General features: G+C 40.6%; 24 protein-coding genes and 1 long non-coding RNA gene across 55 annotated transcripts; 10 read left to right on the top strand and 15 right to left on the bottom strand.

The window, feature by feature from the left end:
- The first annotated feature begins 1805 nt into the window (after positions 1-1805).
- On the top strand, positions 1806-5680 carry LOC143900262 (uncharacterized). Its single transcript, XM_077411398.1, has 8 exons — positions 1806-1894; positions 2627-2804; positions 2905-3101; positions 3369-3561; positions 3704-3865; positions 4129-4294; positions 4966-5114; positions 5461-5680. Exons 2-8 carry the CDS (start codon positions 2692-2694, stop codon positions 5669-5671), a joined length of 1191 nt encoding a protein of 396 aa, XP_077267524.1. The 5' UTR covers positions 1806-1894; positions 2627-2691; the 3' UTR covers positions 5672-5680.
- A 1-nt stretch (position 5681) lies between these two features.
- Positions 5682-9802, bottom strand: LOC143900256 (sodium channel protein Nach). Its single transcript, XM_077411385.1, has 11 exons — positions 9311-9802; positions 9035-9222; positions 8531-8681; positions 8286-8431; positions 7921-7996; positions 7301-7564; positions 7065-7170; positions 6775-6831; positions 6553-6670; positions 6332-6438; positions 5682-6219 (listed from the first exon to the last, which is right to left on the bottom strand). The coding sequence occupies exons 2-11, from the start codon at positions 9184-9186 to the stop codon at positions 5894-5896; spliced, it is 1503 nt and encodes a 500-aa protein (XP_077267511.1). The 5' UTR covers positions 9187-9222; positions 9311-9802; the 3' UTR covers positions 5682-5893.
- Positions 9803-10415: 613 nt separating this feature from the next.
- On the bottom strand, positions 10416-95462 carry Hnrnp-k (Heterogeneous nuclear ribonucleoprotein K). Of its 7 annotated transcripts, XM_077410456.1 has the most exons (14): positions 94389-94510; positions 73119-73436; positions 71609-71658; positions 64662-64711; positions 53703-53818; positions 50482-50538; positions 46776-46819; positions 42025-42097; positions 41740-41850; positions 16853-16981; positions 16039-16549; positions 15647-15801; positions 15305-15474; positions 10416-13815 (listed from the first exon to the last, which is right to left on the bottom strand). In XM_077410456.1, the coding sequence occupies exons 5-14, from the start codon at positions 53811-53813 to the stop codon at positions 13788-13790; spliced, it is 1389 nt and encodes a 462-aa protein (XP_077266582.1). In that variant the 5' UTR covers positions 53814-53818; positions 64662-64711; positions 71609-71658; positions 73119-73436; positions 94389-94510; the 3' UTR covers positions 10416-13787. The 7 variants fall into 7 exon arrangements, with proteins under 7 accessions (XP_077266582.1, XP_077266591.1, XP_077266573.1 ...); XM_077410465.1 differs by lacking the exons at positions 73119-73436; positions 94389-94510 and adding an exon at positions 94973-95462; XM_077410447.1 differs by lacking the exon at positions 73119-73436 and having other exon boundaries at positions 94389-94526.
- LOC143900087 (cytochrome b5) lies at positions 20044-23207 on the top strand. 2 transcript variants are annotated; one of them, XM_077411052.1, is made up of 3 exons: positions 20044-20188; positions 21718-21998; positions 22821-23207. In XM_077411052.1, exons 1-3 carry the CDS (start codon positions 20094-20096, stop codon positions 22955-22957), a joined length of 513 nt encoding a protein of 170 aa, XP_077267178.1. In that variant the 5' UTR covers positions 20044-20093; the 3' UTR covers positions 22958-23207. The 2 variants fall into 2 exon arrangements, with proteins under 2 accessions (XP_077267178.1, XP_077267187.1); XM_077411061.1 differs by lacking the exon at positions 20044-20188 and adding an exon at positions 20595-20772.
- Positions 23346-25105, top strand: LOC143900159 (uncharacterized). The gene is made up of 2 exons (XR_013257720.1): positions 23346-24265; positions 24971-25105. It is a non-coding gene; the product is annotated as an uncharacterized LOC143900159 (long non-coding RNA).
- On the top strand, positions 25188-28214 carry LOC143900117 (cytochrome b5). Its single transcript, XM_077411109.1, has 2 exons — positions 25188-25388; positions 26670-28214. Exon 2 carries the CDS (start codon positions 26711-26713, stop codon positions 27152-27154), a length of 444 nt encoding a protein of 147 aa, XP_077267235.1. The 5' UTR covers positions 25188-25388; positions 26670-26710; the 3' UTR covers positions 27155-28214.
- Positions 87610-97142, top strand: LOC143899831 (uncharacterized). Of its 5 annotated transcripts, none has more exons than XM_077410513.1 (3): positions 87610-87902; positions 95945-96369; positions 96452-97142. In XM_077410513.1, exons 1-3 carry the CDS (start codon positions 87755-87757, stop codon positions 96581-96583), a joined length of 705 nt encoding a protein of 234 aa, XP_077266639.1. In that variant the 5' UTR covers positions 87610-87754; the 3' UTR covers positions 96584-97142. The 5 variants fall into 5 exon arrangements, with proteins under 5 accessions (XP_077266639.1, XP_077266673.1, XP_077266654.1 ...); XM_077410547.1 differs by lacking the exon at positions 87610-87902 and adding an exon at positions 92252-92362; XM_077410528.1 differs by lacking the exon at positions 87610-87902 and adding an exon at positions 92369-92712.
- A 285-nt stretch (positions 97143-97427) lies between these two features.
- On the bottom strand, positions 97428-101410 carry LOC143900066 (uncharacterized). Of its 2 annotated transcripts, none has more exons than XM_077411019.1 (3): positions 101166-101410; positions 98314-98520; positions 97428-98235 (listed from the first exon to the last, which is right to left on the bottom strand). In XM_077411019.1, exons 1-3 carry the CDS (start codon positions 101258-101260, stop codon positions 97968-97970), a joined length of 570 nt encoding a protein of 189 aa, XP_077267145.1. In that variant the 5' UTR covers positions 101261-101410; the 3' UTR covers positions 97428-97967. The 2 variants fall into 2 exon arrangements, with proteins under 2 accessions (XP_077267145.1, XP_077267154.1); XM_077411028.1 differs by lacking the exon at positions 101166-101410 and adding an exon at positions 99423-99535.
- LOC143899849 (uncharacterized) lies at positions 98740-109300 on the top strand. 3 transcript variants are annotated; one of them, XM_077410567.1, is made up of 6 exons: positions 98740-98867; positions 99708-100045; positions 107654-107927; positions 108173-108316; positions 108490-108738; positions 108841-109300. In XM_077410567.1, the coding sequence occupies exons 2-6, from the start codon at positions 99728-99730 to the stop codon at positions 108924-108926; spliced, it is 1071 nt and encodes a 356-aa protein (XP_077266693.1). In that variant the 5' UTR covers positions 98740-98867; positions 99708-99727; the 3' UTR covers positions 108927-109300. The 3 variants fall into 3 exon arrangements, with proteins under 3 accessions (XP_077266693.1, XP_077266685.1, XP_077266702.1); XM_077410559.1 differs by lacking the exon at positions 98740-98867 and adding an exon at positions 99143-99286; XM_077410576.1 differs by lacking the exons at positions 98740-98867; positions 99708-100045 and adding an exon at positions 107284-107539 and having other exon boundaries at positions 108841-109291.
- A 22-nt stretch (positions 109301-109322) lies between these two features.
- LOC143899658 (phospholipid-transporting ATPase ABCA3) lies at positions 109323-118432 on the bottom strand. 2 transcript variants are annotated; one of them, XM_077410088.1, is made up of 26 exons: positions 117948-118432; positions 117059-117214; positions 116569-116945; positions 116177-116472; positions 115843-116001; positions 115523-115763; positions 115284-115451; positions 114972-115159; positions 114729-114890; positions 114506-114614; positions 114271-114425; positions 114019-114180; positions 113869-113940; positions 113643-113781; positions 113320-113557; positions 113084-113243; positions 112788-113001; positions 112170-112691; positions 111958-112083; positions 111613-111831; positions 111253-111525; positions 110832-111130; positions 110614-110761; positions 110296-110506; positions 109971-110184; positions 109323-109871 (listed from the first exon to the last, which is right to left on the bottom strand). In XM_077410088.1, the coding sequence occupies exons 3-26, from the start codon at positions 116882-116884 to the stop codon at positions 109668-109670; spliced, it is 4995 nt and encodes a 1664-aa protein (XP_077266214.1). In that variant the 5' UTR covers positions 116885-116945; positions 117059-117214; positions 117948-118432; the 3' UTR covers positions 109323-109667. The 2 variants fall into 2 exon arrangements, with proteins under 2 accessions (XP_077266214.1, XP_077266223.1); XM_077410097.1 differs by having other exon boundaries at positions 117071-117214; positions 117948-118431.
- Positions 118433-120914: 2482 nt separating this feature from the next.
- Mrpl14 (mitochondrial ribosomal protein L14) lies at positions 120915-123716 on the bottom strand. 2 transcript variants are annotated; one of them, XM_077410995.1, is made up of 3 exons: positions 123591-123716; positions 121321-121544; positions 120915-121224 (listed from the first exon to the last, which is right to left on the bottom strand). In XM_077410995.1, exons 1-3 carry the CDS (start codon positions 123683-123685, stop codon positions 120971-120973), a joined length of 573 nt encoding a protein of 190 aa, XP_077267121.1. In that variant the 5' UTR covers positions 123686-123716; the 3' UTR covers positions 120915-120970. The 2 variants fall into 2 exon arrangements, with proteins under 2 accessions (XP_077267121.1, XP_077267131.1); XM_077411005.1 differs by lacking the exon at positions 123591-123716 and adding an exon at positions 121686-121824.
- Positions 121887-123168, top strand: Mrps28 (mitochondrial ribosomal protein S28). Its single transcript, XM_077410942.1, has 3 exons — positions 121887-122207; positions 122295-122416; positions 122657-123168. Exons 1-3 carry the CDS (start codon positions 121887-121889, stop codon positions 122847-122849), a joined length of 636 nt encoding a protein of 211 aa, XP_077267068.1. The 3' UTR covers positions 122850-123168.
- Position 123717: 1 nt separating the features above from the next.
- Positions 123718-136598, top strand: LOC143899982 (lipopolysaccharide-induced tumor necrosis factor-alpha factor homolog). 5 transcript variants are annotated; one of them, XR_013257657.1, is made up of 8 exons: positions 123728-123857; positions 124946-125025; positions 127039-127213; positions 127703-127970; positions 128265-128495; positions 133987-134860; positions 135593-135802; positions 136366-136598. XR_013257657.1 is itself a non-coding variant. In XM_077410860.1 (4 exons), exons 1-4 carry the CDS (start codon positions 123946-123948, stop codon positions 128365-128367), a joined length of 690 nt encoding a protein of 229 aa, XP_077266986.1. In that variant the 5' UTR covers positions 123864-123945; the 3' UTR covers positions 128368-132645. The 5 variants fall into 5 exon arrangements, 1 of the variants encoding a protein (XP_077266986.1); XR_013257658.1 differs by lacking the exon at positions 123728-123857 and adding an exon at positions 123994-124089; XR_013257653.1 differs by lacking the exon at positions 124946-125025 and having other exon boundaries at positions 123718-123857.
- On the bottom strand, positions 132718-136555 carry Nachralpha2 (nicotinic acetylcholine receptor alpha2). Of its 2 annotated transcripts, none has more exons than XM_077410423.1 (7): positions 136376-136555; positions 136191-136235; positions 135980-136089; positions 135610-135790; positions 134407-135097; positions 134005-134213; positions 132718-133713 (listed from the first exon to the last, which is right to left on the bottom strand). In XM_077410423.1, the coding sequence occupies exons 1-7, from the start codon at positions 136553-136555 to the stop codon at positions 133501-133503; spliced, it is 1629 nt and encodes a 542-aa protein (XP_077266549.1). In that variant the 3' UTR covers positions 132718-133500. The 2 variants fall into 2 exon arrangements, with proteins under 2 accessions (XP_077266549.1, XP_077266559.1); XM_077410433.1 differs by lacking the exon at positions 132718-133713 and adding an exon at positions 134281-134308 and having other exon boundaries at positions 134082-134213.
- Positions 136599-143058: 6460 nt separating the features above from the next.
- On the top strand, positions 143059-273244 carry Nachralpha1 (nicotinic acetylcholine receptor alpha1). Its single transcript, XM_077410393.1, has 9 exons — positions 143059-144045; positions 145135-145246; positions 145533-145583; positions 200335-200610; positions 240971-241015; positions 250930-251039; positions 258954-259134; positions 264240-265283; positions 270580-273244. Exons 4-9 carry the CDS (start codon positions 200353-200355, stop codon positions 270781-270783), a joined length of 1842 nt encoding a protein of 613 aa, XP_077266519.1. The 5' UTR covers positions 143059-144045; positions 145135-145246; positions 145533-145583; positions 200335-200352; the 3' UTR covers positions 270784-273244.
- A 39559-nt stretch (positions 273245-312803) lies between these two features.
- Positions 312804-326048, bottom strand: LOC143899952 (uncharacterized). 3 transcript variants are annotated; one of them, XM_077410803.1, is made up of 5 exons: positions 325776-325955; positions 321013-321157; positions 319932-320269; positions 316003-316113; positions 312804-314405 (listed from the first exon to the last, which is right to left on the bottom strand). In XM_077410803.1, exons 2-5 carry the CDS (start codon positions 321148-321150, stop codon positions 314156-314158), a joined length of 837 nt encoding a protein of 278 aa, XP_077266929.1. In that variant the 5' UTR covers positions 321151-321157; positions 325776-325955; the 3' UTR covers positions 312804-314155. The 3 variants fall into 3 exon arrangements, with proteins under 3 accessions (XP_077266929.1, XP_077266938.1, XP_077266920.1); XM_077410812.1 differs by lacking the exon at positions 321013-321157 and having other exon boundaries at positions 325776-326048; XM_077410794.1 differs by lacking the exon at positions 325776-325955 and having other exon boundaries at positions 321013-325178.
- Positions 326049-327038: 990 nt separating this feature from the next.
- Positions 327039-329297, bottom strand: LOC143900033 (uncharacterized). The gene is made up of 4 exons (XM_077410954.1): positions 328737-329297; positions 328025-328215; positions 327504-327614; positions 327039-327340 (listed from the first exon to the last, which is right to left on the bottom strand). Exons 1-4 carry the CDS (start codon positions 328911-328913, stop codon positions 327205-327207), a joined length of 615 nt encoding a protein of 204 aa, XP_077267080.1. The 5' UTR covers positions 328914-329297; the 3' UTR covers positions 327039-327204.
- Positions 329298-330433: 1136 nt separating this feature from the next.
- LOC143900139 (uncharacterized) lies at positions 330434-336218 on the bottom strand. Its single transcript, XM_077411141.1, has 3 exons — positions 335963-336218; positions 332954-333070; positions 330434-332788 (listed from the first exon to the last, which is right to left on the bottom strand). The coding sequence occupies exons 1-3, from the start codon at positions 336100-336102 to the stop codon at positions 332680-332682; spliced, it is 366 nt and encodes a 121-aa protein (XP_077267267.1). The 5' UTR covers positions 336103-336218; the 3' UTR covers positions 330434-332679.
- A 165-nt stretch (positions 336219-336383) lies between these two features.
- On the bottom strand, positions 336384-346738 carry LOC143900051 (uncharacterized). Of its 2 annotated transcripts, none has more exons than XM_077410980.1 (4): positions 346471-346738; positions 340800-340972; positions 340176-340292; positions 336384-339951 (listed from the first exon to the last, which is right to left on the bottom strand). In XM_077410980.1, exons 1-4 carry the CDS (start codon positions 346528-346530, stop codon positions 339822-339824), a joined length of 480 nt encoding a protein of 159 aa, XP_077267106.1. In that variant the 5' UTR covers positions 346531-346738; the 3' UTR covers positions 336384-339821. The 2 variants fall into 2 exon arrangements, with proteins under 2 accessions (XP_077267106.1, XP_077267097.1); XM_077410971.1 differs by lacking the exon at positions 346471-346738 and adding an exon at positions 341426-342383.
- A 132-nt stretch (positions 346739-346870) lies between these two features.
- Positions 346871-354896, bottom strand: LOC143900096 (uncharacterized). Of its 2 annotated transcripts, none has more exons than XM_077411076.1 (4): positions 353725-354896; positions 347885-348042; positions 347177-347284; positions 346871-347116 (listed from the first exon to the last, which is right to left on the bottom strand). In XM_077411076.1, the coding sequence occupies exons 1-4, from the start codon at positions 353836-353838 to the stop codon at positions 347008-347010; spliced, it is 489 nt and encodes a 162-aa protein (XP_077267202.1). In that variant the 5' UTR covers positions 353839-354896; the 3' UTR covers positions 346871-347007. The 2 variants fall into 2 exon arrangements, with proteins under 2 accessions (XP_077267202.1, XP_077267211.1); XM_077411085.1 differs by lacking the exon at positions 353725-354896 and adding an exon at positions 350992-351221.
- Positions 354897-356196: 1300 nt separating this feature from the next.
- LOC143901317 (uncharacterized) lies at positions 356197-364492 on the bottom strand. 3 transcript variants are annotated; one of them, XM_077413525.1, is made up of 5 exons: positions 364159-364492; positions 362247-362393; positions 356978-357183; positions 356663-356770; positions 356197-356574 (listed from the first exon to the last, which is right to left on the bottom strand). In XM_077413525.1, exons 2-5 carry the CDS (start codon positions 362376-362378, stop codon positions 356433-356435), a joined length of 588 nt encoding a protein of 195 aa, XP_077269651.1. In that variant the 5' UTR covers positions 362379-362393; positions 364159-364492; the 3' UTR covers positions 356197-356432. The 3 variants fall into 3 exon arrangements, with proteins under 3 accessions (XP_077269651.1, XP_077269636.1, XP_077269645.1); XM_077413510.1 differs by having other exon boundaries at positions 362247-363156; XM_077413519.1 differs by lacking the exon at positions 364159-364492 and having other exon boundaries at positions 362247-364143.
- Positions 364493-367209: 2717 nt separating this feature from the next.
- On the bottom strand, positions 367210-380176 carry LOC143899974 (uncharacterized). Of its 2 annotated transcripts, none has more exons than XM_077410846.1 (4): positions 380048-380176; positions 371405-371595; positions 369778-369894; positions 367210-368035 (listed from the first exon to the last, which is right to left on the bottom strand). In XM_077410846.1, the coding sequence occupies exons 2-4, from the start codon at positions 371575-371577 to the stop codon at positions 367870-367872; spliced, it is 456 nt and encodes a 151-aa protein (XP_077266972.1). In that variant the 5' UTR covers positions 371578-371595; positions 380048-380176; the 3' UTR covers positions 367210-367869. The 2 variants fall into 2 exon arrangements, with proteins under 2 accessions (XP_077266972.1, XP_077266964.1); XM_077410838.1 differs by lacking the exon at positions 380048-380176 and adding an exon at positions 372395-376879.
- On the bottom strand, positions 376972-384204 carry LOC143899937 (uncharacterized). Of its 2 annotated transcripts, none has more exons than XM_077410763.1 (3): positions 383523-384204; positions 381024-381319; positions 376972-380258 (listed from the first exon to the last, which is right to left on the bottom strand). In XM_077410763.1, exons 1-3 carry the CDS (start codon positions 383970-383972, stop codon positions 380102-380104), a joined length of 903 nt encoding a protein of 300 aa, XP_077266889.1. In that variant the 5' UTR covers positions 383973-384204; the 3' UTR covers positions 376972-380101. The 2 variants fall into 2 exon arrangements, with proteins under 2 accessions (XP_077266889.1, XP_077266896.1); XM_077410770.1 differs by lacking the exon at positions 376972-380258 and adding an exon at positions 380764-380894.
- Positions 384205-384372: 168 nt separating this feature from the next.
- Positions 384373-393286, bottom strand: LOC143900021 (uncharacterized). The gene is made up of 4 exons (XM_077410928.1): positions 393126-393286; positions 392262-392448; positions 389811-389973; positions 384373-389408 (listed from the first exon to the last, which is right to left on the bottom strand). Exons 1-4 carry the CDS (start codon positions 393282-393284, stop codon positions 389258-389260), a joined length of 660 nt encoding a protein of 219 aa, XP_077267054.1. The 5' UTR covers positions 393285-393286; the 3' UTR covers positions 384373-389257.
- An 11269-nt stretch (positions 393287-404555) lies between these two features.
- Positions 404556-409814, top strand: LOC143900347 (uncharacterized). Of its 2 annotated transcripts, XM_077411578.1 has the most exons (5): positions 404864-404980; positions 405313-405448; positions 405719-405906; positions 406729-406836; positions 409375-409814. In XM_077411578.1, the coding sequence occupies exons 1-5, from the start codon at positions 404952-404954 to the stop codon at positions 409508-409510; spliced, it is 597 nt and encodes a 198-aa protein (XP_077267704.1). In that variant the 5' UTR covers positions 404864-404951; the 3' UTR covers positions 409511-409814. The 2 variants fall into 2 exon arrangements, with proteins under 2 accessions (XP_077267713.1, XP_077267704.1); XM_077411587.1 differs by lacking the exon at positions 405313-405448 and having other exon boundaries at positions 404556-404980.
- The last annotated feature ends 10276 nt before the right edge of the window (positions 409815-420090 follow it).

A 420090-nucleotide genomic window follows, 5' to 3' on the forward strand; every position in this document is an offset into this window, starting at 1 on the left:
ATTATTGCGTGTCATGTCTTGACATTTCGAAATTTTAGATTCCCGAGCCGTTTATCAACCGTGCGCTGCTTTGAGAGAGGCGACACCGTGAATTCCAACAATTCCGTCTGAAGTAACTCCAGCATCCGCTTATCCACTAACCGAATCTCTCTCGTGTGCTCTCGGATACCTACAAACGTTCTCCAACTTCCTCCTCTTTACATACTTTTTCGTTAAAAAGCGCAATAAAATCTTCTCTTCCAAAATCACCAATTCTTTTCTCGGAGGACATACGCTCATCTTTAATGAAAAGAATTTACTTACACATAATGACACCACCATGTCAAGTATATCATTTTGAAATAAATTCTAATAGATAAACAACGGTTGTTTATATCCTTGAACTATTGCGTCGTTGTTCTAGTAGAACGCACTTGTAGCGAGAATCTATACGTCTCCCACAGGGAGGCGATCAGCGATTTGTACGCGAAATGATCTTGTTTGTGCGCCGAAGAAAAACCGATTGATTCGTAATTGTTCCCTTGGTAAATGCGAGCCGATCGCGAATCGAGCGAATCGCACGGATCATTTGTTTCGCGAAACGAACCGATAATAAACGAATGTCATGCATCAAAGGAATATAACAAATTTAGCATTGTGTGCGCAAAAATACTTTGCGGCCTATTGCATTGCGCGTGAGAGGTATCCAACGTCACAAACTCGTTATAGATAAGTCCGTTATTTGTTTGATGACGCGTTGTTCAATGTTGTCGTTTCAAAAGGGCAGTAATGCAAATGAAAATTAATAACGTTATTTGCTGCCGCGGGCATAGCGATGGCGGATAAATTTTAGAGTCTGTTATATCCCAAATCTAACAGGTCGTCGTGCCTCGGCACGACGTTAAAATATTCGCAAAGCGTCATGAAGAACGAGTTCTAAATTTTTGACATCATTAATTTAATGTCGCAAGGGTGACCGAAAAGTGGTCGCGACCGTACGATCGATAACGCTATCGCGGTTTCCATGGATACATCAGTCACAAAACCGAACTGTCCGTCGTCCGATGCTTCTCTTCTCGTAATAACATATATATTTCGCCATCATCTCGCCAGTAATCGTAACGATAACGTCTTAATTGCGGAGATAAAAATGGCCCCAGCTCGTCGCTAAGGGCCCAAACCGAGCGAGCGAGTGCGAACGAACGTGAACAAACAGTTCGCTTTCAACGAGTGGCGAACTTATCCGTCGAAGCAAAAGTTATTCGTTCGCGTTTACTCGCGGTCTGCAGCTCGAGATAGACGCGCAATTTGAGATTCGTTGGGGAAATGTCCGTCCCGCGCGCAAGATATCAGCGAATGCTCAATCGATCGCAGCGGCCTGGCACAGCGATGCCGTATCATTCCACGTACGCACTATTTGCGTACCCATTATCGGGGTATTATCGGGAACAAGCCCCACCAGAATACGGGAAAACTCGTATCGCCGCGGAATTTCGATGATATTATATTTCAGTATAACGACCGCGTCGCGAATCCTTAAAGGATTCCCCGACGGATTTAGTCGAATCGCGCGCGATTAAAATTGAATTTTGGCTCGCCTGAAGACGAATCAGATCCGTCTGTTTACCGGTGCGATAGTTTTCCGTCGAAAAATTCATTATTGTTTGCCAGCTTCGTAAACGGGATTCCATCGCGGACGTTGACGCGGTCACTTAATGGAAGCTAACAATTTGCACGTCAAAGGCGTCTCTCGTTTGTCGTAACTCGCGAGAGTTATCGTTACTGTCGGGCGGCGAGATCGTCTGACATCAAGGCTGCGTTTTCGAGCCAATTTAGAGGTAGACCCGAATAGGTCAAACAGTGCAATCTCTCGATAAAGCCGAGCTGCACTATTCGCTGATTACTGGCGTTTAAGGTACAATCTGCATTAAGTAGCATACGGACAAGCGTCTCATAACCCGGGTTTCGAACAAATAAAAATGCCGTGTTTATAATTGACGTCGCGTAAAATATCAAATGGCAGGGATAAAGTAGTTTGCGAAACATTTAAAACACCTTTCGTGCGTTTAGAGGATACGTGACCTTTTATTCACGTTTTTCCCTGCAGTCACGTTTTTCCGCGGGGAACGAGCGTCGATAACACTTTGAGATGGAAATTGCATTTGCGGTGCGAATACCTCTCTCTCTCTCTCTCTCTCTCTCTCTCTCTCTCTCTCTCTCTCTCTCTCTCTCTCTCTCTCTCTCGTTGGAATTCGTTTAAAGAGTCCCATTTTCGGCAGCCACGCGATTCGTTCGCGTAAATTGGCGATTTAACGCGTTGCAATTGTTAACCGTGAATTTCTCCGCCAAGCGATTCGTGTATTTTATATCAGTTCCGAGCTTGCAAATTACTTTCAAAAATCACTCTCAGTAATCACTTCTGAGAAAAGTGCAGAGCAAAAGCACTGAGAAAGTACTTCGCGCTTTGCACCGACGGAAATATTAATCGGTAACTTTCGTCGAAATTTCTAATGACGGTGACTCTGAGCTGCCCTTCATAAATTCCCTTCATCGTGCTCCGATGTTCGTTAAGCTTCGATTCAACTATGACAACTTGTGAATGACTTGAAAAAATCTAGCCTAACGGTAATGCCACGCTTTTCGCCAGCTTGCAGAACTGAAGCGATATTCTCAAGAATAGAGTAGAGATCGCTCCCCCCCTCTAAAGAGGAAATGGGTCGAGATCTCTCGTCGCAAGTGCACCAACACGAAATGTATAGTGCGATGAGATCCGGCGTGTACTCGAATATCACCGAACTGTACAATATGATCGTGATGTGCAAACGGTGAGTGGCCCATGGTGAAAGTTATAAGCCCGCGACTGCTGTAAGCCCGCGATGTAAAGCGCTCTCAGAATATTCGAGACTGACGACGATTTAATTCCAGAACGAGATCCTCGAGATACCCCGACCGATACAATCACGGGCTGTGGACGATCGAGCCGAGTATGTGGAGCATTATCGGATATACCGTGGTCATTCCCGTAGTTTCCGCACTCGGAATAATCGGCAACTCCCTGATCCTCGCGGTCCACTTGAAATCGAAGACATACTTGAAATCGTCGACGTATACATATTTACTAGGTCGGTGGAGAGGCCGGAATCGGCTATGAATTAACATGCGGAATTCACCTGCATCTGCCGAAGATGATTTATTATTGTTATGCGCTCGCAGAGAGAATCCCGCGTAATCGCTCTTGATGACAATTATGCGAACCGAACTGGTCGCCAGCGAGGATTTACAGATAATCCGAATTGTCCAATACGCTTGAGAGCTTAAGATATATTCTAAGTAATATTAATTGTGCTAACATTAATTGCATCAAAAGTTCACGCATTATTTTTACCCAGTGCTCGCGAGTTCGGATCTGATTACCTGTGTCCTGCTCGTCTTCTCCAGTCTGGCCAGAGGCATTTTTCGTTGCTACAGAGGATGGCTGGAATTCGACGCGTTCGTTCACTTCCCGATCGGTTCAATTACCTCGAACATCACAGTCTGGGCCGCGCTAGGCGTGAGCATCGATAGACTGATAATAGTCTGTAGGTAAAGACACAGAAATTATAGATCACTCTGTTGGAGCCGCAGATAAAGACTTATAGAGATTTGAGCTGTATGCGATTTATCGACGAAAGAAGACGATATTCTTGACGGGCCGAAACAATTTAACGAAATCCGATTCCTACAGCATGTCGCGATGTAAAAAACCGAGATTCTGCAGGCAGTCGGTAGCACGCAGGCTGATGACCTTCGCCACCTGCTTCGCCATTTTGATCAATATACCATACTGCTTCATGTACACGTACAACGAGCGTGGCGATCTGGTGACGACCAACTTCTTTCACTCGCGGTAAGAAACGATGAGAATAAAGTAATAATAATAATCGCGAAAAGCAGGTGTGTCCGCTAGTGCCTGTACCCAATTTCTTAATTCCCACATTCAATTTATTCCTAAAATATTCTCAGCCACCCCTAACTCTCCGCGGAGTCTCGCATTAATATTCCCTCCCCCGTATTTCCCGAACAACGCTATTTCCGTTATTCTTCTCACAAATTCAATTTTTCCCGAAAGCCTGGACCAAACTCCAAATAACGTCGGGATGGTCTTTGCAGGGCGTACAATCTTCAGAATTGGCTTCAATTCATAATATTCGGCCTGATACCGGCCGCATTTCTGCTCATCGCGAACGCTATTATGTTGTACTCCGTGAGAAGGGCCCTCAAGCAGCGAGAGATGCTGCTGAAGCGCAGAAACATACGCGAAGGGAATCGCCTGCGGGTAACTATGTCAGTGTGATACCACGTTACGTGGCCAGTCCTGAAAAAGGCGAAACGTGCGAACCGCGTTCCGTACGTAGTTCCGACCTAAAAACACGCCTTCGGACAGGTCGGACAGCACATCCTCTCGATCGTGGACTATAGAACTCGTAATCAGTTCTGAACTCGCGCTACGCCACTTCAGAGGATTCTATCCTGCTCCTGAACCTTGAATGAGCGGGCTGTTGTACTCCAACACTTTAGAACGTCTCGGTACGCGATTTGCATGAAACTCATCCGAGAACCGAGTGGTATCCGGAAACAGAGTCTCGCGCGAGTCATTGTTGTCCCGCGTAATTGGAAAAGTTTTCCTCGAAAATCGATGATAACATCGCTGTCTTTGCGAGCGCAATTATTAAAACTTTGTCGTCGCTTGCTGCGTAGACAACCGCGCTTCTATTACCGCCTCGAATAGCGTATCCGAATGACTTTGATTCACTTATCGCGGTAGTGGATAGCTCGCGTTTTTCCTCCTCGAATTTTCCACCCCTGTTAATTATTATAATTGGAATTTTTATGTTTTCCTTCATTAATTAGAGTTAGCCCAGCGCTACGTGAAATATTTCCAAGCAATACGCGTAAAAAATGTCTCTCGCTTTGCCTCATTTTACCGCTTGATTTGCCATCTGTCAGGATCAAGCCCGGCTGACGATCATGCTGGTCGGCATCGTATTTCTGTTCCTCGTGGGCGAGCTGCCAACTCATTTGGCGTCGCGTCGCAGCGCCGTGTCTCTGCTTTACGGCGGTGATCCCTCCAAAGTTCACGAGGATTTCATGGAAAGGTGAGTGGTGAATGCGCTATGCAGGCGAGGTGACAATTGCGTTTCCGCGTGGAAAAAAAAACGCTTTTCTCGTGAAAAACATCGCTGTTAAAAGAGATACGTGGTTAGAAATATAATTTTTGTCATTAAAAGTAAAAAAAGAAAAATATGCGACATTCGAGCTTTCTACTTTTGAAGGCATTTTAAATGTAAATCGAGATTACGGCGGAATTATAGAAGATAGTGAGTTTCTTTCAAACGGAAGCCACTTCATATAATTAAATTCAATGCAAATTGGAATATATGTCAAGCCGTGCATTCTTACATTTTTCCAATAATTTATTCACTCCATTGTGTATTTTCGCAGCTTCCGTATGTGGGCGACTCTTCTCAACGCACTAGCGAGTTCGACGAATTTCATTCTCTATTGTATGCTGAGTCCGTGCTTTTTTGTACATTTGAAACGACTATTACTTCCGGAGCACATTTTGAAGAGAAAATACGCCAAGAGAGGACCGATCGCTTACTTTCACCAACAACCCGGAGGGAAAGCGAGATGTGAAATATTTGTATTATAGCATTATCCGTATTAAAGACACGATACAATAATCACGCAAAGTTACGAAAGTCAGTTATTCTTTACAGTAATAAATAATCGTAAACAGTTATTTTTTAATAATAAGTAATCGTAAACATTATTCACGAACGCGCATGTCTTTCATTTTTTAATTATTAGAAAGTCTTTCAGCAATCTTTATAGCTTCATCATAAATATCGACTCGATTAAAGTAGACCGTGCTTTAAAATTTAACGTGTTTAACGTGATACACATTGGCGAGATTCATCGTTTTACGATGGTGAAGAGGCGGTTGATACCATGTGACAAGAACAGGCTTGTCATCCGATTTCTGACGATCTCGCGGTTTCAGCTGCTGAACTTTCTCTCTAAAGTCTCTAACGGGGATCGACAGAAACACCTCCGACGCTGGCGGCAATTTTGTACGCGATTGTTCCAGGATTTTGCGGGGTTGTCTTCTACAGAGCTGTCTGGCCAGAAGATAAACCAGCTCTATTACACTCATCACGGAACCACCGAGGCAGAGACCGAAGATACCGCCAAAGGATGCTGAAACAATTCGCGCGACTTCGTTAGTTTAGAAGCTGATATCAAATTAAATCGCGATCGAGTTCGAATATAAGCAAATTCTCTCTCGCCGGTTAATCAGCGTCGAACCCACCGAGTAATGAATCCCAGCTAATGATGCTCTCCTTGCGGTACTCGACGTACGATATATCGCCGAAAAATACATATACGAAGGACACATTGTTTATATCGAAGCCGTGTCTGCAAAAGTATAATGAGACGCACTTATTGCGCGTTCGTGAAAATAATATATGAGCAGTCGTACGTCACGAGGAAAAAGCTAACATTTTTTTCAATAAAGACGAGTAGACTCACGTTAGATCAGAGTCGAATCCCACGTCTTCCATTTTAATATCTTCCGGATTGATCTGATACATCATATCGGTGCACTGAGGCAGGCAATTCTTCCTACAAGTTCTCATCTTCGGGTGACCTGGTATTAATTCTGAATTTTAGAAAATCGCACTGTGTACATACAACCAGATAAGCGATATATCTGATAAAGTATGATTAATATGTATAAAATCGTTTTCTTACTTCGGATCCTCAAAAGGCAATTTATGTCAGACAAGTAACATGTCCTTTTCCCCTTATCTGTCGGCACATTGAAGATCATAGCGTTATGTATCTCATATTTAATTGTATTTTACTTTATTGTAGTATTATTATATCATATTAATTGCATCACCAATTATAGTATTAATGCATTTCCAAAATATCCCTCAGATGTAAAGTTATAAAATTAAAATTGAAGAATACAGCACCTGTGTATGTTACGGTTCAAAGGTTTGTTTAACTAAATAATTTATAATCTTGTGCACACTCACGCGCCTCCGGGTAATAAAACGGCAAGCAGCCGCACAGATGATGTATTTGGTCGGCTTTACACTCCGATAGGCACGATTGATAACTGTAGCGAACCTCGCCCGATTTCTGCAGGTGTATTCATTACGATTACGTGAAATATGGAATTTCGCGAAAGAAATCGCGCGAGCGTTTGCAAATGTTCTCCCGCTAAAACAACGCCGAAACCAAAGCCGCACAGGGCGGCACGTAGTTTTACCTCGTTGTCGAAGTAGCACATACGTTTCTCTAGGGGGATGTTCCGCAAACTTTCCATGCTTCTAATGGACGTGCCGGTAACGGATACCGCCAGGACGTGACCGGGTGGCACGGACGCGACGTGTGCACCGATATCAGGAAAATCGATCGGGTCGTGTATCATTACGGAGGCCCCTACGTAAGGGCGCGAAGTAGCCTTGTACATATTGGGCTCGATGTTCAGGGCGACCGCGAGTCCCACGTCGCGGCCGCTCCCGGGCGCGTTCTGCATGCAAAGAGAATTAAGATTCACCCGTGTGCCCAATCCCAGAACACAGTCGAAATTAACCCTTCGTAGTCACACTTCTCTAGAATTCTAGTCATACTAAGTCATATTGACCCAGTCTCGATTTTGAATGGTTGCCATTTTAATGGTATCGGTCCGATCGGATTCAAATAATTCTGGAACATACCTTGAACATTCTAGAATATAAAACAACTGCGGTTTTGTGAGAAATCAAATTGCAACATGTTGAAAAAAAATCGTGAACGAATACATGATTGTCTCTACCTAATGAGCGCGGGTCAAATTGACCCAGTGTGACTACGAAGGGTTAAGGCAAGAACATCGGACGTTATTACCAGAATTTTGCGCACACCCGGCAGATCGTCAGAGGTGACGTGGAAGTCGGTGGAATTGGAGCGCGTGTCGTTGGACCTGGCAGGATATTTACGAAAGCGTAAAATAACGCGTCTAATTGTCGAACGAGAGCCCTGCATCGGGTTAGTGCCGAAGATTCGTCGTTTTTTTTTTTCTATTATGCTTTGTATGAAATAAAGTTCAAATAAGTAGAGAGTTTTCTGAAGATAGAAACTAGAAACGAAGAACTGTTCTTCTGGATGAAACTGAGATAAAACGATGATCGTGTTGAAACTTGTCTGCAACTTTATCAAGCATGACGAACCTTTTGCACCAACTTGGCATAATATATATCCGTGGGAATTACGTTTGTTTGACATTTAGGTCGTAGTGAGAATTGAAAGCGCAACAGAAACCCTCCTTGGACTTGACCGTTTTGAAGATCTTGTCGCAATCGTGAATCTTACCGATCCAGGCACATCTCAAAAGCAACGCGCTGCAAGGCTGCATCAACTGCGAGCAACATGATCAATTAAGGGTTCTCGAATTGTTTTTCGTCGTCTGAATAAAATTTCCCGTCGAAACACAGATTAATCATTAATCATTTTTTACCTTCTCCATGAGCGCTTCGACCGTCAAATCGAAATTATCGAGGAGCTGTCTCGCGGTCACGTTGTCCATCGAAATTTTATCGGGTCGTATCAGCTTCGTTAGAGATGAAAAAAATTTGTCGCTGTCCTCTGCGGTGAATCCGTTCGAGTATCTATCGAATCGCGCAGAATCGGGACGTAATATCGGGCATGGAGATTCAACTTCGCCGACCCGAAATTAATCAAACTGATTTTCGCACATAGATCGACACTGATTAGACGGGTGCGGAAAATTTGTCGTATTTTATCAAATATGATTGAAAGCAAAACTTTTAGCAAAAAGTAGATGAAATAAAATTTCCGTGTTTCAATATACTTTCCTTTCATTTAGACGGAAATTTTTAATTACCTTTTTTCCCCCAAGAAATTTAGATTTTCCAATTTTATTTAGCACAAGATTTCATAGAAACCCAACAAACCCTTCGCACCCCAACTCAACGTATTAATAGACTTATTAATGCCTTACAAATACTCGGCAATATCGTTGGCGTGTGGACGGTAAACCTTATTATTGTTGCATATAGTGACGGCCGGAAAAGACACGTCCCATATCGAATTCGACGTGTAAATGGTCGTCACTATGGGATTGTTCGAATAATTTGCCCACAAGCGCAGCATCAGTATAACGCAGAACACGATTGACGATTTGCAAATCTGTCGAATATAAAAAATAAATTGCATTTCCTGGATAGATATTACTGACCTCGTTTCTTGGGCTCTTGTGAATCACGGAGATCCTCACCACGAACCAAAAAACATTTTCGATTATCGACGATCCGTTTAAAGTTATGTAGCGAAAACCGTGCAGACTTGTATTCTCGTAAAAGACGTGAAACCACCTCAGGTATTTTTTCACCCCGTACGCCAGGCATTTGCGATATCCTAACACGATATAGGCAGGATATTGACTTGTTTACACGCAGAAGAGATAAATAATTACCATATCGGTACTGACAGATATTAATAAGCATGGAAATTAATAAATTTAAATAATTAATGTCTCACTATGTTTTAAATTGTCGAATTTGGATGTCTTCATGTTTCCCGAAGCTACCGCGTTAATGCCTTATGAAAAACAAACTGGCACATGCCAGAGGGACCGAATGACTTAGATATATTGTCGGACGCGTACTGTAATTTCTTCGACCGGCGGCTACTCTTCATTTCCGGCTCGATGGCTGCGTGTCATTCAATTTTCTACCAATATACCTAAGTAAATTCGATGGAATAGCATTAAGGTCCCAGTAATAGCTCATACCTGAATGTCCACTCTATTTTGATTGTCCACTCGCGAAAGTCGCAAATTATTTACTCGAGTATCGCTAGGCGCTCTATAATTTAGGATTCGTTACATTCGACTAGTTTTCTTTTCTGGTAAGTAATTGGAAAACAATTACCCTCTATATAAAAGTGCGACAAGTGTGTGACGAGAACTCGCTCTATAATCAAGAGTCTAAACATACCTATACAAGTCCAAAGCATTTTATACATTTATCGTGATTCCAATAAGAAATCGACTAATTTTCTGCTAAGTAATTGGACCATGTACGGCTATCACTCTTTTTGAAAACGTGTCATGTTTAATGACTTAATGAGTTTCGAACATTTAAATATCTAGATACCTATACAAGTTCCACGCGCAAACCATTTTATCATACCTTTTAATTTCAACTTTAATTATAATAAGTTCTTTTTATTTGCAAAAAACTTTAAAACTTAAGTTTTTTTTCGAAGAATTATTAATTATTCACACTGATTAAATCGTAATATCGCAAGAAGTAGCGGCAGATTTAATCCGCCCGATTTGACGGCTGACTTGACGGGATAAAAATGTCCAACGCGGCGGCTTCTCCTTTGTACTAACTTTTATTTGACAAATAAAAAGTATTCGTTACAAATAATTGTAAACTGTTTACCTTATACAGTACACGTAATCGTGATACGTACGAGTGTATAGCGCTCTCTCTCTCTCTCTCTCTTCCACTTTTGTGATCATGCATCTCTTTCAATCCTCTCGTAATACCAAAAGTCCAGTTGTAACAAACCGGTTTATATATATCTGGCGTCGATATTTTCCCCATGCACACACGCACTCGGACAAGCACACGCGTCTATACACGCATCCTCACGCACTGTCACTCATTCGCGCGTGCTCATGTGCCTCGTCGTAGTGAAATGGGTTACAGTTAACAAGTGTATGTACGTGTGTGTGTGTGTGTGTGTTTGTGTGTTAGACGAAAAATGCATAACACGCGGACGAAGCTGCGCGCGGTATAGTTTTGATTCATTTGCGGTCTCATTCGCACGCCTGTTCAAACGAGAGAAACCGCGATCCCTTTTGCGCCTTTGCCACGCGGACCTCGGCGGGCCGAGACGATTCCCGCGGAACTGTTCCAAACTGTTCACATAGATCGGCAGTCGTGACATTTCCTCCGACGTTGAAATAATATTACTCGATCTCTAGCTTCAAGAAATAATCGAAAAAATTAATATACAAAACACGTATCTGGCGTAACGTGAGCGTCACGCGAGGACATTTTTTCTCGGCGCTGTGTTACTCTCTCGAATTTGAACAATGATATACGATGGTAACAGAACCGAAAAACAATTTACAAAAGGAAAAGAAGAAAAAAAGAATTAGGGGAATCTCGTCACAGACAATCGCGCTCGTTCCTCTGTGAACAGTCGGCCGGAATCTTGTTGCGAGAATAACGGGAGATCGCTAACTCTCTGTAAAGTCCATCGCACACGCAAATTTACATACGGATCGTGATTTCACTTGACATTTCATGCCGAGCGTATCATTGCTCGAGCCCTTTGTGTACATATGCAAATCCGCGCGCGGCGACACCGAAAGTGTAACAGACTGCGAATGCGTCACCTATACTGCCTACTGGTCGGTACGCTGTATAATGGACACCGGTCCATGGTCAAGATGCTTAAAAATGCCCTTTGTAGGCACCCTGATAGGGGTGACGTCTACTGACCAGACTAAATGTACTTTCCAGGGGGCTGGAGGAGAGAGAGAAAGAGGAAAGGATATTACGAGTTAACTCGGGGCTGACCATCGGTACGCGGGACAAGTGGAAACGGCGATTAGAATATATTATTACATTGACCATACTTCTTCCTTTGTGTTTTTTCATATCCGTCAAAAAGGTTGTACTCTGGCTTTAATGTAGCCCGGCATACATCATGACAATATTCAACCCTCCAACGGGTTCAAAAGCGACATTACTTAGCCATGTCCGGGCGTACTCGCTCGAGTATTAAATCCGACTGTCCGGGGCGGAGCTTTCGCGATTACGATCGCTCGAATGACTTTTGATGGCTAAATAATGCTTTCTTTCAGTACAATCGTTTTTAATTGCACTTGGAAAATCATCAACACGGCCGCTATTTGTCAAAAAGATACATCCGTTCGAGCAGTCATGTTTCAAGGTGGTGGCTATATAGTAGAGGTACATATTTACAGAGATCATGTTGTATGCCGAATCCGGCCGTTATCTTTATAATATTCGCGATCGCACCCCTTCGTATCGGGATTTCAGCGTAAGGATTTTGCACATCGACGAGGGTGATTGTAACGGACAATCTGCTGAAATATATATATAGAAGTGGCAACAGCGTCACAGTTTTAAGACCAATCTACGTTGATTCACACGAATTCGCACGTTTCTCGCAAGATCCTGTACAATATAATATAAAAAAATAACTGCACGGCGAATGGAAAAAAAAAGAACTGGAAAATATGTTTCATTCACACTCGTCAAAGAACACATGGAACAGTAATGGTTCACCAAAATATTACATCACTACTATGACGGATTTCGTAGCAGATTTCAGTTTCGTCTTTATCATTTCTAAACCCAATCGCGTTCGGTAACGGTTCGCTCTTCGCCGATGGTGCCCCCTTAAACTTATGTCTCTTCATTAAGCCTAAATATTTCTATCCATTATAGCGCTAAGAATGCTTACGCGTCTGCTAGGGGATAAAGGGTGTGATTAATACAGATTTAGGGTAGGATATAGTAACGCAAAAGTACTCTTATCAATAATTATATAGTAATAATAATTAATGATAACTACAATAATAATGCAACAGCAGAAACGCATATATATGCGGCAATTAAGGAAGGGAAAGAGTCATTAGTGGGTCTTATGTACAGTTTGTTTTTGCGAATACACTTTGTCAGTTCTTTTCCTGCGTTTACCTAGTAAAATCTATCTTTCTCTCTCTCTCGCTCGACCTCTCCGTTCCTTCGACACTGTTGCCCTCGCATTCATTCTATGCGCATTTATTCTTATTTCCATAGTATTAGAATTTGTAAAGAATTCATCAAAAAGCTGGAAAAAAACGCAATGGGAAAAGTGTGCGTTGTCAAGTCTCGATGTTCAAGAGAGTCACGTCTAACGGTTTCAAATTGGCTGTCTCGCGCCAGCGTCTCGATTGTTCGTTGGTACAATCTGTATAATTCGAAATTAAAATACATTGATTTTTCGTCGGGCGAAAGAGAAAAGAATAACCAAAAAAAAAAGAAAAAAAAAGAAAAAGAAGAAGATACACGATGGTTGCCTGCGAAATAGCGCGCACTTGACGGTACAAAAAAAATGGATCATTCTTTGGATTTCCATTAAAATATGTTTTCTTGGGAATGCTAACATCGGGGAACATGGTGCGGTTGCTCGCCAGTTTGAAACCCCCCCCCCCTGTCACATCGACAGTATGTGTGTCTCGCCGACACGATACAAATAAGAGAATTCTATACTAAAGAAAGGCCGACATCGAAAACGTTAACGGTACTCGATTTGTGAATCGATTTACTCTGCAGGCTGCAATGGGCGACTACCATCCTTGAAAAGGATTGCCACGTCAAAGGTCACGTTAGCATCGACCACAAGCGTTTATCTTCCTGGGAGAGGGTAATTCGCGGGTAGTGTGTATATATATATATATATATATATATATATATATATATATATATAAGTGTGTGTGTGTTTATGTAGTGTAATTTATATGGATTATCTCCCTATGCGCAACACTTTGCCGGAAGTATCCCAGTTTCTTGCGCGCGTTTCTGCAGGTGCATGTCAAATGTACTTGTTTCAGGTTCCACTTTCAGCATTTGTATGTGTTTGCCCAAGAAATATTTCTAAAAAAAAAGTTATAAAAGCGCATCTTTGGCTCCCCTCTTCCCCAAATGCATCCCTCACCACGCTTAGTAATGATCTGCATTCTCGTGTACGCTGGAACAGAAAGATTAACGGAGTTTTCGTTCAGTCGAAGGCCAATAACAATTAGAATTGAGGAAAACAGCCAAGAAAGATGAAAGTTAAGACAATAATGACATGAATGAAGTTAAAACAATAATAGCATATTTTCTTACATTTTAATTTCTCTCCTAACGAGAATTTTTCTCCTTTCGTTAAACTATTTTGTAAAAATGATTTATAGGGAACAAAACGCAGAATGACAAGAATCCAAGCATCTCATGTTACGTAAATAAGATTAAATAATCGTCGATATAAAAAGCCTTAATTTATATGGTACTTGAACGACACTATAAACATATTTGGAATAAATCGCAATGACAATAGCGCACAAAGCCTTAATTGTATTAGTATGCATCAAAAATGAAATCGGGTTACAAGGAGTTATCAGGAATCCAAGATGGCTCGAATATGAATAAATGCTACAACCGTTATCTGGCTGCAATTACTTGATGATTACAATCACATTGTTGAAGAAAGTGTTACTGTTTATTAGCGCGAAATTACGGCGCGTCGATGAGCAAACGGAGCGCAGCGGGAATGGTGTTAGTTCCGAAAGCAGGTCTCTCAGGCAGAGGCGAAGTTCTTGAACGCCTTTGTAGGATGATTAGTGATTCCTTGTTACATCGAAAGTAGAACAACAAAATCACTAGTCTTCCATACAACGGGGCTCCATTCCTCACGCTGGGCTAAAGATTCCTTCAGCGCGTCGTCCTCCTTCCATCCATATCTCTCTTTCCGACTCCTTCACCTTTGCGAATATTATAGTTCGCCTCGATCGTTTGGTTAGTCGGATTGTGTTAGTTCCTAGAGATGTGATGAGCTCTTATCCGATGCGATGGCAGCCGGTTATAAAGTGGATGAAGTACGAGAAATTATTATCGCGCATGACAACGACGAAGGAGCGTACTCCAATGTATGATTAGACACAGCAGCATATAAAATCGAAGAGTCTGAATATGTGTGTCTCATATATCAATCATAGAACAATAACGCATTATAAACCGGTTTTATCTTGCATTCACAAACATGTTTATAAAGTTAATTATACCTTTTGAGATTTAAGGTAGAATTAGAGATATATATGGATTATCTAATTCTTTTCCTTCTTCGATTTTATTCTAACAATTATTTTTTTCATATCGTCAAGATATTTATGCAAAGCTTCGCAAAATCATAAAGTGGCGGCACATGATATGATAATAATATGAATATTACAATGTCATAAAAGCATTATATCGCACAATTTTTATCGCGTTGTTACGAGATGTATATATTTAAACATCAAGGCTTCGTGATATATTCTTCTATCTTTATTTAATGACGCTTTTAACAATAAATATGCTCGATTCCAAGTTTTGTCTATATAATATAAAGGCAGTATTTACAGTGTTAACATGAAATAAAAAGCAGGTTCTTACGTTAATGTTAAGTACATGATAGGAATATCTGTCATAGCAATTACCTCTGCTGCAGCAGGTACTGGGCCATTTGTATCTGACTGGGAATCCCAGTGATGGTGATGATGCGATCGTTACTACCGGGCAGTGGCTCGTCTATAGTTATTCCAGCACCACTGTCGGATCTGATTTTTCTGATTCTCGCACCACCTTTACCAATTATAGCTCCGGCCAACTGCAAACAAAGATAAGATTTCAACATCTAAACTAAGATCAAATATACTTCAATCAAACAAAGCGACATCATTAAACATAACGGATATTTATCCATAACAAATTAATGCAACAAATATTTAAGTTTTCACCAAGTATAAAACAAACACGTAGTAAGCTCATAGTCAACTTACATCTTTAGGAATGGTGACTTGTGTACTGGTCTTGTTTCCACTCATGTTGCCCTGGTTGCCTTGGTTGTTTCCACCCATGGGTGGGCCACCCATTCCCGTGTTACCGCCGCCACCTAAGCCATTGGGCGCGGATCCTTGCATTCCCCATCCATCACCTGTGACAAAAGAAACATTAACGACTCGTATTTCACGGATATAAACACAAACTCCGAATATTTCGACGACGTACAAAGATTTAACGGAATAATGCTTGTATTTCATCCTAATTTTCATCACAGAACTTTAATATCTCTACCGCGAGGCTCAAGGATGTTCAGGTTTTCCGATTGAAAGACTAGATCGAGATGTCCCTTTGATCATCGCTTAAGTGGATCATCAAGATTCCTTCTTACCGTTGTAATTTCCGCCGCCGTAGGGTGGCGGACCGCCTCGGTTTCCGCTGCCGCCGTATCCGCCGCTGCCACGACCGCCGTCGTAGCCGCCTCCACCACCCCCACCACCACCACCGCCGCCGCCGCCGCCGCTGCCGCTCACGCGCGAGTTACCGCCGTATCCGCGATCTGGTGGTCCGCCGGACATTCCGCCGCCGCCGCCACCGCCTCCACCACTGCCACTGCCGCCGCGTGGGCCGCCTCGTGGTGGCGGAAAACCACGGTTCATGTCACCAGGACCGCCGCCGCGGTTGTCGCGTCTCGGCGGCATTCCGCCGCCGCCGCCACCACCACCACCACCACCACCACCCCCGGCACCGCCGCCGCCACCGCCACGGCCACCACCGGGTCCGCCGAATCCACCGACCTTGCCTTGACCACCATCGGCGCTACCATAACCGCCGTAATCGTCGGCGTAAAAGTCATCGAAGTTATGCGGGTCATAAGGATTGTTCACACCCTTCAGCGGTGACTGAAAAATAGAAACTTGACGTTACACTTCTCTTCCTCGAAGATTAATCTCCTATGTTACATATGTAGAACGAGCTTATTTAATCCATTCAAAAAAAAAAAGAAACTATTGATGTATCGTTATCCACAAAAAAAAAACGGCAGTAATATATTCAAACGCTGGACTTGAACGCCACAGAAGAATACGAAACAAATCAACTTTTTTGTCCAACAAAGGATCGACATTTGCCCGCACGTGCGAAATGTAACGGCGTATAAGCTATTAAAGATTTATGAGAGTCATGATCTCGTGGTATATACTCACAGTCTTAATGGTGGCGATCAGTTCGCGTATGCATTCGATGCACGTCGTGGGTTTCCCGCAGATGCTGATGAGACGATCCGTGCTGCGGGGGCAGGTGTTCGAATAGATCTTGATCCTGGCTCCGGTTTTCTGAAACGCAAAAGATATTCAGGCGTGTTAGACGACAGTTACACGGGCTCAGGGATCGGGATAGAGTTCAGGAAACTTTCCGCGTACGGATTTGCATTGAAAAAAGGACACGTGCGCAACGACGATCTACCGTTACCGGCGACAAGTTGATGACGTCGGCTAAAATAACAATTCTCTTCAACATTTCTCAACTCGGAATGCGTGGTTCCGCAAATAAAAATTTGCCATGTCTTCAGAAATTTTTAGATCAAAATTAGTTTCACATTTCAGTCTTGTATTACTTCGACCTTCGACCGATAAATCGCTGACGTAACAAAGCGAGTAACTCTACTCTTCGTGTGTTCTCGACGGTTCTTTTTAATTACTCCGACAATCGGGCATGAGTCACGAGCAGGGTGTGATACTCCGTCCGCTTTCTCGACAACTCTCACCCAACCCCCTGGTTAACGACTTAACGATGCTCGAACGTTTTCGTACCCGCTCCACTAATCTGCGCTCCGCTCCGCTCTTTGCCGCGAGGTTTCTAAGTAATACCCCGAGACGACAATGTTCAGATCGCGTGCTGATAGTCGTTTAACAGTCCACCCTTTACTTTCCGAGATCGCGATCACGCCACGTCGAGACGGCTAAGAGCAGAGGTACAACCATTCGGTGGCACTTAAATTTTTCTTAAGCTAATTCGAGCTAAACCCTGTCGTTCGCGTCGTAAACTAATCAGCCCGTAAGCTTTCGATGATAAATGGACAGAGAGGTTTACGGCCGTAGGTGAAATTTTATATTATACGAGTAATTTTGCGCATTTGTGCACGGGGGAAATGAGCGGGGTCTACGATGAACTGACAGACAGTGATGCATATAGGGTGGATACGTGCGCGGAAGATAGCTTTGATGGCGAGTAACGCAAAAATGAAAAATTGCCGATAACATCGACAGCCGTATGCTCAAACGCGATATATTCAAAACAGATAACAATCTATTCCGCTCAGGTACATATACACCGCGTGCCGCGTCCGGCAACCGTGGGCATTGTACGGAGAAATCGCGCCGTTTAATTACGCAGATCAAAGCAACCCAGTCTCGCCAAACCCCGCCAGCCCCGTACAGGTCCATTCAAACGCTTCCGACGCAGACACAGTCCGGCGATATTGAGGCTCGCGTACGTCTGTTCCCTGACACAGCGTTAAATCCAAAGTGATAGAATCGAGAGAGTACATGCGAAGACAGAAGAAGAAAGAGAGAACGCAAATGCAATTTATATACTTCTAAAGTTTAATCGACTCAGTTTTACGGCGCAAGAAATAACGCGATATTTTTTTAAGGGAGAGAATGAAGGCAAGATAGAGCTGCATTCTGTTCAAACAACGGATGATGTTCGATCGAACATCACAGACAGCGAATAAATGGCGAACAGGCAATATCGTTCGCAGATATAATTGGTCGATGGAATTCATAAATGGGCCGAAAAATAAAAGTGTCTCGTTGTATGGACCAGCTATCTGGTTCGAATGCGATTTGGAAGAAAAACCGATGGAACGTCGTCGCAGATCGATATTTACATGACTCGTGCCGAGGTGAGGGAAGCCAAATGTGATTTTAATCGAATTGATTAATTTTGCTGATACGATCACAAATCAGACCGGATTAATTTCGGCGCGATAGAAACGAGAGAACGAGCGCGGATTCTTTACACGCGACACAACAGTTTTAGATTGACAAGGATTGTTCTTGCAGTCAGCATTACCTCTCTGACGTTTGAATCATTTCGCATCCGGAGTTTGCGAGCGTAACGCTATCAAGCTTTCATTTATATTGGCTGCATGTATATCTTCCGGAATTTTTCAAAAAGGAAACAAACGCGTTGCGCTTCATTTATTCATTCCGCATTGTCAAAGTAAGATTTATCGGGAATGGGATCTGGGCTAATGACTTTGATAATTAATCGAAGAAGCTCGGTGGGAGAGGGGGAAATAAAAGATAAAGATGAAAGCTTCTCGCTGTAGTGCTTCTTGACTCGCGTTTCTTGCGGGGAAGCGAGACGCTGCGGGGGAGAGGGGGATCCTCGAAAGAAACTCGCCGCCCGCCAGCCTTTCCGCTGGACTTTCCTCTGACATTCGATATCGGTAAACTTGAAAAGAACAACGTGGATCGATCGTCCTTTGTAGGAACCAACCTACCATAAATAGGCAGCGTAAAATAGCAGGAGTACACTCGCGAGAGATTGTACTCCTGCGAGATTTCGCGAGGAAGCGAGATTATTTCGGTCGAAACATCGAGCAATATTACAATGCCTTGCACCGCACGAAGCTGTCTGCCATGACCTGCAGGGACCTTGATCCGTCCTGCCGCATGCCGCGCCGTAGCTATATGAATTTTCAATTTTCCAACAAGTTTCCGAAACTTCTCGCGATCGCGGAGACTTCCGTCCTTTCCCTTCGAGTGAAAATTTTCTTGAGCATTCAAGAGATGACAGAGATAATTAGATGTCCTCCGAAGTTTCAAGGCCGCGAACTTGAACCAATTATGTCATCTCATGTGCGCGCAGCTCGAAAAAATGTATGCACAGGAACGCTGATAATTCTCCGAGATTAATAACTTTTGTTTATACCGCGCTTCTCATCGCGACTGTATTATCTCCACGAGACGCAATTAAACGTAAAGAGATTTGTACTAGAAGATTAAGGTGGCCGTAAAGTGCTTATGGTAATTCAGCGCAAACATCTATAGGGGACTTCAAAGTCCTCGAGCTGGGAGGATAACCATACGAGAGGCGGTTTCGCGAGAATGAACCGCATTGCGCCACCGAATTCGCGTTTGCTTAACAGTCCTCCGTTGCAACGGCATCTCCGTAGCACAAGTTTACAAACTTCCACGGTAATACCGTCGGCGGCGTCATGCATCTAATCTAAACGTGAATATTCGCACTATTCAATTCGAGGCGACGAAGTTCCGTTCCGCGACAAGTTCCGCGCCGACGATTGCTCTTACGTAAACCGTCTAACGAATATCGCAACGATTACAATTGCATAAATGCTAAACAAAGGTGTTATCGGCTGAGACGAATCGTGATATTTGTCTATCACTAGAGCACTCAAGGATAGAAGTTTCAAATGTCATGTATTTTCGCTTCAGTTATGCCGATGGCATTGGTCGAGCACGACCCACGCTTTCTATATTCCCTCTGACTTCGACTTTTATTTCTCGATCAAGGCAAGTAATTTTCATCAGTAAACCGATTATTTTAGAGAAAAAGAACGTACTGAAATTAAAAATTCGTGCTTGTGTATCGTAATTGTGTATGAGGGCCAATTAAAAATAAAAAATTCGCGAGAATGTGACTACAATGAAAATAATTAATGTCCAAGATAATCCTTATAAAACGAGAAAAAACGGTCGCGGACAGCTTAGTGGCTCGAAAGAATTACGTTTTCGCAAATAACAAACTTTTTACTAACAAGCATAAGTTAAAAAAAAAAGAACTTTTAGATTATAATAACGTTTCTGCCTACAATACCTACAATGGCGTGACTCTATTCTGCAACTCATCGCTAGCCCAGTAGAGGTATCAGTCGTTGCATTTTCATGAGATCGTAGTTCACGGAGACGCGAAATTCATACGCATTGTGCGCCATTGGTGAGGAAAGATAGTCATCCGCTTTGCTACCTCGATTCTATTGCGATTTAGCAATTGCAGTGCGCCGTGACTTCAAAGTGACACTACGGAAAAACGTGTAAATCGCACCCGTTATAAAATCGCAAATCACCTCTCAGGATATCGAGTTTTTTCGAATCAGGTGAGAAGCTACGACACAAAAAATCCTTGACATGTGTAAATGTTATAAAAACTCGTCGCGGACGAATAAACGAAGTTACATCTTGCGTTTTCCAAATCGCCATTGCTATATCATCAAAGTAATAGATCTCTCGCTTTCCGGATTGCTCCGGCGAATATCCCTTCGCTGCCCTGGCGTACATTTCGATCAGTAGATTAAAATTTCTCCATGTCAAAAACTGGCAAATGAATGTAGTGCCAATCGATAATCGGAAATTTCGCATCGCGCGATTCTCGGTGCTGTATACGCGGACTTAAATAAGTAATAGTGATTGATTAAACATTAACAACGCACGAATACGCTATACAGATTTCACGTCGGTAGAAATTAGACGAAGATATGTGTGTGTGTGTGAGAGAGAGAGACTATAAAATAAATAAGATATGACCGCGCTCGATACCGCTCGTGCGCGCGCGGCGTTTTGTCGGAAATGCCGGGAGAAAAATACGGGAGAAAGAGAGAATTCACCGCGCCGGAAACCGTATCGCGACGTGAAATGCGACAGGTACGAGAGACCCGCTTTCGCCGTCGACATCCGCGAGGAGAAAGAAAGGCAAGCAGCCGGAGCAGTGGCTCTAAATATGCGCGAGATACTCAGAACGCGACAAAGCACGTCGTCGTCGTCATCGTCGCTGTCGTCGGTCGGTGTCGGTTCGTTTACACAGCTTATTTTCCCTTTCAAAGTGTTCCCGTGCACGATCGATCTGCCATCGAGATCGAGTCAAAATAGACCGGCGCGTGTGTGCGTGTCGTCCGAAGGTGACACGAAGGCAAACCTTTTAAGGATCTTCGCAAAGCGATCTAGCACGCTGTAACATACGCAGAGAGTCACAAATCGTTGCTCGTACGAGGCGTCTCGAAGATTTTGCCTTCGTGCATCTTCATAGAGAATCGTTTCTTCTTCAGTGGCATCATGATGGACATCTACACGGCCGACGAAGTTGCCCGTCATAATAATGCCAATGATCTGTGGATCGTGATACACGGCGCGGTCTACGATGTCACAGCGTTCCACAAGGAACATCCCGGCGGTGAAGAAGTGTTGCTGCAATTAGCGGGGCAAGATGCGACAGAGTGTTTCGATAGCATCGGCCACAGTTACGAGGCGATTAACCTTCGCGAGACTCTCAAAATCGGAGAGCTGGTGGACGATATAAGCTCCGCTGAATCAAAGACGACGACTACAGGTTTGACAATTTGTTTCTTTCCTCGATCGCTTTTCGCGCTTGAATCGCATTGTCCGGATTTAATATAGTTCGAATCCATAGCTTACGAGTTTAACGCCGTGTTGCAGACAAAGTATATCGAGCTTCTATTTGCAATGTTTAGGTCACCGATAAATGTAGACTCATGTACAGGATGCTTCAAAAAAATATTGACACTTATATGGAAGTAACTTTTTAGAGAAACAGAACTAATAACAACACAAGATATAGCGATAAATGTATTTTGTCTTCAAAGAATCTCCATTTGTTTACCCATCATTGCAATGTGCAAAATCTGCGACAAAGAATTATAAATGTGATTGCAACACTACCCAAAGAAATGTGCCTCGGGGCTCTGGAGACTACAAATCGTTGCTGTAGAAGATTCCAAGAACAAGAATATGTTGCACACATGGTGAATAAGTAAAGACTGTGTGAAGATAAAATACATTTGTTACTCTAATATCTTGTGTTATCTTATCAGTTCTGTTTATCTAAAAAACATTACTATACAAGTTTTAGCTTTTTTTTAACATCCTGTATAATCTGTATATCTTTCACGTGTCTCCTTAATTCTCCTTAATTTCTACGTCTTAATGAGCACTTTTTTTAAACCTAGCACGTTACGTCAACGACCATGAATAATGTACAAGAAACGTTACTAACACATTTATTACAATCATTCTATTGTTGTCTTAATAGAGAATCATTTACATATAAATGTACATATAACCGCAAATCATTTTTTTGTCTTGATGTCATTAAATTTTTTAGAAATTAAACTTTTTTCTTCTTTATCAATAGAGGTAAAAGAACCAGTGGAGGACGATTGGCAGTATCAAGAACCGAAGGCAGAAATGCAGTCCCGGAATATGACGTTCATATGTGGCGCTATCGCAATTTATGCTATAATAATGTTTTACTGGTTCAGTAAACTGTAGACAGAACAAGGCAATTCACGTGCGCGATGTATTAATTTTAGCATAATGCTAAAATTTGCAAAATACAATGTTATACACGATTCAAAGCTACTGGTTTGTTTGTCGCTTTTATTTGTTAAATATCTTAAATAATTTATTACCTTCGACGATGTAAAACTGTTCTCGCGTAAATGTTTTATTGGATATACTTATATTTAATTGAAAATTTGTTATTTATTATTTAGAGAAATAAAAATATAAATTAAATGGATATTTTTTTTTACTTTATCTCTTTTGACTTGATCTCAAGAATCTCTCTAATGAAATAAAGGAACTTGTACCCTACCTATAGCTCTATCTACATGTATAGTTAAGCTTAGGAATTTATCGCTTATTGTACTTATCATAATTTTGTGTGTTGTAAAATGCAACTTTTAATGAGGCACCCGTTAAAGTAAAAAAACATTCAAAAGAGATAACTCAGAAACATATATAGCTTAGTAACTCTTCTCGTTGTAATATTTAATTTTGGTGTGCGTTTTATATTCGTTCGATATATTTAAACTTTATTCCACCAAAAATGTACGTCGAAAGAAAGTATCAGCAGGTTCGTCTGAAGTGTCTCGCAAATAGATCGTGCGTCATTCATGAGCATCATGAATATAATTTGCACGAAGTCGTCACTCCGTTGATTGATTGAAATTATGAAAGCAAGAAGCGAGGAAATGTTTTTATATAAATATAAATGTATTATCGGATATGTTGCGTCATTCGTTATCGATTCAAATATTTGCTATTATGGAAAATTGCGGAAGAAAGAAATATCTAATTGCACGCGCGCGATACATGTACATGTATATATTATTATGTATTCAGAATGTATATATTCAGGTATTACTCCAGAATTCGCGCACACGAAATACACAGTGCGACCTCGGCGCCAAAAGAAGCAACTTTTCCTCTGCCAAAATTGCACCAAAATAGTAATTTTTAAATAATTTTTATGATAATTAATAGTTATAATATTATGGAATCTTTAGAAAATGCATGTTAAAGAGCTTATTCGTTAGATTTTAATTTTATCTAAAAACTGTATTATAGATAAATGCGCATAAAAAATACAGACACGCACATATATATGCATGTGTGTTTTTCCTTTGTTTTTAGATGTATACTACGTGCAATATACGACCTCACAAAAATGCTATCGACCAGCTCGACTATCATGCTTATCTTCCTGCGATTTGCACGGCGTCACCATGACTAGACGCTTTTGCATATGAATCGAACATCATGCCCGCACAGTACGTGAGTTCACAAACAGGAATGGTACGTAGCAATCTTATACAAAAACATCTGAAAAATCACTATTATTTTTCGTTTGCGTGTCTTTGGACTACGATGGAATTTATAGAAGGTCTCGCGCAATTTGAATTTAATCATCATTATGGCAAGGAAAACTCAGAGGTGAAAAATGCAATTATGTATAATACATATTGCGCGTGATATGTTTATAAATTAATGTGCTGACTGTATAACTAGGTTCAACGAGATACGAGATTATTTTTATTCGTGGTTTTTATTTATCTAACAAAATGCCACCGAGAAAATTTTTCCGATAAATGGAAAATATTTGTCAGAATTCCTCGCGATTCGAGAGCTATGCGCGATAAAGTAAGACCGTTACATTTGAATGAAAAGTATGTCTATTGATGTTTCCATTCTGTATACTGCATGTTACAACTACCTAAACTGATAAGTTGGCTGAGTTGTCTTATCAGTTTCAGCGATCTTCTCTATCCTACAAAAGTCTCAGAGGTATAGATTCGCACTACGCGAAGTCGCGATTGACTGATTGGCCGCGATCTCGTACGTACATTTTGAAGCTGCTCTTACAAACAAGAACGCCCTGAGCGATCAACCATCATCCGCGACTGCAATTCTAAAATCACGAGTTTCATAGGGAATTTCACGATTAGGCTGTATACTGTTCTTTTTCATGAAAAAGAACAGTATATTATTATAAATTCGCAGGTTCTTACACAAGTTAGCCATTCGAATGTCCAGCCATCCAACCATCTAGAGCTCTGGACATTGGCTGTGATATGCGTCAGCGTTATGTTTTGCAGTAGAAGCAGATTGGCAACGTCGCGGCTGGCCTGCAGATAACATGAGAAGAGCCGGAGCGGTGGGGTCCGTATGACGAGAGAAACCAAGAGGGGGATCATAAAGCTGTACAAACGACAGACGGATTCCGTAGTGTGCGGCGGATTCACGCAAGTGCGACTGCGAGAAGAGGTTCACGCGCGACGTCTCGTCGACGGAGATCATCGAGGTTCACACCTACGTCAAATTTTGTGCCGCTGACTCGTGTTTTTCTCCAGATCCGTCTCCTCCCTTCAGGGAAGTCGTGACGTATCCGTAACACACCCTTCGAGGGTACGAAGAGGAGGTACGTGGCGCGACAACAAACGTCTGGTCTTCGTTTGCCGTAAACTCCTTCGGACGAGCTTTTCTCCGCAGACTCGACGAGGTCTGAACGTCTGAACGAGCCATCCCGTTTCGAGGGAAACCTGAGAAAGGGCCCTATCGATCCGACGCACTTCTCGAACTCGTATCTCGCTCGTTTCGACGGCGATCTTGCCGACTGTTCTCGCGAATGGACGTCTCGAATCGGTATCTCATCGCGAAGCTCGCGAGTGTACTCGTCCAACTGCCCGTGATCGGACAAGGTTTGATTATTGTAAAGGTCGAGAGAGTCCGCGATCCTTTCAGGCATATATTGACTTCTCAATGGTAAACGTAACGAAGAGCGAGAGGTATAGCTGCCGCATCAGGGGGCGAATTTCTCAAGTGGAGCTTTCACCCGAGGAAATATCCTTCGGTCGGCGCGCGCGCGCGCGCGCGCGGAGAACGTTTTCCCCGAGCGCCTTTCCACGCACCGCACTCGGGAAATTACGCGAAGTACCGTTATGTAAATTTCGAGGAACCTATTAACTAATGGTCTCCAATCCTACGGCGTGGCGTTCGGCTCCGCTGTTTATCGAAATAACTGCATAGCGATAGTGCCACGACGTGACCCCTTCGAGCGGATGATTATGGACAGCGAAAATATATGCACATCAGATATATAATTTATTGCGTCATTAATATTACGAGGCGGTTACGTGACAAATGTTTGCTACATCCGGTACATATGAAGTAATTTGTCAAGTCATTTCAAAGTCATTTCAAGACGCGTCACATTATCACTCGAGTATATAACAGATTATACATCGAACAACAACAATGTTACAGTGTGTACTCGAAAATAACTGTGATAGCCCTGTGGTAACCAACTGAACGCTCGTTACGCAATCATTCCACTGACCTCGACATGATATCAAGCAGCTCCGTTGCTCGTTAAACGCCATGAAACGCGTGCACGACATTGCATTAATATGACATATGACGTCATACTTTTAAATTCCTTTCTAACGTCATTCTCGAAACTTATTGACGTCAAATCACGATTAGCCTTTGTTTTTTTTAGGATTAAACGTTATCGATCGTGATTACGATCGTGGCTCTAGCCTTATCGAGAAAATAAAGAAGATAGAGTAGGAACAGGTTTTATGACGGTTATACGAAATGCATTCTCATATTACGCGAAACGAAAAGAAACCATTACATATATAATATTGAAGCCCCGATAAAAACAACTCTAACAAACTCTTATTTCTTTTTCCTTTAGATCGACTATACGAAGAAGAAATAGCGAAAGATCAACGAAACATGGCGGAAAAGAGAGTATTCACGCGGAGCGAGATTAAAAAAAACAACGATAAGGGTAAAGTTCTTATCGTCTTGCACGACAAAGTATACAACGTCCACACCTTTCTCAATGAGCATCCAGGTGGCGAAGAGATTCTGTTGGATCACAAAGGCCAGGACGGTTCCGAGGACTTCGACGATGTCGGGCATTCGAAAGACGCGATGGAGCTGATGAAGAAGTATCAGGTCGGCACGATCGACGATTCGGAAAGAGCGAACAAACCGCCGAGGAAGGGCTGGGTGGCGGGATACAACACGAACGAGCAAAAGGACATTCGAGGACCCGGCATGCCATTTTACCTACTCATGAGTGGAATAGTGCTCGCAGCGAGCTTCTTATTTTTCGCGTTAAAAAAAGTATTAACCGATCCGCTGGATGACAGCCAGAACGCTGTGGATGCGTAATATAGAACGGTGTTAAAACATAAGAATAATGTCGTATTAGTTTCTAATGCCTCTATGGTATCCAAAGCGTAGCTCGATAATTAACTTCTTAAAAAAAAAAAAAAAAAAAAAAAAAAAAAAAAAAAAAAGTCTTACTTTGTATATATATCTGTTAAACGTTGTTACATAAATAGTTAATGTCCGACTGAAGTTAATGTCATCAATGTCTAAGCATTATTAATTCCATTGGAATATGCAATACTTTTTTATACGGAAAATAAATGTAAAATTAAAGTTAATTGCTAAGATTGTATGAAGAAATGTCAGCTTTTAAATCAGCTATTTTTAATGAAATTATATAGAGCATTTTTCCAATAGATTAACTTTAATCGTTAACATTTTGACTGCCACGTCACCCATATCTGGATGACGCGTAAAATCACCTATTTGTGACAGGTTTTATTTATCTGTGATTAAGAATAATAAACGATATAAATTATATTAAGACATTAAAAAGAACAAAATATTAAAATAATATACTCGATTTATTAAGCTCGAAATCGACTTGGCAGTCAAAATGGCAATCAAGCAATATTACATAAATCACCAAGCAAAACAAGTTTGTTATATCCGACGTCTTATCTTATATCTATGATGCTATTCTCTCATAAGTTGCAAATTGCATAATCCAAAGCAGCCTGTGTTATAACGTACGCGAATCAGACAAAAAGAATATACCCCTACAATATTTTGAAAATTTCTTAAGAATCAAATATGTTAATGTATATATGTATTTTATTTTATCTTGCATAAAACCATTACCAATAATTTCAAAATTGTTTGAGAAATCATTAATTACTTCAATTAACAATATTAATTTTTATTCAAATATCATATAATGTAAAATTTGAAAAATTACTAAATAAAGAGTCGAAACAGGTTACAGCTGCAGTGCATTCAAAGCTAAAAAAATATTTAAATGTTAGATTACTCTTATCAATTCAACGAATTGTTTTCGTTAACAATATCTATAATTAACTATCTATATATATTTATAAATTCAATATATTTCTAAAAATTTCTTATTGTTAAATTTTGATCCAGTTTCAATGCTATCGCTTTTATAATCTTTGGAATTTATCGCTCTTAATTCTTCTTAGATAATACTTCTTAGATAAGAATGTAAATATGTTCATAATCTTATCTAATGTAAGATATCTACTTCTACTTGCTAACGATAAACTTGTTGTTAATTTCCGTGCGACATAAAAACGGGATGTTTTTTAATACTTGCAAAAACTTTCGACTATAATCAGCGGAATAAATTGTAGTGTTCCACTTTCTATTCCTACGAATTGTTGTAAAACAATTACGTAACAACCGCTAAAGAGATCGCGAATTTTCACAATCCGAGTAAGCGTTTCTCATTCCGTAAAAAGATGCGAATGAATGAATCGTGGATGTTTGGGGACAACTAATTGCGAAAGTTAAGCATTTTAATAGAGGAAACCAAGTACCAGCTGTGTGGTTAACTGGAGTGTAAGAATTTAACGACACGCGAACGTGACATGTGAAATCGAGAAAAAGGGAGAGAACGTGAAAGACTCGACAGAACCCATTCACGACTAAATAATACCTACATATGTTACTCGCACACATTTTATCTAACAAAGCAATATAAACAATAATAATACCTTTATGCATTGCCTATATAGATATACATTTTATCGAGCAAGAAACATTTTTTAAGCAACACGAACGCGTGAGCTATCATTTAAATAAGAGCTTTTATTGTACTCATAATTGGTTTGATCCGCTTGTTAAGTGCTCCACGTAATTGTCATACGTCCATCGACGCTAATTATAACCCAGGGCGGACGTAACACGCCCGCGGCCGTCCACGTGTCGGCATTTACACGCCGGCCATCCGGGAGTTCGTCGCTTTTCCGAAACAAGTGGTGGAAAGTCGTATTGTCGCGCCACGTCCGACTACCCCCGTCGACTTCGCGCATGCATGCGCGCGTGTTGAAACTCGCGAGAGGGGTCACGGGGAAGTACCGCGATGACATATGTGGAAAACCACATATCCTTCCTGTCAACCGTCGGCCATCTGCTTTACATACCGACTTCCGGCGCCGGTGGAAACTTTGAAATACACCCAACCCTCCCGGCTTCTCTGGGTCGCGGAGTTCTTCAACTCTCATAATTCTCTCTCTCTCATAACGCCGTGCTTTTCGTCTCATTCTCTCTCTTTTCTTTTCACTTTCCTCTCTCTCTCTTGGCGCATCCTTTGATGCTGCGCAAAGAGATGACACTCTCGGCATGATAACAGTTTCGCACGTTGGAAACGCTAGAGCATATCGTTTGTGAATAAATAATACCGCCTATGTGACATTTTTCTGCAAATGCAATTTTTTACTTCGGTTGTTTCATCATTCTATAGAATTTGGGCTGTTTTTTGGCCACTATTATTCACAGATGAATTTCAATGTTCATTGAAGAAGTTACATTTTGGCACAGTTCTTTGTTTCTCCTGGAACTTTACTAATTGTTACATAGATGGTATTGTTTATTCATTAACGATATAAAAACCACGACGATGATATTATCTTGTTTTACTCTGGATGCTCTAGATATGATAGGAAAATGACAATACAAAAAATGGCCACCGGTGACGGTAATTAAATAAATTAAGCGAATTAAAACATCTCAAGCAAGATTATATTGATCTGGGGATAAAATATCTCGTACCCTTCGATATCAAATAATTGCGGATTATACAACGTTCGTCGTGTAATTCTAACTCATCCAATTTGAGACGCTCCTCATCTTCCCTGCGGCGGTAAAGAATCGTTTACATTTAGATGCCAAGGCAGAAACGTGATTTTTTTCTTATTTCTATTTGTCGATTTCTCAATGGCGCTCGGCGCCGCTCTCTTTGCGAGGAAACGGAAACTCGATACGGTCCCTTTGAAGAGTCATGATTCCGTCCCTCTCCTTTTCCACTCGGCGAGCTTTAAAAACATCGATGCGTGCCTCGGTGTGAGGCAAGTGTAAGTTTTTCAAAGCACCTAATGCGCGCCGCTCTAAGAAAACCGTCGCGATAATGCGATCCGATTGAATTTCACGTTTCGGAAGTATCTTTTGCTTATTCTGCTTTCGATTTCGCGTTGGCTCGCGAGCCATTAAGTCGCGCCGCGCAGAGATTGGCAAAAAGCTGACAGCCAATCAAATGCCATTACGATGATTTAAATGCTTTAATGCTGAGTAGGAAAGGCGTAAAAACACGCCACGAAGTCGTTTTCTTCCACGAGCGGAAAGAAACGGGAAGAAAAGCGAGGTGCGCAAAGAGAGAAAACGAATCCACGGTGAAACGAGGGGTATTCTCAAATGGACGTAACGAGTTCTCGGCAGTTTCCCGGTTACTTCTTGTGCTACCGTCCACCCCTCGCACTTACTTTTTTCCTCCCGCGACCCCGTTCGTTCCGGTCTCTCGAAAAGGAGCAATTTTTCCAATTCCTCTCAGATAAGGCGCTTTAACAGAGAGAGAGAGAGAGAGAGAGAGAGAGAGAGAGAGAGAGAGAGAGAGAGAGAGCGCCGTAACAAGATGCTATTTTCCTCGTTGGTGACGGAGAAAATAAACTGGAGAACATCAGCGGTAACAGGTGCATACGCAAAAGGGTAACAGACAGTAGAGGGAGAGACAAAGTACTCGGGCGCGCACGGAATTGTAAGGCGGCGGCACGGAGGATATAATAAATATCCTGGTAAATGTGCGCGCGGCCGTCCCGCCGCGTTCTCGAGGACGACGATATTTCACGCGTCGCGAGATGAGCGCGCGGCACGCATGCGGATTTATGCGGCAAATTGTTTTTCACTCTTCTTGTTGGCGAACACGCTCCGGCTTCGGCTCGGCACGGTCCGAACACGCGTGCGTGTGTGTAACCGCGCCGATAGGAAGGAAGATGAATACGATAAAAACTTAATTGCCCGAAGGATAGATAGGTCTATCTGGCTTTCCTCCGCGCGATGCATGCTTGCAATACCGTGTGATTAATGAAGGGGGAGAAGAAAGAACTGGCCGATACCGGTCGCTCGCACTCGCGCCCTCGAAAAATTCTCGAATAACGATTCGATCGATTCGCGGTTCTGCCCAGTTTTTCGCGCGCACTTTTCTCACGATGTATAATCGCGATGCAACCGAACCGGCTTACATGAAACAGGTTGCGAGCGAAAATGCAGCCAAGTTGTGAGAACCGTGTTTGCGAAACGTCGGCGAGCGCAGCGGCGGGATGGAAAATAGCACGATCGAACGGGTGCCTCTCTCGGTTGCCCCGAGGTAACATTCGAACGAAACCCGGAAATAGCATGGTTTAGTTCCCGCTATAAAATCTCCATTTTGTGCAATACTATTCTCCGATAAATGAATGAATGGGACTCGGAGAGGAACTGTCGCTTGCAATGTCGTTTTGTCTTCGACGCTTTAGCAAGATGGATGCTCGCCCCTGTCGAAAAAAGCTGTGAATCGATCGAGAAATTCCTGGGAAGAGCGCGATATTCTAGGTGTTCCGAACCGACGATTACGGAATTGTTCGCGATGGTACATGCATCGCGAAACGACGTGCAGAAAACATCACGCGGCTTGATCTCGGGGGTGCGTCAACGCTCGAGGTGATGCGGATGAAACATCGATCCGCGTGAGATTATGGTACAGCCGTTAGAGTAACGGAGTGCCTAAAGTTTTCAGAACGTGGGCAAGTAGAGAGGAGTGGAGAGGATGGCGCGAGGTCGAATAATGGGCGCCGCAGCCATCGGCTGTGTACGCAGCTTTTCGAGAGTGTTTTAACGAACTCCAGACGGCGTCGTCGCCGGCGAGGTATGCGGAGGGAAAGAAATGCTGAAGGGCATTTTTTATTCTCTGAAGATCGGCGAACCGACGAGAGCTATTCGTTGAGAGGATCGATCGATCGTCGACGAGTGATCGAAATATTAGTATGTTCTTCAATTAAAAATATTTTAATATTTGAAAACCATCCGCATATACGAGTGCTCAAATCTCGAGAAAAAATTTCCTTCAGGGTTTATTAATTTTTCAGACGAAATTAAGAATATTCTTGAGATGCAAATAAATTCGATTATTATTTGGGTTTTTGGCCTGTTTTCTTTATTTTCGTAATTTTAAAAATTATATTTAAAAAAATACTGCAAGAAAGTGGAGGTTTCATAAAATATTTATTTTAAGGAATAAAAAGTTAAAAGAATTTGCATAAACATAAAGAAAGTGTCAATACTTTAGAAAGATTCTTAAGAAAAATTGTGTAGAAAGATTCTTTAGAAAAATTCGAGATTTATCTAAAGATCTAAAAATCTCAACTTACAGAATTTGTATATTCGGTATTCGTGAACTGAAAAACAAAATTCCCGAAGGGACAATTTTAACAAAAATTCAACTTTTTCTAGGAAAAATGTCATAAAATATATATTGAATCGAAACTTTAAATTGCCTCATTTACGTCAAGTTATGTTATAAGTAAACTAAAAATTCATCGATTTTCAGTATCCTCGCTGTATTTACGGTTCCCGCATGTTTCGCAGCGGGTCCACTTCTCACTCACGATGATGATCAAAGACGACGGTCACGTGGCGAAGCCCGCGTTTCGTCTCGGAGAAGCCCAGTTCCTCTCAGTGGACAGTCTAATATCGCTAAAAGCTTTTTAATAAACAGTCTTAGAGTCTCGCGACGAGTGCGCACACACCGACATATGTATCGAGGTATGCGTTGCGCACGTATACACACGGCACGAATCGCCTCTATACAAGATTCCCGTGGGAGATGGTTGAGGTACGCTCTGGTCGGAGAGACTCTGAGAGAAGGGGAATAAAGTGGCACACAGAACCGAGGAGGTATATCGCGAAAATTCGCCTTTCCCGTACACGCGGCGGACGCGACGTATGAAAATGTAGTGAAAGGGCTGAGAGACGAAAGGGACATCCGCAGGGAGTGACGACGTACGATGCGGAGAGGGGAGCTGTTTATTTTACAGAGTGGAGAGGCTAAGACGTACGATATTGTCCCCGGCAAAGTGGCCGAGTTCTATTTTCGAGATACTCGTTCCTTTCCCCTCTATCCCTTTGCCAGTGCCTTTCTTTCTCTTCCCTTTTGCCCTTCGCCGTCCGTTTTCCGCGAACGGCATAAATTTCCACCCGAGAAGTACGGCGCAATGACACGCGAGTTCTCGTTCGCTATTTTTTTTCCCTACCACCGCCCTTTCTCGTAAAGTCAAGCACGAGAGCCTTATCACTTATCACTAGAAATGGGATTGTAATTACGTCGCATTTATCAAAAGAGTGATAAACTGCACAACGGCATTAACTCGTTAATTAAAAGGAAAGAGCTGAGGATGATACTTTGAAAGTGAAATTTGCATTTAATGTAAAAAACAATTTTCGCGCAACGTAACGAGAGAAAATTCAGAGCAATCATTATGTAAAAAATTCTCAAATGTGTTCTAAGTGCGAGCGTCGATGTAGATCGATGTGATGGAAAAAATCGCTGCTATGGGAATTTTCGGAGAACGGAATTCATCTCTCGACGGGACGCGATTTAAAATTAAAATATGACATGTTGGAAGAGAGAATGAGAAAGTTCACTGAAATTCGCTCCTCTCGACAGACGTGGAAGGTGTACATAATAAAAGCTTCCGGATCAATTTTCTCCCGTTCTCACGTGCAAGCCTAAAAAGATTCCGACCTTTCCTTCAGTCTCTTCTCCGCTCCACAGTGGAAACGAAAAATTACATAAAAGTCGCTAATAAAACTTTCATCAATAGCATGATCTAAATATTTATCAATAATTTATTATCGCTAAATATTTTTCTTCGATAATTATAAACATTACTCATGTCGGAAAAAACTATTTCGTCGCCCTCAGGGAAAGAGAAATAAAATATTTCAGTCCGGAAATTTTCGCGGGAAGTTTTTACCTTCGAAACGTAATAAACTAAAAATTTCTGGTACACAGAAGTCGGTGCACGTGCACGTCGGTGGATATTGTCGGTGAAACTTGGTGTCAACGAAATAGCGTCCGCGAAAATATCGTCAGCAAAACCTTCGCCGTTGATTGCAATGTAAACCGGAAAACATACGAAAGAGATTCGACAAATCTACGCGGTTCCTAGGGACGCCGGCGTTGATGAAATGTGATTTTCGTCGAATATCGCGCGTGAGGTAATCCACCGGCGTCAAATTTTATCATCGCCCATTTCCTATTACGATAAATTGTCGTTGTATCGCAGTTTAAATTCAAGTAGGTCACTTTGAAATTTTTCCGAAACGACGTTAGCATAAATTTGAAATATTTTAATATAGTATACCTCATCTTCCATGCAATTTATATAATAAATTGAAATCAATAATTTAAATGAAAAAAAAACCGTGTTAGGGCCCAAATTTAAATAAATTTGAATTCACATGTATTTCCGTGTGAAATTAAACTTCGGAATTAAAAGTGAATCGAACTCCATTTCAGGTTTGATAGATATCGTGAGAGTTGATAATACCGCATTTCACTTTATGGGCCTAAATGATAAGATCAGAATAAAATTGCCGTTAAAGGAACAGTTTCTCTCGTTTTCCTAATGCTTTATCTAGCGAGAGAGATAATCTGGAGTTATCTACTTGTCCCAGTTTCATTTGTACGTTCGTACATACGCGTTCGCGGTACACCGACCACGCGTGGCAACTGGCAACAGAGATAACACATCAAAACGATGAAGTGAGCGGACATCTCCAATACGGAGACAATGGAAATTTTTCAATCAATTCGCATAATCGATCGTACATAAAGAATCCTCTATCATGCGTCCGATCTAAATTCCGCAACGATGCTCTCTGCCGACCCGCGTTACGGAAAGCACGGAAGCGAAAACGCGTGTCTGGAAAACGAGCAGCGTCTGCACACAGACGTAGCTAAGGCAAATACAGACCTCTTCTCTTATCCTCGATTCTTTCATTTTTCTACGGTTTCCCCGCTACGCTTTATTTCCACGTTCCATCGCTTCTCTCTCGCTGTTTTAATAAACAGTTTATAAATCTCAGCGCAAACTCCACTTTTTGAGCCCGCGTTTACTCGCGTAGCCTATTCCCGACGCGGGCAAACAGATGAACGCGCTCCTTTCCTGTATCTACGCGCCCGCGTATCTACTTACTTCCGCCTCCAGTTAATATTTGAAAGTTTTGTTTAGTAGTTCTCGATAGCGCGCGCGCCTTTGTTTCAAGTTATAATAATGGCGAAAAGTTTTGCAATAAATCCTCTTAAATTCTTCATTAACGAAAAGCTAAAGTTTCAAAAATTTCTGTGTTAATGCAAAGAAACGAACGTACTTCTCTAACGAACGCACCGTGATACGATAAAAAGAATCCTCTAAAAAGAAGCTCGATATTTCGTAAGGATTAAGCAAACGAATACTATCACCGGCGCGCGAAATTAATCAATATCGTTCAACTGACGTACCCGTGATCGACGAAAACCCCACAAGAACTCCGCAAAATCCTCTGAATCGTGTGCACTGAGAGAGCAGCATGTCTTGTTACACGAGTTAGCCGAACCGTGGAGCGTGGAGAACCTCGCGAACGTGCGAACGAACGACTACTGAAAAGGCGGGTATAGGGTTCGCGGATCCGTCATGCGCTCCTGGGCTCGATTTCGGTCGCTGTCGCGACTGCACCCGGATCTCATTCAACCACAAAGGGGCCTCACCGCTACGCCCGCTTCCGCCGCGCGATGCTTCGCCTGTTAAGTCGCCCTTGGGACCACCCGGTACTTCGATCAGATTGCAAATCGCCGGAATATTTGAATATATAGAGCTCTCAGCGTATATATTGGTTTCAATAAACCTATAGTTGAAAATTATTGCATACACTGCAGTATCAATTATCGGCTCTTCTCTGAATCAACTTTCACAAATCGTTCTGTTTTTCCACTAAAATTTACGCGTGTTCAATTTTTACTCGCGTCTATCTATGCCTGAAATAATCTCGCGGAAAAAAATGGTATTTCTGTTGCGCGCATTGATGAGAACGAGATATCTTCGGATCCGCAGAAAAACGCGAGCAATACCTTCGTCGAAGAAGAGGGGGAAAGGGAAGGTTAAGGTAGCCCGAAGACTCGTCTTGCCGCGCTGAGCGTCACCGGCGAAGCTCAGGGACTTAGCGCTACACCTGGCGTGGCAGCTGCTCGGAACCGTCCGTTACCTGGTTCGGCAGCACCTGTTCAGGGATTGCGTGCGAGGCCTCAGCGCCAGAAAGGCCCATAGCAACACATGTTGCCCGCGAGTGCTCCCTAGCGCGGCAAACGAATGATTGAAAGAATAGAAGAGAGCTCCCTCGCTAGAACGCCTTGCGCCATTCCTCTCGCAACTTCCACCGTGAAAGACACGGTCGGATTTTTACGATCAGAAAGGTGAACGTTGTCAAATAAGCTAGCTCAAATAGACACGACGTCGGAAGAGTGAATTTCGAAAGAGAGGCACGGCGGATCCTTTTTACGAGCGACACTCGCTGCGACGACCGACGCTCGGTACATCGAAAATCACCGGTAAAGTTTGCGTTGACGCGAACCGTGCGTACGCGGCAAATATTTTGATACTTTAATTAATCGTACAGTTTAATCGAGAGGGAGTCAAATATTTCGCGGAGTTAAACGGGCGGTTCTTGCCGCGACCATCAAACACCGCGGGTTGTTTGAGCTCGTTTCCCAATCACACACAAATTTGTATAGAAATACACGCGATTTATTTCGGCCGTATATATCTGCCTACGCATCTGTGATAAATGACGTTTATCTAATTGCGATTAAAATTGTTCACGATAAAATCTATCAAATAGATACGTGCAGCCTTCATTGAAAATATCTATATATATATAAATCAATTAATTTTAATTTAATGTGTGGATGCACCCTTTTTCAATGCTGACGTAAGAAACAATCTGTTATGTGATAAAAAAAGATCGTAAACATTGGATACGCGAGGAACGCAACCCAAACGTAATTTTCCGTGGTGCAACGCACATATTTCGTTCTCTCTTCTCCTCTCTGGTTCTACCTCGTCCCGTACCCCAACGCGCGCCGTAGACAAAACGGCGTCGGTGGATAATAAAAGCATCGCGTGTGCATAATTATCTGGTGTACCTTCCTGGAATTAATTTCGAGCTTCGCCGGAAGAAAACTTTTTTTGCTTGCCCCTGTCCGTTAACTCGGTACGTTGCCCTTTCTCTCGTTCGCCCGTTAAACGCACGAAACTTGCGAAGCAGCTTTGACTACCTCAACGAGACGACGAGACGACGAGTGGAAGGCACTGGAAGGAAAGCATTGTCACACGAAAAAGCACTAACGTCGCGAAAGAATGCGCCGAGAAGAGTGCCGCCTGAGCTAGTTTCACTCTTTTTACGATCCGACTGCCGTGATGAAGTTTATCAATAAAAAGTTGAAGTCTTTAAAAAAAGGAGTCTTTAAAGGAAATATTGCACCGTAAAGAGGCACGCGAAAGAGACGAGATGGTCCACGTTCGTATTCGCGACCTGTTGCGACCGATTTTCCTCGACGCGATAGACGAGCTTTACATTAGTATGGTGGTTCTTGTGGAATTAATGGGCGGTCGGGGCGGTTACGTTACGCGACCGGAATGACGAAGATCGAAGATCGGCTGCGACGCGAGGCCACGCAATTGCCACATCGTACGTGCATGTAGATCGTGCATGCGGTTGTAGATACGCGAGCGGCGGATATACGTCGCTGCGTGATAGAACGCGCTTCCCTGATGACACGCACACGTGTGGTTAACACGCGACGAGCTGCATTGTGAGCGCGCCTAATGATTAGCTACTGCAAGTGGACATATGGCTTCCTCCGTGTATACGTTAATACGCCCGCGTATTCCGAACTACGCCGTCTTCCTCCCCCGAGGGGGAAAGAAGAGCACGTCGCGCATGAAACATCGGTTCTATGGCAAACATATTAATCTCGCGTTACGCAACGTCCAGACCCGGTTGTCGATCCCTGGGCTCCGGCGCGGCGGGACATCGAGGCGTACCTCTCGAACCGACCAGCATTTTTGTCGATTGATTGGACGGAACGCTCGCGTTGGCACACGAAAATGACGAATTTCGCTCGGCGTATCATCGAGCGTAGCCGCGAAACCTTTGCAAAATTAAACGGACACCCCGAGATATGAATTTTGACTCAATTGACAGATCGCCGGTTTATTCGCCGATCCTCCATTTTTTACACGGCGACGATGTGCGATCCTGTATATCGGCAAAATTTATGAGAGAAATGACACTTTCTAATATTTTGTGAGTTTCGTTCTCGCGATTACAACGATCTTGAATAAAAATCATTGAAGACTGTGCGAAATCGATTCGACGATTTGCTCATCCATTGACCTTACGCCATGCCGATATCGCGGACTCTTTTGAAGATTCAAAGTGTACGATCGTGGTCGTATTATACTCACCAGATGCAAGCGCATCGCGTCTCGTGTCACCACCATACCTCGTGTCATGCATATTTTCTCTCCGCCGCGCCGCATCTCGGTTATTCTTTTCACGTCCTTCGGACGCCGTTATTAAGGAGTATCCGAATATATCAGTCAATCTATTTGCATGGACCTCGTATATCAAAATCCGTTTCGATGACGCGGGAGAGAAGTGTCGCGGAGCGTAGATATTCAGCGAATTTTTCGATGTAAATGCACAGCGACGTCGATCAAACCAAGGAAGTTAAGCGTTATCGTCGTCGTCATCGCCGCGCAAATATTGGCCGAGTTGTCTGACATTGTCAACCGAAATCGCGTCACTGCTCTGCAATTAACTAGCTCTGTTATCGAGCGGCTGAGAAACTCGAGGGGTTAATTAGAGGTGATGAACCCGCAACCGCGGTCCCGCGCGCCCGCACGCACGCACGCACGTGCCTCAAAACAGTCGATAAATTTCGATCGCACACAATTCTCATCGTCCCAGGCATTATCCGCGCGTTAATAGTTCGTCGCACACGTCGCGTCATGCGCTTTGTTGTATCGGCCGCGTAATAATTCGTGCGGTAAACAGAACGCTCGGTCAGCTTTTCGCGCGACAAATTTGCAGAAAATTGCGGGCCTATTCAAGCCGCGCGCGCGCACGCACGCACGCGCGCGTTTTGACAATCGGCACCATTTCGCTCGCACCTATGTACAAGTTACGGGAAAGAACCTTCCTCTTTTCGTCGTTATTCGGAAAGAGCAAAGAAAATAGAATTCCGGAGAACTGCGCGCGTCGTACTCGCGCGGAATAATAAACAATCCTAATCCCGTTCAATCCTTATTATCTCCTCGACGACGACAAAGCCGACGATCGGAGAGCCGCGCGCGTTTTCTGGCAGCGAGACGGAATCCTCGATGACACAATAAAAAAAAAAGAAGAGCTCGCCGGAATCCCGTTCAAAATCAATAAAGTTATCTTATCCCTTACCAACCCCCGCGGAATCGAAATAAAACGACTCGGCGATGTCGCCGAGTGGCGGTGCCGTGTCTTCCGTCCCCCGTTCGAGGGGGGAGTAAAGGTAGAGAGGCCCCTCTGGTCTGACTCCGCGGCGGCTCCTTTTATTATCCACGTCGCACCGAGGCACAGAGAGCAATTTTTGTGTTTCTCGTCTCGTGAATCGCGTCAAATTATTCAGGTATGAATTTTGATTGTCCGCCAAACAAAACCGTCCGAATTTATCTCATTTGTTGTGCGAAGCTTTTTGCTCCGACACCGTTTAAAAAGTTTAAAGCTCGCTGTGTGCACGCTACATAATGTAAAATAAACATTTTTCCTGATTGATTAAAAAGCTCGCTAGTTTACCTTTACCTTTTACAACATCGTGAAATTCGATTGTTTCAACTCCCCTTCCCTCTCAAGCAATACGTTTAAAATGTATTATTTGACGCAGCAGTTAACGAAACTCTAATAGGCTAATTATCTCGGCTGCTCTTCACCGGGGAGGATGTTAAGGCTGACGAAATTACGAATAAGTTTTCAGCAAATTGTTAAACAACATTATTGCGCGTGTTACGCGAATACACAGGCGCTGTATGTGGAATTTGGTAAATTCGCTCACAGCCGGGTAATGATGGCAATAGCGCAAAAATACGGGGTAAATACAAACTCTTGTGGATAATACGAGCTGATTAATTAACCGTGGCATGCGCCGCTGGAAAAACACAGCCAGTTAAAAACCGTAGAGAGAAGTAACGCTTATTATAAAAGGTTGTTACTTATTGTGTTTAATTTTATTTCACATGTGATTGCTATTTTACGTATATGATTATCGTTTCAATTAGTTTCATGATGCTAATATAATTGAAATATCAAAAAAAAATAATTGCGGTATTAAGGATTGCAACAATTCGATTAGCAAAATAACACGATGTTTGCAAAATGATCGCTGCCGTCACCTTCCGAGTTTATCATTGACTTTTCAAATTCGTTAGTGATAAATTTGTCGGACCGGGAAAAAAAACGTGGAACAAATCGTTCTTCGAAGAGAAACAGAAAGAGAAATATGACGGAGGAGGAAAGTGACGGCACTCCAACTTGAACACTCACTGATTCGAAGCGAGACAAAAGCTCGGTCGGTCGGCTATACATTCAGTTTTGTTTCTCGTAAACGCGAAAACGTAACGAGCCACTTGACCACGTTGCATATTTCAAAACGGGCCAACTAGTCAGCCAGCCAGACCGAGCCCTTCGTTGGAAAACCCGGACGAGTATGGAGCTCGTTATGTAAAATCCAGGCCACAATGTCGGGGAGAGATCGCTAATTAATGGGGACTTAATTGTCGTTCTATCTTGCTACGTCGCTTTGTTGCCATTCTCAGAACGGAGAGAAACAAAACGATCTTTTCTCGCTGATACAAATCCTTAAATACCAATAACTCGCGTATCCTAGGCAGCGCGCAAATCTATACGGTGTCCGAAGTATCCGACCGCGAAATTTTACGATGTACAACGTCTCTCATGAAAGTTCCCTTGCACCCATAATTAAACTGGAAGAGTTTGAATACATTATAAACAAGCTCGCTCTTCAAAGTTTCGATCTCTCTGTCTTTCACTTCGTTAATAAGTTAATACGCACGCTTTAAAGTCCATAAACCGATCGCAGTGTTTGCGTTCACAGAGGCAAAACTTCGCGATCGCCCGATGAATTGTTAATAAAATAAAAGCTCCGTGAGAGAGCTCCGTGAGAGCCTCCCCGACGAAAGGATGGGGCTGGATTTACTTCCAAGCTGTTGGCGCCGCTACTTTGATGTTGTATCAATTGATAAATTAAATATCCGATACTCGGTACACTGGCGTGTAGTTTGAAAACATAAAGGGATTGGAGCGACAAGGAAACATTTTTTGCCCTTGCTCAGTTTTTGGTACTCGCGTCGTTTTGCATTTCCAATTTACGTGGCCGTTTCTCATGCAAAATCGCACACACGTGGCAACATGCCGCGAAATAGCTGTTCGCCAAGGAAAACGCAGAAAACGCGTTATGTCATCTTTAATCACGAGTCATGAATAAATATTGGAAAAGATTGACTCACCTCGCGGAGCTCCTTGATCTTCAGACCGCCTTTGCCGATGATGCATCCCGCTTGACTCTGATGCACCAGCATGCGCACGTCGATCTCGTCGCTGCCATGGCGAGAGCCGTTCTGAAATCGTGTCGATAATAAATAATGGAAATTTGAGATACGCCGCTTCTACGGTCTAGGGCATGGAATCGGTCGTCGCGATCTCAGACGAGCGGGATTAAGAGGAGCGCGAAAGCGCGTACAAACGATTCGAGAAAGAGGCGCGAGGATGAGGATTAGGAGTTTAGCACTTACCTCTTCCAGATTAGGTACGACCTCGTTCAACACTTGCAGAACAGTGGGCAGGTCCGAACTGATGGTGAGCACCCTAGAATCAGAAAGATCTCCAGAATTATGCTGACCTTACGTACCGGTGCGTGATTTCGCGTACGTGCTATATCGACCATACAGCCCCGTGCGAATGACGTATGCGTGCGTACGAGACGCGCTCGCGTGTGATTACATCAACCAGCGATGCCACCCCCTTCCCGTTCCCCTTTTCCCCGTGCGTATTTCAACGTCACCCGTTAGAGCGCTTCGAAACGGAGCCGAAGTGAGGCGTCGATGAAATTCCAACACGCCCCCGATGGAGTAGAAAGTAATTAAATGCGCACACGGGTCGATCCGAGCTGGATGTATAGTGCATATCGCATTTAGTCTCAACGACGTTACGAATGTTCGTTGTATATCCCGAACATCTGTACCTCGATGTTGGACTCGAGCCTGATATGAGTTACAAAAGTCGACACCGACACCCAATGATACAAAATGTCGCGCGCGATCGCGATGACAACGCATTGTGCATTAAAAGGCGATAATACAAATTTAACGGCAACCGTGTGTCGCGTTCGATATTTGTCGCCGTGCAAGATCAATTTTCAATGCGGACGCGCGATCGCTGAGTTAACACCATTCTTTGTCAACTGCAACGTACAGTGGATTTTCCGCGGATTAACGAATCTCTGTCGAAGCCGTAAATCTTTAACCACGTGATAAATCCGGGGCGTCTCGCAACGTTTCGCAAAAATTACGAGCGTTACTAAGGCAGCGTTGAGGGATTTAGATTTATTACGTTACACAGTAAATCCGAGTGCGCGACGTGTATTCCAGCAGTTCCGCCACATAGCGGAGTCAACAACCGCAGCTTGCGAGAATCGCGTAGGATCGCGTGCAATCGCGGCCACGACGATCGACCGTAAGCTCGGACTAGATTCAGCCTCGCGGTATTTTCCCGACCTACATCTGTTCAGCCGCAATCGTACCGCGCGATCGGAACGATCGCGTTTTACGTCCGTCCCCCACCGGGACGAATTACGCGTCGCGGAAAACACCCCCGGTAATACGCACGCGGTTCAATTCCGCCGATAGTAATCAATATCGATCCGCTTCCTTTCCGGGTGGAACGGGAGAACAGCGAGATATATATGATAGAAACGGGAAAAACCCGAACATCGTATCGTCTCCATTCTCTTAACGTCATCCCCGTATAAAGCGTGTAATTTGTTTTCAGCGACCCGAGAGTCCCGAAGTGTGCCGCTGCTCTCCCGCTAAATAGGTAATTCGTTTCTTTCGAGTTACGATAATTGGCAGATTCAGAATTGATTGACGGTTTACTTGTTTTTCTCCCCTTCTCTATTGGTATTTAATACGTTCAGAGTTTTGAAAAGGGAGACGATGGTATTCGGGGGTATCCCTTTCCCTACGGTCTTAAGAAGCGCACCGAGAGTTCCCGCTATCATCTCCCACGATCGAGAACATTGCAAACACGAAACTTTTTGGAACGACGGCACGAATCCACCCCCCCCCCCCTAATACGAGAGAATACACGAAAAGGTCGGTCTCTCCCTTCGTCTTTTCACCCTTTCCCCTTCCTTCTCGTCGTCCACTTCCGTTCTACTTCCCCGCTATAACGAGCTGAAGCCACGTATCTTCCATTCGACTAGATATACATATCGAATTCCGAACGCGCTTTTCTACCGGTCCCGCGAGAAAAGCATCCAGTTGGCGATGTAATCCGCGGTTATTTTTGCGCTCTTTTCGAAAAAATAATCTCTCCGCGCAGCGCGATTGCGGGAATATTGCGACTTTGACTAGCTTAGTTTCCGCAATCCTGTATATTTAAACATGCAAATGTTTGTTACGTGTTAATTTGTTATTGATTCGCTATATATGCGCTCCTATATATATATAGGAATCTCCTAGTCGGCGACGTTCTCGATTGACGAAAGCTGCCATCGCCCGTTACGAGTTTTCCTATAGTTTTAACCCAGTTTAAGGACAAAACAAGACGGTTAAACTGATCAACATCGGTCGGTGAAGAACAGTAATCCCGGGTAAGTCAAGATTGAGATACGTACTTCACGCAAGTTGATCGATGCGGATCACGCCGTGATCCAACGTTACAGAGCTTGATACTTTTTAGACAAGCTCTGTAACGATGGATCACGGCGTTATGGCACGGATTGCACGGATGGCACGTTACAGCTACGGGGTTGGCTGGTCGAAAGTCATCCCTTCGAGAATCGCAGGGGACGTGCGTATATATACTGAGATTCGCGGACGGCGAGGTTTAGATTATAGCGTTTGACGCTGCTCCACAACAAGGATGGATAGAGAAAAAGAATACTATCGGCAGTTAAAGATCTCCATGGTGCATAAAACGTTGAAGAGCGTTCGAACGATTCTAAGGTTTGATGGCTGAATGTTTTATGAGGGCCGCGGTTCCGAGAAAAGCGTAGAGCAAACATATCTGCAAAGACTTTTACGCGTATATCGCCTTGTCGAGAGCAATCTAGTAACAATGTCAATTGCACAGAGAATGAAAATCTTCGCGAACAAAATGATATCGTTTAAAAGGAGCTTTTAAACGAATCGTTAATATAATATCGAGACTTCTGAAACTTTCTCAAAGATTTATTTCCATCTGCATTGTACGGAGAATAGATCGCGGCGATCATAATCGTGCAGATTGTTCGGTGAAATCGTTCTCGACTTTGCAGTACTTTATTACGTACCGGCGAAATTCCCGGCCGTATCGGTACAACCGCGAATGAAAATCGCGTTAAGGGAGCATTCTCGAGGAGCTTCACCGTCGGCGCAAAAAAAATTTATTGCCGTCCCAGGACGAAGATAAATTTTCCGTTAATACCTGCGCTCGTGCGCGGACGACATAATTTCTTAGAAGAAAACGACACCGAGTGTGCGGATCGAGGCGTGACATATATCTAACGTAATCAAGTAATCATCAATCGACCGCAATGAAGTAGATGTGATCGAGTATAATAACCGGTCTAAAATTATCATTAAAGTATCTCTTCTCTGGACGGGATTCGCACATAAACGCGCGCGGCACTGATCCACAGTGCGAAATATCGGTAATGACTTTCGACTTGGCAAGTTAATTAATCACGTCGGAGTACTTGTAGCGGGACAACCACTTATCGGGGCGGAATATCTAAAGAGTGAAGGTATTTTGTCGCGTTGAAAGAGTGTTGGTTTGTGAACTGCGCGAATATATAGAATGACGCTCGTGATTTCGTCATTACGACTGTCCAAAATTTAACTCTCGCTTTAAGTCTTCGATCTCGGTTAAAATAAGAGACGTTTCACGATAATTCTCTTTCGAGAGCATTACTTGACGTTACAATTGACTTTTCAACGCGATAACAACACCTTAAGTCGTAACCTTTAACACTGAGCCGGCCTTACGGCCGCGTGCGTCACGTACCACATTTTAGCTTCCGTGTGTTAGCCACATATTACAGACACCGTTTAGAACATATCCCGACATCGTACGTGTGTGTATAAACGTGTGTGGGTGTCGAGTGATATCGCACACGTTTTGTTGCGTGGCGCTTACGCAGGAGAAACCAACAAATAACAAATTAAACGAGATAGAGAGGGTGTGAAAGAGAAAAAGAAATGAGTAAAAGTCCGTATGTGCGCTTAGAAGATCAGAAAAATCCTCGGAGCACGCTGGTCATACGTAAAGTACACAAATCCGTAGCGCGCGCGCGTGTTGCACGCTTATCTAAAAATTAAGAAAAACAGAATCTGTGAAATGTATTCTTCTACGTGTCCTCGCGTCACATATTTCTGTAAAATTTGCAATGGTGAATTTAATGGTAAAATAATTTTTCTTTTTCCCCATTGCGAGATTAAACCAGATTGAATTAAATCGGTCTGATTCATAAACGGTCTCGCGAGAGGCGCGACAGATTCATCAGGAACGATTCGCGCAACCGCGTGCCAACAACAAGCGCGACACGTGCTGCATCGGCTTTCGCTTGTAAGACCACCGATTTCTCACCCAAAGCTGAAGCCGCGCAAAAAACTGTTGAAGATGCTTAAGTCTAATAAGATATCGACTTGTCGCGGTATATCGATACCATTCGCGATCCTTAAAAAAAAAACAATAATTAAAAAAAAAAGATTTTACGACATTAAAATTGAAAACGACTACTGTATAGTAAAACGTATTTTCTGAAATGTCTCTTTCAATACATCTCATGCGACGATACAGTCAAGAGGACACGCATAAGAGAGACGTGTTCATGAGAAACGAGGGGAAAAAAAAAAAAAAAATAAAACACGAAAGTAGTAGACGATGTAAGTGTAGAATAAATGGTCGCCGTGTTAACACATAATATGCCGATAAAATAAAAAAATGGTATCACGGAAAAACAGACAGATTATAACAGAAATAGACAGGTGGACGGACAGACAGAAAGACAGATTTCTAGACAGATAAACAGATAATTAGATAGATAGGCAGAAGAAGAAAGAGAAGAGTAGTAGTAATAGTAGTAGTAGTAGTAGTAGTAGTAGTAGTAGTAGTAGTAATAGTAGTAGCACGAAAATAGATTACGAAAGGTGAAAATAGTAGTGGTGTATATAGAGTATACAGAAAAAAGATTCGCTGCTCTCGCCGCAGGCGTCTTAATAGGTACCTCGTAATTAGAGACAAAGAAAAATAAGAACATTAAGTAGTTGGTGTTGGTCATTACCGTTCGGGTCCGGGGCAATCGGGTACAATGATTGAGGCTTTGTACTGTCGATTGGGCCGTGATGGTTGGTGGTTGGTTCATTGGTGGTTGGTTGGTGGTTGTTGTCGATTGTTGGTAGGGTCGTGGTGGTCCATTTGCCGATCGAGTCGGGGTCCGTCGTTCCGGGCAGGGCAACGGCAGGGCAACGGCAGGGCAACGCCAGGGGGGCAACGCCGGGGTTGGGGCGGGGCCAGGGCACAAACCATCAACCAAGTTAGACATCACGTCTGACGGCTGGATTAATTCGCGACTTAACCTCCTAACCCGATTTTTCCACCCACGCTCCGCTCTCTACGTCTCCACAAAACACTCCCCCCCCCCTATTTTGTCCCACCTACCTAATCCCTCCCTCTCACCCTCCCTTGCGTCATCGGATCGGCTGCGAGAGGGGGGGCGAGAAAAATATTGGCATGGAAAAATGAGGTCGAACAACGAGAATCGCGTGAGAACGGACACCTCGCATTCTTATATAAGAATAGCGCGTTTCTTTTTTACATTCGATATAAGCCATGAGCCTACGGAATATCCGATTTAAACTTTAAGTACGATGAGAAAGTCCGCTGGGATTCTTTCACGTAAATCGTAATACGATTGGCGAAAACTCGCGAAGTTACAGACGAGATACCGCGGCTTCTCTCTTCAAGGAAGTGCTTAATCAACAAGACGTACTTGTATCATCTCGGCAAAGACCGCGCGGCCGGTATCGTCGTCCTCTCCTTCTCTCTTCCTCGCCATTGAAGTCATTAGGAATTCTGAAGGCGTACTCGAATAATTTTCCCGACGCGGCACTTAATTGACGTCGCTCTACAGCGGTCCGAAGAATATTTCAATTTCAATTGCTAACAAAGTGCGCTAAACGCCGTTAATCAAGCAAGTTTTTAATTTTTGAACGAAGAGGTCCATTAACTATCCCGTGTAACTCGCGGGTGAGCCCGGCACGTAACTGATATAACCGTACGGAAAGTTTTATCGACGCAAGCCTGAAACTTCCGCGACGAAGCGTGGACGTCGCGATAGACACTGCGATAGTTCCGCGAGTTCGCCGCGAATGGAAATAACTTTGCCGTTCCGTTCGCCGGATGTGCAGACAGAAAAATTGCCACGAACGCAATAAGTTACGTTTACCGAATATCCGCTCAAGAAATTTGTAACCATTATAATCTTTTGATACACGCGGCAATTCATCCGTCCAACATGTTGCACGAGTAAAGTTATTTCCTGGCGCGCGATTCTCCAATATTTTTCTACACGCGACCGAGATAGCCCTTTAACGTCAACCTTTCTGTCGCCCATGGAAGTTTGCGTAGCGTCCGCGCTCGAACGTTGAAATTCCGCAAAGCGGCGGGGGATTTCGCGCAAGGAGGGTCCCGTAGAAAGTTGCCGGGAAGGCAGCGCGAACTAAAAGTGAATCGCTAAGAGATCCTCTCCAGTGATTCCCTCGGATACAGCACTCTTCGGAAATAACGACCAGAGAGCATTGTGCCATTTACCAGGCAAAGTGAACTTGAGACTAGAGCTTCCGATATCTCCGTCGTATTAAACGATCCTTTCAAGCTATCAGACTAATTGAATATCCGTTATTATATCCGATAATCGTACCGCTCCATTTGCTCCGTCCGGTGTAGCTTGCACTGATTAAAAACAAGAGTTGACTAATAATACGAATGATGAATACGAGTTCATTATAATCAAGATCTATAAATTTAAAGGTATCTCGCGCGTTTAATGACAGAATTTCCTCGAATCGTTTCACGATAATTTCGTCTAATTGTAAGACAGCTCCTCGTGAATTACCGCTTCCCAAAGTGCTGTATCCAATTTTCGGAATCTCGCTATTCTAACAGTACTGTGACTTCGTGCTCTCTCTCTCTCTCTCTCTCTCTCTCTCTCTCTCTCTCTCTCATTTACGCCAGAAGAATTACGAAAATCGCGGCGTGGCTCATCGAGAGAAGAACGCATTCGTGTGCCAGTGCACCCGAACGAAAGACGTGCGTGTGCACGGATATTAAAATCCGTGGCGGAGATCTCCGAATGATTTGCCACGGCATTACAATCGCACGATTAAAGCGCGACATTCACGCGATTAACGCGATACCGTGTGTCCCTCCCCCAAGAGTGCACTTCAACATCGCAGCTCGATACGACGGCTGAAATTGCGCTGAAACCCCCACCGTAACTCGAAGAGATGGTTAATGCGAGTAATGTAATGGTGTAAATGTAAAACCGCGCGATTTATTAGCAGCTACGAGTTACACGAAGGATACGGTTACGGCGCTCCCCTTCAGCTATTTCACAGCGGAGCTTGTTTTATTCAATATAACGTCGCGGATCGTCAATGTTACGCTTATGATGAATTGAAATGACGTATACGGCAAAATTGGCAGACATCTTTCCGAAAAATCTTTCCCATTTCACAACAAAATTCAATAGTTTTACAAATATCTACTAGTATCTGCCGATTTTGCAACAATGGAATTGCGATAATTCATCGTCATCGTTATTTCATCAGAGACTACTATAAGCTAATTGGCTGTGAATTGATTGTGAGTCACAATTGTGTTAACACTGACAAAATCACTCTAATTCACAAAATGCTGAGATGTACTGCACGTTCATATACTCATTTGGTTCAAGCAAAACAACGAATTTACCGGCCGCTGGTTAAAGTATGACTGAAAGATTTTCAATGCGTAGTTCAACGTTACATTACGTTGACGCGACGTTAACGTAAAAATAGCGTGATGGATTTGACCATCGAGCGCGCGGCGAAGACGAGGACGAGAGGATTCGTCCACGTCGACATAGCCGTCGACATTTCGGTAAAAAGGACGAGTTCTTTCGCCATCGATCACATTGCGAGCGTGCACAAAATTTCGCGTGTCACTCTTAGAATATGGCGCGAGAATAAAATCGAAGCTAGCTACGGCCGAGGCTTCCTCGCAACCAAGTAATAAATGTCTCATGAAACATTGATATGAGCGTACGGCGCGAGATACACGAGAAACGAAGAAAGCGCCCCCGCCTTTCAAGGAACCAAGTGCATAATGAAGCTCGTACGGATACGGGGTGTCTTTGGAAAACGAGACGAGCGCCTGGCGAAACAAATTCTCGCGACAAAGCCTTTTGTGCGCGCGGCTCCCATGCCTCGCTCTCTACACAAATTACATGAATCTTCGCGTATCAACCCTTTACCGCGTGCCGTAATTACATAAACCATAATTATATTAGTTTCAAACGAAGTTAAAAGGCTCCAGGGAGCTAAAGGGTTAATTACGTTACGGGCACTCGCGTCATCGGTCCATAGACAGCGCGCAAGAAAATTAAAATGCAAGTCTTTGATTAATATCGGCTAGCCGCCGGAAAAACCGACAAATGAAACAAAAATGACTCTCAATCGACTGAAAATCCGGCACATAATTAGAACTAAACATAAACGTATAGTCAGAAGATCGTAAAAACATATCGTTTCGTAATGTATAATAAAAATGTTTCGCTACACGTTTCGGAAATTATTTTTACGATCTTCTGCTCGATTGTTTGTACGATCCATGTCTTCCACTATCTCTTTTATTAGCTTGCTCGCAGCAAAAAATTTCGCGAGTAGATAGACAAAGACAGGGATGAAACTACAGCGAAATTATGGACGAATCGAAGCGCAAAAGCTTACCTGACTCCTGAGTTTCGTGATGTTCTGGCCACCCTTGCCGATTATCGAACCGGCAACCTGTAACACAAACATAATAAAGTTTATTTTAAATAAATAACTATTATTAGGCTAAATAAATAACTCATCTCTTAACGGATCGTCTTGAAGATAGTTTCGAAGAGAAATAACGGATCAAAAGAGATTTAGAGATGACAGTATAAGTGATAAAAATAAGAAAGTTGCTATTTTACGAATGCGAATAAATTATTTGTTTCTCGATCGCATTAACTGCTATGCTTTTTAAATTTTACAGATGATCGGCGGAATTGGAGTTTTTCGATTCGCGCGGAGCAAGACTGTGCGCTCGGCGTGCTATTTAGGCTAACACGGACGCTGATAATTGGCGCGGAAATTTCTAAACACATGTAATACAAATATTTGGTACATCTAAACGTCCGAGATTACCGGATAGATTATAAGGCAGGTATATATTTGGATGGTCTTCTCAGTCTTTGCAACGTTAATCAAACAGGTATCTCTCGCCGGAGGCGTAACCCCCCGGCAATAGCAAATATTTAATAAAAAATCTGGGAGTGAGATAATCCATCTCGGAGCATGAAAGAGGCTGAAACACGGAAATTCCGTTCTTTCGAGTCCCGGGATCGTGCATCAACATTTCGCTTTCTCCAGGCCCGTCCGATGCCCGCGATAGAACAAAAACCTCACGTCCACTTCTAGTTAGACTCTTAATTTCGCCGCAGCGCGGCCCAGACTTCCGGCACGTGTCTGATGCCGCGCGAGGGCACGAACGCCCGTTTCTCGCGAAATGCAAGATAATCGCAACTCGGTATGCGGTCCTACGAATTTTTGCGGATTAGTTACGCCCCGCACGTTTTATCACGGCCAGCGCGCTATATTGAACGACAGATCCGCCGCGTTTCGTCAGTTAATTAAAATGAGCTCTCTAGCACAATTAACACTTTCTCCTCCGCGAGAAGGCGCGCCAAGGACGCGCATCGATGTGCGCGGCATATTATGACATAGGGACGTAGGAATGCAGTCATTTTCATCCGAGCAACGGCGTTCATTCTTCGCTCGGGAAAGTACAAATTCGCGAACGGAAGGAAAGATCGATGGACCCTCGAATCCGAAACATCTTATTCATACATATCCAACAAATTCCTCCAAAAACGTCACGAATTTCGCGACTTCTCGCGAAGGCCGCGGTATACCTATCGGTAATGCTGTACCCGGTGCGGTCGTCCCTGACACAACACCGCGTACCAATGACAGCGCACGATGATATCGTCGATTACGTAGCGAGAGATTCGACCGCGATCAAGCGCGACGAACGCTCGTTCGTGCTCGGCCGGCTGGATCGCAGTAAAGGCGCCCTCGCGACGCCGATTAAATCGCACGCATCAGGGCACACCACCTCAGCATAGCACACACATCGCTCTTGTTGTCCATTACGAAATTAACAGGCGCGATTGCCGTTCCAGGGCCGTTCGCGCGATAATGTTGCGTGCCGCGGAAGGTCGAGTCTCTCGAAAGTCGGGTAACACCCTGACGAACGAGCGTCGAATTCGCGAATTTTCCTCCGCTCTCATTCATCAGAGATGACCAGCGATAATTAAAGGCGAAACACAGGCGAGCTGTAACTTCCTCTCGGGCACGCGCGCCGGATATCATTTCACGCGACGTTAGGTTTTTTCGGGCACTCGCGTGCCGGCGAACGATGACGGTGCGCTTATCTGCGTTCCCTCGTGACAATCGGTCATTCAATCAAGCTTATTAGCGTGCGCGAGGCGTAAACGGTTTACGGGATTATGCTAAGGACAACATCGAGTCGGAATTATTTCGATAATTGGATGGTCTCGTGTCGCGAAGCGGAACTCGCGAAATTTGATAGTTGCTGCGAATCAAGCCCAAAAAATATCGATGTGTCATATCGAAGGAAATCACGGAAGAAACATAAAGTAGAAAAAAAATATCGTTTCTCATTGATCGGCTTGCGGCATTATGTTGCGAGATAGAATCATCGGCATCCTCCTTCGAAAATACGTCGAACAAAGGAAGAAACGCGCGTAAGAAAACGAGCGCTTTACTGATCCCTTCGATATTCTCAATGCTACAATCAATCACTATCGAGCGAAAGGAGGTACAGATAGACCTCGATTCACGATATTACTTCTCTCCCGATGCCCTCGAAAGCAGGCGGCGGCGGCCGGTATCTTCGATTGTACGCATAAGACATACGTATACAGTCAAAGACTGCAGCCGCCACAGAGGAAATGGTGGCGCAAGAAAATATCCGCCCAGTCGAGAAACATCCGGTCTGACGATATATCGGCGATAGAGACGGAGAACCTACGGCACTAAAAGCGACCGAGAGAAGGCACCCCCCGGATGCCCCCGGGCTGCACAGACACGAAGGCATTTTCATCGGTCAAAACTCCCGACGGTCTCGACGTTTACAGATTCGCGGGGATTTCCCGCGGGGAAAAGAAAGCAGCCGAGAGAAACCGATAACGGTCCGCCGAGCGTGGCGACAATGACCGGAAGAGCCCCGCGATGAAAACGAACGTGTCGGAAGGTGGTACCGTGTTGCTGCGCTGTATGGGAGCCGTTTTACCGCACTCCCATTCGCGCACGAATACAACGGCGAAAAGAGTCAAACCGGGCACGCGTGACTTAGAAAAATACAGTGACCCAGTGGCGAAGCACGTGGGAAGTGCGTCCGACCTGTTCACATTGTGCATTGGAACGCCACGCTATACGCGCGCCGTCGAAAAGACGGAGGAGGCGTTGCCAACCGTCGACATTTCCGATCGTCGACGGCTCGGGGAACGGTATACAAACGCTTCCATGTCACACGAGAGACGTGAACGTTAGCCAAAAGTTAGGGGGAAACAATGTCGTCTGCAAAAACAAGCGGTAGAACTCCTGATTTCGACATAGTTCTGTGGCTTTAAGTTTAAAGCCCATGCACTTAAGATAATTTACATAATTCTCGTTAGAATTCAGGACGCGGAAACTTTATAATTTTGTGCGCTGTGTAATACGAAAAACATTTGAAGAATTAGAACACACGCCTACGTAAAATGTATATTAAAGCACATACGTGTCAAAATAGAATTACAAATAAAATTCTACCCTAAAATCTGACGCGAATTATAGCAAATATAGGGTTTTGGATGATAGTTTCGCGATATCGCGATGTATCGATCAACGACACTCACCTTACTCGGGATGAGAAGACGTAGCTCATCGTCACCCTGTCGATAGCGCTTGTGCGGGCTCGTCGGGCCCCCGGAACCTGTCATAGCGCCAGCCTCGGCTTCTCTCTTCATTATTCCTGAAACAGACAGATGAAGGATCCTTCTTCAGAAGATATTCGTCTCCTCCGTCGCATCGCATCGCGAAGCTCGTCTCACGAACGTAAATAATGAATATAGGTTTACGCGGTCGTAATCGGACTCGCGGCTTTTATTACAATTTCGTACAACGTCATCCGGCGTGGGCGCAAAGCACTACGCGCGCTCGCGCACGCTTGCCGAAATTATGGCGCATAAATTCGCGATGGATTAACATACGCCACCGGTCGCGTGGCTTCCTCGACGGAAATGCTGGATAAATGCAATAAAAGACGTCGAATGTACGCGCGTCGCCTCGGTTAGAATGGCTTTCCCACGCTGTTAGAGTCATTAAGGCGAACGAGGCGATTTAACGGACGATGAATTACGATACCGCGCGCACACCAACAGTTCATCCAGTTCCATAATGCCTGCTAACGTATACGGATTTATGTGTACAATGTCTACAATGCGTCTCGTGAAAACGAGTCGATGCCTCAAGAAGTGACATTTTCATTAACATAAGCATTAATAATCACAAATGATGTAGAATAGTATTAACAACAGCTTCAAGTCTGCGCGTCCGACTTAGTGAAAGGAAAATGCACAGCTGATGGTTTAAACGAAGCAAACGGCAGGTGCCACGGTTAATCATCGATAAACGACGTCGGAAATATCTCTGGAATGATAAACTCGGCGGGATTAGAATTTAATTATTTTCACTTTCCATTGCCAACGGGAGACTGCTCTAAAGCAAAAGCGACGATTAATTCTCCCCGTCAGCTACGGTAACTCTTTCCTACATCGGTATCCCTGTGCAGAATGCGCACTACCGAAGATTTATTGCACAATTAGAGATTTAGCTTTTCCGAATGGCCGCGGGCATGAATATCAGAATCCGACGTTAACCCCTCGATTTCTTTCCCGAGATACGATTAAATTGCTAATACATCAATTTTCGTTCGTTAACACGATTAAACTCGCCTAACATCTATATAATGTCTATCCGACGCAATCAATTAAGAGACCACGGAACCCCTTAAAAGCTCAAAAGCCGCCTATTCTTTCTACAATATAAATCCAACAAAATTTGTTTTCGTCATCTAAGTTGAAATACATAATCAGGCAAACGCAGATACCCCCTCGATATCAGAATTGTACATTATTTGCGTACCTATAGCAAATGAGAATCAAATTTTGCCAAAATCAATAAAGATTATGTATATTTAAATTGACACGATAATCGCTGTTTATCTGCTCACCAGTCCAGAATGTTTAATGTAACACAATTGAACCGCGAATAATTAATTGTATAATCAGTCTGTTTGATTGAAGAACAGTGAGGCTAACCACACAATGGTGTGTTCACCGTTCTCTGATGGTAATAACACACGCAACGTATCCTCGTGACACCGCGACTGTAAGCTTCGTTAATTAAACTCACACGCGGCCCGTGTCTCCGATATATCCGATGTCTGAGTCGTTCGCCCCGAAATTTCATCGCGCGAGATCGCGAGACTCTATCGTCGTCCCTCGAGGATAGAAAACGAAACGTAAATGTAACGCGCCGAGGCTGATGCCGACTACCATTTGTCGGCTGTGCCGCGCGTTTAGCATAGAAATCGCGGCTACATGCGCGGCATACGGAAACATACCTGCATGGCAATGAGAACATCGTAATATAAGATATAGGCAGTTACAGGGGGGGATGCAGAAACCAGCGCGTGGCATATTTCTAACGAGGCGGCGCGCTACGTGCGAGTGCGTGTGTCTCAATATCACCGCGTCGTGTTGTAATGCAGCGTGTCTTTTTCGACAAACAACATAACTTCTATGCAAATGGAAACGGTCGTGTTTTTCGTCTGACTTCTTTAAGTCACGTAATTTTGCAAAGCTAATTTTACGCCACGTTCCCTAAACGTAAAATCATTTAATTTCGCTCGCCTTAGATCCTCGAAAGTGCGCAGATACGCTCCGCGTACGGAGTCCAGCTGTTTAACAGTTTCCCGAGCAATTCCCGAATTAACTTTTTCCTTTCGATTCTGCACGCTTCCGTGGAGCGTGGCGCAACGTTAACCGCAGTTTTAAATCCGTGACGCGGCAGTAAAGCGCACTCTTTGTACTTGGCGAGGTATGCAAACCAAATATGCAAACGAAACGCGCGGACTAAACTGGGTCGTACCCGTCGTACTCGAGACCGAGGCTGATTATGAACGCACGCGACCACAATGACGAAAGAGCTAAACTAATTTGGCTTTAATCGTCCTCAGGTCGGACGATCGCGATAACGATATCAATCGCGCACTTAGTAGTCTAACGTTGTGACGGATAATACCCGGTGGGATAATTGATCGAGCCGTGGGTGCAATAATTTTATTTTATTTAATAATTTCAAAACGCCGGATATATATCCAGATATAAGATAACGTGGAAACTTTCTCCCCGAGCAGCGTAATTTCCGTGCTTGTTTACAAGAGCAACGAACGGAATTATTTTTATATAGCCGCGTCAAAGCGAACATCCGCGCTTCGGACAATCCGATCGGATTCGATTCGCGGGACCGCGAGGAACGCTATACGAGGGATACGAATGGCAATTATTTTCTTGTCGCGGGAGGGTCGCGACGTGACACTGCGAGGGAAGATCGAGGATATGGCCTGGGGTTAATAACAATGTCGGCGGGACGCAAATGGAAATTAAAGCAACGCGGCGGCATCTAGATGCCCCGTGTGTTGCATACACACGCGATGAAAAAGCGGGACGGCGGAATCGATACCGGTACACCCAGTAGATACCGACACGCGACGTTAATAATTTGCCGCAACGATTCCGCAAAAGGGCGTTTTTCTGATTCGCGGCCGACTTATCCCTCATTCTTTCCCGTTACAACGTGTCGAGAATAACTTGAACGGAACGTTGTCGTCTGAGCATCGCGCACAGCGTGACATTGTTTTCCAAAGTGTGAAACATTTCATGTTCCCGAGATCACGTATGCAAATTTTTAAATATTTCTAGAAATTAATTAAAAAATATGACATCATATATTTAAGAATTTTTTAATATTTAATAAAATGACTGATTTACCATAAAGGTGCCCATTTACGGAATTAATTTTTTTTTTTAGCTTGAGTTTACGGTGCACTCATCGATCCACGACGGGTGCGTGACCGGCGCTTCTCGTGACGCAGGCCGAAAAGGTCTCCTCGCCGCACTTCCCCGAAGACTAAAAGGGTTTCACCCGAGCGAGCCTCAGCGTGGTCGACTGGTCGCGCGAGAGAAATCGAATGACAAAATGATATGGGGTGCACGTGGCGGTCGATCGTGTATACGCGTGCATGTGTTGTCCCGGTTGTACCGCAAAAAGAAATGTAAGGAGAAAGAGAGAGAGAGAAAAAAGGAAGAATGACGGAGACGGACGGATGGCGAGGCATGTGAGAGAGGGTGGAAAAAAAGGGCGCCGCGGAGTCTACGGTGGCAGTGGCGTGAGGCGCCTGGAAGTCCATTCTTGGCAGGAGTGCACCGACTAACTAGTTCATAACCAGTCCGCACGCTAGTCCATAAGTGATATATTGGCACGTGAGACAAGAAGAAACGACGAGACCGAAGGCGGTTTGACCGGCGATCGCGGGAAGAGGGCAATTAACCCTTCGATGCGCGCAATGCTCCATTTCGATAATACGGTCATTACGCGAGGTTGAATCCTTTTCAGACGCGCTTCTCGTTTCTCGACGACCCGATAATCGGACCGGCAGCCTGCCGCGATTTACGGTGAGTTTACAGCCTCGTTCTCGGGCCCCCTTCGACACGAATAATCCCTTTCGTACCTTCATGTTCGACACGGTTGATAAATAGATACGTACCAGATGAGCAATTTGTTGCTTAAATTAAATAATCATTTCGCGGCGCATTATATAGGGAACAAACTTTTGATATTACGATAGAAGCTTTTTCAAGCGTTAAATGCACATCATCTGTTAGTCGAGTGCTCTCGAAACTTCAATTTGGAGTTACTATCCAACCTATCGACAAAGTCTGGCACGGACGCGGCGCGCGGCGCTATACTATATGCTCTTCAACTGCGTATCACGAACCACGGCCAATTAAAACAAGTAGATACCATAGTATATAACCTGATTAACCAAAGTACCGTTAAAGTTTCGCGGCGAAGCATACCGGGCGAAATGTAATCAGTTCGACGTTACAACACGCTCGCGCCCGTATTTCTGCTCGCTATTCATGTTCAAATTTGTGTGAGCGAGTGATTCGTCCCTCAGAAATATCAGGAGATGGGAAAGCGCAAGAAGGAAAGGGAGGGAACGGAGAGAAAAGGACGTTTGACGAACCGAGGAAGTGTATCGACAGCAATATCGTCGAGAGTTAAGCGACCGACCAAACTATTTCAATTTTCCCAGAAAGTTCGACGAAAGAGGAGCGCAAGTAGCAGTCGCTCGTATCCGTGACATGGACCGCTTTCGCCGGAGAGCGGATAATGGTGTTTCATAGTTATATACTGTCCAAGTAATTATTTCGTCGCCGCGCAGACGGCGAATAATTGCGGCGACACGGCGCGACGCGGCAATCCCGACGTCGCGAAAATTGCGCCAGGCGCTCGGGTCGCGCCGCGGAAGTATCGGATACCGATACCTTCAATATTTGAGAAGTACGCGCCGCGATACTTCTCCGCCCCCGTTCCGAAAGTCGCGATAAAGGATTTTGACACCTAGAGGTTCTTTTGAAAAAAAAATATCGATTTGGAAAAAAAAAGTAAGTACACTAACTCGCGCGTTTCTCGTCCGCGGTTAAGACTCCGAGAATGCGGAGGATCGAGATGTGACAAAGAGCGCGCGGAGGATTGAGGGAAGCTGGTACGCGACGGTTTACAAACGACGAGTCGTTGGCTGCCCTTCGCGGACGAGAAAAAGCGCCGTAAAAGAGAAAAAGGGACGAGGAGGGATATTCCGAAGCGAAAAGAAACCTCGATGCCCCCCTTGGTACGCTCGTCGTCGCACAAAGCTGAGAGCGGACGAGGGGGGGGGGTCCATAAACCGGACAGCGGAGCCCCATAAATCCAAGTCCATCGCCGTTACAACGAAAGAAGCTTGTTTACCGTTTTTGCGTCGAATCTCTCATCTGGCTTCTCCTTTCACTCCGCGCGCGCGCATTTCCCGCCATCGCACGGCTCTCTTCCTGTTTCCTATCTCGACCCCCCCCCCCAACGTCTCCGATTCCCACCGGGACATCTCGTAATTTCGTAAACTATCCCGGTCGCATTATACCCGCGCGATCGATTTATCCTTGATATATCTAGCAGTCAAGGGCCGATAATATTCTAAATGCGATACATTCTCTCATAACGAAGACCTCGCGCACAGGGTATTTCTTGTCGTAGACGAGCGCTTGGAGCAACGCCAACATTGTATCCCGTTAGATAAAAAAAAATATCTTGTAACAATAATTTTTCGACGCAACGATCATATGAAATAAATCGTTCTAAATTCTTTCTAAATAAGTTGTTTCCTCGAAATCAGCGAGGAATGTTGGAAATGACGCAAAAACCTTGATCTATTTGCAAAGGCAATCTGCGTTTCAATAAATGGCGAGTTCGGATGGGCCGAGACGGAAGTTGCGCGGCTCAGAAATTGCCAGGTTGGCGCGGAGATGAAAAAAGAAACAGGGGATCCGGTCAGTGCCATAAACGCGACGACGAACGTATCGACGCTGGTATAAGGAGTGCGATGTGCGTAAAAAGCGATATATACCAGCGCTATTCGCGGTTCGAAGTACCGTAAACCTTGGTCGTCGGAACGAGAGGCACGTTTCCTGTTTTTCCTGCAGTGTTCTTGCGGCTTTCGCTTCGCGGGCGATGGCTCCTCGTATAGACTGACATAGACGATATCTTCTGAACTTTTCGTTTCGCGGTGCCCCGTGCCGCGCGCGCCCGTTTTCTCACCGCAAACTAAAATATTTTCCGTCGGCCATGTTCTAATTCCCTCGCTCCAGGCTCCAGCGCCGTAGTCGTAGAACAATAATTTTTTTACGAGTGTCTTCTATCCGAGGAAAAAAATAACCGCGCTACCTGCGTATAAACAGTCGCGCCATATACAAATGAACAAAAACCTCTATTGTATTTTTACATACAACTTTAATGCGCGGCGAAAATATAACAGTGGCAAAACACCGAGAAAGCGAGAAACGTTAAATGAATCGCGTACGTTGTATCGATTAAAACTCGCGGCATGTAAAACGGAAATGTTCAACATCATTCTATCAAGCGTTTCGAGGTATCCGTTTCCCTCTGAATATATCTCGATCTATCCTCTTTTTACAATTATCACTGTTCCGCAAAATGTTTTGTGGTATATATTATGTATATGCCACGAAAAATATTGCCACCACCATTGATCTCGTCGATCTTTCAATTAACCCTTATTATACACATATTTTCGAAGTAAAGTTTAATTAAATAAAAGTGATAAATCCTACGACTACTTTTCGTAAATCCACGAAAGACAAAAAAAGGTCGCTAATGAGTAAAGGGCACGAATGAGGCATATGATGCGTCGGTTGAACGGCACTATTAAGCGGAAAATAAAATCGACCGTTCACGCGCGACGAGTTACAGCCGCATGGAAATCAGCATGAATATGGATGAGCGTTGCATATGTGCACATACTTCGGCTCGCGCGATTGCGGCCGAGCATAATGTTCGACTTGGGCAGAGCAAAATGGGGTCCAGGGGGGAGAGAGACGAAGGAAGAGAGGGTCGTCGGCGAGACTGGCAGGTGAGCCGCGAGATTATTGGCCGAGACCAAGCAGAGTTGGCTTAGAAATTCGACGTTTGACGTCAGTCGGTATATGAGAGACACGTCTGCTCGCATCGCGCACCATTCGCTCCTCGGGGACCCCGAAATAGAATGATTAACGCCGCCGAACGCATGTAAAATTCGATACCCGGTATGCGAGACGTCCCCGTTTTGCTTGGGGAACGCTTACGGTACACACGAGTTGGCCGAGACGCGCCTCTACGCGAGCTGCCTACGAAACGCTCCATTCCCACTGAAAAAAATATGCCTAAAGAAATATGCAAAGTACGGGCAGACAAGACGATTGGAAAGCCGGAAGCCTGGACGGATACGTGATGGTTGCGTAGTAACAACGTATCCAAATAGAGAGTTCTCCGCACGCAGCCGCGCGATCTTGCGCGAAAAAGTAGCGGCGCTAACACGGCGAGTATATGATGCGGGAAAGATATACACGATCTTTTCGCAATAGTGTATCTTTCGGCCTCGGAATTCTCGGTATCTGTCCGAAATATCTGATGGTACGAAGGTTTGGAATATACTCAAAACTATAGAAACCACAATTTGCAGCGCCGATAGACCTGCAGCGGCGGAACTTCAGCAGCGTCGTTATTCGGACATCAAAGAACAGACTGACAAATTAGATGACGAGCGATGGTTGTAACACGAATTATTATTCGCGCACACAGTTGTACTCTGTACAAGATTTCGCGCTAATTTGTACGTCGTACAAAGACGTTTCACCGACGATGACCTATTTACAGCGTTTAGGTATAGTCACCTTAATAGGATTGTCCCTTTTGTATACTTGACATAAATCGAATTAAGCTTTGTGCCGGCCAATACTGGCAAAGCAGCTCAAACCGACCGTGTAATGTAATATCAACACGACTTAAAGATAGAATAATTTAAGAAGAATGATTAAATATTCATTTATTATATTCTCATATATCATATATTATTTAAATGTTACTTATTAATGTACTTTATTTTATTATTTAAAAACATTATTACATAATTCATATTTTAATTAAATATTAATATTACATTAAATTAAATATTACGCGTATTCGGTGGATGCCCAGCTTGTTTCAACAAAAATTAATAAAATGCCAAATATATATCAATATAAACATTTGTAACGAGAACATATCGTTTCTGCGACATACAATTTAAAAATTATTTTTTTTTTTTCAATGCAAATATAAATCATCCTCGATAATATTAAACAATATTCGTTAAAAAATAGAATAAACTTGATATTTCAGATCTTTATTAAAATAATTAGCAAAATTTCCTTTCGTATTTACCTTTCGGAAGACGAAACAGGAATCGATCGCCGCCGCACACACCGCGTTTCTGCGGCTGGCGATCCAATTATTTCCATAAGGCGAGCATCTAACGAGCTTCCACGTTCCACGTGCATTCTCGTCCGTTCATCCATCCATCCATCCATCCCGTCCATCCATCTATCCATCCATCCATCCATCCATCCATTCACCTACCACCCATCCATCCGTCCGTCTGTCCGTCCGTTCATTCGTCCAGTCGGCCAAGCTTAAAATTAGACTCTATGAAACGAACAAGCCGGAAGCGAATAAGACCGAACGAGCTAGTATACCAAATTTATTTAGCACGAGTGTGAATTCCGTCTCGTGTCCGCAAATTCACTCAATCGACCGCGATTCAGCCAAAACGCTCTTTCTTCTGGCGGCTATTTGCAAAACTGCCGCGACAATTTCGCTGGAATGTAGCGAAACACGCCCAACATAGATTTGGACAAACGTTTGGCCTCCGGGTTGAGTCTCGCGTGAACGTGGACACGCGAACGAAGAGAGTGCCGGCACTCTCTCGGAGTCGGCGGAAAAGTCCGGACGTTTATTCCGACAGCCAAAGTTGCGCGCGTTGGTCAGAAAGTAATTATTTGCCCGCACGATATTGTTCAACGTTACGGAATTGCACGCGCACGCGTTCTCTTTCTACCCCCGCTACACTTCGTTACGGGCATTTTGTTAGCCCGTTCTTGATTAATATTACGTGATATTATGCTGCGTTTTCGGACGGGAACGAATTTTACGATGATGTCTGGCGTTAATTACGCCGGAGGCGTTGTTTGCAGGAATTTCCGCGTAACGGTCGTAAATTTGTGAACGGGAGTGGCGAATTTACCGTACAGAATGTTTCGCAAGTTCTACGCGAAACTTGCCATGTCTCCATGATTTATCGGTTCTTAATTCTCAGGTAGAAATTATTTCCATACGACGCAATCTAGCCGTGTGAAAACTATCTGTCGAAATACCGTTATCGTTCGGTAAATGTTAATAATTTAGCGCGACTGCATTTTTTTCGAAAAGCGCTTCGTCAGAAAGAAAAAAAAATTTGCTAGAGACAAAGTGAGATGATGATTAAAGAATTAGCCGACGACCTCCAACACATTCCTCGTTACGATAACGTAAACGGGGAGTGCCATGAAAGAAAAACGTTAGCTCGCCGCGCCTGTGAAAACGTGCCAAAGCCGACATCAACCTAGTTGCAAGAGCAATAATTAGTCGAAATGCAATCCTTAAAGCCAGAGCAGCCATTTAGGCCGCGGTCGTCGACGCGTAACAATAGAAAAAGAGGGCAGAAAGCTCGTAAAATTATCAATCGCTAACGCGAGACGAGACGCGTCACGTTTCACCAATCTTAATGTTATAGCGGAGCCGGTTGATGACATCGAAATGCGCTAAACGCGCTAAATATACCTCATTTTTTATGATATAACCACATATCTTGTCGGCGCACTTGGATTTCAAAATAACAGCGCACGATCGAGTTGCGGAAACACCGCGAAACCACCGAGTGTGCCATTGTTCACGTTTGCTGATTCCACCGTAAGGACTGATTCATTCGGCTCCGCGTCAACCATCCCATTTTGTAGCATTAGATTAACCCTTTGCGGTCTACCTGACTCGGTACAGCGGTTTATGACAAACGTGTATACAGGGAACGCCTATATAAAAGGGGCTGCACCGCGAACGGAGTATATTCGAGACGGTCTCGCGTATCGGGGGCGAATATCGCGATCACGACGAAATAACATTGCCGCGAGACAAAATGTACGACGATGCGTGATTTTTAATCTCCGCGGGGCCATTTATTTTCGCCACTTCGCGTTCCAACCGGAACATCGCGGCGGAGTGTAATGGGAATGCGGTGCGAGATGAAAAGCGAGGCGAGTAACGATATTACTGCAGGTGGGAGGGACGCGATCGAAGGATAAAAACGAAACGCGTGATCGGCCAGGATTTCGACTCCGTCTACCCTTTATTATTCATCGGAAAAAAAACGAGGAAAATAGGAAACGGGAAACGAGAGAGGAAAATGCGAGTAAATTCGTAAGTAGATACGAGCGACTGAGAGCTATTTTAATAATAATCTCAATAAAATGTTATTAAAAATTATTTTTTGAAAATCGAAGTTGCATGTACCTTTTTCCAAACGAGGTAAATATGTACACCCTACTTATTAAATTTAATTCAATTGCCGAGAATTGAAACGGGGATGTCTCCAACATGGGAATGCCCGAAGGTCAGGGAGATTTGAGAATCACTGATGGCTGCCTGCAGCAGGGTCGGGTAAACCGTGCGCGAAGGATGAAGGAAGGCGCAATAACAATATCGCGTCCTGCCCTTGCCGCGTGCAACCTGGGGGTAACGTCCTGTTACACCAGTCTGACCACTTCGCGCGTCCCTCTTCCCCAACCCTTCTCCGTCTCCGTGTGCGCACGGACCGTTTTGCTTTGCACCGGCTTTGCTTTCGCCTTCGCCTCTCGCGGCCAGCAGGCGAAAACGTCGCGACCCGCTTTTCGCTAATCGCAATCCCATTCAGCGCGCGACTCGTTTCGACCGCACACGCAGCGGCGTAATAAGGACGTTCTTGAGAGGGCCTCTTTTGCACGAGTCATCCGCGCCGCGAGGAAATAATATATGTAACGAATAGCGATCCCCGTGAAACGCAACTTTGACCAGATAAAAATTATTCAAAATGGATAATCGTTACTCACCGATAATGATGTCCGCTCTTGCAGTCTGCGCGGTGAATCAGCACTAAGACCTGCACAATCAAGACAGTGGTGGTTTTAGTTTTCGCTTAATATGTGCGTACGCGTGTTCCTATTATTATTATAATTAACGTCTCGCAGGCTAACATCACGTATCTCTTAGACCAATCTTAATGCTATTGTGCGCGCGAGGGAATGCGATAATTAGGATACCAGCGTCGCCTTGCGCGTCTCGCGTTTCAGATGGCTTCTTGCGAATTTCACAATGCTAATACATATTAATCTGAGTTAGATGCCGATAAAAAAGTAAGTAAGTAATTAAATAAATATCCACTTAAATAACGAGTTAGCACGTATCTATAGAGATTTTGTCGATTGTAAACGCCTGCGTCATTTACATGCAGATACGCTCCTGTTATAAACAAGCTGATGCAGATTAAACGTTACGAGTCTATTACGTTTGCATTAATTAATAACAAAACATCGCTTCGGCAGAATGAAATTGTGTTTCGAGACGCGACCGGTTCGCGCATTTTTACACAGCTAGCCGGCGCGGAAAAACGCGCTTATGCGTCCCACGTCCGTGCGCATCGCGCGGTCATAAAACTGCACCACGACCGAGTATCGCTATTACGTGCGCGGAATTAATTGCAACTATTCGTCCAACTATTTATCGCCGTTCAGAGACGGGGCCGACTCTAATAAGTGGCCCATAAACGCGGCGTTTCTAAAAGAAATTGCTAAAGGCTTGAGAGATAAATCGTCGCGATTGACCAACGCGCATCTCTCTGGAATCTACGCGAGGTCACTGCAGGCTGACCCGCATACCACCGTGGAGGGGTCCTTGTTAGATCCTCGATTGCTCAAGCCTCGCAGTTACAAGCAGTGACGACGAAAATAACGACAGAAACGTGCGAGAGTTTACTCAACAAGCGAATTTCGCGAAGGGTGTCAAAATCTGACGAAGTAACGTATAGTCTATACAAGATCGTAAGTCCATAAATCGATAGCCATTTAAATTAATGTCACTTGAAACAAAACGACCGAACTGCGGCGTTAAAACGATCAACGGCGATGCCCTTGTACCGAGTTCCCAAGGACTGATCGGCGCGAAACCTTGAGCACTTTTGCTAGATCACTGTCACCAGGTGTATGCCGCGGAGCAAACTTCACTCGTCGACTGCACGCTCACGAATCACGATCGGGGCACTCAAGGCTGAAAATTCCACAGACGCCCCCTCCCTCTTGCCCCCGGGATAGGTCAGGGACAATGAACGTGCCAAACGCAGCAGCGGCAGCAGCTGCACCCAAAGTTCATTCAACTTTCCCACGCGAGAACGATCTTTTACACCAATAAGCGTCGTCGTTGAAAACACGGACGCTTGACGACGTCCTTCCGTTTCCGGTTCTCGTTTTCGGACCTTCGGCGTTCGGCCGGAAGATTCGATCGACACGAACGAACCTGGTAAGAGCGGCTGGAACATCAACGTCCGGGATTCCAAATATCCCTCCTGACTCTCGCTGAAGGATTCGCCGCGAGGAAGAATTTTGCGGCCAAGAAGTTTCACGCGAGCGTAAAATCTCGCGTGCGGACGCGATTGCGCCAGAACTAATACTAGGCCGAGAACACGAGTAAACTTCGCCAAGTGTGGCCGAGACTCGTTCCTCTCCGACGAGGCTCGTCCACCTTTTCCTCGTCGCGAGGAGCCGCGAGTACTGGTGGGGCGAATCGCTCGCGGAGGGAGACCGTAACCAAAGAGAAGAGAAAAGAGGAGCGGCGTGTGCTACGCGCGAGCGATGTATGCGCGGCGCGGTGCAGCGCGGCATCGAGCTGCAATGTGCGCGCGAGTTATGCGGATGCATCGCGATGCGTCATGAGGGACGAAGGTGGAGGATGCGGAGAGCAACGGAGAAGAACGGAAAGAAAAGGAGAGTCAATGAACGACTCTCTGAGATCGCCGCGCGATGAGAATTTCATGGTTGCGGAGAAGGCCCCCCTCTGCTCCGCTCTGCTCCGCTCCGCTCCGGAGGTCACGCGTGATAAAACTCAGGGTTTTTAGGCCAGAGATTTCCCGATAAGAAAACGTATGAGTATCGCGTTCCTAGAAGGCGGTTGCACAAACCGGGGACCAGTTGTTTATACCGAAGGCGCGATTACGTCGTTTACGTGAGCGGCAAACGCTGACTAACCGCGACACTCGACACCGACAAGATTATGCGCCTCGACGAATTCATCGACGGAGAATGCGACGCTTGGCAGAGACGAGAGATACACAACGAGAACGCCGCACGATTATTGGACAAAACGTTTTTGTAGAAGAAATTAGCAAACTGATAACAATAAAATATTATTCCGAGATTCCCATTAATTAGCTTAATGAGAAATTCGGAACTATTGTCTATTGTTATTAGGTAACAATGGAAGAACTTGTATTATTTTTAAACAAGAAAACTTGAGTTGGCGAATCGTGACGCTGAAATGATAATGTTCTACCTACCTAGATTTTTGTAGATCTATGTAACCGATCAAATTTCGACCACTTCGATCAGCTTAAAATTGTGCACACAAAATCTTGACTTAAGATGTAATCCTGATTCTTTTTCTGACTTAGATGTCTCCAAAATTTGAAACTGAACGATTTAAATGTGTACGGGGTGAAACCTCGTGAAATCGCGACCGATGTAGCCGTAACGAAGAGCACACTCGCGACTCGACTTGCTACTCTTGCTAGACTAGATACGGGGGTGTCGGATGGCGCACGTTTCGACGTATGTACCTGCGGCTGGCCGAAGGTCCTTCTCTCGCGTTCTAGCCACTCTCGAGGAGAACCTGTCCTCATCCGCCGCTACGACGGCGAGAATATCGACGACGGCAACGAGGACGACGGATAGACGTAATGGAGATACGGGATTTCGAGACGCGGACCGAGCGCGAAGAGTATCGTCGCGCGGCGCGGCGTGGCGCGAAGTCGCGGCGCGTAACGGGTTAGCCTGATGCACAGCATGACATGACATGCGTGTCGCTCACGGTACGGCGCGTATGACGTGGCGTGCGTGCGGAAGTATATCGATCAGCTGACGGTCGGGCGGATACTGGGCCGCTTCGCGGAATTCACCATATTGTTGCGTCGGCACGCATGCGCTGAGCCCTCGTCCCTTCGTTCTGTCACTCTCGTTCTCTCTCTCTCCCTCTTTTCTCTTTTTCTCTTTTCTTCCCTTACTTTCTTCTCCCTCGCCGTCATACCTCCGCGACACCCATTCCCTGTCTACCCCGCGGTACGTACAGGGTGATTCAGCAGGAACTCGCGATGTAGTTCCGAAACATGTTCCGGGGAGGTGAGAGGGAAGTCGAAATAGAGAGAGAGAGAGAGAGAGAGAGAGAGAGAGAGAGAGAGAGAGAGAGAGAGAGAGAGAGAGAGAGAGAGAGAGAGAGAGAGAGAGAGAGAGAGTATATGATGGGCTTGCGCGCGCCTGTTTATCGATAAGGAAAACGCGATTTTAGCCCCGCGGATAACTAGAAGGGAATACGATCCGGAATAAACAAATTCTTCATAAGAGGATTTTCACCTCTTAAGAAACTCGCTTTTATAAAACAAAATTGCCTCGCATTTCCTATCTCGTGACAAGTTATGGTACAGTATCCACGATTTTCGCTACACATTCGGCTATCCTCTTTATCTACTCTTCCCGTTCGCTCCCTCCATTTCCCAGGCGGGTATCCCGGAACTTTTTCACCTCCATACGTCGCTCCTTCAATATGCTAATAGCTCAATCCTACTTCGCCATGTCTAAATTAGATTACCGTATTACATATAAATTTGTTTCTTTCTCTCTCTCCCTCTCATTTCCGCCGTCCTTCCATTCCCGATTTTACAACGCGTTTTCCCATACGTTCCCATCGCGTACACCCGCTCGTGCGATCGCGTCCGACGTCCAAACGACTTTCTCCGATTTCTACATTTCCGCGTTTCCCATTTTCTCATCGACCCCGGTAATACCCGCAACTCTAGGAGACCCTTGCGCCTAGCCATTTGAGATATATATATATACACTATGTATGTATTTTATCATCACGCGAATCAAGCACAGTCGAATATATGTATATATATGAAATAGACAACAGATCGCTACAATTACTTCCCTACTAATCGCAACTGCTATCCAACGATGATTATACGCGAAAATACGAGGAAAGGTCTATAATGTGTCTCGGGTATCGATCCATTCTCTGGAAGATATATCGCTCGTCATCAAGGTTGCGGCGACCTAACCAAAAAGCTCGCTTAACGATGTGTGGACTGATTAATATTCGACAAATACGCGCGACAATCCGCGACGTCCGCCATCGATCCCCTTCTTTCCGCGTTCAAATTACGTCCGTCCGTTCCATTAGCGCACGCTCTGCCGAGACATTAATGAACCGTCACGAACGCGAAGGAATTACTTTTTGGAGCGACGATAATACAATGTGTCGAGAGATAAGCGGGACGGTAAAAAGTCGGAACACAATGTTAAGGTAGTCGTCTCGTCAGGGCATGTATTTAGATAAAGTTTTCGATTTCGGATTTTATATCAAATTATATGATCAGCTTTGCAGTCGATTTTTTCTGTGGCTTCTTATCGACTATTTGCTCTAGAAAATCGATCTCGAAAATTACAAATTTTGCATTACTTCATACAGACGGCCAGAAAAAGAAAGGCTCTATCACGGTTTCAATCACATATTTTCGCATTTTTCGATTAGATGAAGTGAGAAAAAACATTGCTTTTTGTACATTACATTTCGAAGAATCCGATGCAACCATAAAATATATAGTTTACCGGAAATTTCGCTGCAAATTTTTTAGTTTATTTTAGTGAAAATGCGGTAATCGAGCAGACATTTTTTGGTCGAGGTGAGCTAATCACTGTAGTTGCAGGTTATGGGGCTCGTCTTTCTTAGCCGACGTGGATAGTGATTTACACCCCTGTCATGCGTTTTGAAACCCTTTCTCGGTACGTGTCAAAATTCAATCGAAAAGTATTTTTCTCACTTGTAACCTTTCTCGACGACTCGCATGATCAGCTGATCAAAACGGAGTCAAATGAAAAAAATCACATAATTTGGAAAAAGTAACATACTTTGTCACGTATGAAATTTTACACCATACGTCATAAAATTATTTTTCCCTTAGCAAAAATTGCCTGAAATATATTTCTGAACGTAAAAACCTACAAACAGTCGCATGACTAGCACGTAGCGAGACGCCTACCTTAAATAGCGAAAAAACGCTGTGGCGTCTAATCAAGTTTTTTTCCCCTAAGAAAAGATCGATCCCAACGTAGCGCGCGCGCGCGCGTGCATTTGCGGAATAAAAATTGGCGTTGCAATTACGCGTACGTTGTCGAGAATAAGATCAAGTTCACGCTCGATAGAGACGCCAGGGAAGCCGATGGGGGTTCGAGCACATTAAATAATTACTGGTATCACGGTATCAGTGGCAGCGCGTAATTGTCGGTTATCGCAACATGGCAATAGCACGCGGTTAAATAATGATCGGCCATTATTGTAGCGATTCGAGAAAGACGAGACGTTTCCGTCCACCGTGACCGCGGGATGATGGAAGAAAGACGGCGAAATAAAGTATAGCGGGGAAAGAAAAAGAGAAAGGATATAGAACGAGAGTGAGAGGGTACGCGATGTACTGCGATTTCACGGCTGAGACACGCGCAAGGATCCGCAGTCACGCTTCGTGATTCTCCCTATCTCTTTCCTCTTTTCGATCCAGGGGAAAAGAAGCGGAAAGCTTTATTTCACTCTCGTGTCGAAACTGGTTATCCACGTCAGATGTTACAGCAACTTACGTTAATCCCGCATCGCAATGTAACGGTTTACGTTAATTGAATTCTCCAGAAAAGGCATAAGGAAAACTTGAGAATTAAGTGTTTGAGAAAACCGCGTCTCGAAGCCATATTTACCTCACGTATAATTACATTGTCTCATAAGATATAACTCGCTACGGACAGTTGCTACGAATGAACAACATTTGCATTTTTCACACGTTGCGCGACAAAAAATTCATTATTGGCTATTATATAGTCGTAACAGCAAGTATCAGGACTGTTACATCTGGTTAAGCAACAGTATTAATAGGAAGTCATACGATCACGCGAAAATACACAAATACACAATTTTTAATGATATCTTATTCTGGTTTCATTAGCCGTTCAGGTGATATAATTAAAAGCGTTATGCGGTACCTTTCACCGTGGTTAGAGAATCGTCGCGCGTTTCCGACACTTGATTATCATCAAGTAATCTCCCGAGGCTCGCGCGGGATATAAATAGCGAATCTAATTGAATGAAAACGGCACGGAGGTTAACTCTGGCAAGGCAATCGCGAGAGCTTCTTCGTTTGGCTCATTCGAATGCGATGCGGGTACGAAGGCCGAATAACGGATATCGTATCCTTACGCGATCAGCTAAGGAAGCATATTTTGAATGCGCGAATTTCGCACGGCGACGGTGGAAAAGCGGAGAAACCGGGGAGAGGATTGTAAGGACGTATTCTAACGCCGACCCGGTCTTTCCCGGAATACGAAGAAAGAACAATGACGATGGCGATCTTATCGAGAATCCCCGCACACGCGAGTATAGAGAGTGCGAAGCTGGTTCGTAATTAACAATTAAAAAAAGTATCCCAGCAACATGGTTTTATTAGAGCAACTTGTGCAACACTGACTCGCTACCCTTGAAATTTATACGCGGTGTCTGTCGTTCGCCGCGGGAATTTATCGATCCGTTTGAACGTAATTTATACATAACGGCGAATAATATCAGGGTGAGAAATTAATCGTTGTCAATCGCGGCGACACGTTAGACTCGATATCGCGTGGCACTAACTTCATCGGATTCTCTCAAGTTTGCGAATCGAGTAATTCTCGGAGTAAAAACGAATTTATCAACTCACCTTGACGCGGAGGTAAATTACTCTGCGATCAACGCCAGCTTTCCACCCGTCTGAAACACAAAACACGACAAAGTTACGACCGGTTCGCCACAATTAACGACGCGAGTCCGACAAGATGAGACTGTCAGCCAAACTGTCGTTTTTGGAAGAGACACGCGCCCGTGTTGCGGAACTTTCTAAGCGAAAATTGCGACACACTCCGCGTACACTCGCGGTACACAAACATGCCGAGACGAGCGTTTATTTTCGCTCCAATAACGCGCTAGATGTTATTGACTCGAACGTATTTTCCTCGTAAAGGCGCTTAACAGCTTTACACGTAAAATGTTATTTACATAGGTTCTAAGAATTGAAAAACACGTCTTAATTATGCAAAAAGAATCGCGAATTCGTGGCACGAGAATACAGAAATATACAATACCGTGAAGAATACAATGTCAAATTTGAATTCAATGCGTCACTTAATCGCGAGAGAGAGATAAAAACTTATGGAAATCCTGATGCGTCGTGTGATTTTTTTTCTCCGAGACAGACGAAGCCACCTCGGCGCCGAAACAACGGCATGTATATACAGACGAGAGTAGCTACAATGGCGTGCGATAATGAAATAACTTAATTTCGCTCGAGCAAACACATAGATCAACGGAGAGGGGTCGACAGTGACAGTGGTGACTGTTGGTGGTGGTGGTGGTGGTGGTAGTAGTGGTAGTAGTGGTGGTAGTGGTAGTAATGGTGGCGGTGGCGGCTGAAAGCGAGCGAATCCGATGCAAAATACGCGTTCGACCGACGAAAAGTGTGTTGAGACTCAAAGTACACTGTAATCCACTTTGTTAGTTTGCGATCTGCTGCTCTAGGACGTATCCTTTTCAATCGGGCCGCGAGCAAGCCGAGTCAATCGGCTTGAGTACTCTCGAGGAACATTGAAAATTGAACGGAAAAAAGGTCAATCGCCTTCTGAATAAATCAACGCTTTTAAAGTATATAAAAATATGTATTCGCGAAATTCTATTTTGATTCGGCTAGAGCTAGAAAAAGATTGGTTGTTCTAGATTCATAAAATGCAGTTATCCTTAAAACTCTCTATATAGTATCGAGTGACAGTAGTCGATTAAGAAATAAAATATTTCAACAAAAATTTTAACCAAAAATAATACGACATACTATATGAGATCGACGTAGTTCTTGTGCAAGAAGAAACCAAAGATTTGAGAGATTCGACTTTATCTTTACATCGTCCTAAAAAATTATGTAAAATGAAAGATTGAAAATCTAAAGTAACCAAAGATATGATTTTAAAGCTAGTCCCGTCTTACATTCAGCTAACAATGTGATGCATAAAAAAATTTGTCGAAGAAAAAGCGACGGAATACCGCCGGTTTTGTCAGATCGAGAGACTATACAGTTCGCGAAGTAGGGATACAATGTGAAACATCAAGTGCGTCCATAGTGGCGTGCAGTGGCAGTGTTGGATGACGACCGACCGTAAAGCTGATTGTAAAAAGAATCTTACACAGAAGAGAGGCTCGGTACCGACAACCGAGAGATAGACACAAAATCCGAATCGTTATCCGAGGGTCGCGTCACACACGGAGAAGAGCGAGGTGATCGACGACGACGACGGCGACGACGGCGACCAAGTTCGACGACGACGACGAAGAAGAACGACGGACAATTCGCGCCGCAGCAGGCCGATGTTCTCCACTTGATGTGTCCACGTCCATTTGTGGGTCCCGACGGCCTCGAACTGGTCTCTTATCCCTGGTATCGCCCAATCAAAAAACCGGCAGCGTACCGCTAGACGATTGGTCGGACACGGCCACCGTGAAGACTGCAATTGGTCAACCGGCCCGAGTCACCCATGGTTACCGTTTGCATCAACAATATCTACGGTCGATATTACGCGGCTTGCTATACCCGGCCCCATGTATGTTCTCCTCCACGTTCAGCGGTCCCGCACACAAGTCGCGATTAACACCTACGTAACCCCCAGGAGGGGGCGGGATTCTCGAGGGCAACCTCTTTTCTTCTACCACCGATCTCCCCTGTCGCACCACGAGCGACCCCTACCCTTCGCGACCAGCCGCCGAAGGGCTTCGAGAAAGTCGAGGGCAACCGCCACCGTCGGCCAAGAATTGCGAAAACCCAGCACCACGACGTGGCACCCCAACATCTCGCGACGATTATTTTCCAAGCTAGCTCGCAATCTCCTTATCGCGGTGGAAACCCATCTCGGGTATCGCGACGTGCAGCCTGCGCGATAGAGGAATGTATTTACGTAAGGATAATCTTGGCAATTAAGTCGGAGCGACAGGCTAAGACTCGAAGGATCTACCAGTGCCGCTGAATCCTATTTTCATAAAAAGAATCCTCCGCTTAGAGCGTTCGTTGTACCGTAGACTCGCGCTTTGTATCAAAGCTTGTATCAAAGACTCGCATTTAGGATGCATCCTTTGTACGCGAGCGGATGTCGATTTTATCCGGCCTCTACGAATAATACTTCTAACAAGCTATGAGGAAACGATAGTTATTTATGATCCTTGAAAGATATTTTTAACTCAAGTAGTGATTTAAAAAATACATTATTTTAATCAAAATAAAGTCATGATTGCTTGATAATAAAAAATCGGTACAACAATAGCGAGTGTACGCATACATAAAATAAAAAGTTAGACACATTCCATGAAACGTGGACATTTTCGCTATCGCTACCAGTTTCCGTTCCGTGCCATTTTGCACATATATACGTATAATCTCAGTTCCGAAGTGTCGCGGAAAACGGGCTTCGTCTTCGAAGTCTAATTGCCACTTTAGCGATTGTTGGGTTAATGGTATTAGCTTCGGCTCTGGCTACGTCCCAGAACTCACTGTCAGCGCTTCGAACAACGTTCTGTCTTATTTTGAATTAAGCCGTGCGATGGAGATACAACGAGCGCTGTTAACGTTAATTGCTAATTTCGCTACGTACGGCCACAAGCGCGAGTATAAATACCCAATTGCATTTTCTCATAAAACGAGCGAAACACCATTCGGTGTTGCATACGTTTCCATCCCGCATATCAAGTAGATTTGGCAGGCAATGATATTAGCGTAACTACGCTAATTGTATCGTAAGTTGTATCATCTTCGCGATATTGCTGATCATTTGTGCCTCGGAGAGAAGCTTGTAAACTGAATGAATTTTATACCAGAAAAAAGTCTTACTCTACAAATAAATCAAGTTTAATAATAAGCCTTGTGCTTTATATCGGTACAATGATTCTTTGTGTAAAAGCACGAGATGATACGGCGCGCGGCGTCTGAAGATCTTATTACTGATCCAAGGATTGAAGGCAGGACGGAGCAGACGCTGCTATAGACGTCGCTTTACCATCTTTTCAGATCGTCGAACATTTGTCACGCGAATCGTCGACGTGCCTCTTCGCGTCATCGAAATCCACCCTGAAGACTCGGAGGAAGCAGTTATCGAGCACGACCCGCAGTATTATTCGCGACTTTGGAGAGGAACCAGAATGCTCGTGGCGTGGGCGCGGGCGGGGAGGGGCAAACCAGGCATGTCCCCGTTCGACGTTCGATTATCCGCGTTATCGATCCCTCGGTCCTTCTCGTACACTCAATTCCTGTACGACGACATGAACGCGGATGTGAGAGACATCCGACGCGGCGGTTTTCCCGCAAACGCGATGCGATATGTCACAGTCCGCCCGTCAAAAAACCTCATAAATTAAAAAAAAATTCACTCCGAAATAACTGAACGCGAAAGTCAGTATTATATTTTTACAAGAGTTTGTTAATAAATATTATTTGACAAAAAAAATATTTTTAATAAAAGTCATCACGTGATACTGTATATCATTTTAACCTGTCAAAATTCTCAGGCTGTGCAATGTTTAATCGGAATTCAAATTCAACTGATAAGCACAGCAAATATTGCGGCAGAAAGATGACGAATCATGAGATAATTAAATATTCGTTTCTAACAATCGATACCGAAATGCGAAAGCGGCACACGATCCAGTGGAAGAAAGGCGACGTGTGATAAATAATTCAGAAATTAGATAATATCGTGCACGTTGCTCGTTCCGCGGAAACTGGTTCGATTGGTTCGCCTTGTTTTTTAAGAGGAAACCGTATTACTCGACACGCCAACCTTGTTGTCCTGCACAATGCGAACGAGTTCGCCAATGTCGTTTGTCAATTAAGCCCACACGATCGCGTATCTTGCCCAACCTAATAAAATATGACAAATGTCTGCCCGTCCGAAACGAAGCTGCTTCGAATTTCTTGTCCTAAAATAATATCAATTTCCAGACGTTCTATTTTTGTATCGGACTCTCGAGCATCCGAACTCGATTCAAACTAAGCTCGAGTAAAATTTGAGCGTTACGTAAAAACAAACCTAAACGATACACACATTTATTTTTTATCAGGATATATCATAAATATTATTAACGTTTATCTAATATAGAAATGTGATGATCCATTAAAGTTTAATCAACCTTTCCTCTAGAAATAAGCCCCATGTGTACCGATGTTAACGATGACACTTATCGAGTTAGCGGCGCGACGCCCGATCGGATTATAAAAACAAAATTAAGGCATCACGCGAATCACGGTATTACAGGCACTAAGGCGAGATTCACTTTGACGATGACGAACGACCGACTGTGAAAACGTTTCTAAACGCGGCACGGCAAACTCGGCAAATTACGCGATGCATTATTTTCTGCATGGAGTCGGCCGGCGATAAATCCTTCGTGGAGCCTAAGGATTTTCATGTTTCTTATTTGCGAGTGCAACGCATCTTTCTGCGAAGCTATCAGTGAAATCACTTTACGCACCACCCTCGGAGAAAGCGTAATTGCGAAAGTTGGAACTGGCGATAAAATTGTCGGAGCTTGTTAAAATTTTGCAGCGCAATCGTAGGAAAGTTGACAATTGTAAACGGGTTCAAGAAATACAAAGTATATTGGTATAAATGTGTGAATTGTAGTTACGTGTTGCGCGCTTATAAAGGCTTCCACTCATTAAAAAGTGCATTTTTATTTATACATGCTACATTATCATTCTCGTTTTTTTTTCTTGAACTTTTTATTTAAAAAAAAAAGAGAAATTCATCTTTATATATATTTATTAGGAGGTGGATGCTGCGCGGTAAACGATCCTGAGAAGAAGTCGCGGAAGTGAATTGCGAAGAGAACGAAGAGACAACAATGTGGGATCAGTGGAGGCAGCGCGCGAAGTGAGGGTGATGACCGGAAAGGGTGAATGAACGGAAATCACGAGCGACTTCGTAGGGAAAGGGAGAGTATACGTGAGAGAGCGGCAAGAAGACGCGAAGGAAGAAAGCCAGAAAGCGCGGAAAGAGAATTTATCGTTATCCACAGGAGAAAACGATGATGCAACTCGGTCTTTTTCCTGCGAAAAAGCACGTGGCAGACCTCGTGACTGTGCCATGACAAAAAAGGAAGGAGCACGCGCGACGGACTCAGTTATCGCGATGAAGAACATAAACGAAACCGGCGACGACGAACCTGGTGAAATTGATATCACAACTGCGATCAAGTTTCTCGAGACTGAAAAAGAATCGCTCGCTTGTCGATGCGTTAATTTCTTAAAATTCCTGATTAACGTCTCCAGATTAATGGTTACGCGACGATCGACGTTTGTTCTCCGCGTCTGACGTCTGAGGGAAGAATCGGATATATACATCAGGCCGAAAATGGGACTATCGAGTAAACAGCGTCGTAATAAACGAGTGGAATGTCCAGAGAGCGCCGGAGCGAGCGAAGAAGGATAGCCGCCTATCGCCGGTCTCGTTCCCTTTCATTTAACTCGCAGTCCTTCGACACCGCGGTCCCAGGATGCCTCCGGGTCGTGAGAAAGATTCCTCGGATCGTTTTCATCCAGGTACGAAGAAGGCGAGTACATTGCAACCGCGAGGACTGTTTCTTTCCATCTCTCTCCTCCTCTCCCTCTCCGCCCCACTCTCGTGCCCTCGTATCGGCGACGATTTTTTCTAGCTTTCGAAACCGGCTCCGGCGCGAGGACAATGGTCTTCACCATCGTGCGACCGGGCGATCCACGCGAAAACGCTCCCATCGTTCACGATCAAATGGCGGTAACCGCGCGGTTTCTTCGTTCCTTGCGGATCATTTCGCGCGAGCTACTTTCGCGAGGAGTCCTCCTCGGGCGGAGGCGCGTTTTTACCGCGAAACCTCCATTCTCGAGGAATTTATTGCCACCGGTTCGCCAACAGTTTCTCTTTCTTCGTAAACAGATACGACGGGTTGTCGTAATTAACCCTTTCAACCTTGAGTCATATCTCAATACACCGGTATACACGTTGGAGCCGCGAAAATAATTCTATTACAAGTTTACATCAAAAGTGCTCGGGCGAGTTATATTCACTACGTTTGCGGTCTCCGGGAACGCGCGCTTGCGAAAGTGTGCATAAAGTAAATCGTATATCGTGTATCGCGTAATATGCGACTGAGAAGTGAGTGACTTATCCAGCGAATCCGACGCATTCAAATTCGTTATTCGTTAAAAAGTGTAGCTTGGAAGTTACGGTAGGATTTAGAGGCCGAGATCTTCTAGTCGGTCCCGCCCAATATTTCTGGCACGCGCTCGTCATTGAATCGTGCCAATTCTCGGGTTTATTTTCGTGCCGATACGATATAAATACGTACGAGATACGATCGATATACACGATTTCGAGAAAGAAGAAAACGTCATGTTTATAAAAGAGTAGACAAGATTCAACGCAATTTTTATTTTCAAATACGATGTAATTATAATGTTCGTGTTTCCTACTTGATCAACAGCTTGGCGAGCCATTTACCGTCACCGATTTATCGCTTTATTATATTGCAGAAACGTGACCCGGAAGTTAGAAATCGATGCCTGCGAATTTTCTGTAATGTTGTTTACGTTTCGTCAGCATCGTTATAGCCCCCGAGAAGCAGCTTTCCGATAAATATAAAATTTACTTATCAGTATTGACTTTTGCGACACTATCAACGCTACTTTTTTGTCATGATTCAGTGGTGTTCAAATATTACTCTTGCATTACACGAAAACGTCAGAGGTATTGTAAAAACAGTGATAACCAACAAAAATATAATTCCTTTCAAGATGAATGAAATTTGCATCGCCTCTCCTTTGATTGGAACGATATATAACCGTGAGAACTTGGCGTTCCGCTCAATGTACCGCGGAAAATGCGGGAGGCTCGGCTTCGGGCTTTCCTCGTGGCGAGTTTCTCCAACTTCGGGGAAGGAAAGTGTGAAAATGCCTGTCCCCCTCCCTCCAAGATCTCCCCCGTTCCCCCGTGCGGCAGCGTCGGCGTGCCGCGGCATTGACGAACTTGGAAGTTCCGCGGCGGAAATCTCGCCCGCGCGCGCGCGCGCGCGGACGGAACTTTTCTATTAACTCTTCTCTCGCGAAATATAAGAGGAAATTCTCTCAGGATACTTCACGGCGGGGACAATTAGCGTCGTCGCGGGGAGAGAGGAGGGGAGAGAGAGGGAGAGGTGGCGTAAAAGATACTGTCTCTGTGCTTTCCACATTATCCCGGCGACCGTTATTAGTTGCGGTTGTACCGAGCGAAAAAAAGCTGTGGCTAATTCTCGACTCGTCATCCAAATAATAATAACAATAATAATAAAAAATAGTAATAATAAAGAGAAATGAAAGATTCCGATGTCGAATTACTAGATTCTTACGCAATCGAAGCCGCAGTCGCGAGTAATTGTTTTTCTTTCTTTTTTTTTCTTTTTAGTTACGGTAGATTCTTCGAGATAGATAAGGTTACCCGTGGGATAGGCGACGCTTACTCGGCAATCGCGTTCAAATTCAACGGGGGGATTTCCTCGTACGTATATGAAGATTTAAAGCGTCTGCGCCTGATATCACGAAACAAAACACAACTACCGCTGTAATAATAAGGTATATGCACATGTATAAAATACGGAAAGCAAGCAGATGACGGTTTCCGAACGCCCGCTTACTACCCGAGGCGAATATTACTTTTCACTCGGGTGGATTCGATATTACAGGTATAAAACAATCGAGAGAGTCTGCGAAAGCGGCGCATAGCCCCCTCGCTGCGAGTCCGCGGCCTCGGCGGTTGTTAGATCGAGGGTAGAGAATAGTAGAGAGAGCGGTTATGGTAGTAGAGACCGTTCGTGGTATCAATATTTTAAGGGTGCACGTTCGTTCCTCCATCGATCGCAGCTTTTCTGCATAATTAATCGCCACTCCACCCCCGGCACGTCGACTCTCACCGTGCCCGTCGAAAGCGCCCGCACACGTGCACGCGGACACACGTACACGCCACCACCGCCACGACCATTACCGCCACCCTCTTGCCTTCTTTCTCTCCCTCGGCCGCGCGTATCAGGCCGAACAACGAATCTCGGGGATCGAATCCGCACCACGACGGCAAGTTAAGTGGATTTCGATCGAATCCGCGGCACCGAAAGGTACCAACGGAACGGAGGAACGGAGGACGGTGAGAAAGAATTTCAAATGTTTATTCCTCTGCAAAGGTCCCGCGGGAAAGCGCCAGTAGGTAAGAGAGAGGCTTCGAGAGGAATGAAGATATTTCTCCGTCTCGTTTGCCGGAACACTCGGTTGCTGTTTCGTTACAAATGCATGACTTATCGCTTCGGAAAAGCAGATAGCCCGTCCCAGTTTCCGTCGCAATCTCTCACCTCGAAAAGCGAGAGGCGGCTTATTCTCCACCTAAATTGCCTCGGCGGGTATAATAAAGGTCAGTCCTTTCGGCTGACGGTGCCGATACTTTACGGAAATCTGCCGTATAAATCTAAATTCGCGCAAATAAGATCGTCGTCCACGGCGATGTATCGTCGACTTAAATCACGAGCCATAATCTGCCGGGGCTAATCTTTCGCAAAGAGAATTGAGATGTGGCGTACGTTTTCATTATGCAATTATTTAAAAATTATAACCAAATATCACGAAACTTTACCTTAACCTTAACATAGATCTCTGTTAAAGGAAACTTGGTAAAATATGTAACTAATTTTGTACTTAATCCAGAGCAGCTTCTAAGAAAAGAATGTAAGTTGAGGTACTTTTCCCTAAGTCGAATTTAAGGACTTTTCCGTTAACTTCCGCGATAAAATCTGCCTCTTTTTCTGTGCCAATATGAAACATTAAAGAAGCAAATATTTGACTAATGTAAGCCAACGTGAAAAGAGAGATGTTATAAGATCAACGTGTGGAAATTCATGCTGGGTGGTAAACGCGAGCGAAACGGAAGAAGCTAGCCCAAGTTCAATATTTAAATCCGGATTATCCACAAAGGATAAATTCTGAAGACCCGGAGTATGAGCGATCGTATCCCATCCCGTCATAATCATTAAGCCGGATTTTGAGCCCTAACTAAATCGAGCTTGCTTCCTTCCTTCCTTTCCTCATACCAAAGAGGCGAGGTGCTTTGTGGAACAGTAATAGACTCGTGAGAGCTTCGCCATTTTACAAAAATACCTACGGATCTCATTATCTCAAAATCTCGTTATTTTTAAAGAAAGTTATTTCCAACGAAACGAGCATGATGATCTCAGCTGCATACGATTATCATTTATAGTTTAAACTAATTATGTTTATTTAACCTCGCAGTGCAAAAAAATTAAATACGCGTATTTCCTAAATTCAATTTTGCTCCCTTTAAAAAATTCAAAGAAGATGCATAATCGTATTAATTTCTAGCGAAGTAAATAAAACGGACAATAAAACGCGCGTTCTTGAAACGTGAACTTTTCCACGTCGCAAACGTCGTAAAAAAAGTATCCCCAAGCTATGGACTATATGTGTCCGTGCATGCAACAGTGGAAACTATAATTACGCGAGAAAGAGAAAAAAAACGGCCGATCGAGAGGGCTTCGCGAGGGAGGTAGGCGCGAGAAACGCACGATAAGAAGGAGACAGCACCGAAGGCAGAGGCCTAGCTGGATAGAGAGAACGACTAGAAGGGGGAGGCGATTGTAAGAGGAGGAATACGGGGAGAGGAGAAAACGTTTAGAGGGAACACAAGTATTGGAAAGAGCGAAACCGGCAAGAATGGCAAACTACTGTGGGACCATGCATCTGTCCTAGCACATTTGATATTCCTCCTCTTTTCACCCTCCCACAGTCCTATCCGAGCTCTCCCTCGCCCCCTTCCCCTCCTCCTCCTCCTCCTCCTCCTCCTCCACCGCTCTCTTGCATCCATATCCGCGGCTTTAAGTTCGTGTCACGCAGCACAAAATCCTCCTCGCCGAGTCGAGCGCACCACGAGGCGCAAAAAAATCTGCGAGGGGGAAAAATATTAGAGACGACAGATAATCACTTTGAATCATCCTAAGTGTCTCTCCTTTTACGGCGAAACAGTAAATTTCGCTTTACGTTTTTCGTATTTATCAATTAGAATATTTCTCATCGCTCGTCATGGAAACATATAGCGGGTGTAAATGTTCAACGAAGCGCGACACAACAGATGCGTGAAATTATGTAATTGTCGTATATACGCGAGAAAATAATACCGTAGGATAAGGGCAGACAATTATACGTTATTGCGTGTATGCCGGTCACGATTTAGAGACACGGCTCGCCGCCTCGTGTGTCGTTCACTTTATTTCTTTATTTTAAAAGAAATTAATGCGTCTCTCTCGTCCGAGCGAAATGCGCAACGTTTAATGCGGGATTACTGCGTCCTGCGTCGTTGGGTCGTTTTAGCGCGTGGCTCATCCGCTACCTATTGCAACGCCGCCGCGAGTCTTACCGTCAAAGTAATTTACTTACTGCCAAAGGACGTGGCTCGCGAGCGACACACTCGACCCGAGAAAGGATTCAAGCCGCTTGAAAATTTATGAGAGAATATTTTCAGGTAATCGTGAGTACGGCCACCGCTGCGCTGTCGCGTCGGCGCCGACGTCGGTGTAGACGGCGTAGAAAAAAAAAAAAAGATCCGCTAAAAAGTCGATCTACTCGACGGAAACGCGTTTCCCACGCCGCGACACGGACACGGTTGCAAATCACGTGATCTCGCTGTTGCACATAATAAATTAAACGCGCAGGTAGAGGACGACGCGTTACGTGTAGGAAGGATACAATGTAATTTAGAGAGAGGAGTGTTACGTCAAGCGCAGCGGGCGTATACGACGATCGATCGACGGGGGCAATGAAAAACGCCCGATTTCGACGAATGTAAATTATTAACCGTCTTGTTTCCAGAGTATTCCCGCGATCGGAGGGAGCTTTTGTTTCAAATGGAACTCCTAATTACTAGCCGCCGCGCGCCGCACTGTAGTTTCGTCTCGCAAACGCAAGGTTCACGTAGGCGGCCGATGTAATGTAATTAGCTGGACGCATCGAGCTGGACGCATCGCGTGGGAGCGGCGAAGGCGAGCTTAGTGGGACGATGTACTCATGATGTACTCATTAGATCGTAAATGAATTTAAGCTTTTTCGGTTCAACCGTAAAATTCAAAACGTTACCACTGTTTACGCATCCCCGACCCATTTCAGCCAATAATGCGGCAAAGCCGGTAATAAAAATCAGATTTTTCCATATATATTACAGCATTTCTATATCTTTGGTAGTTTTTCTCAGCTAGAAATTAGTTCAGCATACGCCACTGCTGTTGTAAAAAATTTTAACAAGGACGTGCGATTATTAGTGTGTTAATGAGCGTCGCAATTAGAGACGATATAAGTGGAGGATGGCCTGAAACCGTATGACTCGCCCAACTTAAAACTGCTTCTATATGTATAAAACTGCTCGCCGATGCGCGACGCAAGCGCGAGATATGCGCGCGGGATATGCCCGTGCGTTGATGTCACCCGAATCGGAAGTATTTCGAAGAAAATAATATATAATATACAAAATAATATTTTACTAATCGTTTAATTTAATATCTTATCAATCGTGTATATAGTGTCGAATTATTCCATTTTTCAAGGTTCTACAAAGAGAGACGAGCACACTGAGAGAAAGATAATTTTTCTTTCTACAGATTTAAAAATAGTTTTCCTCATCCTTTACAATGCGCTAACTTGCATGGAAGTGAGTACGCAAGGAAATTTTAAATTCTATTTGTCCGTCGCGGAACTGACTATTGGATGTAACATTGAACGTTGCGGATCCCCGGCACATGACCGTGACGATGCTTCCCCATACGTTGCTGGCAGCGAGTCGCACACGTCACCCTTAATAATTCACGAACGGCTCTATCTTCCACCGCGAACTATTCCCGCTCGAGCCCCTTCGAGAAGGGGAATACTTACTCGTCAAAGGCTCGTGAAAGTCTTAGCGAAGCACGCAATAAGAAAAACGAAAACGAGCGGACCCAATGGAAGATCGCGCGTAAACGGTGGACCGCAATGCGGAACCGACGCGCGCGATTTCGTCCCTCGACCCTCGGCGCTATCTTCGTCCTGAGATCTCGCTGCTGCTAAACCGCGAATATTACACTGCGATTAAATTAAATCGAATTTTTTTATTTTATCGCTCAATAAACCAAAAGCGATTTATGATCCGCGGCCTCACGTAGATATCTAAAATATATACGAATACCTATATAGTTATAAAAACAGAAATTATGGCAAATAATCGAGGATTATCTGTGCTTTTGTACATAAATCAGGAACATTAAAAAATATAATTTCCCGCATCATAAGAGTGGACATAAGAATGGATATTGCAAAAATTAGTAAAGTATTAGATTAACCCCGTAAAAATAATTTTTCGTAGCATTTTGAGTATTTTTTTAATAAATAATAATCTTCTGGGCCTTCCCATCCAGGAAGAAAAAAAGGACTAGAGGCCCTTTACAGATGTGCAAAGCTGTGCGTTTTCAGTTCGAACTTCATTTCATAAGAGGGAGTGCACGGAGCGTCAAAAAGTCGCTTTGCATATATGCAAAGCTGCGCACTTAAGGGTTGAAATATATGCATGGGACACATCTTTTTCTCTCGCAGATTCGTAGACTCGGATCGATAACAAGGAAAGGAGAAAAACGAGAAAAAACGAGAAGAAGAAAAGAGAGACGATGGGAAAGGAAGAATCATTGCAAGAAATCAGAATACTTTTCTCTTCTGATATCCTACCGGACTATTCAAGTGCGATCAAGCTACGAAAAGAGGGGCTGGGGAATTTAACCCTTCGCCGAGTGCGGATCCATTCCCAGCGAAGAATTCCACTTCGATTCGCTCCTCCCGTAATTCGATTCATTTTTAATTCAGGACTAATCGCCCTCTCGGGACTTTACAATTTAATTTACAGACATCGTAGATAAGGAGTTTCTCAACTTGAGTTACATAATTCTTTACGATTCGTGCTTGTCCGTCAATATATAATCTCTCGTCTCGTATAACTAAAGCCCGTCTAACTTTTCGCCTTTCTCTATCCGAAGTAAGAAGTACAATGAATACAGCGTGATCATTTTGTTCTCACGAGTGCGCCGCGGTTGTTGAATCCCGTTCGTTGTTAAATTCATGCGCACGGAGCGTATACACGACTATCGGCCGAATCGTGAACATTACAAAGAACATTACAGAGAGAACATGGTAATCGAAACGCTATATTTAAAGACGTGTAAAGTTGGCAAAAGAGCAAACAGCGCTAAAATAACTGGAGGATACGAAGCGTCCTCATATATGCGCGGGTGTATACTCTCGCAATCTCATTCTCATCGATTAACTTTGGCATTTCGATAGAAATTGTGGAACCGCGCTATCGAGTACACTCTAGCGCCCGTTATATATATTCCCATACCGGTTGTATATATATACTCACTCTGCAGTTATGTAATTCTATGTGACATGACAATAAGATAGTACCGTCTGGCTATGTTAACGCTTCGTTAACGTTTGAAGTTTAAACTTCGTGAATGAAAAACATTATTGAGTTAAAATATTGTTCAACTAGAAAATAATGCATAATTATTAATAATAATTATTATTGATAATAATTATTTACAATATCTGTCGCAACTTTATTTTAACAAAGTGTCACGAAAGAAGCGCCAGTTTCACTATATAACTTCTTATCTGTGCTTGTCCCGCGCTGCGAGATAAAATAATTTACATTCAAGAGAGATAACCTTTGAAATAAAAAGTGTTTAATGAACGCCGTTTAGAGGGAAAGTTTTTTTTCCAGAATATTACGACACGATGGTGCTACTCCATGGTGCTATTCCACTAATACTAGCGATCCAGCTTATCTAAAAGCAGAGACAAATCCTGATCAGATATAGCTACGGGAGTTGACCATTTAATTACTCCTTTGGAGCAACATAACACGCGATCACGCGAACTACATTTAGGAAACAAGCTCTGATTATCGTCGAAACGAAACTATACGTAAGTCGGTATTCATGAAGAAATTAAGAAAGAAAAAGACGCGCACGTGTGTTCGGGAATTTATACAAAATTTCGCGGCGCATCGATGAAGATATGAACGGCGCTCGAGCGTCTTGTACAATCCTAAGAATTTGGACCACTTTGGACACGCCTATCGCGGCATTGCTTTTGGTTTCCGTGCCAAGATCGCACGCGGAACAATGAGAGTCGTACTCCGAGAAATCCTCTGGCACCGCTTGCTGCCGCAGCTGCCACGCTAACTTGTGAATCGAATACTATCCATTGATATTAAATCAGTGAAGGTATCACAGCCGCGTTATATTATCAGCTTTTGGCTGGCGTTCTAACGCAAATTAGAGAAATGTGCCCTACGATTCTATTATTAAATTTATAAAGAAAGTATCATGCTAATGTACGTTTGTCGCGCTGCGAAGAAATATTATTCTCGTTTATCGGTATACAGCTGCGTCAAAAGATATTGCGGCGGATCGTCGCTCTCCTTTCCTTCGGTTCGCATCGCGTGCATTAAGACGGACGTGAACGAAAATCCGGTGCAAGAAGAGGTGAAAGCAAAAGTTTCATACGTGCAAAAAGCGAGAGGAGGATGCGTTTCCAAAACGGGACACCCAGTGCCAAGTTCAAGGTCGTGTAACACGTCAGATCAGGCTTTCGCATCGGACGCATTTGCATCGTGATCACAAGCCCGTGAGACACTGAACGCCCACGTGTGGAATTCGAGGCACAAAAAGCCGAAAAATATTCCCGAGAGCTTCAGATTTCTCGATAAATCAATTCCACGTAAAACAAGAGTAACTTTTACTTTTCTTGATTAATATAGTTATTAGATTAACTCTTTTAACGATTCATCTTTTTAATAACCGTTGTGCAATTAAAACTGTACAATTAAAAATTACAGCCGTGTCACGCTCGCTTAATTGTCATCTCGATTACGTTTAAATCACTTTGATTAATTAATAATGCGTAAAAGCAATTATAGCCGAGAATATATTTGCACGAATTATCCAAGGCCAAACATTTCCATTCATCAGCCTCAAACACAACGTGGTCAGATGTTCGCCAGTACCGGAAGCGTTTAATTAAAGTGTATCGGAATGACAATAGAAGCGAGAAATTCTCTCCTGACAACCTGCGAAGAAACATGCTTCCAATACTACAGCACGCGTACTAAACGTTATCGATCCGGGATTCAACTTCATTGGCATTAAACAATTAATAGGAAAAAAAATAATTATATTTGACTAAAGTGACACGTACTTCTGACGAGACATATAAAACTGCTTCCGTAGACCGACGTCACGTTTGAAGTGGCAAATTGGCCTATCAATTCAAATTAAGCCTAAAAGACACTCGTCGACTTTTTACGATCGCACCACCCATTAACCGCGATTTGCACGTGGATCGTCTGACAGGCAGTTCCCAGAAGATACCTTGAGCAACAACACCTGGCATACAGGCGATTCGACCCGCGTAGTATGCCCGCCGTGAACTCGTTACGTAAACCGACGACGCGAGTTGCGGGGCTCGACGTTCGGTTACAAGAGAGACGAGAGAGAGAGAAAGAGAGCGCGCGCGCTTAGGCGTTGATGCTCGATCTTCCTCGAGATTCCCGAGTCTCGAGTTCTCTTACCTGCCCGAATGGTTAACTGCTTACGTAATCGGTGAGCGCTTTAAAACGATATACATCTCGCATGCCGGTTTCTCACAAACGTGCCCGCGCGTTTTTACGACGATGGGAAATGGAGAAATAACGGGGCGATAATGAGGCAAATAAGGATAATGAATAATATTTACGCACTCGCGGTAGCGGTAACGGACCCGATTGCCAATTACGTTAGCTGTGAATCGATACCAATTTCTTCGCGGTGCACCAAGCGCACCTTGGACGTTGCAGTTATTACGTCGGATCGTAAGTAAATCTCTTTTGCCGGCGAGGCGACGATCAGATTTAATAGCGCGCTCCCACATGGGCGTATTAATCCGGACAGACGGACGGACACACGCGCGAATCGTACACGCCGCGCCGCTTTCAAATCCCCTCAGCTAATCCCTATACGTGACGGCGATTTTTGTTTCAAAGCAACACGGCAATCACGGTACGCTATCAATATTATCTATACGCTCTCGTATTACCCACGCTTGTAAAACATCTGCCAATACATCAAACTAATCCTTTTCAATTCGCACTTGACTCATACCTCGCTTGTACATACTTACGTCATGATTAATGAGATACAAAATCAGTAGCTTATTTAACAACGGCTTTGTTAAACATTTATGAGAGGCCCCGCGAAGACTTTCGCGTCGACAGATAAAAACTCGTAAAAATGTGAGCAGGTATGAACGACTGCGACGTGCATTGGCATATAGATTGAGGACGCCGACTGCCGTACGGCGTTTGAAAACATTGCGATTGAAAGTGGAAACGCGACGCAATTAAAACGGCGTGGCGTGGTGCTCCCTACGTCGATAAAAATTCCATTCGACGTCGCAACTAGCGAGAGGCAAGAATTAACAGGGCGAATAATATCGTAACCTCGCGAATTCCATAAGAGCGGCGGCAGGCGGCAACGCGAGGAAGAAGGAAAAAAAGCGACGAAGAACTTACGCACACGCGTGGCGCGTGTGTCACGCTCGGTGTGCGTATGCGTGTATGTTTCATGATTCGCCGCGCTCGCGAGGAGGACCTAGATAGATCAACACCGGCGGCAACGGCGGCACAACCGCTGCATTCCATCCGTCGTAAAAGTGCATGCGGAGCCCCAAGGACTACGAGTCGGCGGGACGACTGCTAAGTAGAAGGAGGAGAAGGCAGAGGAACGTGAGAAGAGGCGAAATTCAAAAAGGGAAACTCCGCAGTATAGAGGGACGCAACGAGGAATGTCGGCGTTGTCGCAATCCTCTTGGACAATCCCTCTCGAGACGTATTCCACCCTCCCGCGTGTCGTCGCGGAACTAATTACGAACATCGTCGCGTCGCGGAATTAGTTTATTAAAAAAAAATCTCTATTGAAACGTAAATGTCGCGAATTATTGCTGCGCGAGTATTTTCGATAATAAATTTTCGAGTGACTTTGGATGACAGTTCTGACAGTAAAGACAAAGCGATCACCGTTAATTAATGCGCGTCATTATTATGTGAATTATTTGAACCACTCTGACTTTCAATGACTCGTACATGAATAGCTAAATAGGGAGGTAATATCGCTCGGCCGCGCCGCGCGCTGACGCAAAATAGTGCGCAGCGAATAGATGTGCAATCACGATCCGTGCTATTAATGGATTCTTGCCTGTCATTGTAAATAGATGCACGCTGATTAATATTCTTACAAGTGGAATTGTAAATAGGATAGAAATGAACGTAAAGTAATGCTTCACAGATGTTGCGCAATCTCTGCGGAGATCTGACGAGGCATTTGCTTATTTATCAGGAGAGACTCTCTCTCGAAAAGCGAAGATGTCGAATAAATAAATAAATAAAAATAATAATAAAAAAGAGATGAGACAAAGAGGAAACGGAATAGCGAAATGTATAAAGCGAGTAATTTGAACAGCTGTCGAGGTAACACCTTATCGGGTTGACTACATAGTCTATTCTATTTTAGCTCCGTGTCATTCGCACAAAGCGATTTCACTTTACCTTAGCCGCTCGTTTTCCTCGGAACAGATGATTAACTGGAACGCGACGAAAGTGTGCGAATCGATGACACGTACCTATCGTTTTACCACCGCGGTCTGCGAAGAGCGCATTCGCAAATTGTCACCGTGTGAAAAATTCAATTAAAAGCCGGTTATTTATGACTTTGCGGACACGAGCGAGTGAAAAAATAAAATATAATCTGTCGTAGGCTTGGCTTTACCACATTTATCGCCACTTTAATTTCCCGCAATTGCCTCAGTAATACCTCGGATATCGTAAATAAGAATCGGAGGGAGAGACGTATTATACTGAATACGCTACAGTTATTCGGAATAACAAGTCCCGCGACGCATCGAAACTAAATCAATTAGCGAGTAAATAATTCTCTCATTTTAAGAAAAATAGAGACAGAGAGAAATGAAAATCGAACGTAATCAACTAAGGAGAGGAGAGGGGGAGTTGAGAATTACATGGTTAATTTATCGCTCGACGAAACACAGTTCGCTAGTTACGGAAACAAAACATCTCGTTCCGCTCGTGAGAGAGAGAGAGAGAGAGAGAGAGAGAGAGAGAGAGAGAGAGATCTACGCGAGCGGGAAGTTCTATTTTGCCGATATCTAATTAAGAGTTTCGCCATCCATCGCGCGCGAGATAACAGAACTTCTCGTCGTTTCATTGGAGTCGCGGAGTCTTTCGCAGCGAATAAAATAAACCATTAATTTCCGCCTTTTTTTCGCGAAAAGCTAAAATATCCGCGAGAGACGTTTCTTCCCTCGTCTCTTCTCTTAATCCGCCGGCGCGCGCGGTGCGGAGCGGCGGTCCCGCGCGTTTGTGTACGGTATACATCCGCTAAATAAATAATCCGACCGTAATGCAGGATACACCTTCCCAGCCTTTTAATTCAATTTAATATCCATTGAACCGTCGAGATACTGGAGGACCCGAAATACCGCAGCGCCTAAAGGCTTCAGCCGACACGAGTGCTCCATTGCAAATTGCGATTGCAAATAATACGAATACATCCATTATCCTGCCTCTCCTTTCCTCCCAACTCTTTCCTCCTCCTCCTGCTCCCATATTGTATCGATTACATCGCGCGTGGGAAATAATCGACGCCGGCCGCGAATGACGTCGTCCTACGACGATCCGTTTAACATAAAAACACAAGCTTGCTAGGCTAGATTGTAAAATTACGCGCAACTGGGTCAATTCGCCGCCGTACACGTGTTATTACGCGCGCGCGCGCGCGCGCGATGTCAGTGTTACGCCGACTGCTACGCGCTGAAAGTGCCGGACCTGTTTTAAGTGATAAAAGTGTAATCAAGGTTGACCGGCGGCGGCGGCAGCGGCGGCGGCGGTCGATCCCTTTGCATAAATCGTGAGACCAACCCGCGCGTTGGAGACTGCGAAATAATCAAGGCTAACTGTAACTCGCGCCGCGCGTTTTCTCAAGACCTAGAATCGGCGTACCTACGTGTTTCAAGTAACAACACTCGACTTTACGCTCCAGCCGTTAATTTTTTTTTGTTTTGCTCATTTTAAGGTTAGGTTAGGTTAGGAGCGTTAGCGCCTTCAACCCTGCCTTTGGGTTATGTAGCGAATTACCCAGCCGTTAGTCAAGGCTAATCGCGGTTAACTCGGTTTCCCCCGTCTCCGTTTACGTTACAGATAGAGTTAAGCAAAAATAACATCTCTATATGCCCGTTACTCCGAACGTTCTTAAAACGAGCGTTCGTGCACGTACGAATGTTTCCAATAGCGGCGATATAATCCGACGAACCGCGGTATCGATACACGTCGGTGTATCTCGTTACTCCCTCGCGAGATACCCTCTCGCGCGGCACGAAAGCTCTAACGTAGAAAAAATTTGACGTTAGCTTTGTACCGCGCGCACCTGCCATCCAGGTCTATAAACACTTCCTTCTCCCGCCGCGAGGGAAAACAAATTCAACCTGCAAAACGGGTAATAAAAAGAAACCTTGAACCATAACGATTTACAAAGAAGCACCGACCGTCGACGTCCTCTCCCTTCTCCCTCCCGTGCGCGGCGCCGCAGCCGCCGACGCCGCCGATGCCGCCGTCGTTGTTTTCCACCCGGCACTTAGTGGAAACAACAAAGTGCGTGTCCCAGGCACGCGCGCTCGCGTGCCGGACGGGCGTGTGAGAACGGCGTGTCGTGCGTGTGAATCCGCACGGCAGCGCGCGTGTGCCGGCCGTGGCGACGTTAATGTTTGCAATCACAAGTTGGAAAGTTTTGTGATGGCAACCGCTCCGCCGCGCCGGCCAGTTACCCTGGTAACGCTTTGTTGTGCCATTGTGTCGAGCGGCGGAAGGAGGGAGGGCGGGAGGGACGACCGGGAGAAATCCACCCCCCCCGTTCGGGCGAACCATCGCCCACCCGCCTGCCCGCTTGCCCAAACCGTCCTCCAGCCACCGGCCTCGCCGTCGAGAAATTGGATGAAAACGGCAGAGCTACACCCCGAACCCTTATCCCCTCGATTGCCACTCGGGGACCACCTAACTCGGCTTGACCTAGCCCAAACTATCCGTCTCTTCACCTCACCCCTTTTCCCGTCCTCCCTCTCCCCCTGCCTACAAGCAAGAGACTCGTGTCTCTCGGACCTGCTCCCGTCCCGTTGTACTCCGCGATCCTTCATTTTATCCAGTCGTGGAATTTTAAATGGAATAGTTGAAAAAAAAAGGTCGGCGAGACATATCGTCAAACTGATGTAAGTTATCTACGAATTTTGACAAGTCCGAATTAATTGAAAAATTAGTCAGTTTCGAAAGATTCGTCTAATTATCCGTCTTCGATAACTCGAGGAATTTCGTACGATCGTCCAGGCATCGATCGCTGAATTTTCACGCGTAATAATTTGCATTCGACACGAGGTCGAGCGAACGAGCGAGCAAGCCACGACTCGATCGGAGTCTATAGTCCAGCGGTCGTTCATATTAATGTGGCATAATTATCGTGAACATAACTGATATCTTGAAATAGTTGATAACGGAATTCGGGTTACATCGCCGAGAATGCACGTCGTTCGCCGGTTCGCCATATGCGGCGATTGCATGCGAGGTAAAAATGTCTTCCAGATCGAGCTATTAATAGAATTGTTGCCCAGAGAATTTTCAGCCGTCGACGCGTGTCCTGATATCAACCGGCGTACAATACATACGTACAAGTATAAAGCGGGGTTTTAAGCGTTATTCGAAACTTTGTAAAATTTTCAGGCACAAAATGCCACGACCTTTCGCGATTTTCAATGGCTCGTTTGAAAATTATCGTACAAAATCAACAAAACTCTTTTGACCAAAAATTAATGGTACTTTTCGTCGGATTTAAAACCTGTCTATCGATTCTACGAAATCGTTTACCCGGTTATGGACGTCAAGCTCGTACTTAAAAATGTGTGCGTTTGATACAAATTTATCGATAGAACGTCCTGTCCGAGCGTGCCGGGAATAGCGTCACGCTTCCAAGCGAGAGGAAACCTCTAGGAAACCGAACAGAATTGGCACCGAATCGCCGAGACTAATGATTCGTTACGCCTGTTCGCGCGCGCGCATATCGTATATGGTGACATCATTAGCGAGAGACAAACGCTCGTCTCCTCGACGGAGACAAATCACGCGTGGATTTGTCGAAAGGAAATATCTCTCCATCTAATCATTTTGTCAGAATAAGTATACGTCTGCGTCGCATCACGCGATCCCCCAATTCTACTTCATCTCGCGAGATTATCTGAGCATTGTCACAATATAAAAAAAAAATTCGCGATTCTCCAACGCGGGGATCCCGAGGAAATATATTTCTCCACGGTTCTCCACTTGGTCTCCATGTATTCTTCCGTGCGTAGTTAGTCGTGCACGTCATTCGGACTTTCGGAGCGCTTATCGCCGCGAGATAACGGCCGCCGCAGATATCGAGCTCTCGTTGCGAATAAACAATACGTTACGCCACGAATTATTAGGTACAGCGTGCCCCTGCCACCTCGCCATGTAAACGATGCGGGAAAGCAAGTTCGAAGGTTCAACCGAACACGGAGCATTCATCTTCGTGGGGCGAGAATCGGTTGCTATATTCGGCCGCGGAATAATCGACCGATCATTTTATTTATTTATTCGCGGTTCTTCAGCGCGCGACGCGACGGCGGAGCTTCCCCGACGCCGCCGCCGCGCTTCATCGGAGTAAGTATTACCGTATCTTCGACGGCGAGACCGTCGGCCCGAGAAAAACGTTGAAACATGATGAAACATGCCGAGATATCGACTCGGAGCTTCCACGGTCGCGTGCGACCGCTCACGCGGCGTGGCGCGCCGCGTCGCGTCGCGCTGCCGCGGCGTATAACCTCCAAAAGCGATCACGTACCGCTTCTCGGCGGCGCACAAACGCGCTCGGAATATTACGCGTTAAAGAGAAAGAAGGAGAGAAGCTTGAGGACGTCGCGGATCGTCGGTGACTCGCGATCGGTCGCGAGCGCGAGCGCGCGCGCGACGGAGAGACAGACCGATCCGACACGTTTCGACCGCCGACGGCGGGCCGGGCGGGCGGCGGAAATTACGGGATTAACCCCCACGGGAAACGAAAAAAAGACAAGTCGGCGGCGTATCCCTCCGCAGCGACGCGCCTCCGTGACGCGTGACGTTTCTCGGGCTCTACAGCGTGCGCGACTCTCTCCGCATCTCCGAGCCGGCGGCGACGGCAGCGGATCGGCGCGGGTACGACGCGACGGAAGGCCATTATCAACTTACTTGACACTTGCGTAGGCCGCGGCCAGGGAAGTCCGACGTGTGGGACGCACCGGGACGATTTCTCACGCACGAACGCGAAACGAAACTTCGATGGGCAATCACGTCGCAATGGCGAATCGCGGGTGCGTTGTGATCACCGTGATCCGTGATCGTACGGTGCCGCCATCTCGCGACGCCGAGCGCGCGACGCCGGGCCATTGGCCGAGCGCGGCCAATCGCGACGCAGCGCTGGTTTTACGCGGGAAACGCTGCGGCGCGATCGACGCCATGTTACCTAGCCGCGTTTGAATCTTGCCCGGCGCCGTTATCGCGGTAATTATCGGTCGGTTCGCGTTATCTAGATTCAACGAGCTTAATGATTATACAGGAAAAGAAATAAGGAAATGGATGCGGAAAGCGCGATTGATACCACTATTCGACGAGATGAAATTAAGAATGTCGTAATGAATATATATCATAAATTATTGGCAATATCAGAAATTATTTGACGAAACGACGAATTGTCGGGAAGATGAGACCGGCGAATTAATAGATAATAGATAATCCGGTTAATTGATCAAACGATAATGCGTTTGCACATATACCTGGCAATAATCGCGCGCTCGTTTCTCCGCTTTCCCCGCGCCGCCGTGGGAAATGTGAACATGGAGGACGATTCCAATGGACTCGTCCGGGCTCACTGAGGCAGCTCCGGCGACTCCGAAACCGGCGATATCGTATCGATCGTACGCGGTGTCCGACGAATTACGAATGTCCGACAATAATACGCTTCACGACACTCGCGATTTCGCGACTTCGCGCGCGAGATTTACTCCCGAACAAACGCTAGAAATACGCGGAGCGACGCGGACTCGATTCGACTCCGCGATCCGCCGCGACGCGTTCTGTGAGGATTCAAGTTCGTGAATGCAACGTCGAGACTGTCGAGACGCGCGGCAAACTTCAAGTTGATAACTGCCCGTTCTACGCGTTCGGAATTACGTATCGTATCGGAATAACTTTTGCGTAATTTATGGAATATAGTAGAATATGTAGAATTGTTACACGTGCAATTATTTATAATGTAGGTACTATTTATCGGAGTAATTTCTGACGTCGGAGCACCGGAACGCGGAACGCGCGGTAGATGCACCTCCCCGTTACCGTCCCGTTGGCTTAATGCTTTCGACTTCGGCCGCGATATTTCCAAGAGGGCGTTAGCGCACGGCGAAATTTGTACGAATCACGCCAAGCTTTCGCAAAACCAACCGTTCCGACATTACGAACGCCATATTGTCGGGTACCTTTGCTTTGAATCCTTCGAGCAATTAACGCCGAGATGGACGCCGATGAATTCAATCGGAATTTCGAAGGGTGTGTCGATGGTAATCGTCTTATCAGTAGTCTTTTTCGCAAATAAAACGCTTCGGTGCTATAAACTTTGGCAAAACCTAATCAGCTTCATTGCTTTATTCATTTCGCTGTTTTTTCAGTTATTCTTATTTTCCAATTTTTAATTTATTTTGTCGCGCTTGATAAAAAAAACACGAATAAAAATTGAAATCTGATTTACGTAGCGTTTGGCGAGATCGGAGCAATGGACATCGACAGTGTCGATTTCAATAGCGAGCTTCGTCAGATCGAGAGAGAGATCAATCGTTACAAGCCGACGTTGCAAAGCTACCGCGACGAGTGCGAGAACATAGAGACGGAAATTTGCGACGTGAGACAACTGCAGCGGAAAGCGCAGTTCGTGATGGACAACGTGCGCTGGGAGGAGGAGAATATTCACGAGCGTTTTAAAGACATAAATCTGAACTACGATGCGTGCGCAGAGAGATCGGGTGGTCACGAAGATCCGAACGAGACGATTAGCGCGGGGATAAGCGAGCTGACGACGCAGAAGAGGGAATTGTTGAAAGAGCTGGGGCGATTGAAAAGACAAGCGAATGACAACGGAAAAAAGCTCACCCGCGTAAGGGCCATGATCGCGGAACAGGAAGTAAACAATTTCAACCCTCGCCCCCCCCCCCCCGATTAATCGCGAAAGCACACTTATAATTGTTACACGATTTGTTTTGTAGGAAAAGAACGCGACGCAGATTCGAGAATTGAAGGAGATATCTGAAAGCGGTTTATTCATTTCGCCAGATGTAAGGAAACGGATAAACGCCATTCTTACGCAAATAAATGAAATCGACAGTGCTATTAATTAATGATACGACGAAATAGTTTTTCGTATAAGTATAAAATATTTGTACGGTATGTACCTACACAAACATTTACGATATTATATAAATGTGTCTAAATAAATTTGGCACATATAAATGTATGTAGAACATAAAAAATGTTAAAATAATTGAATATATTAAAATGTTATAAAATACATAATATTATATATAAAATTATAAAATAAATTAACAATATATTAAAAATTTTAAAAGATATTTTTATAACATCAAATTGACGTCGTTCTTTCTCTTTTGCTGATAAATCCGCAAGACACGTATGCCACGCTTCTTTATTTTTTATAATCTTTATTTTGCAGAAAATAATATTAAACTGCGTCAGCCATGATTTTGCATGTATCGTGACGTACTATCGAGTGCGTTAACTGTCAAAAAAAATTTTATAGAAATAACTTTAAAATCCTCGTTTTTTGGCACACGTTAAGATTTTTAGAAACGTTAATAAAAACACCATAAAAAAATAAGATAGAATATTAAAAAATTAAAATACGTTGTAATCAATTAAATTTTAAAGTTTCAATAAACAGCAAAGAAAGAAAAAAGAAGAGAAAGATGTAGAATAAAATTAAAATAAGCAAGTTTATCGATGCTTTTAAAATTTACAGCTTTTAAATATCTTCATAGTTTTCATATCCAATGGACTGAAAGACCGGAGAAAATATTTACATATTGTAAATTTATGTATTATGCCTGTGTGAAATAAAAATAAATCAGTATCCGCAAATCGGGAAATAAAATAGGAACGTATATACCGAACATAAAAGAGAAAAAATAAAAAAATTAAGAGATGTAAATATAAGAAAGCAGGAAATATTTTATAACATATTCTAATTTATTTAATGTCAAACTTTTAATTATTGATTGTATTTATTGTTATAATATGCCAATTAATTTTTCTATATTTCGTAGCCTATCCATTCATATTTGTCGATAATTTCTACTATTTCACTTTTTACTTGAAACAAAATAAAATGTATGTACGTTAAATGAATATATCTTCACGCGGAACGGAAGAATCACTGATATAAATTATTTCAAAATTAATTTATTAAAAACTGCACATATATAAAATTAAATTTTCCTTTATTTTCACCCTCTTCTCTTTTTAGCTAAAATTGAATTGAAGCTTGAATTGAAATTGGGCGCTTACAAATTGGCGCGAGACACTGCAGTGTCTCTCGATATGTATATACTTATAATATACGTATACTTTTCACGAATCTATTATTTTTAACAGAAATACGTTATAATCTATATATATATATATATATATATATATATATACACACACACACACACACACACACACACACTATATATATACATCGTGCTTCCGAGATCAATCTCGGAGCTATTCGTTTTCGATCGTTTTGAGACAAGTCGTTAGCTGCTCGCGCGTGTTTTCTAATCGTTGCAGGATGATTGGCGCGGAATTCAGAATTCTCGTCACGTTATCGTTCGTGGTACGTATCCTCGATCTACTTTCCGCGATTGTTCTCATTAGGATTTTATTTTCCCTTTCCATCTCGCTCACTCGTTCCTCCAATTCCTCTGTCGCCTCCTTGATCTTGTGCGCGTCCAGTGATCTCAGATGCCTGGTTACATCCCCTGGTGGACGCCTGCAATCATACGACGACTCTCAAATAAAAGATTACGCTCAAGCACAATCGTGAAACGATCGTAACAAATCTACCGACCATGCGTGTTCGTTAGCGGATGTCGTACTTTCCTCGGACAGTTTGGCTATTTTGCTCAAGGTTTCCCGCAGGCTGCCTTCCTTCAATATATCTTTCAGATCATCGTTCATGCTGTTGTACAGTTCCTTCATCATGGCTTTGTGCAACTTCTGGGCGGTTTTGGGATTCGACTTGAGAATCGTGAGTATCTCGAGAAATTCATTCTCGCTGGAACGAAAAATACGACGAAACGTTATTTAAGTTATTAAGCGCAAAACGAATGAATACTGCGTCACCGCGCTAAATCAGTAGCTCGTAAACGCGCAATATAGCCGTCACGGCTTGAAATAAACGCGGCCTCCTTATCTGAGATTAACGACATCCGGAAATATAATACAACGCACCGCTGCGTGGCAATTTGAATTATTCGCTGTATCTCGTTTCGCAGAAAGGCGCCTTATCGACCTGGGCGATATACGGCGTAGCTCTTACACGTACGAAGTAAAAAAAGAAGACGCACGTGTCCCTTGTTCCGCCGGCAGCTTTTCAACGCACGATCGGATGCGCGTTCCCCCGTACGTGATGCATAGTTATAGCGTTTTTCATTGGCAGAACTGATGCGCACTCAGTGCACATTAAGGCCGTTGTACACTGATTTAATCTCTAATATTTAAAGTAAAATGCAAATATTTTGACTGATAAAATACCTAGTACATATTTTACCAAATAGTGCAATAAAGAATATTGAGGATTTCATGATTTAACCCGTTTATTAAACATACGCGTTACGTTGATTTGTGTACAACGGCTTTAATGTGCACCGAGTGCGCACCAGTTCTGCCAAAGAAAAACGCTATTAGTACGTGACGACTATCGCCGGGGGATCGAATTCTTTGTCCCGACGCCAGACGAAGAGCGGCACCTTCGATCACAGAGGACGGGAACCCGGACGATTTTAACAGACTTCTCGCTGCGTTACAATAAGCATACAATAGTACGATCCAGTCTCCTTACTCAGTTTCCGACGTTTTAAAAATACGCCGGGGCTTGTTACGTTTACTTCGACATTCGCGTAACATTCGCATATAATCGTACATCATATACCCACGGCCGTGCTGCGTTAAATTTACCTCGAGATCCTCATACAACGATTCTCGTTGTCAGCGGCAGCTCGGCAACGTTGTTTCTCGCATACTCAATCAGGCCGGGACTGGTGCAATTTGAAATCAATGCTACATATTTGCATTAGTCCAGGCCTAAACTGAGCACGCTAAGCCGCTTCCGATGGTCCAGGAGAGATTCATTCGCTTATCCCCTCGCATTTCCGAATCGCGTACGCGCACAGAATCAAATTAACGGTAAATATGAAATTGAATTTCCTACAACAAAAGAAATCATCTCCTACAATTTTGCAGCGTTTAACGTTGAGACTGTTATGACCGATACGATTTGCTCGAGAGAATCAACTGTCTCCGCTGCGGAGTGCGTGCGTGCGCGCACGATCCCGGCGACACGCAGCGCACGAATGACCATCGCCCCCGCGCCGCCGGTCACCGTGGCAGGAGGCCTTTGTTTCCCCGAGCGCTTCGTGGAATTCCTCGAAGGTCAACTGGTGCGCGTGGTGCCATGGAGATCCGCGCGAAGGAGGCCTTCCTGGAAGCCGAGTAGGTGCCGGGAGGGATCCCCGATTCAGCAGATCGCTATATACGAGGGCTCCGTACGACGACGATCGCGGCACGGATTCGACGCGAGCGTAAGTACGACGGCCACGTGAGCCTCGTGAACGGTCACGGCGAGTCGGGAATTAACATGCGAACCGCGGAGGCCAATGACATCGAGTAACACCGAGTGGCGTTTAGGTCATTGACGATGCCGATCCCTTCCACACTTTTCATCTTGATGTCCCGTTCAATAAAAATCACGAATCGGCTCCTCGCAAAAAAAAAATAAAAAAATAAACTCTGATAGGCTATACGTAGAAAACAGTTATCTTGCAAGATGATCTTTCGCAATAATTTTTCTAAAACACAACTTCGGATTTTAGATATTACAGATATGAATGATCTTACTGATCTTTGCATCTCTCGATACGGTTTCAGCTATACAGGGTATTCCTGAAAGAACGTAAAATATAAAAGTACTCCACATTCATATATGTTGTGCGTACACATCGATTGAAAGATCACGCATAGAGAATTTATTATGAAATAGGCTCGAGAGACACAATAGCCTTTCTTTAATGGATTTAATCTATTATTCCGTTTACATTAAAATTATTAAAGAAATCATTTTTTTTTTTTATTAACGTGGTAGCATTTCCGCAAAAAAATAAAAGAGTGTTGGGTACAATCGAAAATCCTGAAGTCCGTAAACGAGACGTTTGGATCGCGGAGATCGGAGCAGATCTTCTCGACCACGTGACGCACTTGACACACTTTTGTGATAGCGGTTAGCGGTACCGTTATTGCGTGAGCGTATATGAATCGTGATTTTTGCGCACAGCCAGACGCTGAAGCTAGAAAAACGTAGAAACGAGATCTTTCCTCGGCCAAGTTTAAGAAAAAGAAAAACCATATATAACAATAAATCAAAAGACGAGGGGGACCGTCGTGGAGCAACGTTTTTGCAACATTTTTTTTTTTAGAGAAGCAAAAAAACCGTCTGGCCGGCCGCCAAAAGTAACGATGACGTGGGTTCGCTTCGATTCGGCTCGTCGACTTCTAGTCGGGCAGAAAGCAGAAAAAACGCGCGTGTCGCGACGAACGAAAGAGGTTAAGTTGAACGCGCGAAGTTGCGCGCGAAACCGAAAGGAAACACACGCGCCGTCACGCGCGCGCGTCCGCGCCTCTCGGGCTCGGGCCAACGTCACTCACCTCACGGACTCGGCTATGTTCTTCAGGTTGTTGGAGACGGCGATTCGAAACAGCCGTGCGTTGTTCGGGCAGTCCGCTTCCTCGTCCTCCGCCATTTCCCTGATTTCCCGGCAATCCCTTTTGTTCGCGCGGGAGACGGCGAGCCACGGCGAGTCAACGACGCCTCATAATAACGGTTCCCGCCTTCCCGCGAACTATCGTCACGCTACGCTATCGTTGATCGTTGTGCTTCTGGCGTCTTGACAAGACTTGAACCTTGAACCATTCGAGGAGCACGTCATCGGAGTTCCACGTGCGGCGTGCAGATGGCACTTGAAACGCGACGCCGCGCCGTGGCAACTGGCAACTTCGTGTCGCTGCGCGCGTGTCGCCAACTTCACGGAGCTGCTAATAAATCGAAAAAAATGCTTGAACGATGTTTTTCTTTATTTTATATCGATTCGCACAAGGCTACGTTCCAATAATCAGCACCAAAAAGCTAGCACTAAAATGTATCGTGCACATGACGTATGCTATACAGATTTTCAACGCTAAACAATGATGATTATATATATCAACCTATATACTGTACGTTTACGCGAGCGTAACTTCTGTAGTATAACTTACGATATATTACTCGTTTACGCGGAGTAAATTATCGTAAGTTACTACAGAATCCCGTTTACGCGAAGGAATTATCGTAAGTTACTACAGAAGTAACGCTCGCGTAAAAAAACGTAGTAATAATAATAAATGTATAATCTGCTTTTTATGCTTTCTTTGAAAATTCAAGATGTCGAAGCTTAATCACTTTTTGGATCGTCAGATATCTTTATATCTTTATCTGTTTCCGATTGCTGCGAGAAAATCGGCGTACATTGTAACGCAAAACAATTAGATTGGCTCACAACTGTAATATGATTATATATTATTACCGTCTTCTCACTTGTATCGCGTTTTCTACTTGATGCCAATTTTCCGGATTATCTGGGCGACCGCGGAACCGGTTTGCGATGAATAAAGTCTTCATAACTTCATAGCGAGCTGTTTGCTAATGATTATGGCGAAAGTTATATGTATTGATGGAGATATCGAAAGTACGGCGCGAATAGTTAATTAGTCCTCATCACGATTACGGCATGTTGCACGTCAATACGATATAATTGCTATGTGGCTAAAAGGCGCGTTCGGCCGATCGATCTCAGTTCCACGCTCAAGGAATTCCGACAAGCTCTGTGTTTGTACGCTTAAAAATGCGATTGTTAATCAGCGGCGTTTGTCTTTGTGGGGCGAAAGGCATTTTTAACTCTACCATTATTCTTCTTTTCTAAGAGAGACGAAACGTATTCGATATCTGCAGTCAAGACTCGGACACGCGGCGTCGCACTTTGAAGCAAATTTATTCGTTCACGTTCGATCTAGCCATTTCCAACGCCCCGCAAATAGATTCAGCCCACCAAAAAAAGTTTCAAAGTTATAAAAGAATTTAAAAATAAAGATACTTTGTTTTTATATAATAAAAAAAAAACTTATCCGACCCCCTCGGTCATTATAAAAATTTTAATATGGTTCTTTTGACGAGAAGAAGGTTGGAATATCCCTTAATCTAGATCAGTACATGATGGAAGAACACCAGAGGGGCCCGATTCTCTAACGACAAACGTATGCGTAAACTCTGAACAGAGAAGCTGCAAGCTTATTAGCTAAAAACTATGCGATAGCCAATCAATTTGCAGCCTTTCTGTTAGAGCAAAGTTTGCGCATACGTTTCTCGTTAGAGAATCGGGTCCCGCGCAAATTTCTTTCCTGGGTATTCAATCCTACATAAGTAATCGTTATTATATGCACAATGTGTTACACTTGGTATTCTTTAACTCATTCTTCCATCATAGATCAGTAGATCTGTTCTGTAACTCTTGACGGTGTCGTTATATTATCGTTGCACAGAGGTATACCTAATGGTAAAAAAGCTGCGCAATGACGATAATATAACCGTCAAAAGTTACAGAATAGATCTATCGACTTGAGACTCTTTTGAGAGGTGTGCGCGTTTATGTTCGACACATTAAGAGGGGGCCGGCCCGCCACCGCGACGGCCGCACCCTTCGGGGTGCACGCGTCTATATATGCGCCTGATGCTCTCCAAAGGTCAAAGATGACGGCGAGGAGGCGCGCACCGCCTCCATAAAGTGGAGAGCAATGTTGCGACATGCCTTATTGTGTATTAGGCAATCGGCTCTTTACCCGGCGGCCTGAACTATATTTTCTTTTTGCTCGGCTAACTTGGCGCTCGCGGGAAGGCTCCGGCTACCGAGAGCCAAAGCGCCCATTCACTCGCTTCGCCAACGAGAGAGGAGCAACAGAGAGAGAGAGAGAGAGAGAGAGAGAGAGAGAGAGAGAGAGAGAGAGAGAGATCGCGACAGGTACTCTCTTTCTCTCGCTTAAAGGGGATTACATCGCGAAGCGAACAATAAATGATGCTTTCTTTCTCTCGCTCCGCTGCGATCGATAGGCGACGCAACTATCCTCGCGATCACGGATCGAAATTCCGTGACACATTTTCAAATTCCGATGCCGACGCACGACGCGCGATTGCGTAAGCGTGCGTTGCAGAAGCGCATGGCGGGACCGCGTTTCTGCGATTCCGTTGAACGCGACAAATAGTTCCCTCAAACGGCTCGTGTAGCTCGACACAGATACTAATAGGATAGATACAATTGAGAAATCTGTAGATGACGAGATGACATATCCGTCGGATAAGGTGGCCGCGAATTTTCGAGATCCTTATAAGAATTTCCGGTTCTAAATAAAATATTCGAAACAATAATCGAACGTATTATACGATTGAAGAATTCAAACACCCGATTACTACCGATAGATCGGAGATATCCCGCACATCGATCATCGCGCAAGCGGCATTCATCATGTACCGCGGAGAGTACATATCGAGAAAGATGATCGTGGGAAGATGCTAGCTGCAATGGCAATAAAATAACACCGGTTTATTTTACCGCGGAAGAAGCAGGGTTGCAAAAATGAAGTAACGACAAAATAACGACACGCGGGGACAGTATTCGTTTAATGACGGCGGAAGGCGTCGTTATAACGAAAGTTTAATGGAAATTAATCGGCAGATATATGAGGGCATCCTAATTACGCGTCTCGCGAAAACGGCACGTCGCGTCACGAGACGCCGAGTCGCGGTGACGTAACGGTGTCTTGTTTTCCATTAATTCGCGATCGAACCGAGCACAAATTGATAGGTATGTATAAATTAGCGTTTCGTAGCGAGGAAATCAACTCTTGTCATAAGCATCTATCCTAAATAGCGAGCAATCGTGACGCGAATGAAAAATCTGCACGCTTTCGTGGTTGGCAATCGGCACTCGCAGCGCATGAATTAAGTTGCTAACAATAAGTTAAACTCTTATTAAATTTGTAAACACGCGAGACGTACGTAATTAGTACGTATATTATTGAAATTAGTGGAACAATTATATTAAATGGACAAACGGATGGTAAAGCAAATACTGCCTTTTCCTTCAAATTCATACCTTCTTATTTGCACGGCAAACGTAATTAGCGAGCGGAATGAGCTCGCGCCCCTAATTTGCCGTAACCCTAATCTAAACTCATCGGCATCGCGCGCCGGTCAGAACGTCAGGAACGCAGTGTGGAGCGCAAATACTACGGCGACTTTTTAACCCCGCGCGAAGCGTAGAAACCCGCTCTTCGATCCCTTCTTCCTTTTTTCGCCAATGCGAAGTTGCGTCAATATCGCAATAGAAAATCGCCGGAGTGTTTTTTCTCTCCTCATCGACCTCCGGCGACGTGGGCCCCCATTCTTTCGAGATGGTATACGGATCGCGCGCGCGAGGTCGTGAGGAAGAGAGCGGAGGTAGAGCACGCGCTCCCGGTTCTGCACGATCTCTCTCAGATTTATATCGCTCTCCGATACTTACTTCCGCGATACGCTGTCGAAATCCGAGTTCGCACCGCCGTTGTTGGATTACGGCTGGCTCGCGCGATAATTGGACGTACCGCGGGTACAAGGTATTGCGTTCGCCGTAAATGCGATATTTGAAAGGCAAAAGTATCGGATAGCTTCTCGAACAAAACGTGACACGTTTTTTCTTCCCGCATTGCAGAAAAAAAAATCTGCATCGCCAACCGGAGGCTATACATGTGAAGAGGACGAGGCTTCTCTTCTGCGGTCGATAAGATCTGGAGGATGCTGAAATCTTTGGGCTTAATCGCGAGAACCGCGTCCGTTCAATCCTTCCGATTATTTCTCGTCGCCACGTCGACGAACGGTTGCATGGAATTCGACACACAGCTTTGAGATTCGCGGAGTAGTTCCGAGAGAAAGAAAGATTTCTCGCGAAGATAAATCTTTGACGATACACGAGCAATAATACAGATAAATGCATGTATTCCCCGTCAACGGAATAAGATCTACTCAAAGAATATCGATAACATATACGAGAGATCCCCCTTGAAGAGTAGAACGCGATATCTCGACACGGTGTAGGTATTAATTCTATTCTGTTATCAAGCGCTGCTTGTGGTTCACGATCGTGCACGATTTTTTTTTGCTCGACCCTGCATCCGACTTGCGGAATGTATCTGTTTAAACCCGGGAATTGGAGCGCACGAAATCATCGCGTTTCCTCCTTTATTTCCACTTTGTGCACCGCGCTGAGAGCCTCACGTAACGTATGATTTCAGCGTATATTTCGCAATATGGATTCGAAGTTAGGTCCGCTCTATCTCCCTGGGAATCTAGACGAGCGCGTGCGCTATCTTTCTCTCCATTGCGAGACGAGCGGGATGCCTATTGGGATATATGCGATCATCGCTTCGTCTACGGCGAAGCGTGAGTACGGTGACCCAAGGTGGATCGTTAACCGCCGGCGAGTTACGTGCGCATGCCGATCGGCAATACCTTGACGACTTCAAATGCGCGCTTCGGTTTACGCGCGCAGTTCCATTTTATGGAACTGTTTACGGCACCGAGCCACGTTGGAATCGCGCGCAATTATATGGATGCGTAATATTCTCGCGCGATCGCGGTTGCGAGCCTCGAACTCGATGGTCCCGCGCGGATTAGTCTCTTTTACAACTCGTCTTACGTAATCGTCGAATCTTCGGCTAACCGGATCTGATTCTCAGCCGTATAATTATTCGATATATGATGGCCTAAATAAAAACGCGTGCGAGTTCTTGACGAGGATAATAGCTCTCATTAATAACTCTTGCTGCAACCAGCGAGAAAGATAAACTTTACGTCACACGTGGGCACGTTTAGAGTCGCGTTCCGCGCAGAAGATCATCCCTGGGTTGTCCAGGCACCCATTTCCCGACCTAGCTCACACGTGAAGACGCGTACACGTACGCGCACGTATCGGCCGATGCGCTCCGGAGATGCTCTCAACGCATGATTGCGCAACGAGCTCGTTCGATTGCGGAGCGCGCATTGCTCTCGGTAAGCCGCGGCGGCGTCGCCGCGCCGGCGACGGCGACAATAATATGACGACGTCGCGACCCCGCGGGTATAATTCCCGCGCGTTGAAAGAGCCGATATAATTACAAGGGAGAAATGCGCGGCGACTGATGCATGCCGGCCGCGTCATCGACTCGGCTGCTTTTCCACGCTTTCTCACCGCTTGCCTCCTCGTCCTCAAGACGTGCACCGAGAATGAACCAAATAGAATCTTTCGTTTAACTTGAGAAACTTGGGAAGATTCTGACGGGGTCAGATTGCAAAGTCTATTTCATGTCAAATATTGAATTGTTTCAGTGTTGGATAATCAATAATCTTATAACGAAATGTATTTTAAGCGGCCAATAATTGTATCGTTTATTAACTTGCTTTTCTTTCGACCCTATCGCTTCGCTTTCATGCCGATCCCATTGATCGACCTTCAGATCCATTCGGAGATGCCTGCCGATCTGTATCAATCTGGTGTTGCGCAACTATACCCCTAGCTCGACGAGGTTTATCTCGACAGAACCTCCTCCGCCATCGCCGCCCCCTCCGATGGCTCTCCCACCGTGCGCGTCTTCATCCGGCAGCTCTAAGATCTCTTCTTCTCTTTTCCTCTCTACTCGGCACCTCTCGTCAAAGAGAATTCGTTGGCAAATCTTCGAGGAACGCATCACCGGGTTATCTCCAGCCGCGATGCCATCCGCGGTTGCTCACTGGCGGGTGGGAGGAAGACGATCCTTGCGCGGGATCGGTATATAAGTATGCTGGATCCGATCTGGATACGTGCAGATCAATTATCGTCATCGGTTTGGCGACGTATATACGACGATATACGATTTGAGTGACAAAGTAACATCGCTCGGATTTGATCGACGAGCATATACACACAACCAGCGAGATGAGATCGGTACGAGTCGCGCGCAGAATATAGATTTCTCTATACTTCCGGTCGCCGAAGTCTGGGATGAATCTCGCATCTCCTGGATTGCAGAGTTTTACATAATTCGAATTGTTTCAACAGCTCGCCATTAATATTGCGCTGCTGGCCATCATTGGTACGTGCTATGCCGCAAGATTGGACACTTCTTATCTTCCGCCGAGTAGTGCCGGAAGTGCGGGTGGGGCAGAATTAATTCATCCTCCATCTCCAGGACATGGTGGAGGTGAACCCGTTAAATATAGTGGCCCGGTCAGTCCAGGTGGTCCTGGTGGTCCAAGTGGTTTTGGTGCTCCTAGTGGCCACGGTGGATCAGGCGGTTTTGGTCAGTTCGGAGGTGGTGGTAGTGCTTATAGTGGTAAGTTTGTACGAAATTATAATTACTGAACAAGAGAAGAGAGTAGTTACTTTGTCTCATATGTTATTCCATGTGTCTCTTTAAAACTCAAATTTTTATTACGATTATTATACGACTGAAATATTCAAAAGTTAACTATCTTTTTTTTAGAAATATTGCATCAACTTTCCTCGAAAACTAGTAAATTTTTTTTAAGTGTAGTTTAGCTATGTGCATGACTTTTCACATTTTATTTCGTACTTTAGGCGGCGGACTGGGTGGTGGGCATGGCGGTCAAGAGAAGATACCCATTCTTTCTTATAGTAACGAGAACGCCGGTGACGGAAACTATCAATACAGCTATGAAGCCGGAAATGGAATTTCTGTGCAAGAAACGGGTCATAAGCAAGGCAGGAGATTGCACATTTTTATTTCTTAATCAAATTATTAATTATTCGATTACTAGACTGGGTGTATTATAAACAATGTTCGCTTTTGATATTATGGAAGTATCGCGTCACAACGTAATGCGTTTGGTAGCAGTAAGGACATTGCAAAACGTGAGTGCGTCTCGGTATTGCAGGGGAATCCGAATCGGTGAGCGGATCCTTTTCTTATACTGGGCCCGACGGTACGCAATACTCGATCACGTATACGGCGGACGAGTATGGCTTTCATCCTCAAGGCGCTCACTTACCGACACCGCCTCCGATTCCGCCGGAAATTCAACGAGGTGTTGAATTGGCACTTGCTGCCGAAGCTAGGGGAGAGAATCAGGATGGTGGCGGTGGAGGATATTCACACGGAGGAGGGAGTGGATATCCTAGCGGAGGTGTGTTACAGAATCCCGAATCAAACGAACGTTTATAATCGTGCATATTAATGTCTTATGCATGATCTACTATACTTATCAAAAATTATCCTATTATCTTAGGAGGTGGCTATAGTGGCCATGGAGGCAGCGCGTATCAAGGACCGAGTTCATACCAAACAAGTTCAAGCGGTGGCTATCGATATTAGGCAGCGGATTGGCGAAGATCATCTACGTGCATACCACACGCAGGCATGCATACCATTTTCCGTTTATCCGTCTTGTGTATATAACGATATATCATTCATGCAATTTTCTTATTTATATAAAGTGACTTTTATTTATGAAAAATGCCGATTCTCTAATTTTTTTCTTTTTTTAAAGTCGGTTCTATATGCCAGCAATTTTAACGTTTATAAATGCCTTTTACGTTATTATATTACTTTAAGAAATATATGCCCGTCAAATATACACGTGATATGACATCTGTATAATTGAGAACTTAACTGCGATATGTGTTGCGCATTATTGTTTATGCGCTTAATATATATTATATATTAATTTTGAGACATATGTTGTATCTTTGAATAAAATTAAATGGTGTATCAATGTGTGACATAATATATTGTGAATCATTTTACATGTATATATACATTAAATATTATTTTTACATAAAAATACAATATTTACGCATAAAAAAATACGTATTATTATAATAAAACATTTTTGTTGCAACAATTTAAAAGCAGATTGTAATAAGGATACGATTGACATTAAGTTAAATATAATGCGTATTAATATGTGTATTAATAACTTTATCAAGCGAGATTATGATATAATTAATTAAAGCTTACAACATTTACAACTTGTAATATAAATTAACGTTAATTCGATTTCCATCCATTTAGCATATTTAAGTATATTTCTGCATCCAATAAGATGCATTCAATTTATACTATATCTTGTTGACTAGTTGGAGACTCAGACTCAATCATTTCAGCTCCTCTTGCAAACTGAATAAAGAGTTGCTCCAAAGTTGCAGATAGAACAGCATAATCCTCAATACAGCTGTAGCTTTGCTTTAGACTCTTCACTGTATCATACATTTCCACCCATTTTGTATTACAATCAGTTACGTGATAGGCAAGAAAACCCTGTAAAAATATGAATAGAAATTAATAGTAAGATAAAAGAATAAAAAATAAAGCAATTAATAATCGTTGCAAATCTTCTAAGCAAAATACAATCATTACCAAATTTTCATCCCTAATATCACACGTTAGAGTAGACTCAATAATATTCTTAATATTGTTAACATCCTCGTCCGTTCGGTTTGGATTTAATTTTATGTGAATATCATAACCCGCTCCAAATCGTTGCTTCAATTCTTGACTTGCGCCAATGCAGACTAATTCACCCTTCACCATGATGACTAGTCGATTACAAAGTGCTTCACACTCTTCCATGCTGTTGGACAACGTAGTTTTAATATTCCATTCAATAAAATGAATTATATTAAATAAAATCTTAATGCAGATATTTTTTATTTCAGATAAGTACTTGTACTCTAAAAAATACCTGTGAGACGTGAGTATAATGGCTTGTCCTGATGCCTGACACGATTGCAAAGTATTCCAAAGCGATCTTCTAGCTGCAGGATCGACACCAGTTGTGGGCTCGTCCAAGAGAACAAGAGTGGGATTGCCGATGAGGGCCATCGCGATGTTCAAGCGTCTCTTATTACCACCGCTGTAAGTACCGCTTGGCTGTTTCATGCAGGCAGTTAAATCTGTAACATGTTCATCGTTCATATATTCATATTCACCACATGCACCATTTTTTTTACATATGTACTTTTTTTCTTAAATTCTGCATTCATTATCGCACTTTACTTACTCAGTCTATTAATCCATTTATTAACTTCCAACTCTACGTTGGACTTTGGTATACCGCGAAGACAAGCGAACAGTCGTAAATGATCAAAAGCGTTCAAAGAGGGTATTAAAGCATCAGTTTGTGGACAATATCCCATCTCAGAAAGATACTACAAGAAAAAACTCTATATCGTAAACAATATACTGCTAAACAAATTAAAACGCTATGTAAGTTATTACCTTTGTCCTGTCTGAATGGATTTCCGCTTGCTTTAAGTACATTATGCCACTATTAGACGCTTCTTCTCCAGTTAGCATCCTGAAAGTTGTACTCTTTCCAGCGCCATTTACGCCGAGCAATCCGAAACATTCCCGTGGTTTCACTCGAAAACTGATTTCTTTCACGGCCATTAACTTCCCATAGTATTTGCTTAATTCATACACTAAGAAGAGACTGTTACTTTCACTTATTGGACGTTGTAATTCAATATTAGTTGTCTCTGTAATATCTGATTTTAATTGTTCTTTCATAGTATCACCTGTACATAAAGTCATATACAATTATGCACTATTATATTTTATATAAGTTCGTAAATTCAATTATTTATGCATGTTTAATTTTTATATATATCATTTCTTGGGATACTAAAAATTGTTTTACCTTGGCTGTTAATTTTATTAATTTCTATCGCTACTGCGAGTTTCTCTATCTTTACTTGATCATCCATTATGTCTTGTCCCTTTCTTAATTTTGTACCGACCATCTTTTTGAATAATTTTGAAAATAATTTTTCTTCCAATGCGATTAACAGCGCAAAATACAAAATTGGTGTCATAGCTAGATATAGTATACTTTCTTCAAAATTCATATCATCTGTAAAGTTTTTGAAGTAAGGAAGTTGATTTTTGCACACTCCGTCTGCACAATCCATACCTGAAAAGAATTATTTCATGAAGTAAATTATAAATTCTATCGTAACAACTTAAAATTACATTTGATATAAATATTGCATAATCTTACCGCAACAAGGATCGCGTATCGCAAGACAAACTACATCGCGAAGTCTATTTGGTAGACGACGACACCTTGCATTTTGTACTGCTATGGTGAAAAAAGATACTTGACCATGGAACAAACTTACGTAAGGAATTAGACGGAAAAGTCTCTTTTGTAGAATGTGTAGCCAATTAAGCCAATCAAAACTATGTATTACTCCGTGTAGAATATACTGTATTACAACTGAAATAATTTTTCAGGTTTATTCTTCTTTATAATAATTGGCATTTTTAAAGAAAGCATTGAATTTATTTTATTTAATATATTCATTAACACTTTTAATATCTTCACGAAATATTATAAGCTTACCAAAACCGAAAGGTGCGAGAGCCAAAATGGTTATTACAGTACCCCTTGATTTATTCATAAAACTAAATAGATATACAAAAAGTAACACGTTAATACCAAACAACTCCAGAATCAATATCGTGCACACTGTAAAAGAAAAAAATATGTATATAAGTGATTAAAATATAATATTAATTAATAGATATTAAATATAATTTAAAATAAAGACTTACGTATTTCTGTTCCATAATATAGACGAAGACCAAGAATAATATCCATGATGTAGAATGCTAAAGTAACTAGCAATACAATTATCGTAAATATCAGAAAATCAAAAGCAAACATTGTACCCCAGTATGATACCGATGTCACACCGGTCATACGTTGAAGTTGTTTAACTTTCGTCGTTGTTTCTTCGAAAGGATGCACTGCGAAAAGTGCCACAATAATAAAGAAGAACGAACAGAATATCGAGACACGCGAGAACGCGTCTATTTCCGGCACTTCTATTTTGGTCGATAATAGTGTATTCGGTAATTGTTGCCTAGATGCAACAATCGAATATTCATCGCCAGCGAAAGCTTTGATAAACGAATTACTCAAGAGATTCACTGTTAACGGCACGCTGTGAAGTGCTAAGCCGGAATAAAAACCGTTAGCCCATGTTGTGTTAGTTTCAGTGGCATTAAATTCGGCGGATACGATAAGATTATTCCGATATTCCACAATATTCTCCATAGAAGAATTCAGAAGAGCTAAAAGAAATAATGGAGATAAAGAAAATATCGTTCAGACAAATTTATTACTGTGCTTAATATGAAATGACATAATAATAACATAATCGCACTTACCGCTTGCCACACTTATATCCGGAGTTACACGCTCTGCTTCGCCGAACTTCTGAACAACATCTCTATATTTTGAACTTATAAGTTCCATGTTCGACGAGTATAAAGCTTTGGGATTTCTGTACATATCAAGCTTCAATGGAACAATATCTGTGGAATCGCTTGGTAGATTGTAAGTTAAGGCCATTATAACCACCGAGAAGATAGGAAGAATTAGCTGAAAATGTTAAAGACATGTTAATAGAAGAAAATCTCAATTTTCAAAGTTTAATTAGTAAAGCAATTAAGGAGAAATTTACATATTGCAGAAGAGTGGTTGGATTCTTTCTCGTATATGTGAATTTCTTGCAAAGCAATGCCCATATTGATTGCATGCATAGCTCGCTGCCTGTAACTTTCGGTAATGGTGATGTAAATAATTCATTGAGGTGTTTCCCATTATCTTCTTTGTTCACAATCCTAGAACAAATAGTAAAGTAGTAAGAAAATAGTAATAAAATAATAATACAAAACACATTTTTTAATAAATACACACTTCAAAAATACTTGTTCCAAAGTAATCAATGACACGCTTATCCCAGTAACTCCTAATTTCTTCTTTTCATTTTCTACTTTGTCCAGTGATTGTGGTAAAGAATCAGTATATGGCACATTTAAAACAATTTTTTCACTATCAACACTAAGCTCTTGCGTTCTTGAATCAAATTTACATATGACTTTTTCAGGAATGCACCAAGACTTTGTCGACAGTGTAACTTCTATATGCCCATGACCTAAAGCAGGAAAATTATAATTTACAAAACAATGATCTAAATTATATATTTTGTTTAAATATCAGTAAACGCAATAATAACATACCATACTGTTTCTTCAGAAACATTCCAGTGCCATAACTTCTAAGACGACCTGCATGCATTATCGCAATTCTATCACCAAGTATATCAGCCTCTTCCATATTATGCGTACTAATTAATATTGTTTTCTCTCCTCTAAGTTTCTGTAAAAAATTATTAATATGTATATAAAATATGCGACACACCGTTAAATATATAAATATAAAAAAAATTAAATTAAATTTGCTTACCAATATAATATCCCATGTATCTCTTCTGGTTTCGGGATCCATTCCCGACGTTGGCTCATCCAAAATTATCATCTAAATATAAATTTATTTTGAGATCAATATAATATTCGTATAATACATCATTCATTATATCTCTATTTCAAAACTTACGCTAGCATCGCCAATAAGTGCCATTCCGAGACATAGTCTTCTTTGTTGACCACCAGAAAGTTTGCTAGGTAGAAAATCTTTCTTTTCGGAAAGCTTCAACTTAGAAAGCAAAATATTAACATCCTCCTTGACTTCGTTTCTAGTTTTATTTTTAGCTTTTAGCTGTTGACATAACATAAAAATTACATACGGACAACTAATATATTATTGATACAATTGCTTTTATTCTACAAAAATTATTATTATCCTCACCAAGCCAAAGAATTCTATTTGTTCAAATACATTCAAATCTGGGAAAACCATATTTTCTTGAGGACATAGACCTAAATCATTTCTAATACTGCTCAAGTGCTTTTTTAAATTTTTATCGTTTATGAAGACTTTCCCTTCCGTTTCACTTGTCACACCTATCGAACACAAATACAATGAGTATTTCCCACAAAATAACATTTTCGTTAAAAACCATCTCATGACATAAATGTAATACCTGTTAATATAGACATAAGCGTAGTTTTGCCTGCTCCATTGTGTCCAAGTAGAGCAGTAATTTGTCCTTTGTAAAAGTCCACAGATACTCCTCTTAACGCATGGACTTTCTGGAATGTAATAATGTAACGGTATTAAAATATAGCAAAAATATTCATAATCATCTATTTATGTAAACTTATTTATTTAAAATAGTCGTCTTTTATATGTACGTTTAAACTTACAGACTTTCGTAACCAACTTGTTGTGTACGATTTTTTAACATCACGTATTTGTATTCCGGGTGTAAGCGCATTACCTAATACTGGCTCGAAGTCTTCGTTAGCCTTATCATAATCAAATTCACCAGCTTCTTCATCAAGAGCTATTTTATTTTTCTTAATACACTAAAATACAAAACCATAAAAAACATTATGTCTCATATATGCGTGTATTTTTCGTTCATACTATTTCATATTTTTTCTTACCTTCAAAAAATATAATGGATTCTGTCGGACTCCATATTTACCGGGAAGTACAGCATTTATATATATTGCAAGTGTAAAATGTATCGCAGCACCCAAAATTGAAAAGAGAAATATAAAACCTGGACTTCCTAAGATACCATATTCTATTCTTCCAGATATAAAAAAATTACTCCACTGAATACCAATCACTAAAAGAAAAAAAATGGTTAGCGAGACAACACACGCATACATAATCCTCTCTTTCAAATTTCTCTAATGAGTTACTAATATATATAACTAATTAACATAAATAAGTTGACAATTACTGCTTACATTTGCTTTCATGAGCATTTGTTTCGTCAAAAAGTATATTAAGCATAATATTTGGAAATATTATGCCAAAATATGGTGTAACTCCGAAAACTTCTTCTCTTGTCATGTGTATATAAAGTGAATTTACTGCCGTGTAAATAATAGCTATTGCAGTTGTGACAAGTCGCGCTATAAAGAGATATAAAGAATATAATTAAGAATATTATTTAAATATTTATTTTACAAAATAAAACATTTACGTTTTGAAAAATATGCCGCAATATGCATGCCAAATGTTATAAGATGAGTGACTATTGTGGTAAATAAGATCCAAAATATAAACCCATTTCCATATTGCAAATAGGCCTCGACATTTGCAGAAAAAGTATTTTTAAATAATATGATTGTTGGCACTACATAAATAGTGCTGAATAATATCCCTGTAATTAACCAGCTAAATAAATTATAAGCCGGTTTGACTCCATTCATTGCCATTAAGACCTGAAAACAACAAAATGGATAAATATTTTTCAGTGATTAAGAATGTACGAAAAGTAGAAAAAAATAATACTGTACTAACATTTACGCCAATAAACTTCTCTTTTGTTGCATAGCTGGCTTCTATGCAAAGCGGAATCACAAATACCAGAACTACGAACTGTGAAATTCCTTTACGTAACATCACATCAGCCTCATCTATTTTAACATAGGGTGGATAAGGCATTCTTTGTATTGACATCTGAAAAATACATGTATCAAAAGTGATAAAAAATAATCCCGTATTACAGTGATATGTTATCCAGTTATCTGTCTCGACATACAACGTATATGTATATTTTTTCATAAACAGGGCTTCATGATAAATTATTGATTATTAAAATATACTCATATATTTTTTAAAAAATTCATAATACCTTTACGTTAGAATCTGGTGCTGCTTGCTTTACGAGTACTTCATCTAAACATATTTGAACTTGCGTAAATGGAATCATATCAAAATATACCGTAGGTGACGAACTTATATGTTCACCATGTGACACGCTTTGGTACAAATCATTTGGAATCTTCCACGAATGTCTTATTTTATATTTTATGGCGGGTTCGTTATATTGTTCAAAAACAACTGCCACCACAGAAATTATTGGATTTTGTGCCTGAGAACGTGTATAATCGTTTATCATTTCAGTCTCATTAACAAAACCCTTAATACCTATAAAATAAAGAGAATATAATTAACGTTAATGTTATTTAAACTGTTAAAAGACACTACTTACATTCCTCAATCGCAATTTCAAGTAATACTTACTTTTAGGCAGCAGTACAAGACAATATCTGACAGACTCCATGATCTTCTCCGTATATGGATTTTTGGGTACATAATACACTTCATGTAAATCATTATCAAGTTTCCTCATCAACTCGTCTTGCGTATTTATAGGATAGTATGTGCTCTGGTTCACCACAACTGGAGGTTGAACACTGAAATCTCGCAAAGCTTGAAGTAACGCGAATAATACAATGGGTACTAAAGCTTGTAGGAATATCGCCGTACGCCAGTGCCTTTTGCGCACTATCAAATTCTTGTACATCAACAAGCCAAAAATTTTCCATCCACTAGCCATTTTGATTTTAACTTGGTGGAAAATATTTTCGACAAATTATCAGCGAGTCGTGTTGAAATATCTACAAATATCGTAGACTATAAATACTGTGTACACCACTTTGCCATTGAAAATATACAAAGCCTTCCGAATAAATTATTAGAATTGATGCAAGAAGTGTCGACTTCAACTTACAGCATAACTCACAAATAAGCTGTACAGCCTTGGTCATCAAAATTATGGGAATATCTCTATAATTCGCATATTTTGCGATACCATACAAAAAAGGTACCACGTAGCGTTTCTTTCTTATGTATAGAGTCCCACCTCTGTTGTCACGGCAAATTTTACCTAAACAAACATGATTTATTACTTATAACGGTGAGTCAAGCTAAAGTATATAGCATGATATAATATTCAAAAGAGAGAGGTCACGATTATATATATATATTTACAACTTTAATAATTATCATTAATTTGACCTTATATTACATTTAATTTCATTAATTATCAGTGTATAATACTACAAAGATTACTCTCAATCAAAGATAGATAGCAGTTCTTAAATTAACAGATAAGATAATAGATACAGTTTGATGACACATTGAATACTGGGAATTGTGTAAGAAACTACATACATATAATTATGCGAGAAGTTTCTAGTCTATGTAGAGTTCTCGAAGAATTTATTTATGACAAGAACAAAGCCTATACCTTAACCTTGATTGTCTATAGGTTTTATAAAATTTCAAATTTACATGATATTTCCGTGGTTACTTGGACTTTGAAATTTGAACGGAAATATGTGCCTGGGATTTATTTACAAACTTGCTTGCGTATATAGCCTATATAGACCTTTGAAGAAGATCTTTGCCAAGCGCACGACGCCAAACAAGACGTAAGACAGCGGATTTGCAATTTTACTTTACATAGCGCAATAGACTGACGCTTGTCTGTTTAATTACCACATTCTTATCGCTCGGAACGCGAATGTAAAAAAAAATCTAGACGGTGCTATTATACGCGCGATAAGGATGTATATGTACAACAATGTACAATAATTGTATGCAAAGAATGTACTTACGGAAAGCTGTCACATTTCACGAATGATAATTTCCGGGAGCACAGACAGTAACAGCGAGGTTGTTATCTGCTTTATCAAAGCGTCATCTTATCAAAGGTGATAACAACGTCGAATTTTTACGTATTATTATATATACAACACTTAATTATAACGCGTCGCGGTATACACATAGCGTCCCTCGAACGTGACAGCACTCGAGGAATTGCGGGAAACTCGACAACTCGGCGTCGTACGTCGCCGAGTCGTCGCGTGCGTCAGTGCTGTCAAGTCAAAATTCGATAACGTGCAGAATATAGAGGGGAAACTGCAATGTATCTACGTTAACGCGTCATGCGTTCGGTATTTTACGTATGCTGCGTGATACTGTGGTGATACGTGTTGTACCCGCGTCAGTGATGTCCAACAAGAAACGAATTTGTGGATTGAAGTCTTTTTTTAGGGCTATCAAAATCCGCAATTAGTACAATGACAATCGATGCAATATTGCTCAATTTATATAATTAAAACTTATAATTACTAATCTTGGGATTTATTATTATCATCCTGTTGTTATTTCGCGTAAACATATGTACATACATATACATATGTTTTAGAGCCTGATAATATTCAATTATATATTTTAATTAGAAACTGTAATTTTATTATCATCCGGGTTGATTATCGATCCGTTTGATTATCCATCGAGTAATATATAACTGTGTAAAAAAATCTTGTTTCGTGGCAATAATATTATTATTGCATTATTGCAGTATAAATATGCGCATTTTTATTTAGAATATAATATGCAATAATAAATCATAAATTTAATTCGGCGTTAATTATTATAAGATGTATGTTACTGATTGAAAAATTTCCATATCCATAAATCATATTGATATTGATATTATTGATTTTTTTTTTAGTTATATCTCTGGGCTTCGTAGCTGGACCTCATTGTTAGTCGTAATTTATCCAATTGAAGAGGTCTTTAATAATATATTTTGATGTCAAAAATAGAATTGATATGACAGCTTAGGAAGTGCGAGAAGTAGGACGTCGAAATTTTATGATCAAGTTGAAAATCACTGCCTGGAATTTTCTGTTAAGTATTTCGAACGGGGACCAATAACGATACCAATGGCAATCTACGACACTTAGCGTTACCTAAAAATTGCTTTCCCTTATCGCACACAGTTTTTTAAAGCGATAGCTTTAAATACAAATAACATTAGTCATACTTAAAAGGGCATGCAACGGATGACTATATACATACGTTAATTACTGCGCAGAACAGTTTATTTGGATCGAAGTCTTACGTCAACTTAAATGATCTAAGCATCTTTCCAATATAATATTGATATGATAATTCTATGATAATTTTTCTTTGTAATTCTAAACCTTAATTGTTTTATGATCTGATGAAGAAGCATTATCTCATTTAGCACTAGTTACAAGTTGATAATCAAGCACTCGGTCGATTACTTTTTGATGTCGTATCTATTTTCGGACAGTTTTTGAACGTTTCTAATTTTTTAAATTTATTACAATGTTCCCCATTTATTGTAACTAATGTTAAAAAAATTAAGACATAGCTTGAATTTTGTAAAAAAAGGTGGTCAACGTTACCGGTTCAGTATACGTGTAATAAACTTCAAGCGTAAGCCACTCCCCTGACTCTATAATTATCTGTTAATGTAATTAGATTAGACTGTATATTATATACACTATAAGTATATATACTATTTATATTCTTAGAGTAGGTTATTAGAGTATTTATATTATTAAAGTAAGTTATTAGAGAAAGATCCTACCAAACACTAACTAATAAGTAACAGTAACGTATTATGATATTACAATTTCCTTCTCAACCATGTATAATTTTTAAATGCGTGCATGCGTCATCTCTGACACCGCATATGACATGTCGTGCCATGGGAAATTATAATACTGATGTCATCCTGTTAATTTTGTCGGGATGTTATGGATGAATATTTGCCCGATATCCTTGCAACATTTAAACTCCCGAAAGAGTCATATACATATATTTTACAACTTAGTTCTGGCAGACTAGAGATACTCATCTAGTTTATCGATTATTTATTTAGCGATATATTTCGAAGATTTATAGACACAATGTGCCGTCGAACTCTTCGAAAGTTTTATATGTATTTGCACTTTAGTCTATTGAATTTGACTTATATAAATGATGATAGTCAATTCAAATTCTTAACGTGCATATGATTGATTTAATATTGTATGTATGACTGTGTATGTGAGTGAGCGATATGGAGCGTATGAGTGACTGAGAAAGTGAGAGGGTGTATGAGTGAGCGAAGGAGTGTACGACATGACTGATTGTGAGTGAGAAAATGAGTGAAATGAATCATGTACGTACTAATGAAATTAGAAATGGGATGGTAAAGATGCTTCCCTGACCATCAGTATCAGACCACCGAAGTACTAATCAATGCCCTATTCTTATATATAAGAATCATATCGAAAACAACTGCTATCGAGAACTAGAGAGGCACATTTGCTACTATAAATTTCATTTTTTTCGAGATGGGGCTTATAATAGTAAAAAGCGCAACTAAATAATAAATTCTAATTAACATTGAAAAATTAAGTTGTGCAATTATTTGCAAAATTTTTGACAAAAAAATATAAATCCTAATATAAATATAACTTTTATAATTAACTTAAATAATCGCTGAAATACAACATGACAGGCACCGAGCGGTCAATAACTGTACTAAAATGCGTGACACTTGGACTCTGTACATCGCGCACACACAAAATCTCAAAGAACACATATATACATATGTAAAATTGGGGCTCGAGAATTGTAATATTATTATTTAACATTAATTATATAATGAAATTGTAAAAATTTAGATACGTAAGGGCGATACGTTGCGCTTCTGTGTTACAAGTTAATATATATTATGATTTGTAGAAGGAATTTTACACTCAATTACAATGTTAACATTTGGCTAAAACATGGATATATTTGATGCATTTCTATATTACAATAGTAAGTAAGACTATACGAATCTGGATGCAATTGCTATTAGCTTAGTGTAATCTGCGCCTTTGGTGTGGGTCTCCTCCTTCATTTTCGTTCGGAGTATATGTGGAATGGGTACCTGTATTCTTGTACCTAGAGGTGTCCCATTGTCGTCTATGAGCACCAGGTTGTTGCTGTCAAACTTGGGAACTTTCGGCGCCTGTTTCTGCTTCAATCCAACCAGTATGCCCTTTTTCTTTTCGCCTCTAATCGCGACTAAAATTCTGTCTCCTGAATAATTTGTACAGCAACGTTTCAAACGAATTTATAAAATGGATCTATAAAAAGGGAAATATTTTCCACATAATCATTAATTTTTTGTCTCACCAATAAAACCAATCCCGTGTTTATTGTAGACGTGTATGCATCGCGGTGGTTTACCCTCCATCATAGCTAGCTTTCCTATCTCGCTGTTGTCCACCACTCTCAATCGGGTTAATTTAATTATGTGGTTCACAGGGGTTGATGTAGAAATGTTCCTGGTTATAATATTTAACACTGCTGAAGGCGACAACATTATCGCGCTTCGGTCTTTCTTTAGAATATATAATCTGGAACATCAAACAACATAGAATTCAAATTATTCAACATTGCAACGTAACCTTTCTCATTATTGGAAAGGAGATTAACAACGTTGCAAATAATAATTTAAACGAATCATTTTTTCTCCAGATATTTTTAATAGCATTTACCGTTGAGCAAAAATTCTCCCCAATTCTAATTCAATCCTAAATTAATTGAAGTTAATTCTTCGATCACGACGACTCCTCCGAAATAGCAGCAGAAGCGCATGTTTTTACATAACCTCGATCTCGATAATGTCGCTATAACCTAAAAGTCACCGACGGTGACGAGCGAGCGGGACGACACTAAACGGGAATTTTGTTGTCATCATGAACAAGATACACCGTCTCGAGAAAGCGTTGATGCATTTGCGATCTCTCGTTGTCCCGAGAGTGAATTCCTCGTCCACGAGATGTTTCAGCACGAATAAAGATTCGGAAGGACAAGGTAACGATTCGCATCCGTCCGTGGAGCCCGGCGCCGAGAAGGAGGCTGTAACACGGACGAAAGAGGACGCAGAAGCATCGACGTCCGAGGTGAAGCTGAGCGGCTTTGCGCAAAGTTACGAAAAGTTCTCGCACATTGACGATAAAAAGCCAGAAACGCCGCAGACGTTCGCTTCCTTGATTCGCAACTCCAAGCTGGTCGACGTAAATATCTATCTATCTCACAGTGCGTACAGCTATCGGGGCCATTTGTCGACTACTCTTTGTTAAATACACGATTTTACTTTCCAGCTGGGGGACCCCGAAGGGAAGGTTGTAACTGGTGAGATATTTCACGTGGTCGGCAATGACTTGTACATCGATTTCGGATGGAAGTTTCACTGCGTTTGTCAGAAACCTATCAAGAATGGACAGTACGTGTGCCCCTAAATCCGTTCCTTTTCAAACTACAGGCCCGTTTATTTTAGCTGAACTTCTTGCACGGTTCATCTTTCCTCTTTTTCTTTTCGCGTCGAAGAGAAAAAGAGAAAAGACGAACCGTGCGAGAAGTTCAGCCAAAATAAACAAGCCTAACATCTTGTTCGATGATATTTATTGTATTTCAAAGGCTAATGCTCTATCTTTAATATTATTCATTTTGTTCCTCATTTTAGATACTATGTGAGAGGATCAAAGGTTCGGTTAAGAGTAAAAGACTTGGAGCTTTCCTCCAAGTTCTTAGGCGCCGCTACGGATATAACTCTTCTCGAAGCCGATTGCACTTTGATCGGCTTAATATCGTCACCGTTGCAAACAACGGAACAAAAAGCAAGGACGACCAGAAGGCCGAGAATACGGGACCTTTAACAATGTTAATTTTCCCAGACAGCACACAATATCCTATGGATGTCCATATTACATATGTCCAGAATGCCTATGGACGTTGTATGAATATTTATAGGATATTGGTGCTATCGGGGTTGTAATATCTATGTTAAATAAACTGTAGGTACGATATGTACGCATATATATTATATACAATATGCATATCGCATATGCATATAAATGATCAACATCTCCTTCAAAACCACGCGAAACAATGTAAGTTGTACGTCATCATCGTTCGCAATCCGAATTCCTAATTTCTCGAGAACGGGATTGTTGCTCTAAAAACAAGCCACATAACTCGTATCCAGAGATACATATGCATATCCTGCTATATTTTTTGTTATACTTTCTGTCAAGTTAATTAAGGCAGTTATACCGAATAACAAAAAATAATATATATCTTCTTCTCATATAAGACTTACATAAAATTAATATATATTATATGTTAAAGCAATATATATATATAATTTATACTATTATCATGTACGTACATATGTATTATTTTTATTGATTTCGCATGAAAGACTTTTTGCATTTTCGACAAATTCAAACGTGGCGGGCATCAATACTATTAGTCGGTATTATCAGTTGCGATTGGTAAACGCGTGCCCCCACGTGACGTTACCGAAGCGTGGCAAGCTTTAAAGTCTCGCGAGTGCTCGCGAGAGGTCAGTCTCGCTCGATCGTCGTCTCGATACTCTCGATACTCGATATACCTACTCCCTGCGGATTTTCCTTCCCGTACTCCGCCGCAGGCCGCAGTCCGGCGCGTTTTCCTTTCGCTCTCGTTCTCTCCGCCTGCACGCGAGGGACATACGCGCGAGTGGCTCAAGTGACAGTGACAGTTTTCCGTGACGTGTGACGTGCGACTTGTGCCCCGACGCCGTTTTTTTAACGGCACGACCGAGAGCCGAGGGACCGATAACCTAATTCGCCCGACGATTACGTGGACGGTTGCTTAATTCGCCCGTAGGACGTGGGACGTGGGTGAGTACCGTGGCGGCTGCGAGCGCGACGAAGCGTCTCCTCCCGTCTTCATTCCCCTTTTTTGCGCGTCGCTCACCTTGTCCGCGCGATGCTCAAATCATCTTCGATCGGGACACGCGCGAAGTTAATTGGAGTTAATCGCGTGCGTCAATCGTGTCGGGGAGACGGGACGGGGAATCCTATTTCGCACGGGGCTTTGACGGACTCGCGACGTATTGTCTGCGCCGAGCGTGTATGTAAATTATTTACGAACGATCTATCTGTATGCTCGTAATCGAGATTTTATCCGACACAGCGAGTCACAAAGGTTACTTAATTCCTGTCCGCGATCATAAAATTTAATTTTATTGCGTACAATTTGTTACATAAACATGTGTTTTTTGTCGTTGTCAGCGATTTGGTTGAATTTTATGAGAAGGAGAATTTGAAATTCGAAAAAGCTTGTTATTTGAAATTCAGATGACGCACGTTAAAAAGTCTGATGACTGGTAATGGGCCAGATAACCGTTAATAAATTATAAGTTAAACTTATCATTTAATTTTGTTTTTTTTTCTTCATAAAATTCTACAAAGCCATTGATATGCGTGTACTTTTTACTGTCACAAAATTTCCTTTTAAATAATTTTTTGCAAAAATTTTGCGATAGGTACATTATATATTTAGGGTATATTTTATAGATACCTATATAATATTCCATATGTAACATAGATGATAACATAAATTTATATTTATCAATTATAAATAATATTTATAATTATTTATAAAAATGTATCATTTTTATTTGTCTATATATATAAACAAATGTAGAATAGATTAGCATATACTTTTATTAAATTTTCTTCTACAATAATAATTTAAGAAATGTATGTAAAATACTCAAAATGTAATACAGATATCTCATAATTTTCACGAAGAATTATTTAAAGGAAAATTTTATATTGAAAGAATATAGCGTTAAAAATTTTGTAGAATTTTCTGATTATCTTATTTCAACTTTAGAACAAGCAATTTGAGAGTATTCACTTTTATTATATCCGTATTGCACATACTTAGTTTATTGTTTCTTTCTTATCCGATCGGAAACAAGCGTGCGCGATCGTGGATGCTCCGGGAAAATCACGACGCGGAAACATTTCAGCGAAAGGGAATCTATCTGCAACGGGTTCCGTAAGTATATAATAAGCTCGTGTTTCGCCTCGTTGTATTCGCTATCAATTAAAAACGCATTACGATTTTATGGAGGCTCCTTTTAAAATCTGACTCACAATCGGTGTTCGTTAATGAAGTACGTAGTTTTCCATTTCCTAGCGGAAGCATTAAATTACGCGGAAACGGCGGAGATATTGAAACAATAATCCATTTTTCGCTTGGCAACGATATGATGTTTGAGAAAGAGAAATTATCTTTTTGTAAATGGTTTTCCGTTAAAATAATATACGCAGAAATATGGGAGCCTGCATTTAAATTTTTTGATGGATATTATTTAATTTAATAATACGTATTGTATATTATACATTATATGAAATTATCGATTTTAATTACTAAAATATCTACTTTGCTCGATAGTTCAATTTCTTCTAAAGTCGAAAAAAATTTACGGATGAAACGGTGGGAAGTCTCTCTCTGGAGATACTCTTTATGTAGCTTATTGTCGATTGCTTATCGCATCACGTTAATGCAGATTATGTTTCAGGCGCAGCAGCATAAATGAATTCGCGCTTGTCAAACGGATCGGCTTTAGAACTAAGATAATCGTAATCTCTCTGTCCAAGGTATTACGAGGCACGAGCGCGTGCACTCGGGATCCTAGGCTTTCTACGTACGGCTCCGCTGGCAAATATATATCGTGCCTCTGTTACTTAACATCCGTCCAACTTTCTATTCGCGCGCCAGCGCATAAATGTGTGCTCGTTCGTTATTTACATTTAAATATTATATTGCGAGTCTCGTTACGTGCCGCGATGATCTTTTTATCTTGACACCCTGCAATTTTCCATGTTTCCCAGACCTTTTATTCGTTTTGCGTTACGTAGACAGAGTCTCTTGACGTAATACCACTGAATCCTGAAATCAAAGCATATATTAAGTCTTCTGTATTTATATCTGCAGATAATTGTGTGTCGCACTTTCTTCTTGTAAAAAAATGCGGAACCTCCTGTTTCCTGAACATCTTAATTGTCAGTAATTATTATCTTTGAGCAAAGAAATTTTTTAAAGCGCAATTTTTATTTCATGTTAAATAACGAGACTCGCTGACGTTTAGATTTTATGTTTAGAAATGAAATAATAAAACCGTTATTTTCTCAATATTTGAAGATATTTAATCCATCGCGAGTATTGCGCTAAAAGATTTGACTTTGATAATAAAGCTAATAATAAAGATAATAATAACGTAGTTGCAGTAGTTATGAGCCTTAATTTATGCGATGGATTGACCTTGTTATATTGTTGTGTTACTTGCATAAACGTGTGTATATAAAGTCGATGAAATACCGCGAAATATGCATTTCCTTATGTATGGTATAAATCTTCCGAGAAACTCGTTTAAACGCATCAACGTTAACATGTCAAGTTATACATATATGCGTGGAAAAAAAGTATTATGATCATATGCGCTACTGAAGAAATTATGGGCGACCACGATACTTGACAATTCCATTCGGTTTTTTGCGGATGAAGTCATACTAAATTTGCGCAGCTTCGTGGCATGCTTGCGTGGCATTTTATTGCAAACATAAAGACGTTTAGCAAGAGACAAAGTATGCTATTTAATATTATCCTCGCGTATCTTTTCGCGACGCATGTAGAAACTAAAGAAAGAATGGATTGGTTCGATTTCTCCATTTATTACAATTGTACGAAAACGAATCGTGAAATTATAAAACTGTTTATTCAATATCTAGCTACACCGTGTGTGTGTGTGTTAATTTTTATATCGCGTAAAATTTCAATTGCGCGATGATACATGTTTACCTGGTAATAAATGGAAAGACAGATTGCTATTTATATTTATATAAATTTCATAAATTACAACGGCAAAGAGAACCAAATTATAAACTGATGAAAAATTTCAAATTACTTTTAATTTTATGAAGAAAAATAATTTATATAGCTTTGGTATTTTAATGTATATTAGCATTTTGATGTAATATGTTAATTGAAATTTTGTCACTTTTTTAGGAAAAAATGGAGAAGAACGTGGGTTTTGCTGCGGCCCAACCTTCGGCTCCTCTACCGTTGGCTCCGCCGTCTTATGAGGAAGCCATAGCTAACGCAGGAGGAGCATCTACGCACCCTCCAGTTGTCCCCACACCGTATCCCCTGGGAAGTGCGCCAGTGCAAATGCCCATGCCATGTAATGTCTTGACGCACAAAGCGGATTTGATAAAGCTTTTCGATAATGTAAAATTAAATTGAAACGTAAAACTCACACATTCCAAAACTTGTACATACACGGAAAAAAATGATGTATTAATAAGCATGATTTTTTGTATCAATAGCATCAGTGATTGATGCAACGTCAATTTTAATGAACAAAAAACATCAGATAATTGTTTTAATAATTTAAATATTTGGTCCAATTGAATTAACTATTTATGCTTGTGGCAGCTCGTGACGTTGACGTTTAATTGAAGCAACTTTATTTTTTTTCGTGTAGTAAAATAAGAAAATGTCTCTTATCTGCAAAGAGAATCAGTTGCTCGTACATATTTTTTACTTATTTCTTTTATATATAAGTTGCTGATTTCAATTCTTTTTTTCCAACGATAAAAGAAAAGCAATATGTGTGTGTGTGTGTATATATATAGGATAGAGTAAATCTTATATATAAGTCTTATTTTAGACCATCAGCCACCAAATCAAACGACGATACCTACGCCGTCAGTTTATCCCGGTTCGAGCCACTCAACGTCGCAACCGCGTTTCAATCCCGAGTTAAATTCCGTGCCGCAGACGGAAGTACGGGTCATGCAACACCATACAGTGTATGCCATAGGACCGAATGCAGTGAAAATGACCTGTCCGACGTGTCGCGCCGATATTAAAACTACCACGATATCGGATCATCAGCCGAGTGCTCACATTTGCTGCATCGTACTCTGCTTACTTGGGTGAGTGATAAAACTTGTTTTGCACACACTTGGAATTCGCGGATATTATATCGGTCATATCCCCAATGAAGTTTTTTATTCCTGCGATTATGTGTATGTATTCATTTTTCTTTTTATTTGTTTAGAAATATATATAGATTGCAGGGTAATATATATATACTTTGCAAGGTAACGTTATTTGTTATGTAAATCGAATATGATATAAGAGATAACTTTAGTTGTCGCCAATTTTCTTATAATAGCTTTGATTTTCTTATAAATAGCTTAGATAGATTTCGGATTCTTTTATTTCAGATGCTGCCTCTGCTCATGCCTGCCATATTGCATGAACGCTTTCATGAGCGTTCATCACTTCTGTCCAAACTGCAAAAATTACATCGGCACGTGGAAAGGTTGATTTTACAATTGCGCACTCGTAGGTTTCAACCCTCCCGCGTATCGAGACGCTCTACAATTCTATTAAGACCTCGATATTCTTCGTTTATTACACATTAAAGACTACAGAAAAGAAGGATTATCGAAAACGTAAGTTACAAATTATATGCTTGAATCTTCAAACTTAAAAAGGTCATTGCGTTACAATACGCAAATGATTTATCAATCAAGTCCTGGTTGATCTAATGTGTCGTATGAATTATAGATATAGACGAGTGAACATTGATATCACAAATATCATAGACTTTTATATAATATAATGTACTAGATTGTTGGTGTACGTGAGATACTTATGCAATTGTAAAGCAAGAAGTGATACAAAGTGTGATTATAAGGAAATAGTTATAGATGTACTTCGCAAAAGACAGATATTCTGATTTATATGCGAAAAAATTAGTATTTTTTTTTTATTTAAAAAAGTTTTTGTGAACAAATTTGTGAAAAAGAAATTTTGATTAATTTTTTTGCATATACATGTGATCACTTTTTGCTTTTCTAAAATATGATGAAATCCTCATTATCTTTTCGTTTAATCTTTTTTTCATAAGAGGACTTTACAGAATATTTAGTAAATAATTTTTTAGTTATATATAAAATTAATATTTTCCAATATTTAAATATTAAATTTGTGTAGTTTTTTGTCGAAATTATTTACATTTTTTATTTTGAATATCATCATTAACGGTCTAGTATATTATATAGAAGTCTTATTGCAATTCTTAGAATTTTAATGTAAAACAAAAATTATATATATGCGATTTTGTCGCTGGAAAGTTGGACACGAGAATTCTTTTGGACACTTTCACTGCTTTGCGTTAAATACAGAAATATTCAAATCGATTTTCTTTATGTCTCGAGAATATTTTTTAAGTAGCCATTTTACGTAGTAGTAATTTTACATACACTTCATACATACAAGTGAGTTCAATTATATTACTTCTTATGATGTTCATGATTATAAACGAAGTGGAGAACAGGAAATAACGTGAAAGCTGCATTGTCTCGTGTCCAGGGTAATACTCTCGTGTTGTTTTATTTTTGTATTGCCAACTTTGCGAAGAATAGTATTTACGAAGAGTATATATAATCTTATTTTCTCTTTGTGAAACTTGATATGCGGGTGCACAAGCATGTATATCTAAGCGTGCCTCCGCGGATTTAACTGAATAGATATTATATAAGCGTATCATAAAGAAGAGCGTATATTTTTGCGTACAATGAAAGAGGATTTGCAAACATCTAGCGTAATAAGAATGTATAAGTTAATTTCAATTTTATTAAGAAATTATTTATATTTAAGCATACAATATCATCGAGATAAAACTGATAAGCACTAGGGCAGCAGAAGAGAGATTTCACGAAAGGAAGTTCCGTGTCTTGCGGCATTATAATCCGTTGTATTCCGTTCTCTCTTTACTCCAAGTTAGATTGAGAAGTATAGTCTTGGATAATCTAATATTTCTCGGTGCCGGACCGAACTTTCTCTGGCTTATGTTATTTAAGTTTTAGTAACTATTCCATCATGTTGTATCAAAAGATCCACGAGTTCTCAAACTTTTCCATTCTTACGTTCTCTTATGATACTTCGGAAATCCTAGCAGTCTTCCATGCTTTACTGAAAAACCATCCTTCAACCTTTACTACCTGCCTTTAAAAGGATTAATGTATGATTCGGATTTCTCATATTGATTATTGACAGACTTTTTCATACTTCCTTAAAAACTTTTTTATGTTCTTCCATCTATATATACTCTCTCGTTAACAAAAAGCATCTTCTTGTTTGAGATAGCTTATAAAATCAACGAGCAAAAACGAAATGTATTCCTCTCTCTTATCTTTCTTTTTCTCTATTTGCTTCATTTATCGATTATAGTTACATTTAAGAATAGTTATCGGTTCTACGAAATCGCAAGTTATATATGTTTTAATAGTTATTTTTTACATACTCTAACTGTAAGGATAATATATTCTTGATAATTTTTTCTGTCTGAAGACATTATGAAGATATAATAAGTCTATGATTTTGTTATTTAAAATTTGGTTTTAATAATAATATGTTTATATTTATATTAAGACTGCAGATAGATTTGTGCTGGAAACAAATTTATAATGTCTTATTAAAGTCTTATTAAAACGTCAGGGACTGTGAAGAAAGCATTTGTCGATTACAAATTTCGTATTTCGACATCCATGATAAGTCGGATAAGTAAAACAGATTGACCTATGCATTATTCTTATTTTACGCATGACATAATTCTGTTCACATATCAATCCAGATAGCCGAATAAACAACATTCCAGAACGAGCAAGTTTGATGAGGAGCTCAAAAAATATATAGCGGTATTTCTCATTCGCTTGAATTTCTCATTTTATATATTTTTCGTTTTTTATTTCTCTAAAGTTTTATAGCTATAGAAAGAGAAATTTGTTTTTCAAGTAGTATTAAATTAGTATTACAGTCTAGTATTATATTAAGATAATATTCTTCCTAAACAATGAGAGTTTTTTTTATCACATACATGCTAATATATTTTTTAAAAATTATTTTTGAGCGATAACATTTCACAAATATTATAAAATGAGCAATGCTTTGTTAATTGAGGAACACTGCTTTGTGTGTGTAGAAATTCACGAACTAAAAAATAGATGTATAACTTAAATAGCACTTTTTATATCATTTCTCCGTTGTCTTCATAATAATAATTGTTGATAAGTTTATACTTAGTTAATTATCAATTAACAACCAATGACAGCAGCTATTAATTAAACTACAGGCGATTAACCTTACATTTGGATACACCACTATTTAGCCGACCATTTTTTGAAGTTTAAGATTTATTCACCAAATAATGTTTCATTTTCATTTCACGCAGTTCAGAGAAACAGGATCCTATAATTTTACATAAATTATGTATCATATAATAGCGTTGGGAAAAGATTTTATACAATGCAATTTTTTACATAGCATTATATTTTTCCTTCTATTTTTAGGATGTATTTTAATCTTACTAAATTATTTGTGTGGTTTTAAATGATAGCTCACGTACATTTTATTATTTTTTGCGATGACGCTGCATTTGTTAAAAATATATTTTCTATGGTGCCAGAGGATGTGAGAGCAGTAAAATACAGTATAAATACATTAAAAGTAAGGTAATTATTAACCATTATTCTTGATATCCTTGGTTATTCAGTGTTTTATAATTTTTTACATTTGAAAAAACTTTTTATTTTGAAGAAATGTAGTACTGGAAAATAACTTAAAACTTGCAACAAATGTTTGGCAACGTAAAAAGTGAAAAAATTTGAAACTTTGTAGAGAAAAGTAAGTTAGATAGAATAATAATAACAACAAAGCATTTTTTTTTTTTTTTTTTTTGAGGAAGTAATTGACATGTTCTTAAATCCTTTTACTGTAGATCTTGACTTGCATAATCAAGATTTTCATCCTTCTCCTCTCTTTCTATAAATTCTGTTTTTGTTTTTACATTTATTATATCAATTAATATTTTTACATTTTTAATTTTGCGTAGAACAACACAGGGAGCCTTGCTATTTCAAATGTACCCATTTTCTAATTTCTTTGTATACAATTATGATCTTCCTTAACTAGCTCTTGTTCCTGTAACTTCTCTTTAATTCATTTGTTGATGAACTTTATTATAATATTCCTATAAAGTTCCAAATTTTGAAATTTTTTTTATTGCTGAACATTTCTTGCAGTTGTAGTGCACTTCTAATATAAATCTAGAAGTTAAACGTTCTTACAAGTCAATATGTTCTGGTTATTTAATTATATATAATTAAACAAATAATTTAAATAGAAAATTAAATAATTAGAACTAGGAGCGTTTAATTTTCAAAGATTTATATTGAACTTTTGTTAAATTATTAGAACACCAATTAAATCATGATTTTTGTCAATTTGTTGTTTTAATTAAATAATGATTTTTATTAATTTAATAATTTTGACTTTTCATGTGTTCTTTAGTATTAATTAGCGTGTAACAAACTTCTGCGTTTGTTATCGCCTGAAATCTTTCACTGTTCTGATAATTCCTTCACTTACCTCATAAACGAGTATATCATTTTATATTCAAGCACTAAGGTACTAAACTAGTCTGCGTAGAAATGTATTTTGTCCTATATACTTTCCGTTTGTTTCACACGTATTTACGTAAATATTGTATCATACAACTTTTGTATAATATATGAAATAATAAAATATATATTCAGTTAAGCGCGTTCGTATTTCCCTAATTGAGGTAGGTATGTCGCATGCGCGTAATGTAATGTAAGAAAGAGAATTAACTTTTGATTTTTTAATTTTTATTTTTGCTTTTTTAATACGTACATCAGTATATCGAACAAACTCGAGTATATATATGTTCTCGTAATGAAAAAAGTTCTGTTAATAATTTATCGAAAAACTAAGCTACGTATATGAATTGATTGCTCTTCGGGAAGATATTAATTGGAGCATGAAACTTGTCCTATATATAGTTAGATTTTGGTGTGCGGATAAGATACCACCGTTATATAATCGTCTGTGTAACCAACGTTACCAAAAGTTTTATAAATGATACCTATCGCGAGTCGTCTTCTGCTGTAACATTGCGAACATCAATAGACGTTATCAAAGAACGAGTCGCGCACTATTTGCGCGTATAATAGTAGATACAAATACAATTTGTTTCGGGAATATAATCGTGTTGTAATCGTCGCTCACCAGGCAAGCCAGCGAATTGTCTGTTTCAGAATTAAATCACGTTTATATCATTAGGCCAGTTCCTAGAACCGAATAGACTAGCATGGTATAACTATTATATTTCATATATATATTTCATATATATATATGCCTTAAAATCGAGATTCGTAATTTATCTAGATAATAATTTGAATGTTTGAGTACGAATCGTAATGTATATAATGAACGATCGCGAGCTGCATTTCGCGTTTGGAGAATGTTTCTTCGGTTCCACGGCACGGCCATGACCTATCACAACTTTGCTGTATTCGGAAAGACAGTTCGCCGCTTCCTTTCGCACGTTGATAATACGTTAGAAACACATCGCGCGTGTCTTAATGAATACGCCTACAATACGATAGTCTTCAGCAGCTCCTGGCCCTGCGGCAGGAATTGCTGTTGAGCAACAGAAGAATATTCCATATCGATCGGCTTCGTGTTGTCGTAGAGCGCCGGTGCTTCGCATAGAATCATGAAGGTTCCGGCTATCGAAGCTATCGTGAACATCCACAGGAAGAGGCGATCGAGGACCATCGCGACGAAACCCCAATCTTGATCCTCCTGCAATGACATAATGGAGAACATAGTGATCAATATATAGGACGATATATTCGAACGAGTACACGGGAATATGTATCTATTGCAGAGAGCATGAATGATTTTGAACGAATTTTTCCTCTATTAAAATTGATTCTTTTAGTTTTTCATATACACCTCGATTTTATCCGTAATATTTTCGTATTTTTAAAAGTAACAGAATGTATACTTTCTTTCAGATGTTTGCATTATAATTATACTCTTTAGTTCTACTTTTTTGTTTATTTGTGTTACCAGATTTCTGAAAGTGCTTACCGCATTGAATTCGTCCTGGCGTTGTATGTGGTGCTGGATGAACATGACATTGTGCAAAGCCTTTTCCAGCTCGAAGGGATATTTCTTCCTTGGCGTTACATCGCTCAATGACTCGTCAAGACCGGACATGACCGCTGGAAGTCCATTGTATGCTAAACTGCCGACTAGGAATCGATTATGGGCAGTTGTCGTATGTAAACCGTTGCAACCTGAAATAGCGATAACTATATATAATCATTTCTTTACAATATACAATGTAGGAAAGTATATAAACACCTTATTGCGTCTGGTTGGTATTTTTCTTCTAATATGCGAGTAATTTTGATTAATACATTAAAAGGTATAAAATGCACAATATATGTAAAACAAAGGATCTATTACAGCAATTTGAAAAGATCGTACCATCGATTCGTTGATGACGGGCAGAATCCGGCGAAGATATTATCGATGATTGCGCCGCAGCTGCGATAGCAGCATTGAACTTGCTTTTCTTTCCCGATTTTCCTCTTCCGTGTATCTTGTGCGCGGCAAGATCGTTGAGAAGATCGTCGGGCACCCTCATCAGAAGCAGTTTCGGCAATTTTCTGATGAAGATCCTTCTTACCCAAGGTGGCATCTTATGGGTGCTCGGTTTGCGGTAGTGCACGTTGAGAATAACGATCGTTATCACGACCGAAAATCCGACTAGGATCATCGTGAAGAGTAGATACTTGCCGAGTAATGGTAGCGCCAGCGACGTGGATGGTATAATCTCGGATATCAGTAGGAAGAACATGGTCTGGGATAGCAAGATATTGATGCAGAGCGCGATCTTCTCTCCGGAATCGGCCGGCAAGTAGAAGGCCAGGACCGATAGGTAAGAGATGCTGACGCACGGCACTATAAGATTCACCGTGTAGAACAGTGTTTTCCGACGCAAAGTTATGTTGAAGAAAATATCGGGATACGGCTCGAGGCAACACGGGTAGTACTTTTTGTGACGTTCCGCCGGAACACCCAATATATCCCATTCCACACTTGGGTAATATTCTCGCAGGTCGATACCTACTTCGACCTTGTCGCCCACGTTTTGATTAATATGCTTTAAGTCGATCTGAGGAAGATATTTTTAAATGAGTGACGCACTAGAGATTCATTTTTTACATGAATAGAAAAAAATTTACGAAGGACTGTCGACCTTAAAGTTAAAATAATGTAGAGTTAATAAAAGGCACTGAGAGTACAACGTGGTTATTGGTGCGTGAGTTATCGGAAAAACAATATTTAATTATTATTGACAATACATACAATTATAAATTCAAACGTGTAATTTTAACTACGCTTTGAGCTATCTTCATTAATCTTTTTATTGATAAGCTTTGTCTTCTAAAATGTTATACATAATTAATGATTGTCGTGTACATGCGTGCACAACGATATTGTTTGTATAATTGTATGTACGTACGTAATCCGTGCGAATCTATGAGTGTATATGATTACAAACTCTCTGTGCAGCTTTTAACTTTCATAATTTCCTTTCTATACATGGTAAAATTAATCAAGGGTCTGATTAACAATTTTGTAATTACCTTGTATTTGTTGTGTCAAGATATTGGATTTACTTACTTGGAACCCATCGTACGTCCACGAGCCGAATTTCATGAAACAGGTCTGCTGATCGAAGGGAAAGTATCTAACGTCTATTTCGCAGGAAGATTTAAAAATTGCCGGAGGAGTCCAAAGCACCCTCCCAGTGTAATGCAGAATGGCCTTAGTCATTGTTGTCACGCCATATTCTCCATCTGCACTGAAAATAAAGGTTCGTTGTTTCGAATTAATGCGTTTATAAATTTTTAATGTGGATATAATTCACAATATTCGCATGAAGAATCAATAAAGCTAGGAATGCAATTTGCAGTACATCACGCTTATATTTTTTTGATCGCGATAATCGTAAAAGAGATAAAGAGATACTAGAGCACGCAGCATCACGTACTTGTTATAAAGTACAATGTCGGGCAGCCATATATGCTCACTGGGCACGTAGAGCTCAGTGACACCTCCGTATTCTAAGGGATCCCACTGGAATTTATGGTCCTGCCATTCCTGAAATTATTAATTCAGCTTCGGTCATGTTGGTCTTTTGACTCGCAACCTCGACACCAATCAAAAGTCACTGGAATTTTCTCATATAACTTAACACTTACGTGCTCTAACCAGACGTTTGTCGTTAGGATTTGATCCTTTAAATTCTGTAAATGACGAACAGGTTTTATTAAAGGTGTACAGAGAGCCCCGTATCAGTTGTACATGTAATTTATGTATATGTTGCATATAAACTTATTAATACAATTTTCGATAACGGCAAAATTATATTTATAGCGCTACGTACGAGATCTATCAACTGTGAGAGACGGAGCCCTAGTTTCACAATAACAGTATCAGTATTGTTGGATACTGGTCGAATCAGCCGATTATAATTTGAGAGCAGATCATCGTAAAGTCTCTTAGCGTCTGGATTGCTGTAGCAGATCCCCACCGAGAGGATCAGGATGATTAAAGAGAACATCATTTTGCCTTGCGATCAAACGTGCGATTAAATAAGGCTCATCAAATGCATCCTGCAAAAAAATATTAAGAAACCGACTTGCGATTATCCGATTTATTTCGTAGATTTATCTGAGATAAATCTTGAAATATCTGAGAACGTTATTATCTAAAAAATGAACAAATTTAATATTTTGAAAATTATATATATAAGGTACATAAATATTCATTATAATAGTGCAAATTTTTTTTCTATTTGTCTGTTGTACATTTTTCTATCTTAAATTGACATAAAATAATTTGTTAGCCAGAGAGAAAATAAGCAAAATATTAAATAAGAATTTTTAAATTCGGGATTGCTCTACACTTTTGATTTTTTTTTTAATTTAACTTATGTCGTTAATACTTTTCTCGACTGTCTCAGCTGAAGCTACGATTTAATTTAATTAGTATTTAAAATGCTATGTCGATGGCTTAAGTGAGCTTTGCGAGTTGTTAGTTGTAGACTTATGAACCTGTTGCATTAAGCACAGCCGTCTGTCCGTATTAATTTTTACGAAAAATATTTTAGTGTATCAAACCTTGAGATATTAATAGCAAAATGAAGTTTGCGAGCTTATCGATAACAGACTTGTAATAATTTCGTGCTCCAGAGTGTTTCGAGCAGCACAATTTTTTCTTGCTAGAATCATTATACATAACACACATTCATATAACTCACAGATCGTGTTAACATTTGTTGCGTTGCACAAAAAATTTTAGATATTATATAAATACATTCGTTAACGTAAAAGCTTAAAAGGTACATTATCTCTACAAAGTGATATTTCAACAAATAATTAGCATAATACTGTTATTTTTCACTTTAACATAAATTTGAATGATCCTTTCCAGGCGCAATTGTCGCTCTTACACTATAATTATCCACAGAAACTATTATTTTAAAACGAAAACTATTCCGAAAACTGCTTACTGCGTCTATATTTTGTCAATGCTTATCGATTTTGTTCACCGAACACCTATTTATAAGTGTCGAAGTATCGTCGGAGATATGTATATGTGTATCGAGCGTAATCTAAATGATCGTGGCATACTTGCGCTTCGGCCTCCCCCGTTTACTCGTTCTCTAAATACGGTGCTTTTATCCCGTGCCCTTCTTGTGTATCATAATCTACCGTAAATCCGGGATTACGTTCGATCTCCGGCGCGCGCTTATCAAACGGCGATACCCCGGGCGGACTCCGGTCCGGCTCTCTTTATTCGCGCGGATCGTTCCGCTCGCGAAACGCCGGAAGAACGTCGAGCAGAAATGACATTATGTACAGCCGCTGGACCACTGGGATGCTGGTACGTGCATCTGAAATTCGCAGGATCAATACACCATTGCGCATGTACCAGCGTGGTCTGTTCTGCCTCTGCGCGCTGCGAGATCATCTTTGTCGCGCAAACTCGTCGATTTCTACTGCGTCGCCTCGCAGTGGAAAAAGACGGACGCGTCGACCGGGCCTCGGCGTACTTTCCTGGGCGTACTACGCCCTTTCCCGGCGAATGCCATAGCTCTCTCTCATATTTACATTACTTTCATGTTTTATGTCTATTATTTAACAAGAGCTATAGCCGGAACGAACATTTAATTCAGAAAATGCTTCACGAGAAAACGAGAGAATTATCTTTCGTCATTTTACTAATTCGATTTTTATGCAGAAGAAGGAGTTTATTTCCGCGGTAATTCTACTTGGTAATTTGACTACCTCGTTACTTTCGTGTCAGTTTCGTTTTTTTTTTAAGTTGTACATATATGTATGAAAGCTCGATGATAAACCGGTTTATTTTCTCGAGAATTGCATTTAGCGCAAATTCACTCTGGAGTGTCAGGGTCAGTGGTAACTAGTAGTTTCCTCTCCTGCGTGCCTGTGTGTGCGTGTACATTGTATACATTTACATTTCACTTCGCGATCTTTCTTATTTGTGAACATTAACATTGTTTTAAATTGTCTGTGATGTTCAAATACGACTTCACTTCTACTTTCTCGTTATGTAATTTCGTGAAATTTTTACTTTGCTTATAAAGTAAGCACTTTTAGGCGTAAATTTCTTAAGTAAATGGGAAGGAAGATGAAATCTTTCGTCACGCTCTACCCACAATTTGCAAAATACTTGGTTGTATTCTATAAGACCCGGTTTCACCAACGTGATTTAATCTAATCGGTCGATTAAACTCACTCTTCAGCTCTTTCCAACTGTTTCCCTAGAAAGAGACGAAGAGTGAGTTTAATCGACCGATTAGATTAAATCACGTTGGTGAAACCGGGCCATAGTGAATTAATTATTATAATCTATCAATTATTACGATCGTATTTTAATAACTGAACATACACCGATAATAAAGCATGTTACTGGCTTATGTTTCGTACGAACTTTACATAATTAAATCATTGTGTCGAGTGCTCCCGCGCAGCTAGACATTTAGCATTCTTCTTTATGGCGAGGGGCGCGAGACAATGTACATTACAGCACTTTATTCTTATGCGTAGGCCATTCTCCTGCGCTATCTCCCGCATCCACCTCGCGCTATTCTGCTTCCCGAGCTCTATGATAAACGTGACTGTTTTTCCGCATTTCCCTCCTCTCTCGCCCCTCGCTCTCCGTCGGTGAACCACCAGCGAGAAAACTGCAACCGCCGCTCTCAAGAGTACAATGTCTTAGGGTCGGATAGGGTCGCGTGTCTCGTATACGTGTTTCATACTTGCACGGACGGCTATATACGGATGTGGGTCGCATCGAATGATCTCGCAGGATATCTTGCGTGCGTGCACATGTAGCATGAGGAATTCGTATTCGTATTCGTATTCCGCATCCTTATTTACTTGACACATCGTTCTCTCTCGCTTCGCGCAATTGTTCTCGCTCAACAACTCGTTACGTTGCGCCCGCGACACGTCTTCTGATCACGTGCAAGTCTTTTGATTTAAATATTTGGCCAACGTCACCAAACTCGACCAAACGACCACTGTAACCCAAAAGCTCGTTGCCTCGAGGGAGCGTCCAAAATTGCGCCATTTACTCCGTTTACTCCTTAATTGCGACAAAGTTAGTTGAGCGTGTTTGAAGTTTCCGACGACACACGACAGCGATCGGTTTTGTTCTTCCGCGCGTGTGTAACGGAAGACAGTTATCCGATGTTCGGCAACTACTCTTGGTAAAGTGAGCCTGCAAGGACCCGTAGGTCCCTCGCCCTTTTCCCCTTGTACCATGCCATGATGCCACGAATTATTAATCAGACTACCCGTTTCGTAGAATCTGGCGTCAGGCAGACGCGGTCTTCCTTAATCACGGCGAAAGTTGTACCGGCGCGTGTTTGAAATTTCCGACATCCAAACACCGTGGCACGAAGATAGGGTAGACTCGCGTGAGAAAACGCAAGAGAGAGAGAGATACGGTCGCGATACGAGGAAACGGAGAGAGAGTCGGCGTGCAATCTGGACATAATCGCAGGCTGGCAGAGACGGTTACGTCGAGGATGGTTGGTCTTCGGGACGTGGCGGTAATTAATGTGGCTTCACGTATCGGACGATCTCCCATCCTTCGGCGTGCGCGACTCGCTTTCGCCTGTTTCACCTCCCTCCGTGCCGCCGCGCGGAGAGAAAACTTTCAGGCGACTGCGAGATAAACCGAAACCCCATTATAGTTCGCTGTTAGATTCTGCCCCGTTGTGGCCTCGAACAGTCAGTGGTAGTAGCACGAGATCTCCGCTCTATCTCCGTTCCAACGACTGTTCGTATCCGTCGTTCGCCGACCTCCTCTTCGGGGGTCCACCTTTAACCCCAAGATAATGGGGCTGGAGCGGTGTTGGAGTTTAAATGAGTGTGTTTGCTTACTCTCTCTGTAAATTATGGCGATCCCTTTCAGAACCCATTGCTATATATACGTGTACGAGCGGCATTCAGAAGGTGCGACGTCGTCACGTATCACGCTTGGCTGATTATTGTGCAGCATCCGTTAAAATAGCGTCTTCATGCCCCTTCTTCTGTACGATGTGCAATATGTGTCACGCGCCTATATTTTTATTCATTTCTTTGCGCAGCCGATTAGCTCTCTTTCTGTTCGATGTTGAATTTACGACCAACGGGGAGTATAATTATCCGCCCCTTGTGCTAATATCTAGTTAATAACGAGGAAAAGAGCACATATTGTTAATTTTTATGGTCGTACGGTATCGTTAAAATATTGTTTTAACACGAGATTCTCGTTTAAGTAACCAATGAGACAACTTCAGATTTCAAATGTAATAGATTCGACTTTAATCGAGATATATTTTATACGCGAATGCGATCGAGTTTAAGAAATATATCTTTGCCCGAAGTATTTCCGAGATCCGCGTATGAAACTGTCGTAAGATCGGAATGGAGTACACGAGAAGAAACGTAAACTCTTTTACGTTTTTTATTGTGAGCAGTCACACAGTTTCGCGGTAGTAGAATCGACCATTTAGCCGCCGCCATCGCCGTAAAAAACAGGCCAGCAGCAATAGCTATGTACTTCCCAAGACGCTTGTGCGGCATCGAGTTACACTTTTGCAACTTTATTATGCATACTTCGGTTACGACGGCGACACATCGTGCAGACATCAGCGAGTATTACGTCGTAATAACCGGAATTGAAACTGCCGGACCCGCCTCGTGCCGTTCAATGCTGAATGGGGGCAACTACCGACGGTTGAAGTAGTTACTTCTGCTTAATGTCGGCACCCTTACAAAGTTAGCAATTTAGCATCTTGCTTTCAGAATTGCGATATAACTGATAGAATTATTCTTTGAACAAGAACATCTGCAGGCTCTTTCACAAAGAGTTCCAGAATTACCGATCTATTTCGAAAAGAGTTCTGGCGAGTAAATGCAAAGAAAATTGAGTTTGAAAAAATAACACGTTTAGCTTTACGTTCTTAAAATTGCTAAAGATCTTTTTGTTTCAATCAAGATTGATAAGTCATATAATATTTTTTGTGTGATGAACTCTTAGGATACTATTTAGAATTATCCTTAATAATATATTCTTAATATAATTAAGAAAAGTGCGGATTATATACCAAAGGAAAAATTGTTATTTTATAGCGAGAGCACCGCGTCCAAATCATATTTTTCTCGTGCATCTTCGTTTTTTAATTATATCTTTCCATCTTTGTGTTAGCACTCTCCTATCTTTTCTTTGACGTATATATATTTTTTAAATCCATTATGAGACCGTATAGTATACAGACTGCTTTGCTCTTACCGCATTAGGTATGTATCTAAGAAGCGGGATAATGCAAACTTGCAAACTTTTTTGAAAAAAGAAGTTTGCAGAGGTTCGGGATATATGTGTGTGATGGATGATTCATAGTAAAATTTACTTTCAAAATTCATTAGATAGATATGGAGATGACCTCAATTCGATTAAAACTTGTAACGTAGCATATAAGATGGATCTCTTCCTCCAAGTAACATTTATTTTATAAACTACTATAAATTGTTTATAGCAGAGATTATTAGCAATTTTCTATTTAAAAATCCCTCAAATTGATATTAACAAGTGATTACCAATGGCAAACTTATTATACGCATATTATTTTAATTTTTTTATAAGTAAAAATTTAAATTAATTTACTATTCTTAAAAAAATGAGTTTGATAGAAAATTGAAATAAAAAAAATTTATTTGTTTTACGATAAAAATTGAAATAATATAAATTGTTGTTATTCTATTTTTCTAAATCCTTTTCTTTCAGATTTTTAGACTCTGAGAAAAATCAAACTAGGTTTTATTAAATGAAGAAAAGAAATTAATTGCTTCACTGTTCGCTGGCATTTCTCTTTTTTGTACATGCAACATATCTTGTTTCGTTATTGTCATTTGCGCGAGCGTCGAACAGCATGAGTGAATTTATATTATTATTTTTCGAAACGACTATTACCTACAGTTATTACGCGGTACATTACGCGGTAATTTTCCGATTAATTGATCCGCGCGACTAAGGATCGTTAATTGATCGAATCGACAGCTATGCGTTTCTCGAAACAATTTTTCGACTTAATTGTTTAAAGGAATTGAAGTGATATAAGGAATAGGAGAGATGAAAGTGGAGAGATGAATAGCAAATAAAAATTATTACTTTGTACTTTTGAGCAGTCGCAATCATTTTGTAATAGGCGCCAATTTGACTCGCGTCGTGTCGCGCGCGGCGTCAGTGACGTCACTGTGAAATCGGTGCGGCCGGCGGCGTCACTCTCGAATCTTTCGTCGCCGCGAACGGAGCGTCACAGAGGACGGATCTATTTGTCGCGGCTGGTATAATCGGTAGGCGCAATCCTTATCATACTCAATCGTGTCTCGGTATTTGGCACTCGCGCGACGTAGATTTGAAGCTCGAGATGCATTGCTTGAAATATTTCGCGAGATATGCTTTCGATTGAGATCTATCGCGAGGCGCGAGGCGCTCGCGGAGGCGCATCAAGATGAGGCGCATCGCGGCGTCACTCTCGAATCTTTCGTCGCCGCGAACGGAGCGTCACAGAGGACGGATCTATTTGTCGCGGCTGGTATAATCGGTAGGCGCAATATAAGCTTCATCGCTCAATCGTGTCTCGGTATTTGGCACACGCGCGACGTAGATTCGACGTCGCCCGGTACGTCGCTGACTTTTTAAAACGAGTATTTCGCGAGATGCGTTTGATCGAAATCCGTCGCGCGGCATCATGCGGTTAATATGGCGGCGTCACTCTCGATTCTCTCGTCGTCGCGAGCGGAACGTTGCTGATCGATATATACAGGACGCATCTCTATTCGTCACGGCATATTTAATCGGTGAGCGCAATCGTTACGAGTCTCATACTCAATAGTCAATCGTGTCTTAGTATTTGACACTGGCGCGACGTAAACGTCGTTTAAAATATTTCGCGAGATGAGTTTGACCGAAATCTGTCGCGAGTCGCGAGTTCGAGAGAGAGCGACGATCATTATTTCCGGGTATCGCGTTCCGCGAACGTTTATTCTCAACTTTAACCCGTACGCTCCATCCATCTGCTTTGTAACGCGCGATTCTAATCGCAATCGCCGTGAAACAGCGAGCGAACGCTACTTTATTGTCATGCGAAATGTGAAAAGTGCACGAAACTGCACTTGGGAGCAACAGGTGCAGCATCTCCGCGACGGTAGGTTGCTCCCGGGGCGCGTAAGGTTGACCGTGCGATTCACGCGAATTCTTCTTCGCGATTTTCAGATACATTTGTCGCGGGACATCGCGAGTGTTGGGCGGATCGTAATCTCGCGAGATTGTACGCATTTCCTGCATCGATTTTTCGTCGAGTCGCGCGAATGATTGACGTCGGGAGTACCGCGTGTATACAGTTAATCATGCAATATCGTATAATAGTTAATTTTGTGTTCTAGCGAGTGTTAGGAGAGCGCCATGAATGAGCGGCCGCGGAGGGAGGAGGAGGAGGCCCAGGGAGGCGTCGAACGACGGCGAAGCAACCATGAGGTGAGCAATTTGTTATTTATTTTATTATTTGCTGGATTTTTAAACGGTTTTCCCCGCGAGAACCACACGATTGCAATGAAGTTCTGTCACATGTAAATGTGCAATAAATGATGAAATTGAACAACGATATATCAATTATAATGAACTCTATTTTATAGCTTGCTTTATTTTATGCAGCCTTGTGTGCGCGCACAATAAATCGATGCCATGGATAATAATTATTCCCGGAATTAAATTACTGCACACCAGAAAAATAATTATTCTACAGCCAAGAAAAACACTTACTTATTTTATTTTCTTTCGTTTAAGTAAGTTTTCTTACGACAAAGAATATTTTTTTACTAATAGTTTTCAAATATTTTGACACAAGTCTTTGAAAACTAGAATATTGTTTTGAATAAATGTAATGCTTATGATAACTTTATGGTAGATTTGCGGATTAAGTAAACGGTAAGCTTGTATACATCCGCAAATCTATAAGTATTACGTATATTCAAAACAATATTCTTGACTTGTGTCAAGATATTTGAAAATCATTAGTAAGAAAATATTCTTTGTTGTAAGAAAACTTACTTAAACAAAATAAAATAAAATAAGTAGAGTGCTTTTTTCTTGGCTGTAGAATGATTATTTTTCTGTGTACTCTGTCCTGGTCTATCTATATTTCAAAAGGCAACAAATTTATATGATATATTGTACATATATCTGTGTGAAATAAAAATATCTGTAAATCAATATCTGTAAAATAAAAGTAGGAAATAATTATTAATATTGCATATTAATAATTTTTTAAAATAGACTTTGGGATTTGTATGTTTGGTTTAATAGGGTTTATATTTCATAAACTGGTAAAACAATATGCAGAGATTTTTTAACATGCATATATACTACACATAAGAAAGAATATATAAGAAAAATTAAGAAATATAAGAAATATAAGAAATAATAATATAAGAAAGCAGGAGATATTTTATAACATATTTCAATTGATTTATTTATAATTTTAAATAAATATTTAATTAAATGCTGAATAAAAAGATCGATGCTCTTAACAATTATTTAATCGAATTGTGTATTTATATGCTTCAGAAGATAACGACGCAGAAAGTGTCGCATCGAGGGAGCTGACAACCCGAGAGGAGAGCCTGAGAGAAGGAGGAGGCCTGGGAAAGGCATCGGGCACCAGCGGAACAACTTTGCGGTAAATATTATTTTTTATTTTGTGTAAAAGTAATTTATTTTCCTCTTTATTCTTAAGTCGTTTTATTTTACAATAATTTAGAAATAATATATTAGAAAAGAAAAAGTAATTTAAAATTTTATAAAAATTTATCCTTATAAAGAACTTTTTTGGAAAATGTATAGATAATTATTTGAATAGATATTTAATTGAATAACAAGTTCGATGTGCGTAAGAATTATATTTTGAAACATTTGATTTTTTGAACACTGTTTTAATATATGAATTTTATGTTTGTATATTTCAGAACAACGTAGCTACGTGGCAGATACAACTCCGCTGCTGCGCATCGGGATCGGTGAGTGATGAATTTATTTTTTATTGAGGTAACGGATGTATGTGTCAGTTTATTAAATATATATATATATATATATATATATATATATATTTATATATATGCTATTATTTTAAATAAAGCGTTAACTAATGGGCCTATATCTTTAATCGTCACGATATTATTAATCTTATTTAGTTACTTCTTGGCAATTTCTCGAGAGCTTTTTCGTAGATCGTCTTATGTATAGAAATGATTTCACGATAAACAGTCGGTGTTCGCTTTTTATTCGCAACCAAGAGACTGGTTGGCCTGCCTGTTCCTCTCTTCGCGCATTCCCAAAGGTGTCGTCCCGGTCCGTCTGTCACCGACATCATTCGCCCTAGTTCTGATCTTTCAGCGACGTTAAAGCATGACATTCACTCTCAAGAGATCGTAGCTCGGGGTAACATCATTATAGACGGCGGGATGGGCCCGTAGGCACCCGTCGGGGGTGATGTCTAATTAAGAAAATGCGGTAACGGGATACACGAGTGACGTCTTCTTAAATGCCTCCAGATGAAACAGTTATTGGAGTTTAGACTCCCGTGGGATAATAGGCGCGTGGCATGTCTGTGCTAGTCGAGGACTTGATAATTAGGTGTTACCGAATTCCGTGTATATTTCCTTGCAGCTGGCTTTTACGACAGAAACGTTTTATCCAACGTCTCTGAGAGAAAATATCGAGAAAATATCTGTTTTCCATTTTTTTTGAGCACATAAGATGTCATGTAACAACATTTTTACGTGGTTATTACTTTTGACACATTTACAATTTTTTTATGTCAAATTTTTACAATCTCTAATATTGTATAAATTACAAACTGACATTTTCTTTCTTTACGATTGATAGTTTATTGCCACATTTTTTTTAATTTGATCGAGAGTTTAGCGTAATAAAATCCTGCGAAATGAGACAAGTCTCAAAAGTGATGCAATCTGTAAGAAAGGCGAATCTCATTTCGCAGCCGTATCTTGAACCAATTCTTCCTTTCCGTCAAAGTCATGCGAAATATTGAAGCGATATATCTTCTTTATATAAGATTTCGTAAGATATAAACGAGAATCGTAAAAATTTGAGTATACGTAAGTGAAGATAGAAAATTGATTTGATGGCCACGCCGGCCGGTGGTGCAGCGATTAGCGGACGGAAAATATGGTAACAAAATATAAGGTAGATGCGAAATACACATACACAATACACACGCACATAGCATAGATATTGGAACATTTTATATTGGAGAATTCCTCGAGGTAGAGAGTCGGGTGGCATACCAGAGATAATTGCATTTTTCGTCGTAGCGTTTAATTGTACAGGATACCTTGTTGACTTTTATTTTTGTCATTAGCGCGATGCTGGAATAGAATTATTAAGATACGGAAGTTAAAGAGCTGCTATCTTCGTGCGCGAAACTTTCACGATAACGTTACGACATTGAATTGTCTGATGTGGTCGGTGATTTATTTTCAACGGGGGGCTCTCTATGAGGAGGCAGCCCTATTCAATGAAGCTGGGTGACGAAACTCGATAATGCTTATGGTACCATGATCCTGTGTCGCTATACTGAAACCGCGATAGCTATTATAGCGAACGTATATTCCGTAACGTCGATACGTGTTTATTTAAGTGCCACGTGCATTTTGAATTACGATCAGTCAGTAAATCCACATATCTCGAATGAAGATTTTATTTATTTTTGCGAGATTACAAACTTGTGATTGAATCTTTGAAGAGGACAGTTTTATTCATTGATTTAACAGATCGGTTAAATCGATGAATTGAAAATCTAAGAGTTATCTTATTTTTATATATTATTTCTAAAATACGTTTGAAAGTAAATTGCTTTTAAATAGGATTGTTTTTTGTATATCTGCGCGTTTTAATATAACATTGACTTTGATGCCGCGAGATATCGATATGCTCTTTTTCCCGTGTCGCTGGAGATGACTCATATATTTTTTTATTAGAATAATTGAGTGTGTGAGCGAATCTATCGAGAATACCCATACTTCGGCCTATTTATCTTTCAAATTGAGAATACCTTAGGGAAATACGGTCTAGTGTTCGGCACGCGCCGGGTTATTCCCAGATCGTTTCCACTTTCGCGCTCTCGCGTGCAAAAGTGCAGTATTATTTTATGCGCGGAAACGTCAATAATTTTGTTCAAATCGTTGGAAAATAGTAGTGTGCTATGATGTAAATTATAAAAAAGAGGGATAAAAAAAAGTTGGTTGGCACCGACAATTTAATTTAATTGCCACGCTTATTATAAAGCGTGCTTACTACGTTATAAAATGAGCAGGGAGAGTTTATCGTGCCGTTATAAAATCTCGGTGCGGCGACGGATGCAAATTAAAAATTTTCTACAAACGCGCGATAAATTCGTGTAGTATGATTTAACGTTCGGACTTTATAGACACGAATAAATTCGCGGGCAGCAAAGTGCATTTTCGCGTACGTCGCAACCGCATTTCGTGTGCAATGCACCATGTCACACGGCGCAATGCACCGCTCTATAAAAGTAACGTGTCCAATAAGACTTAATAAAAGAGGATTTCTCCAAATGCGATCGAAAAGCGGAAGGAGTTAACGGCGACGAGGCAGCCTTTTGTCCGCCGCGACGAGCGACTAAATCCTCGGACTAAACTACGGATGGTTTTTGCCCTTTTGCGAAACGCGTACGGAATCGTTTTCCCGGTATAACACAGTCGAACAACTTGGTGTTGGATTGCGGGCGCGATTTTACAGTCGGCCACCGTCTCATTGGCACATGAATTATTGATATCGCTGGTCTGTGTAAGTAATGTCTCATCCGAACGTGTCTCTCTCTAACTCTCTCTCTCTCTCTCTCTCTCTCTCTCTCTCTCTCTCTCTCTCTCTCTCTCTCTCTCTCGCACGGGGCGCGAAAACCCATTGGTGCCGCCGACTGTTTCGAATTCTATCGAATTTTCGCGAGTAAGCCCCGATCAGATAGCGCGGCGGGGAAAAGCGAGACGTGTATCCATGTGTCGTCCAAAGGCATCGCACAATCGGCCGGGCCCTCGAGGAATTCTGCTGCCGGTGCCGCGAAACAAGAACTTCACGCATACCGTTTACTTTGGGGAATTCGTGTGGATACCAGCTACCGGAAATACCTCACACATACCCTATCAGACCGGAACCGCGGCGTGGCTGCAGGCCGTTACATATCTGAGGTCGTCTTCCACAGTTCGCTGTAACCGACGTTTTCGTTAATTCGTAACATTCTGCCCCCGATTAACGTCGCGCCGACAGCCAACGCTTATCCTCGAGCGAGCTTTCATTAAATCGACATACTCAATTTATCATAAATCGTCAGTAGTGCAGGTTTAATTTATTGGTGACATCTGATTTTTTATTGTCATTTTTATGACTCTCTAATAAATTAGACCTTTGGCAAAAATCGTGTATCTTTCGCGTTATAACAAGATATACGGATACGCATATATTTAGTTAGATAAAAGGACTGATACATTTGATAACGCGGAGAGAATATCGAGCAGAAAGCGGAAAACGCTTTCAGATCTTCTTTACGGATATCCACTTTTAAATTCACTTCTTTTTTTTTATTTTAGCCATTGACAGATCCTTCTACTCATTTCTAAATCGTTAACGTGTTTTATTCTTAGCAATTATGAGAATTTTCTCCACACGGTCCTCATTAAGCTTAATAATTTTAAAATGATCAGTTATATTAATAGTCTTCCAAGTTGCTTGTATACGAAAGAAAGTGCTAAACTGAAAGAAAGAAGGAATAGGGTATTTTCATTGCGTATTCGACTCTCAATGCGGTTAAAAGCGCGGTGGCTCGCTCATTCCATTTTTACATCTATATATATAATCTGATATTCATATTGCATAAATAAATCTCAGAATGAAGCAGCCGCATTTAGCGTTCGGAATACGGTCAAGAATTGGCGCGAACGCACACGCTCAATACGTCCGTATCGAATGCTCGGTGATTCTAATATAGGATGTCGCCAGTGAGAATACAAAATAAGCTTTCGAAAAATGCGCGATCGAATATTGTATTAAACGACTCCACGAAACAACTTTAACGAATGCTTGTAAATAATTTTGGATTAGGTGATGCTTAATGATACGAGCGCGACGTAATGTGTACACAAAAGTACACGACGAACCAGGAGAAACATAGAGAGCTCCAAGTTATGTTCGATACATCCGGAGATGTCGGATGAGGCGTTTTCTATCGTACGACTCCAGCAAGGGGGCAGGCGGGGGAGCGGGACCAAGACAGATTGACAGAGAGAGAACGGACGAAACGTATACACTCGAGTGGTTGTGGCAAAAGGGGTGAGATTGGGGAGCGTCTTCATTTTTTTTCTTTCGCGTCATCCCCTGCGCCTCGTCTCTCCATTTCTGCATTCCCTTCAGCACCCTCTGACGAGTCGACCTCGCACCACCAGTGTCAGTATCGACTAGGATACCTCGTGGAGAGAACAACGATGGGGAGGCCGGGGGGGGGGGACGCGGGGTTGCTGAACACACAGACTGGAAAAGGAGAAAGGAAGGCGAGAGAGAGAGAGAGAGAGAGAGAGAGAGAGAGAGAGAGAGAGAGAGAGAGAGAGAGAGAGAGAGAGAGAGAGAGAGAGAGAGAGAGAGAGAGAGAGAGAGAGAGAGAGATAGAGATGCTGAGGAATAGAAAGACAGGAATACGGGGCGGCTCGCCGATTCTCGGCAAACCTCGTGTTCAGTGCCGTACGCGAATCGGCCTTTTCTACTGAGAGAGCCGTATACCGCGTGAACGGCCAACTTTTTGGCGCATAATCGTCTCATTAATCATCCGCCTGAATTCCCGTCACTTTGACGAGTTACTGTTAACAATGGGTGCCGCGATGAGAAGCGTATATCTGAAAATTTCGCGTTTCCAATCTAAAGGGGGATGGGGTGGATTAATATGTAGCGTATGCGCTCGTGCCTCGGCTGCGAACGGCTTTATTTCGTAACACTGCGAAATGATTGAGCGAACTGTCAACCTTTTCACCTCGCAATGCGTATTTCGAAGATTCCTGATGTATTTAAAAGGATTCAAGCTATTTTACGTCCCGCTTTGGAACGCGAGCGCGACGGAAAGCCGCGGTAATCAAGTAATGGAACTCAGCCTTTGCGCGAACGTAATGTACGAGGAGAATTGCACCCCCGTCGAATTGTTGCAGCTATTTCAGGACATAAAGTGTTTGACGGCAATGTCTATGATATTTGTATCAAAGGGCGAAAAATATAATTAGTGAATATTCCTGAAACATTCCCCGTAAACGTTTATTTAATCAATAAAAATGATATTTTTAAAGTTAATGTGCATCGAATACGGACGATACCAATATTAATTGAAAGTGTTTACATTATAGATGGTTTGATAAATAGGAATCGAATATTAATTGTTACCTAATACATATGATTTTATAAATTATGGAAATTTCCTTTTACAACAAATATTACAAATATTTACAGAGAATTTTTTTCAAACAGAACATGTTAAGGGAGAATTTACTTTTGGTAGCTAAAATAGCTATGACGAAGATTTCTCAGCTAAACCATTTCTATTAAAATTAAGGTCGCGTTGAGTTCACGGGAAATCGCGGAAGTGCTCGACGCCACATTCGTTAATGTATCAAACAAATTTTAATCACTCTGAGCAGGTTAATCAGAAGCGGGCGCGAGGATATCGCGCGAGCGTCAATCACGCAAGGGGGTCGCGAGTGGGATGTGCGATGATATGTGACCTCGCGTCAGCAACAATGTTGCGTTTATTCGAGCTACCCGGGGGACGGAGACGTCCTCGAACGGGCACGAAAGCGCATATACGTTCCTGTCGGCGCGTCGTCGCCTCGAGGTTTCCACATGGTCTCGCGTTATATGTTATATCGAGGGCGAATCGTACGGGCTCGGTGCTCTCGAGCGTTCCCGTAGCCGGTCTTGTCGGTGCTGCCACATGGCCGCGCGTCGTCGTGTTTTGCGGGCTTGGCGAGCCTTCAGGGGCGGCACCTGCGTGGTAGGGTGCTCGCTTGGCTCACCCTCGGCAGTAGGGTGTCAGGACTGTCAGGACGAGTCGGAAAGAGGGGTGGTGGCTCGGCTAGGTTCGGCCGGCTTCGCAAGTCATCGCCGACGTCTCGCGTCGGGGCTTCCACATGGGTTGGTATTGGCTCCCGGGGCGCAGGGTAGCTTGTGTGGCGGCGCCCTAACTATGGAGAGAGACTCCAGCCGTGGAGCGGAGTACGAGGCGACGTAGGGTAGGAGAGACGGAGGGAAAGAGAGAGCGAGAAGTGAGATTGACAGAACGCGGAGGAGGAAGCGAGATGGTATTCGACGGGCGGATGGGAGCGCGAGGAAGAGAAAGAGCGTCTGCGGGCGAGAGGGAGAGAGAAAAGGGAAGAGAGTGAGAGAGAGAGAGAGAGAGAAAGAGAGAAAGAGGCACGGCTCTCGCCACAACACCCCCCGAAACGGGCAGAGCGTCAGTGCTAAGGTGGGTTGCTCGGTCGGAACATTGCCAGAGAGAGAGACACGTCCTGGGAGTGCCTGCCTGCTGCACCGACACGACTTCCTGATGCAGGACTCGCAGCGGTGCAAGGATCGAGTGAACACGCGCACCGAAAGATAGAGTGACCGAAGTGACATAATACGCACCGTACGCACGCACGCACTTGCTCACGCACGTATATACACAAGCACCCCCCGTTACGGCGCTCTCGTAATCGTGCGTGAGCACGCATGCACGTAGGTGCGTGAAACCACGGTATCAAAGGAGGGAGAGACCGGAGCAGTCGAAGGAGAGTTCAGCAGCTTGGATCCGCCGCGCCGGATGTCGAGATTGTCGAGAGTGAAATAGGCGGCAGCGGATCGCGACTCGCGAGTGGAAAATAGTAGAGCGCCGTATGTCGGGCCAGGCAACAATCGCGGGTGGCGCGGTGTAAGCTGGAGCGTGGTGGCGGTGCGGTGGTTCCGTGTGTCGTGCCGCGAGCGAAAGCTCGAAACAACGGCCGGAATGATGAAAGAAGAGGTCGAGCGGTATCCGACGTTCATCGGAATGCTACGTATCGCCGGATTACTGGCGTTTCGTCTGGTCGGGTAGATGTCTCGGATACGCGAGCCGACCGGAAGAAAGAACGAGGATAGAGTAGGTAGATAGAGGAGAGAGAAGAAACAGAGGGAGAAAGAGCGAGGAAGAGAGGGAGAGGAGATTGGAGGTGAAAGGGGAGAGAGGTGAAAGGTGTGTCAGAGGAGACGAAAGTCAGTAGGAGGTCAGCGGTCAGCGTGGCTTCAGGGTGGCGGTGGCCGGTGGTGATATGGTGGTGGTGGTCAGGTGGTAGTGGTGTAGTGGTGGGTGCTCTCTAGGTGAATGATCGTCGTCGGCCTCGTGGAAGAGGCGGCCGCCGCTTATGCGGGCTGCCGCGCGTGCCGCATTGTCGCTCGCAAATAACTGGAACTCGCTGTCGAGGGCGGCGAGAACGAGAAGAATTATCGTGAGATCGGGGCGGTGGTGCTGGCGGCAAAAGGGAGTAGTTGTCGCCGCACGCGATATCGGTGCGTTGATAGCGGCGGCGGCGGCGGCGGTGGTGGTGGTTGTTGTCGGTTCGCAGTGTTCGCACTGTCGGGTGGAACTTCCGATCATCGGCGCAGCACCGGGAGGCCGTAGCGATCCGCAGTCGTCGACCTGGCGGCTGGCAGGGGCCGCTGGATTTCGTGGGGTATGGCGAGCTGGCCCGCGTCACGGAATTCTCGTTCCACGAGCATGACGAAGGTACGACCGAGGAGGTCGCGCGCGAGCCCGATTACCGCGAGCACGATTACGACGACCGTGGTGCCGATAATCGCTGTCAGGACGACCGCGACGACTGCGAGGATCAACACGAGAATCGCGCCGCTGCCGAGGAATCCCACGATGATGACGACGACGACGATGACGACGATGACGACGATGATAAGGAAGATAACGTTCGCGATGAGCAAGATGCCGCTGCTGATGACGACAAAGTCGATGATCCTCGCCGCCACGCTGACGACGATGTTGAAGATGGCAGTTGTGCTCGCCCCGATTGTCGCTGCCCTCGGAAGTTCCTCGTTCCTCGGGCCGTCGAAGACCTGGTAGCGGAGGCAACGGTCGCGCGTCTCCTCAATCGTTAGAAGCAGTGCTGCTGTTGTGCCGTCCGGATCTCTTTCTCTCGGGGCTATCTATATCCGTCGGTGGTGCGTCTGGTGGGTGCTGGTGTGGTGGTGCGCCGTCTACCGATCCCTCGTGTTACGGGTTATTACTGCCGGCCGGCCGGCCGTTCGCCTACGCGTACCCGCAGTGCGGTCGACCGCCGGGTAACTACCGAAGGCCATTATCCGGCTGACGGGGCGCGCGTCGACGACCAGTTGTCGTTACGACACGTCGCGGACGACGACGTACGCGACGGCGACGGCGACTGTGACGGGGACGAGGACGAGGACGGGGACGAGGACGAGGACGGGGACGAGGACGAGGACGAGGACGACGACGACGACTACGACGACAGCAACAACGACGACGACGACGTGCACGACGACGTCGGGGATATGTGCGGGTGCGCTACGTCCACGCGGCGAGGACTGGGGACTGCTGCGGGTAAATCGGCACGGCGCGCCAAGTCCTCGTGTTCGGTACATAGGACGCCCGGGATACGGTAGCTCGTCCTTCAGCGTTGCTCCTCATCGACGCCCGCGGGCAATGTGCCCACCCGCCGGGATAGCAACGTGAGTATGTTTTTCAGTATCCATCGTCCAGTGCCCACTCCCTTCATAGTGACTTGGAAATGGCCGTTTATCGCGATTGCCTCTTCAAAACGCATACGCCTGGCTCGACGCTGACCGTAATCACTTAATCTATTTCAACCTCGATATATTTTTGCGGTATTTATTACTGGCCGATATTCCGCGCTAATTAAGCTCGGAATGTTAATCGAAATCAACTTTGAAAGTTGAATTCTATACACCGAAATCACGCTATTCAAATATAATAACTTTTTTCATATTTTAGTAGGTTGGACGTGTAAAAAAATTGGGTTGTTCGGAATATTAATTGATACTTCGACAGTCCTTGTGATTGTTTACACCAGACTGTTATAAAAACGTTTTATTGCTGTGAAACGATGTCAGTAATAACAGAAATCGCGGTTTAATCGCAGAACTATGACAGCTTTTTTAGTTACTCAATAGTCGTGCGGAAACGTCGAAAACAATTTTTTAAAAACAGTTCTATGAAATTGCCAGTTTTATTTAAGACAATTTTTAAATATGTAAGTATATGCATAAATGTACAGTTTCGTATATCACGTATTTTGTTTTGGAAAATATCTTTTTTAGGTAGATAAAGGTATGCAATTAGGGATATTTATGAGCGTATTGCAAGAAAAAGAAAACACTTCTATTTTTGTGTGATATTACTTATAAATTTTTTATTAAAAGTCTATATATTGCAACAATATAGAGATTAAAAAAATCATAGATTCGGTTAATAAACTTGATAAATTTACATAGTAAACTTTTTAAGTCTTATCGTATCTTACGTCGAACAGAGATTTCTTCTGAGAATTTTTTAGAAAAATTGGCTTCAAGATATTTTTATTGGTATCGTTAATAACGGTTATTAATTGCACTTAATTTTTGTAGCGTGACATTTGAGAAACCTTTATAGATTTTCGTGCTTTACGGAAGTGGATGAAACTCCAGGCAGATGATTCTCAGAAATGTATAGTTTTTGACGTTTTTTAATACTACCTTTTATAGAACTTTCCAAATCTTTTCGTATTATTTGTTCCGTAGGATTGCTTTTACATGTAAATATTTCGATCGATACTGTTTTCTCTCGCCCATATTTTCACTCTGCTATACATAAGATTCAGGTACGATAAACATTGTGAAAAAGCTTCGCTGTCAGGTTATAACTTGATCATCAATTTAACGCTCGTCTGATTTCAATTGGAACACGCCAGACGAGGCCCCGTGTGTTTCACTTACGAATGACTCCGAGCAATTGGCGTGAGAAAAAATGAACGATCGATCGATCGAGCTCAACCCCTCTAGTTAAATACACGTCGAGGCTATTTTTCCGCGACGCCCGTGTCCTTACTCGAGGCGAAGGATAAATTGCCTCTTTCCCCGAACTTTTCTTCAGGAAAAGCCACCCGAAAGCTCCTACGGAGTCGTGCGAAAACGTCGGAGTGCTTTCAAGGGGCGGAGAGAGGGCCTGGGCGTAGTCCTTCTGCCACGCTTGTCTGACTTCTCTTTCCCTCTTCTACTTGCGCTGCGCCCGCTCGGTTCTCACACGTTCGCGGTGATTTAAGATTTTTCCAAAACAGATCAATCGTCCACAGCTGCTCCTTTAAAACAAATTTCATTCTTCGTTCTTACATTAATATCTCACTTCTATTTATATGCGAAGTTTTATCGAACAAAAAGGATCTAATAACGATTCTAATAGCAGATTATTCAATGAAACCGATTGGATTGTGTGAATTGATTGAAATTGACTTTCTTAAGTAGAAATTTTATGTTTTTAATGCAAAATAATTACGTTATATTTTGTTCATGATTATCATGATTATATTTTTTGGTGCAGTTCAACGAGAAATATTACATTAGTGTGTAACAGTGTAACCGTATGAGACAATAATGATATTATTGGATGTTTAATCAAGTTGATTAAAACCTATTGCCACGCATTGTATGAAAACTTGCTACATTTTAAATACGTTTACACCAAATAATTCGAAGCTTAATTTCAGTATTATTTTAACAAAAGCGTTAGTCATCTATATAACGTACATATACATAAATATTTTCATAACTTTCAATAAATTTTGCACCTACTGAAAAAAATTCCTGATATTTTTTTTAAGTCAAAGATTGGTAATGAAAATCATAAATTTCAAAGTTTATTAAAACATCCGAAATGCCACTTAACATTTTTACACATGACTGAACTCAAATTAAGATTTGTTTGAATTTGAGTTGAATTTGCCTTTAATCGATGTGGCCAAAGAGTCCCAAAAATACAAAAAAAAAAAAAAAATCTGAGCGGGCGGTTTGTCATTTCTGAAAACAGTATTACGCAGTGAATATACATGATGCCTGTTATCCATCTATTACTGACAGTGAACATCCAATGTTTTTGTCTGCGTAGACGATGATGCGTAGTCGTACGGTAGAACGCTTCATAAATCTTTATTTGATTATCCGCATTTATTGAATCGCTTTTCTATCAACGTTGCACGTTGATGACACAGTAAATATTAAATTTTTTCTTCATCCTGTCGGTGTTAATAATATAATAGCAAGAAATAAAAATGCGTGAGTTATGGCATACTAAATGTTGAATGTTTTAAAAGTGAAATTATATTTTCACGCGCGCGTTAGAGTCGCTGTCTTTATTTTTGCAGTATCACTCAAAACGTGTAATAGTGATGCTTCTGAAGCGTTACTGTCATTTTTTGACATTGACGTATGCGTTCGAAGCGTGTAATAAAGCTATGAGTTTCGGTAGTCGACACGAAATAATAAAATTGTACTATTTGTATCTATATTCACTTTCTTCCCGCGTGATAGAAGGATGGCTTGCATCAAAAGATGACATAGAAATAACGTACAATTTTCAGTTTCTAGCATCATACTTCTTCTTTTCTGACATGTGTCATGCCATGCGGGACATCACTTATTTAGATTGTAAACACGAAATGTTTGCAGAGTACTGAAGAGTACAAAACGTGATGATAGCGTTATTTTTATCGCGAAAGTAACGAAAAATTGATGGACATAGAAGTCAAACTCATAAATTCTGCAATGCATTATTTTCCAATATTAAATTATAAATGCTATCTTATTCGTTATTTTACATATTATTGTTTCCATAAAAGCATATAAAGTTACGTCTATATTATCTCTATATCAATTGTGAACTTTCAAAGAGTTCACTTACGTTTGTGCGCGTGGAAACTTTTTCCAGCTTTTACCACTAACACCTCAGAAAGTAGAAAATTGGAGTTTTGCTTTATATAAACCATCAGTTTTGATAAAACGTCTCAAAAGTTAAACGTTAAATTCATTATTGACATCTTTCCGACTACTCTTGTCGACATACAAAAAGAATATTGTAGTGCGGTCGTATGATCGAGCTTTTAGGTCGACGATACACCTTTGCATGTTATTCACGGGTTCGATTTAGGGCAAGATTTAAAGTGCACTCTGTCATCGTCCCTACGTGCGCAATAAATCCGGTTGCATTTGTGTCACGAATTCTCTCCTCTCTCCCTGTTTTTCTTGTTCCATCTCTCGCTCCGGTTTTTGGATTTTATAGTCACTCCTCGCTGCGTACCGAGGCCAAAACCGTCAACGCGAAATATTGTCGGTGGTGCGCGCCCTACGTTGGTGCGCGCGACGCTTTTTTTTCACCTGATAATTTTGAAGAACGACCCTTGGCCAACAAAGGCTGCGATAACTTGTACAAATGACGGCGAAAAATCGTTGGTTTCTCGTCGGCGCTTCCGTGTCGGAACCACCGACGACAGCATCAGGACTAGGGCTTTTTTTCAATTTTCGACGAGTATCGTGGGAATGAGTGCGGGATAGAAGTTTTCATCGACGGCTCGACACTTCCGGATGAAGCGCGACACTTCCGGCGTGTTGAACGAACTCAGGTTTCTATGGAAATGCGAGCGATCGAAACCTGCTGACGCGTCGGCATTTCCGGAAGTGTCGTCATTCGACATCATTTTATGACGATGAATTCATTGATTAAAGTTTGTCCCGGTGATATATATAAATAATGCAATTTGATTTTTGGCAAATATTATATATATATATATATATATATATATATATATACACATATATATATTATCTCAAAATAATTTTATTTCCATCAAAAGTTATTGTATTGTCAAAAATCAAATTACATTACTGACGTGTTACTGATATGTGCGTTTATATATACCTATAATACTTATTAGATAAATTTATTCTGATTATTTTTTGACAAATTCAATATATCAATATTGAAAAGTGAAAGTTTATCGTAAGTAATGAGTTTGTGAGACATTTCTCTAGGAAAAAATTGACTCGAGATTAATCAAAGTGGTGATGACATGGACATATCTTGTATTGATAGCTGTTGCAAGAATTGCGTCGTTAGGTGCGGGAGAACTGTCATCGTCAGTCAATCGTCTCGCCTACGTTTGACGACGTATGATTTAGCGGTCGGAACTATATTGATATTATTCAAATTTATGATCGTATCTGGCAAGCGCTTGCGTTACCGAATAAAATTTACATTCGTATTAATGTCCGGCTTTGTCGTGCTGTATTCAGTTTGCAGCTCGTTGCACTGGCTTGCTTCTACTGAACAGGAAACGGGAGAGAGAGAAGAAGAGAGAGAGAGAGAGGAGGGAGAGAGCGAGAGAGAAAGTAGAGCTGAGAGAGAAAGAAAGCCTCTCTCTCTCTCTCTCTCTCTCTCTCTCTCTCTCTCTCTCTCTCTCTCTCTCTCTCTCTCTCTCTCTCTCTCTCTCTCTCTCCATGCGATTCTTTCAAAGACCCTCGCGAATATTTTCTTTGTTTATTGATTGATTGCTGCATATAGATGCGGCTACGATCGAATAAATTGGTGGCCGATAGGCATAGTCGATTGAACGCCGCTAAACGCGGAAACCGTTTGTAACATTAATATTGTTTGAACGCGCGAAAGCGCGAGCTGATATCGGATATGCAAACTGCCGGAACATTCGAAACGGCATATTTATTTCATAACCGCGTAATTCTTTTCAGTGGCTTCGTGAGAGTTAGGCAACTAAACATCGATACTAATTGTTGACTAATATTTGACGTTATCAAATATTTCGGATCTTTGATCGCGACACGCGCGATTTAGTGAATTTGGAAATCATTCCAACGAATGCGACTAAATAAATAAGAGAAATAAAACTAAAACCTTTTATAACTTTATATAAACCAATTATACTGCTTTACCATTTCACATTTTTTCGTTGATATGCAGGCAACCGTACGGTGTTAGATGATATTTTACAACTCAGGAAAAACACAAATGAAGGGAAAAAATGCATCTGTCCGACAAAAAATCTGTTTTATATTCTTCCCTTGCTATTACTTTACATGAACGATCTCGATTTTCTGCCCTATAAACGGTTAAAGAGTGAGCTTGAAATAAAGTCGTAGTAATGAAATTACTTGAATTATTTGAAGAAGTTTTCGGTAGTAATATACTAAAGAACAAAACTATTTGCAATTGCGCAAAAATGAGTCATGTACAGAAATCCCTAAATATTTTCCTTTCGAGAGGTAATAATGGTAATGACGGTAATGAAAGGATTAATTTTGCTTAATAATTCTCTTTTATCAAATACTGTATGCGCTTAATTCTTATTAATTATCATCCTATATATTGCAAATGGAACGGTCGACTTTCGCGATATAAACGCGAGTTATCAGCGAGATCGATGCATAATAACGGGAAAAAATACGTGATCGTAAACTAATCACGTGTGAAGTTCCATTATCGTGCCGATGCATTTCAAGGAGGGAGCGACCCAAGAAGAGAAAGGGATACTCTAATAGGGATACTCTAAGGGATACTCTAATAGGGATACTCCTCTGCAGGTTTCATTTCTACGTTTTAACACCCAATTGCGACCGGAGGGTAGGTTATTTCGTCGATCAGGAACCATCGTTAAATTATATGGGGCATTTAATCAGATTACTGGGTACCAAAACCGCGATATAAAAATTCAGAAATGTAGGAAACTGGATACCGCAGGGCGAGGAGGATCGATTTTCGGCCGCGGTATGTCCGAGAGCGATCCGCTCGCTCGATCGTGGAGAATGTCTAATGTTCCTGGTGTGGCGGAGGTGGTCCAATTTTAGAAATTTGTGGATATGCGTATCGAAAAATGTCGGCGCCGCCGGTTCGCCATAATGTCATAAAGCGAAACGTATTTTGTTATTAATGCCGAGGTTTCGTCGAATCAGTTAAAGAGCTACCGTATCGCCGCGTAATTTCGCGTAAACGCCCGCTGGCGTCGTATAATGTCAGTTATTGCGATTCTTATATCCGTCATAAGCTTTTACACCGGGTCACGTTATGAAATTAGTTCTCTACGAGCTGGAGTACCCCCGTACGCGTATTCTTGATTATCCTCGGAAAACTTGATCCGGTGAATTTTCTGCATAAAGCGGTGAATAGAAAGGAATAATATGCGTATGATAATATACGTAATAATGCGTGCTGAGATAGTGCGAGTGTAATTGTTGGCAATTGTGGATAACAAGTTCTATTTTAACTTGATGCATGTGGTAAGTGGAAAGTTGCGAAATGATGGATTTTCTCTGCATTCTCTCGTGGAAAAAAATTCCATTCTAAACTATCTGCTGACAATAAACGATATAGAGAAAAATTATATGCACAATTATATTTAGAAATAACTCATTGAAAGGATTTTTATACCTCGTTATTATTTATAACATTGTTATCAGTTTTCCGAGACATGATCTCTGATAAAGAAAAAAAGGAAGATAGAGATACGCAACACAATAAGTACCTATATAAATAAAATATATATATACTTATGTGTCTTTGTATATCTTTTTTTGCCAGCAGAGAAAAATCACGATTACGGTGTACATCGAATCTAGAATAATAAAGTAAACGTTCACGGATCAATCGGAAAGCGTACAGCCGAGACATTAATTCTTCAAAGGAAGCAGGCTGGCTGCTGATAGCTTTTTTTACTCCGCGGGCAATGCTGGTAGTTGCGGACAATGTTTGAAGCGACCGAGTTGGCCGTTCACTGTGAAGTAGTGGTGTTACGCTCCATAGTCGAGTGAACCGCACCCACCGTATTGCTCTATTTTCTTACGCGTACATAATCGAGTCACACAGCCCCGTCCAGTATTTAAATACACTAAATTTATCTAACGATGATGCAATAAGAGAGATTACAAAAATCAGATAAAAAAATATATTTTTGCGAAGAATATAATAATGTAGCATCGAATGGGTAATATAGTATACATAAAAATGCGAGAAGAGCAATCAGTTGAATTTTAAATTTGTTTTTTTTTGTATGTTTTTCCTGCATTTCATGCAATAACGTCAACGTTTGTTTTAAGTAAATATTTTATTAATTATATTTGATCGTATTGTTTGGTGTTTGATGTTTTTTGTTTTATCTTCTGTGCGTGATTATCTTGGTTGTCACAAAAAATATCCGATTTTTAAATGTGAGAGAGGTATAAAATATTGCGGTAAACATACATAAAATTGGGCGTATCATGATTCTTCCAAGCTAAATGAATGAAAATGGACATAATGCGTATAGATTTTAGTAAGCGTGGCAAAATTAACGAACTGATGCAATTAGTGGTTTCTGCGTCGATTGCATGCGCGCGTACGCATGCAGAAAATACATACATTATACTGACCGTGTTTTTCGTTTCGAGAGTTGATGCACTTTGACCCAGTGATGCACTACGAGAATGTAGGTTAAACTGATTTCAAAGCAACATGCGTATTTTCTAAATTATCCTTTTAAAGCATCGAATGACTTATGCGGTAACAGTCCCAATTAGTAGAAGAAACATGCATTTTTCCAACATTTTCCTGCTTTATACTTATACTTATTACTTATACTTTTTTTTGTTATAATAATCTACTTAAATATTCTATTTGTATTTATTAAGATTAGGGACATATAAACATTTTTCCAATGAATTATTTCTGAACAAGAGGACATAGGATGTTCCAGTTTCACCGCATTAATTTTTGATGGTTTAGATTCTTTGATCGGTTTTAAGTAATATTTTCGATAGCGGAAATATCGAGGGAACTTATTATTTATCGCATATACATTAAGTCTATATATTCTTAGTTTTTGAGATAGATTCGTTTTTTATGGACCAACGAATTAATTCTCGTAATCGTATTACTTACATTTATAATTAAATTATTTTATTCCCTTTCGAAATAGCTAGAGTTACATAAAACGCATCAATGTTGAAAATAAATGGAAAGTGGGAAGCTTCTTTTGAACGGAGAAAAGCGTTACGTTCCCTAAATCGGAGAGACATGTATAGAAAAAGTAAATATTGCACCTTGATGTGCCATTTTCGCTTTACCATTTTGGCAGCGGCACAATCGCACCTCAAGCGATTCACAATATTCACGAGCGATCAATCTGCGTAAGCTATATACGAGTTCAGACATCAATCACGCGTGAAATCTGAACGCGTACCGATTTGGAGCCGGGCACCCGTCAGACAATCGTAGAAAATCTCTCCATGTTAAGAGAAGAAAAAAAAAACGTCGTATCCGAGTCATCTAGAATTCACGATTTTAGGTCGATCGATCCCGTGCTGTTTCCGGATACCGCGCGATCGGATTAACGGGTATATCGTCTCTCTCAAACCGTATCGGTTTCCTCCGATCGATGTCGGGCGTTCATCTATCCATCACCATAGCTCCGTTTGAGGCCGGTCAGTTAATGAAATCTATAACATGCCGGCGCACAATCGAGATGTTAATTTCGGTCCGTCGCGATGGCGATGACGGTATGCGCCGGATGCATTTTTCATGCGGAGTTGAGCCCGGAGTCGAATGCAAACGGTCCAGTGCCATTTCGGTGTGAAGTGTTGCAGACAGCGGAACCGTGACGAACGCGCGCACGGCTTTATTTTTCTCCCTTTCACGAGCGCGCCGGCGTGGCGAGCGATAAAGCACTTTGTGATGCAAATGTTTCGAAATAATAATTCCGCTTTGCGCATCACAGGCGTACTCTCTGCGAGCCATCTATCGAATGAATCGCCTAGTTGTGGATAAAGTTGACCGAGTTTGTTCCGAAGGAGAGGAAAAAAAACCGTCGCATTTTGTCAAAAATTAATGAAATATGACGTATCGGAGTTGCTCATTATTAATAGCTCGCATCATTGTATATGTAGAATCATTTACGTCGAATTGTGCATTTTTTTATTATATGACTGAAAGGTTTCTTGATTTGTGACTTGAAGGAAATTTATTCGCGAGTTCTTGCAATCGATTTTGTCGCATCTCGAAATTGCAAATGTTGATAATTAAAATATCATTTATTACTTAATTTATTACCTAAATGTAGAGAACTGAGGGAAAGCGTTATGTATTTGAATAAAAATAAAGTAAAACTTTTTTACGAGAAAAACAAGGAAATATACCGGATAAATGTGATTTACAATTCTGTTCAAATCTCATCTCGTCACAGTAGTCGAGGTTCGAGGCAAAGAGATCTTATAATCCCAACACGGTTTATATGATAAATAGATTCCTACATTGGATTATATGCTACGTGAACTAAATTTGGCTTACGTATTTACGTGCATAATACAGCTCGGGCGCAAGGTAAGATCTAGATGTTGCCGTTCGTACGGCACTCCATTATTACACCGCGGTACTCCCCCCTCTACAAGGATATTCACGTAGAATTATTGTCCCGATAACAAAGCGCGCGCCAGACATCGCAGTGCGGGCGATTCTCAAAGATGCGGGATCGTACACGGATAAGGGCAAGACAGAACCTAATTACTCGTATAGACTGCTCGGTCTGCAAGTCTCGCGAAGTTTCATTCAGTCGTTTGTTGGATTCAGTTTGCCGTTCGGCTTCAATGGCGCGGTCGCATCTCTAAACCTTCGTATGTTTCGCTCTTTACAGTTCAATAATATTCTGAGGAATCGATTAAACGATTTCAGACGTTATACCCTCAGGCTGCAATTGACATCCGGGCGCGACTAAACATTGAATGCGGGAGGCAGGTCCTCGTACGATCAGTTGAGCAGATTTACTGCGTATCCCTATAATCGGCTCTCTATTACTCCGAATGTATGTTTTGATGAACTCAGAGTTAATATCCTTTAATGAAGATATTGTTAGATGCGAGAATTATATAGTTATTTTACTTTGAACACACAGTACAAGATTTTGATAAATGAATTCTAAATTTTAATAAAAATTACTTGTTTTTTTGTTAAAATTAAGAATTCATTTTTTAAAAGACAGGAAGATACAAAGTGCCTTTTTAGCCTTGAAGTTTATTAGATAAGCTTTAAAATTGAAAGCATTTTGCCAATAAATTTAACTTTCCTAATTGTCTATTAATGAATACTTTTTAAAGTTTTAATAACTTAAGTTTTTAAGGTAACGATATTTTATCGTTTGAAATGGCATTTTGTTCTTGATCTTTCGCGTTTCTTATAAATACGATTAATCAAAGAAGCAATCTGAGAACCGTCACTCTCAATCGGCGCATCTTGCACTTATCGGATAATTCTCAAGCGCGGACATCAAGGAAAAAGAATGTAGGCGTATCTAGATAAACGGACGTTTGATATTGAAAGAAAGATTACATTCTCGGAACGGTACGGGAAGGATTTGGCGAAGGAGTGGCGAAAGGAAGGCGATCAAAGAATACGGAAAAAGGGAATTAAGCAACGGGATGACTGCAAATCTTGAGCACAGCGGTGACCAGAAAAAGATACTTTAAACGAGATAAAAACTGACATTGGATTTTAGTTAGATAGATCGATTTGTTCTTGTGTGCAGAATACTATTATTGTGCGATTATAAAAATACCGTATATCAAAGGTAGTAGAAATACGATTTCAGAAAATATCAGTTAGATGAAATGGCGATGATTGCGAAAACGATTATAGTGATGGAATATTTACGTGAACGAGTCTCTCGCTATTGAGATCAGCGGTACTTTTCTCGTCGCTGTATATTTGGCCAAATTGAAATTGACGCCAGCGATTTTTCTTTTTGTTGGCGCGTTCATACAGAGATAGACGTTTTAAGTATTGGGAACAACGTGTAACACATATAGAAAAAGCACAGATTTAGTATAGTAAAAAATCGGTAAAGTACGGAAATCACAACAAATTGATGCGTCAGCATATAATTATCAATCCATATCTCTATATATCTTATTTATATCCAATTTACTTATTATTTAAATAATTAACATTGCAGAATATAAAAACAATTAATATTGAATAATTTTGGCGAATTAATTATACACGTATGATAAATAATTAATTATATTACGAGTATTACGAGTACATTTGACGTGTACTCTTTGAGTATCAAATTCATTTGACGTGTAAATTTTCGGATTTAATTTGATAGATAATTAAAACAATCGCTAATTAATTACAACAAACTTGACAATCGATTATTATTTGAATTAATCTTCTGCAATTGTACAATTATAAAGATTATTGTAATTGCTATTAAATAGGTTTACGAAAACAAATCAAACATGTTCACTAACGATTATTAAATCCTGAACATAATTAATCACGTTTTGAATCAGAGACTGAAGTTATCGTCCAATCAAAGTAGCGACGATAATTATATTTTCATCAGTGCATTTCCAAGTGTTATTGTTTTCCGTGCTGTTTACCGACTTTGTTGACGTTACCAATGAAGTTATCAGAGAAACTTCCAGTTTGAAACTTTCAAGCAAATCATTTCTTGTCAGTGTAACAAAATCAATAGCCAGTTCCTTCGTATATAATGCGTCAGAGCGTCAGTGTTTGTGAGGCTCGGATCGTTCGCTGGTCGTTGATCGCAATACGCGAAAGACAGTGGAAAGTTCAATACGGGCACTTTTGCATGAGCTCGTCAAAGTTTCGAGAAGTGCACACCGCGTGTAATAACGCTCCTATGCAGGTCAAGTCAAACTTCTATCGAAGCTATAGTTATTCAAATACGATACACATCGAGGGTTTGTCGAAAAGCAGTCTTAAGATCAATTGTCTGCCTATATATAGTGCCTATGTCTTGGATGTTGATAGAATTATATCGCAAACATGTCTATATAACCGTTATTTTCTTCAATTTTTTAAATTAAACATATATACAGTCGCATCTGATTTTCTACAAATTTGAACTTAAATTCTAGGGACGTATACGTGAAGAGTGTGTGCATGTACGTATATTTTTATTTACGTGATGACACATTGAGAAATCCATTTGTTGAATCAACTAAATCCTTGGTTGGATATGAACAAACAAATTCTTTAGTTAATATAACAAAAAATTTGACTCACATAACAAAAACAAAAAAATTTTGTTAGAATTGTTGTAAAGAATTTGCTCGTATCCAACTAAAGATTTAGTTGACTCCGAGGTTGACTCAACACAAAATGGGTTTCTCAGTGCATATTTTACTCAACTTAACATTGTAATATGATATAATATAACGATGTAGAAAGTACTATTAATTTGTTAAGGGTTAAATGAGATCGTGAAAAGCAAAGTTTCTCCACGAGCGCGAGTTCAGAAAGTTTGGAGCTATCTCGTTAATGGCGGAAGCGTAATAGTGATACGAGAAATTACGTCAATTTCGAGTCCGTATTTAATCACGGCGCACCGCCGGCTCCGTCCCTCACCCATCTCTCTCCCTCTTCCTCTCTCTTTCTTTCTTGCACATCGGATCGTGTGTGATACCGGATTTTTGCGAGCGTTACCAATATGAACGAGCGCCGTCGCGAACTTCGGTCGTGAATGGGGCAAAAACACTTCGTCAAATTAAAAAATATGGCAAGGGTCCAATGTCCCGCGCGCTGGCACGAAACTACATTCGTGATTTCTTCCCTTCTATTCGCCGAAGTTCAGCCATGCGGCACCGTTTGGCTGAATTATTCCCGAGGAAAATCCTGGCCATTTTCACGCGCACGTTATTCTCGCGAGCGAAATGGCACGCTAAGCGTCTTGAATCACGACTCGCTGTCTATCCCTCTCCATTTCATCGCTCCTCGTTTTTTTATGCCGACTCCTGGAAGCCCAATCTTTTAGGTTTTCATTAACATATCGCTGAGAGCGCCCGCGAATGTGACAGAGGCAGAAAGAAGCGATGCGTTTGAAAGAATTATATACGGATTTTAAATTTGGAAGTGTAAATTTAGTAATGTAATTTGTAGCATACGTGTCTCCCTGTTTTTTTATTATCTTTAGGTAGGTAGGGCATTCTCTAGTTTAAGCGTGCGTGTATTTTAAATTCTTAAGGCGTGTAATTTTCACTTTACATACTTCGTTTCTCTAGTTAACCGTCCGTTGTACAAAGTTTTAATTGTACACTCGCCGTGGTATTAACTTGAAAAAAATTGTATGAATTCCTAGTTACGCAATCACGTAACTACGAATATGCAGTTAATTATACCAGAATGGCTGGAAAATTTATCAAGTTGTCAAGATTAAAGAGGATTTTTCGTTGTGCAGCTTGCGGGAGAAAAAAATTTTTGTGATTATTCTCGACACTGAAATATGTTTCATATATGGAATCATAACGAAACATCGAAGAAATATGAGTATGGAAAAGTCGTTATGTATATGACCGTGCGTATATACGCTGCGGCTAGTGTCAGGTTGCTGAAGTTTCCCTTTCACAAAGCATCGAAAGACCAGCGCAGCGAGTTAAAATAAAATATGTCTGCGCGACTTTCCTTGCCTTTCCATTCCTACGTAGGACGTGCATTTTTAATGGCTGGCGCGCATTTTATTTCGAGTGTTTCGCACGTTAGAGAAAAGCCGAGCCGGCGACGACGTATTTTTCTCTTTGGTTGTACGCGTAGGACTTTTGCAACGTATACCTTCGCACGCGGTGTGAAGTTTACTAACGTACCGCTCGGTTTTATTTCCTGGATTACTTTTCGGTGTTCCCGGAAATCCCGTTGGTGGAAAAACTGCAGTAAATTCGTGATGTTTTACTTCTGCGGTTTGAATACAGCCTTGCGGGAGTGTGTAGCGCTGACCATATTGTCTATCACGTAATCCTACACGAGCGTTTTAACGAGGTCGGAAACTGTGGGAATAAGATGCTGAACGATAAAGTTGAAATTTTTTCGTGCAATATTTGTAATATAACTACCATTGAAGTTAAATTGCCGTAAAACGTATCTATATATAAAACGTAATTACGCGCTAATTCTAACATAAAAAAGTTTTTCCCGAAACGCTCTTATATAGTTAAGAAAGTTAAATGAGCCGATCGTAATATTATAAGAATAAATTGATTCTTATATATATATAGCTTAAAGCGTTCGTCTTGAAAACAAACTTCTTGTGCAGGCGCTTTTACGAAAATGTATACGTTCTTTCGGTTAGTTCCATGAAAAAAAGAAAGAGATAAAGAAACAGAGAGAGGGGGAGAGAGAGGGAGAGAGAGGGCGAGACAGAGAGAAAGAACTAAAAAAGATTAAGAGTTACATTCCCACGGCAATAAGAACCAAATTAAACGACAGACTTCGGGGAATTAAGCCAAGAAAGTAGTGTATCAGAACGGACGTCCCGGGAATTAGCTTGTTTCACGGAATGGATGTATCTTTGCCGGAGGGTGACGTCGGAGGGGATCCGAAAAAAGGAGAGTCGCACAGTCGCAGATTTATCAATGGAACCAAGTCCCGTCACAGGGGTGCCGTAAATACGCGGCGTCCCTGTCATTCGGCCGAAGTTCCCGGTAGGCCTGCGAGACCCAACGGGATCGTTCATAATTTACATCCGATTTAAACAAAGTTCTTGAACTAGCGCGATTTGCTTAATACAATCGTGTCCCCCTTTTCGTACCGAGTTTTCCGACGCTGATTCCCTTTCACATTCCCTCTATTCTTTCCCGTGCTTCCCCCACCAGATGCACATTTACAAAGCTAATTCCGGACGCGTCCCGACGGAAAACTTTTTAATTCCATCAGTCATCTTTCACGAGCGCGCCGCGGGTCACCGGCGACCGCGTGTCCGACGCTTTATGGCATTTCTTATGTACCTCGGATATGACAAAACACGGTCATAGTAGAGAGTCCAGCGCGCCCCAGATCGAGGAAAATTAAGGACGATGACAACTCGCAGCCGTTATTAGCTCGTTTGGACTAACAATAAGTTGTGATCTCGAGGATAATCGGGACGAAGGGACTTTGATCGAGAGTTTTTCAAGGCTTTGCGATAAAGTCTTTTTTTTTTTGCTCAAGTAAAAATCCCTTTTACGCGACTTCATCCTTTTCTCTGAACAATTTTAATTTCCGGGCATGCATGCACGCTCATATCACGTCCAACCCCCTGCAAGGAATATTAACGGTTCACCGGCAAGGAGCGGAATATTTGTAAAACTATGCGTAGCCCTGGGGTATCTTCGCGGCGACATGCCAGCATGAGGGTGGAAGTATGAGGAGCTCGCGCAGGGAAAATACTCTGGGGAAGAACATTCGAGGTGAGCTAAAAGCGCTTTAAACTATACGTATATATATTCGTCGAGTCGATGGCACGAGGTTGTTGCCGACGACGGCGACGTCTCGCGATTCTCCGCAGCGCGTCACGTGATAATTGAATGTCGCGATTATTTTCGAATAATCGGCTGCTTCCCTCGGCTCTCGCTTACCTGCTGGGAATACTTATTCACAATTGCCATGCATTTAAAAAGGTCTCAGATGAGAAACTGTCGATATTGTTTGTGAAAGTCTTTTAACAACGCGACATATTGATTATTAGGAAACCAGAGACGGGAGCGCAGCCTCGAGCGGTTCTCACTTAGGAGCTTTTGAAATCTGATTAACATTTGATTAGATTAGACGACAACCTCGTGCAATTACGAATTATGCATAACGTCTAAAATGCGCTCACACGTACATCTCAAATTCTCGAAATGCCTTCGGTACCACAATGTTCTATTCGAATATTGTATAAATTTACGTATGCTTTCGTTTTTTTTCACCTGTGTGAAAAGTATTCTTAATTAAATCACACAAGTAAACTTGCACTGACAAAGAAAATTTGTTAATTCCAAAAATTAGTCCGATACGTTCAACTAAACGTTTTAGTTAGTTAACTAAATATTAGTTGAATTAATTAATTCTTGATTAAAGAAACTAAATAAATTGTTGGAACAACTAATGTGTTTAGTTAAACGTATCGGACTAAATATTTTTTTGGACTAACAATTTTTTTTTCTCAGTGCGTGATAATTTGCCTAAAACCTAAAAATTTCCGTAAGCTAACACATATAAAATTATCGTTTATAGTTTATACATATAAAACAAATATAAAATTAACGTTTATATGTGTGAATAATCCTTTTATATGTGTGAATCCCTTACGACGTCGTTACTCTGCCAAGCCATTAATTCGATAACGTGAATTAGATTATCAACGCAAGCCATGTGCGAACTAACTGTCGATTTACTTTCTACTGTAATGGAACTCGGCTACTACTTGGCGGTTACGAAAGTTAGAGATCGAGGAGGAAAGTACGACGAGGCAGCTAGCTTCTGGGTGCAAGTAAATTTGGTCGTATGAGGATGTGCCATGGATGGCGGGCGACCCTGTCACTTCCATGAGAGTTTCTATGGAGCCCAGCGCCCACTGGGACCATCCATAATTTAGCACCGATGGGAAGTTCCGTGCTCTTCTCGTATACTCGTTCGACGCAGTAGCTTCCCTCTTTAAACCCCTTGACATGCTTCTCCAGTCGATCCGAAGCACGAGATGTTCACCGAGTGTCCTAGTAGACTTTGTTGAAAACAACAAAACGATTGCCGGGAAAAAATATTATTTACGAAATAAATATTTTCTCTGTGTTCCAGTTTCAGATATAAATTTATTAATCGACAGTAACTAATCTTCGATCGTTCTTTAACTTCTTCCTTTGCCAAGAATAAGTTGAAATAATTTGTGTGAATCATCTAATTGATCAGCTACCAGCCAAACAAACATTCCTGTGATTATGTAGATAAATATATATTTCCGTTAAATATTATATGTACATTTTGAATAAATTATTATATTAAACAATGATATTGATTACATTAAATTGTTATGTTTTCTTTATCATTCATTTATATCCACACGCGAAATGTCTCATATAATACTGTATCTTTTTGAACGTATATTTATGTTATTATTTAATATACTTTTGTGTGTAAACGTAGCATTTACCTTTTTTCTACTATAATCGCAAAATGATTCGATAAATTCGAGGACTTCGAAAGCATTTGCTTTCTTCAGTCGTTCGTCCATTTCCAACCACGGGTTGATCATATTTGCACGACAATCGGTTCGTCTCTTATATATTCCGAACCAACTCGAAGGGTTTTGCGAATCTTTCTCGTGCGCAATCTAAGTTGCAATTACGATCTCTTTGCCGATTCAGCCTTTCAACGCGTCCCTTTTGTCCTCGTGAAGATTCGCCCTGTTTCTGCTAAGGCTGGTTAAATTAATCCCGCAAACCCCCTTTCGGCACGGAATTAAGCATGCCTGATGTTTAAGTAATCCGACTCGTGTGAAACTTAGAATGAATATTCATATCCAATTTTCCCAAATGTCGAAGTAGCCCCAAACACCGAAGAAGCAATATGCATCGCTTTCGAGAGAGTCGAAAGTGGAACAACAACTTCGATCGTGCTCGACTATGGCGGGAGGGATGACGATTAAACATTAACATTCAATCCAGACAAACAGGACACACTCTAATCACGCCGACAGTCAAGTACGTATATTTAAAACATGGAATGGCCGTAAAAAGAAAGGCGGTCTGTGTGTCTAGCGACGAAAGTCCGTGACTTTTGCCGCCATTGAATAATCGAGGTTTCGCGTCCGCAGACAAAGGCGTTCACGGCTTTAATCGCCGTCAGAATCAATAGCCGCGCCTTCGGATAGAAAGGATCCATCCATTATACACCAACACGAAGACATTTACGAGACTGCGGGCCGGGATAGGTGGATCTTTCTTGCGCGCGATCCGACTTCTAATTACTAGCTTCTTGTCGTCCGAGTTACGTGGCTCCTATCGAGGCTTGTCCTTTCGTCCTTCTGGCAAAGGCTCACCTCGCTCCTGTCCCTTAACCCGGTCATTCTCTTTTTCCAGTCTTGCTTTCCGACCGGCATCTCAAGTTCCGGTTGACATTTGAGATTAACCCAGTTGTTCATTTGCCTCCTCCCCTCCTCTCATTTTTCTCCCCTCCGAAATGCGTTTTTCATCCTGGCCGAAGCAAATGAGGGGATTGTCCGCGTTTGCGAACGCGGACGATTTATTTTCCTAACGAGAGCGTCGTATCGCGTTATTGTGCCATTTTGCGTCCCGACGATTTTGTCGGGCGCATCTTACCGTCGACGACAGCACCAAGTATAGCGGATTATGATCGTTTGAATATCGAATGCTCAATATCGATGCTTGTTCTGTTTCTCTGGATTGAAAATATTTAATCGTTGACGCGCTGCGACTGTTATACGCGCGATATCGTACACGGAAATATTTGTCGCAGTTGATTTCACTAAACAAATGGATAATATGGGATGCGGATTTGAAAGAAGAGATTTACATTTCAGAATCTAAAACAGAAAACTATTAAAATGAAAAAATTCTTTGGAAAATATTGATAATAAATTTCTATTTATTTATATAGGTATTATATACATATATGTATGTACGCATACATATTACAGTGACTGTAATAAGTAACAAACGAAATATATTCAGCTACAATATATCATGGACAAAGATACTTTTAAAAATATTTTTTCAAAGCTACTTATTTTCGAAATTATTTCGAGTATTTTGACTAAACGAAATATTAATGAATGCAGTGAATCAATTTCTGTAAGTACGCTTTTATTTTTTACTTCCTCTTTGCATAGTCATCAATATAACGATTAAATAAACCTGCAGCGTTGACGAGAATAGTTACCGACGAAATAACTTTGGACTTTAAAAATAACCATTCGCTTGTTTTATGTCAGAATCGATCTCTGCGCAATGGGGTACTTCGTTCTTTAAGTTTTTCTGTTTCTCTCTTACAGTTTTAAAGAAGATTTTGTGCTAAGTTAGTACATTCCTGCAAAACAATTTAATAGATGTAGAATCCAAAATAATTATATCGCAATATCAAACGCGAAGGTGTACTTAAGGCTCGCCTTAAAATGATAATACGAAAAAGAGTAATACAATTAAAATTATAATGGTGCGACAAGCGTTATCTATTGGAAAATTCGTAATGTAAATGTCCGTTGGCCATTTGTTGAAAATTACAAACTTTATGAGCTAATCAATATGCGAATTTTTTATTTTACTAAACACTATTTTAATATTTCTCATTATCGCGTACGCGATAACTACAGCGTTCGCTCTATATAGCTTCTCGCATATTCCAATATCGATATAATCTACTATTTTGCGATAATAACATTGTTGTACATATCCTATCGCGAAGAAATAATTGAGAGTGCAGTGACGTACGATCGTTTCAGTCGATCAACTTCAATATTTACGCCGTGATGTGCCTATATCCGTTGCTAGAGAGAAACTCATGGATATAACAAAAAGATTTAACGTCTGTACCGCGCATAATTTATGAACGTGGACATAATCATGTCGACGTTATTGTAATCCGCGTTTCGTATCCACATTCATATCCGTGGATCACGAAAGATTTGTTTGATGTCAGAAACGGATGAGGGCTGTTCTAGCAAGAAAAACGTATTTATGGTGCATCTGGAATATTATCCCTGTAATGTATGTCTCCCCGCAAATTTATGCTATTTAATAACTGTATATATATGTGTGCATATATATGTATGTGTACAAAATATAAATGTGCAAATATTAATCTTATTTATTAGGTAATATAAGTTTGCGGGAACATGCATTACAGATGTTAAAACATTTTTCATAATTTTTTATGAAAATATATAAAATATATTTGTGGGTGTCAATATCTTTATGTTCTTAATCAGCCACATTTATAAAATGTACTTATTCGGGAAATTTAATTCTATTTTCCGATACTTGGCAAATAGTAAAGGACAACGTAAAATCGTCAATGGAATTATAATTTCTCGGACAACGGAGTTACCTGTCGTTATGGTCGTGGACTTAATGGAAGCTGTCTACATTGTCCGTTTGTAATGCGCGTGCTCTTTGTCTGTAAAGTTCAATTACGAGAGTTAATGATTTCGATGTCGTTAAAAGAAAAGAAAAAAGTTTTAAACGAAGAAAAAGTAAGAAGTAATGAGTTTTCGCGGGTATAGAATCTCCTAGTTTAGTGAAAATCTGTTTTGAAGAAAGGTAGACTAAAGAAGTAGATTGAATACAGAATTGAAAATGAAAGAAGAACTTGGAAAGGTGCGACAAAAGGAAATGGAAACGTAGTATAGACTAATCGTGTATTATTCTTTGCAACGCTAAAAACATAAAGTAAAACAAGATAAAGTATTGTTGCATTGAACATACCCCTTAAAAGCTTCCTGTGAAATAAATAAATTGCAAACTTCCACTGCCAAAAGAAGACTTCGATTATTGCCACTTTTTTATCCTAGCCATATGTACATATATGTATAATAGTTATCGCCAATTAGATATAACTTGTGTTAAATTATATACAAACCAATTTCTATGAATATAAAGAGTATTCTCTTTGGAATTTTCTGTAAGAGAATTTAAGGAACTATTTATCTGTAAGAGACATAACCATTGAGAAATGCAGAAAAGCTTGGACGATAAAAAAATGGGGATGAGGAAATTAAGGTTCTGGAACGCTACTCTTCAAGGCTCATAGATGGGGCAGGAAATGAGGGGCTCTCGCTGTGAGCGAAGATTTGAAGGAAAAATCCTTTGGAGAGGAATTTCAAGATATGGATTATGCACCAGAACCTTGGTTTATATTCTGTATGATGAATGATCATGGATGCTATATCCTGCGAACGTTATAATCTATGTATATGACTGCATTTTGCGCGCAGATTACGAAACATTCCGCACTTAATATTGAGCACATTTTTTAATGTTATAGATATATAATACTAATTTTCTGGATAATTTTTTCACTTTTCTGTTTATAGAGTGTCTTTTTGGAAACCTGATGTTTCTGACAAAATTGACAAATAGTGCTTAATTTTGTGCGTAATTAGTAAATTTTATTTTTTATATTTCAATTTTTCAGTACAACGGAGAATTCTCGTTAAAAATATCGTTAATGTATAACATTGAAAATGCTACTTCATTCTTTTATGTTCTTCGAAATAGTCGTTCACGTGCAAATTTCTCCGATAATCCGATGTTACCTTTGTCCACGTAGGTATATCAGGCCACAAAGCAGAGGCTGTTAATCTCGTCTAGGATGCTTGTGTAGGAACGACCTATTAGCCGAGTGATCTGATTTCTCCCTAATAGACTACTTATCTTGACTAACGCCAACCTGAAGGGTTTAATCCAACACAGTTGCGTTATCTGAATATCAAATCGTTTTATTTCTTCTCTTCTCTCTAACGATTAAAGTAATATAAATGATAGGAGAATGTAAAATGGAATTTGGAGAGTGTTTTGTGGAAAGGATTATAAATTATTAGAGTGCGTACAATGAGTTTAAGTAAATAAAAGAAAGGCTTTAATAACAAGTAACTGATGCGCTCTTTACAATTAATAAATTCAATTAGAGATTAATAAGTTCTATAATTTGATGTTGGATTTGAGAAACATCAGTCAAAGCATATTGAAACAGAATAATTAGATATTTTTATCTGCGCGATGTAATGTAATTATTTCTCTGGTTTATATCTCACTTCCGAAGGGCTTTTTGTGTTACATTTATAATAAACGCGCGATACATACCGCGATACATATATACATATGTGCGAACAAATTATGTATTATTTAGGAATGATATTGCGTTTTATGCGTACAACGCGATAAATAGATTATGGTAGGTCGCATTGAGGGATGGCGGGATGGCGAAACCAGCTGGTCGTGTTGCGTTACACAAATCCCTGTTCGATGCGATACCAATCCTACCGGATTTGTCGCCAAATTTCTGTAGGATTTTCATGCTGAAACAGCCGTCTACGTTTGCGCCCGGCAAAGTTTACGAAACCATTTTCCAGCGGACAATTTTGGTTCATCTCATATGTGTATAGAGTGATGTTGAGTGCAGCGTCCCATCGTCCCATCGTCCCATTTCCGTACTCCCGCAATTCGTATACTATCTTCTATATATAGTCTTTACCTACATATATATATGTATATAAAATTGCTTGTAATCGATTTTACAGCAAAAACATAATGTTGAGATAAAAAATCTACTAAAATAACATATTCTATAAAATACAGTTATCAATATAATATAAAAATATATATATAATGTAGAAGGAATCGTCGGAGGAACAATCTGAAATTGCCGTCTCATAAAATATGAAACAGACTCATAAAAATTAATAAAAAAGTATCTGAGTTCTAACCATTCTCTCCCACATGATTTATTCATTTATTACAATTTTTAAAGAGCAAAAATTATAAAAAATAATTTCATGTCTTAAAAAGAGATTCTTCTGAAAGAAAAATTGAAAATTGACGAGATATTTTTCTCTTTTTTCTCGATAGCTTTTCCTATAATTTTGGAATTTACACGATTTGAAATTTAACACCCCAATTTCTAGCTTGCATGCTCATGCAGTCTTCGTTTAATGCCCAACACGCACGTAACGCACAATAACGGTTCATAATACCGCCGTTGAAACGTGCCTAATCTGCAATATTCGTGCTTGTTTGCTACGTATTCGTCGCGTTTCGCCCTCAATGCGTGTCAGTGGGTCAGTGACATCGGCTCGTAATTGCATTTTGCATGCAACTCTTTTACAACAGAGCAGTTTAAAGGCCGGGTTTTGCGCCGTGCTCGCGCTCACGGCGGATGAGAAGAGAGGCACGCGGAAGGGTGAGAAAGGTAGATGGAACTTTATACATGACCGGGCTACGGCCTGGACAATGGCCTGGAATCCCCGCGATAAGGGTAGACAGGCCCCACAAAGCTGTTCTCAGCAGCTCCAGGACGTTTTCCCATCAGTATTCCCTTTTTCGCAAACGTTAGCAAGGATGGTAAAAGGTGACGCAGGGAGAGATATCCGTATAGAAAGGCACGAACAGAATAACGGACTTCTGAATTTTCTGGGTTAGATCGTGTGATTTTATCAATGGTTCGCCCAACCACCGTGAACGACTGTCGGCAGGTGTAACAATATTTGATGCAGACGAAGAAAATTGTACGAAAGCAATACAAAATGTATTAAAATGTATTATTTAGTTAGAGCTCGTTAGTAATTCATACATAATTTAGTGTTCATGTAGTTTAGCGTCTTATGTCTGTTGATTTATAATTAATACGAGTTGACGATCCTTATTATAAGATATATCTCCTATACGTATTTATATAACGTGTTATTATCATAACAGTCGCTATTCAAATAGACTTTTGACTCAGAGTTCAACAGACTGCTACCATTGATATGTCGTAGGAATTTTATTGATTATCGCCAACTCTACGAGGCTAGCGTTTTGTATGTCACGGTAATGTACAAAGTGGCGCCAGAATTCCATTTTCCCCAACGATGCCGACAATGGCTGGAATATCCTTTACGGTTCTTTTCCATTTTGTAGTAGAAGCGTGAGCAAGGTTTACTAAGCGAGGGCTGTGCGTGCGAAATTTTGGGTCACGGACGTAGGGCGATGTTTTGACGTCGGCCGTATATTATTACGCATTATTCAGTAATGCTCATTCTTATAGCCATTCTTATAGCCATTTGCAATTCGAAAATCCTTCGCATCTCTATGCTAATTTGTACGACTTATGTAACAATTTATAGATACGTTGTACAAATTATAACTTGCAGCTTTGTCGGACAACACATGAAACAATCAGCCTTAATACATGCGAATCGATTGCTGTTTCCGATTGCAGTATCTTGACGAAGGAGCGCGTACATCCCGTGAAAATGGCTCTATACGTGACACTTTCATCGGAGACTCGACTTTTCGTCCCAATTCCGCGTTAATCGATTTCCAGTTCCCTGGAGATATGTACGCGCACGCACACTTGTTTTACGCAGCTGGGCTCGATACGCAGACGCACCCACCGCCACCCTCGTTTCCCACGCTTGCTTTTTTTTTTTATTCGAGATCTCTACCCCGCGGAGATCTCCTCGAATCAATCGTGCTGTGCCACAACTGCGGCTCACGATCGAATTCTGCGTGTTTTTTTGGCTGAAGTGTTTTTTTTTGGCTGAAGAACAAAGAGAGAATCGCCGATGATAAACCGCAACGGCAACGCTTTTTTCGTGCGAAATGACGCCTGCATGTATTTTAGCCTTTTCATCTTATAGCGTTTAAATTTTAGAAATGCATCAGTATCAATTAATCCGTTTAAAATTGTAGTGTCCACATATTTTATGTGCTATTTTCAACATTAGGTAATATACGTATGCTGAAAAAAATACATTTTTTAGTGTCAATTACTAATATTATTAACAATAAAAATAAGGATATTTTAGTACAATTTATCTGATAGGATAATATATTTGCAATTTTTTATATAATATAATTTTTTATTATTAACATCTAACGAACAAATTGGAATAATAATTGACAAATTTTACGATCCCATTGGCGTTTCTTTGTGATTTTCAACGATACTGCTCTTACTAAGAAATAAAAAATTTGCATATGTAATATATTTGAATAAACCGTATAATTATATTCTGTGAAAAAGACTTGACACATCTCTACACTTCCGCTTTTCATATTGAATATGGTTTATTCTAAATTATTTATAAAAAAGTAAGGCAATAAATTCTCTGTGATATAAAACTGTTAAGAAACTTAGCAGCCCAGCTTTTTTCCTGGCTCGCGGCGCACGCACTTAAATCGTTACTTTGTACGCTTTGTCGTACGACTATTATGTTAGAAGCGATTTTCCGCAATCCGCATCTAGCGGGACTAGCGAATTTGCTACAAAGGAGACGGAATGTGCTTCAGATCTTTCAAGAATGGGCCCTATAAGGCTTTGGAGCTTGCAAAACCACATAATACGCAAGCATATCTACATTCAGTATGAGAAGCGGAAGCGACGTGCGTTGACGGGATGTTTCGAAAGTGCTCGGGCGTATAGAATGTAATTGTGCGGTTTATCAAAACATATTCCAAAATATCTATATCTATATATTCGGGGTGAATTCCTTCTATCGCTTAGTAAGAATATCATTGAGGATTGGCGATCATTGAGAATAAGTGAATCCTGCGAGATTGTGAATAAGTGAACGCGGCACTAAAATTCGTCATTTCAGGTGTATGTACGTTGCTGCGGTGCATCGCACGTTATACATTTAACCATGAAATTGGAACCATAACAATATTTCGTAAAGCTCTCATGTTTTTTAAACTCCGAATTTTTGTGTATCGTTCAATTCATGCGCATAAATTGATTTTGTAGCCTGAGGTTAGTGAGGAGGCAGCTTATATTTTCAATACAAATCTGTAGCGATGAAATATGTATGGTGAAAGTATAATTATTGGCAATTCAGTCAAGAATATATAATTGCCCAAGCGCGTTATTTTGCATTGTGCATGCTCTCAGATTTTCTTTCATTTATCACGGAAGAAAGTATTAAACATTAAAATATTATTAGTGACTATATTTTCTCAGAGAAGAAAACCGGAAGGGAAGTAGTTCAGGAGTCGCGGGATGTTATGTTAATGTAACGCGTTCCATTGGCGGTCTGATATATACATGCGAGGAATGCATGTACGTCGCCTTGCTAATCAAACTCAATGTCTAAAGCTTAACGCCAATATTGATGTTCGAGATTACTCCGATTCCGGTTGCCCTTTCCCTCACTATTCGCTACAAATTGTGTATTCCAATCCGTTTCTGTGTATCGCCAACATTGCAGACCAATCAATCATTCACAATATATTTTTAAGGCATAATTGTAGAAGATTTACAATAAGTTTACTTTTTAAAGGTACACTTTATTCAAATCTGGCAGAAAATTTTTTGGAAGAACATAGGGGCATTTATTGTACATATATTATCGTCAATACGGACTAAAAATTCAAGTCATACCATAAATAGATAATAAAAATTTTAATAAGTTATTTTATTTAACTTTCAGATTAGAATCAATTTCTAATGTCGCCAGTTAAATCTTCCTGTAGAAATATCCTCGTGAAAAATTTGTGTACAGAAAATTGTAAAGATTTATTGATGAATCAATATCTTTTTTCTATTTAGTAAAATTTCTGCTCAAAATTTTCTTTTAATGAAAAATATAAATAAATTTTATTAACAGTGGTATCTGAGCTTTAGAATTATTTAAATTTATCGAATAGAGTTTAGATAAAAAATTCGAGATTTGGTGCATTTGTTAAATTTGCATTTAATTAGAATAATTAGATACAGAAATTGTTTGTGGGAATTACGTAATTCCGCAGCCGTCAGTGCGCTTCAACATTAGTGCATACAGTACTATTGTAACATTACTATTGTATCTTTATTGTACCTTTGATAATAGATACGATGTAACAACGGCACTACACATATTTGATATAACTTTTTGAGCATATTGCTAATCTGGAATTTCGACATCGATAATTATGATTTAACATCACGCAAACTGTAATAAGAAAATACATTAATTGCTGTAAAAACCGAGGTGTAAAAACAAGTATACGTTATCTGAATATTATTATATATTTTGCATCACATATTTAATCAGTTAAATAATTTAAAAAGTATTATATATATGAAATTTGTATTGTGACACGCGATACAAATTAATAAGGTGATACTTTAAGTAACACCATTTGTTCGTTAATAAATTGTTGTAACTCTTGATCTTATTGAGACGTCAACGCACGAAAAAGATGTCTAGACAGTCGTATTAAAAATAGTATAATATATTTAATGTTTATTATGAAATTTTATATCAAAACATATTGAGTACAAAGGAGAATATTTTAGTATTTTAAGAGCGAATATATTAATGTGCATTTTGGAAAATTTATTCTTGGAGTGAAAATGTTATATAAAACAACAAATATTTGTCAGTACGTGGTATTTCAATCTTTCGGAGGCAACATCGAAAGACGCGAACTCGTTTATTCATATAGAGAGAGCTGCAGATCAAATTAAAATAAAATATTAAGGTGCATGATACTTATAGCAATGTGCTGCATTTATATTTGCGCTGCTTGTGCAGTCACGGCTTGTCAGATGGAGCGGCGCTCTTAAGCAAATAAGGACACGAAATTGAAACCCCGAGCATCATTATTGAGTCTCGAAACAACTCGGTAACATGATGTGTCAACTGCGGGGCTGTTCAATGCTGCCGTTAATTGTAACCAAAGTTTGTAGTCCGAAAACGGCTCTTGCACTCTGGCGCAAATACATGTGCGGTATCTGCGCCGTATGCGGAACTGTGCTCGTAAGTAGTAGTAGTACCACTCTCAGTAACGACAAAACAAATTAGATAAGCGAATTAACATGTTATTCGACGATATACAAGCAAACGTGTTACTTAGAAAATTCTACTTTTTTGAATTTTTTAATTATTTTCAGCCTCGACAATTCGTTACTATTTGCGGAAATAACGTTCAGTCTGTAAAATCGAGGGATAAGTAGATACGAATTGTGCGCTTTTAGAATTTTTGAAGTTTTAAGAAAACGCTATAATAAATATGAGATTTAAGCGTGTTCTCCCGTGTCGTTTGAAGCGTACATTGTACTTCCGACGTTATGCTAATGAGGATCATCAGCGAGTCGCAACATTGTCATGCATAAACACGATTTTGACGTTGGCGGTCGCCGTGAAAATTTCTCTTCTCTTTGCACCCTCCCTTCGCACCCTTCCTTACACATTCTCGTTAGGTGTGTCAATACACGAATCGGATGGCCACAGTGGCATGCTGCTTTACGAGAGTCGACTCACTCGACAGTCGACAACTTGCAACTTGCAACTCATACTTTTTCGCCATCCATTTATTTTTCCCTTTTCTTTCTTCATTCCTCTTTCTCTTTCTCCGACTGTCGCTCGCTTCCGCCTCCTCTCATTTTCTCTTTTCTCCCCCGCCGAGTTCTTCCTTTTAGCGCGTTTCTACAGTTTTCCCGCCCGACGTTCAGTTCCGTGCGCCTCTTATTCTCCTATGCCGCATAGCGCTGCTTTGCATAATTTCTATCGCTGCAGGTAGACTGGAGGTACATATACCCTCACCGCATGCTTGTAGGTTCCTCATATACATAGTAGATGTATGCGTGCTTACACGTGGGCACATTAATGTGAAGCGTGAGAGGAAAGTGAGTCAGGGGGATGGGACGAAGGAGCGAGAGGCGAGGCAAGAGTACAGTGTCGATTTTTACTTCGTTACATCGTTACATGCGATACGTACACATACGCGAGATACGTACTCTTGTTGTAGACACTACGCCTTCTATCGTAAAATTTATAGATTGATAAAAGTGGAACACCTCGACGATAAGTCCGCCGCGATTCAAGAGAGGACGTGAGAGAGTAAAAAGAATCCAACGCCGTTTTAACACGGCTGATATACATAAAGTTTCTGCATCGCGGGTGGTCCTCATTTAAATTTTATTGATATACTATATATGTGTAAGTATATATGTAGAACGAGTTTCGCCCTTCGCGGTGTGTGTTGGAAATTCGCGAAGTTGGAGGTTCTTCTTGACAGTCCAGGCACGACATCCGGTTCGTTTTGCCCGATGGAGGGGATTTTCAAGTTCCAAATGAATCCACTATCTCGGCGTTGAGCTGGAAATACGTCTTCCTGGCCCCCGAAAGACGATTTTCCTCGGGAACACATCAGTCCTCGGTGTTCGAGCTCTAAATAATGTCGGAACGTGAGTAACCTATCTGAAAACGGTGGCTTTATGCCGGCCATCCTCCGTTTTCGCTTCGTCCTTCACGTCTCATTCTTCTCATCCTACTTTCGCTTACGTTTTCTTTCCGTCTTCTTTCCTGCCGTTTACCTTCGATCCTCTTTACTCGATCTACTTGGAGCCCGCAACCCTACAAATTGCCGACAATCCCATATCTGTCGGAACCTCCACTCCCGCACGATATTGGCTTTCGCTCTCGAGCTGTCATACCACCGCGCACCGCTAATTCCCCGCGTATATACAGACGAGGCTATGTGTGTAAAATTTCGATGCTACGTGATATAAATCAAAAGAACGGGATTTCAGTGGCGGCGCGATGATTTACGAGATGACAGAAGTTATATCGCTTCTTCGAGGCGAAGGAGTATTGTTGCGCTTTTCGATGACCTAATTCGTTAAAAAGGAATTTTCAATCCATGACTTTTGTGCTGCTGAAGAGAATGCGATAGAATGTATCGTTCTGTCTTCAACAAAAAGCGTGATTTAAAATAATATATCGTTTAAAATGTTATAAATTGTGTGAATTAATTATCAATTTTTCAAGACTTATCGGACTTTCAGAGATTTAAGCTGTATTTGCAAACTTCGCTGAAAATTTGCGGAAATAATTCAAATGCAGATAAAATAAAAAAGATAGCATAGATAGCTGAAAATAGCATAGATTTAGCTTTAAATTTTATTATATTTTTGACGGGTTTTTGTTGAAATTTTTTAAACAAAATTAGAGAAATTTATTTTTGTTTCCTCAAAAATCTGCATTCGTACAAGATTTGTAATGTTTTTTGGAAATAACTTCACGGAGATTGAAACAAATTTTTATCGCTAATTGGAGCGTATAAATATATGTTAGTCACCGAACAATTCGGCGCGTTATTGCATATTTCTATTACGTGATTCGTTACATACGCGGGTTCGAAAACGAGGCGTTTCGGGAAAATATTGCAGTCGGCTTGTTGCCAATAAATTACGATGACTATATCAGCCGGCGAATCGTCACTAATGACGAGCGAGCCGTGATAATTCCAGGATATTACGCCGGACAGTCGATAACGAGCGATATTTCAATACGCCCACCGTTTCACTTATTGCCGCTTCGAATGATCATCGGTGCTTACCTGTACGTCGCTAATGCTATTACGAATGCGTTTTACAAATTCCACGCGCGTTGCGTGTGCACGCGTTTGCAACGGGCGCAATGTTAGGATGATTTTCTGGCACCGCGCGCCCGGTTGTAATCCGGACATTAAGGGGATCCTAAAGCCGTCTGTAATACCGGCTTTTTTTCTTAGCACTAATCTTTTACGTGGCTTTATAGAAATGCAAAATTCTTGTCTAGAATTTAAGTACGCATCAAAATCTAGGTCATGGTGGTCGACGTTATATCGAAAACGAGAAAAAATTAATATTTTTGTTAATTTTTGGTATACGTGACGACAATATTTGCTTTGTACAAAAATTCCACAATAAATATCCACAAAATTAGACCGGCATGACCTAGGGACAACATTTAAGAACAATATCGTGCAATTAGATCTAAGATTGAAAAAAAGCCTAGAAAAAAAGATTAGTTTAAATAAACTTTTATATGTGCAAAAGCACATTCAGGTTGACATTGCGTGTAGCGAGAGATGGCGCAGCACGCGAAACAAGGACAGATGCCTCTCGTTAGACAAGGACATATATAGATATATGACATAGAAAACAGGATTAGAAATGTTGACATTACCGACGTCGAGGAAGTTCAGCCTTCACTTTAGGATCCCCTTAATTGGGTAGACTGAATCAAAATCCTGTTTGATCAATTAGAGAGATCATACAGGCGATTTATTAGTCGGTTAATTTCGTGTTTGCGAATGGATTGTTGCGCCTCAAATTCTTAACTGCCCTGTAATCGATGGGCACATATACACTGTGGCCGATGTACGCTGATGTTGAAATATATTTGTTGTAATCAGTCAAGCAAACACGATATTGTCACGATAATGTAATAATATAACACTGAATCATTTAATATATAATATATATATATATATATATATATATAAACTAATATGTAATTTTGCTATAGTTAACAATTGACGATAAATTGCAGTTAATTTCATATAAATTATAAATCATTAACCTGATGAAAAAGACGTATACGCATTGTATGAAATGATTTGAATTTTCACTTAATGTTAATTGGTATGTTTCTATAGTTGAAACCGAAAGGCAGTAATTATCGGTTTTAGCGTATTTATTTTATATATGGAACACAGATTCTGATGGTTATACAGGTTTAAACGAGTTCAATTGAAGCTCTTAAATAGGATTATTTGAAAATCATATAGTATAATCCAGTAAACTTTGAGTTGCAATAAAAAATCGCTATAATTTTTGTACGTTTTTAAATGCCGTTTAAAAAATATGTGCTACTTATTTATTTAATTATTTTGACATTATGTTTTTTATGCTTCTGAAGCATTCTCTCTCTCTCTCTCTCTCTCTCACTCTCTCTCTCTCACTCTCTCTCCCTCTTTTTTCCCTCTTTCACTCTAACGATAATTTCTACACTTTTATTATTTTGATTTATAGGTGCAATTTTCGCGTATAATCTGTGTGTTACGTGCACGCATGCCATATTATCTGTCTCTCGTTAGGCGTTTTTAACGCGTCGTAAAAGAAACGCCTGATGGATATTAGGTTATTTACGCGTTCGCTTCTTCACGGTAAATTAAACAAGCCTCTTATCCCGAATTGTTTGTTGTTAAATACGCGTGTCTGTCTGCACCGCCTGCAACGGCGGAAGCCAGAGCGGTAGCTCCATCCTACCGTGACCGAGTCACCCCCGGCACGAAGAGGTGAATAATTTTAACCAAGTGCACTCGAGCTGCGGCAGCTTGTCAGTTCGCGCGGCCGTATTCCGCGATACGCCCAACGTCTATGCTCGACGATCAAATGGGTTAATGTTTTGAGAGCTGCGAGTATCTCTGAAAAAGCTACTTAAGTCGGCCGAGAAATTTTACACAGAGGCGGAATTAGTAGCTGCCACAGAATTTGATAGAGACACGATGCGAGGTCGTGAATTAACAAAATAAGCTTGTTACGTTTATAAAGAAAATATGTTTCAATGTAGCAGTAAAAACAAGCGTGGAAGAGACTAATTTAGAAAATACATGAAGTCAATCGATGCCTCACAAAATTTCGTTTAGAAAAAAAAAATTTATTCGTCGTACCTTAAAAATTTATATAGTTGGAGTCAGAGAAGAAAGTGGACGATATTTGGAACGCTTTTTATACACCTGCTACATGTATTCATATATAGTCGCGTAACACCGTTATCACGCTTTGATAGAAAAAAAGTATCTGCAAGGAGTTTCCATATAAACTCGTTGTCGGAGGGTATTTCCTGGCGATTAAACTTCGTTGGAATGCAACGGTTGACTGAATCGCATTGGAAAAAAAACAAAAAAAAACGAGAGGGATGACGAAGTAGGAGAGCGAGGGACGGATCGGGACGGAAACTGGTCGGATTACACGTGGCCGGCGAGGATTTATCGATGAGTTTAGCTCAGATTAAGGCTCGCCCGCAAGTGGGAGCGAGCAAGTAAAAAATTCTCCAGCCGGCGCGTATCGATCGACGATGAATCGGGAGACCGATCAGGCGTGTCATATACGAACGACGTCGCTGTTAATTGTTGCCTGTCGATGTGCGACGGCCGCAGTCAACTGCCGTAAGATTTATTCTCGCGCGTTCCCCCTCGGCACGTAGGTATCGCCGACGGCGAAGCGAAACCCGGTTTTGAGAGCGGTCCAGCCGTCTGAGCCTGGGTTACCCAGGATGTTCCGCTAGGATTAGCTCGCTCTCTCGACGTTTCCATTTCTATCCTCGAATTCCTCGCATGAAGTATTTCGTGTGTTCATCTCTTTACGTATTATTTATAATAAAGTTAAGGAGCTTGCGCTGCAGGCTCCCTTTTGTAAGTTATTCTATAGATTTTGTTTCTTCATTATTGAGTTTAATTCAAATTCTTCATAAAGGAAAAAAGGCAGATTGCGTGTGTGTGTGTGAATCGAAGTTACACTGACTAGATTTCTTATTGCAGTCATTGTTTATTGACAATAATAAGGCGAAAATTTACACGACAGTTTTGAAGTCATGTATTTGTTAGTGATACGTATATGTAAACCCTTGCCTTGAGAATAAATTTTTGTTTATAGAATAAAGTTTTTACAAATAGCGATTATATATATATCCTATTTTAATTAAATCGGCGATGACTGAAGTTTTCACCTAGTATGCCATTTAATATCAACTCAATAACGTCGAGTGCCGATTTATATGCATAGAGAAATTGATGCCATCAAACGGGATGTTTGCAGACGATAAGCATTAAAAGACTTTCATCGTTGCCTCAGAGATAGCGATTTTAATAAACTTTGTTACGCTTGGGGGAACGTGAGGTCGTTGCTTTCAAAATGCGCTTCCAAAGAGCTTGACGCTCAAGTTTGTGGTCAAAGCTTTGCCCTTTTTGTTATTCGTGAATCTGTCCACATGAAACAATATGCATATAAAACGGCAATAAACATTTGAATATCTGCAATAAAAAAGCGCAATGGAATTATCGCGTAACATCTTGTGGAAATGGTTTAACGAAAATTTTATAGAGCCAAAGCTGCTGGTATATTTTATTCTATATTTTTATCATTTTTATCTATACAGATACACAGATCCATACATTCTCGCACATAAGCGATGTTAATATTTTACAAATTATCTCTTATTGCTAGTTTCATAAATCCTTAATTCTATTTAAATGTAAAATACACGACAAATAAATTATTTAAAATATAACAAATATAATTCCCTTAAATATTAAAAATAATTTAGAAAACATGTTTTATTAGTTACAATACCCTCTATTAATGATGATACGAGATTTTTTCAAAATGAAATTTTTGAGTTAAATCACGAATTACTTTCAGAATTAATTTTGCGCAATGAAAGTTGAATTATATGCTCTATGCTTATCTTCGTCGTGGAATAAATTGCATGGCACTCCGTTAACGGCGCGAATTTTGCTTATATACGGCATCACGAAAGGATAGCGCTCGAAAGGCCGAGTTTTTTTAATGGAACTTCTCCGATCACGGCTGCTTGTTCAACGGCGCCTCTCAGACACAACCACTAATTTGCTGGATGAAAAACTCGCGTGTTATTAAGCTGCGTCGCTTAATTGGGTTAACGAGGCGATGGACTCGCCGCAATGAAATGACATCCCGCGTTATTCCAAGAGTTGGCTCGTCGGGAAATTCATTAGGGAAATCCTCAGACTTTCTTTGCACTGTAAAAGTTTAGAGAACTTGTATGGACGGATATAAATGAGAAACGACATTCATAAATAATGAATACATTTTTGATACAAGATAATATCAAAAATACGTTGTTTTAATTTCTTGAGCATCTCTTTTTATTGTTCTTCTTATTAAAAAGTCTTTTCTAATATTTTTTTAAACAAAATAATGTTTCGTTAAATAAGTTATTTGTAAATGCATAAAAGTAATCTTTTTTTTATCGAAGCTATTTTTTTATTACCAGTAACAATCCACTATTTAAATTTTGCAATAATCTACTAAATTTAAAAGCTTTGTTCGTCCGATATAGATCGCTTTTTATTATAACAGCGATTACTGCAATTATTGATAAATGGATAAATAATGAAGTACAATTTTTTCACAATCTTTATCAATATTATAGCGTTTTTTTAAAACTCGTTACTCTTTGTCCATACCGCCGTTTACAACAAATAGCTGACATGGTAAAGATGTTGAAATTTATACATTTATTTTCACGCTTACATGTACGCGTCGGGATGAGTTGCTGAAATACCTTTTGCCGGATATACGCTGTGCATCACACTGCACTTGCAAAGTCGATATTTCAGGGTTGAAACCTAAACACGGTTAAAGGACGGTTTGCCACTTCGGCGCTTTACCGCAGAAGCAGTTCGAAATGCTCCAAATTTACGATTTCCGTTGCCTCGAATCGTTCGGTTCGAAGTTCGGAGACAATAAATCAACATCGCATTGTATATAGCACTTTGAATATGATGTCGGCACTTTGGGTACGTGAAAGCAAAATAATTTTCGTGAAGAGCATTCTTCTTACATTAGCAAAAGGTGTAGGGTGAAACATAATTTTTTTGAATTATTTTAATTATATTTAATTTTCCCAAGTAGAGATAAAATATGCAAAACTAATATTTCATATTTTATTCCATAATTAATAACGAAGTTACATCTTTACATATCTAACGGACACAGGTTTCATGTAAACTTTTATTTTCGGTGATCAATGGAAAATAATGATATTCTTATTATATATACATTTTTCATTTCTCTATCAAAAACGTATCTCTTAGCGACTTACTGCACGAGCCCGCAGTTGAATTTGGTGAGCTGTCGATTCTTTCTTGATTCGCTTGCATGATAATGCAGTTCCTTGAACAATCAAGCGTATTCATATCTGACGGGATCGAAAACGGAAACGGGCCGAATTTGCGTGATGTATGCATGTGGATACACGAAAAAGGGTGGAAAAAGATGGGGCAGATAGATCGTCGCATTCGCAGAAAAGACATTGCGACAGTTTCGCAGCAATTCATATCAGATTGACGTTCTGGAAACGGCTTTCTTATTGTAGTGCCATATCGTCTCTATACAGAACGTCGTCTTGAATTAGCTTATCCATATGGATCGCGATTGTCGTTTCGTATCGGCGCGGGTCTCATAGATCACCAGGATTGCTTCCCCATTGTGTTTTTCGTATGGACCGCGCGAATTCTCCCATTTTGCATCTCAATGCTTCACCCTTTCCGTTCACCCTTTCAGTCATTCTGCCAACCACCGACACACCCACCCCGAGTCATTCCTTATTGAATTACCCTTATACATCCGACGAGCAGGCATCCCCCTTTCGCGCGATATCTGCGTCTAGTGCTCTTGACGGTTTTAACTTGGCGCTATTTACCGGGATTCTTATTAGACTATAGTACTATAAAGAGACTGTATCGTATTATATCACTATCGTTCTATAAATACAAAGAGATAGCATTTCTTTGTAAGCTGCAGAGGCGCCGCGCGCCGTGTAGAGAATATTACGTCTGCATTAATGTTGTCTGTTCGAAATCTTAATAGGAACTGAAAGGTTTATATTCACTGCCGTGAACAACGAATAACGGTGTAGTATGAGATCTCGGCTGGAAGAAAATTTGATTAAATTTGCAGTCAGTTATCCTAGTTCTTAGAGGATAATGAAATTTTAATGTAACAGGAATGACCTGGGCGTTTCCGGGATTTTCGGCACTCTCCTTTTGAAATTTAATTTTAGGTCCAGTATACTTCGAAAGAATTTTAATTCGAGAATTAGTTACAAAGTGTTCAACATTGAGTGTTGAAATGGGGACAGCCAAATTTTTGTACGGTAGAAATTGCTGTCAAATTTACAAAATAATCGGAGCATGCAACAATATCAAATTAGTAATACGAAACATTGAATGAAATATCGTGTGTCCAACGATGACAGGTGTGTGCGTATATATGAGTTTTCAGCTCGGAAAATATCAGCAATACTCGGCTGTATAATACGGAAGACGGCACGGAAAAATCTTTTCCTTTTTCCCTGGCTGTTGTAGACGTGCGACGAGCCACTCCCGCGTCGTTATTTGCGCGAAACTGTCCGCGTTTAGTAACAGTCGCGCCATTTGAATAATTACGAGCCATAAAGCGCAGTATTTGTCACTTCGTACGCTAAATTGCAACGGCAATCGTTGTCGTGCAGATGAGAGAGCCGAATTTCGCAACGAGCGGAGAAAAATCATGGACGACATATATATAACACAGCGGTCTTCTCTGTCGTTTCCTCCCTCCCTCTCTCTCTCTTTCTCGCTTCCTCTGTTTCTCTTTCTCGCTTTTTCTCTTTTCCTCTCTCTCTCTCTCTCTCTCTCTCTCTCTCTCTCTCTCTCGTTCTCTTTTAACTTTGATTAACGGTGCGCGAGTATGATCGCGGACGCACTGTTTCCAAATGGCAAGGAACGAATTTACATCGCGGGGCAATCCATTTTCGACAGCTCGCCCGAGAACGTATGGCTGTGAGCATTTGCAACATACGACGTAATATCGAAGCAGCGACCGATTGATTTTTCGATATCCGCGCACATAAACGCAAAGATACAGACACAGACGTGCGCCGTGACCGTATGCGAGTCCTTTAGGGGAGTCAGCACTCTACGCGCCAACAGAGGCGTTTTAATCGAAAATTTATCGCCTGTAGGAATCTAGTAATAATTCATTATCTTCTCTCGTACGGACTGTTATATATCTTCGTAATTGAATACATTACACTCCGTTAGATTTAATCCCATTCCCGTCGACGGCGGTTTACGATACCGCGCGCGCAATATTTTTACCAAAATTAACTGAACGTTCGGAGTGACACGTGCGATAGTTTCCCGACATCGGGAATGTATAACGTCGCCGTCGTCTGAAGATGTCTCTCTGTAGATAAGTTATAGCTATCGTTATAACTTCGCCGACTGTCGCGCGATATTCCGTCGGCTGCGATTTACGAGTGACGAGCACATCATCGATCCCGAACGCCTGAAGCGCGACTGAAGCGTTCAAAGTGTATGTGCAGTCCGCCGCCGGCGGAATCGCGGTGCAATTCATTTTCCGCCGATTTATCCGGAAAACCGTCGAAAGACTCGCGAGGTCGAGGCGCGAGGGGGTGGCACGGGACAATTGATTTCTTTCCTATCGCGCCGGTGTCAAAGCCCCCCCGCGCGTTGCCGCGCGCGCGTCAAGAGTTACACGATCCATAACCCGCGCAGCACGGTCAGAAACGAGCTGGAGGTGGGGCGCCGTAAATTCCGGGAGAGCGCTTTAAATTAAGCCACGTCTCGTCGGGTAAAAAGAGGTATACGATGTTATAAAATCGGCAAAAAACCGGGCAGCACCGGGCGCTGATTTTATTGTCAGTCCAGCCGTCCCATCAATCATGGCTCTTACGCGTCGCTCTTTCTTCCCGTTCACGTTTCTACAGATGTATCCGTGTTGTTCGCCGTGGCAATAAGTTTATTGCTGCTGTAAGGCATAATTCTGTGCAATGTAGAAATTCTCATTTGTCTTTTTCATCGTTACTAAATGCGTGAGAATAATACTATCCCCGTGTTCCTTTTTTACTGGCAGTACTGAAAATATATAGTTTGCGTCACGTAACTATAGATTTTCAGTACTGGCAGTGAATAAAGGAACACAGCCTGTATCAACGTAGGCCTGAAAATATTTTTTTAAGAAGATGCTATGGTTTTGAATAATAAGAGAAATTTCTTAATTTATATTTCTACATGATTTAAAAAAGTTTGCTGTTATTTTATGTCAATTCAGTAAATATTTATAATGCAAACTGATATTATAGATGTGCTATTTGATTTATTATCTGGCTTTATATATCAAGCAGCGTGTACATATCCGCTCTGAAATTCTATAGTATTTCTGGATATTGAAACTTCGCAAATTCCTTTTTTGATCCGCATCAAATAGTGTAACTCTATGGAATATCGAAAATCATGTATTGCATATAAAAAACACGAAAATGAAGTTATATAATGGATTGGAAATCCATCCTCTGTTTAAAATGAAAAATATTTCTAATTTATAAACATTTAACAACAGTGTATTGAATTGTTATTGTTTATATTTTTATTTATAATAGAATTTTAACAGTTCTTTCCTCTTTCATGCGTGTGTGATATATCTAAAATATTAATATTAAGCTTCCCCTAGAGTTCGAATAAATGTATTATTTATAAATAATCTGCCTCGACACATTTTGGCTAACAATAAGTATCATCGATTTCATATATATATACACATATATTGGAAATTTTATATTATCTTAATTGAAACCACGATTTTCTCAAAATCACGATCATATGCTCTCGTTCGCTCTTCATACCACGTGGGCCTCTAGCCAATCGTCTGCCTCTCATTCTCATTGATTCACCCAATAGGAAAGGAAATAGACAGCCGGTCCAGCTGATACTGTTCCGCTCCGGGTGCATAATAGTCTAGTTAGTAGGTGCAGGGTACCAGATTCGATTAGCCTCGTTACAGTTGCGCGAGCTGCGTGGCAGCTTTAAACGATAAAATCGATACGTTTGAGTTGCGCTACATTACGTTTTTCCTGTTTGCATGGCGGATGTGCAACATGGAAAATAATCAATATATTTATGAAATAATCACCTTGTTACCCAATTTGTTTTAAACCGCATAGAGTATTACTATTATCGCATTAGGCTTTCTTTATGTCATAGATTGATTATTGCTGTTTTAAATAGACCTTGTTGATAACGAATAGTATTATACATATCTGTAAAAACGCGTTCTATGAATTCTGATATCGCCGATTTTACAATATTCGTGGCACGCGACTGTAAAGGATACTTTTTACTTTTATTTTTCGTTGCAGTTTTGAACTATATTTATAAAATTGAAATAATTCAGGTTGATGATTATATTTAGGTATATGGGTAAAATTAATTTTGCTAAGAAAGATTCCCGCCGATCGAATTTCCAAAAGCACATCTTCAATGTTGATAAAATGTACCACGATGCCAATTTCGTGAAGCGCGATAAATTATTACGTCGGCATGCGCGACTGGCAATACGTCATCACGCTGCCAGATAGTTTAACGTCTCGTGTAATGGACGATAATATATTTTTCTCTGCATCGATGCGTGTCGCCCGTTTATATCGCCTGTCGTTAAGCGCTATGCAGACATCGTTTTCCGTTCGGCAAACTTTTATGAATCGCTCGCAGGCCGTTAATCGTTACAACTCGCTCGCATGTAAAAGTCGAAGTTACTAGTTGACGCGAACGCCGGGAAAAACGACGCCTCCGATCGAGGAAGACGTTCATGGATCGCGCAAAAACTTTCGACGCGCTTGCCTGGCCTCCTTCTCCCACGCGCCGATTTGTATCCTTCGAGTGGATAATGGCTCGCCATTCGTTTCTGATTGTACATACACAGACTCTGCACTTAGCGTTATCGCCTGTAGCAGTTGAATTTTATTTGCCGCTTTAGAACAAGTTTTTTCTGCTTACACTCGCGCTCATCGTGCGGAACTTTAACTTTGTCATGCTATTGGCAGCTAAATGACGTGTTTTTAAAATCCAAATTGACGCAAATGCGCTTGGCACAAATGTGATAATTCACTAGCGATTATCGTGTCATGTTTTCTTCTCTATTTCGTAGGCTACTTGGTTAAAACGCTTTGTCATTTTTAAAATATTTTCGATGTTTTGCATACTAATTTATATACAGAGTAGTTCGTACAAGATGTATATTACATTAAAATAAATTTTTTAGGAAAACTTTTTAATCTATGAGGATTTGGAAAATTCTCTCGAAGTAGTGTTTTCACATTCGCATCCAATTTTGTTGCGAATAATTTCTCATAAAATATAGCGTAATGCTTAGCATGGACTATTCTGTATATGTAACTTAATCCGATATTATAGAATATACATATATAGCATGCTTTACAAAACACTGTTTATTTCAGAAAAAAATTAAAACTCTTATTAGAATGTCGACTGTACTTGCCTCTCTGGATATATGCTTTATTACTTTTTTTATTTAGTAAAACATACGTACGAACTTATTTTTATACAAGTTTGTTAAAATAGAATTATTTCATTAAGGTCTTAATCATCTTTATCGTCATTCTTGGATTATATCGGAATAAATAGATTTTACCGAACAGAAAACGTTTCGCCCATCCTGGACGTCGGTTATACATTGAACTAAGATCGTGATAATTGTTTTCCGACATCACATCGGACGAGGGAAAAGATGGTTAAAGCTGCTTGATCCGCCGGATTGATGGATGCGGCGGTAACGGCTCATTATTGGTTCCATTATATATCCGCTTTCTCAAGCCACTGTCCGATCACTGTCGGACAAGCTGTTCGATCGACCTGTCCTTTTATCGTATAACGAAACTGACCGTCGGTTACGGTATACCGCGCTATCGCCGATCAGAGCCATATACTGTCGTGCCGTACACGTAGTGTAGTATCAAGGCAGTATCACGGGGCCTACGGTCAAATGTTAATGAAGGCAGACCCCCAGTGGTATCAACTATCACGTAAGTGGCCGCTCGAGAATAACCTGAATAATTAAAGTTGTGTCTCTCGATACATTAACGCGTATTAAATAGAACATGAAGATATTGGCGATATATAGTTGGGAAAAAATATCGAGAAAGGCGCTTTTGATATTTTTTTTAATAAAGAAAATGAAGCTGCTAAGAGACTATACATACACTTCTTGCGAAGGATTGAACATGACACAATGATCAATCATATTCCGTTCCTCCTACATTTTAGTTAACTTTAATATTAAAATTACAATTATCTTACCTACTTCAATTTTTAACTTTATGATTTTTGTCATTTTTGCCTTTTTAGTACATATATCACACAACTAATAGAAACAGGAGAAACAAATGTAAAATTTAAATAATGAATACAAAAAGAAGAGAAATAAAATTGGCTTATTGGTACAGTCGCCTATTTCTCTCGAAAGTTTCGGTAAAATACAGTTTAGAACGTGTTTGAGAACTCTCTTTGTCGCCTTACTTTAAGAAGAGGAGCATCAGAGCGCGAGAAGTTGCCCTAATACGATGAAGTAGTTCGAGGCATACGGTTATGCTGATAATAGCGAGGTAGGCGAGGTAGGTCAGCAAAGAAGCGATAAAAACTTCCTCGAGAGGTTCTCTCCTCCCCTTTCCCGTGATACAACAATGCTCAAGCCTCCTTTATAGATGGTTACGCTCCTCGCCACGAGTAGTAAATGACTTGGTCTGCCAGCCGTGTTACGTCTTACGATGGACAGGCGACTCGCTCGGAAAATAAGTTGACATCGTTGGGGTATTAGAGAGAATTGACGCATTTAAGTACTGCAGTCCGATCACACTGCTTCCGTCTGTTTTAAACACTTTAAATATGGATGGTATACATGAAATAATGTCGGGTCGTTGCCAGACCAAGTTTTTCTTTCCGCGCTACGCGAATTCGAGCGAGCGCAGCTTGTATTGACCTTTCCGTTGCAGAACAATCGCATGCGGTTTATCGCGCTCTCGCAATTAACTGGCGCTTCGGATTTAATGCGTTCGACAGCCTGGCGAGAAATTGGTTTGTTCGGCCATGACGTTTGTATCGGCAAAATTGAATTCAGCACTGGCGCATTGTATTAATTTAACTAATTGTAAGCTGCATTGAGGAATTTCCTTAAAATACTTGATATACACCTACCTACATATAAGTTAAGGGGTTAGTCTACTCGAGAGAGCCAAAAACAGGCGAATTTTCAAGAATTAATTTTAGACGAAGTATCGGTGATAAATGAATGTTTTTTTTTTATTTTCTTTGTTAAAGTTTCGAGAACATGTCCAAATTTTTATGCGTTGAAAAATTTTAAAATGGCGATGAGGCACTCCTTCGCGCGCAACTATGTTTTTTAGAGGTGGTCAAACGGTGTACATGGTTTCTGGAATGTGGATGGTCTGAAACCAAAAAAAAAAAATATAGTCATAAACTATATTGTATTGTCTACGGAATGACGAAGCGTTTTTTCTCTCCTTGTTTTTGGCGTCAAGAAAAAAATTCCTGAATTTTTTGCTGCATTTTTGGACTCAAATTACGTGTTATTATTATTAATAATTATTGAACAAAATATTATAATGATAAAATCGTTCGTCATTCCGTAACTACTATTCCATAGAATATGTGTACCAAATTTGAAGTCGATTCATCGATTAGAACTCGAGATATCGTGTACACCGTTTTGAAAAACATAGTTTTGAGAAAAACGCGTTTAAAGTTTCGGTACTAGTTTTTTGAGTGAAAAATTGCATTTTAAGCGTCTTACCGTTAATCAGCCATTCCTGCGTCATACTGTAAACCTTCCACCTCGTAAAAATTCTCTTCGAGAGCCGATTGTGCTATTCTTCTATTAATTCTTTCTTGTTTGGAGGTCTCGAACGACCGCTTGTCAGCAATTGCAATTCGCAGCTCATCCGCTTTATCGCACATTTCGACGGCATTTGGCCCAATTTGTAAGTTCAGGACGTCCATCATTTGTAGAATACTCTCGTACCCGTGATTAAAAATGCTTGCTGCAAAATACGATGCCACTTCCACGGTTTTCGCGCCACTAAACACTCGTTTCAGAGCAAAATGATGCAATACTGGCGTGCTGTCTGTTGAAAATACTTCTGACTGACTATAAAGTATTTTTAACGACATCTGTTGGTGTCGTTAGTTTATTAGAGAAATTCAAAATTGAATGGTAAATCGTTATGTTGTACCCGCCGAACAGATAACGATTTGCAGCAGATAGGCGTTTCGGAGCACTCCGGAGCGCTTGGGTAGGAGCTCGAAATTTCAATGAAAACGAGTTCTGGCAGGTATAAGACCTTTTGTCCCTCATTCTAGAGGGTTCAAAGGATTTTTTAAGCCAATAAAAAAAAAATCGATTTTTTGACCATTCTCGAGTAGACTAACCCCTTAATAATAATTCAAGGAACGTATAATATATAGAATTTTCAAAGTTTCTCGAAGGCACATCCATAAGAGTTTCGTAGCAGCATAAAATTATTATGAATAATGATTGGTTATATTTTTTCAAACATAATACGTTATTCGAGAACACGTAATTGCTTTTAATACTAAATGCACATAGCTGATATCTGATAAATACAAGGATTGTTTATTAAATGTTTATTTAGATAATTCATCATCCGACACGCATTTCACAGAATGACATTAATTTAAAGCTATAATGCACAGTTGTGCATTATACACGAGGATATCTAAAATCAATCGTAAGTTAAAAATAGCACACTTAAGAATAGAAATGGATAACTAAATAAGTTTGGTGCAGAGACTAGTCGATAACCGGGATATGTCAGATCGATAAGCATAAATGTTACAAATACACAACAGGAATGTGAATGCATGAACAAATAACCCAGAAGCGGATGCGTTACATTTTTATTTTGCGGTATTTCATCTCCGTTCCCTTAGCAACTTGTCATTTCTCTGTCAATAACCCGGTTTACGATCAAACTTACGTTATATGGCGATCAATCAGAATTTGCAGGTACTCGCGAATTATCCGTATCCTAATTTCGTAATGGCATGATATCGAACGTGGATTAACGGCAAAGTCGTTTTAATTCTTGTTCCAATTAAGATTTACGCGCGCTCGTAAAAGAGCTTTTCTCAGAATTTCTTTTGTTTCTTTTCGCCGATACCATCTTTTTTATATCGGAAAAAGTTTGTCGTGAAATTCATTGCGTATATAATCATATATCAATTGCCCGCCAGCGATGTCACCTAATTATAATTTATTGCATACGTGTTTTTTTTCTCTAGACAATTCGTTTTCCAAATTTTATTTCTTTAGGCTACTGCGATCGTAAGCTTCACGACATGCCTGTCAAATTGCGAAACTCACATTCTAAGCGAAATTTATGTTTCTCCATGAAAATGCCCTCCTGAATTTGCCGTCCCTCGAGATATTTTATACGAAAATGGCCATTTCTCAAATTATCGCGGTGAAAGTTTTTGTTGAAGAAATTTTTCATTTGTTTATAAATCGTTCTCGTAAATTTTTTGGTTCTCTTTCGACTCCAAAATACAATAAGTTTCGTTTTAAACGAAAAAACAAAATTAAACTATTATTTCTTATTTTTGTTTACCCATATATATAATGTTTAATTTAGTAGCAGCGCTCGCTTTTTCTTTAAAAAACAAAGCTTGTTTTATTTTATATAAGTAATCCACATTAGAACAGAATAAATCACTTTTACTTCGCCAGTCAAATAATAAACAACAATGGAAATATTAATTGACTCTACTCTGGTCATTATAATCGCCAAGACAATACGGCCACGATTTGGTTCGATTATCGTCATGTAATCTTTGATACTTTATATAAGCATCTCATTAAATAATTAAATTTATTGCGAATATACACCTTTGACTAAAGTTTTGGTGTTTCCATCTTATATTATGTCTATATTAAAAAAAAATAATTTGCTACGCTAACCAAAATTGTGTTTCAAGTCTGACGATTTGTCGGCGCGCAGTTACTATGGTTGGAATAATATTGTTTAGTTTAATACAGGTTATTGCGATAAATATTACCACATGCCTCAGTGGTCGAATTGGTACGACACCCATCACGGAATGAGGGAGATTCCAGGTTCGAACCTTGGTTGGGGTAGTATTTTTCGCAATAAATTTAATTATTTAAATGAGATACTTATATACGTATCAAAGATTACATGACGATAATCGAACCAAATCGTGGTCGTATTGTCTTGGCGATTATAATGGCCAGTAGAGTCGATTAATATTTCCATTAATCCACATTAGCTTTGCTATAATAAAAAAATCTCTTATAATAATGGATATTGTTTGATATAGTAATTATATATTTGCGTTTCGCGAATATTTACACAAATTTTAATTAAACTTTTACTTAATAGCATTTTTGACCGTGAAGCGTTTATTTCTGTCTCGCTTGATACGAGAACGTTTCTCATTAGCACTGTATTTCCTAATTATCGTTGACTTTATTTCTACTTTGTGTGCGTAACGAGCTGCCGCTAAGTCATCGCGTTTCATCACGGTCAGAATGTTCTTTAATGTCGCAATATAAAACAGCCGCAGGGTAATAGATGCATGCTGGCGCGCGCGGAGATGGATTCTGGCGTGCACGCCAAAAATACAGGGGAGAGAGAAAAAGAGGAATATAGAGTAACGGAGAAAGAGCGAGAGGAGAGATATCAACGAACCCTGTACCGAGGCATGCATTACAAAGGGACGCGTAATTTATTGTTAAAGGGGTGGACAAGGCGTACGATGCTTAGGGATGCTTGGACGAACGACGGTGGGAAAGGCTGGTGGCGATGGTGGTCCAGGTTGGGCGGATTGTTGGCGATGGCGGCAGCCATATCCTGTCTCGTTGCCCCGTTTCCGGGCGCCTCGGCCAATCCGGAAGCGAAGCGTCTCTACGATGACCTGCTGTCGAACTACAACCGCCTCATCCGCCCTGTTGGCAACAACAGCGATCGCCTCACTGTCAAAATGGGACTACGCCTCTCCCAGCTCATCGACGTCGTGAGTAGACCCCACTTAACCCATTATCCCACCGCATGAATAGCGTTTATACTCTATATAGAGGGCTTGCGTCCCCGGGACGCACGCCAGATATGTGGAGCAAGAGTACTTGGTTGTGAAATAGTCCAACGTGTTTCATCGATTGGAGCCAGAGGAAACGATATCGGGGTTGTATTGTTTCGTTAACGAAGTCGGTACGGCAAAGCAAACCAGGTATCACTGGTATAGTGATGGATTTTAAACACGAATCGAAGCCGCATTTCATCCCCGTTCTTTCTCTTCGTTTCTTCGCGTCACGTGAAATTATAAAATACCGGATTATATTTTAAATTGTTACGTATACACTCATATTGCTATGGAAAATATTTCCTCTCACAAACACTGTTCTTTCGAGAGATATAACAATTTAAAGCAAAACCTCTTTATGCACTTAATGTTTAAAATTTAGTAACGTACAATTCTCTATGTGAGGTTTTAGTAAAGTATGTTTGCATCAATTTTCTAACCGCTCAATTTATACGATTTTTTGCACTATACTGCGCCACACTATTTTCACAATATTGACGTGTGTGGATGATGCAAATGCGAAACAATGTTATGCTCGAGGCTCACTTTCAACTGCTCTTCGGAACATTCTACATTTGTAATCAAATTAGAAATTCTAGTTATCAAGTTACACTGTTAATTAAATTGATTAAATTGTTTACTTTATTTTAATGAGATTTATAACATACATTAGGAAATGAAATATTTCACAATTATTTATTTGTTTTTAGTATCTATATATTTCTCTCTTTTCTTAATTATATGTTTTATGATAAAGACAATTTATTGCGTTACAAAACAAAACGCAATTTGTTAATAATGTAAAGCTATTTATATGATCAAGCGCAGTATAAAATCAATTTATTAAATGTAGGACATAAACAAGATAAATTAGTTAAAGACATAATAAAGATCGTTTCTGCTCAAATAGATTTTTATTTAATAAAAATTGCAAATAATATACAACACAGTTTTCACAGTTCTATATTCACATTTTCGCTCACTCGTGAGGTACGTCTATTCGGCTATCTGGAAAGACTTGTTTGCAACGTATGTGTACGTGCGTGTCTATATGTGCGTGAATATGGATTCCGTACTGGATGACCGATAACGGTCGTCCGCGTACTTGCGGTGATAAGTTGGATTCCGGGAGTTCCTCTGCCGGAAACGGAACTAATTTACAAGCGAAGGGATCTATGGCACTCGAGCTATTAATTGCCATAATCTGATCGTCAGTAATCAATCGCGTCTCGACGAGGAACACTCGAAACTAAACATACATATGCACGCACACGCATACGCGGAGGGGGGGATGCACTTCTCGGTCGATCGATGTGTTAGAATTACGTTGATTGTCCCCGTTCCCCGCATTGTCTCCCCCGGTTATTACATTCGAGTTACATGCCCGCGACTCGATCTGAATTTCGGCAGTATAATTGCCTCGATCATGGATCTCTATCGATTAATATGCGCGCTACAGTCTAACCATAATTAATTTGTTATCGGCCGTTATCGGCGTGCCTGCGTCGCCCAGTGTCGCACGTTATCGACGTAGGATTCACGCTACAGATTCAACGCAATTTTGCTACTGATGCAGCTTGAACCAAAAAGCAATAATAAGTGTTTAGTTTTAAGGGATCCTAAAAATCTGATGTTACCACCACTTACAATTAATAACTTGAATTAATTTCTGCCATTTCTTTTTAATCACTTAACAGCCACGCTTGATATGAATATTTATAAGAAATTAATATAATATTAATATTTTATTTTTTACATTATCATCATAGTTGCTATTTTAAGATAACAAACTTCATGATCATTAAACAAAAATCCAAAATAGAGCTGATATCTTTTTGGAAAAATGTTTTGGAACATTTTTTTTGGTAAAACGTACGTGAGTGTCAAGTGATTAATTTATTTATTTTCATGCCAATAGAGAATATATCGTTCTTACTATTACATTCTATCGTTTAAACATCGAGTAAAACTTGACATTCTCAAATGCTTTAATACTAGTCGGTAATTATGAACGAGAGCTTGTGTGCAATTTCGCTTTTCGAAATCTCGTTATACGAATGCAATAATTGCCGAACACGAAATCGACCGTTCGGTTTATAACAGCAGTTGCCCGTCTACAATGCGTTTATGATTGACTCTAAACTATCGCGCTTGGTTGTGGCGCATGTAACTTTTCACCGACTGAAAATCCCATTGCGGGGGCCAGTAAATAATAATTACTGCGGTAGTACGTGCAACAAACTCGTTCGTCGTACATACACACGTTCAGAGAATTTACGAAACAATCGCTCTGGTTGATCGGATTTCACCAGCGAAGATAACGGGAAAGGTAACAAACGTGAACTTTGGGGATTGCATTATCTAAAGCAAGTAGTCGCAATACTGGATGCGCGAGATTCGATCGATACTTAAATGTCGGATATCACATCGTTTTCTGTCTCACGTGACGACACTTGGCCAATGCGACGGCCAACGCCCGCGGCTCGGCAAAAGCTGCGAAATTCGATCAATAGTCGGAGGCTAACTGGCCGATTGTTTCTTCACATAAGTGCTGGCTGTACCAGTTTACCGCGAGTGAGAGAAACAGGAGAGGACGCGGTGTGAAGAGGGGAAGTGAAAGCATTCATTTAATTGTCAGAGTCACACTTCGGTGCTCTGAAGGTCTCGATTAACAATAGGTACTTTGCATTGGCAAGTTTAGACGTACACTTGATACCGCAGCCAGTATTTCCTTACGATTGTTATCGAAATCGCATTAGCCGTCGCACAGACGAGAATGTGCTTCGTCACAATGTAAAGTGAAAAATAATATAGGTACAATAAATCGTTTCAACTCCAACGAAGAGATAGAAAAAGAAAAAGCAAGTAAAGATGAAATTTCTTTATTTATTGATACAAAAACAGTTTCTTTATATCGTTGCTTTGTGTGTCTATTGACTTGACAATCTCGTCTCAGAATTTATTTACACACGTGTTCATTATGATATTTTTGTCGGGAAAAAATTCATCTCAAGTTAACCGAAAGAAGACGTCGTACAAACGCGATGTACGAAAGCTCGAATAGTTGACGCGTCGTGTGGGTTAGGAGTGTGGACCAAGTTTGCGCAGACGGACGACGGGCGCGAATACGTTAATCGATGGTCAGAAGTAACGAGAGATCGGTCGCAGCGAAATGGCATCCCCGCGGGCTCATAAGAGGACCAATTCCCTGCGCGCCGTGGTGTTCGACCATTATTTACACGGCCTCCTTTTCAAGGTAATCACCTCCTCGGAATCGCAGTTGTTCTTCAGCATCACTCCTCTCCTCCTCCCCTTTTGACTCGAAATAGCCTCGCGATTCGGTTCTACGGGGATTTACGAGCGGCGGCAACAGCAGGCACTGAGATCGACTTTTACTTCCGCGGCTACGGCTCGAGACCATACGGGTCCCATACTTCCCTCCCTCCCCCCTCTTCTTTTCCTTTATTGCGAGAGGATTTCCTTGTTGTGTGGAACGTGAGGAATCGCGAGGGCGCTAACTCGAGAGCTTTGCTTTTACTCGGCAAACTTCGGTAAATTACGCTTCGATCGTTTCGCATTATGTGGCTGCAAGTAACCGCTGTTATTAAATCAATACCTCATACGAAAAACGGCAACTTCTTGGTTCCGAAGTATAAAAAGACAGATGTATCTTATATCAGTTCGTATATAAACTTTTTCTTTCTTTTCTCTTTCTTTCCGTTTCTTCTCACATAGCACTTCTTTTTAATTTCTTTCGTCCTTTTTTTCTTATCTTTTTTTTTTTAAGTTACAATGCATACATAATTTGCTTTCATTGTGCCATATCAAATTCTCGACACGTGCACTTCATAAGCTTAACATTATTGGGACATTTTCTATAATGGCGAGCCCATTATAGATTCCATAATTGTCAACTGCGATTGTTTCGGTCGCGATCACGAAATGCATCATGTCAACATCGCCAAATTCTAGCACAAAATAGCAAAATTTCCGCTCAATTGTCATTGGTCATGCGGTCGATTGCATCGATCTACCAATTTTGATCGTCGAGCAGACATTCGAGCAGCATACTGCGACAGGTGTACAATCGGAGTGGACACGGATGATTGCGTGTGGGCGAGGGTGCGAGTGTGACACGAGGGCGAGACGGTACTTTCAGTCGACGGCGTCGGTCGATGATAAGGGTTCATTTGCGGTACCGCAAACTCATGGGCTCTTAACAGCCCTCCCGGCTATCGGCTTTTCATTTCTTCCAATTAAACGCTCCGAACGTTTCAACGGAAATCGAAGTGCACGTTCGTCGTTTTGAAATTCTACGCGCGTGCTGCCTCCTTCGAACCCAGCATCTGGGCGAACGTAGGATTTAGGATGATGGGTGGCCGATTACGGATTACTACTCCCCTCGGAAGGTATGCTTATCTTCGCTGCGTGGAGCCTGTGATTTTTCTTGCAGAGAATATGTTGTCCCAGATATTGCTTTTATGATTTTTACGCAAGAAGTTTTGAGCTTTAATACTACGCTAATATACATTTTATTGTAAAATATTCGTGCGAAATCAGTGCACATCGAAGTGCACATATCAATATAAACTATTTAATAATTTCAGGTAATTATGAGATGTGATACATTTATTAAAATTCTTTTTGCGTAAACACCAATATATTATTCAGTTCATCGTTCCGTGAAGATTCACATTTTGAGAATATATATTTTTACACAATCCGTTATTAGTTTTAAACGCGTTAAATTATATATATCATCATGAGAAGTGTGAAAATATTTTATATCTTCTATAGAAATAGCAAACATATCAATCGGATAAAATAAGCGCAAAATAATTTTGGGATTACTTTATCGCGATTTTTTTATGGGATATTTGTATCGATGAGAATCAAATATGAGAATTATAAATGAATACTTTATGAATTTGTTCTTTAATAATATGATTACGTAAAAACTGTTTTTGATTAGTAGGGCGACAATGAAATTATAAAAGTGCATACTAGGATAAATAAGAATTAATAACTAAGTGTTTGCGATCAGATATGATTAAAACATATTTCTCTCTCTCTCTCTCTCTCTCTCTCTCTCTCTCTCTCTCTCTCTCTCTCTCTAACTATTATATATTTATTTCGTCATGTAGTAACATTCTATTATTTCAATATCAGATGCGATGTTAATAAATAAGATACAAAATTGAATATTTTTTGGTCGGCATACTTTTAAACGCTAATTAATTACGGATTGCGAGAACACGATGAGGTACTATATTGACAACCGTAAATAAAATCCAATTTACGTATATAATCGCAAAACGGTTATTGCCGACTGATTAAAAGGTGTAACATTTGTTCAGCCAAATGCAATTTCGTGTAACACGCGGCGAAAATTTGTGCAGCATATCACGTTGGGAATTGTTATCTTCAGCGCGATACGGATGCAGATAATTAAAATATTCTTTATCGCGTTCATATATAAAGTGAATGTTTTTTGTGAATAGCCGTTGATTAACGAATTAGCCTGAAGAGAGGAAAACGAGGTGCGATACTCTCCTCTTTCGTGCTCGCGCTCCTGTTTCACGAGTGTGTCAATTAAGGCGACTCACTTTACCTAATCAGAGATTACAAATTCGCTTTCCTCGGGTTTCTCTTTTCTGCCGAGCACGGCGAAATAAATCTCGTCATCTTGAGAGAAGAAGATCCGCGATGGAGTTGGTCCTTTAAGGTTGTGTTACACAGATCGCGTTGCCTCGTCGTTACCAACAACCGCACGATAACGAAGACACGTTTTTGCTCGTTAAGACCAAGACGTTGCGAAAGAGAAACCTTTTTTTTTTTTTATTAATGATACGATATTTTATCCTCTCGTAGGAGGCTTTGCCTTCACGATGGCGTCTAAGAACGCTGAATCGGCATGTTACTGAACTCTGTATGGATAACGTGACATTTATTAATTATTACAACTAAACTGAGCTATAATACATTGTTGTAACGAGGATTTTTAGCCCGATAATAAATGAGGCTATATTTTACTTTAATAGCTTTGTGGGAAGTACGTTCAAGTAAATTTTTCGTTGTAATTATTTTCTTGTTTATTCTCAGTAGAGAAAGATGGTCAAAAGGTTATATGAAGAAATCAGAAAATGATAAACCTGTGTTTATCCATATTTTAAAAAATGTTTGTTTAAATTTTTAGTAGCTGAGATAATTAACTTAATTTCTAAGATTCTAAAGACGCTCAAGTAAATGAATTATATCTGAACATTTCTAATATATATTAAATTTTATATTATTATTTTTTATTTTTCTTTCTTACTTTAAATAGATGAGATCTATTTAGTTTCTGTTTATAGACATTTTTTTGTATATTATATATTGAATACTATATAACTTTCTCTCCCAGAGAGAAGGGGAGAGAGGGGTAGAGAAAGCAGATTGTGGTTGTGCTTTGAGCGAGATTGAACCGGTCCATTTACATGTCCAGATAAATCCGCTTTTCGGTGTACCAAATGTTCGAAGTCGATACATTTTCGATTACCGTGTCGTGCCGTGCCTGCCCCGCGTCTATGAAATTGATGACTTCGGTGGGGTAGGATCATTGATTCCGACGAGTAATCGTTTTCGTCCTTGTTTCCGGCCACTGCCGGAGTAATTAAGTCTCCTATGGTTTTCGCAGGCCATCGGTTCGATTTCCAATTGCTGTGACTACCACCAGAGAAACTTGCCACTGCTTTCGGCGAAAAATGGTTCGTCTCTCACCGCAAGTGAGAGGCGAGCCTCGTTTCCCGCAGTTACCCGAGACAATGAAAATTGGTTAGTCCATTTTCTAGGACATTTCAGCGCGCCTTTCCTATCGGTTCATTTAATTGCACGCGAATAACAAGCTGCTGGCTAATCATATTTCGAGATCATTAAAGTGCGCGTTAAAAGTTTTGTCTTTTTTAGCTTTTGTTCTAATCATCTAATTAAATTAATTATTAAATTATTAAATTACAGTTATTATCTGTATCTGATATGTGAATATTGTGTTGTTTAATGGTATATAAGATATTTAAAAATTATTTATATTTATATACCAATATTTAAAAAATAAGTCCGTAAAAATTATATACATTACTTTTTACTAAATATACATATATATTGTATCATTGTAACGCACTTACAATTGTTTAAAAATTATTTGAAAAATAAGGAAGATATCGTTTTAATTATAAATAAATTTTTTGAAACGAACATTTTAATTTTGCGTAGTTTTGTGTCATGGAAATATCTCTCAGTAGGATAGAGAACATCGCTTATATTTACTATAATAATCCATGCAAATGCAAATACGCATGGTAAATAATAACGCATTTTGGACAATACAATATACAATCACGTACGATCGTTGAGCTCAGCAAGTAATCATTTTCTCCTTCATTACCGGCTGCCTGCGGCAATTAAATTTCCCTTAATTTCTACAGACCACTGATCTCCTCGTAATTCTAATAATTAAGCTCTCCATTCCTGCGATTTCCAGTCGGTCGGACGTTCAATAATGCGTTTCAATGGACGACGTGACTAATCTGACAAGCACTGCCCCTGAATTCGCCTATTATTTTTATCATATCTATTTTATTGCCGCAGGGATTCATTCGTGACAATCTATAGAGAGATATTTCGTTAAAATACGGAATATCTCGGAGTTTTAACGAAAGATACTGCATATATTATACCTATACATATATGGCAGTTCTGAGCTATTTAATATGCAAATATTTCAAATATCGCACATTATGTTACACTTCTATATTTCTGTTATACTTCTTTCAAGTTTTAGGAATCGTTAATTATACGTGACGCAATCGTAATGCCTAAACTCATGCTTTTTGCAGTATGCAATCGAGAACATTATGAATAATAGCTTCTAAATGGCATCCTGCACATCTTTGTATCGGAAACTGATGACATTGCTGATTGATGATTATGATAACGCTAGGTTTAATACTACTGTTAATTAAGTTCTCCCTATAATGACATGTACATTCCGTTGCGTTAATAATACTGGCAGCTCGGCTTTAAACTTCCGGGAATCCGGTTTGTTCGTCGAACGCATTTAATCGAAATAACTGAAGTCCGCGCGATACCGGAGCGGGATCTACGAAGATGATTGAATTGTAAGGGGATCATATCGCATTTGATTCACGGATTTCAAGGAAAACGAACACCCTTGTCATTATATGTTTCCTTGATTAATCCTGGGAGCAATTCTATCTGTTTGTATTCTGCATTCTCGGACTGAAACTTGATTAATATACCGATTAAATAACATTGATGGATTACAAATGAATAGGAATAATGTCAGACAGAAGGTTATTACGTGTTAATTAAGGAGATTAATATCGTGATCTACGGCACACGATATCGAAGGCAGATGTTAAAAACTGGTGTCTCGATAGATGAACTTCTTATGTACGCCCCGATATCCTATTTTCTAATAATGAAATTAGGAACGTTCTTAGGCTTTGCCGCGACGTCTTACGTCACTAGTTTAACAGGAAATCCACTTTACTTCTTGTCACGTCATATATTACATTAAGATTTACGCCTCGACTGTAGCTGGTACTCGCAAGAATCGTAATTGCGTCGCTCGTTAATAGAATCTCACTCTGAAAGCTTGGCTTGTTCGAAATAGATAAAAAATGTCCTTCGAAAAAAGATAAGAAATGATTTCTGAACCCTGAACCGTTCATTTAAAATGTGAATTATATCTCTGTAATTCTTCTCGATAAAATAGGCTTAAGTTTTGCAAAATACCAGCTGCATTTTGTTACTAGGACTAGAAATAATAGCTTTCAGCATCTTGTTGTGTTTGATAAAATGTTGGTTTTTTTCATTATTAATCTCATATCTTCTCCACGAACTGTGGTACACATGTAGTGCGATGTAACGTTGATTTGAGGATTGATTAATATCTGCTTTTACGACGGTATCATTCGTGCAGTGTACATACGTCCCACGAACAAAGCCGAGGAGCGACGGTTTATCGGTAACGCCGGTATACACGAGATCAAACCGTTTATTACAACGTCGCGGGTGGCGGATGCGACGCGGGATTTACGTTTAAGGACCGAAGCGAATTTGCGTGGAACGAGGCGCCACTAAGCAGCACGTAAATCGGGCGGTGCGCTCTCGCGAATGCAAACGACCGCCCGTGCTAACGATCGCATAGTGCCGCGCGAGAACGGTCGCTAAAATTGAAAACCGTCTTGTCGGTCACGTAACGCGAGATCGTCTACCCCCGTAATAATTCCAGCGGTCATGTTGCCGCTGCCGGCTGCTGCTGCTGGAATGAGATTTAAGCGCGCCGCGTGCGTATGTTCACTTAAAATCAGTCCCGAAGAGCTCGCGGCGGATGCGCGAGCGTCAATTTGATCGTCGAACTTTGCCGCCCGTTAAAGCCACGGGGAACCTAATTACCCCAGGTGTCCCGTAACAAGCGAGTAGAGAGGATTACCGCTGAATCTCTCATCGCCTATCGTCCGCGCCGCCAACAGCGCGTTACGGACTGATATGGTTGCAAGCTGCAAGTCGCGCCGAATCGCCGTCACGCCGTGATATATCGGAGAGCTGTCATTGATAATCATCGCGGCGCTTTGCGACTATATGTTACCTATAGTTTAAACCGGTCTGGAACGTGTCGTGTTCGGGTGGAATTAGAGATTGATATGTTTCTCGAGTAATATATATACACAATATATCTGCTATGGTTAAACCAATTGTCAGATGAGATTGATATTTGAGAAAAATTAGTCTCATTCTTATATGTCTATTAATAAAGTAGCAAAGTCTTATGGACGGTTCTATTAATTGTATTACTGCGTAGACAAATGCAAGATTTTATAAATCTCTACATCTTCTACGTGATTACATAATATTGATTTGTCCTCGTATTAATTTATAGATATTTTTTAATCACCTATTTATATTTATTTATTAGATTGGTTTGTTGGAGAGTTTTATTTTTGGCACCTTAATTTTCTATATTTAAAATATATTGCAATATATATATATATATATATATATATATATATATATTATATATATATTATAACATAAATTTGCCGTACCTTGGTCATTTCGCGGACCTGTGGTACAATTCCGGACAAGAAAAGTGGCACGTGGGTAGAATATTAGTAGGAAATTTTTATTCGTCTCACGCATAGAGCGGCGAAATATGCGGATGCGTTAAATATAAATGAAGCGCGATATGAAGATTGGTTAACCCGCGGCGCGCAGGGGTCTTCAATGCTTGTGCGGCCTCGACAAAATCACGCAGCCCGCCTTTAGCACTCTGTAATAATCTCCCCGGATTTATACGAGTCGTTCCATTCGAGAGAATCGTGTCAGTTTATACTCTGGAACTCTGTCGCGCCGCTGGGGGGGATTATGATTTTATATGCAGCCGAAACGCGCAATTTACTTTTGCGTTTTTCGCACGTTCGCGATTTTGTTCGATGAAAGCGGCATAAAACCTGATCGAGTTGATTATTGATACGCAAGTTGTCTCATGATGGATTTGTGACGCGTCGACACACGCGATCGCGTTCTATAACTATACTACGGTATGAAGAACGCGAAACAATTTTTCGCTCGGCGTGGAATGTGAAATATCGCGTTCGGCGGGTCGGGGACCCATGATTTTCTCGTTCCCTGCGCCCCGACAAGAGTTTCGACGTGGCACGGAAAAATTACAGTCGCTTTCTTCCGTGCCAGCTACCACAAAGATGATGGTTACAACGAGGTCGATGGAGAGAAAAGCTAGGGCGGTCGGGAGTGGCTTTTTCCTTGAAGGTAGAGTAAAGGTAATAACATCGCGTTACGATGCATTAGCTTTCGAGCGGATTAATACGCAATTTTCCTCGGTGCAGCTCTATCAGATATAACTTTTCGCATCTGTGAGGGCGTTCCGTGGACCTATCAATTTCCTGCTGTTGCTCGCCATAGGCGATATAATCCGGAGAGAGAAAATAGTTATAGTATACACCAGTATCTCGCATAAACACGTCGACTGTATAATTTAAAACGATATTATGGACAAAAGTGTAAAGGAGAAAATGAAAATCCGTTCAGATGAATAACCCGATTTGTTCATCGAAATCAGAAATCAGAACGTTACCTCTCGTGACATTTCCCTTCTTCTATCTCTCCCTCTCTAATATTTTAAGAGACCCGGTTCATTTTACCTGCAGCGTCCTATATTCCCCTAGTAAAAGGCATGTTGTAGCTTCGCTGTAACGCGCAGCTGCCAGAAAGCCAGAAAGAGGAAAACCGGAGAGGCGCATTAAGACCAGCGCAGCGTATCTCAACAATGACATTTCAGACATCCATCAAGCTTCAGCACTCTATATCTGTGCCCAACACTCGGGATACTGACTTTTGGCGTAAAAAAATGGCGGAGGGAGCCAACGGCGCGTACCTTGATGTTAAATAGACGAAACGTTAGTTCTGGCGAGCCGGGTTATAATCTCGTTACTCTCGGGATAGGATTATTTGTCGTTGTCTAATAGGAATTGAGTTTATGTCAAGTCGCGTACGGACAACGATCGTTTAAACGCAATTCCGGGAAGAAATAATTACTTCCTGCTGCAATAAATATTTATGATGAGGCTTATCGAGTAATGTATAATAATAATTTATCTATTATGAGGTTATCAATTAAATTAACTTGAGAAGTGGCGGATACTGCCTCCTATAACTTTAAATTTAGACAACTTCTAAATTCTCATTTGCGATTAAATTAAAATCATACAATACTTCCAATTTTGAATAAGTATATTTTTAGTCGATTTTAAATAACTTGAATATAAATATTATATAATTATCTTGATGATCAAAATAGACTGTTTTATAGTAATTTTTAATTTATTTAATTATTTAAGCAAAATATATAAAAGAAGTAAAATATTTTTATAAAAATATTTCAAGTTTTGATGCTGTATTTCTTCAAAAATAAGGATATACAAATATAATAAATATAATAAAGTTTGTTAAGTACTTATAATTAGTACTTATAATTCGAAAATAGTAAATTAATTATCTAGAGAGAGAAATGTCGTCACAAATATAAAATCACCACAAATAACTTCGGCAAGGAGAACTTTGCAATAAGAAGCAATTTTGTGAGCGCGGAACGTAGCTGTATACATTGCTTTTGCGTTACCATTAGTATTCTATGGTTAAAAGAGATAAGATTATATTTTCTGATAGCCCATCCCTAGCCTGTTCGCCGACCGTCGCAGCTCATCGCGGAATCCTCTCACCTTTTTCACCGTACTTAACCGTATTCCTTTCCACGTTATAGTAAAACCACAGCCTCCTCCTCGCTCCGCGATTCTCGTCGCCGTCTTCGCTCCCTCGCCCATTTTTCCCCAACTTTTTTCTAACTCCTTTTCCATCTCATAATTCTCATTCTCGTATGGCCGAACAAAGGGGAACGTCCGTTCCCTCGCTCCTTGCAAACGTCGAGACAACGCCGTCTGCCCATTGTCGACTTTCTTTCGCACTGACTAACTTCCGTTTTCTCCGTGCAATTTCCATCGTTATTCCGTCTTCGCCCGTGCCGCGCCGCTCCGAGTAAATCCGTCCGGCGCATTAGCGGAGTGGCGAATGCAGACGTCACGGGAGGAAATTAAAAAGACATTGTGCTCTCCGGCGAATTCCCTGGCGGTCCCGTTGGATCGAAGATCCTTATATCCGCGAGTAATCCGGAGATCAGCGCGCGAGCTATCACTACTTTCTTGCCTATTATATCATTTAGACACGCCGTGTTCTTGTCTTCTTCCAATTTTAATGACACCCGGATCCCTTCTTAGGTTCAATTCGGCCCATGATACTATGCAATTCAAGCTTCAATCTTCGGATGTTGCAACACTAATTAGGATTTAAGAATTCAAACTCGGATGTGTGTGTGTGTGTGTGTGTGTGTGTGTAGAGACTGTCACTGTGTGTAATTATCCGCGGTGTTGAACTTAGGTTCGTAGGTTTGTTAAGCCTAAAAGATTGCGTGGATCAATCTTCCCTGTGGGGGGGCCGTGTTCTTGTCGCGGACGCGGTGAATAAGAATGCCGCGCGCGATGTAAGAGCACGCATCCATTATAAAGACTGCGTATATATATATAGGCTACTCCATTCCTGTTGCATTATCTGAGAAGCGGAGAGATGCAAGCTTAAAAGCTCCTTTTTTTTTTTTTTTTCAAGAAAAGCTTGCAAAAATTTACAATGATGGATAACTCACGGAGCATAAAATTTACTTAAAAAATTTATTAAACAGATGTGGATGAAGTTAATTAAATAGAGACTTGTACGTAATACATAGCGTAGATCCTTTCTTTAAACGAAACACTTATTCGATTAAAATATATAATATTAAAGAAATGATGAAAAATATAATGTATATACGAAATTATAATAATTCTCTATTATTTAGCAATTTTTTTTCCTCTCTTAGTTCTGATTTAACGAAAGTTGCTTTATTAACAGGAATTCTTTAATATTCGATTTTAATTATTACACAGATTGTTTAAATTTTATTTTACTAAGTGTTCAAATCTTTTTTAACGAAAATTTATATGATTGCTTAACTATAATTCTAATTAAAAAGAATTAATAAGTCTAACAGAAAATATAAATTTGAAGACTAAAGTTTAGCTTTGTGTTTAGAAAATTTGAGATTAGAAAATACAAATTACATAATTTGTTATTATTTATCTCTTTCAAATTTTGATATTTTGAGAGAAATAAAATTGAGTGATTTGAATAAATTAAAGAGAAAAATAATTGTACATTGTTACATCTCGATCTACTACAATCGCAAGGGAAACTCTTTGATTTCTTACAATTGTATATAATTTTATTTTATTTAATTCATTATATAAAATCAAGGCACAAAGTAATAATAATGAATTAATTTATACGAATACTTTTTTGAGGCAAGGCAAGTTTTATTTTTTCTATAGATATACACATACACATATCAAATCTTAATACGCGCGCGATGATAATCCTTTATCGAGATTATTAAATAGAAGAAATAGGATGTTTGATGTGTGAATATATTTCACAAACGGTTAAACGTTATTTCGGCTCGATAAAAAGTCAGTTGGCCTTGGAATTCGTGACGTATAGGTATATAGGCATCCTGCTGCGTATCGAAGGTCGCCGCGCTACGTTATTCGTACGGCGACGCTCGCGCAGGCAGGTAGTGCCGCGAGTCGCTCCGCGTACTGTCCGTGTTATCCATCGAGATGTGCTTATTCCATATACCCAATTAGCAATTCTAAACCTGCATAATTAATTACTTTTCATAATTAACGATTCGTAGATGTACCGAGGCGAGAACCATTTATCGAAATAATTTTTCGCGCTACTTGTACGAAGTAAAAATTAAAACGATGGAGAATATGAATGATGAATTAATCGTTTTATTGGGACAACTATTTTTCTTTCTCTCTCGTTTTTTCTCTTTAGATTGAGAGTACCAAATCGGTTAAATAATGGAAAATGGAAAGCCGCGCTGTATCCCTCGTTTATTCAATAATATTTCGCTAGTGATTAATGTGCGCACGATCGTAATTAATCGCGTTCTCGCGAGTGCTGTGACGAGTAAGTGCAACGAATCCTGGCAGCTTGAGAGGAGAAGGAGGCCTGGGAGGCATCGGGCGACGGCGGAGCAACCACAGGGTAAGTAATTTATTATCTACATATTATTTCTTACTCGCAGAATCAATCGTTTGTTCCGAATTGTTTGGATCATTTACTTGAATGATTTAAATATTTCGGAAATTTTCTAAAAAAGTTTGTATTTAGAAAGAAAAAGAGGAACGAGTTTATTCGGAGGCTAATGTAATTATTTTATTAAACATCTATTCGAGAAGCGCGCGAATAAATAATTCGACGCGCGCAATAATTCTTTTTTTTTTAAGTATCAGTTATTTTAAATGCTCCTATAAAAATTTTTTATTTGTATTTTGCAGATCGTCGTAGTTACAACTCCGCTGTTGCGCTTCGTATTGGTGAGTGTGAGAAGCGAATGTTATTTTTTACTTTAATCTGATGTAATGAATCTAAATATTAGAGAGACAGATATATTTTATAAATCCATCCTTGAAATGGATGAGATAGATTAGTATCAGGAATATTTAACCCCGGAATATATATGTGAAATATATATAACTGTTTGTTGTTTTATTGTGCATACGGAGTATACATACACGTGAAAGCTCATAAAATAAAGCTTGTCATTATTAATGTATCATTGACCGGTTTGATCAATTATTAGCGCAGGTGTCTTATTATGAAACAGAATAATAATTACGTAGGGTACAAGTCGTTTGAAGTTTATGAGAAATTTTAATTTGCAGACGTAATTAAGTAAAAAAATAACCGAAAATTTTAAAACGTGCTTGCCAAATAGTGATTAGAAATAATTTTTAAAAAGGAGGAAATTATTATAAATCCTTATTGTAAAATCTCATTGCTCCTTAAATTTTTATTATCCTATATAAACATGGTTTTTATGAACAAGATGCAATGAGAACACCATGATGACATGATGATACATTAATTATAGTATTCAGTATATTAATTTTCCTTAAATCTTAATGAAATAAGAAATAAAATAAAATAACGAATAAAATGCTGACATTTTGAGATTAAATTTCCTCGTAATGTTTGTAATCTCTCATAGTCGAACAAGATATTTAAATATCTTTATGTAAAATAAAAATAGACAATATCCACAAGACACGGTAGAGAAAATTCGTCTATATTAGGCGTGTTTTTTCATTTTCTTTGCTTTCCTTTTCCCAAATATATTCTAAATAGAATTTAAGGTCTATATATGTTTAGCCTTCATATATACTTCTAAAGTTAAATTTTAAAAGTTATTGTCAACATTTATGTGCAAGAAGCGTAAATAAATAAAGGATAGAAAATATTTTACAACCACACTTTTCTGACTGATTGTTTAAAATTCTCCTTAATTGTTTACCAATCTTGCAGCATTAATTTATCCTTTTTTTCAATTATCAAATACGTGTTATTATCAAATTGTTGGCGAATATATTTGAGGTTCGTGCGAAGCTTTTAACTATTAAATCATTATGTACGCGGTTTAATAGAGTCGCCGCGAATTTCTAAATGCATGGTCGCTAATACGTTCTCTAATGGTAAACGCACAGCGCATAATTCCACCGAAAATCGTGTCACGGTGCAATCAGCGAACCGCGAGTGTAAACGTCATATTTGCACGAACGCAAAAATTCCGTTTCAGTCCTTGACATTTGCATAACCGAGTTTCCTGAATTGCCACACGTGTCCGAACTATGAGATCGTCGAGCTGTCTGTGCCAGCGTCGCGGTACACGGACACATATTTCCGTACCGCGATTATAATTGAATGCAGCGAATCGAGATTCTTACGCGTGTGTCGCGCTACTCTTTTACGTATAAAACGCAACGGCAACTGTTTGTGCTGCAAACTAATCGAAGTCACTTCCAAATTCCCGAATGAAACACGCATCCGTCTTTAAATTTAATTTTTGAAAGAATTTGATGTCATTGATATCACGATAAAGTTAATGAAATTATCTCAAAATATGACATGATGGATTTTGAACCGTGGTATTTCCTCTTTTTTCGTAAAAGGACGTTTATTAATGAAATTGTAGCCAGCCAAAGCAAAGAGAAAAGATCGTAAAAACAATATCATTCGGTAAGTGCAACGTAAGTTTGATGCGTATATACAACTTGTTATTTCAATGTGATTAGTTCTTGTTTATGAGATATATGCTCGAATCGTCGTTGGGGACGGCGTTTTTTCGTAAAATTTGATCACGCGTCGTCGCCTTTTCGCGAGAAGAGCGAAACGTATGTATTATTCGACGAGTCACCGTTTAATTAAATTAGAATAGATTGGTTCAAGTTAAATTAGAATTTCGGCTCCATCAAATTTCAGTTGCCGAACTTCGCGGTTACCCGGGTGGCCGGTGGCAGTTTTCTCAAAGACAGCAAACGAAGGGCGGGCGCCGCGTGTTCGACGGGTAACAGGAACGCGAAACGGTGGGAAAAGCTAACGCACGCTATCCTACATGGCCGCAGTGTTGCCGCATCGCGTGGGCGAAGGAGCAGGGGACGGATTAATTTGCTAATGAATTTTAAAAGAAGCCCGCGACGTACTTTGTCTCGGTCCTTCGTCATAATAATTTGATTTAGTTGCGCTCGGCTGTGCAAAGATCTTTTTGTTTACTCACCGATATTAACCATCCTGCGGAGAGGTAACGGAAAAAGCTGAACACTCGGAAAACACGGTGGCGATATGGCTCGTGCACTCATTACACGCTCGGGGTTACTGACTCGGGGCGATCGACTGGAATTATTTGTTCCACCTATCGCGGGAGTCGCTCACAGACATGAACGTGCATTTGCAAGTGAATGTCCTCTTTTTGGTGCAACTAGCCACGCAATTTATTATAATGAGATAGGGCGTATATGTTAATATATATGTTAATCTCTCTCGATATTATTCTGTATATAAGGATTGCTAAAGTCGAATAAAAATTTTTACGTGCAAAATTCCCGAGATTACTCGACAGGAATTTCCGATTAATTAATTTTTTCTCGATGTAATCTTGTGCATGTTGATTTGTTTTAATGTAAAAATTTTACTCATCTTTGGTTTTCATGAAAAAATTTTAAACTGCATATTCCATCTCTTTGTTCGAGCTTACAAGCATATTTTCATCAAGTCTCTCTTTGTGAAAAGCTTTGAAACTAATAGTTTACTTTCGATCGAGATTGCAAAAATGCAAATTTTCCAAAAGACTAATACGTCATATGAGTCGCTTAGATCGACCTTTGTCTCTGGCAGAATTTTTCTGCCGAATTTTTGCTGCAAAAAATATTCGAATAACAAAAAAAAGCCGTGGCCTATCGATCATTCACTTTTTTGACGTTATCGGCACAGCTGTCGCGTTACATGTGATACATGCATAAACATGCCTTTATAATGATTACGTTGCGCGATTTCTCTTAAATAAATCCTTCAATGCAATCGACTAGGCATTTATATATGTATAATTGGATATAGAATAAATGTAACAAATAATTAATCTCCATTTATCAGCAAATAATTGCTGCATTTTTTCTCCTACCGTTGTGCTGATAAAGTACAAAAAAATTTTGTTAAATGATTAAAAAAAAATAACGATACCAGTGTTATAAACTTAATGTAGCGGTTAATATTTTATGATAGTTAAATAAGTGAGGGATTTTTGCACATTTTTCTCCATAACTCGAGAAAACAAATAACAATTTGCTCTCTGCGTCGGTTTATCTGTCTCTCACGCCATGTAACTAGTCTCTTTAGACGCCGACGTCACCACCGACGCCAACGCATCCAATAGACAGTCCGTTGAGCGGAGAGGCGTCGAGCTGCGTTCGTTTTCGCTGCGAATTTACGCGGATATTTACAGAGATGAAGCGATCTGGAACTTTATGCTCTGCTAAAGTCAAATACATATTTCGCTCATGCGAAGGGATTTCGTCATATGCAATACGGATTTAAAGCATGCGCTGCCGGGCCGTGCACGTTTTAATATTGTCGTTTTAATACTTTCGAAGCTCTTCGGCCATCCCCGATTGCTTGAAGTCTCGATTCAGCATCGAGAATTTAAATAAAATATAGCTGTTTTCTTTTTTGAGAGAGAGAGAGAGAGAGAGAGAGAGAGGGGGGAAAAGTATTGAATAAACTAAAAGTTTATTGTTTTTTACCATTTTTGTTCTTACAAAGTAACAAAGAAAACAAAAATTTAAACATCAATTGTGTAACAAAATGGAGATGGAATTTAACAAAAAATCTATAATACACGCGTAATTAATATCAAACTTTGTGTGTTTGTGTGTGTGTGTCATTTTATCTTCTCTTGGAAATAATACTGTTTTATTTACGACGTAACTTCACATTTTCGCTAAGAGAAAACCGACTCCAAAAAGAATCTATGAAGAGAACCGTAAAAGAACATCCGGTGGTTCTCTAAGGCATCGTCTATAGATTGCGAAGGAGCGAAAAGCTAGGTACGGAAAATGTTATTTTCGTTTCGTGGAAGTACATCGATGTACCTAGGAGCATCGTCCTGACGATCCGGCGCAGCATCATCGAATCGCATTCGTTTTGCTACGAACGAGCTTCCGTTACCATCACACATACACGCCCGCGTTGTTTTTACGAGTAATAGTAACAGGCGTGACGTTATCATCTGCATTACACGGGGTTAGCTCGTTCCGCGAAAGCAACAATCGCGACAGCTGAATACTTCTGATTACCCACCGCTCGTTGATCATGTCGACGGCACGTGTTACTCTACTTCACGTTCGTATATCAATCCGCGGCGCAAGATGATGATGCACGTGACGCGCGAGGATGAGGATTATACGATGTATCTTGCTTGCACGTTCGTGGAAAACTTGAATATGCATCCATTTACAATTAAAACAGTAGTTGAGTGATCGAAATGTTATATTTCGCGATTTTATTTTATAAAAAGAATTTTGTTTTTATTTATGTGCTAAAGAAAGCACTGTACTTATTTATTAAGATATTATATTACAAAGTGAAAAAGATGCTTTTAGTATTTTCACAGTAGATTTAATTCGACTTCGCTGTATTACGAAGCAAAAATTAATGAAATAATTAAATCCATTGAGTTATTTAATAATCCTTATTATTTATTTCGGTACAAAAGCAATTGTTAACAATAGATCTACAGTATAATAACGCATCAAGCTTCTTGCAGTTTTTATCAAGGTTAACTTGCCAGACTACTCGGCAAGATCACTTCATATTTCTAATAAGGAGAAGAGTACATTTAAGAAGCAGTACGTAGGGGAAGCAGGCAGGAAGTTTTGATTCTATTACACTTTTGCCAGCAGGGTACTTTTTCCATCGCACGACTTATCATATCATAAAACCTTAAAAATTAAAATCTTAATAAAAAAAAAACGGCTAGATGTTTTGCCGACGACATTAAACGTTAATTTTACTAAACTTGTTTGTAGAGGAATAAACTTGAGCAAAGCATGTTATTTAAATGTCACTTAATTTGTGTATTATTTTTAACAGTAGTAAATTAACTAATTTACAATGAGAGATGTAACAGTATTGTGTGACTAATGTACACGTTAATTGTAAAGTTAGAATTTAGAGGCAACAATTTCTATATTCTTCAATATTAATGTAAGATGACTCAATATTAAAAATCTAGATTTAGTTATCAAAATATTTAAATATTAAACGCTAGAAGAAAAATTTAATAGTAAATGACATTAGATCGAATTGTTAAAAGAAAGTTTTATCGAAACAGAATTCATGAAGTTGATGTTGCAAAAATAAAATATATATTAATATACAATAATAATTACAATTTAATTACAATGTATACGCTGTCTGTACGGTTTAATAGATACGTTCATATAGAAATATCAAAAAAGATATTTTTTCTTCAGCTATATTCTGACTGCTGTGCGAACGTGAACTCAAACCACTAAACCGCGACATTGTGGTTTTCGTCATTAAGCCCATTATTGCTCTCGTCGCGCCATTTGACGAATTACTAATCGATGAGTGAGATACTTCTAACTAGTGGTGACGCTTGATTGCCACGCCACGAGCATAATCCACCATTTCATCTTGTCACTTTCCCCGTTAATTTTCCCTCGTGTCTTTATTGGCGTTGGCCGAGAACATTCTTTCGTGCGTCATCGTAGCATATGGAAATCATAGTAGGTTTATCGTTATTCCGCTCGATTTCACGCGGTAAACAACCGCGCTCGCAATATTTGGCGCCGACTGTAATTAGAAACTGAGTTATTTAATTATTTCAGATGATCGGCGTACCCTTAACCATTCAAAACAAAGTGAAATATTATTGGAGAAAATGATTCTATGGTATAGTTGTTTGAAAGTATATACGAGGATATATACGAGGTTTTTTCGAAATTCTGCAGCGAGACTGCAACGAGAAATAAAAGCGTAATTCAATTAAAGAAGCACGATGACAATCGAAATTTTGATTTTTATTGCTTTACATACCGTCGAAGACATATGCATTTATGTATGCACATGCGTACATATGCGCGCAATGTAAATTTATATCAAAAAATTCTCGTAAAAGGTTTTTCTGTCTTTTTTTTTTTCAAATCACAACGTATACCTACGTGCGGAATTTCGTATCAACGTTTGTGATGACATCGGCTTTGATTGAATTCTAGGCAAGTAAAGTTTCATCTCGCGAGATTAACGCTCGATCAGAGAGAAGATGTAATCCGGAAAGTAACGGGGTGTACTGTACAGTTTCAACGTGCTAGAGATTTGTGCTTAATTTAAATAGACGAATAGATTCCAACTGGCCAATACATTGCTCGTAAGAAGATTAAAAAAGTCTCCGATTGAATGCATTGTTGTGTTGATCGGAGATTTGTTTTTAACATTCTCGCTTTGTATGGATTTAACGATTTTACGAACGCTCGAAGATTCCAGCGACTGTAAAGATTTTTATTTCACCAAATGGTTGTTAAAATGCGCGAAACACACGAAACGTTTTAACAAACTTGAATTGCGAGCTGAATACTTAAGAACCGTATAAAATTCAACTATTGATCTATTCAGCTATTATAGTTTTAATTTTGTAAATGGAAGTTCAATGGAAAAGTGAAAGAATGCAACGTTAACGTACAAATTAAATTATAACGATTTAAACTTCGATTTAAAAAAAATCTTTATTATACAAAATAGATATCTAGAGGTAAATAGATATATAAAATAGATCAAGAGTAATAACATTTACTTGATCGTTACAAAAAATTATAAAATATATAATCATGCAAGCTCTCTGTCTAATAATTTATACATTTAATAATATCTTTACATGCAAAAAATTTTATTTACTTCATGAATATCAATTTAAATTAAATTTTAATCTAAAATTTTAATCACGCAAAATCTGACAGCAATAGCGTTTATTAGTAACAAGAAATATTATTTATCTAAAAACAAAAGATTTTTTTTAACACAAATTCTTCGCGCGTAAATTACATAATACGTGGGTCGTTCGGGAAGTTTTAGAATTAAAAACCCGTTTTAGAATTAAAAAATAACCAATAAAGATTTTTGAATAAAATCCCTGAACACTTATCGTACACATATGACAAGTTTTTGGATTCCCACATTATACACCTCCCGACATGACAGTTTTAATTGGGAAGTTTTGAACTATCCACTCTATACGGCTTGGCCTCCAGTGACTTTCAATTTTTTATGAAACTGAAGGATTTGTTGAGGGGACAACGTTGCAAGTGAGGAAGAGCTGAAGAAAGCAGTCACTATACGTTTCTGGGGAGACTGGCGGAAGTATGACGACGGAATCCAAAAGCTCTTGTCATGGTAAGTGACTGAATGTCCAGGGTGACTGCGTGGAAAAACGGCCTAAGATATGTAGGTACGATGTAAAATAAAAAGTTTTATTAAAAAATCTGTATTGGTTATTTTGCAATTCTAAAACAGGTATTACTTTTTGAACAACCCTCGTAATTCTCTCTCAGCCTATTTTTTCAATATTATCGGCCTTCAAAAACGGGGCACCGTTTCTTTGATCGAACAGTTCCAATATCGCCATATGGGATATGGTAGAGATCTTTGCAGAACGAAGGATACGTCAACTAGAATAACAGACATTGTTGTTAACGAAGCAATATACCGGAATCGATCGTCGAAGTCGATCACCTGTCCATTCGTGGAGTAGACCGTTCTCGTTGTTTTTGGTTAAATGCGCGATACCGATGGAACCGATCCGCCGATTTATTTGTGCTCGCGGACAGATGGAAACGATATCGGAAATTCCAAATAAAAGTAGGTTCTGATCGGATTGCCGATTGAATAGCGGCGACCGACGGAAGTGGTTTTCCGATATTTAAATATCAGTCGGTCAGAATTTGTACGAATTTGGGGGGAGATGAGGTTTCGGCATGAGCTTCGCCTGTGTGATCGCGTCATTGTTCCCGGCAAAAAGGAGTCGGGCTCGAGTGCCGGGTATATTTCTGATCTCAAAACTGTCTATGTCGTTTTACCCATTTTCATTTCTTTGCATTTACATCAGATACGGCAATATCCTTGATTCCTTCACGCCGAGTTTTATACAAACTTAGACTACACTTCTTGTTATATTTTATTTATTGATTGTTATCTTTTTAAGAATAACTTAGGGAGGAAAGGATGAAAATATAATTTTCAACAAACGTTTAGACACGATCTCAATATCTTGTTAATTGAGAAATTAATATTAAATATTATTATGACGTTATCGTGCTCGATTTTATCACTTATTACGTGATTAATATATCAACAATGTATGATATTACCTATATATATATATATATATATATAAAAAGCAATGTTTATTTATTATCTAATTATACTTTATTTATTGTCTATTTATTATCTGATTATATGCATGACATAGAAAAAAATGGGAAGCGCTCTATTCTGATAAATTAGTGTTCATGCTTTTGTCGATAATATAATGTGTTGCCAATTATCTTTCTGAAATTGTTCTCAGTTCTTTTGTAAAGAGACCAGCGAAGTCTCTTGCAAAAAGTTAAAAGTGCTTGTTGTAAGGCCGCAGGTAAAAGATGCGGGAAAGGATTCTCGTCGAAACCTATTGGAACTTCATCTTCGTGCTTAAGAGGCAGACAACTCAGGATTTATGAGTTTGTAGAACACTTAGGAAACTTAGTCTTGTTAAATGGATTACGGATCTAAGCGTGGAGAGAGAGATAGAGGTAGAGAAATAGAGAGAGAGAGAGTGAGAGGGGAAGAAGGGGCATAAAGCAGGCTTATCTATAATCTGACAAACTTATATATCTTCTTAGTGTCGATAGGTACGAATGAATTTATAGTTATCTTCCGATATTAATATAATACGTAATTGGATCTAATCATATTGGGTATTATATTAGCATCGGAAATTATTATCCAGCTTCGCCAAGATCAGATCGATGTGACATATATGAGCATTGCCTTAATATTTCCAATCGATTCTTTTTTTTGAAAACACTCCATACTTTTTTAAATACTCTGAATCGAGAAATGTGATATATCATTAACACGTTCTTGAATATCACCGTCAGACATAATCACATTCTATATTAATTGTTATTTCGCTTATACGCTTGCATATGCAAATAATTGAAATACAAAAGAATGGTACGATGGTTATACAAGCTCCAATCTTATCTCTGAACAACTTAAATCAAATAAATTTGGCCAATTTTGTAATATATGCGCTCTATTTTTTCATGATACTTCGGGATTCGTCGGTCGCGAAAATATGTATCGCCCATGCTGCTCGAGGCGTGCCTCGACTAGCTGAGGATATTGCTCGCTCTTATTTACAGAGGGACAACTATATAGCCTCACGTATCCGAGTTTCGGGAACTTAGAAACTCCATCTTAATGCTAAACGGCTTACAACTTGCGCCGGATAGAAGGCATAAAGATAACTACGCCCACGTAGGAAACTATCCGTTTAGCAATAACATATATTGTCAGAGATGCAATTTTCGAAAGTGCGTAGCGCAGCAAGCGAAGTTACGCCCCCAACTTTCGAATAATTATAATTCGCAAAGAAATAAGTTATGTATAACGTGCCTCCGCCGTTCCGTGCGGAAGCTTCGTGTGTACGCAACATACTTTCGCGGGTATCAAGACTAGAAGTGAAATGTTTCTAACATTTTATAGATGTAACTTGACGTGCCGTAATACGAGAAATAAGTCTCAATCCTTTCGACACATTACTGTTTTTATGCATGTGCGCCGAGAGTTTAAGAAAAAAAAAAAAAAACATTTCTTTTCTTGTTTTGCTTATATCGATCGCTCTCGCTGAAAGCCGTCTACGACGGCGAAGTTTTGAGAGCGTTGAAACTTCGTCGTAATGTTAAATGGTTTACGGAGCCGGACGAAGGTAAAACGCATCGGAGTTAAGCGCGCTATTGCCGACTATCTGCTTAGTGTGAGGGATTTTTTTCAGTAAGTAAAAACATATTCACCGTGAAGCAGTAAAAAGGCACAAATGCTGCTTTACTTAAGCCGGGCGCTCCCCGATGTTTAACTCTTTTAAAAATGTTTTCTTATAATCTCCGCGCGCGTATAGCGTCGGTGTTTGCACAAGGATTTGCGTTACAATGAGTATTATAGAAACGGCGGAACAAACAATAAGAATAACGGATTTAACGAGGATTAATTTGCGACGACAGTGACGAGCGAGGTCGGGATATTTTTAGTCAACGCGATCAAAATAATGTATTTTAAGATTTCCACCCCGAATATTTTTAAATATTTTAAAAATCCACTCAAATTAATGCAATTATGTGCGGCACAAGGCGATTTGCAAGTGTTTAACGTAATAGCATTTATTTTACATTTTATTTATTGATTAATAATAGGGGTTCGATACTTCTCTTTCTAAAGATATTCTTTGATTTCCCGCTTCCTTTCTTTTTCCTTCTAGCATTATGTATATCCGTGTATTTGAATTATTTATGAGTAAAATTGGACGCACACGGTACATGTGTAGAAAAATAAACTGTCAAAACGTTTCAGCATGAAGTGAATGGAGATATAACAATAATGAAAGTATTAAACCGCACGGATAAACGCAGGAAACACGACAAAATATTTGAAATTCAAAGCAAGTTGACCGCGTATGTATGTACACGCGGAGGTACCGCGATGTGCGGTATGAAAATTAAAATAGGATATGCGGCAAATGCTGCGTACTGACAATGCGAAGCACGATCGGCGCAAACCGCTACGATTTTATAGGACGCTAGTAGAGACGGTGCCCCGCCGGTGACAACTTGCAAATTGCTTTTCTTGAGCTGATACACGCGGTTCTTTTTCATCTTCGGTCGACATCACTTTGACGCCGTTGAATTTTCAACCGCGCGATTGGGACGAGGACGAAGGACGGGAAGCTTCTTCTTCCTCGCTTCCTCAAAGGCACCGGGATATCGTTCGCGTCTTGGCGTCTTGCCGCGCTTCGCACAAGTTTGTCCGCAAGTCAAACTGTCAGGATCGATTGAAACTTCGCCGCGAGCGTCGCCAGACAATTCTCAAGGATGGGAATTGACGGTAGTACGTCGCCGTGATCCCGAATATGACGGGACAGTCACCCTCGGTGAAGAGAGTATCACGGAGAGAGTCTCACTCGCGCGCGATTGCCGCGTAATGTGGAAGTTGTAGAGAACACGAAGAAGTCGGACTTCGTCGAACGTGGGTATCGGTTTATCCGACTCTTTTCCGCGATCCCGAGAACTTGTCGACGCGGATCAGCGCGTTAAATCATAATTCTTCCCACCGTAATAACGAGCAGGGAGTTCGCAAATTACCTATATGTATTAAGTCTTGACAGAATATCTGACTTAAGATTCAATCTGATAAACGTTAATTCTAGGCAAAGAAAGACAAAAATTAATCATGAGAGTTTCGCGTACTATTTTTTTATTTTAATCCGTGATTCGATCCGTATATATACAAAATTTATGTGTACCACAATAAAGCTATTTGCTTGCTTCCTGAGACGACAGTGCTCATCGAGCTCTTGATGGCAGACAAACTTTTGTAGAAGTTCGATAGAGTTAGCGAAGTAGTGCATGTTGGGTTCGAGCGTACTAAACTGTTGTATGCTGTTGCTAATATTCAGATTCTATTTAACCGCTATGCTTCATTTAAACGTTTATATCAATAATACGTATCTTACTTGCCACACAAGTATCAAGCTTTAGAGCCAACTAAAGCTCTAACCAACATCCTTTGAATCAACGCTAAGCTGAGATGGTTAGAAAGGAAATTGGCAATAAGTAACGTTCCTTCTCAAACAGAGATTTGAGAATTTCATTACTTAAAAATTTATTAATATTTTTTCTTTTCTTTCTTTTTTCATGCAAAGAAATAATATATAAAGTAAAAATAATTTTATTAGAAACTTACAAAGAAATTATGATTTAATAATATGTTATTTATATGTCGACCGCAATATAATATTCAATTTGTGCACAGATAAAAAGAAAAACTTTTTTCAATAATTTCATATTTTACATATATATTATTATTAGATTTTAATTACGCTTATTGATAAAAAAAAGTTTTATGGCACATATATAATTTTCAACTTTTCTATATTCCAGAAAATTAACTGAAAATTTTATGCAACGCGAAGCAACATTTTGTTCGATATGTATCGGGATTAAAAATTATATTGGGACCGATAATGTGAAACCGCGGCTGCTGAAGCGTGTAATTAACGACTTCACCGGAAAATTATAAAAAATTTTTCTGGTTACATAAAACAAACGTTTCCCGGGTCGAAATAAGAAATTAGCCTTTGTCATAATTTATTATTAAACTCTTGCGATTAATAACATCTGAGAATGTTTTTAATGAAATTTTCTAAGAGTTACAAGGTTTTTATATAACTTTTCTTTAACATTGTACATATAACATGTAATGTATATACTGTAATATAAATATAATAAATTTACCTCTTAATTGAATTTACCTTTAATTTTGAAAAATCTCTTTAAAAAAAGTGAAGAGAGTATAAACAGTTAGAATTTTTTACTTATATATATATATATATATATATATATATATATATATATACTCATAAGAATATAAATAAATAAGAAAAATTGTGAGTGAGCGTGAAAATAAATAAGAAGAAGAAATTGAAAAAGATGCCATGCACTTACATTTTTCCATAGTAAATATATTTTTCGTAATTATTGCATAAATATTTTGTTTATATTTTATTTATCCATTATTGCGTTATATGATAGTACAAATTAAACAATGATAACTAGACTGAACAAATTACTTCAAAATGAGCCTTCTGACAGAAGAGCCTTCTGTTATCAGAAACTTTAGTTTAACCCGTTAGTCAGAATCTGTTTGTGATAGAGAAAACATGGAGCATAGGACTACAGTGGAGTACGGAAATGAATAATAAAAGGGAGATGAGAAAATAGCTGTGTAAGGTGCAATGACAGCGAGGACATCAAAGGACTTAGTCACTCGGGGGTCGCCGAACGCAATTAAAACTTTTCTACTTCCACCGGTTAATTTGTTTTTGTTATTGTCGTGACGGTTTGGCACTTTTTTTTATTATGAAACGCCGCTCATTTGATTCGCTTTTTCGACTCCTGTTAGAAGCTTAGTAACTGTTACTACTTTAACTATTGAATATTCCGTCAAAAATAAACTAAACCCCAAAAAAATGATCTTCTGTCGACTTCGCATTTGCATAGAATTGTAAGTCGGCAGAATATTCGAAAGTGTTCAGACGATACATAAAATTAAAAATGCAAAGGTTTAATCTGAAATTTAAAACAAAGTAATAAAGTATATAAAAGGATTGAAAGTATATTATGGTATTTATAGTCAGATCTTATTTTTAAAGACTGTCTTCAGTAATGTCTTAAGGTGCTAATATGTATACGGCTCTGTGATAACATCTTAAGATCATACTTAAGATGGTTTTAAATATAAGATCCGATTATAAATACCGGTCTATAACTTATAATAGTATACATTTTTTATTGTAACATATTCTATAATCTCTCTCTCTCTCTCTCTCTTTCTTTCTCTTCTCTCTCTCTCTCTCTCTCTCTCTCTCTCTCTCTCTCTCTCTCTCTCTCTCTCTCTCTCTCTCTCTCTCTCTCTCTCTCTCTCTATCACATTTCATAGAGTGTTTTTTATTCATTATACGACACAGCTGGTTACTTTCGGCGACGGCTGGTCTTTCGAAGTCCTGAATATTCGAGAAGGGATGAGGCGGGGTGTTTAGGAACGATAAAGCGAGAATTGTCGAAGAACAGAAAGTTCGGACGCCAGATGGTCGTCTTTTCTTTAGCATTTTCTTTAAGGTTCGTGAACGGGTTCTTGTCAAAAGACGTTCAAAAATCGCTTAGTCTACGGTAGATAAGCGGTCGATAAAGGATGACCTGAACTGACATAACGGCGTAACATCCGTTCCTATTCACTGTCGTTCGACTTCTTTCTGTAGTATCAGTTGATGAAAGGTTATTCGGCAGTCCGGCTCTTTAGGCACCTTTTTACGTTCCGTCGCGAGAGATATAACCGAAGTCTTGGGTTACTGTCCGGAATGTTCAGATCACCGGAGAATATCAGGATATTTTTATCTTGATTATTTTTTATCCATACATCTTTCCCTCTCTCTCTCTCTCTCTCTCTCTCTCTCTCTCTCTCTCTCTTGTTCACAGGGCTTCTTTTGATATAATAATTTCTATATAAACTATCAATTCCGCGTAAAAACCAAAAAACGATTTTAATAAAATATATCGGTGATGTGCAAACTGCTCGAAATTCGAAAGGACGCATTTTAGTATGTAATACACTGCGCGGAGCATAAAAGAATTATAAATGCCATATTCTGTTCTGACATATACGAGGAATTCTAATAACACGTACACCAGCCGATGCCGGAAATGGAGGCGCGCATGTTTGCCTGCATGTGTTTCCCGGTATAACGGCAGCGACATTCTTTTTCCTTTGTCCCGCTGCGCTTTTCCTTTACGATTCGTATCACGATTTCGTTTCTGAACGTCGACGTTCTCCCTATAAGTTAAAAGGAATTCTTATGGCTCCTCTTCGGTGAACGCGAAGAAGAACGTGAATGCACGCGCGACAGACTTTTCTTCTTACGTTCCGACAAGCCGTGCTCGATTTGTCAAAGGATGGTTCCGTCGTTCTTGACATAAATAAATCCGCACTGCCTTCACGTTTTTACAATCTTATCATGTTCACGGAACTCATTAAGCGGACGGTTTAAACGAGTTGAGAGTATTCACGTTAGCTACAGCCTGGCCAGTTTTCTAGATCTCATTTGCAGGTAGTCGCGTCCAATCTTTATTCGGAACGGCTGAAAGTTGAAAAGAAAACCTCTTTCCCCTTTTAGACAGTAGAGGACTTAACGTTGCTTAATTATTCCGACGATTTCTTTACCCGCTTGACACGAGGAAAGATCTTACATAGAGGATGTCAGCTCTAATGTTAGAGTATCTATAAACTATAGGTTACTAAAAATTAATATATTTCACATCAAAATTTGAAAAAATTTATTTCAAGAAAATATTTATTTTACAGGGAAAAATAGTTTACAGAGAAAAAACAAGTTTAAGTAGTATACTTTTGAATAGTATATCCACAACTAACGTATTCTGTGCGCTTAAACTAACAAATCTAATTCGTATTAGATAATGAAGCAACACCAGAGAGAACTTCCACTCGCAGTTTTAATGCTCAAGACGTTGAGAATCATTTAGTATGTATGAGTTAGTTACCGTATACTCTTCAGTAATTCAAGCGTCTCGAAAGTTTGTGGGATGTATGGTCTATCTCCGTACAGTACGTATCGATTACGTAACTGAATCTCAGCTAAGGATGCGTGAATCTATATAAAGATGCTTAATGATCTCGAATATCTTTACCGATACGAAGCATCGCGTTTCGTTTGTTTATTCTACATTAATTACAATTTTTTCTATCCACTTCTGTAAAAAGAATTCGTGTAAGTAATCCGTATTATTAAAATAACTTTGTCTCTTTATTTCTTTTTTTCCTTATTGGTAGTCTGTTTAACCGGAATTGTTCTTTGTTGCGACTTTAAAATGACGATCATTATCGTTAGCGTTATATTACGATGAATAATTTTAATGTTGCGTTTCTTCATGCACTTTCTTCGTTATTTCATCTCTCTGTTTGCTTTCATGTCTCTGCGATTTCCTTTTTCTCCAGTTAAGCGCACATTTGCTTTCGAAGGTTTATTAGTTTTTTAACCTACTTTTGAACAATGTACGCGTACGGAACGGCTTGAAGTCCCTCAACGATGTTTCTCATAACTTTCATAAACAAAGCTACGACGCATCGCCTGCGTACGACTGTGCGCGAATTTCCCTTTTTAACGATCACGGTAACGTTAATATGCGTTACGATTCTTTTTAATAAATATTATAAAATAAAGCATTTGCCGTTTATATAATGATTTAATTTGAATAAGTGGAAGTTCATGGAGATCATATTGTTATTTAATTAGAAATATATCCGCTACATATCTGCAAACACTTCAAAGCCTGCAGATCCTCCGTTTTTATCGACCCAATTTATTACAATTTCAATAGAATTTCAGCGAAATTTTAATTTAAGATTTAATAACACAAAGCTTTAATGCTGAAAAAATTGCGGAAAAAATAATGATCTTCTTTAACAATTTCTTAAAGAAAAATTTCCAACCTTGTCAGTCTTATTCAATCTGTTCTTTAAATTGAATCCATTATTCCAAAACACTCTTTATAATGCCATCGCGCGATATAAAAATAAAATCAGCCTAAATATCTTTTTACTTGCGGTAGCTCGTACGCTTAACACATTTCTATCATTGAAGATAGGTGGTGGAGATAGAAATTTCCTGGAGTCTTAAAGGTTGAAACCAAATAAGACTAAAAGACGCGAATAATGGTATTCTCCCTAAGTTCGTTTTCCAATTCCGCCAACCTCCTGCGTCCCAGAACAATTCCTTTGTTCTTTTGTTGAATTTCTCCGAGGTATCGTTAAAGCTACACTCCGGAAGCGTCGTCAAGTGAAAAACACACGGACAGAAACACGTATGTATATATACCTACAGACACGGACATTCTACATTCTGTACGAAATAAGAGTTAATATGTATATGTTATAGGAGTAAAAAGAGAGTGAAATAATACATTGGAACGTAACGAAATTAACGTTGGAGAAAAACACATTGGAGTAAAACACAGCAAGTATAAATAGTAATGGCAAAATTTGATGTACAGAAGAGAATGATGATGATAAGACGGTAAAAAATGCCGAGTGAAAGGAAAATAGATATAAATTCGCCTTCAGCTCGTTCACATTGACAGGAACGCAATTTTGAAAGAGAGTACGAAACTGATAGCCTTATTTATACCTCGGTTCTGTAACCAAACAACAAACAACAAGAAAGTGACGCGCGAGTCGACGAGATCGGAAATAGAAATAGGAGATACGAGAATGCGAGTCGAAGGGGAAGAAGGCTAGGTGGGTGCGCGCCAAATAAAGAGTTACAGATAAAAAAAAAGGGATGCTCCGTCGCTGTAACATATCCCTCCTTTCCTCCGTCTCCTCAGGGAGCTCGATTCAACCACTCTGTTTCGTCCCGACATCCAATTTCCATACCATTAAAGGTAGTCCGCCCACACGCGGAACGTATCTTCGGCGCGCGGCGTATCTTCTCGACCGCCGTCGTGTGAGGGGCGATTGTGCAGATACGACGGACATCAAAGGGACCCGGGTGATATTCTCCGGATAACGACGTCGGCGTACGGCCATTTTCAGCGTGACTGCGCTTTTACAGGCGCGGTGATGAACTCGGTTATGAAGTGGACGTTACGGTCTTAATAACACAGTCAAGCCGCGTTGCTTAAATTGTAGATGTGCGAGCGGATCGTGATGATTAATAAGCTATATAACGAAGCATTTCGCGTTTGATGCAATGCAATGATGGGATGAAAGAATACTCGCGTGTTGATATTTTTGATATTTCGAGCACGCTTTGGATTTTGCATACCCAATGAATTTTTTATTATTGTACTTGTTTCTAGCGATTCATGTACATTATGCACTAATTTACACGTTTAGCTTGCAAAATTAATGAAATTAATCAATAGGTGAAAATATCAAAAGAATCAAATGCTATATAATATAATAATACATCCTCCCCCCCAAAAGATTATAATTTATACTTAAAATTAGTATTTTTAGTAGATTTTCACTGGTCAATCATTTTTTATAAATTAACAATGATAAAAAATGAATTTGCGATAGAATTTACTGGAGAAGGGAAAAATTGAGTCCGTGGGCTATAAAAGCGCCAAGCACTTCCACCAATGCATCAAAGCAATGTCCTAAGAAAAAGAAATAGAAAAAGAAATAGATCGGCCGTGCACGTTTCTTGAAGATATACGAGAAGCGATACAACGTGCCCGCGCCATGTTGGCTTGATGATACGTTGGAACGATACATCATCATCGTCGCGGGGCAAATGGCGGGCGTAAAACTGTTTTCGCCGCAGTATTGCTATTAAAGTATTATTAAAGAGGTGCGTAGCGCGCGCGATAAATGCGAGTACAATGACGCCGGTATAGAGTTGATAAACGATGTTAATAATCGGGCGAACGACGCAAAACGTAAAACCGGATTACCGCGACGAAAGCGAATTCTCTTTGTGACATGCGAAGCGTGAAATATATGAATTGGCGTGTTCATGTGTAACGGTTACTGCCAGTCATCGTGTGGCGATTGCCAATAAAGAAACGAGTTATATCGGCACAGCCGTTGGTTCCTTTTTTCGTTACGATGACTAGTGTCCGAGAATTAACAACCGATGCCGAAGCGATTCGTGCTATGCACGACAAAGCAAACAGCGCACGTGGTACTACTGTATTTGATTCAGTATATATCTTTGTATCTTTGATATCTTTGTACGTTTAAAACCAATCTCTGCTCAGCTATTTTGCCTGAGAGTAACCAAAATCAATATTACTTCGGGAATTATTGCCGCTGGGTTGTACGGATCGCCGTTTTCCTCGCGCAATAAACAGGAAGAACTTCGCAATCAGCAGTGACTGCTCCTGCTCTTGGAAATTCGATAAATCCACGAAGATCCTTCTTTGAACCACAATTTATCCTTTATACCCTTCTCCTAAATTAGTTGGAAAGGCTCTGCAATGCGTCGTGGATTCTGCACCGCTTATCTCGATTTGCCCTTCTTTCTGGCTGCTCTGCTCGCGAGCCAATGAACGCGGTCTTTTTGGTAGAACCCAGCAGGACTGAAGGGTCTAGATGTTATCTTCGGAAAATGCCGGCGCTAAATTTCGACCAGTCATTTCCATGTGACGGGACGAGTAGTGTTTATCGCGTATCCGCATCTCTAATCAGTGGATTAACAAAAATTTATTTAACATTTCAACATTTCGGGCGTAATCGTGCTTTAATCTACTCAAAAGGAAAAATTGCGCTGACTTACTGTAAATAATAATGCATCACCACTTGATAAATACCGAGGAAATCATTTTGCTTTAATTTAGCAAAGTTCATAAATTTAGTAAAGTTATATTTGTGATAAACTGTCTGCAATTGGCTATATTTTTAACTTTATTCATTTAATACATACCAGATGTGTGTTTATATTATTTAAGATCAAAAAGATCGTAAAGAACAAACATTTGCATCTCAAAAGTATTTTAGAGATTTATTCTGCATTCCGAAATAGTTCCCTTCAAACGGCGCATACCGAAGTTATAAAAGAAATATACAGTAATAAGCAAAGTAAAAAGTAAATTTATTATTAAAGTTTATTAATTTATTAAAGTTAAGCACAGAAGGATATGTTGTAGCTTTGGAACACACATTATATATAATTTTCTTTCTTTCCTTAATTTATAACAAGGTGTAGTCCGTCGTCCTAAAAAGCGATACGAATTACTTTCTTCGCAATATCACGAAAGTCGCGTGAAAGTCTTATTGATGCGAATTTTTCAAAGAAATGTTAAACTATATATTCGGTTGCCACACGCAGCGGGAGAAGCGGAAGCTAGAAAGCATAGAATTAGAGAGCGTTCATGGCTCGCGCAGTGAAATCTTTATAAAATATTAAACTCAGAAAAATATTAAATTCCAGATTGGTTTCGCCGTGCTTCGTAAAGTTTCTTCGTGCGTCATTCCGCGATAGTGCTCGCACGTTTTTTTTTTTTCCCACATCTACCCGTCCTTCTGCTTCCTCTTTTTCTCTCTTTCGATTTCCATCTTTCTTCTTCGAGATAGAAACTCTACTAGACCGGAAACGAGATATAAGTGAGCGCCTATAACATTGTCTTTCTAATAGTTCGCGCGTGGAACCGTAAAGAAGAGCATTCCTCCGTCGATGACCTCGTAAATTCTCGTCACGTAGAAGCGATCTTGAGGGATAACGATGTTAAGTGCTGCCAAAGCTTCACGCTATCAATTGCGAAAGTTGCGCGGTTTTCTCTGCGGTTCACTCGATTACGTGAAAAGACATTAGAGTGGTAGAAATGGTGCGAAGGAAATATGTGTGGCTTATACAGGCTCGATAAAAAAGTATCTATTTTTTCTTATATCTCGTTCTTGAGTTTTTCAGATCATCTGGAGTCGATCTATGAACGGAATCCAATGAAACTCTATTATTTATTACACATTAAATTTAGTATAAAACATTTTATTATATTTATATAAAATTGAAACTCGTAACTCGATTAAAGTAATGCCTTAGATCAAGAATTATTGAAATTATAACGTTATTACTTTTTTTTTACCTATACATATACATATAACTCGCAAAACTAAATAGATAACGCTGATACTTTATGTACAAAAAGCTACCTTTCTTCACGATTCTATAACGTTCTACTATAGTCGTCGTGCGCGTTGATAAAAGCCATATTATCCTCATCGAAGAGCGAATTCTATAAAGGAAGCAGGAAAGCGACATTGTTCGAAAGTACTCTCCTCAAAACTTGGTAATGGAAAGATTTCTGTATTTTTACTATTTTTGTTCGATGCCTCAATATGATTCCGTTTCTTGCTTCATCAAAGCAAACAAGTTCCGCGTTTTCCCTTCACTTTTCTTCGCCCCTATAGATTTTTTCGCGATTAAATCGGCGAGAACACGCGGCATGGTTACGTTCTTACTTCCTATGTGTAACTTCCTTCGATATTTCTTGCGCGCTTGGATTCCGCATGGCAGTCCCGGCGACGTCCGTTTCCAAGCTATTCGCGCCAAGTTTCAAGTTTCATTTCGAAAAGTTCTTGCTGACGCATACGTTCGGATTTACTCATGTAAGGGTGCGAGCTGCAATCGAAAGTTAAGGGTTGGCAAAGTTTCGGGGCAGTTCGGCCATAGAATTCGCAGTAACACGTACTTTATGTTGGCTATAGAATTAACGCGATGAATTTCAAGTTTGAAGGAAACGCTTATGCAATTTAATTCGCGTAAAATGGACGCTGATTTCCATTTGCATTATCACGCATCTGAATTGGAATTGCAAGTCTGAAAGTTTAATCGTCTTTTTTTATCGCCGTGTAAAATTCTAAAATCTGCATAAAACGAACTCCCGAAAACGCTTTTACTGGCATTTTGTTTTGCTTACTTCGAATATTATTTGTTCATTAAACAAACACAATATTTGACCTGTTAAATAAATATTAACGTATTAATTATTAAATGTTAGTAAAGATTATAATATCCGTAAATAATGCGTAAATTGCAAAGCGTAAATAAATATGTAGTATAGTACAACAAATAACGAGATCTCACATTGGTATTAATCGAAAGCGACTTGTTCAAAATAAAATGCTGAACGCGACATGGTTTTATTTTTTATTCGCGCATTTGCATGAAAAACAACGCAGCATATAATGAAGTTTACATGAAAGGATAAACATTTAATGAAAATATTTTACACTACAGGGTTGAGAGAGAAATATATACGTTTATTTGAGCGTTATAACAATAGACGATTCGATGATATAAATTTTTTAGTATTAGCTGTGGTTGCGTCTGCGATGGAATTACATAATTTATTCGTGTTGCCGGCGATAAACTATATATGTACGCTCATAAAAGTTCTTATTGGTATGCGCATAATTCTCATTTAAATTCGAACATTGAAGTAACAATACCTTACCGATAGCTATAAAAGGTTGAGCACCAAGTTTTCCTTGGTTTTGCATGGTTATTTTTATATCGTTCTTTTTATGTATTATGTGGTTTTTCATGTATTCTGATTATTCGCTGAACAATATGACATGTTGAATTACATTAAGCTGAATTCCGTTGAGCATTGTGCACCATCCTTAGATGCGAACGAAGACTAATTTAATCAGTCATTAGCATTTTTTCTAGTTAGTTGTTTTGAATTTTGCTCATTTAGATTCACTTTTATCGCACCTTTAAATCAAATCTGCAATTACCTAACGATATCACTCTTATATTACGAAATTTATTTACCGCATGCACTGATTAACGCGGTAGCTGACGAGTAATACTCGCGTTAGCATTTGATTGCAAAGTTTTTGATACGTTTGTATATTTAATAACGTTTACTCGCATTGTCGTAATGCTGAAAAATTACGATCGACGTTGAGTCGCTCGATGAACTTTCAATATTTAATCGCTCGTCGCATCGATTAAACTGGGAATAATACAGGCTTTTTAACTTTTCTGAGACAAGATGCTAATCTATTGTTCCTGGAGTTATCGATTTTTATGTCACTTGTAATAGGTTCCGGATAAATAGCACTTTTTTTCCGCCGACGCAGTAAAAATCGGCTTCTCGATTACTTCCGAATCTCGTAAAGTAACTTCTACGATATTGTAAAACGCGACGTTAACGTCGCCGTTTTGAGAGAGTAAAGCGTGACATCGTGATGTTTCACGGCGATAAATGGATTATTGCACCTCGCACTGAAGCGTGTACAAAAGGAGAGAAACTCCATGAAGATTTAAAGAAAAAATATTGCATTTTATACATGTCAGCGCCACGCTATTAAATTTTTATGTTTGCTTGAGAATATCATAGAGTGATGAAAAAATCTACACAGAATATTTCCAAGAATTAACTCATTATTTTCTGGTAAAAATAAATAAATAGTAATCTAAATATATACATAATGAAATTTAATTTGATAATTGTCTAATATACAGAAGCGATTTGTTTTAGTAACAATTACTTAAAAATTTAGTTATCAAAATGTCTAAAATAAAAAAATCAACACACATGCACACATACAGTTCTGATTTCTCAAGAATAATAACGTGTCTCATAAGTCCTGCTATTTTGCTCGCGACGTTTGATTAACGATTTCGTAATTGTTATTTACTCCTGCTGTATACAGTCGGATCGCAGTGCATCATCTAAGATATAATTGCGTATGCGCTAAGCTGCCGCATTATAATTACAATTGTGTATGCAGGGTACCGGCAATAGCAACGATACGTAACATCCGATTTGGTAACCATAATTACCGCTGCGGTTACGGTATTCACTTGTCACGGTATTCCGCGCTTTCGGGGATGCAGCTCCCGTATCTGGCATGCGGACATTAATATGGTTGAGTACGAAATCGTAACCATGCGCACGTTCACGAACCCCTGGTTATTATCACTTAGCTATCATGCGTCCGTAGAAGCGCGGCGGGCGATCGTTGATGCCGATATATTTGATTACACAACTATAACTACCGTTATGCTTAGCGTGCCGTTCTCGTGTGAGTTTGCACGCGGTGCGATAATTGCTAATGATACGCTTGTGTGGCAAACTTTAAACACCGTCACGTAAAACACCAGGGCGTAGAGAGAACGGCGATAACTGTCGTCGCGATTAATCTTGAAGCTAGCCGCTGCGCTGCGCTGAAAATAATACCCGCCGTTTTATTTAATTTAATGTTACCAATTATTTCGGCTCCGTTGCTTCCGCAACGTTCGCAACTTTTGCAGAATTTATTTATGTTCGTTTCAGATAACAATATAAGCGTCGTACAGTTATGTTTTCGTCGACTTACATCGCGAGACTAATTATTTCACGTTACCAAAATCCGAACTGAGTTTAACGCAAAATAAATATTGTAATAATTTATAATTTTTAGTTCATTGCAATTTGTTTTCGTGTTAAAGATAAAACTGCCAAAAGTTTAGAAATAGGTTTTATCTCTAGTTAATTTTTCATTTTTTCGTGAATGTTAAGTGAATGTAATACAATTTATATTCCAAAAACGTATACATCAAGATATTCAGTTAAAAAATTGTAACAAATAATTATATATTTGTGAATTTTTTTTGCTGCAGGAGGATAGATTTTTCGGAAATTTCGGATTTTTCTGTCATCAAGATGTATGTTGTTCGATTAAATGGACTGCATGCGTAGAATGCTTTTTGTATACATGTGTAAATTTTCACATGTTGATGAAAACGCACAAAAAATGTTTGGAATATCTGTTTTCTTTTGTAAAATGTCGAAAGCCAGAAATTTTCCGTCGTTTAGACTACGATAAACCAAATCCGCCGCAGGCAGTAACTATAGCTCTAACTAATTCTCTTTCGTTTCTCTCTCGTGTACCATCGAGATCTGCATACATCCGACGTGAGACTCCGCGATGATTATTGACGATGACGCGACTGATTGTGCCGCTATAACCGTTATCGCGTAGCACATTAACGTACGTTAGCACACCGCCACGGTGCTCTCGTAGCCCGTTTGCCTATATAGCTTGACACTCACTACTACCCGTGGATCGCCATGATGCCTTACCTGCTGTCAGCATTATCGCGTTCCATTACTACTCAGCGCTGGTCGCGGACTACGACTTGCCAGTACTACTGATACCGAGGCACGAGGCTCATTGCGGAATTGTAACTGCTTTGTAAAGCCCGGTCTACATAGACTGCAGTTCGCAAAACGCAAGACACACGCACAGTCTACACATGTCAATCTAACTTCTATACACAGGCGTTTTGCGAACTGCGGCCTATGTAGACCGGGCTTAATGTTTGTTGACGTTCCTATTGGCGGAATCGGGGAAATCTATTGACCCGCAGCGCACAGAGGAGCCGACAGATAACTATTATTGTCTCACATAGCTTAAAGGGAACCGCTGCAAGACGTTCTTATTGTCGCCGAACGCAATCCTCTCATATATGTGTGTGTGTGTGTGTGTGTGTGTGTGTGTGTGTGTGTGTGTGTGTGTGTGTGTGTGTGTGTGTGTGTGTGTGTGCGCGCGCTATGAATCTTTCTAGTTTCAACAATAAAGATTACATACAAAGATTGCAAATTATGAGAATACGTTTCGTAAAAAAATAGGTTCCCTTAAAAAAAAAAATAAGTAAGATAGACGTGTATTCGAAAATATTGTTTTTACATAGAAAACGAATGTACTCGACAGTAGAACGATTTATTGGGATTTTTGAGCGATAAGAGCTTTCCCTTCTATCTTTTTCTAGTATCATTCCAGTGTCTCGAAAAACCAATAAATCTATCTCTGAGTAACCAGAAACAGGCGAAGTATAGGATAACGCCTTCTAAACCCGATGCTCATCCATTTCTGTTTTCTTTTTCAGAACCTGAAGAACCAGATCATGACGACAAACGTTTGGGTGGAACAAGTAAGTAAAATAATGTTTTTTTCTATTACAAATTTATGTGTATTAAACGTGAATTAGACATATGTATAAAGCATACAAGCGTATTTTCCAGCATAATTTTATTATTACAACTATTGATAAACAAGGAGTTAAAGTAACATTAAGATAAAAAGAACTTAAAAATAGACTAAATTGAAAATTAAAAAGGAATTGTACACAATGTAGTTTTAGGCAAGATTAACATACATGTGAAATACATGTGAAACGTAATTGCTAAAAATTAAAAATATATTTTTTAATTTAAAAAAGTGCATTTGAAGATGTGGAAATTTTAATTATCTTCCATGTCTTTCCAGTCTTTTCTTTTCATTATATTATAAGTTTTGTATATATAAGAATGTTTTTTTTAAAACCTTAAAGATTCTATAGAATGAAAAATAATTACTTTAATAATTTTAAATACAGAGAAAAAACATTTCTGTTTTTGTTGTAAAGCACATAAAGACAAATGCATTTTTTCAAGATTGAATCTAGTGTGATATTTTAAGATCAAAATTTCATAGAATGTAGATGCCATCGATTTTGTTGTTAACTTGATTTGCTCTTAATTTGTAATTAAATTCCACTCATGCATGACGAGTGAGGCGATATCGGAGGATAAGCTGCTTAAAGATTACAAATGCCGACCGTCGAAATTCGGTTTCCATTTTCGTGAGTGCTATTGCTTTGATTGTCAGGATCTACCCTTTTCGACGTAAGACGGTGGTGGTTTGGAATTTCAAAGCAGGCGAATTTCATTCGCGCTTGTCGACGACGAAATTCGAATCGGCGGATAGCAGTTGGCCTTTATTGGTGTAATACCCTCCTGTGTCTTCGCACGGAGAGAACAGCTCTTCGTGACACGACTATTCCTCGTCTGTCTTGCGAATTTATTGGTCGTAACCATTTTTGCTCTTCGCCTTTTAAAGATTGCATTCTTTCTTCTTTGCGCCATCATTCTTTGTCACTAATGATCAAAAGCGTGCTTGAAAGTCGCTACTTTGATAACTAATTTTGACGGATTTTAATGAAATTGATCTTTTTATCCGGTTCTATGTAATTAGGATGCTATTCCTTTAGCTATCGTGAAAATTTTAGGCTTTTAAATTCGTACCTGCAATCTCTGAAGGATATACGTACAGAAATTCATTTTTTTTAAATATTTGCGGGGCTTTCTCGAGAAATTCGACTTTTAAAATAAAGTATGGATATATTTATTTAAGTAGAAACTTGTAAAATGTTCTCGATGTTTATTTATTATTTTTATTTCATGTTAAAAAGAATAAGATATATTTAGCGAATGTATAAAATTGGTAGATGAGTAGTATCTCTGGCTCAGATACTTAATCAGTCGCAAACGCATGGAACGGGATTGAATTTAATGTGATATTTTAAGATTAAAATTTCGTAAAACTTCCACAATTAAAGTAATTTGTTGTTAAATTGATTTGGCGGTGCGTTAAAACATGGCTCGTTGAAAGAATCTTTCTAAGTTAGTTCGGGACACGCTGGGACGTCGAAAAGCTTGTGCATCGCCTTACAGAATCTGCAAGCGACCGACGGCGCGGTGTCGGCGGGATGCATTTTAATTGCAAAGCAGCCCGGGTATACGCGCACGTACTTGCGGATGCAACCCTCGTCTTGCAACGTGGAAAATTTGGAATTCTCGAAGAGTCGTCGGCCGTCGCTGGCGACGATCCAAAAAACTTTGGTATCGCGGTAGAATGGATTTCCTCGGAATGTAGATATATAGGTATACTCTTGGAATCGGAATGTATAGGTATCTATTGGTTGACTTTGGCGTAACTTTTTAAAGGTGTTCTAAATTTCTGTACGTGCGAGGCAGAGGAAAATCTGCAACATCAGTTTCGATATACATACCTACTGTCGCGTAATCAGTAAAAAATATAAAACAAATTCGATTGCATTTGAAAATTAATGTGTTTAGGGGAGTACATATGTTATAATTGCATTTTTTTTATGATTGATACACAATCTACGTTTATTAAATTTTTAATTTTTACATTGTATTAATTTCTTTGTTGTATTCGAGACAGTCGCAGGAAATTCTTTCGTGGCTAATTACCTTCAACGACATTTCTTTGCGGAAAATTTCCGTCGAGCAACGCTCCGGAGTATCCTTAGCCGTAGAGAATAAGCCTTCGGTAACGAAATCGGAGACACGAAAGTTTGGTCGGAAAAGCCGAAAAGTTGACCTTGGGCAAAGAAGTCTCGACTTTTTTTATACAGCGTAACCGCGCGCTTCCCGTTTGTTCGGAACTTTTTTGGTCGTCTTTCAGGTCTTTCTTTCAGCCGGTTCGTTACGACCGTTTGTCAGTGTCGATAAAACGAGATCGGCGTCTTTCCTTTTTTTTTCTGACGTCGACCCGCAGGATAGCGGATGAGTGAGCCGGAGAACGTGGAGGAGGGTCAGAGGCGAGTTCCCCTTCGGCGTCACGTCAGTCCCGTTGAAGTGGCGCCCCTTTATCGGAGTTTCGGAATTGCTTGCGATTACTATTAGTCAGAGAGAAACGAACCGAGAGAGAAGAGAGACCAACTGGCAGCTTCAACAACGGTCCTATGATGGTTTCAGAAGTTCCGCGATACTCGGGAAGTAAACAGTCATACGTTTTTCTTGACAGAAAGATGGTCAAAGCTGCCGGCAGGGAAAGTTTAATCGAATCGTGATGCGTCGGCAGTCGTGTCTTGTTTGTAAAACAGGGTGGATATTATCTTCGTGCAGACAAGACAAATTGTGCCCGATGAAAACAATGTACTATATAGGCGTGGAAACCTTACGGCGCGAAAGCGGGATACAAGAGAGAGTTATAGATGAAATATTTTCTCGCAAGCTGGCTATAATTAGGGAAAAAAGACGCGAGGGAGTATTTATTAGCAGCGATTGTACAAAGCTCGCGTGTGCAATCGGCGTGATCGATTTCGGATTTACCGAGTTCGAGTGTCTCGCAAACGTACGCTGCGGGTGGTTGCCGCTATAATTGATATTGTTATAGAATAATTACAACGAACCGGCACGATTTAATATACGCGCGGCTGGCGTATCGCCGCTATCGACGTATCGGTTGGATTTCATCGTCGATGGGAAATCGTAATCGACTGCAATGTGCCACGCGGAATGGCACAGAGCTCAATTACGGTACATGCGCGAATTATCGGCATCTATCGAAAAATTATTTAATTGGGTTATCGCTGTATTATTACTGTCGCATCGTTCGTGCCTGCTCGGCTACGAGAGACAAGAAAAGCTGAAAAAGAAAGAGAGAGGTAGGAAAATTGAATTCCACTTTCGTGAACTCTCGTTATTATCAGTAGATGGATTGAAAATCAAGAGACGGTTGCTCCGCTCGTCCCTATTGTCACACGTCACGAGAAATCAGTCCGAGTTCGCGACACTGGCCGGAAAGCGCCGGAGAAATCGTTTCTCTCTTCGGCGATATTTATACTGTAAATATGGCGGAGTCGAGAGGAAAGTTTCCGTATTCGTTCTTAGCTTTTGTAACAGCAGCATAATATAAATAGGAGTAGGATTCTCGCTCTTCTCGTCCCTTTTGCTCATTAACCGATGCGCCGGCCCAACGCTCGTGCCGTATCACTTAATTCCTCGATAGCATAAAGAAGGGCGCCGCCTATTACAAAGTCTGAATACAGATTTAACATCGTGGATTTACATAGCGAGCAGTAAGCTTTCTCTTTTTGTCATTATGTAACGTTATTATATCGTAACATTATTGTATCGTTTATGCGCAAGTTTATCTCGTTTGTTCGCGAGTCTCTCTATCGCAACGTTATTATCCAATAACGCTTTTGTTCAAACCGATGTTATACAGTCTAATAATCGATTATGAAATGGATATTCCGTTGATTGTAACGAGACTGACGTCATAAAGATGTGAAGCCGATTACTTTCAAATAATTCATGAAACATTCGGATTTTATTAGGAAACCTGACGAAAATATGTTTTAGTCTAGAAAAGTTTGAAAACGCATTCTCTTCCACGTGTGTCCAACAATAAACTTTATTTCGAAAAACGCGAGCTAATATTTTACAAAACCCACTCGGCGCCGTCGTCGCCGTGTCGTAACGAATGTATTTTACAACCCGCAAAAATGCGAACATCAAAAGCGATGTTTGTTCCGATTGAGTCGATGTGCTTAAATCGCGTATTGTGTTGCTTTCCCTCGGTATTTTCTGCGGAATGGCTGATCCGGGGATTACGGGGGTACGCGCGACCTAGAATAGGGCAAGATGTTTGCATCGGGCATATTTATTCTACCATTCTGCCATTGTTGCTCGAAGCTGGCGAGTTTTACGGGGCTTCCGAATGTCCGACACGGGCGATTGTCAGCTCTTACTAGAGAAGAAGCCGACAGCTCCAGTCTTGCCAAGTTTTCTCACCTACTTCGGTAACAACGGATTTCTTTCTATCCTCCGCTTGTTTTCCACCTCCCGCGAAATGTTCTGACACGAGCTCCTAAAAGATTCGTATCTGACCTGTCGCGAAAGAAAAAACGGGTATCCGACTGACTGAAAACAACGGCTATCCGAACGGTTCGTTTGCGATGCATTTATATTCTAAAGATGTTTTATCGCTATTTTGTTACGAATTCTCTTTACATAATAACGGATGAAAAATATTTGTTTTCCGCTTGTCAACTTTTTTCTTTGTGGTTTCACCTTTCCAAAATTCTGGATTTAATTTTATAGGTGAAGACACGCAATTTCGATGTCCATATTTATATTCACACCCATATTTAACATTTTATTAGTATCGTTTTATATAAATAGGAGAAATGTACAAGAGAATGTATCGTGCGGGTTGTACGTGCGCAGGTTTTCGAAACGCCAGTAGAGAAAGATATATGTTTTCCATATCAAAAGCAAGCGGGTTTTGTATTTCAATGTTACTATAGTGGCTAGCTTCGCAATTCTGTTATCAATAGCAACATTCTGCTGGTACCTCGAAAAATATAGCTGTTAAAATGGCAAGGTAAAATTCGTGCGCGTTATACAGGCGGACGCTCGCCCTCTCTCTCGCGTGCGTTTTCCGTGTGTTTTTCGCTGTGTGAGATTTTTTCGCAAGAGCGAACGTGACGCTGCGTTTACGTGGCAGCTAGCTAAATCTGAACGTATGACAGCGTCGACGGAACAACCGCGCTTCAAACTAAACGGTGCGGCCCGCGATAATCGATGGTGAGCACCGCCGTTGCGCCGCGGCCCGTTTTATTCCGGGGCCCGGGCGTCGTCTTATCGTACCTTCGGGAAGAAAGATGCGATCTCTTATCTCCCTCGTGAGCTCTCGCGACTGTCAATCGCGATTACACGCGTGCATGGCTTCGACGGCGACGGGGACACGAATAAGCCGAGCGTGCCGAGTCCTCTCTGCCTTTTGTGGCTGCGAATTTCCTCTTTACTCCGAAACCTCTTTCTCTCTCTTTCTCTCGATGCGAGATACAAATTCTTTGGGCTTCACGACAGGAGGCGCACGGCGCGAGAAATACGGAGATTCTCAACGGTTCTTGAGTTTCAAAGGTTACGTTGGATAGTCGTCGATTTTGCCTCTCCCTTAACTCTCTCGCCCAGCGCTGATTCCTCCCATCTCTCTGCGACGATACGTTTTCTGATACTGTGCAAACCGATTTACGATGCACTTCGGTCTCGTCTCTTCGTCCTCTTTAACAAAGAGATATAGTTAAGGAAGGGAACAGTAAGTAACTTAGAAAAAAGATAATGGTACGAAACGGGGTTCAATTTACAATTTGTCCTGCAGAATAAAATAATATACATATATCTGCCAGCTCCGCCTGTGTTTCACGATAGCTAGAAGTATTGCTGACTAAAGTCTAAAGTTTAATGTATCTATTTTTAAAAGATTTCTTAAGACGTATATATATTTTCTACAAAGGCAATTTTTACATGAAAGCTATAAAATATATAAGCGTCTTCCATCCTTGTTTCTTATATCACGTAACAAATCACGATATTAAATTTATTTGTTGTAAATTATCGAATAAGTACAATGTAAAATTGAAGCTACGTATTGAAAGAGTTAGGATAAGCAGCGAAGGAGAACAAATAGTTCGAGGATATTTACGATACAAGAAAAGATTGAAGCGAACGTACTTTTCCCAGACGACCGGTATCACGAAGGCACTTTACGCCGTAAGAAAGAAAATATCGCCACTAAATTGCCAGCATTTTTTCTCCCGGCTAGGTCGTGATCGCGCGGTGTACGATTTTACGACATCGTAGAATCGATCCTCCATCCTCGGTAAATCGTGTCTCTCGCGCAGCGCCTAGCGCCGTCGTGCGAGTAGAAAAATTCGAATGCAAATGACATGTGGGGTAATTTACGGCCGTATTGAAAAATATTGAACCTTTATGATCGCGCTCCACTTGTGAGAAGAGTGCCGCGTTATTATCAATTAATTTCTTCTTCATCTTCCTTCTTCTTCCTTGGATCTCGTTCTGTGCTTTGATAGTAAGGGAAGACCTTGGCGTTTTTTTGAGCTACACATTTTCTTTTTTTACAATGGACAGATCGCTAACCTTCTAACCATTCTTTCTCAAACGGCTTAGAATCATTTATAACAAAATAATCGTAGCATATATATATATATATATTCTATATTAATTTGCTAATATATATATATAGTGTTATTTAATTATTGAGAAAGAGAAACACACACTGGTAATAATGTCTGATGTATATATGTATATCTATATAGTAAGTATAATAAGTTTTTCTTCCCAAAGGGAAGAAACTTTTCTAGTAAAAGAAATAAATTCGTATAACCGTGCAATTTAATTGTTCGGTTAGAGAAATAGGAAGACGAAAAGAAACGCGCGCATTTTTTTTTTATTGTGAAACTTCCTTTTGTTACTAAATCAATGCTGTATTTCAATATTCTATCTTACGAGGCACTTGTACGGTGTGCTTCTGCAATAGTGCCGGATTAATTAGCGAAATTACCTGCTCGGTTAATTTTAGTTTCAACCTTTGCAAAGCGTAGGGCTCTCGCGAAACTTCACTAGTAGGATTTAGTGCCATCAAAGTTTTAGTTCTTCCACGGTTTTCCCACTTTGATTGCAATCCGCCCAAAATATAGAGAGTGCGCTCTAATACGCTCTGCAAAGTTGTCTCGGGGCGTTTTCCTTTTGCCAGGCTTCCGAGCCGCCGTATAATCGTTTTAGCAGAAAGATAATTTTCTGTGGTAGATGTGTGACGGTTTATCATCTCGTTTCCCAAGGGCGAAGAGAAACGTAGGGAAATTGCTAAAGTGCATGCTACATAATTGCATGCATCTGTTCATATTACATAACGCTTTCTCATGTCAATAATTATCCCAGCGGAGCATTACGAAAAGTGCCTAATTATATTCTCTCGCGCTTTACCTCGTACACGGTGCAAATTGTAAATTTCAATAAATTAATTTGTTCCTCGCACCGGAAGAAGTTTTTTTGCAGTTTTGTTTGAAATAGTTTGCTCGTAAAAGCCGTTTGTTCACCCAACCGACATGAAAGAGAGGGCAAGAAAAAGGACAGAAAACTGTAAAAGAGCAAGTAATTAAAATCCTTCGAGTGCTCCGCTCGTTGCGCGCCACGGTAACTGATTTCGATCCGGGTCCGTTGGATCGTGCGGGGAATTTTAGGCGCTCCGCGCGGCGCGGCACGGCGATGCCAGAGATACGTACCTACCGAACTCGGCTAATTGCGAGCGGAATAATTAATGTCTGCAAGAGCAACGAAACTCGACGCGCCGCACCAGCACAAACGTACGTCGCAGGTGTGCTTGCAGCGGCTGTTTTCAGTCACGCGTTGCTGCGTGATATAATTCCGCGTGGGATGACGAGATCAAAAGTTACGCCCTATATAGTATTTAACTAATATAGTCTTTAACTGCGCTAACTAATTCTTGACGGTACGAATGTAAGTCTAACACACCGTCACAAGTTCGATTCGCATTGTTCGCGATAAGTCGGTTTCTAAATTGACGTTGGAAATTATTTTAAACGCATGCAAAAGACATGCACGACGACCGTCTGTCACTTGTTTTACATTTTAAAGCACCAATTGCAGACAAATAAATCTTATTTCAGTCTTATTTTAAAATTAAAATGTTCTTTATAGACGTGCATTATTTTCAACGAATCGTGTTATTTAAAACGAGTAAGATGCGGGCGGGCAAAAAATAAAATACCAAGCGTTATTGCGTTACCCACGCAATGGGCGCAACGGGAGAACTTTCAAAATTATGCAGCCAGTCATTTTTATAATGACGAAACTATTTGTAAAAAGCGTTTATTTTCGCCGCAACGAGATCGACTATATTCCATTTCATAAAGTCTCTCTCTTCATTTTGCACCGGTGAAATCTCCACGCACGCCACAGCCATTTAATGATGCGAATAAAGTCTCGGGAATAAATGAATTAACAGGTCGTAAAGAATAAAAATGATTACATATCACGCATTTAAAATGCAATTTCTTTCTACATGCGTTGGCCATTGTTTTGTATTTTATATTAAAAGGAGAAATAAAAGGGAAAGAAATTGCATGTTAAATATGAAAGGGAGAAATGGTTTTTTTTTTTGAAGAAAAAAAAAACTTCATAGTCTTTTATCTCGCAACAATAATCTTTCCGCTGTTCTGTGTAGTGTCGAGAAATCGGATTTGAATAAATGAATATTCAAATGGCTCTACGATTACTTAGGATCGTTCGGGCTATTCGTAAAACCAAATTGCAGTCATACGAATATTCCGTTCCCAGAGACGTATGCGGTATGCAGAGCTGTTTGAATACGATTATTCTGTTATTGATAACGCTAATCCGCGATATATTTGAACGGCGTTCGGCCGAATGAATTAGCGAAATTTGTAAGCTGTAACTCGATCATACGAGGCCTCAGCCGCCGGGCGTCGCCCGAGTATTGATCCGACGTAAGAAAACATCGCGGCGTCCCGTAAGTTTATGCTTCGCTACCGACTCAGGCATCCGTCTCGCGCGGGAAAATATTGGCGCATCTTGGAATCAGGCGCGACGAGCTCACGCGACGTTATACGTAAATATCCATCTTACAGCTTGCCGGTGATGCCTCGTCGATCGCCTCGTTATCGCAGATCAATAATTTCGTTTCCGATACAAACGCGTCAACGTGTGAAAAAGCTAGGTCGATCTCAAAGCGACTCGATTCTAGACGCATCCCTCGAGTCCTTCCCTTTCCTTCTACGAAAGGTGTAACGACGAAAGATATTATTGTTCTGAGAACGATTCCTCTTTTGCCGTTATGTATTTGAACGACGCTAACTTGTCTCGAGAAGCGCGAAATCTCGTAGATAATCCATCTCCGAAGATAAGAGAGATGGACAGCGGACAGGGAGAAAAACCGAGAGTCTCATAATTACTTTGCCCCTTAATCGTTTTATTTCACTTAAACGCGTAAACCGGGAAAGTGGATCTTAGAAATAGGATATCGCGTCTTCCTGTTCGGATATCGGTAGCGATGGTCGAAACTTCCGTGAGGTAATTATGAGGGTCGCGCGAAGATGCCTAACGGTCGCAAAAGGGTCCCGAGTCGAATGGTGATATATATCGAGGGCAGTTAAGACGCTTATAGGCTATCTCTTGCGCGAATTGAAGATTCAATTACAAATAATGCATTTTGTGCTTCTTTTATTTACATAGCCTAATTTTAATTTATACTTCGGACAACAAATTCTTTGTCAGAAATATTATTTTCTAAAAGAAGGTTTTTTTTCTTTATTGATTTGATGCATATCATTTTTCTTGATTCAGGCAAATACTGCTCGGTAATCGATTAAAACTTTCATTCTCGTTAAATCGATAACGCGTTCACAATTGTTCTTTCTGCTTTCAGGAATGGAACGATTACAAGCTGAAGTGGAATCCGGACGACTATGGCGGTGTCGACACTCTTCATGTACCATCGGAACACATATGGTTACCCGACATTGTTCTTTACAACAAGTGAGTTAACATGTCATTATACACAGATGAGCGATATTGCCCTTAAGTTATCGATACGTGCTTCTTTCGCGTCTCTTAACCGTATACGGTATTACTCGCCAACATCGATCTCGCAAGCGTATGGTTTCTGTACTTTCGGATTATATTATATTTGTTCGTCGCCGCAAAATGGGCTATACTCCATAGGATTTTAGCGCGTATTCCCGTAAAGCCTCGTCCGAGATATTTCTCTGGCGTTCTAACGCCGGGCATTTTGGAAAATCCACGCCGCGAAAACGAGCGGGCGCGGCTGCAGTAACTAGTCCGACTAGCCTCTGCGACATCGAGAAATAGGACGTTCTCTCTAGCGCGGCAAGGACACTTTTACGAGGAGTAGGTTTCAGGACGCCCTTCCTCCTCCTTGGGGAGGCAGACTCGTTTGTTCGACGGCGACGGACACCGCATTCTCACCGCATTTCACGGTCGAATGATCCCTCTGCACGTAACGCCGAAGCAATCGCGCGGAAAAGAGTTACGTCTCGAATATACAACCTCGAAGAAGTCGATAGTATTAACGATGTCCATTTCGTTGGATAATGGTAGATGAAAGTGGATGGGAGCGATTAAGAGAGGCAATCGGATAAACGGTGTGCCGACGTTATCTGATTAGCCGTCGGCAGACGTGGTATAAAGCGAAAGATTACGCGATACGTTTCAACGTTTCGCGCACATGATACGCCGACGTATCCACGATCGCGCGGATTTCATTCTCCACGAGTCTTCGCCGCGCGCGTATAATATCCAGACGCGATAACTCGATGCATAATATGCGGTTAGCTAAACCACAATTTGCGTAAGTCCGCGTAAATTACGGAACCATCATTAATCCAGAACAGGTCGAAATTAATTACCCGCGCCTGCTGACGCGACCTTTCGTCTCGTGCAGCAACTATATCGCGCGCAAAATGTTGCATCGCTACTGGTGTCAATTTTTTCGAGATTTGTAAAAAGCGTTATGCTGCACTTAGCGGATATTATAAAATTGTTTAAAAAAAACTATCAGCTTGGTGCAAAAGGTTGACTTTATTCATTTAAAAAAATTTTTTTTCGATCATTTTTTCGAAGAACATTCGATTTGAAACTTTTAATAATCAATAGAAAAATGACAAATGTTTCGCCCTGATTTACGTTCACATTCTTGTTAAGAAAGCATTTCAATTTGCGACCGCAAGAATTCGAGGATACTGAATTTTATTGAAAAATCTACCACACAAGCGCTCTTTCGGAGATAAAACGTCTTCCCATTTTGAAAGGGTTTATGACACTCTCCTGATCCCGGGTAGGAGATCCACTTCTGGCGTCTGCTCCACGGACAATCGGGTCTCGCAGGGCGGAGACAGGCAATCTCGTTTAAGGCGTTGAGGTGGTGTATCAAATAAACCGAACTTAACCCGCCCTATTAAGCTCCACTCAAGCGCACGACGTTCAATCCGCCATTCTCATTTCCATCAGAGCTTTGAAGCCTTCCCTGCGTCCCCATGAATCGCGCGCTCCCTTGCCTTGACGACGAGATCCCCTCTTTCGTTTCCTTTCTAGGGAATACGGCGCTGATACATTATGTAAAACTCAGCCTGAAGTGCCAGAGCGTCGCAACCCTCTCTGCACTCTGCGCCGCGCCGATCCGATATATCTTCCTTTACTTCTTGTTGGCTGAAGCGCATTCTGGAGTAAGCTATTACCGCGGTATAGTAACACAATGGAAGATATCAAATGGATTAAACAATAAATTCGCGCGAAATTCCACTGTACGCTAATCATTACTGATGATGGACATAATTGTCCCGCTCGGGAAAGACATTTTGTTAATTTAGTGGAACCCCAGCTTTGTCGACTGTATTTTATTGCATTTACAAAATTATTATGTTAAACGGACTGATATATATATTGTTAGCTTAACAAGATTACTTTATTGGGATTAATTTGTTAAATCAGCAAAATAATTTGTAAACTATATAAACATCTTTATTTATGCTTCGTTACAATATAAATGATGCGCAATTATCGCGCACACATACTGTTAATTAAGAAATTATTTGGTCACATGATACTTTATTTCTTAGTATTCTTTTCAAACACTGAATATTCTGATACTAATGATTTACAACAAATGGATAAAAAGATATATAACTGTGATGATTCAATAAAATCATTCACAGCAACATTATTTCGATGATATATCAAAACACATTTAAAAAGATGATTTTAATGACTTAATTTTATTGATTTTTTATTGAAAATTTGAGGTTAAATTAACGAAATGCTTTCTTATACAGGTTAACTAAAAATTACATTGTTTCTTTCACTCATTAATTACTAGATTTTTTAAATAAAATGTTATATTTTCTTTCTCTCTCTTTCTATGTAATTTAATCATATGGTGTCATCGATTTTTGTTCTTTAATGAACTAAGCAACATTTAAAAATCCAAAGCAGTATTAGACAAACGTGAAGATTCGAACAATTATTTTTTTAATGAACACTGCGTAGAATTGGTTATTATTAACGAGAACGAAACTGCCGCGGCGCGGCGCGCCGCCGACATCGTGATTTCAACAAAATTACCCAAGTCTCGGTGCAATCAGCGAAGTGAATATGCGTTTATATGTACGCAAAGGGTCAGTAGAATGGCGGTCAAAGGGTTGCTTAGGCACAACGACCCGACGGCGCAACGTACGACCGTGTCGCAAAATGCAGAGTTAAAATATGCAGGAAACGTACGTGAGGGCGAATCTCGTTACTCCATTATTACCAGATTACTGCACCTGCAGCTCATCTCAGACCACACCGCGGTAATCCATTCCAGTTGCTTTTGCGAGAAAGAAAATGTGTGAGAGAGAGAGGGGGAAGAGAGAGAGAGAGAGAGAGAGAGAGAGAGCGGGGATGGCCCGGTAACAAAGTATCGTTCGCTCCAAGTAATCACACGTACGTGTTGCGTCGCAATTGCGTCGATACGCGACCGTTTTCTCGAATACGACGTGAGTTTGATATAAAGGGGGATGAACTCGATGAAGGAACAACAGGGAGTAAAGGAAAACTCCGTAGCGGTAAGCTCTATACTCGCAGCGCGCGTCCAAACTCACTTTTGCTATATTTATGGGATAACTTAGTCTCTCTCGGTTTCTCTCCCTCTCTCCCTTTGTCTCTCTGTTTCTCTGTCTCTCTCTCCGAGCTATTCAACTCGCATTTCGCAAGTATCAAGCCCTGCTCGCGTCCAACTCGCTCGATGCTTTCCCGAGAGCGCTCTCATGTGCGCCGTAACGCGTAATCAATTGCGGGATCAGTCTGTCCTGGTCATGGGCGCTACATCGTAAGCATCAAGATCTACGATAATAGGGAGCTTCCCCCCCCCCCCGGAACGATTGCCGATAGACGGGCGAGAGAAGTGTAAGTAATATCGTTCATAAAGGTTGCCACAGTGCGGAATGCGGTTGTGCAACGATTCAGCCCGGGAGTATATATCGAGTCTTACACCCTCGTTGAGGTGGGACAAACTACCGGGTAAGAGGATACCGATGGTCCGGACAGCGGTCCGCTTGTTTCTCCGAGCAAGAGACGCGGAAAAGATTATCGTAGACTCCAGCCGTACTAGCCAGCGATCCGCAATGTCGACCGATGCCGTTGTCACGGTTCGACACGAGAATTTCCGGTCCCAGCTTCGGGAAAACGGTTTCTACGGAACGGCGGAGTACAGCGCAAATGACGCGTCATATTTTTCCGGCACGACAGACCGATCCCTGGGCGAAGGGCGGCATTCTGACGCGGTTATAAATAAGCGTACTCGAAATAGGTCAACATTTGCGCCGTCGTTTACAATCGTTGCGCGCGATTCAACTCTTTGTATAGCGGTAGATTGAGCAAATGTCAAATTTGTCAATACGTATTGTGTATTCCAAGAAAATTGTGAGATCGTCTAGGAAATTATGGACTCTGCGCTCAGCAACATTTGTTACGTTATTCTTGGACACAAAACTATGTTATAGAAATCTCGTACTCAATTAGTAAATACAAGCATAAAAAGATTAGTATATGATGTGTAATATATGTAGACATCAATTAACTGATCTAGTCTACTAGTTAGAGTGTCCACTGTCCAATAATTATAAATAAAATATATAAAGTCGAAGAATTACTTTTTCAACTGTAATTGCAATAAAGTATAAAGTAAGAAATAAAATAAATATAATTAGTTAAATTAATGTCGTAGTTGTGTTACTGACCGTAACAAATTTTGCTCTGGCCAGTGATAGGACGACGTCATCTTTCATTATGTCGCTGCGCGGGATAGAAAAGTTTTTTTTTAAGAACTCGTCCGGCCTCTTCGGAAGGGACGATCGGATTGAGGAACGGGGAGGAAAAGACGTTATCATTAAGATTGCGGCAAGACGATGCCGCGGCCCTCGAAGTCGTCGAGTCGGAGTCGACGGTGGTTTTACTACTTGCACAGAGTTCTGAGATTTACATGACGTGCCCGCGCAAGAAGCGCGCCATAAAGCACGTTTGGAGCACAAAAAAAAGCGTGATTAATTGAGTCTTCGAACTTTCTTGACGTAACTCGTGGAACGCGCCCGTCGTTTCTTACGGTGCTTGCAGCGTCCACTTTGTCTTTAACCGGCGAAGCGCAAAAATTATGGCTCGGCCTGTGGAACACCGTAATTTCTCTCTTTCTTTCTCTCTTTCTCTTTCTCTTTTTTAAATCTCTTTTTAGACATCACATCTCGGTTTTATATGAGTCATAATTGTAAAACTTTACAACGCAAAAATGATAAAAATATATTTCATAATTTGCTTTCATATAATTCTTCAAAAAATCTAACGGAAAGAACATTATGTATTTAACGTGTCGTATTAGCGCGTTTATTTTATTGCCGCGTGAAATTTCCGCGAGATATTTTCTTAAGGTGCTACGGGATAATCGTGATTTCAGAGACGATTTTGAGTCGTTTTGTTATTAAGTGAACGGTTATCTTTCACCTACTGGCAGCAGGATAGTATACGGTAGCATTCGAGATTACGTAACGTTCCCATAACAACGCGAACGTTCCTCTCGCCGAGAAATCCCGCTCGCTCTGAGAACAAAGCTTAAGCATCGTCCGACTACGTGCCGCGATTAAAATGTCACTTTTGAGCTAGCCGTCGTTGTTCTGCATTATTAACCACGCGCGAGTCGCTTTTATCACTGTTTCGTTCTAATGCGTGTCGAGAACACTTTCGGCTGATATTTATCACGGCTAATTTACCGACGATGTTCTACGCGCGGATTAATCTTCGGTGCTTCCTGGTCCACTTATCAGAATTATAACGGTTGCTTTCACTATTCACGAAGATAATCGTTTGATCGGCCGTAATTAGAGGCTGCAGTTAACGCGGTTAACAGAGGCGTTGTGCGATACATTCTCGGAGAACAGCCGCGAAATACTGTTTTCTATGTCTTTTATATTGCAGTCTAACATCTTTTAAAGCTGCGAGAAATTGAATGTAGAAGCGCGAAGAATTGTTGTCGTAATGACAGAGAAATACGATGCGTGATTTAAAAATGTATAGTGGCGTTACTTTTTGTTAGAAAAGATTTTCTGATTTTCTAGCTTAATTGTCACGTATACAAATGTGGATGGAACGTAGACACACAATGTAATCTACCGAAAAATTATGTCAATGCATCTGATACGATCGTTTTGAAGTAGAAAGTTGATCTTATATTCCACAATTTTCTCTGCAACCTGCATACTGCACGTGCATTGTAGACTAAAGCCGTATAACAGTTACGGCGAGTCGCCCTTATTTTTAGCTCCGCGCGCCTCTCTATACAGAGTTTGATAACAGAAATATAATTATCGGATAACCACAAAGTGCAGGAGACCTATATTAAAGCTCAGAAGCTTGTATAATAGGATTTGCAGACGCGCGAACTTTATCCAATATGCAGCTTTTGTTGCAAACAAATGCTCGCTTTTCACGAACGACGTTGACGTAAAAGTCTTATATATTTTGTTTAAATTGTTATTTCCTCTAAAATGTTCGTTAGTTTCCTCGAAATTTCAATTCTTTTAATACGCTGAATTTTCATTTATTAAGAAAGATTCTTAGGATCTTCATTTTGTTTTGAGATTTGTAAAAATTATACTTTTAATTTCTCCAGATAAATTATATAATGAAAAGCAATATTCTGTCTCGTCAGTTTAGATTTTCGGACGCTAATACTTTCTTAGTTTCATTAGATAAAAGAATATCCAGTTCTTATCTCTGATATTTATACAGCGTGTATATACACCACGATGTTACGTATACACTGCAATACCTAAAATTATGAATTATTTCCCCGATCGACAATCTATATATGTCAAAGAGTCCTCCCCGTTCCGACTCGGTGGAGGTCAGTCGCGGAGATAATGTCGTCACATGCGCACGGCGCGACGAGACGTCGGATGAAAAATTCACGAATTGGCGCGGAACCGGCGCGGCGCGGCGCGGCGCGAAGTGGATCGACACCGGACACACATGGCACAGCAGAATTCAGCAATAACCGGCGTGCCGAACTAATAAGAATGCCACGGCCGGCCCAGACCGAAAATAGTGCAACAAGTGCGGTCGCAGTAGCGACAGCTGCGACGGTGCGGCCGTGTCGTATCACTTCGGCGAGTAAGTGTATTTCTCTCGCGAGCACTGTTTCTTCAGTCTCGCGCCAATAACATAAACGCCCTGACGTCTACCTGTATCGTTTATTTGACGGATTTTCATATCTCGCTCGCCGTAAGTTCACCGTGATATTCCGTGTTGATTCCGCTCGAAATTTTTCAGCTCGCACACTGACAGCGCGGAACAGCCAGATGATTCAATTTTGGTTTAGATTTAGTGTGAAGATTATTCCTGTGTTTCCTACGGAATTTTTAGGAGCATCGACGAATTGAAATAACATGGAATTGTTAATTAAGGATCTTGAAGATCAAGAAATAAGGAAGTTATTCTTATCTAGCTTCCTAAGAGTTTAAAAAAGTAAATTTTTTTATTATATCAGTATTAAATTAAATAAAGAGCAATTTCATTGTCGGTCGCATAGATATAGGTCAGGAAGGAAGTTTGGTTTTTATTCTTTTATTAAGTTAGAGAGTTATTTCTTCTCTTTTAAAAAATTAAAAAAAGTATTGTTATATTAATTGTTGTTCGATGATTAATTAAAAAATATGATAGTGATACGTCCTGAGAAGCTTTCTAAATATTTATACGAAATTTTATAAAATAAAGAGAAAAAGAGAGAAAAGAGAGGAGAAAAAAGGATCAACTTAATTTCTAGAAGAATTTATAGCAGAAAAATGGTTGCGGCGATAGATGGTACAGCTGTTTCGCGTTCAATGTACGCATCGAAGCGTACATAGCTTTGTCAAATTTTCACACAATAACATTTGAAGCGTCGCTTCGCTTTATTCGGACTTTCGGAGTATCGATTGTGACGTTGTAGATTCGTTGCAGCGCTTCTTCTCCGTCATGAAAATGCAAGTCTCGCGAAATACGGGAAAATTTAGAAAACGATTTTATCTAGAGCGGAATTACACCATTGAGCATAAGTTTAACTCTCCGTTACGGAACGATATTAATATGAAATATTTTTTGTCGAACAGGCATTTATTTCGCAGATAATCGCGCGAAGAGGTTAAAATGTGAAGCTATAACATGTGCCTCGTTTATATATGAATGCACTATATCGCGCCATACAAATATGTACGACATGCGTGATGTTATAAATCGGCAAATATCAAAATTGTATTTAACAATGGGAGAACACGTTATTCAAGGCTCGAATGTTTTGGCGATATTTTATCTTTCAGACTGTTGTTTAATGGACAAAATATATTTACGAGAATTATGGATTTTGTTTTTCAGTGCCGATGGTAATTACGAGGTGACCATCATGACTAAAGCGATTTTGCATCACACCGGGAAAGTCGTGTGGAAACCACCGGCGATCTATAAATCATTTTGCGAGATCGACGTGGAATACTTCCCCTTCGACGAGCAGACTTGTTTTATGAAATTTGGTTCGTGGACTTACGATGGTTATACGGTAAGTATTACGATTGGAATTAATTAATTAGTATGACACTGTGAATTTTTATTTTATGTATAGAGATCATAAATTTATGCCTCTGTCAAATATTCGTATTAAAATTTTATTCCCTAAGTTATACCACGAGTATAAATATAGATATAATTATATATAGGGTAGTTTAAGTAGAATATTTTATGATAATTTATCTTGAGTTCAAATATAAATGAATGTCATATACATATTTTTCTCAAAAGTAAAAGAGATGCTTTTTTCACGGTATTTTCCAATTATAAAAATTCACCTGTTATGAAATATATTCTACAGCTTTTGGATATACAAAGCAGAAGTAATTTAAATAATGTTATGTACACGTTCATCGTTTGCATTAAATTACACTCATATTCACATGTTATGCATGGAAAGGCAGATTTTATAATTTTTATTAGTAAATCATAAATGTTATATATAAAGTTTTATACGCGTTTATAAAATTATATATGCATTCCAAAAGTATTACTATTAACGTATTACTATAATTTGTTATTAGGTATATATTGTATAACAAATTTTTTTTCATAATGTTGAAGAACTGAAGGGATTTTTAACTAAAACAATTAAATTGTCGATAAATTTAACGCAAGTATATATCTAAATAGTATTTATAAGAAATGTTTAAGGCCGACTTCTTCAGCATTGGCCCGTAAATTAGCTCACCTTATCTCTCTGTTTACGTTCTAGTCTTATTACGCTCTAGAGAGAAACAGAAAAGCTGTAATCTCTCGGATAACTTTATCCGACAGCTAATTAGAAGTAGAAAAATCGCGCATTAGTGCGGCAAATTGAATACTTAAAAACTGCAACGCTTCGTATCCCTCAAACCACTAATTGCACATTATCTTAATTGTGCAATTCCGCCAAATCATCTTTATCTGACCATAAAATAATACTATTAGTTCATCCTATAAGAAAAACGAATATTTTTTCTTTATATTTCACAAATAAATTAAAATAAATTAAATAAACTATAGAATACATTTTAATCATAATTATATATTTATTTTTATTTTGTTCTTTTTCTCCAGCTTTCAATTAATTTTCCCTCCTTATATTACTGCAGTATAGTACGTAGGAAAATTATTCTTTATAACTCTATAAAGTATCTAAAAATTACCGCATTACTTAAGTGATCGTATTTCCGATTTGTGCAATAAGAGCCGCATTTTTTGCAACGGTATTCTTTTCCACGAGTTCTAATTTTAACAGAAACTAAGTATATGTGTGGTGTGTAAGAGAGAAAGAGAGAGAGAGAGAGAGAGAGAGAGAGAGAGAGAGAGAGAGAGAGAGAGAGAGAGAGAGCAGTTGAAGCGTCGATAAAACGTCACAATTCGGTGATTACAACTCGCGGCGCCTGTTTGTCTCGTTCCCCCCCATCGTGTTTTTCTTCGCGCTCGGTCCGACAGGCGGGAGACTCCACTCGCGCCTGACGGATATATCCGTCACTGACAAATCCGCCTGTCTGCGAGAGTTTTACCGCTGTACAGCGGCACAGACGTGGATATAAATCCCACGTCTGTGCGAGGATAAGCCATTTCGACAGAGAAGCTCGTCCGCTAGCCACTTCGAAAACACACCAGTGCCGGCCAGTGATCAACCCTACATCCACCTGCGCGGCGGATAGCTTCCGTGTTTCCGCGCTTCGGTTTCAATTTCCTCTTATCGGCATGTCTTGCGTGCGTATCGGGCGTATTTTCCACCGCGAAAAAGATGTCGGGGTTATCAAGGAATAGAACGGTTGAAATTTAAGAGGCCACGATTTACGTCAGACAGCGAAAAGTAGTCGATACCGTTTGATCGATATTCCCGTCAATTTTGCGCGTCGATTTAAATGGTTACATATCACTCACGGTGCCAATAAATCAACATAATAATTCGTCGCTAATATTGCTTTCATTATGAAGCGATATAAATCGCAGTATTACATTCAACGCTACGTTAAAATATGATATAAAAATCCAATTTTAAATTCTTTAGAGATAAATATTTCAATAGAAAATATAACACGGCAGCTTTTTAAAAGAAAACTTATTAATTTCTTTTTATTCAAGAATTATTATACAATTTTTAGAAAAATAATGACGATAATGGCTTGTGTAATCGGTTCATAACTTTATTCTACTCTATAAAACTGGAATGTTTAACGACGTTGGAAAAAGTTGAAATAGGTCGTTACACATTGATTTCTTCTGTAACTGAAATTAAAAAGAGAAAACCTTGATTCCCTTTCGAAGGAGGATTGGAATTGAAAAATCAGGAAACGAATCCGATTAAAGCAGCGCGATGAGAAAATGCGCGCGAAAGGCGCAGTGAGCGAACAACGATTGCTCATGGAACTATCGACTATCGACAGATCTCGAAAGTGGTCCAGGGAGGATCATCCAGCGAAACTCCAATGGCGGTCGCGATTTGGCTCCCCAAACCTTATTCGGATTTCGCAGGACTTTGAGATAACCAAAACCTCTATCTCGTGCGGCCATTAGAGGTATCCAATTTCTTCCGTTCCTTTCGCTCTCTTCCTTTCCACGTTTATGCTTTTTCTGTCTTTTTTTTTTTTTAATAATCGCGTATCTTGAGAATCGACTGTGCCGAGGGATGAAATGGATTTGGTTGACGACACTGCATAGCGGATCAAGAAAATCTCCCGTAACACATAGGTACACAAGAGTGTTTTATAGTCGGCTAGTTATAGGATTTCTGTAATTGAAACTGAATCAAGTTTCTTTCAACAACTTTTGGATATTTTGTAACATCAGACTACAAATTTTCATTAAATATGTGATGAGCAACCAAAACGCAGGTTAAAATCTTGTTAGAATAAGATTCACTTGGAATCAAATGAAAAACAAAATTTGCATCGTCGAAATTCAATTCAAAGTTCTTAATTTATTTTGAGATGCTCGATATCCCACAAGCTTATAATAATTTTACTAGAAAATTGTTAGTGTCTTGAGTTAGTACGATAAGCGGCTGAAATAAATTCTCCGATTTAACTTCTAGCATTTGTACATGAGAGAAAATGCGCGATGTTCCAACATCCTGTATTGCTTTAGAGTGCGAGTGGATATATGTCCACGGCACACCCTTGAAAGTCAACCGCGAGATGTTATTTATCGCTAGGGTCTGTGTCAGAAATGTCTTTGTGCAAAAGTCGTGGAGTCCATAAATCCCAAGGCGCAGCAGTTAAGCCACAATGACTCTTTCGAGCTATTGTCTTCTTCAGATTCGAACGACGCGAAATCATTTATATATGTTTTTTTTCTTTTCTTAGTCATCTCTCGTATATAAAACATTTGAAACAATGCAGATGCAAATTGTTGATATTATATCTCAGAAAACATTCTTGTCTTCGCTTTTTCTTCGTCAGAAAATTAATATACAGTATTTATTCAATAATCGAATATTACTTGCCATTTTACATGACAACTCAATTTCAATTCGTGAAAGTTGGCACGTTAATCTAGATTCTAGGAGATTGTTAATTAACGGAGCATGTACATTAACGCGTTTACATATGTAGAACCATGTTACGCACATGCTGCTGCTATATCGCTTGTCCGTCCAACTCCTTCCAAGACGCCGATTATCCGGAGCACCGAATAGACAGCGCGCGCTAAGATAACAATCTTTAGGTACTCGGAGCGCTTGTGTTGGCTGATTTATCTCTCGTCGGTGTATTTCGATTATGCACCGCATCGAACTGCCGAGTAGTTGAGGATTAGGATGCCAAATGCGATGAAGTGGAATAACAATTTGGATTTAGCTAATGCAGTTTTGGATTAGGCCTCCGAGATCGTTTCAATGACGCGTGGTTTGAAAGCCGGGGATTCATTCGGAAGATTAGTTGGATTGTTGGATTACAAATCTTGATTGCAATGCTATCGCAAGGAAGATGCATCGGATTACGATCGTATACTTTAGAATTTAGATTAATATAAATGTATATTGATGCTTACTACACAAATGTTTCTGTCGATGATAATGACATATATCTAATAAAACGAGAAGAGATGAGGAAAAGAATGAATAAGAGACGAATCATTTAATTTAATGATCTTTTAGTTCAAATTGTTTTTGTAATCTTTATCAGAAAATTAATAAAAAATTATGTTGCTCTTTGTCATCATCGTTACTTTTTTCTTGCAATTTCAGACTATTAAAGTTCTTGTTTTGAACGTATATTATATTATATAAAACTGAAATAAAATTAACAGTCAACTGCTTTTTGTGTGTCTCTCATATAATAATAATTATTTTAATTATAAAACGAATTTTTATAATTTGTTTTATAACTTTTTACGTACACTATGACATTTGAAAAGTTTTAAATGTTAGAAGAAAGCAAGGAATATTTCTGAAGGAATATTAATAATAATCAAGCTAAAACTTTAAAATTCAGTTCTTTATTGTAGTATAATACATAAATATACATTTTATTTTATAATTTCAACTTTTATTATCTGATGTAATTAACAGTTGCAGTGATAAAAAATATTTTTCGGCTGATGTACAATATGCAAATTTCGTAGAACTCACATTTTATGCAGTGCTAAATATCTAGGCTGTACTAAATATTTGCTAATGTAAAGTATAAATTTATTTTAATAATATACGCATGAATTTTGCGGTAATGTGTTTTAAGATAAAATACTCATACGTAGTACGTATTTGCGTGCAAAGTATACATTTTATCATGCCAACATTAAATGAAGTTTGAAAGCTACGAAATCTCGATGTTAAAATATTACACGGAAAACATTTCGAAAATGTAAACAGCAAAACATTTCACGTTGCAGTTCACACATGGCGAAACATTCCGCACCGCGAAATTATTTCAGGAATAATTATTTGAAAAACTATAATTATTATTAACCAACGCTAAAAAGAATTCATTGCGATTCTGCTACAGAGAGTGGAATTTATGATCGCATTTACTTTACTTTACCGAGACCGCAAACAATATCCCTTTATGCATTTAGTTTTTAATATCGATATATGTGTGTATACACACGATATTTCAGATATTTGATATTAAATTCACATACGCGATCGTCTCGTGTTCGCAGGTCGACCTGCAGCATCTTCTGCAGACCGAGGACTCGAATCAAATCGACGTCGGGATCGACCTGACCGACTATTACATCTCCGTCGAGTGGGACATCCTAAAAGTGCCTGCCGTGAGAAACGAGGCGTTCTACATATGCTGCGAGGAGCCCTATCCCGACATCGTGTTCAACATCACTCTGCGCCGCAAGACCCTCTTCTACACGGTGAATCTGATAATACCGTGCGTGGGCATATCCTTCCTGTCGGTGCTGGTATTCTACCTGCCGAGCGACAGCGGCGAGAAGGTCTCCCTGTCGATCTCGATACTCCTCTCGTTGACGGTGTTCTTCCTGCTGCTGGCCGAGATAATACCGCCCACGTCGCTGACGGTGCCGCTCCTGGGCAAGTACCTGCTGTTCACGATGGTGATGGTGACCTTGTCCGTGGTCGTCACGATAGCCATACTGAACGTGAACTTCCGCTCGCCCGTCACCCACCGTATGGGCAAGTGGACGCGGATACTGTTCATCCAGGTGCTGCCGCGTTTCCTCTGGATCCAACGGCCGAAGAAGGACGACTACGAGGACGAGGATCAGGACAGGGACGGCGCCGGGATCGGCACGGGTGGCCTCGACGACGACGGCATCGACGACGACGAGGACGACGAGGACGATGTCGAGGCGGCGAACGGCAAGCCGCCCGAGCCGAGCATCCTCACCGATGTGTTCCATGTTCCAGAGACTGATAAGTACGACACGTACTACGGCAAGAGGTTCAGCGGAGAGTACGAGGTACCGCCGCACGGTCTACCACCGCCGGCGACGAGGTACAACCTCGGCGCCGTCGGCACCGTCGGCACCGTCGCACCCTGCTTTGAGGAGCCCTTACCCTCGCTGCCACTGCCCGGGGCGGACGACGACCTCTTTGGGCCAGCTAGCCCTGGATACGCTCACGAGGACGTCAGCCCCACCTTCGAGAAGCCGTTGGTACGCGAGATCGAGAAAACCATCGACGACGCCCGTTTCATCGCCCAGCACGCCAAGAACAAGGACAGGTTCGAAGGCGTAAGTATGACATTTACATATCTCTAATGTTCGCCAGTTTACTCGTGAGCTCGGGATAATGTTATCTGCACGGATATAATGTTATCGTTGAGATGATACCGAAGAAAGAAATGCGTGTAAAATGGATAATGCCGTAATCAGTTCTATTATGTTTGCGCGCACTCGTTCGTCGCAGCTATATTGCCTATATTGGATTATAACGTCAAAAGGCGAAAAATTATGCGAACTTTTATATCCGCATTATGCGAATAATCTTTCTTTTTCAAATATGATGGACCGTTAAAACGCGCCAAAAATTTTCTTTGGATTCATCTCCACTAATAAATGGTGCAATTAAATCTATATAGACGCATGTCCTATATTTTTTTCTAAGTTGAATTTTGTAAAAAAAATTGGAAAGAATGGCTGTTAATTTACGTATCAAAAAAGTAATCTTCGGCATATTTCAAATATCTATTCTATCGAATATGCGATAGAACTAGTTCATTTTGACATGTATAGCTGCAAAAATAATTCACGCATGATTTCTCGCTATTGACGGTATCATTGCAGATATGACTGATAATGATTAGCCAAAAACCTTAATTGTATATTTGACTCGCGCTTTGTGTCGCTTTAGTAATCGCGGATCGATTATGAGATTAAGAGATCAGCGGGGATACAGTACGGGAATACGCGCGATGGATCACTTTTACCTCAAACGCATTTCGGGATACCGCGATTTCCGAATTATCACCAGAGGGATTGGGACCGGCGCGTTTGACACAGTCGGATTTACACATAAACGCATGCGGCGCTGCTTTTATCGCCTGCTCGTGCGCAAACGCGCCCGGTGTTTAGAACGATCAACACTTTGACAGCGGGCAGTGGAGATAATAGCACTCGCGTGGGAATAACATTTCGATCTTAATAGAATATATAATAGAACCTATTAGCCTCATAGCTTGTTATGTCATGCGTTTTACCTTCTCTAAGATAACTCGAGTAATTCCGCATCGGAGCAAATATTTAAAATCGGGGATGATCTTTAAATCATAATTCGCAAGAAGCATTTCCGAATTTTCGATCGCGTTGTTCCCCTTTCGTGTAATTTTGTACCTTCAAAAACAAATTGCTTGCAAGAAACCACCTCGCCTAAGCAGTCATCAATTCGTATGAAATTTCATAGATGATGTATAGGCTGTCTCAAAAGAGACATGAATAACGATACACTCCATTCGTGCCCTATCGCCCTTTAAAGGTGTGACGTCTGACCTTAAAACCAAACGCCCACTTTTTCATGTAACTTTTAAGCTGCATGAAACAAAGAGAAACGTTTGTGAAAGTTTATGATGGCCAGCAAACTTGCTTAGACGGCAACGTAACGGGATTTTAAATATAACGTATAGCTGACAAATTTTTAATCACAGCTGATGTTATTGTGCAGACTTTCTTTGTATTGCAAGATAGTTTTATAACGTTGTTTTATTTATAGACAATATATGCTTCTTTAACTTTTCGCCGACGTGCTACAATTTCCTCGTCGGAGGACATGTCTTTCAAGTATTCAAAATTATGTCTAAAAAAAAAAAAAAAAAAAAAAAAAACAATAGATTGCGAGGCGCGAAAGAAATAAAGTTATTCGATATAATTTTTTAGCAAATCTTAATTGCAACCAATTCGTAAAACCATCGGAAATAGCGATTTGCAAAACGTTAGGTATATATACGCAACTTTATTTCGCATAGTACGAGCGAGTGATTTGTGTGTCACAGAGCTTAATGCTATTGTGGAAGAGGATTACTGCACGTTTTATTGCGCTAGCTGCATTCCGGTACGATGGCGACGGCGGTTTCCGATCGTAACACGTACGTCGGTCACCACCGCGATGTGCGGATGACAATAACGTCACGTGTATCATACGCAACTGCCTTTGTGCATCTGCACGCAATGAAATGTCATTGCGATGAATATATGATACATATCCCGGTATCAGCGAGCCCGCGTGACGCCGTAAGAGGATTATTGACTCTCATTATACAAGATGGAATGCGAATTAGTTGACAGAGATTTGCATTTGTCTATTTATCGCGCCGGAAGTGACGCTAGATTAAACTATATTAAGCTTCTGATTCGGTACAGTCCGATTAGAGCGTAGAATTTGGCGAGATTTCCCGGCGAGCTCTCGACGGATAAATTCATTGAGATCCAAGTTGAGAGCAACTAAAAGTTTTAAATGCGCTCCGATCATTTTTACGAGCGAAACTATCGAATTACTTGCGGCGTGTTTAACGTGGCCGAGTTTGCATATTATCCAAATTTGCATATGCGGTATTTGTCTCAAATTCGATTTGATTTCTGACTTTTTGCAACTAAAAGTTTTTAAATGCGCTTCTAAAGAAAATTGCAAAATGATTTTTGTAGTGATGATATTTATTAACGTCGCACATCGTAGTTTATGTGTGACTAAATTACCCTATACGTATATGATTTGTACAACTTGACCCAGATTCTCGTATTTTAGGTGGAATCGCGAATCGGTTTCTTGCGGTATTTCGGATTTTATAGCGCCGAGCGTATCGCGACCCGACTCAAATGCGTGTACTCCAGAGATTTTGAAATCTCCTTCGTAAAATCGAAGAAGCGTTAACTCCGCCGGGTTTCGACGATATACATATACATAATCCGTAGCAGCAACAGCCGTGAAATAACGGCGCTGGAGATATTGAAGAAGGCTGAGGTTAAACAAAATGGAGAGATCCCCCTTTTTCGGCTGTGCCTTTTCACACTTTATTTCGCTCGCATTCACTATACAATTCCTCCGAGCATGCAATAAAAATGAGATATCCTTACATTTATATTGACCATTGCGTAGCTCGCTTTGTGAAACAAAACGCATTTGAATTGTTTGGAATGAAAGCCTCGACGGAATATACGGCTCGCGATTTACAGAGTGTCTCGGAATGGTTGAAAAGTGGTCTTGTAACATTTTTCTCGAGAAGTTTGTTATCAATAGGTATATTTTCTCTTGATGGAAATGTCGAACAGCGTTATCATTCTTTCACTTTTGTATGAACAGCTGCAATATCTTTATAACAGTTTTGAATTAAAAATTAATTTCAAATTTTCAACAAGAGAAATATTTACTTTTCTTCGTAGAGTTTTTTTGAATTCCAGAAGAAGCGTCTCTCTCTCTCTCTCTCTCTCACTTTTAATCAGAGAATCATCAAACATTCAATATTCCCTGTAATAAAAACTGAACTTTACGAGAAATGATTCTGTGTCCAGTTTCCGTAAGTTTCGGGGCACCCCATTCGTGTCGTTTAGCTAAATTGGAAGTTCGGGGTTCCGGATATGGCTTGATTTCCGGATACGTAGTTTGCCAAGATAGATCTTCGGATATCCTGGTACCGCGGTAAGCCAAGCTCAATGAAGCTTCACTTAAAATCATTCTCGATATCGCGCGTGTAACTTATACGAGTAAAAGTATACCGCTGGAGAACGCATTGCGGCAGAGTACCGCTCATTGCCAAATGTACCCGTTTTGCGGCAAATATACGTTTACGAGCGTATACGTATAGTATAATGGAACTAGAAAATGTCATTTTGCAATTTAAGATTCGATGCGGGAGAAATTTAGTTGAACCTAACTCGCCAAAATCTGCGTTCTATAGGAAAATTCATTTTTCACGTTATTTGATTTTATCTCACGTCCGCTTTACAAAAGTTTCAATATAAAACTTTTCATAAAATGCAAACGTGCTTTTGGGCGTATCACGTTTCTTTATATTATTTCAGAATAATACTCGTATTATTCCAAAAAATATTTCTCTTACACCTATGCAGTTATATGTTGCAAAAGAGCTGTGTTATTTTAAGTGCAGTCTATATAGAATAATGCGCGTGAGTGCCTATAGCAAATGCATATGCCTTGTATGTTAGCATATACTAACATATATATACACATATACGTCCCTAAGGATATATATGCTTAGGAACGCATATAATATATATATAGAGCATGCAAATGTATTTACGTAGAGTAATATACATATACGTAGAGTGTGATGCATATATATACGTTATACGTGGAGTATGATGCAGCAGCCAATAATCCCGTTGTTGTAGCCAAGTTTTGGCTCGATTTGATAGAATCACATAATGCCGTTCCTTGCTGCTGCGTGAAATCGAATATGATCACAAAAGAGAACACGATCAGCTTTTATACGGATAAAATAGAAAACGGGATGGTCGATATTTTAAACATTCCTAAACAATCTGGTCTTGCAAAAAAAACAATAATTGAACGTTAAATATTAATATAAAAAGATTGGTGTTATTTTTTATCAAATATTATTTTTATTTGTACCAATTAAACTCTTTTAGCTAATACATATATTTCCACACAACTTGTTGTGTATATATAATTAAAGATTTTTCCGCGTTAACTTTTTATCGCCCTTAATTATATTCCGACGTCGCCTTGAAGCCGTTTTCTCACGGCGCGCTAGTCGATTATTCAGCATCGGCGGTTAAGCGGATGCCGAGACCCTATATACGAAGCGAGTTCACGCGCTAAAAGTGCTCTCAAGACGAGCGATGTTTCCCCGTCAGGTTTCGCGACGGGCAGAAAGGGAAAGAAATACGAGGGGAGGAAATGGTGATAGAAGTGGGTAGCGAGTTCTATATAACGGCACGGTGCATTGTCCTCGTGGAAGTATCATAAAAGTATTGGGTAACTGTTTTATCGTCTCCGGCACCTCTCTTGTCGCAGTGGGAAGCTAAGGAAGTCAATACATCCCCTTAGCGCGCGGGATCGATCGTCTCTCTTTCCCGCGTTCTCGCGGATCCGCCGCGCGCGAGAGGGTGTTTCAGCGGATCACGTGAGACAGAAACGCATCTTTATAGCGTCGTATACAAACGCGCCGTAAGTCGGGTAACAGATATGCCCGAGTTGTTGATACTAAACATGCGCGAGGGACTCCCGCGATCCAGAAGATTTCCTTGTTTTTATATGAGATCTCTACTTTTGCACGCGCATTTCTTTCGATGCGTGCCATAAAAGAATCTAAACCATTGAAATTATTGGCGGAAAGTCCATGACTTGATTCTCGCGTTAATTTTTAAAGTCAAGGAGGTATATCGTGTGGCGAAAGGTGGAATAGTCTACAGTTAAAAAATATCAGTTTTAAGGGCATTTAAATGGCATAAAAAAGATACATGTGTTGTGTTTTTTTATTACGATATAACGTGTTGGCTACGTCGGGAGTTGACGTAATTAATTGCGACGCACGTTTCCTTCTATGATTGTTCCCAGGTGGAGGAGGACTGGAAATACGTCGCGATGGTGCTCGATCGTATCTTCCTTTGGATCTTCACGATTACCTGCGTGGTCGGCACGGCGTTTATTATCTTCCAGGCGCCAAGCTTGTACGACACCACAAAGCCGATCGACATCAAGTACAGCAAGATCGCCAAGAAGAAGATGATGCTGTTGGGCATGGGCCCCGAGGAGGACTAGTCGACGATCCCGCGCGGCCCGGTGCCGCGTCCACAATGGCGGTCGAACTATCGTTGGTATCGTCGACGGCGTCATCCACGTCGTCGTCGTCGCCGTCGTTGCCATTGTCATCGCCGTCGTTGTCGCCGTCACCGTCGCTGTCGCTGTTGCCGTCGCCGTCGTCGCCGTCGCTGTTGCTGCCGCTGCCGCCGCCGCCGTCGCCGTCGCCGTCGTCGCCGCCGTCGTCGTCGTCACTGTCGTTGCCGTTATCGTCGTCGCTGTCGTTGCCGTTCCCCGCGGCCGCCCATCATCGAAACTGCCGATTTTCGCGTCGACGTGGAAGAGGAACTCTCTCTCGATTGCCGGTGCCAGAGACACGCGGTCCCGGACGACTCCAAGGATGGACATGCAAGTGAGGGGGATGCGATGGGACAAGCGGGTCACGAACGAGTGACCCATCCGGGGGTAAATCCGCGGAAGCGGGATTACCGTTTCCCCTTCTCGAAGAGGGCGGATCGGTTGAACATTAGTCCGACTACCCCTTTGGGATGAAGATAAGGGCGTGCGACTGCATGGTACACGAGAGTAGTAGAGCGAGCTTTCGCGACAGAACGAGATAGCGAGAACGCGCGCATCTGTACGCGTGTGTCTGTATGTGTGAGACAGAAACAGAGCGCGAAAGAGAACGAGAGGGAGAGATTGGGAGAGAGAAAGAGAATGACAGGAGCGAGCGAGGTAGAACGAGAGGTTGAGCGAGAGAGAGAGAGAGAGAGAGAGAGAGAGAGAGAGAGAGAGAGAGAGAGAGAGAGAGAGAGAGAGAGAGAGAGAGAGGTGAAAAAGTGCCAAATACGCGAAAAACACGCGCACCGTATTTTTGTAAATCTGGTTTCATACGTAAGGCTAGAGTCGTGCGGCGAGACGTCGAACTGCCCGAACTGCCGATTTTATATAAGAAGACGTTTACAGCGCGAGGAGGATGCGTTACACACCGAGGTAACACACACGCATTCACACTATACATTATACGTATACATTGCACACGTTTGGCATAATACATATTACTTACATACATGTACCCACCACCAACGTCGACCCCCGTACGCGGTATATTTATATATTTACACGTGTTTTGGGGAAGATCCGCGCGTCCATTTTTTCGGAATACCGCGGGTGGCATGGCGCGGAAAGACTTTTTTCGCGCGCGTATTCGTGTTGACACGGCGAAGGGGAATCCCTTTAAGGGAATCTGAACAAGTCTCCACATCTCTTCTCATCTCAGATTTCTGCTACCAGATTTTTTATCTACATTTCAACCTAGTCTGTTCCCAAAATTATGCAATATTACCGTTAAATTTTCGTCTGACAAAAATAGTCAGAAATTTATGAAATCTGTCGATCTATCGACCGATTCCTCGTTGAATCATCGGCGTTTTTCTCTCGGCGGTAACGATCGGCACTCGATACGGATACCGATGTGCCGTTACCGACGCGAGAATGATCCGACATTCGAGTAATTTACACGAGCGGCCAATTATCGAAGCAAATTATCCAGTTGATCGATTATTCCGACGTATCGAGTGGCCCGGACAGCATTCAAGCGCCTGACGAGAGCGGCATGACTACCCGGAATAATTGATCGGCAAAATAATTTGCGCGTAGCGTCCACTCGCCGGCTTGTCCCATAATTAATGTCATTGATTAATGGCGATCTCTGGACAGATCGCGTCCTAGGCGCTCACCTTTGCCGTGTCACGCGCGCTATCCAAAAATTCGTGAATAAGGAGCTGGAAGAGGGGGTGATAGAGGGCGGAAGAGAATCGCGCGAGGAACAAGCATAAATATCGAGCAACAACCTTGCGAACAACTGCCAACTTTAGACGCGGTCGCTATCTAATCTACTTAGTCGTCTTGTAAGGGAAACGACAGCGAGATAAATAGCGTCGGTATACGTGGGATAAAGGGCAGTCGATAACGTGACGGATGAATAGAACGGATAATGACGATAGGAGTATGCTGAGCATGCCAGAAAGTGGTTTCATACACGAGCCAGCTCGCCCACGTGCTGAAAGATTTCGTCGCCTTCTTCCGATTTTTTTTTATTCTCGTCCGAGATAAATTTTATTTTATACATCATTGACGATCATCAATACTTAAGCATCTATAAGACAAATTTTATAATTATAAGTGATCTCATCGAAAGTTGACTACATGACAATGATTCACGATTGATCGAATAAATAATCATGTCGCAGATAATTAATTGTGATAGTTCTCGCAACGCGCGGAACAAAGATTAGCGACGTCGATTTGTGGATACGATATCGATATTTGTTTCGGAAGAAGATTCTCCTGCTAACGAAGGTATTTCCCAATAATAGTTATTGTTTCAACACGAGCAATTCACGATTATTAATTTGCAACGTTAAAATCGACGAAGCGCGATGAACACAATTAATTATTAATCGCAATGTTGAAAAAGCGACGGATTCTTAAAAAAGAAAAAGATGCGAATTAAACGTACGTTCCTGCGTGCAATGCCGTTTATTAATTATCCCCGTGCGTTCATCGTCATAAAACGGAGAGAGTTCCATTCTACTCGTATTTTATAAAGCACGGGCGGGTTGAAGCTGGCTCGTCCGGAGCCACGAACTTCAGTCGTGGGTGGATCGTAATTCACCATTAATCTCTTCTTTGGCTTCCTCTCCTCGATCGCGGTTGCATCATCGATCGCGGCGCTGCGTGTAATTTCTTCTTTTGGCCGCGTGTACACCCGCAGATCAATACAGACCACGTATATTCGCGAAAAGACGAGAGGAAGGAAAAGAGAAAGAGGAACACATCCAGAGATGAGGGACGCAGGAAGGCTTTTGACGTGTACGTGTATGTGTGCGTGCGTGCGTGAGTATGTGTGTGTGCGTGCGCGTGCTTGTGTTTTTGTGTGTGTATGCGCTCACATCGTCGCGATCGGTCGACGTAATCTCGTCAAGAGCGTTCCGACGTCTCTCACGGCGGAAAGAAGCGGGGTGGCGAGCGGGAGGGGGAGAGGAAGAGAGTGTTAACAGGAGCCGAAATGACGCGGCGGGAAACGCGAAATAGGAGGAGGATACACCTACCCCACCACGGGCGGGGGATAAGAACGCGAGCAGAAGTTAAAGATGACACGGTTTCAGATAATTTTCCCGCCGGAGACGAGAGGGAAAAAAAGCGAAGAGGCTCCGGGGGCGGGGTGGGGGGGGGAGAAAAGCGGTGATGGAAGGGACGAGAGGACGGGGAAGAAGAGACATAGGACGTAATTAGAGCCGCTGGAGATTAAACACACACGAGCGACCGCGCACACACGTACACGGGCACACACGCACACACGCCCACGCACGCGCTTGACACAAAAACTCCGTACTCCCCGTAGGTACACGAAAGGACGCACTCTCTATCTATACATGTGTACACGCAATATACATACATACAATACATACATGCATCCACATATACGTGCGTACACACACGTACGTACACATTGTTTATACGCCGACGAGAAGCAGACGAGAGGGAGGCGAGGGCCAAAGGGGGGGCTGCAGGGTGCTCTCGCGTGGCCTTCGCCGGCGATATAATAATCAATTTATTTGCTCACGTAAAAGGTAACGGTATAATATATTTCATATATGTGCATAATAGGTGTATAAAGAGATTAACTAACACTAATTGATTAATTGTATACAATCCGCGAGAAAGAGAGAGGGAAAAAGGGCGCGAAAGAGAAAGAATATATGGGGGACATTTCACTCGCCGGACCGCGCGTGTTGTTGACGACGCTTGTGTCAGGTGGAACATGAGGTTTGGTGTTGCTGTCGCGTATATAGATCGCCAGATAGCAGATCAAGATACACGTGTCCTGATGCGGAAACGCGAGAGGTGAGAGGGGGAGAGGAGGAAGTTAGGCAAATCGATCGAAGGAGCCGGATTAGCGCGCTGGGACTCTCCCGTGACAGCGAGAGGACAGCTCGCGAGGACGAGGGACAAAGTGACGAGAGGGGCAGGGGGAGGGGAAGCGAAGTTCGACGAAACGAAGGTGGCACGATAAGGGGATGAGGGACCGAGGAGGTGCGCGGAAGCTCCGATAATCATCGCGTCAGTTCTCACCGATCGCTGAGGGGATTGACTTCGTCCAACGTGAAAGCGGCAGCCAGACTATCTTGGCAATTAATTAACGGAGCAGCAGCGTGGGATGAGGGCAACGGAGGGACGAGGGCAGCCGTCGACAGGGTGGACGAAACACGCAGCACCGAGTTGCCGCGCGCGGAGAGAAGAAAAGAACGGAAGGAGTGATCGGTGAGGTGAGAGGAGAAGAGAGTGGCGCGATGAACAATGGCGGGTGAGTCGACAAAGCGGCCGTGAAATCGCTGATGTCCGGCATTCTCGCGATCGGTTAACCGCGAGGGGGATAAGTAACGTGTTATCGATAACGTGTCGTTGGCGGGGAGATCGGGACGAATCGCGTAACGACCGATTTTCGTTGACGACGGTTTGTTTAACTTATCTGACTAACGACCCTAGAAACTAATTTTCGAACAAAGCGAACGTAATTGATCGTTCAATCTATTCTCGTCTAATTCGTGTATTTCGATGTGCAAGCATTAGATTGATTGATTGAGATTAATTATGGAATATACGTAATTTCTAAAGTCTTTTCTGTTCGTAATAAGTGTAAAAAAAAGAATCGGTTCCGCTTTTTTGTAAGGAATATTAAAGGGGTAATCCCCCCCATCGCGCGCAACGTAAGAATTAAAATTACTTTGTGGATTTACCGTCCTACTTTCCCATTATTTTTGACGTCAGCGATAAAATAATTCTTATCAGAATGTTCTCTCCTTTCCGTGGACGGTAAAAAATTATGTTACGACACAGATCGTTATTTGTACCACCTCTAGTATGTACAACCAATGTTTCGACTCTCAGGACCAGACAAACGTTTGTCATCTCCTCCCCGCGATTTCATTTCATCCGAATATGATATCGGTGGTTCGCGCGATTGCCATCAAATCGGCGGATTTATCTTGGCAGCCGGGTATTTTAGGGCCGCGCTGATTTGTTATGAACGCACGAACGCGTTCGCGCGATCGAAATGAATCGGGGAAAGGGAAAAGCGTTACGGGTGCCCTGCCTCCGCGTTGCACGTTACGTCAAAACGCGGCGTTTGTCACACGCGAGCGACGCAAAGCTCATTTTCGTGGCGGCCTGTGTTATCGAAAATTGGTCGAAGCTAGAAAGGACAGGGAAATGGCGACGCGGGGAGAAAGGGGAAGAGAGGCAAACGCAAAACGATCCGATTCCCCGTCTGCGGCCGTAGTTAATCGATCGATACTGCGTGGCTGGAACACGAGCCGATAAAGCGCGCGCCAACGACCGTTACGATAATAAATAAATATTGATTATCACGCGATATATATATATATATATATATATATATATATATATATATTGTCACGACTTTTTGCACTCCCGGACCGCCGTCACAATATATATATATATATATATATATTAGGGGGAGGCAGGATGAGATGCCTCGCTTCTCATCCTTTACGGCTCGCATCCCGCCGTCATTCTTTCAAGCGATAACCGTAGCCAACGGTATAATTGCGATGCACTCGTAATGAATTTCCTGACGAAAAAAAAGAAGAAACGGAGGATGATGGCGACAATGGTAGCGACGACGACGAGGTATATATTGTTAGTTATAGAGCGCGGTTAGACACAGGCCGCTCGTAATCGGTGATAATTGACCACAACGCGCACGACGATGAGCGACGTGTACATAGAAGCGAGAAGAAGAGCGTGGCGTTGCTGGACCTGGAAATCCGCGATTGCGAGCCGCGCGCTGAATCGAATCCCGCGAAAATCCGCAGATCGATCGCGTCGCCTCGACTTTAGCGCGATAGGCAAGCAGAGCTCGATTATTATTATCGTAGATTTTTGTTGTAAAAAGAGAAGCTGGAGTCTTGGCGCAGTTGTAAGCGCGTAGGTAATTGTAAGTATATTATCGAAAGGTGTATGACGAACGCCAAGCACTTTCACGTTAAGCTCTCCTGAATGGTCAGGGAGTTTGGATTGTTGTAAAGTTATATAAAAGTTGTGTAACTGAAGTCTATCGGAATCGAACGAACTTGGAATTGAGTTGATATTTACACACAGCTGAATTGTTAATGTTGTATTAAATTACTCGATCGTTGTACATTGTTGCACAATTCGCGGCAATGTTGTATCCGGCGATGTCAAAGGAGCGAATTCAAATAGCGACGATGAGCGGTTATTTGAAACGCAATCTTGCGCAATTATCGCACAGAGGCATTTTCTTCGTTACGTTATTTTATCGGATCCTATATAGATCGCGCTACGGGAATCGTGTACAGTTACATAAAGGCTATATATAACTCGATCGTGTAAATCGTGGAATCGTATTATTAAAACGCTATCGATCGCGCGCATTCGTCATCGTCAAAAAAACGCGTAGACGACGTGTCGGAAGAGTGAAGCGCCTTTTTCGTTTTTTCCACAAAATCACTTCACCCCGTAAACGCTGCCAGAAAGCCCCAATCACGCGTCTTCCTGTAATCGAATTATTAACTCTCGCTCTACTCCCGCGTTAAGAAAAATAGGTAACGAAAGATTCCACGTGCGGAAATGAGACAAACGTTCCCGGAGTTTCTCGATAATTCCGACGATTGTCGAGATTTGACGGAAAGCTCTACCTGGTAACTCAAGCGTCGCTTCAAATGAGCGACTTTCTCCAGCATTTTTGACGATTATCGCTTTCTCATTTCATTATTGTCATGTCTTTATGTTATTATTTCGCATGAACTTTAACGTAGAGCCTTAATTTGAAGCGTTCTCTGATAGCAGTATGCAGCTTCGGAAAAATTGCAAAAAAGGACTGCGACATTTAAATTTTAGCAAAATTGAATGTGCCTCGTTGTGTATTGTAAGCACGAAAGTGTGTTACAATCAACAGATATTTCTACACGCCAATCATCACAATTGTATCGCAAGACAATATATTGCCGACCAAGGCCATTATCTATCAGGTTGGGGAACGAATTGGGTCGCGAGATAATTGCGATTGCTCCTCGAAATCAGCGATTTTCCGTTTTTATTTGTCGTTTGCCGCTACCTCTGTCATTTTACACGTTTCGCGCGTCCAGGATAGTTTCATTACACTCACGCCCTAGCGGGAACGTAGCTCGCCGATATAATTGGATTTTTCAGTCACCTCAGCCTTTGGCAGAAACGTGATTCATTAGTAGTGCAAACGGCGTTGGAAAATTAGGACGGGCGTGCAAGGTAAACGAACGGACGAACGAACGAACGAGCGAACGAGCGAACGAACGGACGGACGAAGGACGTGAGCACGTGGCTTAGATAAGTAAGTTCTGATTTCGTGCTCCGCGACCGACCGAAATTTCAGAGATTACGTTTTGCGCGGATTTTCTCTTCCGCGTTATTTTCTCTTGCTTGATTTATTCTCGCTGTTTCGCTCGTGTAATGGGACGAGAGCTCACGGACAGGTCTCTCGATTAATAAAATTATTTTAATATATAATCCAACTTTATTGCGAGGAAAGAGTTACGGATAAAATGTAATGATGGAACCCGTCGGTAATTTTGTAATTTAACGCGATCGATACGGTTTTCCATAGTCGATTGTTTATCGAATGTGGTGCCGCGTTAAATTATAGCAGATTAGGACTTCGAATAATGTCGATAATGAAGGTGTAAATATCATTCTGTACGCGAATTTCTGATTCAAAAATTAGACTATAGCAGGTCTATTTCTTACTGTAGTTTTATTAGTTATTGATTAATCGCTTAGTTAAAGTTATTTTTATTTCTATTTATTTCTGTCTTTGGTCATATATACATTTCGTTCTGTTGTTTGCGAAATCGTCGCAAGTGCATCGGCCCGGATCTTTACAAATGTGATGCAGTTTGGACATGCTCCAAAGTCTCTGCTGTGTTCTTGCATCCCTAGATTTACACATAGAACGTGGAGTCATCTCGTCCGCAGGATCAATGAAGAATACGGGGGCATGTATGAGTATAATACGGTAGCGCTCGTAGTTGTCTTTGATCGTTTAGGAAATTGCATCGCAAATTTCATTTTCGCAATGCCTGGAGAGTATTACGTATGTGTACAGAGTTTGCCGCACATGCTGTCTGGGTTATGTAATATACAAGCGGATGAAGAAGATATAGGTCACAGCTTCGCGAAATTTTATTTGCCTCTTGATTTTTCATCTCTCGTTATATTTCGCGATATCGACTGCTTTGAATCGCATTGGAATACGAATCGAAAAAAAGTCATTTGTTTGACGGTCAGTTGACAGTCAAATTAGAAATTAGGTAATTACTAATTAATAGTCGAATTATAAACGATACAAGCTTGAGAGCTTTCTCGAAGTTGTAGGGGGAACGTAAGTAAATAACAAGATCTTATTCTTCGCTTACTTCGAAGTAAAACTTCAAACTCGATTATACCGGAATATTTAATTATTGAAAATTAAGGGACTGTGAAAATGGCGCCCAATTAAATTTTCGCCGAGGGCGATTACGCCGAGGAATCTGGTAGCCAAGGCAACGGGGGCGCGACACTTGAAGTATCAAGTACACCAGGCGGCTCAGATTCGCCGTTCACCATTTAACGTTGGAACGCAAACAAGTAAATGATCACGGTAACGTAAACGGGGAGGCGGTCGAAGGCGAAATTTCTTTCGATAAAAAACATCCAGAGGGACGAGGCCAAAAGGGGAATCTATCAGTCCGAAAAAAATGAATAGTAACGGATAGTAATTTTGTACCAATCTGTAACTCTGTACACGTGCTGGCGCGGTATGGTAGCTCGATATTATTTAACAGACGGATCATGTGCAGCGTTAAATTGCGCTGTGATCATCAACGCGTGCATTCAGAGGAGACAACGGTTGAATAGCAATTGAATCGCTATCGAATCTGATTCGTCGTATGTAGGGGTACATGTCAATAACATTCAATTGCCGTGCGATCGTTCTCGCCGTTGAATGCATCCATCATTGAGCTTTAATATCGGCGCGCTTAACGAACTTACAAACGCGGTATAATATCTTATATTCATCCCTTCGCACTCGGAGTGAACGGAGGGAGAGACGACGAGAGGATACAGAAATAAAAGGCGCGTTCGCGCATCGCGCAAAAAACCCGTCTTGCTACCCTTGAAACTCTTATTTTCTCGCAGCCCACACGCAATCCGCGAACAGTCGGATTGCATTATTATAGCATTATTGTATCACGTGAAAATATTAGAGATTGTATAAACTCGTGTATATATACGTGCGCGCAAGGAAGTAGGTCGTTAAGTAGAATAATAAATCATAAGGAATATATATACTTCGCGCGTAAGTAATTTTAAGTAGACTTCTTTGGATTGTGGCCCACACGCATGTAGAGGAGACATTTACTGTCGACACGTGCGTGCGGTTATTTTTAATCATCGATTCGCCAATCTGGTTTTTGAAAACGTTTGAAGCGGTAATCGGCGCAATAAAAGCTCATTTTTTTGTTATTGGTATTATATAGCCAACGGAACGTTTTTTAAAGCAAAATTCAGCGAGTTAAACATTTTGCGGGATTAAACGGCCGGGCATAATTCTAATAATTACTATAGAATCATTATCGATGGTGAAAATGCGAAACAATTAGCCCGAATGGACATTCGGCGCTAGCAAAATTGCAATAATCTTTCGTCAGTAATAACCACAGAAATTTGGTATACTAATATTTGCTGCAATAACAATTTGCGCGTGCTATGCAAAATGTTGCAATTAATTCTAAATATATCGTGACATTGCAGACTTAATGTACTGTGTGTGACGTGGTCGAACCTGATTTCGAAAGCTAATCGATTTTAATGAAATACTCTCTCGGAAAATTATTTTTTAATATTTCTCTCTTTTGCATTCACAAGGAAAAGAAACAAGGAAATAAAATTTGCTTTGAAGTTATAATATGTGCGACGATACGTCCTCATATTATAAATAATTTCAGCTTATATTTAGTTCAATATATATATGACTTTTTGATTATTCAATTGAATTTTCGCACACACAATTAGCGATAAATCTAATCGGTCGTGTAGCTATAGTCGAATTATCTTACAAGTCAAAGATGTCTTAACAAAGAGAAAGATGTGTTATTGAGAAGTCGTCACGTAAAGAAAATGTGGGCCACAGTCACAAAACGCTCAATGAAACAAACATTTATTATCAGAAGCTCAAAGAGTTCCGCGAAGCATTCTTGTCTGGCCGATCTCGGGGTGATCTGAAAAGTGTGGAATGGAGAAAAGAGTTGTCATAATGAAGATTGGCGTTTTGCCTTCGCTCAGCGAACATTATTTATCACTAATACTTTACGGCGCGGCGTATTGGAAACTTCCGTGATATTTTCCGTGGGAAAAGGGTGTGCGGGAAGAAAATTGAGGGAAAAAGAAGAAACGGAACACATCGAAAAGCTCGAGCTGTTTATAGACATAAGTGGACGAGAAGAATAGAAAAAATTGCGACTTTATTTATGTATGTAAAAATTTTTTATTTTCGCCGCTACAATATTTTTGCTTCATTTTGCATCATTAAATGACGCGTTTGCTCATAACTTCGTCGCGTTCGGTAAATCGATAGTACAGCTTATTTAATTGTCTACCATTAAGCAGAGCACGTTGTAATCAGAAATACTTTCGATTCGATTAAAGGTTTCCTTAAAGTAACAAACTCCTTTTCTTCGATATTTTCTTTCGTGACATAACTTATTAATTAAATGATAAAACTTATTAAATTAGTTAAAAGAAGAGAATGACGGCAATTCTCTTTGACTACTTTGACATTTTATTACAGTGATAGCTCTTTCTTATTTATATACGTCACTATCAAATTTATACAATACAATTAAAGAGAAGAATTAATCGACGAACCACCTAAACTTTTTTGTCGCTCGAAAATCTACGAAAATTTCCGTACACATATTCAGTCATTTCTTTTTCTTCCCGATCCACCACTTTCATATGCTGATACAGTTTTTTAAGAGAAGTAGTCGCTCTAATCATATTGTACATTCAAACGTCGGTATTCAATTTGATGGAGTCGCGTTTACGATTCTCTCTTATACGAACGAATAGTCGTATAATAGATTGTTTATGAGCTTAGGAAAAAGATTGATAGAATCTAGAACCATAAAATGAAAATAAGAAATAAGACATCCACATAACACGCTTATATGGATATAGCCGAGCTTTTCATGGCACTCGCTGAGAAATCCGAACTTCTTTTCGGAATTCGTAAATTTGTTTCATGATACGCGAACGAATCCGCGTTATGCTCACATAAGTCTGGCTCCTCTTCCGACACGAGATTGTATCGCGACTGGTTAAATATAATAAAGCGAACAAAATGTTACTGATGTCGACAGTACGTGCCAACGCAGTAATTACATCGTCTAAGTTTTTGTCACGTGAATGTTTTGTAGAGCTATAACTTGCGCGGTATTTTCGCACGAGGGAGGAATGCGGCGTTGAAAAAAAAAAAGAGAAATTTCGCTCTAGGATGTAAGAAACAATTCCAATTAACGAATGAAGATTAATATTTGTATATATAAATACCATCATATGAAATGTTTCCGTTTTAAGGATTCGCACGTATGTTTCATAATCAAAGGTCTCCCTTCATATTTTTCTTAGTAGTTTTATTCGAATAGAAACTAATCTTTTATATCTAATATGTAAAGTGTAACGATTGCTACGTTATCCTTAGAGACGCCGTAAACATTTCCATTTATTGAAACAGTCGTATGCGAAGAGCGAAGAGCGAAGGGGTTTATTTGCGATAATCGTGTAGCGATGAGAAGCGGTCGCAACGAGTTATTCCTCGCTCGTTCCTCGAAAAGGCGTCTTCGAATTAAGATGAAGCATCTTTGAGCGTCGTCCTTTCGCGCAATCTTTCGCGACGAGTGACCGCAAACGTAAGCTCTCTCTCTCTCGAGAACGTAGATCGTTAACGAGGCGAGGCGTCGATCAAGGCGGACACTTAGCAGAGAATTACTATCGTATGTCTTCCTGTAAGTACCCTTCGACTTTATGAGACTCTTTGTGCGCGCCCGCGCCAATTACCCGGAGAACTATCGAAGAATCGTATCCTTCGCGGCGGCGAAGGTGTGCGGTGGGGAAAACGCCGGGGAAGCGTCAACGATGAGAGGTCGACAAAAGTGATTCCTTCTTCCATCGCTTCGTCGCGAGAGAAGCCTTTTTGCATAATTCCCGTTTGTACTCTTCGCCCTTCCTCGAGTGACTCTCGCAATTGCGTTCGATCGCGACACCGAGCGCAATGCACCGCTGGATATTTTAAGAATAATGACCAACAGTGCCGACAGACCGTCGCGCCCGCGCCGCGCCGCCGTGATTCAGATCTGGTCGGTGAAACGTTGCGAGTTACGTATCGATAGGAACATGTGATAAAAGTGGACTGGGGTTACTTTCCTCGAAGTCATCGATGCGAATCGCCGCGACCGTAATTCGGAAGACCACGATCCGGAATTATTCCGAAAATTAATTGGCAAGAAACGAGAAAGAAGAATGATACATCTATCTAATTTGATTTGTTGTTCGTTTCTTGTTGCTTGAATGAAGATCTGTGATTAAGGTAAACCGCGCGCGCGCGCGCGCAGTGCATGACTGCTCAACATGACCGTTTGGATGATGAGAAAGCTCCATTAAACGCGAGCGCGCAATAGTTTTGATGTTGGTTTTAGCTTGAAAGACATATTTACTTAACGGTTGATTTACTTATGCTTCCACGGAACTTCGAATGGAGCTGTAACTCCGCGCTGCAAGTAAATAAATTACCTATACCTAACCCCGCATAGAGAGGGACGAAACATAATATTCCGTTGAAGTAAAGGCTTCTTAAAGCAGTCACAACAATTTAAGACAATTAACTCTTTTCTCGGAGAAAATAACGAGGCCAAAGAGCACAACGGGAACTAGATTTGCTTTAATTCAAGAACTTCCATCCGGGATTAAATTTAAGCAGTCCGGATATAATCAGCTTGAAGAGGAGAGGAACAAACGCAGGTCCTGAGCAGGAAGTGGATTCTTCGTCCACTCGGGCTCATCCCTCTCCACCGTTCGTCGAAACGTTCGCTCGAGAAGCGAGACGCGGAAAGGAAGCGCAGCGAAAATCGCGAAGCAAGCGTCGTTTCTTCTTCCGCATCGCCGCGCGCGACGTTTCTCCGCCGAGATCACATTCGAGATACGGAGATATAAACGCGCGCGATAATCCACGCGCCGCTCTGTTTCAGCGCCAAGATGGTAACCGCTCTAGAGCTAATCGAAGCAAACTCGACCAAAACGCACAGACTGCCGAAATAGGGAATAAACGAACCTTTTTTTCTTTTGTACCGCCGATCGGGGCGCGCGAGTCGCGAGGAGAGCCGAGAACCTGTAATCCGACGCCAACAATTACAGAGAGTATTTCGACCAAGACACCAACTGCCTATATTTCGAGGATACCATCCTTCCGCGACAGAGCTTCGAAGGTCGGAGAACGGCGGTATAGAAGATATCGCTCACGACGCCGTCTCGATCCTCTCCTTCGAGCCCCTTTACGCGCTTCCTCAGGAGCGGGAGACGGTCGAGGGGACGCTCAAGTGGACGCAAAAATGTTTCCTCGCGCGAAACGACACGCTTTGTCGCGCGCTGTTTATCCTCGTCGATACACGAATATTTTCCCCTCGAATTTCCTCGGCGAGCGTTTCGTCGGTCGTCAAAGGCGGGGAGCTTTCGTCAAATATGTTATCGCGACATCGCCCGTGACTGCTCGACGACGTCATTCAGCGATCAGAAAGATTTCCGGCGTGAGCAAGACGGTAGAACTCGACGTGTCGAAGTCGCTGTGGATCGTTTAACGCGTCAAAAATCACTGCCGCGGGCATACAGTTTCCTCGAACTGGGGGAACGTATACGTGCAGACCGTGCGTCGATGTGCATCGCGTGTGTAAATAAATAAACGTACGCCGCACGGGAATCCCGGCGTGAAAACGGATGCGACTCGCAGCCAAGCAGCGTCCGGTTGCGGTGCCGGAGCGCGAAAATCATGAGAACCGCGAGCGAAAAGCCCAACCGGCGAAATAAGACAAAGGGACTTTCTTCGATCCTCTCTCATTTTTTCGTACCGCGCGAAAAATACGTCGGCCTGACGATGTGCTTCCTTTTTTCTTTTCCACCTGCGCTTTCGCCGCCGCGAGACACAAGGGCTTGTCAATGGCGTCGCTATTATTGTCGGTATAACCCGCTGTCTTTGTAATATGTACTGTCGTTGTTACGCGCTGTTTATACTGTTATCCATTGTCGTCGCGTCGCCGGCTTTTCGACGCGTTCCGACGGCGGAGCTTCGGGCTTGTCCAAAGGGCGGACGTGAATCGCGCCCGGTCCTCTCGTTGCCAACATTTCGCGACTCGCTGATTTCGGTCGCACGTCGCACGCAAACGTCACTTGAGACTTGCAATATTCATGCGTGACTATCAACCGGGTACGATTCGCCGAACGCGTGGACGCTTTTCAGAACGGTGCGGTGGCACGATTTAACCGTGGTCAATCTGCGGTCGCGGACATGTATGGCGCGCCCGACGAATTCCAGTCGTTATACTATACTGTAAACCGCGAGACCGTACGTGCGTTCAACTGCACGCACGCGTGTACGTCGTGTGTCTCTCGCGCTTCCGTTCCGATTAATTGCTGACATTTCATTTAACGTATAATGTATCGTAACGATTTAACGAGGCCGCCAGAGCCGTAAGTGGACAGCAAGAAATTTCCGCGCGCGTCGTTTTTAGCAGCGCGAATTAAAGACTGCGTGAAAATGACCGAAATTCCGATAACTCGGATATATCTCTCCGACCGAGAACCGGGTTGAGTACAATTCGCTGTACGTGGATATATCTTTAAATGTGATTATTTAAGCAACGACAGGGCCGAGCGCGTGCAACGTTCTTTTGTGCGTTCGAAAAAGTATATACGTATTCGTACGTGCGCGATTAATCGGAATTTCGTCGGCATTGTTGGAATGTTGTGGATCACGAGAGCGATCAATGGCGGATCGATGGAATTCGGTAGGATGCTGCGCGCGTGTGTTGGAGCGCAATTAGGAATAGGGATTAACGTAATCGAGATAGACGACGAAGGGGGCGAGGGGCCGCCCACCTCGCAGTCGCCGAGTGGACATTTCCGGGGACTCGATGGGAGATCTCTCCAAGTCCCTTCGAGCGATCGAACGGATTTAATCGAAATCTTTGCTCAACGTTGTGTATGTGAAATTTAAACGCTAAAACGAAGTTATTCTACAGTCGAAAGATTGAGCTGCAAAACGCGGCCGTGGACGTCGACGGGGGATGAACGTTTCATCACACCGACCCGGAGTGTGCATGAGAGCCGAGAGGGACATTGTTATCATTTTATCGGGCCGACACATGCCGACCCGTTTGTAAATTACACGCGACATATTGTACGTACCATCGGACGCGACGAGGCCGTGAAGTCCGAGAGGTGGATGGGAATATTAGACAATTAAAACGTAAAGATAGCGGTATCGCGACGCATTAATAATTGTAATAAATGAACTATATATATATATATATATATATATCTTATATATATATATATATATATATATATATATATATATATATATATATATATATATCTTATATATATATATATATATATATATATATATATATATATATAAGAGTAAAACACGAAAATACCGTAACGTTAAGAATAATAAACGCATAGTAATAATAGAGTGATAAATAGCGAATAATAATAACAATAATAAAAATAACGCGGTTATTATAATAAAAAGTAACGATGAAATTGAGCAACAATATTAATAATAATTCTTACCCCTAGAGTGCTAATTAAACTTGAAGATAAGAAAAATATTACGACACACTGTTAATAATTATCGTAAATGACTATTAGTAAAGGAAGAGGAACTCATATAAAACTGATAGTATTGTTAAGACAATCAGACTTTTATTGCTCCGGCCACCAAGCAGGGCCATCCATGATTATTTGTCGCCGAGTGTTCGGCCGGCGGCGAACGATGAAGAGAACACGGAAAATATATCGTCCCCTCCCCCTTTTTTTCTACACGTCCTCGATGTCGAAAGAAATGCGGAAGCAGGAGCGCGAACGGACGAAAGTCAGGCTAACGAGAGAAATGAGAGCAAGCGGAAGAGGACGAGAGACAGGCCGGACCTTCGACGCGGCCTCCTCCCCTGCACTCACCCAAGCGCCATTCATTTCTCGTTCGCGGCGGAATTCGGAAGTGAGAACGCAAGAAGGATCGTACGGAGGAAGAGGGAGGGAAACTGGAAACGGAACGCGGCGGAGCAGACGAGGAGGACGAGGACGCGGCACGCGAGACGGAAGTACGCGAGTGTGCGTCGAGTGTGCCGCGGGACACCATTTTTGTACGCCTCACACATTTTCTACGATTAAACGAAACGCGAAAAAAAGAAGAAAAAGACTATATATAAAAGAAAAAAGCGGAGGGAGATTTATAAGGAAGCGCGCCGCGCCGACCGAGGCTGTTCATCGCCGTCGTGGATTTTCACGGCGATTCTCCGCGCGCGGCGGCGCGCCGGTGATTTTTTTCTTTCTCGCGCCCGCGGGATTCCCCGAGGGTGATTGGCGACACGCCGCCGTTCTCGGTTCTTCGCGGCCCGTTCCCATCAGCCGTTCCGTTCGAGCGGGCGTTTGCGGGCAGGCCGAAAGGACGCGGGAATGTGCCCGTGCGTATTTTGCATCGCACGCACACACACGCGTACACACCCCGTACAGGCACACACACACACGCACATGTGTACACAGCCGGGTATCGGGCTGCAGTCGGGCGCTTTACCTCCGAATCGCCGATTACGCGTATCGCGTTAAGGAATTATAGCTCTCGAATTATTAACGGCTTTAACGGGTGGAACTTTAAGGAAAGAGCGAATCAGAACATCGTTTAATTGATTTCGACTTGGACTTTATTTGAGAAGTGAAGGTAAGATCTGAGGAATAACGTAACGCTTAACGAGGCAAATTGAGGACGCTGTCGACGTTAAACGAAATGGAATCTTCGCTAATGGAAGACCGAGTCCGGATGTTTGTAACTGAGGGAAAGCGTGTGATTTCCGATACACCCCCCATATGTGTACACACACGCATACACGCGAGGATCGATACGAGCCTGTAGAAGGTCATACCGCACACCGAGCACTCGACGACACAAGTTTTAGATATATGATAGAGTCGATATTTTTCAGCGGGAATAGCTGGCGAAAATCGAGAATGCTTCCAACGAGAGATAGAGATGGCGAACGTCAAACGTTTCCTAATGGATCCCGCCGTTCCCCAAAATAGATATATGTCGCCATCTCTACGTGTATCCATACGCGATGGAACGGAAGTAGGCGATTTTACCGGAGCGACGGTCATTCGCGAATTATCGAGCCATTCTTGTTCGGTCACGTCACGTCGTTTCTCGTTCGCGTATGGGGAGTAGATTTCACGACCGTCGGAAATCGGCGTGATGGACCGAAGGGATTTTTTTTCGACTCGCCGATCGTCGATCTTTCGGCATTTTTACGACACAAACGCGCATAGATATTCCGATTCACTCTGTACGTACGCGATTCATATATACACAATATATATATATATATACATTTATATATATATATATATATATATATATATATATATATATATATATATATATGCCGCGAGAAAGGAAGAGAAATCCTCCCTCGTCGCGTAGCGCTTTTCGCTTGGACGGAGGGCTTCTGAAACCAAAAGTAAGCGGAGGGGAAAGAACGGCGCGCTTTTTTTCAAGTAGAATAGGCCGGTCTCGATCGATGGACCGACGCCGAGGTTCCGTGCACCGTCGCGTAATTTCGTCCGCGAATCTCGCAAGCGGGAGCGAAAGCGCGGTTTCTCAGCGGCTAGCGATGATCCCGGACTAACGCCTGCTTACGGACGCAACGAATCGTCGCGTCGTTGCGCGTCGGTAATCGTCACGGGAGAGATACATCGGTAATTAGGAATCACGGAGTCACGTTCGAGGTACGAGATCACGAGTGTCAAGAAAGTTTTCTTCAGTTCTAGATACGAAAATTCCTTCCAGTCCATTTCCTTTTTCGCGTCCCGAAACATCCACGTGGTTTTAGGTGTAAAGATGCCGTCACTTCTCTCGGACGCACGAAGAAGTTTAATTCTATTAATGCACATATCTTGCCTCACACTAGCTGTAACATATAGTTATTACGATCTCGCATCTTCGTTTACGCGACGCCAACGCACAGACACGTTACCGTAATATATAACGTAAGTGGAAGGAGCGTCTCACTTTTTTTACACTTAGAGATAATTTAGGGTATACGAGAAAGTTGACGGTGAATAATACGCAAACTTCTTTTGAGAGTGAGCGGGGCTCGATAACCCGCTATCCCGTTGGTGTATCTCGCGTGCGAGGGTGTTGGTGCGCCATCGCTAGAAGGAGGCCGCAGTTTTAAACTCCCCCTTCGGGCCCTTCCGATCGAAACTCCGAAACGCGCTCCCGTTCTCCTTTCCTCTCTGCGTTCCGCGTTCCTTCATCCGTTTCTCGATTCTTTCTTTTTTTTCTTTTCCTTCTTTGGCGATCTCGACGAGCGAATCGCGCGCTTCTTACGCGCCGCGCTCGGCGGGAGGCACGACTGGGCACGACTACGACGTTTGCGTTAATTAGGTAACGAGATAACGAGCGTCTAAAGGAAATTAAGGATAAAATGCAGATAAAGAACGCATGTTATATACGTATATAGCCCGTACACACACGCGCGCGAGCGTGCAACGCGCGTATGCTCGCACATAGGTATATACCCTACTACTACACACACACACACATACACACAGACACGCGGCCACACACACGAGTAACGTGTAATACATACGAGGAATGAGGAAGAAAAAAAAGTAACATACGAGCGTTTTGTTATATCCGTAATATGTAGGCGAACGTGTGTTAATAAGAGAGTAAACGTATCGAATCTACAGTTACATGTTTACGATAAAATTACGGGTAATTAAGAAATTCTAGATTTTTTCTAACTAATCGAATCGTACGGCGGACTCGTGCCAATCCTCTAGATTTACGACCTAAAACGAGATATACAAATGGAGATGAAGCTGTTATCCTATACATATTAAGTCGGCTTGAAATATATTTCATTACGTGTATTTATCGAACGAGTGTTGCGTTCTACGTGCGTGCGTGAGTGAGTGCCCGCGCGTGAAAGAGCCCGTGAGAGAGAGAGAGAGAGGGGGGAGAGGGGGGAGGGAGAGAGAGAGAGAGGGAGGGGGAGAGAGAGAGTGAGTGAGTGATTCGTACGCGTGTGCATGCGGTGCGTGAGGAATACATGGCGGGTTTGTGTGTGCGTGTGCATGTTTGCGTATGCGTACGACAAAATAAGCGGGCGAACGAAGAAGGTACGAGACGCCGAAGCGGAGAGATGTGCAAAGAAAATAATTTCATATAGGTAAGAGATATGCGCGCCGTGGGAAAAACACGCGACAGTGGCAAGAGCAGCGAAAGGAATCGTCAGGCGACCAATTAACGGCGCCTCTCATTTGCCTCATTTATTTCGCAGCTCGCGTCGGTCAGCCGCGTGTTTGATTAACGACGAAATTCATTTTGTTGGCATAGATACGAAATTTTAATCTTGTTCGTAGGACAATAAGTGCTTTCGCAATTTAAACGAGCGAGCATATATGATGACGGTGTAACCGAGTGATTACGAATTGCGAGGATATTACGTACGTTCTACGTGTACCATTATTTACATCCCATCTTTTTGAAGTTGCTATATATTCAGTGATAAAAATCATCTTGGAAATATGTCGAATGAATATTCAGAAAAATTGTGGATTATTTGTATCATACAAATCATAGGTTGTGCCATTTGCGATTTTGAAATACCGTGAGGCATTATTGCTTTGTTAATAGCTGCAAACAGCTTTTTCGCTGCTTATACGCTATTATATTTCATTCGATATTTTTGCGCTATCGATATGCGCGCAACATTAATGATTTTTATGTATTATTTCGCAGTCACGGAAAATTGGCAATCAAAATCCATAGTGGGAACATTCGTGTTTTATTCATGAGATCATTGAAAATGTATGTGATCATGTGTAACAAGAATGGTAATTCTACATGTGCGTTAAATTTAGGAAATTTGCAATTGTGATAAATCGGCATTTAAACGACGAAATACCGACGGTAAAGAGCGTCCCAACTTTTAAATCAGTTATTTTGATGCGTCATTAAGCGTGATAAACGGAAATGCAAAAGCAGACGCGAAATTTATTAAATTTGTTTTTGCTGAAAATTGATTACATGTAATTTTTTAAAAATTATAGATAATATAGGTACATGGATATTTTTTCTTGCTTTTAATATCAGATGTATATTATAATAATAATAATAATAATAATAATAATTGAAAAATTGATTGAATCTGATAAGATTTTTAAGTTTAATATTTTTGTTAATTTGTTTTCTTCATTCAGTGATAATGCATTTTATATACATCCAAAAAATATAATAATTTATATAATTACATCTCTTCAATTTTTTGTCGCATTTTTTTTATTACGCTTAAAAGTCGCTTCGATGATAATACACTTATCAAAATAAATGTGGCGATCATAGTCTTGATCCTTTTCATCTATCATTCACTCATCTATTATTCAGTTGATCGATTCTGCACAAGTACACAAATTACATCGCCATTTTTAATAAATGCGATCAACTCGATAAGGCGATTAACGAAAGTACACAGTAATATTTTTAGGGACATACAATTTGTAATAAAAACTTTAATGTTCGAGGAACAGCGTGAAAGAAAGTGGAAGATGCTGTTTTCTCGGCATTATTCCGCGGAATTTAAGAGACTGGGTCGCCGTATATCATCGTCGCGCCTGCGTCATTAAAGGGTTTATCTCTTTTTCTTTTTGCCATTTTCGATTTCATGACTACATCGAGCTCACGCCATCCGAGTCGCGTGCCGTCACATCACTGCTACTGTCTCATTGTCGGTATAGTGTTTATATTATCGCTGTATAGAGAGACGAAGAGAGAGAATGAGAATGAGGAAATGAAGGCGTTTAATTAATCGACGCCGCGCGCCGTAACGAAAAAAGTGAGATAATTATTGCTATACATATGTATATACGGTGTGAAGCGGAGGAAAGAGTTGCCAGGAGGGGACACGAAGGGGTTTTAAAGGGGGGAGATAGAGAATATTTCTCGCCATTACTGGTCATTGCGGATCGTTATTATACGATTACGACGATTATTATTATTGTAATCGCTATTATCCTATTATTGTAACTATTATTATTATTGTCATTGAATATTATTAGCGAGGATTATTATCGTTCTGGCGAGTCGCGGTTCCGAGTGTACGAGTGTGGTGGAAACCAATCGGTGGAGGCGTAGAAAGGGGTTGGGTGAGGGCGAGCGATAAGAGGAATGTACGCGGGACGAACAGCGATCGTGAGATTGTGAGGATAGGTAAGGCGCGCGTGAAGAAGGAGGCGCGAAAATTTTTTGGGGAGGAGGGAAAATTTGTTTTAAATAAACAACGAATCACCGAGATTTCTACATTTTTGACATGCCGATCTCTCTGTCTATCTGTTTGTCTATCAGTCTGTTCGTCTGTCTGTCCGTCGTCTGTCTGTCTGTCTGTCTGTCTGTCTGTCTGTCTGTCTATCTGTCTGTCTGTTCCTTGTGCGTCTGTTGTTCTGACGTGTCTCAGAAACGAGTGCTACCTGCCCAACGTGCGTCTATTATGTTACTTGTTACTTGATCATTGCACCTGGCGCGACATCCGGGTGCGCGCGGGTGTACTTTTCTTTTACGGACGAGTTCCATCGAAGACTCGCCGGCGAACGTTCGCAAATCGCATCGACGAGTCTCGCAATTAAGCCCTCTCTCTTTCTCTCTCTCTCTCTCTCTCTCTTTCTCTCTCTTCCGCCAAATCGCGGGACGGTCGTCGTTGCGATCGTTGCGAATGGCTCGGTATTTGAATATCGGTGTCGGATTTCGTGATTTGTACATATTTATTGGCACACCGCCGGTTAATCAGATCGAGGCTCCACGGTTTCTTATTCTTTCGATATTCGAGTACTCGAATTTGGCTCATTCGCGAATGTCGCGTCAGTTGCAATTTCGGTCCGGCGAGTCGGGATATCTCGGTTGGCTCAATAAATATATAAATAGTCTCATTCGAGATTGTCCAAATATCTCGATCACTTCAATCTCAATTTTGGGTTTTAGAAAATTGTTTCATAATTCGGTGATACCTTGCGGTACCAATGTTAACCTTGCGGATCTTCGTTTTTCAGTGAGCTACAAATTTATTAGAACAATTTGTGGCGTTAGATATCGGAACGTTAATGTCCGGCAGCATCCAGATATCGCGGAACGTTAGTCGCCACCGTTCAAGAAACGACGCGGAATTTTTCCCTTTGAATCTGCCATGTGTTATCGATACGTCGTTATTCACACGTCGAAATACCCGAATTAACCATCATCCGGATATCCCGAATTAATTCGAGTATTTCGACGAATCCAGCCAGCGTGTAATTCGAGCCCCCGCGAGCCTGATGCGCTGTCGATACCGTACGATAGACTGTATAGTAACTCTTTTATGACTTCTTTTATACATCCGATTTAGCGGTAGCGACGCCAAGTCGACGTGCCGGATGTGGCGTAATGTGCCGGCAGTGAGGTCGCACGATCGCGAGGTGCGCGACGTTATTCCTCGCCCGTCGCCTTTGCCGAACTGCATTTGCGAGAACAATGGAGATGCGGAATGCGGCTGACACTTGCATCTCAGCAAGACACGTGCAAGTAAGCGATGAGATCTTGCGGTAAGAAGACTGTTTTATAAATAGATATGCGGAATATATTTCATAAATCTGAGAACATACATATTGTTTTATTTAAAGAGGGTATTATTGTTTTATCTAGAAAAGGGAGAGATTCTCAGAAAAATTAAGAGAATCGTCATTATACTAATCATTAATTATAATTTTTGATATATTAGACTCCATCGCGCAATATTTTCAAATGTTAAAATTAACAGTTATCGATTGTTAATAATTCGATAATTATTTCAATTACAAAACTGATATGGATTTTTAATAACTTTATGATAGTTACACGAAATTTTTATTAATGAAGAATATTAAAATATAACAATTATACGTTATTTGTATATACATATAATTATGACCATACGTCATATAAATTAGAGGAAACGTGAAATGTTACAATTTCTTATTTCTTATTCAACAAGGGTTCTAATCTCTAACATAAATTCAACAATGCCTACTTTGAATTGACACGACAGTAAATGCAGTTCGCTCGGTAAATTCGGCAACGCGGAACGCCTCAGACGCGACAAGCGAATAAGAATTTCCAGCTCGTCGCATTCATCGAGAATAACGGACTGACGGGTTTGCTCGGGAATTTAAGCGCCAGAGTACACGGTGGTGCACGCGCGGTATTGTAATTCTCGTCGACAACGACGACGACGCTCGCTTCCGACGCGGCGATCGCTGCTGCCTGGGGAAGTCGGCGCTGGCACATCGCGACGACGATCGTGTCGCGATTTATCCCGCGATTTGCGATTCCACGCGCGCCGCCCATATAACGCGTCGTCCGGCGAAACGACGGGGCTCGCCGGGGCTTAAACGGCAACGAACACATACACACACGTATACAGGTACACACACGCACATGCAGCATGCACGTAGCGTACAGCTACACACCCGCACGTTCGTTCCTTCGTTGCGTTTCCGTCGCGTTTCTTCCGTCGCTTCGTCACAAAACGCACACGCGGTCTCGCACAACGCATATCTCGCTTCGAGGGGCAAAAAATGGCACTTAAATCCGTCTATAATTTCTCACGTAATTCCGCTCCCGACTAAAGATCGAAAAGGCGAGAAGGGTACGATAGAAGAGGCAGAGAGTTAGAAGAAAGGGACTGGAAAGACGTGAGCGAGTGAGAGTTGATAGAATGTGCGAAAGGGAAGAATGATATGAGAGAGAGAGAGAGAGAGAGAGAGAGAGAGAGAGAGAGAGAGAGAGAGAAAGCGGAAGCAGAGACGCTATATATGTGTAAAATATTAATTACCTAATAACAAGGAGCCATTACTCTAACGGAAAGGAGAGAAGAAGAGAAACACTCACATGCATTATGTAATGGATAAACTAAACTAATCTATTTGTAAGCTAACGTCTACACACTACACAACTATCCACGTATGTAAAACGATTGAAATAACGAACGGTTAAAATTATTGTTTAAAAAATAATAAACGTATTGAAAAAAAAAAAAAAGAGAAAAGAGTCGCCGATGTCAGTTGTCGCTCTCGCCTTGTACGTGTTCCGTTTCCCCCCCTTCTCGTTGAGAACCGCGCCACCGAAAATCTGTGTGTACATGTACATATGTATATCCATCAAACGAGACCCGGGACCTGCCTAGTCATCGGCGTCTTTCTTCCTCCGGACGGGAAGTCCCCTTCGCGACAACTTTTATTGGTAAGGCACTTTATGAGAGGGGAAACCCCCTATCGCGCAACGTAAATGGAGAAATCCGATGAATGATGGATGAATTTGGAGCAAGTCAGATTAGCCCTCGGTGAACAAGTGAATTATCCTACGCGGCAGGATAGAAAACTTCTCCCCGTAAGCTTCTTTTCTTGACGCGAAGCTGCGTAATTTCGTCCGGTGCGTCGATCGGCGCTCCAACGACGACGTGCTCTTCCGGCTTTTGTCGTCGACTTGAAAACTTCCAGATAAGAAAAGACCGCGGTCCTCCCCTTAACTTCTTAATTGCACGCCACGTAATATCACCCGTCGGCTTCACTATCTAACGTAAATTGTTTCCTTTTTCCTGCAATTTTTTCTGAAGTTTCTTTTCGACGTTTGTACGCGCTCTTGTCTTTACGTTATTTCCCCCCCCCCCGTAAACGATACACATGCGTCTACCCGCATCCTCTTTTTTCCCTTTTTGAACAGCATAGATTATGCCCTTTCTCATCAAATTATGAAAATAACCGCGCGCTCTCGTCGCTTTGCCGGTTTCCAGCTTAAAGCTGAAACTCGAGGACGAGGGAAGAAAAAGAAGACGGATACTTGCAGACGCGCGGAGACGGAGGAAAGTATAAATTCACATCAGTATCTTGAGAATTAATTGCGACGTGAGCGTATTATAAAGAACCATTAAATTAAATGCTCTCCCTCGAAAAATAGAGAATTAGTCTCGCGGATTATAAATTCTGGTTAATTAGATTCAAGTCGCCCGCGCCGGAAGTTCTCTCATTGAGATGGAGCGGCATTCATGCTATACTATTTAAGACCATGGGATGGAAGCGCAACTTTATATTGATCAACGTACCGAAATGAGAAAGCAGTTACCTAACGGGAAACTTTGTAACAATGCGCCTTAAAGAGAAATTAAAGTTTCAAGATTCATCCACGTCGAAGACATTGGACATTAGCCATATATACAAAAACGTTTTATTATTAAAATATTAATGTTATCTGTTTTAATTATAATTACGCATTATAATAAACTAAACGCGCAGATCAGATATATAAATATACGTCATATACATTACGATTCAAAATTTCCTTCATTTAATTACCATAAAGAATGGTCAAGCGATATAAATTGAATTTTATTAATTAATTTATTTTGCGGAATCTGAAATTTTCAGCTGCACATGATATTACATTTGTTATTATTTATATAATGTTCGATAAATGAATGTAGATAGATGTAGATAGATTCAATAAAGCACGCTAATTTAAATTAAAAAAAACCGTATTGTAATCGATATTGCATTGAATTTTATTAACTACGAAAATTGAACTATAAAAATTCGAGTTTTGAATAAGAGTTGTCAAAAATATTTTAACCAATATTTGTTAGTCTAGAAAATTAGGAGTTCTAATATTCTAAATATTATTTCACATATGAAACGAAAAGGCTTGAAATAGCGTATATATATCAATGCTCAAAGCGATAGCGTTATAAACTTATCATTTCCCACAAGATGTTTTATACAACTTTCTAAAATAGACGATTCTGTGTTGTGTGGCAGCGGTACATGGAGCTTTAGAAAGCGGAAACTCTCTGGTCGCCGGTATTCAGCGGAAGTTTCGTCATGTAGACATTAATATCCTCTCACACGCGGCGTGCTTTCCGCAGAGTATATACGGTGGCGCGACGAGTGGGACCAGCTACAAATGTCACGGGGATTCTTGCCGTGTAAAGCAGCCTCTGTCCCAAGATTTATTCCGCCGCATGTCTGCTTAACATGTACAGGTCAACTTTCGTCGCGCGATCGAACATATTGCTGTCTACTGTTGCAAAACCGGACATGGAGAAATTCTGAATCACGCGAACGTTTCACATGCTCGAGATGAAACACGGTGTAATTTCGACCGCACAAAATTACCTTTTTTAAAAAAAGGTAAAAAAAGGCGCCAAGTACACGTATAGTAGTGTATATGTTGTTACCTAAAAAAAAATGAAAGTGGTAGTATTATACCTCGAAAAAACTTAAGTAACAAGTGGTAGACTTTTATATCTCGAAAAATCTCGAAAAAATCTAAGCAGTAGTATCTTTATTTCCGAAAAATTATAACTCAAGTGATACACGTCACAAAATTAAGTTTCCTTATCAAAAAGAAGAGTCGCGCTTCAAGTGATCTATTACAATTACAAAAAAGAAATGATATCTCTTTAAATTAGAGCGCCAATTACAGAGAGAACATGTATATTGCCTCAAAAAATAATTGTTGCACTACTTTGAAAAATCTTTACATTGTGTCAATTAGAAAAGAATGTATGATAACAATTTTATAAGATTAAAAAATTTTATTTAAATTTAACAAAGGAATACAAGATATTTAAATACAAAGTTTACATGTGTATTTTTTAATGGTCACAAAAATTTACAGAGGTAACAGTACAAAATACAAATATTTTATTAAAATATTTAATCCAACGAGGGAATACAAATTGTATTTAAATATAAAATTTATATATGTATTTTTCAATAGAATAAAATATTTAATCACAAAGAATTACAAAGGTAACAGTACAAAATAAAAATATTTTATTAAAATACATAAATTTTTCTTGTAAAAAAACTTGGCGCTGTTAGACCTCGAAATTTTAAATAAATAAGGACAACAGTAAATAAAAATAATTCAGAGAAAAATGCGATGGGAGTAATATTAAATGATTATCAGCGTGGATGTGGGAGTGAATGATATGGGTGTGCGTGACGACGCGGACGGCGGATAATGCGGCTTATAATTAAGTATAGAATAAATTTATTTATTTATTTAAAATTTCGAGGTCTAACAGCGCCAAGTTTTTTTACAAGAAAAATTTATGTATTTTAATAAAATATTTTTATTTTGTACTGTTACCTTTGTAATTCTTTGTGATTAAATATTTTATTCTATTGAAAATACATATATAAATTTTATATTTAAATACAATTTGTATTCCCTCGTTGGATTAAATATTTTAATAAAATATTTGTATTTTGTACTGTTACCTCTGTAAATTTTTGTGACCATTAAAAAATACACATGTAAACTTTGTATTTAAATATCTTGTATTCCCTTGTTAAATTTAAATAAAATTTTTTAATCTTATAAAATTGTTATCATACATTCTTTTCTAATTGACACAATGTAAAGATTTTTCAAAGTAGTGCAACAATTATTTTTTGAGGCAATATACATGTTCTCTCTGTAATTGGCGCTCTAATTTAAAGAGATATCATTTCTTTTTTGTAATTGTAATAGATCACTTGAAGCGCGACTCTTCTTTTGATAAGGAAACTTAATTTTGTGACGTGTATCACTTGAGTTATAATTTTTCGGAAATAAAGATACTACTGCTTAGATTTTTTCGAGATTTTTCGAGATATAAAAGTCTACCACTTGTTACTTAAGTTTTTTCGAGGTATAATACTACCACTTTCATTTTTTTTTAGGTAACAACATATACACTACTTTACGTGTATTTGGCGCCTTTTTTTACCTTTTTTAAAAAAGGTAATTTTGTGCGGATATCACGCTTTTTTTGTAGTATATTACGCATTTTATAAACAGTATGTACAGGATAAAGCTATTTGGAGGTATAATACTACCACTTTGTTTTTTTTGAGGTAACAACATAACAGGGTAACAACATAATACATATACACTAATATGCGTGTACTTGGCGCTCTTTTTTACCCTTTTTTTTAAAAAGGTAATTTTGTACGGATATCACGCCATTTTATAGTGTTACGCATCTTAATCTTATAAACAATATATCTTATAATCTTATAAACAGTATATAATACAAGGTATGAAGCTAAAATTGTTACGGACTATTATTTCTAAAGAAAACAACAATTTAATATTTTGCTTAGTTTTTTTTAAATAATAATCTGTAACCCTTTTAGTTGTACACCTTGTATATATTTTTCAATTTCAATATAAAATATAATCGCAATAAAGCATGATTAATGTTAATAAGTCGTTAACTGTAAAATTCTTTATTTATTTTTATTTGCGTGTCTTACTGAATGTTGTTCGCAACTGTATATGTATGTACCGATATCTTCAGGTATCGATATTTTTGATAATTATTTTTACGTCAGACATAATTTTAATTCATCCAATTTTCATTATATCTAGACATAATTTTTGTCCAATTTTTGTTATGTCTAGACATAATTTTAATTTAGCAATTTTTATTATGTCATGACAATTCTAATTCTGCCGCTAGGGAAATTTTAAGTCGATTCTTATGAATCAAGCTTGAATTCAATGTCTAGGTGTCCCAGGTTGCCAATGACGAGGTCCACATAGTGCGCCCTATAGTTTTCGGTGTACAGGTGTATTAATACCTTGAATTTGATGGCCACGTGTTCCAAGTTGCCGATGACGAGGTCCACAAGGTGCGCTTCGTAGTTTTTAGTGTCTACATGTATTAATATCTCGAATTCGATATCTACGTGTCCTACATTGGGTGCGTTCAGCCGATACTCCGCTAGCCTAGCAATCATAAGCAGACGCTCGTTTTCGTTCGTTTCCTCTCTTTTGACCTAATGGATTAAAAGGAGAGGAAACGAGCGAAAACGAGCGACTGCTCACAATTGCTAGGCTAGCGGAGTATCGGCTAAACGCACCCATTCAGATTTAAAGTTATTAATACACCTAAACACCAAAAACTATAAAGCGCATTATGTGGACCTTGTCATCGGCAACCTGGAACACGTAGACATCGAATTTGAGGTATTATTACACCTAGACACCAAAAACTACCGAGCGCGCTATCTGGACCTCGTCATCAGCAACCTGGGACACCTAAACATCGAATTCAAGGTATTAATACACGTAGACACCGAAAACTACGGAGCTCACTATCTAGACATCGTCATCGGCAACCTGAAACACTTAGACATCGCATTCAACGTATTATTACACCTGGACACCGAAAACTACGAAGCGCACTATGTGGACCTCGTCATCGGCAACCTGAGACACGTAGACATTGAATTCAACGTATTCTTACACCTGGACACCGAAAACTATGAAGCGCACTATGTGGATTTCGTCATCGGCAACCTGAGACACGTAGACATCGCATTCAACGTATTATTACACCTGGACACCGAAAACTACGAAGCGCACTATGTGGACCTCGTCATCGGCAACCTGGGACACCTAGACATCGAATTCAACGTACGATTACACCTGGACACCGAAAACTACCGAGCGCGCTATCTGGACCTCGTCATCAGCAACCTGGGACACCTAAACATCGAATTCAAGGTATTAATACACGTAGACACCGAAAACTACGGAGCTCACTATCTAGACATCGTCATCGGCAACCTGGAACACTTAGACATCGCATTCATCGTATTATTACACCTGGACACCGAAAACTACGAAGCGCACTATGTGGACCTCGTCATCGGCAACCTGAGACACGTAGACATTGAATTCAACGTATTCTTACACCTGGACACCGAAAACTATGAAGCGCACTATGTGGACTTCGTCATCGGCAACCTGGAACACTTAGACATCGCATTCAACGTATTATTACACCTGGACACCGAAAACTACGAAGCGCACTATCTGGATCCCGTCATCAGCAACCTGGGACACGTGGACATCGAATTCAACGTACGATTACACCTGGACACCGAAAACTATGAAGCGCACTATCTGGGTCCCGTCATCGGCAACCTGGGACACGTGGACATCGAATTCAAGGTATTAATACACGTAGACACCGAAAACTACGGAGCGCACTATGTGGACCTTGTCATCGGCAACCTGGGACACCTAGACATCGAATTCAACGTACGATTACACCTGGACACCGAAAACTACGGAGCGCACTATAAGGACCTCGTCATCGGCAACCTGGGACACGTGGACATCGAATTCAACGTGTTATTACACCTGGACACCGAAAACTATGAAGCGCACTATCTGGACCTCGTCATCGGCAATCTGGGATACCTAGACATCGAATTCAAGCTTAATTCATAAGAATCGACTTAAAAATTCCCTAGCGGCATTTTCTGCCAAGCGTAGAGAATCTTCTTTTCCGTTAACTCAATATATATTATTTATATATATACCTAATTTACCTAAATAGAAATCTTCCTTCTGACCGATAAGTCTATCGACCTAATTTCGAAATACGCGCGCGATATCGAAACTGGCGATACCTGCGCCGCCAGCGTCGAAAAAGTGAAAGTAACGTTTCTGATTATGACGTCATCATATCAGACGTCGGCGTTAGAAGTAGTATACGTATCTTAAAAATAAATTTTCACATTTAGACTTTGCGTCGCAATATCTCCGCTCGTAGGGCACGTAGCGGAATATTATGAGAGAAACCCCCCCCTAATTGGACCCCAAGCTATCGATCAAGCCTACTTAGAACTTGATCCGTTCACTCGTTATCGAGATCTCAACATCTCGGGTACTCGCAACCCGTCGCGTCGCGTAAAAGAGTCACGGTCGGTCTCGCTCCGCGTGTACTTGGCGCGAGACACTACCGTGTCTCTTGATGTGGTTTTAGGTGGACACAAAGATACATTATTCATATTTGCTGATTTCCCTCTGCGGTGTATGCATGGTAACACGCTTAACAGACAGTTACACAGTTTACTCCAATTAGTTTGGAGATTTACTAAAAGAAGAAAATGTCCACAAATTTTATTTCAGATTGAATTGATTAATCCTGTCGATATGATTTATACTCCAGTTTCTATCAGATTTTCATTGCGAATGATAGTTGTCTTTAAACGAATCGTGTTGGTTCCAATGGCAAGTTTGAAGCATTGGCAGGCATAGTTAGAAGAAGATAAAATCATATAGGCAAGCCCGAAAAACCGACGTGAATTTATTTCGAGGAAAATTGCTTGTTGCCAATAAATATATTCGAAGCAAAAAGATGGTACGTCTGTTTGCTTGTTTAGTGCAAATAATCGATTTCTACCATCATGAAACGTTTATTTTGCGTTTTGAAATATTTTATATCGTTTAATTTTTATAGCATTTTCTCTTATTTATAGAAGCAAATATTTTGATCAAAAAATACGCAAGTGGTCAGATATTTCCACTCATATTTTGCAAAGTATTTATTTCAATAAATAATAAGAGTATACGATATTGCTTCCTCATAGAGGAAGCTTTGTGATGGTGAAAAAATTTTTTTTCGAGATTTTGATGGAAATAGGTTTAGAATGTTCTAAAATGTCGAAAAATCGTATTAGTAAAAAATGTCCGGAAGTATGTATGTATGTGTGTGTGTGTGTGTGTGTGTACGGATTTTTTGTACACGCATCTACTTCTACAATTTTTTAGATACCGGGTTGAAATTTGGCACACAAATAGAGTATCATAGAAAGTATGTCCTCCTCAAATTTTATTGAAATCGGTCTACCGGTATAGATTTTATGCAGATTTTCCTTTTTTTGAAAAATGTGTTTTACGCTGCCGCTTTCTCAATATTTGAGATAGCGATTTATTTTTAATTTTATTATATTTTCCAGTCTTTTCTACCCCTATTTCATATATAATTGGTTAAAATTTGATTGATCAGATCTCGTATTACACACATTTGAAATTTCGAAGAATTCGTACATACATAGAAGCTTTATAAAACTTGATCTGATCAATCAAATTTTAACCAATTATATATGAAATAGGGGTAGAAAAGACTGGAAAATATAATAAAATTAAAAATAAATCGCTATCTCAAATATTGAGAAAGCGGCAGCGTAAAACACATTTTTCAAAAAATTTGCTAACAAAGCTTCCTCTATGAGGAAGCCAAAACAAATAAATACCGATAATTATACCTCGAATAAAATAAAAACTTGCACACTTAGGAACTATGAGGAAGCAATGTGCAAGTTTCTACTTGCACAATTAAAAACTACGAGGAAACAATGTGCAAGTTTCTACTTGTTTTTTATTTATATGACTCAATATACCGATATAATAATTGCTGTTTGAGTGCGGCGAAAGGCAAAAAAAAATTAATACAAGAGCTCTGAAGTTACCGGCGTTTTAATGAGTTCATAAAAGCGATTACGCGATAGCTGCCAGTTATCTGCTTGATAGCGTCTAACTTTCTTCGGAAATGGCGAACAGATAAAAATTGCAATTTGTTTTTGCATCACGCTAATGAATTACGGCGGTTAGGGAATCGCTTTCGAGCGACGCGATTCGAATCGGCCCATCCTGTCAGCAATCGTATACCTACACGCACGTCGTCGTCTCGATCGGGACGCGGAGGGTACTCTAAAGTTGAGGTAGAGCAAAAACGTTCTGGAGAACGGTATACTCTTTTCTCCTTTTCTCAAGTACCATTCTAACGTAGCTCTGCTCGAGGACCTTTGTCGTGCATCTCAAGGACCTCGACTATCCGCCGCATTGTGTGTAGCGAATTTTCCATTCTCATCGTGAAAGATGCGATTTAAGATTATCGAAAAGACTGGTGCCTTTGCCAGAATCGTGCCAGATAGTCCCGTACGATAAATTGACGTTCTTCGGAGCGACAATACGTTACCGTGAAACAGAGGAAGGGAGAGAGAGAGAAGGGAGAAAAATAATTAAAGATATAAAATATTTGACGAGAGATTTTTATTTTGATCATCATGTCTGAGATACGGTGAGGTTTATTGAATTTTTTCAAATGCATATGACAACTCGAAGAGGGCAAATAACCGCTTTTCTTCGTAGGATCCGCGAGCGATGGGGCGTCTTATTTTCTTTACATTATGGACATTCTTCTCATCGTTCTATATTTAGACCCATACCCGCTTTCGAGTAAGAAAGATAAATAAATACAAAATTGTGTTTTGCAAGCATGACAATAATATTCTGGAGCAACATCAAAATGAGCAAATTTAAAATTGAGATAAGTTCAATCTATCTCTTCAAAGTATCGCAAAAACAAAATGTTAATATAGATTCGTTTTAAATATACATACTTAAATTTGTCATCACATTGAATCGCGCACTTAAAAAAAAGCTTTCAAATTTACTTATTTTCTATGTAACAATAATCATCAGAAATAAACAATTTTTTATAAAAATTTGTTTTTATATATCAAATATAATTCAAATATTTTAACAACAAAATTAAACCGGAAACAATCAAAAGAAGCAGGTTTAAAAGTAAAATAAAAATATTTAAGGCAGCCCAGGTATATCATTTTGAATGCCATCGTATCAAACAAATAAGAAATAATATCTTGTACAATAATGTGTCTGCTTTCCCTCTAGTTTTGCTGTTGTATACGCACACCGACATTTATTGCTCCGCGATTTCTCATTAGGGACGATTCCAATCTACGAAGACAAAAGAAAAATTGAAGTCGTTGGTTTTCTTTCCCGCCGTTAGTGTCTATCCCTCTGTCGCGAGAGTTGACGACGCAATATCCTTCCACGTAGCATTCCTCTTCGCCGGCTCGTTCTTTCTTTCTCCTTTTGGATAGATTGGCTCCCGGCACGTATTCGAATTTTCTATGCCGAGTCACCCGAGACTTCTCTCTTACAGGAATCTACCTTCCCCGTTTTTTCTATTTCATTGTAAACGGGACGAAAGTATTTCAGAGTGCCGGGTGTCTCTTCGGTGAAAACATCGTGTTTACGTGATACGGATGTTTGAGCATTTAAAAGATTCGACGTCGATACTAAACGACGTCGAACTCATCGAATACGGCCGCGACGTTAATTTCTTGTTGCGTGAGCGATTTACTTCTTTTAACGTTTTAGCGTACCTATAGCAGGTTTCACAGCCATGTAAAACTCGTCGATCTTACGTAAAAGAGCCGCGGAATAATACCATCGTAAAATACATTGCCGACAAACCCGTGGAACTCCCACATTCTCATTCTTGAGCGATGTACGTATATAGTGAGCAAAAAAATATCAAACTACGAAATGGGTAAACTTTAGATAGACAGAAGTTTAGCGTCTCGTTGTGGAGAGCCAGCGCTGTTTTTAAAATTCGCCGTGGGGTTATGCGGCTGATATTAAAACGCTCTGAGCAAATAAATGAAAAGAATACAATTACTTTTCGTAATTTGCTTCCAGCATTTCGGGATGGGAGGAGAGAGAGAGAGCTCTCTCTAGAGAGAGAGAGAGAGAATTGCTCACAATATTGTTTTATATTGTGAATAGCCATATTTCGTCGAGTAACGGATTGCTGCTTGTAGACGCGTTCTTTTTAAACGTTTTCTCGAGTAGCGTTTCCTAAAGCAGAACTGAATCATCTGAAGAGGCTGTGCATTTAAGACAATTAGAGAAACCTATTATTCCTCTCAGTATATTTTGTGTAAAATCATTTTTTTTTAGCTCAGCTTCTTTTAACAGTCTCAAGTATAGATTTTAATATGCCGCGTTGCTATAATTTCTTTTTCCCTAAGTTCTTTAATTAACATATTTCTTCCTCTCTCCCTCTCTCTCTCTCTCTCTCTCTCTCTCTCTCATTGAAGATGGAGCGTTAAAGTTTTATCTTCTTATGTCTTGCTGGCACAGCGTTAAGGAGAGCGAAAGATGAGCTTCGTTTCTTTAATAATTTTGTCCGTACATCCGCACAAGAGTTAACGAAGCGAACATAAAACTTCGTCTGCCTACGAGGAAAATGAGTTTTCTATGGAATTCCAGTTGACAAAGGGAGCCGCATGGAGCGTATCTGCCGTAAAATTCGCGAAGTAGAAAGTCGAAGATATAAATGTTCATCCTGTTCTTCTTCCTCCGCCAAGTTTATCAGAAAATGACCTCGACACGCGCGCTATGCCGGCTCTGCTGTATGGCAGACTCGTTTCGTATGCACTCCTGGTATTATACAAGACAGATCTAAAATCTTTTCGCTATTTCGTCGGTGCTGTGCAGACACTGAAGTATTAAGACTCTTCTTGCTGGTAATGTATTAGCTTCAACGCGCAGTTCGTATTTCGCACATTAACGTGAAAAAGTCCTCAGCCACGGATTAAATTCTATAAATAATTCATAACGTCATGTCACGAGGTAAACATAAGACGGGATAAATTAAAAAGGAAAAGAAGGGTATGGAAATTAAAAAATATCAAGTTTATTATTGATAACTTTAATGAAAAGAGAAGTCAATTAAATACATTTCGGTATTTTTCTAGCGACTCATCGACGTCAAACAATCCTGATAAATATTCTCATTTTTATTATCACGCGTAATATATATCTATAAATAATTCGTAACAAAGGGATGTTCCGGAGGAAAATCTCAGAGCCGCGGATAGCCGCGCGCCGCAGAGAGAAAGGGAGCAAGCTTCCCGCGGCTCCATTATTGTTATCGCTCCGAAGGCAAGGATGAGCGTGCGTCGGCGGTCTCGAGCCCGAGATATTCATCTGCAATTCTCCTCGCGATACCGTCCTGAAATTAATCTCTGCCTTCATTCCGCCGCCGCGATCGCACTTTTATTACGGAGCGGAGCCCGAGCGGCGTAATTACCGAAAATACCGGCGAAAATACCGGCGCGCAGAGGGCGAGTTTCGGTTTTCACGGGTAATCCCATCTTCCCTTTTCCTCCCCTGGCGCTCGTTTCGCCTCTTTGACTCCAGACGCTTTCCGCCGGATACGTTTCCAGTCGAGGATGTAATAATGCAAACCCAACGACACGGTGTGGTCTCACGTCCCTGATGTGCGTCTGATACCGCGACGGGCCGTAGGGGGATCTAGAATGCGCCTCGTGTTCCTGTGATCTTAGGGCAAGGCGCGGCTTAACATGCCAGCGAAACGTCCGTCGTGTTAATGGATCGAGTTCGCGTTTCTCTGTTGTGTGTACCCGACGAAGTGGAAACCGATGGTGGACGCGAGGTGTAATTTCATTATTAATTTCATTGCTCGCGCGGGATATTGCGACGTGACGACATGTCCCGGGGCCTTTTCAGAGTCTGGCTTCGACCTTCCTTCATCCCCCAGCTTTAGTCATCAGATCTAAATCAATTAAATCAATCAAATTTTGTCCGCATGTACTCCGCCGCAACGATGAATAATCAAATGACGAATGCTCGCGCGATTTGCTTAGCGAGCACGTGTTTTTCAAACACGATAAATGATTTCACTGATGGCTTTTCATGTATAGATAGAAGTACCCCACTCATAATTGCGCCTGCATAATTATTGAGTTTCAAATTTTGAAATTATTGTCGTGTACGGAAGGTTTATAAAATCGGTTTAATCATTCGAATAATCTCGTAAACGCGAGCGGCTCTATCAAAAGTTAATTGCGTATCTCATTGCGTCGCTACATTGATGAATGATAAAATGTTTATTGCGTATTGTACGTTTGTGTATTCTTCGTCTGTATGCGTACGTCAATCAAGTTTATCGTATGAATTCTTGTTACATTATAACAGAATGTTTTCAAAAGTCTTTATTAAAACAAATTATCCGTTCACGATGTGTCGATTGATATACGAGGAAGTAACAGGAGTCTTGTGATACCGAGACTTTTCAAGCGACGACGACGACGACAACGAGGGCACCGGGATGGTGCCACCTGGCAGGAAACTCGTCGTGTTTCAGGGCACGGTGTCACTTACGCCGCCGGCAGCCGAAACTGTCAAAGGCCACAGCTCACGGCCGGCAGGGCGCGTCTCGCGAAATTAAGTTAATCGGAAAGAATCAATTTCTTCGGGAAGTATTTACTGCATGCGGCAGTGCTACCGGGGACGATGCCTTCCGAATCAATACTTTACTCGTCGCGGCGAACCCTCGGTGCAACGCTGCAGCGCGGGTGCGTGCCATGCCGCCTGCACGCCGTGCGAACTTATCGGGCTCGCGCTGCCTCCCCGAATTTCGTTGAACCCGTTCGCAACGTCGCCTAATTTGTAATTAACAGCGGCCCCACCGTTGCGCTTATTATTGACAGGTTTCGCCGCGTGCGTCGACAGTCTTCGCGAGCGACCTCGGTGCGCCCGCGTTTAATGCTCGAGAGAAATTTATTAACAGAACAGAAGGATAAAAAAAACATTAGAGAAAACTTTTGCAGCGTACTTGACAATAAAATTCCTATTTAACTACGGGACGTGAAATCGAGCGATCGAAAACTGGCGGGGGGCTTCACCCCCAAGTTCGTTATTTGTGTATTAACGTCGCGAACGGGAGCGATATTTTTTACGTCAACGCGGCGGAACTCCTCCTGGTTGGCCCTCCATAGAATGTTGCTTCGAGAAGCCGTTAAAAAAGTTTCCGCCATAATTAGCTCTTTCGACGGGTATATAGCTCGGGCTGGAAAAGTTCGACCGCATAAAAGTCGTTGCGTCGAGTTAAGCCGCACGCGGATGGACGGCAAGCCATCGGGATCCTTCATTGAGACCGCGCCCATAATACGCGGCGATATACGATCGTGGTCGATAATAAACGCGGCGCTCTCCCTTTGTAGCGAGCTGATAGCATTCTCATGCTTCAAGGACGTTCTCTCGTCCTTATACTAGAGAAAATCGATTTTCTTAGGATTTTTTTGAAACTGTGAATATACGTTAATTTAGATATGGTTTATGCGTGGTATATAAATTTCAGTACCTCTTCCGGTATAAAAAATAAAGATACTGAGCCTCAAAGTTTTAAAAAAACATTTAAAATTGGCATTTTTTCCTTATAGAACTCGACGAGAGGAGCAACTTTGGTTCTCTTGGCCAACCTCGTATTTCTTACCGTTTGGCCTGAAAAACCTTTTCATTAGTAAAAGTTGAAACTGTGAGGCTCAATATCTTGATTTTTTATACCGGAAGAGATACTGAAATTTATACCACGCATAAAGCACACCTAAATTAACGTATATTCACAGTTTCAAAAAAATCCTAAGAAAATCGATTTTCTCTAGTATAAGAACGAGAGAACGTCCTTAACAATAAGTGAAGAGAATAACGTGTCGTATCACTATTAGATGCTGACGATCAAAGACTTAATTGTATATCTCATATCGCAAATTTTTCAGAGCTCATTTTTTAAAACATTGAATATAGCTTCAATCGTCGCTATGCATCTTTCTAGGCTACAATTTCTTAAAGTTAATCAGCATAATTGATGAATTTGCGTAAACTGCGTGAATTGCTTATCTAAAAATGGCATAGATGTTATTACATCTTATTACCCGCCAATATTTTTCAAATAATATTCCTGCTTTAATTTTGATACAAAGTCAACGAAGAATATCACACTATTTACATTAAAAACAATTTTTCTGAAGAATGTCACGTTTGTTTCAATCACCTGCATGGATTGAATTAGGTACACGTCATATTAATAACAGTTCTCCATAACTCTACAAATTGCATTCTCGACGCACGATGATATTTACCACAAAAATGGCGTTATTAGACAGCCACACCTATGATAATTAAATATCGTCCCTCGCAGCGTTATTTTATAACAAAGGATATACATATTCGGCGGGCGTCTCGCGTGGGAGCGACGGCGAATGCGTCCCGAGTCCCACGGGGGCGGGTGTCGCGACGCGCCGTGAATCCGACATCGCCCGCGTCGCATCGACCGCGAAAACGGCGGCCTTCGACTGCCACCCGTTCGACGACGCCACGCGAAAACGATCGCCGCCGTGCCCGGCGGCCCGCGGAGGTGTCACTTTACATATCGCTCGGCTGCGGGAATTGCGGCTAACCGTACGGCTACGGAGAATCGGCGGCGGTGCCGTCGAGGAAGGAGAACTGTTGTAAGCCGGCCTTACACACCACGCCCGCGAACTGGGGCGGTGCCACCGCCGTGGAATCGATATCCGTTCGCTCTTATACTGGATTTTATTTGCCGGTGACCAAAAAGAAGAGGAAGGGGGCAGAGGGAGACGCCGCGATCAAAAATGAGCTCGCCGTGTGCGCGGCGGGCAGGAAGTAAAGCCGTTGCTCCGCCGTCGAATAAAATGCCGAATTGCCTATAATTGATACGCTCCGTTTCACGGGCGGTTACACCGCGCAGCTCGAATTACTCATAAATTCGAATTCGCGGTAAAGCGAAATTTTTAGAACATTCGGCAAAGTACAAGTACAAACGATAAGTGTTACATATATTTAATTTTTTTTCTATAATTAAATATTTCTATAATTAAATAAATTTCAGTCACTAATGTATCTTACAGTCTGCCGCGTATATATTAATTTTAATAAGTTCGCTATGAAAGATAGAGCGGCCGCAGCCGAAAATGTAAAAAATTGGATTTTCCATTTTAATTGCCATTAAATGGCAACATTAATGTTCCGTCAGTGCAATTATGCCGATGTAATTTTCTTGAATCTAATTTTTACCATCGCGCAGGTGCGAGACATTAAAGCCTCCTAAGGCTTTGCTGAAGTTAAAAAAAAAAAAAATGTGCGCGGCGTTTAAAATTATATCTCGGCTCTCGTTCTATCCGCACGAAATTTGACCACTACGTTAAGCGTGTATACGAACTCGTTTGTAGGGGCTGTTGCGCTAGCGCGTCCGTATTCTACTGTGCAGCGAGCCGCGCTATAAGTACATATTACAACGTAAATTACTGAATTATGGGAGGTGGGTGGGTAAAAAACTCGCGCGCTTTCGAGATTCGCCGCGCCTCGTTTAATCCGATTTAGAAACGCGTCCTGAATCACATATGGCGGTTAATTCACGTGCTTTGGTACACGCTGTAGTTAATTGCGACTTTACGAGGCGCCGCTTTTACAGTACGCGATATCCGTCTATTATGGATGTATGCACGTCGAAGTCCCTTTTATCCGTTCCAGCGTCCAGAAGAAGGTAGGGTTACACGTGTGACGAGGCTGCGCACCAAGATAGGTGCATCGCACCCGCCGTGTAATGATAAAAAGCCGCACCTTGTAACGAAGCAAAAAGGGCGTCCCTTGCCGGCAAAACAAACACGACGTCGGCAATAAAACGCAAAGCAACCTTTACGGTATAAATAGGGCGAGAGAGCATCTAAGGGCTTCTTCTCTCCGCCGTTCGGCTGAGTGACAACTCGTAAATATCTCACAATTTTATTCGCATTTTATTCGGCATCTTATTATCTCAAAGTCGTTCTGAATTAATAAAAGACATTTTTTTTTACAACGTTTTATCCAGTTTTGTCGCAAATAAATTCAATGGTGTCTGCGAGCGTTAAATTATATCGAGACTATTAACAGCGTTAACGTCAGAAAGTCCTACGCAGGTTTCATTATATGGCATTAATACGAAGTAAATAAGATAAAGAATAATTGCGGAACCACCGAGTAAATTTCTTTTTGGAATCTTTCGCGTGTGTCCACTACCTCGTTGCGAGCAAAAGAAACCCAGTAGCAGATATTACTTAATAGTTAATAGCGAGGAATTAAGGGACCTAGCATTATTAAAGAGCTCTGCTTTCGCCTCGCAATCAATATATCGGATTTCTTTCATCGCCAGTAATATCAACGACATCGGCGCCGCGAGAGTGTCATTATATTCCCGCGGAGACGTCCCAGCCGGACACTGACGTCATCGAATAAATCCAAAATCAATTTCTCTCGGCGAGGGCCTATCGCAGAATGTCTCTCCAGTGGCCCACACGACGAAAGTCTCGTCGTTCTTATATATCATTACCCGGCGTTGCCCGAGGGTTCCTTGTGAAGGGCCGATGTAATTTTTCATTCTTTATCCACGCTACACGGTATCAGACGGAAAACAACAAGCAAAAATGAGAAAGAACGATGAACAACGGAAACGGGAGATTATGGAAACCAGACTGATTGGACGAAAAAATTTATAAAACGTATAGCGCTTCATTACCATCATAATGCACAAATAAAATTCAAGTACTTGTGGCTCTCCAAATAAAATCTTCTTCGAATCCTAAAACTCCGTCGAGAAAATTACGACTGCTTAATCAATAGAGTTATACGCGAAGTAATTTTTGTAATCTGACGATACACGCAGGTATATAGCAGGTTTCAAAATTGTCTTTTTTTTTACGAAGATATAAAGTATTTATGACACGTGCAAATACAACATAAGTGCTATCTCAAAAGGTACTTTCCTCCTCTCTAAGTTTCCATCACTCACCCCCTGCTACTTCTACCGCTTCTTGATGCACCGACCATCCCGTTTCGTGTCATATCTCACCCAATCCATATCGGTCGTGCACGATTAAACCCCTATCGCATCTTCTTGTATGCTTTATAACAACATACTTGAAAAATGGTTAGCCTCTAAATGGGAATTATAAATAGAACAAATAAATAAATAAATATATATATATATATATATATATATATATATATATATATAAGTGAAGTTAATGCAAAACGATGCAAACGATATAATAGCTTTCCGAGTAGTTTATTGTCTCGCAATATATCAATCTAAAAATGTGTTTTAATCAAGTTTTAAAAACGTTGTTAAAATAGATTGCGTAAATTTGCGATTTTAGTTATATTCGTTACGTTTCAAAAACGTGATTTATATATATTATTTTGTTATAAACCGATTAAAAATTATCGAACACGCGATAATTTGTATTTCATGTAAAATATTAATTATGCTCTAAATGTGGCTTTATTCACATCGGAATTGGATCTGCGCATATGTTGGAATTCCGTGATTTATACGAGTTATGGATTCGCAGTATGAGCCCCGCATTATACAGCAATCGACACTTGTAATGTCCATAATTTATGAGCAAACATTAATATAATTAAAAAGATACTACATACACTGTTCATCACATACAAATAATCAGGATTACTGTCTCATTAAGCGCTCAAATTCGAAATACATATATCTTTGCCTCATAAATTTCTTCTTGATTTCTTCGTTTATCAGTTCTTGCATTTTTTGATAAATATGAAACTCTAATTTTAAACCGACGTTGCGTAATAATGCCGCGAGATGTATATAAAGGAGTGTCTCCATATTCTAAAAATATCATGTACAATATTGGCGAGGTACTTACAGAAACGGAACAGAATACATCCCTTTGAATTCCGAACAGTCCTTATAAGCCAGTCTTTCTTCAATCTCCTCTTATCGGTTACCGATATATATATTTTCTCGTTTCTTGTTCCGCGTCGTGCAATTCGATACAATTCTATCCAATTAGTTAAATCGTATTATCATGCACGATAACGATGTAACGAGAAATATTGTTGTAGCTTGTTATGGAGTATATATCAACCATATCCACCTCGTCGGCGCCATGTGAAATGTTTCTCCGATGTTCAGCGTCCCACTTTCCACTTCCAACTCTGTTATTCGCGTCATTCTGTTTAATGATGTACTCGTAAATCGCGTATTAGTTGTCCGTAATTCGCGCTTATGCTTTTACACGCGATAATAATAATAGCGATAAAGAACGAATAGCAACGTTAATTTTCAGGGCGTTGATGTTAATATTATAACGTGAGATATACAGTTATATTGGGAATTTTCCTTCTAGTACTTTATGTCTTCGCTGCTTCGTACAACATTCGGGAGCACTCGTGGAAACGGGAGCAACGATGAAAACAATTGACAATGCAGAAAGAGATTCTTTTATTTGTGTATTTTAAATTACAAAATCTGCCAAACTTGCATCCTTCTAATATCCGTGATCGTTTGTTTCAGTCGAGGTCGAGTCGTCGGCACCGCGTAAGCGGCGTCCTGCATGTTCGTGCAGCGTTGAAATCAGGCTGCCGTTTGCATGCACCGCGTTACCTCATGTACCTCGGCCAATCCACGACAGGCCCGTCCTCCGTGCCAAAAGTTCCGGCGTGGTCCGCGGCATCCCCGGGACGGTCGGACGGGGGTGCGTTATATTTCCCAAGAGCCAAGTCGATGAGGGAGAAACTGCACCCTGGAAACATGGCCGCGCAGTCCTTGCCCTCGCGGCCGGCTTTATGAGCCTGGGTGTACGTGCGATGCTCCTGCGGCTCAAAGGAGAACACTCTCTTCAGGGGTAATCTACAACGACAGGAGCAAAACGAGTTACCTCTTAGATTGTAAGTCGTGCGTTCACTTTGCCTATATGGCAACGATCGAATTATATATCGAAGGGTCGTAGAAAACTGACGAGGAGAGAAGGCGGACCGGGGGGGCACCCTCTTGAGCTTTCCTGTATCATTCGTCGAGTATCATATCACGTTTGAAATGTTCTTCTAGAGTAATAAAGCGCGATGATCTCTCAAGAGAGAATCCTCCAAAATTCTTGAAAATCGTGCGTTGTTGCTCAAGATAATGAGTATAATAGGCTGCTCGTAATAGTCAATTGTAGGATAATCGAGAAGGTGCCCTCCCGGGATAGAAAGAATCTTTTAAATCCTATGAATCATGTTTCTAATCCATCATCTCGTTTGCCTTGACTAAATTATTTTATTCTTTTATGAAGAAGAGAGACATATTAGTTATCTATAATTTAATTTAGAAGAAATAGAATATTATATGGATATACAAATAAATTGATGCATATTATTCTATAAGGCAAGTATATATTTTACATTAATGCGGAAACGGTCACCTGAGTTGATTTTTACATGCCAATTAACAGTTATTGTTATTAATTACATCTTGCACATTTTTTATTGTTCTATAATTTAATGGTATTTGAGAATAGTATATATATAGATACGTATATAAATTTAATATTAAAATATATTTAATAAAAATATATCTTAAAGACAAAAGAAACACATTTAAATTACTGTAACGTGAGCTTTATTTTTTTCGACACTGGGGTGTAGAAAATTACCCTAGGGGTGTCTCGATTAATAAAATCGAATAAAAATTATAGAAAATTTAATGAAAATAATTGGATTCAGTCTTGTAACACATTATTAAGAAAAAAGTTAAAGTGTACAAAATCCGGTTTATCGTAAATACATTTTTCATCAAAAGCCTTTACCTTATAATATCATACAAGATTTTATGTAGGGCGTTTCAAACAGATGGGTCAAGTGTTCGATGGATCGAATTATACAATCGAAAATGTCGAGATACTCTTGATAGCTTTTGCGCTTGTGCAAACGATTGAAACTGAAGAGTTTTTCAGGGACCAGAGGACAAATAGCTAACGAAACTACAAAACTATATTGGCCAGTTAATGTCGAGTAGATAATTGAATTCTTATTTTCGGACTAATAACGAAGATATCAAAGCGTGAAAAATTTCTACCATTTCAATTTTTATTTTTAGCATTTCATTTCTACTATTTTTGGTAAAGAAAGATTTTACGTTTATCAAAAAGTTATTAGAATATAAACCACCTTGCGCGCGCGTTTAATTCACCTTAAGGAAAGCTATTTTTCCAGCGTTATTTATTTTGTATTATTATAAATCTTGCATCTTCTTAGTATCAGTTAACTGCATCTTCCACCGCATTTGTTCCTTTCGCTCTTCTCTTCTTTCTCTCTTGGATCACATTATTTTAAAGTTACGTGGCACTTAATATTCATGAATTCTTAAAGTGAAATGTAGAGGAAAAAATTTGAAAAATAAAATACTAATCTACGACCCTTCGAAGCGTACATTTGCCAAACCCATTCATCTCGTTTAAGAAACTTACGAGAACGATATTCTCATCATTTCTTCTATTAAGGTGTTACCCTTTGGCATTAACCGTTGAGATGCTTCGCAAAGCGCGCGTAGAACACACGTCCTGCCGTCAAAGCCCATCCTAAAAGAATAAGAGAAACTTTTGTATAACATACACTCAATACAGTTATGTCGTAATAAACGCTTGCGAGATGTTGTTAAAGATTGATATGTATTCATGAATACTAGTACGAATATAGCTCTTTCCTTAAAAAGGCTTATAAATTGAAATTGGTATATAACAGTAATTGAACAAACATAATTTTAATGATAATTATGACAATTTTATTTTTATTTGTAAAAAATTTTAAACGTTTTAAAAATCCACTTTGTCTTTCATTAAATTCAACCTCGACTTGTTCTTTTCATCATATCTGCGGACTGTCGGATTGCAATAGTAATTTTTCTGTCTATCACTGCTCTACCGGGACAATCTTTGAAGAATCGTTCAATAATGTAATCGTTTTGGTCTAAAAATTAATAAGCTTCTCTTTTGACTAATTACGGACTAAATTTCTGTTATATTTAAATACGTTTTACTTTTACAAAGTAATAGTCCTCTTGTGATATACAGATTTTACTTTTTCTTCAACAAACTAAATCATAACAATCTAAACTTGCACCTTACAGAGAATGGAAAGATGAATTTGTATTTGCGGACGGAAAAAACAAGTCATTTATTACACGAAATTGACGAATATATCTCACAATCTGCAGTCTGAGTAATTGTCTGCTATTTATTTTGTGGGAGGATCTTAACGGACTGAATCTCTCAAAGAGTCAAGACAGAATTAATACTGCTAGCCTAATGTAGACAATCCGATGTCATTTTATCCGTTTCATTCTTTTACGTTGTGCAAATACCATTAACTTTTTATCTCATTCCTATATGCATTACTATTAATCTACGAGTTCTTCAAATGTAACAGTCCAATTTTCTTTGACAGTATAATAAGACGTTCAAATATACATTCATGTATCTATTATTCTTACAAAACCTGTTATTGAAATAAAAAATATTTTCTATATTATAAAATTCAATCCATTAAGATTTATATTAATAATTTCTATATCGACATTCGACTTTTTGCCGTAGCAATCAATTAAAATTTCGTCGTTGAACATTCTTTTACAAGAAAAGTAAAACGCTCAACATTGGATTTTGCGCTACGAATCACATTTTTGCGGAAGATTTCGTCGCAGACTATCGCCAATGTTATTACGAAGTATTTCCGAGTTAAATATCTTCAACGGTCAAGTAAAAACGCTCGGCTGCTATTGCCGCGGCCTTATTCGACCAGGAACGAAACGCCGCCGACGAAAATAATCGGACCACCCTGGCAGAGGATATAAATCTGGTTATGGCCGCGGAAGAGAGAGAAACTATTTTCCCGTGGTCGTTGGCCCGAGAAACGGATAAATGGTCCGCCAGACCCGTTCAGAAACAACTCCCTTCCCCTCCCCCCGCCAACGCTATCAGGCCGTCGTGCCGTTCCGCGGCCGTGGAAGCGCCACCCTCTGATTCATGCAACCCTTAAGCCGTACCAACGGCACTACCCACGCCGACCAATCCCTTATAAACCACCGGCGACGTTTTCCCCCTTTCTCCTACACGTACACGCTCGTGTGCATGTGTAGCGAAAACCATCCTTGCATAACCCAAGCGGTCGCCATAAGACGCCGGGCGTAGGTAAACCACCACTTTAGCATCTTCTCGGCGAAGGGGTGAATGATTTCATACGGATATTAGCCGCGATACTCTGACGCTCGCCTCGTTATCCCGGGCGGGATGGAGTAAACGGCGCTGCTAAATGTCGTTCGATAAACGTCCTTAAAAGCCTCGTGCGGGATGCAATAAACGCACTCGCTGAATTATGCGCGACTCGACAAATGGCCTCTTTTTGTCGTCTCACAGCAGTCAGTTACAGTCAACAAATGTATTTGCTTCGTAAGCGTTATAAATAACGTAAATTTTATCTTTTCATTAATGTACCGCGATGTTCTTTAAATGCAAGATCGTTTTTGCCTGCTTGTTAGAGAAGGCCGATGAATTGCGATAAGAAAAATGTCTTGAGTCATATTTTCGCTGAGAAAAAATTGACTCTGATAGATTACAACAAAACTTCGTGTACGATTTTAAAAAAGTATTCGATTGGAAAAACTGAGGCATAACATGTAAATGTATATATAAATGTAAAATCTGAATTCCGCAGATAAATACATATAAATTCATTAATAAAAATACAAATTGGCATTTTTATTACAAAAATTTCGGTTACGAAAGGATATGATCAAATATCATCAGATTATCAAAGATCTTGGCAGACATTCTTGATTTTTTTCTGGCAATATATATGCTCTGAATTTATTCGAAATCATTTGGTGTTAATAGACTATAATAAAGTATGCCAACATCAATGTTACATTCCGTCAATTGAGATTAAATATTATCACGTCACATGAACTCTCACGCGATTCATCATAAATAATAGCGTTAATAAAATTATAACTGAATTGTTTTCGATTTATAACTTTATATTTTTTATTTTACTCATTGACATTCATTAATTGAATTCCTTTTTTATCAAAAATTCGAAAATTAAGTTACATAGTTTCTCCATTAAACGCGACACAAAATTTGCAAGATAGGATGATCAGTATTTCCCAATAAAGAACAATTTAAATCTGCGTCAAATAATTAAAATTAATTATTAAATTCTCTGCGCAATTAATTTGTATTTGTATTTGATGTTACGTAACCAACTATTTGCATAGACTTTTTATTAAACGCTTAACGCGATGAAAAAGATTGCCAGGAGAAGAAAGGCCTTGAAATTATCCAATATCTCTCTCATTGGCATTGAAGGCGATCAATATTAGCGTGCCGGTAAAACGCCGGTTCGAGTCTTCGTCGAATAATTAAAATTAATTGGCAAAATCCTTCGCGTAATTGCTACCGCCATACGTCTGTCCGATAATACAATATGACTTGACAAATTGTAAGCGTGACGTGATAATAGCGCGTCTCTATACCTTCGACCGACATGCGGTACGAAGAGCTCAGTCTCGCCATCATTATCGCGATGTATCGGCTTTTCCTCCGTTAATGCGGTCGATACGTCGGTACGCCGCGATAGATGACACGGAAGGAAAGCGAGGTGCTTCGACGGGTCCCCATAAAGAGACAAGACGGCCGCGTTCGATCGCTCTGGGAGCCGCTAAAACCGCCGTTCCATTTTATTACCGCGAGCGTGTCTCTCGTCTGCAGCGTGTCGTGAAAATTCGTCGCTCCCCTCAAGACGTCGAAATCCAGGTTAATATATTCGCTCAATTTGAATAGATGACGGTGAGCAACGTTGATCCCGAGAAATTGTTGTCTTAACGTGGACTCGCGATGTTATTAATCGTTATCTGGTGCGGAACTAATCGGACCGCAGCAATTCAGTCAACATCGATCATCGTATCATCGTGTTATTGTCATAATTTGTTTAATGCCCAATCATTCGCGTTATTATACATTATCGATCTGCACTGAGTGCTCTGCGAGTATTCAATCTTCAAACGCGAGTCTATGGAAAGCTTCATGAAATTCAAACTATAAAGTATATAAAGAAAAAAAAATATAAAAAAATAAAGAATTATTTCTTAAAACAAATTTTCATTTGTAAGAAATCAATATAATCCTTCATTGCTGAAGAATAAATATATCTGTGTTCGATCAATATTCTTATGATGATATTTTCCTAAGTATACGTCATAGTTTAGTCCTTTCACGAAGCAGACTCGGAAATATGATTGCTTTAAATAATAAAAAAAAATTCTCACATGACTTTAATAATCTCTCGAATTGTTATCATTTACTTATTACGAGTTCCGCAAAGTTGATCGGGAAATACATACGCGTTCATGATGACTTCCAGTTTGTTGTAAAGCTCCCTCCGATGTCTCCTTTGCAAGTAATAGTACTCCGACTTGTGATATTTTTTTTTGCCGGGTATGAAATGTTGCCTGACGTTGTTATTCCATTTTGAATTCAGGAAGCCGTACTTATTAGCAATCGCAGTGGAACCGTAACGATCGTTCTTATTGCTCGTTTTAAATTTATCGTTCCTCAGCTCTAAGAAGGGCTCCAGGGCGGGCTTGCTCTCGTTGGGCAGATCGTAGGAGATGCCCCAGTTAAGGCCCTCGGTGAAGATGTCGTCCGGGGTCAGAGTGTGCACGGTTAAGCAGAGAGCGACCTGAGAACAATCCACAAGTTTAACGTTAGATTTACAGTCTATCGTTTCCTCGTTTACGTATCTTCACTATAATTGTTACGTAATTATTAATATAGAATCTACAGCTCTTTTGATGAATCTCTAGCTTTTAGGAGTAAGATTAATAACGTGTATCTATATATATAGTTTTCTACAACCAAAACATTTTATAAGAAAGAAGTTGAGTTATGTATATACGAGATTAGCAGGAATTATTGCATTTGCAATTGTAAATGAAAGTCTTATTGCATAGAAAATTAGAAGACAATCATCTTTGGTTCTTGAAAAATTTACAAATTTTCATTAGTTGTCAATTTAAAATTATCATAAGTATCTGTTGACGACGAAAATTATTTCAATCACGTACATCTAAAGAATATGATAGTATATGACATGTAGATAATAATATAAAATGTAATAATTCCATGTAACCTCGAAATTACCTACTGGTAAGTGCATTCAATCGGTATATAAGTAATTAATTATCGAGTTAATTACCGCAAGCACCAGCTTGCGAGCGATACCTTCTTACAAATAAATGTTAAATTAATTAATGCACTCGTTACACATTTGCATTTAAATTAATATTTACCGCATTCTAAAAATTTGTTCTTTAAGCTAACATGAACATAAATGATTTCTGGCGTTATGAATAATAATACCGTTTAAGTGGAAATTACAGAGATTATTTGCGATAATGGATCGGTATTGTGCGATACTTATACGGAAAATGTGGAGCCCTCGGGAAAAACGACGTAACGTCGTTTCCTCGAAAGATTCGTTTGGTATTTATCGTTCGCTTCGTACTCGGACAATACCAGGCAGAGAACTAAAAATGTCAGGTACTTGGCGCTGTAATCCATTGCTATTCTGTAAAAAGTATGTCATATTGATCAGCAACTGAAATATTTAAGAAGTTATTTTTCGCAACATATCCTATACATTCAGTATCCTATCCTAATATATCCCGTATATTCTACATCGTATATCTCCTATACGTATATTCTAATTGTAAGATGTGTGTTAATATTGTTAAATTGATTGTCAATTTAATAATTATGTGACTTTACTATTCTAGCTTTAATTTAAGATATAAAATACATATATAAAATGTATAAAAAATTACATATTATCTAGACTACGTAATATGTCTTGTTTTTTTTTGTTAAAAGAGGAAATTTTTCTGCGTTAACTGCTCTTACATAAGTTGACGCGGTTGAAGCTTAGCCGTCACTTTTTTAAATGATATCTCGTTAATCCAGATTTGAGAATCCCGCGGAAAGCGAACCGCTAATTTCGTCGCGTCAAGGAGACGCCCTGAAGCGAAAAGAAAATTATTCCCATTGTCCCTCCGTAAGGCGCAAGACGGAAAAAGAAAGCGCGAGAGACGGAGGGGGAGGGAGGTAGATATGCGCGGGGGAGGTGGGTGGCGCGGGGGAGGGAAGGGGGCAAAACTTCTAGCGCGAACTTGTAAAGGAATTACCCAACTTTCCCGAGAGCAAATCTCGGTATAATCCGTTGAGAAATTGTTCGACGACTTTCCTGAAATAAAAGCAGCCCATGAGCGACGCCGGTAATGCCCGCGCCTTTTTGCCCGCGATCGCTATAGGAGCGAACTGCCGCGCCGTAAACCACCGGGGGTTCGTGATTCGGGCTCTGGTGACTCCAGGCCGGGCGTTAGCGATCGGCGGGAGGATTAGACCGGAAGTTGGAATTGTACGAGGAAATAATCTTGAGATAAATAATCCGGTCGGCTACGCTCCAATGGCTGGATTTATCGCGAGCTCGCAGGTGCCGGCTCGGAACTTTAATTCGGTGTTTCGCGTCGCCTAAATCCGGAATTAAACATCAGATCCACTATGCCCGTTATGCGCAAAATCGTTTCCCCAGTTAACGCGTCCACGTGAGATTTATATCGAGATACAAGTAACAAAAAATTGCAAGAGAGCGTTCGTTTTAGAAAAATTATTATATTATATTATATTAATTCTCTTTGGAAACATTTTTTTTAATCCTACTGAATTTTATACCTTTTTATTTACATTTCTGATGACTTTTGATCAAGACTCTTCCACATCGCGATTATAAATTAAAATTAAAGCAACGCATTTTTTTCTTCGAAAATAAATGTTACGAATTGTAAGTAATAAATATGTTTTAAAAGCATCAGAGAACTTAAAAAATCTAAGCTATAAAGGGTTGAGGAGCAGCTTATACGGCCCCGAAAAAGCGCGCGTTTTATCGTGGATGCAAAATTAATTTTTCGTTCCGCGGTAGCGATCGCCATTCTTCCTCAACGTTAACCCGAAAAACTTCTGGAATTGCTGGCATTAGTTTCTTTCCTGGCAGAGGAGTACGTGTGCGCGGCGCGAGAGCGTTGCATGTACACCGTGCGGGGAAGGAGAATTGTACATTCTCACGTGATTATACATCGATCACCGTCCTTGCGTTTTCCGGCCACGAATCCCGTGGATCTTGCGAGAGATTGGCCCCGCTCTCTTCCTCCGAGAGAATTTTGCTCGTCCGCATCGCGACAGGGAGGGTAGGATATTGTCGCATTCCTCTCCGTGACCTCTCTCATCTTGTCGAAGCCTCGGAGCTTTCGAGACTAGATCGAGGAATCAAACGTGACGAAGATGAAGATAGGGATGCTTTTTATGATGGCTGCACGTTTCAGCGCGCAATCTTCCTTTGCGCGATTTAGAAAACGGCGCGCCACGATATCTCGCCGCGGATGATTCTCAGCTTCGTGGCTTTAAAGTTACGTATATATATACATCGCGTTAATTTATTATCCCGTTGTACCTTCGCAATGTACGTCGTTTGCTTTGTCAGCGAATATTACTTGCTCTCCGCGCTAGATATTCCCGCCAATGAAGATCTTATTACCTCGGCGCAGATATATATATAATCACGCCAAAACGCTGCTCGCTCAAACAAATTGCAGACCACTTTTAGCAGCCAATTAATTGCAACAACGCGCGCGGGATTATTAATGTACCACGGTCGCCCGTGTAGCGTAGGATGCTGCAAAATTTGTTATGCCGGAGAATCGACGCGTGGAGAAAATGTTTATGTATACGATACATCCGAGACGTAAGTTCGTTAATATCAGCTCATCGATAACTTGCTGGTAATATGACGTGTACGACGTTGAATGTTATTTTCTTGGACATATATATAATCGCGCGGGGTCTAATAACGCGAGATACGCCATTAACGATTTTTTTTTTATAAATAAAAGCGGAATGATTGACATTTCGCGAGAATAAGATTGCCGGTTTGCCGTCCACATAATTTAGCGGGCGAGCTATCGAAGGATACCAAGGACGCGGTCTCTTTCTACGGATTGAGATCCCGTCGACTTTCCGCCAATACAATAATACATCGCCGGATACCCTGCATCCGATGAAAGCCAATAATCGATCGGTCAGTATCCGCCGCAGTATCGTCAGATCTCGTCAACCCCGTTCACCATACCCCGTGAAACAAGTCTGATTAGACGTAGCGGCCGTTCGATCGCATTCGAGCTTGGAATCCGATAAAATCTATTCGGATCAACGAGAAACGTCGTCCGCAAGTGTGCCCCCCCATCCTTGATCTCGTTTCGGATTTACTACAGACAATACGCGAAATGAAACATATTAGGACAGCGTCGTACAAGTTAAATTCTAACCCGGTGTGTGCTTTCTTCTTAAACAATCACGTTGCATCGCCCGACCGAAAATGAGATTCAACGTTACGCCCGAGGTATGCGCGGCAATCAAATTCGAAACGCGCGCATTCGCAAAAAAACGACGGTCTCGTATTTCAGAAAATCGTCACAGAAAATTGCAATTACCATATGTCGCATAATGTATTAAGAGGCTCGATGCAATATTTGCCGGAGAGAGATAATTATACGTTGCACCGGAATCTACATGTATAGAGCGATTAAATTGAAACATAATCCTCGCGCTTATAATTTGCAGCGTATGGAGATCAAGCATTATTATCTTCTATAGATATTTAATGAGTGGATAATCACTTTGAATAAATCCCAGGCTTATTTCGGCCGGTACGCCAGGAAACATTCGAAGATATACATGTATACATGGATATATGTATGGCTGGATATCTCCCTGTGCCGTTATTAATTTAATCACACCGGCGTGTGTGGTCGAACATCAAGAATGACGAGGTTCACGGAGTTCTGCGGCGGATATCGTTGACGTAATCTTCCCCGCGGCAGGAAATTGTCCAAGAAAATCGTTCGATCGTGGTCGCGGGGGCACGTCCGACGAGGGTTGACCGAGTATTGTCGTGGTAACGGCGAGGCAAATAGAACTTCCTGCGTAGGACGGGAGAGAGACCGATCCTTCGCGGTAAAAGTATCCCGTAATTCACTTCGGTAAGCTCTTTAGGAAGTAGGAAATTAGCTCACCGTGAAAAAATGACAGGCGCGGGCGGGGGAATGATCGATCGATGACGGTCGAAGGCCCCATAGAACACAGTACTTCTTATGATCGATTATGTCCTTTTCGATGCACATGCAATTTTTCGCTATTGGGATAACAGCTGACGAGATTTTAAAGGCGACGTTAACGCCAGCGTTGCTCTTAAGTACGTCGATCCGCCAGCCAATATTGCCGGAACGTAAACTCGCAGTTCGCTGTCGCGAATAGAGAGTATTACTAGATATTAATCAGTTAACCGTTCCCGTGCTGGCTGAATTAAGTTTCTCGAAAGAATACTCGAGTGAGAAATTATATAACGGAATGTGCATTAACATGAAAATTACATAAAAGCAAGAAGTTGTATCGTTTGATCTTCCGCGTGACAAGATCATGAGTAATCGGCTTGGGGCTGCCTCGTGTTATCGACGTATCTGACAAACTTTCTTTTTCATCGTCATTCATTCTCTGTCTCTTCCTCCGTTCCCTCGTGCGACTTCATCGAATATCGAAAACGTCACTCCTTTTGTTACACTTGACGTACTTCATTTGCAAATTCATCGAAGCAAAACGATACCAACTCGCTTTTATCGAAACGATTCGATAAAATGATAAATGGATAGATTTAAAATAATAAGTAACAATGTGTTAAATTGTTCTAATTAATTTAAATCGTTATACAATTAATAATAGTTACAATTACAGGTTACCATATTTACGGAATATATCTTCTTTACGTTTTCGCGATATATAATACACGCGCTTCTACGGACACCGACCGCGATTTGGAAAGCACTGCGCGCAAAAATAATCCCTCGTGTGTTAGATATCATGTATGTAGAATTTACGAAACTCCCGCAAGCCCCATTCGAACATACGCGAATTCGACAGACACACGTTCCGCAGCCAATTATTCCGGCCAATATCCGGAATCCCCGCGTCTGCGAAACGCAAACGAAAATGGAATGGAAACGAGTTGTTATTTATTTCGAGCCGGCCGCCCGCGCCGGCCGGGCGGGCGGGTGGTCGAATTAAGCGGATATCCTCGGGCTCACCTGCTCACTTATTTCGATCTCCAGCGGTGCTCGTCTACGAGAGTTATCCGGTGAATGATCTCCCGGTACGGTCCAGCCCGGACCCGGAACGACCGTTATTATTGCAGTTAGGCGAGCGCGGAGCATTGTCGAATTCATTAACGTCCAACCGCGCACGGACTTCTCGTTCCTCCGGCTTTATTTAGCGAACGATTAACGGCTCGAGAGCCGAACATGTTTGCTGGGCGCGAGCGTAAAATATTGCCACCACTATTAGTGCGATTAACGTTTCCGGCTGTATTGTCTGTGTGTGTGAGTGTGTGAGTGTGCCCGAGTACCTTTGCCCGTATATATACATACACATGCACTTTCGTATCTTGTAGTTGCGCTTAGAATCTGAGAGCGTTTATCATCGCTGCGGCAAGATTTTTCCTAATTGCTATTCTTTCGTTTTTATTGATTTCCCGGCACCAATTATGCGGTATATCGTGGGCATATTTCCGGAACTTCGCGTTTTCGAGAAAGGGAAGTTTTGTTGAATTATAAACTGTGAAAACGGAGATTATTTATAGTTCCAAGTATATCTTTCTTAAGCAATAATAAAGCGATTATCTAAAATGACATTAAACCGAAAATGGCAAATTTCGCTATTCGTGGCGATTTGTAATCGAATTAAAAAACTTATCTTGTTTAATAAAATTTTAAACAGAGTTAGATTAACGCACGCCGCTAGATGTATTTCACATATATTTTTGACTTGTCAGTTTTGCCATAGGAACATACGGAATTATCAGACTAACTAAATTAGTGAGCACTGAAATAGAAACTTATTTATTTACGACGGAAGGAAATTTATATTCGCCGCAACTGCCAGTGACAACACATATTCGAAATAATAAGGCCAACAACAAAAGCATATCGGGAAGATAATTTCAAATATGAAACCAATTCCATTTTACATGCATTAGTGAACTAATAATAATAAAGCGTTGTTCAGTTAATTATACTAGTGTAATGCTAAATGTACTTCATGTGTGATATAATTTGAAATTTTCAATTAAAATGCTCGCTTGGCCGAAATTGCGGCTTGTTGTATCGCAAAAGAGAAATACATACCAGAAAATTTGCATATTTTCGGAATTAGTGTATATAAATAATTGTTTAATTTGATAATATCTTCGAGAGTTATCAAATAAAAATTACACAGAAATGTACGTGGATTGAATTATTCATTTTTTTTTATAGATCCACTTTATTTCATTGTATTTTGTCAACAACTTTGAATGCGTATATTTTAGATGTTTATTCGCGCAATAATATCGGGAATATCACAGATTTTTTGCCTATAACAAAAACTGCGCTAATTAAATATAAATTCTTCTAATGGACGTTACGCTATACAGTTTGTACAGAGTTTTGTTATCAATCTGACTTTTTAATCGGCTATCTCTCACGTCCTCTCTGTATATAAATTGTACAACAAAAATTTCAATAGCGAAAATGGACAAGGATAAACAAGCTCACAGTCACTTTTCGCTCGATACGCGACGTCATAGCAGTCGTAATTATCAGCATCCTCGAAATTCCTAAAACATACAATATTTCTAATTTTAAAAGTTACAATTTTAACAATGTGAACATATTGTAATAAACTTAAAGTTAAAGTTAAAGTTAAAGTCGTTTGACAGATGCTAATATCAAAATTCATAAATGTCGATTTATTTTAAGACACGTTGAGAATATATTTACCTTAAAATAATTCGTATGGCATCCTCAATAATTGAAAATCCTGGAGGACTTAGTACCGTTTCCGCTTCACAAATTGTACGCAGAATGCATAATCGTCCGGGCAAGTTTTGACTGAAACAGATAACAACCAATGTTAATTAATTAATTTCAAATTTATCCAAAACATGAGCAAAATTTCTGGAATGCCTGTAGGTATACATTTATCAAAAACCGTGCCCGCAATATTTAATGCGCGTTCAATAAAATTTAATTATAAAATCAATATTTTATATTTTAATACTTATTAAATAAATTGTAGCAGACCTTTCTTATCTACTCTTTATCTTGAACATCGCATATATGGGTTTGCTTTAATTTCAAATTTACAAAATAATTTGACAATAATAAATATTGTTCTTGCACAATTCATCGGACACTTAAAATTATACTTCAATCTTGTGCTTGACCGCTTTCAGGAATTTCCAAAAGCAATTTATATAAAACATATAGTTTAAATAAAACAAAAATAATTTTCTTTTTACCTATTCAACGCTAATTCCAAATTGGCATAGAGCTCGCGTCTATGTCGCCGTTTTAGTTTAGATGGTCTTCCGTTCAAGGCTTTCCTCAAATCTTCCTGGCTAGGTATAGGCCATATCGTATCGAATTCCAAATCCAAGTTCCAGGTTTTAGGCTCATTAAGCTGAATAGCTTTTAGAAGGCTCAGGGTCATCTAAACAGGCAATTCGTATGCATCTCTCTCCATACAGAATATGAATAATAAAATTATTTTTCAAAGATTCGACAAAAGCAATTTAATCGAATTTAAATAAAAAATAATTATCTAGGGAAATATTTCCGAAGTGATAGAAACTCCTTTTTTTAAAGTACATTAATAATTACAAAATAGTTACGCAACGAGATACACCCTATATTTCCTTATACTTGCTAATAAGCAATTTCGATAAATAAAGTACAATCGCCAACGGAAAACAAAAGAAACGCGCATTTCACATTTTATACGGTGCACGAATAAATGCGATTTTAATAGAACGTGTTCGCTTTCAGGGTGATTTCTCGTAAAAGCGCAGATTATGGCGGTAAAATGAGAAGCTCCACCCATCTAACTGATTTAACCGATCTCGACCTCCGCAAGGCAAGCGATGACACCCTCATAAAAGTCCAGCGTAACAAAAGATAACCCTCCCCCGCTCCGTGCCGCCCGTTGCGAACACCCGCGGCCGTCCGACTCACCACGAAGGCGCTTCCCTTTGGAAAAGTGAGCTCCCGTCTACGTCTGTGCGGAGTCTCTTCTGACCTTTGGCCAGCGGCACTTAAGTTGGTGTCATTACGGTGACATACCGTCTCCCCTAGGAGCAACAACGGGTCCAGGATCACGGCGAGAATCAGGACGGGCCACGGGGCTCTCATTTCTCGGAATTATCCGGGTGAAAATCGCGATTTCCCCTCCGCGCGCCGCGCGGCCTCGGGCCAGCCCTCCCGGGAGGTCACGGGACGGAGAGCATTTGCAGAAAACCCGGGAACATCCTTCGCGGTTACGTCGAAATATTGCACTCACATTGCGCGCACACGCCATACGGAAGCGACTCGCCACGGGACGGCGACGCGACGGCGATCCTGTGTTTGCGCCGCGAATTGTCACGTTTGCTTCGACGAGAGACGATCTAATTCATCAACCGGATGGATATTTGAGTGACAACTTAACACCGCTATGGCGGTTATCTGCGCTTGACTTTTTAACCGCGACCTGATGGTCATTGACCGAAGTTAATACAATTTTTCAAAACGTTTGTAAAAGAATCCTATCTGATATAAAATTTTTAATAATACACGTAGCTATATAGATAACAGCATGAAGTAAAAGAGTGTGCTATTCGACATATCATCCCTGAAGATGTAGTTTAACTTAATCGTAATTTTATTACATAATATTTCGTCACTGTGTGCTTAAAATGAAAATTCTACCGTGACGTACCCAGAGGTATGCAAAATATTCCCTCTGGACAGACATGTAAAATGCCACACATTAATTGTAGATTTCGTCTCTGCAATCGAAACATTTCTTCATCGATAACTTTTACGTAAACTCCGCACATGTGCGAGAATTGACCGCAAACGGGACGCGATATCTATTTCGCGAACGTAAAATTGTTCCTAATGCTTAAGTCACGTATATATACATCGTAAACGCGAGTTAAATTTTTCGTAATTTTCCAGTCCGGTACGCAAACTCGTGCAGAGGACTGCTCTCGCGGTCATGATAAAAGGTATGCGTCCCTATCTCATACGTGAACTACATATACGTTTTGCTCTGGCATATTTTATGTCGCGGTAAGATATCTTTCCGGTGGCAACGCGCAGAATAAATTTCAGTCCTTGTCAAGTTTTAATATCCCGCTCTCTCTGTGTGTGTGTGTGTGTGTGTATGTACGAAGCATCTGTAAAATATATTTCAATATAAAAGAGAATATTCTAAAACTTAGGCAATTAATGCAGATGTTAAAAAAAGTGAACTGAGAAATAGGTAATGGAGTGTTTCAATGAGCGTCAAGGCGACGTAATTTGCGATTGCCTGTCTCGTTATAATCTCGCAAATTTCTTCATAAATAAAATTATTTAACGACCAAATCGATACTGATTTCCAAGCGTTTTCGCATTCATCGCGCTCGACGCAGACAGAGTGTGTGTGTGTGTGTGTGTGTGTGTGTGTGTGTGTGTGTGTGTGTGTGTGTGTGTGTGTGTGTGTGTGAGAGAGAGAGAGAGAAAGAGAGAGAAAGGGAGAGAGTGCTCATTAATTCTCCGGGTTTCTCGTAGGCCATTAAAATCTGACAAGCTCCCCCATTGCGGAGTCCCCCGGCTTTTCCATGCTAATCTTGAAAAATCTCACGGAAAAGCGCGGCCGTTCTTTATGAAAGGTTCATCGGCTCTCCGTTTCCCTCCCTCCCCGCCGCTTAACCTTACCGCAGCCACTGCCGGCAGTGCCGGCGCGCTAGCGAGAGAGAGAGCCTTTAAATTTCGTAAATCTCGCGAAATGTATTCAGGAATGGGCTGCCCGAGCTGCCTGTTTCATCCAATTTCAAGGATCCGAGTGCTCTCTGACCATCTTCGCGGCTTCAATCTGCGAGGTAATTTCATTTTGGGCTTTCGGGTCTCCTCGATCTCCTCCGCTCCTGTTCCTTCTTTTTTTCCTTTCTCTTTTTCTTCTTCGTCCAAGCACGACGCGCTGCCGGTTCCACTGCTCCGCGGCGACTCTGCGCAGCCTTACGAGAGACTGCGTGATTTATCTGGCACTTAAAATCGAGCGATCTTCCCCGGGACTGCTGGTTAATCGCCACCGCTACGTAACGCGGAGAGAAACGCCATCGTAATAAGCGTGCTAATGGATTTATGGAGTCTCGCGACGGACTTTTGTGGTCCTCGATGTCCTACCGGGACAAATGTCTGGAGCATCTCTTGTACTCGCGTTCCGCGACGCGTCTATCCTCTCAATAACGGTTTATTTCCTCGAGTACGCAACATAACGTCCGCACCGAGGTCCATTTCGCGCGAACATCCCGCGTCGTCATTAAGGAAATCAGTAGACGCGCGGGCTCGTCTGTTTAGCAGCTCGCAATAATAGGTCGCGTATCCGCGAAATATAATACACGGCACGTTTCGCACAGCCGCCCGCGCGCGCGGTGGGTGTGCGCTTCCGGAGTGCCGAGACATCCGTGATGCCGCCCGCGCGCGCGCCGTGCGCGACGCGACATTACGGATTGCATTACGCCGTGTTTGCACGCGCAGCGAGCAAGGGGTAAGCTATCGTATATAATACAATTCCCCCTTCTGAAGCCTCCTGCCTGCCGGAATGCTGGGACATGACGTCGCGTTGTATCACTGCGGTCGAGTCTATCCGAAACTTCGCGCGCGTCGATTACTGGCTTTCCGCAAGATTACACGAATCTATAATATATATACACACACGTATTGGCGGAACATTAGTTTCTCGCTGGGGAAACATCAGCTTCAAATTACTCAAGGAAATCTGAAATTAACACTCATTGTCTCGAAGACATTTTGATGATATCAACTCCTATTGCATCGAACGGTTCGTCATAAAATTCTGAATTCAATATCTATTCCCGATTATATATATAATTGAAAAACAAGATCTCCTTATTTATTACAACTGCAAAAACCAACAGGGGTTGTGTAAAAGTAATTTACAATTGCATTAATATCACTTAAAACTATTTGTTAAAAAGCGAATAACTTGCAACACAAAGTATACTGCAATTTGCACTTTAAAGACCCTCTCTCTCTCTCTCTCTCTCTCTCTCTCTCTCTCTCTCTCTCTCTCTACTCTCTGCTGAAAGTTCTGTTGTAATCCGAGCAATTTGGTAGTTACGAGGAAATTCCAAGAACGACGTCGACTGCATAATTCGAATTGCTGACGTCATTGTTGTCGACATTGTTGTCGATCTCATCACGTAGCGACGATTACAATTATTCGCTTTTACACCACAATATTTTACCTCCTTTTACCTCTCGACTAAAAAGACCGCGCGGCAGTTATTCGGAACGCTCTCAGTCCCAAAAGGAACATGCTTCTCTCTTTCTGCACAGCTTGCAATGCAAGTACAAGCTGTGCAGAAAGCGAGAGGTATGTCCATATAGATTATAATTTACATCAAATAAAATTCACGGCGGACGTTTTTAAAATGCATTTTAAAATATTACATCATCACGTAATTTTATACAAATTCGTTATTGCATTATGCGTTAAATTTATCTCTTCGCCATTTCGTCATTTTTCGATACAACATTATCGATAATTTCTCAGATAATTAAATAAAATTACGCCTTTAACTTCAAAAATCTTAATTAAGCATTCAATATCGTTATATTTGAATAACTTAGAGCTTGGAATTGCAAACTACCGCTAGTATTTTGCTACAGTTATGATCAGTTTCGCAAATCTCTTTACGCTAAGACAAAACAGTATACTTCAAACATATCTATTGCTATTTGCTTATATAAATCTTAGTCTAAATTTCATTGCTATTTGTAGTTGTGTAATTCATGTGTAATTCAAGCGCTCTAATAATTTAGAAGGGCCGGGAAAGGGAGAGAAAGTGCTTCGTGATGGCTGCTCGTTTCACATCTGCGTAAGATGATTACGCTTGATTGCGGCAATTCAGAAGACACCTGGACACTTGGCGCGCACCTCGTCGCAATTCTCACCGAAGTGGTACGTTCGCTCGTACTCGGTCATCGGATCGATGTCGTACCATCCTCCAGGCAGACTGCAAACATTAATGCGTCGCTTTAACTAACATCCGCCAAATTGACGTTCAAGATTTTAACAATTTAACCAGTCTTCAGTGCACATTACAACGAAGTGAAAAAATTTAGAAAATACGGCAGAGATCTATATATAATCTAACTTAATTGATTAATTCACGACTCACCTGAATATAGAGTGTAGGATCTCCTCGAGGAAGCTTCCCTTCCCGACATCCTCGCGCTTACGTCTGGCAGCCTTGCAGATCGCCTTGAGCACGCAGGCCTTACCGTCTTCTCCCTGGCTTCACGGTGGACAGAAGATGAGATACGACGAGAGAGGACGAAGGATTCGGGAGCAGCGAGGATCGTTGCTCGTTTATCATTATATCATCCTTGTTATCATTGTCGAGCTCGCCAAGAGTCGGCGGTCCATTCATTAAGTCCGCGATAATACCGGAGGGTAAAGAGGGGGGGGGAAGGGACGCGCGTTGATATTACCGAGCACGAAACCGAGCTCCACTGCAAACCCGGGGGTGGTTTACAATGAGCCCTCCCCTCGTTTCTCGCCCGCACACCACACATCTGCTAAACAACCAAGCCCCGTAGTCCTTCCCCCTTCGGTCCGTGCTCTCTCTCTCTCTCTCTCTCTCTCTCTTTCACCCCGAGCAAATACCGGCAATTAGCCTATAGCTCCGCACAATTTGTATTAAAGCAACCGACCGCTTCTGCCATCCCCGGATTAACCCCACGACTCGACTCTTAACTGAAACTTTACTGATGTGTACGCGCGCCTGCAGTCGGCGACAGAAAGCGTTTCGATCGAGGGTTGCCGCACCGTAATGAACGTGGGATACGTGTCTATCCGACGATCCGCGGAAATTAAGCAAAAGCGTGGGATGTGATTTATACCGAGAAGAGAGAATTTCCCTGACGCGGTGAACATGATCGACGAACCGGAAGTGCTGTTTTATTTTGCCCCAAATTTGACGAGACAAATCCTTTGGAATGATATCTGAATTGCTGAAGTTCGTCGAGACGGGATCTCGCTGCGAGCTTTCGCGGGCTGGACCATGACAATTGATGAAACTTGACGATTGACGCGAGATCTAGGATTTATTGTATTTAACAAATTTTGACAGAGTTCTAACAGGAAGCTGTCGTGATAGACGGTGGATTAATAGCGGTCTCTTCTTACAGCTTCCGTATCTTCTGCACAATGTACCGTTTTGTCAAGTAATCTTCTGAATAACGATCCCCTTTACTCCCGCGGATTGCTCGGCGAGGACATATCTTAAGACGCTCGGCGGGCGACGGGCGCACGGAACCGCTAAACCGCGCAATCCCAACGATGAGTTTTGCTATTCGCGAAGCGAGACGTATAGCGTGACGCAAAATAAAGCGTCGCAATGACACGTACGCGGCATCCTCCGAATAATGCAATTTCTCTTTCGATCGCGACTCATATCTCCCCGTTGGTATGCCTATAGGTACGTGTTTCGGCGGCGCCGCGAGAGATTCTACCTCTATTTCCTCTCTCGAATCGCAGAAACGATTCGGAACGTTTCGGCCGATTTCGAACGAACTTCAATGTTTATACACGCACCCGTATATCATAGTATTATAGTCACGATTGCCGTGACAACTGAATTTATTTGTACGCGGCGAAGCGCGATATCGGTACAACGTTTTGCAACGACAGACATGTCGAAAATCCGATTAAGTCAGAAATTACATCAAAATACACGTTATCAATTTCAATGGAACTGTCAGCCGGTTCAATCGCGGCGCGAATATAATTGCTCCTATAACAATTGCCGCGCGAGACCCCGCCGGAGTGGAGCAAATTGTTTCCACTAAGCGTTCGATAAATCGAGTGCGAGCCGACGATGGTTCTTCCGCGATCACCTGTCCCTTGATTCCGACCGATCGATCATTTAATTTGCAACTTCGCTTCGTCGTCGTTGCACAAGAACGATTCAATTAACTTTTTTTACGCGTCTCGAGAATAATCCTGTATTAAAAGGAGCAGCGAGCGAAGTGAATCTCGTCGGCCTCTTTTCATTATCGCACAAAGTATAGCCACGCTTGAAACAGCGCGAAGAGTTGCGATCATTGCGAGAGGCTTCTTTTATTCCGCGGCGCCCACTTAATGTGCTCGTAAGCGCTCGACAACTGCAGTGTCCGCTGTGTGAAAGGCGGGAAACGTTGCTGCAGGAGCGGCCGAGCGCGAGCGCGGTTTTACGGCATTACTGCGTCGTCGGTCGTACCTGAATCATCGCGTCGTTTCCCCTCAGCAAGACCATTTTCCGGCCACGAGCGACGAAAGCGCGCCGCTTAATCCGCGCTCGCCGCTCGAATGACCGTTTAAAAGCGTTTTCCTGCCACTTCATCCTTCATCGGCCGTGAAATACATTTCTTCCGCGTGTTTCGTCCCGCGAGTTATATGGATTTACCAGGTGCAACCTCGGGTGCAACGTGCAATCTGGTTTATTACAGTCACGCACGCGGAGCTTTGCGAGAGTAGATTCTTAGGTTCTCCCGCGCGAGAGACGGTCGGTGTCGATTACACGTCAGCGCGGTTGCCGGGTGACGGCCCGTTTTAAACTTCCGGCACGCTATGATTTTTCCTCCGGATCGATCGCCTCTAAACGAAGAGACGTCTCGCTTTGGGAAACAGAAGCGTTTTCCGCGACGCAGATGAGAAGGCAGCTTTCCAATAATGGTGTTCGCGCGTCTATTTTTCTTCGTGAACCGGGAGTAGCGGCGAACTTGCCCGACAAGCTCGCTGAAACAAAAATCTCGTCGATAAGTCTCACCCTTCGCCCGCGTTCAATAGAATTACCATTTTTCCATCAGAACATCCCACTTGGTGGAGGAGGACAAATCTGATCAGTATAGAGAAGAATGAAATAGACTCAGGACGCGAAATAAAGTGATGAAATATTCGATTTTCTTGCCGAACGGCGAAAAGTATGTCGTAATCGTTGCAATAGCGATTCATATTTTTCCTCATCGCGCGCGCGGAAGAATAAGTTTTCATTTCCCGCGTTATTGGAATAATTCGCGTGAATTCTTTTTTTTTTGTATACAGACCGCGCGATCGTCGGTAATTCATACGGAATGAGAGAAGTGGAGAAACGCGGTCCTCCCTGCCCCCCCCCCCCAGTCTTTGTGTCCACCTTTCTCTTACTCACGTTCTCAGCATTAGCTCCACTTTGCGGTACAGCTCTCTTCTGCTCCGACGATGATAAACCTCGGCTGGCTTCCCGTACAGCACGGTATTTCTATAGGGTAGTTCCCACGCCAGCCCGGCGGTAACACCAATAGTAAACATTCCTTGGGGCTTCGAAAGCGTGCTGATGGTTAGACAGTATACAAGCTGCGTAATAATAATGAAATAATGGAAAAGTGGAAGAAAGTTAATGTCAAATTAAATTTCGTTAAATCACAAATAAGGATTAGTTGCTTTCAACTGTCAAGAGAGAGAAAGAGAGAGAGAGAGAGAGAGAGAGAGAGAGAGAGGAGGGAAAAGAGATTATTAATTACTGATTAATTAACTCTTGTACAGTATATTAATTAATTTGCTCAAATAACAAATTATTTTAATGTTATGCAGAGCGTGCGTGTTTTAATTCGATACGTTTCACATATTAATTTGAAACTAATTATATATATATTACGGATCAATATTCCTCCCTTTCATGAAGTTTGTGATTCTTCTATGTTATTACTCTGCTTATTAGAGTCTTTTTAAACGTTACGCATAAAGGGAGTTCCGTTTCATTTAGCATATAAAACTTCTCCCCCGAGCTAAACCGTATCGAGAGTTTATGTTGCGCTATAATATACAACTTTTCGCTACGAAACTTCCACAAGCTCATATCGACCTGTCTGGCGCATTTCGCGCAAAAACATGAGAGAGGACGAAGATTTCATTTTAATAACAACTCCCCCCCCCCCCGGATTTGAAAGCGAGCGTAACAGGTGCGTTTACACTCCCCCTATACAATTTCCAAGTTTATACATTACAAATTCGCAAAACGAAAACTCGACACGAAGAGGATATAGTAATCGCGAACGGCGAGCGAAAGCGTTTTCCTTATCGAGATACGCGCGATATCGTGTAAAATAAAAGTTTATCTTACTTGAACGTTGCTGCCTTGCGGGAACACCAGGTAATTAAATCCAACGTCTTCCAGATCTCTCCCGGATCTCTCCCGGAGCGAGTCGTTCGTGAACGTCGCCGATGTTGCCGATCCGGCGAAGCGACGCGCGAAAACGCCGAGCAGAATAAAGTGGCGGAGATGATTAATCAACATCGCGCGGGTACGAAAATTTCGTGCTCCATCGAACGGAGCTAAAGCGTTAATCCTAATGACAGAATGGGGCTTGAGTGCGTGCGACTGTTGCTTGTTCTCGCAAACAAACGCTAACGAACTGTATCCGTCTGTGTCGAAAAGCAACGGTATTCCATTAGTGTTCTAATGACGAGTAAATGGAGAATAATTTAACTCTGTTCTTCGTCTCTCTCCGGGGAAGGTAGGAAAGTTTAAGAAAACTTTGGGTATTTTGCATAAAAACGTTGTCACGTAGATTAATTTACGCGACTGAATAATAAAATTAAGAATATTTGCAAAAGTGCATTTTGTAAGTACTTCGCGCGAACATTGTGCATCTAACATTAACTATTACGTTTGTTCGCAGCTTTATCAACTATTTTCTTTCTTCTTTTTATTAAATTTCTTTAAATCTTTGCACGACTATATTTATTTGATATACTTAAATCCACAATTGCCTAAATATTATTATCTAATAATATTTCACTATAATTCAATAATGTGTAATCAGTAGTATCAAGCAACAAGAATAATTATTAAATTAACATTTTAATTGGTTATCGATTACTAACGTAAATGATAAGCTGATTAAGCATTAACCTGATTCGAATTACTCTCAACAGAGCAACAATACATATTTTCGAAACACGATGCGACATTTTAATTTATTGCAGAGGACCGGCAACACACCGGAAGAGTCGTCTTCGCAATTTACTCGCTTAACAAATATCCAACATTCCGCAGATAACAATGTACACAATTATTAACTATTTTCCTAGGTTTTTAAATTTCGCGGCGCACGTTTTCGCAATAATTTAATTATCTTTCGGATAAATTTCCGGCTAAAATAACTATAAACACTAAACCGAGCGCGCGCGGCATATTATCGAATCAGATGCATACCAGCAATCTAATTTAGGCCGAATGTATTACCTGTATCGCGAAATTATATCGAGTGCGATGTGCAACAAAAGCGAAATACGCGCGCGAATGTAATCTAAATGCGGTAATAACAGTGTGGCTGAGGAGGTAAAAATTTCACGCTAAAATTACCTGATTAACAATTTCCATGATGATGAAAATTATTACTTTTACGCGCGATACTTTGACGCGTTACACAACCGGGCGAGTCATATGCATTGTCTCAGGATTTTCCGGTTGTTAGTTACGAGTACTACGTCAAGTGGCCGCTGGGCCACCTTGTTAAACATCGTTAATAAACAAGCTTACAGTTGCGCGGCAGAATTTCATCAAGTAAATACAATTATGTGCTTACATTTGCGACTAGTTTGCCGCGCTCGCACGTGACAAATACCGACGAACGGAACGCGAGGACCGAGTGCTCGCATGAGAAATGCAAAATGTTCGCCGAACGCATATCGATTAGACGTTCGTTACAATACGAAGATATATTTGGCATATTTTATTTCCATTGAAAAAGAGAGAGAAAAAAACGAGCGAGAGAATCAACCGTCGGACGCTCCGTCCGGAGCACTCTCCAGAAATGAACCATAAATCGACGAGAGCCCGGGCGACGGTTTTATTAATGCAAAACGTAGTGAAATTATTCGAAACCGCGCCGAAATGAATTACACGTTGCGGAAGTAATGTAATGACCAATATAGAATATTCATGGGTCGAAAGCCTCGCGCGAAACTTTCTGAATTTAATCCCGGAATCGTCGTTGATGTTAAATAATCGTTTATTGTCGCGGCCCTTCAACGTGCATGGCGGCTGGCAAAAAATGCTGTATTGTTATTAAAAACCGCGTAAATACTTGCGACATATACTTGCATACTTGATTAATGCGAATGTAAAAATTCGTGAAAACGTAGAACGTGGCATGTTAAATCGATACTCGCATCTATCGAAGTCTTCTCGAAAGTCTCGACGTGCTTTGTTGGCTCTTTTCCGCGATGCTGATTGATTCTGTTGCTGCGCTAACTTCGTGAGAGGCTGTCATAGCATATTTTGTGACAGTTGTGTGTAATATTAAAGCTAAATAGCGCGCGCGAATCGCGCGTCTGTGATGTCTAGTGTTAAAAAAAGCGAACGGCTTATCGATCATATATTTCATATTGGCTTTATACGTATGTTATATTATGTTTTTATATTATGTATATTTATATTATATATATTATAATTTTGTAATTATCTGAGCTATTATAAAACAATTTTGTACGTATGCAATAAAGTTATTATTAATAAAGATTTTTTTTGCCTAACTGGCTACCTTTGTCTTAATTACAAAACGTCACGACGAGTGTCACTTATTGTCGTGTGTTACTAACACAACGGCAAATATATACGTGACAGGTAGATAAAATAAAACTAAAATTGACATATATTTAATTAATACGTTAAGCTAAAGATATTTTACAAATAATTTTTTTTTAACAATAGACGTAAACTCAAATCTTTTATACGAATATAACGTTGCACGAACGTTGCACGAACTTATCTCTCTGCACGCAGCTAAGTCTCTTCTCATTCAATAAAGAACAACGACCGTTTTATCAGTCGTCAGTCTGACACGTCGCGGAATGAGAGCGCGAAGCCACCGAAACGTCAGGCAGAAAAATCGCCGCGGAACGGGCCGGCTGCCAGAAAAACTTCGCCGCGGCGGCTTCGCGGCAAGTTTCCCATCAGATTTGCGTTTCCGCAGTTCGTAGAACAGCGCGATGAAAGGTCTGTCGCAGCTTCTGCCGCAGCAGCTTCAAAAGTCCACGTCGTAAATGGAGTGCCGACACGTGGGATACAACCGTTCGCAGTTTCCGCCCGCCTCGTACGCGCGATCGTAAGCGCGGTCCCCGGATCGCTCGAATCTGGCACCGTCCCTTGGCAATCTGCGAACAGAGTCGTTCATCGCCGAGTGACGATCCCCTCTGAATTCTGTTCCATACATTCCCGCAATTTCGTTCTCCGCGCGATTAACTTAAACTCGCGTTTCATTTCTTAATTAAAGTGTAACGGCTGGTTGAAATTAAAATTCGAGAGGAGCTTCGCTGTTCTCGGAAACAACGAATTCGATGCTTTTGCTTTTGAAGGAAATCGGAGTCTCTTCACTTACGTGAAAATTGCGTGGAGGAGCTCTTGGACGAAGGATCCCGTGCCTATTCGGGAAGGATCTCGCTGGCCTGCCTCGCAGAGTGCCCTCATCACGCAGGATCTGCCGTCGAAGCCGGCGCTGCCGATGAAGTTTAATTTAAAAGCATAAACTTTGACGACGGCTCGGCTTACGCGCGAGAAAACACAATTATACGCTCGTGACAATCCCGTTCCGCGATCGCCGTTAAAGGTAATTACGTTCTTATAACGCGTAACAGCCGCGAGTCGCGTAAAGCGTCGAGAATGCAGATATTATCCGAGCCGCGTGTCGCGATTTATATTCGCCATAAAATTAACAATAAGTCGTTTTTCTAACCGGTAAACTTACCGCATCGATATTCGCGTCGTTTCGATGAATAAATTTCCACAATTGATCTATATTTCCACAATGGTTCGTTGCAGACAACGCGCGTAATAATTCGCATTTACATTTTTTTATCTGGCCGAAAGGGGGGAGGAAGAAATAAATTTTTTTCATGTTCCAAACTGTTTCAGACATATTCAGCCGCGATGTACTTCTCGTCAACCCGAATACACGCTGAAAGATCGGTTGAAAAATGCGGAATAAACGGCACGACGCACTCACGATTGCAAGAAAGCCTCCATTTTCGGATATACGACGCTCCGGCTTCTACGGTGAAGCAAATTCGATATCTTTGAGTCGACCTTACTCGGAAGTTCCCAGGCTAAGGCAGCTGTCAGTCCCAGCACCAAATCACCGTCTCGGCCGTACGCTCCGATAGTCAGACAATACACTAACTGGAAAATACACGAAACATCCGCGTGCAAATTCAGTTTTCCGCGTAAATTTCGCAGACCTGCAAAGGCGGGCACGAGCGGGCGGCGCTTTACTTTTCTACTTTATCCGTGTACCGAAATCTGGGGGAGGCGATAAAATTTCGAAGATATACAAAACGTTTGCCAAGTACATGGCCGAATTTACGTGACGACTGTTTGATTTTTTTACACAGTGCTCTAATGCAATCTTGCTTGAAATGGTCTAAAGAACTCCTGCATTATGTGGAGAAACGTTCTTAAATATTAGTTCAAATTTACGGGAATTGTTTAATGTCAATATACAACGTATATGTATTGTGGGACTTATACGTTAGAAACATTTTATAAATGAGAATTATTGGAACAATCCTCGAATTACTGAAAAGAAATCGATCTAAACGTGTCCTTTTTTAAGCATTACTTAAACATATTTACCTGAAAATTACTACCGTGCGGAAAAATCAAGTACCTCTTAGGCCGCGACAAGATTCTCGGCGTGACATCGACTCCCGTTGCGTTCTCATGAACGATCGTCGAGCCGGCGAAGAAAATCAACCAATTCAAGCATCCGACAAGAAAAGAAAGCCGGTGATCTGACATAACTTTCACACCTTTCACACGGCAAAGCGGTAACGTTTTCTCGGATCATATGTGATCATCTACGGAAAGCGGAGTATCGAAGTCACAAAGGAACGAAAATTCCGAAACCTGAGACGATTTTCCGTCAACGAGAAAACACAAAGCTTTACGTGATATAAAGTTCCGTTGCAAACTTACGAAAACTGATGTCGCGGGTGAACCGAGCTCTTTTACCGCGCGTTAATTAATAACAAAAATCACACGTGATTAAAATTAATGAGATTTGATATATAGGACGTTTCGTCGTCGATCGACGTCAGCGGTTTATCACAGATAGCCGTCGTTATACTAGCGATCGCGATCAGCGGACGACAAGTGCGAAGATTTTGACAGGCGATTCCCGTTAACGGTAACGGTGAACATCGCGTGCTCTTCCGCGATTTAACGGACTCGCGTCCGCATCCCGATGATTCCTTGGCCAAACGGAGCAGTCGTCTATTTGTACGGCGTGTTATTCACTCTTGCGCCGTTTAAACACAGCTTCGCGAGAACCGGGAACAGAGACGTTACCGTTCCCGGTTATTACCGCCACGGCGGAGCGCGCGGTTTCCGCGGTACATTTTTTCCCCGTTTACAGCACGCGCCTTAATGGCAGGGCAAACGAGCGTAAACACGGCATCGCTGCCGGAAAGAAAGCGAGGCATTTGTACCCAAGTACCCTTGAATCGGAGCATTGAACCGAAATGTACGCAACATAATGAGGAGCGATAATTATAAATGTAATTTGCGCACGAGTAACTGTAAAAAAAAAATTATGAAGATTATTCTAAATAAGTACATAAGTCTCTTATGTACCCTAAGGAAGACCTTACAAACGGATTAACAATCCTGATATCATTTTAATCTGACAGAGGACGAAGCTCAACCACTACAAGATTAATCTAATGGCAAAGCGTGATATAGAATGATTAATTTTAATGCGGGAAGTCTCAGACTATCCGATAGCGCGATCAATATTCCGTCCTTTTAAAGCACTCGTATTGATTGTAATCGATATCGGAGAAACATTAAAGCAATATATACGCCTGTATTTTTAATTTAATTGCCTCAAAATCATTACAGTTGAATTTAGTAGTAAATTTTCTGATTATACTGATAGAATAATTCAAATACAAATATGAAACAATTTTAACAAAATTCTTAGAACTATTAGCTCAAGTTTATAGCCACTTAGCGGCCCAAACTCTGAATCGGAGTTACGAAATATTCAGGCATTTATTTACAGTAATATATAGAAAAATATTTAATAAAAATTACGTTTATATATATTGTGTAAAGCACTCGAAAATTGCTATCGAGAAATATCCCAAAAACGTATAATTTCAATTTATATAAATTTAATTTTGAATTGCTAAAATAATTACTGTTGAAGTTAATAATAGTTTCCTGGCAGTCGCAGACATCAATTTGATCCTGAATGTGAGACTCTCAATACAATACATTTTTAACTATTATAATATAAATTAAATCAAATTCAATTTATATACAAATCAAATTACTATAAAGTTAGATTCGCGTATGTTTCTACTCTTCCTTTGAAACCTCTCATCTCTATCACTTTTATACGAAAGAGGAAATTAATTCTTAGGATGTAAATTAAATTAACGTAGGTAATAAATTGTGGCACAAAAAGAATGAGATTGTAATTACGTGAAAAATTAACACCGCTTTTACGTCATATCTATTTAGCGAATGAGTTTCACTTTCCAATCGTACTCACTTTGTAAGCAATTACAAAAATTGCAAAGTATGTTGCATCTCGATTCTTGAGGCATGTTTACCAGTCGGCAGTATTGCTCGACTGTTTCATGTGTATGTACACCGTTGAGAACTTTTATCCCGAGGTGAAATGCAGAGCACCGTGCAAATCCCCGCGCGCGGATACAACTCTGCAAATTGTGTCCGCAATTAAGAAAGTACGGAAGGAAAGTCAATAATTAGTCTACGCTCTTAAAGTTCCCCAAGATTCCTCGATTCTTCCTTAAATACTTCATTAATTAAGGACTCGAATATTTAATCGGCTGATAGAAGAACGATACATTGTGAGACTTCCCGCAAAAGAAAGCTTTGAAATGATCGGATTATTGTTAGAATCAGAAATTATAATTTATCTCATTAAATTTCTTGTACATTTTACGCACATTTATTAAACCGTATAATTAAAGAAAAAAACAATAAAAATTCTCTGAGATATATTTTTATGTTTGAAAGAAACTTTGTCCCTCAACGTTTATAATTGAAACAGTGCCTATATTTATCTGTCTTCAATAAATTCATTATTTAGTTGTACATTAAAAATTTTACGTTATAAAATACATACATAATAAATTTAAAAAATGATGCTTTGAAATGTTGAAAATATATTCTGAAAAATTTTAATTAATTCCGTCTTAATTAAAAATGTATCTCTTATTGTCCTTGTACAATTTATCAATGGAGCATACAAACAGGGATTCGTGATGCAAAATGTCGCGTCGGGATAAACAGGCGAGACGAGCAGCAGAGGAATTATCATTTAATTCCGCTTGAGATTTTCCGGTCTATTTCGTTGTCAATTTCACCCTCTATGCCCTTTGTCATTTCCGAAGCGAGCTGCCGGAGTTCATCAGCAAGCCTCCCTCGCGTATATTCGTCGCGGCCGAATTTTTTTGTGCTCCGACCTCCGTCGTCGCGCACATATAATACCAAAACCGAGCTAACCGTGCCCCCTCTGTTTTTTCTTCGCCGACCCCTGTGTGGGTGTCCCCGTTGCGACGGAGGTGCGCGGCGTCGGTTCGTTAATTGCATACGGGAGTTGCGCGCGCGGCTCGGCCGGTTCTTCAACAAGAAAACCGTATAGAGCATTCTAAATTAATGCTTTTCGTTAACGCGCGGCCCACCGGGATCGGGATCCGCCAGACGCAATTATATCGCGTTTCCCGCTGGAATGTGCGACGATCCCGGCGACGGCTGCCCGAAGAGAACGCGAGGGAGAAGGAGGGGCGTGTGGGGGATGCTCGATGCGCATCATTGTCTCGCGCGTGCCAGTCCGCGATTATCGCTCGTCGGAACTCGGAACAATCGCAGATTGATTTTACACGAGGTCGTCGAATCCCGCCGGGCTGCCGAGCGCGAACGAGACCGGCCCGCGAGGGGAATAGACGTGAAAACGCACTTGATACGTATACATAATGGAAGCCACCGCGATTGTGGCACGCAAACTGCCGCGGAGAGGCGCGAAGGGGAAGAAATTCCTTTATCGCCTCCCCCTTATCGATCCCCAAAACACGTTGTGTCGATGATACTCTCAACGGAGTATTTTATCGCCGCACGCGACCGTCTCGTCCCGTAATGTCAACATTATCTGTGGCAATCTTTTTCAATTTTTTCCCCTCTCTTTTTTCCCATTTGAAGGAATCAGCCGTTTTCGAAAACCCTTTCGAGATACCTTCGCAGCTCTAACAATTTTCCACGCAGTTACTGTTGCGGGAAAAAAAAAGAATTTGGATGGGTCCTCCTATTGGGAAAGTTACTATAATTCTCCCGATATTTCGTTACACGTGAATAAATAGAAACATAATATATGACACGCCCAGGGGAGTTATACGTTACATCTGCCATGTGTTAAGCAATTGATTGATTTATAATAAAAGTTTCGGCGTTCCATTGCACTTCTCGATATCTCTTTATTACCTGTACCGTTCGATTATCCTCGTTATAACGTTCGCTCAAAAATAATTATCGGGGAAAAAAATTAAGCGAGGAATTCCTCGCGATATAAAAAGCAGCCCGGTACGCGAAATTAACAATTCATATTCTCGATCGTTAAAATTTGCGCCGGTAGATTCACCTTTGACGTCCTTGTTTCAATGTATACCACGAGAGACGAAACTCGAAATAATTACATCGCGAATTCATTAACGTGCTAATAAAGCGGTCTTATTGCAAGGCCGTATTCGCTTAATTGTAATGAAATAGACTGTGTCACGGGACCTATCGTGGGGCAACAATGCACCGCAATTAAAAAAATGCATTTACAGGAGAAGTCTCCTTGTTACCACACAATTTCATAAAAGCAATGCAACAAAGAAACGTACTTTAAACGAAACATTTGTCACGTAATTATATGGGACATAAAAATAAAGCAATTTTCGGAGTCAAATATGTACATCAGTTACATTAAGTCGAGATACTAATTAAAAATTAAGTCGTAATTAATAATAAAATCGTATGTAATAAAATATAGACGGTAGAAATAGACTTGAATAATATTAATTTCAAATTCGAGAAAATTTCAAACCTGATTTCTCTTTAAATAATTTTCATCGTGTTAGGTTTATAGCGCCGGAGAATTAGATACTGCGAGTTTGGCTCATTAGCGTAATTGTATAACAACGGTGATTGTATAGCGTGACTCTTGAATAATATGTGTTTGCGCTGGCAAATGGCGGACGCAAAGTGGGGCATTTTTTTAATTGTCAGATAGTCGCGCGATAGTTCGAATTAATGCTTTTCGCTGGAACCGGACGAGCGCGGCCCGCGAGTAGCATTGCAATTATAATCGTCCTGTCGCAGGATATGACAAGCGGAGACGAACGATACGAGAGAAAGCGAGAGAGAAAAGAAATAATGCGCGAAACGAGAACATTTTTTTTTTGCGGCAGCTATTACGAAGACAAATTAATAACGCCGGAGACCGTTCAGACCGTATATAACGCCCGGTAGAAATATCCTTTCGCTCATTTTTTGTATACACGCTTCGTCCCCTTCCGAGCCTTCTCCTTTCTGGTCTTTTAGCCAAATGTATAATATTTTTACTATACATTTAGTCGGCTGACGTGCCACCATATTTTACTACTTACCGCGTGTCTGGTTTCCCAGAATAATTCGAGTGCGGTTTTGCTGCATGACAAATGTTTCATTAACCGCTGTCATTTCTCATAATACCGTCCAGTGATAACTATACAGGAACAATCGGGCGTGGGAGTGAGGTAGGTCCTCGAACGTTCTTGCAACACCCGTACTTCTTCCAATATGAAAAATGGAATCTGCTACAAAGACCGCCCGTTGACATGACATTTCTCATGTCACGTTGAATATAGCTGTATTTTTACTTCATTTGTTTTCAATAAACACATTTATTTACAACATTGTCACTGGCAACATTTCATCATTTGTAATAAGCTAATCATCTCGCCGCATGTCGAAAAGAAATCAGCACAATTCGGTCTTCTTTATTAATGAATGATACAAGTAAAAATATACTTTGTAAGGATTATTATTTTTATTAATGTGCAATAATTTTAGCAATGTTATACCGCGTTTGATGCATAATTTGTCTCAAGTAATCAAATAATTACTCGGTGACTTACTCTCTAATTGTAAGATACTTCAGTGTGCTAGCTCTCTGTAAAACTATTAAATCCGACTAACTGCAGAGGGCAATTTGTGGTATGATATTCACAGAACAGCGGATCTTCGTGCCAAGTGCGATTATTAATATACGACCTGAAAGCAAGAGTAATTAACATACTGATATGTAAGTCATATTAATATTTCGGTACTCACTCTGCAAGTAGCTTTAATATTTTCCCTATAACGCCGTCCTTCCGCTTCACGTATTGTAACCCCTGACAGATGTTCTTCAGCAAGCAGGAACGGCCATCGAAGCCATGACTGAAATAATAAAATGATACGTCTAATTAAAATCAATAAATTGTAATCAATATATGATACTGAAATAAATGTTACTTCTATATTTCTCAATAATATCAAAAATAATAATAATGAACGGATTAATGAGAAGCCTAATAATCGTCATAAAATCGTTCAACGAAATAATGAAGAAATATTATCGGAAATTATTGCGGAGTTGCATTTATTCCATCAGCGCCCTTAATTATTCTAATCGTAATTATTGCTTGGAAATTGCGCGAAGCATCTGCATGCGTAAGTCGATCTCGATATAAAACGTTGGAAAAGGATGTTGTCCACGAAACTGCGGCCAAAAACTGTGCCATGGAAATGGTCGTACCGACGACGGCATTGCGTCGTTGGCTATTCGATCTTCGCGATGGCGGAAGTCCTCGGTCAGCCAGCCAGAAATCCACCCTCCAACTCTGCTCGACCAATTCTAAACCGTCCCTCGCTATATCTTCTCGCTTCCCGACATGCTGCCGCCGTCTTACCCGTTTCCACGCGATCGTTGCTGCCGTTTCTGCATTATGCAGAGCAACTGTTGCAGTATTTATTTATTACCTTTTTTTTTTTTATTACCTTTCGTACACGAGTTCGGCGCATTTGTGGATGTCTGGAACGGACCGGACGTTTCGAGGCCCACCGGTAGTCGGTAATTCCCATGCCGCCTTAAAACCCGCTGCGTGCGCGAAGATTGTCGTGTAAGGCAGAGTGTTTATCTTGTAGTTTAGCCGATACTGAAAAAGATCGTTTATTTACCCTAGAATTAATTTATAGTTTCAAACAAACACGAGCCGAATAAACAAATCTAAGTGCTTGCGTGGAATTCTCATCATGAACATTAAAAGACGCAAAATGTACCCTGAATATATATATTCAGACATTTTAGTACAGCTTGATGCAAATTTAACAATTTGCATATTCAAATAAATCAAGAGATAAAAAAGATGACTTATATATCATATAGCTATTCAAATGTTCAGAGTTCTTAGTTCTAGTCGCGATATAGATTTCGTGAGCGAAATAATTTTACGTGGATTCTGCATTCCGCGTGTGCAAGGAGAACCTTCCCATCAGAACCTGCGAGAACAGGGATCGAGGTGGGAGGAATGTGAAATCGCGTGGAATTTTACCTGTAACTTTCTCACGGAATCCGAAATCATAAGTTCGTATCAAAGGATCTCTCGCGAGCGCGTATGAAATCGCCGTAATCTTCATAAAGGAACTTCGTGAATTTTCGATCAAGCCGTTCAATTTCCCGGCGGTGGCGGCGGTTATGTAGAACGGGAATCGCCCGGGCGATTTTCGTCTTATCCGAATTACTGTTGCGAATTGCAACTATCTGCGTGAAAACGGGAGGGTTCGCGAACGTTACCGGTGACTCGCTCGCGTCGCGTAAAAGCGAATTATTTTCCACCCTCCGTCGCGGGACCATCCTTCTGTGATCAAATCTTTATGTTCGGCCATAAATAACGAGACACTTATCGTAAAACTGCGTCTCCGCGCTGTGATTTTCCCCCGAGTTATTCCCTCATTACTCGCGCGAGCAATACCACGAGAAGTCCGCGCCACTCGCGTCGATCTTTGATCTTTCGTAAACAAATTCTCGGATAGCAATTTGTACGCATTCGTAAAACGTTAAATAAAGATATATAAAAAATCGTCAGAGACTTAATAAGTTTTCTCATATAACGTAACATGACGTTTCTTCCGCCTTGTTCCTATTCTCTTATTCTAATATATGATTGAATATTTATAGAATTGGCACTTTATACATGTCATAATTACACAAACAATTAAATTTAGATAGATTTGAAAAACATAAATGACAAAATTAATCTTATGCAATTATCTGGCTGGATTGTCTAACAATAATGCTCGATTATTCATCGGTATACGTCTATCCCGCGTCTAAATCGCGGCGCTTGATTTCCGGCGTTTTCCTCTTATCTTTGCAAGAAACCGCCGCGAATATAGAATGGCGAGGCAGAACCGTGTCGGTTCCGCGGTGCCTATTAACCGTGCGAATCGCCGTACAGGGTATTGCTCACGGTGTAAATGCGACAGAAGGATGGTGTCGTCTGGATCTGGCAAGCCGTTTGTCAGTGTCCCGCCACCTTACCGCGTTGTAGCCATCCCCGTTTCTTAGCGGCCGAAAATACGATAAGGCAATCGGATTTATGCGCAGCTCGCCAGACAGAGACCGCCAAGACGAAGTCTGTATATATGTGCACTGGATCGTTGCATGGTGCATAATTTTCCGACTGCGTTCAAAACGCGTGCAAAACGCTTGCGGGGAGGCAGATAAGAAGCTCGTACAGAACGTAATTTTGCGTATTCTTCTGTTCGCCGGCATGCACAAAATTTTTAATTAAAAGATTAAACGTTGATGCATAAAAATTGTAATATAAATCTGAACTCAATTATATCAAATCAGTAAGTGTTCATTGATGTATTTATTATGATGAACATATGGACGAATAAAATTTTTTCTTTTAGATAAATATTTTATATAGATACTAATTATATACTAATTTTAGATAAATTTAAGCTAATTACAGCTAATAAATTTAAGCTTTTAATTTTCCTACAACATATATATATATATATATATATATATGTAGGTCCAGAGGTATGTTCCGGGACTGTTTACGTTTTTTGAAATGTACAGTCCTGGAATATAACGCATATATATGTAATCAGATTCAAAAAACTGTCCCGAAAATTGCCGTAGGACATCAATTTTTTCCAGGACAGTCCTGGAAACTGCCAAATGTCCCGGAATATCCCGATATCAAAAATAAAAGTCCCGGAACATACTTCCGGACCTACATATATATATATATATATAGTACATGATTATTTCATAACAACATTAAAGCGTTTTTAAAGATAATGAGGTATGAGTAATGTTACGCAAACACCGATTAAAATATAATCTGTTATGTATGTTTCTATAATGTGATGTATAGTATGTAGAAGGAATATAACGAGACAACGTTGATTCATGCATATTGATTCTAAGCTCTGTTCCCGTCCTGTACGTCGGATAATGTACATGGTAAACACGGCGTGTATCATCGATACTGGCGGTGTACCTCGTAATAAGTGCGCTAGATTACAAGTTGTATAATTCTTCTGTCAGAGAGGATAGCTCGCGAACGCTATAAAGTCTCAGAGATACATCCTGCTTCTTTCTTCGAGAAAAAGATCGAGTGAACAATGCGAGGGCATAATATGTGTCTATTTTTTTTAGAAATAAATATGTTTGAAATAGCATTAAGTCAGCAAATTAACATAAATGTAAGCGCGGCGCGCTTTTAACAGTAAATCGATACAATCTTAAAAAGATTAACAATAATCTGTAATATTTGTAATTTGCAATTTTTAATTGTTTAATCAACTATGTTAATAATATGTAATAATATGTGAGCAAATTGCACGTGTCTCAATCTTGTTTCCCGCAGGTTGAAAAATACACCATTTATTGGCAATTATTGATTCCGATATAATTGTGTAATTTATCCAATCTGCATAAACATAAATATCGGGTATAAAATTCAAATTAATTTATATTCGAAATTAGCCTCAAATTAAATAAATATCGAGTAAATATCAATTTAAATTCGGAACGAACCGTTTGATTAATTTCGTGAAAAAGCGTTATGGCGTATCCTTCAATTTACCTTAACGATAATGCCGAGCATAAAGTTGCCGGCTTGTCAGATCCAGCTGCTTCGTAATAATGCCGTTTTCCCTCCGAATAACCAACAACCATGACGCATCGGTCCTAACGCGACACACTCCGAGTACACCAAAAATTGATGCGACTCCGTGTGTTAAGGCATTTGTCGCACCTGGTGTATGTACTTACGTCGCGAAGAGAGCGTATAGCTTCATCCCGTATTAATGCCTCGCGCTACATCGTGTTTCAAAATATGCCCCCTTCCCCCCCCCCCCAACCGCGACTTCGTGCCTTTTAAAGCGAAAATACGGGCAGCTCATCCGATCGGTTTACATTACAGCCGGTCTCGTGTAGGTATGGCGCATAAATTCACCCTCGCGCGTTACAGCGCGGCGCGCCGCGGAGGCTGCATAAACAGTATGCCGTCTGTGCACCGGCACGGGGGATGATACGGGGGGATATGGTTATACAACATTGATTCTTACGGCTTTTTACGATCCACCCGGAACGGCGCGGAACCATTTGCCCATTCGCCATTGACGCGCATCCCTTTAATACGTCGAAATTGCGAGCGATGCATTTTTTTTCACGAATGTATGGATTTCCATCTATTTTACATATCCCATATTCCCTTCAGCCTGAGATAGGATTAATGCGTATTTTCGTTAATATCTGCTGGACACACACTCGTGCACACATATATCACAATTCATTACATTCCACACATCGTAATAACCGATCTTGATAAAATGTATTCGCGAAATACTGCCTGTCTATTTCCAAAAACGCGATTGTAATAATTTGAAATTATACGATTTGATCGAAAATTATGTTACGACTGATTTGTAAGATATATAACCTACGGTCACAGAACCGAGTTCTCATAACTCGCAATTGTAGATTTCTTGTTATTTCTTGTGTGTATACGTTGTACACCGTACGCCTCGAGAACGTTTTTTCTCTCTTTTCCGTATTAGCAAGAAATAAATTCCGTGCCCATCTCAACTTTCAATACGAAGTATTCATTTGGGAATACGCAGCAGAGAGCACGTCGATGCGAGAAATTTCGAAAACTGCTGCTTATATCCACGGCTGTCAAAAACAAACCTACATTACGTGGTTCAACGTGCAACTTTAGTCTCAGAGGCGTCATATGTAGCACGGTCACCCAGCTTCGGGAAAAGATAAGATATATATCCGCGTTACGCGTTCGACGAAGCGCTGGACGCGAAATCGTATAAATTACGGTAGGGTGTTTTCATAACATGCCCCGTATCCGCGCGCGCAGCTGTTTCGCGCGAGAGGGAGAGAGGTCGGAAAAAAAAGCACGGCAGCCTTTTTCAGCATTTTGAATATTGGAGTATCACGAGAGGCGACCGGTTCGCGGCGAGAGAACGATTCCGAAATCGGCGGAAAAACCGAAACCAGCCGGAGACAATTACTGATGAACGCGCGCGACGGAATTCGCGTAAAATAAAAAAGAAAAAAATTCCGCGAATTTCTCACGAACGATGCATTCTCGCGTAATGAGAATGTAATTAATCGTGAATGGTATATGTATGTGTGTTTGTCGCCCAGATTTTCGTCGCGCGCATCAAGGGCGCAAAATATTCCCGATGGCATTCTTCGCAATGAAATTTAACGATCGCCAGCGATATTCGCGCGATATACGTATTTTATCACGGGAGTGATATTTTTTGACAGAAACGCGCGCGTGCGCGCGCGTTCCAATCAAACGCGTAGAAACGTCCGTTCTACGCACGGTAGAATTTCAATTTAGCTCATAGAAGGTCAAAGCAAAACAATCATTTGCGGAATGCTCTGTGAGAATATTGCGATCTTGGCCCATCTATGGCTGACATGTGTTTATGTGTGTGTGCGTTTGCGTGCATATGCGTGCGTGTGTATTTAGCCTTTAATCCTTTAGCTGCTGCTGTGATGTAGTCGGAGCATTTACATGATATTAAGTCGGTTAATTACAGTTGAACAGCCGCGACATATAAACGTTAGAACGGCCGCGTTATTTTATGGAGGCATCAGCTGTCTCGATATTTACCGCGTTTTACTTTTTAACTCGACTCTTCCTCAAGACCAGATAACGTCCATCACAACTTTGACGGACGCGCGATGATCGCGTTCTGCTCATAATTTTTGTGCTACAGTTTGCCCTGAAATCGCTGTAACGTGGAAAATTGCTAAATCGATCGTGTGCCTGCCGTCAAAATTTGATGAATCGTCAATTTAACGTTTGCTAACTTTTTTTCATGCCGAGCGTTTTACGATGCAAACTGGTTTCAGGCAGTTTGCGTTGCTGTAACATCAATGCTGCAGCGCCTCTTCACGATTGTCTGTGTGTTTTAGCGGATCTCGTTAAATTTTTCACAGAATCATTCAATTATCTTATAGCTGTTGTTTACAAAATCCATATCTTACAGTCTTTATGCGATATTTATTTCAAAGATGAATAAATTACTCATTTGATTTCCGCGTAAAAGTTCCACAGAAAATAATTGAAATCTGTTTATTTTCCTATAATTATTCCGCAATAAAGTCAAAGTCAAATAAAGATATAAAATCGAATGATACTTTTAGTTTTAATTAACAAGCAAAAAATCGCAGTACAAAGGTGAGAATAATTAACGGTCGACTTTTCGTTCAAAATAATAAAGAGTGACATCTTCTTCAAAATCTTGCGTGCTGAACGCACGTAAAAGGAGTATTACGTGACACTTACGAAAAAGGTGCTGCCTTTGCGGAAGGCCAGGGCCCTGACTGCTCTTCCGGAGTGCGTGGGTCTCGCTGTGGCGAGGAGGATGAGGTAGACACTGCACCAAAACCGCGGACGCATAATCGGCGGTGTCGAGACGAGGGATGCGGGATCAGGGCCAAGGGATACTTAGGAGAACAAAGTTATTGTGAAATCCGTTCCGAGTTTTGCAGAGAGAGACGGAGAGAGAGGGGAGAGAGAGAGGGAGAGAGAGAGAGAGAGAGAGAATCTTCGACGTGACACGCTTTACGCCAGAATCCGCCGACGCTTAGCTCGAACAACCACTACGATCGCTCGTGCAACCTCTCCGCCCGGGGGCTTTCCCCCTCCTATCGTTTCCGACCTCCGCTCTCGCTCTCGTCTCGGCTCTCGTTTCGTTGCCAATTATGAGGAGCGTGGTTAGCGTTAATTCCATGAGATACACTGGCCGCTTAATTCCGAACGAGCGTAACTGCGAAAATTATTCCCGTCCCGAAGTACCGACGTGTACTTACCTTCGCCACGCTTTTATACGCGCCCCGATAAAGCACCGATCAATTACCGGTCCACGAATCCAGTATTTAACTGGTCGTCGCGGAATGTTTGGTCTTTGAGCGAAAAATTATCCGAGACTCGCTTAGCTCGTTATTTTCATGCCTTTCCTGAAATTCTTTTAACAGTATATGGTTAAAAGGGAAGCACGACCAATTTTTCCTGCAAGACCGTGATTTTTACTGTGTCAAAAACTTCGCTAAATGTGTCTATATGTAGAGACAGCTTGCGTTTAATTAGGAGAGAGAAAAAGAATATTGTTCAAAGTAGCCTTGAGAGATGAACGTATGATTACTTCTGTGATCATACCGGAAAACCAGAGACAGAGAAAAGAAAAATAAAGGTGACCAAAAATTATTGTCTTCCTTTAAAAGGAAGTATATAATTTTTCTCTCTAAAAGATAAAATTTTCTTTACTGCTTGTAGCTTTGAGTCCAAGAAATTATTAAAAATGGTTATTTTTATTTCTTATTGCTTAAAGTAATTGCATCGGAAACTTAAGGACCACAAACAATCGACTCAATACATTCGTTTCTACAGATCCGGTGAAAACGGCACTTTCTCTCTCACTTGAATCGGTTTTGACTATCCTTCTTCTACCGTTTCGTACCAATTAGTATAGAAACGCGGTTAACATTAAATCAGAGAGATACGATGATTGTACTTAATTTAACTCAAACGTAACTGCACGCGACAATTCTCTGCCCGGGTTTTTCGACTACGAATCCTTTTTCTCTTTTATAAGCCTCATAATAAATAATTACGTGAGAAGTAGCCGAAAATATATTCTACATTTTATCTTTATAAAAGAATCGCATTGAAAGTACTTAATTTATTGTCGATGTGTTAATGGAGGAATATTAAAAAGTTTTGCAATACGAATTAATAATAGTCATAAATAAATTTTAAAAAATGATGACAAAAAAACTCTTTCTTTAAAAAAATAATAACAAATTTAAATTATTTCAATCGTAAAAATAAATCAGCTGTAATCTGTAAGAAAGATAAATACTGGACTGACAAAATTAAAATCAGTGTATCAAATTTTAGTTTTACTAATAGTTTATCTTGACTTGTCGTGAATTGGAAAAGACTAAAATTTAACGTTATTTTTGTTTACAAAATGAATAGTCAACGTTACTGCCTCAGTAATGTCCGCTACATTAAAGATTTACCAAGATTGGTATCTTTCATTCTTCTTTCGCTTTGAGCGATCCTGAGATGGCACAAAAGTGCCGAAAGATGCCTGGAGGCGCCCCGGGGCCCGGGGCACACCTTACGTTCTTCTGTTTTTATTTTTTTTGTTTTTTTTTTGTTTTTTGTTTTTTGTTCTTTGGTTTTTTTTGGCAAGATATGGCAGTTACTTTTCCTCCGAATCTTGATAAATTTTCTTACGGCGATAAAACTCACCGTCATAGAGCATAGATTATTCCCTGGGCAGTATCAGAATATCCAGAAATTTACTCTGTGCCTAGTCCTTATATGTTGACGCTACTGAACATGATCGTTATCGAGAAATTAAAGAGCTCTTACTTTTAAATTGATTTAGATGTACGGAATTATTGAATCTCAATAATGATGTTTTAATAATAATTTCTTAATATTGACTACTACACATCAATCTAAAGTCAAATACTCTTTTAATATTTATAATTTTCAAGCTAAATGTCGCTTTAATATATAACCTTACAACCACCTAGCGACTGAAAAGACAAATTATCGATAGGTGCGGAGATTTCCACATATATCTCTGTGTGATTAGCTGAAAGATATTTTATACGACTCGTGCACATGTGTATTCATAATTCTTGTTCACATACAAAAACATTGAATACCGCTTTTAAAATCAGCTATTTAATTAAAGCAGTTGTTGAAAATAATACGTATATTTCGATCCTAGAGAAATTATCCGTCAATATATTTTACTTTCAATATATATAATACAAATCACGTTAAATACATATCACTGTCGAGAAACACCAAAACAGAAAGTATATCCTACTTTTATTTTTTTCTGCTTACGTTTAAACTCAATGATAAATTCTTAGTATTAAGTTATATACTGCTTTGTCTAAATTGTTTCATAAAAATTCATAAAAATTTCTTCCAGATTAGTTGATTCGTGAAGATAACTTTGCGCTTTATTATATTATTTTTGAAATGTAATCTAAAATTCCTTGACCAGGAAGACACGATCTGTAGATCCCCGAGCAATCCTGATAGTCTCGTCCAAATTCTAGTGCTTGTAAATACTCGGAGTCTAATGATGTGTCGCTTTTTCGAGGCCTAAAATGAATAAACATCATATCTCTCTATTTTGAAAAGCGTAGCACTACTTAAATTCGTACGAGAATTAAAATTTAAATAGTCTTACGTGAGCAAAAGGTGCAACAATTCCCCTACAAGTCCCTCGTCCTCTAAAGGCATCGTTGCCGTTTCGCATATGCTCTTCTTCATGCATTCTCTTCCATCTATTCCCCTTCTATGAATTACGATTATTGAAAGAAAAAACAATTATACATGTATAATCGCAGCAGTTGTTTAATTACAGTTGAATAAACAAATAAAATATTATTAATTATCTGCCGCTCTTGTTTAAGCATATCTCAGGACGCGTATATCCGCAAATAACGTGGTAAATTTCGCTCGAGATATCGCATATATCTCACATGGAAAGATGACGCTTTACCTCTCGAATTCCTCCTCCAAGAGACGGTAGACGGTCATTCTTTCGTTCCAGCTAACGCTTTCACGTCGTCGTCGCGAAGACGACGATGCGAAGAACTCCGTGAAGAGTGTCGCGTTCTGCGGCAAGAGGTATTGGAACTGTAAGTTCTGCCCGTAAACTAAAATCCTGCCTGAGAGCTGTACGGGCACGGCAAATCCCACGATGAGCTTATCACAGATACAACGAGCAGATGAATTTCAACGAATGTATCCGCGTGCTTACATCACAAGAATATTAGTTCAGCTATTTTTACACAAGTATCCTCATTATGTATTTAGATATCTGAGTGCGCTTCGGATAGACCGGAAGTTACGATGTAAATAAGACACATTTTCTTGGTAAAAGAATCACGAATGTGCGAAAACAAAAATTATAATAAAATTGAAGGAGCGATACGAGTTGCAGCGAGTGACAACTTTCCTCGAAAATTTCTCACGAAATAGCGCTGCGCGAGATTCCAACCAAAGTAACATCGAAACGGATCAGACGCGTTTGCATATTTCTCGAAAAACTCGAAGGATCTTACGATCGTGGTTTAAATCACAGTGCTATCTCCGTTTCTCCTTCTCCCCTCCCTCTTTTCTCTCTTTTTCGCGCAGAAAACATCTCCTTTTCTTTATCCTCAAAAATAAAGGATATTTATCTCTTTCTCAAGATAAAAGCGTCACTTTCTCTCGGTCGGAGCTAGAATAAAAGGTATACTGGGCGCGAGCGAATATATCGCGATGAGGGGCAGTTTACTCGCTCATCCGGAAAAGTATAGACCGAAGATACGGGGAACGAAAAACGTACGGGAATTAATTTCGTGATTTTCTCGAGTCAGCACACGACGGGGAATTGAGAGGGCGAGAGAAACCGGGCGCTTTCCGCCGCAACTCGGAGGACGCGGATGCTGAGTAGCGTCGTCGCTGATGCCATCTCGCGATTATAGACGCGTAAAAATTCATATGCTAATACCCGGTATGTGTAGGCCGTAAAAAATGAGATTGGTGGGTATAGACGAGTAGGTCTCGCGAATTCATTTTAGAGATTGCGCGCGGTGTCGTAAATCACCCGCGAAATGAAAGAAAAAAACCTATGTCTGGTCTAGCTTGGCACGACGCAAACAAAGATACGGCACGAGGCGAGGAGGAGGGGGCACCAACAACGATAATATCGGCGTCTGTTGAATGTGAAGATGTGCAACCGATGGTCCGATCGCAGCGCGCGCGATCGAGAAGAGATTGATGAGCGGCCCCGAGAAAAGAAAAATGCGAGAGAGGAGGCAAGAACGCTGCCACTATCCCCCGTATCGAAAAACAGATAGGTATAAGGGATAGACAATGAAAAGCGTGCGCGAAACTTTGTGCAGTAAGACGCATCAACGTGGAATATTGAGAGAAGGCTCCTGTTGTGTGTTTTACGTTGCATCGCACGTTTCCTCGACTACGGTGGTTTAATTGCAGCTTTGTCCATGGACGAGATGTCTCTATCCTTACGCTATTTTCGCAACCTGCAGATGACGGAGGAGCCACTTACAACTCTCTGGCAACCCGCCAGACCTGTCCTTCCTCCTACATTAGTTTTTATGACGCGCAACGCTCTTCTACTTTGCTTAGATGCCTCGTATCCTTTATGCAAAAGCTAACCGACGTCGCCAAGACAGAGGCTGCCAATTTATTTACATTAACTCTTTACGTCACACGCTTTCCTGCTTCTCGAAAAACGTTATGAAAATACGGGCGATACACATGAGTAATTTAATAATGCTAAGTGAAGTATTCGTTTTATATCCCAAAGATGTTATTTCGTACTATATAATTAACTTGTGTTAAAATTTCCGTTAAAGCTTGTACAAATACACCGTATGGACACAACGAGCGTGTTTACCTTTTCCGTTTCTTGTCCGTCTCGTTCAACGAGGTGAGAGAAGTATTTTATTCGCAAATAGAAAGAATTTAAACCTCTGTGTAGCAATATGATGTAAAAATATTCCAAAAAAGTGCAAAGTAACTATTTAAAAGTATAATAACATTTAAAAAAGTAGTTGTTAAAATGATAGAAGAGTACGTCACAACACAAAAACCAGTATTACGTAAGAGAGAAAAGAGATAAAAATTGTATTTCTTCGAAATATAATTTTTTGCACAAGACAAATTTCCCGAGATTCGAGCATCGTCTTAGAGTTGAAAAATGTATAATAATATTGTATACGTTTGCTTTGATTTTTTTCCCCCGAAGTTTAATATCCAGCTCGCACGAATGCCTTTATCTTTTCTACCGATTTCTTGTGTTTTTCGCGCTACAGCCAGAGTCTGGTTTCGTCGAACCACTGTGAATCGCACAACATTTCCGTTATGCAGCGACCCGTATACATTGCAGGAATCTGAATTCGTCGTCCTGCCGCGAGGGACGGACGACGAATCGTCCTCGACCGATCGTCCTCTACTTATTGGAAGAAGCAGGAGAGAGAGATCGATATCCCATTCTAAATATCTGTTCCCCGGAAGAACAGAAGTTCCCCGGAAGCGCGCGCTGCGCTCGCGGCGGCGCGGGCGCGCGGCGTCTTGTTTTCTCCGCAATGCTATTGCATTTTCGGAACGTATTTACATCTACATCAGGAATCCCGGAGGCTCCCGCCGCGATCGTAGCCCGCGAGCTTTGTAATTACAGCTTTGTTTACCTGGGAATTTACCTCTGTTACGGATATTGCACATTTGTTAAAGCGGTGGGTGCTACCGATCTCGAGAAGAAACGCATGGCACGCAAGCCTCTTGTGGCACCATGCTTCGGCGAGCTTCCCTCGTGGTATTTAACGGACATTGTATGTAATCCAATATCATAGCATCAGGCATACAATAACGGGGGCATTCGCGAAATGTATTCAAGCCGCACTTTATTAACGATGCATTTTGCGCATGGCAGTATATTCACTGCGCGGAAAGCAATACTCCGAGGAGAAAGAGCTTCGTCTTTCCCGCTCTTCACCGCCCGTTTGTGCTCGTCGCGAATCACAAATCCAATCTTTACAATTACCGCGCTGCTCCTTGGATTAAAGGGTCTTCTCGACTTTCCGCGGGGAGAACAATTGACTATCTCCGCGTTATAACGCGAACGGTCGTGACGTCGTTTTACTCCGTTCGTTTGTATACGTATATGTATGCCAGCGCGCCATGTTTCGAATGTTTCGATACCCTTTCATGCGCATTAATCGCATAAATTGAATTTGTCTCTCGTGCATTTGCGTTTCACGAAATTTTTTTACTTTCTATTTTCACGAAATAGTAAAAAAAAAAAAGTTCAACGATTGTTCATACGCTGCCAAATTCTTTTCTGGAACGTCGTGTTTTATATTTTTAGCATTACTCCGCGATATTTTCCCTATGTTGGAAGAAATGATATAACCTTGACATTTTGCCAATTTATGATAACTAAATTCTCTCTTTCTCAATTACGTTCTACTGATAAACATTATTTTTATATTGCACGGCAGTAGAAATGTATTTGCAAAAGACGCGAGAAATGAGTTCTGAATTAAGAAAGGCTATATATTAAAATAAAAAACAGGTAAATGTAAAAAAAAATAACAATTGCGATAGCGCAACGGCAATGCAGATAATATGTTTTTGATGTTAAAAAATATAAAATTTTGTCAAGACACGTACAGCGTTAATTTCTGATAATATGCAAATAAATGTCTTAAGTATCGCTCACAAAATTTATGAACATTATAATTATATACCTAATTCATAGATACATTATTTATCTAGATTTAAAGTAATAATTAATCCTCTTCAGTTTCTACCATCTATAATCGGGTAGCAAAGCTCGAAACGGGAAAGTGAAAAGGAAGAACTAATATATTCTTTCATTACTGATTACTCCTACAATTTTAAAACCACTTATTTACACACTAATCAGATACTCCATTGAGTTTTCGTTTAATTTCCCCTAAGTTTTCCTTCCTTTAGAAAGAAAGAGAGAGCGAGAAGGCCGAGAAGGAGGTAGATATAGTACTAATAACCGAGAATATCTCGTAGAGGCAGCGAAAACGAAAGACAAACAACTCATCACGACATCGAATCGTCTCATCCAATTGCGAAAACTGCACAGCAGGAGTTTTCCAATTTAATTAGTAGATTTAAGGGCGGACCGCAGATAAAACTGCAGTTAATTATCAATAACGTCCTGTGGCGAACGCCGGGACATACCCGCCATTTAAATTTGTTCCCCTGCTTTTCATGCCGCCGCAGACACTAGCAGCACTGACACCGATAGCGTGAAATTGTAATTTAAAGAAAATTTAACGCGTTTCGTTACTTTGCCTTCGAGATGATTTCGATCCCACTGTGTTAATTAAGCTTGGCTTGAATAAATTTGTAGAGAAGATCACAGGATAATGTAATGTATGTGAGAGCAATTTTTGTTTTAATATTTAACGAGAAAGCTCAGAAAGAATAATTATTAATTATGAATAAATTTTAATGTATAACAAAATAAAATTTTATCTACCGAGCTTTCGCTTTTTCTCAACTTCTTTTATTATATTTTTTATTATTTATAAAAACTAAAATGTGTATAGTAATAAAATATTTTATATTTAGATGTTTCAATCTATGCAACATTTTTCCTGACTTAACAAATAATAAATTACAAATTGTAACTTCCAATAATTAATTGTAAATTATTAATTACGGGCATTTTAATTAAATTATTAATTTAACGTTTGTAGAGAAGCTACATAAATTGTATTTTTACTTAACGATTAATGTTAAAACGACGAGACAACGAAATGGAACTGAAAGTTCACTATGCAAAGAATATTTCTTTAGGAAATGAAAAATTTATTTCAGTAGGATTCAGACTGTGCAGGATGATTACAGAAATCTTCCACGACTAAAAGATAGGAGTATCATTGGTTCGTCAGGTGGAATATATTTGCCGTGAGATAAAATCCGCATCTTCGCGAAGAAAACTCACCATCATTTCGCTCGGCGTCCTCGGCGAAGTATTACGCCGTGAGAATCGTAATTAGTTAGCGCGTCTTCTTGAGAGAAATATTCAGACACAGAAAATTTTCAAATACGCGCGCAGCGAGAAGTACTTCAAAAATTAATTCTCAAACTAATCAGAATCCTCGACTTGAAGCGAGGAACTTCGTAACGATAAAGTTAAAAACCAATGATGCGATATTACGGCGCGTACCGAGAAAAAGTGATACTCTCTAGAGTTAATAAGTGCTTAAAAATACCTTGAATGTTCCTCCATATGGGTAGACGATTGGCGGCGGGAACAATATCTGTCTTCTCAATCTAGACGTAAAACCCTCGCTTCTCCAACAATATAACACGAGAAAACTCAGCAGGAACATCTTTCTCGCCATTAAGAACTGACAGAACTGATGAAAGAAATATATAATGCAATTTATTTCTAACATATATATAAAATATAGATTCTTCACTTTGACCTCTAATGTAGCGAATTAGGTATTGTATATTTGCCCACGCTTTCCTTCGTGTGTATTGTGATCTCGCGTACCAGTTTCAACAGTAATACGAATATACTCGATAAAAAAACAGTTTAAGCAAGAAAAACAGGGACAGTTTTGTACGCGGGGCAGTTTTCAATAACAGCTTTTTTGACAGTTTAGGTCAACAACTGTCACGCACGTTTCCCGTCAAAAAGCTGTACTGTCAGAGTCCCACATTCGTCATTTATTGCGTTGCTTTTGTCCAAAAACTGGCCGTTTTTTTTTCTACGTGAAACACGAAAAACAATATTATTCAGAATTGCTCCGTGTTGTTCTAAACTGCGCCCTCTTTATTTTTTGTCTCTTTGAGACGCGTAACGCGACTCATTAAAAGTTCATATCGCGTATTCGTCACAATATGCACAAACAGCAAAATAATATCATTTTACAGGCGGAGTGACACAGCAAAAAAAGCTTTATCATTATTATGCCATATTGTTGCATTTTTGCTTAGATTTTATAGTTTTATAGTCATTCAAAGTTTCTATTGTTAATTACAGATAATTGAAGTATAAATTATGTCTTTACTTTATTTACCTAAGCTCGTTTTTAATTAGCGTATGCAGAAAAACATATGAGTGCTTACCGTAGTATTGATTACAAAAGAGAATAGACGCAGAAGTGAAGAGATCTATAAAAATACATTATTGTAATTAACATATTATTCATTTAGACTCTGTTACAATAAATAAACCAACCCTGCTTACAGACGACGAACTTACGCGCGGAAAAAAATTACGCGGAAGAAATTTTTATTAGCAAAAATTGCGGGAAAATAAAATTAAAAAGAACCGGCTTGTAATAATTTTTATATTTGACGACTGTGTCGTAATATCACACTTCCCCGAGTCGATCCCACTGGATTCCGCGGGGGATACAAAGCGGGACGCACAATGGAGGAAGTATACCGTGATCTCGGGCTGAAAAGCGCGCGCGATTCTTGAACTCGCGTCGTATTCTGCGGATAAAATGTACGCTGCCACTGTCAGGGCGAATGAATTCGTATTCAGGTGTACCCCCCGCGGGTGGCCGGCATTAAATATAGCTACTTTTATCAAGGGTGCAATTTATGGCGGCCTTTATGACCCGTCCTGTATAAGTATCGCGTTGCCTTCGCACTCGTGGGTGAGTGCAGCCGCCGAAAATGGAGCTTCCCGCGGTAAATAACTCTAATGCCTGGCACCCGGAAAAGTTTCCTGAGTATCGCCCGAAGGGAGACCTCCGTCGTCACGGATTCGTCGTCTTTCCCTTTGATCTCACCTCGAGTAATACGCCACATCGCATCAAAACCTTGCTTACAAGTACGTAGATTCAAATCGCATACGATCTGGCGCAAGGAGTGAATCTTCTTGCATATTCCTTAAGAGAATTTATCGGGAAAATCATAATCTCATATTTTCAGCGCTTAAGAACGTACAATTCCTGTTCCGGTAATAAATGTAACTTTTGACGTAAAAGTCCTGGGAGTTTGGTGGAACGCGCTACAGTTAATCGACACTCACATAAAATGGAGTAAGTGGCAAGGTTTAGTTAATTATTAATTTTGAAAACAACGTAAAGATTATCTTAGGACCGTGATCGAATTTGCGGCGAATTTGTAGCGACATATGTATTTCATCTAGCGCGAGCATACCTTTATAATCTTACGACCGAGAGCACAGTGAACTCGCTGCTGCAGGAGTGGCGCATACGCACGCTTGTCTGACTTTAACCGGCCGTTTCTACTTGCCCGTTTCGGAACTCCTGTCGGCGCACGTGGCCCGACCTCGTGAAAATTAACGTAAATTCGCAGAGCCGCACGAACTGCTTGCTCAGCGAGTCGACACCTGCGATGAATTATGGTCAAGCACGCTCAAATGACTTGGTACGCTCACAGAAAATCGCGACCAGTAGAGGCTCGGAGACGTTCTTGAAATTAACGATTAACGTTCCTGAAATTCGAACCGAATCCGTATATAAAGCTTAGTTCGCTCACAATCAGTATAAGCAGATTAAATATTTCTCTCGCAACTCTGCATCTCGAAAAATATTATACGATTTATACCGGAGTTGCAAATACAATTAATAATTATTTCGGGCAAAAATTTTATCTCGGTTTAAATATAAAATATATTTACTTGAACGCATACTAAATGTTACTATGTAATATTAAGTTTTTTAATATTTTGTTGTTGCGTGTATAAAGTTGAATTACTGTCTTCACTGTGGACGAATAAATAATCTTCTACTGAATTATATTTTATATATTTACGCTGAATTTAACTCCGCTTTTTTCCGCGTGTACACAAACGTTGTTTAAATATACACTCACAATGTCAGGCATAATTAATCATCGTTACGCAGATTACTTCATGCGTCTCCTCCTTTTTTCCCACTCGGCGTTTCAATTAAATCCTATCACTTCTGCGTATCGAGTGATGCAGCGCGTGTAACGTAATAGCGCGGAATATATACTTCGTAAAACTGTAACGACCCAGGTTAAAGTTAATGACAAGCCATATACAATTCGAACAATGGAGGCGAAAACGCGCGCGCGGAAAGTAGCAGTCAGGTAACATCGCCGAGATAGATGGCAATTTACCGCTCACCCCACTCCTGCGAATGTTTGTCAGTTCTGCCTTTGTAATCATTGTTTGCGGAAAGTTGTCGCTACCTCTCCCCCCAGGTGGGAATGCCCGCGACAAGTTCCGGATAAGGGGCGTCGCGCGGAACAAGTTTTGGAACAAGAAGATTACACGCTCAAGCTTCGGAGCCCCCGAGAAACGCGAAGGCAAAGAGGCTCCGTGAAAGGGAAGGAGCGCGTAGCGCGTAGGGGTGTGTACCGGGGTGGAGATGTAACGCACGTGAGGGAAGAGAGCGTGGAGAGAAAGAGAGAGAAGCGAGATGAGATAAATGGAGATGAGGTCGGAAAAGAAAGAGGGAGAGCGTAAATCGGGTGGGACTAAATAGAGAAGGAGATCGTTACTCTACGTCGAGGGTAAATCTCCGCGAGTTAATGACTTGCAAAGTTTTAATTGACGCGCTATAATGAAACTATGTAATGCGCCGCGCTCCGCGCGAAATAACACGGGTAATCTTATTTCCGATACTTCGCACTCGAGGTTTTCGGGGCACCGGGACGAGAAGCTTCAAATGCGGACGAATAAAAATTAGAGGGGGAAAGGGTTGGCCGGAGGAGATAAATGAAGATGGAAACGGGAGACATATATAATAAAGTGGTTGAACGAAATTGGATAGTACAAACGGGGAAAAGTCTATTCTTTCAGCAGAAAATAGCGAGCAAGATGGATGTGCGTATAGCACAATCCATCCTTTTCCCGGAAATTGTAACGTATCGTTGGTTGGAACGGTTGATTGTTTAATTAATTAAACCATGTAATCCTAAAGCGCGTAACATTATTGTATATCTATTGTAACATTATGCTATTATCGCACGTGTAATTGTTAATCCCAGGAGTGTAATGCAATGTGTTTAACACCCAGGAACGCAGCGCGATCTCCGAAAATACGAAGGATAAACGCAAAATTAGGTAACGTCGAACTACGTTCTCGCTCGAGCGTTGAAAACGTTCTCGCGTTTTTACGACAAGTATAAATCTCACGTCTTTACGGATAAATTATCTTATATTACTTAATTATAAAAATAAATTTTATAAATTTAGATCATTCAGAAAACTAATAAAACGTTTCCGTTGGTGTTAAACACAATGTCGTATAGAATTATTCATCCTTAGCGAAAATTTGGAGCGCGCAATTGTTATTTATCAAATTTCCAATTTTCAATGCGATACGTCTGTATCGCATTAGGCCTAAAATAAAACTCTTGTTAAAGTTCCCTTGAAATTAATTGAAGAATATGATCTCTTCATAAAGCTTATAGTCCGCAAACTAACTCGAAAAATCGTTTTCGACATCAAACACTCGCTTTGAATCTCGCAGGGGATAACATTATGGCTCCACTTCCTGCCGATTCTAGGGCACTCGGTACATGTGCGCGGCTGACACGCGAAAGTGCGTGACTGGGCGTGCTCCATCATCGTCCAGCGGAGGAGCTATCGCCATCCGCTCCGCGGATCGTCTCTCTCGCAGGCGTTTTCGTGCCCATGCATGAAGTTTCCAGATACGTATAATTTTTTCGACGATGCGAGATACGCGGAAGGAAGAGACATCGAAAGATATGGGGCACGAGAGAGGGCGGAAGGGAAAGGGAGGATAAGAACGAGGGTCGCGGAAGAACGAGAGAAGGTGAGGACGAAGCGGGACGTGATGCCGGCGGTATTTACGAATCCAGATAAAGAGTCTCGGCAGACACGTAGGAGAGAAGAAATCGAGCGTCGTATATATCGCTCTTGAAGCTATCTTACGGCGAGACCCGAGAGCGAAATTTACTTAACACCCTCCTCCATCCCTCGTTTCGCGAGGCTGCGACAGAACACGGTCACTTGATCGTCGCACCGAGCGAATGGACGTTATTCATAGTCGTTCCTTGAGCAATAAGTACGTCTTACATATGTACAACGTAGTATATGTAACTACAAGTAGTATGTTCGTTCACACACATACATGTATAAATAAGAAATTTTTATCAAAAGATAAATATTAATATTATAATGTATTTTTCTAATATATAAAATGTATTCGCTGGAATTTGAATCGTGAAAACATCTTTATTTATAGTTAATTCAAATATAAATAATAAATTGTGTACATGTTTTCCAGCGATTTTAATCAAATTATACCTACATATCAATTTTCATGTTATATACTTCACAAATACAGATATATAAACATGCAGGAATTGTATACAAAGTTGGGGACTTTAAAAATATCAGGGCTCCTGCACACAGTTATCGCATTTATTATTTTATATTTATTATAAATATTTTATTTTTTAAACTGTTATATTATATAGATTTTTCGTTTTAAGTTCACGGCTTAAACTGAAATATCTACGAGAATGGAACGACACATGTTACATGCACGCAAACAAGAACAATACTCAATTGTTGCTGCTATATTTAAAGCACATTTTTTTTCAATTTTCAACTTTATTTATCAACGATCGGGATACGTAACTGTTTGCAAACTGAAAGTTCCCACATCGTCCACATTCCACATTCGCACGAACGCACAGATCAAATTTATCTCGTAACAAAAGTATGTCATCCGTCTCATATCCGTTTTCTGAGAATGCAATCTCGTCAAAATAGACCGCGTCGTCAAAAAAGATTCTTACTGATAAACATTGCAAAATTGGCATGCGTAATTAAACGCGTAAACAAAATTCGAGCGTGTCCTAATTCTTAAGGGAACGAAGGTGGCTCGCAACAATTTGATTTTATACTTAAAAAAATATAATTTCTGTAAATGATTCCAACGGCGACTCGGTGCAATCGGGATACGTTAGGACGCAATCGCCGCCAGAGTTACCCAGCCGTTCGGCTTCCTGATACAATTTGTCGGCGCTCCGGTGACTGGAATTAATTGCTACCGGCAAGTCCTCCGTAGGCCTGCGAAGGAGATTCAGATTAAATCGTTTCGTGCTTCCCGTCAAGCTTTAGATTATTCAACCGCATATCGGACGTTATCCAATACATTGCACTTCAAGCGCTCATTGTTTGGACAACTCAATCAGAGTTATGGTATTAATTTTCTCTTTGTTTGAAATACACAGTATTTATATATCGACATATTTTCTGATCAATATGGAAGCTCGACATGAAATTCTAATGATCATCGCATGTTTTTTCGAGACATAATTTCATCGACGTTTTAAAGAACGCATATGTAATAAATATTGTAATTAGCGTGTACTATGTTTAAAACTGTAATTTCTGCCGTCTCTCGGTACAATATTTAATAAATCTCTGGCCATGTGTTTGAGAGTAAAATATCCTAATTTATCTCGCCTCCCGTACCTCAACAATTATTGGACCGACCATGAATCTATACGGACACCTTGGATATTCGTTGGAAATCTCGGAAATTTGCATGCTTCGCAATTAATGGCTCGTCGGCATTAATTTGTGAAATATACTTGACAACGAAAGCTTATATATAATACGTAACACCCGCGAAGTCTCTCGGGCACGAAGCGCATCGGCGCGTTTCATTCGATTATTTCGAGAGAGAGACGAGACTCCGAGGGAGTCTCCTCTCAGCCGCCAAGAGAGAAATACTATAAAGCGATATGCCTGACGAAAACCTGGGCAAAACACACTTCTGTTGGAAACTCAATGTATACGCGCTAGACTTAGTCGCGTAATTACCGCGCCGGTGTTAGCTCGGGCGCAATTTCCTTCGAACATACGCGGGCGTGGGCGCGTTTGGAATAGCAAATTTCGTGGCTTCTGGTTACAGGACGGCTTGTAGCCGGCGCGGCGGACGGGCGAATATTTTACATGATGTAACAGCCATCTGCTGCTCGACCGACGCTCAATTAGGATTCTGCCAAACATGAGGCCGGATTTTACGGTCGTCCAAACAGCTGTATGTACGCGTGTAGCCACGCAATCGTATCAAATCTGTAAGCTCTGCTCCGTGTGTATATTATTCACGTTTCAATGGATTCGCCTCGCTATTCGCACGCATTCTCGAACGGCAATATTCGAAACCGACATAGTCTCGGGGAACGTGTCTAGTTTTTTCTATCACGGACACGCAAAAATAAATCTCATTTTCACTCACAGCGATAGAATCACGAAAATTAACGGAAAGCGCATTCTGCCGTGTCTGTATATCAAATCCTAATCTAAATCGCTGGCTAATATTCCTGAAAATTATCTTTAAAAAAATAGACCTGAATTTTCTTTTATTGAAGAAAAAAATTGTATCACTTTAAATTTCATTTGCAGTCGATTATTAACTGCGAGACCGTAAAGGAAAAGAAGACGTACGTTGAGAAGAATAAAACTCGGTGGAACTCTTTGACCCGAACGTCTTCATAGCCTATAAAGAGATCAACTTTAGTTTTACGCACGATGAGAAGAATCCGCTACAAACGAGATGCAAATTTCTGCGCTGCTAACTCTCATTTTACGAGCTGTATATTCGCGTACGAATACCTTCGGTGGATTCTCTACATTATTCTTAACAAATCTGTCAGCCATTATAAACTTCCAAGGGAATTCATTACTCACGACTCTCTTCCCCCTGGTGATAAATCTCGTTTCCGAAAGTGCGCGGATGTACATCGATCCCGTTCGCAACGAGTCAAAGCGCGCGAGTGCCGGAAACGTCGGAATTGACTTACGTTAATATTAGGTGGATCACCTCCCCGAGGATATCCTGCTGGGTCCTGTGGAGAGGCGTTTCCGCGAGCTCGCAGATGGTCCTCAAAAGGCACTGCCTGCCGTCTCGCCAGCCGTGTCTGAAGAGTCAACATCGAATCTTACTTTGCAGCGCAGGTTATTTTACGTTTTGGTCGTTCGCCGCGTTCCTTCTTCTTCTCGCAGCCCCGCGACTCTTTCTTGTTAGTCTAATTCTACGTCGAAATAATTTTATCAAAGCGACACATGCCATTGAAATCTTTCGCGAGCAACGAGCAACGAAAGAGTAAAAACACTAGATTTTTTTTACACGACTGCAGACTGCAGATCTCGATCTGCGTTTGCACTCTCTATCTCTCTCGATCAAAAAGTTTCTTTTTATTATTATTACACACGATTAATATTATTTCTCGGGGCAAACTCCTCGCCTGTAACTTACGCCCCTGCAGTGCACGCTTTCCCGCATCCCAGCGGAGTAATTGCCTTATGTCCCAATTAATTTATGTTCGAGTCGCCGTCTTTACCCCTGTCGCCCTTTGATTCTGCGGACGCCAACTCCCACTTACGTAGAGTGAAGGAGAGTGGTGTAGATCGAAAGGAGACGCTCTTTGTCATCGAAAGTAAAATTGGCAGAATTTCGCGCAATCTGGACCGTCAATTGCCGTACACTTTTATGTTTTTTTCAATTTAATATAGTATAACTAATGATAATATCTTTAAAATCAACTTAAATCTTTCTTCTGTAGAGAGTAATATGACGAACATGTTTAGGTATCTATAAATCAATAAGAATAGGGAATAAATCGGAATAAATCTCCCTATTAATAAATTTACGACGACTAAATCTGCATATAAAATCATGATTTAAAAAAACCGACAATGGGATAAACAAATTTTATTATTGACATGATGAACAAAGCGTAAAATAATTTTGACATGTGACAAGATCTCAAAAATGTTGGCACTGAGAATTATTTTTGACAATCTCGGTATCGACAATAAAACACTTCTGGAGCCTTGCCCAAAGCGAATTAGAGAAAGCTAGCGCGTAGTTCAGCAGAAATGTAATTTCAACAAGCGGCCATCGGAGACAACCAATAGCAAGAAAATTCAGAGTTAATTATTTAGAAACATACCCACTTGCTCTCGCGTCTACCGTGTTTATTGATTCACCGGTCAATTTTGCGTGGTAATGCGCGACATTTGTTCATCCGATTCCAAATTCAAATCTCTCGACCGTCCGGACATCGCGCAAACCCGGCGAGTAAAATTGCGCGCTTGTTCCCCGAGCCGTGTGTATATGAGAGTGAACAAAAGAATAGCGGAAAGAGAATAACGAGAGAGCGACAACTCGCTCGTTCGGTCAATCTCGATGACGGCTAAGTGCCGCGCAAATTGAAACCATTGATATATATCCGCCGGGAGTTTTATCGGCCGCCTCTCGTTTCGTCACTCCTCTCGACAAATTTAATTAATGCATACACAAGCGACCGGGTAAAACGTTTCGAACGTTTTCTCCTCGAACTTCCCGCTGAAGCTGCGAAGGAAAGTACATTTTCGCGGCGAGGCTCTTTAAGGGTCGACGTACGGGGAGCGATTAGCGCAACTTACTCGTCCAAGAGGTTCTCAATGGCGACGTAAGTTTCCTGCAAATCGAGATCCCTGATGTGTCTCGCGGGAATTATCGTCGGTTCGAACTGCGACAAGTTCCACGGTAGAGCGTAGTTGAGTTGGAATCCCAAGGAGAAGGCGATACCGCCCCTTTTCGTCATCGCCACCGGCATCGAGATGCCCACAGTAAACTGTCGAGCAAATGTTCCGAGATTACATCTCGAGAAAGGCGTTCAAATTGCGAGGCAAACGGAGCCAACTATCCGAAAATGAATTCATTTACACGTTTTCTTTTAGATATTCTAAATTGAACGATTGCTTGGATTAAAAAATTCCAACGTAAAAATAATTAAATTCCGTAAAGATCTTTTTCCTTTTCAAGCAAAATTAGTGCGAGAAATTTTGTTTAAATGAGAAATTTCTTCTCGAGAAGAGACAGTAATTCATCTATCCGGACTAGATTTGCTAATTAACGTGTTGGCGACTCGCAAATAAATATTTAATACGGCAACAGCGATATTTTGTTCAACGAATCACGGAAACAAATTAAAAGCTCTCACAACAATTAATCGATATGCACAGCTAAATATCATTTTGATAGGTCAAATTTGATTGAAACGCTATTTCTTTCGCTGGCATATGGACGCAGAATTTTTAATCATCTATTAAAATCTGCGAAACTAAAACATTCATAAAACAAATTGATATGCAAAACTTTAGTGTTCAATGTGTAAATATACTATAAACACGATATAGCTTCTAACCTATTACAACTTTTTAATCTTATTTATCCTAAAAATAATTGCAGAACAACGTTGAATAAAAAGCATTTTTACAAAGTGCCTGCGGCATTTAATAAAGTAACAAGCCTCTAAATAATAATACGAAACTTCTCTCGAGGCGATAAAAGTAAAAGTGAATCGTTAACCCAGTATAAATTCTCCTTTCGAGATAAGATATAAAAATTAACGGTAAATTTTGAAGATATACCTGAAGCAAGGTATTCTCGGGGTACAGCAGTATCGCTCGGCAACACCAAAAATTCGCCCAAAGGCCAACGGTCGAGAATACCCAGAAAAGCAGCCGCGACATGGCGAACGTGCTGCAGCGTCGTCGCCGATGGAGCGTCGTCGGGAAGCGTGGCTCATCGTCGCGGACCATATCCGATACCCATTCCCCGTTCTGTGCCCAAGTAATTCGCGCCGACCATCGGATCATCGGTCAACGAACCGTGGGCGAATGTTCTCTTGTTCCAGGAGATCGCGGTACTCGGCGGAGTTCGTGGGAACACGATAATGAGTCTCCTGGAGTCTCGGCAGCCGGGCGAAACGCAAACGCGCGCGCGCGCGCGCATGCCGCTATTTGCGTCCAGCAAAACGTATACCCGATCCGGAATTACGAGCGGCCGAAAACTTCGGCCGTTTCACAGAGGCGCGCGCTACGAGCCGTTCTTCTATTATATGGAATCTCGTTAACGTTGCGCACATTACGAGATTATTCAAGTGGAAACCTGTATCACGGTAACCGTATCACAGTAGTACCTTTCGCAGTAACGAGCCGGAGGAAAATTCGATAGCGGCGAGATAGCAGGTATTTTATTTAAATATTCGCAAAAGCGATATACTCGCCACGTACATACATACGTATATTACCGTGTCGAAAATTATTTTTTCGCGTATACACGCAGATAAGTCTTACAGAGAAATAGAATGTATATATTCTTCTAAAATATATATCTTCCTAAGAGAGTATACAAACGCCATAAGTGGAACGAGTTAACATTTCGATTGACGTCCAAAAAAGAGACAATCGATCTTTCATTGTGCGCGACGAGGGGAGAAAATCCGCTATGCGATGAAACGCGTAGCGGGCGCACGTGTACGTGATGCACAAAAAGAAAGGGGATTTATGTGAACAATGCACACAGGCGTGCATTAAACCGACGTGGCGGCCGTCGAAGGGCCGGCGCCGGCGCGGCGACGCCGAACGATTCATCGGCGTATCAGTTTAATCCCGGCAAGCGCGATAACGTTGTAAATCCAATAATTGCCCGTCTTACCCGTTAAGCAGCTTTAATTAATTCCGTTTCCGTACCGGCGGCGGATTAACAGCCAAAGTTGAATTAAAATCTCATCTGGAAAGTCCGGCCGCCCGCATCAGCCGTTACGTTTACCTCACGTGTTTCTAATTCCCGTTTCCGATGTCGCATCCACAATTCTACATCATTAACGGGATTAGCTTTACGGTCTATCGCGTCACTTGATTGCTAACGATTTAATAATTTGTAGCCATTAAATCGAAAGTTTTATAACGTCGCTGTTTTGAACAAAGGTTTTATAGTTAACAATAACGATAATTTTTTTTTGTTTCAACAATCGTCAATAATGTACTTGCGGAATTGTTGAGAATCATAAGACACATGTAATACGAAGAGATATTCGACCGTATCGTAGTACCGTTAATCGGAAATGATGACGGCGGAAATTCCTGATCCGAGAAAACTGCTCCGAGAAAATTGCGCCCGCCGGAACGTCTCGTAGAGATAGAGGTAAAAAGCCTCGTTGATTGGAAATGCACTGTTAAATTGAAACTTGTATCGGATCGACGCTCACTCGGGAAATAACAACCGCATCCTTTGTGCCCCGGAAGTCGGAGACCGTGTCGATTTTAATATCGTGTCGCTAAGATAAGATAGGTAAGTACCGGCACGCCGTTGAGCATCTCTGAACTACAGACATTGACCGATCGATCACGAACAAAGATAAGAAATAAAATATCTTCAAAACGTTTATGTATATGCGATTATGCAATTTTCTTACCGAATATATGTATACATATATGAATATATTTCTTTCTTTTCTTCTTCAATTTTATTTAAATTTTGATAGGAAAGAACACTGATTTTTAAGAAAGAGAATTTTTAAGAGAGTTACGAAATCATATAGACAAATTGCATATACTTGAGGATCAAGCTGCGCGCAAAGCAAGTGCCCGGATATCTCAGCTGCAATCGCCATATACGGATGTCCATTATACAGATTGCGACGGATGTTCGCACTAGTTGGATATTCGTAGTTAGTCCATGCCGTAATCTCGCCGCGATTCGTTAAGATCTACGAGGCATGAAACATGGTTTACACGCGCGGCGGAATGTCGGTGTCGTCTAACAGTCGCGTGAATTGTGAAGTACTCCGTGCACGAGAGAATGCCACGAATATTCTGGGCGAATCTGTGCCGAGGATATTCAAATGTGTCGCTCCCACGACTGAATAATTGCATGATTTGCAATTATATTGTTAGTGAAAAATTCCTATATTCTGCAAAAAGAAAAAAAAATTAATAAAAAATGCAAAGGAACACTTCTCTATGGACATTCGATCTTCATAAAATTAGATTTACAGATATTAATTTTAGAAAAACATCGTCGCGAGTTATGCCACGATACGAGATAACACGGGACGTGAATCTCGTTATTTCACTTGTAATTTGCCGCTTGTAAAATACAAGCTATCTATTTTGATCCGGCTTCTCGTAACCAAACACACTTTATAATACTTAATCTGTTGCTGTATGTACACCGCATATAAGCCGCGCTGCGCCATTTAGTTTGCGCTTTCATGTGCAGTAACATACGCGCGATCTGCAAAGCCCTGAAAATGAGTTGGGCGGACGACATGCAACAACTTCGTTTCGGTAACAACCCCTTTGTAGACGCGAAAAAGGCGCAATATACATTCCGCACCGCCTCGCGCCTGTCTGTATAACGGACCGCCGCGCCGCGCCGCGCCGCGCCGGACAAAAGGACGGGGGAAAGTTAACCGAGTAAAAGGGATAAGCAATATCCCTTTATTCGTTCGCTTCCTGCACCACCGCCACCGACGGAGAGACGCGACGGAAACGAGGATTGCACGGCCAGCTGAATTCTCTCTAATAATTGATTTCGCAAAAGATGATATACCGTTTGAAAGAAAGAGAACAACTTGCGTTAGCTGCCTTTTGATAAACTCAAACTGACAATGAGAGACATAATTTCACTTAAGATCGGCCGTTCTCTCTATATATATATATAGCCGCGCATATAATAAATTTATTAAATACTTTTAAATATGCAGCACAACGTGCACAAAATTAGATACAAAATAAAATTTAAAATATTCGACCTATTGTGATAAAAATAGTGAGTTTTCAATAGAGATTATGAGTAATAAATGCGGATTCAGATACTGGGTTTTTTTTATTATAACTACTATTTATCTTCATTTTGTTATTTAACGAATAATGGCAACAATAAAAGAAAAAAAAGAGAAAGAGATTGTATTGTATTGATTTAAAATTTTTGTATTTATCTCCGGCGGTCGGACGTTATTCAGCGAATAAAAAATAATTGATCATTGATAAAATTTTGCAGTACACTATCAATTTAGTAATAAGATGATTTATTATTCTCGTTCGTGGATAAATAAATTAGGAATCCCTCCAATATTGGATCGTATACTATTGGATATCGACTATCAATTAACCGCGTAAAGTATTTTTCCAATATTATAAATGTGATATATATATCATTTATCTCCCTCCCCCATCTATCTTTCTAATTTATTTTGTCAATTTTTGTCGGTATCGATCATCAAACTAATTTACGAGAAATAATTGTTTGCAATCACTCGTAACTCTTGAAAATGAAAATGTCTGAAAAGGTCTCGACATTTTCGCTGAGATAAAATCGACTTCAAATTGCTCGAATAATACACCTTTGAGCTTCCGAACTCTTTCTTTCTTTAACTTTGTATAAGCGATTTACTTATCGACGATCGAGATTGCCGAAGATTTCGCAACCATATGTCAATAGCTTTTACATAAAATCCTCAGCGAGGGCACTCTCGATGCGGACGTCTTTAAGTGGATGACATTTCGTTTCGACAAATAACGTTTCGTGGTAAATAAGATATCACGCCGTCCCACGATGAACAAACATTGCAGTCTCTCCGCCGACGTTCACCGTTGACAACCGTCACGGTGTAACGCGGTGCCATTTAGCTCTTTGCCTCCGCTTCCGGCTGTTGAAAATGCAATTTCAATTCCGGCAAGTAAAGTCAATTTGCTCCGCATGTACGACGGAAACGGATCGCCAGTTTTCATAACCAATACGAACGAAGTATACGCCTGCACGTATCATTATTTCACATTATTGCATATTAACATTTGTTTGCGCAGCTACGTGAGCGTAAGAGATGTCACGGCTTATCTCCCTCTTTTCTACCTCTCACGTCTGAAACTGATTCTTCGCGAAAGGTCGCGAGGTCGCCTGCAAATGGTCCGGACGATAGCCGAAGCGAAGAAGACTTGAGGTTTCAGCTCTTTCTCTTTTTTCTCTCTTTCTCTCTTTCTCTCAATAGATTCCCGACATCGGTAGAGAATATTCGAGGATAAAACGATGAAAAGGACGCTGAGAATAGAACAGCATTGGGTGCGCGACGATTAATTTATATGGCCGATCTAATGCTTGGTAGGTTTGATAGCTAAGCTTAAAAGCAAAGTTGAGTAAAGGAGGGCGAAACGGTTTGGAATAAGTCACTGCAGTGGTTTGCTTTATTAAAGCTACTCTAGCGAACGTCGCGATTTATAATATTAATATTATATAACAGGCAAGTTTTTAAAAATGTTAGATTTGTTAAAGCAGAAATGAATGTTGAGACACACAGAATGCCTAAATGGACTATTGCCATGTCACAAGTCTAATTTAAATAAACCTGGTTGTTTTAACGGGTCCTTGGCTTTCGTTCAACAAGCGTCGACATGTGCAGTTACAAGCGATGATGGCAATTCGCCCGTCTACACTCTGCCCGTATACCAACGAGTATCTCCAGCTGTCAGTCAGGCGAATCGAATGATACCATCATATCCATGCAAATACTTTTGCCGACAAGCCAACTTGCAATCTCCACCCAATGTCAGGTAATACTTCCTGCCGGGGTGGGACGGGGAGAGGGCAATATTGGCGTCAGACAACGGATATCGCGGCAGTAAATCGTTTCTATTCACTACGACCGCTACAGACACATGCATACCCTGTCGAGTGAGAAGCACGAAAATGTCGCGGTACCTCGTAAAGACGCCAAAAATTCGACGAGGGGAAGCTAAATGTACCGACAATTCAAAAGGAAGGTATAAATTCGTAGCGTCGTTCCCCTGTCAATAGAGAAAGTAAAAATACCCCTCCCTCTTTCTCTCGCACGCATAGAATTTCTTTAGAAAACTAATTGTACGATCAGTTCGTTACTTATTACTATATATTTACAATTCCTAACTAATCGACGACTAATTATATCAAATACAGTCAGTGTGAAATTATAATTAATACACAATAAATTATTCAATAATAATTATATGGATCGCTGTTGATTGCCCGTAACTTACAGTTTAAATTTTAAAATGTATTTGATTATGACGGTTCTAATTGCAAATTTATTGCAGTGTGTAATTAATATTGCCTAGCTTTTTTGTTGACCTTTTGTTGACAAAAGATATTAAATTTTAATTTATATTAAAACACATGCACATATATGTATATTGTCAAGCGAGCAGAGCAGCGAGCAGAGATGCATCGCCGACCATTAGTCAAAAACTCTCCGCGCACCCTCCGCCTCCTAAGAAAACAAACTTTTCTCATCAAATTTAGCTTTTCCGGCTGTGGACACCGCGCAAACTCGAGAGAATTTCGGAGTAAACATATAGAAGTGAGCTATGCAAGCCGCGAAACAAATTCGCGGTTTGTGAAAATACGAGAAAAACGCGCTCGTTTAGCGTTCCTGGCGCAAAACGGCGCGTAAAAACGTGTGTTTACGAAGCTCCAAGGAAATGAGCATCTCACAATGTGGCGAGCGGGCGGGCGCGCGCGGACCGGTGCGACATAATAAAATATTATGGGAAAGAAATCGTTTCGCGCTGTAAAATGTTAAAGCGCTTTTCCAGTGTGCTCTGCGCAAACCCGGGACCCCGGTCCCTTGATTGCAATATCCCGGACCACCTGATGGGAGAACGTTAACGATTAACGTAAAGAAAGTCTCGAGGTTTATTGCGACGATGTCACCTGAAATATAAATAAGAGGTCGCGCTACAAATCCATCGTGATTAAAGCTGTGTTTTCGGTAACACAATAAAAAGGGCATATCTGGTAACATAAATGGCGAGCAAAGAAAATTTGTTTCTTCTTTCTTTCTGGACACGAGATGCGCAAAGAATAGCTCAAGAAATATTGTTTATATCTGAAAAATATACGAGGGCAAAGAATCTTATTAATTTTCTTACGATATATATTAAAAAAATAATCATTATATTTTGTAATACTAAATTGCACATTTAAGATTTAAAAAAGCTTCGGAGTAATTAAATTTTTAGACTTACATCCTTGTTCTCTTCAGATTAATCTGAAGGTACCGAGGGCATATCCTTTAGGACACTCCGTAATCCGAAAGTCAACGTGTTTCGAACACTTACGTTGTTCGGAAAGAGCTAAATTTGCTTGCCCTGGCCAAACTAATATCTATTCATAATTAACTATGGTACGTCTATTATCTAATAATTAACTGGCAACCGCATACACCACATATAGATGCGAATGCGGTTGCAATACGCATTATTAAGGGAATTGCATATGTATGTGTGTGCGTGCAAATATATAACATATATTAATAGTGCATGTAACCAAATAGCTCATCACGTAAATTGACTTATGAAATATAAAAAGACTGACACACGCGCTTTCGTAAGCTTCAATATTTTCTGATGCAAATTATACATTTAAAAAACTTTCAATCTAGCGATTGAAGCTATTCTTTCTTCCATCTCTTTCACTCGAGGATTCAGTTTTCGTACAATTAAGAGAATAAAACGCCGGGCAAAGTAAATAATCTTACCTCGCAGCTCCGAAGGAACATAAAGAAATCGCGATAGTCGGCCCGTGAAAACTTTCGACTTTTCTTTCGGCTGATTATACGGGAATGCGCCGAAGTAACGGAAAAACCGCGATAAACTTCACGAGGGAGGCCCGATCCTCCGCGAATGCCGGGGATTCTTTAATATCGAATGCCGGCATTCCACCCGCCCGAAACTCCCGTGTTTCTTACGCGCACTTTTAGGAAGATGAAACTCCGAATCAGGGAAAAGGAGAGGAATGCCATCAATGGGGGAAACGGGGGAAGCGTAGGAAAACGCTTTCACGACCTCCTTACATCACCGAAACGACGAAACATCGAGAGCGGAGATGGATTATTCGCAAGAAATCTCTCGCTTTCGTGCGCGAGAATCGGTACTGTCGGAATACAATTTTGTAATTGACAAATGTATGCAGTGCATGCTCTTTCCGTGTACGTGCAAACCGAACGGCGCGAGCTGTTATAAGTGGAATATCTCGCAGCTCCCTGCGTTTATGTAAAAAGAGGACATACAATTCTAAGTAATCACGATCGCCTCGCCTATAGGAAATTTCAAGAGGGATGCTTCGTGTGTGATACGTGCGTACTTCGGAAATCATGTTCCCGGCAAAACGCGTCCAGCTTCCAAACTTTCGATCCTGGCGTCTCAACGACGTCGTTCGGCGATCTCCGATATTTCCATCAGCGATCTCCCGAGTTTCGTCCGTACCTCCGCTCCGACGCAGCTCCGGCCACACCGTCGAAATTTCCATCCGCGGTCTCGTCACGTGGTCAACGTGGAAAACACGTCGAGCACACTTCTGCGGCATTCCGGATAAAGGGCGTGGCAGCCTGCGCCCTCCGCCTGCTCGCCCAGCCGTTCAGCCGCCCGATATTCCCGATCCCCGTACTCGTCGTACTCTTCCCGGGTGCTGGAGGGCCTGGAATCCCATAGTATTTTCGCATACACGTGCGTAACGTATACGTGTGTGCCTGCCGCGCTGTGAGAAACGGCCGTGTTCGGTACCGGCGTTACTCGGGAAACGGCTGCCGAACGGAACAAAACGAAAATATCGGCGAGCCGCGGATACGCGGATAAGTACGATTTATCGAAAAATCCCGGCGTGTGCTCGATGCGATATTTATTAAATACCGTCATCGCGCGCGCGTCTCCGCAGTGACATTATGTTTGCGTGTAATTGACGTTACGCGTGGCCGACGTTTTATTGCGGCACGGTTAATTGATATTTCTCACCGGCGAAGCCTGGCTTCCAACGATTAACGATAATAGAGACATTCTTTCACATAAGCGGAGGTCGCCGAGAAAATATATATGGGATACATCGTAATATTAACACATCGGACAACTTTAGTGGCGTATCTTCGAACGAGTCGATGTAGTCTCAGTAAAAATTCAGACCAAAACGATTAGTTAATATCGTGTTATTGAAGTTCGACAAAACCATTTATCAATTAGAAAAAAAGTTAACATCAATACAATTTTAAAGCACGTAAATTTCAAGGAGAGAGACGTCTCTATTTAATTACAATATCCCGATTTATTTTCTTCTTTGCACCTGTACATAATTTTCATTATCATATATTAATTTCTTTTTACTTATCTGAAAGAAAGATTTGCGTTTCGCGCACGCTATACGCGATATTTAAGTGTGTCAATTTTCCCAAATAGCAGGTAATTCATTTACCTAAGAAACGTCTGCACCAATTGTCCCAGCAAACCGTGATGCACGTCGAATGGGACGTAAGCGACTTCGCAAATGGCCTTGAGTAAACACTCTTTGCCACCAAAACCGTACAAGGTCGCCACCTTTTCGAACATCCTGTAAAAGCTCCACCTGCTTTTGCTGGCTCTCGTGTAATACACTCCCGGCTCCGTGAAATCCGTGGCGTTGGTCGGCATGGCGTACTGCATTTTCGCAAACACGCCCACAATTACGCTCTCGCGATCCAGCTGCAACGGAGTACCGAGCCCCAAGATCAGCTGCGAAAGCAGAAAGTGCATGGCATTGAAGCTGAGAATATAATGATGCTTTCACCAGAACGGGAAATTATTTCCACATCGCTGTATATCCCCCGCATCGCGATGTTTCAAGTTGTTATCGCGTTATCGTCAAAAATCAAATCCATCTAAGAGTTAAAAAAAAAATCTATTTCGGAATTTTGTTTCTTTCTTATTAGCTATATAAATATATCCAAAGGGATAACTTTTGATTTACGCTTTTGTGCTTCTCGATTACAAGTTTTGTCCCAAATCGATAACTCTATTAGATAATAACGCGATTATCGCGTCGTTCAATGTGCTGATTATCGCCAGTCCCGCCGCATCAAAAAAATAATACGAGCGTCGCGCGCGTTTAATTATTCTCGCCAGCGGTGTTGTACAGCGATGCGCATACGGCATTGTACACACGATGAGGATGAATCGCGACGAACGCGGCGGCACGTCGTGGATTCCAAATTCCGTGGATCGTACGAAGTTCGTCCAATTTCCGCGCCCGGGCTCGCACGGACCGCCCCTCGTATGAATTTCCGATAAAACCGCAAATTTCCGCGTAGAATCGTTCCGCCACCGAGGTACCTGGGTGCTACGGCCTCGCCCGGAAGGGGTAGGTGGAAGGAGGTGGAAAATGCACGCCGAAGAAAAAAGGAGCCGACACGCAATAATTCTTTCTCCCACGCCTCTCCCCCGGGGCAAACAAATGCGCGCCCGGACTCGACATTATGCGCGAATAATTGATTGCGAGCGTATCGTACGAGCGTAATTCCGACGCGGGTGTCTCGCGCCGACGAAGGCTTCTCCCTTTGCGTTCAAAATATTTAATTTAATTCAAGCTTTGAGAAAATTATCGCGTTTATTTTCTTTCTTTCTCTCCGCCATATCAGTAACAGATTCAAACTTGTCGTGGTTCTAACAATAAGTTGTGGCACGCCCTTCTATTTTAAACGAAATATAATAGATTTAAAATATTATACACACATTTTTTTTTTAGAAGTACAAGAACTATTTGCCAAGACTACGGTAGAAACTAGTTAATCCCGGTCAAACGTTATAGCATTCTTTTCGCTTTCAATAATAATGCGCAAGAATATATGCTCGCCGCATCGAAATCTAGAATGTAATATATTCATCGAATTCTATTTTCCGACTTAAGTCGTCGATCCGACCGTGCCTTCAATTAGTAATGCAGCAAGTAATGAACGTCGCCTCGCACTGCCGCTCGCATACCACGAGACCAACCAGTGATCTAATATCACCGGCTCGTGGAATGTATCGATTTCGTTCGCCCAACGGCCTCGGCGACATGACGTGTATAAGGAAAAAAAAACGTTTTCCGCACAGATTCGATGTACGAAGCCCGGGCTGAATCTCGTTAAACTGTCCTTTCCAGACGCGGCGTCACGCCGAGGTACGGTCCTCCCGTGGAAATTCTCGCGGTTTTATCGAAATTCATATACGCGCGCCGGCATGTGTGCCGCGTCCGCGAGGACCGATGTACCGGCAACATCCTGTACATATGTGCGATCCCATGTCCGCGCGGACCCTTCCGTCCCCCAGTCGGGCGTCAGCTGTCATGGAAATTGAATGGACCACGAAAGATCGGCGCGTTGTAGTATCGCGCCGGAGTATCGGAGCACGACCGTCAAATAATTCTCCGTCGATGTCAACGCGCGCGAGGCAAATAATTACCCCCAGTGTCGCCGAGAAAAACCGCCAAAAATACGCCCGTCACGATTTTCCCTGCTCGATTTTCTTTGCGTCGTTCGCGTTCGTTCGTTCGTTCGTTCGTTCGAAAGGTCCGGGAATGCTAGGAACCGGTCGCGGTGGTGTTTGTGGGAAACACGCTGTTCGGAAAATTGGACGGACGCGACGAAGGATGGCGTGCGTGAAAACGGCCGTGTACATTCATTTTCGGACACGCACGGTCCCGACGGTAGTTTTAATTATCCGAATAACGAAACGCACCGATCTGTCGCAATAAACTGTCATGGAATATAAATTTATTTTAATATCGTACATTATATATATTATGTAATATTATTTGATCATTTTCTTTCTTTAATAATAATAATAAAGTTTCGTGCATGCGTGACTGTTAAATTATACGTGACATTCTCGGTGAGCAATCAACAATTAGCGTGTCAAATTCATGAGCGACAATTTCGTCGATCAACCAATTACATACCAGAAGCATCGACGGATCCGGAAACGTGAGGCTCCGTCTCAGCCTGTGTCGCCGCGCTGCCTCTGAGATTTCGTCGTGAGTGCCGTTCGCCCGCAGGCATCTCCCGTTGTTGATCGATTGACAGAATAGGAGGAGAGCAAGAACAATCGAGCCGATCATTTTCTGGAGCACGGTGGCAACGTGACACGTGGGATTCCCCGGCGTCCGATTAAGCGACGTCGAACTTCGAAGGCAGCGAAGACCGGATTGGTTTCGGAGGCATATCGTTTTCGTTGTGTTGTCGCCGGGACCGTTAAACAACCCCCCAGCGCAAATGTTTGCGGCCGGGCCGGTTTCCCGGGAGTTGCCGGCGAATTGCCAGCGACGAGGTTTCGTGGCTCGAGCCGTTCGTATTATAACGTCGTTTATGCGATACGACGCGGATGCAATACCCACTGACAACGCGTGCATAACGAGCGGTCTAGGTAACGCGTTTCGTATCACATCCAGACGCGGTTCGGACAAATATTTGAAATCAGCGCGGCGACGCGGCGACGGCGCGATTATACAACACGCCGGGATCACGAAATTGCGTGTAACGCGTCTCCGTTAATAAGTTAAGTTTGCGGACCGCGTCGTGTCGGTACACTGCTAAAAGTTACGTCATGATGAGACCTCTTCGCACCTCTGTCATGTCACGCGAATTAAATGTCTCGTCGTAACGCGAAATGGTGTAATATACGAAAGAGCAAATGCGTGTGCTTGCCACATCTCGATATCGCGTGCATAATGGACACGTATATCTCTCGGTGGAGCCGCTTTAATCATCTGCGTCGCTGTTAGGAATCATTAATGTTATAAAATAAACGTGTTTTTTTTTTTTTTTTTTTTTTTAATTCAATTAAATTCTTTCCTGATTTTTGCAATTGAAAAGCAGGATAGCGCTAAAGAAAAGATTACGTCAAATCTGGTTCTATAATAATTCCAATTCCATGTAAAGCACAAAGTAATAAAAGAGTTTGATATTTGCTGCAGTTAATGTTTAAATTTACGAATAAAAATAAAGTATATTATTTTTTCTCAACGTAAAAATATAAATATGTTTTAAAGTTATGGATTGTTGCAGCTTCAAATTTGGTGCATTATGGAATTCTGCATTGCAGAAAGACATTAAAATGCTTCGCCAAATTTCTGGCTCTAATTTATCCTTGCCACTTTTAATCCATTAAATTTGCAGAAGTTCTGGTCAGATCTATATCAAAAAGCATTACAATAATTATGTATGATCTTTCCCTCTCCCCCCAAAAATACGTTATTTAGAAATTTTAGAGAATCTCCACTTTAAATCTATCTCTCTTTCAGCTTCTCTTATAATTAAAACGTTACACTCCAGTAACCATGCATTTTTCTTTACAACGCTTGCAAATTTTTCTTTTCCTAAAAATCCGCGCCAGTTCCACGAATCCTATCGCAAGTTGTCGAGTGCCAAGATGAGTTCGATGACTCCACGTACATCAAGAAAAAAATCTATATCGCGTTGGAAAACCGCGAAAAGAAAACTGCGTTCGTGCCCCATTTTCCTTATGATATCACCTTAAAAATAAACAGATTGGCACTTCACTGACAGCGTCACAGAAAAAAGTTTTCTCGATAAAAGCGACAAAACCATATAGCCTCCGGCCTGAGCTTAAATCGAAGTCGCATTATGAAAAAAAGAGAAGAATGAAAAAATCGAAGAGAAAAATGAAAAAGAACAATAAAAAGCAACATCTTCCTTTTTAAGTCCTGCTTTAGCTTTCCGTATGGTGTCTTCAGTCATACGGAGTCGGCGGACTGTATTCGTGGAATAGCAACAACATTGACCTCTTTCAGTACGACTTCCAAGGGTTGTCTACAATGGAATAAAAAGGTCAAAGGTAAATTTCCTTTTCGGTCGTATAGCCTCGAAAAAAAGCAGCGAGAGGCATGTTTGTATTATACACATATTATACTATATATTTTATATTTCGTGTATTATATACATTACCTCGTAGTAGTCGATTTCAACGAGGTAGAATAATCGAACAGGAATAAACGTTTCTCCACGGAGAGAATTTTCTCTTAAAATTTACCCTGAAATCATGGTAGTTGTGGGACAATATGTACAACCAAGAATTTTTTTTCGAGCTATTCTGATTAATACCATAATAAAAAATATTAATGTCTGTTACATTAAAATATAATATACCTATATGTTTGATTAATTTTACTAAAATATATCTAAGAAATTTTAATAATTTTTCAAAATTTACGAATTTGCTTGGTAATTTTTATCACGTTGTTTGTAAAATGTCTTTTGTATATTTTAAAAATTCCTTGGTTGCCAAGTTGTCCCAAGTTTGTAGTGAATTTGAGGGTAAAATACAAAAAAATTCTCTCCGTGTCTGATTACGATGATACAAATCGTACGTCAAAGCCAATAATTTTGAATTTAAACTCTTTTTCTTCTCGCGGACATACTTTTCTCTTTCTCCACGGCCGTAAATTACGAAGAATCGTTCGCGTTTCTAACTTCGGACGTCATGATCGATGGTAGCCGGCGGCGGATATCTTGCAGGCCTTTAAACGGATGATCCAGTAACGTAATAAAATCTTAGCGAAAATTTGTGCGAGGGCGGGGACGGTCGGTCGTTCGGTTTGTTCGCGAAGAAAAATGGCCAGCGGGTAACAAGAAAAGGCGGAAGTTTCGTTTCGCCGCGGAAGGATCTCGAGCGCGCTCGTATCCTCGTAATCTCGTAACATCGTGGAATATCTTTGTAAGTCGGCGAGAGTTCATGATGCTAAATTGAATCACGGCGACCGTCATAAAACTCACCCTCGTTATGTACATATAATACACGCGGAATCGCCGTCGGACGGCTGCGGTTGAATGCAAAACGCGTATTCACCCAGCTAAGCAACGTTCATTCGTCCACGAATCCTCGCGAGGAAAATGTGGAGATGCAGCTCGACCGAAAGCAAACGGAACAAAAAAAAAAGAAAAGATTTATTCCTCGGTGAAAACTTTTCTTGACCATCGCGCTGCTCAGCGAGAATAAAATTCTACACACAGAAATCTGACTTTCTTATTTCATGTCTGCATATCATTGCTGCGAATGTTATACTTACATGTTATGCAAATAGAAAAAAAAAGAATAATGCATCGCAGGATTAAATTGTCGTATCGCGAGGACGCCTCGGTTATATAAAGAACGGGATCCGTGCAAAGTGTATCCTCGACAGCGCGCAGTGTGGCAGGAAACGTTTCTGCGGCTTCGATTCATTCCTCTTTATATCGAGAAAGGTCGGATTGCGGGATACAATGCACAAAATCGGCGGTGAACTAAAAATAAATGGTTACGTAACAACGCGCGTGCGCGCGGGGGGGGGAGTATTTCTGAAACAAAAGAAGACGTATGCAGGGTCAGTTTATCACGCTGGTCAACAATGGCGGTATCGGAGGATCCATTTTCCACGATAGTTGTACGCCGCTTGAAGCGAAAATTGAAAAAAATACCCGCCGTTCGTCAGCACCGTAGAAGTGGCTTGAAATGAATGATGAGTGCCCGGAAACCGAAAGCGTGGAAAAAAATGAGAACTTCCGCTTCAATTCTTTTAACGTTTCGTCATAATATCTTGCTTTACATAATTACGTGTGTATGAGAAAAGTAATTATTATCAATTTGTATCAAGTCTGAAGAGTCTGTTAACAACTTCGGAATGTAATAGGCAGACTCTTTAGACTTGATACAAATAATAACTTTTCTCGTCGATCATTTATGTTTGAATATTTCGGCAGCTGCGTTAAGTACATATTAAATCCGCCTTGCGAATCGGAAACTTGCTTGTCGATCAATATCTTTTTGGATAATCCCGAGAGAAGGTAACTGAGAGAAAGTTGATTCCTTTCCTTTTACCTCCTCGACGCGAACAGTCGAACTAGGATATATATACGCGAGAAGGGTGAGTTTTATTACTTGTCGTCTTGGAGTTGTAATTCAATTCCACGCGGCGGAATCCACGACGATACATACGAACTAAGCCAATTGCCTTGTCCACTCGATAAAATCAAGCGGTTCTAGTTGGTTAGTTAACTGGCATATGTTAACAATTCGTAATTCTAACAAAAGCACGAATTCGAGAACAATTCCCGCTAGTCGATCTCTGAGCTTAATCTCGAAAACTTTCCTCGAAAAAAAATGTCAAAGCTTCAAGAGTTTTCGATTTAACGGCAATCAAAAATAAAGAGCTCTTCGCAAACTGGAACAATTGGTGTAAAGAGTTTTACATAAAAAGTATCATAGTGTTCGATAAATTCTGGTATCGGACGATAGATTGGGGGGGAGGGACACCACTTGATAAAAAAATATAGACGCGTGACGGAAGTGATAGCATATAAAATAGATTCGCGAAATTTGAAACAATGTAACAGCTCTCATCGTCGATTCTATAGCGTCAGTATCTTCTATATTCCAGGATATCCGTAACCTTGAACTCCTAGTCGAAGATTCTCACGAAGGCTGCTGCTTATTATCTCTTTTTCGCTACTTTGATCGCTAGCAAACTTCAAATCACCTAATCCTACTTTTCACGTCGCGTTTATCTATCTGAGATAATGTAACATCGAGATTTTTTATCTCGTCCTTTTTCACGAAAGTCTGGTGCCTTTTCATTTATTCAAAACCATGTGGCACTGAGAAATCTCCAATTTTTCGAAATACAAGCTGCGCTTCAAGTATAATTGCTTAAGTCGTGCTTTTTCTTTCGCACCCATAAACAACATTTAAAAAAAATTAAATTATTGGAATAAAGGATAATTGACTTATTGTTAGCTCGACTTTTAATCATTCAAAGATAATTTGCTCACGTTACAAAAAAGATCGATCGTTATTCCTGATGGTGTTTCATTTCAGGACATTTAGTGCACATTTACGTCGAAGCATGCAAGATTCTTTTTCTTAGGGTCGTAAATTACACGAGCTCTGTCGCACAGTCGTGTCCGACCTGATATTACAAATATTAAAGAACAGAACAATGGGCGGAAGTGGAAGTGGAAGTAAATGGACGAAGGAAATGGCGAGAGGAAGCACATGAAAGAAGAATGAAGGACGCGCTGCTTGCGACTGAACGTGACGCAGTTATCGGATGTTATTGCCAATACTCTCGTTCGACAACAGGTGCATGCGAAGAGAAAATGGCTCGCTCGAAATTTATAGAGGTCAAGAAGATCGGCCACTAATCATGACGCGGTATAACGGAACTGTTATTAAAAAGGATGCTTTGTTTGGGTCTCAAAATCTCTGCAATTTCATTCTCATTGTGTATGTATCGCATACTCTTTCGTATATACAATTATATTAAAATACTCTAGAGCAAGGTGTGTAATTGTCTAACAATGTAATTTAAATTCGTCATTAAGAATAAAATAATATGAGCTGAGATTTTAAGAATATAGATAGATAAAAGTCATCTCGTTTACCAGTTAATCGTTAATGGCTTAAGTTCATTGTTTAATATATCGTAGACGGCAAAATATATTTTGTTTTAAAATATATACTGCGATAAATAATGTTTTCTCATACAATTGCAACGAAGGAAAGCTCTGCTGCTTCTGCTATCATGATAAAAATGGCATCTTTGCATGACGTACATCCACAAATCCTAATAGCCTTGATTAAACATAAAGACGTAACTAAAACCTAAGATAAAAATCTCTCAATGACAATGGAATAACATAGTTATTTTATCTCGGTAAAATAATCTAAGAGGCTTTCCGTGCACTCCGGAAATAAATCGTCGCAACTGTTGGAGTCTTGTTGACCTGCGATTTCAGCGGCACGATATTCTTGATCAAAGGCGTTTCTGAATGGTTCAGATGTGGTGGAAGGCCTGAAATATTTGTATTATAAAAATAACTACATCTTTTTAAAACGCAACTCTGTTGTTTCTCACATGAAGAAATATTATAAAACAAAAAATATCACGAAAACGTGTCGATAGCAAGACGCGCTTATTGCGCTTGTTGTTCAATAAAATAAAATAAATTATTTCGCAATTATTATAATACAAATATCATTTAGATAGAACATACAATCATTTCATTCTGAATAAATGTCTAGTAAGGTGCCCGTATATGCACTTGAGCGTAGATATGCCGCATAATAGGGCCGCGTATGTAGCGCGAACTATTCACATTACTAAGCCGCAAATGTAACAGTTCCTTAATCGCGAAGCTATTCCGGGCTTAGCTAAAGATTATTCTAAGAGACTACCTGCCGGATTAACGCTTACGTGAGGAAAATATGGGCGAGCTGTGCAGTCAGGGTATGGCTCCGTCTAAAAGGTACCGCCGCGGCTTCGCAAATGGCTTTCAAAAGGCAGGCTTTCCCCGAACGCGTAGACTCGAAGGCCGACTCGAGGATTTCGTAATACTCCCATCTGGACATCAAAGCCGCTTCACATCGAAAAAATAATAATATAGAAACATAGATGATATACACGCAAAAAAATAATACAAATAAATGCAATATTAAAATTATAAAAAAAAGTGAAATATATAACACGAAACGTTCATGAATATGCCGTTATTTTTTAATATTTACCTCGAACTTCAAATTTTTATTTACAAGCAGGTACTCAATAGATTTTTTATAATTTATCTTAAAATTAATTAATAAAGTTATGTATGCTTCTCAAAGTAATATACAAATAAAAATATTCCTCTTATATCTCATAATAGTCTTTCTCTAAGATTGAAGCTTTATATGTATAGATAGAATATAAGTTTATGATATAAATGTAACATCACGTTTTTTAAATCATTCTTATTTGTTCTTGCTGCATGTATCGAGACCGATTAATATCTCGGAAAATATCTTCAAAGACCGTCAAGTATCTGAAGATCAAACGTCACAAGTCACTATGAGTCCGATACAGCGTAAGAAGAGATACGGCGAAAAAAAAATAAGGAGGGATCCAAGCTAGGTTACGTCGGATTAACGAGATCAAAGCGAATGGGAGAGAGCTCCTTTGATAAAGGAGCGACATTAACGTCCATTGTGTCAGGAGATAAACGTACGAGTCACGCAACAAAAGTAGGCTTATTAAAATGGAAAGGAGAAGGATCCGATCCTTATCGCGGTATTAAGCCTCGTTCTTCGCTCATCGAGTCCCGACTACCTATACACTCGTCAGGTTTCGAGGGACGGTATTCCACTCGAAATGCTTCTTGTCAACGCTGCCTCTTAAGGAGAGTTTATACACGCAATGATTAGTGGCGCGCCAATCGACTAGCGCCAGTAAAAATGCAAGTGTAAACATTGCACTTGATACAAACTGGCGCTAGTAATGTGGCGTTTACTGGCGGTTATTGGCCGAAGCATATCAAAATTTGAAATTATATGCTTGCTGTCATTTACTGTATGTTTAATTAATAAATGTTAAATATTTTCCATATTATACGCCAATATAGCATCACTGTGTAAACATTTGTGAGTTTGCCAGTCGGCTTCTGGCGCCAATGAATGCCAGTCAGTTGGCGCCACTAATCATTGCGTGTGTAAACGCCGCTTTACACATAATATCTCACGTTTTCTCTTCGCTATCTGACCTGAGAAGCAGAAGGACGCAAAATTCATAAGCCCATATCTTTCGCCCGGAAGCTTTTTCGCGAAGATCCGGAATCATGAATGATCTTCAGGATAAACTTTATATTTCTATATCAATTAGGTGCGTGCAGCAGCATCCGCGTCAGGTCGGATAGCTTCACTCCGATTAAAAGCACAATCGATGACGTGTATTTCCGATTCTCAGATATGCAAATACTTATATGTATACGGTATATAATCTTCAGATTGAATCAGAATATCAACAGTCTTCGAATGTATATTAATTCTAGAACATCACATTGGGCGTACCACACCCATGTTTGTTATCGAAACGCTCGCCGTTTCTATATAGTGGAAAGTAGGGAATTGGAATTGGAGGATAAAAAGCTTCTGTTTTTCTCTGTGACTCCCCAGGTTGTGCAGTCACATCTGCTGTTTAGTAGATATCGAGGATACCATTAAAATCAGTCTTGGATATACTACATCCATGTGTGATTAGATAGTTTTTTTTTAAAGAAATCTTAATTTCCTATTTTTTCTAAAAAATTAAAATGTGACTATCCCTTTTATATAATACGGCATTTTAAAAAACTAATTTTTTGAAGCAAATAGCGTTTATGGAGTTCAAAAAATTCTATTTGGGCATTTTCTGGCGTTTAAATTTAAAAAATATGTTTAAAAATATCTGAAGTTATTAATAGTTACAAAAATAGCTAGGTGCAGTATACACCTAGTGTAGCGAAATTGAAACTCGCAAGCGATATTACGCTCCAATACATTAATGACAATAAATGACTTGACAATATTCTGTAACAGAAATTTTCTATAACAGAAATTTGCTACGATTAACACTGCGAGTCCAATAAATTGGACAATGATTTGAGATATCATTTTATATTATACGTGAAAACGTGTGAAGACCCTCTAAATGGAAATAGATACTATCACAATAATTTCAATTAATTCATACAGAATTATCCTAATAATACAAACTAATGCTACGGATTAGCCATTTGAATAATGATTCGAGATTATTTTATTCCTGACGCAAGTTAGTTGAGCGGAAAGTCCGTCCCTCTGGACGGACAATAGCTTCAATTAATCTCACATGCCGCGCAGGCAAAGAACATGATACCTTTCGCATTTGGCGGAGAGGCGTCATTTCCATCAGGCTCGACATGGCGGTTGATCGATCTGTCATAGCGGACGTATGGATCCGTCAAGTACGAGGCGTTATACGGCAGGACGTAATTAAATTTCATCACGTAGCCGATAATCATGCTGACGTCAACTTCCATGGGTAAACCGAGGCCGAGGATTAACTGGAACGGTTTTCAAATATAGGAAGGTGTCATCGATCGTTTGCCACAACCCAGAGATCGAATCACCCGCCCTCCCTCCGTCCTCCCTCTCGCTTCTACCATTCGCTCTCCAGTGCCGCCAGCGATCGTGGTACAACCACACGAAATTAGATCGGAAAATGGATGTTCCGAAACTCTGTGATTCGAATAGCCGGCGATATCGCGAATTCTCCATCAAACGTGTCACCCGCCGTCGAGATTGTACAAAACGATCCGAATAACACGCTAACAGGCCGATTTTTATTTAACTTTTATTTAATTTCGAGGTCAAGTGAACTTCGTTATAAGGTCCGAACTATAAAATAAAAAACTAAGGCGTTTTTCTGGTACGTTACGCCGAGCAATCCTGCGCTGATTATTATTAATTCTAATGTGATAAGAAACATTTTGACATATATATAGCACAGTCAGTTTATAAAAAAAAAAAAAATAATCAATCGCGCATATTTCAGATATATAACGATAACTATTTTTTATACTTATTGAAAGTAAAAATAAAAGAAATAATAAATCTTAATTTTTTATTTAGCAATATCCTTTAATAGTCCCGTTGAAATATTGGTCTAACCGCGATGTTTCATACCAGTCCCGTTTGTTTTGTTTCAGAACACTTTTGGAGCCTGTGAACTTGTACATACCTGAACTTTTGTCGGAGTATAGTCTCTGCCTGGTGGCGGAAACACCAGGTATCTCTTATCGCGCGTAAGCCAGTCGCTACTTTGAGATAAAGTGGCGGCATAAATATCGCGAAGGTAGACACACAGAACGGCTAGCGAGAACGTACGAGGGATTCGCATTCTTAAACACACCGTCAGGACTGCATGACGATTTGACGCCGCTCGGCCGAGGCGGTCGAACGCGCCAATTATCGCAATTAATAGCGCTGATTAGTCGGCCACCGCGAGTTAAGCAGATAATGAACGGAAGCGCTTTGACTTTGTGAGGTTTATGAGCAATGACACAGGCGGATATCATTTCCTTTCATGTGTAGTATGTACATATATGAGAAATGAATTATTAAAGATGTAGAAGTACACAAAGATATATTAAAAAAGATGTATAAAAATTTTATATAGTTTTATTAATATTTCTCAAAGTATAACAATATTTAAATTTTATTCCTAATTGAATGCATGAATAACTTTCTTCCCTATCCCCCCCTCTCTCTCTCTCTCTCTGTCTCTCTGTTTGTATATATAACAATGACCGTCGTGGCGTCATCTCGTCGCGGTTATTTGACACGGCGCAGTTAATCTCGTAATTAATCTCAGCGACGTAATCGCTCTGAAAGGGTTTTGATTACTGGCAAATCAATAAATTTGCGCGAACAGCTCGTTCAGATGCGGGTTCTCATGACTTAAGCGAGATCAATGTGAGATGCGCCACAACGGAAAATCTTCTTATAGATTTGAAGAACTACTGATGCTAGCAAGATTGGAGCGTGCGCGGAAGTTTTGTTATAATTAATTCTGCTGTATGAATAGAAATGCATTATTCATGCTGATAAAGATGAAGCAATGAATTGAACTCTCGATAATGTTTGCGAGGAAAATGTATAAGTATCCGAAACGAAAGTAGGCGCAATCACTGTGTGTACATTCCATATATATCGAATGTATTCTTAATAATCCAGTTTAATATTAAACTTAAATTTTCCTTTCATTTAATTACATATTGATTCTACTAGCAATCTATAAAATTTAATTTATTTTATTTATATTATTATATTTCTCTCTCATTTCTTTTTTTTCTTTTAAATCCAGAATCGATTTTATAATTTCTAATTAAACATATATTACTAAAAGAATATGAATATTTTAGCGAAATAACGCGAACACATCAAGTTTATATTCTTCAAACAATTTCCAATGTTCACTTTAATAGAATTTTAATTCGGGACTTATACAAAGTAATCTAACGTTGGATATATTTAAAAAATCGCATTTCAAATTGAATATCAAAAAAATCGTGTTATATCAATTACGTTTTTATTTTTTTTTTTTTATACATGATCTAAATTATTAACAAAAATTCTATAGGAATTTTCCTAAAAATATCGGTTTCGCGTTACATTCATAAATCCATGAATGTAACGCAAAACCGATATTTCTAGGAGAATTCCTATAAAATTTTCGTTAATAATCTGGATCATGTATAAAAAAATAAAAATGTAATTGATATACCATGATTTTTCGATAATATGTAACGAGAATGCACGAGTAGTAAAAGATTGATGGAAAAATTGCACAAACATTGTAATAATATATCCAATCGCGCGTGGATACGACGTGTATTATGCGACGTTAGAATTTATGCTCGAAACAGCTCATTCCCTGTGATCATACGAACGACATGTTGAAATATAAATTCTGTCAATATAGAGGTATTGAAAAATTCTCGAGATTAAAGTTGCTTGAGATCGTGAAAAGCTCGCTATTTAAAAAGCTGCGCTCGTCGACCCACTTTCGAAGTATCCTCTCGCCACGCCCAGCGAGAGAGATCGGGTCGACGATCGGTCTATCGTTAATATCGAAACGGCTACTAATAATAAGTGCATAGCCGGCAACACGCCTTTGCCATTTTCGCTCGATATTAAAAATGCCCGTTAGCAATAACGTAGTCTCCGCTCTGCCCGGCATAAAGTGTATCCGAGCGAATGAAGAAACGCGGAAAGCGGTGCGTCTCGCAGGAGTAGCGGCGAATAACCCTGATGTACACTCGCTCGCGTTCTCCTTTATACGTTAGGAAATTATTCCGAGCAATAGAACGAGAAATATACAGATGCGGGATGTGCGAGAGATATTTCCGTCGCGCATTTTCCCGTGGAGTTGATTGTACCAGTTGATACGGCGATATCGGCTCGCCGGGACGCGTCGCCGGAAGGATATTCCGAAGTAGGGTGGAAAAAAGTAACCGAGAAAACGTGGTTATGAAAGATGATTATCGAAAAATTCGGTGTGCAAACCCGATGAGCTCGCCGCGGAAAACTGTCTTCAATCCTCCGGCTTCTGTGCGCGGGAACGGGGTAGTTTAATACCCGCGCATTTCACAGACGGCGGATAGCTGACGTCGGAAAATCTCATAATGGTGAAGAAAAAGTAAGACTCGATTTCATAATCACGGCAAACGATGTTGACGAGGATTATCCGTGCTTATTTTTCCTACTTTTTTATTTCGAGCGCCCCGCCTACATTCTCGCGTACTCTCCCGTACTTTCTAACCCTTAATTTTAATACATCTATTTTTATCTTAATTTCAAATCTATTAACTGCGCCTGTATAATCAAATTGTTTTTGCAACTCACGAATAAATTTATAATTTTGAATTAAATTTTCTTTACGAAGAAAGAAAGAACATGTCTTCCATATGTTGTTCTCTTTTTATAACACATATATCTTTTAAGAAATCGTTTTTTTGCCAGTAATATATAAATTAATATAAATTTTATCATCTTTCCTCAGAAGAGATATGTATTTAATTATTTATCTTTTTATACATTTACTTCCTCTTTTATGAAAAGATAGTCATAGACTTTTTAGCCTGTTTATACATATGTATCTATAAGTAATGATTTAAAATTACAAGATATGTTTTAAATAAAAAAATAATTTTGTGATAAAAACAAAATTGTATTTATGTGTAATAAAATTCTGTAACGGCAACCTCAATAACTTACATGTGAATTTCGATAACGGGAAAAGAAATCAAACCTGGTTTGTATTTGTGAATATCGCTGCATACCGTTGATATCGTTGAAAACTCGATCGAAGCGTTCGCTTTTGGCGTAGACAAGATTTATTTACAGTGAAACTTATATTCCTTATGCTTCTGTGCCAAATGCATCGAGCTAACAGTGCCTAATATTTCCTCATAAGCAATCACATAAAATCCCATAATCGCCAAGAAGGACGGAAACTGGCTTGGTAAATACTCTCCCGCGCCGCGCTGCGAATGAAAGAAAACGAATGGAAAGAAAAACGATTGAAACTTTTTCCAGCTTGAAACGTTTCCAGCGACGCGAGCTCTACTCGGAGGATCATTTATCTTTTCCCAATACAACGGAATATCCCCGACGCCTCAAACGTAAACGAAACGCGAGTTGAGGTTTTAAGCGCCGCGCGAGGTTTTCGAGAGCAAAACTTAAAGTAAAGTTTCCTGAACAAACTCTTTATGAAAGACATCGCACATTTGTAAGCACCTTCGAAAAAAGATTGCATTACCTCAGCAATTACAAGGGAATCTTTTATTATCGGAGTTTGTAACTGTAGAAGTCTACAGAGAAAATATCGCAATTCTTTTCCATTTTAAATTTGGATTAATTATTAAACTCTTCGACATTTCAATTTTCTTCTTGCCTTCTTTATAGAAACCAACTTCAAGTTGCCCAAACTGTTTGTGATTAATAGATTTTAAGGAGGCTCTTACCCGGCTGCTCTAATCAATGTAGCAACCGAAAAATTATCATTAATAATTGGTTATAAAATTATCGGAAAATTAAATAAAAAAATAAATAATGATTTTTACATAGTGTAAGAGTAAGTTATATGTTCTATTAGTGTAAATATTAAAATTTATACAATAAGTCAGTTGACTACGTCAGTGCTAAAGAGCAGAACATGCGCGTGTCACAACCACAACGTCGTCTGTAGCAGTCTGCAGCTAAGTGAGGTGTAGCCGTGTAGCGTTGTAGCGAATGATGCGATGAAGAGATGGAGCCAAAAGAAAGATATAACGTGAGAATGCTGAGAGGAAAAATGAAAGGAAAATTCGCGAAAATAAAGGTTGTCAATGCGCGAGAGAATAATTATGCCGCTACCATACAGCGCAGAGAAAAGACATGTGCAAGTGAGGTTAGAAACTTCGCGCGATTTTGACATTCGGAAGATCATTCGCCTAACCTGTCGTACGTGATATTAAAACTACAATATCTTTTATAACTCATCGTCAACACCAAGTTTTCTTCTTATCATTAGAAAGATTATTATTTTAACTACAATTTCTTAGTTTTTTGTTTACCTGGCTCGCAAACTTGCCAAGAAAATACATCACTTCCGGTAAAAATTTTAGTGTTTACCATATGCCCTGTGTTAAAAATGCGAATTTCAATACTGATATTTTTACAGTTTTTATCGTCAACCTATGCTCAAGTTTTGGGCATCGGTCCGTTGTGGTTCACTTTACAACATATATTAATTTCATAAAGATCTGTCATATTATGATCGAGGTAAGAGCCTCCTTAAAACGCGCATCTGTTTATTTAATATAAAAAATACATTTTTTATCTCCTTCTATAGCAATTTTCAGTTGCCGAGATATCGTTTAATATACAAATGTCAAACCCGGGAAGCGCCTCATAACGTCAGTCCTATCTGCAGTGCATCAATTTTTCATCGACTCCGGCGTAGGTATATCCCCCGTCTGCGCGCGGTAGAGAGGAGAGAGGTCGACAAACGTTGCAATTTCGATTCCCTTTTCGCCGTCGCGCATACTTACGCGCATGCAACGTTATCAAAGTCGCGCGATTAAAATTACAGCGCTCTGCGGTCATCTCTCCCGGAGATTACAGTGTCCCACGCATTTATACCGTGACATCTCTGTCGCGGAAAGTCTGCCAGTTTAAACGACTCGGAGCTCGTCGCATCAAAAATAACGTCGGATTAACTCCAAGGGTCCACGGACTTTTTCAGAAGCTTCATAAGTGGGAACATTCTTTGCCACGAGCCGACCAGAACGTATCGCGAAATATTTCTCAGACAGTTTTAATCACGCGAGAAACATTCCGATTTTACGAGCAATTCTACCTGAAATTGAAAGTGACTTTATGAAAACTCGGTCTACAATAATTATCATTACATGATTACCATTGCTTCCACTTTATGCATTTATTCTTTTGTCACAGCTCGCGAAATCAATATTCCGGGAAAAGTCAAGTTGTGCCACTTCTGCTAGATTTTACTTCATAATGTATGAACCGTGACTAGCCGAGAGCAGACAAGTGCTAAAAAAAGCTGGCGGTATTTAATAAATCGCAAGCACGCTGCGGTCTCCGTGCGCGACATTTGTTTTTAGCCTTATCGAAGGTAACGCAAATGTTTAATTCATAAAAGGAACAGATCGCCGGTTCTCGGCTCGAAACCCGTGCTCCTCAAGAATTATGGAAAATTTCATTGAGGCATTAATTCCGTATAATTTATGAGTCGCCTGTATGTAGTCGGGGAGGAGGAAAAAACCCGCAAAACGCTCGGCTGAAGACTAACGCGCCGCTGTCTTCATTCGTCGAAAAAGTGGATCGTCCTCTTTTTTCTCACGTTGACCTAGTGGAAAAAGGGAACGCGGCGCGCCTTGCGCAATGTAAAGTAAGTTTCGTGGAAATTGTGGCTTTAACGAGAGAAACGACTGCGTTGGATGACAAGGCCGAACTTCGCGAAGCGATCGTGGACAGGTGGACGTCGTCGTACATTTTACTTGGCAATTTCGCTGCACCCTTTACAAAGTTTCCCTTATAAATTATGCAGGAGAACGGCTGCACGTTTTTGCGACGACTCGTTCGTAGGCTCGCGGGTCCTCTTCGTGGGACAATAGCGATCTCCGAAGAGACTCCTTTACCCGTTGGATTTTATTCACGTTATATCAGCACATTCGAAAGAGAACGGAGGTAATAACGAATCCGCTTCAACCGCACTATGCTTTTTAACGTGCAATTCTGCATGAGCACTCGCGTGCACTCTCGCGTTTTTCTCTTTCACATTATTTTACTTCGCAATTGTTTGAGAATTATATTTGAAAAATTACAAAGACCAAAACTCGCAAGCATTGATCGGTATAATAGCTAAAAACGAAAACGAACCAATATCCTAAACTCATTCTTCTATATTATTTAATCTTTAAAAAACTTTACATTTTGAAATTAAATTAAACTTTAAACTTGAAAGGTTTATCGTAATAATAATCTAAAAAATTTGAAAAAATTGACCAACAACATTGTATTTTACATTTATTTTTTAAGCTCTTGTAAATGAATTATGAAACATTGTGGCATATTAAACTTAATTTACAAACAAAAATTGCGTTGTCAGATTTGAGTTATTTTTTTATCGGCACTTATGTCGACCAGTTAATCGAAACGGTGAAGGAACTTCTAAGCAAAAAATTCACTGGGAATTCACTGGAATAACCATTCAGATCAGATGGGTGAAATGATCGAGCGAATTGTATCTATATTCCCCAGATAAAGATGCGCGCATCTTTCCCGCGTGTATTTCTACCGATCTTCTCCGGCGACATGGCACTCTTGCCAATTCGAGCAAGATTTCGTATTCCTCGCGGACCGTCGACGGCGTCGGGAAGCGCGCGTAACAGCTCCCCGAGGAGCCCGTTGTCCTTTGTCGAACGGATTCACCGTGGATTCGCATCAGACGACGCGTATCGTCGGCAGGCCTCGCCGGAGTCGAGACGCTCCATTGCCGATTGCCAGCATCCCGTGTAAGAATGCGTAGTGTAACTTACGCGAAAATAAAAAGGAAAGGACGTGGAAAACGCTCAGGTCTCAATGGAGAACCCGTTTCACTCTCGCGCGTAAACGTTGCGAAAAGAACGCAGCAATGAGGATCCATGCGAAAACTTTCCCACGTTCGGCTGTGACTCTTGAAAACGTCCCCCCTCGCGTTTATGGCGAAAAATGTAAGATCTGAATGTGTTACATATATTGTAAATGTTGCATGTATTACAGAGTAGTATTGTTATATGAGCTCATTATGTATATAAATAAAAAAAGGCAAGCAATAAAAAATCTAGACTGTAGAAAAAGATAAACGAATGGAATATCAAAAAGACAAGTTTTTTATTACATTTGTTAACTTTTAATATCTATTTTCAACGTTCGACTAATTTACTGCTCATTTCTAAAAAATTGTTCTTATCTAGAAAGTGTCAACTAAATCTTATATGTTAAATTGTATTATTTTATAATAAATTAATCTTAAATAAATTTGATTTTTTCTTTGTCGCAACCAGTCATATTGTGCAAATTTTTTGACATTTTTTATTTTTGAGCTGTCGGTTGCTATATTCTGATTCACATTCGGGCCCTTCGAGTCTTTTTATACTATCAAATCAACGTCAGCCTAACCTAACCTCTTCGGTCGTAAAAAGAAAGCCGACCGTAGAACGGTGACAATGACACCCTCCTCAACGTGCGTTAATGTTATGGAGGTCGTAAAAACAGTCGTGTGACAACACAGTATCGCGTCGAGTGACCCGTCGGCATTAGGCGGCGCAACAGTACGTGTTTCTATTGACTTCCATCCGAGAAAATCGTCCCCGCGAACTAACGGAGGTTCCTTCCGGGCGAAAATGTGAAAAAACCCTGGACGCTGGAAAAGTTCACCTCGTAAAAAGGAGGAAACATCTGCGGTAAACAGCCATTCGGTCGTCGCCACTGAAAACGTACGGCTGCCGTTAGCAAAAAGATGAAAAAAAAGGGAGGAGTGGACGTGTCGCTTAAATGAAATACTGTAAACTCGAAAACCGCGCGGTGTATTATGGCAGCGGTTCACTCCGCAAAATAACGTAGATCCAGGTTTTCATAAACAACGAACCTTCCAGTCGGACATGTGTGTGCAAGAGTCAACGTAGCTTTTTACAATTTATATAAAATCTTCAGAATTCATTCGCCGCTCTCTCTCTCTCTCTCTTTCTCCCTCTCTCTCTCTCTCTCTCTCTCTCTCTCTCTCTCTCTCTCTCTCTCTCTCTCTCTCGAAATAGAAACTTTACATAATTTGACGCGCGAGATTCTTTACGTAAAATCTCTTTATATCAATGTTGCTCTTTGAAAATGTTACACGGTTACTTTTAGTCATTGCGAGATGGACGAAAGAAAAGAAGAGAAACGTATGAGAGATACATTGTTGCGCTAGTTTGGTCACGTAGCTCAAACAGTTCGTCGTTCGCTATCGAAAAACGGTGCCAAGGTTTTATTTTATCGGTGCGAAAAATTTCGCTGTCAATATATAAACTTCAAAGACACAAACTAGCCAAAACTACAAAAAAAATTAAATCCATTCAAACGACAGGTCCATCGGCGACAGATCAAATAAAGGTGGTTTAAACAACTACTTTGACCCTTAGATAAAATTAGTTTTCGCGTCAACGCGCTTTGAATAAATGCATAATGAAAAGTGAAAATGCATCAAACGCATCTCGTCGAACTGCTCTCAATTGCAGCGGAGCAGCGCAGGCGGAGTCACCTGGCTGATAGAAAAATTTTATAATAATAGCTCCAATCTCTGCCGCCAGTATCGTCACGGTGAAAGCAATCGCCAATAAAAAATAATAATAATAATAAAACGCGAACAAAGAGCTTAAGCTGGATAGCCGCATGTAAATTTTTCAGTATTGCGTTTTACCGACAAGGAACAAGGAATGCGCCTCGGGCGGCAGATTCTTGTGGCTTTAATTTTTCTTTACTGAGCATAGACACGGCTACGAGTTTCCCATAAATTGCATACGTCTATTGTTTGCGTGGAGTTGAGATAGATTTGTTCGTCGTCAATTGGCACCCTATAGTAACGTAAAATAAATGGTCGTGATAAACAAATTTATTGTAATGAATTTTCTTAGTTTTATATATTACGCTAATTATATTTTATATTATTTTATATTATCTTATATGTAAGTATTATACTCGAGCATTATTTTTATTAAAATACTGGCGCACTCTGGTCTAGTATTTTTATTAAAATACTAAAGACATAGACAGTAAATTGCTACCATAAAATTTTTATGATACTAAAAATTATTTACAACGTGATTTTTTTCTGTGCATCTTCGCAAAATAACTATACCAAAACGTACCCATACTTCGCGAAGAATTAAAGCCGCTTTATTTAATTAATTTTTGGGTTGTAGCACTTTTGGGTCTCGTAAAGCATATGACACCTTTTGTAAATATATTTCAAACATAGAGGAGGCCCACACTATAGGGCATCCTAGAAACATCCCATCTCAATCTCTTCCATGAATATCTAATAAACGGATAATTAATCATCCCAGCTAGAGAGAGAACAGGACTTAATCACACCCCCATTAATATTCCGTGTTTATCCTTCAACGTACGAATCAACACTCGACATATGAAAATATTATACTCCAAGATATATCCCACCAGATATCCTTCGTACGGCAATATTTGTGGATGAATTACATTCTCATTCGTTAGCTAAACGATTGTAATAAAAAAGAAAGGCAAGATATAGCAGACGAGACGCGCCGTGAAAAGAACGATGAGAACGTGGAATGCGTTCGACAGTGAACGATCCTCGCCAGCGTCACGCAATCTTCTTACATCTTTATAGCAAGTCGCGACAGAGAAGAGAACTAATATACGTTTACATCAATTAGCCCGCGTCCGCGCATAAATCCGTCGCTTTATGTCCTCGCGACGCTTATCTTTGCGGCGCGGCGCGGAGACGCGAACGTTAATCGCGTCCCTTAAAAATACGTGACTCTGCATTCGTTGCGTTTCATTAAGCCGCGCCCCGTTTAATTATCCGCGCCTCCATCGCGTATTATGCGCTTCATTATTGTCCCGTTTGTTACGCGGTTCCCCCGTGTTGCGCGCTTTCGTTCCGCGAGCGCGGAAATCGCTCTTCGACGCGACGCGACGCGCAAAACGAAAGAGGGAAAAAAGTAAGAGCGAGATAAAATGGGAAGAGAAATTAAAAGCGAGCGTAATCCGCCGCGGCTACGCGGGAAGAACGCGGACTCATTTATATTATACACGCGGTTTAAGCCGCAGCTGCACTCTATATACCTTCGCGTAATGAGAAGTCGCCCTTTCGGATCTCTTTAATCGCGACCACCCCTCTACCGCATGAAGTTTTGATGCATCGTAGAAGAGAGATCATAATTGCATTTCGACACGTAACCGAGAATCGCGAACGATACCCCGCCCTCTCCGTGAGCGAATCCCGAAGCTCGAGGAGCACCTACGCAAATTTAATTAAGGAGGTTCGATGGCTTCATCGGGGAGAGTAGTGGGACGCGGGGGTTCTTGAAACAGCGCACTTAGCGTTTGAAGTATAATATAGTGGGAATGAAGGGAATTGCTCTGATTGGTCGCCGCGTGTATAGTGCGTGCTGCTGTTCACGTCGTCACGACCGTGGCAGTCTAGCAGACGAAAAATTAAGCAATTTATGCTTTAATAATTAATTTTTCTACGAAATGTGCGGTAACCTTCCCCTTTCTTTCGCTCATTTATTTGTAAATTATTAAGTTACATGTGCATATTTTTTTTCCTTATCATTTGCATTTTTTCTTGCACTTATTTCATTCTGAAGGTATATGCAATATGTCATTTCCCATAAGAACCGATGTTAAAAATGCAGCCAGTTTCATGAAATTTTAATATGTTGTTCTGGAATGCAAAATAGAATTATGTGAATTTTTTGGGAATTTTTCACCGTCCCGTTTTGAAAAAAATCTAATCTAAAAATTGTACTTTTTAAATTTTTGGAGTAGATTTTTTCAAAAGGGGACGGTGAAAAATTCTCAAAAAATTCACATAATTCTATTTTGCATTCCAAAACAACATATTAAAATTTCATGAAACTCTCTGAATTTTGTTGCAGCCATCGAACCTCCTTAAACGCTTGGTGCGAGAGCTCGCGAACCATTTCTTCGCGTTGAGAGACGTGTCAAGAAACGCTAGGCCAATATTTACAACGGAGACGATAACACCGATAATCCGTTGCTACTCCGCGCGGAAACGAGGAACGTGATTCTTCCGTATAAATTTAATTACGGAATTAGGATCCATATTATCAAAGCAATTTGAAAACTTGTGAATGTATGTATATGAATGCATTTAAACGCAAAGAAGGGGAATGAATTAAATACATTTATATATGGATTCTATGGACTTTTGGAGAACAATTTTCAAAAACTATCTTATCTGTTCTTAAAAAAAGTACATAATATCTAAGTTTATCTATCTTTAAAAATAATGTGTTTATACACTAACATTGGAAATTAGATCACATTTTTTCTTATTTAAATACTATTTTCCGATATATTAGGAAATACAAGTTGCCAGAGTTCTTGTAAGAAATTTGTCACTCGAGACAATTCGATTCGATTTCAAATCGATAGATTCACGCAAGAATCATCATGAAAAAACAAACTTTCTTCATTTTAACATTGCACATTCGTAGTTTCAAGAATTGTTATAATAATTTTAAAATTTTCGACAAATCAATATCATGTTCGAGAAGATAGCAGACTAATTAATACAAAAAGATTTCCGTGTGCACTCCAGATTAACGATCGTCAGTTATAACTGTACAAAGTGACACGCACAGACCGGTTCTGCATGTTATGACGTCGCAAAGCGATCTTTCGGTGGCTGAAATCGTCGCAAAGTTCTGGAGTCTGCAGATTGAGACGGTTTCTACGAGTATCAGCTGCCATGTGTTGTTGCCGGCTAGAGAAAACCTTGTAAGCTTCACAATTCAATATTTTCTTTTTTTTTCAAATCAATTACCGCTTGCATACTAAACTAATAAACTTGGCTAATCCAATATTAATCTAATTTCTAAATTTAATCTCGCGATAGTCATGTATTAATATATTAACCTTCTAACAAGTGAAAGACATGACTATCGTGAGATTAAATATCGTGAGATTAAGTCGTGAGATATCGTGAAAAAAAAGAGAATATATGCAATTGTTGCTTTTATATATCCTATAATATAATAATATAATATATTTGTTGCCTCGATAACAAATTTTTATTTTGTCTAATCCGAGACAATTTTATTATATTGTAGACTTTTTGTGTTTAATTTGGCACTGACAATGATGACGTCGCACATTGTTCTATCAAAGACGGCAAACTCGGATATTGCTGAAATTTTGCATCGGCCTATTAGGAGTTTAACATTTCCAAAAAACAGTAATATGGGTGTGAGTATGTGTAAAATATTATTAACATTTTATAGCAATAAATTGTGCTAGTCGCGATATTATTATGCGCACGAGTGTTCTTATCTCTTAATATATTTTAATTATTTTGTTAAATATAAATTTTTTTTAACATTTTTTATTATTTGTTGGAATCTTGATTTTGAGAGAAAGGGTAAGATCTTGTTTTCTTATAAAACATCTCTCAATCCCAATGTCCCCCATGCAGAAATAATAATCGCGCGGCGATTATGCGATTAACGTTTCTTGCAGATCTTCGTCGCTATCGCGGTACCACTCGAGAATCCTCTGAATTCGATCTCGCTATCGTATTTCTTCGAGGCTAACTACGCTTTACCGCCGAACATAACGTACCTCGAGCCCTGGACGGAGGTAAAAAGGAGGAAGCGGAATATCGAGAGAACCACAATCTATCGAGTTCTGGAAAGTAAATTCGAGAGGCAAGTTTGCAAACAAATAACTGCGCGTTATGAGAACGCGGTCTTTCTAATTCACTGATATAATCCTCTCGCGTTGCCTCTTACGGCATTAATATTCTATCCGATCCAAAATCTTGGAATCGACCGATCTATAATAATGTCGTACGATATTCATGCTTTCTCGAACTAAAAAGATCCAATTCAACTGTCTATCGTTAAATAGTAACAAAGTTATAAAAATGATAAAAAAATTCTTCTTGTAATTCTTGGTCATTGTAAACCTTTGTCGTTTCTATATTTCCTTTCTTTCGCTCTCTGATCGCGTTTGACTTCCTTTCCCGATGTTCGACGTCCGGTACCTACTAATGCTTCGACAAAATAGATAAAACTAGTCATTGTTGAATCAGAATACCGTAAACGACCCGATTGGCATGCATGACGCGATAAAACCGATCGCTACCGTCGATTATCGCCCCCCGAATCGGCGTTGATCGCGGGAAAAGTTTCGCCGAGACGCTAGACGTAGCGGCAGCGAACAGTATAGGGAAATCAGGGGAGAGATTCGAGGCGAAATGCACTCCCGGCTCCATTTTACGAGCATTCGGGGCGTCTGGGAATTGCGTTACATTGTCTGGCGCATGCAGGTATACATAGGTATACCTACGAATTACGTATGCGCACGAGCCTTCAATCCGGTATTTAGAGAATCGTAAAGCGCAAAGTAAACAGCAGTTGTTGCCGCATCGCGATCTTCTCTCGTACCACCTCAAATCTCCCTCGGATTCCTCGCCTCGCGTCGTGACTGTCGTGAGAGCTCTCCTTGATTTTTCTCCATCGCCGTAGCTCCGGATATTCCGGAAGGGAGTGTCTGCTGAGAGCAATCTGCGAGACCTCGGAGTTCCCGCTCCGACACAACGGGTTGATCGGCGACATCATGCACGTAATCTTCACGTAAGTTCTATACCGTTGATATTAACGATAACGGCCAAAACTTTATGATACATTCATGATATCATTTAGCTCGAGTCCCAATGCATTCGCTATTCAGAAGAGAGCTCATACATTAAACGATTTATACACAATGTCGTTTTCAGAAATAAAATATGTAAATCTTGATTATAAATTCGCTGTTGAATCTCCTTCCTCGCGCGTTGCACGGTATTGTTCGGCGTATAAAACAGGCCAAAGAATGCATTCTCTCTTTCTGTAAAAAAAAATAGAGGAGAAAGGAGGAATATATGAGGGCCGCTTGCGGGCCTCTTTTTTCAGCCGGAAACGCGGTGTTCCAAGGCGCTGCAAATTGGAGTAGATACGCGCCGTAGAAAAGCAAATTTGGCTTTCTCGCAGTAACCCCCGCCCACCCTATAGAGACGTGCTTCCACTCGACTCGGCTTCGACCCTTCTCGCGGAATAAGCTCTCCAGGAACGTATGAATAAAGGACACGGACCCGCGGGCGAAAACGACATTGTCGACGTCGCATACCGCGGGGAACGAACACGAAGTGCTCCTATATGTGCCTTGCACAATCGCATATAATGCGTTGATGAATCGCGCACCGCGTCTATATGAAACGACGTGTGAGCTCTTCTACTTTCGGGTCCTACGTGCGTTTGTCGTATTATATGTAAATTGGCACACGTTTCGCTTTGCGAAACGAAACGCATGAAAACTAGCTTTACTCGCTGAAAGACGCTTAACTATCTTCTCGCGGAACATTCCGCGGTTGAGGCCCTTCGATTCGTCAGACATTTTTTAAACAGTTCTCCATTCTAGCTATTAGAGCGAGTTCCGCTAACGACCCTTCTCGCATCTGGGACGGAAAATGCGGGCGCGCGAAGTACACAAACGACGGAAAAGAACGGTCGTCTCTTTAAGATTTTTGTATCCCGACACGCAACTCCGCGCATCGTCGCGTCGCGTCCCGACGATGATAACGACAATGCGCGGCTTTCCGTCTCCCTCCCTCGTTCCCTCGCGCAAGAACGAAGGGAACAAAAAAAACACAAAGGAAGCTCGTTTCGCGTCTTCGTTCTTAGCGCCACGCTGCCTAAAGTTGATGCATTATTACACCCGGCTCGGATGCATCCTCATCTCTTTTTGACTGCCAGAAGAAATGTGAAATTACGAGGGGATTCCGTGTCTCTTTTTGCGAAGTGTTACAGTCTCAGGGGAGATTCTTCCTGGCGAACCGCCGATCGCCACAAAGTCACGGGAAACCACGTTAGAAACGGGATAAGAGAAACAACGGCGAGATTCGAGAAATAGTCCGCCACACATCGACATCTATAATAATATCTCAATACAATATCAATATAACAACGGTAAACGTTTCTGTTATTAAAATTTCCCCGTACGTAGCAGTTTTGAAAAAAAGATTCGGCAGACGCTTATATACACCGCGCTTTTTCATTGTTTTCTTCGTCGCGCAAGAAATGCCGAATAAACTCCATTCAGTCTTACGAGATAACGAAGTCGCAAAGTTACGCGTGTATTTAAATTTTAATAAAAACCAGTAATAAACTTTTCGAAACGCCCGGCACTCATCCAGCGGACGGAGGTCGGAAAACGCGCGGTGCGCGCGATACCGCTCGTTTGGATATTCCATGATGTGTCCTGGGACTCACTCCCGCGCGAGTCCGAAAAAAAACTCGCGAAACATCACCGTGAAGGGAATATTTTTCATTCGGTTCGTTTTCAGCACGCAGGATATTCAAGATTTATCGCCTCTCATCGAGAAGGGGGACCCTCGCGTACACCCTCGGAGAGAGACAAGGGATTGCGAGAGGCGGAAATCGGCGGAAGGGCGCGGTGGGCGGATGGGAGGAGGGAGAAAAAAAATAGAGAACGAGAACGAAATAAAACTCCAATAAACCGATCGTATCGCTGCGCTGTAACAAAAGACGATATAAAAATTGGGCCGGCGCGAAATCGGTTTTTCTCGAAATGACGATTATCATGCAGGCAGCAGGATGCAGAATGCCGGGGTTGTTTTTGCCGTCGCGACTGCCGCGACTGCGTTTCGAGCGAAAAATGTCGACGGAAAATGAAGATCACTCGTGTGATTACGAAAAAAAAAACTCGTACAGTTCCTTCAGGTTATTGTTCGCGGATATGCGGATGTTATCAGACGTGCACATTCGCGGTGGAAGCTTTCTAATTTCTCTGAATGTTGGAATGCCAAAAGATCATATCGTGGTTTTCAGCGGAATCAAGATACACACGGTGAAACACTTCAAAAAAATGTAAATCCTCAGACAAGATTCTCTAAAACCTTCGCGAGCGTTTGGAGTATGCGACATTACAAATTAACAAAATCGCAATAAATGTCCCCATCGCACCTTTTCTTATAACAATCTTTGTGTCACATCCTTGAATAAAAAAAAGAAATCCCTTTAACGCTGAAAATGTTATACGTAAATAAATGCTCACGTAAGTACCACGAGACGACATTGTTACGATTTAATTATATTAGAGAATTCTGCTTTCAGTCCGAGTACTTCGAGACACGAGGGATTGCCGCGAGATGTTGTCGAGGCCGAACTGGTTGGCCGCAATGAAAGCTGCTCCAAGTACCAACCGCAGTGCCCACTGGGACTCTTCGACTTGATTGGAGTCCTCGCGTGATCCCGGAAAAATCGTCACAAGTTTACCGTGCCACTTTCGCAAAGCAAACAATCTAATTGCGCCTCCATTGGAAACATAGTCTTGGTGCCTATTGGAAATCTCGGCGATTCACAGAGTTATTCTACGTTGGATGGAAACATGGTCGAGAACTCTGATGACATCGAACAACAACAAAATTGAGAATTTAACGAAAGGAAACGTTTCTGGATGCACGTGTATTTCAACGTGCACATATGTATGTACTGTAAATATCATGTAAAAAGCAATTGTGTTAAAACATAAACCGTTTTTTTTAATAAAATATTGCTCATATTAACTTCTTTCTTATTTTAATATATGTGATGATAACTTCTTTTTTCCTTTAAAATTTTCAATTAATCTTCAAATTTATATATGTATATGTGATATCCGGTGATATCGCTATTATACCTACGCTACGTTGACAAGTTTGCAGTAAAATCTTTATATAGTCTTCTTTATAAACTTCCACATTCCCGCGTCAAAGATTTTTCACTGCGTGTATCCTTTTACTTGTTCGCGAAGTTATTAGATCATCAAAACTCCGCGCTGAACGGAAACCGTTATTTTGCTCTCACGCGATGATATAGCAAAGAGTTCTACGGATATATCCGCCGTTTATTCATATAGTTTATTACCTAAGAACCTTCCGCACGGAAGCGCGGAAACGGAGAAACGACGAGTATTATCGAATTATCGCGAGGGAACGTATTTATATACTTGCTCGTAATTGCCGTATGATCGTAAATCCCAAATGGACGAAGGATAAGAGTTATTGCCACATTTCTCCAGCTTAGCTTCCGTATTTGCTTCTAAACGAGGCGGCGTTAGAGTTAATTCAGTGCAGGCTGGGAAAAAAATCTCGCTGAGAAAGAATTATATATTTATACCGAGATAATAATATCGTCACAACTAATACACACACACACACGCGAGCGATTAAAATGAATAAAATAAAATAAATTATACTATGTCCTGTAATATTTGCTGTAATATTTGTAATATTAACTATTGCTAAAGTTATCTTTAAGATATATCAGATATAGATTGAAAAAGTTATCATCTATAAAATCATAAACTTAAGAATATACAGAAACAGGCGAGTTTCTTAAAGATTTAAAATATTAAAAATGTTGCATCTTTCTCGTTTGTTTTCTCGCATTATCTAAGCACGCAACATGCAATACAGCCCATAGTCATTAGAATTGTATAGGTCAGAAAACGTTTGCGATAAGCGATTTTCAGGTCAAAATGTTTTTAAATTTTCTATTCCCCCGGATTATATCTCGGGGGAGTTCATGAGAAAACCGCGTATCGGCCGACGAAAAAGTTTCGCGACAATAATTCAAGCGGTAACTCGCGCGAGAAATAAAATTCCACAAGGAAATTCGTCGAAAGTCCGAGCCGCGCTGTAAAATTTCCGACTTTATACCCGAAGTTTCCAAAAATACACTAAATTTTACAATCGCTATAGATAAAGAAGCCCGAGGATTTCTGACACCTATGAAAAGCAAAGCCGGAGCATTTCGTAGCGTCGAGTTCGCGAAAACTTCGACTGTCTCGCATAAGAAATTTAAAAGCAATACGCTCGCCCGCGCGTGAATTGTTTACAGGCAACCACATTCTTTGTCAGTACCCTGTCAATTTTCCTACGTTACGAAATTAGGTAACAAAATTGTTGGCGCAATCCACAATGCAATGTTCAATCTTCTCTCGCGTAGATAGATGTGTGGCAACGTACATAAAATATATATTATATATACTTAATCCTCAAATGATCACCGATGATCTGAGATACGTTTTTTCGGTTGGGAAAGAGAGCAGTGTAATTTTTGTTACTCCTCAGTGATATGGAATATACTTGGCTTATACGCTTTCGCCAAATCAGTTATACGAAAACTGGTTTTTATAACGCGCATTCGCACCGGATGAGACGGCGAAAGTATTCAAGTCGCGTGAAAATAGGGTTGCTCCTCATCCGCATGGATGCGCCTCTAGAAAATTCCCTACGCGTGCAACGCACTTGAGAAAAACTTCGCATCTTCTCAAAAGTTATGAAGTCGTAAATGTTAAACTCGCATGGAAAAATAACATCTCCAAACATTCTTCCATTTCCTCAACATATTTCCCACCCTCGTCAGATATTATGTATGTATAGCAAAAAAGATGCGCAACGACAATATAACGATAACGAAACTGTCGTTAAGAGTTACAGAATGGGCCCACTGTGGTCTCACGCGGAAAATTTCAAGCGAGCCCTCCGCCGAGCGCTAATCAAATCGTTAAATTTTGTTTGAGCGGTTCGCGGTGTGCATAAACCGAGGACGATAATTCGGAATTAATCTCTTCTGATTCAATAGTTGTCACGAATCTCTGCTCGCTCTATTGGCGATGATTCCATTTCACATCGATTCTTTACATTTCAACCGCGTGTATCAGCGACGCAACCTTATTTGTATAACAGTGCTGATAAGAATTGAGTTGCTTTCCGGGCAAAACTCGAATATTCGTTGTCGGATAAAAACACGCGACGTTATTTTTGAACATTTTGTCGACCTCACGTTACGGGGGTTATTAAAAATTATCCGTGTGAGATATCTTTAGAGATGTTTACGACACTCTCTCGATATCTTATTACTTTCGATATTGAATGCTGTATCAATATTTTAGCATCAGTTAGACGTACCTAAGCTAAGAGGAAACTGAGAGTAAGGTATCGAATGAAAGGTCGAGAGCATTTTCGTTTGGCCACAAAACCTTTGCTGGGAAAAATTTATTCCGTATATACGTCAAACGAGACGTCAAAGAACACGCGATCGTACGGGATAAGAATGAAGCAAATACTCTTGACAAAAGATAAAAGCAAGATATATGTTTTAAAGAAAAGGCATGAAGTTTGTTCGTGTATCTATTCAGAGAAGTGGATCATCGCTACTGGTTTTGCTATATGCTAAGCTAAAAAAGACCCGTCTCGACATATCATTGTGTTACGTCGAAGCCGCAAGCAATAAAATTTGGTTTCCGCAGTTTCCGAGATACGACACGGTTTATTAGCATTTTAAGACGTTTCCCGGATGAATTATGGACCTTTCGATAGCGAAATACGTACATACATCACGCTCGAAACTATCCTCTCGTGTCCGGAATGATCGGTTGGAAAGAAAAAAGAAGAAATACGAGGCACCGCTTTTCGCGCCAGCGGCGAAGTATGCTAAATAATCTTGACGGATGACTCATGTGAATGTGATACGCGACAGATCGCCGTTGTGCACGCGGCTGATAGTCGCTTGGTTTCACATACTCATCTATATGTATGTATACATGTATATTCTACATAAGGAGACACTGACGTCCCACAGGATAACCCATCCTGTGAAGCAATAGAGCAAATGTTCCGTCATCGCCCCGCACGATGAATGATGTTTGGTGAGACAAATGGGGTGCCCCTAAGAGCAATAGCGTCGCGGATAGGAAATGTCCGCGCGTCTTCGTCTGTCCCGTATACTATGTCCCGGAGCGATTTCGGTAGTTCGGTCATTTAAAACATAGCATCGACAGCTAATTGAAAAACTTGTAAAATGGCGTAGCGCGCAATGTAAATAAAGAGTAACGTGGCGCTAGGTAGAAGTATGTCCGGCAATACGATCGGGAGAGAGCAGCCCCTGATAATTGATTGCCGAGTAATTAATAAATCCTTGGCGGTTGGCACGTTATTGTGTCGTTGGCATCTGGCCCAATGTTTAGTCTGACACTGTTTGTGTGAATATATCTGGCGGTCGACGCTTATGTCAAAAAGGAGCTTCCATGCCACTCATGCAGAATTGCAGATTACGTTATGATAAATTATTTATATAAGAAAAATGTACGTGAATGTGTGTGTTTTAGAGAGGCAAATTCAGTGTGTTGTTCGCGGAAAATGACATTCGCGAGCTTTGTTATTTATTCCCATTGGTGACATCGGAGAATGTCCGTCTTTCTAATATAAATATTAGTAATTAATTAATGTTTGAAATTCGTTTTATATTAAATATGTTGTCCCCGTTTTTTTTTTATCCGTCAGATAAACACACGTTAGTCGATGTTTTTCCTTCTACGGAAGCAACGGGAAGAGTGACAAATGAAGGGGAAATTGGATTGAGTTTGCGGAAAGGGCGTCTCGGTCCTTAAGTATCGTCGACAATGGAGCAAGAAGTCTTCCCCTTTTAAGCCAAATTCACGTTTTCACCACACAGTTATACAAAATAGCAAAAGCAATTTGCGTCGCAGGCAGTTTGTTAATATGACAATATGTTGTAATAACTGAAAAGTAAAGAAAACGCGAAGAAAAATACTCGATCGACTATATATTTCTTTCTTAGAATAAATCGTTAGATTGGATAACAAAATATCGCGATATTAAATCAGAGTCAATCAGAGAGAATCAAACAAGTTGACGCACTCGTTTGACAAAAATCGTTGCCTTTTCATTTCATTAAAATAAATAGGGTTTCAGATTAAATCAATTTCGTAACAAATAAAAAAAAAGTATCAATTGTTTCTCATAAATACTTTACGGATTGCGGCGAATTAATTTCGTTCTTCATTTCCTCAATTAAAATTGATCAACTTCATAATGAGTCAGATCAGATTTCCCTTAATTTTTTTAACGAATTGAAAAGAATATCAGTCAACTTCATAATGAGTCAGATCAGATTTCCCTTAATTTTTTTAACGAATTGAAAAGAATAGTTATCTGCCAGTTATTTGCGGCGTGATTGCCGATTCACCGCTCTGCTATTCGAGATATCCAAGACTAACAGCGTTCCGACGTTAAGCGACTGTGAAGGCCTCTAACGTTTCCCATCAGCACACGCCATGGGGATGGAACTCGATATGCGCTACCAGCTAAGCGTAAACGACAATATGCAAATTTCCCATACTCGTCGGATCGGATTTAAATGTGACGCATCTCACGAACGACCACGTCTACGTACAGTCTGGTGAACCAACGATATCGCGTGTATTCAACGAGGAATGACGTTCGTCTATCGATAGGACGATCGTCGTATTGTTGCTCGCGAATATAAAACGATCGAACGACGCGGGATCAGCTATCCACGCCGAAAAAATACGCGTGGATAATCTCCAGACATCCCGAAGAAATTCGGCCGACAAATTTCTTCGCGTACGACACGACGTTTTGCAGCTGTGTGTACGTGTGTGAGTATCTATCTAGGCACCCATACACATACGGCACCCGCACGCACACAGATACAAACACGCACGTACGGAATCCGTTCTATCTCGCTCGCGCGCGCAGGGAAATGCTAGCGCTTATTGGAGAAATCCCGTTTAAAGGATTGAGCGACAGCCAGAACGGAATCACGGAAGAGTGCAGCTAATCAATCTTCAGAAGCAGATAAGATGAATCGTTCGAGGGAAGCAATTGTTAGACATCGCCGAGCGGACGCAATTAAATTATCGGTGATTTGAAGGAACGTCGCGTTCGTTTGTCGCTGCATCGCAATATCGTGAGAGTGATTTTCATTATCCCCTAACGCGGGATTATGACATCAAATAAAATCGAATATCCGACGGGATGCCCTAATTATCTCACCACAAACCGCGTTAAGTAATTTCAAGCAGGTAAATAGCCCCCCGGTTATTGATAAGCTCCTCGACACGTGTACCGGGCGGAGATTTGCATATCGGGGTGGGAAATTTGTATGCATAACTTTGCACGCGTGAAAGTTCACGAAAGTGAGGGTCCTCGAGTGAATCGGTGCTATCAGGAGAATCGAGGATATCCCAAAGTCTCTCTCTGAGACTCTCGATGAGAAGTTTACCTCGTCCCGCCACGCGCCGCTCCTCTCTCTCGCGAGGACTGTTATTGTTTGGGATATTTCTTAAACGACGAATCCCGCGGAAGTTCACCGCCGTGCTTTCCAAAGAGAATGGCACGCTACTCGGCGTTGCGCGCTATTCTCTTTTATTAAAACGCCGTTCCTCGAAATATCTATAATAAATTCGGAGAAAGAACATAAAGAAAATATTATTTTTGACTTTTCGAAAGTTTTTCGCAAAAATTCTATTCGCGTAGATCGAACTACTTTTGTGCGCTATTGATCCAAATTTGGAGCATGCGGGCGTACATCGTCGTCGCCTTCGCTGATCGGTGTTTCTCTCGATTTTGCCAATCCGATTTCCGTCAACAACGACTCGTCAACAACTTGTACTGCTCTGCCACGAAAAACAAAGCCACTGACATCGTCGAAGTCGATGCCAAGTCGATTTGGAGGAAGACGACTGGAAGAAAAATCTTGATGTCGAGATTAGAAGACGATCCCTGGCGCTTTAAAGAACAAAGTGACCTCGGACCTACTCTACTTCTAAGGTGCAGAGATCGTTTTTCAATGTCGCGTATTCAGCGCGCGCGGGACGATACACCCCGCGATATTATTTGACGGGCATTATTCGCGCGGCGCGAAAAGCCGACCGGGCGCGGGATAAGGGAAAACGCGTAATGACGAAGTCCCACGTGATTAATCTCCCGGAAGAACAAAAGTTCGGACCTGCGAACTTTTCCTTGTTAAATATGGATACCGTGACAAAAATCCGCGCGTAACTCCGCGCGCGTGATAATAGCGAGGCGGAGGGCGCGCGATATATAACGACGACTCACTCTCTCTCTCTCTCTCTCTCTCTCTCTCTCTCTCTCTCTCTCTCTCTCTCTCTCTCTCTCTCTCTCACTCTCCCTCATTTCTTCACCCAGGGCGGAGGTGCCGACTAACGAGCCTGAAACTCAAGTCGCAGCCTCGCGCGCGGGATGAGGGAAGAGCGTTAGGAAAATGTCTCCGCGGGTGTTAAGAGACTTTACCGCGACGCAACGTGGAAAATGTACTTAGATTTGCGATACCGCGCTATCGCGAAATTCGTATCGCGGAGATGTAAGTGTGAATATGAAGTGGATACGGACTAGAATAATCTTCCTGAATTTCCGTGGAAACGTGTACGGCAAGAAGTTCAGACAGACTCATTGAGCTCGAGAAAGCGGTTCATGAAGCTCTGCTCGCGCAGCTTTTGTAAAATGCATAATAGCCATAAAATATTACAATTTGTGGAAATAAATAACTCCGTCGCTCAACATCGCTTGCACTGTTTGACGAAGGGGGACGATTAAAATTTTTTAAATAGAATCTCGGTTGTTGCCGGTTGTTTGATTATTGCCATTATTAAAATTGTGACTATTTCTACCGTTTCCTTTTACACACAATTATTATTTTATTAAAATGTAGTACGACGCTCAAATCAATGTATTCCGCGTTGCGAACGACATTATATAACGAAATTAGAGACTTAACGTAATCGAAATATTTGATCAATTCCGGTAATTAATGTGAACAGGGAAGAGGATATCATTTAAATAATGGCCTCGTTTCCTCATCTCGTCAATATATCGTACGCCATATTTCGCGAGAAGTTTTTTTCCACAAAAATGCATCCAATAGTCTGCTATATAATTCACTAATCCTAATCCGAACGCTCCACAATTCGCTAATTGAATTGTATTTGTCGACTAAATTGGAAAAACCGAGGGAAAAACAAAATTAATGCTAAATCGCGGCGCTCTCTCTCTAAATTGAGGATAATGAATCAATTCTTTAAATAATAATGTAATTTACAAAGAATTGTACCAATACATTTATAAGGAATAATAATTTAATTATTATTATTCAACTCTTAATGCGCATATGTCGCCCCAATCGAAGGAAAACTGTACGAGAATGATACATATAAATATAATTATTCGAAACAAACAGTGTAGCATACTGCTTCGCTATATCATTGTTACAGAATTTTAATCGAAAATTTTAACTCGGTCTCCTTGCTGTTCTCCAGAAAAGAGGTTCCTCGACACACTACATCACATCCGTTATTCGTATTTTCATAGGACTCGCGACAGAAAAAAAGACTTGCGAGAATTCTACAAGGAAGGACAAATGATTTTTTTTCGCAAAACCGTATATGAAAAAAAGAGGCCATAACAGAAGAAAGACGGGTTATCGTGGGAGATAACGCAATCCCATTTCTCATGGATTCTTTCAATTCTTTGTCTTGGAAATTTCGTGATGATTGAGTACGTGTCACGTGTAAAAAAGAGCAGTAAAAAATATTTTAGGCTGTTCTACACTAGTCGCCAGTGTCGCGACCTTTATTCGACTGACGGATACTGATTAATGAATCCAGCATCTGTATATTCCTCCTTGGCAGGAATACCGAGAAAGGTTATCGTTTTTAATTTTCGACGTTATGCATCAGAGAAACTTCTTCGTCCTGCCACTTTTAACAATCAGAGATATCGTCGGATGTACAAAAAGTGAACGCAATAAAATAACGGACAGCGAAGCGCGGCGTTGTCATTCTTGCCGCAAACGAACGAGAATGAAGCGAGGAGGGATCATCGGTGACCATCGCGGCATTTCAATCTTCTCTTTTATCCGCGACGTTTTTCCCATTCGGCGGATTGCGCGCGTCGCGGATGGATTTCGTACGCGAGCGGAAAGCGGCTGCCCGCGCGGGCTCTGCCCCATCGATGGAAGAGACGGGTCGGAAACGTCGGAGGATTTTGCGTCGGAGGACGGAGGGGCAGAGCGGGAAGGGTGGCTTGATTGTGGCTCCCAGTCCCCGGCGAGTCCAAGAGAAATTGCATTTCCTAGCCGCGTACATCTGGCGAATCCCGCGTCATTTCGTTTAAACAAGCCGCGCGACCGTCCCGATCCAGTCCTCCAATCAACCCTGTCCGCGTTGCACCGGGCCCTTTGCGCGAAGACTCCCCATTTTGCGGGAACCTTAGCTGCGCCGTTCTGTGTGATGAACGCTTTGATTACAGTCCGGCAAATAATCCCGGCATACCATTTTCGGCGCTATCCAAGGCGGAATTCAAAACGAGAGAGAGAGAGAGAGAGAGAGAGAGAGAACGCTGCGCGCCAAACGCACTCCAGACTAGAAGCCTTTAATCCTTTTTTGTATAATTTATCTTTCACGCGGAGACGTTTTCTCCCCTGTGGTTGTACTTGATTAATACGCCTGGAGTAAAGCGAGATAATGTAAAAGAAGATATCTCGCGGGGTCTATATCTCATAGATAGAATATACATTGATTATTTTACGCGAATGTAAAATAACTCACGAGGGACTGTGAACAACGTAACAGTGTAACGACAGATTTTTAAATTTAATTGAAGGATATTATATGAATTTCTTTTCCGTACTATAGTACCTACTCAATATTTAGCTTCTCTCTGTATGTTACTATTAAAACTATTTTTATATAAGACATTTAATGGTGATAAATATCCTACAATAAGATTACATGCAAATATAATGTTATTATAAACATTCTTATATAATTTCTGATTATGTATTTATGAAATTTTGTATTTATAAATATAATTACCTACACAAAATCTTTTTAGCACGTATACTAGAATATATGTTACTGAATATAAACGCAGCCAAAATTCCAAGATTAAAAAGTAGCTCAAATTTATTTTTTAATTTATATTGTATGAATATGAAACATTCTTCTAAAAATATTATCGATTAAATCATGCTACGGTTGTTTAAACATATGTTATCAAAGTTTGATTATAGAAAATAAACTTAATACAACGACACAATCAGTATCGTTAAGTGTGCTACTTAATGCGCCTTCGATATCAAAGATTTCGACGTTTCCTCTTTTGCACAAGCGCGCGTTTTATCCGGGAGCAAGAAAGTCTCCTGCGCTGAAAGGGCTCTTTTAAATCGGACAACTTTAAATTGCGATTCCGAGTAGCTGCCGAGCGTCGAAGAAATGCGCGTTTCTCAATAAGAGCATGATCGAGCAAAAAAGGAAAAAAATCGTACCGTGTAAAAGATGCATGAACTCTTACGAGAAGAAGCACTTGCATTTCAAATACAGACGATAAATATTTAAAAATAGATTTTCCTTTGTACGAGAGTTGCGAAAAATATAAGATACATTAAAATCAACATTTATAAAAGATATACTATCCTTTTTTAAAATTTCCTTTTTCTAAAATTTTTGAGAATATATCCAACTGATATAAAGATATATATTCTAATATTAACTCTCTAATTTATTTATTTAAATCCTTTCTCCCCAAAACGTGTGTGTGTGTGTGTGTGTGTGTGTTAATCAAATCAGAGTATATATTTTAATAAAAAATAAAAGATATTTGGCCATATGTCGCTCTTGTGTAAAAGAACAAAATCCAAGATTTCATAAAAAATTATTATTCCCCAGAGTTTGAGAGCTTATTGCTCTACTTCCAGAGAATCGTTCGAACAAAGTCCGAGAATGCTAAGTCACCTGGAAATTAGTGTCGCAGTGTCATTAGTGCCAAAAAAGGGCTCTGACAAAGACAAAACCCGCGGCAGCTCCATTGGCCGACCCCAATTCCCTAAAGTCGATCTATACGGCGAGAGGATAAAATCGCATCCTTATCACTCGGAGGTCAGGGTATATGTATAATAGTACCTATCCGATTAAGGGCTGACAAAGCTAATTTGACGAAGCGC

Source organism: Temnothorax americanus, unplaced genomic scaffold (genome assembly GCF_048541705.1).
Source record: "Temnothorax americanus isolate GAGA-0224 unplaced genomic scaffold, ASM4854170v1 Scaffold10, whole genome shotgun sequence".
Lineage (NCBI taxonomy): Eukaryota > Metazoa > Arthropoda > Insecta > Hymenoptera > Formicidae > Temnothorax > Temnothorax americanus.

What these genes read in the sequence shown, in the direction of transcription:
- LOC143900262 (XM_077411398.1), top strand. Translation starts at nt 2,692, where the DNA reads ATGGGTCGAGATCTCTCGTCGCAAGTGCACCAACACGAAATGTATAGT. An exon ending in AGACTGATAATAGTCTGTAG is followed by an intron (nt 3,562 to 3,703) that starts GTAAAGACACAG and finishes CGATTCCTACAG; the next exon opens with CATGTCGCGATGTAAAAAAC. An exon ending in ACCAACTTCTTTCACTCGCG is followed by an intron (nt 3,866 to 4,128) that starts GTAAGAAACGAT and finishes TGGTCTTTGCAG; the next exon opens with GGCGTACAATCTTCAGAATT.
- LOC143900256 (XM_077411385.1), bottom strand. Translation starts at nt 9,186, where the DNA reads ATGCTGCGCTTGTGGGCAAATTATTCGAACAATCCCATAGTGACGACC. An exon ending in TGTGCTACTTCGACAACGAG is followed by an intron (nt 7,171 to 7,300) that starts GTAAAACTACGT and finishes ATACACCTGCAG; the next exon opens with AAATCGGGCGAGGTTCGCTA. An exon ending in TTGCCTTTTGAGGATCCGAA is followed by an intron (nt 6,671 to 6,774) that starts GTAAGAAAACGA and finishes AATTAATACCAG; the next exon opens with GTCACCCGAAGATGAGAACT.
- LOC143900087 (XM_077411052.1), top strand. Translation starts at nt 20,094, where the DNA reads ATGTATTTTCGCTTCAGTTATGCCGATGGCATTGGTCGAGCACGACCC. An exon ending in ACTTTTATTTCTCGATCAAG is followed by an intron (nt 20,189 to 21,717) that starts GCAAGTAATTTT and finishes TTTCTTCTTCAG; the next exon opens with TGGCATCATGATGGACATCT. An exon ending in ATCAAAGACGACGACTACAG is followed by an intron (nt 21,999 to 22,820) that starts GTTTGACAATTT and finishes CTTTATCAATAG; the next exon opens with AGGTAAAAGAACCAGTGGAG.
- LOC143900117 (XM_077411109.1), top strand. Translation starts at nt 26,711, where the DNA reads ATGGCGGAAAAGAGAGTATTCACGCGGAGCGAGATTAAAAAAAACAAC.
- Hnrnp-k (XM_077410465.1), bottom strand. Translation starts at nt 53,813, where the DNA reads ATGAAGAGAGAAGCCGAGGCTGGCGCTATGACAGGTTCCGGGGGCCCG. An exon ending in TCGTACCTAATCTGGAAGAG is followed by an intron (nt 41,851 to 42,024) that starts GTAAGTGCTAAA and finishes ACACGATTTCAG; the next exon opens with AACGGCTCTCGCCATGGCAG. An exon ending in TGATCGCCACCATTAAGACT is followed by an intron (nt 16,550 to 16,852) that starts GTGAGTATATAC and finishes TCTATTTTTCAG; the next exon opens with TCACCGCTGAAGGGTGTGAA.
- LOC143899831 (XM_077410513.1), top strand. Translation starts at nt 87,755, where the DNA reads ATGAGGCAAATAAGGATAATGAATAATATTTACGCACTCGCGGTAGCG. An exon ending in TGCAGTTATTACGTCGGATC is followed by an intron (nt 87,903 to 95,944) that starts GTAAGTAAATCT and finishes TGATTTACGTAG; the next exon opens with CGTTTGGCGAGATCGGAGCA. An exon ending in CCATGATCGCGGAACAGGAA is followed by an intron (nt 96,370 to 96,451) that starts GTAAACAATTTC and finishes TTTGTTTTGTAG; the next exon opens with GAAAAGAACGCGACGCAGAT.
- LOC143899849 (XM_077410567.1), top strand. Translation starts at nt 99,728, where the DNA reads ATGACCGATACGATTTGCTCGAGAGAATCAACTGTCTCCGCTGCGGAG. An exon ending in GGCACGGATTCGACGCGAGC is followed by an intron (nt 100,046 to 107,653) that starts GTAAGTACGACG and finishes TTGTTTCAACAG; the next exon opens with CTCGCCATTAATATTGCGCT. An exon ending in GAGTGGATATCCTAGCGGAG is followed by an intron (nt 108,739 to 108,840) that starts GTGTGTTACAGA and finishes CTATTATCTTAG; the next exon opens with GAGGTGGCTATAGTGGCCAT.
- LOC143900066 (XM_077411019.1), bottom strand. Translation starts at nt 101,260, where the DNA reads ATGGCGGAGGACGAGGAAGCGGACTGCCCGAACAACGCACGGCTGTTT. An exon ending in AACATAGCCGAGTCCGTGAG is followed by an intron (nt 98,521 to 101,165) that starts GTGAGTGACGTT and finishes TTTTCGTTCCAG; the next exon opens with CGAGAATGAATTTCTCGAGA. An exon ending in TCCGCTAACGAACACGCATG is followed by an intron (nt 98,236 to 98,313) that starts GTCGGTAGATTT and finishes GTATGATTGCAG; the next exon opens with GCGTCCACCAGGGGATGTAA.
- LOC143899658 (XM_077410088.1), bottom strand. Translation starts at nt 116,884, where the DNA reads ATGGCTAGTGGATGGAAAATTTTTGGCTTGTTGATGTACAAGAATTTG. An exon ending in CACCAGATTCTAACGTAAAG is followed by an intron (nt 116,002 to 116,176) that starts GTATTATGAATT and finishes TGTATTTTTCAG; the next exon opens with ATGTCAATACAAAGAATGCC. An exon ending in TTGGAACAAGTATTTTTGAA is followed by an intron (nt 113,244 to 113,319) that starts GTGTGTATTTAT and finishes TATTTGTTCTAG; the next exon opens with GATTGTGAACAAAGAAGATA.
- Mrps28 (XM_077410942.1), top strand. Translation starts at nt 121,887, where the DNA reads ATGAACAAGATACACCGTCTCGAGAAAGCGTTGATGCATTTGCGATCT. An exon ending in GCAACTCCAAGCTGGTCGAC is followed by an intron (nt 122,208 to 122,294) that starts GTAAATATCTAT and finishes TTTACTTTCCAG; the next exon opens with CTGGGGGACCCCGAAGGGAA. An exon ending in AAACCTATCAAGAATGGACA is followed by an intron (nt 122,417 to 122,656) that starts GTACGTGTGCCC and finishes TCCTCATTTTAG; the next exon opens with ATACTATGTGAGAGGATCAA.
- Mrpl14 (XM_077410995.1), bottom strand. Translation starts at nt 123,685, where the DNA reads ATGTCCCTCGCGTGCAGGCGGAGAGAACGAGAGCGAAAGGAAAACGCG. An exon ending in GGAAGGAAAATCCGCAGGGA is followed by an intron (nt 121,545 to 123,590) that starts GTAGGTATATCG and finishes TTGATGTTCCAG; the next exon opens with ATTATATATTCTAAAGAAAG. An exon ending in ACACGGGATTGGTTTTATTG is followed by an intron (nt 121,225 to 121,320) that starts GTGAGACAAAAA and finishes CAAATTATTCAG; the next exon opens with GAGACAGAATTTTAGTCGCG.
- LOC143899982 (XM_077410860.1), top strand. Translation starts at nt 123,946, where the DNA reads ATGCTCAAATCATCTTCGATCGGGACACGCGCGAAGTTAATTGGAGTT. An exon ending in GTATTGTCTGCGCCGAGCGT is followed by an intron (nt 124,090 to 127,038) that starts GTATGTAAATTA and finishes TCACTTTTTTAG; the next exon opens with GAAAAAATGGAGAAGAACGT. An exon ending in AGTGCAAATGCCCATGCCAT is followed by an intron (nt 127,214 to 127,702) that starts GTAATGTCTTGA and finishes GTCTTATTTTAG; the next exon opens with ACCATCAGCCACCAAATCAA.
- Nachralpha2 (XM_077410423.1), bottom strand. Translation starts at nt 136,555, where the DNA reads ATGATGTTCTCTTTAATCATCCTGATCCTCTCGGTGGGGATCTGCTAC. An exon ending in CCGTCATCAACGAATCGATG is followed by an intron (nt 134,214 to 134,406) that starts GTACGATCTTTT and finishes TCGCTATTTCAG; the next exon opens with GTTGCAACGGTTTACATACG. An exon ending in GCCAGGACGAATTCAATGCG is followed by an intron (nt 133,714 to 134,004) that starts GTAAGCACTTTC and finishes ATGTCATTGCAG; the next exon opens with GAGGATCAAGATTGGGGTTT.
- Nachralpha1 (XM_077410393.1), top strand. Translation starts at nt 200,353, where the DNA reads ATGCTTAGGGATGCTTGGACGAACGACGGTGGGAAAGGCTGGTGGCGA. An exon ending in CAAACGTTTGGGTGGAACAA is followed by an intron (nt 241,016 to 250,929) that starts GTAAGTAAAATA and finishes TTCTGCTTTCAG; the next exon opens with GAATGGAACGATTACAAGCT. An exon ending in GACATTGTTCTTTACAACAA is followed by an intron (nt 251,040 to 258,953) that starts GTGAGTTAACAT and finishes TTTGTTTTTCAG; the next exon opens with TGCCGATGGTAATTACGAGG.
- LOC143899952 (XM_077410812.1), bottom strand. Translation starts at nt 325,913, where the DNA reads ATGAATTCGACAATGCTCCGCGCTCGCCTAACTGCAATAATAACGGTC. An exon ending in CTGGAAGTCATCATGAACGC is followed by an intron (nt 316,114 to 319,931) that starts GTATGTATTTCC and finishes TTATTCTTTTAG; the next exon opens with GATGGGCTTTGACGGCAGGA. An exon ending in ATGATGAGAATATCGTTCTC is followed by an intron (nt 314,406 to 316,002) that starts GTAAGTTTCTTA and finishes CTGTCGTTGTAG; the next exon opens with ATTACCCCTGAAGAGAGTGT.
- LOC143900033 (XM_077410954.1), bottom strand. Translation starts at nt 328,913, where the DNA reads ATGAGAGCCCCGTGGCCCGTCCTGATTCTCGCCGTGATCCTGGACCCG. An exon ending in CAAAGGGAAGCGCCTTCGTG is followed by an intron (nt 328,216 to 328,736) that starts GTGAGTCGGACG and finishes TTGCCTGTTTAG; the next exon opens with ATGACCCTGAGCCTTCTAAA. An exon ending in GCCATACGAATTATTTTAAG is followed by an intron (nt 327,341 to 327,503) that starts GTAAATATATTC and finishes TGTATGTTTTAG; the next exon opens with GAATTTCGAGGATGCTGATA.
- LOC143900139 (XM_077411141.1), bottom strand. Translation starts at nt 336,102, where the DNA reads ATGTTTACTATTGGTGTTACCGCCGGGCTGGCGTGGGAACTACCCTAT. An exon ending in GTGGAGCTAATGCTGAGAAC is followed by an intron (nt 333,071 to 335,962) that starts GTGAGTAAGAGA and finishes TCCACCGTGAAG; the next exon opens with CCAGGGAGAAGACGGTAAGG. An exon ending in ATCCTACACTCTATATTCAG is followed by an intron (nt 332,789 to 332,953) that starts GTGAGTCGTGAA and finishes TAATGTTTGCAG; the next exon opens with TCTGCCTGGAGGATGGTACG.
- LOC143900051 (XM_077410971.1), bottom strand. Translation starts at nt 341,590, where the DNA reads ATGTCAGATCACCGGCTTTCTTTTCTTGTCGGATGCTTGAATTGGTTG. An exon ending in CGCACGGTAGTAATTTTCAG is followed by an intron (nt 340,973 to 341,425) that starts GTAAATATGTTT and finishes TGTATTTTCCAG; the next exon opens with TTAGTGTATTGTCTGACTAT. An exon ending in CTCCTCCACGCAATTTTCAC is followed by an intron (nt 339,952 to 340,175) that starts GTAAGTGAAGAG and finishes CTCTGTTCGCAG; the next exon opens with ATTGCCAAGGGACGGTGCCA.
- LOC143900096 (XM_077411076.1), bottom strand. Translation starts at nt 353,838, where the DNA reads ATGCGTCCGCGGTTTTGGTGCAGTGTCTACCTCATCCTCCTCGCCACA. An exon ending in GCCGAACTCGTGTACGAAAG is followed by an intron (nt 347,285 to 347,884) that starts GTAATAAAAAAA and finishes TTATTATTTCAG; the next exon opens with TCATGGCTTCGATGGCCGTT. An exon ending in ATATTAAAGCTACTTGCAGA is followed by an intron (nt 347,117 to 347,176) that starts GTGAGTACCGAA and finishes TCTTGCTTTCAG; the next exon opens with GTCGTATATTAATAATCGCA.
- LOC143901317 (XM_077413510.1), bottom strand. Translation starts at nt 362,432, where the DNA reads ATGTTAGAAATAAATTGCATTATATATTTCTTTCATCAGTTCTGTCAG. An exon ending in CATATGGAGGAACATTCAAG is followed by an intron (nt 357,184 to 362,246) that starts GTATTTTTAAGC and finishes ATCTGTGATAAG; the next exon opens with CTCATCGTGGGATTTGCCGT. An exon ending in TTGGAGGAGGAATTCGAGAG is followed by an intron (nt 356,771 to 356,977) that starts GTAAAGCGTCAT and finishes CGTAATTCATAG; the next exon opens with AAGGGGAATAGATGGAAGAG.
- LOC143899974 (XM_077410838.1), bottom strand. Translation starts at nt 372,622, where the DNA reads ATGATCCGATGGTCGGCGCGAATTACTTGGGCACAGAACGGGGAATGG. An exon ending in CCGAGAATACCTTGCTTCAG is followed by an intron (nt 371,596 to 372,394) that starts GTATATCTTCAA and finishes TTTGCTCGACAG; the next exon opens with TTTACTGTGGGCATCTCGAT. An exon ending in ATTGAGAACCTCTTGGACGA is followed by an intron (nt 369,895 to 371,404) that starts GTAAGTTGCGCT and finishes TTGACTCTTCAG; the next exon opens with ACACGGCTGGCGAGACGGCA.
- LOC143899937 (XM_077410763.1), bottom strand. Translation starts at nt 383,972, where the DNA reads ATGCACGCGTTGTCAGTGGGTATTGCATCCGCGTCGTATCGCATAAAC. An exon ending in CGGATCCGTCGATGCTTCTG is followed by an intron (nt 381,320 to 383,522) that starts GTATGTAATTGG and finishes CTGCTTTCGCAG; the next exon opens with CTGATCTTGGGGCTCGGTAC. An exon ending in TTGGTGCAGACGTTTCTTAG is followed by an intron (nt 380,259 to 381,023) that starts GTAAATGAATTA and finishes ATGGGATTCCAG; the next exon opens with GCCCTCCAGCACCCGGGAAG.
- LOC143900021 (XM_077410928.1), bottom strand. Translation starts at nt 393,284, where the DNA reads ATGCGAATCCCTCGTACGTTCTCGCTAGCCGTTCTGTGTGTCTACCTT. An exon ending in ATACTCCGACAAAAGTTCAG is followed by an intron (nt 392,449 to 393,125) that starts GTATGTACAAGT and finishes AAACCGTTCCAG; the next exon opens with TTAATCCTCGGCCTCGGTTT. An exon ending in CTCGCCCATATTTTCCTCAC is followed by an intron (nt 389,409 to 389,810) that starts GTAAGCGTTAAT and finishes CAAATATTTCAG; the next exon opens with GCCTTCCACCACATCTGAAC.
- LOC143900347 (XM_077411578.1), top strand. Translation starts at nt 404,952, where the DNA reads ATGTGTTGTTGCCGGCTAGAGAAAACCTT. An exon ending in TGCCGGCTAGAGAAAACCTT is followed by an intron (nt 404,981 to 405,312) that starts GTAAGCTTCACA and finishes ATTATATTGTAG; the next exon opens with ACTTTTTGTGTTTAATTTGG. An exon ending in CTGGAAAGTAAATTCGAGAG is followed by an intron (nt 405,907 to 406,728) that starts GCAAGTTTGCAA and finishes CCATCGCCGTAG; the next exon opens with CTCCGGATATTCCGGAAGGG.